Source organism: Saccopteryx bilineata, chromosome 3 (assembly GCF_036850765.1).
Source record: "Saccopteryx bilineata isolate mSacBil1 chromosome 3, mSacBil1_pri_phased_curated, whole genome shotgun sequence".
Classification (NCBI taxonomy): domain Eukaryota; kingdom Metazoa; phylum Chordata; class Mammalia; order Chiroptera; family Emballonuridae; genus Saccopteryx; species Saccopteryx bilineata.
Genome location: NC_089492.1, coordinates 247,911,838 through 248,488,553, shown reverse-complemented (window position 1 = coordinate 248,488,553; position 576,716 = coordinate 247,911,838). Strand labels below are relative to the sequence as shown.

At 45.7% G+C, this 576,716-nt stretch overlaps 5 protein-coding genes, 1 long non-coding RNA gene, 1 other non-coding gene and 2 pseudogenes across 18 annotated transcripts; 5 read left to right on the top strand and 4 right to left on the bottom strand.

Annotated features, from left to right (window-relative positions):
* Positions 1-847: 847 nt before the first annotated feature.
* Positions 848-18,633, top strand: LOC136329055 (uncharacterized). The gene is made up of 2 exons (XR_010730144.1): positions 848-905; positions 17,710-18,633. It is a non-coding gene; the product is annotated as an uncharacterized lncRNA (long non-coding RNA).
* A 44,565-nt stretch (positions 18,634-63,198) lies between these two features.
* LOC136329054 (solute carrier family 25 member 3 pseudogene) lies at positions 63,199-64,203 on the bottom strand (annotated as a pseudogene).
* Positions 64,204-80,028: 15,825 nt separating this feature from the next.
* On the top strand, positions 80,029-87,379 carry DMRTB1 (DMRT like family B with proline rich C-terminal 1). The gene is made up of 4 exons (XM_066265007.1): positions 80,029-80,536; positions 82,332-82,528; positions 85,646-85,847; positions 87,315-87,379. The coding sequence occupies exons 1-4, from the start codon at positions 80,029-80,031 to the stop codon at positions 87,377-87,379; spliced, it is 972 nt and encodes a 323-aa protein (XP_066121104.1).
* Positions 87,380-135,262: 47,883 nt separating this feature from the next.
* Positions 135,263-401,202, bottom strand: GLIS1 (GLIS family zinc finger 1). Of its 8 annotated transcripts, none has more exons than XM_066264998.1 (12): positions 401,067-401,202; positions 399,771-400,071; positions 247,983-248,160; positions 241,173-242,052; positions 159,249-159,410; positions 153,230-153,340; positions 148,987-149,119; positions 147,454-147,534; positions 143,699-143,852; positions 138,654-138,832; positions 137,876-138,043; positions 135,263-135,721 (listed from the first exon to the last, which is right to left on the bottom strand). In XM_066264998.1, exons 2-12 carry the CDS (start codon positions 400,027-400,029, stop codon positions 135,543-135,545), a joined length of 2,484 nt encoding a protein of 827 aa, XP_066121095.1. In that variant the 5' UTR covers positions 400,030-400,071; positions 401,067-401,202; the 3' UTR covers positions 135,263-135,542. The 8 variants fall into 8 exon arrangements, with proteins under 8 accessions (XP_066121095.1, XP_066121098.1, XP_066121097.1 ...); XM_066265001.1 differs by having other exon boundaries at positions 135,263-135,700; XM_066265000.1 differs by having other exon boundaries at positions 153,242-153,340.
* Positions 221,822-221,897, top strand: TRNAS-AGA (transfer RNA serine (anticodon AGA)). The gene has a single exon. It is a non-coding gene; the product is annotated as a tRNA-Ser (tRNA).
* Positions 401,203-426,803: 25,601 nt separating the features above from the next.
* Positions 426,804-491,227, bottom strand: NDC1 (NDC1 transmembrane nucleoporin). Its single transcript, XM_066269144.1, has 18 exons — positions 490,903-491,227; positions 488,131-488,251; positions 482,516-482,617; positions 480,510-480,684; positions 477,014-477,152; positions 469,316-469,424; positions 467,613-467,664; positions 465,275-465,410; positions 463,846-463,938; positions 457,365-457,446; positions 455,026-455,184; positions 451,374-451,619; positions 451,169-451,278; positions 448,498-448,548; positions 445,774-445,837; positions 444,524-444,624; positions 432,608-432,768; positions 426,804-429,303 (listed from the first exon to the last, which is right to left on the bottom strand). Exons 1-18 carry the CDS (start codon positions 490,957-490,959, stop codon positions 429,240-429,242), a joined length of 2,022 nt encoding a protein of 673 aa, XP_066125241.1. The 5' UTR covers positions 490,960-491,227; the 3' UTR covers positions 426,804-429,239.
* Positions 491,228-492,245: 1,018 nt separating this feature from the next.
* On the top strand, positions 492,246-492,689 carry LOC136329051 (large ribosomal subunit protein uL15-like; annotated as a pseudogene).
* Positions 492,690-506,082: 13,393 nt separating this feature from the next.
* YIPF1 (Yip1 domain family member 1) lies at positions 506,083-546,895 on the bottom strand. Of its 5 annotated transcripts, none has more exons than XM_066269140.1 (10): positions 546,773-546,895; positions 545,975-546,054; positions 539,441-539,598; positions 533,520-533,600; positions 533,183-533,270; positions 527,007-527,123; positions 520,483-520,649; positions 519,752-519,934; positions 511,240-511,337; positions 506,083-506,603 (listed from the first exon to the last, which is right to left on the bottom strand). In XM_066269140.1, exons 2-9 carry the CDS (start codon positions 546,003-546,005, stop codon positions 511,248-511,250), a joined length of 915 nt encoding a protein of 304 aa, XP_066125237.1. In that variant the 5' UTR covers positions 546,006-546,054; positions 546,773-546,895; the 3' UTR covers positions 506,083-506,603; positions 511,240-511,247. The 5 variants fall into 5 exon arrangements, with proteins under 5 accessions (XP_066125237.1, XP_066125236.1, XP_066125239.1 ...); XM_066269139.1 differs by having other exon boundaries at positions 506,083-506,585; XM_066269142.1 differs by lacking the exon at positions 546,773-546,895 and adding an exon at positions 546,569-546,754 and having other exon boundaries at positions 506,083-506,585.
* Positions 546,896-553,262: 6,367 nt separating this feature from the next.
* Positions 553,263-570,547, top strand: DIO1 (iodothyronine deiodinase 1). Its single transcript, XM_066269137.1, has 4 exons — positions 553,263-553,635; positions 562,107-562,250; positions 566,430-566,629; positions 569,476-570,547. Exons 1-4 carry the CDS (start codon positions 553,314-553,316, stop codon positions 569,542-569,544), a joined length of 735 nt encoding a protein of 244 aa, XP_066125234.1. The 5' UTR covers positions 553,263-553,313; the 3' UTR covers positions 569,545-570,547.
* Positions 570,548-576,716: the final 6,169 nt, after the last annotated feature.

Here is a 576,716-nt window from a genome sequence, read left to right as displayed (position 1 = left end):
GCCCAACAGCTTTACCTCCTGAGAGCCTGTGTCTTTCCCCAACCCCCAACCCCCCCCCCCAGGCATGTTACCTTTACCCTTCTTTCTCCCAAGCTCCAGGGGCCCCTTCTTTTGCCTCTGTAACTTGTTTCATGAGCCCATTTCTTCTACCTCTATGACTTTTAAAATAAATTTTCCCTTATAGTTTGAGTCTTGACTGGAATTCTTTCCTAGCCAGAATTTAAGTATACCAAGGTCGCTGAACCCAGGGTCAGTCTAACCCCGCCGTCTAACACCTGGTGCCATTTTCAGTCTTGCCGCTGCCAGCAAATCAATTTGGGGAGAATGGACATCTGAATGTTATCAAGTCTTCCAATTTGTGGTACATCTCTTCATTTGCTCAGTTCTTCTTTAATTTTTCTTAGTCGTATATTACAGCTTTTAGACAGAGGTTTACAGATTTTATGAGACACGTTTCTAGTATTAGATATTGTCTGATGACAATGTCAGTGATATTTTTAAATTTTCACTTGCCAATTTTTTTGCTAGTATAGTATAAATGTTCCTTATATCCTGCAACCTTGCTAAATTTACTTATTAGTTCCAATAATTCTTTTTGGATTCCAAAGGGTTTCCTAAGTAAACGCTGTATCATCTGAGCCTCAGTTTCTCATCTGCCTAATGGGCATAATATCAATTAGCCGTTTTAGATTGACTGCCTGAAGAGAGTTGTACTTCTTACATTACGCTCCTTGTACTTGAGCTAGTTCTTAATCAGCAAGGATTTGGGCTCAGAGCCCAGAGTCAGCAGCTGCTCTCTGTGAAATCCCCTTATCACTTTAATCTTCCTTAGTCCTCACCTTTTTCCCAGAAAGGCAGGAGCAATCTCACCTGATGGCCCGGCCTTGGGTCCTGAGAGAGACTGGGTGAGTCTGGAAGGAGATGCTGTATCTGGGAGAGCCCTTGACCCACTTACCACCTAGAAAGGCAGGGAGGCTGGGACCGAAAGGATGATAGGGTGGGGGGATGTCACCGGGTGAAGAGGAGTGAGAGCACTGAGCAGCACTGAGCCAGGTGTGGGGGCAGGGCTGGCTGGCTTCCAGAGCCTATGAGTCTGTGCCCTCACACAGGGCCCCTGCGGTAAGGGGGGTTAGTGCTCTGCAGTCAACATCTTGAAATTCTTAATAATATTTCAATGGGGAAAAGGGAGTACATTTTCATTTTGCACTGGGTTCTGCCAATTATGTACCAATCTTATATGGGGTGGGCATAAGACTGTCACCACAGGAGCTGTAAAAATGACAGAGGGCAGGACTGGTGTTGGTCAAATAAGTTTGTAAGTATGATATATATGTTTGCTTGCTTATAGTTTGCATTGTGTGTGGGGGACAAGCTGTAAGCAGGCAGGGTCGGTTATACCCTAAGGCTTAGTTTTAAGACTAAGCCTTTCCCATCCTAAGTGACTTTGTATCAGAGACTTCCTTGTTTATATATTGGATTAAAGGTTTTGATTTCTACACTATAAAATGAGACAGACCAGGAGCTTGCTCTCTCTTGGTTCCTGAGATTAGCATTAGAGGAGAAAGCAGAGAAAGGAGAGCAGAGAAAGGCCACGTGGAGGAGGCCAGGAGACGCAGCCAAGATGGCAGAGTGCTGAAGGAGAAGCCAGTTTGTGCAGAGAGAAGGAGATGGGGAACAGAGGTGAATAAGACTGGTGAGGTAGAAACTTTGATTCTAGGAAACTCAGGTAAGTCAGTGGCTTTGGGAGCCCTGAATGGAAGGGAAGTGTTTTCCCACTGTGTGTATTTCTTGCCTGCCGGGTGCAAGCTAGGATTAAAGGTAATGAATGGCCCACCAGTTCTTGGCTCCGTTGTTTCATTACCGTCTGTCCGAATCAAATGCGAACCTGCATGGGCCAGGTGGCTGTGATGGTGGTCGCGGCTACTGGCTTTACAACTGGAGTCATGAGTTATCCCTGCCACTGCCTGACCCTGGACAAGTCCCTTTCCCCCTCTGAGTCTCAGTTTCCCATATGAACAGCAAGGAGGGCAATTAGATGTGAGATGTAAATGATTTAGAATTGGGGGGCAAGACTAGGAGAGTTCAGGGCAGAGGACTTTTCTTGCCCACTTCCCATGCCCACTCCACCTTCCCACCCCTGAGCCCTCCCCGGGACTAATCTGATTAATCCTGTGGAATGTGCTGACTTATCCGAGTTTCCTAGAATCGGTGTCAAACAGGTCCTGGTTCTCCCTGCAAACACTCTGCTTGCATGGTTCAGGGGTCATCATTCCTCTGAGGACTTGGTTGGCATCCTGGAGGGACTCCAGTCCCCTACAGGCTGTGGGACAGTGCACCCTCCACACCTGATCTCTCCACAGAAAGCCAATCTCTTTATTTTTTTAATTTTTATTTTATTTTACTTTTTTAGATTTTATTTATTCATTTTTATTAGAGAGAGGGGGGGAGAGAGAGAGAGAATGGGGAGGAGCAGGAAGCATCAACTCCCATATGTGCCTTGACCAGGCAAGCCCAGGGTTTTGAACCGGCGACCTCAGCATTTCAGGTTGACGCTTTATCCACTGAGCCACCACAGGTCAGGCCACCAATTTCTCTTTAAAGATCTCCCCCTATTGGGGAATAATGGGGCAGATCAAGACTGCCAGAGGCTGCCTTCATAGAGCCTGGTCCAACCACAGAATCCATGAGTCACACAACAGAGACAGTGGTGACCCTGAAAAACTGGGGGAGTCGCAGTACTCCTGGTCTAACAGAGCTTCAGCCATACCTGGAGCCTACAAAAGCCCATCTAAGTTACCCTGCAGTGAGTCAAACTGTCCGGACCTTTACATCCTAGCCACGGTCAGTCACCAGTTTGCCCTTCTGTGAAATGGGGGAAATGATAGCTCCCACCTCCTAGGTTAGAAGGGTTAAATGAAAAGCCCTGGGCTCACAGCTGCCATCTACGATGACCCCAGGAGGCAGTTCTTCCTTGGGGGAAGCCAAGGCTCAGAGAGAGCAAGCAACTTGGGAAGTTGCTTCCCAGCAAGTAAGGACAGAACCAGGACTCAAACCAGATGTGCCTGATGCCAGAGTCTAAGCCCAAGATAACTGGCCCAGCTGAACTCCGGGGCCCAATGGGTGCTGTTCTCCTTACCCTACTCTGCCCCTCTCACCTCTCTGGCCTGTCCCTGTTCATCTCCTTCCCAGCCATTCCCCATTGGCCTTCCCCTGCTCCAAACCTCAGACAGGCTCTCCACATCCTGTGGGACCGCCAGCGGGCTGCCTCGCTCCCCTTCCCTCCCGAGTCTCAGGGCCTCCCAGGGCACCTCCCTGACTTACTCTGCCTCCATGACTCTGCCCCTATTGTTTCCATGCCTAGAGTGCTCACCCCTCATCTTGCCTTTTGAACTGATGCACACCAGCCCAGATGTCCTAATCAGACACTTTCTTCTCCTTCAATTGGCATTCCCCCCCCCCCCCCCATCTCTGTCTCCTAAAGGAATCAGTTTATATCTCCATCTCAGCTGCCTTGGATCTGGCATGAATTTGTTTTCCCCAATTGACTAAAACTTCCAGGAGGGCAGAGGACCACTTCAAGTTAGCTTTGACACAGCCAGCTGTGTGACATGGGGCTAGCCACTTCCTCTTTTCTGAACCTCAGTTCACTTATCTATAAAATGGAGCTAATGACCCCAGCATGTTGCCAGGCACAAAACAGGTGTTCAGTAAAAATGCTGACTCTGAGCCTTCAGCCTGTATGCAACTTGTATCACTTACACGGCTTAGCCCAAAGCTTACAAACTCTCCATGCTCAGCTGTCCTCTTTGTTTTCAACTGTACATTTTCTTTTCACACTTGCTAGCCCTCAGTTTTTGTTCTGTCAAATTGACTGTCATAACACATGCACACAGCAGGTTGTTGTGAAGACAAAATGAAGCAGTGCTTTCGGGGGCCTGGCCCAGTGCAGGTTTTGTGGGAGTGCTGCTTCTTTCTTTTCACCCTTCCCACCAGGAGACACCTGGACCTCCCACGTGGCATCAGCCAGACAGCATCCCTCCAAGGGCATCAGCTGCTCTTAACCCAGGAGGGCTGTAGCAGGAGGCAGGAGGCAGGAGGCAGTCCCAACCACAGCAAAGGCAGCTCTCTGTGCCTGAACTGCGGATGGAGGCAGGGCAGCTGCTGCCTGCTGACACTCTGTCCTCATCCCCCACCCCCTTCCAGACTTCCTCTCCTCCTCCCCCTCCTCCTCCTCCTCCTCCTCCTCCTGCCTCCTCCTCTTCCTCCTCCTCCCATAGCCCCAACCACAGCTCCTGCAACTTGAGACCTCAGGCTCAGCTCCTTCAGGTTCACTTTGAGGAGGCAGAGCTCATCACCAGACTCTGGGGCCTTGGCAAGTCCTTGCAGTGCCTGGGCCTTGGGGGTTAGCCAGGGCCAACTTTGACAACCTAAGAACTTGGAAAGCAAAATTTCCCCACCTCCCATCACACACAGTTGTGAAGATTACGAACGGCTGACTCTGAAGCCAACCTTAGCCAACATTAGCCACAACTGGCTGAGTCTTTGGGCCAGTTATTTAACCCTCTGTGACTCTGTCCTCATCTCTAAAGTGAGATAATAGTACCTACCTCACGGGGTTGCTTTGTGGACTAAATGGAGATACATGTATGGGTTTAGGGCAGCAGGGCCCCAGCGAGCACTCAGTAAAAATGAGCTGTTGCTATTTTATCCCTGTCCTGTGAGTGGTCAGGACAGGGACTATGATTCCCACTGATAGTAGCTGAGGCCCAGGAAGGGGACACGACTTCCTAAGACCACAAAGCATCACAAACCGCGTGGGACCTCACTCTTGGCCTCACTTCCTAGACCAGCCCATCAACCGCCACAGCAGCTCTACCTCACAGTCCTCTGGGACTCCCGAGAAACTCCTATTTGCTGAGTGCTGGAGGGAGTCACACCAGCACAAGACCGGATGGGTCTCCGGCCACAGGAGGGAGAATGTAAGGAGAGAGTACTTTACATGAAAGTTACAGATGAGATGATGGAGGCTCACGGAGGTCAGAATGCTGGCCCAAGCTTACACAGCTGGCACGTGGCAGCCAGGTCTCAACCCACTTCACTTGAGTCCTCTGGCCCAAAACAGATACTTTTCAAGGATACCCTGATTAGAGCTCACCAACTAGGCATCCACTGTCTCCAAGACTTAGAAAGAAACCCGACTTTAAAAAAACCCAAGGATAGGCTCAGGCGCTCATTCCCCAGCCAAGAATCTCCCTCCTCCCTCCGTTACTTCTGCCCAGGGCTACAAGGCCCAGCCCTGCCCCTTGCACCCGCCTAAGTGCAGAGGAAGAATAAAGTCTTGGCAGCCCCTAAAGAGTGTTGCTGCTACTGATGATGACACAGGGCAGGAATACCATTTGAGATAACGGTTTTATGTTTTTCTCCTGATGTTTCTCCAGTTCTTCCCTCTTTCAAGTAAGGGCTCTATTTTCCTGGCTCAGAAGAGGTTTGTGGTAGGGCCTAAAGCATAAGTTGCTTGCTAAACACTTCCCTTCCAGGGGTAGATTTCAAGAGCTTATTACATTTGTGAGGAGGTCCTCTGGGGAAAGCTTGGGGAGAGGGTACCCTCTGAGGGAAGCTCGGGGAGAAGGATAAGACAGCAGCCCTGCGTGGGTGGGGGGTACATGCGCCCTGAAATAACAGGAACTCAGGCAGAAAAGGCACGTGGTTCCAGCCCCTCCAGAGACTGGAGGACCCACATGGCCCTGCCAGCACCAGGAGCTAGGGACAGTAGGACTGGGCAGTGACTGGTGTGGACCAATCTGTGCCTTAGGCTGCCCCACGATGCCCTTCTCATCATCATGAGGTGATTAAGTTGATTCCTAGAAAAAAGCTGGAAGGTAATACACACCTGCACTTGCTTTGTTTACCTCACCTCCCACACTCGGTGACTTGGAGGGGCTGTGCTGTTATCCTTGCGGAGAGAGCAAGTCACCTGCCTGAAGGCCTTTGCCCAGTCATGTGGAAGGACTGCTGGCATTTCACAGAAACACTTGTGTCCCGATCTGCCCCTCGTTTGGATGTGTTTTCTTCAGGCAACAATCCCATCCCTGCAGGAAGTCTTCCACTCTCCAGGCTCCCCCTCCCACCAGGCACCTCCTCCACCTTATCTCCACAGGGCTCCCCTATCTCACTGGTGCCTGCGCTCCACTCCACGTGGCTCCCCACCCCAGTTCCTCAGGAGCCAGCCATGCTGAGAGACCAGCCTGGATCAGGAACCCTTTCCCCGGGTGTGTGTGGGGTGCTTCTGGGTTGGGGCTCCCTCTGGTCCTCTCAGCGTGACCCACCGTTTCCCTGTCCCATGGTTTGCCTGCTGTTCTCTGAGCCCAGGAGTGAGACAGATCCCCCGCTGTGCCCCGCACCACCCGGCTGGGCCAGTCCTCACCAGGAGCAATGCCTGGTGTAATTAACAACTAACAGGCTAATGCAGGGCCGAGCCACCACCTGCACAAAATGGAGAAATGGTGGCAACCCGCAGGGCGGGGGTTGAGCCTCCCCTCCAGCCCCCCTCGCTTATCAGCCTGCAGTTTCATCTCCGCCTCGCGGAAAGTCGCTTAAATAATTTACTCCGACATTATCACAGACCCACTCCTGGCGCGGCGGGAAGCGCGAGAGTGAAGGAAGCCGAGGCCGGAATGACAAGCGGGGCAGGCGGGCTCCTCTGACTGTGAACCCTGCACCTGTGTACTTGGCCACAGAGGGGGTCGGGGTGGGGGACAGAATGCCAGGGAGGGGGGAAAGGGGCCTCCAATCCCAGGGCCTGTCAATCTCTTCCAAGGCTCACCAGCAAAATAAGCAAAGTCACACCTCTCCTATTCCTATCACAAGATAAAGAGAACCCCCAAGTTCCCAAGGCACGGCGAGTGGGTCCTGGCACCTGCAGAGTCCTTCTCTCCCCTTCCACCAGTCTCTGCTGGCTAGGCAATCTCAGCTGTACCCCAAACCCGCTCAGAGGGGCACAGAGACCCTGCTGGCCTGTCTTCCTCCTTTCTTCTTCCCTTTAGCCATGCCAGACATGAGTGTGCATGCTCTGGGAGCAGTGACCGAGAGTGACCGAGACTAGGCCCTGTTCTCACCGGGCTTTGCAAATCGAAGTCAACAACAGACAAGGAAATGACTAAGCAAGATAATTTATTGAGTTACTAAAGCAGGATGTTGGGGTAGAGTTATTCAGGTAGGGAGGCCACCTCAGCTACCAGGTAAGCCAGGAAGGGGAGGCTGAGCTGAGGCTGAAAGATGATGAGAAGATGTAGGGAAGGGAGTTTTAGACAAAGGGAACAGCAGATGCTAACGGAGAAACAGACCTCAGGATCAACTATTTGCCTTGGGCTTCCTGTGTCACCATCCTCATCCCTCCAGTCACCCCACGACTCATTGCTGTTCTCCTTCCAGGCCCTATAGCTGAGGCTGGACAAGAAGCAGGTGTTGGAGACCTGGGGCTTGAGCCAGGGAAAGAGGAGCCTGGATAGACCAATGCAGAGTGCCAGGAAAAGTCTGGGCCAGGGCCACAGCATCCATTTCCAGTTCTAGATCTGAAATGAATGATTGAGGTCTGTGGTTAGCTTCCTGATTCCTTACTTGAGTTTCTGGGCCTCTGTTTCCTCATCTGTAAAATGGGAATAATGATCATACCTCCCATAGAGAATTGAGATAATAAAAAGTAATAACACATTAATAGCATTTATTTGTTATTATGATAGCTAATCTCTTTAAAACACTACATATGTGCTAGGCACTGTTCTAAATGCAATCAAAATAATTATTGCAAAGTGCATAGATTGGAGCCTAGTACTCAGCAGGTGCTTAATAAGTGGTAGGCAAATGCACTGAATGAACATTCCCAGTTTTCAAGGACAATTCCTCCCATCACAGATGAATATGCACAGGGGGCCTCCTGTGTGCCAGGAATTGGGCCACGTGTATTAAATCGTGCCTTTCCTTCCCCGTCAGGTGGTGGGATACTATTGTAGGCCATCAGAGGTAGGATATAAACAGTGGATGCTGAGGCTGCTGTAATACGTGTTATTATTGTTTTAACCCATCTTCCCACAGTTATTTGCTCTACACAGACAACTGACCATATTATGTGATGGGCTTCACACCACTTTGGGGACTGCAGAAGGGGAGGAGATCTCATATGCTTTGCATATGGCTCACTGACAGCCTGGCACACCCTTTGATCAAATATTTAGGGCCTCAGGTGTCCTGTCTACAATATTAATGTGGTGGGCCAAAGGCCTTGGTTGTAGCCATGCTGCGGGCTGGGGCTTCAATAATGAACGAGGCCTCACCTGGAGGAATGTGAGCTGCTCTGGCCCATGAATAGGACACAGACACCACAGAAAAACATCTGAGATGAGCCCCTCACACGTAAACTCACACACTCGGAGCCATTCCGTTGCAGATGTCAGCACAGCATTTGGTAACAGTCATCTAGAGACTTTTTTAAAGCTTGTACAACTTTACCCCTGGGTTTTCCTTGAAGTCTAGATGAAGGGAATAATAAAAAAGTGGGAAAAACTTTATGTTTAAGAATATTTATTATTTATAATAAAAAATTAGAAATATTCAAAAATTCAAACAATAGGGATTAGTTAGGGAAGTAATAGTATAACCTCTGGGCAGAATATTCACTCTGTAGCCATTAAAAATTATGTTTACAGGCCCTGGCCAGTTGCTCAGTCAGTTAGAGAATCATCTATAAATACCAAGGTTGCGGGCTCAATCCCTGGTCAGGCCACCGATGGGAAGCAGACAATGAATGCACAACTAAGTGGAATAAGTGAATGCTTCCCCACCTCCCTCTCCCTTCTTCTGTCTCTTTAACATCAGGCAAAAAAAATATTATGTTTTACAAATAGTTTTAATGACTTGGAGACATGATCGTGATATGATTAAATGAAAGGACAGGATAAAAAAATGCTATAACCAGTTAACACAATTATTAAGATGACTATTTAAATTGGGCAGATTTCTTTATCCCTCTGGGCCTGTTTCTCATGAAAAACAGGTACAATCTCTATCACATGGCCTATTGTGCAAAAGAATAAGATGATATTTGGAAATGGCCTATGTCCAACAATTCATGGTTCTTGCTATAAACATTTTAACAAAAGGGATTAGAAGACACTATCCCAAAACTTTAATGATGAGCTGTGCTTAAGTGGTAAAACCATGAGCAATTTAAATTTTCATTTTTTCTTTTCTGTTATCCATCTTTTTTTTATAACACAGTAGATTACTTATACAGTGAGAACATTTCTAATGACTTTTATTTTGCTCATTCAAAAAATATTTGTTGAGTGCCTACAATGTACCAAGCACTGTTCTAGGCTCTGAGATATATAGATGAATAAGACAGACAAAAATTTCTGCCTCCATCTTGCCTAAGCCAGGGGACAATGAACAACAGACACAGTAAATAAGGAATTATGTAACTGCAAGAAGGTACGAAGGGCAGTTGAGGAAGTGAAGGAGAGTGTGTCTGCTTCCTTGAGGGAGGCAGGTTGCAGGACTGAAGAAGGTGGTGGGGGTTCCAGGTAGAGGGAACAGCCAGAGCAAAGGCCCTGAGGTGGTAATGTGCCTGGAGGGCACCAGAAACAGACAGGAGGCCAGTGAGGTGAGAACCAAGCAAGTGGTGGAAACAGGGAAAGGATGAGACCTGGTTAGGCAGAGCCTGAGGGCCACAGTACAGACTTCAGTGAGCTGGGAGCCATGCAGGGTTTGGAGCCCAAGGCAGCTGTAATGTGACCTGGATTTGATCAAGCTCATTCTCAACACTGAACTGAGAAGAAACTGCAGGGGACATGAACAGAAGCAAGGAGACCAATGGACAACCCCTGTGAGTACCCAGGCCTGGGGAAGCTCAGGCCAGGGTGGGAGTGTGGAGGACACTGGCACCTGAAAGAGGAGCCCACAGATCTGACAGACTGACTGTGGGTGTGAGAGACAGACTCCCAGAGTGATCCCAAGGCTTCTGGCCTGGGCAACTGGCAGGAAAAGCTGTCCTTGCAGATGGATTAGGAGATGAGGATGGAAAGCAATCATTTAAAAATAAACCAGCACAGCCCAGAGGGGTGTCCTGTGTGCCCACAGGAGGTGGAGCCTGGCAAGGCCTCCTGCGCACCCACGGGGCAGCCCGAGCTGCGGTCTGCAAGCCCATACGCCGGACAGAGCAGGTGCCCCAGTGCCTGAGGAGGTGGTGGCAGCAAGGGGCCAGCAGAAAGACCATACCTCGGGAATAGAGAGGCCACACATACTGGCCAAGAGTAGATAAAAGCCAGCCTAGGAGTGCAGCTATATTTACAATGGCATTAGGGCCCAGCAGAGGCAACCACAAATTCTGTATTGCCTGTAGCTCCAAGAAGGTTGCTAAGGGCCAGTCAAAAGCAGTGACCCCCACTGGTCTGCGCCAGGTTCTGGCCAGGGAGGTCCAGGGCTGTTACATCCAGTGGCAAGATATGGAGAGCATCAGCTCAAGACCTAACAACCCTAGTTAGAGTGGTATCTTAAGGAAAGACTCCTCACACCTGACCCAGCTAAGGCATAGAAAACTCTGACACAAATAGAAAAAAGAGCAGTAGCAGCAGACAAGTAGCCCACAGAGGATTACAAACAGCAGCAGAGGCCAACCCAAGAAGATCTAGAAACAACACAACTGAAAGCTGGAGGCAGACAGCACTAAACCTATACTCAGCTAGCTACACACACAGCACATCCAAAGGAGTAGTCTATACAGAGACAAAATGGGAAGACAGAAAAATGCAATTCAAATGAATCAACAAGAGAAATCCCCATAAAAAGAACTGAATGAGATGGAAATAACCAAGATACTGAATGCAGAGTTTAGAATAATGATTATTAGGATGCTCAAGGGTTTTAGAGCAATAATAAATGGACATAATGAGCACCTAAACAAAGAGATAGCAAGCATCAAAAAAAGACATTGAAATCATAAAAAAGAATCAGACAGAAATGACAAACACAATATCAGAAATGAAGACTACACTAGAAGGAATTAAAATCAGGCTGGATAAAGCAGAGGATCAAATTAACTATTTAGAGGACAAGATAAGTGAAAGCACGGAAGCAGAACAGCAAAAAGAAAAGAGGATCAAAAAGTCTGAGAAAACTCTAAGAGATCTCTGTGACAACATGAAGAGAAACAACATTCACATAATAGGAGTTCCTGAAGGAGAAGAGAAAGAACAAGGGATAGAGAACCTGATTGAAGAAATCAAAGCTGAAAACTTCCCTAAATTGATGAAGGAAAAAGTCACACAAGTTCAAGAAGCACAGAGAGTTCCATAAAAGAGAAACCCAAAGAGACCTACACCAAGACACATCATAATTAAAATAGCAAAGCTAAGAGATAAAGAAAGAATACTAAAAGCTGCAAGAGAAAAGCAATCATTCACTTACAAAGGAGCCCCAATAAAGATGACATCTGCCTTTTCAACAGAAACACTTGAGGCCAGAAGGGAATGGCAAGAAATATTCAAAGTAATGCAGAACAAGAACCTACAACCAAGACTACTTTATCCAGCAAGGCTATCATTTAAATTGAAGGAGAAATAAAAAGCTTCCCAGACCAAAAACAAAACTAAACTAAACTAAAAAACTCAAGAAATTCATTATAACCAAACCAATGCTGCAAGAAATGTTAAGGGGCTTGTCGTAAACAGAACAAAGGGGGGAAAATCTAGTTAAAGAGGAATATAGATTTAAAGAATAAAATGGCAATAAACAACTACATATCAATAATAACCTTAAATGTAAATGGATTAAATGCTCCAATCAAAAGACATAGGGTAGCTGTGTGGGTAAGAAAATAGAACCCGTACATATGCTGTCTACAAGAGACCCACCTCAAAACAAAAGATACACATAGACTGAAAGTAAAGGGATGGAAAAAAAATATTTTATGCAAATGGAAATGAAAAAAAGCTAAGGTAGCAATATTTATATTTGACAAAATAGACTTTAAAACAAAGGCTATAGTAAGGGATAAAGAAGGTAACTACATAATGATAAAGGGAGCAATCCAACAGGAAGATATAACTATTATAAATATCTACGTGCCTAATATAGGAGCACTAAATATATAAAACAGATTTTGATGGACATAAAGAGCGAGATCAACAGCAATACTATAATAGTAGGGAATTTCAATACCCCACTAACATCAATGTATAGTTCCTCAAGAAAGAAAATTAACAAAGAAACAACAGCCTTAAAGGACACACTAGATCCACTGGATTTAATAGATATCTTCAGAACCTTTCACCCTAAAGCAGCAGAATATATATTCTTTTCCATGATACATTCTCTAGGATAGACCACATGTTAGGACACAAAATGAGTCTCAGTAAATTTAAGAAGATTGAAATCATATCAAGCATCTTCTCTGATCACAAGGGCATGAAACTAAAAATCAACTACAATAGAAAAACTGAAAAACATTCAAACACTTGGAAACTAAATAGCATGTTATTAAATAACAAATGAGTTAACAATGAGATCAGAAAGAAATAAAAAATTTCCTTAAAACAAATTAAAATGAACACACAACAACTCAAAATTTATGGGACGCAGCAAAAGCAGTCCTGAGAGAGAAGTTCATAGCATTACATGTATACCTTAAGAAGCAAGAAAAAGCTCAAATAAACAACTTAACCCTGCATCTAAAAGAACTAGAAAAAGAACAGCAAGTAAAGCCCAGAGGAAGTAGAAGGAAGGAAATAATAAAGATCAAAGTGAAAATAAATGACATAGAGGCTAAAAAAATATATAGAAGATCAATGAAACCAAGAGCTGGTTTTTTGAAAAAGTAAACAAGATTGATGAACCTTTAACCAGATTCACCAAGAAAAAAAGAGAGAGGACTCAAATAAATAGAATTAAAAATGAGAGTGGAGCCCTGGCCGGTTGGCTCAGCGGTAGAGCGTCGGCCTAGCATGCGGAGGACCCGGGTTCGATTCCCGGCCAGGGCACATAGGAGAAGCGCCCATTTGCTTCTCCACCCCTCCGCCATGCCTTCCTCTCTGTCTCTCTCTTCCCCTCCCGCAGCCAAGGCTCCATTGGAGCAAAGATGGCCCGGGCGCTGGGGATGGTTCTGTGGCCTCTGCCCCAGGCGCTAGAGTGGCTCTGGTCGCAACATGGCGACACCCAGGAGGGTCGCAACATGGCGACGCCCAGGATGGGCAGAGCATCGCCCCCTGGTGGGCAGAGCGTCGCCCCCTGGTGGGCGTGCTGGGTGGATCCTGGTCGGGCGCATGCGGGAGTCTGTCTGACTGTCTCTCCCTGTTTCCAGCTTCAGAAAAATGCAAAAAAAAAAAAAATAATAATAAAATAAAATTAAATTAAATTAAAATGAGAGTGGAGAAGTAACAACTGACACAACAGAAATATAAAGGATTGTAAGAAAATACTATGAAGAACTGTGTGCCAAACAATTATACAACCTAGATGAAATGGACAAATTCCTTGAAACATATAATCTTTCAAAAATCAATCTGGAAGAATCAGAAAACCTAAACAGACCAATTACAACAAATGAGATTGAAACAGTTATCAAAAAACTCCCAACAAACAAAAGCCTTGGTCCAGATAGCTTTACAGGCGAATTCTACCAAATATTCAAAGAAGAACTAACTCCTATCCTTCTCAAGCTATTTCAAAAAATTCAAGAGGAGGGAAGACTTCCAAGCTCCTTTTATGAGGCAAGCATAATCCTCATTCCAAAACCAAGCAAAGACACTACAAAGAAATAAAACTACAGGCCAATATCCCTGATGAATTTAGATGCTAAAATTCTCAACAAAATATTAGCAAAACAAATCCAGCAATACATGATAAAAATTATACATTACGATCAAGTGAGATTTATTCTGGGGAGGTAAGGCTGGTACAATATTCGCAAATCAATCAATGTGATTCATTATATAAACAAAAGGAAGGAGAAAAATCACATGATTATATAAATAGATACAGAAAAAGCATTTGATAAAATCCAGCACCCATTTATGATCAAAACTCTCAGCAAAGTGGGGATACAGGGAACATACCTCAACATAATAAAAGTCATCTGTAACAAACCCACAGCCAACATCATACTCAATGGGCAAAAATTAAAAGCAATCCCCTTAAGATCAGGAACAAGGCAGGGGTGCCCCCTTTCACCACTCTTATTTAACATAGTCCTGGAAGTCCTAGCCACAGCATATCAGACAAGAAGAAGAAATAAAAGGCATCCAAATTGGAAAAGAAGAAGTAAAACTATCATTATTTGCTGATGATATGATACTGTACATAAAAAACCCTAAAGTCACAGTAAAAAAAACTACTGGACCTGATAAATAAATTCAGCAAGATGGCAGGATATAAAATTAATATTTAGAAATCAGAGGCATTTTTATACACCAACCATGAACTGTCTGAAAGAGAAATTAAGAAAACAACCCCTTTCATTATTGAAACAAATAAATAAATAAATAAAGCACCTAGGAGTAAATTTAACCAAGGAGGTTAAAGACTTATACTTGGAAAATTATAAAACATTGATAAAAGAAATCAAGGAAGGTACAAACAAGTGGAAGCATATATCGTGTTCATGAATAAGAATAAACATCATTAAAATGTCTATTTACCCAAAGCAATTTATAAATTCAATGCAATTCCTATTAAAATACCAATGACATACTTCAAAGATATAGAACAAATATTCCAAAAATTCATATGGAACCAAAAAAGAACATGAATAGCCTTAGCAATCTTGAAAAAGAAAAATAAAGTGGGTGGTATCACACTTCCTGATATCAAGTTATACTACAAGGCCATTGTACTCAAAATAGCTTGGTACTGGCATAAGAACAGGCATATAGATCAATGGAACAGAACAGAGAACCCAGAAAGAAACCCACACCTTTATGGACAATTGATATTTGACAAAGGAGGTAAGAGCATACAATGGAGTAAAGAAAGTCTCTTTAACAAATAGTATTGGGAAAATTGGACAGCAGCCTGCAAAAAAATGAAACTAAACCAACTTACACCATTCACAAAAATAAACTAAAAATGGATAAAGGATTTAAATGTAAGTCGTGAAACCATAATCATCCAACATCTCTTGCAGCAATATCTTTGCTGATTTATCTCCATGGGCAAGTGAAATAAAGGACAGGATGAACAAATGGGAATATATCCAACTAAAAGGCTTTTGCACAGATAAAGACAATATGAATAAAATAAAAAGACAAACCACACAATGGGAGAACATATTTGACAATACGTCTGATAAGGGGTTAATAACCAAAATTTATAAAGAACTTGTAAACCTCAACACCAGGAATACAAACAATCCAATCAAAAAATGGGCAAAAGAAATGAATAGACACTTCTCCAAAAAGGACATACAGATGGCCAATAGGCAAATGAAAAAATACTCAACATCACTAATCATTAGAGAAATGCAAATTAAAACCACAATGAGATACTACCTCACATCAGTCAGAATGGCGCTCATCAACAAAACAACACATAATAAGTGCTGGTGAGGATGTGGAGAAAAGGGAACCCTCCTGCACTGCTGGTGGGAATGCAGACTGGTGCAGCCACTGTGGAAAACAGTATGGAGATTCCTCGGAAAATTATAAATGGAACTGCCTTTTGACCCAGCCATTCCACTCTTAGGAATATATCCTAAGAATACCAAATCACTGACTCAAAAGAAGAAATGCACCCCCATGTTTATTGCAGCATTGTTTACAATAGCCAAGATCTGGAAACAGCCCAAGTGTCCATCAGTGGACGAGTGGATTAAAAAGCTGTGGTGCATATACACAATAGAATACTATGTGGCTGTGAAAAAGAAGGAAATCTTACCTTTTGCGACAACATGGATAGTCCTGGAAACTATTATGCTAAGTGAAATAAGCCAGGTAGGAAAAGAAAAATATCATATGACCTCACTCATTTGAGGAATCTAATGAACAATGTGAGCTGAGGAACGGAACAGAGGCAGAGGCAGGATCAAAGGGACCAGAGGGAAAGTGAACAGAAGGAAAGGGGAGGAGAGGATGGGATCGTAGAAGGGAAAGAGATTGGTGAAATTATATATACATAACACAGTGTTATAGAGAGCAGAAAAGCAAATCCTGGAGGGAAGGGGGGAGGGCGTTAGGGGGAGGGGGACAAGGGAGATGTGGAGAGGAACACGGGGGTGGGGGGATGTATTCAGTGGGACACTTGAATCTATAGAAACATAATAAATTAAAATCAATGAAAAATATAAAATAAAATAAATAAACCAGCACAGAGGGAGGAGATTTGGTGTGCAAGGCTCCCTGGGCTGAAAGGAGCCAGGGAGGAGTGGCCATACCCTGGGTGTGGTGGGTCTGGGGGAGCCCCAGGGCCGGGTGACTAGTGAAGGAGGCTGAGCCTGTGATGAGGAGAAGCCGCTGGCGGCCGGGTAGAAACAGTTCGGGGCTGGGCCACTTTAGGACTCCCTGGAGACCCCTTCCCCCATGGGCTTCCTCTATTCCAGCAGGAGAAATGCTGGGACTATTCTAGAAGCCTGGAGCCTCTCTAATACAACTTCCACCCCAGCAGGACTTCCCACTAGAGCTTTCCTGCCAGAAGGTCCCTTGGTCCCTCAGCCTATGCCCTCACACCTCTGGGAACACGGGCAGGAGGCGAGGAGGAAGTCAACTTCCTCCACTGTTCTTCTCGTCCTTACCCCCACTCCTCTCCAGGGGTCCACCCAGCTTCCTGGAGACTGTGCCCAGGCAAAGGCCTCTCTTGCTGTGCCTTCGCCTGGAGGCCCAGGAGCCTGGAGTGGAGAGGCCTGGGAGGACACTGAGCTGGGGGGGGGGGGTAACGCCTAACTCAGTCTTCTGCTATTAACTTGTGCCTTCACCTGCACCTTCCAAATTCCATCCCTTCACCGTCCACCATCCTTCCATCTTACTCACCTGTCTGTCTATCCTCATAGTCAAAACCCATCTAATTATCTTCTGTTCTCCCATATACCCTCCCCTGCCTCAGACAGAGCAGATCTAAATACTTGGCCTGGCCCTCTGCTAGCCTTGTGCGTGCCTGAGACACACTCCCTGCCCTCTCTGCCCCTCAATTTCCCCCTGTAAAATGGGGCATTGATACGTATCTACCTAGCAGTGGTTGTTGGGAACATCGCATAACACCTTGCGGAACACCCACCACACATCTGGGAACAGCCAGCACTTGAGGGTGACATTTCCCTTTCCTTTTGTTTTCAGGGTGACATTTCCCTTCCCTTTTTCCATCCTCTCTAGAGTAGAAGATACTTTTATGGCATCCAGACCCTTGTCCTGGCCCCTCCCACCCATCGCCACCCGCCCACACACAGACCATGTGTCAGGTGGCCAGCAAGGAGTAGAGGAGAGTGCTCCCGAATATTCCATTCTGGGAAGGGACAGAAGGAACAGAAGAGGAGCAATATAGCCTTAGGATAAAGGAACTCAATTCTCTCTCATGGTGAAATTTTAGGCAGCAGTTCATAGGTGAGGGGAGAATATTTGCTGAGTCATATTCCTGGCAAAGAAAAGTACTTTGTCAATTGTAGAATGCAGTACAAATGCAAGAATTGTTATGATTCTAATGACTTCTGTTTGCTTGATTCTCAAAATGATACAGGGAAGTGGAAGTGGCCATTGCGCTCATTTTAAAACGGAGGAAGCCAAAGCTTGGAACTGGCAGTGGGCAGCCAGCCCTGACCCCTTCAGAGCACCTCACCCACCTCCACATGTGTCTCTGCCCCCAGTGGAGCGCCACAGACTGATGCTCTTGTCCCGGCCATGAGAGAGCAGCCCTCTGCTTCTGCGGACTCTCCATGCCAGGCGGTCCCAGTCCTGCCTGTGCAGAATGAAGATTGTACCTTACAAATGTCACTTGTCATGAGGCAGTGGTTCCCCTTGGACTGCCTCCTGCCTGACTTTATAAAAAGCAATTTATGATGTGTCAGGTAATGGCAGGAGCTACGAGGAAGGCCCACCCTGCACCGCCTTGGGCATCTGGCTGAGATGGTAGGCTGCCAAGCAGGGGGACTAGGAACTTTTGATTAAAGCTGGGAAGGAACAGTGCCCGTGGGCCAGCTGAGCAGAGAACCAGAGATCTTGAACAACGCTGCAGACTTCAAAAGGGCCTACCCAGTGGTGGGATTCAGCCAGTTGGCACCGGTTTGGCAGAACTGATACTTAATTTTTTGTTGAGTTCAGTGAACCAGTTGTTAAAATGGCACTTGTAATCAGGGTTCTTTCCAAGGTGGGTGCCTGGGCAGCTGTCCAATGTGGAAATCACGAATTTACTTTTTTTAACATTCATCTCCACAACAGCGTATTCTAAGTGCCCGTAGTCATGTTCATTCTGTCCATAGTGAAAAATACTGCAAGTGAGGACTCCAATCAAGAAGCAATATGGAAATATCTTAACAGTTCTATTGTTTTTTGTCAGGTATCATTTAATATTTTTTCATTAATATTTAAAAAATCTTTCTTATAATCTAGTTTTGGTACCTCTTTTATTGTTCTTATGTAAGTATTAAATGCATGAAATAATAAACTACCTTTTGTATATCATTTTTTTATACTTAAAATGGTCATTAGGGCAGAGAACTGGTTGTTAAATTATTTGAATCCCACAACTGAGCCCACCCCAGTCACACCTGCCAGCAGGGCATCCACCCCGAGATGCCTCCAGTCTAACTGCTGAGCCAATCGCAGGGCTAGCAGCACCTCCCAGAGCCATCTCTGCCCTCCACGGAGCCCCCAGCTCCGGGGGTGGGTGGACAGACCTCACTGTAGTGGTCTACATGCTAAGGATTTTGGACTTAATGAGGCAGAGGGTGAGGGTGGCGGTGGCGGAATCTATGTAGTCTTTCTGAACATCTGGATAGCTTTGAGAAGAGTTCAGGGAAATTCTTTTAGAATAATAGATGAATGACAGGTTACTAAGGGAAGCAGAAAATGTCACCTTTGAGATTGATATCAGAGTGGCCAATGTGGGCCTTCTCAAATCCCCGCTCTGATGTTCTCCGTGCCAGAAATAGAACCTTTTCAGACATCCATCCTCCATCCATCCATACATACATACATACATCCGTCCATTCTTACATACAGAGTCATCCTATGTCCCGCTGGATGCTCTGTGAAGCTGGCCTGAAGAGCATCTCAGACAGGGCCCAAGGGGCAGGCCCATTGTTGTGTGTCTGGACAATAACCATGATAAAAATGGTGATGCTTACAACATTAACTGGGTGCCATGAACTGTGTTAAGGGTCAGACACATATTCCCAGCAGGAACTCCCCAGAACAATCCCATGAAAGTAGATCTCATTAGCTCATTTGCAAATGAGAGCACTGAGGCTGAAAGAGATTAATTGCCTCATCCTAAGTCCTATTATTTATAAATGTTATGGTTAGGACTTGATTCCAAGTCCATGTGACCCCAAAGCCTATGCTCCCAAATCATTCTAAAGCCTGTCATGTGTGTGTGTGTGGGGTGGGCTTTGGAAAGAAGGGACACAGTATGGCCATGGTGTGTGCTTGGTGTGTGACTTATGGATCACATGTCAAGTGCCCCTCTGCCGACTCATTCTCTTGTTTAGTCCCCACACCAGGGCCACAAAGTGGGTGGCCAGGGCTCCTGGTGTGTATGGGAGCTCCCACGGGGAACAAGCCAAGTCTTTAGAAGGACTCTTGGCCATATTGTAGCATGAAGTAGTTCTTCAAGTGGCCAGATTTAGTGTCTCCAGGTTGGAGAGAGGCAACCACAGCACATTAAAAATGACAGTGAAGAGTGTAAATTATCAGGCACGGCTGCTTAGGTTTATGCACTTTGCCCATAATTCTTGCTCTGTTCTGGTATGATCAGAAATGAATAACGTCCAAGCTTGCCCATTACCATGTGGGGGCCTGGCGTCTTCCTGCTTACTTATCCTTCCTAATCCACTCGACAATTTACAGGCCCTCCAAAAAGCCACCCTGCCACTTCACCTCCTAGAGTTTTTCAGCTGAGGATCATTTCTCCCCCCTGACTGCCACGGGGCAGAGAACGGAGAAAGCCGAGAGTTCAGCTCCAGCCGAGCAGGGAGGCCAGTTGGAGCAGCCCCCATTAGATTCTGACACAACCCCTCTGTGGTCAGTTCCCTCCGTGACTCAGAAGAGCAAGGAGTCAGGAGGACAACTTGTCAAATGAGCTTCAGTGCCCCTGAGCCTGTGTCTCCATTCCCCCGTTAGGGATTGGACTTCATAACACACGTGCCAACTCCAGGTGCCTGGCGTGGCTGCCTGGAGTGGCGAGTGGGCACGGACTCAAAGGGTCCTGGGTTCATGGGGCAAGATGTCCGTTTGCTCAGTGGAGTCCGACATGGTTACGGGCTAGGAGGAGCGACGCTACTCATGCCATGTATCTATCATCCCCAGTAGGCGCCTCTAAGGGCCTTCCAGAGCCGGCACCAGGGCCTCTGTTGTGCTTCATCTAACGGAGGTGGTCCTATTTCTCTATCTGTAAACCTGAGGGTTAGACCATCAACATCAAAGTTTTCCTCTGCTCCTGCGCCATGTTGTACATGCCAGTGTTAGCTGACATAGGCCACATGTTAGACTAGGAGTCCTTTGAGGGCTGGCATGGGATTTATTTCTGGGTTCTTGGCATCTAGCACAGAGCTTGGTACAGAGTGGGCACCAGTGAATATTTGGTAAATGAAGAGATAGATGAGTGAATATATGGGAAAATGAATGAATGAATTTCAACCTCATAGGGTGTTAATGAAGATGAACTCCATGTTGTTAAGGGTCATGGGAATGGGGAAGGGAAAAGAAATATGAGAGATAAGATGTCCAGAGTGTTCAGAGGGTGAACAGGAGGAACAAGGACACGAGGCCCGAATGTGGAGGGAGTGTGTGTGTGGGCCGGTGCCCTGTCTGGGAGATAAGCTGGCCCGGACTCCATTAGAGGGCCAGCTAGGGGGCAGGGGCTGCCTGCATCACAGGGCGCTGGGACAGGACACAGGCACTGGTGATTGAGTTTTGTTTAGGTTTGGTTTAGCAAAGTATGATTGCTCTTGTTGCTTTCTCTGATGATCTACATGATAGGTTCTCCTGGTAAAACATTTATGCAGAACAGTAAGTACACAGAAAACACAAAATAATCACTCAAATCTCATCGTCATGAGGTAGCCACTGGTAAGATTTAAGTGACATTTTAGCAGACATCTCTTTATGCACCAAAATACATACTCATATGCATATATATTAAGTATGAATACAAAGCTGCATGCATACACTACTCTGCATGTTGTGCTGTATGTAACCTAATTGTGTCATTCAACAGCATGTTAAAGTGTACTCATTTGTGTCATTATTTTAAAGGTGAAGAAATTTCAGCTCAGAGATGTGAGGCCATTTTGCCCACATACCCATCTTCTGGGTCCTTTCTCCCTCTCTCTCTCCCTCCCTTCTTCCCTCCCTCCCTCCCTCCCTCCCTTCCTTCCTCCCTTCCTTCCTTCTATCCTTCCTTTCTTCCTTCCCCCTTTCTTTTCTTCTTAAGAATGGATTCCTGAAAGCATAGAAACAAAGTATGAGAGTTTTGCCACAGAGAATGTAAATGGATGCTCTTCAAGTGCTATATTTGACTCCATACCCAACAAGCAGTCTGAAAGGAATCTGCCTCTTTTCTCTACTCTGCAGAGCCCAAAGCCTTAACTGAAAGTGCAGCAGTGCATCCCCATGACTTGGGAGCTGGCAGATGTGATGCAAGCAGGGGCTTGAATGTGCTCTGTAGTGGGGCTTACATGCCCCTGCCACTGATAGGAAAAGAGCACGTCCGGCTGGCCTGCTGTCCCAGGGGGAGGAAGAGGCATATGGAGCACAGCCACTCTAGCCAGCCTACAAACCGTGAATGAGAAATACATGCTTATTGTTTTGCTCCACTGAGATTTTGAGGTTGCTTGTTCTATAGTAACAGTTGACCAGGACACCACAATACACTGCTGAGTTACTCAAACTCTCTAAGTCTCAGTTCCTTCATCTGAAAAACAGGGTGAGTAATGAGCTACCTAATCAGGCAGTTGCATTAGTCCAATGAGCTCCTGCCTGCACAGTTAGTAGTGAGTGCACAATTAACACCAGCCATTACTAATGCTTGGCGTTAGAGTGATGTATTTCAATTCACATAACTCACTCAGGGGCATGTAATCAACTTAGTGCGTCACCACTGGCATTTTCTTCTGATAAAATCGAATTTTCTATCACAATATTTTGCAATTTGAAAGGGTAAGTATTGTTTTGTGGGACTGTTGTTTCAGAGTGTGTGTATAAAACAAATTTCTTTCTGTGGTCATGGTCAGAAAGACTCCATCTGAGCATGGTCAGGCTGTTTCCTTCCCCGGTAGCTGGCTCTTGGTGATGAGGCAGCAGTAGGGAGGGGGAAGTGAGGGCCCTGTGGCATTCTGCATGCCTCCCCCAGGCTGGCCTTCTTGTCACTGAGCAGCAAGGCAGAGGAAGCACTGGACGTGGACAGAAGAGAGCGAGGGGCTGCCCCAGGCTGGCCTCTCACCCTTCTTTTCTTCAACAGCTTGAGGGGGTTTCCCGGGCAGGTTAACCGGGACACACCTCCTCCAGGTTCCCAAGCTGCTCTCATGCCTCCCGCAGCACTCAGGTCAAGTCCCAAAGGGCAGTATTTGAGCCAGACTTGGGCACAGAGCCTGGCTCTACTCATTGCTAACAGAGGAAACTTGGTTCATTCTCCCCTTGATAAAACGAGACCACGTTGTTCTTACCCCAGAAGGGAGTGAGGAGATTGAATGAAACAGTATTACTATCTTCATTTTTCAACAAGTATTTATTGAGCTTCTTCCAAGTGGTGGTGGTGAGGTCACCTCTGTCACACAGTAAGCACTTAAAAAGTGGCAGCCATCATTATCATCATAATTATTGTGCTGCTTCTAGCACTTTTCTAATTTTCACTTCATTCATTTACTTGCTTATTCAACAAACATTTATTGAGTGTAGAGTGCTGAGAACATAACAATGACCCAGGTATGGCCCCTGCCTCTATCCAAAAGTAGATTCTTTGTTGGTTGACCTACATCATAATGAGGGGTTACGAGCTCAGAGTTTGGAACCTGACAACATGAGTCCGAATCCCAACTCCTTTACTTAGCAGCTGTATAAACTTGGCCAAGTTACTTAGCCAGTTGTGCCTCTTCCATAAAATGGGGCCATTAGCAACAGGTTGTTGAATGGATTCAGTTTAAGTATTCACATGCGCCAAGCACTGAGAATGCTTCTGACCCACAGGAAGCACATAGCAAAGTCTTTGGGTTGTGGCCAAGATTCTCCAAGTTCAAATGTAAAATCTGGAAGGACCCCAGGAGACTGCTCTAGCCCAGGTTGGCAACATGCTTCATCTCCAGTGCCAGTTGCCTAAAGAGCTATGTTGAGAAGGATTTTGAGACCAAACCTGGGCTCAGCATATAAAGCTTCAAGTAAGTAATTAGAGATGTTGGAATCGGCAAGGGAGAAGCGGGGGTGGGGGTGGGGTGGGGGGGCGGGGGGGCACACAAGTTTCCCATACTTGCTATCCTTGATCCAGCCTGACTTCTGATTTTACAGAGAGGAAAGTTACATAACCCAGGTCCAAGCTGGTATTTGGGCCACGACTTTTGACTCAGTCCAGAGCTCCTGCTGACTGTCCTTCTGTCCTGGGGGAAGGGGACCAGAAAAGTATGATGGCCTTTTCCAGGGTGCCATTGCAGCATCTCCCCTCCACACCCACTCTGTTGGGGTTCAGTAGCTTGCGCCAAGCTTAATTGAGCTTGAGAATATTTGAGGTGAAATGAAGGCCTGTGGAGAGCATTCGCTTAAACGGCACTTTCTGTGATGATAGATGTGCTTGTTTGGGTTTGAATGGGACCAAATCAGCAGATACAGAGTTGTACATTTCAGTATTGCACTAGAAACTGAAGGGGTGGAGAATTTGCCTCTTTTTCCCTTGAAAAAAGCATAATTTTTTATATTGCAATTAAACAGTCCTTTGGGCTGATTTTGCTTCTCTGTTGCTGACAGTGAAAAATGCCAAACAAAGATAGCAGCCCTGCTCTCCTTGAGATGTGACTCCAGGGATGGGGAGGCAGCTACCACTGGCTCTCAGAAAAGTGGGGTGAGGGATGCTGATATCGTCCTGGGAAAACATGACTTCTGGCCTGTATAAAAATGGCCCCTGGGCATCTGGAGGGCCCCAGCTATCCTCATGAAGGACCACAGCCCATGTCTTGAGTTACTCATTCTACCTTGGAACCTAAAGCCAAACCTATTTGCGAAGGATTCCAAAGTCTGTTTATCTAGATTCCTGTTTGGGGGTCTAAGATTTTGAGGGGTATAGATGGCAGACAGCCCTCTTTAGTAGTTATATCAGTCCTGTACGGGCCATTAACATTGAGGTTTAGTCAGCATCTAAATCCCCTTCACATGTGGGGGTGTAATGCTGGAGGTCCAGACCGAGAAAATGGATCTGGTGTTGTTGCAAAATCCCAAAGAAACCACAAGGACCTCCAGATGGAGTGGACATAGCCTTTATTACTTACACACAGGGACAGCACCAATGGTGACCAGTCAGTGAAAGTTCCACACCCCACTGAGGGGGGGTCACAGTTTAAATAGCTAAGCCCTGGGCAGTTACTCAACTGAAACTCTTTGTCTATATGCAAGCAAGCAGGTGAGCAGGGGGCAAGGGGAAGGGTCTGCACCATTCTGTGTTATTCCTCCTTGATACATATCTGGTGACTCAAGCCCATTGTTCTTAGTAAAACCTTCAGTTCCATCCTCTATCTCATGCCTCGTGGTCAGGATTCATGTCCATGGAGCCAGGCAGCTGGGGAAAGGCAGTGTCTAGCATCAACTGTACCAGGGAAATCTCAAGATAATCGAGGTGCAGGACCATGCTTCCCACTTTGGAAATTAAGGTGGAACAGATGGTCTTCTCTCACTGAGGGCTCAGACATGCGTTTAGCTCAGAACTATGCTAAGATCTTGGATCCTGAAGGAGGAACACAAGGCAAAAAGGACAACCAGAGATGGAAGCACCATGGTGGTTAAGAACAAGCCAGCCACATGGAATTCTGGGTCTTCCATCAACTGGCTGTTAGTCTTGGGCAACTTGCTTCACCTTTCTGTGCTTCAGTTTACTCATCTGTAGAATGAGTTAGAACACGGAAAGCATTTGGCATGTGCCCGAACCTGGGGGGAGGCTCAGTGAAGTTTAGCTGTTGCTGTTATTTCTGATGGTGGCGACTCCGAGTCCTGTTGGTACGGTAGGTCCTCTGTGGGACCCCTGATAGGGGTGCAGGGACACCAGGTGGCATGGTTGTGGTTGGGTCCTCAGTGGCGTGGCCACCATAGGCTCAAATCAATATCCTTTCAACAAGCCCTTTTCTGCTCAAGTTGCTTAAGTCCATTTTTGTTGTTTTTAACCGAGGACCCTGATGGGTACATGCCATAATTAATCCGCAGAATGGTTTTTAGAGGGAGCTTTCATAATCAATTTGTGTGATCAGGGCTGCCTTGGATTAAGAGTGTAATATCCGTTATCTGTCTGATCCTCCACTCGCCCCCTGGGAGAAACAGAGCGCCTTCTGTTTTGCAATCGCTCAATAAGTATTTATAGATTCACAAATGAGATAAGGGACAAGAAGGCTCTTGATGAAGAATTTCACCATCGGTGGGTCATATTTCAGCATGGTATGACAGGATCCTTAGCAGACCTCACTTCAGATCCTGTTTCCTTCACTTTCTTTAGACAAATCACCCCTCCCCCTCAGACTTGGTTTCCTCCTCAGTGAAGTTGAAATAATAATACCCAGAGAATTCCAAAAGAGAATACTGGAACACACCAACTGGGAGTGCTGGTAGGCAGGACAATTATGGACTTCACGGAAGAATTTTCAGAGCCTGGGTCAGAAGAAGGGTGCTGGGGCCTGAGGACAGGGTACAAGCCTGGGGGCAGGAGAGACCTGCGCTGGGCAGGAGCTTACTGTGCTCCTTCCAGGAGGGGAGCACGGCTGTGGCGTGACCCTTCACATTAAGTGTGTTCGGGCCACTCTGTGACCAGTGCCCAGGGTTGCGGCTTTCTTTGGGGCTCAGAGCTTCTCAGACTGTCCCACCCACCCACGCTCCCCAGTGCTTCTTGAGGAGGAAGGGTGGATGGGAATTGGGAAGAGGGGGCTTCTATTAGCTAAACAAATCATTGTAGTTAAATGTGTTTGGAGTTAGAGTGTCCAGGTTAGAATCCCAGTAACACCACCAACTCACTGTGTGACCTTGAGCAAGTTAATTCACCTCTCTGAGCTGTAGCTTCCCAATCTGTTTCTCACAGGGATTTCGTGAGGGCTAAGCACTTAGGGTCTTAAAAAATAGTAGTGATCAGTATTAGGTTGTTGCTGAGTTTATCTTGTCAACCCCCTTTAACATGCTCTGTTTACCTCCTACCAGGTCTCTGCCAGCACTAGAGAAAAGGCAGCTTGGTCAGAGCGGCTAACAACAGATATTGGCCTGCTCTGGGGTCCCTGGAGAGGACTTCCTAGGGTTTACTGGTATCTGGAACAAACCACAGACTTGGTCTGTTGCCTGAGAGGGTACCTGGTGCATAGACAGTGAGGGCTGCTCAAGTAGGAGTTATAGCAATACTTATTAGTTTGGGCACATGGCTTCATTCAGAAAGTGGATGAGTTTAATTACAGAAAAAATTATGAATAATGTGATCTTCTCATTCCTGTAACTATGACTTCCAGACACCTGCTTCATTCAGGAAAAAAATAGGTTTGAAATGAAAAACGCTTCTTCTGCAGTCCTTAATCACAATCTCATTGAAGTCTGTGGCACAAAATGTCTTCCTCTGAGGAAGTGCATTGGGGTGACGGGCAAAGACTGAGGAGGGAATGCAGAGCTCCTGACGTGGGGATGGTCGCACGCGCGTTTACTTGGCTGGGATGGCGGTTGTCCAGACGGAAGGGCACAGTCAATACCCCTCACTGGATATTTTGAATCCCTTACAATGACATCTGTGGAAATTTACAGTCCCATGAAAACATATGTTAAAATGTTGAGTGAGAAAAACAGATGATCCCGGCTCTCTAAAAACTGACTAAATTCTCACATAAAAAGTGGAACTTCACTTCCATCCAAGATGGCGTGGCAGGGACCAGATTGCCCTCCCACCTGAAACAACTAAAACAGTAGACAAAATATACAAAACAATGAATGTCAGACATTGAACAACAGGCAGCACGGAACAGTGACCTCTGAGAGAGGAGACACCCTGAGTGTGGGGCAGCTGTGTTAGGCTTGCTCGCGGGGTTACCAGCTGCAAGCACTTTGCTTGATTAGTGTGTGAGCACGCAGCAGAGGCATGTGTGTATAGCCTATATAAAGCTATGGGTGCTTGTGCTCGAGAGAGATGAGAGATTGGGGATTGTGGATGGCGAGTTGCCTGCCCGCCACTGTGAGGGGCCATTTTGCTATTCGTTTGCCTGAGAGGCGATTTCCCCTGCCCGTGTGCTCATCTGCCATTGTGAGACTTTATTAAACGGAACGGCCCAGTGCTTTCCGGCTCTGCAGTTTTTCTACTGTCTGCCTGAATCCAATGTGAACCTGCCTGGCCTCGGCCACCTGCATTACACTGAAGAAGGAGCTTTTCATTGAATGCCTCAGTCTCCTGCCTGGAGAGAGTTTCCAGTGCTGTGCCGGGAGGAGTCCCAGGTAGAGTCTGTGCCTGATTGAAGCAGACAGAGTGAAGGTCCACAGAGCAAAGACAACTAGAGTTTGCAGACAAAGTACCAGAGAAGAGGGAGCTTCCCAAAGGGAAAGCTCTGGAGATCTGCCTCCCTCGTGCCTCAGCTGAAAACTGATCAGGCCACGTGGTGAGGAGACTACTCGAGGCTGGGAAAAGCCACCCCCAAGGAGCAGGGGACTCAATGTCCAGAGCTCACACAAGGTAGGAAATCACTTGTGTTCCCCACCAGGTATAGATGTAAAATTCTTAAAATTTTCCCAAATGAAATTCAACAATATAGAAAAAGGATAACACGTCAATCACAACTAAGTAGAACTTATCTTAGGAATGTAAGGTTATTTTAATATTCAAAATCCAAACAATGTAATCCACTCTATTAACAGACTAAAAAAATAACATGATCATCTTAATAAGAGAAAAAAGTTTTGACAAAATGTAGTCTCCATTCATGATAAAAATTGCTCTCAGCAAACTAAGGATAGATGGGTATTTCCTCAGCCTGCTAAAAGGTATCTACAAGAAAACCTTTAGCTACCATATACTTAATAGTAAAAGACTAAATGCTTTAAAGGGAAGTAAAATGCCTTCTAAGATCAAGCCCAAGGTAAAGATGTCTTCTCTATTGAACATATGCTGGAGACTCTAGCCAGTGCAAGAAAACAAAATAAAATGCTTACAGATTGGAAAGAAAAAAACTTCTTTATTCACAGATGACAGGATAATTAATATATAAAATCTTACACTTCCTACAAAAAAGCTACTAGAAATAAGGGAGTTTAGCAAGGTTTCGGGATACAAGGTCAATATACAAGAATCATACTTCTATAAACTATAAACAGTTGGACAGTGACATTTAAAACAATATCATATACCACAGCATCAAAAATATGAAATACTTGGAGCATAAACTTGTCAAAAGAAATAGAGACCTAAATAAAAGGAGAAATAGATCATGTTCATGGATCATAAGACTATATCATTATAATGTCAATTCTACCCAAACTGATTTACAGGCTCAATGTAATCCCAATCAAAACATCAAAACTAGCAGGCTTTTTTTTTTTTTTTTTTTTTTTTGGCAAGTATGTGGAAATTGACAAGCTGAGTCCAAAGTTTGTATGTAAATGCAAAGGATTTGGAGTAGCCAAAACAAATTTGAAAGAGAGCAAACAGAATGTACACTACCTGGTTTCAAGACACATTATAAAGCTACAGTAATCAAGACAGCATGGTGTTGGTATAAAAATTGACAAATCAATGAAATAGAATAAAGAGTACAAAAAAAAGACCCATACATATTATATATGGGCAATTGATTTTCAACAGAGGTAAAAGGATGCTCTTTTCCACAAATGGCGCTAGAACAATTATATGACCAAAATGACACACACACACAAATAAACCGTGGTTAATACTTCATACTCTATAAAAAAATTAACCTAAAAACGATAATAGATATAAATATGAGTTAAAACTATAAAACTAGAAGAAAACACGGAAGGAAAATCTTTATGACATTGGGTTTTACAAAGATTTCTTAAATATAACACAAGAACTACATGTTACAAAATTAAAAAATCAATACATTGGACTTCATCAAAATGATAAAAGCTTGCTCTTCAAAAGAATATGTTAAGAAAATGAAAAAGCAAACCAGATCCTGGGAGAAAATACTTGCAAACATATATCCAACATGACGATCAACGCACAACTTTGTGAATACACTAAAAGTCACTGAATTATACATTTTAAATGGGCGAACTTTATAGTATGTGAATTATATCTCAATAAAGCTGTAAACAAAAACAACATATTCAACAAAGGGCTTGTACCTAGAATACATGAAGAACTCTTGCAACTTAAGGTGGAAAAAAACCCTCAATTTTAAAAATTGAGCAAAAGATTTGAATAGACACTTCATCCAAGAAGACATACGAAGGGCAAATGAGTATATGCGTAGATGATTAAGATCATCAGTCATTAGGGACGTGCAAATTAAAACCACAAGGAGATACCACACCGCCAGGATGGCCCCATTGAGTTTTGTTATGTCAGCTCCCCGGCAGTGCAGTCAGTTTGGCTCACCAGCTCCTGGCTGTTTGAAGAAGTCTGTCTGCCCCTCTTCTCCATCTATGGCTTCCATCCTGGCACCCCAGATACCTGCCTGCTATTTACAGCAGTTCACTTAACTTGTTTAGGCAGCGTCTGGGGCCCAGGCAGAGATGGGAAAGGAGATGAAATAATAAAGGTGACATTGGTGAATGACAGCAGCAGGCCCTGACGTCCAGGGAGTCCAGGCAGCAGTGTGGGAGTCAGGGCGAGGCTGATTCCCACCTCCCGCCTGCAGAGTCATCAGGGCAGTTTGGGGGCCAGAAGAGGAGGAAGAGTAAATAGTGAGCATGAACCAGCCAGATTCAAGGGCCTGAAGTCAGATAGGTACTGAAGAAGATTGAAGTGGGCAGATCTGAGAACTTAGCAGGCAGCATCAAAGGGACTGGGTGAAAAACTGAGTGTGGTCAGGGCAGAGAGAGGGGTGAGGATGAATCAGGGGCCAGGGTCATGCTGTTCTCCAAGATAGAGTACGAGGAGAAACAGGTACACAGAAATACACTGCAAATATGTGGTTCAGGTACCTGTGGGCATTTGGGCATTTGTCCGGTGGGCTGCTGGCTGTGTGGATTGGAGCAGGCACTGCAATGGTCAGCAGAGGGGAGCCTCTGGAAGGCTTGAGAATGGAGCCATTACCCGGGAGACTGGGGCAGGGGTGGGGGCACAGAGGAGCTAGGCCAGGCACTGAGGGGCACCTGTGTTAAGGAAGGACCAAACTCTTGGAAAAGATAATGAAAGCAAGTGGCCTGTTTCCCATCCAGCTCCTTCCTGGCTGTGACTTGAAACAGCATAAGGGAGAGAGGGGAGTGGGGGAGGACTCTGGCCCCATGGTTGGAGGGAACAGTCTCTCTCAGAGGTGTCAGACTAAAGTGCCCACCCCAAGGAACAAGACAACCTGGTGTCCTAATGTCCCAATCTTATTTTTTTGGTAAGAAGTTGGACCAAATTTATATCTGTAGCCACTAGCCCTGCTGCTTTTTCCTTTTTCATCCACTCACCCATCCAGCAAATAGGAGCTCCTGTCACATGCCAGGCGTAGGCTGGTGCCAAGGGAATGACTCAGACACAGTTCCTGCCCTTAGATAGGCTGGGGCAGCCAGGTCAGTGTGGATACTGGCAATGACTCTGGCGGGGCTCTCTGGAGTCGTCACCTCCAAGCTCTATTCTTCCTTTTCCAAACCCACTTCCTTCCTTAATGTAGGTGCCCCTGGGCACCTGGCCCTGGCTCCTCTCTCCTCCTCTCCCCCCTGGAGAGGAATTCTCCAGAGCTTGCTGGCCTTAGACTCACAAAGCCAGCAGCTCGCCAGACAAGAGCCTGGGTGCCCACAGGTAGCCAAACCACATATTTGCAACGTGGAAGCTGGTGGTGGTGGCATGTACCTTTTTTTCTCATACTCTCTGCCTTAGTAAATAGCATGACCCTGCCCCTTGGCTCATCCTCACTCCTCTTTCCACCTCTCAACAAATCTAATCACTCAAGGAGTCCCATTGATGATGCCTGATAAGTTGTTTTTGAATCTGTCAACTTCTCTTTCTCCCTAGTACCTGTTCAGGTTCAGGCTGTCATATCTGACTGGTTCCCTCTAACTCCCCAACTATTTTTCTTTGGCCCTAATCTTCCCTAATAAGCAGCAGACATGAGATTTTTTTTTGTTGCAATAGACATAAACCTAACTCAAATGGCTTAAGCAAAAAAAATTGAATTTATTGGCTCACATAACTAAAATGTTTGGAAGTGGCTTCGGGAATAGTTACATCCAGGAGACCAAACAATGTCAATAGGACCTGGTCTCTCTGCTTTGTTTTATTCCCCCTCAATCACTGTAACTTGGATTGGCTTCACTTTTCTCATTTCAAGACCAGCAGAAAGAAGTTTCATTCGTCCCTGTAGATCTAACAGAGTCCTAGAGCTGACTCTGACTTTCAGTGACTGTGACTAGGTTGCATGCCTATCCCTAAACTAGTCACGGGGGCACAGGTGTGTGCAGTGTTCTAACTGGGCATAGCTGAGGTTGGTCATGGGGGTCAGCACCATGTAAACCACATGGACTGCAGGTAGGGTAAAGAAGGTTCTGCCAAGAAAAGCAACATCTCTGTCAAGGTGGGTGGGATGGACATCCAACAGGCGTCAGGAGAAACCATCGACCCTGCCTTAGACAAGAAAGCATTAGCAGAGGACAGGAAGCTGTAAAAAGGTTTCCAGAGCAAAGCAGTATTACTGATAGTCATTTACACAACGCATTTTCTATTTCTGCCCAACTATCATGCCACACAATCTCCATCACATGTGTCTTTAAGTAAGTGTGGGATTAGCTTTGTTGTACATAGTATTTAACTACAGTGCTGAACTCTGCTCATATGATGCTTATCTGCACAGTCCTGAGCAAGACTGCTTTTACCCTAAAATAACTAGAGAAGACCTCCTTCCAGGCCCTGCAGTTCCCTCTGCCACCCCAGGGCAGTTTTGGAACTATCATGGGTGTAGGGTCCCAAGATACTGACATCCGTCCCTGATAGGCAGATCCCCTGAGAGGGAGGAAACAGCTGAGTAGGCTCCAAGAAATGGTTATGCTAATAGGTCCCCCTGGGAACCTCATTCTATCAGCATTCCCCCAGCCCTCTCCCTAAGGTGATCTGTTCCCCTTGATAAATGGGACTGACATTATTTTGGAAAAAGCTGCTGATGGAGGCTTTCCAAGGACCTCTTGCTCCAAAGGGCTAGTCTGGTCAAAGGTATCCGGTGCAGAAGGCCTAAACATGATTTACTGAAGACATTTGACCATTTGGGCTTTGGGAAGAAGAGGATAAGCAAAGACACTGATTGAGACAATATGAAGGACACAGTTCCTGGGTGATCCCTGCGGTAGAACCCAAGAAGTCACCGGTCCTGCGCCGCCCCCTGCTGGCCATAGGCTAAACGGCGTCCTGCCAAGCTCCGGTCTCTGCTGTGTGGACAAAAGCTTAGAGGGTGGATGCAGAAGTGCTCTGCTCTGTAGGCCTGGGGCCTTCCGGGCCTGCCAGGCAGTCCTCCTGGGCATGCGCAGGCGGCACCCCCACAGGAGTCAGCACCAAGCTACTGAACACGGAAGTGTGTGAATGACAGTTTTCCTCTGCCTCTTTAGCAGCCTTGGCCTACCACAAAATGACTGGGACTCTGGGCAGATCTCTCCATTATCTGCCCAGCGGCAAGACTTGCCAACTTCACAGGGTTCAAACACTTGCCAACTTCACAGGGTTGTTTGAGGGAGGTCATCGTAATTGTAATTGTTCACGAAGTGCTTCTGTGTTTGTTCCTTGAGGTGGTACGCACACAAGTGTCCTGTTAGGACTGTGCAAGTCTTAGATGCGTTGGCTGTGGCTCATGTAAATCCTCTGCCACGGGGATTTTTCTAGAATGAAAAGTTGATAATGTCGCTTGCCAAGGGCCTCACTCAGAAAAGTCCAGAGTCCAATTGGTTCCCAGCCCTTCAAGGCCCAAGAGGGCCCAGACCCTTGCCTTGTATGTCATTCTCCAGTAAGAACCCCACCCCACCCCTGCTCACCTCTCTCCCTAACTGCCAAACTGCCTCCTGCTGGCCCTCGTTTGTGTCCTTACCCTGTCCCAGATAGTCCAAATGTCACCTCTGTCAGGAAGACTCTCCGACTCCCATCAGAGTCAGCCCCTCCTCAGGGTTCCACTGTCAGTGAATTCCCTCTGTCTCACCTGTCATAATTGTCTGCAGGTGACTCTGCCACCCCCACCAGCATGCGAGTCCCTCCAGGAAAGGGCCCTGTCCCAGCACCTGCATGTGGTGGGGGTCAGGAGTGGAGGAAGCAGACAATCCTTGGGAAGCCAGCCAGGACAGTGTCTGCCAGAAGCCTGCTGGGCGGAGGCCGAGACCCGCCATCCACCTCATTTGTAGGAGCTGTGCTCGGAGGAGCCCCGCATGCTGGCGTTGCCTCTGGGTTCATTCATACATAAGTTTGAGTGCCAGCGGACGTGGGGCCTGGCCAGGCTTCCCACAGGGCTGCCCGACCCCAGAAAGACACTGGGACCCTTCTCATATGACCATGAAGGCAGAGACTGAGATCCAGCAAGAGCTAGTGGCTGCTACCCTCCCTCCCTCCCTTCCTTCCTTCCTTCCTTCCTTCCTTCCTTCCTTCTTCCTTCTTTCCTTCCTTCAGTGTTCTTCAACTGGCTATATGGAAGTACAATTCATATACAACAAAATTTATCTATTTAACACAGTTTGAGTGGTTTTGACAAAGTGTAATCACCACCACACAAAACATAGAGCATTTCCATCATCCCCAGGAGTTCCCGGAGGACCCTTTACAGTTGACACTCACCCCAGCCCCAGCCCTGGCCACACTGCTCCCTCTAATTCTGTCACTATAGTTTCCAGAATATCATAGAAATGGAATCATGCAGTATGTATCCTTCTGAGATTGGCTTCTCTCACTTAGTAGATTGTTTCTGAGGTTCCCTGATTCTGCTACACGCATCGCTAGTTCACTCCTTTTTATTGCTGAGTAGTATTCCGTAGTGAGGATGTACCATAGCTAGTTTAATCTGCTCCCCAGGTGAGGGCCCACCCCTGCTTCCATTAGAGAAAGAAATCAGAGATCCTAGAGAACTGTGTGAATAATGTGGTTCTGAGAGAGAAGGGATGGAAGGGCCCTTTCCAGAGGGGACAGTCAGGCAGGCCCGTCTGAAAGGCTCTGGATCACTATCTCCATTCCCAGTGGGGCTGTGGAAATTACTTCTTTCTGGCTGCATTCCCAGATCTGGTCAAGAGCCTTTCCCAATCCAAGTCTTCTGAGCAGCACATTTGTTTCATTTTCTCTGTGTGGGTGTTCTTTTTTATCAATGGGCAGGTATTAAAGGTTATTTGAAAGCCATATCCACTCTCCTGGATCATGCCTGCCTCTCCTGAGCCAGGCAGAGAAAGCAGAGCATCACACGCACATGAGGACCCCTGCTTGCCGAATGGGAGGGTCCTGCCAGGGTGTCTCTCCCCAGCAGGACAGCTGTGGGGCAGAAGCCTTCCCCCACAGTCACGGCGCCTGGTCCCGTGGGAGTCAGTCCATGCGGGTGAGAAACAGGAACAGGATCAGAGACATGGGGAGACATGGAGGTCTGCCTCTAGCTCTGGCCAGCTGCATCCTCAACAAGAGTCTTCATCACCTCGGAGCCTCAGTTCTGGGGCCTCAGTAAGAGGGGACTGTGACAGTTCTTAGTTGTGGGCAAAACTAGCACAAGGAAGACCTGAGTTCAAGTGCCAGCTTACACTCGCTGAGGGAAACTGGCCAAGTCGGTTTGCTCCTCTTGACTCAGTTTTTTCATCTGTAAAGTGTGAGGTCACTTAGATGTTCTGTGAGCAGAAAAACTGGGGAATCACCCCATGTCCCCTGTTTGGTCTGGGAGTCATGGGCCCAGCTCCTTACTTCTTTTTCCTGAACATCATTAAAATGTGCATCTCACACACACACTGGTTGAGTGTTCCCAGGTCTGTATCCTTCTAGAGATTAGGGAGCCAATATCTTTAAAATCAAAATTTTAGATTAATGATCCATTAACAACAATACATCCCTAGTGATTCTTCCTGCCAGCATCTCAACTCTCCCCCCATCCCCAACCTTGTGTGTATGGCTTGGAGCAAGCTGCTTAACCCTCAATGCCTCAGTTTTCTCATCTGTAAAATAGGGATTATATTGTAACTCTCATAAATAGTACTAGCGCTCATAGGGCTGGTGTGAGGATTAAACACAATATACATGAAGGATGGAAAGCATTTCAAACATCACCCAGCAAGAGGTAAGGACTCAGTGGAGGCTTGCTGCTGTGATGATGATGGTGGTGTGATGGGTTCGTCCTTCAGCAACCTGACCAGATCCAAGACGGGGCCTACACCTGGGCTACCAAGAGAGTCTGGAGGGCTCACCACCAGCCATTGTGCAACTATACCTACACCTGTTGGAACCCCACCCTCCACCCCCCGGCAGCCTCTGAAAGCACCCTCTCACACCACATCACCAGTCCCTGCCTCCACTGGGAATGGCAGGTGCCAATTATGATATCAGGCCCTCCAAAATCGAGAGGACTTGAGTATGTATCTAAAAGTTAAAAATCAATGTCATGCTCTCTTTTTATTCTACTGTGTGTTCCTCCCTGCTTTCAAAATGTATATTCAAAATGCTTTTCAAACAGTTAAAATCTGCTTGTGAGAAAAGGCCTCCCTGGCCCCTGGGAGATCCCAAAGCAATTTCTGGGAAGGGGGCAAGGGTGGATCTTACTAGACTCACGAATAAGAAACCCTGAAAAGTCAGTGTGCTGAGCACAGAGGCGGGCTAGTCCCTGCACTCCTCAGAGGCCTCGCTTTTTCCTGCACACAAGACTTGAGAATGACACACCTGTAGGAACCATGTCTTTCCTCTCAGCATCCGGCTGCTCAATAATACCTGGCCCACAGCCGGTTCTTGGCAAAGGTGTGAGGAATAATCCTTTTCTCGTTGTTAGCATCTGTGGAGACTCTACTTTGCTCTGAACACCTCACACTTATCATCTCCGACCCTCACAAGAGCAGTTGTGGTTGTTACTACTATCCTTATTCCATAGTTATTATCCTCGTTTTTGCAGAAAACAGGCTCAAGCCCAAACACAGATCACCCAGTTGCAACCGCTGGCGGAGACAGAGTGAGAATCCAGAATTTTGGATGCCAGAATTCAATGTCATTGAATAAATCTGTGTAGGAATGAACGATGGAGCTGTCACTGTATCTCCCCATCTGCCACGTGCCTTTCCATTTTATGTCTTGACCCCTTGTACCAAGTCTTGTACACTCGACTGTATTAATAGACTTCTTAAATGTGGAATCTTCTGTGATCTTTTTTTGTGTGTACTTTGATGTTTGGCATATGCATACCCTCTGTGAAACCATCCCCACCATCAAGAGAGAACGTATCTATCATCCCAGAAGTTTCCTTCTGCTCCTTTGAAATCAATTCCTCCTGGCCCCTCCCCAGCACCCGTCTTCCAGGCAACCACCAGTCTGCTTTCTGTCACTATGGATTAGTTTGCACGTTCTAGAGTTTTATACGTATTTTTGTTTCATCTGGCTTCTTTCACTCAGAATACTGATTTTGAGATTTATCCATGATATGGTATGTATCAATGGTTCATTTCTTGGAATCTTCCTTGATGTCTGTGATAAGCCCTACTTGGTCATGGCCTATTAGTCTTTTAATATCCTGCTAGATTTGGTGAGCTAATTGATTACCTAGGACTTAAGCATCTGTATTTCTTAGTGAGAGCAATGAACCAAGATTTAGACCCAGAATAAACCAACCAGATCACAAGGAGCAACCTAGAAAAAAACCTGGTGGAGGCTTTAGTCACTGTCAATGAAAATTTAGAAAATGGTACACCTGCATGATCCTGTGGTCCCAGCTCAATCCACATGTGGCCAGTGGTCCCTCTATTAGCGAGGGACCAGCATTTGTCTCCTCCACTGAGCACGGAGTGAACTCAATCTGAGTTAACTAACCCACCAGCTTGGAGATTCCTTAGAAGGAGAAAACAGCCAGGCTTTTAAAAAAGCTTTATTAATTCCAGAGATAATTCAGAAGAGTAAAAAAAGCCAACTATTTATTATAAATTGCTTGAAAAAAGCAGACCCAATCTATGACGAGCTGGGAAAGAAGCCATTGTGTGGTCATGGAGCAAAGCAAAGACTCAGCATATTTCTAGTTCTTCCTGGTTGTCACATCTGAGAAAAAAAAATGGTTTCTTCTAAGGCAGATACCTAAGCAAGGAGGGGGAGTCAAAGGGCTGGGGTGAGGGGAGTGGGGAAGGAATGGAGCGAGAAGCAGAGCAGGGCAACAAAAACAAGAGAGGTCCAGGGAGATCGGGAAGAAAAAAAGAAAAAAGACAGAGGGAAAGAAAAGGGATGGGGAACAGAAAGATGTTAGTCATTTTTTAAAAAATTTATTTATTTATTCATTTTTTCTAGAGAGTTGAGGGAGAGACAGAGAGAGAGAAGGGGGGGGAGGAGCTGGAAGCATCAACTCCCATATGTGCCTTGACCAGGCAAGCCCAGGGTTTTGAACCGGCGACCTCAGCATTTCCAGGTCGATGCTTTATCCACTGCGCCACCACAGGCCAGGCGTTAGTCATTTTTTAAAAAGCATCGAACAGGCCCTGGCCAGGTGGTCCAGTGGATAAAGTGTTGACCCGGTATACTAGAGGTCATGGTATGACTCCCAGTCAGGGCACACCCCAGTTAGGGCACATGAAAAGCAATCAACTAAATGGAACAATGAAGCGAAACAAGGAGTTGATGCTTCTCTCTCTCTCTCTCTTTCTTACACACACACACACACACACACACACACACACACACTCTTCCCCTTACTTTCTCTTTCCCTTCTCTTGCTCTCTCAAATCAATGGGAAAAAAAATTTTTTTAAAGTATCAAAAATTTTTTAAAGTGTTAGCACCCTCTCTCAAGCTTTATGCAAAATAATACCTGAGCAGCTCTGAGGGCAGGAGGGCAGGGGAATAATGTTGTGGGTTGAATTGTGTCTTCCAAAAAGGTATGTCCAAGCCCCAAGTCCCAGTACCTGTGAATGTGACTTTATTTGGAAATAAGGTCTTTGCAGATGTAATCAAGTTGAGCAAGGTCGTATTGAATTAAGATAGGTCTTATAAGAAGAAGGAAGTTTACACACAGACACACACACAGAGGAGAACACCATGTGAAGATGGAGGCAGGGATTGGAATGATGTATCTACGAGCCAAGGAATGCCGAGGATTATCAGAAAACACCAGCAGCTGGGCGAGGCAAAGCAGGAACCTCCCCGAGAGACAGTATGGCCCGCCAACACCTTGGTTTTAGACTTCTAGCCTCCAAAACTGTGGACCGAGTCAGTTTTGGTTGTTTTAGGGTACCCAGTCTGTGGTCATTTGTTACAGCAGCCCTAGGAAACGAACACAGCCCTATCAAAACAGAGCATCAGCGGCCCCTGTTAGAGGCTGAATCGTGTCTCCTCCAAATCCACAGATTGAAGTCCTAACCCCAGGACCTCAGAATGACTGTATTTGGAGATAAAGCCTTTAAGGAGTGCTCCAATTTAAATGAAGTGATTAGGGTGAGCCCTAATCCACCTTACAAGGAAAGGATATTTGGACAGAGAGGATAGACCATGTGGAAACAGAAGGTGGCCATCTACAAGCCAAGGAGAGAGGCCTCAGAAGAAACCAAACTTGCTGACACCTTCATCTTGGACTTCTAGCCTCCAGAATTGTGAGAAAAAATTTTTTTGTTGTTTAAACTGCCCAGTCTGTGGTATCTTATTATGGCAGCCCTAGCAAATTAATACCACCCTGCCTCAACTCCAGCGTTTACCAGCCCACCTGGGTAGGACAGCTGAGCCTTGTCTGCTTCTTGGTGTGGGTCTGAATGGCTTCCATTAGCTCACCCCACTCAGGGCAGAGAGAGTCAGTGAGCAGTCTGTGGGCTCTGCCTGGCACCTGCCCAACCCTTTCAGGGGCACAGAGTCCTCATCTAGAGCCCAGGAAATCAGTCCAGGGGGCTGAACAGCCCTGCTTCCCCAGGGCACGCCTGCCAGGTCCCCTGCAGTGCCTCGGCCTGGGCCCTTCCCCCCATGACCTGGAGCTTCCCACCCATGGCTTTGTACAACCCTTGGCCACAAATGCGACGTGAAGGCTGCAGCTGGTGTGCCATGAAAGGCAGGGTCATGGTGGTGATACACTGGGGCCTCCACACCTGGGTGAAGGCTTCCATGTGTCAGTTCTGTCCCTGACCCTTCATTTTCTGCCAGGTCTGGGCAGCCGTCTGTCAGAACTGCCTGCTGTTGAGAGAAGCCATGTTCCTGAGGAAAACGTTGGAGCAGAAAGAGTCAGCCTCCTCACATCTTTGTTTTGAACAGATGAGGAAATTAAGGCCAGAGAAGGGAACGGACTTGCTGTAGGTCACACAGCTATTTGGAGTCTAATTGAATCCAGAACACCAGGCTGCAGAAGCCAGCCAAGCCCTCCACAGGCTTAAGTAAGTACGTTGCGAGTGCTCAGACAATCCAATTAGGTCTCTGTTTGTTTCTGCCTAACAGTCATATTAAGATTTGGGCTGGGCTGCAGAGTGTTATTTTTCTTTCCAATTTTAAAAGCACTTCAGCATCTTATTTATTACAGAAAAATCCAGTTCATGCCACTGTTAATAAAACTGTGATTTAACGAAGAGATTTTATTACAAACATAAATTTCAGTAATAACTGCTCAACCAGACACTTTGCAATTAAAAATAAAACTGCACAGTAAAAAGAAATTCAATTCACAATAAACAGAGTTGCTTCCTCTCTTGCCCTTCACCACCTGGGCTCCACAATATTGCTTCTCAATTTTAAACCGTTTGCCGGCATTAGGCTAAGTACTGTTCTGTTCTCCAAATAGTTGGAAATTTTCATATTTTTAGCTCAGGACTGATTCCCTAAGACACAATCACATGTCCTTTCCATTTATAACAACCAGTACTACCAAGAAAATAGAGAGACGGTGACACCAGACCTCACCAGCTAGTCAAAGGCAGTGCTCCTACTGCCTACATGGCCACTTGAATGTGTTTTTGCTTAATGTCATCCCAAATTCTGATCTCATCGCTGTCTAAGATGAAAGCTCAGGGTATGAGAACCCCATCGTATTAGTCCGCTCAGGCTGCCATAACAAAATACCATAGGCTCGGGGCCTTAAACAACAGACACGGCTTTGGAGGCTGGAGGCTGAGATCAGGCTGTCAGCATGGTCGTCACTGGCGAGGGCTCTCTCCCTGGCTTGCAGATGGCTGCCTTCTCACTGTGTCTGCACCACAGAGAGAGGGCAAGGAAGCTCTCTGGTCTCTTCTTACAAGGACACTAATCCCATCACGAGGACTCCACCCTCATGACTTCATACAAACCTAACTATCTCCCAAACGCCCCATTTCTAAATACCATGATGTGGAGGGCTAGGGCTTCAACATATGAATTTGGGAGGGGACACAATTCAGTTCGAACCAACCATCTACTGAAATGACAACTGGTTGTTGGCGCAGTGCTCATATTTGTGGGAATAGTTCTCCCACACAAAACGCTTTTTCCTTCAAGCTATTTCCCCTTGGGTATGCTGGTGAGGACACTTGAAAAAGAAAGAACTATGTTTGAATCCCATTAGTTAAAAGCAAACAGAAGACTTAATTGCCATTCACAGCTCTGGCACTGCTCTTTTTAGCTGCAGAGGCCTGAGCTACTCATAGTAGGAGACCCCAGTGATCTCTGATAACTTCCCCCAGTTATCGCCGTATTTATTCCTCCCTTCTCTAACCTTGCTGTAGTTTATGGGTGAAATAGCTCTTAAAGAAGTGAAGAATTAGGCAGATGCTTTTGATCATAAGTGCAGATAATATGTATCCCACAGACTTTCTTTTGTGGGTTTTTTCTATACATATTGACACAGCTAATCTTTGCTTCTGCAGCATGTACATAAATATTATCCAAGATGACTGGCATATGGTACTGTTATTTGTCTTTTAAGAAAACCTCCAACCGAATCCAATATTTTCCATGTGGCACCTGATACACTGTGGGCGTGGGATATTTATAGAACAGTAATAATGATATTTGAAAACACTGTAATGTCTAAAGGCTCTATTTCCCTGCACATTTCATCTAGAAGGCTGCATTTTTGCAGACATAAGCTTTTGCCAGCCATTCATTCACAGGGACTGCTGAAATGCTGAGCATTGTCAGGATTTACAAAATGGTCATTTTGGGCATTGTTGCCTCTAAACCCTTCAGAAGGAAAGTCACCTTCTCATGTGGGTGGAAATATCTGCAAGTAAGGACTTGCCGTGTGACTTGGGCCTTCCAATACTGGTCTTTTGCCCTTCAATAGAATTAAGTTTTGGATGTGTTTCCCTCAGAAACCTCAGCAGAGCCTCAGGATATATGTGATAGTTCATGAAATCATTGAATCAAAGACTTAGGATCAGATGACCTGTGAGCTGGGAGTGAACCTGTTACCATTGAAACCAAACCTTCCCCCATTAAACCAATGAAGATATTGGTTTGGTGACAGAGGCAGAACTGGGGTCCCTGTTTTTAAACCGGGGTGCATTTCAGTGCCCTTTTTGTTCCTGCAGCTGTTGTAATAGTGCACCTATCAAAGTCGGTCCTGTTCTGTTTAATACCTGTTTACTAAAAAGCCCACTGGAATAATACCTCCCACTTTCAAGTGTGCTATGGGCACACTCACCAAGTCCTTATTTGAACCACCTCATTTAATTTTTATCAGAACCGTATGAGGGAGGCATTATCACCTCCATTTCACAGGCAGGAAAACTAAGGCTCAGAGAGGTTAGTGTCTTGTTCAAAGTCCCAAAAGTAGTAAGTCACTGAGTCAGCCGAGACTGACCAACCCTGAGGCCCTGCTCCTGCCATCAGAGTTGAAGAGAAGTAGAGGATGTATTTGGGATAAGGTCCTTCCACACGAGCAGAAAATGTTATTCTTTTTGGCCAGCCCAGAGGCGTAGGCATTGGATAGTCACGTTCCAGCTTGAACTGCATCACAAGTTAGCTGCTGGCCACCCAGCATGTGCCCCTGTCTAGGAAGAACACTCCAGCCTTGTGGGAGACAATGAGTAAACAGCACCTTATAATAATAGCACCTTGTGATCTAGGCTGGACAGATCTTGGGCTGTAACCTTACCCCTAGAGTTAGCAGATGGCTCTAGGAGGTGGTGATGCAGAAGCTGGGTCTGGGAGGATAGCAAGGCGTCAGCCAGCTCAGGGGCAGCCTGGGAGGGGAGGTTGGCATGCTAGGCAGGAGAACTGCATAGAAATGGCCCCAGAAGTCAGAGGGGTGAGAGGGAGAACTAGAGAGGTTGGCAGAGACCAGATCACGGGGGGTCATGGATGTATTGCCAAAGTCAGAGGTAGAGTCCACCCATGAGGACAGGGGAGCCCTGAGGTTCACGAATGGGGAGGGATATCTGACTTAGACAGATAACCCACTCAGTGTAGGGGGAGGATGGGTGAGGGGGTCAGCCTGGGGGCTCACGGAGGCTGGTGTAGGGACCAGGACTAAAGGTGATTGTGTTCTGAACCAGAGTGACAGTGACCGTGGGAACCAAAAGAAGGTAGCCTGTCAAGACCTCTTCAGAAGACAGAACACACAGAGGTTGAAATTTGCCAGGGAAATCTAGAAGCAGGGGACTGGGGAGTGAGCAGGAGGTACATACAGAAGGGGAGTGTGGGGTTGAGCTGGAATTTGGGTAGAACAGGGGAATAAAAGTTCTGAACAGCCCAGCAGTGCTGAGAAGCCAGCAGTGCTCAACAGCCTGAGTAGGCATGGAGGAGGGGGGATCGCCGGGCAGACCTTGCCGGGTTTGCCAGGTGGGGGAGGGAAGTCAGGTGTGTGGATGGAGTCTGGGCCTGGCGAGGAGAGGAGGGAGGCTAGGATGAGCTCACGGGGTATAAACTTCCCAGTACCTGAGGAAAGCCAGAGACGACTCATGTCCTGTAAGTCTCCAGATAGTAACTGTGGGCTCCAGGGCAGCTCATGTTCTACCTTCTAGGGGGCTCGCCAGTCAACAGGGGCAAGATCCCAAAAACAGCTGCTCTAAGCACAGCGTTTGTTGCCCGCATTCCTTCCTTCACAAGGCTGGCAGTGTTGCTGAGGCAGCGGGAGCAGCACATCTGAACAGTGTTTCCCTGGGCAACACACTTCAGGACGTGCATGGCCAGGGCAGCGTGGAAAACAGGAGCGCTGAACCAGGAGTCCAGGGATATCGCACAGAGTCTGCCATGGCCCTTATTACCTCATCTAGGACCCAGGTGATTAGTATGGTCCCTGCTGGTTCTTTGAAGCCATTAATGCCAATTATGAAAGATACACACTCACAAAAAGAAGAGGGATTGTAAGATCGCAAGCTCTCTCACAGGGCAAGCTACATAAACCCACAAGGGAGTTCAGGCCCATGTTGCAGGGCCTGGCCGAGAGTTTCAAACTGCTGGAGAGCCCAGTGAAAGGAGAGGTTTCTGGGCACCCAGGAGTCAGGAAGGCCTCTCTCCCTGATGGCCATCTGTTTCTGATCTCAGTACAGTCTCTTAAACAACACACAGGTGGCCTTCTTAAAGACCTTGACGACACAGCCCAGTACATAGGACACCTAGAGTGCACCAGGTGCTGTGCTAGGTGCTGCCCACGAGCCCATCTGAGCCTCACAGCCACCTTGGGAGGTGAGTGGCATCATCTCCTTTTCCTATGAGGAAATCAAGGCTCAGAGAAATAGGGAACTTGCCTGGTGGCTGTGCTGAATCTGAACCCGCTGCTGTCTGACCCCAGATCTCTTTGTCCCACAGGGAGGCCCAGGGACCTCAGGAACTTTCATTAACCTGTCCAGGCAGATCACGGCCGCTGTTGTGCCACAGAGGCTCCAGTGGATGCACTGGATGTGGAACGCACCGGATGTGGAATGCACCCAATGGGCCAGCTAGCTACCCTCAGGGAACTGACCATGGGAGACACAGCCTTAGAGAAGTTTTAGGGAAACTGCTTTTATGAGGTTTAGACCCTTGGGAGAAGTGAATCCTCTAAACAACCAGCGTCAGGACCAGCCTCGCAGCTGCTGGCAGACTGCCGCCCTCTGCTGAAACCTGCCCCTGTAGTTGCCTCGTTGTGGCAGCATCTCAGACGTCTGTCCACATACACATCCGCCTGCTCACTCTGCTGCTGACAGGGGTGTGTGACAGATCCAAGCCAGAGGGAGTGGGAGCCCAGTGTGTCTGGGAAGAGAGGCAGAGTTTGGCTAGGGGGTTCCTCCTCTCCCCCCACAGAGCCTGGAGCGTTGGAGCACGCAGACTCCCATCTGCGCGGGCGTCACTCATTTCTAATGCAGCCTGGCAGGTAGTCTGGCTGAGGGGAAAGAGGATTAGGGTCTGGATGCGGTGTTGATTCATTTTTGTGGCAGGAGATTGATGAAATGTTTGAGGGTGACTGGATGCACTCCTGTTTGTCACCTTCAGGAAAGGATCAAGCTGGTGGAAACGAATTCCATCATTCCAATTTAGGAAAACGGGTTTTGAGGCCTTTCCCTTCCTTTTTGTATCACTTCTGGAGTCTTAAGTATGAAATTTTTATTCAAAACAAATTATTCCTGAAGTGTTGGCCTATTGTCATGTTAGAAACTTTACTCAGAGTTGAGTTTAAGGAGCTGGTCAGGTAACTTCTAACCACAATTTGGGACTGACAATAACATAGTGCATATAGCATAGTGCAATAACATAGTGCAAAACATATGCCAGTCACATAGTGTTTTGTTTTTAGGAGGACAGTTTTAATGTTCAGACTTTTTCTGACTCTCATGGTCACTACAATGACAGATAATTATTATGTCTTGTTGAGACATCACAGTGGGGTATGGGCTATGCAGAAGAAGACAGACACACACATTCCTGTCTGGTACCTCAGAATCTAAATAGTCATATTTGGATTTCAGTGGCGGTGTGGAACAGGAAGAGTGCTCTCATGCTGTGTGTGGGGGTAGGTAGGGGGGAGTTACTAAAATTACTTCTAAAGGAAAAAAGCCCTTCCCAACAGTGCAAATGGAGGTAATCAGTAATCTAAAAGGAGGCAAGAAATGGGGAAATAAATAAAGGGCTGAAAAATTAGGACATTCTAAGGCTGAAAATGGGACTTACTTTGTTAACATGCTCACAAAAAGAAAGTTAATTTTTCAAGAAGGGCTGTGTTTACCAGAATGTCAGGCTTCTGGTTCTCAGTCCTTGATGCAGCAAATATTGATCAGGTGCCATGTGCCAGATTCTAAGCATGCTTATTTATAAAAGTAATAGAAATTTCTTAATGTCAAATTCTATTGCTACCATGTTACTATCACTGATTGATAAGAAACATTTTAAATTCAATACATTAGATTTATAAAGGTTAATAGGTTTTTGTTTTTGTTTTTTTACTTAGTGATTCAGATCCTGGAACAGATTCTCATAAGGACAAATAGTTTTTAAAATATAGTGGAGGAATTTGTCATGTAGAGTCAATCTTGACATTTGGCATCATGGTGTGTTTCTGATTTGGACCACATACTCTTGTGAACCAGAGTTAATTAAGAGAGGGGCCCTGCACAGACAGATGAGGGTAGGAAGTCGGGGTAAGAGCCCGGATGGATGAGGTGGGCAAGGGAGGCAGGGGGCCTGGCAGCAAAACAAAACAGGACACACAGGAAGGAGAGGAGGTCAGAGGTGTGAACTGGGCTGAGAGCTCATAGGAGAGAGGCTCACCTAGGTGAGGTCTACATGTAGCTTCCAGTGCCTCTACAGACAATGTCTGGCCTCTGTCTAAACGCACCTGTGAAGCCTGACTCACAGTTCTGCAGCTCTTCAGCTGTGTGACCATGAACATGTTACTCAGTTTCTTGTGCCTCAGGTCTCATCTGTATAATGGAGCCCTTTCTCAGAGGCTTGTTGTAAGGACTCAATGAGTTCACCCATTTAAAGTGCGTGGCACGGTGCTAATACTGGCTATTATTATTCAGAGGGGTAAAGTAGGTATTTTTTTATTTTTGACCACCCAGCCTCCAAATCTCTTCCTCTTGTGTGGTTCCTGGTGGAAGGCAAGTCTTACCTTGCACAAAGGAAGGGGAGGGTGGGCCTGGGGGCAGCCAAATACATGCCCCCTCTGGGATTTTACTCCTGAAGGACAGAGACAAAGGGGCCAAGCCCTGCTTAGAGATGATTTACAGAGCTGGTGGCTGTGGGGAAGGGGTGGCTGGGCCAGTATAGTGAGGTAGCCAGATGGTTCCTGTGGAACCTGGCATAGCCTCAGTGCCTAACCTCCCTGCTCTTGCACTAAATTCCTTTTCTACTGAGTTAGCCAGAGGCCGTGCTGTGGTTTGCAACCAACAACTTGAAGAGAAGCCATGTTCAATGATGTTGTTGAACACCACTGCCCCCTAGAGACCAGGAGGAGAGGAGCACAGCCCTCTGGACCCCCCTCAGACTAGGGAGAAAAGACAGCCCTAAAATCCACCACAGAATCCATAAAGCCTCCCAGCAAGATCCCAGTGCAGAAATCCTGCATGGGGAGATCTTGGCAGACTGCCCAGAAGGCTAGAAGCAATGCGCCATGGCATGGAGGACAAGAATGGGAGAAACCACACACTATACCTCTGAACTTGGGAGATGGCAGGTGGCTGGCAGGCCAGGGGCTAGGGCAGATGAGCAAACATTTACCCAGGACCTACACCACAGTGTTTTGGTCTCTAATCCTCTATTATTAGTTTCTGTCACCTGCTCTCTTGCAGGGAAGGTGAGATTTTTCTGCAAGCGGGGCAAGGGTGTGTTTATCACCTTGTTGCAAATTACATGGTAAACAGGGATCCCCTTGGTTGAGGAAGTTACTGAGTCCCTTTGTTAGATTAATAAGATTACAACAATCTGGGCAGACTTTCAAGTGTTTATTTTGCAACCCTTACTTCAGAGGGTGGTGGTAACTGTACCAGGCCTGACTGGATTCCGGGTGTTTGGATAGAGTGCATTTCTTTTCCAAGTGACTATTTCTTCACATATGGAAAAAAAGTTGGTACCCTATAGCCCATATTGTGATCAATGGTTAATTTTTACTTTAATACCTACATGGTTGTTGGCCTTGTTCCACAGACCCTAAAGGACTTTGAAAGGGTCACCTTTACAGGGAAGCACTTCCTGCACCGGAGCTTTTTGGCAGACTGTCAGTTTGCAACCTCATGCATTTCAGTAAAATTTACTCAAACCAAAATTCTATAACATAAGCACTTGTTTCCTGTTGACTTTTTTATTTTTCAGAGGGGGAGGGGAAGAGAGGAAGATGGCACTTAGTTGTGGCACTTTTATTGTTCATTGATTGCTTCTCATATATGCCTTGATGGGGGGCTCCATCTGAGCTAGTGACCCATTGCTTGAGCCTGTGACTCACTGCCCAAGCCAGTGACCTTGGGCTCAAATCAGTGACCTTGGGCTTCAAGCCAGTAACCTTTGGGCTCAAGTCAGCAATTATGGGATCATGTCAATGATCCCACACTCAAGTTGGAGACCCTGCCCATGCTCAACTTGGTGGGCCTGCTCTCAAGCCAGCAACCTCGAGGTTTAAAACCTGAGACCTCAGTGTCCCAGGTCAATGCTCTATCCATTCTGCCACAACCAGTCAGGCCTGTTGCATTGACTTCTTTTATTACATTATGGATATTACATCTCCTTGGCAAAAACACACCACATCTACTCCTCAGTGCCACCAGGGAGGACTCAGGGGATATAAAGTGTAGCCGTGATGGTGGCTGGGGCAGCTCTCTTTGCTGCATTCTAGAACTTCCCATCATGATCTGCCCTCCAGACTCACTGTGCAGTGATGTGCCCCGAATGCTACAAGGATTTGGGGTGACTAAGAGATATCTAAAAACCTTCTTTTCCTTCAAGGAGCTTTCAGCCTCCCTTGCCCACAGAACACTCTGCACCTCCCAAGCACACAGGCACTGAGAACCTTCACCCCCAGGCCCAGGCTGCCTCTCCGACCTCTTGTCCTGCTGCAGTCTCCCAGGTCTGTCCATCCTCACCCCCACTATCCTTCCTTCTACCCATAGCCCCAGACACTTAGGTCCTTGTTCCAACACTACCATTCCCCCACTCCCTAAGCAGCCTCATGCCCCCTGGTCCAGGCTGACCTAGCTCCCTCAACCTGCCACCCGTGTCCCCACCTGATCACACCCTTCCAGACTCAAGCACAGGGCTGTTCTTCCTGGACTCATCCCTAAGCTCTTAGCCTTTCCTATTCCATAGCAGCCAACTTGGTCCCAGGATTCCCTACATGGTTTTGGACATGACTGCCTTCCAGTCTGAATATCCCATTGGCCTGTGTTCTTTGGAGGAATTTCAAACTCATCTTTATATCCTCCGTGCTGAAGTTAGGATGCACCAAATATTCGGAATTTAGTAAGTGTTAAATGAGTAAATAGATGAATGAATGACTATTACTAGAGATACAAATAATAATTAGCTTTATCTAAAGGGCTTTTCAATTGATTGGAATTATATACTCATAAGTTACATGATTTTCATGGCAAATTAGGTAGTTACCGTGCCTGAATTTCACAAAGAGATTAAGTTATAACTTAATAGTAGCTCCAAGGTCTAAGGACTGACTGTGTGCTAGGCACTTAATAAACCTGCTCTGTTAATCCCAGAACAACTGTGCAACATAGGCAGTCATCTTCTCCAGTTGGGGAAACTGAGTCTGGGAAGCTTATCTAAAGCCAGAGTCAGGATTAGAGCCCACATCTTGGCATCCCAAAACTTTTCTTTAGTCCCTGACACAATGTTGACAGACAGGAGGATAGAACCAGTTCCAGCCAGACAAGGATGCTCTAGCTAAAGCTTGGAGGACTAAAGTGAAGATTGGGGAGGGCTGGACAGTGGGACTGACATGGGCAAAGGACGGGAGGTGGAAGCAAGGACAGTGTGAGATGTGGACAGTGGAGCAGGAAATGATCAATGGCAGTGTCCAGCAGGGACTGAGTCACAGAGGCCTCAGATGTTCTGGGGTAAGGGGCTTGGGCTTCATTTCATCCACAGTGGTACTGATGCCAGCAGGGGATGAAGTCTGCAGGGGCCTTTAAAGTCTTATTCTATGTTAGTGGGAGAAGAGGCTGGAGGCAACAAAACCAGTCACAGGCTATGGCAATAATTTGAGAAACTGTAAGGTGACCTACTTTGGATAGTGAAATAGAAATAAAAAATACATGAGATGTTGAGAATATTTCCATACCTGTTCTCTTCTCTGTTCTTAGGCCAGAGAATTGTCTCCATAGAAAAACTTCCCCTCCTTCGCTGGTTCAGGCCTCTATGCCTCATTCCCTCTGCTTCAAAGGCCTCCCCACACCCCACATATCTGGAGAACACCCATGCATCCTTCAAAACCTTGCTCAGAAGTAACTCCCCCCAAAAGTCTTTCCTCACTACAAGCATGATGGAGTTAATGACCCCACCTTTGCACCACCTCTATACCCTGTCCATGTTTCTGTTTGGACCTCAGCGGCAGTGTAGTTTGTTTACACATTTGCCTCCCTGGTAGAGAGTGAAATCCTCAGTGATTGAGACCAGACTTTGTATTCTGGTGCCGAGGGCAATGCCTGACACATACTAAGCAGGATGTTGAATGAATGAATATATGAATGTGCAGATGATTGAAAATATTAGTCTCTCCCCTATTTTCTAGCTATTTGTGATGTCCAATAGAAGAAGTAAGCTATACTTATCATTCTCTCTCAGACCCCAAACAAGGAAAAATTGCTTGGGCCGGAGGGACAGAAAGGGGGGGGGAGGCAGAGCATGATGGGGCCATTGGCCTACAATTGCTGTTTTTTCCTGAGCATGATCAGGAAAAATGAAACACCTAGGGCTAGAATCCCCTGTTACAATTGACCTCAGGCAAAGTTTTTACTTCATCTCCTTCTATTAACTCACAAACAAGTCAATAGGAAAATACTTTGAAAATGGTAAGGAATACCATGAAATGGAGGTATTAATTCTTCCCCTATGGTAAAATGTGGTCTTGTGACTTAAGTGCTAGCTTCCCATGCTCACTCAAGGAAAAGGATGATTTTAATATCAAATGTATTCCTTTTACTCACAAAGACATACATTAATTAATGAGAAAGTGTTTTCAAAAATATAATCTTAAATCTGTTAATAAGCACAAATCTTCACCAAAAAGTCGGAAGTATATGGAGGCTAGTGGCCTCACTTTATACGGGAAGCCATCTGTGACTTTCAAGCAGGCATTTTTACTAACTGGAGGTGGCACATTGTTGTGAAATGCTAAATTAAATACCACTAAACATTATTGTGGCTTCAAGAAGTAGTTACAGGCTTCAATAAGCACACTTTTATCACAAGAACACACAATCTAAAGCCAAAATAGTTTAGTTTAATGTGCCAAAAATATGCTCACCCCATACATTGTTAGGAAAAGAAATCTAAAATTTGCTGCTAATTCATTTGATGGCAGCCAACATCTCCTATCTTCCTTGGCAAGAGGGCCATTTTTCTATGCTGTATTTTGCACACAGAAATCTGCATAGAGTGATTTGCATACCAAAAACACATTTGTAAAAGAAACTGTTTGCATAGAAGCCAGGGAGAGATGGGGTTGCCACTGTTGGTTTCTATACACACAACACCCCTAGGCTACTTGCTTTTCATTTCCTATGTGCTGCATTTCCCACAAAGGGTTACGTACTTTATGATTTGTTAAAAATTAAAGCAATATATCTTATATATATCCAAGAACAACCATAACAACAATATCAATACAGGCTAAATCTTTCCATGTTAACAGTCTTCAACGTTTTACTGTGGGACTGGCAATGTGATATATAATATATTGAGCTTCTATTTTATAGCATGTATTTTACATAAATTAGTGCTAGTTCTCACAGTCAGTCTTCAAGGTAGGCGCTGTGGTTCCTCACTTTACACATGAGGAAACTGAGGCTTGGGGAGGTAAGGTCACTTGCCAAAGTCATGGAGGCAGTGGAACCTGGACTGGAAGCTAGGTCTCATTGCTCAGCTCTTTCCTGCAACCTCCCCACCCCCGCACTGCCCCGCACTGCCTCTCATTTCCTCCCCCAGTTTTTCCAAACACCATTGTTTCATATCCAAGAGCCTTGTCTACCAGTCTGGGGGGTGGTGAGGAGTCATGCTGGGAGACTTGGAGTGTACCACTTGGTTTCCTGGCATTTTTTTCTGAACCAGAGCCTGGAAGCAGCCAGTCTCAAGCCTCAGTGAAGGTGCTCAATAAACTAGTTCAGTGACAGACATGGGGTGAATGGGCAATGGCCTGTGATTCAGAGGGTGTCAGGGGGGAGAGACGGATTGGTCGCTGCACAAAGAAGGTACATGGTAGCTGAGATGCAGTGGAACCCTTCCGCTCGGTGCCCATGTGCTATCACCAATTCAATGCCAGTTCAGCTGTATTCTTGGAAACACAGAATGGTTTTGTGTGTACTTAATTATAGTGTGACTTACAGAGAATTTAATAGCAGCAGATCAGATGCTTGATGCATTTCTTAAGAAAAAAAAAATTGGTAGTGGCTCTTTGGAATTGGTTCATCTGATGAATCCTGGATCGTTCCAGTATATAGCATTTGAAAGAAGTCAGCCGTTTCTAGAAAGTCAGTGGGGAGAAAAGTACGTGATGAAAAGACTGAGGATGACTGCAAAAAAGAATTAGAAACATTTGCTTTCTTTTAAGATGTTTCTTTGTGTTTTTTTTTTCTCACCTAGTTTCTCTTATTCAGGGCATAATAGCAAAGTATATATCTAATCATTGCTCATTATCCATGTATCACCATTGTCCAGAGAGTCCTGGCTTAGAGACTTTATTATGTTTTAGTCTCCATTAGAAAGCAGTTTTTCTGATACTTTTAGTAATAGATCCCTCTTGTTATGACCTACAGCAGCTCTGCCTCATAGCAAGTTCTAGGCTAATGCAAGTAATGTGATAGCAAACTGCTGTGGAGGCAAACAGATCTGGTTTAGATCCTGGTTTTGTCACTACAGTTTTACCTTAATCTCTCTGCCCCTCAGTTTCCTCATCTGTAAAATAAGAAAAATATAAGAGCAGACCCTGATTGCCTACCCACAAGTTATGTTCCTTTTCTTCCTTGCTAACAACAACAAATAATAATAATTCTGAGTTTGTTCAAGTCCAGATGTGCATATTCCCAGCAAATGCATTACATTGATCTAAATCCTCCATACCTATTGTCAGTGATTGATTATAGGATCTACAGGAAACTATGTGACCTAATTCTAGCCAATGAGGCAAAAAGGGAAATCCTCCAGAAAATATTTTCCTCTCTGATAAGACACATAAAGAGAAAGCCCATCTGCTTTTGCCCCAGTGGTGGGATTCAAATAATTTAACAACCAGTTCTCTGCTATAATGACCATTTTAAGTACAAAAAAAATGATATACCAAAAGGTAGTTTATTATTTCATGCATTTAATACTTAAATATGAATAATAAAAGAGGTACACAAAACTAGATTATGTTATAAGAAAGTTTTAAAATATTAATAAAAAAATTAAATAATACTTGACAAAAAACAACAAAACTGTTATTTAAGATATTTCCATATTGCTTCTTGATTGGCATCTTACTTGCAAGCTTTTTCACCTATGGAAGGAATGAACATTACTATGGGTGCTTAGAATACAGTGTTGTGCAGATGAACTTTAAAAAGAGCAAGGAATGTAAATTTATGGTTTTCACTTCGGGCGGCTGTCCAAGCGCCCACCTTAGAGAGAACTCTGATTACAAGTGCCATTTTAACAAACTGTTCGCTGAACTCAACAAAAAATTAAGTATTGGTTCTACTGAACCAGTGCGAACTGGCTTATTCCCATTACTGTCTTTCTCCTCATGCTCCCTGATTTGGACTCTGTTGTTGAGACATGATGTCTGGTGTTATGGCAGCCATCTCTTGAACTGAGAGAGTAATGAGAGGAATCATTACTGACACACTAAAGAGGTCAGAGTAGGACTGACAAAGCTTAGGTTCTTGGGGACAACACTGACCTATTAACAAACTTGGTCCACCAATCTCCAGATTTCTTGTTAACAATAAATGTCTTTATGGTTTAAACTGTTGTGTATTGGGTTTTGTGTTGTTTGCAACCAAAAAGCTCCTAACTTACACAAATACCAACCTCACAAGATGGTTGTAAATAAATGATGCATTGTATGTAAAATACTCAGCATAATACCTGACACAGTAAATGGTTGTTAGAAATATTAGTGACATTTATCAGACATTGGTAATGATTTAAAAGATCAAAAGTTTCAAAACATAACAGGTAAATAAGATGAATGGTACTGATTCACCATGACAAAAAAAAAGCTTTATATTCTTGGTAAGGATGGGGGAGACGCAAAAGTGTCAGTCAATGATTACAGCAACAACCCCTCATATCTGGAAGTAAGATGTAACTCCAGCCAGAACACAAACACTATTGGGAGATGAAAGGGCTGTGGTTCTTTGCCAGGTTTCCATCCACCCTCTTACAAATGGACAATCACCCTGTCAGCAGCTCCAATTCAGGTCTGAAGACTAACAATTATGTGTATGTGAATTACCAGCCTTGCAAAGGGCAGGGTTCTTTCAACCCACAGAATCTTTCTAGAATAGCAAATTTTACTAGTATTTTCTAAAAAGATGTTTTATTTCTTTATGGAAGGAAAGAGATACTGATATATATTTAAAATATACTAACTTAGGAATCTTATTTTTTTCTATATATAGCCTACCATTTTGGAGCACTGTGGTAAATTCACAGGACTACATATAGTTTACAGGTGAAATTACCCATTTTTAAAACAACCTACTACAATACAAAGTAGGAATACAGTAAGGTAACATGTGAAAGTACCTAGCATAATAGAGGTAATATCATACAGCAGATACTCAATAAGTAATCTTAAAACAAACCAGATTCTTTTCTTCACTTTATATTTTAGCAAAGATGCAAATGACAAGAATTCCAACTAATACTGAAGATTAAACCCGCACATACTCACATCCATATCCACTAGGGTCAGTATATAGCCATCCAAAAGCCCTACACCTTCTGTGGTTATGGTACTATACAACAAGCATTGATTTTTTGTAATTGATGGCCATGTGGCTTTGTAAATCCCTGAATCATTTATCCTATTCAGCATATTTTAAAGGACAAGTAATCAGACTGACAGACAAAAATTCATCAGGAATTGAAAACAAACAGGTATTTCTGGTTACCTTGCAGTTAAATAAAACCAATTCCTGAACATCTTGGTTAACTGAGAGTTTTCTTGTATGTTACACACACACCTGCTTTTCTCAACATCTGTTTTCCTTTCTTTACAATAAAGGGCAAAATTGTTGGTAGGTAAACTCACATTGTGAAGTGACTCTCCCAAATTTAGAGATCTCTCTATCTCTGAAGACTAAAATAACTTTCATTCCCTAGAGGCAATTTCCTGACTTTACAACCCAGTAGATTTTTTCTTAACTCATTTTTGTATGGAACATCACAGCCAGAAGTTGACTTTTTCAGCAGCAGTCTTTTTTTTCTTTTTTCTTTTGCAGCAGTATTAACTTGAACTGAATGAATTATAAAGCCTCGAGTGACCCTCTTTCTATTTACTATTTCTACTTCATTCATTACCACTCTCTGCAGCTAAATGGCTCCAGCCAAAGGGAACTTCTCTCAGTTCCATGAAACTACTATATTTGGCTTTCTCTTTCTTCAGGGCAGGTACACACACTGTGCCCACTGCTATGTGTATTCTCCAGGCCAGTCTAACTCCTGCTTATCCTCTAGGCCTCATCTCAAACATGACTTGGATATACAACCTTAACCTTTTGAGTAGTATAAATGTTTATGTATGTCCTTGTGCCTCCTGACCATCCAGAGTATGATCGATTTATTTTAAAAAATGTGTAAGGCAACATTAAAAAAAAGGCAAATGTATGTTCTTCTTGTTTACATAAGTTGGTTATCAAACAAACATGATTTTAAGTTAATAAAACTGTATCTGGAACTAATTTCATTTTTTGAAAAAAACCTCACTCCCAGGGGTCAGCGAGCATGAAAAACACTCACTACTCAAAGGGTTAAACACCCTGTACTTCTTTGCAGCACTTTGCATAACTGTAATTTATTTTTTCTACTAGTCTGTAAGCTCCACAAGGGCAGAGCCATGTACAGTTGACTTGAACAGCATAGGTTTGAACTGCGTGGGTCCACTCATACAGTTTTTTTTTCCAATAAATACTGTAAACGTGTTTTTTCTTCCTTCTTATTTTAATAACATTTTCTTCTCTCCAGCTTGTTATAAGAATACAGTATATGATACATATAACATACACAGTGTGTGTTCATCGACAGTTCATGTTATCAGTAAGACTTCCAGTCAACAGTAGGCTGTAAGTAGTTAAGTTTTGGAGGAGTTAAAAGTTATACGTGGATTTTTGACTGCACAGGGGATTGGCACACCTAATCCCCATGTTGTTCGAGGATCAACTGTATTTTGCTCGTCACAAAAATCTTTCTTCCTAGCACAATGCTTGGTACCTGGTAGGTGTTGATTTACAGTGTTATAGATGGGTATGGGCAGAATTACCAAATTGCCTGTAAAATTTTAAATACTCTTATCAGTGAGGTCTTAACCAAATATGGTACCCAAAGTGGACAGACACATACACACAAACCTTAGTTATAATTACATTATTAGTACCCTCCTTCCTCTACCACTCACCCATACAGTAGCATTCAGGAAAACAAGGCAGAGCCTTCTAAATTATATGGAAATTAGAGAGAAGGAGATATGACAACAAAGCAGAGTCTGAACGAAGGGACGTGGGCAGCCTTTAGAAAGTAGACAAAGCAAGGCAATGGATTTCCCCTTAGTGCCTCCAAAAAGAACAAAGCCCTGTGGACCCACTTTAGACTTCTGACCTCCAAAATTGTAAGATAATAAATATGGATTGTTTCAAGCCACTACATATGTAGTAATTTGTTACAGTGGCCATAAGGGACTAATATAGTTCCCAATACTTCCCATTCACCTCCTTCTTTTTTTCTTCTTAGCATTCATCACTAAGTTCCTGTAATTTTATGTATTTTTCTTTATTTTTGTCTCCCCCAATAGAATATAAACTCCACAGGACAGTAGTTGTTGTCTGTCTTGTTCACTGTTGTATCCTCTGTAGAACAGTGCTTGTCACGCATCAGAAATTCAATAAGCCTTTGTTGAATGAAAGGACACAGAAATGGAAATGAGGAAATCTTTGTTCTCCTGTTAAATACAGAAACTCTTGGTTGGCTAAGGTTTCTTGAAGGTCATTACCTCCAAAGGGCTACTCTGGGTATTAAAAGGTCTAGGGGAAGATACTAGGTATTGGAGGAAGACGAGTCTGATATTGCAGGGAACTTCCATTTGCTCCATCCTCCACCCTCCAACAGGGGTACATGACACAGTTCTGCACTCAAGGGGCAGACAATATAAAGTAGTGGTCCAAAGCCTAAGCTCCAGACTCAGACTTCCTAGGTCCCTATTCTAGCCCAGTTCTGTCCAATAGAATTATATTGCAAACCAGGTATGTAATTTTAAACTTTCTAGTTTAAAAAGTGTTGTTAAAATAAAATTCATAGCCTGACTGATGGTGGTACTGTAGAGAGAGCATCAACCTGGGATGCTGAGGTCCCAGGTTCAAAACCCCAAGGTCATCAGCTTGAGCATGGGATCGCTGACATGCTCACTGGCCTGAGTCTAGAGGTTGCTGCCTTGAAGCCCAAGGTCACTGGCTTGAGCCAGGGGTCACTGGCTTGGCTGGAGCTCCCCCCTTCCTTGGTCAAGGTAGTATGAAAAACAATCAATGAACAACTAAAGTGCCACAACTACGAGTTGATGCTTCTCATCTCTCTCCCTTCCTGTCTCTCTCTGTTTCTTGCCCCTCTCTCACAAAAAAATAAAATAAAATTCGTAGAGACAACATAGGCACTAAACTTATGAACCCTGGTCTTAGAGCGATCTTTGTGAAACTGGCCCCAAAGGCAAGGAAAGTAAAACAAAATAAATGAATGGTACTACATCAAACTAAAAAGCTTCTGCACAGGCCTGACCAGGCGGTGGCGCAGTGGGTAGAGTGTTGGACTGGTATGCGGAGGACCCAGGTTCGAGACCCCGAGGTCGCCAGCTTGAGCACAGGCTCATCTGGTTTGAGCAAAGCTCACCAGCTTGGACCTAAGGTCGCTGGCTTGAGCAAGGGGTCACTCGCTCTGCTGTAGCTCGCCCCCCCCCCCCCCGTCAAGGCACATATGAGAAAGCAATCAATGAACAACTAAAGTGCCACAACAAAAAATGGATGGTTCTCATGTCTCTCCTTTCCTGTCTGTCTGTCCCTATCTGTCCCTCTCTCTGACTCTCACTCTCTCTGTAAAAAATAAATAAATAAATAAATAAATAAATAAATAAATAAATGGAAAGTAGATATGGATATTATGGGGTAAAAATAAGATTCTTTAAAAAGCTTCTGCACAGCAAAGGAAACCATTAACAAAATTAAAGGATAACCAACCAAACAGAAGAAGAAATCTGCAAATAATTCCTCTAATAAGTAACTGATATCCAAAATATATAAGAAACTCATACAACAACAACAAAACTAATTTGATTTAAAAATGGACAGAAGCCCTGAACACTTTTCCAAGATGTACATATATGCTCAACAGATATATGAAAAATGTTCAACATCACTAGCTATAAGGGAAATTCAAAATCTAAACCACAATTAGATATCACCACACACCCATTAAAATGGCTACTATCAATAAGACAAAAATAATAAGTGTTGGAGAAGATGTGGCGAAAAGGGAACCCTGTATATTCGTATACTGTTGGTGGGAATGTGAGTTGGTACAGCCACTATAGAAAACAGTATGGAGGTTCCTCAAAACATTAAGAACAGAACTATTGTGGCTCTAGCTGGCTGGCTCAGGAGTGGAGTGTCCGTCCTGCATGTGGATATTCCGGGTTCAATTCCTGGTCAGGGCACACAGGAGAAATGCCTATCTGCTTCTCCACCCCTCCCCCTCTTGCTTCTCTCTCTTTCTTCCCTTCCTATAGCCATGGCTCAGCTGGAGTTGGTTCCAGGCACTGAGGATGGCTCCATGGCCTTGCCTCAGGTGCTAAAATAGCTTGGTTGCCAAGCAACAAATGACCAACTCCAGATGGGCAAGCATCAGCCCCTAGGGGGCTTGCCAAGTGGATTTGGTCAGGGCACATGCAGGAGTCTGTCTCTCTGCCTCCCTGCTTCTCACTTAAGGGAAAAAAAAAAAAAGAACAGAGCTATCATATGACTCAGGAATCCCTCTTCTGAGTATCTACATGAGAAATTTGAAGGCACTTATTTGTAGACATAGGTACCGCTATGTTAATTGCATCATTACTCATGGTAGCCAAGACATGGAAACAATTCAAGTGTCCTTCAACAGATGACTGGAAAAAGAAGACATAGTAGATATATACAATGGAATAATAGTCATAAAAAGCTAAAATAAATATTGCCATTTGTGACACATGGATAGACATATCTATTTTTTTTAGATGAGAGGAGATAGTGAGGCACATTCCCGCATGTGCCCCAACCAGGATCCACCTGGTAACCCTGTCTAGGGTCAATGTTCGACTACCAAGCTATTTTTAGTGCCTGAGACTGTCATGCTCCAAAAGAGCTATCTTCTGCACCTGGAGCCATGCTCAAACCAATCAAGCCACTGGTTGTGGGAGGGGAAGGGGAGAGGAAGGGTTGTGGAAAGGGGGAGTAGCAGATAGTTGCTTCGCTTGTGTGCCTTGACCTGTAATCAAAACCAGGACATCCATATGCTAGGTGATGCTCTATCCACTAAACTACTGGCCAAGACCACATGGATAGATCTTGAGAGTACTATCCTATGTGAAATAAGTTTAGACAGAAGAAGATAAGAACCATATCATTTTACTTATATGTGGGATATAAAACAGAAAGCAAGAAATAAACAAAAAGCAAACTCATAGACACAGACAATAGAATGGTGGTTACCAGAGGGGAAAGGAGAGTGGGGGAAATAAATAATATTGAAATTTAAACTTCTGCCCTAGATGGATAGCTCAGTTGGTTGAAACATTGTCTCAAAAGCACAGAGGTAGCTGATTCAATCCTTGTCAGTGCACATACAGGAACAGGTAGGTCATGTTTCTGTCCTTCTCTCTCTCTCTCTAAAAGCCAATATAATAAACATTAAAAAAAATTTAACTTTCCTTCAAATAGTTCTTTGCTCATGATTTTAAAAAGTAATCAGTCTCTAAGACTATGTAAAACAAGCACACTATAATTGAATGGCTGCCTATTAAAATGTGATCATCTGACTTCTGCAAACCTTTGCCTTTGAAAGGTTAAAAAAAAATACTTTCTAAAGACATACTGGCACAGCAAGAAAATGCTCATTAATAGTAATACCTTGATTGTTTTCAATCTTTAGCAGTGTGGTACTAACATAAAATGTGGCCTTTGTTTTTCAAGATTTTACCTACTCTCTTTTCTCACTTCTCAAAGGACAGATCAGTGGATGAGATTATAATACCCTATTCATAAAATTAATTTCATATACTCAAAAAAGCTACTTTAATCATCACCTGGGGACTACAAACTAAGCCAGCTTTTTAGCTGTGGGAACTAAAGATTAGAAGAAAAAAACAGAAAATGTGATAGAATAAAGCCTCGTTAAAATAGCACCACATATTTAAAAAAATTAAAAAGCACTTTTCTTATGGTCATCTTTCAAGTTAGGATTGAAGCACTGACCACATGTGGAAAGTAATGTAAATATTAAATTAAATGCATTTAAGTATTTTTCAGTTTGTTTACTTTTAAGCAATTATGCCATAGGTTTTCACAATTAAGACACATAGTACAAACTTTCCATTAGTGAAAAGTTAGGAAAGTTTATAGTATATACAAATAGAAAAGTTTAAAAAATACTTTGGAGGTACTATAAAAAGCAATTTATGAAAAGGATAGTCATTGGTTTTGTCAAGAGGCTATGAAAAAACGTGAACTCTGATTCAGGCTGTATCACTTAGTTACATGACTTCTGAGCAAATTACCTAGCCTCTGAGTATATAAATGGACTACTGTAAGGATTGAGATTATGGGAAAATAAATATAAAATATCTAACAATACCAGATGTATACTATGGCTTTTCTAGTAGAGATGCAGGATTTCACAGAGTTATTATAAACAAGATAATACATTAAATAAAAATTTAAATTGTCCCAAAGGAATAATAAGAAAAAAATCCCTAATGATTCTGAGCTCACTTTTTTTTTACTTAACCCTTTGAGTAGTACGAACGTTCATGTATGCCCTCGTGCCTCTTGACCATCCAGAGTGCAATTGATTATTTTAAAAATGTGTAAGACAACATTAAGAAAAGGTAAATGCATGTTCTTTTTGTTTCCATAATTTGGTTATCAAACAAACATGATTTTAAGTTATAAAACTGGAACTGGAACTAATTTCATTTTTTGAAGAAAAAAAACAAAAACTCACTCCCAGGTGTCAGCAAGCATGAAAAAAGCTCACTATTCCTAGGGTTAAGTTACCTTTTATTCATTGTTAGCCTTCCTGGGCTCTATTATTCAGACAAACATGTGTAAGCTACCACCAACAAAAAATAGCGAATAGAAATCTGGAGACTAAAAATGAAAACTGCTGGCGCAAATTAAGTAAACCCGTTTTCTTGACCATGTCTATGACAGTCAGAATCATGGCAAACAGTTCTCTTTAGATTATATTTGTCTAAACATACACAGTATATTATAGAAATTATCTAGTATTGTAAACAGAACAATCATGAAACACCACAGACCAGATCTAGCGATCTCTTACTTTGAAACTCTATAGATTTTGCAGTAATTCCCTAAATTATATTACTGATAGAAGATTTACTTAATAAATTGTTGACAAAAGAAACTTCCCACAAACATTTTACAAAAACAACACTAGATAGAAATACATATTTGTTTTAAAGTCTTGCAAAAATTAACCTGCACAATTTAGCTCCTTGAAATGTTTATCATTCTTCTTCATTGAGAACTATTATTTGAACAAACCTGGACACCAACCACCTAAGGCAAACTAGAATGTCTTAATAATTGAAAATGATCCTTCCCCTGCATCCTCCCCAACAATAAAATAGAAGCACTAACTATAAATTTAGTTCCATCTCATTCACAAGTTCTGACATTTTTCCTCCAACCTCTTTATTATCCAATCAAGACAACTTAAACATACTCACTTAAATCTAGACACTTTTTAGCTTCTGTTGATCATTAAATAATTTATCACATAGTAAAAACACTAACATATTCTAATTTTGTAGTCTTTAACACAAATTAAGGCAGTCATGTAACATTTTGGTAGATTATATCAAACACAATGACATTTATTTCTTATTCACATTTTACAAACAACTCTAATTCACAGCATTTCACTAGTTTTATAATTTCCCCCGAGATGTGAAAGCTACAGAAAACAGAAAATGTGCTTTATAACTTCAAAGTTTTATGAACCTGAACCACTATACAGATCACTAAAATATCAACCAAATTACATGAATGCATTTGTTACATTAAGTGAGATTTTTTCCTTCCAAAGTCATCAAAACTATTCTTTAATAGTCAACAAAAATTGTTAGAATGTGTAGGATTTTGTGTGTGTTTTAATGTCAGGGTGGTATGATCATCTTTGGATATATAGCTGTTGAAAGCTGAGTTATACAGAAGAAATAATAGAGAACAGAGACTTTTCTTTACACATTTATTCTCAAAGCCTGCCCTTCATCTTATTTTGGTTTTCCACATTGATCCAATTGTAGCACTTCCTGGAGAGAGCTATGTCCTAACTAGCAACATCAGGAAGAGAATTGGACAAAGAAAATTAGAAAATGCTGATCCTCTCATGTCTTTTTGAAAACAGTAAATACATTCTAAGCATTTATGCACTATAAGTCACAATTTAACCTTTAATCATTTTTACCTGTAATGGACATGAACAGGAAATACTAAATGAATCCTTCTACTGTTCAATAGGAGCAAGACTTCTCTTGAGATGAATACCATGTAGCAGAATCTTACTTGGTTTCCTGTCTCATATAGTTGTGCTGACCTTAGAACCTCATTAGCAGGCTATTCAGTGGTGATGCCTAGATAATCTTCATTGAATGGTGAATCAAAGGAAATACAATCTAGAGACACAAAATTACCTCACATTAGTTGCTGTTAAGGCATTTTCCCCCTATAATTGTTGAAAAAAAACTGAGTTAAAGCAACCATGCCGACTCCCCAAAGATAATGGTTCAAACCCCCAAATCAAACTGTTACAATCCCCTTGGATTGCCAAAAAGGAATCAATCATTTAAAGAGAAGTCAACCTGCACATAAAATCACCTCTCAAAAAAACGTTAACATTTTACACACTAGTATTGTCTTAGTGTAATCCCCAACTGGATCGAAATGCGGGCCAGTGGTGGCTATGGCTACCGTACATGACACAGCCACCCCTACTTCTGCTTCGTGAGGGATTCCGGCGCTTGAGCGACCGGAGGGCGTGGCAACTTGAAATAGACCTTAACAGAATCATAGATGAACCACTGCAGCGCTGTCAGGGTGCCGATCATGATGATCCGGGCGAACAGGCCCTTCCACACGCCCCCAAACCCCAGTTTGCGGAGAACTCCAAAAGCCGTGCTCCCTTTCTCCTTGTTCAAAAGGGAAACTACGGAATCGGCCGGGTGGGACACGACGGCACAGAAGATGCCGGCAATGTAGCCGGCCACGAAGGTCACGGCGAGCTGCTCGGCTTTGGTGCACTGGCTCTGCGGCTTGGGCACGACGTACTTGTAGAGGGCTTCGACGGTGCGCTCAAAGCAGGTGAACTTCATCATGGTGTAGGGGACCTGCCTCATCCAGAGCGGCGCCACGCCCTTGTAGAAGGCCCGCAGGCCCTCCTCGCCGTACATCCTGGGGGCGGCGGCCCGCAGCGTGCTGGCGTAGCCCGGCTGCGTCTGCACGCGCACCTTCACCGCCTCCATGGGCGCCAGGGCCACGTCCGCGAAGAACTCGGCGCTGGCCGAGGCGGCCAGGTACAGGCTGGTTCTCCACTCGTAGGCCTTCTCCGGGCCCAGCAGCTCCGCGAAGCGGATCTTGAAGACTTCATAGAGGCCGAACTTGAAGAGGCCTTGCATGGAGTAGCCCAGGAAGGTCGGGGCCCAGCCTCGGGCCAGGCCACGCACCCCGTCGTCTCGCACCGTCACACCGAAGCCGCTCAGGATGCCCTTGTACTTGCCGGGGTCCACCTGCATGCGGCACTTGACCAGGTCCAGGGGCACGATGGCCGTGTGCGTCAGCCCACAGCTCACCATCCCGCCCAGGCCGCACAGCAGCAGGTACCTCACGGAGCCATATTCACAGCTTGGCTCCTCTGTGGCCGCCGCCGTCCACAGCCTGCCCGCGCGTCTGCCCGCGCTTCTTGCTGGCAGAGCCCGGTAACCACCAGCATCACACATGCTCACTCTCGATCTAGTCACACAAGCCCCTCAGCCAGGGGCTCCTTTCCTCCCACAGGGCCCACTAAACTGGTGGCCCACCAAACAGGTGTGCCCGCGTGGTGAGCGTCCTCCGCGAGCCCACAGAACCAACGGTCCGGGTGAGCTGCCTGCCGAGCCTGCGCCCACAGGGTTCCTGCCAACGCTCCAACCGCGCCTGCGCAGCTGCTGCTGGCTGGCGCGGCACGAGGTCTGCAGCGCACTCCGGAGAGTTTTAAGTAAGAGACTCGCCCTGCTTCTCTCCTCCAGGACCGTGTTCTGCTCCTCCCTCACACCGTCAGGCAAAGGGACTTCAAGTTAACAGTAAGAACCCCACCCTTAAGCCCTCCTCAGCCATTGGTCCTCTGTCCCTAGGTCTTGCCTTGGGCAGTGGCTTTCCATGGGCAACTGGCAGCTCTGCTACCTAGTCCTCTATGAAGATGCTGAAAAAATACATCAACAAGTACAAACATGAGTAAACACAGGAATAGGCGAGTAAATAGATGAGGAGGTCAGCAAGGGGGTGAAGAGTCGCCATGCACCCTTGCTTTCCTTAGAGGCCTTGCTGGAGTCCTCACCCAACTGTGCCCACTTAAAGTAATGGTCATCACCATGGCAACGAAGTATTCTAAGGAGGGAATGGGTAGAACTAAGAACCTGGCGTTGGAGGCCCAGTCTTGAGGCTTCCAACTTTACAGAATATTCTTATCTTGCAGGTGGGGATGACATTTCTCTCCCCGCAATGCTCATAGTCATTCCTATTTTCACTCTAAGAGTTGTAGTAAGGACTAAGGAAGCATCTAGTAAATTGAAGTGTGTGTGTGTGTGGGGGAGGCTGATTATCTTCATTTCATTAGGTATTTTTACATTGATTACTGAATCCCTGCCGTGTTTTTCGATATTATGAAAATAAGTCAGAAATTCATAGGGAACTTGCAGTCCTACTGGCTTGGCAAATGAGAACTGAGTTAATGTGTAAATCAGTAGCATATATCCGTTGTTTCACTCACTGTGTGCTGGTCCCAGGGTGGGAGGTAGAAATGAACTGGACATATTTCTACTTACTTCTAAACAAGGATATTTTAAAAATCAGTATTGTGTGATCGTTATTATAACAGGAGTTTGAATCAAGTTGTGGATAAACAATGAGGGGGCAACTTGTTCTGCCTGATGAGATTAAGAACACTTCTAGAGGAGATGACAAGAAAGCTAAGTCTTGAATGTTGTAGAAATCTGCCCTGTAGATAAGAATAGAAAGGTAATTTTAGATAAGGGTAACTATGAGTACATGACCTGCTGAGGAGAGGTGAGTAATTTGGCAAGGTAGAAACTAGCAAGGGTTGAACCTGGAAAACTAGAATTGGGTCAAATAAAGAAAACCCTTAATGCTTTGTTTAGGACTTTGATTTTTATCCTGTAGGGAGTCCAGTGTTTTTCAGAAGTGTGATCCATAGACAATCTACATCAGAATCATCTGTTGTGCTTTATTTAAAATCCCAGATTATATCCCAAGCCCTCTGAATGAGAATCTCTGAAGATAGGGGTATACAATTTTAATAAGCTCCCTTAAGTGCCTTCTTCATTAAACTTCACCAAAGTTGAAAACCACAGTATGTGGATGACAGGAGGTCAAAGATTTATTTTAAATTTCTCTGATCAAGAATTCAGTCCTTAAGGCAGACCTGCAGTAGTGCAGTGGATAAAGTACCAACATGGAATGCTGAAGACTCCGGTCAAAACCCTGGGCTTACCTGGTCAAGGCACATACAAAAAGCTACTACTAGTTGGTGTTTCCTGCTCCTCCCCCATCCCTTTCTCTCTAAAATCAATAAATAAAGTCTTTTTAAAAATCTCATAAGGTAAGACAATACTAAAAAAAGAAGAATTCAGTACTTAAATCCTGAACTTGGTATGTATACAACTCTGAAAATTTATCAAGCTGTGCACTTGTTAGTGCACATTATGTATGTTTTACCACAATTTTTTTTAAATGGCTGGTATAAAATTCCAACACAAACTAGGGATGATGGCCAGAGCAGAGATGGATACAAATTTCCTCAATCAACAAGTTTTATTGAACTCATGTCCTGATTATAGTCTTATATCAGTGTTAAATTAATTAAATGAGGAGGGCATTAGATTAAGGTGGTTCTGAAGCCTAAGTAGTCTACGTAAGGGAACCAAAACCTAAGCCTATAAACTCCTCAAGGTTAAGAAATTGAGAGGACAACCAAGACAACCAAACAAACAGCCAACGAGGCTTTCCCAAATAAGACAACCACTTAAGCTATAACCAATCAAATAATTTTCTTGCTTTCCTTAGGCATTTTCTCTATAAAAGTCTTTACCTGGCTCCTATCATTGGAGCGTTTCTATTTCCTGTTTGGCTCTGCCTGAGTGGAAGTGAGTTTTACTTAAATAAAGTCTTAAAATATTTAATATGCTTCACTTTATCTTAACACCAGGAAGTTCAGTATTAAAGAGAAGACATTCTCCATGAGTTATAAGGGAACAGTGAAGTGTTTAAATATTCCATGCTGACTAAATCAGAGTTTCCCAAAGTATGTTCCTGGGAATATTTTCCACTTGAAAAAGGTTGGTGGTCAAACATGTCTGAGGACCATTTCATTCTACAGCATACATTCTCAACTGAGGTGATTTCATTGCCACCAGGGTGAAAATTGGTCTTTAGGGGGCAAATAATCTTAGTACCCAACAAAGTCTTACTCCTTACTATTTAATTTGGGGTGAGAGGAGGGAAAGAGGGATAGAAAAGGATGATGAGAAAAGGCTCCTGGGAAGGGAGAGCCAATAATGAATGAAAGGCTGAGAAATGCTGCATTACAGCTTCCTCTTAGAGATTCAAGGGCACATGAACATATTGTATTAAAGAGAAAGTCTGTAATAAAGAACTTTAATTTTGTTAACTTATGTCTTCCTAATTTTACTAGATCTCAAACCCTCTTTTTTATATGATAACTTATTCACATTTTACAGAAATAGTCTTCCATGGAGCATATTTTGGGACCTGCTGGTCTCTATCAAAAATGGAGTTCAGAGGCCGTGGCAAGGCAGTTCATTAGAGCATCATTTCAACATGCCAAGGGTATGGGTTTGATCCTTGGTCAGAGCACATACAAGAATCAATCAATGAATGCATAAATAAGTGGAATAACAAATTGATGTTTCTTGCTTCCTCTCTCTCTCCAAAATCAATCAATAATTTTTTTAAAGGAGTTTAGAGAGGAGTAGAGGGCTAGAGTAATAATAGGAGCTACGATTTACTTAGATCTCTATTTCCTAAAGATACAACTTAGATGTTTTGTTAGCATGATCACTGGCTATTTTATCAAAAAGAGGTAAAGTCAATTTATCTCGTCTGTATGAAATACTTGTTCTGTGTCATTAAAATATTGCAAAATAAAACGTACAAGTTGAATAAAACTATCTAGGAATCTTCAGGACCAAAACTTCCTTGGACAATTCTTAGTTCGATGACTTTACTGCAACACAGACATAACATCTGTAAAAACTGAAAGTAGCCTGGAAAAATAACTTGCCATTACAGAGCATCTATTACGATGAAGCTTGTTTTTGGTACTTATGTAATACAGGGTAACATTTCTGTTTTGAAATCATTATTTCACTTTTGTTGTGTTCTCACTACTAACCTGAGTTGAAAAGAAGACCTTTTGATAGGGCTAGATGTAGACTTGTATGTTCTTTTACTGTATTTGTTATACTTAAAGAAAAGAGAGTTAAATGTATTCATTTGTTCTTTCAACAGATTTTTATCAAGTTCCTATTATGTGCCAGGCACATTGTGAATTAATACACCAAAGCAGAGCTAATTATAGCCCACATTGTCCCCAAACAGAATTTTCACAAACTCTATAACAGAATCATAAAGTGTTCAGATAAAACAACAGTAAATACTTCTTATCTATTCTTCGCCAGGTGATTTAAATATCTCTAATCCATACAACAACCACACAGATATTCTTCCTGTTTTATAGATGTGAAGTGGCAGACACTGTTGTTGTCTACCCAAAAGCCAATTTCCTATTCCTCTTTGCTAATAGAACCTCTGCTTGTCCAAGTATCTGGCAGATATTTTTAATCTCTATATCATATTTGCTTACTTCCTCTTCATCACATTTTAATTTGCATGTAGAGTGTTTGATTAATGGGCCATAAATACATAGGCCCATTAATGGTCCACTCCCATTACACAAATATATATATGCAAGATATCCTTATCCCTGTCCATGTCTTTGTATATGTCCATCCACTTTCCTCTGCTGGTTCAATTCGTCTTACAGAATTGGGCAATGTATGTCAGAAAACTTTATTAACCCACCTCTCTTGTGTTTTTCTGGTAATTATAGTATTTAAGTAGGGTACCAGACATTCATTTGTATTTCATTTAGACTGGTAAATTGCCATTTAAAAAATGGTATAGGAAATACTTCAGATATACCTACAAAAACATTGCTTACTTTCTTTATGTGTCATCTCATTGTTCAGTGTTCTGTCTAGTCTCAGTGAGTACTGGCCACCTCATCAGTGAGAATGAATTGAAGTAGTTACTTGAATTATTCTCTCAGCTTTAACATATAGAGTGAACTCAAGCAAATAACTTCATCTCCCATCATGAAACTGTATATCCATCATAAGAGTTTGGAGAATATAGTTTTTGGTATGTTATTTAAAAAAGCAAGTGAAGGACATTAAAAAATTTAAATATAAGTTCTCAGAAACTTAATGGGAAGGGGAACTCAATATTTATTAAGCAGCACTATGTGTCAGACATTATGATAGGGCAGAAGACACAGCATTGGGCAGAAATAAATTCTGAGTTTACCCTTTTTTCTAACTGTGTGATCTTAGACCAGTAGTTCTCAAACTTTTTGAAGTTGGGGCACATTTAAAATCCTACAAATAATTGTAACACACTACATACAAATTTCTGACAAATATGTTATAATAATTAAGTCAAATATTAAAGAAAAAATATAAAGTCCAAGCATACTTTTATCGTATTTAAACAAAATAAATATGACAAAATTAAATTTATTCTGACATTAAAAAACATTTTTATGTTACATTTTTTGAGTTATGCTATTTAGAATTCATAAAAAAGGTTAAAAAATAAAAAAAAACTACAAAAAAGTTATCTTTTTATATATAGATACATTCTTAGTAAGATTTAGTAAATTCAGCAGGTCCTGGCGCGAATGTGTTAAGTTTTTTCATTCTTGTGTTTATGAGAAACATAAGCCTGATGTGTCCTAGCGATTTCTTCAATGTTTGGGCATATATTTGAAAGGCAAACTCTTATTTCCTTGTCAATACATTGAACAATTCCTCTCTTTTTACTCTTAATTATGTTGAGGGTAGAAAATTCTAATTCACATAAATAGGATGTTGAAAATTGTAGTAAAATGTTCAAAGTTTTTTTTAGATATTGCCACATATTCTTCTTTTATTTAAATCCAAAAGGCTTCAAAAGACAATTCCTTATGTTTAGTCATCAATCCACGATCAGTGGATATAGCTGCCAGTTCTTCTTCTTCTGTTAATGTTAAACCACAATAGCTTGAAGCTTCCATGAATGGGTTTCTAATCCAATCGTATTGTTCAGTGTTAAGTGATGGAAAATGCTATAAATTAAATTCTGCCCGTGAGCCTTAAAGTCTTATTTTATTTACACTTAACTCTTGCTCACTTCCAGAATCGGATTCTTCAATATCACGCTTCTTTTTGAGAAATCTATCCATTTTATTTGGGTGTATTTATCTAAAAATAATATAATGATGTGTTAATAATAAATATAATAATGATGTGTTAACAAAAAGCAGTATTTCTGTAATAAAATGGTATAATAGAGTAACTATATTTTTTTTATATCTGGGCACATGCCGCAAACAGTGCAGCTAGTAATTCCAGGTCCCGAGTGGGAATGGTGAGGAATGAAGAAAATATGGGGTCAGGAGGGAGCACTCTGTAATTGCTGCTGGCAAGAACAAAGCACGCCCCAAAACCGCATCTTGCTTTATTTATAGGGCAAAGTGAGGCCATTAGCAAATCAGTGGTTTCTGATCATGTTTCCAAGGCAACCCAAGAATTTTACCAAGTGCAGAAAATCCCCACCATATATATCATCTTAACTTTACAACAAACAAAGGATAGAAGAAACTTTCCTCCAGTCTTTCTGGGGAACATGGGGAGTAGTGTAAACAATCCAGCACCACAGCTTAACAGCCTTTTGCAACCTAATCAGACAAGTGAGGTGGGGGGTTGGGCAGACTATCAGCTTACAGCCAATTCCCCACACCTCTGTCCCCTAAAAATCTAAATTCCAAAAACCCTGTTGGTTTTTCGGCCTCCAACAGGTACATATTTCTCTGGAATACCATAGGGCGCACCTGGAAATCCTCTAGGGCACACCGGTGTGCCCCGGCGCACACTTTGAGAACCACGGCCTTAGACAATTATTTAGCTCTTCCTGAGCTTAATTCATTTCATTTAAAAATCTGTAATTAGGATTAATTATAACCTTTTTTGAGATTTCATAAGAAGAGATAATATACACAAAATACCTAGCCTAGTGCCCCCTATACATAATGAACATTCTATGAATGTCAATTATGTTACTCACCCCCTCTTCTGGCACTCCTTAATCCTCACAGAACTCATGTTCCTGTGATGCCACAGTCTCCACTCTTGCCCCTCCACTGAGTTATTGATTTACACAGTGAACTAAATTCCTACTGACATTGATGATTTGGGACAGGATTTAAAGAAATCATAACTAGCAGATGTGTGAACAATGGTCTTTGACAATGACCCAGATGTGTTATGGCATAAAATAAGTAGGACGGAGATTGCTCACCTGTGGCACAGAAAGGAACAGAACAGTCAGCCAGATAACCCCCCCCTACACACACACACACACACAATAACCCTTCCAGCCTGATTCCTTATTCAATTAAATTCTAGCTAGGGTGATCAACTCAACCAGGTTTGTCCCGGACTCTCCCAGTTGTAGCACTGAAAAGTCCAGTGTCCCTGAACCCTCTCAACCCTAGGCAAATCAGAATGGTTGGTCAACATACTTTTAGGAGTCTGAACTGTGCCCACAGCTGCAGTCATTGCCAGTGTGCCACAGTATAAGAATCACTGGCTTTGGAGCTGGACATACCTGGGTCCAAATCCTGGATCATTCCACATTCTAGCCATCAACCTTGTACAGGTTATTTAACTTTGTTGAACCTCGGTTTCTTTATCTATAAACTTCATCCTAGTCTTTCCTGAATTTGTAATGGAATTCATATTATTATTAAATTAAATTATAGCACAGTGCTTGCAATGTTGTAGGCCCTCGATGAATGTTAGTTCTTTCTTCCTGACTTCCTTATACTTTTAAAAGAGTTTAATTATCCCCTGGGGTACCATGTCTCTGAAAATCCCTGAAATTTAAGGGAGGTCGCCATCAGGCAGCAGGGGGCACTGTTGCCACTATTCCTTTCTTTCTACTTGCCTCTCCATGCTCCCCTATCCTCAGACCAAAGCAATAAAGCTTAAGTAAACCAATGTTCAAAGATGGCTAAATTCTAAACCCACACTTGGTTTTTAACTTATCTAAATGTGTCCCACATGCCTGCAATAATGTTCAGGGTGTATCAGGACCATTTTGTACATATAATTTATAATCCTTCTCACTCCAGGAGGTTTATGATGTGCCAGGGGGTCAAATGTTTATTCTTAGAATTATTTAACCCCAATCAACTAATTATTCTGATGAACTGTGTACTTTTTTTTTTTTTTTTTTTTTTTTGCTTGACCAGATTGGAAACAATGACAGCCATTCAACTGGGATTTATTTGTAAAACTCTGACAAATTGGGAATTACGGAGTTCCTTAAACTGTCTCTTAAAATAAATATTCCTGATTTATCTGGCAAGTTAAGGGGGAAAAAGCAACAGTCTCCAAACTCATTAAACTAAGTAAGTCTAACCATGTTTAAAGAAAATGTTGTGGGAGATAATGATCCCTACATGCTTAGATAAAAACTATACATAAGAAATCTTCATGACTTTTTTGTTTGTTTATGGAATTATTTGTGCAAAGCAACATTAGTGTTCCTAATGGTAACTGTTTACCTGGGGTGGGATCTGGGGGAGAAGGGCATAACTCAAATAATTTTTTAATTAAATCTCCAGAGTTCTTAACAAAAATGTCCAAAGAACTACATTTATCAAGCAGCATGTAAATAATCCAGCCCATTCCCTCTGGTTGGGATTTTAGGATAATCTGATGGATTATGTATAACTTTAGTATATAATGACACCTTTTCTTTTAAGTTTATACAGCATTTTACTTGTAATTTATCTAATAATATAAGTATGAAAATATTCCTATAAAATAACATTAATGCATTTGAAGATGCAAAATGTAAACAAAGTTTTATTAGACTCTTCTAGCTACCATAATCTAGTAGTCAGATAAATATTTCCAATTTTAAAGCATGAGACAATGTTTTGAAATCAGAAAGCCCTAAATTGCAGAGTACATTCAAGTTTGTGAAGGTAATTTAAACAACATGAGGAAAGGACCTATGAACGTGGTATATTCCCTTTGGCAATGGTGTAACAGCTTGAATCTGAGCTGCATTGAAAGCTTGGTCTTTGGAAGTGAAAGAATGACTGAACAGACAGATCTCTAGTTCAGTGCTGTCCAGTAGAAATACAATGCAATATTTATATATTTATAAATAAATTTATATATGCAATATATATAATTTAAAATATTTTGGTAGCCACATTAAAAATAATGTTATTTAACTCAATATATCCAAAATATCATTACTTCAATATATAATCTGTATAAAATTATTGATGAAATATTTTACATTCCTTTTTTTCATACTATGTTTTTGAAATCTAGAATGTATTTTATACTTTCAGCATATCTTGACTTGAATTGGTCTCACTTCAAGTGGTCAATAGCCACATGGGGGTAATACCTACAGTATTGGACAGTTTGGATTTAATCTATGCTTGGAGAACGTGATGCTCTCCTGAAAGGTTGTATAGCTTAATCAAATCTTCTGGTTGTAGGTGTCCTTAGGTAAGTCAAAGATACTTCTTCGTTCTCTTCATTTCCTATTCACTTTCCCTTTGCTCTTCCTTGATACCATGTAATGCATGCTAACTATGTACCAGATGTACTGTGCTGGGAATTTTAAATGCATTATCTCATTAATCCTGCAAGAACCAGAGATCTTTATAGTTAAAGTAAATGAAGTAACTAAATGATAGCAATATAGTATAGTGGTTAAGAATACAAACTTAGAGGCTATTCATGCATGTTTCTGCCACTTCCTGTACACCTTGGGTAAGAAATTTCTTAACTTCTCTAAGCTTCAGTTTTATCACTTGTCAAATGGACACAATGAAAGTACCTCCCTTATAGATATTGTTCTGTTGTTTAAATGAGACCATGTCTGCAAAGTTGTAAGCATTCATGAAATATCAATATTAAATGGGATAAATGTGGGACACTGGAATTTGCAGTGCCTGTGCAAATATTTTTTACTACTGTTACTCCTACTGAGACCTAAAAAATTAAGTGATTCAGCCAAGATAACACAGCTAAAAAGTAGTCAGTCATCAGGGCCCTGGCTGGTTTGCTCACCAGTAGGCATCAGCCTGGTGTGTGAAAGTTCTTGGCTCGATTTCCAGTCAGGGCACACAGAAGTGACATCTGTTTCTCCACCCCTGTCCCTCCTTCCCCTCTCTCCTCCTCTCACAGCCATGGCTCGAATGGTTAGAACAAGTTGGCCCCGGGCACTGAGGATGGCTTCATGGCCTTGCCTCAGGTGCTAGAATAGCTTGGTTGCCGAACAATGGAGCAGTGGCCCCAGATAGACAGAGCATCACCCGGTTAGGGGGCTTGCTGGGTGGATCCTGGTTGGGTGCATGCAGGAGTCTGTCTCTCTGCCTCCCTGCCTCTCACTTGGAAAAAAAAAAAGTAGTGATCAGGTTCTCACCCAGTTTGCCTGTTTCTAGAGCAGTTTTTCCTGCCATCTGTGTATAGTTATAACATGGACTGAATTTTTACTGACTCTAACATAAGATGAAAAGGTCTCTTGAAAGATAAATTTACTTGCTATCCTCATGGAAGCAGAATTCAGGGAAAAATTCTGGGCTCTCTTGTTCTCTCTCTATTTTAATAAATAGGAATTTAGTGTTCCAAGAAACTAGACAAAGAGCATACATAGAAAAGGGAGATTAAATTTAATTTTCCTTGATCCTTTGTTCTTTTTGACTCTGATTTTTCTAGGAACAGTGCCCTGCAAATATTAGCATTAAATTTATGCATGTTGTGTTAAATCAAATTTGCATTTTAACAAAGGACACAGATATTAAAGCTACTATTCCCTTTTAATAATGTATTTATAGGGACATATGTCTCATATCTTTTAAGATAAAAAAATCCTTGATTATTTCCAGAAACTTGATAGTACTATCAAAAATACATGTATTCTAATATACATGTATATGCATATACACACACACACATATAGTGAAAGTTTCTCTGTGTGTAAAAATATTTTTTTCATCCAATTAGCAAGTAAAAACAAAACAAATGTCAGTGCAATTGGGTCTAACTTAGTTAACAGTGCCACTTTTGAGCATGCCCTCTGCCATGATACTGTTCTTTTTATCTGCTCCACAGAATTGTCCCAGTTTTTATATATATTGTATAACCTCTTCATCTGCTTTCTGTTTGATAGCATCTCATTCTTCTTTTCTCTCACCTCTTTGTCTTCCATCACTGCTGCTTTGTGCCTAGCTTCTTTATGAGTCTAGACTGGCCTGACCAGGCAGTGGCACAGTGGAAAACCCCAAGGTTGCCGGCTTGAGTGTGGCTCATCCAGTTTGTGTGAGGCTCATCCAGCTTGAGTGAAGGGTTGCTAGCTTGACCATGGGATCATAGACATGACCCCATGGTTGCTGGCTTGAAGCCCAAGGTGGGTGGCTTGAGCCCAAGATTGCTGGCTTGAGCAAGAGGTCACTCGATCTGCTGTAGCCCCCTAGTCAAAGCACATATGAGAAAACAATCAATGAACAACTAAGGTGCTGCAACGAAGAATTGATACTTCTCATCTCTCTCCTTTCCTGTCTGTCTGTCCCTATTTGTCCCTCTCTTTGTCTCTGTGACACATACACACACACACACATACACACACACACGAGTCTAGACTGACAGCTGTCAGAAGAGAGGAGGGAGGGGGGACTGGATGAAAGAAGGTGAAGGGATTAACCAAAAAACATATATCCATAACACATAGACACAGACAACAGTGTGGTAACAACCAAAGGGAAAGGGGGCGGGGGCTAGGTAGAGGTGGGCAAAGGAGGGTAAACTGGGGACAAAAAGAGACTTTGCTTGGGGTGATGGGCACATGACACAGTGAGCAGATGATGTTTTATTGAGTTGTATAGTTGAAACCTGTATTGTTTTGCAAACCAATGTCACCCAATAAAGTCAATATGAAAACAGAAAATTCCTAGGAGATTCATATGAATCAGTCAGCAGGGCTCCTGAGTTAGGAGGAACAACCCTGCCTAGCATTGTATTAGTTCAGGGTCATGACTAGACTTAAATGTGTGCCCCACCTGGACCACTCACTCCAAAGAAAACCCCACTCAACTCCATTTTAATCTTGCAATACCTATGCAAGTCCTAGTTACTTATTGTTCCACTTTCTGAAAGAAAAAACAAGGGCAGGGACTAGACATCTGAATATGTGGATTCTAGTTTGGCCTGGCTCTCGTCATGTCATTTTCTCTCCTTAGTCTTAGCTAGCAAGTCCTATAATTAACCCCAAGGATTCCCTCCAAGACCTTGCTACTGCTTAACCTCTACCTTTCATCTCTCTCCAGTCTCCTGACTTCACTGTTATAGCTACGCTGTAGGCCTTCAAGTATGCTGTTCCCTCTGTTGGGAACATACTTTTCCTCCTTCTGAATCTGGCTGATTCCTGTTCATCCTTTAGACCTCAGCTTAGAAATCAGCCCTTCAAAGAAGTCCTCTTTGAACCCTTTGAGCCAGGTTAGGACCCTCATATGGGCTCCCACTGTATCCTGCCCTACCCCTCTACCTCTGCTGTTCCCCTTTTCCTTTGGAGTTTTTCACTGTATGGTTTCCCAGCTAGAATTATGCCTAAAGGTAAGGATCCTGTCTTTATTTATTTGTGTCCCTTATGTTTAGCATATAGTTGCTACTTAACAAACATTGGAGGGAAATAACTGAGAAGGGCATCCCAGGAAGTTTCCCCAGGCTGCCACCACCTTCATCCCCTTTTGCCCCGACCATAATGGGGGGTGTAATAAAACAAACATTATCCCCCAAGTTTTCTTGAGGAGAGCACTGTTTGTTTAAAAGAAAGTTGAGTTAGCAGGTATATAGTGAAAAACATGGACTTTGAGGATAGATTTCCTGGTTTTGAATCATGGCTCTGCCACTTAGCTGTAAAACTTCAAGCAAGTTACTTAACTTCTCTAGGCCTCAGTTTCTTCATGTATAAAATGAGAGTAAAAATAATAGTACCTACCATAGAAGGTTGTTCTGAGGACTTAAGAATTACTGGCACATATACAAACAGTGCAAGTTATTGCTATTACTATTGTTAAGCCATTAGGGATAGGGGGTAAATTCAAGGAAACAAAGTTGATTCCCAAATTCTGCTTGTCAGGACAGTGGTCCTATTCAGTCTGGGCTTTCTGTTTTGTATAATGTTTGGGGAAAGCTGCTGAAGCCAAGTTGATTTACTGTACCAGTTGTAACTTGACACTGGCAGGGAAGGTAAGATTCATTTATATATTCAACAAATATTTACTAAATGTCGATTTACTACTAGACATAAAGAAGAATAAGATAATCACAGCTGTTGCAGAGCTCTCAAAAATCTAGAAAAGAGAAGCTAAAGAGGCTGAGTATAGGAGAAAGGGAGAAGAGGAAGGACAGACCAGTTTTTCTCCAGTGGGCGTGGCACAGCAGAAGACGATCTTTGAGAGAACAAAAATGGTAAGGCAGGATTTTAAAGCAACTGTTATAGGATGTGTCATGTGAATCCTCCCCTCCACCACCTATGAAATATTCAGTAAAGTTTTCATTGCTCTCTTGAAAAAGCCTGAAGAAGTGGAAGATAGCAGATATCTGGGTTATAGCTGCTGGAAGATGCTATCAGCCAAAAAGGCCTTCCTTACTCTTGTATGTTACCAGTAAGGAAACATTACAGTGCATGCAATATTTAATGATTATAAGTGATAACCCACGCATTGCATAATACAGGAATCTTTAAAATGAATATGAATTAAACAGTACCAATAGCAACCATATTAATCAAAGAGAAGAAGCACTATTTGAGGAAGGAAACTTGGGACTTGGAGAGAAAAGGGGGCCATTACTGAAGCTGGGAGTCAGGTATGACCACAAAACAGGCTCTTTATGGTTAGTCAAACTGCTGATTCCTCAGCAAGTATAACTTATTTTATAAACCACTGCTTATGATGATGTAAACTTTCTTAAACCAGTTTCCTAAGGTTGAGGTGTGGGGAAGGAAGAGGAATGTTGCGTACTTATTGCTCCCATTCTTTTTTTGACTTCCAGTTTTTCACTTTTATGTCATTACCATCTGTTACCATCTTTTTAAGAAACAATTTAAAGAAATGTATATATGAAAAAAGCAGCAACCTAAGAAGTAATCAGTCCTCAAACTAAATAAAACAAAACTATCAATTTGCCTGAATTTCCAAGAGTGAAATAAATAAAGCTCTGTTGGAATTTACCTACACAAATTGGGACTTTGGTGAGGAAGAGAAATAAACTAGTTTTTTTTCTCTTAGATTTATTTACTGTATAAACCCTGTCTACTGATTAAAAAGATATATGGTTGTTTATTAGTATACTAAAAACACTATGCAAATTCACATCACCTTGGGTATATTTTGCCCCTAAACCTGTGAAGTAAATATGAAATCATTTTGTAGGTAACAAGACTAAAATATGTTAATTCAAATAGTTGGCTTTGAACAGGATTTTCCTTTAAGCCATTAATTGGAAAATGAAGACAGCTTGGGTGGTCAAGCATGAAATGTAAATGAGTTGGTTTTATTTTTTTAGGTATTATCATTTGATGTCACTGACATTAAAATTTTTAATTTGTTAACGTAGAAAATGACCTTACAATTTGCAGTACATGAAACAAAGAAGTTCATGCCCCAAATTTATTGACAGTAGTACTGAAACTATGAATTTTAAGTAGTATTTCAAAAGGCTCAGTGAAAAAATTAGCTATTTTGAATTGGGTGGAGTCAGAGAAGAGTTTGCCTGTTCTTTGGTCTATAGGACTGTGTTTTTTAAATAAAAAATTAAGATAAAGAATGTTAGACAAAGCAGAGATAAACCTAGGTCTCTTTGAATGGATGTAATATTACCAGTGAAATCCTGAAAGGCCAAATAAATACAGAAGGATATATTTTTGCTTTCTTAATAAGATAGGAATGTATTTCTTTAAAGCAAAAGAAAAGGCTTTACAAACCTCTTATCAGCTTTCTAGTACCTAACCGGCCTCAGAATGGCAAATATTTCCTATTCTCAGGCAGCTGGTGAGAAATGCATAGTGCAGCTGCAACCACAGGCACAGGAAAATCAAGGTGGACACCAGGCCTTGGCCTCCTACCATTCTGCTACCGGAGGTTCAGAGAAAGGTCATTTTAAAGTGCACGTTTTAGTTAGGTGTTAAACAACCATAACTACCTCCTTAAATTTGATTGATTTTATGATTATAACCTTTCACCTTAGGTGTGAGTGGCTCCCCTTTTTTTTCTTTTTTGGGACCTTAAAAAAAACACCAAACCTCAGGGTGTCACAATTTTTTATCAAACAAAGAAATGAAGTAATTTAGTAGCCTTGGGCGTCCCAAGATTTGGGTTGCTTTACGGAAATAACTAAATTAATGGCAAAGTTAAGCAATGATTCAAACTCATGCTAAAATAGCCTGTCTATTCTACTTTAAAGCATTTCTAAGTATGCTTTACTTTGAAAAGCGTCAACAAACAGCAAAATGCCATCTTCTAGAAATGAATTCCTATATGCACACAACCCTTAAAATGGGAATTACCATCATGACACACCCCTAAGCAACTATCACAATGTATTGAGCTCTTGAGAATATTCTGGAAGTATCATTGTGAATGGCTGCTTCTCTGTAGGGGAGAGAAATGAAATTTAGCAGAAGCAGCAGCATTTAGAAGGAGAAATGTGTTTTGCATCTTAGAATGCTTTTCTACTGGAGTGGGTTTACTGAGAGCTATGTACCTCTGTAGCTTTCGATCTCGGACTGGACCGTTGAATATCACTCCACCCTTAAGTGTCAAAACACCTTGTCTCTGAGGTAACAATAGTAGAATATTTGGAAAATTAAAGGCTTAAAACTTCAGATAACCCAGATGATATACATGCAATAATATTCCATGTACAATTTATTCAACCCAACCCTTTGTATCTAATTAATCAAGGTACAGAAACTCCAAATTTTGCAGCCCCAAAAGTTGGGAAAATGTAAGGGTCTTGCAGCAGTTTCTGGAATGTACTGAGAACAACTTGGTTACAAGTGTATCAACGTCCCCAGCAGCAGGGACTTCTGGGGCGCTGCTCTTCCCCGCTTCATTTGCTCCTCAGCTTCCAGAGGTGGCGGATGTTATAGAGGCAGCTCCTGCCAAGCTGGCCAAGATGCAGCGCACCCCCAAGTGCTCCCGGTGCCGGAACCATGGCTTCCTGGTGGCAGTCAAGGGCCATGCGGGCAATTGTCGCTGGAAGCAGTGCACTTGCGAGAAGTGCTGCCTCATCACCGAACGCCAGAAGATCATGGCCGCGCAGAAGATGCTCAGAAAGCAGGCCGCTGAAGAGGACAAGGAGTTGGCCTCCCGGTCTGCGACTGCCGGCCCGGCCTCCAGTCTCCGCCCGCTACCTCCGCTCTCCGCTCCGGGGGCCGAGGAGCCGGGCCCTCAGGGCCCCGCAGCCGCCTACAGACCGCCCAGCGGCCCAGGCCCCAGCCCGAGCGCCTTCCAGCCAGTTCCGGCCGGCCGCGGCCACATGGGCGCAAGCGAGCGCGCCGCCGTGGCCAGGCCCGGCTTTGTGGGCCCCCAGCTCGGGGCGGAGGCCGCGGGCAGGGGAGGTCCCGGCCTCCTGGGGGTGCGCAGACCGCTGCTGCCCCTGGCCACCCCACCGTTCTCCTTCGGTAAGATTCCCAGGCCCCACGCGGCCGTGCCCGACATCGGGCCCTTTCAGGGCGCAGCCTCCTCGTACCCCATTCTGGCCTCCCCAGAGGGGACTTAGCGGTGGGGGAGGTGGGGAAATGCTTTCTGAGGTAAACTTGCTTTGAGAAACCTTTCTCTGAATACGGATTTTGGTTGAGTGTCTTTTTGCAACACGGTAAAAAGAGAAAGTGAGTGGTGCTGGTGGCTTTTAATACTTAGCAATAATGCTTGACCTGCCATCTTGCAAGAAAAAATGGCCCCCTGGCTCCCCCGTGGCTCATCGAAGACATAAGATGGCGGCGTTTGCTCGGAGCTTAAGTATTGCCCGAGCACCATGTGTGGAAAGGTGGCCAAAGGATGAGTTTACTAAGGAAAGTCCCGAGACTGGCCAGTTTTTGTGTTGTGGGGAAGAGGGAGAGAGAAACATTCATGCATTCACCCCTCAACTCGCGCATGCTGGGGATTGAACCCACAACCCTGGCGTACCCGGAGGACGCTCCAACCAGCCAAGCTACTGGGCCGGTGCTGGTATTTCATTGTACTCCTCTTCTACCAGAGAGAAGGGAGGGAGGGAGGGGGAGAGAGAGAGAGAGGGAGAGAGAAGGAGGGAGAAAGAGAGAGAGAAGGGGGAGGAGCAGGAAGCATCAGCTCCCATATTATCCTTGGCCAAGCAAGCCTGGGGTTTGGAGCGGTGACCTCAGCATTCCAGGTCGATGCTCTGTCCACTGCGCCGCCACAGGGATGAAAGAGGAAGGCCGCCTGACATGTGTTGGCGCAGTGGACAGAGCATCGACCTGGAGCGCTGGGGTTGCCGCTTCGGATCCCTGGGTTTGCCCCGTCAAGGCACGTCTGAGAAGCAACTACTGTACTATAAGTTGATGCTTCCCGCTCCCCCACCTCTCTCTCTCTCTCTCTCTCTCTCTCTCTCTCTCTCTCTCTCTCCTCTCTCTTCTCTCTTCTCTCTCTCTCTCCTCTCTCTCCTATCTAAAATCAATAAATAAAATCTAAAAGAAAAAATGGCCCCTGTCCGCCTATCCGGGCTCTTCCTCACGGAGACCTTGGCACTACTGCGCCTGCGCGCTTCTTCCCGCCCTTTTCTTGGGCAGGAGGCACCGCCCCCCAGAGCTCCTCTATGAATGGGCCAGTGCAGTGATGACGACGCCTGTGCTCTCTGCCGCCCTTCCACAGGCTGGAGGCTTTTCTCAGAGAATCTCCCTTGGACTGGGGCTTGCTCCAGTCGGCCTGTGCACCCTTTCCTGCTCTTTTCTTGGGCGGGAGGCTCCCCCTGCAGGACTTACCTGTGTATGGGCTTTCTCAACTCTGGGCCTGCGCACCCTCCTCTCCCTTTCTGCTTCCCGGAGGCCTGCCGCTCATCCGTGCCTTGGCCCAGAGGGCCAGCGCACCCAATTTCGTACCCTTTCCCGCCTCTTTCTGGGCGTGGGTGGGAATGAGAAAGCCTTCCAAGTCGAGGAACCATCTGCACAGGCTTTGGGGTGGATGAGAAAGAAGAAACCGTTAGGTTGTTATAGCATTGGAAGAGGCTGGAGTGGGGGAAGAATCAGCCCGCATGGGGCTTCATGGCTGTGCGGAGGACTTTTTCTAAGTACAGTGGGACGTAGTTGAAAGGTTTAAAAAAGCACGGAGGGTCAAAAGCATAATGGATGTAGGAATTCTTTGTAAATGGATCTGAGTGTTTACCACTCTTGACAGAAATGTGGTGCTCTTTTTCCTAGCATTTTATGTTTCTAATACTTCCCTCATTGCTTGCCTTTTTAGGGGTGGCTCTGAGCATTAATTCGGATTCTGCGGCGGGGCCTGAGTACCTGGGGAGAGAGCCGCCCAAGCTGTACCCCAGCATGCACGCCTACCGCCCATTCCCACTAGGCTACCAGGATGCACCCCCAGGTCTGAGGATCCCCCTGCAGCAGGGCTTCCGGCATGTGCCCTGCCGCAGCTACCAAGGAAGAATCCCGGTGAGTCTTGTCCTGCCTCCTTCCCAGGTCTCCCCTGTCCCAGATGCTCTTGCTGCTCTTCCGGAAGCTCAATCCCAGGAAGACAGTTGGTGTGCCTACCCTGTGCCAGCCCCTTGCCTTTGTACAGTGCGGGCCTCTGGGAGTGCACGTGTTGATAAGTCCGGTAAGTCTAATCATGTGTAGACAGGACAACCTGGACCGCGGTGTGTGCTTTTCAGAGCTGTCGGCTAAAAGTCTGTGGAAGCCCAGGCGAGAAGGAATACCGACCCATCGTTTACAAGCCTGGGAACGCAGACTAAGTGACCACCAGCTTGCGCTCACGGAATGCTGGTGCTAGCTCTTCATTTTGCTGGGTGCCAGAAAGGAAATACCTTTCCTGGAGCCATCCAGTGTAGGGCAGAGCCAGGAGCAGATGTGGGTCCCCTACCCAAGGGCATGGCCCACTTGACACTGCAGAGGGCTTTCAGGAGGGTATGGCATTTAGCTCAGTCATGAAAAATATGGAAACCTTCCCCCAAACACCTGTCACCTTTAGGACAATTGTGTTGAAAGGAGGAATGAAATTTAATACTTTTATGGGATCAGCAGTCACTTATTAACTGGTGTGCTCTGTAAGCCTGCAGTTTTGAATACTGAATGTGTAAGTCAGGGCACCTGTTGTATGAGAAACAAGTATGGGTGACCAGGTTTTTGACTTTGGTGACCAGCTCCTTCCAGACCAGGACAGTGTAAAGCCCTCGACCTTTTGGCAACACCTAAGGGCCACAGGACTGCAGGATAGTGAAAGGCCTGCATGACCAGTCCTGACTTTGGGCCCATAAAGCTGGACCTGTGGGGGAAGTTGGCTCAAATGTAGCTCAAGTTCATGGAAATCTGACCACCGTTACCTTGACCCCCTCCCTCAAAGCTAAAAGCCTAACCCTGGGTGTTAACAGAAATGTTTTCCTTAGTGGAGGGTGGAGAAGAGGGAGGAGAGAACAGGCTTCTTTGGTTTAATGTGGAAAGCGATAAAGAAGAAAGATGAAAGCTTGGTATTTACGTAATGAGGGTCATTAGCTGCAGAGTGTGGAGCCAGTACACTGGTGGTCTAGCTCTGTCCGGGCAGGTCAGGGACAGGATGCTGGAGCCCCAGTCCTGCCTTCAGCCTCAGCAGCATCTCCTCTATTTTAGCTATTGTATACTTTTTATTTATAAGTCATTTTCCACTGATGCAAGTGGGAAAAGTCTGAAAACTACTAGTCTTGATCATTTCTAGGGTGCCTACTGACCCTTATTTGCGCCTTCAAGTTACATGTTGTTATTCCATTGTAGAGTAGAAGAAGACTCGGAAAAGTTAAATATTTGTCTAGGGTTACAGAACTGGTGAGTGAGGGACTGGGAGCCAAATTACACAGCAGGTCAGCGACAGAAACAGGACGTACATCTGGGTTGCCCTGACTGGAGTCCAGGTGCTTTCTGCTACCCTAAGCCTTTCTCTCAGACAGAAGTAGAGTAAATAAGACTCACTACTGCCCTGCCCTGCCTGAAATCTGTGGGTGCTGGCCATCCCCTTGCAGCTCAGGGACAGCATGATGTCTCTATTTTTCACACAAAGAGAGGGGTCCTGGCCAAGTGGAGCTCGCACCCACCGTCTGCTCACACAGAAGCCTGGAGCCTGGCATCCAGAGCAGGGCTCTGATTGACAGGCCTGCCAGACGGTCATTGTTAAGAGTGTGATTTTATTTGGTTTATCTGGGCCTGAGCTGCCTCTACAGGTCCCAGGCAGGAGCTGTGATCCAGGGAGAAACTTGGCCAAGTGACTGGAATTAAAGCTCTAATAATCCCCCCTACACCCACTTCAGGTCTGGATAGAGGATCTAGCATTTATTTGTAAAGCTGTTTCAAACCCAAGAGCTTATGAATTGCTTTCATCCTTGTCCTGCTCCTTCTGCCCAAGCTCTAAGATACACCCCAGAGACGTCTTCTGCCTTGTAGTCCTGTCTCTGTCCCACCTGCTGCTTCTTTCCTTCCTGTTCTCTTCCCAAAAAAGACCTCAGGCCTAGAGTTGGACAGACCTGGGGTCAGTGGTGGGATTCAACTAATTTAACAACCAGTTCTCTGCCCTAATGACCATTTTAAGTATAAAAAAACCGATACACTGTAAGGTAGTTTATTATTTCATGCATTTAATACTTAGATAAGAACAATAAAAGAGGTACACAAAACTACATTATGTTACAAGAAAGTTTTAAAATATTAATGAAAACTATTAATTAATACCTGACCAAAAAAAACAATAAAACCATTATTTAAGATATTTCCATATTGCTTCTTGATTGGTGTCACTTGCAATTTTTTTCACCTGTGGATGGAATGAACATGACTATGAGTGTTTAGAATATACAGTTGCGCAGATGAACGTTAAAAAAGTAAATTTGTGATTTCTACACTGGGCAGCTGCTCAGGAGCCCACCTTGGAGAGAACCCTGATTACAAGTGCCATGTTAACAACTGGTTTACCAACTCAATGGTGTAAGGCACTTTCCTGAGGTCACCTAGCTTCCCTGACGCAGTGACAGCTGCACTACAGCCAGGACTTCTCCTATCCTGTTAGAATAGGGCCCCTGAAGTCCCCCCCTCACTCTTGAGTCTAAGCCATTATATGCCCCAGAAAATGGGACCACAAATAGCTGGGAATGCATTGGGACCCTTGCCCAGCGCAAAGCAGTAGGGTCAGACAGACCTGGGATCCGGTTCTGTGTCAGCCACTCACCAGCTCTTTGGCCCTAGCCTGTAGCTTCATTCCACTGCCTTGTTTTTCATCATTACAATGATGATGGTAAGAGAACTGCCCTCCTTGGGTCATAGGATGAAATGAGGTAGTGGACCTAAGCATAGACAGAACAGCCCAGGCAGTGTGACTCTGTGGCTGTTCCCCAGGTTTATCTGAGCTGTTCCTTGCCTTCAATCATTTGGTGGGTGTTTTCTGAACACTCCATTTCAAGTGCCTTGTGTTAGGGCCACACAGGTGAACCTAGCCCGTGGGGAGCCCCCACTGAGGAGAATGGGAAATGTTTGACCAGCCCATTGGACTAACCCTCTCTCTTGTCTGGCTTCTCTGCTGGGTTTGCCATGCAGGTGTCGGAGCCAATGGGAACCTTCCAGCCAAACTATCCCCCTCTGCCACCACCACTGCTGCCTCCGCCGCTGCCGCCGCAGCCCCACTATATCCCACCAGGCTTCTTCTCTGCGGTCCGCTTCCTGCCGCCACCACCACCACCACCACCACCAGCATCTTTCTCAGTGCCCATCCCGTCTGATACGGACCAACAGGCCCCTAGTAAGTGAGCACCAGTCTTCCAATTTAGAGGGGAGCCGGAAGCCTTTTTGGAGGAAAGGGGGCTAATCTGAAGTAGATGTGGAAAGAAGGGAAATTGAGAACAGAACTACAGTGTCACAATGTGCTGGGCCTGGAATCACCTTTTTCCTTACAACCCTCCCCTAAATTCCATACACAGGCACCAAGGGAGGTAGCCCCTTTCTCAGGTAAGGAAACCAATAGAACCCAAGGGGTTCTTGTAGATGTAAATAAAAATTCTCTGGCTGCAGTGCCCTGTCTGTAAACGGCTCTATCAGTGCTCATGGGCTATGACATGGAGGAAGGAGTGTTTGTGGTATGCACAGAACAGAGGTGTCATGCCTCCCTAGCTGGGAAACAGCAAATGCTGAACTTAGAGCGGCAGCAGGTTCTGGTTTGGGTCTGGTAAGGATGATTCCTTTCCTTGGTCCACTCTGGAGACAGAACCTGACCAGGAGCTAGAGACTCTCGACCCTTCGCAGCTCTGTCACTGGTGCACTGGATGATCTTGGTCAGTCACACGTCTTTCTCTAGGCCTTAGTCTTCTCATCTGTAAAATGGACCCCTTCACAGGATTACTGTGAAGGTCAACTAAAATTTTGGATGTGAAAATCCTTTGGATTTTCTTTTGGGCCCTTAGCATAATGAATTTCACCATTTCTGGGTTGAGGCACTTTTACGTTCAGTGATTTTTTTTTTCCTTTCAATCCTCCCGAGGTTCCTTAGGAAAAGAAGTGATTTGGAAATGGTTGGCAAACTCAGCAAGGTCTTTAAAATGACAGTCAGAAAAAGCTCATGAGCTAGATTAGTATGGTAATATCATTCTTTATTTTGTTGAAGAGGAAACTGAGTCCTTTTGCACACCTGCCAAGTGTAAGATGCCTATATCTGTAAGCTAGAGAGATGGTCAGATGGTCTAATGTGTCTTGAAGCATGCTGGCCCTGGTGCTGGACAGCCTGGACATAAATCCTAGCTCCAGTACTTAACCGCTGTGTGACCTTGGGCAAGGTAACTCTTTCTTTGGTGACTCAGTTTCAGTATCTGTAAAAGTGGACTACTAATGATCCCTACCTCATGGGGTTATTCTGAGGATTAAACAGAACCTGAAATGGTGAAGACATTAATGAAAGTCCTCAGTGTTTCACCTGATCCCCATGCTGACCTGATGTTGCAAGGTAGGTGTCACCTCGTTTGACAAAAGGAGGAGCTGTGCTTCAGATTCAGGGTAGTTTGTTGCATGAAACCGAGCCTCTGACAAGCAGAACCAGAGTTTGAACTTGAGCCTGTATCATGTGAGGACTAGAATTCTAGTCTCCCGACACCTAACAATTGAAAGACAAATTCTCCTTAGGGCCAGGGAGTGATGAGAATGCCCTGTAGGAAGTTTACACTTGAAAAAGAGGTAATTTTTCCTATTTCTAAATCCAGTCCCTCTTTGTTCTTTGCAGATGACCAGGATGGGGAGATGCCGTCTGAGCCCAGCCAGCCATCATCTCAGGAGCAGTCTAACTAGGCCCAGGCCCTCGGGCCAGCAAAATGGGGTTCTGGGAGTGTGGCAGCAATGATCTTGTCTGTGTTCAGTGTGTGGGGAGGGAGGATAGTAATAGCCATAAGATAGTTAACTCCCATTTAAGATAGTAGGAAGTAGGGGTAGTTTCTGAGTTTCTCTCGGCCCTGAGAGGTGGGCTTGAACAGGATAATGGAGGATGAGGTTACCAGGGAAGGGCCAGGGCTCTGAGGAGTGGGGCTGGTGGAAACTCACGTTTAGAAATGAATTTAACCATCTTTGGGTTGTGCTACCCGTTATGCGACTGCCCTCAGAGGCATGCTTTGATTCCCTTACCCCGCTCCAGGACAGGAGGCACCATGTATTTCTGCTTTCTGCCTCTGCCTGGTCCCCTGTTTGGGGCAGCACGAACGTGAAGCTTCCAGCACATCCACGTGGCTAGTGCGAGCAGCCACAGCCAGGGCACTGACAGCAGCTTCTGAGTGTCCTCCTTGGCTGCCCTGTCTCCCATGAATTACCTGGCCACTCACTGCCCCTTGCCCTTCTCTGAGAGGCTTTACTAAAAAGTGTCCTGACCACTGGGGCTGCATTACCTCCCCTCCTTAAAGTTTAAGCCATTTATAAGTATCATTTCTTGTTTTTAAAAAATCTATTAATATTTTATTATTTTGTGTTTTTATAGTGATTGCCAACTTAAAAAAGTAGGCTATTTGTAAGCACTGGTGCAATTCTCAGAGAATAGAATGGGGCTTCCAAAGTACCTCTAATGTCAGCAATTTCTTCTCTGGGGTCAGTTGATTGTTGAAATAAAATGAGTAATGGAAATCCTTGTGGAAGATTTATTATCTCTCTCTCTCTCTCTCTCTCTGTATCTATTTTTAGAGAGAGAGAAACATCCATTTGTTGTTTTGCTTATTTATGCATTCATTGGTTGATTCTTGTATGTGCCTTGACTGGAGATCAAACCCACAACGTTGGCATATTGGGACGACACTAACCAACTGAGCTACTGGGCACTCGCTTTAAATCCTTGGGGGAGGCAGTGTTGGGTCGAGGAGTTGGCCTATGTGACCTGTCAGCCTGCTCCTACTATGTGCTTGCTTAGGCAAGTCCTTCCTTGCTCCCTCTCCCCTTCTCTTTACTTCAGTAACCAAGTGAGAGACTTAGGCCAGACTTAACTTCAATTATTATTATTATTATTAAGAAATGGAGACCTCTTAAGGAAATTTGATGCAGACATACAAAATGTAACGATGTCTTTTTGTTTCCCTTCCCCTGCTCTTTTCATGGTCTCTGCAGAGAGACATGGTTTTAAAACTTGGTCCCATTCTGCTGTTTTAGGATCTTGGGGTTCTTTGGTTTCATTTGTTCCTTCATTTAAAAATCATCCTACATCTCTACTAGATTCAGAGCCTGGCAATCACCAGCTCTGCCCATGAACGTAGACTCTAATAGAAACAGATACTGCCCAATGGCATTGGGACTGGGACAGAGAGAGGAAGAGGGGCTGTGGGATGCTTAGAGAAAGCCTAGAGAAGTGGCCTCTACCACCTCTTCAAGGGTAAGAATGAGTTAGGTGAAGACAGGCACTCCCAGTAGGAAGCAGAAAGGGTAGGGGCCTGGAGTGAAGGACTCCAGGGTAAGGAGCAGCATCCTGTTCTCTGTCCAGGGAAAGACTCATCCAGAAAAACAGGCTGACTTGCTTCCTGTCTTGCCTGTAGTCAGGAGTACCCAAGTATCCTCCTAGGGCAGTGTAATGCCAATGGCCCAGTGGCCGAGGCCAGGCAGGTCTACAATGGATTCGGGCAGACAGTAAAGAAACTAGAGTCTGAAAGTGTTGGGCCATTCCATTTAATAGTCACACAAAGGCAGATGAGCACACAGGTGAGGGGAAACTGCTTCTCAGGCAAAGAAACAGCAAGAATAGCCCCTCACAGCGGCAGGCAGGCAATTCACCATCTGCAATCCCCCCTGACCACAAGCACCCATAGCCTTACATAGGCCATGCACACGTGGTGCTGCCACATGCTCACATACCAATCAGGCAAAGTGCTTGCAGCCAGCAAACTAGCGAGCAAGACTAACACAGCTCCCACAGACAGGTAGTAGGAGGATCATTGAGAAGTAAAACTCTTCTCTTTAGTGTGGTAACTGGGGGTCCAGGGTCTGGGTTTTCCCTGATAAAAGGCATTGGGACAGGCACAGTCGGAATTTTTCAGTTACTGCATTACAAAGTGGTTACGGCAGGGCAAAACCAGGCATTGGCTTTAGTCTGGACCTGATGCAATGATTCTGCACTAGCCCGGCTTAGAGGCTGAAGCTTTCAGCCACCCCAGTGGTGGTCCTGCTCACAATGATACAGATACCCTGGGAAGGTAGGAGAAGACCTGGTTTCTGGTTCCACTCAGCCTCACGCATCCTGCCCTCACTGGACCTGAATGTGGCTAGGTGGGACCAATCAGCTCCTACTTTTTTATTTTTAATCACACTGTTTTATCTTACACTCCCATGTTTTGAGAGACTTTTTTTTAAAAACCAAGCTGGATTAATCAATAAAACTGTTTTTCCATTTCTAGTCAAGGCACACAGAAAGGGACGATAGTCTGTGACCATTCCAGAGCGATGCAAGGGAGCAGATGTTTAGTTAGCCTATGAGGTTTGGGAGAGTGTAATGCTGGTGGCCTCAGCCAGGCAGGTCCACCTTGGATTTGAGCAGATGGTAGAAAAACTGCAGAGCCAGAAAGCGCTGGGCCATTTCGTTTAATAAAGTCTCACAATGACAGACAAGCACACAGGAAGGGGAAACCACCTCTCAGGCAAACAGCAAAATTGCCCCACAGTGGCAGGAAGGCGACTCGCACATCCGCAATCCCCTATCTCTCTCCAGTGCAAGCACCCACAGCCTTATGTAGGCTATGCACACGTGCTCACGCACTAATCAAGCAAAGTGCTTGCAGCTGGTACACCAGCGAGCAAGCCTAACAGCTGCCCCACAGATGGACAGTTCTGGCCTGGTGGGAAGAGTAGCGTCCTTTTGCCCTATTGTAGGGGTTCATGTCCACAGGATTCCAGGAAGGGGAAGACTTTAGTTTTCTTTTTCTTTCTTTCTTTTTTTTTTTTGTATTTTTCTGAAGCTGGAAACGGGGAGAGACAGTCAGACAGACTCCCGCATGCGCCCGACCGGGGTCCACCCAGCACACCCACCAGGGGGCGATGCTCTGCCCCTCCGGGGCGTCGCTCTGCCGCAACCAGAGCCACTCTAGCGCCTGGGACAGAGGCCAAGGAGCCATCCCCAGCACCCGGGCCATCTTTGCTCCAATGGAGCCTTGGCTGCGGGAGGGGAAGAGAGAGACAGAGAGGAAGGGGGGGGGGGTAGAGAAGCAAATGGGCGCTTCTCCTATGAGTCCTGGCCGGGAATCGAACCCTGCATGCCAGGCCAATGCTCTACCGCTGAGCCAACCGGCCAGGGCCTAGTTTTCTAATAACCCTGTGATCTGATAAATCTCCAGAGACTGGTCCGCATCTTTCCTGGGGCCTTGAAGGTGAAGGTGTGAAAAGACCAACTGGGGCAGGGTGCAAGGCTGCCTGCCATCCTTACCCCTGGGGAGGAGCCCAAGTTCTCTCCTTTCCTGTGGACTTGAACTATGGTTACTTACCCTGGTGGGCTTAGTGGACCCCAGCTCCCTATATAGCCTTTTCAATCAATCCAACCCATGTTCTTGAATGCCCTACTCTTCCAGGCTGATCTCCAGTGGCAGAATGCACATTGAAATAACAGATTTGCTCATGTTACTTCCCTGCTGACATGCCTTTCATGGCTCCCTACTGCCCTGAGAATCAAGATCAACACCTTCAATTCAACCTGACCGCCCACCTTTCCAGCTCCTCTCCCTCACTGGCTGGCCCAGCTCGGTCCTGCACAGATGGGGTCAGCCAGGTTCAGGCGCGGAAGTCTGGGCAGCAACGAGGCCACTGACCAGGGCTGCACTGCTCATTTCAAATGGCCAAAGGTTGGCCGTTAGCCAGGAGGGTGTTCTGGAAGGCCCAGGCCAGCATTCCCTGATGCCAGTGCACTTGTGGTGCCACCAGGAGAAGGCTAGCTGGGCGAATAGCAGCTGCGGGGGCGGCCCACCGAGGTGAGACCACCGCAGGGGCGGGGCCTTTTGTCTAGCAACCAGCATCCATGGAGAAGCTGGAGAAGCTGGAGAAGCTGGAGAAGTGCTCAAAGCCGGTCTGGAGAAATAGGTTTCTGCAGTGCTGATCTTGAAGCGACCCCCGGAGACCTGTGATCTTCCTGGGCAATCAATATGATGAGCCTGTAGGCTGGACTATGTAATCACCAACCTGTCAGCAATCGTCTTTGCGCTGCCCTGCCTGCGAATAGATCCTTCCTTTCTTTGTCTTCAGACTTCTCCTCCACCCAACCCCCATGTTCTATGACATATTTCCCGCTTTCTCTCCTTTTAGCACTTTTGCACATGCTGAGTGTGTTGCCTGGATTCCTTCTACCTTCACCCACTCATCTCCTACTAGTCCTTTCAGACTTAGTCCAGGTGCCCCCTCCTCCAGGCCCCCTACCTGGATTAGGAGGCTCCATGGACGCTGCCCAGGCCTTTTGCTGCCCTGTCACACTGATCCCACTGAGTAGATGTGCCTCCTACAAGTCTGTGGGCTTTCTGGAGGCAGTGACAAAGTCTCATTTTTCTCTGTGTTCCCAGCTCCCATTTGTGGAGTTCAGTGTTGGTTAGGCTAGTAGTTACTGAGTGCCTGTTGCATAATAAATGGCTGAATTTCTGGGCCATCTTGTGGAGTTTTGGGTGGGGGGTTGACTTGCCCTGCCTCTGACCACTCACGGCAGCATCCTTTGCCTTACATTTGTGCTCTGTCTGCTGGGACCCCACACAGAGTCAGCTTTCACCAAAACTATGCTGGGTGCCAACCACTGCACCCGTTCTCCATTTAATCCTCCCAGCCACCCAGGGAAGGCATGCTTTGTCATCTCTATTTTATGAATGAAAGTGACATAGAGAAAGGGATAGTGATTTGCCCAAAGTTGCACAGCTTATAAGTGGCCACAGGCATGCAGAGGGCAACATACATCCCTGGGTGCCAGTTCTAGAGTTTTAAACAGCCATTTGCTCTGACTTTCCATCTTGAGATGTTTTGAGCATGCGCCACATGAATGCAGATTCTAGGACAGCACAGGGAGAGCAGCCTAAGGACATTTGCCTCCTGAAACTACTGCCTGCTCCACTGATCACAGCACACAAAGCCTCCTGAGAGAATGCTAAAGTAGGCACCATGGTGACCAGTGAGGGAAGGGCCCGCAGGATCTCCTAGTGCCTGAGCTCCCACCATGGCACGGGCTCACCACAAGCCCCATTGCGCTAGCTGGAACTGATGGAGTGCTTGCGGCCAGAGCGGAGCAAGTAGGTGTGTCTTCTAAGGCTGCACCTCTAGGTGTTGGTCCCCCAAACCCTACTGAGAGAAGCCCCCCAACTGTGATGCCCCCAGTTTTTCTGGAGAGTGGGGTGGGGGTGCTCTCACCCTGTTGGAAACAAAACATACCTGCTGGGCCTAGGGGAAGGGACAAGTTTCTCTCTCTGCAGCCCTGAGGATTCTAAAAGCCCCTTCCACTTATGGACACTGTGGTCTTTGCGGGCCTAGGTCTAGGCCTCTCTTACTGGGGAGCTGCTCAGAACCCAGGAAAGAGCCATGGTCTCTTCTCCTGGACCCTGTTCTTCATCCTGGACTCTTCCTAGCTTTGTGCTCTTGGGCACATCACATAACCTCTCTGAGCTTCTCTTTGCCCCAAGTACTATTGGTTCATGGACATGCTGAGGATGCAAAGATTTCTTGTGTGAAATACCACCTCTGATGCCACCTCTCAGTGCACAGAAATGTGATACCTCTATTGTCATCTTCCATGTCAGGAGGCTAAGGGCTACAGCTGTGGTTCCTTACTTTCTGGTGCTTCTCACATGTCAGGCACTATGCTGAGCACTTTCCACAAATTCTGTGAATGCTCATATAATGACCTGTCCAGATGACACCATAAAACTCCCATTCTACAGATGGCAAAACTGAGGTATGCAGAGGTTAGGTTCTTGCACTTGGTACACACTCTGTAAGTGGAAGAGCTGGAATTAAATCCAAGTTCTACCTGAATCCAGAGCTAAGTTTCTAACCACATTGTGCTCTCCTGCTTCTCAGGGAGGGGGCATTGTGCTCTCCTGCTTCTCAGGGAGGGGGCATTGTGGTCCTCCAGAACTTGCTGCCACGGTAGTCCACCCAGCCCAGCTGGGTTTCAAGGCATGTAGACAGGTCAAATATAACAAACTACCTCATGTCTTACAAAAGGAATAAAATCATTTTTTTTTAAATTTTTTTATTTATTCATTTTGAGAATAGAGAGAGAAAGAGAGAGAGAGAGAGAGAGAGAGAGAGAAAGGGGGGAGGAGCAGGAAGCTTCAACTCCCATATGTGCCTTAGACCAGGCAAGTGCAGGGTATTGAACTGGCGTTCGATGCTTTATCCACTGCGCCACCACAGGTCAGGCAGGAATAAAATCATTTTAAAAATATTTCTAAACCCTTTAATTTTGTTTTGAAAATGAACAAAGCACGAAGTCATTTTTTTTTAAAAAGTGAGTATTATAATAGTATATTAAAGTTTAAATCTAAACCCTCTCACAAAGTAGGTGGGAAATTTATCAATAATAATGCTTTTAATTCAAATGTAACCTAGGAGACAATTTTGATTTTTACTGAGCTAATTTCTTTTTAGGCTCATTTATTCCTCTCTCTTCAGACCTTTTATTTTTTTGTTTAAAAACAATTAATTGTAAATATAAGTAATATATGGACATGGTAAAAAATTTAAAAGGGGTACCCCTCTGTTACCCATTCTTGTTTTGCTCTGTTAGGGACTGAATATAAACAGGGTATTTTTATAATTTGGATATCTTGGGGACAGAGGTGCTGGACCTAACCCCCCACCTCATCTGCCTAGTTAACAAAGAGCCATACCTGATTCTCGCTTGTCCCACCCATGTTCTCCGAAAGAGGCTGGAAGCTAGTTTCTTATTGGTGTAAAGTTAGATCTGAATGGTATGCTGGGGGTTGTCTTTGAGTTGCCTTGGAAACAATTGAATTGCTAATGGACCACTTTTTTTCCATGAATAAAGATGGATGCGCTTCTGGGAGCCACCATGGCATCAGCTTAGGAACCGTAGAGACTGTTCACTGTGCCATCCTCCTGAACCCATCTGTATGTATATATCTTTAAGTCTCTGTCTATCATTTATTCAATTCCATACCTTTTCCCGTTCGAGACCCCGGAATAGATTTGTCATGGTTAGACCGCGACAAATGGCACCCATACGTGTGGCTATCAAAAAAAGGAAAGAGGAGATATAATGAAACCCCCCGAAAGTGTGCGCATGAAGTAAGTATAAAACTTTTAGAGAGTGAAGCTTTTAAGTAGAGTTAGGGGGAGAGTATAATAATAAAGTAATTTGGGAATAAATAACCATGACACAAATAGGTTCAAAAGTGAGGGACCTTTTTCTTTTTGTACAAATGTTTTTATTTGAGAATAAGTTATTTAATCAAAATGAGGTAAAAACAGAGGAATGTAAATATAAGAAAAACTTGGAGTCTGGGAATAACTTGGGAGATGAAAATATCGCGACTATGGCCATTTTAAACTTTGCGCCTCCGCAGCCCTCTGCTCCCAAGGTCTTTGTCTCAGACCCTTGGAGATCCCCACTCCAACAAGCTTTGAATCAAGCTTGAAATGCAGGGGGAAAAAATAAAGCAATTCAACAATATTAGGCAAAGTCCTAATGAGTAATATCAAGAATTTGTTTCATGACTGATTCCAAAAGTTGAAAAAATAATGATAATAAAAGTTTATATCAGAGAAGATGACGTCAGAGTAATGGCGGGGTAGGAAGCGATACCGATAAATCTCCCCCAAAACTCAACAAGATCTTCAACCAGAAACAGAAAAACCTATACTTGGAGCTTCCAGATGCTTCACAATACACCCAAAGGTATGATTGAGTGAAAAATTGGCTAAATATATAACCAAACCCCGAAGGAAATAGGGAGTAAGAAATGCTCCGCCTTCCTCACTAACCTAAACAGGGCGGCTTTCTCTGGTAACTGTGAATATAGAAACTGAGGCGGGCAAAGGGGGTGAATAGATCCAGGCCGCCGCGGCACAAACGGCCGAACCAGGCTGTGGCACACAGATCCAAGCCGAGGAAAATCTGATCCTGTGGCAACCCGGGCAATACAAGCTAACACTCGCGCCAAACCCAAACAAAGAAAGACAAGCGGAGCGGCCATTTTACCCGGTCTCCTGGTCGGTGCGCAGTTAGTGGGCGAGAATTTCTTCCTAGGCCCCGAGAGTGAGTGCCCGTGTTGCCCCACGGAGAGGCAGGGTCAGAGGCCTTTCTGTGGGCCGAGGACAGAGTATCTGGGCAGTCCCAGCGCCCTGGGAAAGCCACGCACGGGAGGGAGTGAGAACTAATTCCAACGGTGGAGATTTTCCGTGCTGGTGAGGGTTTCACTCAGAGGGAACCGCGGCCGGCCTCATATCCTGGTTTGCGCGCGCAGATAAGGAGTGAGTGATTCCTCCGAGTGCCTCGGCAGTGCGCGCCCGTGTTATCGCAGAGAGGGGCAGAGTCAGGGGCCTTTGTGTGGGCCAAAGCAGAATCTCGAGCCGCCCCAGCGCCTTGCAAAAGCCGCGCACGGGGACGGAGCGAGACTCAATTCCAACGCTGCAACTTTTCCCTGCGGTTGGGGGTTTCACTCAGAGCGTGAGACTGCTGGCTGGATATCCTGGTCGCAGACAGTGAGTGAGAGTTTCCTCCAAGCGCCCCCCAGAAGTGGGCGCCCTCTTGTGTTACCGGACAGAGTGGCAGAGCCAGTGGTCTTTGAGTGGGCGGAAAGCCCGCCTGATTATGCTAGCAGCTCTGACTGACTGAGCCTTACCCAGAGCCCTGTGCTGAGTGGAAATAGAGTGGGGAGTTGCCAGCTCTTTGAGCCTTTTACTATCCAGGCAGAGGCAGCAGCAACCCCATAGCTGGATTATCAGGCTACTAATTGAGGAAGGAAAGACTAGGAGAAAGGCTCCAGGAACACGAACTCTCTCACTGTCGGAGCCTATAAATGATAATGAGCCTAGACTGCCAACGAGACTAAAGCACAATACATGACATTGCCATAGAGACTTATCAAATACAAACCTCTACCTGAGCGTGCCAAAGGGGCAGAACCCGGGGTACAGAGTCACCGACCAGGAAGAGGGAGAGAAAAGAAAAAGCAAGAAGATAACCTCTCAAAATCAAGAATAATCTGCAGACTTTATAACCTATCACATTTTATTATATTTGTTCGTTTGTTTCTCTTATCTTCATTCTTGATACTTTTTTTTCCTCCTCCAATTTGGCCGATTAACTCTCTGCCGGTCTTACTCTCTCCTCTCCTTGAACTACACTACCCATAAGTGTTACATCTCCCATTATCTTTTCTCTTCTCTTCCTTTCTCTCTATGAGGGTTGCACTCCAAAACCCTTAACTCTCTCTCTCTCTCCTTTCTTTTTTCTTCTTTTAGTGGTTCCCTCTTTTTTTTCTCTCTCTTTCTTTTCTCCCTCTATATTAGTTTCTTCCTTTCTCCTTTACATCTCCTCTCATTCAAACCTCAATAACAAACAAATTATCTTATCTGGGACTCAAACCTATGTTTGTGGCATTTTGGGGGGTTTTTACTTCACCTTTTTAACTCACTAGCAGTGCTCCCATCCCTGGCTCTCCATATTATCTAGTTCTTGTTCCACTAAATACAATAGTAAGTTTTTAATTTGTCCCCCCATTTTTCCGTTTTCCTCTTATTCCTCTCATCATAACTCTTAGACAACCAACACCTAAAAGCAAATCATTTTATTCTTGACCCAAATTTTTTCCTTATTTGCTTTTTGTGGGTCCATACGCTCTTTTTTTTTTCTTTTTTCTTTTTTTTTTTTTCCTTTTTTTTTTTTTTTTTCCTTTTTTCTTTTTTTCTTTTTTGCCCCTTTATTACTTTTCCCCAATTCAGGCCCTCCATCACAGGCATTGTTTGTTATAACTCACAGTCCACCACAAGATTTTCTCAAGAAAGAGGGGAGAGGAGAGGAGAGGAAAAAAGGAGGGGGGGAATAATTTCCTTTTTTAAAAAATTTTTATTTTATTTTATTTTTCTTTATTTCATTATTAACTTTTTTTTAAAAAAAAACAACTCTTCGATTTTTTTTTTTAACTTTTTATTCTTTATTAATTCTCATTAATACTATCAACAAAACCACCCTCAGATGCCATTAAGGAAGAGAAAATCGAATATCATGGATACAAAAGAAAGAGAGGTAACACAGCTAGATGAGGAAAAATCTATGGAGAAAAAATTTAATATATTGGAAACCTTGGAGCTAAATGACAGAGAATTCAAGATAGAAATACTAAAAATCCTCCGAGATATACAAGAAAACACAGAAAGGCAATATAGGGAGCTCAGAAAACAACTCAATGAACACAAAGAATATATGTCCAAGGAAATTGAAACTATAAAAACAAATCAAACAGAGATGAAAAACTCAATTCACGAGCTGAAAAACGAAGTAACAAGCTTAGCTAATAGAACAGGTCAGATAGAAGAGAGGATTAGTGAAATAGAAGACAAGCAACTTGAGGCACAACAGAGAGAAGAAGAAAGAGACTCAAAAATTAAAAAAAATGAGATAGCCCTACAAGAATTATCTGACTCCATCAAAAAGAATAACATAAGAATAATAGGTATATCAGAGGGAGAAGAGAGAGAAAATGGAATGGAGAACATACTCAAACAAATAATAGATGAGAACTTCCCAAGCCTGTGGAAAGAACTAAAGCCTCAAGTTCAAGAAGCAAACAGAACTCCAAGTTTTCTTAACCCCAACAAACCTACTCCAAGGCATATCATAATGAAATTGACACAAACCAACAGCAAAGAAAAAATTCTCCAGGCAGCCAGGGAAAAGAAGAATACAACATATAAAGGAAGGCCCATTAGATTATCATCAGATTTCTCAGCAGAAACTCTACAAGCTAAAAGAGAGTGGACCCCAATATTTAAAGTCCTGAAAGAGAGGAACTTTCAGCCACGAATACTATACCCATCAAAGCTATCCTTCAAATACGAAGGAGAAATAAAAACATTCACAGATACAGAAAAGATGAGGGAATTTATCATCAGAAAACCCCCACTCCAGGAATTACTAAAGGGGGTTCTCCAATCAGATACAAAGAACAAAAAAAAAAACAGAGCCACAAGTAAAAGCTCCAAGAAGAACACAATAAAACCAAATTTAAACTGTGACAACAACAAAAAGAAAGAGGGGGAGAAGATGGAGATTAACAGTAGCAAAGGACGATGGAGTGCAAAAGTACTCACAAAATAGTTTGCTACAATGAACAGGGTAGGGACCCTTTTCATTACTCAAAGGTAACCACCATTGAAAAAACCACCACAGAAGCACATGAGATAAAAAAGATAGCAACAGAGGAAAGATGTATGGAATACAACCAAATAAAAACAAAAGATAGAAAAATGAAAGAGAAGGATCAAACAAGACACAAAACTAACAGAAAGCAAGATATAAAATGGCAATAGGGAACTCACAAGTATCAATAATTACACTAAATGTAAACGGATTAAAGTCACCAATAAAAAGGCACAGAGTAGCAGAATGGATTAAAAAAGAAAATCCAACTGTATGCTGCCTACAGGAAACTCATCTAAGTAACAAGGATAAAAACAAATTCAAAGTGAAAGGCTGGAAAACAATACTCCAAGCAAATAACATCCAAAAAAAAAGCAGGTGTAGCAATACTCATATCAGATAATGCTGAATACAAGACAGGAAAAGTACTCAGAGACAAAAATGGCCATTTCATAATGGCTAAGGGGACACTGAATCAAGAAGACATAACAATTCTTAATATATATGCACCAAACCAAGGAGCACCAAAATATATAAGACAGCTACTTATTGATCTTTAAACAAAAACTGACAAAAATACAATCATACTTGGAGATGATGACCGCTGACGGCTCTAGATCGGTCATCCAAACAGAGAATCAACAAAGACATAGTGGCCTTAAACAAAACACTAGAGCACCTGGATATGATAGACATCTACAGGACATTTCATCCCAAAGTGACTGAGTATACATTTTTCTCCAGTGTACATGGATCATTCTCAAGAATTGACCATATGTTGGGCCACAAAAACAACATCAGCAAATTCAGAAAAATTGAAGTTGTATCAAGCATATTTTCTGATCATAAAGCCTTGAAACTAGAATTCAACTGCAAAAAAGAGGAAAAATCCCACAAAAATGTGGAAACTAAACAACATACTTTTAAAAAATGAATGGGTCAAAGAAGAAATAAGTGCAGAGATCAAAAGATATATACAGACTAATGAAAATGACAATACGACATATCAGAATCTATGGGATGCAGCAAAAGCAGTGATAAGAGGGAAGTTCATATCACTTCAGGCATATATGAACAAACAAGAGAGAGCCCAAGTGAACCACTTAACTTCCCACCTTAAGGAACTAGAAAAAGAAGAACAAAGACAACCCAAAACCAGCCGAAGAAAGGAAATAATAAAAATCAGAGCAGAAATAAATGAATTAGAGAACAGAAAAACTATAGAAAAAATTAATAGAACAAGGAGCTGGTTCTTTGAAAAGATCAACAAAATTGACAAACCCTTGGCAAGACTTACCAAGGAAAAAAGAGAAAGAACTCATATAAACAAAATCCAAAATGAAAGAGGAGAAATCACCACGGACACTGTAGATATACAAAGAATTATTGTAGAATACTATGAAAAAGTTTATGCCACTAAATTCAACAACCTAGAAGAAATGGATAAATTCCTAGAAAAATACAACCTTCCTAGACTGAGTCAAGAAGAAGCAGAAAGCCTAAACAGACCTATCAGTAGAGAAGAAATAGAAAAAACCATTAAAAACCTCCCCAAAAATAAAAGTCCAGGCCCTGACGGCTATACCAGCGAATTTTATCAAACATTCAAAGAAGACTTGGTTCCTATTCTACTCAAAGTCTTCCAAAAAATTGAAGAAGAAGCAATACTTCCAAACACATTTTATGAGGCCAACATAACCCTCATCCCAAAACCAGGCAAGGATGGCACAAAAAAAGAAAACTACAGACCAATATCTCTAATGAATACAGATGCTAAAATACTAAACAAAATACTAGCAAATCGAATACAACAACATATTAAAAAAATAATACATCATGATCAAGTGGGATTCATCCCAGAATCTCAAGGATGGTTCAACATACGTAAAACGGTTAATGTAATACACCATATCAACAAAACAAAGAACAAAAACCACATGATCTTATCAATAGACGCAGAAAAGGCTTTCGATAAAATACAACACAATTTTATGTTTAAGACTCTCAACAAAATAGGTATAGAAGGAAAATATCTCAACATGATAAAGGCCATATATGATAAACCATCAGCTAACATCATATTAAATGGCACTAAACTGAAGGCTTTCCCCCTTAAATCAGGAACAAGACAGGGTTGTCCACTGTCTCCACTCTTATTTAATGTGGTACTAGAGGTTCTAGCCAGAGCAATCAGACAAGACAAAGAAATAAAAGGCATCCATATCGGAAAAGAAGAAGTAAAGGTATCACTTTTTGCAGATGATATGATCCTATACATCGAAAACCCCAAAGAATCCACAAAAAGACTACTAGAAACAATAAGCCAATACAGTAAGGTCTCAGGATACAAAATTAACATACAGAAGTCAATAGCCTTTCTATATGCCAACAATGAAACAACTGAGAAGGAACTCAAAAGAATAATCCCCTTCACGATTGCAACAAAAAAAATAAAATACTTAGGAATAAACATAACAAAGAATGTAAAGGACTTATATAATGAAAACTATAAACCATTGTTAAGGGAAATTGAAAAAGATATAATGAGATGGAAGAATATACCTTGTTCTTGGCTAGGAAGAATAAATATAATCAAGATGGCTATATTACCCAAAGCAATATACAAATTCAATGCAATTCCCATCAAACTTCCAATGACGTTTTTTAAAGAAATAGAGCAAAAAATCATCAGATTTATATGGAACTATAAAAAACCCCGAATAGCCAAAGCAATCCTAAAGAAAAAGAATGAAGCTGGGGGCACTACAATACCTGACTTCAAACTCTATTGTAGGGCCACGACAATCAAAACAGCATGGTATTGGCAGAAAAATAGACACTCAGACCAATGGAACAGAATAGAAAGTCCAGAAATAAAACCACATATATATAGTCAAATAATTTTTGATAAAGGGGCCAACAACACACAATGGAGAAAAGAAAGCCTCTTCAATAAATGGTGCTGGGAAAACTGGAAAGCCACATGCAAAAGAATGAAACTGGACTACAGTCTCTCTCCCTGTACAAAAATTAACTCAAAATGGATCAAAGATCTAAACATAAGACCTGAAACAATTAAGTACATAGAAGAAGACATAGGTACTCAACTCATGGACCTGGGTTTTAAAGAGCATTTTATGAATTTGACTCCAATGGCAAGAGAAGTGAAGGCAAAAATTAATGAATGGGACTACATCAGACTAAGAAGTTTTTGCTCAGCAAGAGAAACTGATAACAAAATAAACAGCCAACTAAATGGGAAATGATATTTTCAAACAACAGCTCAGATAAAGGCCTAATATCCAAAATATACAAAGAACTCATAAAACTCAACAACAAACAAACAAACAATCCAATAAAAAAATGGGAAGAGGATATGAATAGACACTTCTCCCAGGAAGAAATACAAATGGCCAACAGATATATGAAAAGATGCTCATCTTCTTTAGCTATTAGAGAAATGCAAATCAAAACGGCAATGAGATACCACCTCACACCTGTTCGATTAGCTGTTATTAGCAAGTCAGGTAATAGCAAATGTTGGAGAGGCTGTGGAGAAAAAGGAACCCTCATACACTGTTGGTGGGAATGTAAAGTAGTACAACCATTATGGAAGAAAGTATGGTGGTTCCTCAAAAAACTGAAAATAGAACTACCTTATGACCCAGCAATCCCTCTACTGGGTATATACCCCAAAACTCAGAAACATTGATACGTAAAGACACATGCAGCCCCATGTTTATTGCAGCATTGTTCACAGTGGCCAAGACATGGAAACAACCAAAAAGCCCATCAATAGATGACTGGATAAAGAAGATGTGGCACATATACACTATGGAATACTACTCAGCCATAAGAAATGATGACATCGGAACATTTACAGCAAAATGGTGGGATCTTGATAACATGATACGAAGCGAAATAAGTAAATCAGAAAAAAACAGGAACTGTATAATTCCATACGTAGGTGGGACATAATACTGAAACTAAGAGACATTGACAAGAGTGTGGTGGTTACGGGGGGGAGGGGGGAATGGGAGAGGGATAGGGGGTGGGGAGGGGCACAAAGAAAACAAGATAGAAGGTGACAGAGGACAATCTGACTTTGGGTGGTGGGTATGCAACATAATTGAACGACAAGATAACCTGGACTTGTTATCTTTGAATATATGTATCCTGATTTATTGATGTCACCCCATTAAAAAAATAAAATTATAAAAAAAAAAAAAGTTTATATCAGAATATGCACAGATGTTAGGACTTCATACATACAAGGTCTTGCTTTGGCCACAGGCATTAAGGCAAGAATTCCAGAATATTTTAATAAAAGGCAAAACAAATGAAAAAAAGGAAAGTCAGGGAAATAAGCCAATGGATTTTGTTTCCAATGTGGGGATTTGGGGAATTTTGCTAAAAACTGCCTTGCTCCCCTTGAACATCATCCTTGGCCTCTTTTTCAGGCCTGGATGGCTCCTAAAAATCCAGACCTTTGCCCACACTATAAAAAAGGGAAACACTGGGCAAACGAGTGTAAGTCTAAATAGAATGCCGAGGGGCAAAGAATTCAGAGAAGCCACAGAGGCTACTGCCACCAGCGCAGGCTGGTCATGGTCCTCTCTCGGAGGCGCAAGCCGCGTGGTCGGCATGTGGAGCAGGTCCCGGCGCAGGGCCTATTGACGACTCCCCGCCACAATGGGCAAGGCGGGCCCTGAGCGGCAACATGGCTCTGCCCGGGCGGCCCAGCCCCAGGAGGGGAGCGGGAAGCCTTCCCTGCCTTTTGGTGGGGGTTGAAATGGAGGAATTTAGGCTGCCAGACGCAGCAACTATTAGAATTTAAAAATATTTAGAAGACTCAAATGCTTTTTAAAGTTGTATTATTATCTGATTTTCTTTAATAAATAAAAAGACTTAAGAGTTTGGGGAAATTATAGCTTTTTCCCATTATTCTCTAACTTTCTCTAAAACTTTCATTTTATTTCTTTCATGTTCTATGCCTGGAATGAGGGTGAAGGGAACACCTGTTTGAATATGGCTAAACAGAAATCTCATACAGCCATTCTCAAAATTTTTCAAGAAAAGTTCTGTTTGGTATTTATCCTTATTACGTTCCTATTAAAATAGCCCTATGTACGGTCAAGCAAGTCACATTCTAATCTCTAAAATCCCAGGTTTCACTCTTGATTTGTGTAATTATATGTAGTCTTTGTTTAATATTGTCTAAATCTGTCTATTTTTAAGGCCTGAATTAAGTTCTTGCATGCAAAAATTAGAAATGCTGGCTCTAATATTGAAAAAATAAAATAATATCATCCCTACAAATTTTTATTTTAATTAAAATAAGTAAAGCATGCTTATTTAAATTTAAATCAAATTGAATGTAAATCCTAAAAACTTGCTAATTTGGCCAAACTGCTCCAAGCTGCAAGCTGCAAAACTTGAAGCAGCATAAGTTTGCATAATAAAAGTATAAAAATTTTTTTACTATAAGAAAATCAAGCCCTGGCCGGTTGGCTCAGTGGTAGAGCGTCGGCCTGGCGTGCAGAAGTCCTGGGTTCGATTCCCGGCCAGGGCACACAGGAGAAGCGCCCATCTGCTTCTCCACCCCTCCCCCTCTCCTTCCTCTCTGTCTCTCTCTTCCTCTCCCGCAGCCAAGGCTCCATTGGAGCAAAGATGGCCCGGGCACTGGGGATGGCTCCTTGGCCTCTGCCCCAGGCGCTGGAGTGGCTCTGGTCGCAACAGAGCGACACCCCGGAGGGGCAGAGCATTGCCCCCTGGTGGGCAGAGCATCGCCCCCTGGTGGGCGTGCCAGGTGGATCTCGGTCGGGCGCATGCGGGAGTCTGTCTGACTGTCTCTCCCCATTTCCAGCTTCAGAAAAATACAAAAAAAAAAAAGAAAGAAAATCACACTAAAATTTTCCAACTTTAAGGTACTCTTTAAATTGCCTATTAATTAGTGGAATAAAAATGTTTTAATAAATATAAAAATATTACTTAAAAATACATTTACTATATTTTATTAAAATTAATGTAAGAACAACAAATACTTTTTACAATCTTTAAAATCAAAATATTATAAAATATACTCAACAAATACTTAAAAATCAATTATAAATAATATAAAAAAGGGGGGAGTCATATCCTGGAACTCCTGCAAATCTACTTTATCATGCTTTTTACTTTAAAAAATTTCTTTTGCATGCTGATGTACAGGGTTATTCAGCAGCGGAGAGACTCTGGAATCCTACAAGAGATGCCAAATCTCTTTCTCCTGCAAACTTCTACCCTCTTTTATTTGATCCAGCTAATAACACTGTTTTGTCTTTTTCCAAATAGTTCCAGATATACAGAAAAAGTTTATATAGGTGGATGAGGACCCTCAAACCTCTCAGCGAGATCTTCTAAGCATGGCTTTTAAAGTCTATAATGACCAAGAGGAACAGAAAAGGCAGACAGAGCCCAAAAATGATCAGGCAAAATACCAGCTCTTGGCATACACCCTTAAAGGCTCCAACACCCCAAAGGGGCCTCATAGGACTCCATCAGGGCCCTGCTTCAAGAGTGGAAAGGAAGGTCATTGAGCTAAAGCCTGCCAGGCTTCTTGGCCCCCACCAGGGCCATACTGTTTCTGTGGGTAAAGAGACACTAGAAGGTAAGCTGCCCCCTTGCTCCTCTAAGGGAGGGTTCAGTCTCTTCCAGCCCTGCTCCAGCCACCTATGACCTAACCTTGCCCAGCCTGCTGGACTTACCACTGAAGGCTAAAGGTGCCCAGGCCCATTGGCCCCATCTTACAACACTGTGGACAAGCCTAGGGTATTTCTTCCAAGTAGCAGGTAAACCGATCTCATTTCTTATGGACACGAGAGCCACTTACTATGTCTTGCCTGAATATTCAGGTTTTTCATTCATCCTCTGAAGATCTCTGTTGTGGGTGTTGATAGTCTTATTTTCTGCTGCTTTGTTTAATATATAGTATTTCCTTTATTCCTCCTACCTTAATGCCCCATGCCTATTTTAGGCTGGGACCTGCTCCTAATTTAGATGAATTTACCTCTGCCACCCAGCATAGTGTATCCCAAGGTTCTCTTCACCACACCACGGCTGCAGAGCTCCAGGGAAAGGCACCCTGGGTTCATCTCTCCAGTTTAAAGAAAACGGAAGCTCTGTCTCCATACGTGCTGCAAATGGCTTCTCCAGTCTTCTTCTCTAAATCATTGCCAGCTAGAAGCAGTGGTCATTGGGACTTGGATTCTAGCTGCAAAGTGTGGGAAGGTGGCCACAACTCCAGTGTCTTGTGGACTTTTCCTGAATGTGTGTGACCCCTGCTCCTTGGGACAGTTCTAAGATTGGAATGGGGTTGGGTTACATTTACAAATAATATGAAGCAGTGATGGTGTTAACATGGACTTGATAAAATTACATTAACATGTTAAGGACATTTAAGGCTATAAGAATGTTATTTTAAATTCTGTTGTATTAGTTAAGACTTTGCTTGATAATTTAATAGGCTTTAATAATTTCATTGTATTAAAACACCTTAATATCTGTTAGCATTGGTTATTTTAATTTTGTTGTTTATTTTATATTTTTCCAGTCTGCCTCCAAATTGGAACATAGGAATTCAAATAAGTATGAATCACAGAACATGAATTGAAGGTTTCTTTGTTTGTTTGTTTGTTTGTTTTACAGGGACAGAGAGAGGGATAGATAGAAACAGACAGACAGGAACGGAGAGAGATGAGAAGCATCAATCATCAGTTTTTCGTTGCGACACCTTAGTTGTTCATTGATTGCTTTCTCATATGTGCCTTGGCCGCAGGCTTTCAGTAGACCGAGTAACCCCTTGCTCGAGTCAGCGACCTTGGGTCCAAGCTGGTGAGCTTTTTTGCTCAAGCCAGATGAGCCCGCACTCAAGCTGGCGACCTCGGGGTCTCCAACTTGGGTCCTCAGCATTCCAGTCTGACGCTCTATCTACTACACCACCACCTGGTCAGGCTGGATTGAAGTTTTAAAAAAATACAAAAGGGGGATTGGTTGGAGACTGAAATATAAACAGGGTATTTTTACAATCTGGATATCTTGAGGACAGAGGTGCTGGGCCTAACCCTCCACTTTACCTGCCTAGTTAACAAAAAGCTATACCTGATTCTCGCTTGTCCCACTGTGTTCTCTGAAAGAGGCTGGAAGCTAGTTTCTTATTGGTGTAAAGTTAGATCTGAATGGTATGCTGGGGGTTGTCTTTGAGTTGTCTTGGAAACAACTGAATTGCTAATGGACCATGGTTTTTCTCTGAATAAAGATGGATGCACTTTTGGGAGCAGCCATGTTACGGCTGAGGAACAGTAGAGACTGTTCGCCGTGTCATCCTCCTGAACCCATCTGTATGTATATATCTTTAAGTCTCTGTCTATAATTTATTCAATTCTATACCTTTTCCCGTTCAAGACTCCGGAATAGACTTGTCCTGGCTGGACCGCGATACTCTCCCTGGAGATGTCCCCCTTTTTGTGTCTCCTTCCAGAGATGATTTATACAAGTTTAAACTGACTTTTTTTTTTTTAGTTCGTGTGTGGGGAGGGGAAGAGAGATAAGCAGCATTATCTCATAGTTGTGGCACTTTAGTTGTTTATTAATTGCTTCTCATATGCACCTTGACTGGGAGGCTCTAGGCTAGCCAGTGATCCCACCCCCACCCCCCAGCTCAGACCAGAGACCTCGGGCTCAGGCCAGCGACCTTGGGATCATGTTGATGATCCCGTGCTCAAGCTGGTGACCTCGGAGTTCAAACTTGGGACCTCAGCATCCCAGGTTGCCACTCCATCCACTGTGCCACCACCAGTCAGGTGCAAGTTTAACTTGTTTAACTCAGCTTTAATTTTGAGATAATTATAGATTCACATGTGATTGTAAGACACAATACAGAGAAACCTTTACTCAGTTTCTCCTAACAGTAACATGTGCAAAACTACAGTGCAGTATCACAACCAAAATATTGGCATTAATATAGTCCATCCAATTTAATCAGATTCCATTTTATATTTGAGTCAATTTTTGTGTAAGACCTGAAGTTTAGGTTAAGGTTTGTTTGTTTGTTTGTTTGTTTGTTTGTTTTGTCTCTGGGTAACCTGTTGCCACAGCACCTATGTTGAAAGGCTATTCTCTCTCTATTGAATTGTTTTTGCACCTTTGTCAAAAATCAATCGAGCCTGTTTGTGTGGGTCTGTTTTTGAGTTTTTTAATGTTTCAGTGATCTGTTTTAAAACAACAACACAAATGGTAACATATGATCCAAACTGTTCTGCACATTTCTCTTTTCATTAACACCAGATCAGGGTTTCTAAGCCTTTTTTGTGCCATGAACCCCTTCGTCAATCTGGGAAAGCCTTTGACCTTGTCTCAGAGCAGTGCTTTAAATGGATAAACTAAAACACATAAGGTTACAGAGGAAACTAATTACATTGAATATATTTGTCAAAATAGAGTGCTACACTTGCGGGTTAGTAATACACACACTTCTTTACGAACACACTAAGTAACAAGATCTGGTGGTGGGTATAATCACTATTAATATTTCAAAGTGGTGATCTCATTGATACTTTGAGATACCTGCAACTACTGTAAAATGATATAAGAAAATCTGTGATTTCTGTCAGTGACCAAGTCACTGCCAGAGCTGCTGGGGTTTGTGACCGACATTCATAACTGAAGGAAACACTGAATTATAGTTAGAGGTTAGTGGAAATCAAGGTGTAATCTTTTTCCCCAGCCAAGTTCATGAGCCCTTCATTCTTTTCAGGACCCCAGTTATAAACTTCTGCATGAGAACTTAGAGATCCTTGTGTCTTCCTTATCCTTGTTGAGTGCTGTCTAGTATTTCATGGAACAGATACACCTTTATTTATTTAACCAGTGCCCCATTATGAGACACTGAGGTAGTTTCCAATTTTTTGCTACTATTGCCAATTGAATTTTTAAAAAGATTTCTCCTGCTCAGATTTTCTTCTCAAGCAGGGCCACCAATCTGGCCCCTCTGCTTTTGGAGACATCCTTGGGTGGCGACACATACACAGTTCATCTGCAGAGGACATCTGTGCAGCAGGGGGGCTGTCCACCCTCCACACCATGACATCCTCTGCCCCTGCCCCCAAGCCCAGGCTGGGGATTCTGTGCCAGCTCTGGTGAGCAAGCGGTAGCGGGAGGGGGAGGGTTCCCCAAGCTGTGCAGCATCCTGTGAGCAGATGTATAGCTTCTCTGTGCCTTTGTGCTACACTTTATTAACAGCAGATTGCAAGATGCTAACATTCTATCATGTCAGCTCTTGCATTTGAGCTAGCACAGGCATTGGCCTGTCAGTAATTAGCTGCTGGGTGGTGTCTTTTCTTCATCTTTTTTTTTTCTTTTCTTTTTTTAATTGGAATCAGAACGTCTCTTTTCTTTCTTCCTTTCTTTCTTCTTGGTAGTAGATGCAGTCCATGGAACACTCTGTGCGGACTTGGCTGCTTTTCCACATTCAAGGGCAATTTAGCTTCCAGCTATAATCCAGTTACCCAGCAAACGTGGTCGCCTCCCAACATTGTCAGCCATTTGCTAGAGCAGTTGTTCCCCCCAGAACTCTCCACTTGGGAAAGCAAGAGATAATAACACCTCTTTCTGAAATGTGTGAAACATACCTGGTTTTAAAACCCTGGCTGTTTCAATTGTCGGTCTTTAATTCAGTCAGTGTTTTTTAACATCTGGCTGGGGTTTTTTTTCTCCCCAATTTGGAGTGACTTTTTTTTTACTACCACAGTGTATCAACACCAGTCGTAGTGACATCAGCCACGATCTTCAACATCAACTGCGGCTCATGTTCTGTCCACAGAGTCAATGAGCGTTTATTGGGCATCTGAAATGGACCAGGCCGTGTGCCGGGTGGGCCTAGGACGAGGTGGGTATTTCCCTCCCACAGTCAGGCCTGGGTGTCCTAGTGCCCGCATCCGAGCGCCTCTCCCACATCAAACCCTCTCTGCTCCCCACTGCTCTAGGACAGTCCCAGTTTCCCAGGCTGGCCTTTCACAACCCACAGTCCAGCTGACGGGCTTGTAATCTACGCCTCTTTGTCTCTATTGCACTAGAATTTTCCCCACATGCCTCCAGGCCCTGTGCATGCAGTGTTCTCTGCCCCACACCGCCTCATCAGCACCTCCACGGTGCCTGCTCTGAGCCTCCCCATGATGTCCAGCCTCGCTCTTCTTTGATGCCAGGTGTGCCCCACAATTATCCCTCCAACTTACTTACTTGCCTTTTTTGTGGGTTCATTGCAAATAAGGATGACATCTGAAGTCACCAGATATGAACTCATGGCCAAATCCAGTGATCAGTCCTCTGTCCTCTGCTTGCTTGGTCTCCTACTATGTTTTTTTTTTGTCTTGCTTGTTTGTTTTTAAGTCAGAGGAAGGGAGATAGAGAGAATCCTGCCTGTGCCCTGACCGGGATCTCCCTGGCAACCCTGTCTGAGGCCGATGCTCGAATCAACTGAGCTATCCTCAGCACGTGAGGCCGACACACAAACAAATCGAGCCACTGGCTGTGGGAGGGGAAGAGGGAGAGAAGGGGGAGGGGAAGGGAAAGAGAAAGGGGAGGGGGAGGGGAAGAGAAGCAGAAGGCGGCTTCTCATGTGTGCCTTGACTGGGGATCAAAGCCGGGATTTCCATATGCCAGGCTGATGCTCTATCCACTGAGCAAACCAGCCAGGGCTCCTCGTATGTTTTATACACATTTCTCTAGACTTCTGGATGCCCCACTGTTCTGATTCTTGCCTCACAGCTTTCTCCTTCCATTGCTGCTCTACCCCCTTCTCTGCCTGCCTGCTGGGCATCAGTGCTCCCTTTCTTCTTGCCAGTGCTCTTTCTCTGCAGTCTCTCATCTAGGTTCATGTCCTGATGCTTCATCTAGCATGCAGGAAGGGCATGCCTGGGCTCCGGGCTTCCCTCAGACTCAGCAGCCACTCTAACTGCATATCTAAATGATGTACCGGCCAAGAGACTGTTGGCAGGAAACAGAAGCCAACTTGGAAGATTCAAGAGATTTTGATGAGAGGTCTTTTCTTAGAGATGTGCGCAGTGTTAAGGAACCAAGAGATAACGAGGCCTTCAGAGACTAGCGACACGGGAGCTATTATGATCCCAGGGCTGAAGGGACAGCAGGAAAATGGGGTTCCTGGAGCCCAAGGTGAGCTGGGGTCTGTGGGGAAGGTCAGCCACACAGGAGTTGTGGTCATGGAGGGATATCACTGCAGCCAAAAATGAACAGCTCAGGAGCATGGAGGACAATGAGTAGAAACAGCCCTACCTTGCTCTCCTGCCCTCTGATCTCCTGCTAGTGCTTTCCTTTGGCCAAACCCAACAGGAAGCTGGAGGGCAAAGGAGCCTGGGTAATGCGATTCACAGCACTCTGGCTGGGCCCCTTGGGCACAGAACGGGCAGAGAATAGGTTGGGAAGGGCAATCTAAGAGTCACTGTCACAGTCCATTCCTGTCCCACTCCACATCCTTGCTGTTGTCTCAGAGCAAGAAACTCTCATCTCCAAAACGGGGGAAAGGACATAGCCCATCAGCACTGTGTTGTCATGGAGTGATGTCAGTTCAGTCCCGCTCCCACCTGGACCCTCAGCCAGAACATTAGTTGGATGGCAGGAGAAAGGGAAGAAATTAATCGGTCAACATAGGATATAGATAGTGGCTATAGTCGTGTCTGTGGCTGACTGAGAGGCAGAGGTCAGTAATCATGACTTCTTTTTTTCTGTGTTCCCCTCACACTCTGTGAGCACCTCGGCTGGTGGGACTTCTGTCCCTGGCAGAGTGATCCAACTGTTCATCTCAGGCGCCTGAGTCCTTGGTGGCCTTCTTTATTGCTTGCTGCATTTCCCACTGTCATTAGAGGACACTGAAGCATCTGCCCCTGGCCTTCCTGGGCGGCCCCCGGTTCCTGACTGAGCTCCCTTCCCCCTGTGGTGCAGCAAGACCACCTTCCCAGGCCAGACGGCGGCTTTGGCTATCAGTGCCATAGCGCGAGGAGCTCAAAGTGGCTGAGAAGAAGCACCAGCTTCTAATCCAGTGGAACCATGGCTGCATTTCCTGGTGAAAACCCTTGAGATATAGCTCCTTCATGGCTTCTGTTGTAATCTGGACTCCTCAAAAGCAGACCCCAAGGTGAGGTTTTGTGAAGGAAGTGCTGTCTGGGGAAACATCCAGAGAGCACTTCCTTCTATGGCAGAAGGGAATAGCAGGGGGAGAGAAGCCAGGCGCACTCCTGGGTTTGCCATCTGCAGCCAGCTCCCAGCCTGAGTCTGACCCCGCAGGGGGCTCTGAGTGTATGACATGTACTGAGGTCATCTGGGCTCGAGGCAAAAGACCTGGGCTTCTGCACTCCTTCCCCTCAGTCACTGGCTCGGGGCTGCCCCAGGCACGATGTAAATGCCCAGGCACCGCCTGCTGTCCAAGTCTACGGGCCAGGCTTGGGGAACCCAGGGGATGGTCTGGGAAAGACCCTCAGATGCGCCTGCTGGAAGCAGGAACACATTGAACCCAGGAGAGACCCAAACATGGTGGGAAAGGAAACAGAGGGAATCTGGGCAGAGCTCCGGCATGATCTGTTAATGTTGCAGAAATGGGAAGCAAAAATTCCGTACGTGCATAAGAGGGAGTGGGCTGGGGTGATGGCTGCACAGCTCTGTGAACTAAGACCGTTGACTCACACATGTGAAGGACATGGATTGTATGTCGTGTGACTTACATCTCAATAAAACTTCTATCTAAAATAAAAAGTGAGTGGGGGCACTCTTGGTAACTAGTTAAGGCATATATCCCACCCTACCTTACAGTGTACCATTTCCCGGCTGGTGTAACAGAATCCTCAGCAGGTCGGTCCACCGTCCCCCCAGGCTAGCTGCTAGATGCAAGCTCACTGCCATACTTTTCTCCCTATTAACTGCATTCCTGGGTTGGAGGCACTATAAGGAGGCGTGCCATGGTGACAGATAAAGCATTCTGTATGGCCGCAGATGGAGGTACTGACAGAGCATCCAGCAGAGACAGCAAATCTATACCAGATTCCATGCGGCTGAATTCATACACCCTTCATGATGGAAGACATCCAGTGTAACCAACTTGCCATCGCTGTGGTTTCGTGGGGAGTGGTGCCATTCGGGTGCCGTTGGCAGCACTGGCTCATGTCATTGGCGCTTTGGGCACTCAACAGCAGCAGTAACCAAATCAGTTTTGTAAAGGGAAATTCACACTGCTGAGCCTATGAAAAGTTTCTACTCCTGCTGTTACAGACTGAATGGTCATGCCCTCCACCCCTCAGTTCATATGTTGAAGTCCTAACCCCTAGTGTGGCTGTATTTGGAGATGCGGCCTCTAAGGAAGTAACTAAGATTTTAAATGAAGTCATAATAGTGGGGCCCTGATCCAATAGGATTAATGTCTTTATAAGAAGAGACACCCGAGCCTGACCTGGGGTGACTCAGTGGATAAAGAGTGGAGCTGGAATGCTGAGGTCGCCAGTTCAAAACCCTGGGCTTGCCTGGTCAAGGCACATACGGGAGTTGATGCTTCCTGCTCCTCCCCCCTTCTCTTTCTCTCTCTCTCTCCCCTCTCTAAAATGAATAAATAAAATCTTAAAAAATACAAAAAAAATAAAAAAAGAAAGAAAGAAAGAGAAGACACTCGAGACCTTCCTGTCTCTCTCTCTCCAGGCATACTAAGAAGAGGTCACCTACAAGCCAAGAGAAGTGGCCTCAGAACAAAACCTACCTTGCTGGCCCCTTGATCGTGGACTTCCCACCTGACAGAGCTGTGAGAAATAAGTTTCTGTTGTTGGACCCACCCAGTCTGTGGTATTCTGTTACGGCAGCCTGAGCAGACTGACACACCTGCTGTCAGTCGCTTTTTAAATGAGCCATTGAGCAGGGATAGGATTAGCTGGGGGAAGAGATGAGTTAATGTTCACAGGATGGGCCATCTTGCGCTCCTAGTTACTGAGAGCCTCTCATGTGCACTTATGGCAGGTGAAGATCTTCCCACAAGGCCTGTTTGGAGGGGTCCAGCTGCATACCTACCTCCTTGTCACCAGTTTTCCAATCTCATTCTTTCTAAGTCCCTGAGCACCCAGCTAACCCATAAACGCCTGCCCACAAATCAGTGTAAATCCACATCTCAGGCTGTTTCTCCTTCCACTGACATGGGCAGTCAGGTCCCAGTGGAAGTTCTGCCCCGGGAGAACTTCCGCCGTTCAGGGCAGCCCGAATGGGCTGGAGTGCAGCCTCCATCCACGTCTGGTTAGTGCTGGCCTACTGTGTACACCCATTTGTAAACCAAGATCCTAGTGGTTTCTCTTTTGCTAACTGGTCAAAGGGAATTCCCCCAAAAGAGATGGCAAAGAGCCAGCAGCAGGCTCCGTGGGCGTCTAAGCCAAGTGTTCGTGTGATTTAAATGTACTTCTGGACCTGCGCCAGCCCGGTTTTGTGTGTGCATTTGCTTTGAATGCGAGAGTGCTGCTGCTCACACCCAGCTTCATGATTTGGAAAAGCGGATAAATCCAGCATGCTCACTTTTTGTGACTGCATTACAAATGACGACAAATGTAGTGACTTGAACAGCACCCATTTATTATCTCAGTTTCTGCCTGGCTGGGTTTTCTGCTTGGGGTCTCACCAGGCTGACATCAGGGGTCAGCCAGGGCTGCAGAGTCACCCAAGGCTTGGGGTTCTCCTTCAAGCTCATTCAAGTTGTTGGCAGAATTTGGTTCTGTGCAGGTATAGGGCTAAGGTCCCCGTGTTCTTGCAGACTGTCGCTTTCTTGCCAACTGTGGGATCATTCTCAGCTTCCAGAGGCCACTCTCTCGTCCTAACTACGCGGACCTCTCACTACACAGCAGCTCACTTCTTCAGAGCCAGCAGGAGACTCTGTCTCGTCTGCTACGATAGGTCTTATACACCATAATCACAGGAGCGACTACCCCGCAAATTTAGACTCAAAAAGAGAGGGTTGGTCCCAGCAGGAAACAGTGTGCTCAAGTTAAGACAATTTAAGGGGACTAATAAAAGGATTTGGCAGGGGCAGGAAATCACAAGAGAGATTACAGTACCTTGAGAGCCCCATTAGAATTCCTAAAGGTGACTGAAGGGGTGAGGGGACAGAGAAACTAGTGAGACCTGGGAGGAGAGAGTCATGCAGAGAAGTCTGTGAGAGCCATGACACCCCCCAGCACACCCAGGGGGAGGGAGCAGGAGGATCAGTGGCCTCCTCCCCCCCCACTCCACTCTCCTGCTGGGGCTTCTGGGTGCTGATCCCAGCCAGAAGTTACGGTTCACCTGGTCGGCCACCTGGGGCGCAGAGCATGGCAGGAGGCAGGAGGGGGCAGGGGAGGGCAGACAGCAGGAGGACATTGGTCAGCAGCTCAGGTCACATGGCCCTTCAGTGTCCTGTGGTCATGGGGTCCAATCTCTCCCAGAGCCAGTTGCCAGCCTGAGCAGAAGAGCCGCCAGTGGGGATGCGCATCCTGGACCCCGAACCTCAGCAGTCTGCACTGTTCTCCGTGGGCCCGCCAGGTAGCCCGCGCCCACCCCATCTGCCCCAGTCGCTTGAGCTGCATTGGCTCAGCTGGGTCATCATGCCCATGCGGCAGGGCAGCTTGTACCATAGTCTGGACTAAATGCACAGCCTTATCTTACTTTACACCAATCCTAAACTGGCAGGCTCACCAGTTCCCAGGAAATGGGTCCGAGCTGCACCCCCATTGGTGACGTATGCGGCCTCCAAAATTCAAACAAGCCCTTCAGCACCGTGCCTCTCATTTAGTAGTAGTTTATGCAAGGCGTAGCCAGCGTCTTCCACTTCAGAGGAGCTATTTCACGTTCTATCTCCCCCTGCCCTCTGATCTCAGAGAGTGAAGGCACCCCGGAGGTAGGGTCTGTAGGGGTCGGCCCCTCCAACACGGAGCAGATGGAGAGGGATCTGTGAGTGTGAGAGGCCAAGGGAGAGTCACCAGCCCCACTTCTCCAACCCGACACAGCGGAACAGAACTCTCGGCGTCTCAGCCACCGCTGCGCCCTGAACTCCCACATCGCCTCCTGCCTGGTGGATGGCCCAGGTCTAACTGCACACCTTACCTCCTCTCTCCTCCCGACCCTCACTGCATCCTCCATAAACAGCTAGGATGAGCCTTACAAAATAGGAATCAAACCAGGTTACTCCCCCCGGCTCCTGGAGTAACCTGGTTTGATTCCAACAGGACTGCCTGATGTCACACAGCCAGGCCATGCTGTTTCCCTTGAAGGGTGCGGGCATGCAGAGCTCAGTGGGCCTTCTCTGTCCCCACTTTATACCTGGGTGGGTCCTAATGCTCTTCTAGTCAAACCTCAACCCCTCGGCCGGGTCTCTGAGGTTCTGGATGAAGTGGCGGCCACCTTAGCTGGCACAGGAGACAAATTCATCTTTGGTCTAGGCAAAGCCCACTTTCATTTGCCTGCTTGTTTGTTTATAATAATATGATAAGCACCCACGAATCTATCACTCCAAAAGGCCAGGCCCGAACAGTTTCTTACATCCAGCCAGCTGGTCTCCATTCTCCTCTCACCTCCACCCACGGCAATTGGCATCCTGAATCCTGGTGCCTCCTTCACTCGCTTTCTTTTATCTATTCCATTGCATCCACGTGTGTTCCTTTTCTTTTTAAATTTATTGATTTTAGAAGAGAGGAAGAGAGAGAGAAACATCGATTTGTTGTTTGTACTCATTTATGCATTCATTGGTTGATTCTTGTATGTGCCTGGACTGGGGATTGAACTTGCAATCTTGGCATATCGGGTGATACTCTAAGCCACTGAGCTACCCATCCAGAACTCCATATGTGTTTCTAAAAAAAAAATTTTAAGTTATTTCACACTGTGATCTTTGGGCTAACTTTTTGCACTGAATTTCATTTGCTTGCCTATGTTGTGGGCTGCTGTAACCATTTGTTTTACCTGTCACGTGATAGTCCTAAGTGGTTTCCCAGATCTCTCGCACTCTCCCTCTTGCTGGCACTCAATGTGCAGGTTTGGCTGCGGGGAGCAGTGTGCTGTGGACATCACTCCCCAGTTCCCTGTTGGTCTACCTTCTGCCACTCTTTCTGTCACTCACCACATGCCAGCCATGCTTGCATCTTTGTGCACACTCTGTACTCATCCCTGTCCCAGGGCCTTTGCACCTGCTGTTGCCTCTTCCAGGAGTGCTTTTACTGGTCTGGCTCTTCTTCATTATTCTGGTTTTGGTCCAATGTCATTTTTTAGATGCCTACCCTGGCACACCTGAGTCTATAGTCCTCGCCTTCCAGGAACTGTCCCCATGAACCCAAAGTCTTCCCGGGGGGCTCAGGGAGGGGCTCCAGTGGATGGGGCTGGGGAACTGGGACACAGGGGTGGGTGGGAGATGAGCTGGAGAGGCAGTTTGAGAGCAGATGGAAGAAGGCTTTGAATGCCATGCCAGTAGGGCTGTGCACAACCCCGTCCTTCAAAGCGCATTAGAATCAGTGCTCCCCAAAGAGGCCTAGTGCAGCCTGGTTGTTCTCCAGGTCTCTGAGGAAGGCAGCTGCTACCGTATATGCTAGAATATAAGGCAGGTGGGTTTCCCCCAAAATTTGCCTCAGAAAATAGCTTTGCTTCATTTTGAGTCTTTGCATAGTTTTACGTTTTATGGAGCACTTGTTCAGTTACTTTATTTTGAAAAACAAACTTCTGGTTGGGGAATGCATGCCTGTGTGATTGGTGAAAAAGAGTCAGCATCCCGAGGGGTGTGACCTGACAATCGTGAGTGCTGCCTGATGTCACACAGCAGGCCATGCTGTTTCCTTGGAAGGGTGCAGGCGTGCAGAGCTCAGTGGGCCCATCCCCATTGTTCTTCAGAAGGGGAAACTGAGCCCTGGGCGGTAAGTGACTTCCTGACGTGCAGAGCCAGCCTAGAATGCAGAGTCCCTGCTTCTGGAATTTTGGATTTTTTCAAGACAGTGTGAATGGAGAACAACATGCCAGGCACAAGAGACACAAAATCTTTCTGCTTTCTTGCCTTTGAAGGCAGGGATGATGTTATGAGAGAAGCAGCAGCTTTGGAACCAGGAGACCTGAGTTCTAATTCTGAGCTTCCCTGCTAATCAGCTATATGACCCTAAGCAAGTCCCCTCCCCTCTCTGAGCTTCAGCTTCCTCCTCCGCTGAGTGGATGTGATAGTAGTGCCCTGTCCTAGGAATTTGTGGCTCCATATTCTGCACAGCGGGAACGGGTCATTCCCTGGAGTGTGGAAGCCATGGTGCGAGAGGGGTGCTGCGGTTGGGGGTGGGGATGGGAGCTGTGGCCTCTCTCCAGTGGTCCAGCAGCAGTGGGTGTGAGCCCGCGCCAGGGAGCCTGCAGTGCTCAGAGGAGCAGGGCTGGGTAGTCGGGCCGGTTGCCTAACGCTCTCACCATGGGATCACATGCCCCTACAGGCCTTGAATGTCATATAAAACCCACAATTTGTTTAAAAGAATAAACAGCATAAAAGGGGATATGAAGCCTTCATCCAGGGCTGGGGGGTAGGGGCGGGCAGGAAGCTGTGAGAGGCTGGTTTCCATATAAACCAGATTCTTTTTTTTGTACTTTTCTGAAGCTGGAAACGGGGAGGCAGTCAGACAGACTCCTGCATGCGCCCGACCGGGATCCACCCGCCAATGCCCACCAGGGGGTGATGCTCTGCCCATCTGGGGCGTCGCTCTGCCGCAATCAGAGCCATTCTAGCACCTGAGGCAGAGGCCACAGAGCCATCCTCAGCGCCCGGGCCATCTTTGCTCCAGTGGAGCCTTGGTTGTGGGAGGGGAAGAGAAAGACAGAGAGGAAGGAGAGGGGGAGGGGTGGAAAAGCAGATAGGCGCTTCTCCTGTGTGCCCTGGCCGAGAATCAAACCCGGGACTCCTGCACGCCAGGCCGACGCTCTACCACTGAGCCAACCGACCAGGGCCATATATAAACCAGATTTGAAGGTGTCAGTTCCCAGCTCTGGTGAGCCCTGCCCGTTACAGACTGTGCGCTTGGCTCTGACCTTGGATGAAGGACGTAGGGTCTCACTTTCTCCATCTGGGAAACAGGGATGACAACAGCATTATTCTACACAATATAGGAGTAATACATGGAAAGTGTTAGAACACTATCCAGAAGGATGAGCTGCTATTCTTATAGGGCATTGTCACAAATGCATTTCATGAAACCCAGGGGGATCAGCACTGTGACAGAGGAAGTCTAGGACCTGGGGGACCTGGGGAAGCTTCTGGCCAGACTGAAGAGGCAAAAGTTTCCTGGAGAAGGGGACACCAGCTTTCCAGGTATAAAGTGGGGACAGGTTACACAGGACATGCAAGGGGCATGCAGGGCTCTGTCCCCTTCCTTCAGCAGGGCTGCCTCCTGTAGCCTCTCAGGACCCGGCATCTTCCTACCAGCCATTCAGACACAGCAGACTGCCCAAGTGCTGGTGAGGAAAAGCTGAAAGAATGGCCACTAGGGGGTGCCAGGACCCAAGCGAACCAGATACTCTGAGTAGTGCCAAAGGGGCTATTAGCTGCAATGAGAATTTGAAAGTTTGTCCTGAGGAGGCTTATCTGTCTTTGAGAGGAGGCAGAAGGCCTCGCTCAATCCCCAGTTCTGCCAGAGACTTTGGGTAAATCTCTTCTCATGCTTTTTGGGCCTGTTTCCCATTGGTCACTGGTAGTAACACTTCTTCACTTGGGTGGGTGTGGGAAGTAGAGAGAGGTAGACCTCCAAGAAGAGGACCCAGTGGTGCCCATGTCTTCCTACCCCCACCCTGCCGGGATGGGGTGCTTGCCCCGTCCACCCACTGCCTGCGGAGCTGCCATTAGTGCCCTTGGCCATGAGGTTGCTTCCCTGTTCTTCAGGGCTGTGAAGTTTGCTGAGAATGTTTCCACACTGACACCCCCTCAGAGAAGTCAGGGCAGCCCTGACTTCTGGTATGGAAACTGAGGCACAGGGAACTGACTGCTTTGAAGGCCACCGGCCTGAACACGCCCACAATGGGGAAGGTTTAACTCTGGGCCTCAGGGCCAGGGCCTTGGGCTCTGTTTCTTCCTTATTTTGTGTTCCTCAGGGAAGCAGAAACCCCTGGGACCATGGTTAGGGGTTATGAATATACTCCTTAGTCCTGCAGAATGCTGCCAGGCTGGAGGAAAGGCGCTGAGTCCAGACAAAGCCCTGGAGCATGGGCTACAAAGCTTAGCGGACCTTGGGGGTCGGGGTGGGGGGGTAGAATCTGTATTTGTTCCAGTTCCTCAAGTGGCTCTGAGCCAGGGCCCACAGGCAATCCTATGAGAAAGTACTCTGTAGGCCGTGGTGGCCTGTCCAGGGGCACCAGGCTGGACGAGCCTAGCATTAGCCGAATCCACTCCAGGTGAGGGCCTCTGCAACCACACCTGGTCCAGCCCGAGAGACTCAGCCTAGAGGGTGAGATGCCCACAGACACAGGCGATGCAGGGTGCTGTAACCAGTTTCGTGACCTGGGAAGCTGAAGGAAGAGTGCTTCACACAGAGGGAACAGCATGGACAAAGGCCTGGAAACAAGAGACATACTGAAAAAAATGGGTCCGATGGGAGAGGAGGGTGTGATGGGAGGGGGGCCAGGGCTCTGAAAGGGAGGGGCTGGGGGTTCACGAAGGCCCTTGAACTTTAAACTGAGGTGGTGGAGCTTGGACGTCTTAATTGCCGTTTTACGTGGGGCTCCCTTGCTGAGTAACTGCATGAGTCCTCCCCTGGCTCTGACACCCCCAAACATTACACCTTAGTACAGAGTTGCCCCCCTGGCATGAGGTTGGGAGGAGGTCGGGGAAGTGGGGTGGGTGGGAGCTAAGGCTGCTGAAGTAGGCGGTGGGGAGGGTGGGAAGGGATGAGGGAGGGGTGGGCGGGGGGCAGCTGATTTGTTTTAGAACAGGAGGCTCTGGGCTGCTCTCTAAACTGTAGCATCAAAGGCTGCTTGGGAACGTGTACAGAATAAGGTGGAATATTATGGAAATTGTCTCTTCCTCTTTGTGGCCTGGGAGTTCACGGTCATTGAGAAGAATTTCCCCTGGTCCCATATTTCTCCCTCTTTGAAAGTAAAGCTTTAGGATCAAATAAAAACAAATTATGGTCATACGTTTCTTCTGAACTCAAGTGGCTTCACCAGCCATGACATAAACGGACTGAACTTTTTTCAGACTGTTCTTCCAGCAGCGGTGGAGGGTGAAACAGGCTCACTTTTGAGATTCAATGTGGTAAGATTCCAGTTTCCACCTTTCCTGTGGAGTCGCTTGTAGTCACTGGCACCTGAGAACCACTTGGCCGTGGGGGACCCAGCTCTCGTCCTAACTTGGCCACGCTAGGGTCTCGGGCAAGCTCCTTAGACGTATAGAGAGCATCAGTGTCTTCCTTCACCTACCAAGAGGAACAAATCACATCTACTGCTCCTTCATTTTATTTTTCTCAGAAATACGAACACATTGTTTTTAAAAAGTCAGTTAGTATAGTATGGGGCTGAGATCCAAGATGAACAGTCCCCAAATTATCCCAGTCTCAGGCAACCCCAACCCCGGTTGCATGTTCCAGAGGCAGCGACATCCAACCCCTGGAGCCGTTTCTTCTGTGTTCACTTTCAGGCTTCAATACAGAGTGTTAACTGGTACTCCTCCATCCTCACTCTGGGATGGTTTCTACTGGCTTCCTGGGGAGGGCAGAGGTGAGCAGACTTTCTCCTCATGCCCCACCACTTCCCAGTAGTTACAGTGCATAACTTTTCATTAAGTAGATATTCTGAATTTATGTTATCATGACTGTGTAAATATTTAGTAATCAAGTACTATATTCTGATTAGTTTCTTTTTCTCATATGTTTTACCATTTGCTGGAATTAATAATTGCCTTGTTTCTCCTTTTGTCTCATTTTCTGTTCCTACTGCCAAGCTTTCCCAAACCCTTTCTGATAGACACGCCCACCACCTCTCTGTGCCTCCATGTCCTTGTCCACACCGCCAAGGGCATCCGGGTCCTGGCGCAGCCTCTGCTCCCTCCAGCCCTGCGCACAGCTGTGCACTGGCCTCTCCTCGGCCTCCGCTGCACGGGAACCCTCGCTGGCGAGCTCTGACGTCTTCCCCATTCCTGCTTCAATCCCTCAGTGTGGCAGAGCTTCCAGTGACTTTTTGAGAAATAGTGCACAGAAAGTGCTTTTTTCCTGTAGTTGTGGTGTATCTGAAAATCTTTATTCTACACTCACCCTTGATTAATAGTTTAGCTGGTTAAAATAGCATAGAATTCCAGGTTGAAAACTGTTTTCATTCAGAAATTTTAAGACTTTTGTTGTACAGTTGTCTATTTTCCTGTGTTGTTCTGGGAAATTCAGTGACATGTTGATCCATATCTTTGTATGGGGATCTTTCTGTTTCTTTTTCTCCTCCTCTTCCTCCTTCTCTTTCTGGCCCCCTCCTTTACCCCTGGTCTGCTGGTATTTTCAGACGACATGCCTTGGGGAGGGTCTTTCGTTCATTCATCATACTGGGCACTCACTTTCAAACTGGGCGCTCATAGCCTTCTGTTCTAAATTTTTTTTTTTAGAAAATTAAATTTAACAGGGTGATTAACTTCCTTCATTTACTGTTTCTTGAACTTTTATCTGTCAGGTGTATTGATTCCCTGGATTGATGATCCTCAGTCCTTATTTATTTTGTCCCTGTTCTCTACTTCTGTATCTTCTCGCCTACTCTCAGAGATTTCCTTGATGTTACCACTGACACTTTCTGTCACAGGCGTTAGATATGTTGCTGGTGGTTGGCTTCAGTTTTACTCAGCTGCCTGCATTCTCTTTCCTCCACATTTTTTCCGTTTTTTCCTGGTGATCCTTGCAGGCACTGAAAACCCACGGGAAGCTGTGTACCTGATTGGGGGTGGGGGGCTGGCTGACTATGGTAAGCCAGCTTTCTGGGGGAGGCTCCAATCGTTCATTTCCAGAGGCCCGCTCCAGAGACTCTCCATCCTCCCAGCCGCTCAGGGTTTCTGGTTCAGAATCCCCTCTGACTCTGTCTCTGGAGAACGCACCACCATCTCCCCGAGTCTTCTGGAAGTGGGAAGGGAGTGGTCGGGGAGGACTAATTGCAGGACACCTATCAGCTCCCACGCTGACTTCCCCTCAGCCCCCTTGTAATGCCAGGTGGTAAGGCCACACAGGTTCACAGTGGATTCAGGAAGACCGCAGAAGAACCATGGAGCCCGTTTACTGGATTCTCACAACTGCGGATGAGCGAACAGACGGGGAAAACTGCTTCTCACAGCAGCAGGTGAGCAAACAGGAAACCCGCCGGGTGGTTTCAGCCCACTTCAGGTGGTGGGCCAGTGATCAGGCTGCTCCTTGGGGTGGCGGGCCAGCGACCTGCCCGGAAGGGAAGGTACCAGTAGCCTTATATAGGCTATACGCACACAGGGCTTTGTGAAAGTGTTCACGCACTAATCATGAAAAGTGCTTGCAGCTAGAAAACAAGCGAGCAAACCTAATCGCAGCTGTTTTCCCTACACCCCTTCTTTTTAATGTTCTGAGTCTTGAGCACATGGAGCCCCCACTCACATCTGGCAGTGCGCCCTCCACAAACATTGGGCTGCATCCGCCTGCTAGTTCAGCCCCATCTTCCATTGGCTCCTTTCCTGTTCCCGTGATCATTGTTAGTTCTGCACTGTCACCTTAATGAAGTTTTAGGAGGAGATGAGATCAATGCTTATGTCCAGTCTCTCTCTACCATTTCAGTTAGGCTTTGCTTGTGTCAGGCAATCTGGGAAAGCCAAAGAAACATCATTCTCATTATAATAGCTAATATTTATCCAGGGCTTGCTCCATTCCAAGAGCCCTGTTAAGCATGCTACAATTTATTATTCTTATGGGATTCTTACTGCCACCCTATGAGGGCAGATACAGATGTGGAAATGGGCTCAGATCTGTGGTGACTTGCCCAAGGTCACGCAGCAGGACTGTAATGCTGGTGGTTGAGGCCAGGCAGGTTCCCATTGAATTGGGGCGGACGGTAGAGGAACTGCAGAGCTGGAAAGCATCCGGCCATACCCGTTCATTGGAGGCTCTCAAAGACAGGTGAGCGAATAAACAAAAGGAAAAGAGCTGCTGTGGGGCAGCTGTGTTAGGCTTGCTCGCGAGTATACCAGCTGCAAGCACTTTGCTTGATTAGTGCGTGAGCACGTGGCAGAGGCACGTGTGCCTAGCCTATATAATAAGGCTATGGGTGCTTCCCCTGGGCGGTGATTCTCCCAGATCTCTCTCCCATCACCGTGAGGTGTGGTGTTCCTTGCTCCCTTGCTCTTACTGTGAATAGCAGATTTTCCTTTATTAGGTCTTTCCCTTTTGTTGTTTATTCACTCACTTGTCTTTGCGAGCCTCCAACAAATGGTTATGGCCTCTTTCGGGCGCCGCAGTTTCCAACATGAACCTGCCTGGCCTCACCACCGGTGTTACAGCTGCTAAACAGAGGAAGATCTGCTATTCGGAGTAAAGGCAAGGGAGCAGGGAAAACCGCAGGCACCTCACGGTGGCGGGAGAGCGATCTGGGAGAATCGCAGCCCAGGGCAAGCACCCGCAGCCTTACACAGACCGCACACACGTGGTGCTGCCACGCACCCACGCACCAGTCAGGCAAAGTGCTTGCAGCTGGTAAACCCGTGAGCAAGCCCAACACTGCGGTTTTCCCCACAAGGGCCACCCAAATTCCTCGGCCAGAGTCAGAGCCCTGGATGGTCCTGGCCCACCGACCTCTTCAGCCTCTCTCCCTCCCCTCCATGCTGCATGGACTTAAACTGTCACAGGGCTCTGTTCACCCCGAGCTCTCTCTCCCTCCCCCCACACCTTTGCATAGGCTGTCCCCCTGGAGAAGAAGCAAAAGATGTTGTAAGAACAAAGTTTCTCCAGGATCCCGGTGCAGCAGTGGAAGCCTCAGCTCACTTTCCATAAGTCCTTGTCTGCGAGAACACCTTTCCATGGTGTTTCTTTGTGGTTCCATTAATTAATTTGTATAAAGGGTTTGCTTCAGCCTGTGCCTGAGATGTATCTTTCCTGGCCATATCTTTCACTTTTAGAATAATTAGTGCCTAACCTGTTAGTTTCTTGTCTTTGAGGTCAGAAAGCTGACCAAGCAAGGGGCAGCATACATACCACTGAGAAACACAGAGCCCTTTTTGAAAAACAACAGATTAGTCATTGGTGCTACAGCCAAGACAGCCAGTTCATTACACTGCATGGATTCTGTCATCATAAGAACAAATTCAGCAACAGACTCTATTATTTTAAGGTAATGATGTTATTGAGATGTAATTTACATATCATGCTATTCACTCATTTCAAGTGTTCAATTTGGTGGCTTCTAGCATGTTCAAGAAACCCCACACCCATTACAGTTACCCCCCATTCCTCTCAAGCTCCCATTTTTGGACAAACACTAATCTATTTTCTGTCTCGATAGACCTGCCTATTCCAGACATTTCATATAAAGGGAATCATAGAGTATGGGGTCTTTTGTGACTGGCTTTTTTCACTTAGCATACATGATGTTTTCAAGGTTTGCCCACGTTGTGGCAATATTGATATTTCTTATTGCTAAGATCTCATTTTATAGATAGACCACATTTTGTTTATCTATTCATCAGTTGATGAACTTTTGAGTGTTTACTCTGGCTATTATGAGTAACACTGCTCTGAAAATTCATGTGTAAGATTTTGTGTAGACATATTTTATTTTTCAATAGAGAGAGAGATTGAGAGAGAGAGAAGGTGAGAAGCACCAATTCGTAGTTGCTTTCACTTTAGTTGGACGCTGATTGCTTCTCATATGTGCCATGACTGGAGTGAGCCAGTGTCCCCTTGCTCAGGCCAGTGACCTTGGGCTTTTCATGCCAGCAGCCTTTGGGCTCAAGCTGGTGAGCTTTGGGATTATGTGGACAATTTCCCTACTCGAGCCAGTGACTCTTTGCATTGCAGGTTGATGCTTTATCCACTTCGCCACCACAGGTCAGGCAGTGTGTGGACACACTTTGATTTCTCTTGGGTTTTTATTCTGCCTAAGAGTAGAATAGCTGGATTATAGGTAACTTCATGTTTAACTTCTTAAGGAGCTGCCACACTGTTATCCATAGCAGCTGCTCAGTTACATCCCAGCAACGGTGTCTGAAAGTTCTGATTTCTCCAGCTTCTGCTCACACTTGTTACTGTCTGATTGTAGAATGATAGTCATCCTAGTCAGTGTGAACTAGTACCTGACTGTGGTTTTGATTTGCAGTTTCCTGCAAACCTTTGGCCATTTGTACATCTTCTTTGGAGCAATATTGATACAGATCTTCTGTCGATTTTTTAATTGGGTTATTTGTCATTTTATTATTGAGTTGTAAAAAATTTTATATCTAAATACAAGGTCCTTATCAGATATATGATTTGCAAATATTTTCTCCCATTCTGTAGATTGTCTTTTCACTTTCTTGACGGTGTCTTTTAAAGCAGTGGTCCCCAACCCCCGGGCTGTGGACCGGTACCAGTCCATGGGCCATTTGGTCGGCAGAGAAAGAATAAATAACTTACATTATTTCCGTTTTATTTATATTTAAGTCTGAATGATGTTTTATTTTTAAAAAATGACCAGATTCCCTCTGTTACATCCGTCTAAGACTCACTGTTGACGCTTGTCTCGGTCGGTCACGTGATACATTTATCTGTCCCACCCTAAAGGTCGGTCCATGAAAATATTTTCTGACATTAAACCAGTCCGTGGCCCAAAAAAGGTTGGGGACCACTGCTTTAAAGCACAAAAATTTTTAATTTTAGTGGAATTGAATTTATCTTGCTGTTGTTGCTTGTATTTTTAGTGTCATATTTAAGAAAATATCACCTAATCCAAGGACATGATAATTTTTCTCATGTATTTTTTTTCTCAGAGTTTTATAGTTTTAACTCTCCCATTTGTCTCTCATTTATTTTAACTTAATTTTGGTATATGATGTGAGATAAGAGGCTCAGCTTCCTTCTTTTGCATGTGGTTCCAGTTGTCCCAGCACCATTTGTTAAAAAGCCATTATTTCCCCATTTAACTGTCTTGGCATCATTGTTGAAAATTAATTGACCATAAACGTGAAAGTCTATATATGAACTCACAGTTCTGTTCCATTAGGTCAGTTCCACCCTGTTTCACTTACTATAGCTCTGTAGTAAATTTTGAAATCAGGAAGTATGAGTACTCCAACTTTATTCTTCTTTTTTGAGTGTTTTGACTATTCAGGGTTCCTGGACTTGAGTGTTATGATCAGGTTGTTAATTTTTGCAAAGAACCCAAGTGGGATTCTAATAGGGATTGTGTTGAATATGTAGATCAACTTTAGTATTGCTATCTTAACACTATCAAGTCTTCTGATCAATGAACGTGGACGTCTTTCCATTTAATTAGGTCTTCTTTCATTGTTTTTCTCCAGTGTTTTGTCTTTTTCAGAGTATAAGTTTGGTACTTTTGTCAAATTTGTTACTAAGTATTTTATTCTCTTTAATGCTATTATAAATGAATTTTTTTCTTAATTTCTTTTATGGATTGTTTATAGCAAATGCATAAAAATTCAATTAATTTTTGCATATTGATTCTATATCCTGCAACCTTGCTGTATTAATTTATTGGCTCTAGTAGTTTTATTGTGGCTTTAAGATTTCTTTATATAAGATTATGTCATCTGCAAATAGAAATAGTTTTCTTTTCCAAAAAGAATGACTTTTATTTAATTTCTTTGCCTTCATATCTTTTGAGAGACACAAGCTTCCTCCTGAACCTTAGTTTCTCCAATCAGTAAAAATAGAGTGGTATGTGCCTGTCACATTCCCTGCCTGTCTGGGGCATGAAACCACTAGTAGAGTGGAGAGGTCTGCACACCACGCAGCACCTTGCTTGAGAAGGTGTAAACGCTGGTGGTGGATGGAGGCCAGGCAGGTTGTTGGGCAAACAAGAGTGTTACAAGTGTGTTAGGCTCGCTCGCCTTGTACTTTGCTTGATTGGTGCATGAGCATGGGGCAGCTCCATGTGTGAATAGTCTATGGGAGGCTGCAGGTGCAGCCTCAGGGCGGCAGATTATAAATTGCAGATTCCCTGATCCATTGGGAGGGGCGATTGTTTGCCAGAGAAGCCCACCCCCACCTGTTTACTCAGCCTGGAGAGAGGAAGGTGGTTTGCCTTGCCTGCTAGCTCGCTACCCTTGGGAGACTCTAATAAACTAAATGGCCCACCATCCTCCTGCTCCACAGTTTCTTTACTGTCTGCCCAAATCCAGTGTGAACCTGCCTGGCCACAGCCACTAGCTTTACACAGATTCACACTGACTTCAGGCAGACAGCAGAGGAACTGTGGAGCCAGAAAGTGTTGGGCCATTACCCGTTTGTTGGAGGCTCACAGAGACGGGTGAGCAAATAAACAAAGGAAAACAGCTTTTCGCAGTGGAGGGCAAGGGATCAGGAACACCGCCTCTCACCGTGGTGTGGCAGCTGAGGGAATCGGGAACTGCATCTCGTGGTAGCAGGAGAGCGAGCTGGGAGAATCGCCCCGAGGGAAAGCGCCCATAGCTTTTCATAGAGACACACATGGGCCCAATGGTGGGATTCAGCCGGTTTGCACTGGTTTGCAGTGGTTCCGCAGAACCGATACCTAATTTTTTGTTGAGTTCGGCAAACCGGTTGTTAAAATGGCACTTGTAATCAGGGTTCTCTCTAAGGTGGGCCCCTGAGCAGCCACCCAATGTGGAAATCACAAATTTATTATACATTTCTTCTGCACAACAGAATATTAACATTCATCTGCACAACAGTGTATTTTAAGCTCCCATAGTAATGTTCATTCTGTCCATAGGTGAAAAAAATTTGACGGAACTGTTTGTAATATTTATTTACTCATTTCATAAAAATCATTATACCTTTGATGAAATACCTACCGCATTTTATTACAATAATTCCCACGCATTTGTTACTTCAGTCAACAAACGTATAATGTAAAGAGAAAAAGTGCCAAACAGCCAGGTGGTGACAAGCTGTTATTTGTTTCAGCTTTGTGTGACACCCAAAATTCCCCTGAGATATTATGAGTATTATTTAATATTTTTTCTCTAATATTTTAAAATTCTTTCTTATAACAATCTAGTTTTGTGTACCTCTTTTATTGTTCTTATTTAAGTATTGAATAATGAAATAAACTAAACTACCTTTCGGTATATCTTTTTTTATATACTTAAATCGATCATTACAGCAGAGAACCAATTGTTAAATTATTTCAATCCCACCATTGCATGTGGCTTTCTGCCACATGCTCACGCACTAATCATGCAAAGTGCTTGCAGCCAGGAAACCAGCGAGCAAGCCTAACACAGCTATTTTTCCCACAGAGGGACTGACTGTGTCCAGGCCCCAGGTATCCTGTGCCCCTGGCGGTCTGCCCCTCTCAGGACTTAGTGACTTCACCTGGGGGCTACCTTCCATTTTCCCCCTTTACTTTTTAGCAGGAGACCCCATCCCCCTTAAGTTGCTCAAGACCTGGTGGCAGAGGCCTGTTGACGGGGAGGAAACCTCAGGTGAGATTAAATGCCAAACTTCTGGTGAAAATACCAGCTCTCCTGGGCACAGCCTTACCTGTCTGCAAAGTAGATCTGCTCCACTAGAGTGTCTGACTCCCCAGAGCCAGGAGGGTTGGTGTATGCTTCCCATTCTGCAGGTGAAGAAACTGAGCCCCGAGCGTGAAACACTTTTACGCAAGTCAATGGTAGAGGCAGGTTGTAAACTAGAGTTGACCCCGAATCCTGGGATCTCATCTCAACTTATCCTGTGCCCCTTACTTTAGGAGTTTGGCTCAGAGGTTGGCCAAGGGTGAGGGCTTTGCGATCAGGAGGGCATAAGTCCAAAACCAGGCTCAGCCCTGTGTGATCCTGGGCAATTCACCTCACCTCTCTGGCTGTCAGTTTTCTCATCTGTAAAATGGGGGCTGATAATAGGACCTCCCCTGCAGGGCTGGGTAAAGATTAAACAAGTTACACATGCCTGGCCCACGGTAAGCAGTAGCCATCGATGTGACCTCTGGGCCAGTATCTCCAGGTGTCCCCGGGCACCGGAGCCTCTTGAGGCTCCTGGAGGTCCGCCTGCCCTCAGAGAGATGTATTCTTTTGCTCAGAGATGGGGTCTGCGTGTGAACATGTGGAAACTCTCAGATAATTATGATGTGCAGTCAATAGGAAGGACTGTGTAGCAAGCTGCTCATGCAGATGGGTAAACTGAGTCTTTGGGAGGCAAAGTAACCCCTGCGTGCTCTGGGTTCCTGTTCCTGCTCCTCTAAGACTCTGCTGCCGCTGGGTGGCTCATCCCGGAGGGCACTCCCAGGTGAGCAGTGGCCGCGCTGTGCTGTCTAGGGCACAAACTCGCCTTCTCTCTGGGACTGAGGGACCACCACCCTCCCAGCTCTGCCTCAGGGAGGGCCAGTCTGACCTTGGAGACTCAGTTTCCCCATCCGTGGAGTGAGAGCGTTGATGAGATGCTGCCCCATGGGTGGCCTGGCTGCCTCCACGTCTGCAGGGGCCGACAGAAGCTCATGTGCTCCAGCCTTTGGCCCTGGATCCACATGGCTCTGCCCCTGCGGCCCCAGGCCGGATTTAGTTTCCTGATACACAGGCTCCTTGGGGGAATGTGAGGCCATGGACAGCAGAGAACCCATCTGGCCGCCCCCTTCCTGCTGTCCTGGGCTGCCTGGGGGTGAGGTCTGCCAGCCCGGAGCCTCTGAGAAAATATTTAGGCAGTAACTCAAGCCTCAGCCACTTGCTTTCCCTGTAAATATGCAATTCCTCACCTGGACACGCTGTGCCCTATGTCCTGCCCCAGGAATGGTTCTGGGGTGCTGGCCCACGCTGCCCGTGTGGGTGGGTGTGAGACACCCGCTGATGCCGCAGAGTCCCCGTGGGGCCTGAGAGGCCTTTACGGGCCGTGCAGTCCAGCCCTGACCCAATGACAGGACTGCTTCCCAGCCTCCTGCCCACGCTTGCTGCACACCCTTAGGGAAGGGGAGCTCGCTTCGTTCCAAAGTAGTCCGTTCTGCTTTAGAAGACTCTGCCTTTTAGAAATATGAGATTTAGTCCCAGCCTGCCTTGGAGGGGGGCTGGGGAGGGGGTTCCCAGCACAGTCAGCTCCCTCTCGGCAGGGTTCCCTGCAGAGCTTTGGGGTTTGGGTCAAGGCGCTCCAAGTTGCTGGTGCCCCTAGCACACGTCCAGCACCTGCAGCCACCCTCAGCAGGCCTCTCCCTGTCCTGCTTGGTCTGCACTCATTCTTAGTTGTCACTGGGCAAACCAACCAATACAAAGAAGCATTTATTAAACCCAATTGTGTGCCAGGCCCTGTGCTGGGCACTGGGGACATGGGGCCACCAACAGGATCCCTGCTGTGACAAGGCAGTCACAGAAAAGGTGAACGTGAGCCCCAGAATTGCTGAGCAGAGCCTTCTGTACCATCCAGGCTGCCAGGCCAGCAAGGAAGTCCCAGCCTGGCCACACTGGGACCGTGTCAGTTCTTTTCTGGAAGATTTTAAACACCCAAAGTACAGAGACTAGTATAACAAGCCCCAGAGCCCTGGCCAGGTAGTTCAGCTGGTTAGAGCGTCGTCCCAATATGTCAAGGTTGTGGGTTTGATCCCTGGTCAGGGCACATAGAATCAACCAATGAGTGCATAAGTAAGTGAAACAAGTCAATATTTCTCTCTCCCTTCCTCCCTCTCTCTAAAAATCAATCAATAAATAACACTCTAAAAGAAAAAACAAAAACAAAAAAACCTGAAACAAACGAAAAGCGAATAAACCCGAGACTAGTATAATAGATGCACCCTCCGATGTCAGCATTTTCAACTCGAGGGGAAGCCTGTTTCCACCACCTCCGAGTGAAGGTGAGGCCTGGCTGGCGGTTCCACTTCTTCGCTCTGCCCCAGAAATTGCCCACTGAACGCTCATCCAATACCAGGCCTCACACTCCCTGGCCCTGCAGGGCCTTGGGCAGCCCCACTCTCCTGCACAGAGAACAAATCTCCTTGGTGGCAAAGCCCAGTCCAGGGCTGCCTGGAGGTCTGTTTCTCCGCTGGCCTTTTGATGGCCCTTCTGCAGGGTCACATTGCAGCACTGGGCCCCTGGGGAGACATCGAAGAGCTTTGGCTCTGCACCGCAGGGCTGGCAGGGTTGGCAGTCTCTTCCCGGTTCACATTCCACTTGCATTTCTCCCCAGAGACACGATCGCTTAGAACCTATAAATCCCTGGCAGGGTTGATGGCCTAAGCGAGTATATAAATCGAGACTTGTAAAAGCATAACAATTCCCCCTGGACAGGGAAGGAGAGGGGCGTGCGCCAGAACTCCTAGCACCAGTCTTGCCCGGGTAATGCCGATCAGCAGGGGCAGTGGCAGGCCCTGGTGCCCCAGGCTGTCCTGGAATTCCAGCTCCACCCTGACTCTCTTGGTTTCAGGCAAGTCACCTCTCTGCGCCTTAGTTCTTTCCTCTGTGAAATGGGATGATCATACTGTAACAATGTCACAGACATCTGCAGGAGTAGTAAGCATGGGATGCAGTTCTTCCAGTGGACTGACAGGATGGACAGGTGGCTGGGGACCAGGAGGCCGAGATTCTCCTCTGCTGGTCACTGACCTGCTCTGTCACTGGGGGCCTGCCTCCTCTGGAACATGAGGGGGTTGGACCGAGTGACCAGCTCACAAATATTTGTTGTGGCCCTGCTGTGCGTGAGGTTCTCTAGGACTCCTAACTTTGGCTAACTCTAAGGAGCTCTCCAGGTGAACCCCCCCACCCACCCCCAGCCATCTCTGTGTGAGTATATAGTCACACTTCCCGCCAGTTAGGAGCAGTAATCATCATGCCCCCTGGGATGGCATGGGTCCTGCTGCAGTGTCCCTGGCAACAGCCAGAGCTCAGGAGGGGCTGCAGTGTTTTCTAAATAATAGTCGAAGAGAGCCCTAGCTGGGAAGGGAGGGTAGCTCGTCTCTCATCGGCCCCTACTCCATGGGCCCTGCCACTGATGAGCTCACCTTAGCCTCGGAGGGAGCCCGGGTGGGCATCAGCACATCAGGGCAGGAGGGTCCAGAGTATGCCTAGAGGAGGAGCAGAGGCTCAGAGGAGACCCCAGCAGGGCAGGGGGCACAATCACATTTACAGCTCAGAGTCACAATGAAAACCACAGCTTATTGAGCCCAACGGTGTGTTGGGCTCCAGGCTAGGCGCCTGCCTTCATCTCCAACTCACTTGTCTGTCTTTTCTCTCTTTGTTTCTCTTTGCCTTTGTCTCCTTTCCTTCCTTTCTCTGTCTCTCTGAAATTAAATGGGATCCAAGTGCCGGCTCCCTGTGTGTTCTGCTCATGGCTCAGCCCTTTCCATTATTAATAGAAATGTGTACTCATTGTACAGCTTAATTCTGCTTATCTGGAGTGGATTAAGTGCTTACAATGACATGCAGTATTGATTCCTGAGCACCCCTGTTAAAGGAATTTTGTGACTACCTAATTAGTTCCATAAAACCAGTGGGGGATGGGAGGAGGGGGCACAGGAGCCTGGGTGGGAGTCAGGAGCCTTGGGTCTTCATGCCAGACACTGATGTTCTGAGTGACACTGGGTTATTCCTGCCCCCAGGGGCTTGCTCGGGCCCTGCTCCAGGAGGCTGGGGCTAGGAGAGGAGGCAGGAGCCAGGTCACCCCGAGTCTTCAAGGGCTAGGCAGTGCAGTGGGTGAGAGCATGTGTCCTGGAGCTGCAGGCCAGGGTTTGAATCCCAGCTCTACTACCTACTTGTCGGCTGTGCCTTAACTTCACCTTCCCTCAGTCTATGCATCTGTAAAATGGGGTGTCAGGCTCCAGCAGGAAAGACGGCCCTCTGACTGGGGCTGCTGAAGAGGGTGAAATGAAGTGACTACCCACAATGATGTGAACAGTGTGTCAGGCACAGGAGGGACAGTGCGGTGCCCTGATGCCCCTAAGAGTCACTGTGCAAAGAAGGCCACTTGACCTTCAGCGGAGGACACAGCCCACTGGGGGAACCATCAGCCTCCCCTCCATCCCATGCCCAGCTCCTCATCGGCTATACCCAGCCAGGAGCCAGAGGGAAGGGAGCCCGGTACAGTCCCTACAGGTCGGCCCTGGACAGAGAGACACATGCGCCGGGGGGTGACCAGGAGTGGGGAGCTGAGGCACACGAGCACACGCAGGGCTGGTGGAGCTGCCCTCACGTGGTTAGGTACAGACCAGGCACGAATCACTCGGCTCTGTCCCCACGGGTGGGGGGGGGGGGGCTTTCTGAACCTCAGGTCCCTCTCTGTAAATAAGGTGTTGACTAGACCTTCCCATCTCACTGTGTCTACCTAACCCAGCCATGCGCTACAAAGAGGGGATAAAAAGGCCTTCCACAGGGCTGGCAGGAGCATGGGGGAGGGCCTGGCACAGAGCTCAGGACGTGTGACCTCCATTGCTTTGTTTCACTTCAGCAGATAGAAGGCAGGAATTTTCCTTGAGGAATTGTTTTATAAACCAGGTACCTGCAGGGTGACACGGTGAGGTGCACACTGTCCAGGGTACCTGCACTGGCCCGGCTGATGGGCCTGTTCCCGGTGCTCAGCGATGAGGCGGGAGACGGGCAGGGGGCCAGCAGCCCCGTGGAAGCCTCGGCACCCTCTGAACTGGCCTCCACTCCCTCTGTCCCTGGCCACTCGGGGTAGGGAGGTCTCTGTGTGCAAAGGATGCTGTCTGTGCCCTGGCCTGCCCACAGGTCCCTGCCTCTGCCCCTCACCTTCCGGAGGCTTCTGGGCTGTGTTCCTGAAAGGACTCCCCCCCCCCCCATGGCCTGCCTGGCTCACCCAAAGCCATGCCAGGGCTGGTGCACTGTTCTCCACCCACTGAGAAGTCAGTGCAGGTGGCACAGGTCTGGGTCAGATGGATCTGGGCTCAAACTTCAGTCCCAGCCTTGGCCCTCTTGCCTGCCAGTGGGGATAGACCCGCCTCTCGCTGAGGTGCTGAGCCGAGCCTCGGTGTCTGTGAGGCTCACATGCAGCATGTTGGTGGGGCCCCGGGACTCGGCACCCACCCCCCGGGGAACGCAGGGCCCTAGCTGGTCTCCACGTGGCCCGCGCCCCACACACGCTCCACTACCGTCCTCCAACGGTCTCCTTGTCTCAGCCTCTCGCCCGAGCCACTAAAGCACAACCAGGCCCCCAAGTCTCATTTCCAGTTTTTAATGTTTTTCTTGTAAAACCAAAAATATAAAACTGGCAGGGGAATGGAAAACAAGTTCTGTACACTTTATATACACGAGGTCTGTGATTTTAAAACCATTGGGAGAGAATTAAGGAAGACACAGTCGAGGGAAGGTCACAAGTCACGGATCCTGATGGGCCCCTCTGAGCGCCCCGCTGGGACTGCTCCCGGCCTACCCGGCTCCTAAGCGCCTGGAGAGCTTTGATCTGACCGCTCGGGCTGGGTACACTGAGGGTGGGAACACAGTGGGTGGGCAAGGTAGCATCTGTGGTGGAGGGTGGACAGGTGTGGGCAGGCCTTCCTTCAGGTGTCCGTGTAGATGGAGGGGATGTGACTCAGGCAGTGGTCAAAGGCCCCGTTGGGGAAGAAGCTGCAGTCCTCGGGGCCACTGGACACGACGTCTTCAGATGGCTGTGGTGGCAGCACCGTGGGGCACGGGGCCTCGGCCAGAGCCTCGTAGCCTGTGGGGCACAGGGTCTGGGCTGGAGAATTCGCGGGTTATGCTTGTCATCTTTTCCCAGCTCCCAGACCCCACTCTCCAGCCTGTGGTTCCTCATCACAGTGTCCCCTCAGCAGGGACTGCTCTGAGCCCACTGCCCTTCTGGGTGGGGACAGGGCGGGAGGGGCCTGGGGGGAGGGACCCTAGGCCTTGCATTCCCTGGGCAGCTGGGAATACAGGCAGGCTGGCTTGCAGGGCCCATCAGCCAGAGCTGGGCTGTGGGCAGAACGGACGGGAAGGGGGTGTGGGGGTGGTTGATCACAGCTCTTGGCTGCAGGGGCTGGTCCCCTCCTGGCAGAAGGACCCCAGCCCACCCCAACATTTCAGGTTTCTCCACCTCACCAGAGACAAAGAAGGGAGCAGCACTCGCTGGGCACTTACTAAGGGTGGTGAACCCTTATCTCACTTAAGCTTCACAGCCATCCAGGGTGATGGGACTCACTGTCCCCCTGTGGAGCTGAAGGTGGCTCAGAGAGGGCAGCCCACTGATGCAGGCTCGGGTCCCTCTGGAGGGACCTGGAGGGCCATCTTACCTAGTCCCTGCCCTCAGGACTCTGGGCCTGGGCTACTGTCAGGAACTTCTGTAGCTTGACAGGTGGACCCCAGTCTTCCTATCTGTGCAGTGGGTTCAGGCTGAGCTATTCCCGAGGCCCTGTGGCCCCATCTTGTTCAGTCCTGTATGTCTATTCTCTGCTTGGCAGAGGAGATGTGGGCAGCTGGACAGGTCTGGAATGGGTGCTGGATGCGGGGCTGCCACCCAGACAGCAGGGGACAGGGGAGGCCAAAAGAACCCCCTATCTTGGTGTGAGATGCCCTCGGCACGGAAGCAGCCTTTTGACCCCTCAGAGCTACTTATTTCAGGCCTTTCTGCAAAACCAAGAAATCCCACCTTGGGGCTGGGGTGAGATGGGTCAGTGAGAGACAAGAGTGCTGGGGACAGTGGCCAGTGTCATACCCTAATCCATGTGTGTGTAAACATGGAACACACCCACCCTGAGACTGGTACACATCTGCCTTTGGCACACGTACATGATGTGTCTACCCACAGACATACTTGCACCACACTTGAAACAGTCTGCACACGAATGGGGCCACAGGCTGAGGACACAGGCGTGTGCACACAGATGGGGCATGAACATCAGCACAGCACGTGTGAGCTCACGTGTGCAGACATGAGCACACGTGCCCTGTAAACCCCTTACACACTCACGGGCTCACATTGCCGTGAATCTACCCCTGCTGGCCCCACAGGCACCTGCACACAGCTGTGCTCCCCGGACGAGTGCAGAGAGAAGACATGCACAGACACGGGAGCACGTGTGTGGACAGGAAACACGGACCCACAGCTTTGTATGTGCTCGTCTGACCTCAGTGCTCGGCCCTCTGTCTCTCTGCCCCCACCCCCAGCTGTCTGGGGCCCCATCCTGCCCAGGCCTGGTAGCTTCCAGCTGGCCCTGGGCTGCGGGGCTGACCAGAGCTGAGGCTTAGCTTGGAGAACTCAGGGGGGGTCGGCCCTACCCATCTGTGCCCCTCTGACCAGAACTGGGCCTGCTGGTCTGAGCTTGACTCTACCCTGGGCTTTGCACAGCCCTCCCCCTCACTGGGCTGCTCCACGCCAGCCAAGCACGTTACCCAGGGAGGCCCAGGGCTCTGGGGGACACACAGATGCAGCACCAGCAGCAGCATGACCTCCAGGCTCAGTCCCTTCCTAGCAATGTGGCCCCTTTGGGCCTCAGTTTCCCCATCTGTTAAGCAGAGATCAGTACTTGTCTCATTCCCTGCTGGATCCCCAGGGCCTACAACTGTGCCTGCACACAGCAGCAGTACAGTAAATATTCAAAAGAATCATCAACCAGACTGAGCTCTAATCTGATTTTCTCTGTGTCTGCAGAAACCTGCGAGAGGCCAGACACACGTGAGGCTGGGGAGGAAGGCTGACTCTGGGGTCAGGCAGCATGCAAACCCCCTGCTGTGGGGTCCTGGGACCTCTCTGAGCCTTTAATCTCCCCTCTGTAAGGTGGGGACAACTGCCCCATGGGGCTGTCCTGAGGCTGCGGGACAATGGGCATACAGCACTTCGCACAGGGTTGAGCCTTGGTGGGTGCTCAGGAAAGGGAGGCACGCAGGGAGGGCTTACCTGTGGCAGGTAAAGGTGCGCTGAGGCTGTGGTAGCCGTTGGGCCGCAGGGGGTTGAAACCGTGGGCCTCCCCAGCCAGTCCGTCCCCATTGGCTGCCGGCTCGGCCATCCGGTAGCAGTCGCTATAGGGGAAGCAACTCTGGATGGAGTGGAAGCTGCCCTGGTACCCTGCAGAGGGAGGCAGCCGGGGCTGTATTAGCAAACAGCATCTCAGGGAAGGGAGGGGCTGTCTCCGCTGCTGCGGGTAGCCCCGCCCCCACACTGTCCTGCCCAGGCATGGTGGGTGTGACTGAGAGAAGGGAGCCCCACGCTGGGAAAGGTGGCAGGGGTCCCGAGTGCCTCTCCCAGCTCCGCCCTGCAGCAGAGGGAATGGGTGAGCCGGCCTCCTGTGGCTGCCCCTGACTTGGGTCACTTGTGGCTAATGAGAGTGCTCTGCAAGGAGGGACAACTGGCCCTCCAGCCTCTTCCCCTCTGAAATAACCAATTCCTCACTGCTCCTCACAGCAGCAGGCTGTTCCCTGCCACTGCCAACACTGTTCCTTCCACTGAAAGAGCGAGCCCTTCCATGCCTTACTGATGGAACAAACTTTTTTTCACACTTCAGAATGAATTTTTTCCAGGAAGTGCCCTTGACTAGGCTTGTGGGGTCACCTGACTCCAGCTCCTCCCGGTGTGGCCCTCAGCACCTGCTGTCATTCTGCTGCCCACCTGCCTTCCCCAGGTCGCTGTCCCATTCCTGGTGGGCACCCTAGCAGGAGTTGGTATGTCCAGAGCTTACCTTGCGGGCTGGGAAGAGGTGGGTGTGGAGGGCTCTGGAAGGGTGGGTAGGGGGGCTTGCTGGGGAGGGTGGGAAAGGGCTGCCCCCCTGGAGAATGGCTCTGGGAGGATGGTGGCAGTGGCGGTGGCCCAAGCCCCTTGAGTGGGCTGACCATGGGCGAGAGGAGGCCGGGTCCCAACCTGGAGAGAAGAGAGAGAGCTGTGAGCAGGACGGGCTCTGGGGGACGTGGGGGACGTGGGGGACATGGGGGACAGAGGCATGGCTACCGCTGCTTGCTTCTCTCCAGCAACGGTGAGCTCACTAGATGACCTGCTCTAACTTGCAACAGTGCAATTAGAAAAGGAAGATTTTATTTCTGATCATGTTCAAACTGTAATTAAAGTTTTAAAATCTTATAAACATTTGAGCCCAAAGGAATCAGTAAAGTAAAACTTCTATCTGGTATTCAGGACGGATAACAAAGTACACTGGTGATAAGCACAACCTCTGGAGAAGACAGAGCTGTGTTTAAAGCCCCATTTGCTCTCACTGGGCACGTGATTTTGGGCAAGATGCTAAATGTCTCTGGGCCTTGGTTTCCTCGCGGGGTTGCTGTGTTCCTACCTGACACACTGTAACTCACTGCCCGGAGCTAATACCCGCCAGCCCTGCTGGGTCCCACCCGGACAGCACGACGCACAGGCAGCCTGGGCAGTTTCTGGGCAGAACAGCCCCTGGCACAGTCCCCAGCCCCCGAGGCTCCGCCTACCCCTGTGAGAGATGTCCTCACGTCCTCACAGAGAGTTTGCCTAAGTTGTCCAGCCACACAGCACTGACCTACAGAGTCATGGTGAGGGTAAAGCAAAATAAAGCAAGGTAGACAGAGCACCAGTACGAGGTCAGTGCTTTCTCAGCCACTCTGTGAATCATCATCATCATTAGGATGAAGGGAAGGAAACTAGCAGGTGCACTTTTAGTGACCCCTGTCTCCGTCCCTGGCCATCTCTCCTCCATCTGGATGCACCTGTGACGGGACAGTCATCACCTCCTCCGTACAGAGCCAGCGGGGATGCGAGCCTGTCTCTGGACGCTCGTGGCCTGGAACAGGACTGCAGCGCTGAGCTCTGCGGCACCCCGCACCCGGCTGAGCCCAGGCAGGCCGTCTCACTGGACTGCACATCCCTGCACACCTGGGTTCCTTCCTCACGTCGCCTTCCTAAGGGGTGGCGGCCTGTTCACAGGAGCCAAAATGACCCTGGGCTCAGCTGCACTGGGGGCTTTTGGGACCAGGCCAGGGCTCCCAGCCTAGAAAGCCTGGGTGCACTGCAGAAAGCGGGAGAGAATGGGAACTCGGTCTCCACTGCCTCGTTTGCATGTGTGGGTTTGTTGGACCATCACATTAGAATACACTGAAAATTCAGTGTCACAGCTCCGGGCGACCTCTGTAGGCTAGGCATGTAGCCCTGGCCCACATTCCAACATATGAAGTGTTAACAGGACAGACCACTGCCTCTCTGAGGAAGCAGGACTCTCTAGAAATGGGGGAAGGGGATTGCGGGAGAGGCCGGTGGGCTGTAGCTCTGCCCGGTCCCTGTCTGTTCCCTCCAACCTGGGCATCCCACGGTCACTTACCCTCCTGTGCTGTCACCATTCGTATGTCGGGCCCCCCACCACTGAGACTGCTCTGAGGGCAGCAGAAGGGGCCTCCACACCACCTCCTGGGTCCCTGGCCCAGCATCTAACACCCTGTAGGTACACTTCAGCCCCTCGGTTAATGAACTGGACCCTCATCCAGGCTCCTTGAATGAATTATCGATACTGTTGTATCAGTATCTTTAGGCCTGCCGCACAGGGCCGTCCGGTGGGCCAGGGTCTTCTACCAGCTCTATAAAATGGAGCACCGTGCACAAGCTGGGTGCCCTCCTAACCAGTTCTTCCGGCTGAGGCTGGGCTGGGCGTGGCCAGGAGGGTGGAGCCCCCTCGGGCCTGCTGGGTGGTGCCCGTCCTTACGCCCACCCAGCCTGGCACCCACACTCCAGCTCTTCCCTGACTTCCTGCTGGCCCACTCCTGCGGGAAGGCCAGCTCTCGCTCCTCTCAGGCACGCGGGGCTCAGCCCTGGGCCTGGCACTCTGCAAACAGCTGATGAATACTAACAAACGTGTTTCTGAATGGCTCGGCCACAGACCCAGAGATTAACGGCACTGTAGAATTAAGGAGAACCAGATCTGAAGGGGGAAAACATGCATTTCCAAAGTTTGTTTTTCCTGTCTCAAACCTGCCATAAATTCACATTTGCCACCTTCACAGCCAGTGAAATTAAACAAAACACGGCTCTCTCCTCGGCAGACTTGGAGGCTGAGGGTATGCTGCTCCTTTCAAAGGAAAAAAGATCACCTGGGGCTCCTCTTCTGAGTCATGCAAATGACTCCTAAATCAAATATTTTTGCTCCAATTGGAACCTATAAAAATTAATATAAAACCTCACTGGCCTGGCAGACTTAGGGCTTCATACCTTGTACGGGGCCAGGGTAAAATACCACCCTATTCGGCATCTTCTCTGAGCCAGAATAAATAAATTTGGTCATGAAGTCAGGCCCTCTTAGCATATTTTTGAGTGAATCAGATAATTCTGTCAAGTTATTTAAACGTCCCAGCAAACCACCGGGGAGTGGCGAGTGGCCTTCCCTGTTGAATTTGGCAGGGAGGGGAGGCTGAAGGCCTTTCCCCCTCTCAAGGGCTGGAAAAAGAAACCCATTCAAGCTTCAAGCAGGGCCTGGGCCTGGTGTCAGGCGTGAGGGCCCCTCTCTCCTGCAGCCCGGAGGAGCCCGGGCGCCTGGTGGCTGGGATGACTCGAGCCCCAGCTCCCGCAGGCACGGGTGGGCGGCCAGCCGGGGGTCCGTCTCGGTCTTGTCATCACTCTGCCTCTCGTTGCAGGAATTCTTGACGGGCACTTTGCAGGCCGCAGGCAGGTGATGAATGAGGCAGAGCAGAGTACACAGCCCGAGTGGGGAAAGGCCTCTGTGCTTTATTTTTCTTTGGCTGGAGAAGTTTTGGGCTGGCTGGTGGCTGAGCAGGTGGCCTGAGCCAGTGGGTGGGGGCTGGTGTCCATGGAAGCTGCACCAGGTGACATACAGCATCAGGCTTGTGCAGGAGTCTCACGACCTTCCTCCAGGAGGGCACTTGAATGTGCGCTTTAGAGAGGACCTCCGCTTCCGGCAGGGCTTGGTTTTCTGGCTCTCTGCACCTCGTCCGCTGCCCCTCCGTGGCTCTCCATGCCCTCACCGCCACAGTCTGGCCCTGTTCCATGAACAGCACTTCTGCCCACCCAGGGCTCCCCCAGTGGGCCCTCCTCTCTGCACCGGCCAGAGTTTCCCTAAATACTTCTCCTTCTATGTCACTGATGCCTTCTGGGGGTTCTCCCCGCCCCCCAGCAGCCCTGGCTCAGCCTGCCGTCCTGGCCACTTCGGCTTGTGCTGTAGCCATTGCGTTCTCATCCCCAAACCTGCACATTCCTGCTCAGAACCCTTCGGAGAGTCCCGTCTCAGGCCTCATGATCTGGCCCCTGTGACCTCTCTCCTGAGCTTGTTGCCCACACAAAGGGTTCCGGTTTCCCAGAACAGCCCAGCTCTCACCCTGCCTGCCCTCATTCTTGCTGTCTTCTTCCCAACCTCTCCCAACTCCTCCTTACCCTCGGAGGCCCCGCTTAGCAGCACCTGCAAGAAGCCTTCCCTGCCACCCTCCCCACCGCACTGGTTTCTCCTCTGGGCTCCCCCAGTTGACTCTGCTTCCTCTGCTCAGAGCACATGTCTGTGGAGGCAACCCCAGCAGGTCTGTCCCTCTCCCCTCCTCACAGGGAGCTTCCCCAGGGCTGAGGTCATCCGTGGCAGGGCCTGCCTACACCGGAGCTGAATTAAAGGGTGAGTAGCGAAAGGAGCAGAGGGAGGAGCCGTGGACAGCAGATTCAGAGGTAAGGCCAGGCTGGCCCCAGGCACGGGCCGGCAGGGAGGGCAGGCCCGAGGCTGCTGCCTGGAGCAGAAGGGCGGGGGAGGAGGACAGCTCCGCAGCCAGGCCTTGGGGGACGGATCTGATCAAGCACTGCTGGCGATAAGCAAGAGAGGCAGGGAGGGCAGGAGGCGGGGCAGGGAAAACGGATTCCCGCAGCATCTGAGGCCAGCAATTAGCACTTTCACTGTTTCCAGCCAATTAAGTGGCCACAATGGGAACCACACTGAATGCAGGAAGGGGCCCCCTGCACTGGTCCCGCGGTAAGGGCTCCTGGACAGCCCGGATAGGCGGCAGTGTGTCACAGAAGTCGTGGTCAGAGGGGTTGAGGCCCAGGTAGGCATTTCTGGAGTGGGCAGCGGAGAGTCTGCTCACCAAATGCACAGCAGGAGCCAAAGAGAAGCCAGAGGGAGGCTCCCAAGGAGGCCTGAGAGTGGCAGCCCAGACGGGGGTGGGGGAGGACACAGCACTCCCGGGCCACCCTGCAGGAGAGGGGAGGGCTCAGGGTGAGGCACCAAGAAGTCCGGGTGCCAATGCCATCTTCCTCGTAGAGTTACGGTGAGGCACCAGTGAAATCATGCATAGGAAGAGTTAGGTACGGACGCAGTACATAGTTACCGTATTTCCCCATGCACAAGACACATCATTTTCGAAAAATTTGGGGTCTAAAAACTGGGTGGGTTTTATACGGTGGTTGTGGCATTTCAAATGCCATAGATGGAACCGAGGATGAGACAATATATGAGGACAGTGATTCATCATCAGACACAGATGAGGACAAGCTAACAGATGGGAATTTTGACAGTGATGAGGAGTTGTATAAAATTTATGATAAATAAAACTTCATTTCAATAACTTTATGTAATACTTTTTTTTTTTCAAATTTCGGGTCCCAAAATTAAGGTGTGTCTTATACATGGGGAAATATGGTAAGTGCTGCCTAAACATTGGCTATTTTCATGATCAGTAACAAACATTTAGTGTGAGGGATGCCTGCCCTCACCTGCCTCCCATGCAGGTGCCCACTTGCTTCCTTGGAGGAGGGCTGGCTGGCCATACATACCCATCCCTGGTGCTCTCAGCTGCAGGCAGAGGGGACAGATGGTGGGAACTGGTGGTGGCATCCAGTGGGTGGTGCCTGGAAGGGACATCGTGCGTGGGAGGCAGAATGCCTGATGCGAGCCCATTATGGGGGGTGATGGAGCCAGGATACACACCTGCAGGGAAGCAAGCAAATATTGCTGGGCTTCAGCCACTCCCCAGAGATGGCAGCGGACGACCCAGAAGCTGTGTGCCTGCTTATGGAGAGAGTAAGACAAGAAGAGGAACCAGCAAGTTCGTGTTTCTCGAAGGCTGGGGGCGCAGACAATGAGAGCAGTGGTTGTACTCTGCTTTGTTCATGCCTTGGCTGAAGGGCTGTGTGCAGAGCTGAGGCCGACCCTGACAGCCGAGTTCTGACAAGGGGCTGTCGGAAGCAGGGCGCGGGCAGGCCGTGTGTGTGTGTGTGTGTGTGTGTGTGTGTGTGTGTTCTTCATTGTGACAGGGGAACTGTACGATAGCCCCAGAGCAGAAAGGGGTCCTGGAGTGGCGAGAAGCAGACTCTAGTTCAGGGCTTGGCTGCACCTTCTAACAGGCCGAGCTGCTAGCGGGTAATGGACAGCCTTTGGCAAAAATGAACGGCCCATCCTCCTGGAGATGTGTTAGCAGAACCTGGATGTCCACCATAAGGCATTCCAAAGAGAGGAGGACTCAGCCAGCTGGACAGCAGGCCGGCCCAGGAGACCTCTGCGAAAGCATGCCACAGATGGCCGTAAGGCTGTACACTGCACAAGCATCCTGACTGAGGGAGGAGCTGGCCATGCTCCAGTCTCGATGATTCTACATCTCTAGATCAGTGGTCCCCAACCTTTTTTGGGCCACAGACCGGTTTAATGTCAGAAAATATTTTCACAGACCAGCCTTTAGGGTGGGACAGATAAATGTATCACGTGACAGAGACAAGCGTCAAGAGTGAGTCTTAGACGGATGTAACAGAGGGAATCTGGTCATTTTTAAAAAATAAAACATTGTAATTAATAACAGTCACTGCTAATTAAGAATATACTATGGCCTGACCAGGCATTGGTGCAGTGGTTAGAGCGTTAGCCTGGAATGCAAAGGACCCAGGTTTGAAATCTCGAGGACCCAGGTTTGACATCTTGAGGCCACCGGTTTGAGCACGGGCTCACCAGCTTGAATGCCGGGTTGCTGGCTTGAGCATGGAATCATAGACATGACCCCATGGTTGCTGGCTTGAGCAAGGGGTCACTGGCTCAGCTGTAGCCCCCTCCCCCACATCAAGGCACATATGAGAAAGCAATCAATGAACAACTAAGGTGCTGCAACAAAGAATTGATGCTTCTCATCTCCCTTCCTGTCTTCTTATCACTCTTTGTCTTTCTCTCTCACTAAAATAAATAAATAAAAAGCATACTATGTGTAAGCTATTTTTTCACACTAGTTTAACCATCTCAACAACCATCAATAGGGGAGATCCCATTTTAAGATGAAGAAACTAAGCTTTAAGAACTGCAATGAGCCTGACCTGCGGTGGCACAGTGGGTAAAGCGTCGACCTGGAATGCTGAAGTCGCAGGTTCGAAACCCTAGGCTTACCTAGTCAAGGCACATATGGGAGTTGATGCTTCCTGCTCCTTCCCCCCTTTCTCTCTGTCTCCTCGCTCTAAAATGAATAAATAAAAAATCTAAAAAACCCATACAAAACTTCTTTTTAAAAAAGAACTGCAATGATTTGTTCAAAGTTACAGGGTGAGCAGTTAATCAGTTCTCCCAATACCAAAGGAAAGTCTATTTAGAGCTAGGTCCAGCAAATGGCCTGGGGCTCCAGATCAGCTTATGGCCCGGATGCTGGTCAGAAGCCCCTGGTTCAGGTTTCACTGTGGGCTGGCTGTGTGACCCTAGAGCTCTGAGTGGGTTCCTGAGGGGCCCCTGCCTCTTGGCCCCAGTCCTCACCCCTGCCTGAGCAACCTCCGCTCCCCCCGCAGCGCTGCCCGTCCCTCCATTCACGGCCTCCCTGGGCCACACATCCTTGCCCAGCTCGGTCAGGAAGGCCCTAGGGAGGATTTCTGTGGATGGGGCTGGCTCGCTCTGCTCACTACTCCTGCTAGTACTGCCTCACCTGCCATCTTGAACCAATTTGGAGGCCTGACAGCTCGAACAGCCTACAATCCTGATAAATCCTGCTGCCTCTCCCTCACCAATGCTGACCTCATGCCTCTCGCGTCCTCGCTGCCCTGGGCCTGCTAAGGGCGGCCCGCCGAGCAGCTGCAGAGGGTTTTCTACGCAGACAGCAGGCCCTTTCTGACGAGAGACAAACTCACGGGAGCTTTCTATAGTCACACAACGAAAATTCAAAGTCACCCTCACCAGCTCCTCCCTTGCCCTCACTCCTCTGTTCGGGACTCTTCTATCCTAACATTGCTTGAATCCATTCCCTGCTTTCCCCAGCCTCTGTCCTGCCCTGGTCCAGGTCCCCACCTGTCCTGCTCCCTGAGGACAAAAACATGGTGGGCTTCTAAGTGTGTAAATGAGGCGTGTTGAACATGTGAACCTACAGTGGATGGAAATGAGGGAATCACCACATCATGAGGGGCGGCAAAAGTGGGGACGCCATGGGGCCTGCCCGTCCTCTCCCCAAAACGCACCACTTCAGGCTGTAAATCAGCATCATCAATCATCAGCCGTGAGCGCTTAACCTCTGGCCCCAACATCTGTTCCCAACTGCGCCTCAGGCATGTGTCGGGCGGTCCGTGGTAGAATCTGGCGGCCGAAGCGTCAGGGATGCAGGACTCCTGGGTTTGTCTGGCCAGTCCTTCCCTCCCTGCTGTGTGACAAGCTGCTTGAGGTCAGGGACAAGCGTGGGGCTTGGCACACACTAGGTGCTCAGTTTGGCAAGGGGTAGCCGTAGCAGCAGGGAGGCGGCAGGCTGTTTGGTTAAGGGCACAGCCTGCAAGCAGACGGCCTGGGTTCAGACCTGGCCTCTGCCATCTACTGGCTGTGGATTCTCAGCAGAAAGTGCTTTGACCTCTCAAGAATTCAGCTGCTTCGCCCTGGCCGTTGGCTCAGTGGTAGAGCATCGGCCTGGCGTGCAGAAGTCCCGGGTTCGATTCCCGGCCAGGGTACACAGGAGAAGCGCCCATCTGCTTCTCCCCCCCTCCCCCCCTCCTTCCTCTCTGTCTCTCTCTTCCCCTCCCGCAGCCGAGGCTCCATTGGAGCAAAGATGGCCTGGGCGCTGGGGATGGCTCCTCGGCCTCTGCCCCAGGCGCTAGAGTGGCTCTGGTCGCAGCAGAGCGACGCCCCGGAGGGGCAGAGCATCACCCCCTGGTGGGCAGAGCATCGCCCCCTGGTGGGCGTGCCGGGTGGATCCCAGTCGGGCGCATGCGGGAGTCTGTCTGTCTCTCCCCGTTTCCAGCTTCAGAAAAATACAAAAAAAAAAAAAAAGAATTCAGCTGCCTCAACTGGAAAGGAAAATGCATACTAGCATGTGCTGTCTGAGGACTGTTAGTTAATACATGCATGTGTATGTGGTATGGAGAACTGCTCCTGCACATACTCAATAAATGTTGACTGTGGCATTACTATGAGGTGGGTAAGTAAATACTCTTCTTATTCACCACGAGCCACAACAACAATAATAAATATCATTCTCACTGGGTTTATATAAGTGATCACTTCCAAAATCACATTTGTCATCACAGCAGATCTGGGGTTGGGGGAGGGGAGGCTAAAGCTCAAGGCGGAGAAGACACCGCCCACTCACTGTGAGAGCAGGGCAGGGCAGACATGCTCTTTCTGTGGTGCTGCCTCAGGGGCTGTGTTTGCCATCTGCAGCATGGGCTCACTGGGGAATGAATGAGATGATGTTTATAAAGTGATCAACCTAAACAAGTGCTCAAAAGATGGTTATTGCTGGCCCTGGCCCCTCGCCCGGAGACAAGCCCTGGGCTGGTAGCTGCGAGGAGAAGCATCCGACCTGGATCTGCTGAGGACTTAATGATCTCGGGTCCATCCTTTCCCTCCCAGGCCTAAGTCCCCCCAGAGTGAAAACCATGGGGCTGCAGGGCCTCTGTCCCAGGGCAGCTATTGCTCGTCAGCCACGGCCCTCTTTCCTGCGGAGCCTCGGAATCCTTCTCAATACAGAGCTCCACCTGGTCACTACCAGCTGTAAGGAGCTGGCACTTGAGATAGAAACCTTCATCCCTGGGCTGGGTCACCCCTGTGGTCCCTCTCGCCCTGCTATTTTAGCAACTCTGAGCCGGTGAGAAGCAGCCCGCGGCCGGAGGGAGAGGGTGTGGATCCATCCTCCTGAGGTGTCCTTGCCTGGCCCCTGGGCCTGTCAGTGCACACACCCCTGCGGAGGGCGGCCCAGAAAAGGGTAAACACCTTCTCTTCCCAAGGCTGTTTTGGTAAGTACTTTGACAGTTTTAAATCTGTTGCTACTTCAATGCTAAAAGGAAACAATAAAAAATTGGAAAATAAAAAATGTTTAAAATGGTTGGAGTAATTCAAGCAATCCCAGAGGGTAGGAAGAACTTTCTGCTCTGATACTGTGGTTTCTTGGGGGGAGGGGAGGGGAGAGCACAACTTGGTCCACTGGAATCCACCGGCCCCAAGGCCCCAGTCTGGGCTGGATTCCCAAGCCAAGCAGCCAGGAACTCCTTTTGGGGCCTGAGACCTGCCCATGGCTCGTGGCTGTGGGGAGGGACTACAGGCTGCCTTGGCTGGACCAGAGGCTGAGTGGCTGGCTGGATGGGCCATTCGGGACTCATGGGCTGGGGGGGACATCTCTGGGCCACAGAGCTTTAGCAATGAGCAGGAAGTGGTTCTGGCCAAGTTGCCCACCCTCTCAGAGCCTTGTTTTTCTCCTCTGAGGTAAGGAATCATGATGGGGAGTACACAGGGCTTCAAGTCGAGGCCCAGGCCTGAACCCCACAGCAGGTCCTAGCGGGAGTGAAGGCACTGCCTTAGTGAAGAAGGGGGAGAGGAGGCTGGCGAGATGTGTGCCGTGGCTCTGGGACAAAAGGGAACACAGGGTGTTCAGGGAACTGCATCCAATGTGCCAAGGGTGGGCCAGGAGGCCGCCAGGAGAGCCCAGGCCCCGTGAAGCCTCGAAGGCCAGGCTGAGAGGGGCCTTGGCTTCATTCCCTGGGCAGCGGGGAGCCATAGATGAGTGAAGGAGGGTGCCCCTCAACAAATCATGTCTCTCGAGCCCCTGGGGGCCCACAGAGCAGCCCCGTGTTCCTGCAGGGCTGGTGGCAGCGGAAGGGCCCTCCAGGCTGTGTGCCACACATACCTGGGAGCAGTTCCTGGCCCAAGGCTCGGCCACCCTTCCCGTCGCTGGCAGCCAGCTGTGTGGACGCATGGAGCTGCTGCAGGGCCAGACACTCGGTCAGGACGTCGGCCTCAGTATCGGGGCCCGCGTGCAGCTGGGGAGCAAGCACAGGGAGAGAGGGGGTTAGCACGAGACCGCCTGCCCTCCAGCAACCCTCGCTTCAGGGGACAGGGCAGGAAGGAGCGTGGCCCCAGGGCAAGACCCTTCACCTCATTGTGCCTCAGTTTCCTCATTTGTAAAATGGAGCTAATTGTGTACCTTGTGGAGTTTGTGTTAGTTCAGGTGTGAGAAGCAGATGCTAAGACGAGACTGAACATGCAAGGACTGTAACGGGGAATGCTTATGCGAGAGAGCCGGGCAGGCTGGAAGAGCCCTCAGACCACGCTACAAGTCTAACCCCAAGGGAAGGAGGGAGGGAAAGGACGTTGGTGGGGGTCCTCAGGGAGCCAAAGTCTTCTAGAAGTCAGGGGGTCCCATGTCTCCCTCTGCATCCCTGCAGAGCCTGCCACACTCAGTCACCAGCTCGAGCAGCCCGCAGGAGCCAGGGCCTCAGCACAGCATTAAGATGGGTGTCACGGTGCAGCAGCCGGGGCCTCCCACAGGCAGCTGGAGGTCTGAGAGGCATGTTCTTGTGGCTGCCACAGCGGTAAGTGGATACAGCGGGAGTAAAATACAGTAGGTACAGAGTCTTTCCCTCCTTCCTCTGCTCACTGTCCCACCATCTTCCTTTCCTGGCATAGGTGCAGCAGAAATAGTCCAGGGCAAAGGGCAGAAGACCTGGGTTCAAATGCCACTCCATCTCCTCTTACCCCTGTGTGACACTGGACAAATAACCTCTCTGCACCTCCCCTTCCCTGCCCGTAGCAACAGTAATCCCTTCACCTCGGCTGCTGTGAGAAGGAACTAATAATGGTGGGTGCGAACATGCTTGCTGAACGTGCTGTCCATGACATTGGGCATGTTAGGGCAATATACGGGTGGGCCTGAGGTCCTTGGCTAAGAGCAAGGCTGGGCTGGAAAACTCTGTCCAACAATCCTCGGCTGTCGCTTAAAGACAGACTAAAGGCCCTGGCCGGTTGGCTCAGTGGTAGAGTGTCGGCCTGGTGTGCAAAAGTCCCAGGTTCGATTCTCGGCCAGGGCACACAAGAGAAGCGCCCATCTGCTTCTCCATCCCTTCCCCTCTCCTTCCTCTCTGTCTCTCTCTTCCCCTCCCGCAGCTGAGGCTCCACTGGAGCAAAGTTGGCCCTGGGCACTGGGGATGGCTCCTTGGCCTCTGCCTCAGGCGCTAGAGTGGCTCTGGTCGCAACAGAGCGACGTCCCGGATGGGCAGAGCATTGCCCCCTGGTGGGCGTGCTGGGTGGATCCCGGTTGGGCGCATGCGGGAGTCTGTCTGACTGTCTCTCCCCGTTTCCAGCTTCAGAAAAATACAAAAAAAAAAAAAAAAGATGGACTAGAGACTGGCACCTCAGAATGTCTTCACCTCTCCTGATGGGGCCAGGAGGGACTGAATGGGACCCTAGGGACCTTGGGTGATGAGGGCGCATGCATGCACCTGGATGGGAAAGGCCCTCTCTCCCAGGGAAATCCCAAAGCCTGACTACTAGAGCCCTGAAGATTGACTTGTCCAAATCATCCTTTTTCCTGAGACAAAATTGGCCCAAAGAAATCAAGAGCCTTGTCTCATGTCACATAGCAGCTGGGAGTCAGTCCCAAGGGTTTTCCACCCTCTCAGGCCAGAGTTGCCAGCACTCAGGTTGGGGAAGTCAAGCCCAGCCTCCCAATGGGCTCTCGACTCCCTGACCCAGCAGCTGTTTTCCATGTAAATTAAGTTTCTGGCAAAAGAGGGCCAAGGCATGCCTTGCAGACCACAATGTCGATCGGATTAGGAGCAGCAGGAGAGGAGAATTAAGGAAGAAAAGCATTTCTAATTCTCTCTGAAACGCAGCAGGGCTGCCAAGGAGCTGTCATAATACAAGGGTCGCTTTACCCAGAAAGATACATCATCCCCGATGGCTCTTAATGGATGCTTATTGTTGGGAAGTTTGCAGATCTGCGGCTCCAGGTCCCTGGGGCTCAGTGTGAGCCAAGCATGGGGCCTGGGAAAACCAGGGCAGGATTCTGATCCTTGGGCACCAGTCCGCCAGGGACAGAAGCATCCCTGGCATGGAGCCTGAGCTGTTCCCTGCCCCCGCTCAGGCCCCGCAACCTGAGGGCGGTGAGTGGTGGAGGGAGCTCAGGCCCTGAGGACAGCTGGGTATGGGGTGGGGCCCTGGTTCTGTCACTCCTGTGCTGCACAATGCTGGGCAGATTTGAGAACTCTCCCAGCCTCAGTTTCTCCATCTCGAAAATGGGAAAAAAGAGTGCCCACTTCCTGGGGTTATAGTGAGGACTAAATAAGACAGTCTGCGAAGCAGCGGCACAGGGCTGAGTTCAAGGCTCGCCCCCCCCCCCCCCCCCCCGCCCCGGGATGTGGTGTTTTTACCAGCGAGCTCACGGTCCCTGCTTTGACCACATCCCTGCTCTGCTCCACTGCTTCCAGTGGCCCCTGCTGCCTCCAAGCAGGATAAGGACTAAAGTCTTGAGCCTGGCTGTCTCCCCACCATTGTCCTTCCCATCGAAGCCTGCTCGCTCCAGCACCCAATCTCTGCATACCCCCTTTCCATGAAGACTAAAGTGGTTTGTTTTCTCCAGCCTCTAGGCCTTTCTCTGATTTATTCACGTATCCACAGTTCTTAGAATAGTGATTGCAAGACGGGAGCTACTCCATAAATCTTGCTGAGCAAATAAATGGGCTCTCCCCTCTCTGTCCTCCTCTGTCATGCCGCTGTCCCTGGATTGGGCCCTGGTGTTTTTCTTCACCCCCACGCCCTCCCTGGCACTCAAGTATGCCTACTTCCATGACCCATGGTCCCCTGAAGATATGGGTTAAACCTAGCCAGTTGCAGTCTCATCCTTCCCACTGTACTGGGTCCCTTAGCAGCTCACACACTCCCTGTCCCAAACAGAACCTGCTGCTTTCTCTCACAAACCTGTTTCCTAGATTGTCTATCCTAGTGAGGAGGACCACCATCTATCCTGCCCCTCAAAGTCTGACCTAGGTGCTCCTGTGCCACTCCCCAGCCAGTCCAGCTACCACCAAGCCCAATCTGTCACCCTCCCCTCCCACTCTGACCCAGGTCAGCCCCCACCTTCTCTCCTGCTCTCCAGCAGTGGCCTCCCTGCCTCAAGACGTCCCTCCAACTACTCCCATCCCATTCTCCAGGAAGCCCCCAGAGCCATCTGTCAAGGTGACATATCGCCTCTCTGCTTCAGACACCTCAATGACGCCCACGGTCCTCAGGACAGCCCAAACTCGACAGGGCTCGGGCCTCGCATGCCCACCTGCCCACCCTGCCTCTCCTCCTTGCCTTGGTATTTCAAGTCTCAGTCACTCTCCGGGGCACACCCTTCTGTCTTCACTTGCCCGAGGCCTCGTCAAGGCTTAATAACAAAATGCACCACCTTCTATTTTGAGCTTTTACTTTGCACTAATTGCTGTTCTAAACCCTTAACATATATTTATTCATTTAATCCTCATGACAACCCTTTAAAACAAGTCCTTGACTGCCCCCTGGACAGATGAGAAACATGAAAAATGAAGGCACTAAGAAATATGCCCAAGGCCACAGGGTAGGGGTGGCGAGCCCAGCAGGCTGGCCCTAGAGTGCACACCACAGCGCCCTGCTGCTCCTGGTGTCACTTCTTCCACGACCCTCCTGTTCCCACCCTGATGGGCTAAGGTCCCCCTTCTCTGAGCCCCTGACCAGTCTCTGCACACTTCCATTGCAGTCTTTATTATTTTATACTGAATTTGCTCTTTTTCTCTGTCTCACCCTCTAGGTCCCTACTGAAAGCAGGGATCATGGTTTCCTGTTTTTGCATCTTTGAGCCCTACACAGTGCCTGATGTCAAACGTTCAATAAGTGAGCTGCAGTGAGTGGGCAGATGGATGAGAAAGAGTTGGATGGTCTGGCTGGCTGGCTGAGGGTGAGGAAGTACACTCAGGGGATGGGTGGGAGGCAGATGGTGAATGATAGCACCCTCAGTGTGTGGAAGAGTGAATGCACACAAGGAGTGTGGGCACCTGGCTTGATGTTGGGCATAGGGCTGGGTAGCTGGGGGGGGGGTATCTGCAAAGGTGAGCCTGGAACAGAGGCTGTCTTACCTTCTTACGCACCTGCTGCTCTTTAGCCGAATGGGCCTTCACGTGCTTGCGGAGGGAGCTGGGGTCCGTGTAGCGTTTGGAGCAGCCAGGGATCTGACAGGCATATGGCTTCTGTAATATCAGAGGGGCAGCGGTGTGGTGAATGACAGGCCACCTGTCAGGCCCAAGACCCCACTGTGTGACCTGCGGTGGGGAGAATGACTGGGCAAGGGGCAGGCTACGGGCTCACGCCCTGTCCCTCCCTTCATGCCCATGGCCAGGAGTCTGACTGACCAGTCCTGCCCACAGGTGTGGGGACGGTGCCTGGCCTGGCAGCAAAGGAGGGGGCTTGTATCTATTCACCCTCATGCTTGGATCTTAAGTAAGCTGCCTCTCCTGAGCCTCACTTTTCTCCTCTGCAGAATGGTGCCCACCGAGGATTCTCCCAGCTCTGACACTGGCTCTGAGAAAGTATATACCCTTTGTAACCCAGAGCTACAGAGAATCAGCAAATGGACAAGGAGAGAAGTGAGGTGGCTGCCTTGTTGGGGAGGGGGGAGAAGGAGGGATAAGGAGGGAGAAGAAGAGGGAAGGAGAGGAGAACAGTGAGGGACAGCATGGGGCAAGGGGTGCATGAACATGGAGTCAGGCTGGACTATGGCAGGAGCCCTGGCTAGGAACAGTTGACCACATCTAGCAGTGACGCCAGAGTCCCCAGAATGCTCTCTGGTCCTTGCCTCAACAGTCATGGGAGGCCAGAAGGGAACAGGGTCTTAGACACAGACCTGGGGAAGCTGGGCAGATGCCCTTGCCCTTGGGCGCCCCACTGTTCTTCTAGAACAAATCCATGCCCCCTGCCTCCCTTGGTTCCTACCTGGGCCCCACCCTGCTCTCTGCGCCTCCAACCTCCCCTCGCTCACAGCCAGAGGGCCTTTCTCAAGAGCTGGCCACGCTCTTCTAAACCCTCCATCACTCTCTGGTGCCTTTGGATATAGCTCATCTCTGGCCAACAAAGGCTCTTTGTGACGTGGGCCCTGTGGAGTCTCCACCCCTCCTGCCACGCCTCCAGCTCATGCCACCTCCTGTCCACGCCCTTCTCGGGTCTTCCTCCCGCCCCCACCTCAGAGCGTCCCATGGGCAGCACTGTCCACCGTGCTTCTGGCCTTCTCTAGTGTCCTTCTCTACCAGGTGGTGACTTCCTCAGGGGAGGGTTTTTGGCTCCGCTCAGGTCCCAGGGGTGGACCCAGGGTGGGGGCTCCGTGGCTGTACGTGGATTCTGAGCTCTCTCCTAGGGGCTTCCACAACCCCCTGGTTGGGGACTCCAGCTGCTACTGGGGCTTGAAATCTCGAAGGCGTACCTTTTTGAACACATCTAGCGATTCCTCTTTCTCAGGGCCCTCTGGCCTCCAGTGACTGCAGGGATCAGGAGAATGTTTGGAGGAGGTGGCACCTCTCGGACTGAGTACCAGGGATTGCTGCGTCCCTGTCAGACACGCCCAAGTGGAACTGCCCCCCGAACCACAAGGTAACTCTGCCCTCTGGGCCGAGGTGAGTTGGTTGACCTCAGACTCAGGGACAGGACGTCGTGGTGGGAGGGAAGCAGAAAGAGACAAGCATACCTTGGTGCTGCCACGGAGAGTTGCCATGTTAAAGAAACGGAGGAGAGCAAAAGGAGAGAGAGCAGTGAGAGGCTCGCCTTGCTGAAAGGAAGGTATGGGGTAGAGGGCAGACAGTCTCCTCACACCTGCCCCCGCCCACCACACAGAGATACGGACAAACATGCACATGCAGACACATACACACTGGGCCTCTCTCCCACAGGCTTGACTGCACCCCAACATGTATGCTGTTACACACACACACACACACACACACACAGGTCCCTCTCATGGGCCTCACCCCCATCTCTCTGGCTTGGCCTGGCCCAGGCCCTGGGCCCAGTCCCTTGGGGACACTGATACAAATCCACACGCTTTTGTCAAAAAGCAAACAAACAGAGCTCCGTGTGTGAAGGCACACTTGCCTGGAAAGAGGGCACAAGGCCCATCTCGGTGTTTGTTTTTCCAGGGCCTGATGTGTGTAGAACATTCCTCCAGCCCAGCTCCCCCACGAGCCCTCAGGAAACCCTGTGGGTGTCCCAGCAGCAGCCAAGTCCCAGGGCTGGAGTCACTGCATAGGCTCCCGAGCCTTGTTGCTAGCACGGGCTCTCACGGCCGTGCTGTGAGGACGGCCCCCCAGCTGATGAGGCCCTGCGGGTCTGTGCTCCTGCACCGGGCACCCTCCACGCGGGCCCCGCGGGTCTGTGCTCCTGCACCGGGCACCCTCCACGCGGGCCCTGCACACCGGCACCCTCCACGCGGGCCCTGCGGGTCTGTGCTCCTGCACCGGGCACCCTCCACGCGGGCCCCGCGGGTCTGTGCTCCTGCACCGGGCACCCTCCACGCGGGCCCCGCGGGTCTGTGCTCCTGCACCGGGCACCCTCCACGCGGGCCCTGCACACCGGCACCCTCCACGCGGGCCCTGCGCTGAGTGCCGCCTGCCTGGTCGTTCGGTCTCTCCCTCCCTGGGAGAAGCACCTTCACTTTGCTGATGAGGAACTCGAGGTGGATGCTTTGCCCAAGATTTCAAAGTGAGAGTGCCCGTGACAGTCTGCTAGGGTGCGTCCTCTCGAGTCTGCAGTCCTGAATGGTCTGGCGGAGCGGGCAAAGGGGAGATTATCACCCCAAAGTTGCCGATAAACTGAGGCCGAGCAGGACAGTGGCTTATTTAGGGATTGCTGCGTCCCTGTCAGACACGCCCAAGTGGAACTGCCCCCCGAAACCACAAGGTAACTCTGCCCTCTGGGCCGAGGTGAGTTGCTTGACCGAGGGAGTCTGTGCAGTCAAGACTGGAACCCTACACTGGTGCCTGGGACGTGGCTGGGTTTGGTCAGCATTCTCTCAGTGAGTCGCAGGACGGGAGAGGAGGGACTCCTATGTGCAGTGTAGACCAGGGGTCTCAAACTCAACTCAGCATGTGGGCTGCAGAGCAAGATCACAGCCTTCCGCGGGCCGCACTAGGTCTACAAAAGGCAACTGTTACGCAACACTTTTTTCACTGCAGTTGAAAAAAAAAAAATCAGTACAACAAGCACAATCGTACATGCAGTTTACTCAGTGTCACAAAACGACCAGAAACTGTAGTTCGCATCACAACTGCTGTTAATTAAGCTAATATCTAGCTAGGATGCTAGAGAAATGAAAAATACAAGTAGGCCCCTAGGCTTACTTAATTTTATCCAAAATATTTTGAACTTCGTGGATTAGTCTGCGGGCCGCACAAAATTGTTCGGCGGGCCGCGAGTTTGAGACCCCTGGTGTAGACCGTGCGCAGGCCTATTCATCCGTCATTGCAGTTGTAGGTGTTTGAGGAGACGGAGGCCCAGAGAGGCTAAGGACATTCCTTGGACCTCTAGGACCAGGTGGAGGGCCAGGGTAAGGACCCAGGCTGGTCCTCTCCAGTCTGTTCACCACTTTCCTGCCCATGGAGAGAACCCCATGTTCTCTGGTACCAGAGGGAAGCTGGGGACATGACTGGGTGTTCTCTGGAAAACAAGACCCCGACTACACGGGGCTAACCCTCTGGGCCTCTGACCTGGGGTGTGGGAAAGCCACGCAGCCACCCGGAGTTGCCTGCGACATTCACGTGGGGATGAACACAGGAGGGGGCTCGGCTCCGCGCTCCACTTCCCGAGCTGCCCCAGGACCTCTGGGGCAGTGAAGGCCTGAGATAGCCCTGCAGGCTCATTCCGGCCCTGGCCTGACCTAGCCCCAGAGCTCTGTTCACACACTAAGTGGGGGCCAGAGGCCTGTTGCTTTGGGGCCAGGTCCAGGAAATGCAGTACAGGGGGAGGGAGGAAAGGGAGTAAGTCAGGGTGGGTGACCCTGAGAGGCCTGACGGGACACTGCCCAGGCCTGGGGGGAGGCGTGCAGAGAGGCCTGGCGCTGCTGGTACTGCTTGCAGCCTCTGGGAGACATAACCGAGGTGTTGGGGCACAAACGGTGCCTCTTGGAGCCTAAGCTGGGCCCCAGGGCAAACACTAGCTCTATGAGAAGGTGGTGGAGGCGGGGACCTGTTAGCACACCTTACTTCACGTCCCCCCAACACAGCCCGTGTCGGTGAGCCCCGAGAGGGCAGAGGTGGTGGCAGGGGTCAGGTCCAGGTTGGGGACAGGGCTCTTTTTTCTTGCCCTCATCCTCTCTGCTCAGCTCCACCCTTCCAGGCTGGCTGACTCACCTGCTTTCCTAACAAGAGCAGTGGACTTGGAGTAAGACAGACCTGGGTTTGCATCCCAGCTCTGCCACTTACCAGCTGGGTGACAGTCAATGACTTCATCTCTCTGAGTCTCAGTTTCTTTACAAAATGTGGGTGATGGCCCTTACTTCATGGGTTGTCACCAGGATTAAACTGGGGAATGGGTTGTGTGATATGGGGGTTTGGCAGGCTGTGTAGAGTATTTTGCCCAGGGCCTCACCTGGACCCAAATAAGACTTCCCTGTTATTTTCTGACATCCCCCATCTTTTTTGGGGTCTTGATATTCCCAACTATAAAAAAAAATAGGCAGAAAGCCCCAGCTCTGCCTTCGTTTCATGGCCTGCCGCTAACCCTGCAGGGCCAGTTGCCTTTTGGGTCCTCTGTTTCATCATCTGTGTATCTGTGCACTGGACAGGCTGAGCTGGACAGCCACTCAGGTGTCCCAGCCCCCACCTGCAGAGTTCTCCAAATATCTGCATGAAGAGCAGAGCCACAGGCAGCTTAGGGGCCCAGACGTGGACTCTGGCTGCAGACCCGTCTCTGCTGCATGTGGGGCTGGTGTCCTCCGGGCCATGAGCACCCCCTCTCATGGGCCCTGTAAGACGGGTGTGGGGTCCACCTCTGAGTCAGCTCTGCCACTCTCCAGCTGAGCAGGCACTGAAACTCCCAGAGTTCTGTTTCCTTCATCTGTCAAATGGGTGAGTGACCCCCTGCCTGGCAGAGTGAGTGTGAGATTGTGAAAGACCATAGAACAGGGGTCGGGAACCTTTTTGGCTGAGAGAGCCATGAACGCCACATATTTTAAAATGTAATTCTGTGAGAGCCATACAATGATCCGTGTATGTTACGCATTAATCCAATAAAAATTTGGTGTTGTCCTGGAGGACAGCTGTGATTGGCTCCAGCCACCTGCAACCATGAACATGAGCGGTAGGAAATGAATGGATTGTAATACATGAGAATGTTTTATATTTTTAACGTTATTATTATTTTTATTAAAGATTTGTCTGCGAGCCAGATGCAGCCATCAAAAGAGCCACATCTGGCTCGTGAGCCATAGGTTTCCGACCCCATCCATAGGAAGTGCTCTGTTAACCGTTGATGTCTGTACGTACAGAGAAAATGCTTGGACCAACCCTGTGAAAAGCTGCAGGTTATCTCACTGTCTGGCACAAACAAGGCAAAGGAGATGACATACAGGCACCTGGGGCCAGGTTGCTATTCCAGGGGTCCTCAGTCTTAGGCCCTGCTCACCTCAACACCTCACCCACTGGGCTCAAGGAGCCTCTGGCCAGTTTTTAATGATGGGGTGGGGTGGAAAGAGCAGGGAGGGCTTGTTTTGGGATGGCTGAGAACTCAGGCCTGGGGAGAGGATGTAGGACAGTGAGCCCATCCTCTCCACGGGGAGGCGCAAGGATGCTGGTGCCCAACAGCACCATGGGCTAAAGCAGTGGTTCTCAATGGGGGGGGGGGTTACTATCTCCTCCCCAGGACATCTGGCAATGTCGGGAGAAATTTTAGGTTGTCACCTAAATGGGAGATGGGAAATCACTAGCTAGTGGATAGAGGCCAGGAATCCACTAAACATCCTCTAATGACAGGGCTTCCCCCCCCCCCAACAATGTCAGTAGGGCTCCAGGATGAAGGCAGGGTTTCTGCACGGACCCCACCTCCCACCCTTCATCAGACAAGTGGAGGGGTGTGCATGTCCTGCCCCTTCCCCTCGGCCTCCACCCGTGGGCCTACCGTGTCGAGGTGGGTGCGCTGGTGCTTGGCGCGGTCGCTGGAGTTGCTGAAGGCCTTCTGACAGCCCGGGTGCTGGCACAGGTACGGCTTCTCGCCCGTGTGGCTCCGCAGGTGGATCTTGAGGTTCTCCAGCCGTGAGAAGGCCTTGCTGCAGCCTTCAAACTGCAGGAGAGGCTGGTGAGGGGCGCTCTGCAGCCCCTGGAGGGCCCACTGACCAGCCCAGACATGGCCTCCAGCATCCTTGGCCCTCCTCAACCCCCATACACCCCATCCTGCCCGAGGTCTCCAGGCACCCCGGTTAGATTTCCATGAAGTTCTCAGGACCCAGACTCTATCTGAGAAGCCCTGGTAGGTCCAGAAAAAAATGCATCCTTGGCTTAGACATGGCCACTAGGGCTGGAGAAGACAGTGGTCTTGCTGTCTGCAGATCTGGAAGGATCCCCTCCCCAGTGGCATCTAGATACAATGGCTGCTCTGACAGCAGACCCACCTGAGATGAATGGATGCCAGGGACACCTTGTAGTGCAGAGAGCCCTGGATTTGATAGCCTTTGACCTCCCTGTGCCTTATTTCCTTGCCTACAAACTTGAGACTGTGTGGCCACCACTCAGGGCTGATACGAGGGCCCCAAGGGGTAGGGCACCGATGTGAAAGGGCTCTGCCATCTTGGGCGCAGCATCAATGCTGACTGCTGACAGAACAATGACCACATTTGTAAAGTCAGTGGCTCTGATTAATTATTTGGCTGTTTAGGCACCTAAATGCCCACCATGTACCAGGCCCATGCCGGGCAGTGGACATAGAGTGGTACACATAAACACATGATGCCTCTGGTCAGAGATGGGGGTGGGGGTGGGATGGATGGAGAGCAACAAATACAGTGCCCTCCTGTGGCCCCAGGCTGCCCTGATCCCTGCAGCCAGCCTCTGCCCACCTCCAACCTCTTTCAAACCTTCCTTCCCTACGCTCCACACTGCCACCCAGAGGAAGTCTCTGATGTAGAAACTCACATCTACTGCCCTCTGCTTAAAGCCCTTTGCTCCTGGCATTCAAACACCCCACCCCTCACCTTCCTGCCCCTCCTGACTCCCACCCCATACTCTGGAAACAACAGGAGTCCACCAGGCAATTTCAAGCCTTTGTTCATGCAAGTCAGTCAACAAGGAATGTCCTCTCTCTCTTGTAACAATCCATCTAATCCCCATTCAGCCTTCAGAGTCCAGCTCGAATGCTGCCTGGCGAAGGCAGCCAACTGGTCCTCTGGTGTGACTGGCTGCTCCTTCCTGCTCTTCCTCACTGTCTGGCCTGTGTTCCCATGGCGCATGCCGGGGCTGAGGGGAGACCAACACTGAACCATAACTGCTCTGTCCACTCAGACCTGGTGCTGTGCGCTTAGCTGCAGAACAACCTATGAAGTGTGTGGCCTCAGTGTCCCCACCTCAGAGATGGATGCTCCCTGTGGTGATCATGGGGCTATTACAAGGCAAAGACAGGACACAGGCCGCATCTGATGCCAAAGCCCAGATGGCAGGTAGGCAGGGGGAGGTGACCCTTAAGGATAAGACCAGAGGAGGCCAGGTCCTTCTCTGCAGCTATCAGTTTCATCTCCCAGGCCAGAGTTGAACTGCCAATCAGACCAGGACCCACGTGTCCCCACACTTCTAGCGCTCCCACGAAAGCTCTTCCCCACCCCTTTCTCTGGGCTTATCTGCAGCAGGAAGAAGGAGCGACAGCTCCCGCCTGCGTCCACACTTGGAAGATGTGACTTCCCTCTGTTCTGAGCTGGGCACTGGGTTCCTTTTTGCCCTCACCTCCCTACTTTAAAGGCACCTTATCTATTAGGGGACTGTGGGCATTCAGATCTAGCCATCCACCTAGCTTAATTCCTCAGCTCTGAGAGGTCAGTGACCCCCTCCAGGGCAGTACATGTGGGGGTGGGGGTGGGCTCTAGTGGGTGAGGAGCCGACAGGAAGCTCAGAGGCCAGAGAGTAGGGGCTCAAATGGCAGGCTCAAGAGTCTGGACTTCACCCTGGAGAAAGGGGGCCAATAGAAAGGCCTTAAGAAGGAAGGGTACAGGGTGCACTTGAGGAAGACGCCTTCCCCCTCAACACGCACTTTGGCTGTTAGCAGCCGGTAGGGCTGGGAGAGGTGGCCGCAGGACTGCTGAGGAGAAGACAGACGTAGCAGCATAGATGAGGGTCACAGAAGCTGGCCCCAAGGCAGAGGTGGTGGAATAGGGTGGAAGCCAGGCCAGAAGTGCCCAGCCAGACGTGAGGACAGGACCCACAGACAACAACCAGTCTGGGAGGGCTCCCTTCACACCTTGCCCTTGAAGGCTGGGCCACAAGTGCAAGTCGTGCTGTCTGGCCTGCTCCAAGGCAAGTGCCCAGAGTTGGATTTTAGAGGCTGTCCCGCTTCCTACTTCCAGATGTGCCTTTTCCATGCATCCAAACCAGTAGGAAATCCTTTGGGGGGAGTACACAGGCCACAAGCTGCTCCCCTTACTCTCCTGCCATAGCCATGTGCTAAGTTCACCCCAAAGTGAGGTGGAAGAGCCTCGGCAGGTGAGCAGGCTGCCTCTTGGCACCCCGCTGGGCCCTTTGTTTCTCTCTGGTTCCAGCGGGGAGGGCGGACATCTGAAGCTGAAGGGCAGTTAAATCCTCACATGCTGGGTGACTTTCTGATTTGGGGAGAGTCTCAGAATCTAAAGATCAGTATATGATCTCCTGCTCACAAAGGTCTAGAAGCCTGTCTGGCCAACCCTCTCAGCACTGTTGCTCCCAGACCCCAAGGCTGTGGGCCCTTTCTGGGATACCTTCCCTTCCAACTCCATGATCATTTAACTCATTTTCAAAAGTCCTGGATCTGTAGCTGGGTGTTCACAGTCTTCCATCTCTCTCATCTGCATACTGCCCCGCGTCAAACTGTAGCCTCAGGGGCTCATCGCCTAAGCCTGTTCTGAACGTTGGTGCCCCCAGGCCTTCGCTGGAGCTGACCCCTCAGCCTGGACCACCTTCCTTCCTTCCTTCATTTAGCAGACACCTACTGACCGTGCTCAAGCCCTCCCCAACCTCCCTGGCCCTCCTTGTCGCACTGAGTGTGTGGGTTAGGTTTCCACTGCACACGCACTGTGGTTTTCTCTCCAGCCTCCAGGCTGACAGTTCCTTGAGGGCAGAGCTGGCATCTCATTCAGAGGGCAAAGGGCGGGTTAGCAGTGTGATCCAATGGGGGTAAGAACAGCGGTGCCGGGACCTGGGGGTGCATGTACCCTTGTGAGCAAACTTTCTCCAGTGTTCTTCAAGGTACCCCACACTGCATGGGCCCTGTGCCATGCCACGCTCAGTCTTGTCCTGGCCCCTGAAACTTCCCGGAGCTGAGTTGCAGGCTGGGGTACAAGAAGCAGGTTGTCCTGATTTGGGGGGCTGTCTCTTTAGGTAGATCAAGGGGTAGCAGCAGGTGCAGAAGGGGTGCTGCCCATCAGGACTGGTCTGGGATAAGGATGCTGCAGGGACGTCTGGCAGAGCAATGCCCCCGTCAGGGCCAACATCACAGTCATGACAGGGGCTTTGAGGGTGTGTGGGCTCTGCTTGCAGCTACCTGCCAGGGTCCCTCCAGCCCTCCCCATTCAATAACCGCACAGATGGGCTAACAAGCAGAGATGAGGACAGAAACTCATGGGTACAACATCTGAGTGTGCACACTCTGCTAGGCCTGATGCTGTCACTAGTGTGATCTCTATCCTCTCCACGGCCTATGTGGCAAATATTCCTCCTCCACTGTCAGGAGCTGAGGCTGGGGGCGGGGGGAGTGACCAGCTCAGCAGTTACAGGCACAGACTCTGGTGTGGGGTGACCCAGGCTTGTGTCCTGGCTGCTCCACTTATGAAAGGATCTGAAGCAAGTTCCTTAAACTCTTTGAGGCTTGGTTTCCTCATCTGTAAAACTGGGTGAGACAGAGGCTGTGAGAATTGAATGAAATGATGCACAGTACGTGCTTATCCTGACACCAGTTTCTGCCCAGTATCACCATTGAAACCATCATTTAAGTAAGGTCCAGAGCCAGTAGTAGTGGAGTAGCCTTCTGCCTCGGTGGCAGCTCCCAGGCCTGCTGTTCCTCTGCAGAGTTGAAGGGGGCATGCCCCACTGGGCATGACGAGCTCCCGTGTGCCCCCTGTACTGCTTCCACCTCTTACTCCTTAACTCCTCGCCTCATCCCCCAGTTAGCCCTGGCCTGTCCAAGCCCCATCCCTGAGGAGCAGGCTTTCAGAGTCTGTTTCTAAACTGTACGTCTAACCAGGTCAGCCCGCTCAGGACCCTCCTGGGCTCACTGTGCCTCCTGCCACACGGGTACAGCATCTGTGTGAGTGCAGCCTGATAGGCCTGACGCTGTCACTCCTGTCAGCCCCCTAGCCCAGCGTTCAAGGCCCTCCATGGTCTCAGTGTGTCAGAGCCGTGGTGAAGGGTCTGAACTTGGAAAGCAGACAGCCCTGCAACGTTGGCGGGTCAGGGCCCGCTCTCCGTGCCTCGGCCTCCTCTGTAAAGTGAAGACAATGGTGACCACTCACAGAGTGCTGTGAGGAACACGGTACGAATTGCATGGCACAGGAAGCCCCCCGATGTCATCACTATTACTGCCGTGGGGGCTGTTCCTGTCTTGCCCTCAGAGAGGACACCAGTGTGGGTCCGGTTTCACCAACCCCAGAGTTCAAGAACAGGGGCCGTGGCAGATGCGTGTGCCACTGATTGGTCTAGCCCTAATGCCCCTGCCATGTCAAGCCCATGGGGCACCCTCTGGGTGCCAGGAGCAGCCTCCAAGGGGAGTAAGGCAGCCTTTAGGGTGAGAATGGTTTGAAGGGGCCCTGTGCATCAGCTGTATGGGAGAGGGGCCCACCACTGTTGTGTTATGGGGGTACAGATGCTGCCAGAATAGAAATGTGGGTCTTGTTGGAGCAGGAATGGAGCCCCTCAGGCAAGGCCACTGTGGCTGAAGGGTATAATGATGCTTCCATGGGGTCTTCGCCCCAGGGGCCAGAGCCTTCCCGACATTCTTCTCCCATTCCCCAGTCTCCTGAGGTTCCGGGGCAAATGTTGCTCTGGACAGGCCGTTTCCTCCTTGCTGTCAGTGTCAAGGCGTACAACCGTGCGGAGCAGACCTCCTGGGATGCCACCACCCAATGCAAGGGTTGGGTACCGGGACATGGGGGCAGGGAGGGGAAACTATTCCACTGCACCAGAGGGCACAGAGCCTGGGCTAGGCCACAGTCAGAACTGCCATCTCTTTTTTATATTTTATTTTTAGAGACAGGGGAAGGGAAAGAAAGAAACATCAGTTTGTTGTTCCTCTTGTTTATACATTCACTGACTGATTCCTGTATGTACCCTGACCAGGGATCAACCCCACAACCTTGGCATACCAGACGATGCTCTTAACTAACTGGGCTTCATGGGCCAGGGTCCAGAACTGCCGTCTTTTCTAGAAAGAAGTGACCCTTGACCCTTCAACACATGGCAGCAATGCTGGACAAGCCCACGGCTCTGGAAGTCACTGGCCCCTCCCATCCATCCCAACCTCGTCACATACCCTCATCACTGATCATGCACCCTCTATCCTTGACCCTCCCGCGTCTTTAATTCACTCATTCAGCCTCTTGTCCTTTAGCCCACTGATTCATATCCTCTTCCCTCACTCAGCTTCCCCTGTGTGTGCTTGGCAGCATGCTGGGGCTGAGACTATAGGGCAACAAAGACCACAAAACAAGAGAGAACGCACTAAGTCCTACGAAGGGGCCGATCGCAGGGCTGCCGGCTGGGGAAGGCAGGGGCTTGCTAAAACCTTTTGGGAGGAGCTAGGCTTCGATGCCTAGGCAGGGCTTAGAGAAAGGGCAGAGGACACGGGGACAAGGAGGGTGGTGCATGCTGGGGACAGCTAAGGACCTGCTGAGCCAGAATGCAGGGCATCAGGGAAAGGGGAGATGGAAGTAGAAATGGGAGTTTTGGGGCCTCCCTCCATTTGAACCCATAGGTGGGGATTCCAGACGATTCCACAGAAACCACCCTGTGCAATCACTGCTGTGGCCCAGCAAGCAGGGCAACCTGAGACTTTTCACTTGGGGGACTCCAGTGCTGGGGTCCCCAGCCCCTGACCTGACCTTCCACTGGAGCCTCTTCATCTCACCAGCCACCTCTTAAACATCTTTCAGGTCTGCCCTCTTCTCTTCTCCTACTCCCGCAGCACTGCCCACCCAGGCGACTACACCAGCCGCTGCCTTGTCCCTCCCTTCCCAACTCCTTCCACATGGGACCCAGTATCCAGACCAAAGGCTGTAACCTACGGCTCAGTCCAAGTCCCTCTCTGGCTGGTGTGACCTGGCCCCTGAGGATGTCTTGGTAGTGCCTGGGCCCTCTGACTCCTATGCTACTGTGTTTCAGCATCAGAGAGGTCTGGATACAAATCCAGCTTCCATACTTCCCTACTGGATGACCACGGACAAGTTCATCTCATTGTCAGAGCCAGGATTCCTTATCTGTAACACCTGGGCACAGGTGTGGGGGGTGCTCTCTGTGAACCACAGGGTACATGAAGCATCCTGTGGCCCAGGCCCCTAATGCCATCTGTGTCCATCCAGAGAATTACCTTGGCACCTCTTATTCTGGGTGAATTTGAAATGCACTGGCTCTAATAACCAAACACTCAACAGACTTAGATGACCAGAGCCAAGGCTCACATGCCATGGGTGACAGAGAAGCTGGCTACTGTGGGCAGCAGGTACACAGGGGAAAAGAAACAGAAGGAACATCTAACAGTTAAGAACAAAATGTAATTATGAGTGTCGGGTTTTATTTACCTTAAAATGCAAAAACATAAAAATATTTCCTAAGATGAAACTGGGGTGAATTCCCAGTGATGTAAATGACTGGGTGACACCCTCTCAACACCTATCAGGGGCCAGAAGGCTGTGCGTGCTGCATTTAATCCTGTCCACATGTCCTGCTGGGGAGGCTCTTTCCCGGCCACATTCTGCAAGTGAGGAAACTGAGGCTCAGAAAGGTGACATCACAGGCTCCAGGTCTCACAGCCAGTAAACGGCAGAGCTGGGGATCTGATATCACGTCTGACTGATGTGCAAGGCTGTCTATGTGTGTCCCTCACTATTGTGGCCACTGCCTTAGGGACACCTACATAAAGCATAAAAAACAGGGCTGGTACTCAGGAGCTATCACTGATTTCTAACGGGGCCTACGTCCTGGGTTCCCTTCCCAGGCCAAGGGAGGAGCCAATGCCAGGAAAGGGGGACACCCTCCTTCTGCCTGGCGCCTCCAAGAGAGGCGATGCCACCACCCTGAAAGGAAACTCAGGCAGCACAGTGGAGAAGAAAGAGCCCTGCTCGTGCACAGAATGCAGAGGCTTGCAAGACCCGCTCCCCACATGTGGGGCGTATTACCAGAGAAGATTAAAATAACGGGGGAAAATACCCCTGGAACCGTGAAGCCCCAGACCATCTGGAGTTTTATAGTAACAGGCAGGAGAAAATCAGAACCTAATTGAAAAAGTCCACTGCAATCCATTAATGCTGCGTGCAGCTCACAGAACCAAGGGCAGGAGATGAAAGAGGGGAACCAGCCCAGAGCTCAGAGCCGGGGACTGGCACTCTCTCCCCTCCAGGCCAAGCCTGAGGAGGGACACTTCAAGCTCTGCCTGGGGGGAGGGGAGGGCACTGGGTCAGACATCAGAATCTGCAGGGATGGGCTCACCGCCTCAGCAAGCTGCCCACTCTGAGCCCGTTCCCTCGTGGGTAGAAGAGCTAAGGGAAGCCCAGCATGGTGCCAGCTGGTGCTGGGCATGACCGCACCCTGCCTCTGGGCCCTGTTTCACACGTGCGGTGCGGAACCCCGTGCTGCGAGCTGAAGGTCCTATGGTCATGTTGCGGTTTGTGCTGGGGCTCCACCAACAGCTACAAACTCAGGCAAGGCACCGCCCACCTGTGTCCTCATTTTTCTTCTCTCTATAATGGGGCCCCCACAGACGGCTGTTAGAAGTAAATAAAAGGACATGCCTAGTGTAGGAACGGCACACAGTGGGTGCCTAATGAATGTCAAGGTTTCTCCCTGTGGCTGATAGGGCCCGAAGAGTAAGGGGGCCCCGGGTTCTCAGGCTCTGGCTAAGGACCTGGACACAAAGGGTATGGAGGGAATTTGGGGGAGCAGGGAACAGGCAGGGGCAAGGGAGGAAATGCCTCCAGTTTTGGCATTTACCAGTGACTCGCTTCTAAACAAACACATTTCTGGTTTAAGGGTAAAATATATTGGGTTACAACAGTCTGGCAGGCCATTCGGGGATCGGCTTCTCATTTTTGTACAAACTTTTAACTTTGCAGCAACGATTTGGATGGGAGAACTGCGTGATGCCTTCTCCAAGATGTCAAGTAATTCGATGTTTGGCCAGCTCGAGAGGCCACGAGCTGGGAGCTGAGGTCCATTCCTCACCCCACACCCTGGGAGGGGGACTCTGGCCCTGAGGTTACTGCCCAGTGGGCCCCCATGGGCTTTCCAGGGGGTCTCCTCAGAGCCTTGTGTTTCACTAGTCCTTGGAGGGAGGGAGGGGTACCCACGACTGGGCCAAACTCTCCCTAAACACAATCTCAGTCCCATTAGGCCAGCACACCCACCCCCTAGTTACGGAGGCAGAAGCTGAGGCCCATGGAGTTCCAGTGTGAGAGCCCCAGAGCTCACAAGGGATGGAACCAGGGTGTGCCTCCAGCGCCCAGCTCTGTGCCCTGGGCCATACTAGTATCCTCAGCAGCCATGCCCAAGGGGTGCTGTGAGATCCAAGGGCAGGGTGGGGAGCTCTCTGCACCTGCTCAACTCTCTGGGCCTTCGCACCATCTACAGAAGCTGGAGCCCAAGAGGTGGGTGGGGCACAAAGGAGGCAAAGGGAGAACGGGGCCAGAGCCTGGGCACAGACACGCTTCCCTCCCAGGGCTGGTCAGGTTGTGCCCGCCCTGGGAGGAGGTTTTTAAGACTGGTGGGGTCAGGCTGCAGGCCTCTTGTCCCTTCCTAACCAGGATTACACTGAAGGATCTTGTCTGGTCCCTTCTCTAGCAGAAAGTCCTAGCTAGGCAAGAAGTGGGTTCTTGTTCCTGGCCAGCAAGAGCCAAGAGGGCTAGGCCACCCTTCCAGGGGTGTGCAGAACCCCCCAAAGTAAGAGGTGCAAGCAGGGGGCTGAATCTACTCACCAAGTGGACAGGAGGAATTTGGGGGGAACTGCCAGGGCTGAGCAGTGGCTAGACATTGTTTGAGACGCGGAGAGAACTCAGCTAGCAGCCAGGGCCCAGAGGAAAGTAGACATGTGCAGAGTGGCTGCGCAGAATGGCTGATACACATACACATCGAGCCACCAGCCACAGGCCCAGAAACGGAGACACACACATACTCTGACACCTCTCCTTCCAGCCAAGCCAGACATCAGGGACATAATCCCAGAACACCAACACAATACTGATTCCCACACATATGACTCATGTCACAGAGACACACAGATCAGCACACACATGCTCAAGTATATACCCAAGGACACTCAAGCCCCAGGCCTCAGCATAGGCACAAACATACAAACTCCCCAGACCCCAGACACACTGACACTGCCTGAGCCCAGCACAAGACAGCACATGCCAGAGACTGGTCAGAGCCTCGGCACATGACAGCCGCATGGTGGTGTGGGTGTGCACGGGGAGAAGACACTCACCCAGAGACAACATCCAGAAAAGGCTCCCAAGAGATCAGTGGATAAAGTCATGTCCTCACACCAACATCTCGACACCCAATACAGCCAGGTCTGCAGGTGGTCATGGCCCCACACCCCTCCCACAGCCTCAGGCAGCCCTAGGCGGTGATGATGAGGCTGTAGGTGGGAGGGCGGGCCCACTGTAACTCCTGACTTTCCAGAACTGGCTTGGCTTTAGGGAGGGCACGTGGCCTTAGAGAACACCAAGAGAGGGGACAGCAGGTCACCCTTTGACCCCGCCGACCTCTGGACTAATGCCCACTCCCTTTCCCCATGCTCCTGCCAAAGGCCACACCTTTCCACTTCCAGGCCTTTGTCCAGCCTGTGTCCTCTGTTTACAGAGCCCTTTATTCACCTGTCCAGTCCTCCCTTTCCTTCTCGGCTTGACTCAAACCTTAACACCCCTCCACCGCCACTTTCCCACACCAGGCCTTCTGATTCTGCCTGAACCCAACCCTGGTGCTGAGGCCAGACTGCCCATCTCTCACTGCAGACCTAGCCCACGCCCTGGCACCGGACCCTGCCTCCAGGAGCCCACCCCCAGGAGGAAAGGTAGGCACAGACAGGACAGCCGCACGGCTGCCACTCCACCTCCACAGCCAGCTGAGAAGAGCCACCTGCTCTAATCTGCTGAGGAGATACTTCCCTAGATGGAGCCACGTCTGACCGTGAGAGAGGAGGGTGAGCACTGTTTCAGGAGGAGGAGGCAGAGAGAGAGGGACCGGGAGGAACAAAAGGGTCCTCTTCAGCCTCCAACCTCAACCCTCCCCCAAGTGAGACTCCACCCTCACAGCCAGCCAGCGCTCAGGCCCAACTCCGCCTCTTCCTGGCCCCTCTGAACACCGTGTTTTCACCGCAAAACGGGGTGTTGCGCCTGGCCTCAGACGCCTGTTATGGACATCAGGGTGTGGCCTCGGTCCCAGGCACGGCAGAGTTAGTCCTCTTTTCAGCTCTTCTCCAGAATTCCAAAAAGGAAAGCAGGGGATAGGTCCAGGGTGTGACGAACATTGGAGCTGAAGGCCTGCCTCCAGCCCTGGCTCTGTCACAAGTTGTTCTGTGACCTTACACCCGTCGCCTGCCTTCCTTGGGCCTGATTTCCCCAGGGTCGCCTGCCCACAATGGGCGGGGCAGTGGGGTGACTGTGTACCAGGGTTGAACAGGGTTGCATCAGTGCCCAGCCTAGTTCTGGGCCACCAGAGGAGGAGAGAGAGCCAAGCCATTCCAACCATCACCTGAAGGAAAACCTCACATCGGATCTCTGGGAATCATTACAAGAGTGTAACATGTAAAGTTCCCGTCTGAGGTCATGAATGGATGGGAGCAAACTGCTCAGGTGCACCTGGGGCTCCAATTCCACCAGGATATCCCTGGGGGCTCTAGGCCCCCACCTGGTAAGGGGGTAGTGCTCAGAACCAGGTCTACGAGGGGCAGAGGCAGGGCTGGGCCCGACCACCGGTGTGGGCAGCAGGGAACTGTGGAGGTCATGGTGGGGGCGGGAGGGAGTCACAGAGGCCTGTGCTCAGCGCCAGAGGGCACGCTATGTAGGGAGGAAGTGAGCAACCCATTCCCAGGTGCTCAGGTGAAGAGCTGGGTGACTACATGTTCATCAGAGCACCTTGGAGGGTGCAAGATGGTTCCTAGGTTACCTTTAGGGGTATCCAACGGGTCCAAATCTGGTCGGACCTACCACTAGGGGACAGACCGACCTGCTTCAGCACCGTTACCATTCTCCCACCCACCACAGGTCGACTGAGGGACTCCAAGGGGGGCTGGCACTGGGCCAGTGCTGGATTCAGGGCAGATGCTTAGTAACGGTGAATGGCAGGAAAGGCAACAGCCCAGCTTTTACACTCAACCAGTGAAGGAAGGTCAAATGCAACCAGGAACCAATTACACAAACAGAAAAAAACAAATGAAATGCAACCCAGAGAGAGGATGCGAAGCTGGGAAGAGATAGAGGCAATCCTTTCCAGTAGCAAGTGCCTCGGTCTGCAGAGCACCCCCTCTCCCCTGGTCCCACCAGCACCACGCAACCCCAAGAGAGGCAGCAGCCGCAGAGGCTCACTCTGGGGTTCTCAGCAGCTAGTACCTGTGGCCAGTGCCTCTGCCCCAACCACCCCACTGCAGAAATGACATCCAGTTACAAGTGGGCAACCGGCTGGCTCAGCCATGGAGGAGGCCCCTGGGCCAGCAAAGTCCCTTACCCTGCTGGGCCTCAGTTCTCATCTGTTGAATGGGTATGTAAGGAATAGCACTGTGTCTCTACCCAAGTGCCTCAAGGAAGAGATTACTTAGCAGAAAGCAGAACAGGCAGGAGGGAGTTCCTGGCTTTGGGGTTTTAAAATCCCAGGCCTCAGGGCCAAATGGAAAGAACTCTGGAGACACAAATGAGTCATGCAGCTAATATTTCAAACAATTTTTCTGCCATAAACCCATCTGAGAGTGCCCAACTCTGGGCCTGGCACGGTCGACGAACGAAAGAACCGAGCAACAAACAAACGAGTCTTAAGGGAAGCGTGGGCAGGGCGGGGGTTGGGGGCCTCAAATTAGTGGAGGCCAGGAGAGGCCTTGCGGGGGAAGGGCAAAGCTTCCTGGGCTCCTGCCCCTGGAACTATGCTCCAGTTGGGACGGGGACACCGAGGAGAAGGAAGACACATGTAGATGACGGCGGTCTCTAAAAGTGGGGAGGCTCTGAGCTCTGAGGCTGCCAGCACCCCCAGCTAGCTTGTGGGACTCGAAGCGGGGCTTTCCCAGGCAGAGCCCAGGCCCACTGCATGCAGGGCTCCGCGTGTCTCAGGAGGCCCCGTGGGCAGCACAACGGGAGAGAGTTCTTCTGGCCCCGAGGCAGCCTCCCGTCCAGATGGACAGGAGACAGGTAACCTCTGGGGACCCCTCGATTGAGTATAAGCCCCCACTCCCAGAGCTTAGATGTAACTTACAGGAAGGATGGACAGTGGTCTGTGACCTGCTGGTCTGTGCCTGTAATTTGTTATCCAGCATTTGGGTGCTCAGAATAGGAAGGGGGTCAAGGAAAACGTTCAAGTTACATTTTATGTCTCTCTTACTTGAGTTTATGGACGTCAGGTTCAGACCTGACATAAATAAATAGAGACCACTGTCTGTCCCTCTCACAGGGACATGGAAAAGGGAGGAAAAGTACAACTGAGAGGCACCTCTGGGTCAGCCTATGTAGCACCGTCTGGGCACTGCCCTGCCGACCCCCCGGTCACCCTGGATGGAAGGTGCACATCACCCTCTTTCCTAGAGGAAACAGAGGCCCCCACGGAGCCTGGGCCTGGGGTACCCAAGGAGCAAGGGCAGCATCTGGACTGAACCCAGGGCTGTCTGACACCAAAGCCCTTTCCCCTGTTCTCCATCACATTCAACAAAAAGCAGAGTGGTCTACAGATTTAGGAAACATTAGGCCACGGAAAGAAATGACTAGAAACAAAGAACTAAATGTTTCACATCACCAGAAAATAACAATACTAGTGATAACAACCATTACATCATTTTTCAGATTCCCTGAGTGTATATTTCCCTTAAGACCTAAATTCTCCAACTGTCCAGCTCAACACAGGTTAGAAAACTCTGAAAGGGACTGGGGGAGGTGTCCCAGCCCTCACCTGTGCCTGTGATGCCCCAGGGTCTGAACGGGAAGCTGTGCCCCCTGCTGAGACAAGCAGGCCCTCCGACCCCCATGGGAGCCTTCTGTCCCTTGGGTAAGGGGGAAATACCATGTGGTCCCCACACAAGAGAAAAATCATGTAAACTGAAAAAAAAAAGAAAAGAATTATAACTAGATGATTAATCAGGAACGGTTTCTTAAGGAAGTACTGCAAGGTACTTCTCTGAGAACCAGGAAGGTGGCAGGAGGGCATGAGGGAGCAGGCCCTGCCCAGATGCCTGGCCCGGCCACACTGCACTGCTGACTCAGGGGACACCTGGAACCCATTAGCGTACGTCAGGAGTAATGTAAAATTAAAACATTTAGCTTTGGCTTTTAAAATTGAGGACAAAAAGAGAAGGATGCCATTGTGCTGAGCCACTCAGCTATGACTTGGGCACCGATAATTTACAGAAAATAAATTTTCTGCTTTGCATTTGGGCCCAGCCAGGGCCCTTGGTTGCCAGCGGAGGCTGAGGACCGAGAATGAGCCCAGAGCTTCATCCTGGGGGAAGCAAGATGGGAGCCTGAGTGGGGCTGGGGGCCCAGGGCCCTGGTGAGGCCTTCCGACTCCTCACTGCCCATGGCAGTGCCAGTTATATGCCCATCCTGCCCCTCTCCTCACTAGCCTCCCTGTTTCCAACCTGGCCATTGTGCCCAAATCATCGACCCTGCAGCTAGAGAGATTACTACACTGCAAACCTATCCTGTCACTACTCAAAACGCATCCAGGGCTCCCGATTTCCCTCAGGATACAACCCAAGGTCCCCATGCTGGTGTCTCTAGTCTCCCATCATCTGACTCCGTAGGCCTCCCAGCTGTGGCTGGCTCCCCACGCTCCTTTTTCCTCTCTAGGCTCCAGTTGCACTGACTACTTGGGCTCTCAGAACTTCCTGTATTCTTTGTGCTTTCGCACATGTTGTTCCCTCAGCCTGGAACTCCCTCAGGCATCAGCACAAGTCCTCTGCAGAGGCTCTGGGCTTTGGGGCAGGTCCTTAGCCAGACTTCTCTCTGAGCCTATTCTGGCTTTGGGGTAAAAGCAGGGTGGTGGAGCCAGGGTGCGTGGGAAACCCAAGACTACACAACGTCAGGACTGGCTGGCGCTCGGAGGCCTTCTTGTTACAGGTGGAGACACTGAGGCAGCCTAGAGAGGGCAGGGCTGATTCAGGTGTCTCCCGTTCCCCCAATTTTGGTTCCCTTCTGCCAGCAGGCTCTTCCTGCTCACGTGTGCTCATTCTGGCATACGGAGTGCTGCAGAGTCACCCAGGTCTGAGTTCAAATCCCAGCTCCCTCCAACTCTGCGACTGGCAGAAACCACCAAAGCTTTCTGGGAGTCACCTCTTCACTGGCCTTACAGGGATGGTAAGGAAAGCAGTGTCGGCCCCTACCAGGGCTGTGGAGGGTCAGCATCAGGCACCCACAGCCCCCTTTGCAGAGAGACAAACAGGGCCAAGGCTACAGAGGAGAGGGAATCAGTGAATCACTGGCAGGACAGACAGAGGCTCCTGGTTCTGGGAGGGCAGTCTGGGCAGTTCACAAAGCCCGACTCTTCCAGGGGCACAGGAGAGCAGACTGCGTTCAGCCAGCCATTCACTAGCCAGTCATCCATTTCTCCACTCACTCGTTCACCCAGCTAAGTGCACACTGCTGGATGTCCAAAATGTACTGTTATTGAAAAAAGCAAATTACCCAACAGTAAATATATTATGATTCCATTCTAGTAAAAAGTATAATTATCATATACACAGAGAAAAGTCTGGGGGAAATTCTCTAAAATGTTTACCAGTGATCATTTCTGAGTGGTGTAGTTCAGGGTAACTTTTCCTTTCTCCTCATACTGTGCTCACTACTTTCCACTTCTTGAAACATTATATGTATTGCTTTATATTTTTTACTACTCGGTTTTGTTGAAGTTTTAAAAAAAAAGTCACAGAGGGCAGTATAATACTTCATAGACAGATCCAGGCTGCAGAACTAGATTTCCTCCTCAGTTCTGCACTTGACTTTGGGTGAGCTGTACTGCATACAGGACCAAGGGACACTCCTATCCTCCACGTAGAGCCAGAGAGATCTCAGGTCTGGATCGACGTGACATGAGCAAAGGACTTCCCTCCTGTTCTGTGTGACATGAGCAAAGGACTTCCCTCCTGTTCTATGTGACATGAGCAAAGGACTTCCCTCCTGTTCTATGTGACATGAGCAAAGGACTTCCCTCCTGTTCTATGTGACATGAGCAAAGGACTTCCCTCCTGTTCTATGTGACATGAGCAAAGGACTTCCCTCCTGTTCTATGTGACATGAGCAAAGGACTTCCCTCCTGTTCTGTGTGACATGAGCAAAGGACTTCCCTCCTGTTCTGTGTGACATGAGCAAAGGACTTCCCTCCTGTTCTGTGTGACATGAGCAAAGGACTTCCCTCCTGTTCTATGTGACATGAGCAAAGGACTTCCCTCCTGTTCTATGTGACATGAGCAAAGGACTTCCCTCCTGTTCTATGTGACATGAGCAAAGGACTTCCCTCCTGTTCTATGTGACATGAGCAAAGGACTTCCCTCCTGTTCTATGTGACATGAGCAAAGGACTTCCCTCCTGTTCTATGTGACATGAGCAAAGGACTTCCCTCCTGTTCTATGTGACATGAGCAAAGGACTTCCCTCTGAACTCAGCTTTTACATAAATCTATGGGGACAATATGATGACCTCCAGAGTGGATCTGAAGATCAAAAGAGACATGGATGGTGACCAACTTTCAAAATGTCTGGGGATGAAGCCCATGACGGTGGCAGCTGTGTAGCTGCATCAGAGAAGCCGAGGCCCACCCTACTGGATGCTCTGAGGGACACAGATGACTCCTCACAGGGTAATATCACTGAAGTGTTCCACACGTGGTGACCAGTGATGACTGAGGAGTCTCAGAAGACAGAATGGCTGGTTTAATTAAATGGTGGTGACGGATGGGCTCACTTCTAGGGCAGAGGACACACAGGCAAGTCTGAGCCACAAGCCTGGACAGGGGAGGGCGAGGCTGCATCTTACTCCCCAGCAGCAGCCACAAGCACAGTGCACCAGGAAGGGGCGACTGCTCCTTCAGCACCCATCTCAAGTTCAAGTCCCAGCTCTGCTGCTTACTGGCTGTGTCCTTAGGTATGTTACTTAGCCTCTCTGGCCCAGCATTATCTTCTGGGAAACAGAGTTAATGCTCCTTCCTTGTAGGTCTATTTAAGGGCCAAATGAGATAAGAAATGGCAGGGCCTACCGTCTCTGGGGTTTGAACAGAGTGATGTGCGTCACACGCCATGCAGCCTACACCATTGTGCCTCTGCTCTCATCGCTTTCTACCTAAAGTACCCTTCTCCTGTCACTTCACCTGGAAGAATCCTGCTCTCTATCCAAACTTTAGCTCATATGCCACCTCTTCCAGGAAGCCTTCCTTAATTTTCCTACTGTCCTTCCCTCATCACAGTCTCTAGGACTTGGGATTCTAAGTGTTGGCATCTGTGTCTTTCTCTCCCACTAGCTAGGGGTGTGAGTCAGGCGGGATGCTGCTGGTCCCACCAACTGCTCTCTCCAGGACCCACCAATGGACTGGAGGCACAGTAGGGGCTCAGGGCACATTGGCTGATAAGAACAATCTGCTCAGCCAGGGTTAGCCACCCTTGTCCCACCCCACTTTGGGTAGAGGGGACAAATTTTTTTGTCCCCTCTTTATTTCAAATCACAGAAGGTCTGAATCAGAAGGGGTGTTTGAAGAAGCCTGCCCACTTTACAGATGGGGAGACTGGGGCTGGGGAAGAAGAAGAGACTGGATCAAGGCTGCCCATTAAGTCAGTGGTGACACCAAGACAGGGGGCCAGGTCTCCAGACCCCTCCACCCCTCAGAGCTTCCTGACCTGCGGCAGGAACCTGGGGTTCACAGCCCTCCTCACATCCAGAGAAAGGGCAGCAGGGCCACTTCCTCCTGCATCCTCATACAAGTAGCTCTCTACTTGTGAGTCCTGAGCTTTTTGACTTTTCACTGCCTGTTACTGCCTTCAATGAATGGAAGGTATTACTTATCTCTGTGAGGTCTTATTTCTCAGGCCTTGACCCAGGCAAAATCCCCCCTAATCCGCCTAGTCTCCCAGAACTTCACCAATAGCCACAGCTCTCTGGTGGGCCGTGCAGGCCCACTAAAGCCTGGAAGCGTCAGGCCTTGCTTCCAAACATACTTGCTAACTGCCTGCACCACCATGGGTTTTCATCATCTCTGGAATGACTGTATGTTCTGGAACACAAACTTGGTGCACTGGGCTCAGACCAGTTTGACAAATGCTATTTCCCTGCCTCTCCCTTTGTGCCAAGCCAAACCTGGGCTGCCAGGGATTGCCAGAGAGGATGACAGTAATTTTTCATTAGAAACATGCTTCATAAAGTCCATTTCTATTTCGCTCAAGGAGCCAGAAGCAGCCCTACAGGGTCCAACCTGAGGATCTCTTTGTGGGGATGGCATAGGACCGACTTGTGTTTTCTTATAAATTTATGCTTATTGTATTTTTCATGTTTTCAGCAAAAAAGCATATAAAACTTCTGCAAATATATATTTTTTTAACTCAAGAACAGAATTTTCCTGCTTTTCTGACTCCTCCCTACTGGCCTGTCTCTCTCTCTTTGCTTCTTTGCACAGGGGCAGTTTCAGCAGCATGTGGACTGACTCTCTCCCTTCCAGCTGCCAGGCTCTAACTGAACCCTGGGCCTGTGTACTTTCCCTTCTCGATAACTCCGCATTTTAAAGACAGCTCTTGCTCAAGGCCACCCCTAGAGTCCCGACTTACTGGGACCTGAATGCAAGCCTGTCTGATTCCAATGTTATTTCCTCCTCCCCACTATACCTCTTTAGGCCTCAGTTTCTCCATCTATAAAATAAAAGGGAGAGGACTGGACTGAAGATGATCCCACAGGTTCCTTCTGGCTCTAGCATGGCACACCTAGCGTGACTGGCTTCTTTCCCTTCGTATAATGATTTCAAGGTTAATCCATATTGTAGTATGTATCTGTACTTCATTCTTTTTTTATGGCTGAGTAATATTCCATTCTATGGATATGCCACATTTTACTGATCCATTCATCAGTCAGTGGGCATTTAGTTTGTATTCACTTTATGTCTATTATGAATAATGCTGCAGTAAATATTTATGTACCAGATTTGTGTGTAGACATGTTTTCATTTGTTTTGGGTATACACCGAGGAGCAGAATTGTTAGATCATGTGACAACTCTATATTTAATTGTTTTCAGGAATGCCAGACTATTTTCCAAAGCAGCTGTACCGTTTGACAGGCCTATCATCAGTGTATGAGGGTTCCAATTTCTCCGTGTCCTTGCCAATACTTATTACCTATCTTTTTTATTATAGCTATCCTAGCAGGCATGAAATAGTATCTCATTATGGTTCTGATTTGCATTTCCCTGATAGCTAATGATGTTGAATAACATCTTTTCATGTGCTTTTGGTCAGGTTTTTGCATTAGAGAAATGTCTATATGAGTCCTTTGCCGTTTTAAAAATTGGGTTCTCTTTTATTATTAAAATGTAAGAGTTTTTAACTATTCTGGGTACAAATACCTTATCAGATATGTGATTACAAAAGTCAAGTCATTTTTGAACTAAAAATAACAACAACTAACATTTATTGAGTGCTTACTATATGCTGGGTCCTGTTTCAGGTGCTTTACATGTGATAAATGTTTTAATCCGCACAACAACTCTACAAGGTAGATATTCTTGCTGTTATTGTTTTTATCATCCCCGTATTACAGATAACTAAACAGAGTCACAGAGCAGTACCCTTCCAGGAAAGGCCAAATGGAAGCTCTGGGGCATTAAGGGACTGTCATGGTGCCTCCTGAGGTTGATTTGGGGCAAAGGAGCAAGAGGCCCCTCCAAGGGGACCCTACAGGTGCCAGGGCCACCAGGTTAAACCCATCTCATGAGATTTTTCTGTCTCATTTGCCAACCTTGGGTGATCTAGCTTTGATTTATTCTAGAAGAATTCAGTTCCCAATATCCATACATGCTCAAATTGGGTGAAAGGGCATTTTCTCCCAGGTGATTCCAGACTCTGGCTCAGGAATCGACCCGCCGCAAATCACAGACAATGATGTTTTTAGCCGCCAGCGCCAGGGGGAGCCTAGCCTGTTAACACATTAGCAAGCAAGCATCCTTGGCCATTCTGCAGTCAGCCTGGGTCAGAAGGAGGCAGGAGGTAGGTAGGAGGCAGTGCGGGGGAACATCAGGCCCAGAGTGGAGCAAGTCCTGCCCCCAGGGTTTGGAGGGTGAGATGTGACTGCACGTACAGCAAACATGGGCTCACACAGCCAAGTTCCAATCATCCTTTGACATCTCAGTTCTGGGTGACCACCCAGACTGGAGATCAGAGAAGCTTTATGCAAGAAGATGGTTAATGAAATATTTTTGTTATAAACTAGGAATAGTGGGAGTTCAAGAACAACCTACATATCCAACAGTGCAAGCAGAGAGAAGTACATTGTACCCCAATCTGCATGATGGACTATAACACTGCTATGAAAAATGACAGTTACGATGTTCCATGGAATCCCAGTAAATTTCTTAGACATAACGCTAAATCAATAATCTCTACAATCCCACTGGGAACCCGAAGCACAGAGAGGTGAATACCTCACCTGAGATGAGGGCTAGGCCAGGATTCGATCCTTTTCACCCTAAAATCCTGGCAGTGAATTTGAAGTCACCCGTTGCTGAGCACTTACTATGTGCCAGACATTGTTCACAGCACTATGTCACATAGGGCAGGAACCGGCCCAAAGAAAACTTTCCTCCCTGGTGGTTTAAAGTCATCTGCTCTCTCTTTGGTTTTGCAAAATTTCTAGCATATGTCCCATTTATAAAAAGAAATTCAAAACACGCCCCAGTTGGGGTGACAGTGAAGCCTGGAGACAGAAGGCAGCACTTTGGGAACTACGAGGGTCCTCCTACCCTCAGCACCCCATGCACGGGATGGAGGTCTCTCTCAGACATGAGAGACATCAAAGTTGAAGAGGAGTCCCTTCACTGAGGCCCAAGCATCAGGCTGCTTCTTCCCTCTGGTCCCATGTTCTCATCTGTCAAATGGGGTAACAATCCCAGCCCTGTGACCCCCCTAAGTGCTGGGAGAATGCCAGGTCAAACAATCACTCTTACTGCAAGCAACTCAGAGCCTGGGGGACCAAGTGAAGCCTCCCCCAGGGGCCGCCTCGCTCAGGGCCCCTCTGAGTCCCTCACAGAGCCCCGCTAGCGATGCCGCCCTTCATCAGGCCTCTTCCATGGGTGAGCCGGCACTCTGGCCTGTTCCAGCTCTTCCTCCCTCAGCCCACAGAATCAAGTCCTGCACCTTGGCCTGACATTCAGTTCCCATGCCATGGCCCAAGCCCCACTTCCTTCTGATCTCCCTCACCCTGCTCCCCACTCTGTCACTGCTGTCCCCGGATGTGCGGGAAGGCCGCCTGCCTCCTGTTCCCTCTGCCTGGAATGTCCTTTGACACCAGTGCTCTCTTCACCTCTCCAGGCCCTGCTTACTCTCATTCCATCCCAGGAATACGCACAGGTAGCTGCTTGACTTGAGAAGGGAGTGGGGGCTATAGGCTCCTGGGTTCAAATCATTGCCTGGACCGGGCTCAGGCTCTTCCCCCAGCCAATGTGAGCTCTACTCTTTCACCCCTACACCCAACACACACATGCACATCCGACGTCTCACCCCACGCCTAAACACACACACACACACACACACACACACACACACACACACACACCCAATGCCAACACACCTTCCCATACCCAATACACATGTACATACAGGACAGATTCTACAAAACACTCCTCCAAAACATGCATGCCTTGACTGCACACGCACACCCAACATACACACACAACCAACACCCCATGCAACACCATAGACCCAACACACACCCAAACCCCTAAGCACACTCTAAAACTACCCTCCCCTCATATAGGCATATACCATGTGTCCCCCAAACTCAAATTCCAGCATATACACACAACATGTTCACTCAACCAACCACACACACAGATGCGTATCTATTGGAGAAGCGTGTCTGAGAGTGTGTTATGGGAGTAGACGTGTGTAGGGGTGTTCACTAGGTGTTAAATGAGTGTCTGGGTGTGATACATGGGGTATCTGGGTATGCTTTGTGTATTGACATATACAGGGGCTCATGGGGTGTGTGATGGGTATATGTCTATCTCCATTATAGACTCCCCAACCATATCTGCAATAAATATGTACCAACTGCAAAAACTTCCCCATCTCACACCAAACTCCATACACACCTCAATCACAATCCCAAACATGTACTCTGCAACTGCACACATTCCAATCACACTGCAAACAACTCCCAGACACACCCTAACAGAGCTAATTATACACACACACACACACACACACACACACCTATTCTCTCCTAATTCCCCCAATGACTATACACCCAGATATAGTCAGGCACACACATACACATTTCACAGAGCCGCTGCCCATGCACAAAGATGAAACCCCCATAAACACTCCTCTGTCAGCTCCCCAGGCCTCAACACACATCCTAACCTTAAAATGTATGTGCATTGGCATGGGAGTGGGACCAGGCGGGTCCCCGTGATCCCACACACAGCCCCGTGTATGGGCTGGCTCTGCACAAGGGGATCCAGGTGGCAGGCGGACAGGTAGCCCCACCAGGCCTTCCTCCTCAGGTCCCTGGCCACACTCATGCCTCCTCCAGGGGTTTATTCTTCCCTTGTTCATTGGTGATTAAAATACTTTCAAGCCAACCACAGAGATTGTTGTCTTTCTTCCTTTCTCTCTTTAATTTTATAAAAACCAAAAGATGTGTTTGGGGACCCTCTGACTTTCCTCCAGGGTAATTTACATGACCACAACCAGTTCTTGGAGAAGAAAAGCAAACATTCCCATAGCTTAATAGGAGCATTCCCCCTCCCCCCATCCATCCTCTCAGACCCTCTGCTCATTCCAGGCCGTTTCGCAGGCCTCTGCTCACCCCGCCCGAAGGCTGAGGGGCCAGAGGAGGATCTGGCCGGACTATGGCCGCGGCCTCATGTCAGACTATTTCTAGGAGAGTTTTCTGATTTATATTTTTTATCATAAACCCTGGAGAAGGCAGTTGGCCAGGCAGAGACAAACTACCACAGCGACAGAAAAGGAGATTCCCATTTAATCAGCCATTTTAAACATTTAACAATCTTGGGGCTTACAGACTAGTGTCCACCAAGACAGGAATCTACTCCACAGCCCCCTGCCAGGGCACACTGGTCTTGGCTTTCACACCTGCTGAGATGGTGCCGCCATCTCAGCTCTGCCTACCCATCTACCACCTCTCCACTCAGCTGTCACCTATCCACCCACACACTCACCCATCCGTCATCCATCCAGTGCGAAGTACCTGTAAGATCCTGGCGACACCATGGTGAATAGGACACATATGGTCTCTGCCCTTGTGCAACTCATACGCTGGGATGACACAGGTACCAACCAATAAATACAATTAATGTCTGACCGTGTGAGTGCTATGGGAAAAAGCATTGGCCTTGTGATGTGACAGGGTACCTACCGGTGGGGAAGGGGTGGCCAAGGAAAACTCTCTTAGAAAGTGGCATGTGAGCTGAGATCTCAAAGATGACAACTTCCTTAGGACAGATGAAGAAACTGAGGCACAAGGAGGTGGAACAATCATCTGGGTGAGTAGGACTTGAACCTAAATCCTGTATTTGGATTGTCCAGAGGATCCCACCAACCCCGCCACAGCCCTGTGGGGTAACACTAGATAAATGAGGTAGTGGCAGGCAATAAGGGCCAGGCTATTTACATAGCTTGTAAAAGTAGAAAACCAAAGCTCAGAGAGGCATAGTGATCCTGCCCAGGTCACACAGCAAATTTGAGAAGGAACCAGGACTTGATTCAAGCCTGACAGCATAGGATTAATTAGCAGTTTATTAGTTCAGGAAAGTTTCCTCTTCTGATGCTGATTTGCACTCAGGTTTGTGCCTGCTGGTGACAAGAACACTGGGCAAGAGGTATGGGTGTGGGTGAGGATGCGTCACATCAGGGAAACAGCGACACTGGCCCCACCAACCCTGACCTACCATAAGGCCCCAGGGGATCATCCCTGAAAAGCTGGGGATACTTTTCCGAGAGCCACTGCCTCAGGGGGCTCAGGAATAGTCCCCACCCTGACAACGCTGCTGATCCCTCTGAAGTCACTATGGGAGGACAAGACACTGCCATCCTCACAGCCTCCATCAGGGCCTATGAGGCTTGAAGGAGACATTCTCGGGGGTGGAGAATGGAAAAGAAGTCAGGGGACCTGGGGACTTGGGGACCTGAGAGGGACTGGGAACTCCCAGACCCCCGCAGGGCTGGCATGTTCCAGAAAGCTCCACAGGGACTTTTAGATCCAAACACTGACTGCCCCTCCTCCCCTGGCCAAGATTAGGCCACTCCCTCCCCTACAAAGCAGTGTGTTGTGATAGCACAGTCTCCTGGGCCACTCCGATTCTGTAAATCCTCTACCTCAGACCTTGGTTGTGGCTCTGAAGGCTGCTGAGAGGCAGGGCACTGCCACCCTGACCGCAGCACAGAGCAGGGACAAACAGGACCAGAAGAAGCTGTGCAGGTGTATTGTGCATGCAAGTATGTTGTGGGCGTGTGTGCATGTGGCCTGTGGGACTGTGGCTATGTGTGGGCTTCAGGAGACACCTGAGAAATAAAAGCCCTCAACCTGCTGGGCTGCTCATACTCAACTCTGGAACCAGGCCCACGGGAAAGCAGCACTCAGGCAAAATGCAGAGAATTTACTTCCATGCCGGGGAGGAGAGCATGAAGCTGCCGATGGTGCTCACACACTGCCCACAACCAGCGTGGCTCTGAGACAGCCGCCTGGAGTCTGGTGTGGTGTGTGCACGGCACAGGCCAGCACCATAGCCCTGCTCACCTCCCCAATCCCTAGGCAGTCCTGCGGCCAGGCCTGGGGCTGGAAACAAGTGACCCGTTCAGCCACACTCGTGCTTTACTTGCTGAATACCCTGGACCCTCTGTATATTCTGCCAAGTCCCCAGAACAGCCCCAGTGGCAGGCCTTCTCATCAGGACCCCCACTTCACAGATGAAAATACTGATGCTCACAGCACTGTTTAACTGCATGTCACTCAGACACCCTCAAAGAGTAGTAGTAGCAACTGAGATTTGACTCAAGCAACCTGACTTGAGACAGACTTGGAAGGTCAGGTCATCATTGGCACATGATGACCAACTAGATGTAAGAAAGCAAGGAAGTATCCTCAAAGCCTCTTGGGAGTCAGTCTACAGGAAGGAGGTGGGGCGGCAGCCAAGACCCAGATGCGGAGCAACCGCACCCCGTGGCTGAGGCCGCTGGGGAAGGACAGCCCTCTGACCCCTTCAGGTGTGCCTTGAAACAGACACAGAGTAGATCACGTGGGTATGGGGCACCATTAAGCAGCTATCGTGAAATATCTCATCACTCCAATTCTATTTCTTAATATCTCTCCCCTAATTCACTTCCTCTGAAGTCAGACAGACTCTGTCCACAGAGCCAGCAGGCCAGGGATGGAGAATGTTTTTTTAACTGAAATGTGTAGATTGGATTTTTTAAAAATTTCTTTCTTAAAAAAAATTATTTATTTACTCTAGCAGTGGTCGGCAAAGTCATTAGTCAACAGGTACATTCCTTATCAAGGTAGCGCCCACATGTGGTATTTCGTGGAAGAGCCACACTCAAGGGGCCAAAGAGACGCATGTGGCTCATGAGCCGCAGTTTGCCAACCAGGGGACTAGGTAAATATGTACGTTTTTTGTTAATGAAGCACATTATAGTACCTAAATGGTTTTTTTATCAAGTTCTTTCCAGTCTCTTGCAAAATTTCTGGTTTCTAAAGAATCCCTTATCTGTTCCATATGCCACTCTGAAGTCTTTGTTAACAGAAGAAAACACATAAATAATCTTCCCTTTTGCATGAGCTTATGGTTTACTCTGGTTACTGCCAATCAAACATCCTTAGTAGAGCCCCAAATCAAAGCAGGATGGAGCCAAAAATGAAATGGGGACTGGGGATCTGGATGATGGGGGATGGGGCTGGTGGGGGTTTGCAGTGCTAGGCCCTGCATGGGCACCGCTTGTTGGGCTAGAAGGCACACTCCCAAATATTCATAATGTGTAAACAATGGGATGGGAGTCTGTGTTCAGAAAGTGCAGCAGCACATGGAGGGGCGGTGAGCCAGAGGGACGCACTCAAAGGGCCCAATGTAGGGAGGACAGTTTAATGACCCCTGGAAGGTCATGCTGAATGCATTCCCTGGGATTGAACCCCTGTCTGTCATTTACTACCAGTGATCTTTTTAAAAAAGCCACTGATGATAGCACCTCTTTGTAGAACTCTGAAAGATGTCCTGATTCCTCTGTGTGCAATCTAGGTTTGGTGTGGCCCAGTCTCCACAGGCCTGTCTCATCTCCGACACGCTGCTCTCCACCCCAGGACATCTGTTCTAGCCCAGCAAACTACTACTAATCTCCAGAACATGACACCCATTCCCTCACACTGTCTCCACCTCTCTCCCTAGCACATTCCCACCCTTTGGGCCAACCCACATGTCTACTTCCCTTGCTTTAGTGTTTCGCTTCCCCACCAGATGTGAGACAAGGTCAGGAAATGTCCCATTCATGTCTTGGTGTCCAGCACCAGCCCAGAGCCTGGCCCCAAAGAGCTCTCGGTAAAGGCTAAGTGAGTGAGCAAATGAATGGCCACCGACCTTCCCCTTGGGTGAACCATTTAGTTACCATGGTCCATTCAGGACCCTGTATGTGCAGGAGGACATCCTTAATGTGTATTTCTTCACTCTTCTGTCCTGGGCCATGAATCCCCTCACAGCACCCAGCCTGCTTACTGCCCCCCCCCACCCCCTAGTGACAGTCCCCAACTAGATTTTTGTTCCTTTCAGAAACTCCAACATACAAGCCATTACTGAGCACTAGTATGTGCCAGGACCTGTGATGGTTATTTATAGCCATTACCTAGTTTGATTCCCACAAACCATTGTTTACCGCTCTTCCACCACACGTTCTGCCACACTAGTCAAGTTATAGATGAAGAAATTTAGGCTCAGAGAGGCTAAACCATTTGCCCAAGGTCACTCAGCAAGTAGTAGAGAGCCAGGATTGAAACCAGGTCTCTTGAGGATTGGATAAAGAAGGTGTGGTACATATATACAATGGAATACTACTCAGCCGTAAGAAACGATGACATTGCCATTTACGACAACACAGATGGACCTTGAGAACATTATACTGAGTGAAATAAGTAAATCAGAAAAGCTAAGAACTGTATGATTTCACACGTAGGCGGGATATAAAACTGAGACTCATGGACATAGATAAAAAGTTAAGTGGTTATCTGGAGAAGGGGTGGGGGTGCAGTAAAGAAAGACAAATATACAGTGATGGAAAATGATTTGACTTTGGGTGATGGGCACACAATGCAATTAACAGTTCAAATGCTATAGAGATGTTCACCTGAAACCTATGTACTCTTACTGATCAATGTCACCCCATTATATTTAATTTCAAAATTAAAACACACACACACAACACAAAGAAACCAGGTCTCCCTTTTCAATAATTTCCCAGGGTCACTTTAAGAAAGAGTTGGGCCGCGGGGTCTCCAGGCCTTGCAGGTAAGCTGAGCATCAGAGCAGTTAAGAATATACTGCATTTATAAATGGTGAGCGACTTTACAAGCCTCCAGCTATAATTTCATCATAGCCCAGGCCCTGGAAAGTCTGTATAATCCTGGAAGGCGCTGCATTTCAGCTAAAAGACGGCTGTGAACACTAATTGGATCCTCAGCCTACACTGTAAATCAGACCAAAGTGTGGGCACCTAAAATGCAGTCTTTTTTCAAACAGGCACAGTATGTCTTTACATTACTGTTGGCCAACCAGCGCCTTAAATAGTTTCTGTGTGACTGAGTTCATAAATCTGCCCTCGCTCCATGGTTGGCAAATGCTGCCAGAGAGGAGACCATGGTCCCAAGGTAAACAGTTGGCTGGCAGCTACCTCCTAGCCAGCCAAGAACTAGAGCAATGGGCCTGAGGTGGGGGCCCAGCCTGCCCTGGGGAAGCCTAAGAACATGCTGGGCTTAATAGAGGCTGAAGGGAGCTGGTGGACCCAACAGTCCATGGAGTTGTCACCCTAAGGTGCAGAGCCAAAGGAGCTCAGGCCTGTGAGAGCCAGAGAGTTCTGGTGGGGTGGAACATGCTGGCAAGAAGAGCAAGTCCAGAGGGCAGCCAGGGAAACTGGAAGGAACTCACCCTCACCATGAACCTACTCGTAGCATGCAAATCTCTCCACACTCCTGGGAGGCTGGCTTCACTCTCCGCATTTTAGAGATAGGAAGACTGAGGCTTGCAGAGGTTATGCCATTTGTCCACAGAACCAGCAAGTAAAGAAGCCACAGCCTGATTCCAGGGCTGCCTAGTTCCAAAGGCCTTTTCCATGTCACACATAAAGAGAGGATGGGTTATAGAGATTGTATTTGCCAAACCAAAAACCTGTCTACCAGGAATGACAAGTACAAGTGTGGTTAGGAGAGCAACATGACAGAGCGTGTGAATGTGGAATGATGTCAGAATACAACACTGGGGGAAGGAGTGAGCTTCCCAGACAAACAAGCAGAAGCTTTTGAAGATGCTGGTGGTGGGGTTCCGGCATGACGGGGTATAGAAGATCCACTCTTTAGTCCTGTAGCTATCACTTGCTGAACGTCTGTGGTGTGCTCGGCCCTTACCAGGTGAAGAAGAGACAAGTGCCTGCCTTCAAGAAGCTAAGTGGTGAACAGAAAACAGGCACACAAAGATGAGACACAGGAGGAACCTGGGGACATCAGCGAAACATAACCTAACAGGCAGACGACTGGGGTGACTCATGTATAGAAGCACACTCCTGCACTCACAGCTTACTCCTCTGCTCTTAAGAGATGACCCGACTGAGATTGCTATAGCCAGCACCCTAGACCATGAGCTGAGCTGGCTCAAGATCACACCCAACAAGAACCTATTAGAAGGCCTTGGTCGGTTGGCTCAGTGGATAGAGCATCAGCCTGGCGTATGGATGCCTGGGTTTGATTCCTGGTCAGGGAACACAAGAGAAGCGACCATCTGCTTCTCCATCCCTCCCTCTCTCCCTTCTCTCTCTATCTTCCCCTCTTGCAGCCATGGCTCGATTGGTCTGAGTGTATAATCCCCGGGCACTAAGGATTGCACTATGGAGCCTCCACCTCAGGTACTAAGAATAGCTCGGTTGAGAGCATGGCCCCAGATGGGCAGAGCATCAGCCCCAGATGGGAGTTGCCAGGTGGATCCCAGTAGTGGTGCATCTGGGAGTCTATCTCCACTCTTCTCACTTGGAACAGAAGGAAAAAAATAAAAAAGAACCTATCAGAGCCACGACCCTACCCTTTCTCCTGAGTCTCGGCCCAACACTCCGAGTACCACACTGCCTCTCAACCAATGGGCAGGCTCCCTACTCCACTCCCTTAGACCCTGATATACCCACAAGTATTCTCATTTCCACCTCCTCCAAAAATGACATAGCAATAATGATTGTAACAACCGTGATGCAGAAGAATCTTTACCACTCAAAACCTCAATTTCCTCGTTTGTAAAATGGAGGTTGCCCTGGCCAGATAGCTCAGTTGTTTAGAGCTCAGTTGGTCCCAAAGTGCAGAGGCTGGCAATCTGATCCCCGGTCAGGGCACATACAGGAACAGATCAATGTTCCTGTCTCTATCTCCCCCTCTCTCCCTTCTTCTCTCTAAAATCAATAAAAACACATTAAAAAGTTTAAAAAAAATGGAGGTGATGACAGAACTAGATCTGGTAGAGGATTAAATGATATATCGCATATAAAGCACTCAGCACCATAAAATATCAACAACATATGGCAATTATTCTTAAAATAACACTTTTATGAAGCTTTGCTGTATGTAATTTCCTAGGATTCTTATGACAACTTGTGGGGTAGTTGTTATTACTGTTTTTATTATTGGTGACCATTTTACAGATGGGAAATGAAGGCTTTGTTTCTGGGCCCTTCTGCTCCAAAATTACGAGATTTGCATAAAACATAGTTTTGTTGAGTTGCTTATATCTAAAAGATAAGGGAAATCTGAGGCTAGGGAGGAAGCCATGAGCTAAAACTAGACTGGTAAGGAGGTGGAGGGGCTGCCCTGAAATAGGTGTTGATATCCGGGCTGCAGCAAGGTGTGGGGGGCTGGAGCTTGGGGACCTGCTCTGGGTTTGGGGTGAGCTGGTTCTGAGTGTGCCCTGGCTCCTGGCAAAAGCCAATGCTGCTCCTTTAGAGAGGAAAGCATATTCAACTCAGGCCTCCCGCAGACCCAGAGACAAAGCCCAAACACATCACCTCACACTTGAAATTATCCAGCAAACAAAGAGACAAGCAGAAGCTGAAGAAACAACCAATCACAAAATTAGAAGATGGCCTCCCTTCAAAGAATTCAAATTTTAAAAACTATCAGACTTAGAATGCAAACTAATATGGGCAAAATGTTTAAAGAAATAAAGGATAGAATCACAAAATATGAACAAGTAAAAAGAGACAACCAGTGAAATTTAAAAAGAATCCAACAGTATTTTTAAAAATTAAAAATATAGTTCTTGAAATAAATGTTAAAAAAACAAAATGAGTAAAACAGCAGATCAGACACAATTGGACTGGAAGAGCTAAAAAAAAAAAAATGCACCAATTTAGATGAAAGAAACAAGCAGCTAGAAAACAAGAGATATGGAGGCCAGAATAAGAAGGCATGCTATACCTTTAATCAAAGCCTGAAAAGCAACAAAGCAAGAGTGGAAAAGAAGCAATATTTGAAGAAATAATGGCTGAGAATTTTCCAGAGCTGCAAGGGGGAAGAAAAGAATAAAAAAGAAATCCACACTTACTCACAGAACAGTGAAAATTCAGAACACCAAAGCAGATCATAAAAAAAGAGAGGGAACACGCATAACCCATAAAGGAATGATAATGGTATCAATAGGCTTCTCTACAATAAATAGAAGCCAGAGGCAACAAAATAATATTTGCGAAGTGCTAAAAGATAGAAACTGTCAACCTAAAGCTAGGTATTATAAAAACTATCTTTCGCCTGACCAGGCGGTGGCGCAGTGGATAGAGCGTCGGACTGGGATGCGGAAGTACCCAGGTTCGAGACTCCGAGGTCCCGCGCGGGCTCATCTGGCTTGAGCAAAGAGCTTGCCAGCTTGGACCCAAGGTCGCTGGCTCCAGCAAGGGGTTACTCGGTCTGCTGAAGGCCCACGGTCAAGGCACATGTGAGAAAGCAATCAATGAACAACTAAGAAGTTGCAACGCACAACGAGAAACTGATGATTGATGCTTCTCATCTCTCTCTGTTCCTGTCTGTCTGTCCCTGTCTATCTCTGCCTCTGTAAAAAAAAAAAAAAAAAAAACTATCTTTCAAAATAAGGGTGAAAGAGAAGATATTTTCAGATATGAAAATAGAGAGACTCAAGAAACTTTTAAAGGATGAACTTCAGGAAGAAGAAAAATTATCGCAGAAGGAAGGTATAAAATGTGCAAGAACTAATCATGGGTAAGTATATTTGTAAATATGTAAAAATGTAGGAAGAGCTAAACAATGTCTTATAAAATAATATAGCTCTTTAATTTGTGGTTGAAATAAGGACAGACTAGAATACTGCACAACAGAGGGTATAAGTTTGGGTGGAGGAATTAGTGTTCTAAGGTTCTTGTATTTCTGGGGAAGGGGTTAAGGTATTAACTTTAGGCTATTTTAGGTTAATAATGCATGATAAAATGAAATAAAGGTACTTTCCTGGTGGGGGATATTGATAATGGGGCAGGCTATGTGTGGGGGAAGACAGTATATCTAAACCTTCCTCTCAATTATGCTTGAATTGAGAAAGGGCTCTAAAACATTAAAATCTTTCTTAAAAAAAAAGACAAAAATTCACAAATATCACTGAAAGAAAAGAATTAGAGTACATAACTTCTACAGCGGGGGGGGAGTAATAAGGAGGGGAATAAACTTTCCCTTAATTAATCATAAGAGCATAATAAAATAAAATAAAGAACAATACTAAGCCAAAATAAACAAACAAAAAGGAAGCATAGAAAAAGAAAAAGTAAAAAGCACTGTGTAAGCTACCAGAAACACATCCAAACATACTCTAATTACAATAATTGAAAATGGACTAAACTCTAATTAGAAGAAAGCTCATCAGAATGAACTACCAAACCAAAACAAATCATAGCTCCCATAATTTGCTAGTTATAAAAACGCATCTATAGTGTAAGGACATGAAAATGTTGAAAGTTAAAGAATAGAATAAGATATGCCATGCAAATGCTATCTCAAACAAAGAGGAAATAACCATACTAATATTACATAAAGTAGAATTTAAACAAAAAATGATTAGGGATAGTTATCTAATGATAAAAGTTTAAACTTCTAGGAACTTAATTACGTTGCAAATATACTATAGATGGAAATGCAAAGCCATCTTTGTGAGAGATTTCAACATTGGCCTCTCAATTATTAATAGGTCAATGAAAAAATTAGTAAAGCTACAGAAGTTTTCAATAATACAAGACTTTTGATCTATTGAACAAAAATATAGTGTACACAGTCTTTTCAAGCACATATGGAACATTTACAAAAAACTGTTTTATACAGTCTTAATGACTGATATTATATAAATAAATGTTCTCCAACTACAGTGAAATTAAATTAAAAGTTAATAACAAAAAGGGAAAAATATTTCCCTATGTTTGTAAATTAGACTCACAGGGTCAATTAAAGCATCATAATAGATATTTAAAATACTTAAAACTGAACAATAATGTCAACACTACATATAAAAATTTGGAGATGCAGTAAAAGTAACATTAAAGAAATTTCTTTTTGCCAATGATTATACTAGAAAAACAGAAAATCTAAAACTTAATGTGCTAGGCCACCCATTTCAGAAATTAGAAAAGAGACAGAAAAAATAAAGTAAAAGAAAAAAATAAAAGAAAGAGAATAATAAATACAAAGCAGAAATTAATGCAGTATAAAACAAAGATACAATAGAGACACACAACAAAGCCTGGAATTAGTTCTTGGAAAGACTAATAGAGACAAACCTCCTGGTGAAATGAATTTTTAAAAAACAGAGAGAAGGCACAAAAAATGTAATATTAGGAATAAAAAGGAATAAGGATCCAACACTAATGAAAAAAAATACCATGACTGATTTTATGTCAATAAATTTGAAAAAATAAGACATACAAAATGGACAAATTTCTAGGGGAAGGGAACTGACTTCAGAAGAAATAGAATACCTTAATAATTCCATGTCAATTAAGGTAATTGGAGCAGTACTTTAAATTTTTTTTTCACAAAGATAACATTAGACTGACAAATTAATAGGCAAATTTTACCAAATATTTAAAGAATATATCACATAACACTTCCTAATATATATGCACCAAACCAGGGAGCACTAAAATATATAACATTTACTAACTGATCTAAAAACAGAAGCAGACAAAAACACAGTCATACTTGAAGATTTCAACACACCACTGACAGCTTTACATTGATTTTTACAGAAAATCAATAAAAAAATATCAGCCTTAAAAGACACACTGGACCTGGCCAGTTGGCTCAGTGGTAGAACATCGGCCTGGCATATGGAAGTCCTGAGTTCAATTCCCATCCAGGGCACACAGGAGAAGCGTCCATTTGCTTCCCCACCCCTCCCCCTCCCTTTTCTCTCTATTTCTCTCGTCCCCTCCTGCAGCCAAGGCTCCATTGGAGCAAAGTTGGCCCAGGCACTGAGGATGGTCCTATGGCCTCCACCTCAGGCACTAGAATGTCTCCAGTTGCAACAAAGCAATGCCCTAGATGGGCAGAGCATTACCCCTTAGTGGGCTTGACAGGTGGATCCCAGTCGGGTGCATGAAGGAGTCTGTCTCTCTGCCTCCCAATTTCTCACTTCAGAAAAATAAAAAAGACACACCGGACAAAATGGACAAAACAGATATTTATAGGACGTTTCATCCCAAAATGTCAGATTATACATTCTTCTCAAGTATGCATAAAACATTCTCAAGGATAGACCATATGTTGGGCCACAAAACATCAACAAATTCAGAAAGATTAAAATTATACCAAGCATATTTTCTGACTTTGAAATTAGAACGCAACTGTAAAAAGGAAAAAACCCACAAAAATGGGGAAATTAAACAACATACTTCTAAAAAATGACTGGGTCAAAGAAAAAATAAAAGCAGATATCAGAAGAGATATATAGACAAATGAAAATGATAACACAACATATCAAAATTTCTTGGATGCAACAAAAGCAGTAATAAAAGGAATGTTCATAATATTACAGGCTTATATCAAGAAACAAGAGAGATCAGAGGTAAACAACCTAACATCACAAATTAAGGAACTAGAAAAATAAGAACAAAGGCAAACCAAAGTCAGCAGAAGAAAGGAAATAGTAAAAATTAGAGCAGAACTAAATGAAATAGAGAATAAAAATACTATAGAGAAAATTAATACAACAAAGAGCTGGTTCTTTGAAAAGATCAATAAAATTGACAAACCACTGGCTCAACTTGCTAAAGAAAAAAGAGGAAGGATTCATATAAACAAAATCCAAAATGAAAGAGGAGAAATTACCATAGACATCATAGATATACAAAGAATGAATCATAGTAGATTATAAAAGATTATATGCTACCAATCCAACAGGAAATGGATAAATTCCTAGAACTATACAATCCTCCTAGACTGAATCACAAAGAAATAGAAAACCTAAATAGACCTATAATAAGCAGGGAAGAAACAGAAACAATTATCAAAAAACCTCTCAAAAAAACAAAAGTCCAGAACCAGATGGCTACACTAGCAAATTTTCCAAACATTAAAAGGAGATTTGGTACCTATCCTTCTCAAAGTCTTCAAAAAAATATAAGAAGCAATACTCCCCAACACATTTCATGAGGCCAACATAACCCTCCTACCAAAACCTGGCAAGGACAACACAAAAAAAGAAAACTACAGGCCAATATCTCTAATGAATACAGATGCAAAAATTCTAAACAAAATACTAGAAAATCGAATGCAACAACACAATAAAAAAATAATACATCATGATCAAGTGGGATTCATTCCAGGAGCACAAGGATGGTTCAACATACAGAAATCCATCAATGTAATACACCAAATCAACAAAGCAAAGAACAAAAACCATGTGATCCTATCAATAAATGCAGGAAAGGCATTCAGTAAGATACAACATCCGTTTATGTTTAATACACTCAATAAAATCAGAATAGAAGGAAAGTGCCTCAACATAATAAAGGCTATATATGACAAAACATCAGCTAATATCATACTAAATGGTGAAAAATGAGGGCTTTTCCTCTAAAATCAGGAACAAGACAATGCTGCCCACTCTTTCCACTTTTAATCAACACAGTTCTAGAAATTTTAGCCAGAGCGATCAGGCAAGAGAAAGAAATAAAAGGCATCTATATCAGGAAAGAAGAAGTAAAGCTATCACTTTTTTGCAGATGACATGATCCTGTATATAGAAAACCCCAAAGATTCTACCAAAACACTATTACAAACAATAAACCAATACAGTAAAGTATCAGAATACAAAATCAATATACGAAAGCCCACTGCTTTCCTATACACCAACAATAAAACACCACACTCTGGTCATTTTGGTTTATCACCCCCTCTGCCCCTCTATCTCACTGCTCCTCCCAGCAGGAGACCCAGCCACTCCGACTTTCCCTCTCTGCACCCTCAGACAAAATCCAGAGAGCCGGAGCTTTCCTCCTCCCCATAGTCCAGCAGAGAAAAAATACTCTAGTCACTTCAGGTTTTTCTCCTCTCCTATCTAAAACCCACCATGAATGCATTTTATTATGTGCTCCCCTTTTCACCCCATCTCACCTTCAGCCCATTCAATGTGTGGATCTTTCAAGCATGCCTGTGAGCCCAGATGGGTTTCTTTGTTGCATTATAGTTGTTCAATTTGTTAAAATTTTAAGGGGAGAGATGATGAGTATCTTTCATGCTGCCATCACTTTGACATCATTGTATTAATTTTTTCTATAGTTTAGTTCTCAACTTCATTTACTTCTGCTCTAATTTTTACTATTTTCTTTCTTCTGCTGACTTTGAGTTGCCTTTGTTCTTTTCCTAGTTCCATAAATTGTGATATTAGGTTGTTAATATCCAAAACATACAAAAGACCCCACAAAGCTCAGCAACAAACAAGCAAAAAATCCAATTAAAAAGTGGGGAGTGGACCTGAATAGATGCTTCTCCCAAGAGGACATACAAATGGCCAACAGATATATGAAAAGATGCTCATCTTCACTAGCTATTTGAGAAATGCAAATCAAAACTCCAATGAGATATCACTCACACCTGTTAGATTGAATATTATCAACAAGACAGGTAATAAGTGTTAGAGAAGCTGTGGAGAAAAAGGGGCCCTCATTCACTGCTGATGGGAATGCAAATTAGTATAACCATTATGGAAGAAAGTATGGTGGTTCCTTAAAAATTAAGAATGGAATTACCATATGACCTAGCAATCCCTCTACTAAGTATCTACCCCTAAAACTCGAAAACATTGGTATGTAAAGACACATGCACCCCCGTGTTCAGTGCAGCATTATTCACAGTGGCAAAGCCATGTAAATAACCGAAGTGTTCTTTGACAGGGGATTGGATAAAGAAGATGTGGTACATATATACAATGGAATACTACTCAGCCATAAGAAATGATGACATAGTGCCACTTACGACCACATGGAAGAACCTTGAGAACATTATACTGAATGAAATAAATAAATCAGAAAAAGCTAAGAACTGTATGATTTCACACATAGGTGGGATATAAAACTGAGACTCGAGAGAAGAGTAGCCATTAGGAAGACAAGGTGGCGCTGGAGTAGGCGGACATACGAACATCTACCTCCCAGAACCAAAGTGGATTACAAACTAATTTTAAGAACTATCATCTGGAAAAACCAACTTTGGACTAAACTAAGAGGACTCTTCAACCAAGGAACACTGAAGAAGCCACACCGAGACTGGTAGGAAAAGCGGAAATGTGGAGAGGGCTGCCCAGCTCCCCAGAGCAAACAGCAGCCGGGAGAGACTCATGTGGTGGGAAGTGAGTTTAGCAGAGAAGGGAGGGTCCTGAGTCCCAGGAACAAAGCCCCAGCCTGCAGCCCCAGAGGCCAGAAGAGGCATAAGGACAGTATTTAGCTGGAAACAAGTTAGGATACTGTATGTGAGAAAGAGTCTGATTTCTCAGACCCAGGATTCTTCTTAAAGGGTCCACGCAGAACACCTCTCTCACAACCACTTACCTGGGCTCCAGGGAACAGGGAGAGAGGAGAATACCAGAGCAGCAGGAAGAGAGTGTAATCTAGGAGGCACAGGGAAAAACACTTTGGGAGATAGCCACCCTAACCCCTGGGATGAATCACTCCCCAAATCTGAAGTGAATATTTCCCCCGGAAACAGCAATACCAGCAAAGGGAAGCAGGAGAGCAGCCAAGCAAGCGCCCCCCGTGGCACTCAAATCAGAGTTGCTTAGAAGGAGGGAGCTTTCGGGTCTACAGTAGTGAGTGTTAGTGTCTGAGCTGCAGTACCCGCACCCACATGTCTGAGGGCTCGCCAGAGGGCCGGCGGCAGCGGGAGATGGAAGTGTGGTTCTGTTGGCAGGGGCGGAAGCCGGCTGGTCACCACTGGGCTCAGGTGTGAGCTCAGTCTTGCCCAGATGGGGAGGAAGGGGCGGCAAAAGCAGTCAAGCCCAGCTGCCGGCAGCCTGTAATCCAGCCCGCGGGAGAAGGGCGGGAACCCCAGAAAGGGTGGAGACCAGCCCCTGAGCAAGAGCGCAGGAGCACAGCCTTGCCCTGCTCGTGGAACCAAGGCTTGTGGCCTGACTTGGGAGCCGGCTCCTCCCACAAGGGTGGAGCCAAAAGCCCAGAACAATCGGAGTTCTGCTACTGAGCTGAGCATGGGCATGCAGTCCTGCCGGCCAGTAGAGCCAAGGCTAGCAGCCATTCCACGAGCAGGCTCCTCCTGCAAGGGCGGGGTGAAAGCCCAGAAACAGGCAGAGACCCGCAGCTGAGCAAAGGTGCTTGCCAGTGCCCTCAGGACCGATCATAATGTCATCCACGGGGGCGGGGCAAAGGCCAAGGCCACCAAGGCTTGTGCATCTGAGCACATGATCACAGCCACTCCAGTGAAGAGAAAATGCGGAGGCAAAGAAATGCAACACAAGTGAACCAAGAGAAATCCCCAGAAAAGGACCTAAATGAATAAGATATAACCAAATTACCAGATGCAGAGTTTAAAATAACGATTGTTAGGATGCTCAAAGATATTAGAACAATAGATGGTCATTATGAAAACCTAAATAAAGAGATAGCAAATATAAAAATGGACATTGAAATAATAAAAAAGAATCAGTCAGAAATGACAAATACAATATCTGAAATAAAGAACACAATGGAAGGAATTAAAAGCAGGATGGATGAAGCAGAGAATAGAATCAGTGAGTTAGAGGACACGGTAAATAAAGGCATGGAAGCAGAGCAGAAAAAAGAAAAGAGACTCAAAAAGTCTGAGGAAACTCTAAGAGAGCTCTGTGACAACATGAAGAGAAATAACATCCGCATCATAGGGGTTCCTGAAGAAGAAGAGAAAGAACAAGGGATAGAGACTTTGTTCAAACATATCATAGCTGAAAACTTCCCTCAATTAAGGCAGGAAAACATCTCACATGTTCAGGAAGCACAGAGAACTCCATTAAGGAGAAACCCAAAGAAATCAACACCAAGACACATCATAATTAAAATACCAAAGCTAAGTGATAAAGAGAAAATATTAAAACCTGCTAGAGAAAAAAAGACTATCACCTACAAAGGAGCCCCCATAAGGATGACTTCTGATTTCTCAACAGAAACACTTGAGGCCAGAAAGGAATGGCAAGAAATATTCAAAGTAATGCAGAACAAGGGCCTAAAACCAAGACTACTTTATCCAGCAAGGCTATCATTTAAAATTGAAGGAGAAATAAAAAGCTTTACAGACAAAAAAAAAAAAACTCAAGGAATTCACTGCAACCAAACCAAGGCTGCAAGAAATGCTAAGGGACCTGTTGTAAACAGATCACAGGAGAAAAAGAATATAGCAAAAGAGGAATACAGTTTTAAAGAATAAAATGGCAATAAACAATTACATATCAATAATAACCTTAAATGATTAAATGATCCGATCAAAAGACATAGGGTAGCTGCATGGATAAGAAAACAGGACCCATACATATGCTGTCTACAAGAGACACACATTAAATCAAAAGATGCACACAGACTGAAGATAAAAGGATGGAAAAAAATATTTCATGCAAATGGAAATGAAAAAAAAGCTGGGGTAGCAATACTTATATCAGACAAAATGGACTTTAAAACAAAGACCATAGTTAGAGATGAAGAAGGTCACTACATAATAATAAAGGGAGCAATCCAAAAGGAAGATATAACCGTTATAAATATCTACACACCTAATATAGGAGCACCTAAATATATAAAGCAGACTTTGATGGACTTAAAGGGCGAGATCAACAGCAATACTATAATAGTAGGGGATTTCAATACCCCATTAACATCATTAGATAGATCCTCAAGATAGAAAATTAACAAAGAAACAGCAGACTTAAAGGACATATTAGATCAACTTGATTTAATAGATATCTTCAGAACCTTTCACCCTAAAACAGCAGAATATACATTCTTTTCAAGTGCTCAGAGTAAATTCTCTAGAATAGAACACATGTTAGGGCACAAAAGCGGTCTCAACAAATTTAAGAAGATTGAAATCATATCGAGCACTTTCTCCAATCACAATGGCAGTAAACTAGAAATCAACCACAACAGAAAAACTGAAAAACATTCAAACACTTGGAAACTAAATAGCATGTTATTAAATAATGAATGGGTTAACAATGAGATCAAAGAAGAAATTAAAAAATTCCTAGAAACAAATGATAATGAGCATACATCAACTCAAAATTTATGGGACACAGCAAAAGCAGTCCTGAGAAGGAAGTTTATAGCATTACAGGCATACCTCAAGAAGCTAGAAAAAGCTCAAATAAACAACTTGACCCTACATCTAAAAGAACTAGAAAAAGAACAGCAAGTAAAGCCCGAGCTAGTAGAAGGAAGGAAATAATAAAGATCAGAGCAGAAATAAATGACATAGAGGCTAAAGAAACAATACAGAGGATCAATGAAACCAGAAGCTGGTTCTTTGAAAAGGTAAACAAGATCGATGAACCTTTAACCAGACTCACCAAGAAAAAAAGAGAGAGGACTCAAATAAATAAAATTAGAAACGAGTGAGGAGAAATAACAACTGACACAACAGAAATACAAAATATTGTAAGAAAATACTATGAAGAACTGTACGCCAAAAAACTAGACAACCTAGATGAAATGGACAAATTCCTTGAAACATATAATCTCCCAAAAATCAATCTGGAAGAATCAGAAAACCTAAACAGACCAATTACAACAAAGGAGATTGAAACAGCTATCAAAAAACTTCCAAAAAAGAAAAGTCCTGGGCCTGATGGCTTCACAAGTGAATTCTACCAAATATTCAAAGAAGAACTAACTCCTATCCTTCTCAAGCAATTTCAAAAAATTCAAGAGGAAGGAAGACTTCCAAACTCCATTTATGAGGCGAGCATAATTCTGATTCCAAAACCAGGCAAAGACAACACAAAAAAAGAAAATTATAGGCCAATATCCCTGACGAATTTAGATGCAAAAATCCTCAACAAAATATTAGCAAACAGGATCCAGCAATATATGAAAAAAATCATACACCATGATCAAGTGGGATTTATTCTTGGGAGGCAAGGCTGGTACAATATTCGCAAATCAATCAATGTGATTCATCACATAAACAAAAGGAAGGAGAAAAACCACATGATAATTTTAATAGATGCAGAAAAATCATTTGATAAAATCCAGCACCCACTTATGATCAAAACTCTCAGCAAAGTGGGAATACAGGGAACATACCTCAACATGATAAAGGCCATCTATGACAAACCCACAGCCAATATCATACTCAATGGGCAAAAATTAAAAGCAATCCCCTTAAGATCAGGAACAAAGCAGGGGTGCCCCCCTTTCACCACTCTTATTCAACATAGTTCTGGAAGTCCTAGCCACAGCAATCAGACAAGAAAAAGAAATAAAAGGCATCCAAATTGGAAAAGAAGTAAAACTATCGTTATTTGCAGATGATACGATATTGTATATAGAAAATCCTAAAGTCTCAGTCAAAAAACTACTACATCTGATAAATGAATTCGGCAAGGTGACAGGATATAAAATCAATACTCAGAAATGAGAGGCATTTTTATACACTAACAATGAACTGTCAGAAAGAGAAATCAAGGAATCAATCCCCTTTACCATTGCAACCAAAAAAATAAAGTACCTAGGAATAAATTTAACCAGGGAGATTAAAGACTTGTACTCGGAAAATTATAAAACATTGATAAAAGAAATCAGGGAAGATACAAACAAGTGGAGGCATACACCGTGCTCATGGTTAGGAAGAATAAACATCATTAAAATGTCTATATTATCCAAAGCAATTTATAAATTCAATGCAATACTGATTAAAATACCAATGACTTACTTCAAATATATAGATCACATATTCCAAAAATTTATATGGAACCAAAGAGAACACGAATAGCCTCAGCAATCTTGAAAAGGAAGAATAAAGCAGGAGGTATCACACTTCTGGATATCATTATATTATAAGGCCATTGTACTCAAAACAGCATGGTACTGGCATAAGAACAGGCATATAGATCAATGGAACAGAACTGAGAACCCAGAAATAAACCCACACTTTTATCAACAACTGATATTTGACAAAGGAGATAAGAGCATACATTGGAGTAAAGACAGCCTCTTCAATAAATGGTGTTGGGAAAATTGGACAGCTACCTGCAAAAAAATGAAACTAGACCACCAACTTACACCATTCACAAAAATAAACTCAAAATGGATAAAAGACTTAAATGTAAGCCGTGAAACCATAAGCATCTTAGAAGAAAATATAGGCAGTAAGCTCTCTGACATCTCTCGCAGCAATATATTTGCTGATTTGTCTCCACAGGCAAGTGAAATAAAAGACAGGATAAACAAATGGGACTTTATCAAACTAAAAAGCTTCTGCACAGCTAAAGACAATAAGAACAGAATAAAAAGACAAACTACACAATGGGAGAATATATTTGACAATGCATCTGATAAGGGGTTAATAACCAAAATTTATAAAGAAGATGATGTCAGAGTAATGGCGGGGTAGGAAGTGACACCGATAAATCTCCCCCAAAACTCAACAAGATCTTCAACCAGAAACAGAAAAACCTATACTTGGAGCCTCCAGATGCTTCGCAATACACCCGAAGGTATGGTCGAGTGAAAAATTGGCTAAATATATAACCAAACCCCGAAGGAAAAAGGGAGTAAGAAATGTTCCGCCTTCCTCACTAACCTAAACAGGGCGGCTTTCTCTGGTAACTGTGAATATAGAAACTGAGGCGGGCAAAGGGGGTGAATAGATCCAGGCCGTGGCACAAACAGCCGAACCAGGCTGTGGCACGGAGATCCAAGCCGAGGAAAAACTGATCCTGTGGCAACCCGGGCAATACAAGCTAACACTCGCGCCAAACCCAAAGAAAGAAAGACAAGCGGGGCAGCCATTTTACCCGATCTCCTGGTCGGCGCACGCACAGTTAGTGGGCGAGAGATTTCTTCCTAAGCCCCGGGAGTGGGTGCCCGTGTTACCCCACAGAGAAGCAGAGTCAGAGGCCTTTCTGTGGACCGAAAGTAGAATCTCTGGGCAGCCCCAGCGCCCTGGGAAAGCCGTGCATGGGAGGGAGCGAGAACTAATTCCAACGGTGGAAATTTTCCGTGCTGGTGGGGGTTGCACTCAGAGGGAAACGCAGCCGGCCTCATATCCTGGTCTGCGCGCGCAGATAGTGAGCAAGAGATTCCTCCGAGTGCCTCGGCAGTGCGTGCCCATGTTATCGCACAGAGGGGCAGAGTCAGGGGCCTTTGTATGGGCCAAAGCAGAATCTCGGGCCACCCCAGCGCCTTGCAAAAGCCGCACACGGGGACGGAGCGAGAGCCAATTCCAACGCTGCAACTTTTCCATGCAGTTGGGGGTTTCACTCAGAACGTGAGACTGCTGGCTGGATATCCTGGTCTGCGCGCGCAGATAGTGAGCGAGAGTTTCCTCCAAGCGCCCCGGAAGTGGGCGCCCGCCTGTGTTACCGGACAGAGTGGCAGAGCCAGAGGTCTTTGAGTGGGCGGAAAGCCCGCCTGATTATGCTAGCAGCTCTGACTGACTGAGCCTTACCCAGAGCCCTGTGCTGAGTGGAAATAGAGTGGGGAGTTGCCAGCTCTTTGAGCCTCTTACTATCCAGGCAGAGGCAGCAGCAACCCCATAGCTGGATTATCAGGCTACTAATTGAGGAAGGAAAGACTAGGAGAAAGGCTCCAGGAACACGAACTCTCTCACTGTCGGAGCCTATAAATGCTAATAAGCCTCGACTGCCAACGAGACTAAAGCACAATACATGACATTGCCATAGAGACTTATCAACTGCAAACCTCTACCTGAGCGTGCCAAAGGGGCAGAACCTGGGGTACAGAGTCACCGACCAGGAAGAGGGAGAGAAAAGAAAACGTAAGAAGATAACCTCTCAAAATCAAGAATAATTTGCAGACTTTATAACCTAGCCCATTTTATTATATTTGTTCGTTTGTTTCTCTTATCTTCATTCTTGATATTTTTTTTCCTCCTCCAATTTGGCTGATTAACTCTCTGCTGGTCTTACTCTCTCCTCTCCTTGAACTACACTACCCATAAGTGTTACACCTCCCATTATCTTTTCTCTCCTCTTCCTTTCTCTCTATGAGGGTTGCACTCCAAAACCCTTAACTCTCTCTCTCTCTTTCTCTCTCTCCTCTTTTTTCTTTTTTCTTCTTTTAGTGGTTCCCTCTTTTTTTCTCTCTCTCTTTCTTTTCTCCCTCTATATTAGTTTCTTCCTCTCTCCTTTACATCTCCTCTCATTCAAACCTCAATAACAAACAAATTATCTTATCTGGGACTCAAACTTATGTTTGTGGCATTTTGGGGGGTTTTTACTTCACCTTTTTAACTCACTAGCAGTGCTCCCATCCTTGGCTCTCCATTTTATCTAGTTCTTGTTCCACTAAATATAATAGTAATTTTTTAATTTGTCCCCCCATTTTTCTGTTTTCCTCTTATTCCTCTCATCATAACTCTTAGACAACCAACACCTAAAAGCAAATCATTTTATTCTTGACCCAAATTTTTTCCTAATTTGCTTTTTGTGGGACCATACCACCTTCTTTTTTCTTTTCTTTTTTTTGCCTCTTTATTACTTTTCCCCAATTCAGGCTCTCCATTACAGGCATTGTTTGTTATAATTCACAGTTCACCACAAGATTTTCTCAAGAAAGAGGGGAGAGGAGAGGAGAGGAAAAAAGGAGGAGGGGAATAATTTCTATTTTAAAAAATTTTTATTTTATTTTATTTTTCTTTATTTCATTATTAATTTTTTTTAAAAAAAACAACTCTTTTCGATTTTTAATTTTTTTAACTTTTTATTCTTTATTAAATCTCATTAATACTATGAACAAAACCACCCTCAGATGCCATTAAGGAAGAGAAAATCGAATATCATGGATACAAAAGAAAGAGAGGTAACACAGCTAGATGAGGAAAAATCTAAGGAGAAAAAATTTAATATATTGGAAACCTTGGAGCTAAATGACAGAGAATTCAAGATAGAAATCCTAAAAATCCTCCGAGATATACAAGAAAACACAGAAAGGCAATTTAGGGAGCTCAGAAAACAACTCAATGAACACAAAGAATATATGTCCAAGGAAATTGAAACTATAAAAACAAATCAAACAGAGATGAAAAACTCAATTCATGAGCTAAAAAACGAAGTAAAAAGCTTAGCTAATAGAACACGTCAGATAGAAGAGAGGACTAGTGAAATAGAAGACAAGCAACTTGAGGCACAACAGAGAGAAGAAGAAAGACACTCAAAAATTTAAAAAAATGAGATAGCCCTACAAGAATTATCTGACTCCATCAAAAAGAACAACATAAGAATAATAGGTATATCAGAGGGAGAAGAGAGAGAAAATGGAATGGAGAACATACTCAAACAAATAATAGATGAGAACTTCCCAAGCCTGTGGAAAGAACTAAAGCCTCAAGTTCAAGAAGCAAACAGAACTCCAAGTTTTCTTAACCCCAACAAACCTACTCCAAGGCATATCATAATGAAATTGACACAAACCAACAGCAAAGAAAAAATTCTCAAGGCAGCCAGGGAAAAGAAGAATACAACATATAAAGGAAGGCCCATTAGATTATCATCAGATTTCTCAGCAGAAACTCTACAAGCTAGAAGAGAGTGGACCCCAATATTTAAAGTCCTGAAAGAGAGGAACTTTCAGCCACAAATACTATACCCATCAAAGCTATCCTTCAAATATGAAGGAGAAATAAAAACATTCACAGATACAGAAAAGATGAGGGAACTTATCATCAGAAAACCCTCACTCCAGGAATTACTAAAGGGGGTTCTCCAATCAGATACAAAGAACAAAAAAAAAAAAAACAGAGCCACAAGTAAAAGCTCCAAGAAGAACACAATAAAACCAAATTTAAACTGTGACAACAACAAAAAGAAAGAGGGGGAGAAGATGGAGATTAACAGTAGCAAAGGACGATGGAGTGCAAAAGTACTCACAAAATAGTTTGCTACAATGAACAGGGTAGGGACCCTTTTCATTATTCAAAGGTAACCACCATTGAAAAAACCACCACAGAAGCACATGAGATAAAAGAGATAGCAACAGAGGAAAGATGTATGGAATACAACCAAATAAAAACAAAAGATAAAAAAACGAAAGAGAAGGATCAAACAAGACACAAAACTAACAGAAAGCAAGATATAAAATGGCAATAGGGAACTCACAAGTGTCAATAATTACACTAAATGTAAACGGATTAAACTCACCAATAAAAAGGCACAGAGTAGCAGAATGGATTAAAAAAGAAAATCCAACTGTATGCTGCCTACAGGAAACTCATCTAAGTAACAAGGATAAAAACAAATTCAAAGTGAAAGGCTGGAAAACAATACTCCAAGCAAATAACATCCAAAAAAAAGCAGGTGTAGCAATACTCATATCGGATAATGCTGAATACAAGACAGGAAAAGTACTCAGAGACAAAAATGGCCATTTCATAATGACTAAGGGGACACTGAATCAAGAAGACATAACAATTCTTAATATATATGCACCAAACCAAGGAGCACCAAAATATATAAGACAGCTACTTATTGATCTTAAAACAAAAACTGACAAAAATACAATCATACTTGGAGACCTCAATACACCGCTGACGGCTCTAGATCGGTCATCCAAACAGAGAATCAACAAAGACATAGTGGCCTTAAACAAAACACTAGAGCACCTGGATATGATAGACATCTACAGGACATTTCATCCCAGAGTGACTGAGTATACATTTTTCTCCAGTGTACATGGATCATTCTCAAGAATTGACCATATGTTGGGCCACAAAAAACAACATCAGCAAATTCAGAAAAATTGAAGTTGTACCAAGCATATTTTCTGATCATAAAGCCTTGAAACTAGAATTCAACTGCAAAAAAGAGGAAAAAAATCCCACAAAAATGTGGAAACTAAACAACATACTTTTAAAAAATGAATGGGTCAAAGAAGAAATAAGTGCAGAGATCAAAAGATATATACAGACCAATGAAAATGACAATACGACATATCAGAATCTATGGGATGCAGCAAAAGCAGTGATAAGAGGGAAGTTCATATCACTTCAGGCATATATGAACAAACAAGAGAGAGCCCAAGTGAACCACTTAACTTCCCACCTTAAGGAACTAGAAAAAGAAGAACAAAGAAAACCCAAAACCAGCTGAAAAAAGGAGATAATAAAAATCAGAGCAGAAATAAATGAAATAGAGAACAGAAAAACTATAGAAAAAATTAATAGAACAAGGTTCTTTGAAAAGATCAACAAAATTGACAAACCCTTGGCAAGACTTACCAAGGAAAAAAGAGAAAGAACTCATATAAACAAAATCCAAAATGAAAGAGGAGAAATCACCACGGACACCATAGATATACAAAGAATTACTGTAGAATACTATGAAAAACTTTATGCCACTAAATTCAACAACCTAGAAGAAATGGATAAATTCCTAGAACAATACAACCTTATTAGACTGAGTTAAGAAGAAGCAGAAAGCCTAAACAGACCTATTAATAGAGAAGAAATAGAAAAAACCATTAAAAACCTCCCCAAAAATAAAAGTCCAGGCCCTGATGGCTATACCAGCAAATTTTATCAAACATTCAAAGAAGACTTAGTTCCTATTCTACTCAAAGTCTTCCAAAAAATTGAAGAAGAAGCAATACTTCCAAACACATTTTATGAGGTCAACATAACCCTCATACCAAAACCAGGCAAGGATGGCACAAAAAAAGAAAACTACAGACCAATATCTCTAATGAACACAGATGCTAAAATACTAAACAAAATACTAGCAAATCGAATGCAACAACATATTAAAAAAATAATACATCATGATCAAGTGGGATTCATCCCAGAATCTCAAGGATGGTTCAACATATGTAAAACGGTTAACATAATACACCATATCAACAAAACAAAGAACAAAAACCACATGATCTTATCAATAGACGCAGAAAAGGCTTTTGATAAAATTCAACACAATTTTATGTTTAAGACTCTCAACAAAATAGGTATAGAAGGAAAATATCTCAACATGATAAAGGCCATATATGATAAACCATCAGCTAACATCATATTAAATGGCACTAAACTGAAGGCTTTCCCCCTTAAATCAGGAACAAGACAGGGTTGTCCACTCTCTCCACTCTTATTTAATGTGGTACTAGAGGTTCTCGCCACAGCAATCAGACAAGACAAAGAAATAAAAGGCATCCATATCGGAAAAGAAGAAGTAAAGGTATCACTTTTTGCAGATGATATGATCCCATACATCGAAAACCCCAAAGAATCCACAAAAAGACTACTAGAAACAATAAGCCAATACAGTAAGGTCGCAGGATACAAAATTAACATACAACAATGAAACAATTGAGAACAAACTCAAAAGAATAATCCCCTTCACGATTGCAACAAAAAAAATAAAATACTTAGGAATAAACATAACAAAGAATGTAAAGGACTTATATAATGAAAACTATAAACCATTGTTAAGGGAAATCGAAAAAGATATAATGAGATGGAAGAATATACCTTGTTCTTGGCTAGGAAGAATAAATATAATCAAGATGGCTATATTACCCAAAGCAATATACAAATTTAATGCAATTCCCATCAAACTTCCAATGACATTTTTTAAAGAAATAGAGCAAAAAATCATCAGATTTATATGGAACTATAAAAAACCCCGAATAGCCAAAGCAATCCTAAAGAAAAAGAATGAAGCTGGGGGCATTACAATACCTGACTTCAAACTCTATTATAGGGCCACGACAATCAAAACAGCATGGTATTGGCAGAAAAATAGACACTCAGACCAATGGAACAGAATAGAAAGTCCAGAAATAAAACCACATATATATAGTCAAATAATTTTTGATAAAGGGGCCAACAACACACAATGGAGAAAAGAAAGCCTCTTCAATAAATGGTGCTGGGAAAACTGGAAAGCCACATGCAAAAGAATGAAACTGGACTACAGTCTCTCCCCCTGTACAAAAGTTAACTCAAAATGGATCAAAGATCTAAACATAAGACCTGAAACAATAAAGTACATAGAAGAAGACATAGGTACTCAACTCATGGACCTGGGTTTTAAAGAGCATTTTATGAATTTGACTCCACAGGCAAGAGAAGTGAAGGCAAAAATTAATGAATGGGACTACATCAGACTAAGAAGTTTTTGCTCAGCAAGAGAAACTGATAACAAAATAAACAGAAAGCCAACTAAATGGGAAATGATATTTTCAAACAACAGCTCAGATAAGGGCCTAATATCCAAAATATACAAAGAACTCATAAAACTCAACAACAAACAAACAAACTATCCAATAAAAAAATGGGAAGAGGATATGAACAGACAATTCTCCCAGGAAGAAATACAAATGGCCAACAGATATATGAAAAGATGCTCATCTTCTTTAGCTATTAGAGAAATGCAAATCAAAACTGCAATGAGATACCACCTCACACCTGTTAGATTAGCTATTATTAGCAAGACAGGTAATAGCAAATGTTGGAGAGGCTGTGGAGAAAAAGGAACCCTCATACACTGTTGGTGGGAATGTAAAGTAGTACAACCATTATGGAAGAAAGTATGGTGGTTCCTCAAAAAACTGAAAATAGAACTACCTTATGACCCAGCAATCCCTCTACTGGGTATATACCCCAAAAACTCAGAAACATTGATACATAAAGACACATGCAGCCCCATGTTTATTGCAGCATTGTTCACAGTGGCCAGGACATGGAAACAACCAAAAAGCCCGTCAATAGATGACTGGATAAAGAAGATGTGGCAATATACACTACGGAATACTACTCAGCCATAAGAAATGATGACATCGGAACATTTACAGCAAAATGGTGGGATCTTGATAACATGATACGAAGCGAAATAAGTAAATCAGAAAAAACCAGGAACTGCATTATTCCATACGTAGGTGGGACATAAAAGTGAAACTAAGAGACATTGATAAGAGTGTGGTGGTTACGGGGGGAAGGGGGGAATGGGAGAGGGAAAGGGGGAGGGGGAGGGGCACAAAGAAAACAAGATAGAAGGTGACAGAGGACAAGCTGACTTTGGGTGGTGGGTATGCAACATAATTGAACGACAAGATAACCTGGACTTGTTATCTTTGAATATATGTATCCTGATTTATTGATGTCACCCCATTAAAAAAAATAAAATTATTAAAAAAAAAAATTTATAAAGAACTTGTAGGCCCTGGCCGGTTGGCTCAGCGGTAGAGAGTCGGCCTGGCGGGCGTGAGGGGGACCCGGGTTCGATTCCCGGCCAGGGCACATAGGAGAAGCGCCCATTTGCTTCTCCACCACCACCCCCTCCTTCCTCTCTGTCTCTCTCTTCCCCTCCCGCAGCCAGGGCTCCATTGGAGCGAAGATGGCCCGGGCGCTGGGGATGGCTCCTTGGCCTCTGCCCCAGGCGCTAGAGTGGCTCTGGTTGCAGCAGGGTGACGCCCCGGAGGGGCAGAGCATCGCCCCCTGGTGGGCAGAGCATCACCCCTGGTGGGCGTGCCAGGTGGATCCCGGTTGGGCGCATGCGGGAGTCTGTCTGACTGTCTCTCCCCGTTTCCAGCTTCAGAAAAATAAATAAATAAATAAAGAACTTGTAAAACTTAAACCATGAAGACAAACAATCCAATCCAAAAATGGGCAAAAGAAATGAATAGACACTTCTCCAAAGAGGACACACAGATGGCCAATAGGCATATGAAGAAATGCTCAACATCACTAATGATTAGAGAAATGCAAATTAAAACTACAATGAGATATCACCTCACACCAGCCAGAATGGTGCTCATCAACAAAACAACACAGAATAAGTGCTGGCGAGGATGTGGAGAAAAGGGAACCCTCCTGCACTGCTGGTGGGAATGCAGACTGGGGCAGCCACTGTGGAAAACAGTATGGAGATTCCTCAGGAAATTAAAAATCAAACTGCCTTTTGACTCAGCTATCCCACTGTTAGGAATATACCCCAAGGACACCATAGCACTGTTTGAAAAGAAGAAATGCACCCCCATGTTTATGGCAGCATTGTTTACAATAGCAAAGATCTGGAAATAGCCCAAGTGTCCATCAGAGTACGAGTGGATTAAAAAGCTTTGGTATATATATACAATGGAATACTACTCAGCCATAAGAAATGATGACATCGTATCTTTACAACATGGATGGGCCTTGATAACATTATACTGAGCGAAATAAGTAAATCAGAAAGAACTAAGAACTATATGATTCCATACATAGGTAGGACATAAAAATGAGACTCAGAGACATGGACAACAGTGTTGGGGTTACAGGGTGGGGGGGAGGAGAGGGAGGGGGTTAGGGGAGGGGAGGGGCACAAAGAAAACCAGTTAGAAGGTGACAGAAGACAATTTTATCAATGTCACCCCATCAAAATTAATCAAAAAAAAAAAAAAAAGAATGTGTCTCACGGCTAATTCAGACAGTTAGAAGAATAGTATGAGGATGCTAATTCTGCTTCTCAGGCCACATCCTGCAAAAGGGGCCCCAAGCAAATTGGTGATTTGGCTCCTCTGATTTTGCCAATTAGATTAAAAAAAAAAAAAATAGGTCAGGAACGCCCTGAAATGGAACTATCAATACATGAGCACAAATTTAAAGGACTTTTAGATAATGGAGCTGATGAATCTGTTATTGCTAAGCTACATTGGCCTCCTTCCTGGCCCACTCATGCAGCAGCCACAGAATTACAAGGTATAGGGCAGAGTAAATCCCCTCAACAAAGTTCTAGTTTTCTACATTGGGAAGATTAGAAGGTCATTCTGAATTTTTTAAGCCTTATGTGCTCCCTGGATGGCCAATTAATTTGTGAGGTAGAGATGTTTTGAAAAATATGGGAGTGTTGCTTGTCAGTCTTAATGGTTTAGTCAGTACTCAGATGCTTCATCGGGGATTTTTGCCCACCAAGGGTCTAGGGAAAGAACAGCGAGGAATTCTCACCCCCATAGAAGTGGCACCCAATACCAGAAGGTGTGGATTAGGATATCAAAATTTAGCATAGGGGCCTTGGTAGCTCCTGCTACCTCAATAATGCATTGTGCAGACCCAATTACTTGGAAATCAGATAATCCTGTATGAGTAGACCAATGGCCCCTTTCTCAGGAGAAACTTAGGGCAGCTGCTCAATTGGTACAAGAGCAGCTACAGCTTGGGCACATTGAACCATCTAATAGCCCATGGAATACACTTCCATATTTTGATCTTGTTGCCTCCTGGATTATTAAAGGGCATAGGTGACCCTTATAGCTTATAGGTTTTGAGCCTCAAAATTATTGTTGTTCCTTTTTTCAAAGGATCAACAACAATGGCTCTGGGTAACTTCCACTAAATGGCAAATCGCTCTTGCAAATCAATGGACAACTTTATACTGAAACTGTCAATTTAAAATCAGCTCAAAGTCTAGAATTATATGCCATTATCATGGCTTTTCAGCATTTGCCATATTCCCCCTTTAATCTATATACAGACAGCAAATATTTACTTATGGTGTTTCCACTATAAAGACTGCTGTCTTAGGGACAAATGCTGATGAACTATTTCAGCACTTCCTCCTTCTTCAAAGACTTGTATGTCAACATGGAGCTCCATGTTTCATAGGACATACTCGAGCTCACTCCATGCTCCCTGGAGCTTTAGCACAAGGGAATCCCCCTCCCCCTTTTTTTTTCTTTTTTCTTTTTTTTTTTTTTTTGTATTTTTCTGAAGTTGGAAATGGGGAGGCAGTCAGACAGACTCCTGCATACGCCCAACCGGGATCCACCCGGCACGCCTACCAGAGGGGAATGCTCTGCCCATCTGAGGTGTTGCTCTGTTGCAACCAGAGCCATTCTAGCACCTGAGGCAGAGGCCACGGGGCCATCCTTAGCGCCTGGGGTGGGTTTGCTCAGGTGGAGCCTTGGCTGCAGGAGGGGAAAAGAAAGACAAAGAGGAAGGAGAGGGGGAGGAGGTGGAGAGGCAGATGGGTGCTTTCTCTGTGTGCTCTGTCTGGGAATTGAACCCGGGAATCCTGCACACCAGGCCGATGCTCTACCACTGAGCCAACTGGCCAGGGCCTAGGAATGCCCTTGTTGATCAAGCTACCCAAAAGAAAATTATTTGGAGCAACCATGACAGATTGAGCAATTCAGTCTCATACTATTCATCACCAGAATGCTGCAGCCCTGTGTAAACAGTTTCAACTTTCTTGGGAAGCAGCATGGCAGATTGGGAAATCCTGTCCAAGGGGTCCTATACTACAATCTGCCTCTTCATTTGGAGTTAACCCTCAAGGACCCCTACCAGGATAACTTTGGCAAATGGATGTTACTCATATACCTTCATTTGGCAAACAGTCCTATGTCCACGTTACAGTGAATACATATTCTGGATCTATAGTAACCTCTGTCAGAACAGGAGAGGCTGCTAAGCATGTTATAGCTCATTGTCTGTATGCATTGTTCTATTATTGGATTTCCTAAACTGGTTAAACTGACAATGCTCCTGCATATGGAGCAAAAGCATTTACTGTATTTTGTCATTCTTACAATCTTTAAAGTTAAGGTATGATTAAAGTATACCCAGCAAATATTTTAAAGTCAATTTAAAAAAATTTAAAAGGGGCTAGTCATATCCTGGAACTCCTATGGGTCTACCATATCATGCTTTTTACTTAAAAAAATTTTTAATTTCTTTTGAATGCTGATGAACAGGAGACGCCAAATCTTTTTCGCCTGCAAACTACTACCTTCTTTATTTGATCCAGCTAATAACACTGCTTTGTCTTTTTCCAAATAGCTCCAGATATATGGAAAAGATTTATATAGGCAGATGGGGATCCTCAAACCCCTCAGTGAGATCTTCTGAGCATGGCTTTTAAGATACCTAGAGGCAGAAAAAGCCCAATAGAGATCAGGGGAACTACCAGCTTTTAGGATACGCCCTTAAAGGCTCCAACACTCCAAAGGGGTCTCATAGGATGCCATCTGGGTCCTGCTTCAATAGTGGAAAGGAAGGTCATTGAGCTAAAGCCTTCTAGACTTATATGCCTCTGCTGTGATGAAACAGGGACACTGGAAGGTAGGCTTCCCCCTTGCTCCTCTAAGGGAGGGTTCAGTCTCTTCCAGCCCTGCTCCAGCCACCTATGACCCAACTTTGCCCAGAAAGCTGGGGTTTGCCACTGAAGGCTGAAGGTGCCCAGGCCATCAGCCCATCTACGACACTGTGGACAAGCCTAGGGTATTTCTTCCAAGAAGCAGGTAAACTGATCTCATTTGCACAAGGGCCACTTAACTATGTCTTGCCTGAATAGTCAGGTTTTTTATTCTTCCCTCGAAGATCTCTGTTGTGGGTGTTGATAGTCCTATTTTCTGCTGCTTTGTTTAATATATAGTGTTTCCTTTATTCCTCCTACCTCAATGCCCCACTCATATTTCAGGCTGGGACCTACTCCTAATTTAGAGCTCCCTTTCCCCCTTTTGCCAACTTCTATTATGAATCTACCTTTCCCACCCAGCTTAGTGTATCCCAAGGTTCTCTTTACCAAGCCACAGTCACAGAGCTCCAGGGAAAAGCAACCTGGTCTCATCTCTCCAGGCAGAGGAGAACAGAAGCTCCATTTCCACACATGCTGCAGATGGCTTTTCCAGTCTGCCTGAATCATTACCAGCTAGAAGCAGCGGTCATTGAGACTTGGACGTGAGCTGCAAAGTATAGAATTGTGACAATTCCAGTGCCATACGGACTTTTTCTGGATGTGGACTTTTCCTGGACTCCTGCTCCTTGTGACAGCTCCTAACAGACTGAACTGGGGTTGGGTTGCATTTTTCAGAGATTTGGCATGGTGTTGGGGCCAACTTGGACTTGGTGAACATGTTAAGGACACTACTCTTTTATGGATTCTTGCTGTATTGGCCAAGAGTTTGCTTAAAGGCTTTAATCACTGTAAAAAAAAATAGAAGACTGGATAAAGAAGATGTGGCACATATACACCAAGGTATACTATTCAGCCATAAGAAATGATGACATCGGATCACTTACAACAAAATGGTGGGATCTTGATAACATTATACGGAGTGAAATAAGTAAATCAGAATAAAACAAGAACTGCAGGATTCCATACATTGGTGGGACATAAAAACGAGACTAAGAGACATGGACAAGAGTGTGGTGGTTATGGGGGGTGGGGGGAGGGAAGGAGGGAGAGGGGGAGGGGGAGGAAAAGGGGTACAAAGAAAACTAGATAGAAGGTGATGGAGGACAATCTCTCTTTGGGTGATGGGTATGCAACAGAATTGAATGACAAGATAACCTGGACATGTTTTCTTTGAATATATGTACCCTGATTTATTGATGTCACCCCATTAAAATTAATAAAAATTTATTTTAAAAAAACTGAGACTCATGCACACAGATAAAAGTGAAATGGTGCCTGACCTGTGGTAGCGCAGTGGATAAAGCATCGACCTGGAAATGCTGAGGTCGCTGGTTCGAAACCCTGGGCTTGCCTGGTCAAGGCACATATGGGAGTTGATGCTTCTAGCTCCTCCCCCCTGTCTCTGTCTCTCTCTGTCTCTCTCTGTCCCTCTCTGTCTCCTCTCTAAAATGAATAAATAAAATAATATAAAAAAAAAATTTAAATAAATAAATAAATAAAATATTTTTTAAAAAAAAGTGAAATGGTTACCAGGGGGAGGGGGATGTCAGGGAGGAGGACATGAGGGAGCTGTGTGGGGAAGGTGTAAAGGGACAAATATAAGGTGATGAAAAATGATTTAACTTTGGGTGATAGGTATACAACATAATCAATAGTTCAAATGCTATAGAAACATTTAGCTGAAACCTATGTACTCTTATTGAGCAATGTCACCCTGTTAAATTTAATTTTCTAAATTAAAAAAAGGAGCATGTCATTTCAATGTTATACAAACTCTTCAACAAATAGAAAATATAGAAATACTCCCCAGCTCAATCTATGAGGCCAATATAACCCTGATACCAAAAATCAAATGAGCAAAGTATGTTAAAGGAGACCTATAGGCAAATGTCACTCATGAATAAAAATGTAAAAATTCTGAATTTAGTGAAATAAACCAAATTGGGTAGATGCTAAGAATGTAAGAATAATTAACAATGGAAAAATCTACAAGTTTATCTCACCATATTTACAAATTGAAGTAGTTAAAAATGTATATGATAACCTCAATAGATTCAGAAAGACTATATGATAAAATTCAATGCTCATATAGTCTAAAATTCTTAGCAAATTAGTCATAAAAAGTGATTCCTTGAGAAAACAGTAATTTCCCCTTTCATTACTCCTTTTCAATATAGAACTGGTACTAGCTAATGCAGTAAGACAAGAAAAGGAAATAAAAGGAATACAGATTAAAAAATAAGAAATAGCCCTTGCTGGTGGTGCAGTGGACAGAGCAATGTTTCAAGAGTGCTGAGGTTGTCAGCTCAATTCCAAGGTCGCCAGTTTGAGCACTGGTCAGGGCTCAACCTCATGATTACAGGCTCAATCCCAAGGATGCTGGCTTGACCCCCAAGGTCACTGGTTCAAGCCCCAGTCAGAGCATATATGAGAGGCATTCAATAGCACAACTAAGTGAAACAATGAGTTGATGTCTCTCTCTCTCTCTCTTTCTCTCTCTCTAAAAAAAAAAAAAAAGAAAGAAAATTATCTTTTTTTTTCCCCATGGGTGATCTAACTGTCTATGTAGAAAATCTAAAAGAACTTAACAAAAATTACTGGGACTAATAAGGAATTATTGCAAGGTTGCAGGATACAAGGTTAATATACAAATGTCAATTACTTTCCTATATGCCAGCAATTAAAAAATGGAATTGAAAATAAAAACACCATACCATTTACATTACCACTCCCCCAAAATGAAATACTTAGGTATAACTCTAACAAAATATGCACAAGATGTACATAAGGAAAACTACAAAATTGTGATGAAAGGAATCAGAAAAGAACTAAATAAATAGAGAGATATTCTATGTTTATGGATAGGAAGACTTAATATTGCCAAGAAGCCAGTTCTTCTCAACTTAATCTATACATTCAACACAACACCAATCCAAATGCCAGGAAGCTATTTTGTGGATGTTGATAAACTGACTTGAAAGTTAATATGGAAAGGCAAAATACCTAGAATCACCAACACAACATTGAAGCAAAAGAACAAAGTTGAAGGACTGATACCACCCAACTTCAAGACTTATGATAGAGTAATCAGATCAGTGTGGTATGGTATTGGCAAAACAATAGACAAATAGATCAATGGAACAGAATAAATAGAGAGCCCAGAAATAGACCCCTATAAATATAACCAATGGCAAGAAGAGTCTTTCTAAAAAATGGTACTAGAACAACTGGACATCCACATGCAAAAAAAAAAAAAAATCTAGTACAGATTATACCCTTCACAAAAATTAACTCAAATGGATCATAAACCTAAATATAAAATGCAAAACTACAGAACTCCTAGACTATAACAAAGGAGAAAATTTTGGTTAACTGGAGTTTGGCCATGATTTTTGTAGATACAACACCAAAAGCATGATCCATGAAAGAAATAATTGATAAACTGGACTTAAAATAAAAAAATTCTACTCTGAAAAACATACTGTCAAGATAATGAGAAGACAAGCCACATACTGGGAGAAAATATTTGCAAAAGACACATCTGATAAAGGACTGTAACCTCAGATATACAAAGAGCTCTTAAAACTCAACAATAAGAAAAATGAACAAACTGATTTAAAAATTGGCTAAATATCTGAACAGACACTTCACCAGATGGCAATGTAGAGATGTTCCATATCATGTCATTATGAAATTGCAAATTAAAACAAGATACCACTACATATCTATTAAAATTGATAAAATCCAAAACACTGACACTACCAAACCTGGAAAGGAAGTGGAGCAACAGAAACTTTCATTTATTGCTGATGGCAATGCAAAATGGGACAATCACTATAAAAAATAGTTTGATAAGTTTCTTACAAAACTAGATATCCTCTTACCATTAGATTCAGAAATTGTGTTCCTTGGTACTTACCCAAGTGAGTTGAAAACTTATATCCACACAAAACCTGCACATGGATGTTTGTACAAACTTTATTCATAATTGCCCAAACTTGAAAGCAACCAAGATGTCCTTTAGTAGATAACGGATAAATAAAATTTACCTTGGCATAGCCAGACAATGAAATATTATTTAGTTTTAAAAAGAAATGAACTATCAAACCATGAAAAGAGATGGAGAAACTCTAAATGCATTCGCTAAGTGAAAGAAGCCAATATGTAAAGGCTACATATTCTACGGTTCCAACTGTATGACATTCTGGAAAAGGAAAAACTATAAAGATCAGTGATTGTTGTGGGGAGGGAAGATGAATAAGTAGAGCACAGGGGATTTTTAGGCAGTGAAACTATTCTGTATGGTACTATAATGGTAGATACATGTCATTACACATTTGTTAAATTCATAGATGTACAACACTAAGAGTAAACCCTAATGTAAACTATTGACTTTTAGTGAAATGATGTGTCAATGTAGGTTCACTGATTGTAACAAATGTACCACTTTAGGCCAGGATGTTGAGAGTGGGAGGCTATGTGTTTGGGAGCAAAGAATATATGGGAACTGTCTGTACTTTCCACTCAATTTTTCTGAGAACTTAAAATAGCTTTAAAAATAAAATCTGTTTTTGTAAAAAAGGAATACCTTTCAACTGATAGATGGTATCTACAGAGATTCTAGAGGAAGTATAAATATTATATTTAATGGTAAATTGTTAAAGCATTTAAAATCAGTAGCAAGCCAATGATGTCTACTATCACTGTTTCTTTTCAAAGAGATAAAAGAAAAAGTATAAGAATTGTAAAGAAAGAAATAAAATAATCATTATTCACATACATGAGAGTCTGTACAGAAATCTCAAAAGAGTCTACATAAAAAATAATAGAAAAAAAATAATAGAAATAATAGGAGAATTTGTCAAGATGACTGGGTATAAGATAAATGTACAAAAAGCAATTGTGTTTCTATTCACCAGGAACAAAAAAGTAATTTAAAAAGAGATATGCTTTACATTAGCAACAGAACAAAAAAAAATCTATGAATAAATATTTAAAAGAAATGTATGTAATATATGTATGAAGAAATATGAAATCTGGCAGAAAATCACTAACAAAGACCATGTGTATAGACAGGAAGAATTAATATAAAGAGGCCCATTTTCCCTAACTGATCCATAGAGTAAAAAATTCTGATCAAAATCTTAAGTGCTTTTTATAAAAAATTTAAAGTTGACTCTAAGATATATATGGCGAAATAAAGTCCCAAGAAGAGCTAAGAACACCTAAGAATGACTGGAGTGGGCCTGTCCTGTGGTGGCTCAGTGGGTAAAGTGTTGGCCTGGAATGCTGAGGTCGCCAGTTCAAAATCTGGGCTTGCCTGGTCAAGGCACATATGGGAGTTGATGCTTCCTGCTCCTCCCCTCTTCTCTCTCTTTCTCTCTCTATCTCTCTCTGTCTCCTCACTAAAATGAATAAAAATTTTTAAAAAATTTAAGAAAAATAAAGACTGGAGTGGAAGCAGGGGGATAATCTTTCCTATTCAATATTAACAAAAACTTCTCTAAAAACTATGTTAATTAAGATAGTGTGATACTGATACAGAAACAGGAAAACTAATGAAACAGAGCACCTATAAACAGACTCATAGATCTATAAAAAGTGATATATGACAAGGTAGCATTGTAGATCACTGGAGAAAGAATGGGCAATAAGATGAATAGTTATTTGGATGGGAAAAAATTAAAATGGGTCCCTACCTCACACTATACACTCTAACTGCAATGGATTAAACTTGAAATGTGAGTAAAACTTAAAAAGCCTTAAAATAATCTCTCTCATTCTGATACAAGAGGATTTATTTGTGATATCAAATTAGAGAAGGATTTCTTATAACAGATATGAAAGATATAAACAAATAGAGAAAAGAATGATCAATTCCACATGAAAATTAAGACCTTCTAGATGTGGAGTAAAGGGAACCTTCATGCACTGTTGGTGGGAGTGCAGATTGGTGCAGTCATTATGGAAACAATATGGAATTTCCTCAAAAAATTAAAAATGGAACTGCCTTTTGACCCAGCAATTCTACTTCTGGGAATATATCTGAAGAAACCAAAAACACTAGTTCAAAAGAATAGAAGCACCCCTATGTTCACTGCAGTGTTATTTACAATAGCAAGATATGGAAGCCACCTAAGTGTTCATCAATAGATGAGTAGATAAAAAAACCAAAAAGCTGTGGTACATTTACAATGGCATATAACCTGGCCATAAAAAGAATGAAATGTTGCCACTTATGACAGCATGGATGGACCTAGAGGGTATTATGGTAGGTGAAATAAGTCAGTCATAGAAAGACAGGTACAATATGATTTCACTTATATATGTAATCTAAAGAACAAAATAAATGAACAACAATAAAAATAACTGAAACAGACTCAGATACAGAGAACAGAGTGATAATGAGGGGAGGAAGGCTGGGGGACTGGGTGAAATAGATGAAAGAATTAAGAAGTACAAATTAGCAGTTACAGAATAATCATGGGGATGTAAAGTACAGCATAGGGAATATAGTCAATGAGATTGTAATAACTATGTGTTGTACCATGTGGTTACTGGAAATATCAGGGGAATTCTTAGTAAAGGATATGATTATGTCTAAGCACTATGCTGTACACCTGAAGCTAATACAAAATAATATTAATTATAAAATAAAAATTAAGAGCTTCTAGTCTGGAAAAGCACCATAAAGAGGAAAATATAAATCAGAAACTGGCAGTAAATATAAAGAATCCCTGTAAGTCAACAAGAAAAAGACAAACAATCAAAAGAAAAATATGCAAAGGACATTAAAGGCATTTCACAGAAGAGGAAACAGGAATAGCCTACATTCTGAAAAGGTGCTCAATCTCCTTAGTAATCAGATGAATGAATATTAAGATCAAGAGAGACAATTTCACACCCACCAGACTGACAAAGTTAAGTAACATTTTTGAGGATATGGAACGACAGAACTTCTATATACTGTGGATAGGGGTGTAAATTGGTATAGCCACTTTTGAAAAAAAAAAACAACAACTGGCACTATCCTACATTCTCTGAGCCAGCAATGCCATTTCTAGTCACACATTCTAGTGAAACTCTTCCCCTCGGCCAAAAAGACACATGAAGAATTTTTACAGCAGCATGGTGAACTAGCAGAAAACTCAACCCAAATGGCCATCAACAAGAGAACGATAAAAGTTTAGAGTATTCTCACAATGTAATATTATAAATGAATAAATTAATAGCCACACACAATAATATGGGTAAAACCTTAAAAACATAACATTAAGTGAAAAAAATTACGAAGACCATATATAGTAAGATACTATTTTTGTAAAGTATTAAACCAAGCAAAACCAAACAATACATTGCTTATGGATATATGTGTGTGATGACATCATATTAAGAAAAGTAGAGAATGCTAAACAGAAAATGAGCAGTGGTGCTCTGGCAGGATAGCTCAGTTGGTTAGAGCATCATCCCCACATACGAAGGTTGCAGGTTCAATCCCTGGTCAGGGCACACACAAGAATTAACTAATGGTGACATGAATGGGTGGAACAACAAATTGATGTTTCTCTCTGTGTGTTTCTGTCTCTCTCCTTCCCTCTCTCTCTAAAAACCAATTAAAAAAATTTTTTTAAAGAAAAGGAAAGTAAAAATAAGCAGTTGTTCCATAAATTCATGGATGTTTATTTTGCTACCCTTCATTACTTACACATATTTGCATTTATTCTTTGAATGTATCAACTAGGATATAATTTTTTTTAAATGTAAACATAAGTTAGGGCTCTGGGACTAAACAGTGCTGGTTCAAATCCTGGTAGCTCTACATCCTAGCATGTGACCTTGGCAAGTATCTTCCCTTTCCTAAATTTCCATTTTTTTGTCTATTAAATGGTGACACCTCCCTCCTGGGGTATTGGGAGCCAATCCTAATTTAGCAGTGTCTGGCATGTATTAAGCACGAAGTAAATGTTTGCTATTTTCATTATTACTATTAATAAACATAGTGGCAGGGCAGGCACCCAGGCCACCCCCACCTCTTGATCCAGTGCTCCTATACAGCCCTTTCTACCTGATGCCCCCAGGTGGGCTGAAGTGGGGTGACTCTTTTCCAGCCTTGTCAGAGGAGCAACTGCATGAGCAGTACCACGGTCAACAACCCCCATGTACCTAGGAGATGTTTACATTCCTGGCAGATTAAAGTACTCAGAGGGCACTGCAGTGGCCTCCGGACCTTGGTGATTAATAACCTGGCCTCGTGCTAAGAGCTCTCACTGGATGGCTGGCAGGGAACAAGCCAGATGGCACAGGCACCTCTTGGATGCACACGAGCTCTGGGGACAGAAATGAGTGTCTTCCAGGTCCTGTCCGGCACCATGGCCTGGAGCTGGGGCAAGGGAGGGGGGCCAGCAGTTCAAGTCCTCCTGACTCAGGGATGGGTTTCCCTTCTAGCCTTGCCTCTGCGTGCTTTAGGGCTCCCAGGCAAGCGGTTTCAAACTCTCGTTTTTAAAACAGTACCTGGCTCAAGTGTGCCAGAGAGCCTACTACAATATGAGCTCCATCATTTTAGCTATTATTACTCCCATGGGGACCCAGTCTCAGGGGTTATCATCATTAGTTTATGGGTCCTGGAACTCAATCCGAATTATGTCTGTGTCTGAGAGTCCAGCGCAAGGCCTGATACAAAATAAGAAGTTTCAGGGAATGTTTGGTGAATAAATTGCCAAGTGACAGGCCAGCCTCTGTTCCCACACTTTGGGATGAGAACCTCACCCCTTGCCTTCACCGGGGAGGGAAGGTCTTGCCTGTTAGAAAGTCATTCCTGGCCCTGGCCGGTTGGCTCAGCGGTAGAGCGTCGGCCTAGAGTGCGGAGGACCCGGGTTCGATTCCCGGCCAGGGCACACAGGAGAAGCGCCCATTTGCTTCTCCACCCCTCCACCACGCCTTCCTCTCTGTCTCTCTCTTCCCCTCCCGCAGCCAAAGCTCCATTGGAGCAAAGATGGCCTGGGCGCTGGGGATGGCTCTGTGGCCTCTGCCTCAGGCGCTAGAGTGGCTCTGGTCGCAACATGGCGACGCCCAGGATGGGCAGAGCATCGCCCCTGGTGGGCGTGCCGGGTGGATCCCGGTCGGGCACATGCGGGAGTCTGTCTGACTGTCTCTCCCTGTTTCCAGCTTCAGAAAAATGCAAAAAAAAAAGAAAGTCATTCCTGGTGCTGAGCTGAATCTGCTTCCTGACAGCTTCCTCTCTCTGAGTTTTGAAAAAGGAGGAAGGAAAGTGGGGAGAAGCACCCAACCCTCATTTGTACCCACACTCCAGGGCCCAAATCCAGCCTTCCATTCTCAGTGGTGCTTCCCTGGCCCCCCTGGGTCCCCTGACTGGGAGGAACGACAGCTTCCTCAGGCACGTGCTATATGGGCACACAGATATGAAGACACATGGTTCACAGTCACAAACCAACACACAGCAACACACATGACACCTTGGCACCTGGAGACACATTCAACCACACAAAAGTGCCTACACATACTAACATAAGACATACACATATGCACACATTTGCGTGCGTGTACACCCCCACTACACACACACACACACACACACACCATAGCATATATAGTCAGACACATGGTGATAAGCACCCATAGGCAGGCAAACACAAACACAGGCTTTCAGAGGTATATGGGGACTCCAGCAGCCAGGGAGCCAGGCTCAGAGCTTCTTAGGGGAGGAGGGCTCTGTGCTTTCCTAGAAATAGACTTTACTTACCCTGAACACACCCATGGGGGCAGTTCAGGCTACTACTGGAGATCACAGGTCTCCCCTTAGTTGCTCAAAAAGCCTGACATCTGAAGTACTTTTTTAGAAATAAAATAAACAGACATTCGAGGTATAATCTCTGCTCCATCCATGCCACAAATTATCACACAGATTGTAACACCATGACAATTAGAGCAGCAATTGTTGCAGTCCAGTTTGCTTCTGAAAGAGACCTCGCTACCCCCTACATCACCCTGTAGCCTGCTCCAAGTACTCCAGACAGCAGGATGCTGTGATTTGGGACAGGCCTCAACTGGACCATCTGCACTTCTGAACTCTACATCTGTGGGTCTGGTTCTGAGTTCCAGAGTTCCACCAAAGTCACTCTCTAAGAGGCCCTGGTCAAGCACAGCTCTGAGCCTCAGTTTCCCCAGATGTCACTGGACCTTTGGTCAGCTTCCCCTGCAGCCTCCCCACCCAGCCTGCCTTTTCCCCAGGTCCCATTCACCTCTGTCCCTAGCACTTCACACATCGCTGGGCATATTCCAAGGACTCAATAAAGAACTGTTGAAAGAATGGATGAACCCACTCCCCACCTTGGAGGACACCTGTGGTAGACCCTCCCTTCCAGCCTCCCCTGGGGGACCACCTGTACACAAGTTCTCCTCTCAGTGTCTGCTTCTGAGATACCCACCTAAACACCATTCACACATGAGGAAACAAGGATCAGAAAGGTCAAGTCACTTCCCAAATATCACACAGCACAGCCTGCCCTTGGGGGTTAGTTCTGGGGAGAAAGCTTTCCCATTCCTCATCTGGGGATGCCGGTGAGGTCCTGATGTCCTCTGGTTCCTAATGCGGGTAAAGGAATAAGCCCTACACTGCCCTTATGTCCAAGCCCATTCATGGTTCCGGCTGAACCATTAACGAGGGGCCCTGTGATCCTCACCTAACCATGGGGTCTAGATGTTAAGAGGAGGGGGGGCTGAGTTCAGCCAGAGTTTGACCACAGGTCTGCTGGAGGGGAGACACCCACCTTGCCCAAAGCTTGGGCCCCCTACCCTCTCAACAAACAGTACAATCAATCCAGGGGCAGAGTGGGCAGCCCCATCTGGACCTGACATCTTTTCAGGGGCCCTCACTAGACACCCTGGCCCAGCACAAAGGATTCTTGGGCCAAGTTGGAAAACGGTATGCAAGCACAGTGCTCTCCAGCAACCTATATAAATCTTGAGAAAAGAGGTTATTAAACCCTGGGAAACTGCAACCAAAGACACTAACTATGTTCTTGGAAAAGCCTCTAGAATCATTCAAGTCATTACCTGTTAGTTAACAAGAGAAGGACAGAGATTTTAAGTAATCCTCTGGCATAAGTGTGTGCATGTTGGCCCTCATGAGGCCTTAGATACACACACATCTATGTTCACGTACACTCACGCCTCTCCTGCTTCGGCCCAACCTCGGGTCTCACAGCCCCGCAGACAAAACCTGCGCTCCTCTGTGTGACACGTAAAGCTCTGTTATCAGTGCTGCTCGCCTTTACATCCCTTGTTGTCTCAAGCCGCTCAGCTCTCACCTCCAGGCCTTTTCTCATGCTGTTCCCTCTCCTTGGGATACCTTTCCCATCCTTTTGCTCCCAGATAGCTCTTACCTAGCTGCCCTCCAGACACCGCCCTACCCTGGATTAAGTCCTTTCCTCTGGGTCCCATTTATATTTCTTCAGAGGATTCATCACAGGGTTTTTTAACTTGGGTCCTTGAATCTATCCCCACTTGAGACCATGAGCATCTCCAGGGCAGGACTCCTTGCTGTGCCGCCAACACTCAGTACCAGGTAGGCTCAGACCAGGTCCGTCGCGGTGAATGAACACATACAGACAGCTGCACACACACAGAAGCTGTTCTTAGCTGGCCCTTGTGCCAGCCTAGGGCACTGAGGATGCTGTAGTACCCGCTGCACAAGAGGACTTCATCAGGGCCAAGTCTGCCAGCCTGTTACCTCTTCTTGGAGACAAGGGCAGGTGTAGCCAGTAGGACAGGGGTCCCAAACTTTTTACACAAGGGGCCAGTTCACTGTCCCTCAGACTATTGGAGGGCCGGACTATAAAAAACACTATGAACAAATCCATATGCACACTGCACATATCTTATTTTAAAGTAAAAAAACAAAACGGGAACAAATACAATATTTAAAATAAAGAACAAGTAAATTTAAATCAACAAACTGACCAGTATTTCAATGGGAACTACGGGCCTGCTTTTGGCTAATGAGATGGTCAATGTGCTCCTCTCACTGACCACCAATGAAAGAGGTGCCCCTTCCGGAAGTGCGGTGGGGGCCGGATAAATGGCCTCAGGGGGCCGCATGTGGCCCGCGGGCCATAGTTTGGGGACCCCTGATGTAGGAGATGGATGTGAGCACAAGAGGGTCCAAAAGTGAACAACCCAGACTACCCTTACTATGTGACCCAGTGGGTCCACTCGGAAAGGACAACCAAAATCATCACTCCACACTGCCCTCACCACATTTGTTAGAAATGTACTCTCTTCCAGATTTCAGGTTCAGGGCTTTGTGTTTGCTCAGTGAATTTTTTGATGTTGGCTTTGTTATCCATTTTACGAATGAGGAGATCGAAGCTCAGAGAAGTGCTGGGATTCCAAACCCTGGCCTCCCACCACTTCAGGATACTCTCAAAAGGATTTCACACCCAGACAAAACTGGCCCTAACGCACAAGCTGTCTGGCCTGCTGCCTTTCCCAGACAGTAAGAATTCCGCAAGTCAAAGAGTTGCCTTCTTTGCCTTGGCTTCTAGGAAGCTCCAGGAAAATGTAGGGTTTAATTACAATAACTAGATGAGCTTAGGTTTTGTCCTGTATTTATGTCCTTTAATGTATGTCAGTTTAACTATATATAGGTCTTTAATTGCAAATATTTATAAGTTCTTAATAGAAGACAAGAACTCAATGATAAGGGATAAAACAGACTAGAACAGAAGGGAACAGGCTCGACTATCACAGGGATTTTCTGGTGTTTCCTCCACCTATCCCTCCTCACAGGATGAAACTGAAGCCCAGAAGGGGGAAGGGGTGGGGCAACAAACGGATTGTCCCTCAAGCACTCGCAGCCTCCGCAGACCTCGCCGGCATCCCCTGGGCATTGCAAGCAGAGTGCCTACAGTTCACAATATAGCTGACCCTTGAACTACATGGATGTAAACTGCAAGGGTCAGTTGAAAACTTCTGCCTAGCAGGGGTCTCAAACTCGCGGCCGTGCGGCCGCCCACCAATTTTGTGCAGCCCGCAGACTAATCAAACTTCGTGGATTAATCTGCGGGCCAGTCTGCGGGCCGCACAAAATTGGTGGGCAGGCCGCAAGTTTGAGACCCCTGCTAAGGGGACCTAAGCAGTTCAAACCCATGCTGTCCAAACTGACCTGTGAAAATGTTTTAATTTAAATTGAAAGGAAAAAAATAACTTTTAATTAAAAAAAAAATGTTTTTACACCAATGCCATCACAAAACGCAATTTTTAATATTCTTACGAAGGAAGGGGCCAAAGCCAAAAGGGCTAGGGTTGTGAATGTCATGACGAGTCCCTGCTCGCGTTCCCCATCTCACCAATGAGTCCTGGAAGCCCCTACTTCCCCACCTGCCAGCTCCCTGGGGGCCCAAGCCTCCTCTCCGCCTTCCTCTCTGCCAGGTTCCAAAGGGAGCATTTTCACGAACATTCTAGAGGGACGTGGGCCTTGCCAGGTGAATCTAATTTATACCTTGCAGTAACCACCTCAGACAGCTCTTGAAAGGCTGAAACCCCCGCCCGGCTGTGGGAGGGGATCCCCTGGCTGATTTCGCCAACCAGTTGTCAAGACAAATGTTCCTGGGTTCACAATGTGGAGATAATTAGAGAGCTGGCGCATTGAAGGCACGAGCCGAGAACTTCCTGACAGAGGTGCTGACTGTGGGCGGCAGACCCCCGTTCCTCACTCCTGAGGACCACACCTCATCTTCCCCAGCCCTGAGCTGGGCTCACTGTGGGGCAGAGGGGTAGCTGAGCTGGCCTGAGAAACACCAGCACACTTGGGGACAAGTGGCAACGGAAATCAGAGGAGAGGTGTGGCAGGGGAATGGCCAGCCCTGGACATTACTGCTGACCCTGCGGGACCCCGGGCACCACTGCTGACCTTGTGTGTGACCTTCAGCCCTGCCTCTCCAGGCCCCAGTGTCCTCACTGGGAAGATGGGGCAATGGTCCCAAAGACATGAGGTTGTGAAGATGATATGGGGTGAAGGGCAGTAAACAACTCCAGGCAGATAAGGCAGGATTATCATTCCCACTGAGCAGATACAGAAACTGAGAGCAGAACAAGGAAATAGCTTGCCCAGCCACAGTACTAGTGAACAAGGGATCAGGCCAGGCCTTGGACACAGACCTGGATACAGGAGCCCAGAGGGCAGGGTCCAGGTGTTTCTGAGGACTGGTTCCAGGTCCAGGTCTTCCTGAGGACTGGTTCCACCTCAGGCTCACTTGGACGCAAGTCCTGCCCCAGCTCTTTCCAGCTATGGGACCTCCCCACACTCTGTCTTCTGCTCAGTGTACGAAGTCACAAGCCACAGAGACCCTCCATCCTGGCCTGGCTCCCTCCCCCTTTCTCTGGAGCTGCAGGAAGCTGTCCCTAAACCTCTGCCTACTCCAACCTGTGAGGTCAAATATCTTCCTGCAGAAGCAAGGGAAGTGAGCACGAGGACACCTGGGGATCACGGTGCACAGTCTTGATTCAGCAACACCCACCTGGGTCAGGTTCAGTAGAAGGATGGGCTCCTGAGGAGCTCAGATTATATGTGATTGCTTCTGAGGAGTCGCAGCAACTAATTAAGGTGCCTTGTCAGGGGTATGCTGGGGTGAGCTCAATGAAAACAGAATATTCAATGCATGCTCGATTACAGAAACTCACACTGACATAGGCTATCCTGGAGCAGGAGAAGGCCAGGGTTTTGAATCCCAGCACTTAACTTCTCTGAGCCTCAGCTTCCTCATCCATCAAATGGAAGAGTAATGCCAACATCAAAAAACTCACTGAAAACACGAACCAAAGAGAGCACATTCCTTAACCACTGCCACTGTCTTTCCTTCCCCACACTTTAAAGTAGGTGGTTGGGGGTAGTTAATCATTCCCCCTGTTGCATTCTTGGCTGTAATAGTCATTTTATCATCAATTAATGCAAAATTGTACTCTTGCTCTATCTTTGGGCCATGATCATAAAACAGAGTCTGTGGAGACAGAATTAATAATAAACAGCTACAGGGACAGCAGCTAATTACTGAGCATCTATGTGGAGGACTTGACTGTAAATTTCTTTCTAAGCCCCAGAAGTAGTGTGGGAACCTGGATGAGAATGCCTCCTTTCTGGGCCTCAGTCTCCAAATTCATGAATGGATTGAGCCAGATGGTTTCTAAGTTCTTGTCTGGGTCTGAGGTTCCATGAGCTAGTGGCCTTTCCTTTACCTTGATACTGCAGATGAAGGAGGAAGGGGATTGGGGAAAAGGATGGGGTAGGAGGAGTGAACTCACAAGTGCTGAGGACCTACTGTGCGCCAGGTGCCGTGCCGGGCTCTCTGGGCATATGACCCCTCTGGCCTAACCCAGAAATGCCTCTTGGATGGCAACCTATGCAATCCTCACCACAGCCCTGTGAGTTTGTTGCAAAAACCTTCATTTTATAGGACAAGACTCCTAATACAGCCTGGGCCCTTCCCAGCATACTCCATCACTCCTGCCCAACTGGGCCAGACTTTCCCCTTTTTCATTCAATAATTTAGCAAACAGTTGTTGATCATATTACATCCAGACACTGAAGACACAGCAGGGAACAAAACCTAAAAAGATTTAGACTTCACAGAGCTTATATTTGAGCGGAGGAGACAGATCACAGACAAACACATGTCAGGTAGCATGAGGGGCAGAAAGTGGCTGAAGGTGCTATTTTAGAGAGGTGGTCAGGAAAGGCCTCCGGGAGAAGGTGACAGGAACTTCTACGAAAACCTCTATGGACCTGAGTGAATGGAGGTGGGGCTGGGGCAATAGCATTTCAAGCAGAGAGGATGGCCATGCAAAGAGCCTGAGGTGGAAACAAACAATATTTTGAGGAACAGCTGGATCCATTAAGGCTGGAGCAAAAGAGGAGAGAATGGAAGGAACTGAGGTCACAGAGCTCAGCATGGGTCCCACACCTGCCCCTTCCTAACTCCATTTCCTTCCTCTTCCTTGGGCCGTGCTGAGAATGCAGAAACATAACCATGGACATCTGAATGTCTGAGTCTAAAGGATCTTGGGCATCCTGGAGTCCAAGCCTTCCATTTTGTAGAAGAGAAAACTGAGGACCCAAAGGGGTTTGATGACTTTCCTAGAACCACAAGGCAGTTCGAGTATAGAGTTTGGAGGGAACCAAGCTCTGAACCCCTGGCCCATGCCCTCTGTCAAGACTGAATGAGTCAGGCTCATGAAACCTCTGGGCTTTGAACTACTCAAAGTCCTCATCACATACCTGAAGAAACAGAGGCCCCAAGTTTAGGCGGCTCTGGGTGCAGGAAGACAGTAAGGGGCTAGGGTGGGCAGGGGAAATGAAGATTTGGTTTGGTGCATGCCTGTGTGGGCCTTTGCCCAGCAAACCACCACCATGCTTTTCTCATGCATGTAAGGAGGTCTGATGTCTGAGACCCACCACTGGTTAAAGTCTCCCAGGAATCTGCAGGACAGTGTCTCATGAAGCAGATCCTGCTGGGAGGGAAGCTGATTTGACACCTGTGGACTGCACAAGCCACCAGCTATCTCCTGTCATGTGACCTCTGGCAGGTCATCTCTCCACCCCAGGCCTTGGGTCCCCATCTGTCAAAGGGTCCTGCAAAGTTTGGGAGCAGCATCAAATGAGAATCCCTGGAAGGTTCTTACCCAGTCCAAACCCAGCACCAGCCAGTACTCTTCAGAATTTGGGAGGCAGTGATGGTACAGACGGAGGCAACACATGCAAGCCCTCAACACGGGGCCTAGCACACAGTCGGTACTTGACAAATAGCTACTTTAGTAGCTGCCAGTGACAGAGGCACTGGGCTGGGAGGCAAGGGACTGAGCTCAGTGCTTTAGATCACTTTTCTGTGATCGTCCACAAACCAAATCCTCTCTATGGGCCTCAGTTTCCATGTCACCAAAAAGAAAAAGTGCAAATAAGGCATTGGTTGATAGTCCATGAGCCACCTCCTCCTGTCCTGGATAGCTGGTGAAAGGGACAGGAGCTGGCAGCCGGGGCGGGAGGGGGGGGGGATATTGAGGAAGTATCTGAGACACAGCAAACTGCTTTGTCTCCCTGGGGCCAAACTCTCTCGACTTCCAATTGTCATGTCTGTTGGCAAATAAACCTGGTCAGAAATGACCCCATAGGCCAAACTGATTCCCAAAACTTGGAGTTCAGCGGATTCTGGGAAGCACAGACTTGTGGTTAAATGGGAGTGCAGAAGGCAACTTTGGGAAGTGGGGTGATCACAGAGTAGGGAGTCAGGGACATGAAGTGGAGAGAGTCCCAGATGTGACAGCTGGACAGGTAGCTCCCACTCTGTGGATTTCAGTGACCCCACTGTAAAACAGGGATTCTGCCACTGTCCTATGCATTACTGGAGAACAGGAACTACCCAGCAAACCTCTGCATCCTGGGGCCCTGCCCAGGGCCCGGCTACACCTGGGAAGGTGCTAACGTTACTCTCAGCTCAAAAACCTAGGCATGTTGGCTCTGATAAAACAAAAAAAGGCTGGTGGATGGTTTGTCACACTCACTGGTGCTTGCCTTGCTCCATGTGCAGCAGAGAACTCCCAGTCTTACCCCCCCTCCCCGAAATGCACAGTCCTCCAGAAACCTCCAGTCCCATGGTCCCATCTGCAAGAAAAGCACAGCCTAGCACCACCGTGCCATCTGCCTTTTGAGGCTTATGCCCCCAAGACACAGACTTATCAAGGGAGGCCGGGTAGTATGTGGAGGGAGAAGAAGCAGACTGAGCTTCTTCAGGCGGCCACCTCCCAGCCTTCTGGAAATTGCCACTTGCTAGGTCACGGAGCCCCAGTGATGGTCTCTCATTTTATCATTAGCCACGCCAGAGGAATGCATGGTGAGGAGGCAGTGCTGCACGAGTCAGTGCGTAATCACTTACAGACTGCGCTGGCCCCAGTCCTGGCAGCAGAGGAAGATTTATTGTGGGGATGGATGGAAAACAAAGAACAGTTGTGCAAACTTTACGGAGCTACATTATGGGAAATGCCTTTCCTGTTTCCCACTGGTGAATGTGCTGGATGCTGTTTCCAAAGGGGATTGGGCTCTGATACCCAAATGGGTGCAGACACTGGGCCACGCCACGGCTTGTGGTGTCCACACCACCTGCCCCATGGTGTCCAGCCCTGGCTAATAGCCAAGCCCTGCTGTCTGGGGGCCCCACCAACCTGGGCTGCTCTGGTGAACCTGGGGAAGAAGGTTCCTTCCTGGGCCTCCGTGTCCTCATCTGCCTACTGTCATTCCCCCTCCGATGAATCGCCATGTGACCAAGGTTCTAAATGTGAATGCTGACTGTGTCAATTTCCTATCCAGAACCCTTCCACCCCTCTCTCCACTGCTCTCAGGGCAGAGTCTAAGCTCCTCATTCGAGACTTCGAGGCCCTTTAAGTTCCAATTCCAACTGCCACTTCTGTTCCCAGCTCCCATGCATGAAATGCACTTCAAGCACAAGAGGACAACGATGCTCCCCACCATGGGTCAAGACTGTCACATTTCAAAAATTTTACATACGCTGCTCCCTTTCCTTGAAATGCCTTTCCCTGAGGTCTATACTTAAAAGCTCTTCCCCTCCCCTCAGAGCCCAGCTCTGATGCTGTCCTGAGGAAAGGCTGTGGCGTTGGACTAATCCCCTCGCCACCAGGTCCTTACTCATCTGATGCTGCCCCCACCCCCTGCTTCTGGCGTGGACCGGGCACACTGTGTGTCAATAAAGCTGTGTTGAAAGGCTGGTGGGAGGGAGGGGGAGCCAATACAGATGAACCCAAGGCTGTGTACCGGATGAGGAGGGACACGGGTTCTGGGTCTTACAGTGTCTGAGTGTCCCAGGCCATAGGGGTTGTTTGACATACCACCCACTTAACAGATGAGGACAGGACACTGAGGTCTGTCACTGCAGCAGTCCAAGTGAGAGACACATAAAGTCTGCTCAGCTAACCCATCTGCCATCAGTGGAGACAGAGCCTATTAGTTCTCAAGCATGAAGTTTACCATTTCCAGGATGTCCCTCTTAGAAAACACAGTCTGGATGCTTTCTTAGAGTCACTATTGATTTTATCTGACTTTCTCATTCCAGTAAGAGAATCATTTCAGTTCCATTACATTTAATTCAAAAGCTTTCCCCCTTTTATTATTTTAAATTCAATTCAGAGGATTGTATGTTTTTATCCTTAATTTTTTTCATATTCCATAAAGCAGTGTTCACAAAACTTGGCCAGTGTTTCTTAAGTGTGGTGCTCCCAGGAATTCTCATCTCTGCGAGAGCTTGGGTTTGATGACTCAAAAAACAACGAGAAAAAAAAAAAAAAAACCCAACAAGGACTCCTGTTTTCCAGCACCAAGTATTTGCCAGGCATGAGGTAAGTACTCCATATACATGATCTCATTTCATTCTCACAACATTTCCCCCTTTACACAGACAGGACACTGAGGCTCAGAGAGGCCTTGTGACTTATTTAGATCTCACAGCTGGGTAAGGAGTAGAATGGGGATTTGAAACCGAGCAGCTGCACTATGTACTTGGCTACTGGTCCACCCTGGCTCAAAGTTTAAACAAGATGGGGAAGGAGGAGTCAGGCAGGGATGGAGATGAAGTTTGAGTGGGGATCGGGAAGTGAATGGGAATAGGGTGGGGAGGGGAAGGGGGCAGGAAAGTGGGTAGGAGTGGGCTATGGGGCAGGGAAGAAGGACAGGGCAGGAGAGCTGCAGGCAGAGCCTGAAGGCCAGAAACTGCATCTGCGGGAGCCTGTGGCTAACAAGTTACAGGCCTGATGGGAAACCCATCTGGGAGGAACACTCCTGTGAGGGTGACCGTGTTCTCTGAGGCAAGAGCACTGGGCTGGGAGTTGGTAACTATCTTGATCCCCTCTGTGGAGCATTCTGCAGGTTGCACAGCATGGCCCCTCCACCCTTCACAGAGACTCTTCTGGGAAGCAGCACAAACCCCATTTTATAGATGCATACACTGAGACTCAGGACGGGAGTGACTTGTTCAAGACTGTATAGCTAGTGAACAGCAGAGCTGGGACCAGTCTCCAATTCCACCTGTCTCCAGTTCCTCTGCCTTTCTCCAGACAGGTCATTTCCCTCTGCGTACTCAGCTTCCCCCTCCAGACACTGACAAGAGGGGGCCCTCAGGGCTCAGACCTGAGGGTAAGGCTGGAGCTGCAGAAAGCCCAAGTGTGATTTTTGAAAACTAGGGGCTAGAGGAAGGCATCCCAATGTAAGACAAGATCTGTGGACAGTGGTGGGATTCAAATAATTTAACAACTGGTTCTCTGCCCTAATGACCGTTTTAAGTATAAAAAAACGGTATACTGGCCTGACCTGTGGTGGCGCAGTGGATAAAGCGTCGACCTGGAATGCTGAGGTCGCTGGTTCGAAACCCTGGGCTTGCCTGGTCAAGGCACATATGGGAGTTGATGCTTCCTGCTCCTCCCCCTCTTCTCTCTCTATCTCTCCCTCCTCTCTCTCCCTCTCTCTCTCCTCTCTAAAAATGAATAAAAAAAACAAACAAAAAAAAAACAAAAAAAAAAAACGGTATACTGAAAGATAGTTTATTATTTCATGCATTTAATACTTAAATAAGAATAAAAGAGATACACAAACTAGATTATGTTATAGAGTTTTAAAATATTAATGAAAAAATATTAATACCTGACCAAAAAAAACAATAAAACTGTTATTTAAGAGATTTACATATTGCTTCTTGACTGGCATTCTTACTTGCAATTTTTTTCGCCTATGGATGGAATGAACATTACTACAGGCACTTAGAATATGCAGGTTGCACAGCATGGCCCCACCACCCTTTGTTTGTTGTGCAGACAAACGTTAAAAAAGTGTAAGGAATGTAAATTTGTGATTTCCACATGGGGTGGGTGCCCAGGTGCCCACCTTAGAGAGAAACCTGATTACAAGTGCCATTTTAACAACCAGTTCGCCAAACTCAACAAAAAATTAGGTATCGGTTCTGCTGAACCAGTGCAAACAGCTGAATCCCACCACTGTCTGTGGAGCTGGAACCTTGGCTTCAAGAAATGAAAAGGCATTCACATTTGTTGGGCCCCCACGGAACTCAGCATGCTAAGCACTATCCCATTTCACAGCTCAGGAAACTGAGGCTCAGAACAGCCAGGGTTACATAGTCTGTCACACACCTGGGACTTACAACAGTTTTTTTCTGCTCCTTTGGGGACACTGGTGACTGCAATGCCACTATTCATTTTAGACTCTCCCTATTCTCCTCTCCTAATGCAAACTGCTCGGAACAGCCAGCTCCATCCACTGTGCACTTAATGTGCCAGGCACTGTGTAAAGCACCTCGTGTATAGCATCTGATGAAAGCCTGGCCACAGCTCCGTTCTATCCACTTTTCAGGTAAGAAGACAGAAGCTTGCGGATGTCAAGTTCCTTGCCATCGTTCATGGACACACAACTGGGTTGTGAAGGATGGTTAGAAATTTCCTGTGCTGGGAAAGGCATTCTAGACAGAAGGACCAGCAAAAAGTCAAGGCCCAGAGGAGCGAAAGAAGGTGGAATGTGCAAAGACTCTCTAGGAACCTGGGAGGAGAGGCAGCCTCTGGCAGGGAGAAATAAAGCAGGCATTCCAGGGCTACTACTAGCTCGCTGGGTGACACAGGGCCACTGATACCGCCTCTCTGGGCTTCAGCTTGCCTGTCTAATGAGTAGACATAAGAAGTGGCGTGATCCCAGGAGGAACTCCAGAGAAGTTAACAAGGCACATCTGGATGCCAATTTGAAGACTGGCTTTGCCCAGAATGGGTTTTCTAACCAAACCCTTCCTCCCTGGAATGAGGTGAGGCTCAGACTCCCATTTTCAAAGTGGTGGACTTGACAGACACCCTGAATGGTTGGACCAGCTGGTCTCTCTAGGCCCATTTATAACAGGATTCTCTAGGGGTTTTAAACTACTAGATGTTCCTTTTGCAGTTTTTTAATCTCTTCAGAAACCTCAGCCTCCACAAAAAAGCTTGTTTTCAGATTACCTATTTTTTTTAAAGGTGTCTTACTCCTCATCCCATGACTGCTCTCTCCTCCAAGACAGAACAAAAGACCCGTCCTGTCAAGCAAAGAAGGGGACCTGCAATAGGCCATCAAAGTGAGGGTGGTACTGGCTTGGGAAAACCAGTTAAATGCAAAATGTCTGTCAGTTTCCCTGCTCCAGCAGGACTCCCTGAAGCCAGACTGGCTTTGATTCCCTTCTGTGACCCCCAACTCCCTCAGCACCCAGGCTTTTGTTTCTCAGGAAGAGTGGGGGCTGTGGCAAAACAACAAGAGGAAGTCAGGAGCCCCAGGGCCTGGCACACAGATGTGTCACAGGGTGATGACTTGTTGCATGAGTTTCAGAGCTGGATATTCTCTCAGGCTGTGTAAGCAGATTGGTGACTGGGAGGTGGCTTGGGGTCCTGGCAGGCGCACAGTCTCTGAAGTCAGGCTGAGAGGGTTCAAATCCGACCCATGATATACTTGGTGCCTGAACCTGAACCTGCAATGGACATCCTTTTCCACATCTGTAAAATGGGGGTAATAATTCCAGTCTCCAGGGATGTGCTGAGAGCCGAGATCATATATTGGGGAAGCCCTATATAAATTGAAAAACACCCAATGAGTGTTTCAATAATGTTCCCGTCCCCCTTGACCGACTTGGATGAGATTATGCAGCCAGGCCTCAAATCCTCAGCTCCTGGCTCTCCTCCCTCCCTCCATCATCCAGCAATAATATCACAAGATGCAAGGGCAGCGTCCTTCCCACAGTGCCAGAAGGCTCGCATCACATCATCCTGTCTCTGGACTCCCAGCACAGGCCCCGCACAAAGGGCAGCCTGCCCCTCGGGTAAGCAAGCGTTCCTGGAGGATTCTTCCCTCATTTCTAGGTCACTTTCCCACAGTCTAACCTTCCCCAACTGTTGGTTACCAGTTGCTTCAGGAAACTCCCTGCCCACGGTAGCCCATTTGATGTGTGCTCCTCGGTCCTTCACCACCCCTCAGGGACTGTCTTCCCCAGTCGACATGCCTGCTCAGATATTTCTAGCTCCCAAATAATTCCCAGGATTGAGCCTGAAATGTTGAGGTGAGCCAGGGATGGCTGCTGGCCTACAAACATGCCCAACCCACAGGGCTGGTCTCAGGCCACAAGGGGCAGGGGAGGAACAGATGCCCAGGGACTCACCTGCTCTGATGTAAAAAGCACAGAAGACTCTACTCTTCGGAAAGAAGAGCCTGGGAAAAGGCGGGTAGGTGGAAGGCAGCACGGCCTGTAGCACAGTCCAGGCAGCTAAGCCAGGGAATACAAATAGGCCATTCTTCTCTGAGTGTCAGTTTAACTCATGGCTGGGCATAGCATGTCTCAGAATATATTAGTTCTCTCCTCTCACAGGACTTCCCATGAGATACGACCCCAGACTGCCAGTCAAGCCTCTCTCTGACTCTCAGCTCACAGCCTGGCTGGGCAGATATGATCAGTTTCTATCCTCTGCCAGGTGACAGACTGTGTGACCTTGAGAAATGATTTAGCCTCTCTGGGCCTCAAAGTTTTGACCTATTTTGTTCTGAAGATGGAATGGTGAATAGCCAACACTGAACCAGAATACTGTATAAGAATCTCTGAATCTCAATAAACAGCAATTCCCTCTACCTCCTCTGCCCTCTCCTAGCACCCAGGGTATTTTTTCTCAGGGTAGTAGGGGGTTGAGGCAAAGAAATAAAAGGAACAGAAGTTCCAGGATGGTGGTGGTGGGGGGGGGGTGTTTGGCCTGGGTTGGCCCTCTGGGAGATGAGCAAGACACTTCCAGGTCCAGACAGGTGTTCCAAGAGTCTATCTGGTTAAGGTCAATTAGTAATGCTCAGCATTTGGTGGGATGCATTTCCCTGGCCCCATGTCCAATGGCACCTGAGAGAGTGCCAAATAACAAAGAGGGATGAGGACCAGTGACCAGTGGGCTGCAGTTGCCAAAGGAACTGGGGCATGCATGATGGAAGTCTCGCCTGGAGGCTCCAGCTGTGCATCGGGACGAGAAGGGCACAGACCAGAGCCGCCTCCCTGCATCTCTGCCTCAGCACCCCTTCTGCTCCAGTCACCCTGCACAGACGCTCTGGCGCAGAGCACACGCTCTGCAGCACTGGCAGACACCAGACAAGGCCAGCGGCACATGTGACAGTCCTGCCCACCTCACCGACAGCAGAGGCTGCTGGAATTAGCTGACCTCAAGTCCAGGCTCCACCACTGACAGCCTATTGAGCCTCGGTTTCCCCTTTTGTAAAAGAGCTATAAGTGATCCTGTCCAAACTCCTAAGGCTGCTATACGAATCTCCTGAGATGATCAGTGTGAAAGAGCGTGATGCGGGAAGGACAGAATTAACTGAGCACATCCCTAGGTCATCTCTTTCAATCCTAATAATAATCCTGAAAGGCAGGTGCTAGCATTGCCCCATTTTATTCGCAAGTGTGCTTCAGTTCAGAAAGGCCACATCACCTGCCTGAGGTCGTATAGCTGGTAAGTGGCAGGGACATGCAGAGACCTAGGTCTCAGAACTCAACACCTGCGCTTTTCACCCGTCTCCACACAGTTTCCCCACTGTGCTCACAGCTTTGGTAAAAGCTCCTCACAAAAGTCAGGGGCTGTTGTCATCATTTCTTATAAAATTCAAGGCTATGAGAGGTTTTCCTTTTCACTCTGCCTCTCTCTGTCTTGATGTGGAGAAAAGCAAACTACATCGCCCGCTAATTTCTGCAGCCTCAGACAATCAGAATTCCAACCGTCTGGGAGAGCCAACCTACGAAAGCAAGAAATTAATCTTTTCAAAGTTAATGTCTTCGAGGCGTCGCGGCAGTATTTGGGTTGGACGTAACCTTGCTATCGTAACACAGATGAAACCCCAAATTTAATAAGGCTAAGACAACTCGGACAACGAAAGAAACATAACAGGATATTGCAAAGAGATTAGAGGGCTTCCTCTGGATGGCGTGGACACGCCGGGGAGAGGGCAGGGTGCGGGATGGATGGTGTGGTCGACTCTGGGGGCCAGCGAGGTTGGGCCCGGTCCCAGGCCTGGCGTGAGGACCAAGAGGCCTGGGCAGAGGGGAGCTGGGCTCCTCCAGACACCTCGAGGCCCGCGTGGTGTGGGAGCAGAGCCTTCACACTTAGGCTAAATGTAAACCAGCTGCAAGGACGGGAGTGTTACAGTTGGATGGGGTGGGGAAGGCTTACCTCATGAAAGAACTGTGGAAATGGCTGCTGGAAAGATAATAAAAGGATTAACTGCTATTTTAGTGGGCCATTTACTCTTCAATCAAAGTGTCTCATCTATTTCCTGTTCTCCAGAAGTCCGGGTCCAAAATTCCTTTGTCTATTACAGCACATGGTAGCACAGGCCTGTCATGAGAAATTAATAATTTTACAGGGAAGAGTGATTTTATTTATCTGGGTGTGGGCTGGAGACCGCCCCTTCCCAGGGGTTGCCTACTGCGCCAGCATCTCAGGAAGGGGGAGCACTCCCACAGCGGGCAGGGAGGAGCTCAGAGGAGACCTCTGCTACCATCTCCAGATGGTGGGACCCAGCAGGGCTGGCCCTTTGACCCTGGAGAACAATCAAGTGAGCAGGAGAAAAATTTACATAAGAGCATCACTGTTTAGAAAGATGTGGGTTCAAATTCAGCTTTAATGCTTACTAGCTGTAGAAACTTGGGCAGGTTGTATATTTTTATTGTTGTTACTATTATTATTATCATGATTAATTATTATAGTTGTTGTTCATCTCTAGCTGTGTGACCTGGGACAAATCATGCAATTTCTCTGAGCCTCAGTTTCTTCATCTGTAAAATGGGGGTTCTGATAGTACTACCCCATAGGATAGTTGTGAGGATCATACAGAGTTATCGAATAGAACAGCCGTTGCATGCGGTCAGCACTCAGCAGCTGTTTGCTGGTACTACCCCATAATCCCAAGCCCCCAACGAGTCAAGATGAGTGTTCTTATAGTAGCAAGTGGAAAGCAAGCTGGACCGCATTAAACCTTTGCTTCCTTACCTGTAAAAACTGTTAATTTTACAGGATTCTTGTGAAGAGTAAATGGGTCAGTGTAGACAGAGATTTAACATCACCTCCTCCTTGAAGCCCTCTGAGCTTCCCCTCCTTAAGCCTATGCAAACTCCATCCCAGAACCTGTCACTGATCTGCACACACATCTCCCACCCACCGCTGATGGTGAGTGCCCCCAGGGCATGGACCCCGGCAGGTTTGGGTCTAGGTCCCAGAGTCAGGCATAAGCCAGATGTAAGCCAGTGTGTTCTGTGGAGTCCACTGAATCAATCAGACATGATCCTGGCAGGCTGGCCCAGGAGAAAGAACTCTAGAGAGAGATCCTGAGACTACACCGGGTAATCTGGGTTTCACCAACCTACTTGCTGGTCCTCTGTTTACTAAACTGGAAAATGGGTAGTGAAAGCCTCAATCATCTCCAAGGGCCCTAACATGCCATACAGATATTCCTGGATGCTGCGATTCCACGCCAGAGGCCCTAGGGGAAGAAGGCCACTGACCACACCACGCCAGGGCCCCACAGACACCAGTGGGCTCACCCACAGGAAAGATGACGTGAAGAACTGTAGCTCAGCAGCTGTCTCAGAGAGAAACAGGGCCCTCTGTCTTCTACCAGCCCTGGTCTGTGATGATCATTGGTCCTCCCCTTCCAAGCGGGGACATGCCTTTCAGCAAGCCATGTGTCACGACAACCCAAGCAAACTGGGGCATCCCCAGAGAGTGCCTGGCACCAGCTCTCTCTCCAGCATCCTCTTGGGCCAAAGGCATGTGATAAACTCAAATGCTCAGCTTGCTCACTCCAGCCTCTCCCCACAATACCAGCATGCCAACCACAGGTTGTTCACTACCCCCCACTTGTCTATAAAGCGAACTCCTCATTGAAGCTGAATAGGCTAGGCCAGTGGATGCCCAACTCACAGCAACACAGCAGATGGGGGCCAAAGGGCGACTAGCTGGTCCCAGCAGGATGGAGTTTATACTGCCACTTGCCAATGCTTCCTGCCTCCTCCCTGGTTCCTACAAATGCTGCCCTGAGCTTTGAGCAGGGACAGCTGTGGCCTCTTTCTGTCACACCCCCTCTCAGACTGAGCACTCCATGAGGCAGGGCGCAGGGACGATGACAGCACCCAAGTGTGGAGAAACTCAGCCTTGGCTAGGACACCAGCCTGCAGGCCAGACACACTGCTTCCTTCCTTTGCCTCAGCAATGCCTCAATGGGCAGGCACTGGTGCTCCAGCAGCCCTTCCATTCCAGGCTGGCGCCTCTCCTGGCGGGCTGGCTGGGCCTCGGTGGCAGGCACAGCCGTTCAGCTGAGGCCTTGGTGGTACGCACAGCCTACATTCCTCTGATACGGACTCCCACCACAGTGAGAGCAGACACCGAAATGACCAGTCAGAATGGCCAGTGGCCCAGGTTCCTACAGTGTGTGTGTGTGTGTGTGTGTGTGTGTACCACAACCAGAACACTGCAGGTACTATCCAGGGCCTTATCTGTTGACCCTTGGCCATACCCCAAAGCCTGCTCCAGGGACCCACAGCTCTCAAGCAGAATGGCTGTGAGACCCAGTTCTTCCAACAAGAAGCCAGCCAAGCCCGTGGGCTTCTACAGGAGGCCTAGAAAGCCTCCCTAAGAAAGATGCCGGGTGGAGACCCAGCAGAACAGATTGTTCCCCACAAGTCATGTGGCCAATAGCAAGTGAGATACTAAGCATGCACATGTAAGAAGGAAGGCTGGCTGAACATGCTGTGACCTAGGAGTATGTCTGTCACCCTAACCATGTGTGCAACACCAGCCCATGTAGTAAGTATAGTTTGGGGTGGGGATGGGCCACACAGCGAGTACAAGAGGTCCTCTGCCAAGGCTCTCAGTGAAGGGTCACTGACCATCTTGACCAGTGGCCACATTGATAGCATTGTTCCTTCCCTCCTTAACCATAGGGGATCTTAGCCAGCCCCCAGATAAGGAGGTCCAGGTCTGCCTCTCTGGCAGAGAGGTGGGTGCTGCTCTGCCAGGACCAGCTTGGACGTGGCCTGGTGGCTGTGGGAACTCACCATGCACTTGTTGGGCTTCTCGCCTGAGTGCACCCTCATGTGGATGAGCAGCTTGTAGCGGGCGTTGAAGGGCTTGTAGCGGCGCACACAGCCTGCCCAGAAACAGGTGAAGTCCTCGCCCTTGCGCTGGTCAATGTGGCTCTTCTCAATGTGCCGTACCAGCTCCTCCTGCTGCTCATAGGCTGCACAGCAGTCCACCCAACGGCAGGCCTGCCGCCCAGCCCCCCTCGCTGCCAGGCCCAGCCCCAGGCCTCCAAGGCCAGGGCCTGATGGCAACTGAGGCAAAGGATAGGGGGGCGGCAGGCCAGGCTGGTGAGGCCCAAAGAGCTCTGAAAACTCGTCCGCAGGTTCCTGCTTCAAGAAGCCCGCCTTCCGGCAGGATTCAAGTTGCAAACTGCCCTCATGAATCTCAGTGGTTGCAGGGCCGGACTGGGCCCGCTTGGGGGGGCCCCCCAAGTCTCCTGGTAGAGGGGGGCTCCGGAGTCCATTTACGCAAGTAACCAGAGCAGTCTGGGAGGAGCGAATGATGGAGGTGATGTCGGAGGAGCCACAGGGTGAGGAGGAGGCTGAGGAGGTTGGGGGCAGGCCCAGGAGGCAACAGCGTTTCAGGCCACCCTCGGGGAGGTGGGCCTCAGGTGGGGGGCCCAGGCCGGAGCTGGGTTCGCTGCCTAGAAGGTAGCAGGAAGGTGCAGGGTTGGCAAGGCCTCGGCCTGGGAGGTCCAGGTCTGTGTGCAGGCCGGTGGCTGATGGGGTCCGGCAGTGGGCAGACAGGGGTGCCCGAGCTTCCATCATCGCCCGGTAGACAGGCAGGGACTCCTGCTTGATGTGCTGTGCGGCTGGGAGGCTGCCATTCATATACGCGGCCTGGGGCCTGGGTGACCTGGAAGACAGTGGCCAGAGAGGCCATGAGAGGGCGGGCACTCCGCAGTGGAGAGGCCCAGGCAGGCAATGGCAAGGAACAGGAACCCAAGGGCCGAAGCCCAGAGCTGGAGAGGGAGGGTGCAGGATAGAAGGGGGTGGTAGAGGGAGAGAGGAGGGAGGGGAAGGGAGCAGGGCAGAGTTTGGCTGTCTGGTCAGCAAGGAAGAGTGTGGAGAAACTCGGGGAGTGAGAGGAACAGGAGCAAGGCTGGGGAGAGGTTCGAAGTCGAAACAGCATGCCAGAAAAGGCGCCATTTCATCTTTTCTTTTTTTGTATTTTTCCGAAGCTGGAAACGGGGAGAGACAGTCAGACAGACTCCTGCATGCGCCCGACGGGGATCCACCCGGCATGCCCACCAGGGGGCGATGCTCTGCTGCGACCAGAGCCACTCTAGCGCCTGGGGCAGAGGCCAAGGAGCCATCCCCAGCGCCCGGGCCATCTTTGCTCCAATGGAGCCTCGCTGTGGGAGGGGAAGAGAGAGACAGAGAGGAAGGAGAGGGGGAGGGGTGGAGAAGCAGATGGGCGCTTCTCCTGTGTGCCCTGGCTGGGAATCAAACCCGGGACCCCTTGCACACCAGGCCGACGCTCTACCACTGAGCCAACCGGCCAGGGCGCCATTTCATCTTTTACCGGGCCCAGCCCACCCTCCAGCCTTGCATGCCGTCCGTCCTGCCTCTGACCTTCTAGTGAGTTCTGCAAGGAGAAGACCAAGGCTGATATTTTGAGGGCCCAGTTTGTTTTAAATTCTGCTGACGTGTCCCTCAAATCTTTATTAATTTTTGTAATCTTGCATAATTTCTAAAAATGTTAGTTGGATGACGTTTTGCCCAAGCAATCTGTCTTCACACTGTGAATATCAGTGGCTGAGGTTTCTGAAACACGGTTCCGGTAAAGGTGCATCCAGGAATAACTGAGGAAAAGCTCACTGGGTGGCGATGTCCTAGAATTTCAAGCCCAGACACTATGACCACATGAAACGAGATCTGGGGAGAAGCTGTGGCCAGGCTGGCCAGGCGGGGCAGCACGTGGGAGGCAGAGGACCTGGGTTCAAGGCCAGCCTCAGTCATTTCCTGCTGTGCACACCTGAGCAAGGTGCTCTGGGCCTCTCTCCTCACCCCAACATCAGGACGGTCTACTCCTGGGGGTGAGGATGGTGTGGTGGGCAGGGCTGGGGCTGGCTGAGGTGGTGTCTTCATCACACATAAAGTACAAGCATTTCTAGAGAGGGCATCTCCCAAATTTGGTTAAGTAAGTGCAGGTGGGGACACCAGGGCCTGGTTACCAGATGACTCTGAGAAGGAGACAGGCCAACAAGCTGACACTGGGCCTCAGGTCAGAGAAGCCCCCACTGGCTGGCTGGGCAGAACAGAAAACCTGTTTATGTGCCTAAACTCTGACTAGGACACCCCGCATATCCTCAGACCTTGCCCTGTCTGAGCCGCAGTTACCTGGCCTATGGAATAAGGACCAAGCCACTCAGAGAGGCTGCCAGGATCAAGTGAGAGGACAAATACCAGGACAGCCATCTGGAAAGAGGATGGCAGAGCGAACAGTGCCACCATGACTGCAACCGTCCCTGAGCTCTCTGCAGCCAGGCCTGTGGGGCTGGGGGCTCACCGCTTGCCTATTTCCAGTGGCATTTCCTGCAGCTCTAGCCCGTTCCTCTCGGGCTCTGCAGCTGTGGCACCCCCAGCTCCAGTCACAGGTGGGGAGGTGAGAGGAAGGCACAGAGGACAAGGAAAGTCAGGGCCCAGAGCCCTTAGAGAGCAGTGTCCCCACCCCCATCACCACATGGCTGGGAAAGGAGCTGAGAGGGCACAGGCCTCGCCCACAGTCGTGAGCAGCAAGCCAGTGACGGGGCTGGGGCCAGAACCCGGGCTCCCTTCTCCTGTCTGTGTGCCTTTCTCCTCTGTAGAACTGACCTGAAGCACTCCCTGGGTAAGGGCTTGGGGGAGGGACTCTTCTGCTTATTTCTCAGCTACACTTGAACAATTCTCTGGCTAGTTCACCAGGGACCTCTCTTCCCACCCAGGAATTCTGCTGCCCAGAACATGGGCAGTGGAATCAGAAAGAGCTTGGATTCCGGGCAGACAGCAAACACAGAACCCCCTCTCCAGGACTGGCGATGCTGGGCCCACCATCACCGGCAGAAAGCTCTGAGTCGCTTCAAGAGCTGATACCCAAGTTGTGACTGTGGAGCTTAAAAAAATAAAAGTACAGCTGTTCCTTGCATGGTTGTAATCCTGGGCCTGGCAGCGGTGGGTACAGGCAGGGAAGGGCAACCAGGCAAGTCCCTATTTCAAGCAATCCTTGTAAAAACAGTGTCAGGTTAAAGCAACCCTTACCAGAAGAAGAGAATAGCTGTAGCTTTCTGTGACTGAGGCACCCAAATAATTAAATAATCAACAGCAAAACCTCTAATGACATCAGGTGGGGAGTGGGCGACTTGGGTCCTGGCATCCCATAGCTTCAAATGCCAGCTGAGGCAGCCCCGCTTGCCCTCGCTGTCCGTGAGATCAGTGAGACCAGGCAGCAGTTTGGACTCTGCTCTGCCAGGCAACTCCCATCACACTTGTAGAAACTGTGAGTTGAGTCCTCAGACAGAGCAAACAACTGCGGAGCAGCTCCACGTGCCAGGTGCTTCCCTGACGGCCGTCTCAGTGTGATCCGAACGCTGCAGAATGATGCGTGGTATCTGCTGAATGCATGACCGAATTCTTCAAGGGAGAGACCACCATCTGTTTCACACTGAGAAAAACTGAAGCAACCTGCCTAAGCTGTCAGAGGCAGCCAGTGACAGAGCAGGAATTTGAACCAGGATCTGTTTAAATAAGAGGCTGGGATTTTCCCACAACACTTTATTACCCAAGGCCTCCACTTCCTCATCTGTAAAATGATCTAGTTTAAGAACCATTATATTTCCCAGCAGCCTCAATGCTTTGAGTCTCAAGGACTCAAATGTGCCTGTCAATCATCCTAGACCCTGGAAGGGAGTTGCCAAAATTGGGAAAAATCGATGTTACCCCAGCAGAGACACAAAGGAAGAAGAGGGTGATGTCGGACCTCATGGGGTCCACACAACCAATGGTTCAAGGACTGCAGCCGGGGCTGAGGGTCAGCAGGCTCACTCCACAGGCTTTTCACACTGTGCTGAGTAAGGCTGGGGATTCGAGACAGTCTGAAGCCCTGGCAGGTCCCTGCCCTTGAGAATCTCCCCTTCCGATGGGGAAACTGAGGACCAGCTCCCTGAGGGAAAGGTTAAACTCGCCAGGGCTGGGTAGAGTTGTGACAAACAGAAGAGTGCACAGGGGCTCTGGAGGTCAAGATGTGAAAAATATGAAACTATGCGGCACATTCAAGAGCAGAAAGCTGGTGTTGGGCAGGCAGGGGCCCGGGTATGGGCACCTCCGGCCCCACTGGGAGCCTGCACACTCTGTGACTCCACCCTCCTACACACTCTGTGACTCCACCCTCCTCTTACAGGTCAGGAAGCGAGGCATGGAGAGGGTCAGCATCTCACACGAGGTCATCCAGAGAGCCTGTGACAGAGCCACAGGCTCTGAGCCACAATTAACAATACATTCTGCTGACTGTGATGGTAGTGGGCAGTTGTTTTAAGCATAAACAAAATCAGGATATTGCTAAAGTTCTTCACCACTTGCTGGGTGACCTCTGGTTATTTCTGTAGCCCCCCCCCCGGCCTCAGTTTCCCCACCCTATGGCAGGGTGGGTTGGCTGAGTCAGCACATGTGAAGTGCTTGGCCCAGGGTGTGGTGAAGAGTTAGCATGCCAGGATTGTCACTTATGAGCAGTAGGACCTGGGTCTCCTGGGACTGTGCAGATGACACAAGAGAAGAGGCACAGGCAGCAGTCACTCAGAAGGGGGGAGCTATCTTATTAGTATCAGAAAGCTGGGCTGGATCAAGGAGGCGGCTGATGCGGCTACCGCAGGAATCCAGGCAGTGGATCAAGGTACCAGAGGTCAGGAGAAGAGGGGCCCCGAGCACAAGGCCAGCCAGTGGGAGGGAGGAGTGACAGGATCTGCCCCGTGTGGGACAGGGGCTGGGCTCTCTTTTTCTTTAGGAAAATGAGGGGGTCTGAAAGTGCCAGGGCGAAGTCAACCACTTCAGTGTACAGGTGGTAGTTCAGGTGGCAGCAACTTAAGACTGATGCTGGTTTAGGATTCGGAGGACAGATTCTCCTGTACCCCAAATTGTCAAAATGGCATTCAAAATGACAAATGATAGACTTCTGAGTGTCTCTATTAAAAAAAAACCCAAACAAACAAACAAAAAAACACCTCCTTAGTTTTCCCTAGGTTAGCATAGTTTCCACCCTGAGACAGAATTTCCCGGAGGAGTTGGATACTGCTGGGGAACCTCGGTGGACTATCAAGCGGATACATGCACTTGACTGTTGCCAAGCAATGCACAGCTTGAAATCTAAAGGGTGTTTGGTGCTGTTATGTACTGAATTGATGTCTCCCTAAAATTCACTTATTAAAGTCTCAATGTGACTGCATTTAGAAACAGAGGCTTTAGGGAGGTGATTAAGGTTAAATGAGGTCATAGGGTGGAGCCCTATTTTCCTTTTCTTTTTTTTTAATTTAAAATTTTTATTTTTAATTTATTGTGTTGACATGGTTTCAAGTGTCCCACTCAATATAACATCCTCTCCACACCGCATCGTGCCGGGTGGGGCCCTATTTTTGAAAGGACTGGTGTTCTTATAAGAGGAAGAGACACCAAGGGTGTGTGCAGAGAAAAAAGACCATGTGAGGACACAGTGAGAAGGTGGCCGTCTGCAAGCAAGAGATGCCTCAGGAGAAACCAAACCAGCTGACATCTTGATTGTGGACTTCCAGCCCAGAGATGTGTGAGAAAATAAATGTCTGTTGTTTATGCCACCCAATCTGTGGTGTTTTGTCATGGCAGCCGAGCAGCCTAATACACTTCTGTAACTTAGAAGTCTCATTGAGATCAAGGAAGTCCATAAGAAATCTAAATTCTAAGTAAATAAATAAAAAGGTTTCACAGGAGGAAAAAGCGTTTAGTAATCTCTCCCACTGTGAGTGCCCACTGGAAAGTAAGCTCCATTGGGGAGAGCTCTGCTTCCCTTGCCAGGGCACCCCAGCACCCCACAGTGCCTGCCTCACAGTAGGCACTTGGTAAATGGCTGGTGAAGGTGTGAGCAGGCAACTGGACCAGTTTTTAGACTCTCTGATCTGTGAACAGGCCCCAAGTCAGCAGTCCCAAGCAGTGGCGTGAGGGCCCTTGGGCCCAAGGGGGCGGGTATAGAGGCTTGTCTATGGTTGACCTCTGTCTGTCATCAAACCAGAGGGCACAGAGGGATGTGTGGGACCCCAGGAGAAGCTGCCGGAGACAGATTTCAGCCCAACATTCAATCTAACAGAATGTTCTGCAGAGGTGGACATCACTGGAAATGTGTGAGCATGGAATAATGATGAGTACTTGGCAGGTTCTGTGGAGTGATGGCTTCCTGGGGCAGCAGATGGCCCCAGGTGGAGGAACTCCTCTCTACGTAGTCCAGGGTTTGACAGTGTAAACCCTGAACTGAGTTTTCCTTCCCCAACTCATTCCAAATCTTTCTCTTCTAAAATGACTGATCCTCTGTGAAAAGGCACCTTAACTGCTATAATGGGAAAACACACTTCAATAAAACCATCTATCTTTGTCTTTCCTGAGGCCCTATAATGCAGGAGGTGTGAGGCCTAGACCAGGTAGTCATCCTTGTGCTACTGGGCTCTGGCTGGTCCCTGGCAATCCCGTGCCTCAGTTTCCCTGGGTATCCCACAAGCCAGGGAAATTAGATGAGGTCTGGAGTCCGGAGTGTCCACAGAGGATAGCTGTCTGTAGGGATGGAGCACATACCTGCTGGGGTGGGGGAAATGGAGCAACCTCTCACAGGCTGGGGGGTGGCCCCGGGGTGGGGGGGTTCCCGCCGGAAGAAACAGGCCCTGGCGGCAGGTGGGGCCAAGGCCCTCAGCAAGGTCCAGGTCCAGCAGGCTCTTCTCCGAGCCTGGGGTGCAATGGCCATAGCTCCCGTTCACTAGGCAGAGAAAGACAGGAAGAGGAGACAAAGTAAGTAGGGACAGCCTGCAGGGGGGTGCAGGGAGAGGGCAGTCGTTGGGTGCAGCATGGAACAGAGCAGTTTTGAGCCAACACTAATCAAATCCAAGGCACAGCAATACCTCGTTTAATTCCCATAGTCACCGGAAGGATTAATAATAGTACCAGACACAATGCTAGGTGCAGGAAGCACTTGGGAACTAGACAGACAAGCTCCTGTCTCTGGGAAGCTCAGACTCTATGATCCTCACCAGAGGTGGATTTAACGGCAGGTGCACCAGGCGTGCACCCTGGGCCCCACAAAACCCCAACTTTACACTTTTTTCTAATGACATCAAGTTTGGTTTCATATCTGCAATTTTAACATTAATAGTACATAATATTTTTTATTTATTAAAAAATATGGTTAATATGTATTTTTATTTCCCTGTCTCTCTCTCTTTTTTAAAGGGCCCAATATTTTCCTCTACACCTGGGGCCTCAACTGACCTTAGTCCACCTCTGATCCTCACATTGATCACCTGATGCTCATTTGACAAGGTGCATGGCCATGTGCTGGAGCTGGTGGTCTAGAACTTGGCTGCCCAGCTGGCTGACATTGTATGTCAAGGAGCAGGTGCTTACTAAATAACACCTGTTCTTGCCTGACCTGTGGTGGTGCAGTGGATAAAGCGTCGACCTGGAAATGCTGAGGTTGCCGGTTTGAAACCCTGGGCTTGCCTGGTCAAGGCACATATGGGAGTTGATGCTTCCAGCTCCTCCCCCCTTCTCTCTCTCTGTCTCTCCTCTCTGTCTCTCCCTCTCCTCTCTAAAATGAATAATAAAAATAAATAAATAACACCTGTTCTTGTAATCACCAGAGCTCAATCTATATTGTTTGCCAAATTGCACCATACCATAGAAATACAGTATACAGTTATTCACACCTCTGTAGCCTCCCTGGTTCTTTGACAGCCTAACTACCTGCCTGACCCAACTACTGGGTTTCTATGAGGACTGACTGAGGCGGCAGATGTGAAAACCCTTGAAAAACCATGTAACATATAACAGAAATGTTAGGCATGGTTGTTAAGTTATTTCCACTCCCCAGGCCTCAGTTTTCTCATCTATAGTGTGAAAAGAGTTCATCTGAAGAATCTACTTCTTACTTAGGCTTTCCGCCCTGTCACCCAGCCAGGTTATGCTAAGGAGGAAAGGACCTATATGGGCCTCGGGCCCTGTGGACCTCGGCGTGAGCCCCTAATGCCCCTACCAAACCTGTGACTTGGACAAATCACTCCCTGAGGCCGACCCTAACCAAGGCTGAACCTCAGCCCCCAGTGTAAGGTAGACAACCATGCCAGTTCGCCAGAGATGATGCGAGGTTTCGAACACTGAGGTGCAGAGCGCCTGGCACAGCACTGGCACCTAGTAGACGAGCCAGAAGTAGCAAGTGTTCTTATTGTCAAGTAACAATTTGAAAATCATAAAGTACCCTAGATAGGTAATAAAACATTATTAACAGGCCCAAGTATTGTCCAGGTACTGTCAATATGGAGCAAGATACACCACTGGATAAGAGCTGGCACCAGAACACCCCCAATGAAAGGACAAGAACAACAGATGCCTCTGCTGAGCTGTGTGTGCAGGCCCTGGGTGTGGTCTACTGTCTCAGTGGAGCCTCCCCATTGGCCTCTGAAAGAGGTATGGGTATTATTATTCCCATTGTACAGAAGAGAAAGCAGAGGTTTGGGGAAGTTAAATTATTTGCCCAAGATCACACAGCTCCTCAGAGTCTGGGTTGGATCTCTGGCTCAGGTTTGCCAGACCCAGACCCTACATCGTAATCACTATGTAATAAAAAGTGACCTCTTAGCCAAAAATCCATCCCCACCCTAATTGCAGCCCACCTCCAAGGCCAGACACTCTGAGCTAATTTGCCATGGGCTCTGGACAGGCACCAGGCATTCACCTGCTGAGCACTTTGTAGTTTGCAGATGAGATTGCAACGCTCCCAAGGTTCCAGGGCAGGTAAGGGGCTTGGACAAGATTCTGGGTCCCCAGGCACAGGCCAGCCTGATCGAGAGGGCTCAAATGAACATCTTGCTCAGAGGCTGCCCTCTGTGTCACCTTCCCAGGCAGAGCGTAGGCCCATGTCCTGCTGTGAGGAACATTCGCTCCCGCTGGCTTTGGCTGCCGCTCGGCCAGCCCGTCACAAGCTTATTTTTTAATAACTTGGTTGTTTTTTAATTAAAAGGAAATCCCTGGTAACAAATGTGAATGGCCTGAGCTAATGAGAGCAGGCTGCCGCTTGTTTAACTCCGTCTCTGCTTGGCGGTCCTTGCCTTTTCTAAATCGTTTCTGCATGCAATTTTATTGTCCCATTGAGGCAAGCCATGGGATTGGGCCTCAGGAAACTGTGGATGATTTTATGACCATTAATAGCGTTTGGAGCAGAGAGAGCTTAATCATCACATAGGGCTGTTCAACCACAGTCTTTCTCCCAGAGTCTTTGGGTTTGGGAGACAGTTCTGAGCTTCCTTCACCCACCAGGCCCTTTGGGGACCTCTGAGTCCCCAACTTACCCCTCCTTCACTCAGGAGGATGTGTGGAACGACGGATGGTGGGCCCCACAAAGGGTGCTGGGGAGCCCTGCATTTCTCAGGCCCTATTCATCCAGCACTTCCTAGGCACCAGGCACATTTAGTACCTTTAAGTGTCCATCCCTGTGAGGTGGGCTCATGACAGCCAATTTCCAAATGAAAAAAGCTGAGGTTTAGAGAGATTAGGGTCCTTCGACTGGCCCCAGGGGTCTGGGTTTCACCTGTGGCTCCACCCAGATCACTCAGACTTCAAAGCCCAAGTTCAGTCCTGCCGCTTTTAGGCAACTGATAGACAACTGGGAGCTCCTGAATAAGCAGCCTCACCTGTGACTCCAATGAGTCACAGTTGGGGGACCTTTGGGAAAGTCAAACTCAACCATTATAATGACGCCTAACTCTGCCAGGTGGTAGGACCACTCCATCTGCAGACAACCACACAAAGGCTCAAGGAAGTTGAATGGTTTATCCAAAGTCACACTGGCCACCAGGGACTGAGTTGAGATGTGGAGAGAGACAGTCATCACTCGATAAACAGCTGAGGCCTGTTGGCTTCTTCTCTGCTGGATATGTTAAGAAGGTTTCCTATGATAAATAAGCAAGCCGGCTCTGGGAAGGAGGAAGGAAGGAGCTCTTTGGGTCACAGTTTGGCACTGCTTGGGGCCTCAAGTCCATTCAAACATTGTCGTATGTAACCCTCACAGGCTCTGGATGAAAGTGCAGCCCTCCCCACCTTGCAGAGGGAATGTAAGCAACAAAGCTGGCAATTAGCATGCCAACTGCTGATACAGCCAGGGCCCGAACCCAGGTATCCCACAGCCTGTGCCAGACCCTACCCTGGGCCACCAGCTTTCTCAAAGGCTGAAAATTAAACCAGAGACTATAATGTTTCCCAGAGATGCTGCCACCACTGGAAAGACAGGGGTACTGTCACTGCTGCCTACCCCAGCCCAAGTCAGCCAGACCCCCACTGCTCGTCAGCCTGTTGGCATCTTGCCTATCTGTCCCCAAGTGTATCAGAGGACCCACACCTGCTCACTCTCCTTCTCCAGGGAACAAGGAGGGAGTCTTTTTCAAGGGAGATAGGGGAATGAGGGAATATCAGCCCCACATCCCTGAGGTAGGCTGGGGGTACCCTGGGAAGGGGCTGTACTCTGTACCACATCTCCCTCTGCCTCAGGGTACCAGATGCTGGGCTTGGCTTTCTCCATCTAAATGAAGCTTTTTTTGGAAGATTGGAGGGTGAGGAGTCCTGCATTCATTTTTTAAAATTTTTTATTGATTGATTGATTTTAGAGAAAGAAGACAGGAGAGAGAGACAGAGACAGAGACAGACAGACAGAAACATCAATCTGTTCCTGTGTGTGCCCTGACCAGGGATCAAACCGGCAGCCTCTGTGCATCAGGATGACGCTCTAACCAACCAAGTTATCCAGCCAGGGTCGTCCAGCGTTCATTTTTACAAGTTGGTGAGAAAATATAGAAAGTCAGGGCTGGGACTGACTGACCATCTATTTCATTATTGACGAGGAAACTGCAGCTCAGAGAGGGAAAGGAGTTCTTCTTGGTCACACAGCAAATCTATAACAGAGCCTGGACTGGCACCTCTGGGGCTAGGTCAGAGTTTGGTCTGGTTTCTTCTTCAAGACTCAGTTTTCTTAGCTGTAAAATGGTGCTAACAACTATTTCACAAGGTTCTGGTGACAATTAAGTGAGATTATAAACTCAATTCATTTGGCATGATGCCTGGTTCACAGTAAGCACTAGAAAAGCAACGGTGATTAAAATGATAATCACCTCTTCTATTTATCCTTGAGCTTGGGATGGGGCCAGGAGGCAGGGCCCTGTGTGAGAAGCATTCTATCCCCAGAAAGGTCAGGTCTGGATGACACTGAGGTCAGACTCAAAAGGATAAGACCCCAGGGCTCAGGGGTCACCAAATGAAGGACCAGGCAGCCTGAATGAGGTCACAGCCACAAATCTGAAGCAAATGTCTCCAGTTACATACCACAGAGCTTTGCAAATTACCGTAATGACTTGGCTATAAAGCAGTACCACATATAAGGTGACTCCCCACAGGAATTTTAATGTACGCCAAAACCTGCCAAGTTTGCAGGAGAGGGACAATGATGCATTCAGCATCTCAGGCCCAGATGCCGCCTCCTTGCAGTCCCAGCAGCAGCCAGAGGCTGGATCCAGGACAGCCTTACATGACTGTTTCTCGTTCATGGACAAGCAGAGCAGACTTTTAGTGCTCGCCAGGCACCAAACTGGTGACAGAGTACCGTACTTTACAGTCTGCACAACATTCTGCAGCCATCACCACTAAGCTTCACTACAACCTTCAGGAGTAGGACTGGGCAGGCTTGAGGCAGGGAGGGCTAACAATTTGCCCAAACTCACTCAGCAAATGTAGGCTTCACCCTTACACTGCATTTCCTGACTGAGGCCATCTTGTCAGCAAACTTTTTCTGTAAAGGGCAAGACAGCATATATTTTAGGCTTTGCAGGCCATATAGTCTACTATCAATGTAGACCATAAACAAAAAGTCATAGACAATATGTAAACAAATGAATGGAGCAGTGTTCCAATAAAACTTTATTTAGAAAAGCAACTCACTGGTTCTTGGACTGTAATTTGCCAACCCCTGAGTTAGTGTAGCAGTTAGAGATAGGGCATCTCTGTAAAATGGGGAGAATTTTATAGGGTAGAGTTGATGGTGTGAAAACAACTGTCAAACACTGAATACAGGGCTGGCCCCTGATGAGTATTAAATAAATGGAGGTGCCTGAACCTGTCTCCAGAGCCTCCACAGCCTCCTCATACTCCCATGATGCTTTGCTGCTATGATGTACACATACTCACCCATCCAGTCAGGGTAGCCCGACACCTTCCAAACCCTCTGAGCCCTCAGAGCTCAACAGAAGTGCATCTCGTTCTGCAATGTTCCCTGTTCTCTCCGGCCCTCCCTGGGCTCCTCCACCTCGGCTCACAGCAGTCTGTGTGAATGGCTGCCACTTAAGGGGCACCTTCTTTCTGTACACCCAGCAAATGCCAAATACGCTACACAATTGATCTCTAAATCTCCACATCACCACAAAAGATTACAACACTCTGTACGAGCACGTGGATGCTTTTAAATGCAATTAAATCCCTGCTTTCCCCACAAGTCTGTGAAGTCAGTCCTTCAGGACAGGGTTTTGGGCCCCCAGAGCTGCTGAATATCTGAGCAATCAGAGACATGATTTTGTCCATTTTACATACAGAAAACAGGGGCCCAGATGGGGAAGATATTTGTCCTTGTTGCATAGCGAGTAGATTCTCTAGATACCTAGGCCCTACTGGGGATACTCCCCTCATTCCTAGCATACAGTTAGACCCACCGGAGGTGCTTGAAAACATTGGGAAGTTGGGTGGCTGAAAGGACTGTCCACTTCCATATTTGCTACTTAGGAAAACAAACCAAGCTTTTGTCACACACACACAGCTAGGTTGAGCCCTGGTTCCACCGTGAACTTTCTAGCTGTTTGACCCTAAATGAGGGTCACTCCTTTGAGTCTTAGTTTTTTCATCTGTAAAATGGGACTAAGAAACCCAGTTCCAGCAGTAGCTGGGAGAATTAAATGAGATAATATATGCAGAGGTGCGGTGCCTGGCAGAGTCAGCACTTTAGCAAAGGTCCCTTGTTTTACTTTCTTGACAGGCAGGGGAGACAGGGCTGTGGACTCCCTGGGGTGACCTGTGTCTCCAGTAGAGACCTGCTTTCCCAGGCAGTGAGCATCAGCAGCCACGAAGGGCAGCCTCAGGCTAACAGGGTCTTGAATCTAAGCCTGGGCTCTGCAGGCTCGCCAGTGCAGAGTAGGGCCTCAGTCCTCTCTGAACCTCGTCAGCTTTCCCCACTAAGCAGTGGGAGTGCCAGGCAGGGCAGGAGGGCACCAGAGATCCCAGAGAGCAGGAGACACAGGCTCCACTTCTCGGGCCCAGGGAGGGTGAGGGCTCTCTAAGGATACACAGCAGAGGCTGAGTCCACATTGCATCCATGGCCCTTCTGCCTCACCGGGCTGCCTCGTCATCCCCTCTCTCCCCTCCCCACCAAACCCAATGGCCTTGTGACCACAGCCATGGGCAGTGGGCTAGCTGAGGCCTGCTCACTCAGCCTGGAGCTACCCTGAGGCAGATCACGGTCACTGCGGGGGCGGGGTAGCGGTAAGCTTAGCAGGGCCTCCAGAGCTACAGAGCCTGATGCTCAAGGCCTCATGCCAGGTTTATGGCCACCTGTCCTCTCTTATCCCAGATCACAAAACTCCATAAATTCTCCTTTAAAGCTAAACTAGATTTACAGGGACTCAGGCCAGTAAAACCTGAGCAGTTTCACCTCAGGACGTCTCCGCAGAGAAACCAGGGCGAGTCCTCTGCTCTGTCTCAGTCTCAGGCTGGGAGGGAGCAGCCCAGGGCTGCTTTCACCTGTAGGCGCAGACATCTATGTATATGAACATATATATTGGTCGAGTTCTTCTCGGACTCTCGGACTGCTACCCGATTAGCACATATTTGTTGGATGAAAAAATTAGAAAATATACCTAGACAACTATTAGAACATAAATGTCACCTATAAGGCCAATAACCAGAGAGAACCATAGCAGACATAATGACACATAAATCTCTGTGGTATTTCCATATGTATCTATATTTTTGACAAAAAAAAAATCAGGAAAATATACTTACTTTCTTATACTCTTTATTTTTTTAAATAATGTATCATGAATACCAAAGTTCACAAAATGCCCATTATGTGCCAGGCCCGGTATTAGGCTCTTTCCATGCCAGTATTGCTAACATCATTTTTCAGAGGAAAAGTGACTTGTCCAAAGTCATGCAGCTGGTAAATGGTGCAAGCCCAGCTCTCTTGGACTGAGAGGGCAGTGCTGACCCAGATGTTCCACATCATTATGAGATTCAGAGTCGATGCAGCTGATTACTTTCCTAGTGTACTGGTCTGCTTGGGCTGCCATTACAAAACACCACAGACTAGGTGGCTTAAACAACACATTTATTTTCTCCCCTTTCTGGAGACTAAGTACTGCTGAGAGCTCTCTCCCATTCTCACTCTGTCCCTCACATGGCCCTTTCTCGTGCATGCAAGCAGAGAACGAGAGCGAGAGTGAAATGTGCTCTGTGTCTCTTTGTGTAAGGACACTAATCCTAGTGGAGGATCAGGACTCAACCCTTAACCTCATATAACCTTAATTGTTTCCTCAGAGGTTCCCTCTCCAAATAAAGTCACACTGGAGGTTAGGGCTTCAACATATGAATTTGTTAGTGGGGGTCACAGGGGAAGGGATACAAACTACAAACATCCAGTTCATAACACCTGGTATTCATTCCCTCCTTTTCCCCCACAACAGGACCCCATATGTCCATATCTATCTACAGGGCTTAAGAAAGAAAGACAGTATTAGATAGCAGATAAGAGTAAAGATTCTGGGGTCTGACCAGCTACATTTGAATTCTGGTTTTGCCATTTACTAGCTGTGAATTTGTCTAAGTCACGTGACTAGTCTCTCTGTGCCACGGTTTATTCAAATGGGTTCATGTACCATATGTAAAGTGCCTAGTATAGTACATCTGGTACACAGTAAGCACTATGTAAGTATTGACTCTCAGGGTTGCTCTTATTAATCCCACTCCAGGTGGGCTTCAGAAGCCATAATTGATCAGCACAATCTCCTCTCTGCAGCCGTAGTGCCACAGTGATGAGCTCCAAGACAGGCACACAACACAAGTTAGTTCAATGAGGCGGAGGCCTGGAACTTCTGTGTGATGACTGGAGTAAGGGCAGCCAGCCTTTCCTCCTCTTTATGTGAATGAGGAAGTATGTGGCCCTGGCAGCTAGTAGAAGTCACCTTGTCATCTCAAGGGAAGTCGGTTAGAGGACAATGTCCATAAACCAAAGCATCTCAACCAGAGTAGCAGAGAAACTAAGTCACAGCACTGGATGCACCAAGAACCACTTGTGTGAGCAGTAAAATTCCTATAGTGTATTAAGCTTGACTCATGTATTTCCTGCCACTTACAACCAAAAGCATCCTTATTACTACAATATTCTTCTATACAACAATTTCTATACATCCTGACAATATTTGTTTTTAATTTTGAGTATTTAACTTAGTCCATTTATACCATTAACCTTTAATTTAACTAACTTATATTGGGGTTGAAATCTACAACTTTAATATCTTCTTTTTATTTGTCCTACCTATTTTATATGCTTTTTCTCTCCTTTTTTGCTTTCTTTTAGATTAATCAAGTACTTTTTATTATTCTATTTTCTCCATTAGCTTGCTAAATATACATTTTTATTAGTAGTTATAGCAATTATAGCATCTGTCCTTGACTTATCACAGTTTAATATAAAATAGTACACTTACTACTTCCTGAAAAGTACAAAAACTTCAGGACTCTTTAATTCTATTCCCCCCTCTCTCTCTTTCTTTCTCTTTCTCTGGATTATTATTGTTATAAATTTTAATTCTACATATATTTCCTAAACCTCACCACATATTATCAATGTTTTGTATAACCAATATTTGTTTAAATATTTTCCCTTCCTTCTGCTTCTATTTAGAGTCATTTTCCTTCTGAATGAAGACATTTTTAAAACTGTGAGTCTACTGGTAAGGAATTCTCTCAACTTTTGTTTGACACTTTTACTCTTTCACCTTTATTTCTGAAGGCTATTTCCCTGGGTATAGAATTCTAGGTTGGCAGTTATCTTCTTTCAGTGTATTACAGATTTCTTCTACTGTCTTCTGGGTTTCATCATTTTTATTGGAGAGTTATCTGCAAGTCTTCTGAGAACATTGTATCACTACATTTATTCCTGATGATTTCTAAGATTTTCTCTTTGTGTTTAGTTTGTAGTCGATTGACTATGACTATATGCCTAGGTGAGATTTTCTTTGTATTTATTCTGCTTGAGATTCATAGCTCTTCTTCAATAAAAGTCTGGTGTCTTCTATCAGTCTGGGGAAATCACTGGTCATTATCATTTCAGACATTACTACTGAATGTCCCATTATCTTTTCTGTGTCTTTCTTGGGCAATAATATATGTTAGACCTTTTTTTTATGTCCTATATATCTCTTATGCTTTTTTCTGAATTTTCCATCCTTTTCTCACTTTTATGCTTCAGTCTAGACATTGTTTACTAACCTATTTTCCTATTCATTAATCTTTTCTTTGGTGAGCAATTAAGAGGAAGGGTACCCAGGGGTCACCAATGCCCTCAAGGAGACAGGCACATTCACATGAAATAAGGGGAATGACAGGAGGGATGCTCTGTCCAGTTTGTCTCAGGACCCAGGGCTTCCTCTCCTCAGAGTGGGTTTGAGGGAGCTTCTGCCCTTTCCCCCCTTCTACTGCAGTCCTGCAGCCTCTGGGGCCTCTTCCACTTCCCAGGTCCTTCCCTAGGAAGGCTGCACCCACACCAGGTGAAATGACTACTGGTGTGCCTCCAGTGGGGACAGAGATTCCAGGTTGAACCAGGAGGGAACACACAAGCAGGAGACCAAGAGCTGGCAGAAGGAAGCACTGTGCATATTAACTGATTTAAGTATCTCCCAGGGGTGTGGGAGGAGTGGCTTAGTAAAGAAACTCCAATAGCCCTTAAAATTCTCAGATTCTAGGTTTCATCATACTAACCATCAGGATTCCAAAACTTTAGATTAGAAATTTTCATGCATCTGGTATTCTAAAATTCCCATTAATTCTCTTATTCTGAGACGATGCAATTTTATAAAGCTAAGCATTTACACTACTATGGTTCTAAGATTCTCTGATGTAATAGATCAGATATAAGGAGATTCTCTGATTCTGAGGTTGCAAAACCCCAGACCTCTCTGATTGGAAGCCCGTCACTTCCTAGAGTACCCTGAGCCCCAGAGGAACCCCTGTCTGGCCCAGATCATCAGGGAGCAATAGTGATGGTCACCAAAAACACTGTTTTTGTCCAAATTCAAAACAGCCAGGAGAGGAATGGGATGACAAGAAGTCCAGAGGAAATGGCTGTTGAAATCTGTAAAACTTCTCAAAGACAAACATTTCCATCTGTGTTTTTTTAGTAAATACAGAACCATAAATGTTTATGTCAGGCATATATTTATTATTTCATGTTTGGCCTTTTTTTGAACATCCTCCACTTAAATCAAGTCAATTAGTTAACTCCTATTCATGCCCATGTTGCCCAACCCCCACCCCTAACTGCTAAAAAATACATAAAGTAAGAAAGAAGACATAAGGACAAGGGGGGAAACTCACACAGCTCCAGGCAGCTGGGCAGGGGGAGGGGCATGAGATGTCAGCACCCTAAAATCCCCTCCCTTCATCTCAGGTCTCTCTGGGAAGGATCAGTTGTTCTGAGAAAATACTGCCATTCTTTGTAAAGATGCCTTGACCTCCAGGAAAGAGAACCATCAGAAATACAATGCAGAGCAGGCAGCAGGAACACTTCCTTGTCCCTCGGAGAGGCTTGGAGTTTCTAGATGCTGTGGAAAAGACTATTTGTTCCACAATATGCCCAGAAAGTCTAGCAAAGCCTACTGGGAAGTCATAGAGGATGCTTTAGCTTTTGAGAAACGGCTTTTCCCCCAACCTCAGCTCTGAAAACACTCAGTTCTCAGGGCCCCTCGCCCAGGAAGCCCTCCCTGACCAGTCCTATCCCACAGAGGATTTTGTTCTCTTCTACCCTTCCTGAGGAGCTGTAGCCAGTGCTCTAGTCTGCAACCTCATCTACCCGGGCACAAGAGGCATCATGGCATCAGGGATTCTCCAGGATGGAGGTTCTCTCTCAGGGGACAAACTGAAAAACCATGGGGGGGGTGGATTCTGGTGATCACAATGAGCAGGAGCCACTCACTTAGTAGAGAGAAGCCAGAGATGGACAACTCATGGCCAAGGGTGGGTCAGCCCTACACTAACTTTTGAGTATCTTGCCAGATATTCAAAATAACTGTAAACAGCAACCCGGGCATCTAAGCCCAAACACAGCTCCATTTTACACATAAGCACAAAGTACTTTTTTCATGGTTTAAAATATACTGAATTTTCCAGGAATGGAACTTCCATGTAAATTGAGGAGAGACTGTACTATGTTTTGTTTGGAACTTAAACAGGAGGTGTTCATCATCTCAGAAAATCACGTCACCCTCAGTCGCTCTACTTGTGACGTCTGTGTGTCTGTAGCTGTCAGGGTCAGGGATGCTGCACGCAGGGTGCAAGCAGCTGACAACCTCACCCGTCTTCTGGCACAGTCACGCCTGAGCACTTATATGGGGAAATACACATTACTTTTGAGTTATTTCCCTTGCAGTCCTTTTTTATAATGCAATGAAAACATAAAGAATTTTTAAGAATTTTGGTGCAGGCGGGTTATATTATCTATGAGTTTTATTTTAGGAGGGCAAATGAGGCCCTGTTAGAAAGAGGAAGCACTCTGAGAACCACTGGCCGAGGCCAATTTCTCATTTTTTCAGATGGGGAAAGCAAGGTGTCCTCCAAAGTCACAGCATGGGGATGTATGGGAGAGTCAGGATTAGGCCAACTGTGCCTGACTCGGCAGCGTTGAGACACTCCAAGGGCAGGCCTGTGTCTTTTTATTTTTTTTTATTTTTTTTTCAATTTTTAAAACTTTTAAAGTGCCAGTTGGCATTCATGTGTACAGCACAGTGACCTAACTTACGAAGTGATTTCCCCTCTAAGTCCAGTGCCCATGTTTTGGTATCTTTGAATCCCAGAGTCTGTTTCTGGATTCAGCGACACAATGAGAGCCCCGAGCCAAGAAGGACCATGAGAAGGCAGGCTCATGCTGGTCAGGGGGGTGAATCAGCAGCCCAGCCCTGTGCTGGGGCCCCAGGCAGGGGTGTGCTGGCTGACTCTGGAATGCCCTGGAAGGGCAGCCCCTGAGGGTGTCTGGGGCAGGTGCCGTCTTCCGGCACTGGCTGAGCAGCAGAGGCTGAGGGCTGAGACCCTGACATGGAACTCACCTCCCCACTTCCTTCCTCCCCACCCTGACCATTCTCCTCCTGCCATGCTCCCTGGGTCAGCTCCTTCTCCTTGCCCTCAGTCCATTTTCCCCCCGGACCAGCTCTCAGTCCATCCTCCTCCCCATCCTCACCATCAGTTCAAACCAACAAACCCGAACAATAGTTTCCTCTCCTCTCTGTACACGACCATCCATTCCACCACAGCCAAGTGATCTTTACAAAGCTCAAAAATCTCACCCATCTGCCCTTGCTCCTAACCCACCATGGCTCCTGCTTCCCATGAGATAACCTCTGAATCCTATGCCAGGCAAACAAGACCCTGTGTAAGCCCTCTGTCCAGCCCCTCTCCTGCTGGTTTCCAACACTCCCCACCCTGTGACTATGTTCAACTGCTCATAGCTCTTCAGACCTGCCCTGTTCTCCCCCCCCCCCCCCCCGCCGTGCCCTTGCCCTTGCTGTCCCCACCCCAGCAAGCCCTGGCTACTTCCTTTGTGCTGCCCTAGACTGTGTGTGTCCCCCACCAGAGGTCCACTTGCACTGTGTAGCACGGCTCATGTGAAGTGCAACAAATGCCAGTGTGAAGGGCAAATGTAGAAAAGAATAATACATCAGGTGAGAGTTGAGCAAGGCCTTGAGTGACACTTGACCCTCTGCTGCCAGAAAAGACAGACCTAGAAAGACAAGAGAGACAGAAGCTTTTTCTCTAGGACGCACTCCCTGGAGAGATGGGGGATGGGAATGTAACGAACATTTCCACAAACCCGTCTGAGGGAACATGAAGCAGGACCTAGCAGTGTTTTCATTCTAAACAGGAGCAGGCCTCTGGGAGGCGAGGAGACTACAGACTTGGCCTGGCCCAGCCTGGGCTCCGCTCTGGGCTGCACCGGCCCAAGCAGGACCACACTGCCCTGACTTCTGAGGCTGCGAGGGAGGGTTTCTAGGCAAATACACCTGACGGGGCGCCCCATTCAGGGACACTCACGGCTGCTGAACAGTAGAGAAGAAAGCCTTGCCACAGGTCATATTTTGCCTCCATGGGGAAGGAGTCTGGTTCTTACCAAAATAAATGAATCAATATTCATGTGTTTTGGTCCCATAGCCCCCACGCTCAGTCCCAAGCCCCTTTCTCACACTTCAGTGCATGAGTGCTAGGAAAGGCCCCCTGGGTGGGCAAGCAGAGCCGAGTGTTCTAGGCTTCCCTGAAAATTCACAGCATGTCTTGGACAGCCCCCAGCCCTTGGGACTCAGTTTCCTTTGCTGTAAAACAAAGGAAGTGGACTGGAGGTGTGACTAAATGTGTGTGTTCTCTTTTAGCCCCAGAAAGCCACCATGAATCCTCTGTCAAAAGGCCTTATGATCCAGAGGAGGGGCTGGTGTTGGACAGGAAGGAGACCTCTCACCCTCCCCAGGCTCCAATATTTAGGACTCCTTACTACCTAACAGGCCTGCTACATCCCACAGGAACCCAGAGTTTTCTCTGGAATAACCAACGACAGACCTACCCACCACTCGCCTCCCCCTCCCACCAGGCTCCTACTGTGTGCCTGGGACATAGCAATGAGCCAGGCACTGGTGCTACTCTCCTAGTCTGGTGAGTGACACAGACTCTACAACAGATAAGAATGCCAGGATCAATCAGTGCTAGGACTGAAATTCCCCCTACCCCCAAGGGCAAAGGAGCCTACCTCCCTTCACTTATCCTTCCTCCAGTTCAGTCACTGCCTCCATGAAGCCTTCGCTGATCCTGCCACCCTCTCCCCACATAGCTGGCCACTTCTATGCATGCTGGAATGCCTCCCCTACAGTCCTTACCATGTGATTTAAGTGTTGTGTCTGTACCTCAGAGGGCAGAGCACTGTGCTATTTGTTTCCTCTAAGCCTTTCAACAATCTTGCTAGATAGTCAAGTAGTGCATTTTACAGATGAGAAAACTGAGGCCCAAGAAGGTGAAATGACTTCTCCTGTGTAACATGCATTGAAAGAAGCAGACCTGGCATTCAATCCAAGGGCCGGTCATTCCAAACCACAGTCCTTGGCTGGGGTTCCTGTGATCATCCCATGCCTCACCCACAGAGCTGCCCAAAGGCCCAGGTTCCTAGGAGAAAGGAGAAAAACACACTTCCTGAGGATCATCCCTCAGGCCTTCTATTACAAGATGTCAGGGCTGAAATGGCCCTGAAAGATAATCTAATCTCAGCCTCCTATGTCGCAGAAAAAGGAGACTGAGAACCACAGGGAGCAAAAGGCTTGTCTAAGGTCACAGAGCCAGTAGCCAAGTCAGGACCAGATCCAGGTGTCTGGATCCCCGTCGGGTATTCCCCATTGGATATTCAGCCCACAGCACCTCACTGATGCCTCTTAAAGCAGTCAGAGAGAATAACACTCTCCTCAGCATTCTAGGAGAGATGGGACACTTCTAGGGACAACTTAGTTTATGATGGTTTCTCAAAGGTTCTCTCATCAGTTCTACAAGGTAGAGGTCATCGTAAACCCTGCTAGAGAGGTGAGGAAACTGAGTCTGGGAGGTGATGGGGCCATGCCAGGATTCAAGCCACGTCTAGGGTAAAACCCGGGCTCTTCCCAGAATGGGCTGCCCACCTTCACAACACTTCACACGTACATAGATGATCTAACTCATCAGTCCTCACCACCGCCTGCGGACAGCACTGGCCTGTGCTTATGATGCCAACTCAGAGCCCAGCATCTTTTCCTCAGACCAACCCTGACGTCACAATGTACTACCTTAATGGATGCCTCTGGTTAGAGACTAGGGTACCTAGAAAATGGGCCAGAGGGCCGCCTGGGCCCAGGGCGTGATTTCCCCGAAGTCTGCCTGCGTACTTCTCGCTCTCCTCACTGCCAGGATTTGCCTGGTGAGCTGTGGCCGCTCCCTGCCAAGCACGGGGACCCTGTCAGCAGGCTGGCCATGAATGAGCGCAGTGTTTGGGGCCAGTCAACAAGATGGATGTTGTTTCGTTTCGGCTCCATGCACCGTAAACATTCTGTGGCAGACGCAGCTCCAGGTGGCTCGCTGGCTCGCGCTCGGCAGCTGGGCTGGCCTGCAAAGGCCCATTAACAGGGACATAAACATGGAGAGCGGGGGGATGGAAGGCAAAGAGGCCACTGGGGTCTGTCCCATTTTGGAGACAAGAACACAAAGGAAGAAATCCAGGAGCCAGGCTGGAGGCAGAGGCAGCTGAGCAGGGAGGAATGAGGCCCCAACTGGTTCTAGTCCTAGCTCTTAGCAGATCCCACGTGACCTTTGACAAATCTCACGTCTAGCCCAGGCCTCAGTGTCCTCATCTGGAGAAACAAGAAGGGACTCGACTGTCAAGCTGCCACAAGTGAGCTGAGGGCACCAGCAGCTGACTGAGTATAAGGACTACAACTGATCTGTTCAGGCCCAGTGGTTAATAACATGGAATTTAGAGACAGACACCTACCTGGTCTAGGACTGAATTTTGCCATTTACCTTCTGGTGTGCTCCTGGCCAGGTAACATAACCTCTCTGAGCCTCCCTTACCTTATCTGTAAAATGGAGACTGACCATGTTTATTGCACGGGATTACTGTGAGGGTCAAATGAGATAATGCCCCTAGGTGCTACACTCAGGGTCCAGCACACAGTCAATAAAAGTCACTTTTATTCTGTTAGTGTTTATATACCCCAAATCTCACATGGCCTCTTCCAGAGGGGCGGGCTCTCAGGATGAGGTGGGTGACTAGGCCTGGGCAATGGCCAGGTCTTCTGGGATTCTCCCTTCCTGGTCTAAGATGATCTCTGAGTCCCAGACCAATAGCTCAGCCTGCCAGGCGCCCATGTGTGCCTCAGCCTGGCCCCAGACATCAAGCCCCAGGCCCATGTGGGAGGCAGTCCAACTTGACAAACATCAAGTCTCCAAGAGCCAGTTGGCTAAAAATCAATGTGTCAAATGACCAATTCATCAAAAGCCAATTAGCCACAGATTACCTCGCCAAATGGCTACATTCCCAAATTAGCCAAACAGTTACCCAAAACTTGTTTATTTGAACCATTTATAAAGATGACAACAATTTGTGTTGCAGGAGATGGTTCTAGTTTTAGTGAATTTGGGAAAAGGGTCTCTGCAAATGTAATGAAGTTAAGGATCTTGAGATGAGGAGATCTTCCTGGATTATCCTGATGGGCCCTAAAGACAATGAGAAGTGTCCTTATGAGAGATGCGCAGAGAGGAGGAGACGACATGACCACAGAGGCAGAGACTAGAGCAATGCGGCCACATGTCACAGAATGCCAACAACCACCAGAAGCTAGAAGAGGCAAAGAATGGATTCTTCCCTTGGGCTTCCAAGGCCAGCCCCTTGATGCCACATTTCTAGAACTGGGAGAGAATAAAGTATGTTGTTCTTAAGCCACCAAGTTTGTGGCCATTTGTTACAGTAGCCTCAGGAAACTGGTATACATTTTTAAATGATAATTTTATGCCATTTTCTGTTTTGCCAACTCTTAACTTTTTTAAAGGATTCCTTTGCTAATTTCTCAAGAAACTTAACAACTTTAGTTTATTTCTAGCAATTAACATACAACTGTGATATGGCTGTTTATGTTGCTTATGGTTTACAACCAACTTTTTTAAATTCTTTCTTAGCAAGTTCATATTTATGGTTAAATTATCATCAAACTTGATCAAATTATATTAGTTGCAGGGATACAACATAGCAATTACGCATTTATATACCTTGCAATGGGATCACCATGGTAAGTCTAGCACCCATCTGTCTCCAACCAAAGTTATTAAAATATTATTGCCTGTATTCCTTGTGCTGTACATTAGATCCCCGTGACTTTTTTATTTTATGACTGGATGTTTGTACTTTTTTGGTAAAAATTAATAAACTGCAGCAATATATAAAAAGAATAATTTGTCATGACCAAATGAGGTTTATCCTCAGAATACAAAGTTCTAGATCTGTCAATATAATTCACTATACCAAAAGAATAAATAAGAGCCATATGATCAGCTCAACAGACACTAAAAAAAAAAAGCAATACTTATTCATGATAAAAATTCTCCACATACTAGAAATAAAAAGAAATTTTCTCAGTATAATCAAGCACATCATTGATAAGCTAAAGTGAATATCATGCTTAAAGGTAAAAAACTGAATGCTTACCCCTAAGACTGGGAAAAAAGTAAGGATGTCCATACGTACCACTCTATTCAGTGTTCTATTAGAGGTCCTAGCTAATGTACTTAGGCAAAGAAAGAAAAAGTCAGGAAAATAGAAAAAAGAGAAGTATAACTCTTTATTCTGAGATAACATCATTGTTTACATAGAAAGTCCTAAGAAATTTCCAAAAACAAAAACATGAATATAACAAATTAACTTACCAATGTGGCAAAATATAAAGTTAACATAAAAATCGACTGTAATTCTATATTCTAGAGAAAACAGAAAATGGAATTCAAAGAGCAATACCACATACAATAACACCAAAAAACATAAAATGCTTAGGAACAAAGTTAACAAAAGTTGTGAAAGACCTTTACAAAGAAAACTACTAAGCCTGACCAGGCGGTGGCACAATGGATAGGGCATCGAACTGGGATGCAGAGGACCCAGGTTCGAGACCCCGAGGTCACCAGTTTGAGCATGGGCTCATCTGGTTTGAGCAGAAGCTCATCAGCTTGAACCCAATGTCGCTGGCTCAAGCAAGGGGTTACTTGGTCTGCTGAAGGCCCGTGGTCAAGGCACACATGAGAAAGCAATCAATGAACAACTAAGGTGTTGCAGCGCACAACGAAAAACTAATGATTGATGCTTCTCATCTCTCCGTTCCTGTCTGTCTGTCCCTGTCTATCCCTCTCTCTCTGACTCTCTCTCTGTCTCTGTAAAAAAAAAAAAAAAAAAAAAAAACTACTAAACACTGCTGGAAGAAAGTCAAGAAGACCTAAGTGAATGGGGAGAGATGCTACATTCAGGAATGGAAGATTCAACATTAAGATGTCAATTTTATCCAAACTGATCTCTAAATATAATGCCATCCCCACCAATGTTCCAGCAGGCTTTTTGGTAAAACTTGACAGATTGACTCTAAAAATATATATGAAAACATTAAGGACTTAGAATAACAAAAACAATATTGAAAATGAAGAACAAAGTTGGAGAATCATACTATCTGATTTCAAAACTTTCTATACCTACAGTAATTAAGACAGTGTACTGTTCGCATAAGAACAGACATATAGATCAATGGAACAAATGCAAAGTCTACAAATAAACCCACACTGATATGGTCAATTCATATTTCACAAAGGCGCCAAGAAAACCAATGAGGGAAAGAAGTCTTTTCAACAAATGTTGCTAGAACACTAGATAACTGTATGGAAAAGATGGACCTTGATTCTTGTCTTACACAATACACAAAAATTATTTCGCAAACCATCATCAACCTACACTTAAAAAAACTAAAACCATAAAACTTCTAGAAGAGAGCACGCCTTGGGACAAGCAATGGTTGCTAAGATAGAACACAAAAAGCAGCAAATATGAAAGAAAAAGTTGTTAAATTGGACTGATTCAAAATTTAAAATCTTTGTTCTCTGAAAAACACCATTTAGAAAATGAAAAGGCATGACAGAGAATGGGAGGAAATATTCCTCATACATATATCTAACAAGACTTGTATCCAAAATATCTAAAGAACTCTTACAAATTCAGTAATAAAAAGATAAACCACCCAAATGAATAATGGGCAAAAGACTTGAAGAGATATTTCTCAAAAGAAGACATGCACACACCATTATACCCATGAGAAAATGCAAAGATGCTCTACATCTTTAGTCATCAGGAAAATTAAAATAAAACCAGGGGACAACAACACTGGCTTTTGAAATATGGGTAACTGAACACCCACTGAAGGGCTGGTGATTGCTGCGGTCATGGAGCGCTGTCTTCCTGCTGGCCTGTCCTCAAGAGAAAATAAAGTAAAGGCCTGCTTCTGGCAGCTCTGGGTCTCAATGACACACCTGGCTCCATGAGACCTCCTTTTACTGCTTCTGAGCAGAAAGAAGTCAGAAAAAAACTCCTTAGCAGAGAGGACTCATGAGCTAAATCCTGAAAGATTATTTAACAAGAAGACAGGCAAGAAGAACATCAAAAGTGCAATGACCAACATCCAGCCAGATACATGCAATGGCAGGAGGTATGTGGGAGCTTTATTTCAGTCCTGGGGCCAGGAAGCCCAGGAAGGAATATAGGCAGGACCTACGGTAGGTGAGGCCTGCTGGGTCACATCAAGAACCCTGGACTCTACCCTCTATCACGATGGAGTCATAGATTCTATTACTCAGCCCAAGTCTAGACCAAACCCCAATATGAAAACCATATTCATTCATTCATTCATTCTTCATTTATTCAAGTATTCATCCAACATTTACTGCACACCTGTTGTAGACATTGTTGTCTCCTCAGCCTGAGAGAGCATCCCTTATTTCCATCCTGGGGCTTTCTCTGGAACATATGGCCACCATAAAGTGAGCTCTTTTATGTGCCAGGAGCTGGGCCTGATGCTACATAAGCAAAATCTTACTTAATCTTCATGTTTTCACCATCTTATAAATGAAGAAAGGAGAGGCTCAAAGAAGAAGCTGACTCAAACTTAGGCCTTCCAACTTCTCATTCAGATCTACCCATCAATCTATGCAGAAACAGTGCCCAAGTGCAGGCTGCGGGCCAGGCCATGTGACAAGCACAGGGGCACAGGTGGGGGACATAGGCGGTCACAATGCTGCCCTTGAAAGCTCACACCTGCCAGCCTTGGACTGTCTCCTCCATCAGAAGTGGAGTCACTTTCCTTCATAGTGGTCCAGGCAGGCCCCCAATGGATGCTCTGTCCCTTTGCCTCCTGGTAGAACCACCAGGCTCAAAGTGAGGCTGCTCTGGGGAATGGCAAAGCGGACAGGCCACTGAGCCAAGATCCAGCCCTCCACTCCAAGCCTACACCTCTCTTTGGAATAACCAGACCCTGACCAAAAATTAAAGTTCCCATGATTGCAGTTAGTGGGGTCAATTTTAGGGGTTAAGTCAAATAAAGAGCAGACACAACCCCCTAGGGAAGACATAACTCTCTGGGAGACAGCCTCCCCATACCCCTCTCTGGAGGTCCTGACAAGTCTATCCTTGATAGCCTGGCAGCCACAGGCTCTGCACATGCCACCTCACCCTCAGGGACCCCTATCTCTGCACAAAACACTCATCAGTGGCTCCCATTCCCCAGGCCCGATGGCCCCCATCTACATCCAGGGGATCTTTGAGCTGGCTGAGCTGAGTTCTCTACCTCCTTATCAGGCACTCATTGCTCTGCCTCTACTATACCCACTATTATGGAATGAATGTTTGTGTCCCCCCAAAATTCATATGTTGAGACTTTACCCCCAATGTGATGGTATTAGGATTGAATGAGGTTGTGAGGGTGAAGCCTTCATAAAAAACTAATTAGTGCCCTTATAAAAGTACAAGAGCTTGCTTTTGCTTCTTCCTGTTCTCCCCAATGTAAGAACACAGTGAGAAGAAGCTGTCTACAAACCAGGAAGCAGGTGCTCACCAGGCCCTGAGTCTGCTGGTGCCTTGATTCACCTCCACAACAGGCCCCTAACAGAGACTTCCGGTTTCTAGGACTGTGGAAATAAGTGCCTGTTGTATTTTTGTTATAGCAGCCTGAACAAACTAAGACCCCTGACTCATCCTCAAACACTCCTCAGGAGCTTTGCATCTTCTAGTCTCTGGCCTCTCTTTTCCTGGGTCTGCACAGAAACTGGTCACTATTCAAGTCTTTGTGCAAAAGCTACCTCATCTGGGAGGCCTTCCCTGACACTCTGGGAATCCCACTATCATGCCATGCCATCCTGTTGGACCATCTTCATAGGACTCATCATTATTTAAAAGCATCTTGTTTCTTTGTTCACATCTTTATTTTCTGCTCTCTGAGGGCATGGACTTGGTCTGTTTTGATCACCACCCAGATCCGAGAACACTGCCTGGCTCATAATAGAAATTCAACAAACATTTGTCCCATGCATGAATCCTCAAGACCACACTTAAATGAGACTTCCTTGGTGAGACCTTCCTGGACGCCTTGCTCGACTTCCTCAGAGGTGCAGACCCCACCATCCCCTCCCTTATCTCTCTCTCCTCCTGGTGCCTGAGGGCAGGGCCAGGGCTCATTCATCTCCACAACAGGCCCCTAACACAGAGACTGGCCTGCCACAGGGGCTGAATACATTTTCACTGAATAAATAAATGAATGCAATTCAGCTTCCCCACCTGCGTTAAATGTGGAAGGGCTTCGTAAAACTATACAATGCTATATACATACACATACACACAGAAACTCCAGGCCCTGACAGTCACAGGGCCTTACCACAAGTCTGCCAAACTGAATTCTGGGTAGTTTCTGCCTGTGCCCTGTCTCACAGGCACAGCCAAGTGAGTCCTGAGCCACTCATTCATTACCTGAGCAGCCCAGGAGGCAGAGGTTAAAAAAACCACAGAGTCGAGTGCCCCTCGGTCCTGCAAGGGGGAGGTGTGGAGAGCCGCCTGAACATGTGAGCAGCAGATGGTCAGCCCTGCGATCGGGAGGGTTCTGTTTCAGTGACAATTCATTTTCAGTAATTATCCCTCTCTCCTTTAAAGTCACCTAAGGCAGCTCTCGTGGGCACAGTGGATCTCTTCCCTGGGCGAACTTTCAAGTTATTTGCACTTTTGGAGATGCGTAGAATTAAAAGCAGATGTGCCAAATTGAGCCTCCCGCTTGCCGCTCCATCTCGGACTTTTTTCCCTGCCGGCCCACTGTAAATGTTTTTAAAATGGGACCCCGGTACTAGACATGTCAAACAGCTGAATTCAAGGTAGAGGAGGCTGCCAGCAAGGAAGACAGATGAAATTTAAAATCCCTCTTGACAGATTAACTAGAGACACTTTGAAGCCATAAATCATGCAGACAGTCTAGAAGAAGCTAATAATGGATTTCGGTTTTGTTCGTATTTATTATCTCAAAGAGATAGCAGAATGCAGGGCCACTGCGCCTGACTGGGAAACCCACTGGGGACATCACCCTACAGCTGATTATCAGCCAGAGAAGAGCTGGGACAGAACGTGAGGAGGGACATAAGAACTAGCACCAATTATGTCCTGCTGTGTGCCAGGTACTGAACTTGGCATAATTTGTTTTGTTTTGGCCACAATACCAACCATGTGAAGAAGATAATACTGTCCCACTTTAAGGATGAGGACTCTTAAGATGGTATAAGAACTCTTGTTCCATGCCATATAGTTCCCGGACTCTGAAGTTCTTCTCTCTCTACCCAAGAAATGTAGGAAAAGAGAAGGCCCAAACTGAGAGCACAGAGTACCTGGGAGAGACAGGCAGCGAGGTCATGAGCTCCTACACCCACCTGCGCACTTTCCCACCTCTGGTCCCTTAGTCTTGCTGTGCCCTCTACCTGGGGTGCCTTCAGAAAGGGGTGCCTTCAGTGGTCATTTCCTGAGTTCATGCTCATGCCAGAACCTGGCCTGGGACTCTGCCCTCAAGACATGCCCTCAATTACAGCATGTTTATGTTTGTCTCGTTTATCCCCAAATTTATTTGCCTCAAATAAATATGATTTTATGATGCCTATATCCTCCTATGGCCACACAGGAAATGCTCAATGCTGTCAACTGAATTCTCTGATGCCCCCAAACACCAGTATCACATCTACCAAGAGCAGGGGACTGACTCGGGGAGGAATCTAATATGTATTTACAGAGTACTGAACTGATTCACTCAACTCACAGTTTTTGAGTGCTCATTCTATACCAGCACCACAGATAGAACCATGAGCCAGACATAGTGCCCACACAGAGCTTATGCCCGAGTACCTGGCACTTTGTACAATACTAATTTAACCTTATCAACCCTAAGGGGAGGGATCATTATTGCCATCTACTAGACACGGAACCTAAGGCTCAGGAGGTGAAGCAACTAGACCATGATCAAGTGAGATGCCCCCCCGGGCCAGCCACTGCCACGCTGCTCCTCTGCCACAGGCCCTGCCTGCACCATCAAAGCCCTGCCCCACTCACCAACTCAGTAGGTCTAAGTGTATCTACTGTGTGCTGAGCATTAGGCGTCCAGTGGTACAAAATGCGGGATGGGGACAGGATGAATTTAATGACCAAAGGCTCAAATACAGGGACAGGAAATAATCCTGAAAGGCCAGAAGGGGCAACCATTAGGGAAGGCTCCCTAACCAGAGGAAAGAGTCCTGTTTGCAATTTTCAAAGATTCTTTGTCCACAGCAGTGGGCCCCAAACTCTCTGACACATCAGAATCACATGGGAACTTCTGAAAAATATATCTGGGCTCTGCCCTAGAAATATCAATCAGAATCTCAGGGGATACGGGCTGGGAAGCTGTACTTTTACGAATGTTCCAGAGTATCCTGCTGAGGCCTTCCTGGTGCCAGCCTGGTGCCAGCCCTGCTTATTATTTGACCACCACCAAACTTCAATAGAAAGTCTCACCTCTTCGGCCAGCAGTGGCATATTTATAGCCTGTCTCCAAACCACCACCTCTCTGGTCTGATCTGCCAGGGCCGCATGCACATATGCACGTGCGCGCACGCACACACACACACACACCACAATCAAATATTCCAGGCCTAACAGCTATTTACCATTGGCTCAATATGCCTGAATGTGCAGCCCCACCCTGACCCCATGTTTCATGATGTTCCCTCTCCTGAGATGCCTATCTATCAGCTTCAACCTGGTGAACTCATTCCTACTTATCCTTCAAGGCCCAGCTCAAATGTTTGCTGAAGCCCTCCCATAGCCCCAAGGAAAAAGCCCCCACTGAGCCCTGGCTGTCCCCATCATTGGCAGGTCGGTTCCTCAGGGCCTCTCTCCAGTCCCTCTAGCCTCCCTTCCTGGCCCAGCACCTGGCTCAGAATGGTACCCTAGAAACAAATGAGGCATGTGACAATCTTGGAGAATAGAACCTTGATCCAAAGATAAAGAAGGGCAGGGGAGGCCTCCCAGTGTGGGCCCAGACCAGTGTGGTTCCACTCTCCCAACCATGCTGTAGCCACACTGGTCTGGGCCCACACGGGAGCTTGCTCCTCCTGCTGGGCCTCCACACTAGCTGTCTCCGCTGCCTGATGTGCTTTGGCCGAGACAGTTCATCAGGATGGCTGCTCTGGTCATTCAGATCTCACTTCCTGTGAGAGGCCTCCCCTGACCTCCCCCTGATCCCCTCACTCACCATCCCCTCATCCGCTTCATTTTTCTTCTTAGCACCTACCATCACCTACACAGTAGCCTATTTGCTCACGATCTGTCTGCCCCAATTAAACACAGCTCCAGGAGAGCAGGGAGTCCCTGGACTCGATAAATAATTGCTGCATCAAACGGACTTGATCATTCTTGTGCACGCACGCGCGCGCACACACACACGTTAAGAAAGCCATCTTAGACCGTGCAATATGTGAGCCTTGGATTTTCCTTTCTGAGGTACATCCAGGGGTGGGGGGAAAAAGTAGGTTTATAGTTGTGAGTACACAAAACAGAGTTAAAGCTATTGCAGTAATCATAATCTGTATGTCTTTTTCCATATGAACTGTAAACCACTTTTCCCCACCCCTGTATATGGCTAACTATATGACTATACATGTTTATTTGTGGTGAATTTTAGAAAAAATAAAAACCTCAAAAAAAAATTTTAATCCCCTAATTTCCTCTCTCAGACTGCTTAGATTTTGATGTTTATTTTTTTCACTACACCTATGTGTGTGATTGTGCCTGTGATTTATATAATGTATACACACACATAGATATTTAGCATTTTACTACATATTGATATTTGTTTAGTGTTTATTACAGTCAATATATCATGAGCATTTTCACCCAAGAATTCTAAAAAAAAAAGGAAACAAAAACAAGAGCACCCTTTTGAACGGCTGCATAGTATTCTGTCACAAGATTGCAACATAATTTATTTAGCTATTCCCTGCTGTTAGACATTTAGATTGTTTCCCATTTTTTGCTATTATAAATAACACTGCAGTGAGCACCCCTGAACATAAATCACTGTCTGCATCTCTGACGTTTCCTCAGGATAACCTCCAAGAGGAGGAATTCCTGGGTCAAAGGGACTGACTATTTTCCAGGCTCGTGGAACACGTGGTCAGACTGCCCTCCAGAGAGACTGTCCCAATTTACACCCCCCGCCCCGTGACCGGTGAGTAGGCCAGCTCCACTGCACATTGCGGCAACAAGCCATAGGCTTGCCTTCCTCTTTGCAAATCTGTGTAATTGAAATGATACTTCATTTTTATTTGGATCTTATTACTAGTAGAGGCACCTGTTTGAAAATATTTTTGGCTATATGTATCTCTTCTTCTGTCAATTGCCTATTTCCTGTCCTTTCTCCATTTTTCTTATCATTTGGGTTTTTTTAAATATATTAAAGATACCAGTCTTTCTCTCTGTAGCACTTTTATGCTGGTTCATTGCCTTTTATTGATGTTTATAAATTTTTACATGTAAAAGTGTTCTAAAATTTCACATCATCGTATCTAAGTCTTTAGTTGAGATCACTTCCATGGGCTTTATGTAAAGCTACTCCCTTTCCAACCAGACATAAGATAAATATTTCCCTATAATATCTTCCAATTTCTTGTGTGGCTTCATTTTTCACTCTTAACTCCTTAATCCATCTGGAATGTATTTTGCAGGATAATGTAGGTGAGGATTTAACTTTATATTTTTTCCCCAATAGTTAACCAATTGTCCCCATCTGTGTTATTTTTTTTTTCAAGACCCTTATGGCAGGGTTTCTACCATCTCCCTTAGTAGTACCATAACGTAATAATAATCACAAGTATCATATGTATGTACTTATACTTTATAAAACATTATTCATTCATTCATCACATTTTTGTTGACTGCCTGCTATACACTAGGGACCATTCTAACTGCTAGGAATATAGCAGTGAATAAAACAGATAATAATCTCTGCTCTCATGGAGCACCCCCTCTACTGGGGGTTGTGAAATAAACAAAACAAATAAATTATACAGAATGTTAGTGACAAGGAAAAAATAAAACACAAAGCGGGATAGGAAGTATTTGTGGGAAGGAGTACTTCTGTGTAGAATGTTTTGGAAAAGCCTCACTGGGAAGCGTGACTTGGGTAAAGACCAGAAGCAGGTGAGACATTAAACCATGTGGATGTCTGGGCTTGGGGGTAGGAAATTCCAGCCGAAGGAAACAACCAGTTCCAAGGCCCTGAGGCAGCAGGAGAACTAACAGGCTCTAAGATCAGCAATGAGCCAGTGTGGATGGATGGAGTAAGGCTGAGGGCACAAAGGGGGTGTTGAGACCAGAATAAGGGAGAGGAGAGTGTGTATGTGTGTGTGCTTCACGCAGGGCCTCACAGGCCTTTGTACAGATCTTGCTTTACCTCCATATCTGGATGAGTTCTGGTGAGTTTTAAGCACGGAACACCATTATTTACGTTTTAACAGGGTTTGTCTGACCCCAGCACTACTGACATTTGGGAATGGATGACTCTGTTCTGGGTGCTGCCTTGTGTATTGTAGGATGTTGAGCAGTAGTAGCTCGTGTGTGCGCGTGCACACATACTCACAGAGTTGTAATAATTAAAAATGTCTCCAGACATTGCCAAATGTCCCCTGGAGGGGGTATAATGGCCACCAGTTAAGAAACACGGCTCTAGGCCCTGGCCGGTTGGCTCAGTGGTAGAGCATCGGCCTGGCGTGCAGAAGTCCCGGGTTTGATTCCCAGCCAGGGCACACAGGAGAAGCGCCCATCTGCTTCTTCACCCCTCCCCCTCTCCTTCCTCTCTGTCTCTCTCTTCCCCTCCCGCAGCCGAGACTCCATTGGAGCAAAGATGGCCCGGGCGCTGGGTGGCTCCTTGGCTTCTGCCCCAGGTGCTAGAGTGGCTCTGGTCGCGGCAGAGCAACGCCCCGGAGGGGCAGAGCATTGCCCCCTGGTGGGCAGAGCGTCGCCCCTGGTGGGTGTGCCAGGTGGATCCCGGTCAGGTGCATGCGGAAGTTTGTCTGACTGTCTCTCCTCGTTTCCAGCTTCAGAAAAATACAAAAAAAAAAATCTGTCAAGAAACATGGCTCTAGCTGGATCCCTCTGGCCACTGTGCTGATGGGAGCAAGGCAAAGACAGAGAAATTGGCCAAGGAGCTAGTGCAGTCAGTCAGTGAGAGAAGATGGTGGATTCTGCCAGGGTGGTGAGAAGTGGCTGGATTGTGGATATGCTGTGAGAGTGAAAGCATACTGGATTTATTGACAAATCAGCTTTAGGGAATGAGAGAAAGAGTCGAGGATGCCACCCTGGTTTTTATCCTGAGGATCTATTAGGATGGAGTTGCCATTTACTGAGATGGGGATCAGGAGCAAAGAACAAGGAGTTGGGGAGACTATCGGGAGCTCAGTTGAGGTCAGTCACCTATGTGTGAGATACTTTTTAGACGTGCAAATGGAGATGCTGAATAGCAACTGATTTTCAGGTCTGGAGTCTAGGGGCCAGATCAGGCCCAGAAACATAACTTTGGAGTGAAAGCAAACTGATGGGGTATTTGAAATGCAGTGATACAGGATGAGATCACCAAGGGAGGCATATAACAAAAAAGAAAGGCTCCAAAGACTCATCTGGGCACACCCATGTTCAGAAGTCAGGGAGCCTAAAAGGAAGGTCCAGAGGTACAGAAGGAAAACCAGGCATGGGAAGCATCCTGAAACTGAGAGAAGAAATTGTTGCAAGTAGAGCGATCAGCTGTGATACAGACTGCTGAGATGACAACTAAAATGAGGACTGAGGGTTATCTACCAGGCATGGCAACATGGAAGTCACTACAAACCTTGACAGGACTGTCTGGGGGTCAGGATGGAGCGAGGGCCTGACTGGAGTTCATTCACGTGGGGACAGGAGGAGAGAAAATGGAGACATTGAACGCACTGAACAATAGTAGCTCTTTTGTTTGCTGTAACAGGTCCTCAGACTCTTCCTGAGCTCTTCTGCCATCCTTTCAGCTCAGCTCACCTCTTACTGCTGTCCCTGCTGCAGCAGACATGGCAGGCAGTCTTCCCTGCATCAGGTAGGGGCAGCCTGACAGTGCTTCCTACAAAGCAAGCACATAGGCTACAACCCCACACACCCAACCCTAAGGTGGCTAGAGGTTAATGCTTCTGGAGCATTCCTGACCAGTGGGTATGATCACCCATAAATGACATTTCCCTATTCACAGTGCTCTGAGATGCATTTTAAAGGCTGGTTCCTCAGAAGGCATAGCAGTTCAATAATGCACTCTTGATGGGCTTTCCTCTAGCCCTATTTCATGCTCCTATCTCTCCCCATCCCTTCCCAAGGAAAATACCTGCACCAGACCATGAAAATCTCTGATTTCAGGGGATCTAGGATAAGACAGATGGCAAGGGGAGATATGAGGAGGTTGGAGGTGGAGATGGAGTCAAAACATGGTTTGGGTTTTGGTTCCAATTTATTTTAAAGACGTTAGGAATAATGGAAGGCTTGTATGCTGATGGGAATGCTCCAGGAGGAAGGCAAAATTGATGTGTGAGAGAGAGAGGGGAGATCACTGGAGCAGTGATGTCCCTGAGTAAGCAAAATAAGGGTTCACAGTCCTGTTTACAAAACCAACCCTGTGTTGGGCCACAAAAAAAGTCTCAATAAATTTCCAAGGATGGGAATGAACGGAACAGGTTCTTCAACAACAATGTAAAAGACTATTAGAAATCTTATGTGCTGGAAATTAAGAAACATGTCCCATAACCATAGGTCAAAAATATCATGGAATTTCGAAGATATTTTGTACTGATTAATAAGGAAAATTCTACATAGCAAAGCTTGTGAGATGCTGCTAAATAAGTACGTAAGAAAAATTTGGAGAAAAAGTGCCCAGATGTCAGAGTAATGGCAGTGTGAGAGGTACTCCAGATCTCTCCCCTTGAAATTTCAACAAATTGAACAACTATAACACAGTGAAGGAACCCCAGCTGGGCTTGCAGGTGTGCCTGAAAGATCCACACACTGAATGAACTAAAGGTGGGATGGGTTGAAAAGTGGAGCAGAAGATAAAATACATTCACAGAGGGCTTTGGAGAGGAGAGGAGACAAATCTAGAGTGACTGGCTTGTTTTTCTCTGCTGGACTATGGGGAGGAGGGAAGTTTGGGCTCTCTGGATTTTTCCTGAGAGGTATGAAGAAGGAAATTTAGAGTTAATGGGTCTCCTTCTGTAGGGAAGAGCAGTGAGATAGAGGAACAGATGGGGAGATAAACCAAAGCAGCCAGAGTACAGGGTCACAGCCAGTGTTTCCCCAGTCTTCTTGCAGCCCACACTCAGCAGTGATAGAGAAAACTAAAGTGCATCCCACCAGCCTCCCAGATCCCGCCTCCCTCATCTCACAGTATGGAGAGTGGCAGAGTTAGCTCTCCAGAGCCACTCACTCCCCTGAAGAACAGAGGTGCTTCACATCTGATCCCCAGGTCTGTTGATATGTGGGAAGGAGTGCCTGGAAACCTGAGATTGCCATTGCTAGACCCATAAAGTCAGAAAGCTGAAGCCGGAAAGCTGAACTGGAAAGTCCTCACAACATGCCTCACCCACCAATGTGACTGTGGCCCCACCTACATCTGTGTGACAGCAACATCTCAGCAGAGGACAGCCCAGGAATTTCACAGAGCTAAAAGTTGTAATACAGCAGCACCTACTGGAAGAAACCTCTCAAAACCAAAATTCATTTTCCCTTTTTTTCTTCTTATTCTTTTGATCCTTTCTTCTCTTTTGAATTTCATTTTATTTAATTTTTTATTTTTATTTCTTATTTTTAGGAGTGTTTTGTTTTTTGATCTTTTTATTTACTTTTGATCTTTTTTCCTGTGGTTTTTCTTCTTTGCTTGTCATAATTTTTTAATTTTTACCCTTTTCATTGTATTTTTAAATTTTTCAAGGATGGGAAACATTGGTTTTTTGTTAGGGTTCCTAACAATACCACTCTCAAATGCCATCAAGGAAGAAGAAGTCAAATACCATAGCAACCCAAGACAGAGACATAGTTCAAAAAGAAAATGAAAATGTCCAGAAAAAAAATCTCAATCACACGGAAACCTTGAAGTTAAATGATAGAGAATTCAAAACTGAAGTTCTGAAAATACTCAATGAGATGTGAGAAGACACCAATAGGCAACTTAATGCACTCAGAAAACAAATTACTGAACAAAACTAATACCTCACCAAGGAGATTAAAACTTTAAAAACCGAGATGTAGAACTCAATATGTGAACTGAAGGCTGAGGTAGTGTTTAGCTAATAGAACAAGTCATATAAAGGAAAGAATCAGTGACCCTGAAGACAGGAACTAGAGATGCTACAGAAAGAAAAAGAGAGAGACTCGTGGATTAAAAAACTAAGAAAGCTCTACAAGAATTGTCTGACTCCATCAGAAAGAGTAATATAAGAATAATGGGAATGGAGAGCCTATTCAAACAAATAATTGATGAGAATTTCCCAAACCTATGGAATTAGAGCCTTGAATCCAAGAAGCAAACAGAATGCCGAGTTATCACAAACCAAACAGACCTACTCTGAGGCTTTTTCAAAAGTCAATGACAAAGAAAGAGCTCACAAACAGCTAGGAAAAAAAAGAACATACATATAAAAGAAAGCCCATTAGGTTATCATCAGACTTCTCAGCAATGACTCTACAAACCAGAAGAGAGTGAACTCAAACATTCAAAGTACTGAAAGAGAGGAATTACCAGCCAAGAATACTATATCCATTAAAGTTATCCTTCAAATATGAAGGAGGAATAAAAACTTTTACAGACATATGGAAGCTGGGGTATTTATCACCAGAAAAAAAACCACTGCAAGAAATACTCAAGGTGGTTATTCGACCGACATAAAGAACAAAATAAATCAAAACTATAAGTAAAAGCTCCAATAAAAAGTCACAATAGGCCCTGGCCAGTTGGCTCAGTGGTAGAGCATTGGCCTGGCATGCAGGAGTTCCAGGTTCGATTCCCGGCCAGGGCACACAGGAGAAGCGCCCATCTGCTTCTCCACCCCTCCCCCTCTCCTTCCTCTCTGTCTCTCTCTTCCCCTCCCACAGCCAAGGTTCCATTGGAGCAAAGTTTGCTAAGGATGGCTCTGTGGCCTCTGCCTCAGGCACTAGAATGGCTCTGATTGTGGCAGAGCTATGCCCCAGAGGGGCAGAGCACCGCCCCCTGGTGGGCATGCCAGGTGGATCCCAGTCGGGCACATGTGGGAGTCTGTCTGACTGCCTCCCCATTTCCAACTTTGGAAAAATACAAAAAAAAAGTCACAATAAAAACAAGGATAATCTATAACAATGATAAGATAAAAGGAAAGAGGATAAAGATCTGCAGTAGCAAAGAAGGATAGAGTGCAGAAGCACTCATAAGACAAAGGACTCTAGTACATATGAACATTTTTCTCTTAATAACCTAATGGTAACACCCATGAAAAAGCTACTACTGAAACACACAGCTTTAAAAAAGAAGAAACAGGGAAAGAAGTATGGACTACCACCAAACAAAAACAACTGACAGAAACAAAAAAGGAAAGAACCAAACAAGACACAGAGCTACCAGGAAACAAAACATAAAGTGGCTATAGGAATCCTCAACTGTCAATAATTACTCTAAATGTAAATGGACTGAACTAACCAATAAAGAGGCAGAAAGTAGCAGATTGAATCAAAAAGCAAAATCCAACCATATGCTACCTTCAAAAGATACATCTAAGCTGCAAGGACAAAAGTAGACTCAAAGTGAAAGGTTAGAAAACAATTCTCCAAGCAAATAATATCCAAAGAAAAGCAGGTGTAGCCATACTCATATCTGACAATGCTGACTTCAAAACAACAAAGATAACCAAAGACAAAGATGGGCATTTCATAATAATAAAGGGGACATTGTATCAAAAAAAACACAACACTTATTATATATGCACCAAACCAGGGAGCACCAAAATATATAAGACATTTACTATTTGATCTAAAAGCAGAAGCAGACAAAAACACAATCATACTTGGAGATTTCAACACACCATGATAGAACATCCAAACAAAAACATCAATAAAGAAATAGCAGGACAATCTGACTTTGGGTGATGGGTATGCAACATAATTGAACTTTAAGATAACCTGGACATATTATCTTTGAATATATGTATCTTGATTTACTGATGTCACCCCATTAAAAATAAATACAATAAAAATAAAAAAATAAAAAAAAAATAGTGGCCTTAAATGACACACTGGACTAAATGGACATAATAGACATTTACAGGACATTTCATCCCAAAATATCAGATTACACATTCTTCTCCAGTGCACATGGAATATTCTCAAGGATAGACCATATATTGGGCCACAAAACTAACATCAACTAATTCAGGATGATTGAAATTATACCAAGCATATTTTCTAACCATAAGGTTTTGAAATTAGAATTCAATTGAAAAAAGGAAATAAAGAAACCCACAAAAACATGGAAATTAAACAACATTCTTCTATACAAGGGGTCAAAGAAGAAATAAAAGAGTAGATCAAAAAATATATACAGACAAATGAAAATGATAATATGACATATCAAAATTTCTGGGATGCAGAGAAAGCAGTAATAAGAGGGAAATTTATATCATTACAGGCTTATATCAAGAAACAAGAGAGATCCCAAGTAAACAATCTAATATTATACCTTAATAAACTAGAAAAAGAAGAAGGCAACTGAAGGTCAGAAGAAGGAATAGTAAAAATTAGAGAACTAAATGAAGTAGAGAACAAAATAACAATAAAAAAATATTTATACAACAAAGAGCTGGTTCTTTGAAAAGATCAATAAAATCAACCAGTGGTTGGATTCACTAAGGAAAAAAGAGGAAGGATTCATATAAACAAAATTCAAAATGAAAGAGGAGAAATTATCACAGACATCATAGATATACAAAGGATCATAGTAGAATATTATGAAAGGTAATATGCCACCAATTCAATAACCTAGAGGAAATGGATAAATTCCTAGAACTATACAATCTTCCTAGACTGAGTCATGAAGAAGTGGAAAACCTAAATAGACTTATAAACAGGAATGAAATAGAAACTATCAAAAGCCTCCCCAAAAACAAAATTCTAGGACCAGATGGCTACACTAGTGAATTCCACCAAACATTCAAAGAAGATTTGGTACCTATCCTTCTCAAAGTCTTCCAAAAAATATAAGAAGCAGCAATACTCCCCAACATATTTCATGGGGCCAGTCTAACCCTCATACCAAAACCTGGCAAGGACAACACAAAAAAACAACAACTACAGACCAATATCTCTAATGAATACAGGTGCAAAAATCCTAAACAAAATACTAAAAAAATCGAATGCAACAACACAATAAAAAAATAATAAATCATGATCAAGTGGGATTCATTCCAGGAGCACAAGGATGGTTCAACATACCATCGATGCAAAAAGTGATACCTTTACTTTTTTTCTGATATGGATGCCTTTTATTTCTCTTGCCTGATCACTCTGCCTACAACTTCCAGAATTGTTTTGAGTAAGAGTGGGCAGCCTTACTCAAATCGATAGAAATCCATCGATGTAATACACCAAATCAACAAAGCAAAGAACAAAACCTATGTGATCCTATCAATAGATGCAGGAAAGGCATTCAATAAGATACAACATCCCTTTATGTTTAAAACACTCAATAAAATTGGAACAGAAGGAAAGTACTTCAACATAATAAAGGCCATATATAACAAACCATCAGCTAATATCATACTAAATGATGAAAAAATGAGGGCTTTTCCTCAGGAACAAGACAAGGCTGCCCACTCTTACTCAAAACAATTCTGGAAGTTGTAGGCAGAGTGATCAGGCAAGAGAAATAAAAGGCATCCATATCAGAAAAAAAGTAAAGGTATCACTTTTTGCAGATGACATGATCCTGTATATAGAAAACCCCAAAAACTTCACCAAAAAAACTATTAGAAATAATAAACCAATACAGTAAAGTCTCAAATACAAAAGTCTATTGCTTTTCTATATGCCAGTGATGAAACACTGGAAAATAAATTCAAAAAACCAATTTCTTTTACAATTGCAAAAAAATAAAATAAAATACCTAGGGATAAATTTTACAAAGGATGTGAAGCACCTATATACTGAAAACTACAAAAAATTATTGAAAGAATGAAAAAGATACACTGAAATGGAAAAATATTCCATGTTCATGGATTGGATCAATCAACATCATTAAAATGGCCATATTGCCCAAAGCAATAAACCAATTTAATACAATCCCCATCAAAATTACAATGTCATTTTTTAAAGAAATAGAACAAAAAATTACCAGGGTTGTATGGAACCACAAGAAAACCTGAATAGCCAAAGCAATCTGGAGGAAAAAGAATAAAGCCAGAGGTATCACACTACCTGACTTCAAATTATACTACAGAGCCATGATCATCAAAACAGCCTTGTACTGGTAGAAAAAGAGACATACAGATCAACGGAACAGAATCAAGAGCCCAGAAATAAAACCACATATATATGGACAAATAATCTTCGACGAAAGAACCAAAAACACACAATGAAGAAAAGAAAATCCCTTCAATAAATGCTACTGGGGAAACTGGAAGGCCACATGCAAAAGAATGAAACTTGACTACAGTTTGTCCCCTAGCACAAAAATTAATTTAAAATGGGTCAAAGACCTAAATATAAGATATGAAACTATAAATTACATAGAAGAAAACAAGCTCATGGACCTTGGCTGTAGAGAACAATTTATGAATTTGACCTCAAAGGCAAGGGAAGTAAAAAGGCAAAAATAAATAAATGGGACTATTTCAAACTAAAAAGCTTCTACATAGCAAAAGAAACTGACAATAAAACAAATAGACAGCCAACTAAATGAGAGATGATATTTGCAAACAACAGCTCCGATAAGGGGTTAATATCCAAAATATATAAAGAACTCACAAAGCTCAGCAATAAACAAGCAAACAATCCAATTAAAAAATGGAGAGAGGATCTGAACAGACACTTCTCCCAAGAAGACATACAAATGACCAACTGATATATAAAAAGGCATTCATCTTCACTAGGTATTTGAGAAATGCAAATCAAAATTATAATGAGATACCACCTCATACCTGTTAGATTGGCTATTATCAGTAAGACAGGTAATAACAAGTGTTGGAGAGTCTGTGGAGAAAAAGGAGCCTTTATTCACTGTTGGTGGGAATAAAAATTAGTATAACCATTATTGAATAAAGTATGGTGGTTCCTCAAAAAATTAAGAATGGAATTACTGTATGATCCAGCAATCCTTCTACTGGGTGTCTACTCCCAAAACTCGAAAACATTGGTACGTAAAGACACATGCACCCCCATATTCATTGTAGCATTGTTCACAGTGACCAAGACATGGAAACAACCAAAATGTCCCTCGATAGAGGACTGGATAAAGAAGATGTGGTACATATATACAATGGAATACTACTCAGCCATAAGAAATGATGACATAATGACATTTACAACCACATGGATAAACCTTGAAAACATTATACTAAGTGAAATAAGTAAATCAGAAAAAGCTAAAAAGTATATGATTTCACACATAGGTGGGATATAAAACTCAGACTTATGGACATAGATAAAAAAAAAGTGGTTACCAGAGGGAAGGGGGTGTGGGGGAGAGGGACACAGGAGGTGGTGGGGAAGGGTGTAAAAAAGGACAAATATAAGGTGACGAAAAATGATTTGACTTTGGGTGATGGGTATACAACATAATCAATAGTTCAAATGCTATAGAAATGTTTAGCTGAAACCTATGTACTCTTATTAATCAATGTCACCCTGTTAAAGTTAATTTTTTAAATACAATTTTTTTTAAAAAAAAAGAAAAAAATTTGTGGTTTTTTAATGTCTTAAGTGACTTGGTTAGAAAAGAAATGCTCAGACTCAATGAGTTAAACATACATTTCAACACGTTAAGAAAAGAGCAAAATAAAGCAAAAAAAATTTTAAGATATAAACAAAAATCAAGTATGCACAATACAAAATATCAATAAATTAGTCTAAAACTGGTTTTTAAAAGATAAATAAGGTTGACAAACAATTGATAGATCACAAAGAATGGGGAGGAACAAAAACTAAAATCAGGAATAAAAACAAGCCAACACTTGATGCTACAGGCAATAAAAATATGTTTAGAGAATACTATGAATATCTTTATGCCAGTGAGTTTGAAATGTAGTCAAAATGAACAAATTCCTAGGAAAATACAATTTACCAAAACTGATTAAAGAAGAAACAGAAAACCAGGATAGTCCTATAAGCATTGAAGTAATTGAATAAATGGAAGTAATTGAATAAAATATCCCACAAAGAAAATTCCAGGCCCAGATGGCTTTTCCAGTGATTTCTACCCAAAATTGAAGGAAGAAATAAGTCTAATCTTATACTCACCCTTCCAGAGACTAGAAGAAGAGGGAATACTCCCCCAATTCATTGTATAGGGCTGATAAAACCCAATATTAAATGTATAAAAATACAGCATGAAAAAGAGAAATTACAAGTTAATTGCATTATGAACACAGGACAGATGCAAAAATTCTAAAAAAAATGTCTGAACAAATTTAATCCAGATGTAGGTAATGAGAAAAATACATCATGACCAGGTTGGATATTCCAAGGAATTCAAAGTTGGTTTAACATTAGAAAATTATTTAACATTATTCACCACATTAATAGATTTGAAGATAAAATAATATGAACATGTTTATAATTGCAGAGAAAACATTTGATATAATTCAACATCCATTCATGATTTTAAAAGAAAATTGTGAGCCAAACTGGAAAAGAAAGTAACTTCCTTAATGCTAAAAAGAGTGTCCACGAAATGTCAACAGTAAATGTCACAGTCAGTGGTAAAACATTGAATACTTTCTCTTTAATACTAGAAACAGGACAAGGATGCCTTCCAACCTTATCGTCAGCCTCCATCCACCACTCTTATTATAGTTACAGTCTTTGTAATAATATTGTATATTACATTCTGGAAGTCCAAGCCAGCATGGAAGGCAATATAAAGATGAAGGCTGTAGGAATAGAGCTGAAATCCACACCCAGGTTTCTCTGATTCTAGGCCACACAGAGTGTTCCCTCCTCTTATTCTAACTCAGGCTTAACCTGTCTTCAATCCTCCGCCTATTCCCTCACTCAGTCACTCAGCAAACGCTGGCTGGGCCTCCTGTGAACCTGACATTTTATATCTCATACTGCTCTGTGCCTGTGGTATGTTTCTGGCTTCCCTTCCTCATAGATTGCATTCTGGGAATAAGGACCACTCTGTTATTGTTCTTCAAGCTGCGCTGTCCTCAACCTCAACTACTTCAGTTCCTTGCAGCTCCACCTGAGCCACAGCCCCTCACACGCAGCAGGACCCAGTGAGTACCTGCTGACTGATGAGTGAGTTAATGGAGTGTGATGGTAGCAGCAGGATCCTGTCTCCCAGGCAAGGGCTTCCCACTTCACCACCATCTATCAGTTTCTTTGTTTCTTCTTTAAGAGACCATTCCTGCCACTCTGCACCAAGCAGCTCTGCACTGGCTCTATGCTGCAGGGTACTGGGGACACAAAGGGGCACACTGAGACCCTGTCCCCTGTTGGGCTGACAATGGCCAACCAGAGTATTGGGAGCAAGAAGGTGCCTAACCCAGCCTGTAAAGTGAGGAAAGGCTTCCTGGAGGAGGGGCTTCTAAACTGAGTTCTAGACAACAAGTGGTGTTAGTGTCTGAAAGAAGGCAGAGGTGGAAGGATGTTTGGGGCTGGGGAACTAAGGTAGGTCCTTCCAGGTAGAGCACTGTGAGAGTCAGCAGGGAACAATGAGACCAGAGAGGTGGCTCCCATAATGTGTGAAACTGTGGACCCTCTCTTCCCAGAAAAATGCATGAACACATACACTGCAGCCCACATTGGACCCCTCAGCTTTAAGAATCTAGACAGTGGCCCTGGCCGGTTGGCTCAGTGGTAGAGCATTGGCCTGGTGTGCAGGAGTCCCAGGTTCAATTCCCGGCCAGGGCACACAGGAGAAGCGCCCATCTGCTTCTCCACCCCTCCCCCTCTCCTTCCTCTCTGTCTCTCTCTTCCCCTCCTGCAGCCAAGGCTCCATTGGAGCAAAGTTGGCCCGGGTGCTGAGGATGGCTCCATGGCCTCTGCCTCAGGCGCTAGAATGGCTCTGGTTGCAACAGAGCAACACCCCAGATGGGCAGAGCATCACCCCCTAGTGGGCATGCCGAGTGGATCCCGGTCGGGCACATGCAGGAGTCTGTCTGACTGCCTCCCCATTTCCAACTTTAGAAAAATACAAAAGAAAAAAAAAAAGAATCTAGACAGTATCCTGAGAATGGCAAAATAAAATTGTTCCAGATTTAGGGACAAAAGGTACAACTGAAGTTCATCTGCTGTCTACTTTCACTTGATTATTTTTCACCAAATTCCAAAATAACCCCCCTAGGGCCCAGGCAGATCTCCCAGCTGGAAAATACACCTCATTCCACTGTGCAAGGGTTCCACAGGCTTTGGCTCGTAGCACTGTGCAGAACACTCCCAACAGAAGCCTTACAGTGACTCCATCACTAGGAGGGAAATGTCACCATTCTCCTAGTAAGTCCCACCATAATGACCAAAATAGATGAGCACTCACCATGTGTCAAACGATGATGGTCAGACATGTACCAAAGAGGCAGGAGAGAAGGATGATCCTGAAACAGGACACATGTGAGCAGAGGACATGGGTGTGAACCTGGTGGGGTTTCAAGGGGCCTAGTTGGAGGGCCCAATGCCAGGACACTGACTGGACATGCTTGGGAGAAGCTGGCCAGTCCTCAGAGCATGAATGCTCTCCTGAGGACAGGAGAGACCCAGGATCCAGCACGGGAGTAGAGATCACTCTGGTTGAGTGTGAAGATGGATCCATAACTCTGTTGTTGACTGCCATGCTGTTCAAGGGGAGCCCTACCCAAGAGGCAAGATATATGGGAGGGGGGCCAGGCAGGGCATCTCTGGGGAAAGGGGGTTTCCTTGTTTCTTTTCATTTTGAAAAATAATAACCACAGGCCTCCTTGGTCCTGGACATCAAAAATGTAAAAGCAAGGGTGCTGCCACTCGTTACCATCACAGCCACTGTAATGCATGCTGGCTGCAGAAGGAAAAACGGAATGAAATAGATACTGGCCCAAAGAAAGGGCTTCATCCAGCCCCAGAGCTTCAGGAGTCCAGGTCCTTCCCCAGCTGACAGATAAGGACTAGACCTGCACGGAGTTAGCCAGGGGCCACTGCAGTCATAGGAGTCTAGAAGTGGCCACAACTGAACCTGGTCTGTCCTCCCCTTTTCCCAGCCTGGCTGCCTCCCAACACCAGAAAGGCCACTGAGTCAGTGTGGAACAGTGGCAAGGACCCAGGGTTCCTGGTCCTTGTCCCAGCTGCACATCGCTGTGTACTCCTGGCCAGCTCACCTTACTGCCACTTCAGACCAGACAGCTGTCAATGAGCCCCTTTCTAACCCCAAAACTTCATGCACCAGAGGACAAAGGAGGGGGACAGAAGGAGCCAATAGACATAACACAGGGAGTGACCCTGGAAGGGAGAGGCCAGGGGGACCACTGGAAGAGGTGGGCCTGACAAGGGGGCTAGAAAACAGCAAGACCAGTGGGAAGGGGGCTGTTGGGACCCCAGGTTTACCTCAACCCAGGGAATACCTCAGGTAAGGCAGAGCCCCTCTCGGTACCTGGACTTCCTTATCCACAAATTGGGGGCAGGGAGTAGAGGGCAAGGGAGAAAGCTGGCCCAGATGCTCCCAAGGCCTTTCAGCTTTTCACTGATAGCACAAGCCTCAGCATGAAAGGATTAAACCAGAGCCTGCCACTGCGGATTGTGTGATTTTATGCAAAGCCTAATTCTCTTTGAGCCTGCTTCTTCATCTATAAAATGGGGACAACACCATCTCCTTAAGGTTGTTCTAGAGCAAGGGCCCCCAAACTGTGGCCAGTGTGCTGCATACAGCCCCCTGAGGCCATTTATCCAGCCCCCGCCGCACTTCCAGAAGGGGCACCTCTTTCATTGGTGATCAGTGAGAGGAGCATAGTTCCCATTGAAATACTGGTCAGTTTGTTGATTTACATTTACTTGTTCTTTATTTTAAATATTGTATTTGTTCCCGTTTTGTTTTTTTACTTTAAAATAAGATATGTGCAGTGTGCATAGGGATTAGTTCATAGTTTTTTTTTGTTGTTGTTGTTGTTTTTGTATTTTTCTTAAGCTTGAAATGGGGAGAGACAGTCAGACAGACTCCCGCATGCGCCCGACTGGGATCCACCCGGCACGCCCACCAGGGGCGATGCTCTGCCCACCAGGGGGCGATGCTCTGCCCCTCCAGGGCGTCGCTCTGCCTTGACCAGAGCCACTCTAGCGCCTGGGGCAGAGGCCAAGGAGCCATCCCCAGCGCCCGGGCCATCTTTGCTCCAATGGAGCCTTGGCTGCGGGAGGGGAAGAGAGAGACAGAGAGGAAGGAGGGGATGGGGGTGGAGAAGCAAATGGGCGCTTCTCCTATGTGCCCTGGCCGGGAATCGAACCCGGGTCCCCCGCACGCCAGGCCGACACTCTACCGCTGAGCCAACCGGCCAGGGCCCATAGTTTTTTTTATAGTCCGGCCCTCCAACGGTCTGAGGGACAGTGAACTGGCCCCCTGTGTAAAAAGTTTGGGGACCCCTGTTCTAGAGATTAAATTCACCCAGGTGACAGGGGTAGCCACACAATGATGACCTCATAGCACTCTCCAGCATTACGAGGAGGAAGTTGGGGAAGGCCCAGGGAGGGTGTGGCCAGCAGGCTCCCCCTGGCCTGGCTGCCTCTCCCAGCCGAACCAAGGCTGCTGCCATTGTGCCAGGCTGCTGAGGAAACCTCTCGGGAGGCAGCCAGCTTACCCCCTTCATTCAGAGGAGCTCTCCTCGGCCCCCGAGGGCTGCTCTCCTTCCCCTTCCCCCGTGGCCCTCAGGGTGACAGCTCTGAGAAGGCCTGTCCACCTTGGGGCTGGCAGGACTGCCCTATAAATCAATCAATAAATTCCAAGCAGACGCACAAGTTGTTTGGGTTGGAACCCTAATCCTTTTCTGCGGTTGCCGTGAAACCAGACTCTCTCAGGTGATTCACAGTTTGATGGGGCTGGGCCTGGATCCACCAGAGGGTGACGATAATATTTTCTTTCCTGTCTTACCTCGGAGACAGGGTGGGGTTTCTTTCCAGCCCTCTATCCCGGGCCAACAGCAAACCTAGGTTTACTCAGTGTATATTTATAGACCCCCGGGCTTGGGAAAGCCAGTCACAAAAACGGCCAGCAATGCTGTGGGCTTCCCAGCCTGCAAACGTCTTCTCCCACAGAACTCCATCTTCCTCACAGCTACCCTCAAAGCCCCACCTGAGGAAACCAGGAGAGTATGGATGTGGTTAAAAGCTGTAGCTTTGCTGCTCATGGTCCTGGGTTCGAATCCCAGGTCTGACACTTCACTGAGCCTCAGTTTATACTTTTGTTTTAGAAATAGAGATAATGTACTTAACAAAGCATAATGAAATGAGGTTTAAATTAAAATACACGATTAGCTAGCTTACAAAGGGCCAGCACATTTTAGATATTTGATAAATCGTCACCATTAGCATAAATAATATGAGTGCTCAGAAAAAGGGCACAGCTAGCCCTATGACAAAGCCATCGCACAGTCTGAGGAGTTCAGACATCTGGCTGTAGAGTCCATGCTCCTTCTCGGCTTTCTCCATAGTCTACTGGACAGACTACCCCGGGCCCCTGGCCCGTACAGGGGGCACCAGGGCAGCCAGTCAAAGAGAAGAAAAGGAAAGAAAATGTACCACAGTGGCAGGTACCTGCATGCTGGGCCTTGCTGCCCTCAGCCAGGTCTCAGGCAGTCAGCCTTCAGACAGCGCAAACACCTACTCACCTTTCTGAGGTCCCACTAACCCCTTTATGAATAATGCCCAGAAAGAAAAAGATCTGAGTCTGTATCCAGAACAAGTTAGCAATGTGGCTCCTTTTCATTATAACCAAATAGGAGGACTATAAAAAGAGCCATGAGTCTGGTATAAAAACAGGACAGTTACTCCACACACTTTTCGGCTAAAATCCTGACCTGCCCTTCCTTTGGTCTCAGTTTTTCATCTGGTGGCAGGATTTAGGAGGTCCCCAGTGCTCTGTCCTTCTCTGGGGCCTGAATCTAAACCTGCCTGTCAGGTGGGTGTGTGGACTCCAGCACCCACAGCGATTGCTGAGCACTGCCTACGTGCAGGCACCATGCTGAGCACTAACTTGAACTATCACTCCCTCCCCGCCTCAGCCCTGTGAAGCAGGCAGCACCATCACTGTGCCCAGTGCACAGAGGAGGAAAGTTATCGTGCAGAAAAGTTAAGTACCATGCCCAAAGTCATCAGAGAGGTAAACGCTGGATTTGAAACCCAGGCAGTGTGGCCCCTGAGCCACTCTGCGGCCCCTACCTCTACACACACACACACACACTCACTCACTCATGCCTATGCTGAGGCAGCACCCAGAGTCTGGCCTAGGGTTATTCTAGTGATTAAACTACACGAGCTGACACGGTTTCAGAGGTGAACCGGACACTGCCTCCCCAGCCTTAGGAGTTAGTGGGACAGCCAAGGATGGAGAATTATGATGAGATGCAGACAGCACAGGTCTCAGCCCTCTACAGCCTGACCTCTGCCCACTTCTCACCATGATCTGCTCTCAGGGTATAGGCACACCTAAACACCTATAGCAGCAGTCTGGCACTCTGCTGCCCCTGGGCTTCTGCTCTCTGAGGCCTCTCTGCCGGGAATGTCCTTTCTCGCCCCCTTCTACGGCAAACTCCTACTCTTCCTTCAGAACTCAGTTCAGGACCTATCTCCTCCAGGAAGCCTTTTCTGACTACAAGAGGTATGTCCGGGCCTCTGCTGGCTCTGGCCACTCTTGGCCTCTCTCCATTCCAGGTCTGTTCAGCCGGGGTTGACACAGGTGTTAACACTCTCCCCCACCACACTAGGCTCTTCCAGGACTGATGTTGGGTCTGTTCACCTGGGGTCCCCAGCATAGGGCCTGGCCCAGAGCAGGTGCTCAGTGGACCTTTAAGGCACAAATGAGTCAGTATCTCAACAGATGGATGAAGCAGGGGCGGGTGGTCAGGACATCTTCCTGAAGACCTAGCTCTGTGCCTCCCCCACTGTGAAGCCTTCTCCACTCCCTGACAGGATTTTACTCACCCACCACCCTCACACTTCTCCTTTAGGACACCTGTACTGACAGCTTCTCTGGGCTGGGCACAGGAAACATGAAAATGAATGAGAGGGGCTCAGAGGGACTGTAAATGCAGCTAATAGTGTTCCACTGGGTTCCCCCATCAATCACCAGTGCTGGAAGGGCAGGACCTGTGACTCTCGCTGGCCACCTGCTCGGCCACAATGGTGTGGCCAGGCCAGGCAGGCTTGACTGCCAGAGCTGACTTGGCAAAGAGATAAAAGCCCGGGAAACAAGAGTGCACAAGGGAGGGAAGAGAAAAGGGGAGAAGGAAAAAAAAATAATAAAAAAGGGTTCTTTTGGTATTTGTTTTCAAAGCCACTGACAAAAACCAGATTTGAAGTTTGGGGGAAAAAAGGGATTTAGGCCTTTCAAATTCTATTCCCCACTAATTGACTGCAGTTTCCTTTGAAAGAGTCCCCAGCTCTTCTGAACAATCAGCGGCCCAGCTGGAACTTGACAACCAGCGGCATCCAGGCATCCTGGCTCCAGAGGGTCGCCCTGGCTGTGTGAGTGCTGGACAGACAGACAAATGGTCACTGGGGCACTGGGCCCTCAAAATGAACACCTAGAGCCCTGGCCAGTTAGCTCATTTGGTTTAAGAGCATCATCCCGAAACACCAAGGTTGTGAGTTCTATCCCGTCAGGGCACATATGGGAAGCAATCAAAGAATTCACAACTAAATGGAACAACAAATAAATGCTCTCTCTCTCTCTCTCAAATCAATTAAAAAAAAAAAAAAAAAAAAAAAGATCACCTAGAGTCAGACCCTATGCAATGGTCTTTCCATGGAAAGAGGCCAGTCCAGGACTCAAACCCAGGTCTGACACCAGTGCTTATCATTGTGCCATTATGCTGCCTGCCTCTCAGGGCGCTGTGGCTTATCTGAGGCAGTAGGAAGCCCCAGCAGGTTCACGCACAAAACTCCTAGGGGGTATGTTTTCTGAGAGGAGCAGCAAACTGCCTGATTCAACAGCCTTGACACTCTGAGAATGAAAATCTTTACAGGGTTATTCCCTTCATATCACACACACACCCTCACACACATCCTCAGTGCTCTCCCCACTCAGCCAGTGAAACTGCTCCGTCCCCTGTTCTTCTTCTCCCAACAAAGTCAGGACTGCCTCTCAACTGAAGCCGGGCCTCCTCTTGCCCAGCCTTAGAGCATTTGGCCCATAGCTTCTCTTTGGGGAATGTCCCTACTCCCACTTTGCACTTGGAGAAACCTAAACCCAAAGGTTTGAGAATCCCAGAAACCTAGGCCTAGGAAAATCCAAGCACCTCACCCAATAGCAGTTCAGATCATGAACAACCCCCCTACCTCATGTCTCACACAGAGGTCCAGAGGGACAGAGGGACTTACCCAAAAACACACATCAGTCCTGGAGTTAGCGGGATCTCAACCCAGACCTGACTGTGAACCTTGTCCCCTTTTCCCTGGCCCAGCCCATCCATCTGGACACAGAGCCCCACTCGCCTTCCTGAGCCATTATCCAAAAGGGATCTAAGAGCAGCAAAACCAGAAGGTCCTGGAAATATCAGCTGTACTACCACAGATGAACAGGGCTGCCAGCCTTCAGCAGAGGCAGGCCTCCCAGCTTTTGCATATGCTGGTCCCTTTGCCTGGAAAGCCCTTCCCCTTGAAGAACTCATGTAAGGAGGTTTGCTCCAGTGCTCACCTCCTCCAGGATGTACTCCTGACCCCTCTCCTGTGCTCCTCTCTTGCATCCTGCGTGGCACAGTGTGGAACAATACTGCCGACCTGTTGACTCCCATGAACTAGCTCTGCTAGAGCAGGAACAGCTTTCCTATCGCCCTATCCTGGTGCCCGCAGTAGAAGCTGCGGCAGTGTCTGGTGAAAGAGGAGGTCGGGGAGGGCTATAGGAGCTAAGCACTCTGGGATGAGTCCTGAGTGCGAGTGCTGACTCCACTCATAATTTGGTGATTATGCGACCTCGGGGAACTCACTTCCCCTCTCGAAGACCTGGGCTCCTCGCCTGAGAAAAGATGGGTAACAAACTCTGCCCAGTGGGGTTGTCACACATACAAAATGAGATTGAGAGTATGGAGATACTTTGAAAAATGATGAAGCTTTAAATAAATAACGACAGTGAGGAGTAGTGATGATGATGATGGGCGACAGGCAACCCTGGTGGGACAGTGAGGGAGGTAATCCTAACCTGTCTTCCTGACACATGTCTACCTCTTCTCAAGCTTTTTGGAAGGAACAGCCTGTCTGCCCACCTGTGCTGGGCACTGCCACAGCCAGCACCTCACTTCACCCCGAGGGGTGGATGCCTAGTACTTCCCTTTCCTCCAGGAGCCACTGAAGCCAAGGAGTGAGGTGCTTGGCCCGATCTCACACTTAGGGCAGTCTCACCTCAGAGCCTGCACTTTTCCGTGCCTCCCACCCTAGACTGAGCCCAAAGCTGTTCAGTGTTGGGTCTCACTGGCTGCTCCTGGGGCCAGCTGGCCAGAGCCAGGACATCTCAGCAGCCCAACAGGTCCAGAGCCCCTTGGGCCAGGCCTTACCCATCCTAGTGAATCCCCAGGCAGCACTCTGCCTGCTTCTGTTCCCTATTATGAGCGAGGACCAGTACCCGTCAAATAAATCAGGCTTATGACGTCTGATGAACAAAGATTCCAATGATGAGATGCTGTAATTATAAACATCAGCCACTTGGCATTCTGGGATCAGTAGAGTATCTCGCTTTGATGGAGGCAAGCAGCAGAGCAGCTCCGTTTAGATTGTTCTGGAAAGCACAGGCAGAGGAGCCAGACTGCTCTGCACCAACTTCCTAGCACTCCACTATGGAGTTTCAGGTGGTTGCAATGGCAACCCCACTCTCTCCAGCCCCCACCTCTATTATACCCAACTAGAACTGCTCATTGCTACCCACATTCACCACACCATTTTACATTTCCAGGCTTTTGCAGAGGTTCTTCTATGGCTAATGAAGTCCTGTCCATCCTGTAACACCAGGTTCAAATGAGCAAATTTGAACATTTCCTCCAGGAAGCCTTTGAGCATCCCACATAGTAAAGCACTCCCTCTTCCTGGTTTCAGGCTGGTCCCTCAAGTTTCACAGGAGCTAAGTGCCATCTTTTCTTGTCTTTGCATATACATTCCTTCTGTTTTCCCTGCAGCTTTAACTCCAATTCACCTTTCTCATCTCAGATTAGATGTCATCTCTTCTGGGAAGCCCTCCCTGCCCCCCCCAACTCCCTGCACTTGTCCCCTGGACTCCAATCAGCAGTTTGCAATGTTTGTACCCCATCCTAACCTAGTGGCTCTCTGTCTCTGGTGCCCACAGTAAGTGCTCAGAGAATGTGTGCTGAAGAAATAGGCTCAATCGCTATCAAATAGCCAAGGGGCAGGACAATCCAAGGTCAACAGACTGTGGTCTGGGTCCTCAGTATTTTATCTTCTCAGACTGACAAGAAAACCTGGCCTCTAGTAACTAAATAAATGAGACGACCAAGAACTGCCAAGACCCAAACATAGAAGGCTTCATATGGAAGGAATCAAGAGAACTAAGGAATGAAGTATCAGTTGGAACAGACACTTTATTATCCAAGCTATAAACCTGATTTACACTCAGGTTCCTTCTTTCCAGAAGCTCTGTAAAGTTTTACCTTTGCCCCAGCAAGACCTTCAGAGCAACAGGAAATCGCTCATTTAACTGGGGGAGGAGAAGGGGACTCCCTAATGCTCCTGTCCTCTGGGTAACCCTGTAAGTCAAGTCACCTGAATAAGGTGCAGTGAATAGAGCCTGGAGACCTCAGTTCAAATTACCAACTCTGCTACACACATGGGGCTTTGAAAAGTCGTCCCCATCTGGGTCTCAGTCTCCCCATCCGTGCAATAACCACAGATAAGAAGGTGGTGAGGCCAGATCTAGCACTTATATTCAAGGAAGCAGCATAACGGCAGCTATGGATTTGAATCTTACTAGCTACATGACCTGGTTAAGTTAGTGAAGCGCTCTCTGCCTCACTTTTGCACATCCCTAATACGAGGAATGTGTCAGGATGGCATCTACCCCCGAGAGTTGCTATAAGCACTAAGGGGTTCATGTTGGAGAAGGGTGTAGACCGGTGTTTCCCAACTTGGGGCCCACGCCCCACAGGGTGGCAATTCGATAGTTAAGGGGGGCAATTTGAAAATGGACTTGACACGACTTTAACTCTTTCGCCCCAGGCCATTTAAATGCAATGCTAGATATCAGTGCCAAATTTAGCAAACAATGCAATTCTTAAATAATTGCGGTAAATAATTATTAAGTATAATTTCGTTTGATGAGACCAAAATATCAACTGGGTGAATGGCGTTGTCAAGTAAACTTCATCCTGGGTTCACCGCGGAGCGTGCCATCTGCCGCAGGGAACCCCGGACGTTTTAAAAACTCGCTAAACAACGCAGTTATTCTCACCTAATTGACCCATGGCAACTTCTGTAGTGTTTCACATCATTCAGTTGGTGTTAATTTGAAATAAGTGTCAGTCAAAACTGTTGTAAAAGCTCGTTGATTTAATAAATATACATGTATATATTGTATAGATATAATTGGTAAGTATTTGATTTTATTTTTATCAATATTAAACTCTTTATTAAGTACTTCTTGCATCGGGGCTAGAAAGCACTAATATTTTATAAATATTATTGGGGCTATAATAGTGCATGCACGACAATTTTAATTTTAGAAGCATAACTTTCCAGAAAATTTTGTCAAGTGGAAAAAATATAGATACCTTTTGATTTGCGGTGGTAGTGTAGTAAATGTGTTATATACATTTAAATAAATATGAATTTTTAGTATACATTTACTCTATGTCACATTGAATATATTTTAACACATATTTTAATATTAGTTTTTAATTGATCTTATTTTTATTTCTTATAGCCCATAGTAAAATGAGTGGTGCAAGCAAGAAAAAAACTCGTCAATATTCGGAGGAATATTTAAAATTTGGGTTCATACCCGCTGTTCACGATGAGCAGATTCCTTTTTGTCTTTTATGCCAGCAATGCTTGACCAACGAATCAATGAAATGAGGTCATCTTGAGGCGCATTTGAAGGCAAAACATAGTGCTCATATTAATTCAGATTTCAGTTACTTTAAAACTTTAAAGAAAAATTTTGAAAAAAGAACAACATTAAAGTCTCTATTTACTGCTCATACTTCAACTAATAATCGTGTTCTTGAGGCTAGTTATCAAATTTCTTTGTTCATCGCTAAAACTGGAGAAAATCACACTATAGGAGAGAATTTAATAAAACCGTCAATATCAACATTTCTTAAAACGGTTCTTGAAAAAGATGACAAAGATGTAAAAGCTATGCCACTCAGTGACAATCCTGTTAGCAGAAGAATAGACGAAATGAGTGAGGATATTGAAAAACAACTTATTAAAAAGCTGAAAATAAGAAAATTCTCCTTGCAAATGGATGAATCAACTTTGAGAGACAGTGAGGCAGTATTGATAACTTATGTAAGATATATTGATAAAGGACATTTTGCTGAAGAAATGTTGTTCTGTAAAAGATTAGAAAGCACCACTACCTCCAAAGATATATATAATAAGCTAAAAAACTACTTAGATGTCAATGATATACCAATGAAAAATGTAACGTCTTGTGCTGCAGATGGTGCTCCCAATATGATGGGCAAGAAAAATGGCTGCTTAAAATTGATGAAAGATGCGAATCCAGAAATGATTCTTGTGCATTGTGTTATTCATAGGGAAAACTTGGTAGCTAAAAACATCTCTCCTGTTCTGAATGAAGTATTACATACAGTAATAAAATGTGTTAATGCTATTAAAGCTAGTGCCAAATGTGAGCGTCTTTTCAAGCTATTTTGTGAAGAACAAAATGAAGACCATGTGAGACTTTTACTTCATACTGAAGTAAGATGGCTATCTAAAGGAAACTGTTTGAAAAGATTTATGGAACTGTTTGATACTCTTAGTGATTTTTTAAGCGACAAACCTGAAATGAAATATCTGTTAATAATAGATGGTAAAGCATTTGTGAGTTATTTAGCTGATATCTTTGAAAAACTAAATATATTCAATAAGCAACTTCAAGGAACAAATAAAACTCTTGTCGATGCAAAAGCAAAGATATTTGGTTTCATTACCAATATTGGGTTATGTCAGAAACATATTAACAACAAAAACTTTAAACAGTTTCATTGGCTCAAAAAATGTGAAGTAACTGATACTGCTTTACTTGTTATTGTCAATCATTTGAATATTCTATCGGCTGATTTAAAAGAAAGATTTTCTGATTTAAAACAAATTGATTTCCCAACATGGATGATGCAGCCAATGTTAGTGGATTTGTCTGATATATCAAATATGCAGTATCAAGAAGAACTCGCAGAATTGCAAAATGATGAGTCAGTTAAAGCTTTATTTAATATCAAAGGAGCGATGGCATGGCTTTGTGAGGAAACAGAAATCAAATACCCAAATTCAACCAAATGTGCAAGAAAACTATTGCTACCGTTTCCATCTTCATTTTTAGCTGAATGTGGGTTTAGTGCTGTAAATGATTTACTGGTAAAAAAAAGAAATCGGCTGGATATAACACAACGTGGAGACTTGAGACTAAAGCTAACCAAATTGGAACCTAATATAAAATCTCTGTGCAGCAAGCAGCAAGCGCAAGGATCACACTAAATTAAAATAATAAATTAATATAGAAAAATCTGTATTAAAATTATTTGGAATTTAAATTTCTGTTTTTCATTATATGTTTTGAAATTTTACTTACTGTGTTTTGTTAACAATTTCATAGTGATTTCTTCCTAGAACCTATCATTTATGTTTATTAAATGAACAAATCAATTTTTTAATGTTAAAAATTATGTATGTTACATAGGGGGGGACATAAAAATTTTAGAAAGGTTAAGGTGGGGCATGGCACAAAAAAGGTTGGGAAACACTGGTGTAGACTGTCACCTGGCACATGATGGCAAGCCCTCCCTTCCGCTCCTGTAGCTCTTCTCCCACCATCCTCAGTCATCGGGTGCTGACAACTGCAGACAAGGCCCTTCCAAATCCATTGTCTAAATGCATCCCTCAGACAAGCTAGAAGCTACATAATGTTACCTCTACATTAGAGATGAGGGGGATGAGGCTTAGAGAGGGGCCTTAACTTGCCTGTAATTCAGTGAGCTGGGAGCCTGGGCTCTGGACTCCCAATGCCAAGCCCAGTGTCCCTTCCCTGACAGATAATGTTCTCGACCAACTTATTTTAAAAAAGAAGGGGCAGCCTGACCAGGCGGTGGCGCAGTGGATAGAGCGTTGGACTAGGATGCGGAGGACCCAGGTTCGAAACCCCAAGGGTGCCAGCTTGAGTGCAGGCTCATCTGGTTTGAGCAAAGCTCACCAGCTTGGACCCAAGGTCACTGGCTCGAGCAAGGGGTTACTCGGTCTGCTGAAGGCCCATGGTCAAGGTACATATGAGAAAGCAATCAATGAACAACTAAGGTACCACAACAAAGAATTGATGCTTCTCATCTCTTTCCCTTCCTCTCTCTATCTCTCTCTCTATCTCTCTCTCTGTCACAAAAAAAAAAAAAGAAGAGGCAAAGTGGAGGAAGGGATGGGGATCTATCTTAGGGTCAACTCACATATATAGACAGTCCCTGGGTTATAACCGAGGTAGATTCTATAGGTTTAAAAATGTTTCAGTAATGATATGCATGGAAAGGTGAAAATAAATACTATGTAAAGATAAACACCTGTCTAAGTTGCATTCAATAGGTAAATGTACCTGTTCCAACGTACAAACAAGTTCAACTTAAGAACAAACCTACAGAATCTATCTTGTTCATAACCCAGGGAATGCCTATAAAAGACATTATTTAGGGTCAGCTGATTTGACCCTCTGTTTCTCTCTATCCACCCACCCCAATCAGTAGCTCCCCCTGCAGTCAGCTAGCCTGGACACCCTCCCTTACTCCACCTAGGCCTCTGCTGATGATACTACCCAGAAGCCCTCCCACTCAGTTAAAATAGTACACACACTCCTCAGCCTCAGGCCTCTTACCTTGCTTTTTAAAAAATCACCATATATTATACTACCAGATACAATATCAGATTTTTCCTTCACTAAATAAATATTTATTGAACACCTATTATGTACCAGAAGCTATTATAGTTGTTTGGGAAATGAGAGTGAACAACACAAACAAAAATCCCTGTCTTCCTGGAGCTTACATACCAGAAGGGGAGATAAATCAGAGATAATAATCATAATAAATATATAAAATATACAGCATAGGAGAATATGAAAATTGTTTGAAAAAGTTGAGCAGTGTTGGCTTGAGCATGGGATCAAAGACATGACCCCATGGTCACTGGCTTGAGCCCAAAGGTCGCTGGCTTGAGCAAAGGGTCACCCACTCTGCTGTAGCCTCCCAGTCAAGGCACATATGAGAAAGCAATCAATAAACAAGCAATCAACAAACAACTAAAGTGCCACAACGAAGAATTGATGCTTCTCATCTCTCTCCCTTCCTGTCTGTCTGTCCCTCTCTCTGACTCTCTCTGTCTCTGTCAAAAAAAAAAAAAAGAGAGAGAGGGAGAGTTGAGCAATGTAACAGGATTAGGCAGGCCAGGGTAGGGCAGGTACAGCCCTTTTAAATAGGGTATTTATGGGGGCCCCACAGAGAAGGGAAAGAGTTGGTGCAGCAGACATCTGGAGAAAGGGCATTCCAGGCAGAGGGAACAGACAGTGTGAGTGCCCTGAGAAGGGACTGTGCTTGGTGGAGTATTGGAATTAAGAAGGAGAGAGGTAAACGATGCTGTGGTCAGAGGAGTCCTGGGTCTGGGATCACAGTGTAGGCCACTATGAGGACTCAGACTCCTGCTCTGAATGAAGTAGGGAGTCAATTCACAATAGTAAGTACTAATGGCAGAGGAGTGACAGATATAATTCAGAAGAAAAGGATCATCCATACTGCAGTGTTGAAAACAGACTGTCTGGTTTACAGTTTATCTCCTCCACAAATATGAAGAAAGCATTTGATCTGAGTTGATCACTATTATCTCCTCAGAGCCTTGAATGAGGCTTGATACATAAAGCCGTTCAGAAAATGTATGTGAAATGACTGACTGACTAAATAAACATGCACTCAACCACACTGGCCTCTTGGCTATCCCTCATACATACTGAGTCCATTCTGGCCTCAGGGCCTTTGCACTTACTGTGCACTCTGCCCAGAATGCTCTTACTCCAGGTATCTCTATAGTTTATTCCCACTCTTTGGCTCTTTACTCAAGCAACATGTGGACATGTTATTTAAGAGGGGTATATCAAATGTCCGTCTCACACTTCCTATCTCTCTTCCCTGCTCAATTTTTCTCTGTTGCACTTATTACCAAATGGCAAATACTATATTTTCCTTTCCATTTGTTTCCATCCACTAGAAAATAGGCTACTAGGACAGTTGATGACACATAGCAGGAGCCCAGAAAATGCTTGCCGAGGGAGTGGTTCCTCCTGTCTGCTCTTTGGTCAAGCCTCAGTGAGCTGGGTACTAGGCCAGGGCAATGGGGGACAACCAAGGACTTCCTGCTCAACAGCAAGACCCTCTGTAAACCACAGCCCAAGAGGCAGAGGCCAGAGCAGAAGGAAGGTGTCAGACCACCTGTGGTAAGCTGTTTTACAGCAAGTTATATTGTGGTAGCCACACAAACTAAGTACTATCACCTCCACTTTACTCAAGAGGAAAGCCTGAAGCCCAGAGAAGCTAAGTAACTTTCCTAAGATCATGGAATTTTAGAGGAAGCAAATCTTGAATTTGAACTCGTCTACTTGATTCCTTCCAAGTCTTACTCAATCAAAGCTTTTTTGACATAGCTGACCCTGAGTTTGGTCCTGAGAAATTCAGCAGTGAACAAAGGAGCTAACGGCCAGAGTAGAGAGGAGTATTTTATAAGGGAACAAACAGCATGTGCAAAGGCCTGGAGGTGAGTGGTTTGGTCTGGACAGAGACCTATAAGAGGAGGCTGAAACAGGAGGTAGGAGTCAGACCATGTCAGGCTTTCCTCATAAGCTCCATTAGGAAGCTAGGACCACAGAAAAACGCAAGTCAAGGCTGACCAGTGATGGCACGGTGGATAGAGCATAAACACAGGATGCTGAGGTCCCAGGTTCAAAATCCCAAGGCCACCAGCTTGAGCACAGGCTCACCAGCTTGAGTGCAGGATTACAGCTTGAGTGTGGGATCATTAAAATGATTACATGGTTGCTGGCTTGAGCCAAAAGGTCACTGGCTTGAAGCCTAAGGATGCTGGTTTGAGCAAGGAGTCACTGGCTTGGCTTGAGCCCCCAGTCAAGGCACGTATGAGAAGCAATCAATGAACAACGTGATGCAAATACTAGTTGATGCTTCTCATCTCTCTCCCTTTCTGTTTGTCTCCTTCTCTTCCCCCCTAAAAAAAAAAGAAGAAGAAGAAATGCAAGTCAAGATTACTATGAGGTATCATTCTGTGCCCACTTGATAGGCAAAAACTAGTGATTTCTGACAGTATCAAGCCTAGGACAGGCTATGGGCAACAGATCTCTCATGCAGTGCTGTGGGTAGTATTATTGGTCCATCACTCTGGAAACCTACTGGGCAGTATCTTTAAAAAGAATTCATATGCCCTTCAGCCCACAAGTTCCACAGCTTGGTGACATTTAACAGCAAGGGTTATCAAAATGGAGTCTGCAAACCATACAAATCAGCAAACACTACAATCATGGCTTTTTTTTTCCTCTTAAAGAGCCAGCTATTGAATATTTTAGCACACTATTGGATATAACCTACATAAACACAAGGTCCATAAGAGTCCTTAATAATTTTTTAAGAGTATAAAGGGGTCCTCAGGTCAAAAAGTTTGAGAACTGCTGCCCTGGAGAAACTCTTGCATATGTGCACCAGGAAATGTGCACAAGAATCTGCACAGCAGTACCTCTGGTAATAGCAAAATGCAAAACAAAACTGGAACCAACCCAAACACCCACCAAACAGAGAAGTTAATCAATATGGGATAGTAAAATGAATCAATTAGAGGCACCTACAAAGACCAATAACATAATGCTAAATTTAAAAAGTGAGAATATAAAGTAAAAAAATCAACAATACTAAATAATATGTTGTTTAAGCACACAGTATGTATGTAATAAAAACTGTTTTGTTTTGTTTTTATTGGGTTTTTTTTTTTCTGAAGTGAGAACCTGGGAGGCAGAGGGACAGACTCCCGCATGTGCCTGACCAGGATCCACCCAGCAAGCCCACCAGGAGGCAATACTCAGCCCATCTGGGGCGTTAGATATTTAGTAGTGAAAGTTGCAACCAGAGCCATTCTAGTGCCTGAAGCAGAGGCCATGGAGCCATCCTCAGCACCTGGGCCAACTTTGCTCCAATGAAGCCTTGGCTGTGGGAGGGGAAGAGAGACAGAGAGGAAGGAGAGGGGGAGGGGTGGAGAAGCAGATGGGTACTTCTCCTGTGTGCCCTGGCCGGGAATCAAACCTGGAACATCCATACGCCACACGCCGGGCCGATGCTCTACCACTGAGCAAACCAGCCAGGACCTAAAAACTGTTTTTGATAAAAACTATTTTAAATAAATAGAATGAGCCCTGGCCGGTTGGCTCAGCGGTAGAGCGTCAGCCTAGCGTGCGGAGGACCCGGGTTCGATTCCCGGCCAGGGCACACAGGAGAAGCGCCCATTTGCTTCTCCACCCCTCCACCACGCTTTCCTCTCTGTCTCTCTCTTCCCCTCCCGCAGCCAAGGCTCCATTGGAGCAAAGATGGCCCGGGCGCTGGGGATGGCTCTGTGGCCTCTGCCTCAGGCGCTAGAGTGGCTCTGGTCGCAACATGGCAACGCCCAGGATGGGCAGAGCATCGCCCCCTGGTGGGCAGAGCGTCGCCCCTGGTGGGCGTGCCGGGTGGATCCCGGTCGGGCGCATGTGGGAGTCTGTCTGACTGTCTCTCCCTGTTTCCAGCTTCTAAAAACGAATAATAAAAAATAAATAAATAAATAAATAAATAAATAAATAGAATGACTAACATAAAATTACATCTATGAATAGGCAAGGATGAAAGAAATAAAATATATAAAAAATGAAATGACAGAAAAGTATTATTATTCACAAATGACAAGCCAATAAAAAATAATCTAGAAACACATTAACATTAATAAGCAGACTTGGTAAGGTCAGTGTACATAGGGCAAATACTCAAAAATCAATTGCATGTCTATCTACAATAAATAGAATTTTTTTAGATATTTATGATCATATAAAAAACATCAAATACCTAGGGATAAATCTAATATAAGATGTGCAAGACCTCTACCTACAAAATTACAAAACATATGAAGACCTAAATGCACTGAGGGATATACATATTCATGGGTCAAAAGATTCCAAATGTGAATTTAAAAATTCCAAATTTATCTTCTCAAATATATCTAGAGATTCAATGCAATCAAAATAAAATTCCCAGCAGGTTCTAAATTTATATTAAAATGCAAACAGCCATGGATAGCCAGGGTAACCCTGAGGGAGAGCAAAGTCAAAGAGCTTTCACTAAATATCAAGCCTTACTGTAAAACTGCCATAATTAAGACTATGAAGTTGGCACAAAGATAAACAAATAGACCAATAAACAGAAGAGAGAATTCAGAAATAGACCATCTCATTGAACTGATTTATGGCAATGGAGAGTGGAGAAAGGACAGTGTGTTCAATAAAAGCTGCTGGCTAAATCAGATTTCTAAATTTAAAAAAAAAAGATACTTAACCCCTACCACACACCATATACAAAAATCAAGTCCAGATGGATTACAGATCTAAATACAAAGTGTAAGACAAGCAAGCTTCAAGAGGAAAATACAGGCGACTATTTTCACAATTTGAGGCAGGCAAAGATTTCTTAAATAGGATACAAAGAACCCTAACCATAGAAATAAGGATTAAGTAAAACAGACTTTTAAAACTAGAAGTTTCTATTCATCATAATGCAGCATGAAGAGAAGAAAAGGACGAACCACAGAGTGGGAACAGATATTTGTAGCACTTCTGACTAACCGAGGGCTTAGATCTATAATAAAGATCTTCTATATGGTAAAGAGGCATTTCACAAAAGAGACTATTCAATGGTCAAAAAAACATATAGAATGGTGCTCCATATAATCAACCATCAGAAAAAATGCAAATCAAAACCACAGGAGCACTACCACACCCCCACCAGAACGGCTATAATCTAAAAGACAAGCAACATCAAGTGTGAGCAAGGATGACGAGCACACAAACGCTGATGCTCCGCTGGTGGGAGTGTTAAGACAATGTGGTCACTTTGGAAAACTGCACAGTATTTAACACACTAAAAATGAACAGACCCATACCGTATAGCTCAAGCTATTCCATTCTTACACAGACACCCAACAGAAGGGCAGGGACAGATGTATTCATAGGAATGTTAGTCATAATGGTCAAAAACTGGAAACAACTCAAATGTTTACCCAAGAAGGAAAGACCAATATACATCAATGAAAGTGAATAAGCCATAGCTATATAACACAAACAGATTTCAGAAACATGATGTTGGCTAAAACAAGCTAGACACAGATAGTATGTACAGTATGACACCTAGCTACATAAAGTTCAAAAACAAGCAAAACCACTCAGCAGTGCTAGAAGCCAGGCCTGAAGTTTCCTTGGGGAAGGAGGCAGGGAGCAGACATTGGGAGGAGATGTAAGTGGAGCTGTTTGAGGTGTCAAGCTATTTCTTTTTTTTTTCTTCTTTTTTTTCTGAAGCTGGAAACAGGGAGAGACAGTCAGACAGACTCCCACATGCGCCCGACCGGGATCCACCCGGCACGCCCACCATGGGGCGACGCTCTGCCCACCAGGGGGCGATGCTCTGCCCCTCCTGGGTGTCGCCATGTTGCGACCAGAGCCACTCTAGCGCCTGAGGCAGAGGCCACAGAGCCATCCCCAGCGCCCGGGCCATCTTTGCTCCAATGGAGCCTTGGCTGCGGGAGGGGAAGAGAGAGACAGAGAGGAAAGCGCAGTGGAGGAGTGGAGAAGCAAATGGGCGCTTCTCCTGTGTGCCCTGGCCGGGAATCGAACCCGGGTCCTCCGCACACTAGGCCGATGCTCTACCGCTGAGCCAACCGGCCAGGGCTCAAGCTATTTCTTGAACTAAGTTATGCTCACATCATTGTGTTCATCTAACTATATACTTATGATTTATGCACTTTCCATATACTTTTTGAATAAAAAGTATAATTAAAATAGAATAACAGGAACAAAAGTCGGTAAAGTGAGTACCTCGAGACTGGAAGCAGGAGACCAGGCAGGGGATAGCCCATAGGAAAATGTATCTTCTTGTTAGTATTCGAATGAGGGGGAGAGATGAGAGAGGTAGGCACATTATGAACCAAATAAGACAGTGACACTAACTAATAATTGTGCTATTCCAATCCCATGCACTTAAAATTAAAAACATAAATACATAAAAAGGACCATACTACAGGAAGAAATCATTGGAATCAGAGCACCACCACCCACTATGAGACAAGTAAATGGTGCAGTGCCCGTCAAAGCTAGAACAAAATAAATATTATTTTCTTGATTTTTATTAAGCATTAAAACAAGGCAGATCTCAAATAAATAATTATTGAATGAAAAAATGCCTGTTCCAGTTATAAGATGAATAAGTTCTGGGGACATAATGCTCTCATAGTGACTATAGTTAACGATGCCTTACTGTATATTTAAAAGCTGCTAAGAGAGTAGGTCTTAAAAGTTCTCATCACAAGAAAAAACCGCGTAACTATGTGAGGTGATGGCTGTTAACAAAAGTTGGTAATCATTTCATAATATATACTTATACCAAATCATTATGTTGTACAACTAAAACAAATACAATGTTATATGTCACTCATATAGCTCAATAAAACTGGGGGAAAACAGACGAATGGAGAAGAGAATAGATGAAACAGGACATGCTTGTCTCACCCCACCCATCACCAGCATCCTCTCCCCATGCTTACGTATCTTTCTGGCTGGCATTGGCCTAATTAGTGCAGCCCTTATTAAAATCCCTTCACCACCCTCTCTCCGGCATCACACACTTGCCCAGGGAGCCCTGGACGTTGGGCCAAATGAGTTAACAATTTCCTTTTAGCCCTATGGCGTTTCTCAAATGTGAGTCCACTTTTTCACAGCCTGAAAGAGCAGAGACTTTTTTAAACAGTCCAGTTCTGGGCTGGATCTGTCACCACGACAGTAAAAAATAAATTTTTTTTTAAGTTTAAGTGCATCGTGTGCTTATAATAAATAGTTTGCACAAAATTATTCATTCCACATATGGGCAGAGCGATGCCTTTAATGTGCACATTGTGGAGAGCCCGTAACCGAGGCTGTTACTGGGCAGAATGTGGAAGTTGTTTTCTACCATTAATAAAGCAAACAAGGTTCTCATTTTAAAATTAACTCAATGAAAACTATTAAGCAGTTGGCCGTGAATGCCTCAGTATTTTTTCCAAACTGATACTAATAAGGGCTCCCACTCCCAGTTCTGTCTAAACAAAAACACAAAATTAACTACATAATTTCCAAGAATGCTCCCTCAGTGTTGTTGTTCATAACCAGGAGGAGAATGCAGATCCCACCCAAACTGGGACCCCAGTCCCCGGGACACTGTCTCCAGGTGGGTTTCTCCAGGTAGGTTTGGGTGGGGTGGCTGCTTCTTGGTGCTTCTGGGCTGGTGAATAGAGTGCTGTTATTGACCCGTGGGATGTGCTAGGCCCTGGACTCCACCTGAGTGTTCAGGGTGGGAAGGACTCAGGGTGAATGAAACAAATCAGAGTCCCCAAGGCCTTCCAGAGAAACATGGTCAGCCAGTATGGACAGTGCCCCGTTGTGGGACAGCTAGTGAAAGAGAAAGGCTGCAGGGCTGGAAGTCCAGAAGGCATGAATTGAAATCTCAGATATGCCACTTCATAGCGTGATGTCCTCAGGGTCTTCATCTGTAAAATGGGTCTGCTCTGTAAATTTGTTATGTCCCTACTTGTAAAGAATCCAGCATATGTTTGGCATGCAGCAGGTGGTCCTCTGATGCTGGACCCCTTTGTCCCTTTCTGTGCCAGCTCTGCACTGAGGATGTAGAGACCAGAGTCAGCCACTGCTCCCAGTGGAAAACCAGCGCATCGGAGCAGAAGTCTAACATGCTGTGGGAGCTCGGGCCCAGACAAGGCTGGAGCTGAGGCTCGGGGGAGAGTTCCACAGGCGCCATCCCCGTACAAGGCTCCTTAGCGGCCGGACACTCAGAGCAGTGCTGACTAGGAAAGGGGGTGGCAGGAACAGCTGCGGAGGCCAGGCCAGGGCGGCATGGCCAAGGACTCTCTGGGATCTCAGACCAGACTGGGATGGATAGTTTTTGTGTCCATGTCCTTCAGCCCCCTGAGGGCAGAGATAGTGTCTGACTCACCTCTGAGTCTTGAGTGCCCAGCCAGTCTGGGAACAGACCAAAACTCAGTGAAGGTTATCAATAAACAAATAAGTCCTTGAAAATATCTCCCATATGGCCTGACTGGTGGTGGCACAGTGGATAGAATGTCAACCTGGGACACTGAGGTCCCTGGTTCAAAAACCTGAGGTTGCTGGCTTGAGCGGGGGCTCATCTGGCTTGAATACAGGCTCACCAACTAGAGCGTGGGGTCTTTGGCTTGAGCGTGGGATCATTGACATGATCCCATGGTCACTAGCTTGAGCCCAAAGGTCATTGGTTTGAAGCCCAAGATCACTGGCTTGAGCAAGGGGTCACTGTCTCGTCTGGAGTTCCCTGGTCAAGGCATGTATAAGAAACAATCAATGAACAACTGAAGTGATGCAACTATGAGTTGAGGCTTCTCATCTCCATCCCTTCCTCCATCCTCTTTCTTTATCTTAAAAAAAAAAAATCTCCTGTGTTTCTTGTGGTTCAGGAGGGAGGTCATTCTGGGTAGAAGCTTTAATTCCTGTGTAATACAGGCTTCCCACATCTCCCCTCTTAAAACTGAGATTCAGGGAGTTTGAGGAGGGATGGGGTAACCTCTGGGACCAGGATGACATGACAGGATACGGCCACCAAAAAGGAGGAGGAGCATCAATGAGCTTCCACTTCCTCATCTAAGTGGGGTGATGAAATAGCAATGCTGTCTCCCAAGGATGCTGGGAGGATCAAATGACAGAACAGAAGGGAATGACAAGTGCTGGGTACGCCTGAGGCTCACCATTTCCTCTCTGCCATCCCTGTCTCTCTCTCTCAGCAGATTTTGATTGTGCACCTACTGTGGATAAGGCCCTGGGGCCCACAAGGAAGAGCCCAGGCTAGAGGTCGGACTAGAGGTGAGTGCTGGAAAGAAAAGGGTACTCAGTGCCTGACATGAATGGGAACTTAGTAAATATTGGGTTGATAGACAAACAGAAGGGAACAAAAGAATGAAGGAATAAATTCAAACCTCCAGTTTCCGATTCCTCCTCCTCCCATGGGGAGGTGTGCTGTGCCCTGTCCCAGACCCACCCTCTTCCCATAGCACTACGCCCATCCCGCAAGGGCCTGTAAACCGCATTCACCGTGGCTGAAGGCCCCGCTCAAGTTTCTGTCCTCCCTGTCTCTATTTGTCTCTTCCCACAGGTCTCTTTCTGTCTCATTCTGCTTTTCTCTGTATGAAGGTATCTTCTCCTTCTCTCTTGCTGTCTCTGCCTCTCTTTTTGGCCTTTCTTCCCCTTTCTATTCCTCTCCTTCCCCACACTCATTCACCTGCCTGTCTTCCCAATTCCCCTGTGAAAGCCTTGCTTCCCACAGGCACAGGTGTGCCTGCAGATGTTTTATCCAGAGACACCCTGCTGTAAGCAGTGAGAGAAGATGGGGTGAGACAGACACCCCTGTTGAAAGGGGGTGTGGCTCAAAGCCCAGCTGTTAGCCAGGTCATAGTCAGGGGGAGACTGGTGCCCCTGCCATGCCCCCCCCAACAGTGCATCACACCTCTTCCCATCCCTTCGTCTCCCTTGGCCCAGCCCTCCTGGGTGCCAGCAGTGGGCAAAGAAGAAGAAGCACACCCAAGAGAGAGGTCTCCACCTGAACAGGTGACATGGGACCACTGAGCTTCATTTTTACTGAGGGGCTCCTAGCCAAAGTACTGCCACCCGGCCATGGGGCAGAAGCAGGGGGTTCTCTCTGTGAGGGGTAGCACCAAATTCCACTTGCCTTGGAATGGAGACCAAGACATGCAAGACACCCCAGCACAAGAACAATGCTGGTCACCTGCATGCGCGAGTCTGCCATGTCTCAATTTCCAAGGTCCTGACAGTCCAGCCATCCATTCAACAGACACTTACTGAATGCTTCTCTGTGCCAGGCACAGTTCTAGGTCCTGGGATAGAGCAGGAATAAGAGGGACAAAAGCTCCTGCCCAGGTGGAGCTGACATTCTAGTGGAGAAGTGGACAAAAAGCTACATACATAATCAGAATACACAGGACGGTAATAATGTAGCTGCCTTTACAGCGAGAGGAGAGAGTCTGGGGGCCAGAGTATCCCCAGCTCAGTTTTGGCCTCATTAAATCTGGGGTACTGCTTGGACATCCATGTGAGGATACAGAGAAATGAGCTAGAAGTATGATACAAGTCCTAGTTCTGGGGAAAGTCTGGGCTGAGCATACAAATTCGTGAGTCATCAACAAATGGATGTTCTTCAAAGCCACAGTCTGAATGAGATCACTGAGAGAGTCAGAAGGTCAGTGAGATGAGGTGGACCCAAAGAAGGGGGCGGGAGGAGCAGAGAGGTGGGGGGATGAAGAGAAGGGGGTGTCAGTGAGGATGGGAGTGAGCACCAGCAAACATTGCTGATGGGCAGAAACTGAGAGATGCCGGTGGCCAGGGTGACACAGAGGCCAGAGACCTTTGTAGGGGCAACGTCAGAGCAGTTGTGGACATGAAAGTGTAGCGTGGGCTCAGAAGAGAACAGAAGAAAACAGGACAAAAAGTACAGCCACTCTTTCAAGGAGCTTTGCTCTAAAGGAGAGGAAAGAAGGAGGCGGTATCTGAAGAGGGAAGTGGGTCGAGAGGTTTGTTTTGTTTTGTAATGTGGTGGAAATAACATCTTGCTTACATAGGGATGGGGGTGACTCAGCAGAAAGGAAGGGCTGACGCTGCAGGAGCAGGCACACTGCTGGGGTCATGCCCTTGGGCAGGTGAGAGGCATCTGGTGCACGGTCCCTTTGATGCCCAAACACCACAGAGGTTGGTGGGCTAGGGGACCTGTCCTCATTTTCCAGATGAGGAACTGAGGCTGAAAATGTTAACCTGCACCTCCAGAACAGTCACCCCAGAGTTCCCTTCCCCCACACGCCCCCTCCCCGCTTAAAAACCTGTCATACCCCCAAGGTGGAGCAGGAATCCGCATTTATCCTACTCCTTAGCCACTCCTTAAATCAGTGGTTTTCAACCACCAGTCCACAGACTGGTCCACCAGAAATTTTGTACCAGTCCACAAGAGTTAACCACCCTGATGTTGTACGAAGATTATAGAGTCTATCACGGACCGGCACAAAATTTCTGGCAGTTCGCAGCGGTCTGCAGACCAGAGGTTGAAAATCACTGCCTGAAATGCTTCTCATGCACGCTACTCTACACCAGTAGTCTCTGAACTTACCTGATCTTAGGAGAAAAAATATATATAGTATCATAAACACTCTACCACATGCTAGGTATATGGTTTTCAGCAAGTTGCCCAAATAATTGCTGTCTCAGTTTCCCCATTCACAAAATGGGAGATAATTAGAGCACCCAACTCACGGGGTTGTTGTGAAGACTACACATTACAAACACATGCAGTACTCAGAGCAATGCCTGACATATAAGATCATCATCATTACTATCACTTCAAAAATGAGATAGGCCATAAATATAATCCATGCTCTAATATTTCGCCCTACCCCATCCATGGTTTTGGTGCCTGGCTTAGCAAGCGCTGATCCACCCAGGGAAGTCCTCAAGGACAAAGACCACATATTTCTTATCCTTTATTTCTGATGCCTAGCAGAGGGTGTGGCACACAGCAGGTCAAAAAAACTGGTGCTGGAATAAAGAACTCCCATTTGTTGAGGCCCAACCATGAGCCACACATCACTCAATCCTTGCAACAACCACTGAGGTGGGGATTAATATTCCATTTTACCATAGGAGAGACTGAGGCTTGGAGGGATAATGTGATTTGTCTAAGGTCATTGAGCAAGTCACAGCAGAGCCAGGGCCCAACCCAGGGCTGCTTAGTGCCTAGTGCCAAGGCTAATGTCCTCTCCCCATCACCGGGGTGCAGCCAGGATATACTGCAGGGATCCAACTGCTTCAGGGGCAGGGATTGACTCAGCCTGACTGTGCTCCTGCCCCGAACAGAAGAGGAAGGAATGGCTGGGCAGATGCACACCTCAAAATTAGCAGAAGCACAGAGACAAACAGAGCCTGGGTATAGGCAGAAAAGACAGGAGGGTCAGAGAGCCTAACCTGGCAGACCCGGCCCACTCCACCCCACCCTCAGAGCTGAGCCCAGCCTGAGCCAGAGAAGCATCGCTGCCATTTGGGAATCTGCACCTTCCCTTCACCTCACACCTCCCTCCCAGCCAAGCTGCAGATCGGCCGGCATGGCTGCATTAATGGATTTCTGAAATGTCACCAAGAACAAAGCTCCCCTTTCTGCCAGCCCCTAGTATTTACAAGCAAGCACAAATCTGTGAGAAAATTCAATTGAACGCAGATGGCAGGAAATTCCTCTAAAATGACAGTGGCCAAATTCAAACCACAAGACATGAAAATAACCCAACATACTAGACATGAAGAACATATCTTATAGACTTCTCCTCGTGCGATTTGCAATCTGTGATTGATTACCAGGAAGACAGACTGCAGATTTATTGGACTTCTGTAGAACACGGATTCCATTTGCAACAATTAAACCTTCCGTGGTTGAGAAAGGGGTCGGAGGGGGCTAACGGGAGATGGTGAAGTTAAGGAATGTGGTGTGAGGCCGATAACGGCTGGTGTTAGCACCGTAGAGCTGGGCGTCTGCAGTTCAGGTACCAGCTGGCAGGGGAGGGTCTGGGTGTGCAGTGAATCAGAAACCCAGGCACATGCCATTGGGCTGAACATTCAGCTTGAGGCCATGGCCTGGGAGCAGAGGCATGCTGACAGGTTTCGGAAGGGATAAGTGTATGTAAATCTGCTGACCCCTGGATATGCACGAACAGACCAGAGCTGGGGGGGGGGATCATTGTAATGGCAGTGGTCCTGGAGGGGCTAAGGGGAAAATGGACAACAGAATCAGTGAGCTGAGGGACAGTGACAATGCCTCTCCCACTGCCTTGGACAAAACAGACATCGCTAATAAATCAAACCATCTCTTTCCTGCTAAGCTCAAAATCCTTCTCAATACAATTCTCCAGGCAGCCCTAGTAAGTGGCCAAAGCTGGTCTAAGAGCAGAAACTCTGCTTGTCAGTCCTGGGCTCATGCACTAGGGCGGGGGGGTGGGGGGCACATAGGGGGTGCTCATGATATCCAGCAGTGCACATTAAACTCCTGATAATCTCAATGTATGCTGTAGGCCTGGGGATGTGTAATGGGTCGGCAGCGGAGGTGAGTGCTAACAGTTCAGGGATTCCAATCTGCGCTACAGAGCTTAATTTCGTTAGCAAGTGGCTGGTACCCACCATCTGGAAGATTCCACCTCCCATTCCTCAGAGGGGGTCAGATCTCTCTGAGGCAGATGGGGCAGAGACTGCATGTGCATTAAAGATGGCCACAAATTCTCTGACAGTCCTCCCATTAAGAGATGGGTCTATGCCCTTCCCTGCATCTGTGCTGGCTTGTGACTGACTTGACAAACGGAGCATGGTGGAAGTGACGCTGTGCCTGAGTACAAGCCTGCCTTCCTAAGGACGAGCAGCTTCCCTCCTGGGTCTCCTGGAGCCCTGAGCCGCTGAATAAGAAGTCTGACTACCCTGCTGGAGACACCCCATGGGGACGACATGGAGAAGGAGGAGGGCCTGGCTGAGCCCGCCTTCCAGCCGCCCTCACCCATGTCCTAGTAGATGATCAATCTGCCCTGGACTCTCCTATCAGACCAGCTGCCAACGGAACACCACCAACGTGACCACAGTCAATGTCCCACGGAGCACAAGCAGAAGGATCACCCAGAAACGCCTTACCCCAAATTCCTGACCCATAAAATTTTGAGACATAGTGAAATTTTAGTGATTCGAACCATTAAATTTGGGGGGTAGTTATTACTTGGATCATCCACCCTTGCCCCTTCCTCCCCATCCTCTCAGCCTGGAGGACCACCCTGGCCTGATTTCCAACTTCCCATTTGGTCACCTATTAGTCACACTCTTCCTGGCCTCCAGTGACCTTGCTAAGCTGAGGCTTTGATCATATACCCAACCTCAAAACCCTGTGGTGTCTTGACCACCTCTTCAGCCACCTGACCCACCACTCCCCTCCCCACCCCTACGCTCACCATTCCCCAGATGGAGCACACATTTGAAAGGATCCTATGCTGTTCCCTCTGCTTAATGCCCTGCTGCCTATTATCTGCTTGGCAAACTCCTATTCAACCTTCAGTGCCCGGCTCAAATCCAGGACATTTGTTGGTGCCTTCCTGTGGGCTTTTTCAGCCTTCACCATTCTGTATTGCCATTCTGCACTACATGGGGAAGCAGCTTGAGGAGAGGAGAGGAGGGAAGCTCCTGGGTTTTTGTCTGCACAATGCTAACAAGAGACCTGGCATAGAATCTAATAAAAGTTTCACTGAATAAGCTAAGAAAATAACAAATGCATGATGTAGGAAGTTCAGTGCAGATTCTGGCATCAATCTATCTATAGGAAAGGAAAACATGAAAAGTTGAATTTCAACAAACAATTCCAACAAGCAGCACAGCAGTGATACGGAGCCAAGGCCAGGGAAGAGTGAAACCACTGGGTCATCAAGGAGGACTTCCCAGAGAAAGAGAACCATGCTGGTGTCCTAGTCTCCTCCTCGAACAATCCCCGAGAGTCCTCTGGACAGAGGCTGCCCCTTGCACTCCCACCAGCTGCGCTCATCTGACTGCGTCCCAGAGGCTATTCACGTTTCCCACCCATGGCTGCATTCAATGCCCAGCCAGAAGGCTGAGAGACAGGCTGCTCTCTCCCATGGCATCATAACTAGCTTCTGTCTCTCCTCCCTCTGAGAGACAGGGACCAGCAGAGGGCCACCCAGAGCAGGTACTAAGAGGCTGGTTGTTGAAATGAACAAAGGGGAGGTTAAGGAGGCATTATGAGAAGGAAAATGCGCAGAGGGGCTCTAAGGATAAACCTAGGAGCCGTGGGGCACCGATCACACCACGGTCCTGGCTGTGTGACCCCACAGCTTCCCAAGTGAACAAGGATCATGGCCGGGCCAGTGCAATAAGTGTGTGGCACATGGTGATGTGTACTGATGCCTGGTAAACACTAGTCTGGGCATCAGGGGCTCACTGAGGGATGATCCTTGGTGTTCCGACCCTGGAGAAGGCCTCCAGAAGGGCCCAGAAAAAGGAAGAAAATATTTCCACACCAGCAGCCAAAGGCCAGGCCTCAGCTTGGCTGCCACACTGAGGGAAGGAGCACTGGAGCAGGGGAACCAGGAAAACAGGCGACAGAAACTCTTGAGCACTCACTCAGGCTCCGTGTGGAGGAGAGCTGTCCAGCATGGGGAGGAGCTGACAAGACAGGTAGTAGTGATCTGTCATCACATGGTGTTCAGCAACTGGGTAACCTCTTAAATTGAGAATGTCAGGGCTGGAGGATCTTTCCATCTTCTTCGTGCACACGGGGAAACCGAGGCCCAGAGAAGCAAAAGGACCTGCTCAAGGTTACATGGTGAGCTGATGGCAGAGCAAGACTTGCACCCGGTTTCCCGACTCTCAGTTAAGACAGCACTCCACACAGGCTCTCCTCAGCTGGCCCGGGGCCAGGGGCAGTTAGTTACGCATGGGCCTTTAGGCAAACTGCCCCAGATCTCCCTGACCCCTTGCCACTGATGCTGAGTCCTAACCCCAAGGCTCTGCAGCACTGAGAAGGGGGTGCCACCCTGGGAAAGTTGTTCAGCTACTTCAACCCTCAGTTTGCTCATCTGTAAAATGGAAATAGCAGGTCCCATCTCAAAGTGTTGATGTGAGACTTAACAAGAAAAAAAAGGCACTCTGAATGGGCCCAGTATGTTTCAAGGGCTCAGTAAAGATCAGTTGTCAACATTTTTTTTTAACTGTTTGTGGCAATGAAACAGAAAGGCTGCAGCTCTGCGTCCTTCTGGCTCGGTGGCCTCGGGAAGGCCTCTTTCACTCTCAGTCCTTCAGCCTCATCTAAAGCGAACACTTAGGCTAAGTGACTGCTAAGGTCCTAGCCAGCTCAAAAGCTCCTCACATCTACTTTAGGTTTTCCCAGATAGTTTCTAACTTGGGGAGTCATCTCATTAGCATGCAAGAAGCCTCACCCCTTTCCAGACAACTCAACATCCTTAGGGGCCAGGGATCCACTGCCTCATTTCTGTCTTCCAGATGGAAGTTCTTTCTTGACTCGAGTCACCACAACTCCCAAGCCCAATGCCTCTCTCACCCCTCAGTCATCCTCCCTTCTCAGCAAGGAAGGGGCTGGTCTCTCATCAACAGAGTAAGAAAAGCTAACATATACTCAGCACCTACTATGTGCCAGGGAGGGCACCAGGCCCTTCACCTATGTAATTTCCCCTAATCATCACAGCAACTCAGGGATGGCGATGGCATAGGCCCACATGTGTCCAAGGAAGCCTGCTCAAAGAGATTTCACTGGCCCTGGTCACCCTGGCACGTGGCACAAAAGGGAGTGGAGCGCAAGCACACACCACCCTCAGGTGCCTTCCAGAAATGGAGGAAGGGTGGAGGAGGGAGAGAGCACAGAGCACAGTCTCCCTGAGCCAGACCCCTGGCCTGGGGCGGGCAAAGGGGGAGAAAGTAGGTGGTTCTGCAGGGGTGCAGGAAGGGGCTAAAGCACAGCCCCAGGAGCTGTGTGTAGAGGGGGGCCCCTGAGCCCAGCCTAAACATTCCTCCCTCTCATCTTCTCATCTGGCTGAACGGGGGAGGTGGGGCTCTCTGACATGCTCAGGTTTATAGGAATGTGTCCTCCAGGGCTCAGTGGGGAGGAGCAACTACAAAGAGAGCAGTGGGTCACTGCAAATCAAAGCACAGTCCATCAGTAAGCCCACTTCCCCAGCTGGGTAGAGTGGACCACAGTCAGCAGCCACAGCGAGATTCACTGGTGGGGAGGCGCGCTGGGAGGGGGGGTGGAATATGCATTGGCAGACTCACGTTTGAATGGTGGCTCTAGGGTCTATCCACTGAGTGGCCTTGGCACACGGTTATAAGATTAAGCAAGGAGATACATACATGTATATTTCAGCACCGCCTGGCTTCAGGACACAATCAGGAGAGGTACAAAGTGAAAAATGCTAACACTTCTTGGGGATTAGGGACAAGACTGGAGTCTGTACATGCTAGGAAGACAGGAATGCAAACGGCTGGTAACAGAGAGATGCCTGAGAACTGAAGGAGCCCAGAAAAGGCCCCTTGTCCAGTCATGAAGATCAGAGACGGCTTCCTGGAAGATGGGGTATTTGAGCTGGGCAGAGGCTGGGGTAGTGGGGAGACTGAGGGCCTCACATTCAAAGCAGAGGGCAAAGGCTGGGTTGAAGTGATAGGTCAGGCCCACCACGGAGGGCTTGTTTGCTCAGATATACATTTGACCTTCGTCCTGAAACAAAATTCCCCAAAAAAGCCTAATTTGCTTTCATCCAAAACAACCCCCTAACACTGAAAAAACCCCAAATGCATGGTCTATCTTCTATCTTCAAAGCTCCCCTAGAATACTCTACACAGGCCCACATAGTCAGACGGGCCTTAAAGGCAAGAAGCCAGGGAGGACACGATTGAGTTTCTAGGAGCCTGAGAGGACTACTGAGGGAGCTTACAGACCTGATTCAGGGAGGCCTAGGAAGTGCTGAGTTACCAGAGTCAAACAGCCCAGATGCCTAGATGTCCAGCCCAAGGCTACTTCCCACCATCGTTCCCCACATGGTCTCTGTTCTGCCCGCTCTGATATGTCGCAATGTGGGGCAAGAGAGCAGAGACAGTAGGACAGACACAATACAAAAATGAGAAATAAGGTAGGGAGGGGAAGCCTGGGCATGGCCTTGTCATTTGAAAGGCCATTCAGCACAGAGCTACACGCCAGAGGAGACAAACTTCCGGCCCTGATGTCTCAGCTAGGCCGTGCATCACCAGACCACATAGCTAGGACGGAGAGCCATGCATTAGGGGATGAACGTCTGCTCAACTCGGGTGGTGAGCTTCCCATCCCAGGTCGTATGTAATCAAGTGGCTGAGTTGCTGCTACAGAAGTGAGGGCTGCCCTGTATGGAAGACTCAACTAAAAATGAAGACACCACAAGCCCCCCATTCTACCATGTAAGTCCCAGCCTCACAAACTGGGACACCTCAAGCAAGTTACTAGAATTCTTGGGATCTCAGATTTTCTTGTCAAATGGGATGTTCATTCCTGGTTGATGAGGCGCCATAGTGAGGGCTGAAATGTAAGCACGGACACAAGGGCACTTTGCAAAGTACAAAGCACTATAAAAATGTGCAGCATTATTATCATTTGAAACAGACTTTCAGAGGAGTGGGCCCTGCAGGACCCCAGAGAAATGCATCTTTTGCCGTCTATTGGAACCATGTGTTCCCAATGAGGTAATGGATGAGAAAACACTTTGTAAAAAGTAAATCCCCACACAAATGGCAGTTGTTATCATTGCCATTATCATGATGATGATGGTGATGATGATCACTCTTCTCCCATCCCCTGCCTTTGGGGACCCCAAGGGACCAATAATAATCAACCCATAGATCCTGAAGGCAGACCTGTCACCTGTGGGGCGCCATCAGCTTCCTGGTCTGGAGGCAGCTGGGAGGTAGTTTCTGGTAGTCCCCAAAAGGGCCTCCTCGCCTGACCAGGCGGTGGCGCAGTAGATAGAGCATCGGACTGGGATGCGGAAGGACCCAGGTTCGAGACCCTGAGGTCGCCAGCTTGAGTGCGGGCTCATCTGGTTTGAGCAAAGCTCACCAGCTTGGACCCAAGGTCGCTGGCTCCAGCAAGGGGTTGCTCGGTCTGCTGAAGGCCCGCGGTCAAGGCACATGTGAGAAAGCAATCAATGAACAATTAAGGTGTTACAACGCGCGATGAAAAACTAATGATTGATGCTTCTCATCTCTCTCCGTTCCTGTCTGTCTGTCCCTGTCTATCCCTCTCTCTGACTCTCTCTCTCTGTCTCTGTAAAAAATAAATAAATAAAATTAATAAAAAAAATAATTTTAAAAAAAAAAGGGCCTCCTCATCTCCAGGGGATGCCCCACAGGCAGTCTGGATTGAGCCAAGCTCCCTCCCTTGCCACCTCTACACCTGCTTCTCTGTTCTCCTCTCTGGACATCCGAGGCATCATCTTAGATGCCTCCCTCTGCCCCAGTTCCCGACCTGGTCAGTCACTAATAGTAATAATATTTACTGAGCAACATGCACTGTTGAGACTATTCTAAGCCCTTTTCAGGCCATCTCCCCTGTCCCACCCAGAAAACACTGCTAATGCCCCCATTTTATAGATGAGGAAACTGAGGCACAGAAAGGTTAAGTAACCTGCCCAAGGTCACACAGCTGGCAAATACTGGAGCCAACAAATTGCCCTGTCCGTCTCCTAAATGTCTCTCACATCTCTCCATTCTGCTCCATGACCAATGCTACCATCCTAGCCCAGGCCACTAGCATCTCTTATTTCAGCCTGTGTCTGCCACACCCACAGTGAGTCAGACAAGTGCTTAGACATTTCTGACTCTCTTCAAGGCTTCTAAATTCTGGCATAGGGCTAGGCCCAAAAGCAGGCAGACATCAGTGAGAACTGAGTACACGGAACCAAACCAAACCAAACCCACTCAGGAGGCCAGGGTGCTGCTGAGACTGATGAGGGGATCACAAGCAGCAAACAGATAGCTCCTGGGTGTCAGGCAAAGGCTGAGCACTTCCCATGCACTATCGCATTTCACTCACACAAGGACCCCTCTGGGTACAACTGTGCCATGTGACAGATCAAGGCTCCTTCCACCCTACCAGCCGGAGATTTCTCCTGCAGACCACAGGGGTAAGCAATGGGCTTGCTTTAAGATGGAAGATGAGGCTGACCTCTGTGTCCTTCTCACTGTCCTTCACTGCTCTGTGTCTCAGTTTCCTCCTGTGTCCTGTGGGGTGAGCCATCCCTTCCTGGCAGGGCGGTCAGGGCAGCCTGAGGAACGAACATCAGTGAATTGCAGGCCAGCTTCCCTTCTCACTCACTTCAGTTTTGCCTCCTCCTGTCCTTGATTGGGAAGGGAGTAGGAAATACAGCTCAGAAAAAGAAGGGCAACCCGAACATTCTCTTTACCTTGTCAAGCCCCTGCCAGCCAGAGAGTCTGAAATAACCCTGACAAAGGTCTGCACAGTATCCATTCCAGGGGAGAGCCAAACCCCACCAAAGCCTCTGCTGTGCAGCCACTGCAGGGTTTGAGCAGAGCAATGACATCCCTGAGCTTAGGTAAGAACAGGACCCCAACTGCAGGGAGGTCAAGTGGAAGCAGGGAGCCAGATTGGAGGCCACTTCAATAAACCAAATGAGAATGAGGGAGGTTCAGACCAGGATGACAGCAGGGAAAGGGTGACCGGGGCCAGACTCTCCTCCATGGTAAAGAGAGAACCAACAAGATTTGGGGATGGACTCAATGTAGGGCTTGGGAGAGGGGAGAGAGAAGAGGGAAGGGGACTCCAAGGATTTGGGTGTGAACAACTCATAGAAAAATGGGAGAGCCTGAGGCTGTGGTTGTGGGGTGTCAGCAGGAGTTCAGCTCTGGATGTGCTAAGTTTGAGATAGCTATTGGACATCCAGTCGAAAAACAGGGCTCAGAGGCGAGGTCCCAGCTCGAAGTATAAATTTGACTTTACCAGATAATGGTCAAAACCATAGGCATGGAGGAGAGCACCAGGAGAGTGGATGCAAACAGAGACTAGAACCCTGGGGCGCACACACATCTAGCCGAGAGGGCAGCAGGGAGCGCAGGAACCAGGCCTGGTCAATGAGTAGCGACTGTCGGGGGAGGGAGAGAACCAGGAGGTGTCCTCAAAGCAAACGCAGAAAGTATTTCAAGGAGGAGGGAGTGAGCAACTGCATTGGACACTGCTGAGAGGTCACATACAATGAAGCCCAAGAGCCAACCCCTGGATCCAGCAACTCAGAGAGCAGTGATGACCCTGATGTGGGTGACCTCCATGGTGGGGAGGAGAGTCTGAGTGGAGTAGATTTAAGGGAGAACAGGAAGAGAGAACGTGGTTATTAACTCAATACAACAATCCTACGAGGTCAGTATGACTTTTCTCCTGGTTACTAATTAAAAACAACAAAACAAAAGAGACAGAGAGGGCTAACCAGAGGGTCCAAGGTCACCCAGCCATGGAGTGGTGAAGCCAGGCTGGCCCAAGGGCCTCTGGTCTCAACCACTCTGCTCTGCTGTCCCTTACTCTATGCGCATAGAGCCAACTGTCTACTGAGCCCCTGCTGTGTGCCAGGGCTAGCTCTTCACAAATAGCACCCGACAGCATTGCGCCTCCCCTCCACCAGCAGCAGATCACTTCCCACTTCCCCACCTTGAAGATGGGGGAACCTGGGCTCGGAGTTAGGAAGAGGTGAGACCAATGTTTGAACCCAGGTCAGAGTGACTCCAATGTCCATGCCCATAATTGACAGTTTCCAGGATGGCATGTTAGGTTCCACTGGATCGGACACTGCGCAGGCAAGGACTAGGCCAACTGCCCTGACTTGAGGTCCCCGGATCCTACTGGTTGACAAGGAGCCCAAGCACCATGAGGAGCTTTTGGGCCTCTTCAGGGTCTCACGTGCCTTTTCGGTCTCATCTTCTGCCCCACCTCCTACTGACTCCTGTCATTCCTGGGGATCCAAGCCCCCGCCTGGCAGACTTAAAGCCCAGCACAGAGAGGCATGAGCCCAGGCGCACCCCCGGGGGGTGGAATAATCACATACATCTCCCTGTCCTCTGCAGCACTTTATCAAAATCTTCCTCACTGCTGGTCTTGGGCCAGGCCAGGGAGCCTCAGAGCAGCAGTGGTGAAGTCCGACTTGGCCTTGCTCCAACACCTCCATCCTGCTGACCCTGCCTGTGTCTGCAGTCTCAGCCTGTCCTGGAGCTTGGGGCCAGCCTTGTCCCTAAGATGTGATTCAGTTTTGTCTTGGTCCTCGGAGCACATCACCTCCTTTCATGCACCTGGTGAACACTGACCATGCCGCTCACCCCTATACTGCTTCTTCCATTCACTCTCAGGAACCTCCTTCCCGGCTGTCTGGAGTCTGGGGCCCAGCTTCTCACTAGGAAAATGCAGATAATGATTAATGTATACTCATCGCACTATAGTGAGGATGAAAGAGATTAAAGGGCTAAAAGCACTTGAGGAACATAAAACACTCTGCACATATGTGTGCCACCCTGAGCCTACACATGAGCCAGTGGGACCTGCCCACCCACAGCGACATTCTGTCCACTCTGTATATGACATTTATCAACCCACAGCCCTCCCTAAACACAAGCTCCCTGATGGCCAGGATCCCATCCAAACCACCGCTGTTCCTCACTTTTGTGTGGCCACTACAGTTTACATACTGCTTCCACAACTCTCAAGGTAGGCCGCATTATTCCCATGCTGCCCCTGAAGAAACGGAGGCTCGGATCAAGGAGCTGCATCCAGTTGGCAGTGGAGCTCTACTGTGGGTTCGGGCCCTGACATCTCCGGCCTGGTCCCTGGTCCCGCCGTTCTGGGCCTATGTCCATTCCTAACCCTGATATCTGAGCAAAGCTTCAACACACCTTCTCGCCTATTTTGTACAATTGAACAAGTGATGCAGCCAAGGCTTGGGGTGAGGGTTGTTATGCTTGCTGTAGAGAGGACTCCCTGACCTGGGCAGCTTGCAGCCCAGCTTTGTTAGATCAGGAGCAGACACATGAAGTCACACAGCGTCCATGACAACACATGGAGATGACTGGTCTGGCTTTTTAATCTGCCTTTATCTAAGTGACCCAAAGCATAAAACAAAAGTGGCTCAGCAGACACAGACCAGGAAGGAATCCTATTTCTGGACTGGATCTCTCTCTGGCCAAGAAGGACTCAGCCAACAGAAATGAGTGCCCTCCCAGCCCGAGCCCACGACTCCAGTGCGAGGAGATGGCTTCCCAAGTCACACAGCACCTGGCCGGAGATGAACAGAATAACTCAGGCAACGTGAGGTTTTTCTTTTTTTTTTTTTTTTTTTTTTTTTTGTATTTTTCTGAAGCTGGAAACGGGGAGAGACAGTCAGACAGACTCCCGCATGCGCCTGACCGGGATCCACCCGGCATGCCCACCAGGGGCAACGCTCTGCCCACCAGGGGGCAATGTTCTGCCCCTCCGGGGCGTCGATCTGCCAAGACCAGAGCCACTCTAGCGCCTGGGGCAGAGGCCAAGGAGCCATTCCCAGCACCCGGGCCATCTTTGCTCCAATGGAGCCTTGGCTGCGGGAGGGGAAGAGAGAGACAGAGAGGAAGGGGTGGGGGTGGAGAAGCAAATGGGCGCTTCTCCTGTGTGCCCTGGCCGGGAATCGAACCCGGGTCCCCCGCACGCCAGGCCGACGCTCTACCGCTGAGCCAACCGGCCAGGGCCAACGTGAGGTTTTTCAAATGAGGCAACAACCCTTTAGACTGTAAATCCCCCAAAAGTGAGACTCCTCCTAATATCCAATCTGGTGTTTCCCTTTTCTAAGCCCTCTAACTTCTTAATAAGTCATCTCAGATAACTGCTTTATTTTACCAATAAGACTGTTACAAAGACAGGTGAGTTTCACTTATTTATTTTCTGCTCCAGATCCTAGTACAAAGAAGTGCTTAATAAAAATTTATGGTTTCTGGCCCTGGCCAGTTAGTTCAGTCAGTTAGAACATCATCCCAAAACACCAAAGTTGTGAGTTCAATCCCAAATCAGGGCACATATGAGAAGCAACCAATGAATGCACAACTAAATTGAACAACAAATAAATGTTTTTCTCTCTCTCCCCCTATCTGTCTCTCTAAAAAGCAATCAATAAAGAAAAGTGTCTATGGTTTCCACATATTAGTAATTCTCTAAAACAGCAGTTCTTAACCTGTGGGTCGCGACCCCGGCGGGGGTCGAACGACCAAAACACAGGGGTCGCCTAAAGCCATCGGAAAATACATATTTTATTTAAAAATGTATTGTATTATATATGTATTTTCCGATGGCTTTAGGCGACCCCTGTGTTTTGGTCGTTCGATCCCCCGATCCCCACCGGGGTCGCGACCGACAGGTTGAGAACCGCTGCTCTAAAATAAGACCTCCCATCCAACCCCTCAGGCCCCAGCCAGATGAAATCCCAAATGGATAACTGTCAAGAGGATTAAACTGCTACATGCTGAGCCTCCGAGGCCTTGAAGCAGAAATCCAGCCTCTGTGAAAACTCCGGAAGAGAACGAGCCAGACTTCAACCTGTTCACACGTCTCTCTTCCCTACCCTGCTCCTCCCAGGTGCCTTGTTAGTCTTTGCTCTGCAGCACTCAGCACATCACCTGGCTCACAGCAGGATTTTACTTGTCCTTTTAAAAATGACTATGTTGCCTGACCAGGTGGTGGCACAGTGGATAGAGCGTCGGACTGGGATGCAGAAGACTCAGGTTCGAGACCCCAAGGTTGCCAGCTTGAGAATTGGCTCATCTGGTTTGAGCAAGAGCCCACCAGCTTGAACCCAATGTCACTGGCTCCAGCAAGGGGTTGCTCGGTCTGCTGGAGGCCCACGGTCAAGGCACATATGAGAAAGCAATCAATGAACAGCTAAGGTGTTGCAACGCGCAATGAAAAACTAATGATTGATGCTTCTCGTCTCTCTCCGTTCCTGTCTGTCCCTGTCTATCCCTCTCTCTGACTCACTCTCTCTCTGTAAAAAATAAATAAATAAATTTTTAAATGACTATGTTCATCACATTATTATTTACAATAGTGAGTGAAAAGCAGGAAAAGACCTAAATATCCAGCAACCGAGAAAAAATACTATGTGTCAGAGAACGTCCAGGTAATGAAACACTATGTGGCCATTATTTTGAAAGGATGTAGCTCATGAAGAAAACATTTCAAGTAGAATACAGACATATCATTGATGCCATGATTCAAACTTTTTAAGCCATGCATTGTGGACAGAGGTCAGAAGGGATCAACAAGCAGGAGAAACTCGTATTTTTAGGTGGGGCTGACTTTGTGAAACAATGCATCTCATTTTGAATCAGTTATTACTAATCAGTGAAGAAGTGACTTAAAATGACTTACTGAAGAACAACAGGAAGGTGGAAACTTGTCTTAATTGCACAGGATGTTTGTAAAGGATAGAGAGGGGTTTTGGGGGGGGTTGCATTTTTCCGAAGCTGGAAACGGAGAGGCAGTCAGACAGACTCCCGCATGTGCCCGACCGGGATCCACCCGGCATGCCCACCAGGGGGCGATGCTCTGCCCCTCTAGGGCATCGCTCTGTTGCATCCAGAGCCACTCTAGCACCTGGGGCAGAGGCCACGGAGCCATCCACAGCGCCTGGGCCATCTTTGCTCCAATGGAGCCTCCGCTGCGGGAAGAGAAGAGAGAGACAGAGAGGAAGGAGAGGGGGAGGGGTGGAGAAGCAGATGGGCGCTTCTCCTGTGTGCCCTGGCCAGGAATCGAACCTGGGACTCCTGCACGCCAGGCCGACGCTCTACCACTGAACCAACCGGCCAGGGTTAAGAATCGAACCTGGGACTCCTGCACGCCAGGCCGACGCTCTACCACTGAACCAACCGGCCAGGGTTAAGGATAGAGAGTTTTGAAGGAGGGGGATGTTTGTACACACCAAGCCAACAAGCTGATGAGATCTGAAGCTGCATTGGCTGGAAAGGTTCAGGTGTAAAAATGCTCCTCCCAGCTGAAGCCAGCAGAGTCACCAGGGGCACTAGGCGCAGCTCCTGGCACCAAATTCTAAAAGAAACTTGGGTACCTACTTTCTGAGAAGAACCCAGGGCTGATTACTGGAGGATTTGAGAAGGTTCACTGGCCTCCAGTGACCGAGGCCTCACTGGGACCAACAGGAAAAGCTACAAGGGGTCAGATTTTACCCAGAATAAGAACCATCTTTTTTGTTTTTTTCAACTACAGTGGACATACAATATAATATTAGCTTCAGGTATACAACATAATGATTAGGGATTTATATAACATACAAAGTGATCCTCCCATAAGTCTAGTATCCACCCGACACCATACACAGTTACTACAGCAATATTCACTATATTTCCTATGCTGCGCTTTATTTACATCCTGTGACTTTTAACTGCCAATTTGTATTTCTTAATCCCTTCATCTTTTTCTCCCAGCCCCCAACCTCCCTCTCACCTGACTACTATCCATTTGTTCAGACTAATAACTGTATCAAAAGTAGAGAGCTCCCTAACACTAGGAGTATTCAAAGACAGGCTGAAGCCCTTCCATCAGGAATATTTTAGGGAGGAAGGCAGATGAATTTTATGTATGCTATGGATAATGAAATGCATTTATTGAGCATCTATATAAATTGGAATGTATTTCAAATACATGTTATTTCCTTGAACCTTCATCGATTTTCACAGATGAGAAACCTGAGGCTTAGGAAGGTGAAATAGTTTGCACAAGCTTTCAGAGCCAGCCAAGGCAAAGCAAGAGTTCAAACCCAGATCCACCCGACTCCAAAGCTTCTTCCCCTTACTTCCAACTTTTACTTTCTTAAATATTTCCCTTTATTAGCAAGAAGAGATTCTGGCCTGACCAGGTGGTGGCGCAGTGGATAGAGCATTGGACTGGGATGCAGAAGGCCCAGGTTCAAGACCCCGAGGTCGCCAGCTTGAATGCGGGCTCATCTGGCTTGAGCAAAGAGCTCACCAACTTGGACCCAAGGTCGCTGGCTCCAGCAGGGGGTTACTCGGTCTGCTGAAGGCCCACGGTCAAGGCACATGTGAGAAAGCAATCAATGAACAACTAAGAAGTCGCAACGCGCAACGAGAAACTGATAATTGATGCTTCTCATCTCTCTCCATTCCTGTCTGTCTGTCCCTGTCTATCTCTGCCTCTGTAAAAAAAAAAAATAAATAAATAAATGAAATTAAAAAAAAAAAGAAGAGATTCTGAATCCTCATTCAGACTTCCTCTTACTGTATAATGAGAACATCTTCAACCTCCCCTTTCGTCGCTGTGGCCTGGAGAAACAGTAGACCCTGTTCCAGCTGGCGGAGGCCTATCTGCAGAATAGAAGGGCCGAGGGCAGTGATGGGCAATCTTTTGAGCTTGGTGTGTCAAAATTCGCCAAAAAATCAAGCATAACTCAGGTGGTGTGTCACTTCGAGAAAAAAAACCATAATTTCGCGATATTTGTAGTTTAAATAACAAAAATGTATAATTGTAATATATAACTGTATTTAATAAACCAAAAACTAATTATTTAACTTACCTGCTTAGTGACTTCTTTGTTCATCTGTCAGTCGGTTTCTTTTGTTGGTCTTGATATTATTTAACTTGTGTGGGGTGCCGTGAACTAAGATAAGTGAGGGGGAGGGGGAATTCTTTAACTAACCTGCCTATTAGTGACTTTTTTGTTGCTGAATTTCATTGGCTAGATCTTCAATTGAAGGTTGGTATTTTGTACACTTCAAGCCCAAGCAAGCAATTCTAACTTCATCTGTCAATCTGTTTCTTTTGTTGGTTTTGATATTATTTAATGCTGAGAATAAGGTCTCACAAAAGTACATAGAGGGAAAAATTGTGAGTAAAGCCATTGCTATATTTTTCAGGGTGCTAAAAGTGTCTCGTAATAGGTTCCAGGCACTCCAAATTTCCTGTTCTTGATTCTCCAAGCAGCACCTTTCCAGATTCTCAAGCTTTGACCTCAAGTCAACAAACACCTGAGCCCAGATGCTGTCTTGAAATTCTGCAAGTTGCATCTTATGTAAATTAAGATGGCTGCCACTATTCTAATGGCGGGAAATGGCACCCATAGCACAGGCCCTCGCCTCTCTCAGCCTCCCCCTCACTTATCTCAGTAATGATGGTCAATTAGAAATCCATGACACCCCCAGAACAATAGATTGGATGATGGTTGCTGTGGTTATGTGGTTGCTGGTAATGGCGATCACAGGGCCCCCAGAGATGCGTCCCCCGAGGCATTCTACTGCTTCCTGTTCCGCTGGCCAGAAGTGAGGTCAAAGATCCCCTAACAGCCTGACCAGGTGGTGGCGCAGTGGATCAAGTGTTGGACTGGGATGCAGAAGGCCCAGGTTCGAGACCCCGAGGTCACCAGCTTGAATGCGGGCTCATCTGGTTTGAGCAAAAAAGCCCACCAGCTTGAACCCAAGGTCGCTGGCTCCAGCAAGGGGTTACTCAGTCTGCTGAAGGCCCGCGGTCAAGGCACATATGAGAAAGCAGTCAATGAACAACTAAGGTGTTGCAACGCGCAATGAAAAACTAATGATGGATGCTTCTCATCTCTCTCCATTCCTGTCTGTCTGTCCCTGTCTATCCCACTCTCTGACTCTCTCTCTGTCTCTGTAAAAAATAAATAAATTAAAAAAAAAAAAAAAGATCCCCTAACAGCCTAACCGGAAGTCCCAGAACTACACGCTCTGTGCCGGAGTTCTGTTGTTTTGGCCTACAGACCTCTGGCATAGAGTGTTTACATTACAGCAAATGTTTTATCCTCGGCTACTGCACCTGGCCGTGCAGGAGCCGAGGATGAAACGTCCTTCTCGGCATGCAGTCCCATACTTCTCTGGTATGTGGCTGCATGCAGCCGCGTGTCATCAAAAATGGCTATGCGTGTCAGTGCTGACATGCATGTCATAGGTTCGCCATCATGGGCCTAGGGCTTGGCCAATAGAGTCAAGCCCTACCTCCAAGAAGCTCTGACACCACCCTGCCCAGCCATTCCCACTAGTTCAGGTGCTAAAATGGAACAGAAACCCAGGACACATCCTAAGCCTTCTCAGGGCTACTGCAGGTGCTTGAGAGTAGACCTAGGAAACAGTGTGGGGCAGGGGACAGAGCACCAAATGAGGAATCAGGAGAAGGTCTGGACCCCATCACCTTGGGCAATCCACTCCATCTTCCCAAGGCCTGCAATATAGAATCATTCTACTCACCTGGCCCAACTCAGAGCTGCATGAGGTTCTGTCTGCAATGCCCTCTCACCATCCTGTCTATGCACATCCTTCAAGGCCCAGCCCCAATGTCACCTATTCTGTGAAGCCTTCCCTGATCACCTTCTATCCCAGGGCCCAGGGTGAGTTATCCTGTGCTTCTCTAGCATTCAGAACACTCCTACCCTGGGACTATTTATATGACTGGGCCTCAGAGCAGGTGCCATGTGCTACACAGTCTGGTAAGCTGGATTGACAAGGCCTCTCTGCCAATCCGAAATGAATGCAGTCTTCAAGGTTTTACATTTGCAGATCTCTGTGAAGTCTACTTGCAGCCTCTGAGAGCAGGTTTTCTACATGCTCCTCTCACCCCACCTCCCTGCTTCACCCCACCTTCCCCACACAAACCTCTGTTTTCTCTCTCCTTCTTTTGTCACACAGTACCGAGCTCAGGGCTAACCACCTAATAGGATCACGCCAGTGCCCCCTACTCTCCTCTGGGGCTGGCTGGCTGGCCTCCCCAACTCCTTACCCCACCCACCAGGTGGAGACAGTGTGGGCCTCCCCCCAGGCCCAGCCTAGCCAGACAGTCCCTAGGTCTCTGCCCAGCCAGGTCACTCCAGAGTCGGACGCGTTATTCCCTAAGCTGGCAAGCACGCCATGTTCCCCACAATCGTGTGCCTATAAAGGCCAGAGTGGCGCCAGTGGTCATGGAAGCCTCGTTCCAGTCTGGGTTCCCATGAGGCCCCGTCCATCTCCCCAAGCCCACATTCAATTTTCGACCATTAGTGTTATGTCTTTAACTTCCTGTCCACACTGTCCCCACAGAATTTTTTTATTAGTGGAACATTTAAATGGTTTAGAGAGATAGTGGTGATAAAAATGATTCTAAAAGGGCCTGAATTAACATTGGGGCCACTTGCCCAGGAAAAACCCAGCCCCAGATACAGAGAAAAAAAACAAAATAAACCCATGCCTCCAGTTAGACCATTTTCTCACATGGAGAGGCAGCACTATGCAAGAGAGACCTGGCTTCAAGCCCTGATTCTATTCTTATCAGCTGTGCGATCTTGGGCAAGTCACCTCGTCCAGGGAGCCTTCTCTGATCTCCACCACAGGCCCCTATATATGGGTACCCACTACTCCTGAGCTTCCCATGCATCTCTTACTCTACTGGTATTTCTTCCCAGTTGCGGACACCACCTCGGGGCTGGGCAAGAAACATCAGTGGGTATTTGTTGGATGAACAGATGGTTAGATGGATAGAAAAGCAAAAGAATAAAGTTTAACTCTCTGGGCCTATTCTTCATCTTTAGAACAATAATTAAGCCTGCATCCATTATCTCCCTAGTGCCAAGCACAATGCCTGGTGTGAGGTAGATGCTAGTGGCCAAATGAAGGCAAGAATAAACAGAAGCCTGTGTGGCAGGGCTCCTCAAGGTGGGGGTGAGGAGCGGATGAGACGGGGTGAAAACACTGCAGATACCCGCATGAGGGTGGTTTGGATCAGGGCTACCCAAGTGTGGGCCAGTCCAGCAGCCTCAGCATAACCTGGGCACTAGCCAGAAATGCAAATTCCCAGGTCCCACCCCAGTTCCACTGAAGCAGATTCTCTGCGCACGGGGTCCAGGAATCTGGGTTTTAACAAACATGTTGGATGGTTTGAGAAACACTGGTTTTAGCCAACACTTGTAAGGTCTAAGTTCCTTACGTTCTCTTTGCCTCTATTTCCATCTCTGCAAAATGATGACAAAACATGTGCTAAGGAGAGTCATGAACATGCTGTTGTCACGAGTGCCCACACCAGGAGACCAGCACCCGGGAGACACTGGGAGGGACAGGGACAGAGTAGACACAGCTCAGGCTCGGGATAAAGGCATGTTACACTGTGAGGAATATAATGACGCGCTCAACTGTGTGGCTAGGGTCACGCAAAGGAAACCTCATGGCTGACCTAGAAGAGGCCCTTGGAACTGAGATGAAGCTGTCCCCATAAGGGATACTTAGGAACCTACAGGAACCTGGAAGTTTCATCTTACAAAGAGGAATCTGAAGCCAGAGAAGGGGAAGCCTGGGCTAAGGCCACCTAGCCACTGTAGGTGAACCAAGCCTAGGACACAGGCTTCTAGGGAGATTCTGAGCAGATTTCAAGCAGGAGTGTCCACGGCAGAACCCCTTACTCACCTTAACCTAGGAGCAGTGGGGACAGGCTGCCTGCACACAGTAGGACAGGAGGGGACAACTCAGGACCCCCAGCTTCTGGGGCTGAGTGAAAGGTAAGGAACCAGCTACAGTGTCTCACCTGGCAATGGCTGGTTCCCTTGGGCCTCTGCTTTGCTAGACTGGGGTTAAGGGTAGGAGACCAGATACTCCAAACACCTGCAGTTCCTCAAAACATTGTCCTTCCCCAACCCTAACTCTTTTTTTTTTTTTTTTTTTTTTTATTTATTCATTTTAGAGAGGAGAGAGGGCGGAGAGAGAGAGAGAGAGAGAGAGAGAGAGAGAGAGAGAAGAGAGAGACAGGGGGGAGGAGCTGGAAGCATCAACTCCCATATGTGCCTTGACCAGGCAAGCCCAGGGTTTCGAACCGGCGACCTCAGCATTTCCAGGTCGACGCTTTATCCACTGCGCCACCACAGGTCAGGCCCCAACCCTAACTCTTAAACTCACGTTCACTCATTTACTCATTCAACAATTATTCTCTGAGCATCTCCTGTGTCAGGTTCCATGCAGATGGCCTTAATTCCAGCAAAGACAAGAAAATTGTTCATATGGGATTATTATTCTGCTCTTAGAGATGAGGCTCAGAGAGGTTACATGACTTGCCTGTGGTCACACAGCTCGAGAGAGACAGAATAGGGTGGGCTGACACAGAAGCTTGTTCTCTGACTGTGCTCTTCCTGCTTTCCTGAATTAGAAGGTTGGGTTTGTGCCTGGCTGAGCCCCAGATTAGGCAAATCACCCCAATCTGAATGAGCCCAGATTCCCCAAAGCCAGCAGGGAAAATATCATCAATCTCCTAGGCTTGTCTGAAGAAATCTAACAAGAAGATGGAAATAGAATTATGCGAACTGTGGGTGGGTGTCACTGGTTGCTCTCACCCACCCCTGGAACAGTGCTCCTCGCCACCCCACCCCACCTCCTCTCTCTACCTGGCCCAGAGAGTCCAGCCTGGAGCCAGCATCCACCAGGACCCTGGCCAAGAATCCCCAGGCAAAGGCAGAAGGGGAAAAAGAGGCACAGTTAATATTTCAAATTTCTTGAACAGACCTTCTTTTATTTTGAGGAAGAAACTGTCGACTTGGTTCACAGTTCAGAAAAAAAAAAATTCTTGGGTTCGGTTTGGGATTCAGCAAATTAACACCGTTTGCTTTGGTTTGGGGTTTGAGGTTTTGGTCAAGTCTGTGGGAAGTAACAATTGGGGAACCTCATTCCACAGACCCCAAAGGCATTGGTGTCAGCAGCTCCATTTGAGGGATAGGAAATAAGGGAAAGTGTTCAGGCGAGAGTCCTGGTTAGATCTCTGAGAGCAGGGGCCCAGACCTGGACCCCTCCTTGCCAGCTCCGTCTCCTCGTACAGCCTGGCCGTGCTGCACCCGCCGCCCAGCTGCTGGGGACAGTCCCGTGGCACCCCTTCCCCACACTCAGGCACCTCCGAGCCTGAGAGTTCCAACCACTTCTCTCTCAGTGCTCCCTGGTCTTCCCCAGTGACCCTCCCACTCCCCTCTGCCCTGGGGGCCTCTGCCAGGCACAGGTGTGTCCACAGTAGGTCCTCAGTCAGATATCACCTGTCCACTGGGCCTGTCACAGACACATTCCTTAAGGAAAATCAGTCAGAAATAAGCAAGGCACCCAGTCTTCTCTAACCCTCAGGCTCAGTCTTCCAGTGCTCAGTGTTTGTGTCCTGAGGACAGGAGCGCCATCCACCCAACCTCCCAGTACCCTATAGCACCTTCTAGAGCTGAGCCAAGCCTGTATCTCTCCTTAGCCTCATTTAGGAGCTGGGAGCTTTAACAGTCACTTAAAGTTATTAAAATTTCTCTCTCTCTCTCTCTCTCTCTCTCTCTCTCTCGCCTCATACGAGAAGGGGCACGGGCTCTGGACGAACATGCCTTTGAATCCCACTTAATGGTCATGCGACCTTGAGCAGGCCATCTGGCCTCTCTGAGCCTTGTCTGCAACACAGGAATAGCAATAATACCTATTTTTGCAAGGTCTTGGGGATTAAGTGATGTGACATCAATATCAAGGATTAAATCATGCACATTGCAGGTACCCAAGAAACCCAAGCTCCCCTTCCTACCCACCCTTCCCCCAGAGTGCAGTCCGTGTTTCTCCCTGTGAGGACAAGACACACCACTGTCCACAGCTCACAATTACAAAGGCACGTGAGGGGTATAAATGGGTTCACACTGGGGTTGATGGTGCTGTCAACAGGGATAAGTTTGTAGATTGATTAGTCATGATGGGAGGTCATGATTGCTGAAACTGCTTTCCACCAATGAACCAGATTGGTGGCACCAGAGAGACTCCGTCCCTGCAGGACACGTGGTCATCCTCATCTACCAGGTGAGTAAATGGAGACACAAAGGCACCAGACAACTCGCCAAAGTTGTGCAGCCAGTGATGACAGGGATGGGGCTGGGACCCGGGTCTGAGGCTCCAGGCCCATGGGGAGAAACACCCTGTAAATGACAGCCTTGCCTCACCAACACCTCAGCGAGTCCCCAACGTTCTGCTCCCGAGCCTGGCTGCTCAGCGCACAACGGCCAGCAAAGGAAAAACAGCTCCGTTTGGAAGGCAATAAAAATGTGTTTTTTTCTTGCTAAACAAATTAGTTTACATCTGGTGATGTACAAATAAATAGAGGGGCCTTGACCAGGCCCAGACCAGACGTCTCCCAGGGCCTGGGCCCCGTTCCGATTGGATCTGGCCTCAGGCACCGAAAGGAGCACCCTCTCTTCTCGCTTGCTCTCACGCCATCTCCGGGATCTGTGCGCCTCACCTCCTCTCCCCTTCTCTGTCATCAGCTCAAGAACTGCCCTTCTGTAGGGGTCCCTCCAGTCCTTAGAACTGCCCTTCTGTAGGGGTTCCTCCAGTCCCTAGAACTGCCCTTCTGTAGGGGTCCCTCCAGTCCTTATAACTGCCCTTCTGTAGGGGTCCCTCCAGTCCTTATAACTGCCCTTCTGTAGGGGTCCCTCCAGTCCTTATAACTGCCCTTCTGTAGGGGTCCCTCCAGTTCCTAGAACTGCCCTTCTGTAGGGGTTCCTCCAGTCCTTAAAACTGCCCTTCTGTCGGGGTTCCTCTAGTCCTTCTCTCCCCACACACACCCCCACACCCAGGAAGGAGCAAGGTCTCAGGGAAGTCCCTCCCTGCTGTGAGTCCTCAGGGCATTAACTTTCCCCTCTGAGCCAGTCTTCCTATGTATAAAATGGAGATAATGTTGTCTTCCTGCCAAAGCTGTTGTAAGAATAAAAACATCTGAAGTCGCCTGACCAAGCAGTGGCGCAGTGGATAAAGCATCAAACTGGGATGCGGAGGACCCAGGTTTGAGACCCCAAGGTCGCCAGCTTGAGCACGGGGCTCATGTGGTTTGAGCAAAGATCACCAGCTTGGACCCAAGGTCGCTGGCTCAAGCAAGGGGTTACTCGGTCTGCTGAAGGCTCACGGTCAAGGCACATATGAGAAAGCAATCAATGAACAACTAAGGTGTCGCAACAAACTCATCTCTTTCCATTCCTGTCTGTCCCTATCTATCCCTCTCTCTGACTCTCTCTGTCTCTGTAAAAAAACAAACACACAAAAAAAAAAACCCAATCTGAAGTCCCTATCCTAGTGCCTGCCACTTAGGAAACAATCCCAAATGTAGGATTTGTCCACTATTCCCTGGCACCATAGGCTCCTAGGGGAACGCACTCTGGACAGCCTGGCTCTGAGGCAGTGTGGGCCCCCACGTTTCAACTGTGCTCCCCGCCATTTCAGTCCCTGGAGATGCCCTGCCCCTCCTAGAGACACACACCATGCACCAGTACATCACACTCCTGAGGAAGCCTGCTGTCAAAAGCCTCACTACGGAGCTATCTCCAAAACACAAAGGTGAATGCGTGAATGATCAGTTCTCTGACAGTGGGGAGATACTGGCCTGAAATGGGCTGAGGCTGTTCAACCCGGCACAGCATGAAGAAACTAAAAACCAGCGAGATTAGATAACTTGCCTGGCATCACGTAAAAAGCCAGATTTCTGGATCTTCTCATCTAATTCACACCCACGAGACAGAACTAATACCTGCTACCTAAGCCATGAGGAGGAAGCCATCACGGGGATGCACCTATGGTACAAAAACAGCAGCCCACAGCCTGTCCAAATCCTCACATCCACTAGGAGTGCCCAGTTCCCCTGGGCCTTAAAGCAGGGGTCCCCAAACTTTTTACACAGGGGGCCAGTTCACTGTCCCTCAGGCCGTTGGAGGGCCGCCACATACAATGCTCCTCTCACTGACCACCAATGAAAGAGGTGCCCCTTCTGGAAGTGCGGCAGGGGGCTGGATAAATGGCCTCAGGGGGTCGCATGCAGCCCGCGGCCGTAGTTTGGGGATGCCTGCCTTAAAGGCTTCTGACTTCCAGAGCCATTAATTTAAATGCACATCACTGAGGGTGTGGGGGTTAGGGGGGGTACTATTAGCCAGGACACAACAGGATTAGCTGGGTGTACAGCAAGAATGAAGCCTCAGGGTCTGGGAGAAGTGAGGAGGGGCAGTGGCCCCCTCCCTCTCTGGCCCTGTCTCCTGAACTGTAAAAGGAATGAATGCATTGGACAAGATGACCCCCAGCATAATTTTCCTAGCCAGAAAATTGAATTTATACAGATCTAACTTTGAAGTCCATTTCAGCTGTAAAGTAGGATATGTATGCCTGTGGTCCTGATAACCAGTGTGACCCTAGAGCCAGGCCCCACTGCTCCTTTCCTACTGACCCCTCCTCAGCCTAAGAGGTGATGCCCCAACCTCCATGTCTCCCACTCATCAGGCCCACATCTGGAGCTGGCCTCTTGACCACTACAGCCCTCAGGTTCTTAGAAACAGTTGCTGGACATGGGAAGGAGTAGCTTTACACCTCACTCTATCTCCCTCAGGACCCTGGGCCACCCGGGCCTCTGGTGGGAGGGAACAGGGCCCACACCAGAGGAGGGAGGCAGCAGCCACAAATACCCCCAGCAGCAGTTGGATGACTGTGGGAGCTGGGCCTGCAATTAAAATAAACCCCCAAACAGCCTTAAAATAACTACAAGGCATTTCAAGAAGATTGTATTGTTGAATTTACTGTTTGTTTACTGAGACAATCCGAGTTGGGTTTCAGATGAAAGGAGGAGGGAGACCAGATGTGAAGCTGAACATCTGACCTGCAGCATCTGCTGCTCCTGCAGGAACCCTGGCATGCGTTAAGGGGAAGGGGCCGCACAGGAATGAAGACCCAGAGACCCAGACCCCTGCCCCAAATCACAAGGGATGTGCGCCCAGCTCTGAGTAACTGGACTGGGTGATGGGCACATGACACGCTCTTTACCAGCCTCTCCAGGTCAGGGCCCAGAAAGCCTGCATTCTACCTCCATCTGTCCACTTCCCCCATTGATGCATAAGGTCAGGACAGGGCTACTCAGAGGCAAGGTGTCCCAGAAAGAAGTCTGGGCTTCAGAATCAGAGTTGAAAGTTCAATGCCAGCCGTGCAACCGTGGACAAGTCACTGTGCTGCTCTGAGACTATTTCCTCATCTGTAAAAGCAGGACAGCACATGGCTGCCTACTATACTACTGTGATGAGAGAACAGGAGGCTTGGAAAGCCCCTGGCACCGTGCTGGCTGCAGTGGGGCTCCATGAGGGCAATGCCAGCCCCACTTCTCTGCTAGGTCTTATTTTATAAATAAATAAAAAAGTGACGCCCAGGCCCTGGCTGGTTGGCTCAGCAGTAGAGCATTGGCCCCGTGTGTGAAAGTCCCAGGCTTGACTCCCAGTCAGGGCACATAGGAGAGGTGACCATCTGCTTCTCCATCCCTCCCCCATCCCTTTCCCCTTCTCTCTCTCCCTCCTCCCCCCTCCCACAGCCATGCCTCAAATGATTCAAGCAGTTCGCCCCGAGCACTAAGGATGGTTCCATGGCCTCACCTCAGGCACTGAAATAGCTCAGCTGCCAAGCAATGGATCAGCAACCCCAGATGGGTAGAGTATCACCCCTAGTGGGTTTGCCAGGTGGATCCCAGTTGGGGCGCAGGCAGGAGTCTGTCTCTCTGCCTCTCTGCCTCTCACTTAATAAAAAGAGAGAGAGAGAGAGAATGATGCCCAAGTTGCCCACCTGAGGCAGCATGGCCTGGGGAGGGCCACCACCAATTCTGTGACTTCCTCAAGGCCAAGTACCAGGTTCAAGTCCCTGAGTACCCAGTGTCCAGCCCAGAGCTGGACACTGAGCAGTGGTTCCCAGACATCTGCTGAATGAAAGAGGGAGAGGACAGGGAGGGAGAGAGAGAAGAAGCCTCCACTGGATCCAGGAAGGATCTAATGGCACAGAGGGCTACTCCATGTTTCAGCTACTAATAGCATTAAAATTTTTTCATATCAAAATCAGCATTTGTCCTTAACGTCCTCATAAGGGAAGGCAAAGAGAGAGATTTCCACCACATCGATTTCATAGGTAGGAACACTATGAGACGCAAACAAATCAAGGAAATTTACCTCCATTTCTCAAATCCCTGTTCTTTAGCAGGAGGTGAAATCTATGCATGCTATGAGCATGGGGTCTGCCACCCAGGGCACCAATATCTAGCTGGGGCACTGCGGAAAGAGGAGACAGCCACAGACCTCTGCGACTGACAGAGCTGTGTCACCCTGGGCAAGATACTTAACCCCTCTCAGCCTTCATTTCCTTCTCTTACAAAACAAAGATAAAATTCTCTTACCTCATGAACATTAGATAAAATAATGGAAGAAAACATGTCTGTGAACTATAAGCAACATGGAAGTGTGAGGGCTTATCATCCTGTTATGATCAAAGGTTTTAAAACAGATCAACAGAAAACCGGATCAATCCTATTTGGGGAGGGGTTAGGTACAACAGGCAAGTGTGTGGGATGCTCCTGGTACATGCTGAACAAATGAACACAGGACATGCCAAAACCAAAGCTGACCAGGCCATGTGAATGTACGCTAATGTTAATTCACTCTAATAAGAAATAGGAATAAAACATCAGATCCAACACCACTGCTGTACATGAGCAAGGTGAGACACATCTGAAGACTTGAAATTGACCATGGGCGACAGCTTTACCCCTTATCATACCCAAGGAGAATGTCTCCAAAAGATGATGGCACACACATCTGCCACCATCTGCCACTTCCACTCTGCAGCAGACATTGATCAGATAATCTCAGCCCTGGACACAGCTGGGTAAATGTTCGCTGGCCTTGGGCCCGACTACACTGATCCCATCTGCTGGTGTCAGAGGGAGGCCCTTTCTTCCCAGGCAGAGCATCCATACAAGCCTCCAAGTCTCCAAAATTAAGTCAACAAGAATAACTAAAGCAGTCTTCTGGCTGCCCTGGGATTCACACTTGCACCAGGAGAGCTGGAGTCTATCCCGAGTTTGTGGCTGGCTGCATGAAGACGTGTGCCTAGCTCTGAGTAACTGGATTGGGGGATGGGCTCATAGCACACTCTTCACCTGAACCAGGAATGCAGCCCGCGGTGGGCAAAGACCACCAAGGCAGGGCTTCAGCGCCTTAGAGCCTCCTCTCTGGACTGTTGCCTCCCTGCTCTGGGGATGATGTCGGCTGGGCTGGAATACACTGGACCTGGTAGAAAGACTTAGTAAAATTCATGTAAAACGATGAGCAAAACGAGAGAAATGAATGCTGCTGGCCTGGGCATGTGTATCCAGTCAAAGGTGGCCCAGAAAGAGAACAATCACATTCTCTCTGTGCTGACAAAGTGACTTCCTGAAACCTCCACAGCTCCAGGATGGTGACAGCTGTTCAGGGACTACCAGGGAGGGGCCTGAGCCCACCAGTGACCACCCATCCACCTACACATATCGGTGACTGGGACACAGAGAGGACCCAGACGTGGCCCCTGCTCTCAGGGAGCTTACAGTGAACATCCACCTCCTCCCAAATGGCTCAGAGGCTAAATAACATGCTCTGGACCACACGGCTGGTAGGTGGTGCAGCTGGGACTCAAACCTGTTTCTGATCTCCCTTCATCTCCTCTGTAGAGCCAAAAGCACCCAGTCAGCCATTTGTTCCTTGTCTTGTGGACCTTCCTTAACCCTCCCTCACCCCACCCACATCCCCCCCCACACACACACACACACTCCAGTGCTGAGTTTATACTACACTAACTTAAACCACTTTGTCAGCTACTTTGCAAGTGTTCTTAATCTATCAACTAATTCATTGGTTTTTGGAGAATAAAGGAAACTTGAAATTGCTGTGCTGCATGCAATAAACTCTTGGCATCTGGCCGGCCAGGGCCGTTCCAGGCAGATTCAGCACCAGCCCTGCACAGATGCTTCCTGTGTAAAGGTGAGGCACTTCTCCCCCTCTCCGCAGTCCCTCCAACAGCACCGAGCCCAGGACCCACTCTGTAACCATTCATTCTCTCCTTCAGCTGTTCAGCAAATAGTCCCTGACAGAGCTGACACCTGGCGGCAGGCCCTGGGCTAGGCCGGAGGGTGAGAGGTCAACCAGGCACAGTCCCTGTGTCCTTGTGCAAGGCATTCACAGGCTGGTGGGACCAAGGGCTATTTACCTCTCACCCTGTCACCCTGTCGATGTGACTGAAATAAACTGTAATCAGAATAGGGCTTTCCTCTGTGTGTGACCTTTCAACATGAGTCCCCATAAAGAATGAGGGGACACAAGTAGATGCCAAGGAACCTGGCGGGGGCCCCAAGTACTGGTGCAAAAGGCTGGTAACTTTTCACAAGGGTGGACCTGGCATCACTCATTAGAATACATCCACGCTCCTTCTGAACCAATCCTTCAAGAGCAATGCTTTCAGAGCCTGAGAGGCAGTCAAGTAGGAAAGGAATTAGGAGAGGTCCTTTTACCAATCTATGAGGATCTATCTTTTACAAAAAAAAAAAAAAAGCCACAGTAACACATTAAATCCTTTGGCCACAGATTAGAAAGGGACCTCAAGATCTCCTCAGACAACCCTGCCATTTTACAGACAGGGAAACTAAGGCTCAGAAAAGAGAAGGGAGGCTCTAGGCTTCACAGAGAGGCAGGAACAGGACCTGGGCTGAAGCCAGGTGTGGTGTCCAGCAGGAAGGCTGACTTTATTAGCCCAGACTGCCCTTGCCTCCCATAGAGAGGTCCTGGATGCTAAAGGAGGATGTCAGCCAACCCAAAGAAATTCGTAACCGGTGAACTTCCCAACCAACTGTTACAATGAAGAGGAGTTGTTGGCCCTGGCCGGTTGGCTCAGCGGTAGAGCGTCGGCCTAGCGTGCGGAGGACCCGGGTTCGATTCCTGGCCAGGGCACACAGGAAAAGCGCCCATTTGCTTCTCCACCCCTCCGCCGCGCTTTCCTCTCTGTCTCTCTCTTCCCCTCCCGCAGCCAAGGCTCCATTGGAGCAAAGATGGCCCGGGCGCTGGGGATGGCTCTGTGGCCTCTGCCTCAGGCGCTAGAGTGGCTCTGGTCGCAACATGGCGACACCCAGGATGGGCAGAGCATCGCCCCCTGGTGGGCAGAGCGTTGCCCCTGGTGGGCGTGCCGGGTGGATCCCGGTCGGGCGCATGCGGGAGTCTGTCTGACTGTCTCTCCCTGTTTCCAGCTTCAGAAAAATGAAAAAAAAAAAAAAAAAGAGGAGTTGTTGCAAGGAGGGTCCCTGGAAATGTCAACCACCTTGTGACCCAGACCAGGTCTACTGGAGTTTCTTCCTCTCCTCCCAATGCCCCCAAGGACCTTGCCTTTCTTTCCTTTGAACTTCCATTCAACAAGGACTTGCTGTGGGACTACTATGTGCCAGACACTGTGAACATAATGATGAGCTAAACAGGTGTCCCTGCTTTGCGCTTAGCACCTAGTGAGGGTGCTAAATAAATGCATAATAAGCTCTGTTAGTGGCATGCGGGGTGTGCACAGGGAGCTATGAGAATATAGTAAAGAAGTCGGGGAAGGCTTCCCTACAGAAGTGGCACTTGAACTGAGACATGAATTCTGAGTAAATATTATATTAAGTGAGCAGAGGAAGGAAGAATATTCCAGTTCAAAGGAACAGCATGTGCAAAGGCCCAAAGGCAGAAGATAACTGCTTTGGAAGGGAAGGAAAGAAGACTAGTATGACTGAAGTACAGAGAATGAAGAAACAGCCATGGAAATATAAAGCCAAAGGGGTAGTCAGGGGCCAGATCACTCAGAGCCCTGTGGGCCAAGGTATAAAACATGAGTGCTATCCCGAAAACAACAAATCAGTGAAGTCCAAATCAGTGAAGTCCTAAGCAGGGTAAGGTTATGTGACAGGATCAGATTTGTGTTACAAAAAGGTCACTCTAACTACAGGGGGAAACAGCCTAGAGGGAAAACAGGGAGACCAGCAGGGAGGTCACTGCAGTTGGCCAGGCTTGAACTGGGGTGGTGGCAGTGATGACGGAAAGAAATGGACACACTCAAGTGCGATGCAGGAGGTCAAAATGACAGGACTTGCAGAGGGACTGGAAGTCGGGAGTCAAAGCTGCCATCAAGAATAATTCTGAGGTCATCCTTCACTGAGCCTGCGGCACAGTCTTCACACATGGAGTCTGGGGTCCACTTCCTCACTCCCCCATCTTCAGTGCTAGTACACTCCGCTAACAACCCTGAGCATTTATCAAAGGCTGGGCCCTCCTCTGAGCACTTATAGCCGTTAGCAACATTACAACAGTCCTCCCATCCCGTGCGTGTGGCTATAAACCCAGCCAGGGGATCTCCAGAGCCTGAGCGCCTCACAAAAGGCCTCCTCTCAGCAAGCTATGGAACACAGTGACCAAGAGCAGAGACCACGGGTAGGGGTCCTGGGTTCAAACCCCAACACTGCTTCTTGTTTCCTGAATGCCCCTGGGTGAGTTGCTCTTACTCTGTGGGCCCCTCTGTGAAGCATGAATGTGATGGTACCACCTACTGCGAAGAGTCCCTGTGTGAATCAAATGAGATCAAACTGTACAAACAAGTCGGCATCCTGCCCGGAGGGCAGTGAACACGAAGGATGGAAGCCAGCACTCGCCTTAGCAAACCCATGTTTCCAGCACTGCCGTGTTTCAAGGCCTGCATAAGGCAGGTACATGGAATAAAGGAACAACCCAGGTGCCCAGTAAACACATGGCAGATAATGAGTGTTACAGTCTGGAAGTGGATCCACGGGAGAGGTGGTGAGCACCTGTTCCAGAGATACTCAGGCACACACAGGGTGGTCCCTTGCTGGAGATGTGATACAGAAGGGACCTAAGCATTGGAAGGGCCAGGATTATAAGGGTGAGGGCTTCGCACAGTCCTTTCCAGGCCTGAGGTTAGGTGACTCTCCCAACCCACCAGCTTGCCAGAGCACAATTTTATGGAGCTCAGTTTCTTAATCAACCTTATTCTGCCGGGGCTTAGAGCCGAATCCTTTCCCCAAATTGTACATTTATGGGGCTGGAGGAGGGACAGAAGAGTAGGCTGGATGAACTGTCCACATTCCAGCTGGGAGGTTAAGGGCTTTTGTGTTCTTTCCTTCTAAACCCCAAATGTTCCCAGCCAGGCCTGGGAGCGTCCCTGTGTCCCTCAGTGGGCACCCTTCCCTCCCAGACCTCTGCAGTGCAGTTCCTCCTCCTGTCTCCAGGGAGAACCAGGCTGCCCGAGCCCCAGAGCACTGTGCCAGCACACAGTAGGTGTATGTTTGTGCAGTGTGTAAACCAAGTTCAGCCTGATCTCAGGCTAGCCCAACCCTGCTCCCTCTCACGTCTGGGCTGATGGGGCCTCTCCGTGGTCAGGACCAGCCTGGGGCTCCTGGGGTCAGGCATGGGGACCGATGCAGGTATGCCTCACATTGCACTGCAAGGTGAAGCAGCTAATCCAGGCCAGACCCATCAGGGCAGCTGGTTGTCCAGAGATCCCATTCTCACCGAAGAAACTGAGCTCCGTTTCTGTCAGTGCCCCAAATCGAAAGCCTTCCGCGGCTTGCCTGGCCTGTGGTGGCACAGTGCACAGAGCGTCAATCTGGAATGCTGAGGTCACTAGTTCGAAACCCTGGGCTTCCCCAATCAAGGCACATATAACAAGTAATCAATGAACAATTAAAGTGAAGCAACTATGAGTTGATAGTTCTCGTTCCTCCCCACCTCTCTCTCTCTCCTTTCTCTGTAAAAATCAATTTTAAAAATCTTTTTTTTTTTTTTTAAAGAAAAGAAGCTTCAGTGGCTCCCAGTGCCCAGAGAGTCAAGTCCACACTTGTCAGCCTGGTAGTGATTCCCACTTTCCCTTCCAACAAATCTCCTTTATGCTCTCCAGCCTGGTGGAGTTGACTGCCTCTCCTCAGCTGGGCAGCAGGTGAGTGAGACACCTTGGGACTGCTTACCCTGGCCAGCAGACTCTTGACCCCCCACCCCCATCCCCACACTCCTCTCAGGTGAAGTCCTGAGGCTGCTCCTGCACCCAGGACAGGCGAGCAGAGCCTGACCCTGCTCTGTTCTTCCCAGCTATATGGCTTCAGGGACTTGCTCTGCCCAGACCAGTGAACACAGCCTGACATCTGCTCTGTGCCTGGACCTGAACTGGACACATGACATGGAGAGGCACTGCCATGGAGGAACTCACAGTCGGCAGGGGGTTGAGCGACACCCATTGACGAAGACCATGACAACCCCCACTGACGGGGTCTGTGGGGGTTTAGAGGAGACACGTGACCCAGGATGCAGGTCAGGGAAGGCTTCCCAGAGGAGATGTGAGCAAGCAGAGTCCTGGAGGGAAACAGAGATAGAAGAGGGTGAGGAAGGCATTTAACAGCAGGAAGGGCATGAGCAAGCATGCAAAGGTGGAAAACAGTGCCCTCAGCCAACACCCAGCTCACAGGAGCAGTCCTGTCCACAGGGGCTGCAGAGGAGGAAACAGGCCACAAAGAGGGAACCAGACTTCTACAAACGTGCCCTGCCACCTTCATTCCCGCCGGAGCCCGCGGACATACCATTCCTTGTGGCCGCCCTGCCGCGGAGCACCGCGTCCCCAGAGCGCCGTAGTGTCTGCGCTGCCGGGTGCGATCTGTTATTATCCCCCGTCAGTGCTGCCGGCCTGTGTACATTCCTGGGTAATGAGTCTGACCCTCCTCGGCAATGTTTAATCAGAGCCTAATCGACCCTGGCTTTGATCTGCTTCATTTTCTGCAAAAACCCCAGTACCTGATTTTTACAATCTGATTAGCAAGGCTGGCTCTCCAAAGCCAAAATTACCCTGAGTTGCAGAGATCCCTGCTGAGTTCTTTGTGTTTTTCTCCTCTCTTCCAAACAAGTTATTTCCTGAGACAACTGTCACTTCCCCAGTTGTTCGTGACTGCTCACCCTCATCTTTCACATCCAGTCAGTCGCCAAGTCTCAGACAGCAGCCCCTGATCCACCCCTCCTCTCCCTGCTGCCACCAATGCAGCCAGATCTGGTCAGAGCCACCTCTGTCCCCAACCATCTGGCCACAGGAACTGCTCCTTTGCTGACCCCTCCAGCCTCACCTATGACCCCACCACCACCATGAACATGCTAACTCTCATCTACAAGTTCTGTCAGAAACGTGCCCATTCCTCTGCCTGAAGCCTCCATCTAGCTCACATCTCTCCATTGTCCATATGCCCACCTCAGACTCACCCCACGCTGCTGGGCTGGCTCTTCTCAGCTCTCGGGTCCCGGGCTTCCCTCCATCACCCCAGTCACCCAACCACTGCCACTGTTTCTTCCATCTCTCCCACAAGACTGTGAGTCCTTTCAGGCAAGTCTCTCTCTCATTCTCCACTATTTACTTGAGGACTAGAGCAATGCTTGGCATGAAGCTGGCTTTTCACTAAAGGATGGATGAATGGATGGGTAGATGGATAGAAGGATGAACAAACAAATGGAGATTCCCTTGCAGCCTGTTTTGGAAGCAGCACACTAGTGGGTCAGTCCTTCCCTGGCTCAGACCCATTCCGCTTTCCACCAGCTCTCAGCATGTTTAACAGAGGACGCTGCTTTGTTCTCATCCATAGTACTGTCTTTCCCCTCCAACATGGAAAAGAAAGGCAGGTAGGAAATGGAGCAAAACTAAGCACAGGAAAATGATTCTGGCTTGGTCTGTGCCAGCCCCTGAGCTGGTCGCTGAGGCACAGATGAAGCAGACTCATTCCCTCTCCTTGGGAAGCTCAGACAGGAAAGCAGATAAACTAGGGCATGTGGTAAGAAAGTTGGTACCTGGTCAGGTAATTGACTCTGCTGGAAAGAGATGGGAAGGATTCAGAGAGGGAACATCTGGACCCTGGCCAGCGGCTCAGTGGATAAGAGTGTCAGGCCGGCATATGGACATCTCAGATTCGATTCCTGGTCAGGGCACACAGGAAAAGTTACGATCAGCTTCTCCCTCCCTCCTTCTCCCACTTCTCTCCCTCTTCCCTTCCCATAACCAGCTTGATTGGTTCGAGTGTGGCCCCAGGAGCTGAGGATATAGCTCTATTGGAGAGCATTAGCCTCAGGCACTAAAAATAGCTTGGTGCTTGAGTATCAGCCCCAAATGCTGTTGCAAGGTGAATCTTGGTCGGGGCTCGTGGGAGTTTGCCTCACTATCTCCCCTCCTCTCACATAAAGAAAAATAAAGGGGGGTGCACTGGGCTTTGAGAGATAAACAGGAGTGTGCCAACCAAGAAAACAGCAACCATGCAAAGGCACAGAAGCATAAGAGCACATGATGCATTCAGAGAATGAACAAAGTTCAGTGTGGTCAAATGGAAACAGGAGAGAAATGGTAAAGTTCCTGAGGCCAGATCATAAAGGACCTTGTCCACCTGCTAAGGAGGTCAGATAGAATCAGTGTCTGTCACCTAAATGAACTTCCTGAGTATGCTGAATGCCTCTCTGGCTTTGATATACAAAAGAGTCCAGAACTGTGTGTAGGAGGCTCCAGAGAGCTATTCCAATACCAGAATTTTTCCTGTGAGAATACAGGCTCAGAGAGGCCAAGTGATTTGGCTAAGGTCACACAGCCTCTGAGAAGTAGAGCCTGGGCTGGAACACAGCATTTCTTGAGTTAAGATAAGATTTTCATAGGCTGGAGACAGATGAGCAAAGGGAGGTGAGAGCCAGGATCAGAGCCAGACAGGAATGCTAGACTTGGGAGAGAGCCTCTTGTCTCTTCTGCAGTCATGGGAGGGAAGTGGTCCCAGCTCACAATACTTTTTATGCCTTTCAAGCTGCCACCCACCTGTGGCTCTCAGACTCTCTCTTGGGTGGGGTGAGGGGGGTAATAGGCAGGAGCAAAGAGAGTTAAGGTCTTCTGAGGGCTCCCCATGGGGTTCTTTTACTACTTATTTATTCCCAGAAATTTCAAAACTTTGAGGCAACACTGACCACCTGGTCTAACCATCCAACCCTGCTTTTATCAATATTCAAAGCACTATGCTCCTGTGTCAGGCCTTATATAATTCAATCCTCACAATGATGCCTCTTGGGAAACACTCTTCTATCCCTATTACCCTTTCCTCCCTAGAGGTCACCCAGCTGGTGACTGTGTTTATTTTCTTCCTCAATTTGTAAGATTTGCTCAACAAATTGTGGGTCCACCAAGCTAAGAAGTGACAGCGCTGGACCAAAGTTTTATATCCTACCACCCACTCCAAGGGTCTGTCCTATACCATCTGGCCACCTCAAGTATGTAGGACCCCTGTCCTCCCTCATGCCGTCAGGACCACTGTTGAGACTAAGAGCCCAGAGGCTACCCCAACTGCAGGCCAGACAGGCCCCTCTGCCAGACAAGCAGTGTTTCCTGCACCGGGTGTGTGTGTGTTTCCTGCACTGGGTATGTGGGGCGGGGGGAGGGGGGGGAGGCAGGCGACACCTGCTCTGTCCCTGATTCATGGCAAACACCTCATCAGACTCTCATTAGGCTCTGTCTTCTCTGCAAACATCTCCACGGGCCACACCCCTCCTGTGCCCAGGAATGCGACCATGGGCTCACAGGGGATAAATCCATCTGAGTGGATATTTTGACTAGTCCCTATAACATGTGCTCTGAGCACTTAGCAAGGAAAAGGTGGGGAAGAGGGGAGAGGTGGGGAGGTGGGGGGCAGGACTGTTAGAGGGGGGAAGGATCTCTTTCAATTTTTTTTTTTTTTTTTGTATTTTTCTGAAGCTGGAAACGGGGAGAGACAGCCAGACAGACTCCCGCATGAGCCCGACTGGGATCCACCCGGCACGCCCACCAGGGGCGACACTCTGCCCACCAGGGGGCGATGCTCTGCCCCTCCGGGGCGCCGCTCTGCCGCAACCAGAGCCACTCTAGCGCCTGGGGCAGAGGCCAAGGAGCCATCCCCAGGGCCCAGGCCATCTTTGCTCCAATGGAGCCTCGGCTGCGGGAGGGGAAGAGAGAGACAGAGAGGAAGGAGGGGGTGGGGGTGGAGAAGCAAATGGGCACTTCTCCTATGTGCCCTGGCCGGGAATCGAACCCGGTTCCCCCGCACGCCAGGCCGACGCTCTACCGCTAAGCCAACCGGCCAGGGCCAGAAGGATCTCTTTCTTTCCTGAGGCAGATGTGCAAGCCTCTGCTGGAACAAGAGAGCAGGCACCATCTTCCTCCACACCTCCGTGCCTGCCTTTCCATCACCCTCCTGGCTCTCCCTCCTAGCACCGCCACGAAAACCCTTCCCATTCTTTAATGTCCAAGGCAAGTGCCTCCTCCTTCAGGACATCTTCCCTATTTTGCCTTCACTTTCTTCCCTGAACTCCCTCACTTGTGCTTCCTTCCTTGTCTGACACCTGCTTTACCCACTAAACCATAACTCCCCAAGGGCAGGCCCACAGCACCCGCAAAGTGCCATGTAGCACAGTAGGTGCTAAAGAAAAACCTGCTACATGAGTAAATCAATAAGTAAATGTTCTCACATTGACAACTTTTGAGCTTTACAGAATGGTGGAGAATTCAAGGGGTGAACACTTTAAGAACTCTAGAGGGGCACCTGCTGGCCAGCCTTCCAAGGCCCAGGAGTTGAGCGGATCTGGCACCAATCACATCGTCCCAGGTCAGAGGTCAACTCTATGCTAGGCATTGATTGTGGGGGAGGGGAGCAGAAAATACACAATCATGGTAATTTTAGAAATGGTAGCACTGCCTTTGCTTTTATTTTTTTTTTTTTTTTTAAAAATTTTATTTATTCATTTTAGAGAGAAGAGAGAGGAGAGAGAGAGAGAGGGGGGAGGAGCTGGAGGCATCAACTCCCCTATGTGCCTTGACCAGGCAAGCCCAGGGTTTCGAACCGGCGACCTCAGCATTTCCAGGTCGACGCTTTATCCACTGCGCCACCACAGGTCAGGCTGCCTTTGCTTTTAATAGCACTTTGTGGATAGGTCATTTGATTTTCTCCATAGACACCAACCACCCTTGTGATATGGGAGACGTTAACAGATCAGCTCAAAATTACAGTCCAGCCATTCATTTCATCATTCACTCAACAGAGTGAATTAGAGAGACAGACACAGAGAAAGAAGAGGGCCTGCTGGTAGCACAGAGGAGCCAAAGGCCTAGCTGGAAGGAAGGCGTTCCCAGGGAAGGCTTCACAGAGGTGACATCTGACCTAAATTTTGAAAAGCAGGTAAGAAATACTTAGGCACAAACATAAAGAAGGGCAGTCCAGGCAAAGGGAACAGCAGTGGCAAAAGCAGAGTGCAAAGGGAACAGTAGTGGCAAAGGCAAAGTGCTGAGAGCTCATGGCTCAGTGTGGCTGTAGTTAAAGCGGCAAGACAGACATGGCTGAGGGCAGTAGTGCCATGTGACAAGCCTGGTCCTTGCCCTGGGGCGATGAGGCAGAGGGAGCTCTCGTAGAGGCAGGCCAGGCCTGGAGGTATGGACAGGGCAGGAGAGGGAGGCAGAAGGAGGGCTCCTGGCTGTGCAGGCAGCTCACCTCTTTAGGACTGAAGCTCCCTCTGGGCTCCCCAACCCTGAGTTACTCTGTGTGGTCATTATCTCATACCCGGCTGCCTGACCCCTCAGCTGTGAGCTCCTTAGGACAGGCCTGGACCTGACTTATCGCTGTGTCCCAGCATCCAGCACTGGCCAAAAGGAGGAGAAAACAGGAATGAAAACAGTAGCTGGTCCAGCTGGAGCCGGAGCCATGGGCTGTAATGAAGGCATCAGGCAGGTGAGCCTCACCCCTCAGCACCCACTCAGTACCACAGCGAAACACCTTCGGGGCCGCGGGCAGAGGTGGGCTGTCACTTCGTACACACACACACACACACCCATCTCCAGTCCCACATCAGCAATGTAATGGGGAAGGGACTGATCACCAAGACCCTCTGAAGGTCTGATGCGAGACGCAGCTGGGACAGCTTGAGCCAACCTCATGTGGGACGAGGTAGAGTCTTCTCCCAGAACCAAACATCAGGCGGCCTCTGCCTGAACTGACTGGCTAGACCCTGAGCGGAGGAAGGACTCTTTAACACAGTAAGTACCTCTCAGCCTCAATGTATACATCGTAAAACGGACACAATAAAACACGTAAAAATTGCAGAGGAGCTTACAATGAAAGCTGCTTGCTGTTCAGGGTGCCAAGACTGTCTCTTTTTCCCTTTTTCACCCAGTGAGGCAGGCACGGCAGAAATGACTAACCCCTTTTAACGGCTAAGAAGATGAGAGTCAGAAGGCAGCACGCTTGAATTGGGCCTTAATAGGCAGAGATGGGAGGAAAGGGCATCCCAACCGAGAGAATGGCATTTGTAGGAACCAGCACTGGTCACAGTGAGTGGCATGAACTGTCCAAGGGTGTGGCTGGAGCAAGAATAATAAAAGCCTGGTGCCATTTTAACCACACTGCCTGTGTTTAGATGTTGAATTGTTATGACAACCCCTTGAGATGGGTAGAATTATTTCCCCCTTTTCACAGATGAAGCGTAAAGATTAAGTACCTTTCTCAGGGCTGTCCAGCAAGCAAGTAAAGAACCAGGGAGATGTGAGCCCAGGTTCCAGGGCCCCATTCTTTCTTAACCACCAGGCAACACTGCCTCTTAAAAAGGAAGGAAGCAAAAGCTGCCTATTCAGCGCCTGGCCCCTAATACATATTTGATGAGCAAACGGTGGGTGAATGAATGGAGAGTCTGGGCATCTCTCCCCATCTGTAATACTACCTCCCTGGTCTGTAGCCCTCACCAGAGCTGGGACCACTCACCCCTCACAGCAAGCACGCTCATCCCCAGCCAGGCTCCGGGGCCCCACCAGTCGCCAGCTGGAAGATCTGCAAGGGTTTCAAGGGGCCCAGAGTGAGGCACTCGGGAGGTCCTGCTCTGACCTCGGCCCTATCTCTCTCAGCCCCTCTGTGGAAAGAACCCACTGTACCCTCACTGTCCATACCATCAACAGCTTACTCTGGCCCTCCTTTGTCTCCCTAGCTGTGGACCCCTACTTCGGACCCCTCAGCCTGCTGACCGGGACTGACCAGGACGGACCTCCAGCCAGTCCCCACCCAGCTGGTGGATCTCCACATGCCCTCAATTTTCCCATCAATCATGGCCAGCTTCTAAACAGAGTTCTCCAAAAACTCACCCCCCCACCCAGGCCAGGGCCTCCCGCCTCTGCCCAGGCTAGGGCCCCCTCTCTCCCTCTCCCTCCACCCACCAGCCGCATCCCCATGGGAGCCCCTGACCACCTGCTGCCTGCTGCGCCATCCCTTCTACCCACCCTGGGGCTGGAGTGGACCTAAATTAGTGTCCGCAGAGCCTGTTCACTTGCCTTCTGCCCGTGCACTCATGTTTCTTTTTTTTTTTTTTTTTTTCATTTTTCTGAAGCTGGAAACAGGGAGAGACAGTCAGACAGATTCCCGCATGCGCCCGACCGGGATCCACCCGGCACGCCCACCAGGGGCAACGCTCTGCCCACCAGGGGGCGATGCTCTGCCCATCCTGGGCGTCGCCATGTTGCGACCAGAGCCACTCTAGCGCCTGGGGCAGAGGCCACAGAGCCATCCCCAGCGCCCGGGCCATCTTTGCTCCAATGGAGCCTTGGCTGCGGGAGGGGAAGAGAGAGACAGAGAGGAAGGCGCGGCGGAGGGGTGGAGAAGCAAATGGGCGCTTCTCCTGTGTGCCCTGGCCGGGAATCGAACCCGGGTCCTCCGCACTGCACTCATGTTTTAAACGCAGATTTGTGGCTCTACCCTGGACTCCTTGAGGCAGAATCTCTGACGGTGAATGTAACCTGAGGAGACCCCTGGGTCCAGGGTCCCAAATGAACACACATTCGGATGAGCTGAGGGCCCTACTCACCCACAGCCCCCATCTCCCTGAACCTTGCCGGCTTCCTTTGCCAGCTTCTCCTCCCTCCTCCTTTCCCCCCTCACCTCCCAGCCTCCCCTCTAGCTTTTCCACTGGCCACTCCCTGTAGCCACTCAGCCGGCATCAAATCATACACTGGCTGAGCTCCGGATTTGCTAGAAAGGGTCCTTCCTCTCTACACAGCTCCATCGTATCAAACTCCCAGTTTCTCTAAATGGCCTCTGTCCTCTCGTGGTCAATCCAAACCTCACTTCCCACCAACACACCCCAATCCAGAGCCACACCCACCAGCGTTACCAGGCTCCACATTCACACCAGCCCTGCCCTGGTGGCTGTCCTCTCTGATGTCACAGAGGTCATCTATATCACGATCATTCTCAAGTCCCACACGGAGGGAGGGACAGGATACAGGCATTTCCATACCCACAACCTGACCTGGGGAATCCTAGGTCTAGTCTGCAGCCCACTCTCCAGCTCTTCCTATCTCTGTTAAGTACCTTACCCCTCCAACTACCTCCTTTTTTTTTTTCTTTTTTTTTATTTAGTGAAAGGAGGTGAAGCAGAGACAGATTCCAGCATGTGCCCCAACCAGGATCCACCCAGCAAACCCACTACGGGGCGATACTCTGCGCATCTGGGGCCCTTGCTCTATTGCAACCAGAGCCATTCTAGCACCTGAGGCGGAGGCCATGGAACCATCCTCAGTGCCTGGGGTCAACTCGCTCTAATCGAGCCTTGGCTGCAAGAGGGAAGAAAGAAGGGGGAGAAAAGCAAGAGGGGGTGGGGTGGAGAAGCAGATGGACACTTCTCTTGTGTGCTCTGATGGGGAATCAAACCCGGGACTTTCACATGCCAGGCCAACGCTCTACCACTGAGACAACCGGCCAGGACCATCCTTTCTTCTTAACACAAGCTTTCTTTTCCTTCTCATTAAACATCTCTTCCCCCCCCCCCCAACTAAAGAGGAAAAGAATTGAAAAGTAATTTTTTTAAATCCTATAAAACAATAAATCCCTTTTTAAACTAACCATACCTCCTAATACCTGAAACCCATTGCCAGATTAATCTTCCCAGAGCCCAGCTCTATGCCATACCCTACTCAAAAGCCCTCTATGGCTCCCCGCTGCCTAAAGGATAAAAGTGTTCCACACAACCAAAGAACAGCAAGTGGTATCCAATGTACTCCAGAGGTGTGGGAAAAGAATATGGTAATAATGTGAAGAGTGTAACAATAACAATAAAAATATCTTCAAACAATTATTGAACACTTACTATGTACTTCACACATTTTAACACTTATATTTCTCACGTTACCTCAGAAAGTTATAGTAACTCTCATCACAACCTGCCCAGTGGGTATTATTATTGTCCCTGGGGTTGTGGTCCTGTACAGGGAGGGCTGAGAAGTTAGAGAACCCCAGGACCCCACCTTCAACCTTCTTTCTCCCTGATGGGCTGGAGCCACACAGTGGCCCGGGGCCCCCTGCAGGCCTCGTTTTCTATAGCAGTGCCACCACCCTCAGCACACCGTGCAGCTTTTCCTGGACCCCTCCAACGCTTTGCTGTGCTCTGGCTAGAGATGCTCAGTCTTCACTGGCCAGACTGGTCCACTTGCCAGCCTGGCCCTGGCTCAGCTTCTGGGGGCCTGTCCTCCCCAGGAAGCAGCTTGAGAGCTAAGCTCTTTCCTCTGCATCCACCCCCTTTCCTTCTCAGAGAAGACAGGTGGACAGCACTTTACAGTGTGCGGACTGCTGCATCTGGACCTTCCATCAACCCAAGGGAGATAAGCAGGGTAGGGTACAACTCCAAATCACAGAGATGGAAATAATTGTAGTATTCAGTTTGTTATAGGCACTGTTTAATAATGATATAGTCCTGAGCCCCTCAGAGACTATTATCATCCCCTTTTTTATAGATGAGAAAACTGAGGCACAGAAGGTGAGTGACTTGCATGGTCCCATATCAAGTAAGCGGCATTAGTGACCTGGCAGGATTTGAACCCAGGTCTCCCTGAGAACAGTCAGTCTCTGGAGCCACCACCATGGCCAACTTAACCTCAACGGGCCAGAGTAGTCAGATCCATCTTCCCTGCTGCTGTTGACCATTCAAAATCTTCCGAACAACCAAGACACATGAGGCAGGTGTTTGGCGAACCACTCAGGCTGGTTTTCGGTGGCCCCCAGGGCCAAAGCTCAAAACCACTAAGTCTGGTTCTAATATGTTTGCTCAACTACCACCATCCCATTTGGGACGCCCAGCATCCCCACCCAGAGATCCCCCAACCCAGTTTCTCACCCCTGCACACTGATCCAAATTTCCATTCTCTCAGCAGCAAGAGCTCAATGGGAGGAAGGCCATCTGATTGATTACAAGCAGTCATGGCCTCAGGGTCACCAAGGGTGCGGGAATCAGAAGCAGGCACCATCTGCAGCACTGTGCAGGCGGTGGGGGGAGACGGCATAGTCCACCGTGGACTTGAAGGCTGGGCTCTACCACCGACATGCTGGGCAGCTCCTGAGGATCCGTTTCCTCACCTTACCATTGCTACCTTACCTAACTCTCCAACTACTGTGTGGCTCAAAAGGCAGTGGATGTGAACATGCTTTAGAAAACAGACAATATAGTTCAAACATGAGGGAGCTCTGTTGTTAACACTCAAACTGTAAAAGCTCTCCCTGAGCATGCCAGGCCCGATGGGAGGCACTGGAGACACAGAGGAATAAAAACACAGTCCTGGCCCCCAAGATCTACTGCCTGGTGGGAGAGACGGACAGTGCACACACACTCAGCACACAGGTGGGCAGTCAGTGCTGTGCAGAAGCATGCTTGGGGGACCGTGGGGTCAGGGCAGGTCTTCTCGGGTTGTTCTTGAAAGATCAATCAGAGTTAGCCAAAAAAAAAAAAAAGAAGGGCATGAGGCACTCTAGGCAGAGAGAAGAATGTGGGGACAGGCATGGTACACAGACGGTTAAGTGCAGTTGAATGTTGAGGAAAGGCTGGCTCACTACCTCCCCTGGTCAATGCAAGAGACCAGAGGCAAATGGTTCCTAATAAGTCAGGGAAGGTGAGTCAATGAAAATCTGACGACCACAGTAGGTCCACATCTGTTTATAAAGCTCTCTTCAGCAGCAAGGTCTGCTGCTCTCTGCTGGACATTAGCCCAGATCCCCAGCTCTGTGACCTCTCACCTGTAAAAGGGGTAACAGCCTCCAATATCCTGGCAAAAGATGTGTGTAAACCACGAGCTGTGGGTGAAAAGGGAAGGAGTGGAGTGAGGGAGAACACGAAAGTCAAGAAGAGTCACTGCAGGACTGGTGAGCTGAGACCTTCCAGCCAGCAGAAAGTGGCCGACACTGCCTGACCAGGTGGTGGCGCAGTGGACAGTGTTGGCCTGTGACACTGAGAACCCAGATTCAATACCCCAAGGTTGCCAGCTTAAGCGTGGGTTCAGAGACATGACCCCACGGTCACTGGCTTGAGCTCAAACTCACTGGATTGAGCAGGGGGTCATTGGCTCAGCTAGAGCCCCCCAGTCAAGTCACATATGAGAAAGCAACCTATGAACAACTAAAGTGCCACAACTGTGAGCTGATGCTTCTCATCTCTCTCCCTTCCTGTCTGTCTCTCCCTTCCAGTCTGTCTCTCTCTCTCTCCCTCTCTCTCTCATTAAAAAAATAAAAATTAAGCCTGACCAGGTGGTGGCACAGTGGATAGAGCGTGGGACTGGGATGCGGAAGGACCCAGGTTCAAGACCCCGAGCTTGCCAGCTTGAGCGCCGGCTCATCTAATTTGAGCAAAAGCTTACCAGCTTGGACCCAAGGTCACTGGCTCGAGCAAGGGATTACTCGGTCTGCTGAAGGCCCGTGGTCAAGGCACATATGAGAAAGCAGCCAATGAACAACTAAGGTGTCACAATGCGCAACGAAAAACTGATGATTGATGCTTCTCATCTCTCTCCATTCCTGTCTGTCTGTCCCTGTCTATCCCTCTCTCTCTGGCTCTCTCTCTGTCTCTGAAAAAACAAAAACAAAAACAAAAACAAAAAAAAATAAAATAAATAAAAATTAAAAAGTAGCCAACAGGGTTCTGTGGCTTTAGAGAATAAAGGCAGTTTCCCTAGTGAGCTCATTCCTTCTAGTCCCTCAGAACTCCCCCCAGCCCCTACATAGCAAGCCTTCCTCAGTACCCCAGGCAGGTAAAGTGCCCACCTTGGCCACCCCATCATCACAGTTCACTCATTTGTCTTCCTCCACCCCTTCAGGAAATCCCTAAGGGTAGGGGTCTGTCTAAGGCACAGGCTGCTGGTGTCAACATATCAGACAAGGAGCCGACAACAAGGAGTGAAACTGCCCAGCACTGTGGAGGGGTCAGGCTGAACAGGGCCTCTCCCCTCGCCTGGCTGCACAGGGACTGGGGTGAGGCCGGCCCTTTGAGCAGGGTCCCAGTAGGCAAGAGTTTGAAGCCCGAAGCCAGAACAAAGGAGGGTACTGGGACCCATTAACGGGCATTTATCAGGCATCTACTCTACTGAACACCAGGGTATTCAGTTTGCATGCAGTGTCTCATTTAGCCCTAGCAATGACCCCAAGAAATGAAATCTCCCCAGCTGTTAAACAGATTAAGCAATACAACCAAGTTCAACCACCTCAAAAGAGACTCAGGCTTGACCCAGGTACCAGAGTCCTTTCCTCCTGGGGCAAGGGGGTAGAGGGGTGGAGGAACAGGATGAGAACTGAACCCACCATCAAGTACAAGGATTCCTGAAATACAAGTATCCCCAGGGCCACTCAGATCCCACCCTATAACCCTGCTTTATAAGGTGGGACAATGCTGAGGTTTTTCCTCCCCTCAGGGAGCTGGCAAGCTCCAAGTGGCTAATGCTGTGCTCGGCAAAGGGTTAAGTTTAATAAAACTAGAAGCAGCTAATGGCTAACAATAAAAAATAATATTTTTCCTTCTAGCAATTAAATTGTAATATAGAGCTCACTAATTCTTTCCTGTTCTTTCCCAAGGGATCTCAGATCAAGCACCAGGAGAAATAAATTATGTGTCGCTATTCCCCACTTGAAACCCAAGTTTTAAAGAATCTATCAGAGAAAAATTGCCTCCTTCATTAAGGCAGAAATCTCTGAGGATTTTCATAATGGCTTCATAATAAGTTACCTTTCTGCCAACACAGAATCCATGACCCACCCCGTCTTAGATAAATTCACTTTGTGCCGCTTCTCCAAAGAACCACAACGTGTAAAATCAAGGGTACCACAGCACAGGTCAAAGCTGACAAGGACACAAACAAAACTCCCCTGCTTCCTGCCCCTCCTGGCCTGGCCTGCAAGGCCCTCCAACCTTATTTCTCTCCATTCCCTCCACACACCCTTGGCTCCAACCAAGCAGAACTCACTGCTGCTTCTCCATGTGCCCGCTGCTTTCCCACCACTGGGCCTTTGTCCATGCTGCCTGGAATCCCCTCCCCACCTGTGCGCCAAGGCTCACCTCCTCCACTAGCCTGGCTGGGTTCCCAGTTGCAACAGGTCGTCCACCCAGAGAACTCTCTGTCTCATCAGTGACAGCCTTACCCTAGGAACAGCACCTTCGACGTGGTATTGCCACAGGACTCTTCCTCGTGCGCCCCTCTGCTATGCCTAGCATGGTGCCCAGGGTTTTGCAGGAGGGGGATCCACATTCATTAGTTAAACTAATAAATGCACTCAACAACTCCTGAGGCCTACTTCCCTCAAGACTGAGAAAGGGAGCTGGAGGAAGCAGGACACAAACCTTCTGGACACTAGCCAGGTAGTAGGGAAGAGGGTCACAGGTCATACGACCCGGTGCACGATAAAAATGACAGGCTCTGTGAGAAAACCAGAGGGAATGACAATACCTGAAACCTTTCCATTGCTCCCCCTGTCTGCTGGACAGAGTTCGGATTTTCTTAGCTTGGTATTCAAATTACTCCCCACCACTCTGCCTAAGGAACGTCTATTCATCCTTCAAAACAGTCCAGTGTTGCCTTTTTGATGCCTTCCTCCTCTGAGAGGCCGCTGTCTGTTCTGGAGAACTGCCTTGCCCGGGCTGCGAACATTCCTGGGATAGGCTCAGGACTGGACCCATTCCCAGCACAGAGCTCGGCCACACAGAGGACTCAGTGAGCATCGGGGGAGCTGAAGAAGAAACAGCTCTGCTGGAAGGACCTACCCATCCTCCATGCCTCTTGTACAGTCCAGCTAACATTTACTTAGCACTTACTCTATGCCAGACAGAGTTCTAATTGCTTTTCCATGTTATCGCCTCCCTTCATCCTAACAACAACCTATGAGGTAGGTGCTACTATTACTACTTCACAGATGAGGGAACAGAGGCACAGAGAGCTTAAGAAACTTGCTGAGGTCACAGAGCCCATCAGAGGTGGAACTGGGCTCAGACCCAGTGGTTATAACTGCAACAGCCAACGCACCTCTCTGAAATACACAGGCCATTGGGGTGGGGCCAGACCAGAGTTATTCTAGCAACCAACCCCCTTACTCTTGACATTTGAAAATCTCCCTGTCTCCATGTCCATTTTCTGACTTCTGCCCTCCTCTGCCCCAGACAGGCCTTCTGTGCTGCTCAGGCCAACATTCCAAGGACTCCCCACCCACCACCCAGACCAGACAGCAAACAAACAGGACGCGATTAAAGAACCAACCAGAAAATCCCATAAACTCTCCTGGAACACGCCCCTCCCTCCACTCCGGTACGGGATGTCTGAGCTGGGGGAGGACAACCTCAGCCCACAGCTCTGCAGACAACTGTAAGAGGCAGCAGCCCCTCGGGACACACAGCAGAGAGTGACACGGAGGAGCTCCAGACGGTGGTTTTCCATCGGAGACTTCCGAGTCCCTGATGTCACAGAGCAGGAATAGGAGCTGGCCGGGCTCACGCTTCTAGGTCCACTTCTCTCCCCAAGGGTGGCCACTGGCCAGAGCCAGGGAGGTTTCTGTTACCCACGGTTCTCCCTCACTTAGGGTCGGACATCGCCAAAAGGCAAGGTCAGGAGCTGTCTGCAGGTTGTCCTCCCCCCACCCCATGTCTGAGCACACGTGCTGCCTGGGGGCACTGACCCTGCTTCCTCTTCCTCTCCGCCTGGCTCTCCGTTCAGTGATGAGACACTTATGAGCCCAGAACACCAACCCGCGGGGTCAAAAACCCGGGGACCTCTCTGTTCAGCTGCTGCCACCTAGGTATAGGTAGACAGGTGCTGCTGTCAGTAACTTAAAAGGGCTACATGGAAGCTCCCCAGCCAGCAGTGCCCTCCGAACCTGCTGTCATCACCACAGTGCTGCTCGCACTTCATACAAATCTCTCTGCAGGGCTTTCCCATCACTTCCATTCTGCAAACACTCAGCCCCTGCACAGGCACACCACTTCCGTTTACAACCCCCTCGACCTAGATTATCTCATCTGACCCTGGTGCAGCCCTACATGGGCAGCTCTCTGACCTCATTCTTCAGAGGACAGCTCAGAGAATGAAGTGACTCGCCCAAGGTCCCACAACTACTAATGACCATCAGTCATAAAAGGAGCTACTTAATAGTAATAGCAGGTGTGCTCACCACATGCCAAGCACTGCACTCCAACCTTGACATCCATTACTGTTTTTAACACCTTGCCTGGGCGAGCACAGCAAATGCTGTAACTGAAGGGTTTAAACAACAGACATTGACTTCTCACAGTTCTGGAGGCTGGGAATCTGAGATCGGGTGACAGATCATCCATTTCTGGGGAGGGCTCTCTTCCTGGCTTGTAGATGAGAAAGGGAGCTCTCTAGTGTCTCTTCTTATAAGGGCACTATCCTTATCATGAGGGCCCCACACTCATGACCTCATCTAAACCTAATTGCATCCCAAAGGCCCCATCTCCAACCAAATATCGTCACAGTGAGGGTAGGGCTTCAACATATGAACAGGGGGGAAGGGACACAATCCAGTCCATAGCATGCCTACTACAACCTGTGTCTACTAATGACACTGAAGCACAGAGAGGTTGAGTGATCTGTAAAGGTCACTCAGCTAAGAGGAGGAGAGCTGGGGTCCAAACTCAGGCCTCCCTGACTCATAGCCAGGACTCTGAGCTGGGCTGCCTCTACACGGTAATGGCAGAGCCCAGCTACATGTTCAGCCAGCCCTGGCCCCCACAACCGCAAACATTCTGGAACACCTACGGTGTACACTCAACCTGGAGGAACGAATGTATAAGGAAGAACTCAGATGCTTCTGCTCAATACCCATCCCAGGCCCCTGCCTGCCCTCATTCTTCCTCACAACAGTCCTACACCACATTTTTAGGTAAGAAAACTGAAACCCAGAGGAAGGAACAGGACCGGAAGAATGCAAGGCTCAGTGCCTGCAAGCTTCAGGTTCCTTCCTGAACTATCATCTATGAAATACTGGTTCTTGGTCCCAGACAGCCTGCCTGAGAGAAACAGGAGAGAGAGGCACATGAGCAAAGGTTTGGCTGCCCCAGGTGTTACCACCTGAAGCACGGGGGGGGGGGAGTGTCCCCAGAAGAAGTGAAGGGGTCAGATCAGGCAGGGCTTCTGTTTTTCTCAATTTTTAAAATTAAGATACAACTCCTATACCATAAGACTCACCTTTTTAAAGTACTATTTGGTCCTGGCTGGTTGGCTCTGTGGTAGAGCATCGGCCGGCGTGTGGAAGTCCTGGGTTTGATTCCCAGTCAGAGCACACAGGAGAAGCGCCCATCTGCTTCTCTATCCTTCCCCCTCTGTCTTCTTTCTCTCTCTCCCCCCTCCTGCAGCCATGGCTCAACTGGTTCGAGCACATCGCCCCAACCATTGAGGATGGCTCCATGGAGCCTCCTCTTCAGTTGCTAAAAATAGCTCAGTTGCTAGCATCGCCCCAGATGTGCAGAGCATCAGCCCCACATGGGGGTCGCCAGGTGTATCCCGATCGGGATGCATTCAGGAGTCTGTCTCTATCTCCTTTCCTCTCACTTGGAAAAAAAGAAAGAAAAAAATTAAGTGTTCTATTTAGTGGTTTTTAGTACATTAACAGACCTCTACACCCATCACCACTAACTAATTACAGAACATTTTCGTCTACCCCAAAATAAACCCCATACCTATTAGCAGCCACTCTTTCTTCCCCACACCCTCAGCCCCTGGAAACCACTAACCTGCTTCCTGTCTCTATAGAGTTGCCTGTTCTGGGCATCTCTTATAAATGGGATCATATAATACGTGGCCTTCGTGTCGGGCTTCTTTCACTTAGCATAACATTTTTAAGGTTCATCCATGTTATAACATATATCAGTATTTCATCCCTTTCTCTGACTGAATACTATCCCATTGTGCAGATATACAACATTTTGTTTATCCATTTATCAACTGATGGACACTTTGGGTTGTTTCACTTTTTGGCTATGATGAATACTATTGCTACTAACATTTATGTACACATTTTATGTAGATGTATGTTTTCAGTGTTATCAACCTAGGAGTGGAATTGCTGGGTCACATGTTACTCTATGTTTAAGTGTTTAGGGAACTGTCAGACTTTCCCACAGCAGCTGACCCATGTTGCATTCCCACCAACGGTATCTGAGGATTCCGGCGTCTCCACATCCTCACCAACCTCCTCACCAACACTTGTTCTTATCTATCTTTTTCATTACAGCCATCCCAGTGGGTATACTGTGGCATCTCACTGTTGTTTCAGCAGGGATTTAAACTCCTGACTCAGGGTTAGTCCCATAAAGAAGAACTTTGGCATTCAGAGCCTATAGAGCCTACAGTCGGCTCCACCTCCTGTCCCTCCTGTCCCACACCCTCCACTCCTGTCAAAAGGAACACTTACTGAGAATACTTGTCAAGTACCAGGTACTCTGCTAAGCCCTATTATTATCCCCATTTTATGAGTGCAGAAAATGAGGCGCAGAAAGAAGTGACTGCCCCTGGTTGATAAGTGGTGGAATTGGCATGCAAACCAAGGAGTGTGATTCCAGGTCCTGGCTCTTAACCCCCAGAATCTTCTGCCTCCTGAGTCAAAAAGGGTAACACGGGAAACACACTTTGTTCGAAACCTATAGGACTGCACTACCATCAGCTATTAATGCTATCAGAAATCCCAGCTTCCTCCATGATCAGCCTATACAATGCTGAGCAAACAGCAAGCATTTAATAAATGTTTGTAGGAGGCAGGCAGGCAGGCTTCACCTATTTCTCCCTCCCTGCATTTGCTCACATAGGTAACTTCAACCTCAAATCCCTTTCTACCCCTCTGTCAAGGGCAGCTGGGCACTCAGGGTCCAGATGAGACTGGGGCTGGAACTCGAGTCCTAGCTCCGAAATCAGTGCTCCTCCCCCTCACTGGGCTGCCTCTCCCGCAGGATGCCAAGGCTCCCTCCTCACCTGTAAAATGGGATAGTAATGGTACCTACTTCAGAGGGTTAAGGTGAAGATTAAGACTAATAGAAAGAAAGAGCTTAAGAAAGTACCAGGTGCAGATAAGTGTTTAGGGAACTGCCAGTTCCCTAGACAGTAAACACTGGCACCCCTACGAAGGCCTTCCCCTTGCATCTGTCCGCATCTGTCCCCTAGCCAAAATGTGGGGAAGTACAGCTCTGCGGCATGGGGTCACAGGGCTTCCTGGCTAGGGTAGGAACAAGAAAGAGAGATGGCACCCTGGCCGGTTGGCTCAGTGGTAGAGTGTCGGCCCAGCCTGTGGAAGTCCCAGGTTCGATTCCTGGTAAGGGCACACAGGAGAAGCGCCCATCTCCTTCTCCATCCTTCACTCTCTCCTTTCTCTCTATCTCTCTTTCCGTCCCACAGCCAAGGCTCCATTGGAGCATAGTTGGCCCGGGCTGAGGGTGGCTCCGTGGCCTCCGCCTCAGGTACTAGAATGGCTCCGGTTGTAATGGAGCAATGACCCATATGGACAGAGCATTGCCCCCTGGTGGGCATGCCAGTGGATCCCGGTTGGGTGTCTCTCTGCCTCCCCACTTCTCATTTCAGAAAAATACAAAAAAAAGGGGGAGGGAGATGGCTAATCCTGAGCCACCTAGCTGTGGGCCAGAGCTTTCTTCCACCCTCCTGAGTCCCACTCACAGCTCAGGCACCCCTGCTGGCAACCCCAGGTAGCAGGGGTGTGAGGTTGGGGGCTGCTCTCCAGGGACAGGAGACTAGGCAGTCTGCCCCAAAACTCAACTCGGCTAAATTAAGGAGGAACAATTTTGCCAGCAAGGTACCATTTGCATTGGGACTCTAGCCACTGAAGATTCTGGCCATGTTTTCTGCATGGCTATAAAATCCCAAGCCAAGAACCACTCCTGGCCAGTCTGCTATACCCTCCCACAGGCCTCGGGATCCTGTCCTCAGAAGCCCGACCTGTCCACAGGGCTGGTGGGAGAAAGTAGCCTTGGAGACCACTACAGCTGGTACCCTGTAAGGGTGCTCCTACTGCCTGAAGAGTGGCATTAACAGAACTTCTCTGGCTTCAAAGTTGGTCAAACCCAGATACGAACCCCTGCTCTGCCATTCACAAATGCCAGCAAGTGACTTTAACTATAGGCCTCAGTCACTTTCAATGTAAAAATTAATTCCATCCCTTTGTGGAAGGGTCGTCATAGGAGCTGACACATACTGTGTGTTACCCTATGCCTGGCCCTGTTCTAGGCTCTTTCCATGTATTTGTTTCACTTTAATGTCACCACTGCCCTATGAAGCAGGCACTGTCATTACCCCCACGTTATAGAGGAGGGAAGAAAACAGAGAGGTGCATAGGACACACCTACACAGGTACCGGGCCCAGCCCCTGGCATCCGGAACTGCTGGAAACCATGAGTCCTCAATCCCCTGAGGTGATGGAAGCAGGGCTGAGGGTCTCTGAGAGTAACAGGTCAGCCTTTGTCCCAAACAGTCCGGGAGCAGAGCTCCACGCAGCCCTTAACACAAACCTCCCAACCCAAGGCTGCTGGAGCCGGGGGAGGTGCTCTGGACTCTGCCTGCCCGGGGCGGGAAGGCTTTCCAGCTCCACACTGGTAAAACGAGGGGCTGGAGGGCCCGAACACTGCCACAGACCCTCTGTGGCCTCACAGTTCTGTAACCGCGGCCTGGGAGATGCAGGGAAGGGCAAAGCACTCCAGATCCCTCCACAACCCAAACCGCACACATTTAAGCCTCTTAGATTTTCCGATTTTAATCAAGCCTAGCCCCAAGCAACATTCTTCAATAACGGGAGATTTGTTTAGCTTGTTCTAAGAATCACTGTTACCTACTAAAGAAATAAAACCCTCTCCCTCAATCCCACTTGTGCTTTTAAGACTATATATGGCCTTTAAAAATCCTCTCCCCGCTTGGAAGAAATGTTTGTTCACAGCTGAGGCTGTAGCACACAGGGCCTTCTCCCAGGACCACCACACTCATAACAGCATCTTGTCTGACCGCTTTAAACTGGGTCCCACCTGCTCACTGTCAGCACTACTTCTAATCCCTTGTAACTAATTTGTGGCAGGGATAAAGCAGGTATTATCAATCTTGTCTTATTGATGAAGAAATCAGGGCACATAGAGGGAAAGTAACTTACCCAAGGACACACAGAATTAGTGGCACAGTAATTAATTCACTTGTTCATGAAAAGAGCTTTTAATTCAGTGGACTCCCATCTTGCACCTCTCATTCACAGCACCCTAAACCCAAGTGAGCAGATAAACTGTAGGGGAAAGGGAGTGAGGGAGAGAAAAGGAAGGGAGAAGAGGGGAAGGGGAAGATGAGAATTCATTGAAGACAGAGCTAGAGAAGCCTCCTGTTTCCTGAGCCATTCTGACTCCAGGAGTCCAGGGTCTCCTGGAGTGGAACATCAAGGCAGGGACGGAGCAGGCTTGACCTGCAGTGGGACAGACTGCAGTTTCCATCCTGGCTCTGTGAGACCTAGTAGCCCCCAAAGCTTGAGCAAGTCACCTCCCCTCCCAGCACTGGCTCACAATGAGCAGGACAACAGCCCCCCAGAGGAGTGCTGTGAGGTTACAGAAGGGGATGCTCTCTGCAACCTTCCACGTGAAGCAGGATCAGTGTTGCACGGGCTGCAGTTTCCCAGGTGCTTTCTCGTTCACTACCTCATGGGAGGCAGAGAAGGGATTCTCTTCCCCAGTTTAGAGATAAGTAAAGGGAGCCCGGGGAGGAGAAATAAGCAGGGGTAGCTTAAACTCACATCCGCTCCCAACATGCACTTCACAGGACACCAGGACACGAATTAAGGTGGCCTTTTGGTTATTAGGGCCTTTCCTAAGCCCTGTGCTGCCTCCTGGGGAAATCTGGCAGATTCTAGCTCATGTGGGACTCAGTCCAGAACCTCCACATCTACTATAGCACCTGGCTCTCCCGGCAACACTTGACTATATGGGGAAACTGAAGCCCAGAGGGAGAGCGACCTGCCCAAGGTACCCAACTGGCAAGTAGCAGAGCGGGGGGGGGAGGGTGAGTCCAAACTGGTGACCCCGTAGAACACTGCCTTATACCCGCCACCTGATGAAGATCAGATGTCCCAATTGCAGGGAATAGCCAATGATGGTCAATAAAGGCTCTTACACACAGAAGAAGTCAATGTTTCCAAAAGCAAGCTTTTCCATTCAGGGAGGTGGAGGGCGCAGGCATCTTCCCTGCTCTTCTTTGTCAAGTTTCTGTTTCTACAATGCTGCTAAGCTCATTAGAGATCCTAAAGAGAAATTTTAAACATTTAAAAAATAAATCCTATTTGCTCTCATTTTGAACACCACCAAGTGTCCAAAAAAAAGATGGGTCTTCTATGCTCAGTCCCATGGGTCAATAGCATCTCCAGACCCTTTCTGAGACAACAGGGAGCAAAAGTAGAGAGGAAGAGGGAGGAAGAGGAAGAGAGAGAGGGAGAGAGGAGATGATAGGGGAAACCTTCCATCCCAAGCTGTTTCCACTTTTTATATTTACCCAAATCCTTTAATTGATCTCTATGGAAAGACTCCGATTAGGCTAATCCTGCCTACCAAGCTTTCCCATCAAGGCTCCCGGGAAGCCTGAGGAAGGCCCGGGGAATACCCCACGTCCTGGTGCAGGAGTCAGCAGGCCGCCTTCACTGCCCACCTGCTGCCCAGCACAGCCACACTGCAGCAGCTGGAGCAGCATCAGGACAGGCTTTAGAAGCTGAAGATCTGGGTTCTGTTTGTAACCCGCGGCAAGCAGTGACCTTGGCAAGTTACTCAGCTTCTCTGTGCCTCCATTACATCATGATAATATGTTGGCTGATGTACTATGGAGTACAGACTACAATAGATATTATGATTATCCCCATTTTACAGGTGAAGGTACCAAGACTTAGGTTAAGTAACTTGCCCAGATCACAGACCATAAATGGTAGAGCCAGCCAAGACCTGAACGTCTTCCTGCAGATAAAGTCAACGTTGCTAACCTCATATCTTTCTGACTCCCCTTCAAGAACCTCAGGCTGTTGCAAGATTCAGCTAGACTCTGTAGGAAAGCACTTAAGTGGCAGAGCCTAGCACACAGTAGGTGCTCTAAAAAGAAGAGGGAAGGGAATTCCTCTTCCCCAGGTGGTTGAGAGTAAGGGCTCTTCACATTCATTTTTTCAGACCTCAGTATAGCATAGGTCCAGGGACCAATGGGTCCCATCCAAGTAAAGCAATGGCCTGCCACCTTCTGCATTTCCTGCAGCCAGCTTGGGGCAACTCCACCATCGAGGCCCCACCAGGGACTGCCTCCTTCTCTCTGAACCTGGCCTTTCAAAGGGCCTTTCATTTATCGGGCTTTAATGTCTCACATGATTTAATCGGAAACACGTGCCTTGTAAATATCGTCTGTCATGTTCCATTAGGTTCACGGGGAAAAGTACAAGTCAATAAACAAAGGTTGTAGCATAAATCTACCTTGAACACATAATACCTCAAATAAGAAAATCAAAACATGTGTGACCTCTGACCTGGGGAGTTTCACAAGCGGGAACACTGGGTATAGTCGGGAACATTTCTAAATGTTCATAATTAATAGGGAGGCTGAAGCTGGTCCGTTTGCATAGTGAGAGCGCATACAGAGCCCTTCAACAAAAGAGGCCGTCTCTGCAGCACCTGTTAAATCACAAAGCGTGCCTAACTGGACCAGAAACGAGCTCGTTCCACAGCAAAAGAGACTTAGCGAGCCCAAGAAACTTATTTTTAAAAACTGAGGCATTTCCCTCCATTTTCCTCATGTAGAGGATGCAAGAGAGGAGGGTACGATAAAAGCCTTCCCCTTGCCTTAAGCCCCTTCTTCCCTGGCGCTCTCTCGGGCTGTTTGGGCAGCCCTGAAGCAGAGGCAGGGAAAGAGGATAAGGATGTTTGAGGAGTCAGACAGCCTTGGGTTTGTCTCAGCTCTGCTATTTAGGACTAAGCGGCTGCTGCCAGAGTCTTGTCCGACCCTCATTTAAAAGGAAAGTAGTTAATTACAATATGTTCTGTTCCAGTGTTCCTGCCAATAAAAACATCAAAACCATTTATTGAATTTTTCCTCAAAAATAAATTAAAATGAGCATCTGCCATCTTAGGTAGACAAAGATGGAGCTCATGTACCCCTTATATGTACCCTGCTCAGGGCTGGTGCTTTCAGACACCCCCCCCCCCGAAAAGCTTTCTCTGCAACTCTGAAAGGAAAGCAGAGGCTGAAGGCAGCTTGACAGACTGTAAAGACTCAGTTTTCTCATCTGCAAAATGGGAGTAGCGCCTCCTACCTCACAGGACTGTTACTAAAAATGGTATATTCAAGAATGCCACTATAAAACATAACTATGTCTCCCCTTGGCCCTGGCCAGTTGGCTCAGTGGTAGAGCGTTGGCCTGGTGTGTAGAAGTCCCAGGTTCGATTCCCAGTCAGGGCACACAGGGCACATGGGTGCTTCTCCACCCTTCCCCCTCTCCTTTCTCTCTATCTCTCTCTTCCCCTCCCGTAGCCAAGGCTCCACTGGAGCAAAGTTGGCCTGGAAGCTGAGGATGGCTCCATGGCCTCCACCTCAGGCACTAGAATGACTCCGGCCGCAACTGGAGCAATGCCCCAGATGGGCAGAGCATCGCCCCCTGGTGGGCATGCTGTGTGGATCCCGGTCGGGGCGCATGCGGGAGTCTGACTGCCTCCCAGCTTCTAGCTTCAGAAAAATACAAAAATAGAAGTCTCCCCTTTTAATTAAATTCATGGTTTAAAAAAATTTTTTTTAGATTTATTCTGAGAGGAGAGAGAGAGAGAGAGAAAGGGAGAAGGAGCAGGAAACATCAACTCCCAAGTCCAGGGTTTTGAACCAGGAACCTCAGCATTCCAGGTCGATGCTTTATCCACTGCACCACCACAGATCAGGCAAATTCATGGATCTTAGAGTCATGGTACGGGAGATTTTTACAGGTCATCTCATCCAACTCCTTCATGTTGAGGTTCTGGGACGGGCTTAGAGTGTGCGAGGGACGGGCTTCACCGCGCAAGTTGGGAGCAAGGCCAACATTGGATCCCAAGCATTGGGATGGCACTCAGGGTCAGAAGGCACCTTGCATGTTTCAGCCAGTCGCCAGGTACCGTGACCTCGTAGGCTGAATTCCAGCTTCCCTTCCCCAGGAAGTGGTCCTTGGCTGCCCCTCTGACTACCTGTTGTCCTTGCTGTGCAAGTGCACTCCAGTCTGGAACACAGCACACACACACACAGCCTGGGGCTGTTATCTGTCTCACCTCCGACTAGACTGGAAGCTCCCTAAGGGAGCCCACTCCACATATGCATACAGACACAGACAGTATAATTTCTACTTGTTTACTAGTTACTGTCTCCCTCACTAAAATGTGCAAGGGACGGGCTTCACCGAGCAAGTTGGTGAGGTCATGGGTTATCTGCCTTGTTCACTGCAGTATCCCAAGTGTCTAGAAAGTGTCAGGTACACTGTAGGCAGTCAGTAACCACTGGGTAAAGAATTTGTTTAAATGAGAGTACGGTCCCTGAGTTATGCTTCTGTGTATTACAGAATATCAAAGGTTTAAAATCAAGTCCCAGTAACTCAACAGCCCCAGATCATCTATCAGGCTAGTATCCTAGAATCTAATACATGCCTCATACATATTGTGATCTTAAAAACATACAGTAGTTTTTGATGGTGTGAAGGTGAATGAGCTGGTGAGTAGTTGGGTAGCCATATAGGCAGTAGGGTAACTGGGTGGTTCCTGACAGTTAGATGGCTTCATGGTTGGTTATATATAGATGGGTGGGTGGATAGGTGGGTGGGTATATAGACGGTTAGATGGATGGACACATGAATGAATAAGTGAGTGAGTGGGTAGATGCACAAGTAAATAGAAGGGAAAGGAAAGACTCATTCAGATTTACACTCTGATCTGATTCATCTTTAAAGGGAAGTGAGCATTTATGGCCCTCCTTGATGTCAAAGACAGAAATCCACACCCACCTCCGGTGAACCCTCATACACAGGCAGCCCTGACTCATCTCAGTGTCATCCAGTGCAGAGCAGGAGCAGGCGACATGACTGGGCCTGGTGAATGCTGGGTGTTGGATGATGGGTGATAAGTGGATGGATGAAAATAAGGATGGGTGTTCATTCAAACAGGCATGAAGATGAGTGTGGAGCTGGATGGGCTAAAGAATAGTGGACATCTGGATGGTTAGAAACCTTGTAGTCAGCAAGGGGGTAGGAGATGGTATGTGGCCAGATGCGGAGGCACACCAGAGTACTCCTAGAGACAGATGTAAACAGGAGATGAAATGGAAGAACAGGAAGGTTTGGCGGGGAAGCACAAGGCATAAGAGATCTTTATCTATGTCATAATTTTCCTAAGGATGGCACAGCCCTTCAGCCAAGCCTAAAGGAGTGCGGAGACACTGACAGTCCACGAGCTGCAAGTCCCCACTGGGTCTGCCCAGTCAGCTCAGCCGAGGGCTCCTTCTTCCTGAAGCTCCAGAGTCCTGGGCTCTGCCCCATGCCCAGCCAGGCCCCCCAAATGCCATCCTTCCACCTCCAGGGCCTGCGAGCCTCTCCCCTGCTGGGCTGCCCATGAGGTGAACGCCCACAGCCTCTCACACTCCACATGCAGCAGCGGCGCCCGGCTGCCGAGCCTGTGCGCTGACACCGCGCAAGGAGCTTTGCGACACAGCATCCCCGGTCACACGACCCTCAAGTCCACACTCACGATGCTGTATCTCATTTTACCTTCAGAAGCCTGAGAGGCAGGAGGGTTTAGACAGGCTCAAAGAGGTGAGGGCACTTGCCCAAGGTCACAGAGTGAGAGGAGCAGTCTGGCTAACTCCGAATTACAGCTTTGTTACTGGTCCCTTCCTTCGAGGCTCAGCATCATTTCTCATGGGGACCAGACCACCTACTTCACAGGGGGGTGAGAGACTCTAAGTGAGCTCTCCTCTACCAGCACAGGCCTGTATCCCGCCGTCTGCCTGGGAAGGGCTCCCTGAGCTCGTCCTGCCGGATCCCCCATCCTCGGGTGGCTCTGGAGCTCCAACACGGTGCTGGTCACGCTCGTGCAAACATGGTGCCTCCCCACAGACCCCCAGCACATGTGGGAAGCCAGTGCCAGGCACCCTCCTACGCATGTGAATGTTCCTAAACAGAGTAATTAGAGTGGTGTTTAGGTAACTTTGACACAGGCCCCCTAATCAGAATCACATGTGGGATGGAGTCAGCCATGGTGGCTGAACTGGAGGGGGCTGGTCAGTCTCCTCCCCTAACACAACTGCCACCCCTTCTGCCTTCTTTAAGCCACATGTCTCTGACTACACACCCCCTACCTCCCCGCTCAGGACTGAAACTACCCACACCCTATTACAGGCCCACAGGAGAACACTTGTGGGAACAAGGCCAAGCCACCCACCAGCAGCTCTGCCATCACAGCATGACAGACACAAAGCCAGACTCAGAAGGGACCAAGACCCTCTGCGAGAACTGCAGGTCTCCACTGGGGACTTGCTAGAACTGCCATGGAAACCCAGCAGGTGAGATAACTAAGAAGAAACATGCTCACCCAAGGCCACCCAAAGAGTTTAGAGACCACTGTACCAGGGTAATCTTCCAAACACCTGGGTGTCACCAGGTCCTTCCCATCACCTCTAGAATAAAGCTGGCATTTCTCTACCTGTCCTCCAGCTGTACAGAGCACAGTGGCCCTGGAGTCCACCAAACATAAGTTCTGAGCCCAGCTCTGTTCTTAAGTCACTTGTCCTTAAGTGACTTGACCCCTCAGCCTTCGCTTCCTGTCTGGTAAATGCACTCTCACTAGGGAAGTTACCTATTTCATTAGCCCAATGGGCAGTGCTTAGGTCCATGCATGGCCTTAATAAGTAGCAACCATTCTTATCATGAACAAACACATTTCCAAGATGGCACCAGCAGTGGAGGCAGAGAGCGCTGTTTTTTAGTCTTATCCCTCCTCTTATTTGCTGTGTGACCTTCACGCAGTGGCTCTGGTCTTCAGTTTCCCCATACAGCTCATGAGAAGACAAGACCTAATGATCCCAGATGGTCTCCGCTGACAAGGTGGCTCGTGGGTCTGTGGGCCCGGCAGGTACTGGGCAGTAGCAGGCAGGGCCCAGCTCCATTCCCATACTTAGCAGATCATTCAAGGTCCAGCACAGTTTGAGTTCAACCTTCCTTTCTGGCCTCATCCCAACCACTGTTAGCCACATCACTGCTCCTGGAACACAGATTCCTCCCCACAGCCCATGCAGTCTTTGCTTAGACCAGTGCTTCTCCAGTTTTGGGATGCACAAGAACCACCTGAGAATCTTGTTAGAAAACAGGTTCTGCCTGACTTGTGGTGGCACAGTGGATAGAGCATCAACCTGGGACACTGAGGTCCCAGGTCTAAGGTCCCGAGGTCACTGGCTTGAGAGTAGGCTCATCTGACTTGAGCATGGGGTCACCAGCTTGAGTGTGGGATCATGGACATGATCACAGTTGCTGGCTTGAGCCCAAAGATCTCTGGCTTGAGCCAAGGTTGCTGGCTTAAGCACAGGATGCTGGCTTAAGCCCAAGGTCACTGGCTTGAGCATTGGGTTGCTGGCTCAGCTGAAGCCCCCACCCCCAGTCAAGGCATGTATTAGAATCAAACAGTGAAAAACAAAAGTGCTGCAACTCTGAGTTGATACTTCTCATCTCTCTCCCTTCCTCCCTCCCTCCCTCTCTCTCTCTCTCTCTCTTTCTCTCCCTCTTTCTAAAAGAAGGAAAGAAAAAAAAAGCAGGTTCTGATACAGCAGGTCTGGGTGGGGCTGAGATTCTGTATGTCTAACAAGCCCTCAGGAGAAGTTCTTGCTGCTGGTCTGCAAACCCCACTTCCACACTTTGAATACCAAGGGCCTAGAGCACCTTCTGCCTGTTCATCTAGTAAAGGGCCTCCTCATCTATCAAAGCCTGGCTCAGACAAGCCCTCTGAGAGAAGCCAGCACCCACAGCAGGGTTCATAAAGCTCCTGCAGGTCTCCTGTGTGTGTAACTGATAATCACCTGCCTGAAGCTGCTCACAACAGCAGTTTCCCTGTCCCTGTCTCTACCAAGAACCCCTGAGAATGAGGCAATGTCCCAGTGCCCAGCACAGAACTTCCACAGAGGGAGGGTCAGTGAGCAGCTCCTGAGTAAGGTCACAGGCTCTGGGGTCATTCTCAGACCTGCTCCCAGGGGCCAGCAGCCAGAATGGCCCAGAGAAGCCAGCCTTCCTCCCCGCTCATCCCCAGGATTGGGCCACATGAGCATCATCTGTTGTACCAGGGCTCTGCTTCTAGGCAGTTCAAGTGCAGGAAAGAGCCACCAGGGCCATGGGTTACCACAGAGATTCTTCTTCAACACACCCACAAAAGTGGCACTTACCAGAAACAGCAGGTGGCAGGAGCCTAAATGTGAATATACACCCAGAAAGGCAGAAACAGAGAGAAGGCAGAAAAAAACAAAGAAAAAAGATGAGGCAGAGAGAAGCCTAGATAGAAAGTTCCAGAGGGAGGAAAAGAGAAAGCGAGAAGAGACAGTGTAGAGACAGACACCAAAAGGGGGGAAGAGACGGCAACAGAGAGAAGTGACCACATATAAAGAGAGAGAGAGAGAGAGAGAGCGAGCCCAGGAGAGAGGGTGAGGGAGAAGGAAAGACAAGACACAGGGAAGAGGGGAGGGGGGCCAGGATGAGCGGCTAACTCATCCTGAAAGGTGTCCATCCACAGGGTGGGAAACAGCCTCTCCACAAAATGTCACCTGGTCCCCCCGAGGGTCTCAGCTTTTCATGCCATGCCTGTCACCTCCACCCTGGGTTTTAGGGTATGTGGCTGGACAGGGCAAGTCCTAAGCCCTTTCCCCCATTTCTCTCTACCTTCCCCAACCTCCCCTTCCCCCATAAACTAACTAAATGAAGAAAGATAAGAAAGAAACTGGAAGGCCCTGGTCAGTTGGCTCAGTGGTAGAGCATCAGCCCAGTGTGTGGAAGTCCTGAGTTTGATTCCCGGCCAGGGAAAACAGGAAAGATGCCCATCTGTTTCTCCACCCTTCCCCCTCCCCTTTCTCTCTCTCTCTCTCACTCATTCCCTCCCACAGCCAAGGCTCCATTGGAGCGAAGTTGGCCCAGGCACTGAGGATAGCTCCATGGCCTCTGCCTCAGGCACTAGAATGGCTCCAGATGCAATAGAGCAACACCCCAGATGGACAGAGCATCACCCCCTAGTGGGCATGCCGGGTGGATCCCAGTCGGCACATAACGAGAGTCTGTCTCTCAGCCTCCCCACTTCTCACTTCAGAAAAATGCAAAAAAAAAATTGTGATGAGAAGAAAGAAACTGGAAACATCAATTTGGATTTAGGGGGTAGTATCGTCTAAAGACAAAGTCCAAAACTTGTAGGAGACTGAGCTGAACCTAAGAAAACGGGCATCATAAGCTCCACAGGTTACTAACAAATCATTCATCTCCTCCAAGTCTCAGGTCCTTCAGGTGCAAAACCACCAGGAGCCTCACAAGAGTGTTGAAAAGATTAAATGAGTTAGGTAAACATGAAAACAGAACCTTCTTCTAGCATACAGTAGGTGCTTCATAATAGTCACTGCATTTCAAGTGCAGGTTGGGTTACACAAACAGCTCTTATTAGTCTTTTTTTTTGTTAAGTCCTTTCCTACCCTGTATCTCCCCTAAGCCTCACATGAACCCAGGCATAGATTATCACCCCATTTCACAGAAAACAGAGATTTTAGGTGGCAGCCCAATGTTCAAGACAGTGTAGACCAGGGGTAGTCAACCTTTTTATACCTACCACCCACTTTTGTATCTCTGTTAGTAGTAAAATTTTCTAACCGCCCAACGGTTCCACAGTAATGGTGATTTATAAAGTAGGGAAGTAACTTTACTTTATAAAATTTATAAAGCAGAGTTACAGCAAGTTAAAGCATATAATAATAATTACTTACCAAGTACTTTATGTCAGATTTTCACTAAATTTGGCAGAATAAATCTTTATAAAACAACTTACTATATAGTTAAATCTATCTTTTTATTTATACTTTGGTTGCTCTGCTACCGCCCACCATGAAAGCTGGAACGCCCACTAGTGGGCAGTAGGGACCAGGTTAACTACCACTGGTGTAGATAATCAGGTGCACTATACTCACTTCCACTTTTTCTACTGTACCAGCGGCAGGCAGCACCAAAAGTAAGTCCCACACAAGATTAACAAGAAATGCACTTTGTTCCCACAAGAAATAACCAAGCCTCTACTGACACGGTGCCGGGCTCTGTGCAAAGATGGGCACATGATAGATGAAACTTCTCTGGGGAGATGGACAAGGTAGTGTGATCACTTCTGAGATGGCAGGAGCAGTGGGAGGGCACCCCACCTACCTGGGCCGGATTCAGGAGCCTACTTTTTACAAGCACTGTTCTAGGCCCTGGCGAGATCCCTGTTTCTCATGGAGTTTTCATTCTTAAAAGGAAAAGATGACTGTGAAAGAAATACTAAGTAATGACAAGTGCTCAGATGAAAATGCAGCAGAGTAAAATAACACAAATTGACTGGGTGGTCAGGGAATGCCTTGAGACATGACACTTAAGCAGCCACCTGGATCTGCCATGCAAAGATGAGCTGGAAAAGGCTACCAGGCTGTGCAAAGACCCTAACGATAGGAAAAGCTTAGCATGCTCATAGGCCAGTGTGGCGGAAGCACAGTAAGGGAGGCAGAGCGGGATGTAGAAGATGAGGACTGACATCATGTCAGCCTCAGGAGAGGGCAGGGGAACAGAGAAACAATGGATGGGCCCTGGCCAGTTGACTCAATGGACAGAATGCTGGCCTGGCATATGAATATCCTGGGTTCAATCCCCAGTCAAGGCACACATGAGAAGCTACCATCTGCTTCTCTCCCCCTCACTCTTCCCTTTCTCTCTCTTTCTTCCCCTCTTGCAGCCAGTGGTTCAACTGGTTTCAGCGTCAGCCTCACATGCTGAGGATAGCTCGGTTGGTCTGAGCACCTTAGCCTCAGGCACTGAGGTTAGCTCAGTTGATTCAAGCATCTGCCCCAGACAGGGGTTGCAGGGTGGATCCCAGTTGGGGTGCATGCAAGAATCTATCTCTCTCCTCTCACTTCAAAAGAAGAAAGAAAGGAAGGAAAGGAGGGAAGGAGAGAAAGGGAAAGAGAAAGAGAGAGAGAGAGAGCGAAAGAGAGAAAGAAGGAAAGGAGGGAGGGTGGGAGGGAAGGAGGGAAAGGGAAAGAGAAAGAGTGAAAAAGAAAAGGAAGGAAGGAAGGAAGGCAGGCAATGGAGGGCTCAAGCAGAGAAGTGTCATGGTATGGTTCACATTTTAAATCATACTTATACCAGCTGCTGGGTCCAGAATGGAGTACAGAGAGGCGAGGATGGCAGCAGGGAAACCAATGAGGTGACTTCAGTAGCTACCAGGAGATAGGTAGCCAGGGTGATACAGATATAGGTGCTGCTGGAGGTGTAGGAATGAGGCTAGTGACACTGGAACATGGGCACTGCAGGTGGAGAAGCCGGCCACAGCGGTGGCCAGGGACAGCCACTGCAGAGATGCAGCCAGGGAAACAGGAGCAGTCACTGCACCGAATGCTGCTGCAAGGACCCTGAAATGAAGGCGGACGTGATGGCTAGATCCAGCCACACAGAGGCCAAAGGGACCTTGACAAAAGCAGTCTATGGACAAGAGAGAACAGAGACTGAAAAGGGGCAAAGAAAGACTGCCAATCTAGGTAACTCCTTAAAGAAGTGTCACAGCAGACGCGGAGAAATGGAGCAGTACCAGTAGGGGGCGTGAGCTCAAGAAGAGATGCTGACTCACAGGTTCTGGAGCACATGTGGATGCTGATGGGAAGGTCCCTAGAGAGGGTAAGACTGATGCTGCAGGGGCACCACTGCAGAGGTAAAGTCTTTGAAAAAAAGGAAGGAGGACAGGATACTAAGGACAGTTTGGCCTTTGGGGAAAGCAGAGGTACTGTGAACACAGTGGGGGCGGGGGGCACAGGACTTCTGAGCTGACCAATGCAGACTGCCCGTTCAGCATAGCTTGTTTCCTCCAGCTCTGTCAACAGGCAGGCACGGGCACGTGGGTCGTAATTGGGGCTGGGGCCTGACGATGAGAAGAGCTGGCTGTTTGGAAAGAGGGATCATGATGATGGACTCTAAGCGGGGTAAGGACAGTGAGGACATGCGGGGTGATGGGCAGCAAAAGGCCAGAGGGTTTGTGGATGTGACAGTGACGCCTTTGTAAGATCAGTTCACTGTCACCAGCATGTGAGGAAAGCCCTCAGCCTGAAAGAATGAGATCAAACAAGCAGTAAATGGAAAACAGGGACACAGGAAACAGGACAAAAGAGGGTTTCAAATCCTAAAATCTCCTCAGAGAGGTATGACGAGGTTTTGCATCCATAAAGAGAAAGACTGCATGAAAAGGAGTCACTAAAGACAAAGAAGGTGCTTTTACAAACTGAAAATAACTAAAAAAATAAAAATAATAAAATGGAAGATAAAGTTGAGGAAATTCTCAAAAAACATCAAAAGACAAAGATGGTAAAAAAAATTAGAAGATTAATACAGAAAGCAAAACATGCAACTAGTGGGGTTTCCAGAAAAAGACAGTAGAGAAATGGTATGGGGAAAAATGCTTCCAAGAACTAATACACAAAGATGTCTAGACCTGAGGTGGTGGAGCTCCGGAAACAAAGGGGCCACCAAGCAGCCAGTCTAATTAACGGGGGAGGGGGGGGGTCACATTAAGGCCCATTCCTGGAATTTTCAGAACACCAGGGATGCAAAGAATATCCAGAAAGCTTCTAGAAAATAGAGGGAGGAAAGCCAAGAATTTATGCAATGTATCAGGAGTCAACACGGCGTTGAACTTCTCAACAGCAGTGAGGGAAGCTCACAGACAATGGGACACTACTCTCACAATTACTAACAAGATCAGCTCTAAAGCCAGACAGCCTGAGTTCAAATCCTGTCCTGCCAATTACTAGCTGTGTGACCATGGCCAAGTAACTTAGCCCCACTGGGCCTCAGTTTCCTCATCTGCAAAATGGACATAGTAATAGTTTCTACCACCTACTGGAGTGGATTGTTGTGAGGAAGAATGAATCTATGTAAAGCACTTAAAACTAGTAATAAACACTTAAAGATCAGTTCTTATTATTAAAATTCCCTAGCCAAACTATTAATCAGGAACTAGACACCTTAAAGACAAACAATATCCCTACTTAACTTTCTACAAAATCATTGGAGGATATACTCCAGCAAATTAGAGGGTTAAACCGCGAAAAAGGTAAATATAATACAATACAAAGGACATGTGGCTTTCTTTCTGAGCGCCCAACACCTGAGCACCTTTCTTCCACTAGGAAAATTTACTCACCTTATAAGGCAACTTCCCCACTCTACTGCCAACACACACACACACACACACACACACACACACTGAAAATACACACAGAAATGAAAAATGTCAGATCCCTCATTTTTTTGTCTTCACTCATTATCATGACCACATTGTAAAACAGCACTCCCCCAACCCTACATTTTCTCCAGAAGAGTGCCTAGCTCATAGCAGCTGCTCAATAAATGTTGAATAAATTTATATATATATACACACACGCGTGCGCGCACGCGCTTTCCAGCCTTCCCAGTAGCCAAGGCACAGGCACATGGACAGGCAGATGCCCATTAGAAGCAACCACCTCAGAGCATGACTCTAGGCTCAAATTCATCTGCACAGGTAATAACAGAGAAGCCACCTGAAATGGTGGCTCTGCTGCCGATGCCTGGCACCCACTCTCACTGTGTGCTTTCACTGCACAGCTCTGTGGCAGGATTTAAAGTAAGGGTTTATGCCAGTGATTCTCAAAGTGTGTGCCAGGGAGCACTGGTGTGCCCTAGAAGATTTCCAGGTGCGCCCTATGGTATTCCAGAGAAATATGTGCCTGTTGGGGACCAAAAATCAACAGGGTTTTAGAGTTTAGATATTTGGGGAAAGAGGTGTGGGGAATTGGCTGCCAGCTGACAGTCTGCCCAATCCCCCACCGCACTTGCCTGATTAGGTTGCAAAAGGCTGTTAAGCTGTGGTGCTGGATTGTTTACACTACCCCCCATGTTCCCTGGAAAGACTGGAGGCAAGTTTCTTCTATCCTCTGTTTGGTGTAAAGTTAAGATGATATATATGGTGGGGGGTGTCTGCACTTGGTAAAATTCTTGGGTTGCCTTGGAAACATGATCAAAGATCTCACTGATTTGCTAATGGCCCACTTTGCCCTATAAATAAAGCAAGATGCAGTTTTTGGGCATGCTTTGTTCTTGCAAGCAGCAAATACAGGGTCCTCCCTCCCTATCTCATATTTTCTTAATTCCGCACCATTCCCACTCGGGACCTGGAATTACTAGCTGCACTGGTTTGCAGCATGTGCCCAGATATAAAATAAATATAGTTACTCTATTACACCATTTCATTATGGAAATACTGCTCTTTTTATTAACAAATCATTATTATATTTATTTTTAACACATCATTATATTGTTTTTAGATAAATACACCCAAATAAAATGGATAGATTTCTTAAAAAGAAGCGTGATATTGAAGAATCCGATTCTGGAAGTGAGCAAGAGTTAAGTGCAAATAAATAGGACTTGAGGCTGACAGGCAGAATTTAGTTTATAGCATTTTCCATCACTTAACACTGAACAATATGACTGGATTAGAAACCCATTCACGGAAGCTTCAAGTGATTTTGGTTTAACATTAACAGAAGAACCGGCAGCTATATCCACTGATCGTGGATTGATGATTAAACATAAGGAATTGTCTCTTGAAGCCTTCTGGATTTCTATAAAAGAAGAATATGTGGCAATAAAAAAAGCTTTGAACATTTTACTACAATTTTCAACATCCTATTCATGTGAATTAGGATTTTCTACCCTTAACACAATTAAGAGTAAAAAGAGAGGAATTCTTCAATGTATTGATGAGGAAATGAGAGTTTGCCTTTCAAATATATGCCCAAACATTGAAGAAATTGCTAGGACACATCAGGCTCATGTTTCTCATAAAAACAAGAATGAAAAAATTTAACACATTTGCTCTGGGACCTGCCAAATTTACTAAATCTTACTAAGAATGTGTGTGTGTGTGTGTGTGTGTGTGTGTGTGTGTGTGTGTATAAAGATAACCTTTTTGTCATTTTTTTAAATTTTTTAACCCCTTTTTTACAAATTCTAAAAAGCATAACTCAAAAAATGTAACATAAACATGTTTTTTAATGTCAGAATAAATTTAATTTTGTCGTATTTATTTCATTTAATTACCATAAAAGCACACTTGGACTTTTTAATATTTGACTTAATTATTATAACATATTTCTCAGAAATTTGTATATAGTGTGCCTACAATTATTTGTAAGATTTTAAATGCGCCCCAACTTCAAAAAAGTTTGAGAACTACTGGTTTATGCTATGTAGTTTCTAAGCCTGGTTCTCTTCATAGAAAATATTTTACAAGTCATTCAGTATCCTTGCAAAAAATATCTCTTTTCCGCTTAAATCAGCCAGAGTATGTGATACGTGTGTAAGCCAGCACTAAAGAAATTAAGAATCCTACACAGGACAAGACCAAAGAAATGGGGACTCCTGCACAGGTTAGTGCCTAAGAGAAGTCTCCGGAGGTCTACTGTGCAGTAGAAATGTCTTCTCCTTGTTTGGGATGCAGGAGACACAGAACTAATATATAAACTGATACATTTGAGCATTTAGAACTATGAAGATAGGGATTTGACAAAACTGATGGAATATTAGGGGGAAATGGCAATAGAAATATAAATATAACATTATACAAATTTTAAAAGAGGTCATATTTAACCCCAGGAAAACAAAAGCTTAGTCCTCAAAGGCAAAGTTCCCGTAGTGCATGACTTGATTCAACATCCTGTTCCAAATGTAATCACCATGCTGAAAAAGTGGACTCCAGAGGGTGCTATAGAAACAATTTATCATTACCCCAGTCCCACCCCACCCCCTGTCCCTTTTAAAGCCCAAGCTGCAGACTTGCTCCCCTGTGAAGTCTATGGCAGTTCCTTTAACTCTTTGGCTCACTCTTCGATCATAAAACATCTCCCAGACAGTTTTAGTCTCGAGAACAGTCTCAGTTTAATAATTAAGATGTCCCATCCAGATGAATAATCTCAACTCCAAACGTCATTTACAGTCAAGTTGCTCCCTCCCCCTGCTCTCTCCTGCCTCAGGCTGGGGACCCCAGGAGGGTGGAAGGGCACTGTCTCCAGTCCCTTTCCTCTGCCTACTGGGGTGGCAGCAAGGAGCTCCCCTGCAGGTACAATGGGAGCTCTCTGGACTCAGATGTTCAGTGCCCACTCCTTAGGGTTCCCAGACAAGCTCCCTCAGCCCTGGCCGTTTGGCTCAGTGGTAGAGTGTTGGCCTGGCATGCAGAAGTCCCGGGTTCGGTTCCCGGCCAGGGCACACAGAAGAAGCACCCATCTGCTTCTCCACCCCTCCCCCTCTCCTTCCTCTCTGTCTCTCTCTTCCCCTCCCGCAGCTGAGGCTCCACTCGAGCAAAGATGGCCCGGGCGCTGGGGATGGCTCCTCAGCCTCTGCCCCAGGCGCTAGAGTGGCTCTGGTCGCAACAGACTGACACCCCGGAGGGGCAGTGCATCGCCCCCTGGTGGGCAGAGCGTAGCCCCTGGTGGGCGTGCCAGGTGGATCCCGGTTGGGCGCATGCGGGAGTCTGTCTGACTGTCTCTCCCTGTTTCCGGCTTCAGAAAAATACAGAAAAAAAAAAAAAAAAAAAAAGCTCCCTCAGTTGTCAGGTACCCCCATCACACTGCACCCCATGGGACACTTCCAGTCCCTCTCCCCTCTACCTGCCAGGAAGCCCTCTTGGGTAGGGTAGGTCACTCTGAAAACCACTGCCCCACCAACAGCATAGCTGCCCCCGGGGCAAGGGCTCCAGCCTCAGCTCTCCTCTCTGACTCCTTCAAACAGGAACCAACACAGCTGTTTCCCCGGCATCAGGGGCTGCGCCCAGCAGTCTGAGTAAGCCTCTTAGAGCCGCTCTCACTTGAACAAGAAAAAAGCAATCAGGGGTGGGGGGGACCTCCCAGCTTTCTCACAGCTCTCTCCAAGGAAGTCCTCTCTTCGGTCTCCTCTACCCAAACCCTTTTACACCCTCAAAGCAGAGGCCGGGTCTCAAAACCAGAGTTGAGTTTACGCACCTAAAGTCCCACTTTAGAAGGTAGCATCCAATGCCTATCATCAATACCTACTGTCTTGGGGCTCAGCCAGAACCCCCACAGTGAGAGCAACCCCACAGGGGCACCCGATCACACGCTCCAGCCTGTGGACTGGCCTCACCCAAGAGCTAGAGCTGTGCCGCTACCAGAGCGGGCGGGAGGGCAGGGTCATGCAAGTGGGATATGAACTGATCTGCAGGGCAGTTCAAGAAAACGTAATCTTCATCTACCCAAACAAGAAACCAGTAGACAGTGAGTACAACTGACCCAGAAACAGCAGCATAAGTCTTACTTGGAGGCCATATTGCCTAGTGGTCAAGGTTTTACCACTCACCAGCTCTGTAACCTTGGACAAGTCACTTTCCTCTGGGTCTGCTTCTTCCTCTGCAATCGGGAATAAGAGTAACTCCTTCACTGAGTTGTTGAGAAAGTTATATGAATTATGTTTTTACCATGTGCTTAGAGAATGACTGGACCATGGTAAGCACCACACTTAGCTATTATTGTTTTAATTTTTGTAACTGAAACAGACAGAAAAAAATACGTGAAAAAGACAACTAAATGACTTGAAGGCAGGGCCACCGTGTTGCACAGTCCAGCAGAGATGGGGAATACGCTGTGGCCCCTGGATGTGGGCTTCCCAGCAGTTCTGGTTGAAGGTAGCTGCCCCCCGGGGTGACAGCGAAGGAAAGGGGACTGATTCTCATTAAAGTCTTACAGTATTAGCTTATTTAAAAGCTATGTTTAGCATTTTTTGCTAAAAATAAAAATATATTTTTAGAATGTTAATAAAACAAGCTCCCCAAAATAGAAATAACAGCAAAAATCAGGACTTTGTGAATGACAAAAAGAAAAGCAATAAAGGAATGGCAAAGGAGAATCTTGAATATATGACTACATTAAAATTTTTTAGTTTTTGTTTTAAAATCATCATTAAAAAGAACTTGCTTAAACAGCATATTCATAAAAACGTTAGCAACAAATATATGATGAACAAAGCATTCATATTCTTTATTTAATTGAGCACATTATATAAATTTTTAATTTTATAAGTAAAATATTCAGACCACAACATAAATACCAACTTGCAAAAGAGGAGCTATGACCTGTGAATTAACACACAACATACATTTGACTACAATAACAATCAAATAAATGTAAAATGAAATGATAACCAGATATCATTTCCACCTTCGAATCAGGAAATTATTTTGGAAACACTGGTGAAGATGCAGGGAAGTGAATTCTCTAAGACTGCCTGCGGTTATGAAAATTTGTGCAGCCTTCTAAAGAGCTATTTGGTAACGTGTCAAATGTTACTACCCTTTAGCCCAGTAATTTTCATTTCTGGGAATCTATCCTAAGAAAATAATCAGAGATGCAAATAAATATTACTGCATCAAGATATTCACTGCAGCATTATGCATACGTGGGGAAAAGCTGAAAGATCCTCAGCATTATGCACATACAAGTACTACATGTACGTATCTATTTATGTGAGCGTAAACACACCGAGAGGCCAGACAAAAACACAAGCAGTATTAACTGCCTCCAGCAATGGGAACAAGGCACATGGGACAAAAGAGAAGAGGAAGGCTTTCTGGGTCTTCTCAATTTTGTACCATTGTAATGTATTGCCTATTCAAAATAATTTAGCAAATTTAATTAAGTGCAATATACTTTTGAATGGTTACAAAGAACTTTAATAACATGGAAAGGTTTATTATGTGAGAATGTTAAGTTTTAAAATAAGTACACAAGACTTTATATTGAGAATGATCTCAATGATATAAAAAAAATACTAATGTAGTACAGAAAAAAGACTGAAATAAAATATACCAAAATGTAAATGATGGTCAGTACTGCGGTGTAAAACTATGAGCAAATACTGTTTCCACCTTTATACGTTTCTATAGCTGCCAAATTTTCTTTGAAAATAAGGTGCCACTGATATAAGTGGGAAAAAGAAATTTTGCTAAATTATCTTTAAAGAATCAGCCACCTTGGGAAGAAGGATTAGGAGTGAGACCAAGGACTTTGCTGGGAGCAGCTGTGAAGGGCACTGTCAGAAGCACTAAGCGTGACGTCAAATGCAGAGATGAACTTGCATGAACCATCTGCCCTCCCAGGGCTGCTGTCCTGGGATCCAGCCGAACCCACACACCAGGGCTCAGCCACTCAAAGGTCAACTCTCAAGGATGCCTACTCTGATCTCTCTCATCAGTGCTGGATTGTGAGCTCTCTGAGAGAAAGACAGACCCTAGCACTCAAGTTGGCATCCCTGACAGGAGCCAGGCCTAATAACCAGCCTGCTGGCCCCCCCTCCAAGCCACTGTGTCCTGCCTGTCGCTAACCACTGGGTGCTCCCCAAGGCAGAGGCCAGACCTGAGTTACACATACTTCTCCAGGGACTAGCATTCATAGAGCACAGCATACGATAGGGCCCCAGGAAATGTTTACTGAACAAATGAATAAATTAAAGAACAATATTCTATACTAATGTTGTCCAACCGAACTTTCTGTAGTGAAGGAAAATATTCCATATTTGCTCTGTCCAATATGGTAGCCACTGGGCCATATGTGTTCACTGTGTACCTGAAATGTGACTAGGATGACAGAGGGACTGAATGTTTAATTAATTAACTAGCTAATTGCATTGTGAATTAATTAAATGTAATTAATTGAAATTTAAATAGCTATAAGTTCTTCCATAAGAACACTTACATCACAAGGTAATTATAGGGTTACACAAGATGATCAATTTAAAAAAAGAAATGATCCAATGTCTTGCAGTTCTCAACAGATGATCACTGCGGGATACTAAAAATGAGGAGGGGGAGAAGAAAATGAGGAGGACGACCCCCTAACAGCCCAGAGGCCCCACCACCACCCTCGGCCACTATCACACAGTGGAAATTTATTTGTCTCCTGAATCCCTAGCAAATAGCTCTGCAGTATTCTGGGTGCATAAGCAGCCAGAGCCATTGAAACAATGAAAGTCTAGGAAGAGAGGAAAAGAAGGAATGTGAAGCTGGGACAGGAGATACTCAGAAGATTTTGCAAAAGGCAAGTTCTTGGCCTATATTGCCAGAGACAAGGAAAGAGGGCCTCCCCTCCAAGGGGAAAGCAGCTTAAGCAAGCATGAGCTGGCAACAGGTGCAAGAAAAGGGCTGGCGAAACCATGCAGCTCCACCACCAGCGTCCTGCAGAGGGCTGCTCTACACACTGTCCCCAGAGGACCTTTCCTACCCGACCACACTGATTCTCTCACTAGCCTTGCAAGGGGAGCTAGCTAGTAAATATTTCCATTTTATAAGCCGGCAAAGCAAAGCTCAGTGAGATTGTCCAAGGTCACGAGACTTGGACAAACTGGAGCCTATAAATCCTCTTAGGACAGTGAGCCAGGTGAGAAGGTGGTAAAGCTGCACAGAGGACTGACGCCCCAGCCAGGCTGTGAGCACTCTCCCAAGTACTCACCTGCCGTCCAGACTGCAAGCTCCGTGCAGACAAGTGCTGTGTCTTTAGTCCATGACAATGTCCCAGGGCCCAACCCAATACCTGTGACACAGCAGCCATTCATGCATATTGATGAATGAACCCAGCAACAACCACACCCAGGTGCTGCCCTTCCCATTTTCAGGATGCTTTCACACACTTCATCCTGTATGATCCTGATAATTGGCTGAGCAGGGATCAATCTTTCCCAACACTTTACAAATGGGAAACTGAGGTTCAGAAGTACAAAGCCAATCTGGGTTGCTGTCCTGAAAATCAGCATGGAGAACTACCTGGAAGCACACTTTGGGGAGAGCCAGATTGATTGTGCTGGAGCCCTGCATTCATTCTGTTCTCTGGTCCACACTCCCTCGGCCAGTCAGAGATTCATTCATCACAGTCCCTGCTCCAAAGAGCCCACAGTCTCACCAGGGGGGAAAATATAAATCCAAGCATCTCTAATACCTGGCTGTTCAGTGAGAGAAAAGCAACAAAGAGCAGTCAGAAGATGAAGGAGGGAAATGGTCATTCTGTCCAGAGGAGGCAGTTTCTTGATGATGAAGAATAGGTAAGATTGGCCTGACCAGGCGGTGGCGCAGTGGATAGAGCATCGGACTGGGATGCCAGGACCCAGGTTTGAGACGCTGAGGTTGCCAGCTTGAGTGCGGGCTCATCTGGTTTGAGCAAAAGCTCACCAGTTTGGACTCAAGGTCACTGGCTCGAGCAAGGGGTTACTCGGTCTGCTGAAGGCCCCCTGGTCAAGGCACATATGAGAAAGCAATCAATGAACAACTATGGTGTTGCAATGAAAAACTAATGATTGATGCTTCTCATCTCTCTCCATTCCTGTCTGTCTGTCCCTGTCTGTCCCTCTCTCTGACTCTCTCTCTGTCTCTGTAAATAAACAAATAAATAAGTAGAAAAATATAAAAATAAAAAAAGAATGGGTAAGATTGGATCCAAAGCAGCAGGGGTTCAAGGGACCTGAGGGAAGGCCCGGAGAGGTGAGAGGGGCAGGGTCTTGGAGTCAGGCAGGCCTGCAGCTCCCACCTATCAACTCTAGAACATTGGGTGGGTTATTTAGCTTTTCTGGGGCTCAATTTTCCTCATCTGTAAAATGAGAGTGATAATACCCCCTCACACACACATACAGGGAGCAACTAATGGCCTGACAGGATATCTACGCACAGCAGGGTTCAACAGATGGAAGGGTGCCAGCATGGCGAAGTGGGAAGCAGAACTGTAATGGCATCATACATTTGGGAGGTACAGTGAAGGTAATTCGGCTGGACATTCGAGTCAGAAGTCAACTCTCCACTCAATAAACCATAGGTAAGAGCTGCACTACAAACAGCCCACTCTTGCTGGGTACCAGAGCCACCACAGGCTGACTGAATGCCTTGGACTGACCCCAGGGCCAGGACCTGTCAGAGCTGTGCTGAGGCAGCTCACATCCACCTCGGCAAGGGACAGAGCTCCCAACCTTCCCCTAGCCCTAAGCAAAACCAAGATGCCAACCAACCATATCTTCATCCTCCAGCACCAGGATTAGATCCTCAGTCTCTCTGACTCCAAAATCCTTATTCTTTTAATTATACCAAATAAAGAATAAATAAATAAATCAGAGTAAGAGAGTAGAATACTGCAGTATAGAGGAGAAATAGCATCAGATGAAATCAGGCCTAGAGATCTAGCCCCAGTTTTGCACTCAATAACTCAATAAGAACAATAACAATAGTTCAGCTTTTTTACACCTACTATGTGCTAGCCCTGAGCTAAGTGCTCTACAGACTTCTCATCTTGATCCCCACATCAACCCTATGAGATAGGAATTATCTCCATTTTATAACTTTCTTCCAATGAGAAAAATGGGGCTCAGAGTTCAATTAACTTGAAGTTAAGTCCAGCAACTGGTGTAGTTGGGATCTCAAAACAGTTCTGACTCCAAAAGCCATGTGGCCACCTTGTCACAAGTAACCTGGCCTCTCTGAACCTTAGTCTTCCCATCTGTTAAAAGTGAGATTTGAATGAGTAATAGAGTTTGGGTGGAACTCTATAGTTTACAAAGCTCAAACCACAACAGTGCCTGAAAAGGAGCCAGGAGGCCAGTACAATCCCCCTGGGGGCTCTGTCTACACCTGTCCTGCAGGGGGGATCCGGATTGTGTACCTCAAACTCCACCCCAGAAATACTGCCGAGAGCTGGCTCCCAGCTCTCAGTTCCAATTCTGGGTCCAAGGTTCCTCTTCATCTTAGAGAAATCTGGGTCTGATGTGTTGCAACGACCAATATCTGCTCTTTAAACCACAAGACAAGACACATTCTACAATGCCTGGGACTTTGCCTAGAAGGAAGGGCAGGTATACAGTAGAGAATACCTACCATCCTGGGCCCATCACACTGGGACAGCCATCAGGCTTCTAGCTTCTCCACTCAACCTGGCCTGGCAGCTCCGAAGGCTTGCAACCAAGAAGGGTGTATGATCGCTGAAGCTAACTCTTCCCAGAAGGGAAGGGAAAGGAAGGAAAGAGAAGGGAGGCCCAGATAGGTGAGAAGACTTGTCTAAGGTTGCCTCGCAAGCAAGAGCCCCAAGATTATACTAGAAAGAGGAGATGTGGCCCTGGCCAGTTGGCTCAGCGGTAGAGCGTCGGCCTAGCGTGCGGAGGACCCGGGTTCGATTCCCGGCCAGGGCACATAGGAGAAGCGCCCATTTGCTTCTCCACCCCTCCGCCGCGCTTTCCTCTCTGTCTCTCTCTTCCCCTCCCGCAGCCAAGGCTCCATTGGAGCAAAGATGGCCCGGGTGCTGGGGATGGCTCTGTGGCCTCTGCCTCAGGTGCTAGAGTGGCTCTGGTCGCAACATGGCGACGCCCAGGATGGGCAGAGCATCGCCCCCTGGTGGGCAGAGCGTCGCCCCCTGGTGGGCGTGCTGGGTGGATCCCGGTCGGGCGCATGCGGGAGTCTGTCTGACTGTCTCTCCCTGTTTCCAGCTTCAGAAAAATGAGAAAAAAATAATAAAAAAAAAAAAAAAAAAAAAGAAAGAGGAGATGACTGCATCTGCATGTGAGAATTCACGGTGCATTTATTGGAGTTTCGTATGTGCTGAGAGCTTGCCATGTGTTCAACCTATTAGAAAAAAGAATATAATACTCAATCCCTCCTTGACAAGCTATATGTTCCTAAAGAGCAGGAACTAGGTTCCCAACCTTCCTGGACACCCACTCTGAGCCAGGCCTTATACTGGGCACATGGAGTGTGGGACAATGAGACTCTGCCCTTGTCCCCAAGGACACATGAATATATAGAAAAACCACCACAGAGAAAACCACCAGTGCTACAGCAGAAAGAAGGATAAGTGTCAGAGGGTGCCAGAGCCCCAGCATAACCTGGCCTAGGGAAGGCTTCTGAAGGAGGCGGCACTTCAGCTGGGTCTTAAAGAATAAGCAGGTTGCCTGACCTGTGGTGGCGCAGTGGATGGAGCATCGACCTGGAAATGCTGAGGTCGCCGGTTCGAAACCCTGGGCTTGCCTGGTCAAGGCACATATGGGAGTTGATGCTTCCTGCTCCTCCCCCTTCTCTCTCTCTGTTTCTCTCTCTCCCTCTCTCTCCTCTCTAAAAATGAATAAATAAAATTAAAAAAAAAAAAGAATAAGCAGGAATCAGTCTGGTGGAAAGGAGGGAAAAAAAGACCCTACCAAGTGGGTCTTTTTTTTTTTTTTTAGATTTTATTTATTCATTTTTAGAGAGAGGGGGGAGAGAGAGAGAAAAAAGGTGGGAGGAGAGGAAGCATCAACTTCTACATGTGCCTTGACTGGGCAAGCCCAGGGCCTCAAATCAGTGACCTCAGTGTTCCCGGTCAATGCTTTATCCACTGCTCCACCACAGATCAGGCCCAAGCATTTTCTTTACCAAACATTAATATGGTAACAATAACAATAATAATAATAACCCCAACGTTAATTAAGCACTATATCATGTGCCAATCTCTTCATTTAAGTGCTTATATGTACATGTATTAACTCATTTCATCCTCATAACAGCCTTTTGAGATCGTTACTATTATTGCCTCCATTTTACAGATAGGGATATGGGGACTCAGAGAGCTCAGTAACTTGCTTAGTTCCCTGAGCCAGACAGAATTTGAACCTAGGGTCCTGATTCCATACCCACAGCCTCAATGAGCCCCCTATATTCTTCTCACATGTGTACTTTGTGCCAGACCTCATACTGGACATAAGGGTACAAAGATGAGTGTTTGAATATCCACTATTTATTTTCCAACTTGTTCTAAAAATGATTTAAGGAGGCATAAAGATGAATAAAAAGAAGCTCACAGAATAGAAGGACAGAAGGACAGGTAAAGAGAAAATTCCACATCTGGAGTTGCACAAGGAGAAGTCTGATGCTACTTGAGAACTAGCCAAGCAGGCATTAGCTGGACATGAGGAAAACCTTGTCTGCCAGATAAAAAGGCTAAGATTCTTCCCATTGGCCAACAGGCTGCCAATCTACAAGCCAAGCTGTAGTTCAGGGTAGAGTACTAAAGCATGCACAAAGACTGTAGAACCAATCGATGTCTCTACACTTGTGTGAGGAGGTAATAAAATACAAATCTATTTAAAAGAGCTCTTAAAACTGGTAACCTCATTAGATTTTTTTTTTTCCATCAACAGATACTAAAATCGTAACTGCTATCATGTGGACAAGGGAAATATTTTTGTCCTTACATTTAGAAAACCTGAATACCCTTGCTATCAAGGATGGGAATTAACAGAAGGATTTTATGCAAGGAGTTCCTAGGTTTCAAGGTCTGGAATATTTGCTCTCCACCCACCCTTATACTCTCACCTCTCCAAGCCCCTGGATATGCTGGAAATCAACCATTTGAAGGCCCAAAGATGAGCCTACCCCAGCAAGAAGCTCCAATGCAGATATTCTCACAAAGAGCGCTACGTAAGTACAAATGACTGTTTGATCAATCATTTGGCCTCAGCGTGGGATTTGCTTAGAATTAAAGCCATCTGGCTTGGGGGGGTTGAGGGTTGGTGGGGGTGATGGGGGAGGAGACAAGCAGGCGGAGGGGGGGAAATGACCCACTCCCTCCCTCAAAAAGCATTGTTAAAATATAACGGGGGGGGGGGGGGGAACAGTAAAGTCTCTGCTGTTATTTCAGCCTAAGCCACTTAATCCTTCAGCACATAAAGCAACTTATTTTATGACCTTTTCCCTTTAAAAAGTAAATCAGAAGACGCTGCCTTGAATTCAGATATCTCTGAAACACACTACTCATCCCTCCCAGAGAAATATCCTGTTTCATAAACCTTCTTCGCGATACTTGAAACTGCAGATCACTAAATGCCTAGCTTTAGGCATCTGACATTCCAGAGAATTAATATTTAAACTTATTATAGGAAAAAAAGAATTGAGTTTGGTTGAAGCATGAAATATTTAATAGTGTTCTCCAAATTAGAAACCCTATTTTGTTTCACACTGGAAATGCCAACGTTATTACCTGGGCTTTGCACTCAAATAATATAAAAGGCACAGCCAGTCTTGAGATTAAATACACAATTACAGCCGATTTCTCTAGAGAGTAGAGGAGTGAGACAGGTTTGGGGAGTGGAAGCGATCGAGTTTCATTTTTACGATATACTTAAAATTATATTATCATTTTCTGCCCGGAGGGTTGAACTTCAGAGCGCTGAAGCTACTTAACCACCAAAAATTGTGTCAAGATCGGTGAATCCAAGGAGGCCTGTTCACAGGCGCAGAAGCCGTCTACATCTTGGAATGGGCCCGCTGCTGGGCAGAACCCCGTAACATTCTCTACTCGCTAGGACAAAAGTATTAAGTGGTTTGGGATAAAAATTAAGCTGCATTTGACACAGTGGAACCTGGCAGCCTCTGCCGGCACGTGTAATTTATTTACAAGGTTGGAAAGTCGGCAAAATACATCATCAACTCTTACACAAACTTCTACTAGGTATTAAATACCCAAGCCTCAGAGAAGTAATTCATATAGTCCAGCAACGTTCCAAAATAAACCCAATCTCCAGCCCTCCAGAGAGCTTAAAACAGCAAATGGGATCTGTATTTTTTAAGTTGGGTTTATAATACTCCCTGGTTTCTTGCTAAAGCCTTATTTTCCATCAGACCTGTTATTTAAAAACAAAAGCAACAATATCTGAAAGAGTAATCTTGTTGCTAAAAGGCACAAATAGGAAAAGGCTGGGCCACATCACAACCAGGAGCATCTTGATACTTGTTCCTACTCTCCCCCTCCCAGACCCAGCCTCCCTGTCCAAAGGCAAAGAAGCTGTGGGCAATAAAGACTCCTGCAACTTTACCTTCAGAATATGTACGACTCCTTGAGAATGTCCACACATACCTTCTCACAACCGCACTTGCCCTTATGCAAGGCCACAAACACAAACCGGCAGGGGGACCTTTTCCTTCCAAAGGGGGTCATTCGGTTCATTCATCATTTGACACAAAAGACCCATTTCCCACAAATTCTGAAGTTCACTCTGATCTCTGGCCCATTCTCCCTCCCAAGCCCCTCTTCATCCCATCACGCATTTAATACGAAATTATTATTAATAGATCTCGAGCAACCATGCCCAGTGAGTGAAGCATGCGTTCGACACGCCAGGTGTGGAGGGGATCATGTGAGCTTCTCTTAAAACCGATGTCTCCAGAGCAGTAGAAGGGAGACTGCCATCAGGGCCCTGGGCCAGGAGCCTCTCCAAACTGCATGAAAGACTCAGAGACTAGAACCTGCCTTAACCGATGGGGTCTGTGTGTGCCACAGCTTCTGAGAGGGGGTGCTTCTAGGGGACGCCTCATAGCCTCAGAGAATACTTGCCTGAGAACCCCATGCCACAACTGGGAACCACTGTCCTCCGCACATGTCTGCAGTAGGGCAGTGAGGAGAGCGAAAACTGAGGTAGAACATCTCCCCGGTTAGCTGAGACTCAGGAAGTGCTACTCTGGGTCATGGCTGTCTGGGCCAGTCTGTAGCCTTCTGCCGCCTTTCCCCCAGCTTCAGCACACACTCTACACAACGGCGACTTCTTGCCACTTGCGAGCACTGTGCTGTAAGGGGGGAAATACCGGCTTTGCTGTCAGAGCTTTTGGTTCAAATCCCAGGCTCTACCTCTCACTGCTTGCACAGCAAATCGCTGTGAATTAAATAATAGCTCATTATTAGAACAAATCACTTAACGTTTCCAAGCCTCAGCTCCCACATTTGTAAAATTACAGTAAGGCCTTCTGTCTTCATAGTGTTATTATTATTAAATACAATCACAGCTATCAAGTATTGTCCCGGCACAGAGTAGGTACTCATTAAAGGTTGGTTGGCCTCCCTCTGCCTGTTTCTTCTGTGGTCAGCTTCAAGAGAGAAGGGTTCCAAGGAGAGGTCAAGTCTATAACATGACCTGAGACCAAGGTGGCCTCTGTCCATGCATGCCCTAGATCCTTACCAACCTTCCCAGACCAGTTCCTGTGGAATCCTGGAAGAGCAGAGCAGGCAAGGCCTCGGGATCATCCCATCGAACTGCTTCCCATTTTACAGATGTGCAAACCAAGGCTCAAAGCAAAGGGCATGGTCCACAAGCACTGAGGTTGTACAAAGGCACATGTGTTTGTTCCAGACAGGCCCAACCATAACCACCAAATAAATTCAGGCCATACAGGAAATGCATTATTCAGTTAGCAGGCTGAAGGTCTCCTCTCAGTGCATCTGACTCAAATGCTGAGTTTAAAAACACAGCTCGTAACGCTAACACAATCCACCACAACCAGCCAGAAACCTTCTGAAGGAATAACCCTTTAAGTGTAGAGGAAGACAGGGAAGGTTTGGAGGGGGGTGGGGGTACAGATGCTTTAAATGATTTTAAGCTCTGAGACTACTGGGTTAGGGTTGTTGTATTCTTTCCACCCCCATCCCATCCCAAGCCTCTGTTTTCTTTCAGTTTCCTATAAATAAAGCTTTGGGAGACCAAAGCAGCCACAAAACATCCCCCCTCTTTTTTTTTTCTTTTCTTTTCTTTTTTTTTTTTTTTCTTTTCTTCTTTTCTTACTCAGTAACTCAGCTATCAGTCCCGGACTTTGCTTCTAAAGCTGAAAGCACTTTTTTTCCCTCTCATTGTAAACTATTAATTTGGGCAGCGGCTGCTGATAAACAAGAAGTCCGTTTTTAAACTGCTAGAATCATTAGCACAGTGAAGGCGAGCAGCACAAATCTCTCTGAGTGCTCCTTTTACTGGCCCTGGCACTACAGCTGTGCTCTTTGCATAAGGCAGTCGAATTTTTCCAAACCCATTGCAGAGTTTGTTTCATTTCTTCTCCCCCTTGCACTAAGTGTCTTTGTTTCTTTAAACACAAAAATAAACTACCCCCTACCAAAAGAATCAACACAACTCTCTAGGTCCAAACTAATTGTAACTAAAATCTGTATTAGGAAAAATAATTAGTACACTACCTACTACTATAATTTAACTTTGACTATAATGATATATATAAGGTGAGGTGGTTGAAATACCACCATATGGGCTTCAATACAGGGAATTCCTTTCCAAGAAAATTGAGAGAAAGAAGGGAAATTACCCTCTCTACATAAAAACCACAGTTAGCGACAGTCACTGGTCAACTTACAAATAAAGTCGATATTGATTTACTTGGGGTTTTTTTCCCTAATCCTACCCCAAAATGGATATCAAACCGTATTCCAAACTTTAGTTTCTCCCCTTTTCTCAGATGCTAGCCAAACTCCACAAAATAAAACTGAAGAAAATAATGATAACTATGCAACATTCAGAACAACGAACATAAGAATATATTTTTTTAAATGATTCATTGTGCATTTATGCCTGTAATGAGATTTTAACGCACTGTAAAAATAAGTGTGCTGGCTCACTTAGCTTCTCACGCAAATGTAACACAGGGAGACGAGTAACTCAAAGATGGGGTGGGTTTTGGTTATTTTCAGGACAAGCCTGAGGGAAGACCACAAAATATAAAGAGACTTAACGTTTTTTAATCACAGACAGAGCAACACAGCCTATCAATACGATTCCACAGCTAAAAAGGTCCTGAGACCTCAGAAATAACTAAGCCTAAATTAAGTTATGATCTCCTATGATGGTCCCTTCCCATTTTGCATGCCAAATCTTAGATTCTAGAGAGCTGGGGAAACAAGAAGGGGAAAGAAAGTCTAGCCGAACAAGATTCTTAAGGAATCTTTGGGAATATTTCCACTATGTCTATAAAAGATTTGTCGGCTATGTAACTTTTATGACTGTAGACACAGCATGTTCCTATATCATCTGTGTACCCACACACATACATGTGCCTATCTCATCTGTGTACCCACACACATACATGTGCCTATCTCATCTGTGTTCCCACACACATACATGTGCTTATCTCACCTGTGTACCCACACACATACATGTGCCTATCTCACCTGTGCACCCACACACATACGTTTCTATCTCACCTGTGCACCCATACACATACATGTTTCTATCTCATCTGTGTACCCACACACATACATGTGCCTATCTCATCTGTGTACCCACACACATACATGTGCCTATCTCATCTGTGTACCCACACACATACATGTGCCTATCTCATCTGTGTACCCACACATACATGTGCCTATCTCATCTGTGTACCCACACACATACACGTGCCTATCTCATCTGTGTACCCACACACATACACGTGCCTATCTCATCTGTGTACCCACACACATACATGTTTCTATCTCATCTGTGTACCCACACACATACATGTTCCTATCTCATCTGTGCACCCACACACATACACGTGCCTATCTCATCTGTGTACCCACACACATACATGTGCCTATCTCATCTGTGTACCCACACACATACATGTGCCTATCTCATCTGTGTACCCACACACATACATGTGCCTATCTCATCTGTGTACCCACACACATACATGTGCCTATCTCATCTGTGTACCCACACACATACATGTTTCTCTTTGTCTCATTCAGTCTGACATTTGGCCAGCAGGTTTTTCTCCCCCTTATTTGAAATCTCAAGCACTGAAAAAATTTGGATCTGATTATTTCCGGATCACAGGACCAGCACTTTAAAATGGATGAAATGCAAGCAAATTGCCCACCAGAGCCGGAGGGGGTAAATGCTTTCAAAATAACTCATACCTTTCTGTTACAATGTGCTAGCCCCTTCAAAGCCTCCCCGGAACATCAGGGTGGCTTCTGATTCATATGAACAAACTCCACCAGGTAACACCCCAAAGCCATCATGTTTCTTCTCTACCACCAGCAGGCCCTGATGTCCAGGCACAACCTACAACTGCTGTCCTTTTTTGTTTTCCTTTAAAAATGTATGTGTGTATGCTCTAGCTTTTTTTTTTTTTTAAGTTATAAGGTTGACTCTTTTTTGGCATTTTACAGCCATGTTATGACGGCTGTTTACTAATGGCAGAGTCCATATTTGTCATGATCATCAGCCCCTTTTTATTGCTAGGATGTATCCCGTCTCGGTGCACAGTGAAAAGGGCCCAGTGAGTCTCTGTGAATTAAAAAATGTATTTATTATCTGGTCTGGTCTGGGAACAATAACTCTAGACAAATAGACTCATCTGGTAAACTAAGACTTTTTCTAATGATAGTATAAATACTAGTTACCAATTTCCAAAGACTCAAAACAAATATATATATATATATATTTTTTTTTTTTTTTTAATTCTCTGGGAATGACTGGGAGGCCATGATGAACACCAGCTCTTGGCCGACAGCACACACATGTAGAAGGTAATAGTTGTAGAACCAGAAATAAATATTTGCAACAGGAAACATTGAAAACTTACTGTCCGTAGCTCTGAGCACATCCTTGGACCTTAATGTCTTCATCTATAAAATGGGAGTCGCAGTAATAAGCGAGTAGCCACCCAGCACTCTGCAGCCTGCGTTGTGCTTTACATCTGCTCCCCCGCGACAGCCCACAAGGTAGGCAGAGCGCAGCTGGCGTGAGGGCAGATGAGAGAGTGTGTGGAAACACACGCAGAAAACTGTAAAGCTCCGTGCACAGAGAATGAGAGTCATCAGGCCATCGCCACAAAGCTGTCCGCCTCCATAAAGCCCAGATGTTTACCTTCTTTGCTTGTCAGGACTTCCAAAAGCAGAGTGTCGGGTGTTTAATAATAAAAAAGAAAAACGCAGCATCTGGTAATTTGGCCTTTCCAGCTGTTTGGAATCTGGATAAATGGGACTCTGCCATAAACAGATCATGATTCTTATTGTAAATGATGATAATGTTAGTCCATGACGTCGCACCATCCCCAGTGCCTCCTGACTCCAGATCTGGGAACACAGAGGACCCCAACATTTACAGATAAGCTGCCGGATTCAAGAGCTCGCTCCCTTCCTCGGCTTAGGGTCTGTCCAAGGCAGAAGGCAGATCATTTGAAACCTGATTCCAGACCAAGCAATACTGTCTTCTCTCAGGTCACTGGGCAGCAGTGGCCACAAAAGACGTGAAGCTTGGCTCCTCTCAGCTTCCCCTGGCTAGCACACCAGTTAGTGCTCTTCACAGTCAACATTTAAAAATCAAACCTCTGTCCCTCTTCATCTTATCTCCTTTATTTCAAGCATCACTGATTCTACCATGATGCCCTGAACGAATTAATAAAAGAAACTCCTACCTTTTTCATAAAGAATTCTCAAAACCATTGTTTCGTTTACCCTAAGAGGTAAGCAGTATTACCTCTCATGCAAATAAAAAACCAGAGTTTTGAGAACATTAAACACATTACAAGAGAAAACTCCCCAAATACTCAGGCACCGAGGCGGCCCTTTCACACTCTATCACTAGCTCTCCTCAGTCTTTTACAGTAAAGCTCCCAATAGATTTTTAAATGAGGAAACTAAGGCTCAGAGAATGAAATAACTTCCCCCGAGGTCCCACAGATCATCTGTAGCAGGGTCTTACAATTTTCAGCACAGTCAATAAATATTTTTCAATTGGTATTTCTATCTGTCTGTTTCCAATAAGCCTCAGACTTGGATCTAAATACCGAACATTCAAAGGGTTACGTGGTTGGGGGAATATTTGGGTGGGAATACGGGCAGTAACAAGGTGCCGTTTCCTTACGGCACTTTAAGAGAGGGCTGCCAGAGCTCGGAGTTTCTCTCAGGCCACTTGTGAGAAATAAGTTGCCTAGACAGACAGAGACCAGGTCAGAAACCTCTGGAAACCTCTTCAAGTCTAAGTCCACGGACAATGGGTTGGCTGGGAATCCCACTCAGACCTGCTGGGTAGCCTTTTACATGTGAAACACTTCCCCCATCCTCAAACCTCAGTTTCATCAACTTTCAAGTGGGTTTAATAAATCCTACCCTACCAGCCTGGCCGTAGACTGAAGAAAACAGTTCAGAAGCCTCTTTAAAAAAGCGTAACAAGACGATCATATTATGGCACAAAGAAAGAGGTTCTTCCTCCCATCCTTTTATCCTCTCCTGCCCTTTCCAAATACAATCCTAATTTTAAAATCTCATGTTTTAGACATTGGGGGGGGGGAGTACATGGATAAAAATAATTGAGGTTTGGAAAAGGGAAGAGGAAGATCGTATACAAAGCATCTAGATGAAAGATCTCTAACCATGGCTTAGAACAAAGGCTATGTTTGGTAGACATTCACTAAACCTGTGGATCCATTTTCAGATGACAACTACAATTTAAAAAAAAATTTTTTTTTCCATTGATTTTGAGACAGAGAGAGGAATGGGGAGAGAGAGAAGGGGGTTAAGGGACAGAGAGAGAGAGAGAAAAGCATCAACACACTCTACTTCGTTGTTCCATTTAGTAATACACTTACTGGTTTCTTCTCGTTTATGCCCTGACCAGGGATCCAACCCACAACCTCAGAGTGCCAGGACAACGCTCTATCCACTGACCCACCCAGCCAGGGCCCATTTTTTTTAAATTAAAAATGATAAGGAAGGATTGTTTATGGGGCAAGCCAGGTTGCTCAGGGCAGCAAACATTACTCACGTCCTGCTGCGTGGAACTCCTCTCTCTCTAGTATAAGAGCATCTCATATGTTCTATCAGCACTAATACTCTAAAGGTAGTTTTTCCATATCTTTCCTCTGAAATATGATTTCTGTCTCTTGGAAAAAAAGACTGACGTTTAAAATAAGAAATAGTGCTCTCCTACGATGTCAGGTGTTTTCATTAAAAAGAAAAAAAACTGTTTATGTTTATTTCATCTTGCCAGTCCCTGAATTAGGAAGTTGGGTATTTTTTACCCAGGCGATCTCATCTCTAAAAGTAAGCTGCCCTACCTTCCCTAAGCTGCTGGGGCTGATGATGCTAAAGGAGTGATAAAAGAAAACTGTTTTTGCCTTCCTTGAGAGTCATCTGAAAGTAGAACCAAGAGGCCCCAAATCCCAAAATAATGAAAGCTCAAAACCTTGGTTCTTTTCTCCTGGGGGTGGGGGGAAGAAATGGTGGGGGCAGGTGGCACAGAGCCTTAACAATTTCCCCAATTTCTGGTTAATTATCTGTCAGCCACGAAACTTATAAATAATGGCTCAATAATAATTAACCATGATGAGAACATGTTCATGAGAATTCTGGCATCATCACTAACTTTGAGCCCAGAAACTAGACTGGGGCCTGTACCTTAAACCTACTGGCCTCACTGGATAGAAGAAGAGTATTGCAAAGTAACCTTTTACCAAAGACTGTGCTTCTGAATCATCAAGTACAGAAAAGCAACTTTTTAAGTAAGAACTTGACTCAGGCTAAATCATAGACTCAAAAATTTTCCATCAGGAATCCAGAAATCATCTGGTATAATGAACGCCTTCCTTGACAGATAGGGAAACTGAGATCCTAAGAGGGAAGGGTCTTTCTGAAAGCCTCTGGTTTTTGTTTATTTAAGGAGACAGGAATACTTCAAAATATGCCTTCAGCCAGCTCCGAGAGAAAAGACACTCCAGTGGCTACTCACCCCAATTTATAATATGGTACAAGAAGATTTTGACAAGTTTCACACAAATTTTATCAGAAACATACAGAAGCAAAATTATGGAACCTGACCTTTCTAAACACACTTCCCCAAAATAGGCTTTTTGAGTTTAAATTAGATGCTTCCTAAACAGGCATCCCTTTAGAATGACAGGCTAGTTCCAAACAACTCGAGAGAAAATGATGACCTCCGGAGAAGTGCCACCAAGTTTTCCGGAGGATTCTTACAAAGGTGTGCGGTGGCGATGGCAGGCAGATCAAATCTCTCCACATTCGCGGCCCGTGGGCACGTTGGCAGGGCCAGACTTACCCTTCCCGATGGCCGCAGCCTTGGATGGACCATAGTCTCGGGGACTTCGGGGCCGGAGAAGGTCGTGAGCGCGAGGCGGTGGCGCAGACGGCCGGGACAGTAGGTCACGCGAGTCCCCATCCCCACAGCCGCCACCGCCCACGGTGACCCTGAAAGCCATGTGCGCGCCGAGGCCTGCGAGCCCACGGCCGGGACCTGGAGCGCCGGGGGCCTCCTTTGGCCTCTTGTCTGAGTGCGCCTCGGCCACCTCGCAGTGCATGGCGCCGGGGCGGGGCGCACAGATGAGGGTCGCGCCGGGCTCCTGGGGAGAGGAGAGAGCACAGAAGTGTTAGAATAAGGGGAGCGGCTCCCTTCACCTCCCCGGCCGAATGTTGGGCAGGTCACCACTCCTCGGTTTATTCCTTACTCTAAAATAGGCTAGCACCACCTCACTTACCCTAACCTAACTAACCCACCTGATCTTGGGTGAAAGCCCCTTCTGTGCGCAGGAGAGGCTTACGCTTTTCTTCCCTGGAGAGTAGAGGGCCCCAGCTGCTCGCCGTCAAAGCGCAGCCTCCGAAGTCCCGCCACCCTCCCACTCAAATCCTCCACTAACACCAGCCCTCCTTAGACGAATAGGGAAACTGAGGCCTGGAGAGGAAAGAGCGCCTGTGCTGCGTCACCCGGTAAGAAAGGGAGTGGGTGGCAACAAGGATTCCTGGGGCAGGGCTCTGGCCTCGGAGACTCTTTGGGACCAGGCTGCGCGCAGGAATCGCGAACTGCGCACCCACAAGTCCAGGAGCAGACCTCCAAGATTCACCCAGGACCACCTAAGCTGAGAAATTGGGAGTCCGAGGATGGGCGTTCACTCCCGCGAGGCGAACCCATCACAGGCACACCGAGGCTCACATACCCACAAGCAGCCAAGAAACTGTACCCTTCGCGCTCACAAATCCGCACAATTATTAACGCCCATGCACGCACACTCCCACGCACAACACACACACGCAAATGCACACTCGGGGACACAACGTACCAAACTACTCTCTCTTTCACCCTCTCAGACACTGAACAACACTAGCAACCGCACTGGCTCACACTTCACACACACGCGCGCTGCGTGCCAATCCACAGAGCCTCGGCCCTCTCATCATCCCTCCTGGAACGAGGGCCCGGGGACCCCAAACTCTCCTTTCCCCGTGGTGCTGCCCGCGCCATCCCAAAACTCTCCAGATTTGAGTCGCTAGGACAGCAGCCCCGGATCTCCGCCCCGAGCGCCTGCCCCCACCCCGCGCCACGGGCCGCGCCCCCTCTCACCTCTCCACTGCCTCAGCAGCTCGCGGGGCGCACGGCTCGCCGCGCCTCTACTGGCGCCGCAGCCCCCGCACCCGGCGCTGCGGCCGCGGCGTCCTGCGGGACGGCACCCCGGTGTGGGGGCGGGGCCAAGGTCTGCCCGACAGCCACTCCGACCACTGGCTCGCTGAGGCCGCCCTGCCGAGGCCAATCGTGGCGCGAGGGCGGGGACTCCTCGCCTGCGGGGGTCTGGGCGGGGCTCCGCGGAGGGTTTGACAGGCCGTAGCCACCAAAGCTCTGCGCTGTCCGCCGACCTCCCGCCGGAGAGTGGGCCAGGCCGGCGGGGTGGCGCCGCAGGGTGACAGAGGCTGGGTTCTGTCGTTGGGACTGGCCCGACCTGGGCGGCGGAGAGAATTGGACGTCAGGGAACCGGCTCTGTTTCCATCTCTCCTAATAGTTGGGGCAGGACCCTTCCCCTGTCCCTGTCAGTTTTCTTCTCAGATGCGAATGGTGAAACCTGCTAAGGGGGAGGCAATGGATGTGAAACTGCTTTAAAGTTTTTGTTGCAAAACCCAGCCCGCTCACTTGAGAGCTCGCATAGATTTCACAGCGAGTTAGAAGCAAAGTTGGGAACCGAAGTCTTCTTATGTTTCTGTTTTAGTGGTGTTTTGTTTGTTTGTTTGTTTGTTTGTTTTTACCAGGGGGGGGGGAAGCCCTGGCTAGAGGGTCTCAAACTCCAAGGATAAAAGGTAAATAAACAAAAACAGAATCCAGAAACTCAACTAGAAACTATTCCAGTTGAATCTGTGAATCTGCCTGGGGTGGGGCCCCAGATTCTAGATTTTTAGCGAGCTCCTAGGAGAGCCTTACAGCCCTGGGGGTTGAAACCCACTCGTCCAAGTTCCTCTGAAGCCTGGAATCCGGTTCCCCTGCATTCTGGGCTCCCCTCACAGGCAGCAGTGTCGCAGGAAGCCCTACCCAATGTGTAGAAAGAACACTGGACAAAGAACAAGACTTAGGGCGACTGGAAGCAGTGGCTCAGTTCCTTTCTCTCTGAGCCTCAGTTTCCTCCTGTGCAAAACAGAGTTGTTCACCCAGGCCCAAAATATCTGCCAAGGCTGCTGGAGGGCCCAGCAAGGCCCTGAGATGGTCCCTGTGTTTCTTCTCCGCCTGCCTCCTCTGCACTGTTTGCTGGTGACTTGGGGTTCTGTGTGGCTTCACACTCTGAAAGTAAGGGTCTGGTCTCTTTGGCCTTGGTCTCAAATTAAAAAATGTATGTTGACAGATTTCACAACACAGCATTCTGCACAGAATTATATACCTTAAGCAGCATCCCTAGAATCCTCAAAAACCAGGATTTTAGAATCACAGAATCCTAAAAATTGATTTTCTATAATTGATTAAATATAGCATATTACATTTAGAGAGGAAGAATGGTAGGAAGGACCTTGGAGATTGAGTTAGACCCACCCCACATGCAGAGAAGATGTGACTGGCCCAACAACAGCATGGTGAGTGTGGCAGAGCTGGCACTGGAATCCAAGTTCCCACCTCCCAGTTCAGTGCTTCTCCTCCTACACCAGCCACGCTGCCTCTAGTAGGTACAAGATATCAACCAACCCCGCACATTATACACAGGCTTGGGTCAAGGCCTGCATAGGGCATCTGAAAAATCTTGCCTCTGTTTGGAGATTTAGAGTTGGGGAATATTGCTACTTTTATGGCAGGAGCGGAAGAAGTAGAAAGGAATGAGAGTTGCTAACAACACCTCCAATATGCTACCAGGTGCTCCTTCTGAAGTTCCAGTCGTGGCTTAAATACTTCACAGCTTTGTATATGACATTTCCTATGCTAACATTTTCCCTTCTTGTCCATATTCATACTCCTTCCTATGAATTGTTCAAGTCCTTGTGGCTTTAGGCAAATCATAACCTCAACCTGGACCTCAGTTTTCCCCTCAAAAAGTGAGAAGGTGGAAGAATATCGCTGGCCTTTCCAGCTCTACCCTTCAGTGAGTCCAAGAGCTGGGTCCTTTGCCCTTCCTCTCTCACCACATGCACATGCACACAACACTGCACACTTAGCCAGGACTCTGAAACAATTGCTGAATAAGTCACTTAACCAACTGGAACTACAGGCAAAGGCCTCCAACTTTCCAAGCTGTGGCAACAGTTCATTCAGTTATTCTTTACTGAGCACCTACCCTGAGCCAGCCCCCACACCTGAGCTAGGGATATGGAGATCTTGTCTCTCCCCAGTGATTACAGACATGCTCCTCCAGGACACAGGAAGCCTGCAAAGCAACAAGAAAGTTAACCTGCTCAATAAAATGGACTTCTTAAACACTGTGTATCACAGGACCCCTTTGGGGATATACAGAATGCAGTGAATACATGCATTTTGTTTTCCTAGAAGGAAACACAAGAAAGTGTTAACAGTAGTTAAGGGAGTGGAGGACTGGGGGAGGCCTGTACTTTTTATTTTATACTTTTCTAAACTGTGGGTATTTTCTGACAATATGTCCTCTCTCCCTTTCAACAGGGGTTATTTAAGTAGCAGACTTATGGGCTGTGTTTTTCTTTATAGTTTTGATATTAAAATAAAACTCATTAATATTTTAATTGTCATGAACAAAACAAAGCAAACAAATAAAACCCACTTCTCCCTTTAGCCAACCAGACAATAATGTGTGCTTTTTTTGGACACCATTGTTCCAACTCTCTTTTGACCTCCAGTCCTACATACAGTCTGTCAACTGGATATCTCCATCTGGATCCATCTGCAAAAGCAAACATCATACTTTCTTCTCTGACTTTGCTCCTCATTCCAATGTCTGCACCTGAGTGATGGTCCATAGGCCAAGTCCCCCAAGTCAGAAATCCAAGGACCATTCAAGGCCCCTATTCTCCGACACTCCTGTATCTGATTTGCCATAAATCCACCTATTGATCTTCCTCCTCTTTATCCTCTCTACTACATTTCTCCCCATCTCCAGCCTCATCCTCTTCCCTATCACCTATTTTCCATACTGGTCTCCCTATTAACCTTTAAACTATAAATCTGACCATGTCACTGACCCCAATAGTCATCTAAATAAAGTCAAACCATTTTCTCATCCTACAACCTCACCCTAGCTTATGTTCCAAGCACCCTAAAATATTTCTCATCTCCTAGAACAGTGGTCAGCAAACTGCAGCTTGCGAGACACGTGCGGCTCTTTGGCCCCTTGAGTGTGGCTCTTCCACAAAATACCACATGCAGGTGCTACCTCAATAAGGAATGTACCTACCTATATAGTTTAAGTTTAAAATTTTTAGCTCTCAAAAGAAATTTTAGTCGTTGTACTGTTGATATTTGGCTCTGTTGACTAAAGAGTTTGCTGACCACTGTCCTAGAACCAAGAACATATATTCTACTCCATCATAGCTTTGTTCATGATGCTTCCTATACTAATACTTTTCCCTCTTGTCCATCTTCATACTTCTTACTATGAATCATTTAATACCTAGCTCAAGTGTCACTTTTTCCCAGAAGCCTTCCCTGAATTCTCTGATGGAACTGTTTTTTTCCTGCACACTCTCACAGCAATCTCTGCTTCATTCTATCTGAGAACTTATTACACTGTTTTGTAACTACCTCTTTAACAGTCTGTCTCACCCTCTAGACTAAAAGCTCTCTAAAAGTAGAAGCAGCCTTTTGCCTTTGTAACTCCAGAACCTAGAACAGATTCTGGCACAAAGTCAGCACTAGGTAAATGTTTATTGAATGCTGATTGAATTATTAAAGACTGGCCAGTACTTCATTTGTTTGCCTGAATATCTAGCTAAGCACTTTTTTACCCTATCACATTCTCCCTCCTCACCATTATCAAAATGTCAGAAATAGACATTTCTATGTATCTAGGGCCTTTTGTGACCTGGAGACATGAGGGAAGAGAAGAAGCAGAGATGATAGATGTCACACTGTTTACCCTGCCTCTATCTCTTGCAACAAGGAAAGAATTACCATTCATTGGGGAACCTACAATGTGCCCAATAGTATGGCTGACACTCTCCATATGTGGTCTCATTTTATCCTGACAACTTGAGAGAAAGAGGTTGTCTCCTCATCTTATAGGTGGGAAAATAAAAGTTTAAATTTAAGTAATTTGCTGAAATCTGAGTCAAGAGAGCCTGCCTCCCAAACATCTATAGACAACTGAATTTTAGTAAGCATGCCAAGACCACTCATTGAGGAAAGAATATTCTCTGCAAAGACAATTGGATATCCACAGTTAGATGAATTTGGACCCCTGCCTCATACCATATATAAAAAATAACTCAAGCCTGACTAGGCGGTGGCACAGTGGATAGAGTGTTGAACTGGGATGCGGAGGACCCAGGTTTGAGACCCCGAAATCGCCGGCTTGAGCACGGGCTCATCTGGTTTGAGCAAAGCTCACCAGCTTGGACCCAAGGTCACTGGCTTGAACAAGGGGTTACACAGTCTGCTATAGCCCCATGGTCAAGGCACATATGAAAAAGCAATCAATGAACAACTAAAGTGCCACAACAAAAACTGATGATTGATGCTTCTCATCTCTCTCCGTTCCTGTCTATCTGTCCCTATCTATCCCTCTCTCTGACTCTGAATCTGTAAAAAAAAAACAAAAAAAAAACACACACACACAAAAAAAAAACCCTAGAATGAGATATTACTTCCAACCCAGTGGGATGGCTGTAATTTAAAGAATAAAAATAAACTAGAAAACAACAAGTGTTGGCAAGAATGTGAATAAATTGGAACCCTCATACATTGTTGGTGGGAATGTAAAATGGTTCAGCCACTGTGGAAAATAGTTTGATGGCTCTACAGAAAGTTCAATCTTGAATTACCATATGGCCCAGCAATTCCTCTCCTAGGCATATACCAAAAGAACATTGCTGCAGAAACAATCCAAATGTTCACCAGTGGAAGAATGGATAAGCAGATTGTGGTATATGTATATATCTCCAATGGAAGATTTTCAGCCATAAAAAGAAATGAAGTACCACATAGACAAACCTCAAAAACATTATGCTAACTGAAAGAAGCTACAAAAGGTTTACATATTGTATGATTCCACTTACATGAAATATCCTTAATAGGTAAATCTACAGAGACAGAAAGCAGATTGGTGGTTACCAGGGGCTAGGACTGCAGGGGGAGGAACCACTGGGGAGTATCCATTTAATGGCTATAGGTTTCCTATAGGAATTGTAAAATTCCTGTAATGAAATTTTTAGGTAATTAGATAGAGATGGTGGTTGCAGAACATTTTGAATATACTAAATGCCACTGAACTGTCCACTTTTTTTTTCTAAAATATTTTTTTAAATGTTTCCTTTATTTATTTATTTATTTATTTATTTATTTATTTATTTACAGAGACAGAGAGAGGGATAGACAGGGACAGACAGGAACAAAGAGATGAGAAGCATCAATTATCAGTTTTTCGTTGTGACACCTTAGTTGTTCATCGATTGCTTTCTCATATGTGCCTTGACTGCAGGCCTTTAGCAGACTGAGTAACCCCTTGCTCGAGCCAGCGACCTTGGGTCCAAGCTGGTGAGCTGTTTGCTCAAACCAGGTGAGCCTGCGCTCAAGCTGGCGAGCTCGGGGTCTCGAATCTGGGTCCTTGGCATCCCAGTTCGACGCTCTATCCACTGTGCCAGTGCCTGGTCAGGCTGAACTGTCCACTTTTAAATAAGCTTTCAAATTATTTAAAATAATTTTATTATGTGAATTTCATAGCAATAATTTTTTTAATTTAATTGAAATTAAAGAGATTTCCTGAGTCTAAATCCTGTGTTTCCCTTACTGAACTTCAGGGCTTTAACTGAGGGAAATCCATAGAATGACTTTTATCATGATTATGACTGGTATTATCAAACTGAGGGATATGAACAAGTCACCATCCCTGGTTCCTGGTTCCTCAATATTTCACCTGTTAAATAAAGATGATATTACCTGACCCACCAGGACTTGTGGAGACTCAGTGAGAAGGTGGGAAAAGATAAAATCAATCAGAAAATGAGAGGCGATTATGATGATTAGTAAAATGTCCAACTCACTTCTCCAATCATTTCTAGAGTTTATCTTATAATTCAAAGATGCTCTTTTAAAAAAACAAAAACAAAAAGAACCCAAAGAATCCCAATATGGAACACAGGCACTAAAAGCCAATAAAGATGTTTGAGATAAATTTTCATACATGAGGCCTTGGCCAGTTGGCTCAGTGGTAGAGCGTCGGCCTGGCGTGCAGGAGTCCCGGGTTCAATTCCCTGCCAGGGCACACAGGAAAAGTGCCCATCTGCCTCTCCACCCCTCCCCCCCCTCTCCTTCCTCTCTGTCTCTCTCTTCACCTCCCGCAGCCAAGGCTCCATTGGAGCAAAGTTGGCCTGGGCGCTGAGGATGGCTCCATGGCTCAGGTGCTAGAATGGCTCTGGTTGCAACAGAGCAACACCCTAGATGGGCAGAGCATCGCCCCCTGGTGGGCATGCCAGGTGGATCCCGGTTGGGCGCATGCGGGAGTCTGTCTGCCTCCCCATTTCCAATTTCAGAAAAATACAAAAAAAAATTTTTTTCATACATGATTAGAGAATAAGAACCAACTTAAACTAGGAATAAAAAAGAACTCTCTTAACTAGATAAAGGGCACCTACAAAAACAAAAGCCAGCTAATGGCACATATTAATTCTATACTTAGTGGTTAAAATGCACACTTTTCCCCTAAGATTAAAAAAAAAAAAAAAAGTAAGGATCTATGCTTTTACATTCTTATTTAAGATTACACTGGAAGTCCTAAATAGTGCAGTAAGGCAAAAGAAAAAAAAAAAAGATGGGTTGGAAAGGAGGGCACAAAATTCTCTATGGGCAGGCAACATGATCATCTATGTAGAAAATTCCCTGGAATTTACCCACCTCCAATCTCCTAGAGCTAATCAATGAATTTATCAAGATTGCAGGATACAAAGTTAATGTTTTAAAATCTATTATATTTATATATACTAGCAATAAATCATTATAAATTTAAAATTTTTTAAGTACCATTTATAGGTTGTGGATGGTAGCTCAGTTAGTTACAGCACTATCCCAACACACCAAGGTTGCAGGTTCAATCCCCAGTCAGGGCACATACAAGAATCAACTAATGAATGCATAAATAAGTAGAACAAATCAATGTTTCTGTCTCTTTCCTTCTCATCCTCTCTCTCTTTAAAAATCAATAAATAAACTAGGAATAAAGTACCATCTATAATAATATTTTTAAATGATATAGATAGATTTAAACCTAACAAACATGTGCAGAATCTGTATGTCAAAAACAACAAGGCTCTAATGAAAGAAATCAAAGAAGAGCTAAATAAATGAAAGGCAGTATCATGTTTATGGTTTAACAGTGATTTTCAACCTTTGTTTCTCACGCACTCATAAACTAATTACTAAAGAAAAAGGGGCCCTGACCTCTTCTCCCTTAGTAACTAATTTATTTGTGCCATGAGATAAAAATGGTTGTATTTAGTCAGGGGCACTGACCTTAGTAATTAGTGTGTGTTTGTGCCATGGAAAAAAAGGTTGAAAATCACTGGTTTAGAAGACTGAATATTGTTAAAATGTCAATTCTTCCTAAATTAAACTAGCAATTCAACATAATTTCAATCACAGCCCAGCAAATTTTTCAGTAGAAACCAATAAGCTGATTCTAAGATTTATTTTAAAAGGCAAAGGAACTAGAATATGCAAAACAACTTGAAAAAGAGGACTCACTACCTGATTTTAAAACTCACTCTAAAGCTACAGTAATCAAGACAGTGTGATATTGGCAAAAGGACATACACATAAGATCAATGAACAGAATGTTCCATAACATATGGAAACCCACATATGTCCATTAGATTTTGCCAAAGTTACATCTTTCAACAAATAGTACTAAAACAGCTGCACATACATATGCAAAATAAAAAAAGAACTTTGACCTATACTTCACATGCTATATAAAATTTAACTCAAAATGGCTCAAAATGCAAAGCTACAACTTCTAGAAAAAAAGCCTAAAAGAAAATTTTTGTGACTTTGGGTTAAAGAGAAATTAGATATGATGCCAAAAGCACAGTCCACAAAAGAAAAAATTGTTGCCTGACCAGCGGTGGCGCAGGGAATAGAGCGTCAACCTGGGACACCAAGGTCCCAGGTTTGAAATTTCAAGGTTGCTGGCTTGAGTGCAGGCTCAATCGGCTTGAGCATGGAGTTGCTGGCTTGAGTGTGGAATCAGACATGACACCATGGTCGCTGGCTTGAAGCCCAAGGTGAATGGCTGAACAAGGGGTAGAAGCCTCCCCAGTCAAAACACATATGAGAAGCAGTCAATGAACAACTGAAGTGTCACAACTATGAGTTGATGCTTCTCATCTCTCTGCCTTCCTGCCTCTGTCTCTCTGTGTGTCTCTTTTTCTCACTAAAAAAAAAAAAAGAAAAGAAAAAACTGTTAAATTGGACTTCATTAAAAATTTAAAAGTTTTGCTCTGCAAAGACACTGTTAAGAGAATGAAAAAAAGCTGGGAAAATACTTGCAAATTATATATCCAACAAGTGACTTGTATTCAGAATATATAAAGAATTCTTACAACTTAATAAAAAGAAAACAATGAAAGTGTTAAATTGGGCAAAATATTTGGACAGATACTTTGCCAAAGAAAAAATGCAGATGAAAAATAAGTGCATGAGCCTGACCAGGTGGTGGCGCAGTGGATAGAGCGTCGGACTGGGATGCCAAGGACCCAGGTTCGAGACCCTGAGGTCACCAGCTTGAGCGCGGGCTCATCTGGTTTGAGCAAAAGCTCACCAGTTTGGACCCAAGGTCGCTGGCTCGAGCAAGGGGTTACTCGGTCTGCTGAAGGCTCACGGTCAAGGCACATATGAGAAAGCGATCAATGAACAACTAAGGTGTCACAATGCACAACGAAAAAGTAATGATTGATGCTTCTCATCTCTCCGTTCCTGTCTGTCCCTGTCTGTCCCTCTCTCTGACTCTCTCTCTGTCTCTGTAAAAATAAATAAATAAATAAATAAATAAATAAATAAATGGGAAAGAAGTGCATGAAAGGATGCTCAGCATCATTAGTCATTAGGGAATGCAAATTTCAAGCACTTTGAGACACCACTATACACCTTTTCAAATGGTTAAAATTTTAAAATAAAATAAAGAGCTATCAAACACTGGCAAAGATGAAGAGCAACTGTAACTCTCAAACATGGCTGATGTAAATGTAAAAAGGGTCAACCACTTTGGTAAACAGTTTGATATTTTCTCATAATACCATACAAGCCAGCAATCTTACTCCCAGTATTTGTTCAAATGAAATGAAAATCTATGCTTACACAAACACCTGTACATAAAGAACTTTATTTGTAGTCCTTAAAAATGGGAAACCAAATGTCCCTCAATTGCAGAATGGATAAACTGTGGTAAATCCACAGAATACAATACTATTCAGCAAGAATGTCGACTTAACTATTGATATACATAACAACATGGGTGAATCAAATGCATTATGTAAATAAAAGAAGTCAGACTTAAAAGACTACACACTGCATGATTCCATTGATGTAATATTTTGAAAAAGGCAAAATTATAGATTAATGGTTGCCAGAGGTAAGGATTGGCAAAGAATTGACTACAAAGGAAAGAGGGAATTAGGGGGAGGAAGGGGCCATGGTAGAAATATTCTGTATCTTGATTCTATGCATTTTTCAAAACTTGGAGATCTGTACACTTGGATTTTACAGTTTGTAAATTTAAAACAAACAAGAGTCAAACTGATTTTTTTTTCTGAAGTGAGAAGCAGTGAGGCAGAGAGATAGACTCCCATATGTGCCCTGACTGGGATCCAGCCAGCAAGCCTGCTAGGGGTGATGCTATGCCCTATCTGGGGCTGCTTTATTGCAACCAGAGTCATTCTAGCACCTGAGGCGGAGTCCATGGAGCCATCCTCAGCGCCCGGGCCAACTTTGCTTCAATGGAGCCTTGGCTTCAGGAGGGGAAGAGAAAGACAGATAGAGAGAGAGAAATGAGAGGGGGGAGGGTGGAGAAGCAAATGGGCGCGTCTCCTGTGTACCCTAGCTGGGAATCAAACCTGGGACTTCCACACGCCAGGCCAATGCTATACTATACCACTGAGCCAACCAGCCAGGGCTCAAACTGATTATTTTTAATATTAGTTTCTTCTGAATGAAGCTTCCGGTTAATCACTCTAGAAATAGAAACTATTGGCCCTGGCCAGTTGGCTCAGTGATAGAGCATCAACCTGGCATGTGGAAGTCCCAGGTTCACAGGAGACGTGACCATCTGCTTCTCCCCCCCCCCCCTTCTTCTCTCTCTCTCTCTCTCACTCTGTCTTCCCCAGCACAACTGGTACCAGGCTCTGGGTGCTGAGGATGCTCTGCCTCAGGCACTAAAAATAGCCTGGTTGCAAGCATGGCCCCAGATGGGTTGAGCATTGGCAACAGTGGTGGGGTAGATCCCAGTCAGGGCACATGCGTAAATCTGTCTCTTTATCTCCCCTACTCTCACTTAAAAAAAAAGAAAAGAAATAGAAACTGTTAAATGGCTTGGAAAACCAAGTTTTCCCAAACTCATCTCATCTACCTCTCCTTCCTTTCTCTGCTCCTCATCCTGTGTGTTTTCTTACATGAATGATGCATCACCAAGCTGAGATCCTAAGGGTTATCCTAGGTCCCTTTCTCTTCCTTCACCCACATTCAACTCCCAGGCCTGAGTTTCTTACCTGTGTATCCTTCTGCATGTACTCCTTCTCTCTACTCCAACAGCTGTGGCCCTCATCAGGCCTCATTTTTTTTTCCTTGAGAGAGAGAGACAGACAGAGAAAGAGAGACAGAAAAGACAAGAAGAGAGAGAGTTGAGAAGCATCAACTCATAGTTGTGTTATTTTAGTTGTTCATTGATTGCTTCTCATATGTGCCTTGACTGGGAGCTCAAGTCAAGCCAATGACCTCTTGCTCAAGTCAGTGACCTTTTGCTCAAGCCAGTGATGTTGAGCTCAAACCAGCAACCTTTGGGCTCAAGCCAGCGAGCTTGGGATCATGTTGGTGATCCCGCTCAAGCTGGCGAGCCTGAGCTTAAGCTGGATAAGACCACACTCAAGTGGCAACCTCAGGGTTTTGAACCTGGGTCATTAGTGTCCCAAGTCCATACTCTATCCACTGCACCACCACCAGTCAAGCCTCATCATTTCTTATCTGGATCACTGGGCCAGCTTCTCATCTGGGTCTCCCTGTCTCCAGTCTGGCCTCTCCAATCATGGACCCTCCTCTCTGTAGCTAGAGTGATCTTCCTAAATTAATGTTCTAACCATGTTGCTCTACTAGCTTAAAGCCTTGAGTGCCCCTGGCTCTCTGGGGACAGGTATTGTTTTATTTGCCACTATAGCCCTAGTACCAAGCAAAATACCTGATGTCTATGCATATTCAGTGAACAATGGTTGAATAAATGCATAAGATAATAAAGTGGATGAAGGAGTTGTTAAAGGGTGTGCAGGCCCTCCAGAAACTCAGACAGAGAGGTCAGAGGACAATGGCTAAGAGTGGCAGGAGGAAGCACCAAGGTCTATATCCCAGAGCAGCCTCTGTCCTGATTCAACAATGTCAATTAAACACCTACCATGTCCCAGGCACTGTCCTAGGTGCCAGAGATTCATGATTCTTCCAACTTGGGGTGGGCACTTATAGTCGACAAATGAATGCATACTTACAAACAAAGGAAAGACCCTGAAGGTGAAATGCTCCATGCTCTGAGAGGACGTGAAATGGAGAGGATGGTCCGAGGCCTGATGGAGAATGTGATGACTAAAATCTCAAAGATAAGAAGATACTGGTTGTAGAGTTGAGGAAGAGCATTCCAGCAGATGGAGGAATACATGTCAAAGTCCCCAAACCAGAGGAACTAAGTAAGATTCCTTCCAGGCAGCAAAAAAGGGCAAGGTGACAGGAGCCACAGAGCAAGGGGAGAGAAGGCATCAAATGAGACCAGGGAAGCTAAAGGGCTGGATCCAAAATCAGTGAATGGCCCTGGCCGGTTGGTTCAATTGTAGAGCATTGGCCCAGCGTGTGGATGGCTCTCAGGTTCAATTCCCAGTCAGGGCACACAGGAGAAGTGCCCTTCTGCTTCTCCACCTCTCCCCCTCTCTCTTTTATCTCTTCTCTCTCTCTCTCTCTCTCTTCCTCTCTCTCTCTCTCTCTCTCTCTCTCTCTCTCTCTTCTCCTTCCCTCCTGCAGCCATGGCTCAATTGGCCCCGGGCACTGAGGATGGCTCCATGGCCTCCACCTCAGGAGCTAAAAAATGGCTCCAGTTGCAAAGGAGCAAGGGCCCCAGATAAGCAGAGCATTGCCCCCTAGTGGGCTTGCCTGGTGGGTCCCAGTCGGGGCACATGCGGAGTCTGTCTTCCCTCCCCTCATTAAAAAATAAATTTTAAAAAATCAGTGAATGATTGTAGGTTGGGAACTGACATGATCAAATCAGTTCCAAAAATAAATACTCTTGCTGTTGTATGGGAAAATGGATTGAGAAAGAGGCAAGTATGGATGCTAGAAGAACAGTCAGGAGAAATCCCAAAGAGAGATGCTGAGGAGCCTGGACTCGGGCGCTGGGGGGTTGGTGGAGATGGAAAGACGTGGCTAGAATGCAGCTTTACTTAGGAGGTCAACTTAACAAGCTGGGTGATGGGAATGAAGGGGGGGGGGGAAAGAGGCTGGGTATCTGGAGGAATAGCAGTTTTCAAGGCATTCCTCATCCTTAGTGGTGGTTTCTGGGAGCAAAAATGCCACAATCGCCAGGCCACTAAGGTATGCCCCTTCCTCAATCCAATCTCATTATTATGCAACTTCTTTTCCATAAAAATGTTAGTTGGTTTTCAGCACATCACTGTCTTTGTTGGGAAACAGAATCAGATTTAATATAAAATGCTGCTGAGGACAATAAGATCTGACAAACGGAAAAATTATGAGGAACAATATCAGTTATCCATATAGGAGAAGGGGCCTGTTATTTATGGAAGCACAGAGAACCATGTCCTGTGGCAGTTTATTTTGTCTAAACTATTGCAGATGACACAACATATATACATTCAATACAGACAACAACCCCAAGAAGACGGTGGTTTTGTCTCCTATGAAGAGACAGATGAGGAAAATGAGACCCAAATCAGCTGAGTGACTTGCCTAAGGTCTCAGCTAGCAAGTAGCAGATTGAGGATGCAGTCCTAGGTCTACTAGACCCTAAATACTATAATCTGTCTGCTGTGTCACCAAACCTCATCTACCACTGGAACATTCTCTGTCACCTGACCTCTCTTTTTCTTTCATTCAGAATGCCTTTGTAGCTGACCACTCCCACCAGGACCCATCCAAGTCTCCAAGGCAGGGGTCCCCAAACTTTTTACACAGGGGGCCAGTTCACTGTCCCTCAGACCGTTGGAGGGCCAGACTATAAAAAAAAACTATGAACAAATCCCTATGCACACTGCACATATCTTATTTTAAAGTAAAAAAAAAAATGGGAATGAATACAATATTTAAAATAGAGAACAAGTAAATTTAAATCAACAAACTGACCAGTATTTCAATGGGAACTATGCTCCTCTCGCTGATCACCAATGAAAGAGGTGCCCCTTCCGGGTGTGCGGCGGGGGCCGGATAAATGGCCTCAGGGGGCCGCATGAGGCCCGCGGGCCGTAGTTTGGGGACCCTTGCTCCAAGGCTTACCTCAAATGGCCTCCTGAAAGCCTGCTTCTCCTCCCAACCAAACACCAAACACACAAAGCCCCTCTCAAAGCACTTATTTTCTGCCTTATTATATACCTATTTGTTTATTACTGTACTCCCAATAATAAACTGCAGGCTTCTTGAAGGCACAGACTTTAATGTATATGGGAGATAAGCAGTAGTAAATGAATTTGAACACATGGCCCTGGTTGGTTGGCTCAGCAGTAGAGTGTCTGCCCAGCATGTAGAACAGGGGCTGGGAACCTATGGCTCTCGAGCCAGATGTGGCTCTTTTGATGGCTGCATCTGGCTTGCAGACAAATCTTTAAGAAAAATAATAATAATGTTAAAAATATAAAACATTCTCATGTATTACAATCCACTCATTTCCTACCACTCATGTTCATGGTTGTGGGTGGCTGGAGCCAATCACAGCTGTCCTCTGGGACAACACCAAATTTTTATTGGATAATGCGTAATGTACGTGTGTCGTTATATGGCTCTCACAGAATTACATTTTAAAATATGTGGTGTTTGGCCTGGCCTGTGGTGGCGCAGTGGATAAAGCATCGACCTGGAAATGCTGAGGTCGCCGGTTCGAAACCCTGGGCTTGCCTGGTCAAGGCACATAAGGGAGTTGATGCTTCCAGCTCCTCCCCCCCCTCTGTCTCTCTCTCCTCTCTCTTTCTCTCTCTCTCTGTCTCTCTCCCTCCCCCCCTCTCTCTCCTCTCTAAAAATGAATAAATAAAATTTTAAAAAACAACAAAAAACATTTAAAATATGTGGCGCTCATGGCTCTTTCAGCCAAAAAGATTCCCGACCTTTAGAAGTTCCAGGTGTAGAAGTTCCAGGTTCAATTTCTAGTCAGGGCACACAGAAGCAACCATCTGCTTTTTCACTCCTCCCCTCCCACTTCTCTCTCTCTATCTTCCACTCCAACAGCCCTGGCTTGATTTGTTCAATCAAGTTGGCTCCCAGCTCTCAGGATGGCTCAGCAGCCCTTTCCTCAGGCTCCAAGAATACCTTGGTTGCTGAGCAACAGAGCAACACGATGGGCAGAGCATTGCCCTGTGGGGGCTTGCCAGGTGGATCCCGGTGGGGGTACATGTGGGAGTCTGTCTCTGCCTCCTCTCATTTAATAATTTTTTTTTTTTTTTTACAGAGAGAGAGAGAGAGTCAGAGAGAGGGATAGACAGGGACAGACAGACAGGAACGGAGAGATGAGAAGCATCAATCATTAGATTTTCGTTGCACATTGCGACACCTTAGTTGTTCATTGATTGCTTTCTCATATGTGCCTTGACCGTGGGCCTTCAGCAGACCGAGTAACCCCTTGCTGGAGCCAGCGACCTTGGGTCCAAGCTGGTGAGCTTTTTGCTCAAACCAGATGAGCCCGTGCTCAAGCTGGCGACCTCAGGATCTCGAACCTGTGTCCTCGGCATCCCAGTCTGATGCTCTATCCACTGCACCATCGCCTGGTCGGGCTAATAAATTTTTTTTAAAAAAAGAACACATATTAAATTTTTTAAACAGGTCAAAAGTTGAGAAATGAGGCCATAATAAATGTATATAAAAAGTGAGAAATGGGATAGTTGTTTATTCAAATGTTTATTAAAATTTTTGTTATAAAATAAATATCGTTTATCCAATATACATTAGTATTATTTAGAATTCATATTTTTTTCAAGCATATTTTAAAGTCATCTATATCTATATGTAGAAAGCATTCTGAAAAATATAATGAAACTGTATTTATGAATAAGCTTGTAATTAATCTTTCAATTACAAAAATCAATTTTAAGACATTTGACAGACACCTTGCATAAACTTTTCTTTAAGACCTTTTATCTTTTATGAAAACTATACTTACCTTATATGACCAATTTCAAAGACTTATGTAATGTTCGAATGCAACTTAAAAAATATTCAGTCCAGCTCTAGCTGGATAGAGCAGATGAGTAGAGCATCATCCCAGAGCACAGGGGTTCCCAGTTTGATTCCTGGTCAGCACACATGTAGGAACAGATGTAGTTTCTGTCTCTCTCTCTCTCTCTTTCCCTTCCTCTCTTGCTAAAAATCAATAAAGTTTGAAAAATCATTCAGTCTAGGCCCTGGCTGGTTAACTCAGTTGGTTAGAATATCAGCCTGAAACACAAGGTTGTGGATTTGAGCCTGGTCAGGGCACACACAGAAAGCAACAAATGAATGCATAACTAAGTGGGACAACAAATGAATGTTTCTCTCTCTCTCTCTCACTCCCGTTCTCTGTCTCTCTAAAATCAATAAATTAAAAAAAAATTAATCATTCAATCCATTTTTTTTTTAATTTTGCAATTGAAATATAGGCTTAGTGATGGAATCTTAGCTCAAAGTCACATGGCTGGACAGTGCCAGGGATAAGACTAGAACTCTTCCAAAAGCCAACTCCCAACTCGAGTACAAAGACTACACTGGCAGTCTATCTTAATATTGATTCAGAAGCCCAGTAACAGTACCCCAGTTTTATTTAGGGCTCACTCATAACCTCTAAAAAAGCATTTCCTAGACTCCCTTGCAGCCAGGTATAGCCATATAACTACACTTCAGCCAACGAAATACAAGGATAAGTGTGTAGATTTATAAGAAGTCGCCTAAAAAGGGGGAAGAGGGTATACCATTCTTCCTTCCCTTCTTCCTTCTTGCTGCCTGGAATGCAGATGTGATGGCTCTAGTTCTAGCAACCATGTGGGACCATGAGGATGAAGATCACACCTGTGGGTAGCTAAGTAGAGATAAGGTGACCAACTTTTTTTGTTTTTTTGTTTCAGTAAGAAGTACATAAAGCCATTTGTGCGCTTGGTATATCGCGCACTCTCTCAAGGTCTCCCGTGTGGAGCGCATGCGTCTCATAATCACGACTCACCGCACTGTACTGATCCTTGAGGAATCGTCATGTCGAATACAAATACATCACAACACATGCAATGGATCGACTGCATAGATCAAATATGGACACTTACAGATTAGTCTTCCAATATCAAAAAGGAGGATGTGTAGGAGGACACTTTTCGAGGGAGGGCAGAACTTACAAAAGGACTGTCCTCCCTAAAGGAGGACAATTGGTCACCTTAGTGGAGAGCTTCTATAGCAGTGGTTCTCAACCCAATGGCTTTAGGCGACCCCTGTGTTTTGGTCGTTCGACCCCCGCTGGGGTCGCGACCCACAAGTTGAGAACCGCTGTTCTATAGAATCACTGGTAGAATGGTCGTGGAATGTGACAGAAAACAAGTCATTAATATTGACTCCAAGGTTTTTAGCCTGAGAAATGGGTAGGATGAAATTGCCATTTATAAGATGAGAGAGGAATGGGTTTACAGGGGGGCAAGTAAGATGGGTTAGTTAAGTTTGGCTGCATGTAACTGATAAACTAATGGTGGCTTAAGTAATATTGATACTTATTTTTCACATAAAAGATCCAGAAATAGGCTGTCTCATCCACTCTTTCTTCATAACAGACCCAAACCTATTTCTCCTCGCTCTCATTCTCACTCCGGTCCCAACCCTGTGCTTTCTCACCAGGTTTATAGCAGTAGCCTGCTAACCAGCCCCCCAACTTTCATTCCTACTGGACACCCTCACTCCCTAGTCTATTTTCCACAGAATAGGCAGACTTAATTTTTTAAAACATAAGTGGGTCCATTTTACTGCTTTGCAATGGCTGCCTCTGACTCAGAGTAAGAGCAAAGTCCTCCTTATAGCCTGCCAGGCCTGACGTGATCTGGTTCCTTCCTGTGTCTCTGACCCCTTCTATCACTCTCCCCCTCATCCCCGGTGCCCAGCTGCCCTGTCCTCTTTGGTATCCCTTGAACTTGTCAGGCACACTGTGGTCTCGGGATCCTTCTGCGTTTGGGAACACTGCCCCTAGATATGTACTTGTACTCTCTCTTCTCTCACTAAGTCCTCTGGCCAAATATCACCTTATCAGGAAGGCCTTCTCCGACCACCATATCTAAAATAGAACCCCACCCTATTATATTATCTACTTGTTTGTCAGAGTACTCACTGGCACAAGGCATTGTTTATATTCATTGTATCTCTCCCCTCGCTGGTTTTGTTACTTGGAGCTACTTGCCGTCCCTGTGAAAGCTTGTTAAATATCTGCTGACACCAACAAAAAATGAGCCAACACCATTTTATTAGTTAACTAAGATCTAAAAGGGTAATATAGTTTTCTGTTCTAATAATAATTACAGTTAATAGCGACCACAAAACATTAAAAAATTAGAAATAAGAATAATAGACAACAGTACGCCAGGCCCATTTAGAAGACTGCCTTCAGAACCGAATGTCCTTTTATAGCAGCCCAAAAGATACAGAGCCTTTTCTTACTGTTCTCATATGACCTCTCCAGTGAGAACAGGGGGTCAAACTGACCACTCATTATCTGGTGATGAACACAGCTGTCCTCCCATAACTCACCAGCTTTATGGAAAATCCTGGTGATTTATTCATGTTTTAGTCCACTAAAATAGATTTATCTTTTCATTCACAAACAGTCACTTTCTTTAAAAGTTAGATTTTCTGTTAAACTTGTAAAAATAAAATAAAACGTTTTAGTAAACTTCACTCACTAAATAGGTCTTCAGCTTGAGACATATTTGGACACAATATATGACTAATATTTGTTTTCATGTTGAGAAGGGGTAGAGCCTGACAGAACATCACAGTTCCTATTTTCAAAAAAGACTAACAAGTAAAGTCTAGTTTCTTTGAGAAAATAACAGGCTAAAATTTATAAAAGAAAAACAGCAAGCTATTTCTAAGGTTTTGCTTCAAAAATACATATTCCTCTCATATATTCTTGGTGATTGTTGCTTCAAGTTGCTCACATATTCCTTCTTTGGGAAAATAGTACAGCTCCCAAGAAAATGAAGAGCCTTGCTTTGAAGAGAGATCTCCCTGCGTCTGAATCCCATCTCCACAAGCTGTGTGTCCTTGGGCAAATCATCTCACTCCTCCAGCCTCGGGCTCCTCTTCAGAAAACTGAGATAAACTTCACAACAACCTTGGAAGATAAATGTGTAGTAAAGATAATGTGTGTAAAGTGTGAAGCACAGGGTCCAGCACCTAGTAGGTGCTCAATAAATGGCAGCTGTTATTACTCCCCCAAGCAATGAGCTACAGAAGCTTAGTCAAGTCATCAGCACTTTCAAACGTAATATATAAAAACAATAGATTTTTTCAAAGAACATTTGAAAATACCAAAAGTACAAATAAAAAAAAATTCTCCTACCAGCACTATGAATAAAACCTCCCCCAAACAAAAGAGGAGTGGTGTGGCCTGGAGACAATTTTTCCTCTAACAACTTTGAAATAGTGACCTCTGCTGGCCTGTGGAAAACATGAGTTTTCCAACCAACGCTTTCATGATTGAGCAAGGGTTGAGTTGAGTCAGCCAGGCTTGGTCCCTGTCCCTGGAACAAAAACCAGGTGTTGCATTACAAGGGACAGAAATCGTCACAAGGGTTACCACGATGTAATTGGGATGTTAACAAAATTAAAGACTGGCCTTTCCATTTGCTCATCCGCCCAGAAGACTCTTTTTTTTTTTAAAACCCCACGGTCTCCTATTTTTAAAATGTCATAATTGCATGCAAATGTTACAGCCGAAAAACAACACAAGGGGCATTAAAAATCAGTCTTCCATGTAAGCCTCAGATTTTCCAGCATGAAGATCCAAAAGCAGAAGTGGTGACAAATGTGTAGAAAACAGAGTGAAAAAGTCAGAATGCATCATTAAGAATATTACAACAAAAGGAGGGGGAAAAAATCTTTGGGAACACATGTCTAATTCAGCTGGGGTAAACAGCCAACTACAAAGAAGGCTTTAAAAAACTCTGCAAACCTCTTACAGATATGACCCAGAAATCCAATTAGGAAGCAGTCACGACCCCTTTCTTCAGGCAGAAATGTGCTTCATGGAAGAGGCTGCTCAGGAGTCTGTTGGTTGGGATATTTAGACATGAAACAACACATTCCCACCTCTTAAAGGTGTGAAATAAAACAGAGGTTGCAAACTGGCAGCCACAGGACCATGTAGTTTGGTTTGGCACTCACTGTATTTTTTTAAAAATTAATTAGTTTCCAACACTTTAAAAATGGAGATTTCACATCAAATTCTGAATTTCTGCCTTCTTATAAACAAATGGGGAGATCTAGACATACCAGGCAAGCATTCTCCCATAGCAACAATCAACGAGGGCCACGCGGCAGCACAGCCGTCCCTTTAGAGGGCACGTGTTCTCCCCAGTTTGCCATGTTCCCCATGCACAGGCCTCACTCCTATCACCCGCCTGGCTTTTGTAAACACTTGAGTCTGAGACCCTGGGTTTCTAGCAACCCTAAGGCACTGAACTGAGTCAGTTCAAACAAGCATCAACCATGTGTAAGGTACTTTAACAGGCACTGGGGATATAAAGAATAAAACATGATCCCTGAACCCAAAGAACTCATAGATCACTGTTTCCAGTGAGAGCAAGTAAACGGGTAATTATAATACGTTAAGACATGTGCTTTGGAAAGGCATATAAGTAGTAAAGACTAAAGTGATTAAATGCACTTCCTTTTTGTGATGATACTCAACTCACTAATGTTCATCTTTTCTTCTTTCCCAGTATATGCATTCAAGGGTATAAATTTCCCTCTAAGCTTGGCATTAGCTATATCCCACAAGTTTCCACATGTATGTTTTTGCTATCACTCTTTTAAAAACATTTTTCTAATTCCCACCTGTGTGATTTTTTTTTATTTTTTTCATTGTGGTAACAACACTGGTTAATGTAATTATACAGGCCTCAGGTGCCCAATTCTACAACACATCTCTGTACACCGTATTGTGTGTTCACCTCCCCAAATCAAGTCTTCCTTCATCAGCATTTATCACCCCTAGGCTCTTCTCCACCTCCCCCCACCCCAGCTGTGATTCCTTCATTGACCTGTGGGCAATTTAAAACATATTTCTTCATTTCCAAACATATGGAATGTTTTAATTATCATTCTTAACTGATCTTTACCTTAATTGCCTTACATACTCTAAATAATTGGAATACTCTGAAATTTGTTGAGATTTGCTTTATGGACCAACATATGGCCAGATTTATAAATGTTCAGTGAGAGTCTGAAGAGAATGCATGTTCTTGAGTTGTTGGGGCAATGTCCACTTAGGTCAAGTTTGCTTATCATGTCATTCAAATGATCTACTCTACGTCCTTACTGACTTCTGAAATCTACTTGTTTTATCAGTTTACTGAGTGTAAAATATCTTGTTATAATTGTGGGTTTGTCTATTTCTCCTTGTAAGTGGTTCTGTCCATTTTTGCTGCATGGATTTTATTAAGGTATCCCATTCATAAAGTATATAAATCTTACATATACAGCTCAATGCATTTTATATGTATATGTCCACATAATCCAAATCAAGATACAGATCATTTCCAGCACCCCAGACTCCCTCATGTCCTCCTAAGTCAATATGCTGCCCCTCTCCCCATTACCACTATCCTGAGGGTGATAGCCTGTTCCTGAAATGCATGTAAATGTAATCCTACAATATATATTCCTTTGTGCCTGGTTTCTTTTGCTTAATATTGTGTCTATGAGCTTCATTCATGTTGTTACACATAGCAGTAGTTCATTCTTTTGTTTAAAATTGCATTGTACAAGTATAGTACAATTTATCCACTCTATTGATAGAAATTTGAATTATCTCCAATTTGGGAACTATTGTGAAAAATCTTGCTGTAAGCATCCTTGTAAAGATGACTTCTGGTGGGTGTAATCACTCATTTCTCTTGGGCATTCACCAGTTGGTGGAATCTGATAGATTCTAAGATAGGCATGTTCAGCTTTGGTAGATATTGATTGGTTCACTCCTTCCAGCAATTATGAGTTGTTTTTTTTGTTTTTTTTTTCATTCTAGAGAGGAGAGGGAGACAGAGAGAAGGGGAGGAGGAGCTGGAAGCATCATCTCCCATATGTGCCTTGACCAGGCAAGCCCAGGGCTTCGAACCAGCGACCTCAGCATTTCCAGGTCGATGCCCTATGCACTGCGCCACCACAGGTCAGGCCAATTATGAGTTTTAATTGCTCCACATTTTCATCAACACCTGTCAGTCTTTTTATTTTTGGCCCTTCTGATGGGCGTGTAGTGGTACTGCAGTATAAATTTATATTTCCTTAATAATTAATGATGCTGAATATCTACCTTCTAAGCCATCTGAAGATACTCCTTTTTGAAATGCCTGTTCATCTTTTGCCCATGTTGTTTTAATATTTAAAGGCTATGTTATTAGGTGCAGTCTTAAACTTTATTTAGAGCTTTTGTTGTTTCTATGCACGTTGTCTTGCCTCTTCCTGTGCCTGATTATTTTTAACTGTGTGCAAACATTGTATTTGAAAATTTGTTTGTAGAAATAATTAGGTGCAGGGTGTTGTTTTCTTCCCAGGGTCTAGAAACACTGGCAAACAGATTACCACAATTCAATTTAATGAGGATTCTAACTCAAGTACAATTCATGCAATCTACTTCTTCTTCACTCTTCCTTGTAGGCTGCAGACTTATGGCATTCCAACTCAAAGCAAGGGTATTTACCAGTCCCTCTTTTCAGTCTCAGAACCCCAAATTCTGTCCCCTACCTTGGGAGGCTCTAGGAACTGTTCCTACCCCCCACTTTCTCCTAAGAAACAAAGATAAGCTCTCAGAAGTCATGATGACACTGCATGACCTTGTTCCTGAAGCCTAGTTAGGCCCGTGGACACATGATCCATTTGGACTAATTTCTTTCAATCAAGAATTTGGCTGGCATTCAGAAACAGTTGGTCTCTATTATATATAAATTTAGGAGCTAGAAAGCAGGTGCAAAAAGTGGTAAAAAGCCAGCAAACGGGAGGACTACAGCATTGATGCACTAGGCAGCAGAGAAGAATCATTTAGACATCCCGAGAGCTTTTACATTCTTCATGGGGTCCAGAAGCAAATCTGTACTTGTGCTCACCATGACTTCCCTGTGCCCTTCCAGTTGACTTCTCTTTTTATGCTCAAGCTAAATTGAGGTTGGGATTGTGTCCTTGCAACTGAGTCATAACATAATTAGGGAGGAACTATTTATTTAAGCTGTAAAACACTGTTTTTAATAAGTTGAAAGATAAAAAGGATAGCCAATCAATAGTCAACACATCCTCAAAAGATTATCATCAAGCCTGACCGGGCGGTGGCACAGTGGATAGAGCATCAGACTGGGATGCCAAGGACACAGGTTCGAGACCCCGAGGTCGCCAGCTTGAGCGCGGGCTCATCTGGTTTGAGCAAAAGCTCACCAGCTTGGACCCAAAGTCTCTGGCTAGAGCAAGGGGTTACTTGGTCTGCTGAAGGCCCACGGTCAAGGCACATATGAGAAAGCAATCAATGAATAACTAAGGTGTCGCAATGAGCAACGAAAAACTAATGATTGATGCTTCTCATCTCTTCGTTCCTGTCTGTCTGTCTCTGTCTCTGTAAAAAAAAAAAAAAAAAAAAAAAAAAGATTATCATCAAAGTAAAGGTCTGTGATTTAGCGGTCACCTTCCAATAGCTCAGTGGCACAGGCATCCTGTAGGTCTTCCAGAACTACTTTACCACCAGGATCACTTGCAGGGCATCCTCAACAGTATCTGGTAAGATAATTATGTGCAAAAACAAGAACACATAGGGCAAGGTAAAGCCACACAGGTCCTGCAAAATAATGCAAGTGCAAAGCAGGCTAGCACCAGGACACTTAATAAGATGCATTTAATGCAGGCTAGGAATAGAACAGATGCTCTATCAACAATGAGACAGCAATAGCAAGAGCCTTCAATTTTGTAAATAAGTAGAAAAAAGGTCTGTGCAAGAGGGTTGCTTCCACTTACTTTACCCACAAAGTGGTGAACTCTTTGAGGGCAATGTCTTTATACCATCAGAGCCTATCAAAGGGCCTGGTACACAGCAGACAGTATAGCTGAATGACTAAATATAAGAATTAACAGCATTTTACATAAGCAAGTTTATAATTTCTCTTACACCCCAGAAGCCAGATGTTTCAGAATAAATAATTTTCAGATATTAGAACAATAATGATGATGTATATTACATACCATGCCTGAGGGACCTGGACAGCACCTCATAATCAAAATTACTAGAGAGAATATAAGCAGTCATACTACATAGAATAAATTAAATCTACAATCTCACATAAGGTCAGGTCAGGTTTAGCTGCCAAATAAATATTAACAATTTCCAATAAAAAAACCGTCTGGCCTGATCAGTGGTGGCATAGTTAATAAAGCATCGACCTGGTCGATACTACCAGGTTCAAAACCCCAAGGTCACCAACTTGAGAGCGGGCTCATCCAGCTTGAATGCAGGCTTGCCAGCTTGAGCACAGGATCATCAACATGATCCCAAGGTCGTGGCTTGAAGCCCAAGATAACTGGCTTAAGCAAGGGGTCACTGGCTCAGCCTGAGCACCCCGCTCAAGGTATGTATAAGAAGCAATCAATGAACAACTAAAGTGACACAACTACGAGTTGATGCTTCTCATCTCTCTCCCTTCCTGTCTCTCTCCGTCTCAAAAAAAGAAAAAAAAAATCTAGATTTCACAATTGTAAACATCTGCAAATTTTCACTTATTGGTTGGGAAATTATTGGAACTCATAGTCTATGTGGCATTCACTGATGGAAAGCCAAAAATATTAAAATAGAGAAAACAAGTTAAGACACAGATGATATGCTAAGAAAGGGTGACTGGAATTCTGGAAGGAGGGAGAGCTCATAGTCTACAAGGGGACTCGGATTTGTAATCAGTTAAACTACAATTCAGTGTGATAACTAAAAAAGAAAGAATGACAGAGCACTGGAAAAATGAAATCTCTGGGAGTATGTGGGACAGCTAAGCTCATTTAAGAATGAGAAATTTCCCAAGCCAGAAAATCAGGCAAACGGAACAATACGAGCACACAATAGTGTAAAAGAACAACTCCTATCACCCACTATAATTTCAAGCAGAAAAACACCAGAATACTTCTCAGCATTTCTGGCTTACCTACAGGATCCAACCATATTCCTCACGCTTTCCAATAAATGAATCAGATAGAAGAACTCTATCTTATAACAAATGATAGTTCACATGCTTCAGACACTCATCTGAGAAACACCACGTATTAAGAAATTAGAGCAGTGGTTCCCAAAGTGTGCTCTTCTGTCGAGCAGCAAGCATCACCTGAACACTTGTTAGAAATACAAGGTCTTGGGCCCAGCCCAGATATATACCATCAGAAACCCTGGAGGTGGTACCCCGTATTTTCTCAAGCTTTCCAAGTGATTCTGATGCATGCTAAATTTGGTAACTCCTGATCCATAATAAACTCTTCTCAAAGTGTGAGTCTGGTCAGCAGCTTGCTAAGAATAGCTGGACTGTTAACTGATAAAGCCATCTTTGTCATAAGCCATTTGGTTTTAAAGATACCTGGATTAGGGGAGCAAAAGAGGGACTTGGTGCCTTAGTATAGCACTTCAACTATTTGAGGTTAAGTTCAGACTAATTTAAGTGAAGTTGACAGACATAACTGTTAGCCCAGAGGAGTATGATCCCTTCAGAAACACTGTTCTGGCAAGAAAAGAAACCTCCACTAAAAGATGGCTTTCAGCACCTGCCTCCTTTGTTTAGTTCTAGAGGGAAGTCAAGACAATGAAAAAAGAGACCTGAAATTCAGGCTTAGAATTACCTTTTAAATACTGATCACCCACCAAATTAGTCTGGTTACGGGCAAAACCTGACTTCTCAAGAAGTTAAACCTTTTCACATTCTATACACAATGAGAGTGGATACAGAATTGAAATGGCTAAGGAAACATACACTAGAAAAAACTGACCTTGTATATATACATTTCAATTAATAGTCCCATTTTTTTAATATCAATTTATTTTTCTATCCAATTCAGTGTCAGTGATATACAAAAAGACATAAACAGATTACCATATTTACAGAAAGACATATATGACAATTGCCAAAGAACAAATCCAGCAAAGTAATAAACTGTGGCTTATCCATGTCCACTGGACTGTACGTTATCCTAGGATAGTTTCACAGTTCTCTGAGAAAGAAGTTACGTGGATTTATACCTTCCACAAGGGTCAGGCAAACATTACAAGAGTTGACAGAATCACGCTGTATATTGACAGTCAGAGAAAAGTTTCAAGAACACTCTAATTTTCAGGCCAATGTTAGAGCACCAGTGGGCTCATAGGCTAGATATGAATTCATCAAAGGAAATGCTTTTCTCCTCTTGGCCTTCCTAAGATCCTCCTTCTTGTACACAAGAGAAGGAACTCTCTTTAATAACAGGTGATTGGGCCACACCACACCCAACAGGTGGGGTGGAGATTATCAACACACAATGAGGAAAAGGAACTAACTCCCTTACCAACTAAATACAATTCAGATGTAGGGAGACGGTTTCCAAATCCCATACAGACTTTATGTGACTGTATTTTATACAAAGCACATTCTCTGGAGAGAAAACACAAATGAACACCTCAAAACTTTTCACATTGTGCATCAAACATACCTTTGCCCAAAGTATTTGGGAAATAGCTAAAACCTAAAGTTAGCCAGACATTTTATCTAAGAGTTTAAAGGAATCATGCCATCATCAGTCACAGGAATCAAATGGGTTCAATACAACAATTCTTTAATGAAAGCAGAAGGTTAATGGTCCTTTTCTCCCAAAGTGTCTCAGCCAGGGGAGCACAGAGAATGGAATACTAAAAGCTCAATGGCTTTAAAACATAAAACTCAACCGTTCTCAGTCAACCCAGCCACAATTTTCTGGCCAGCTGTAAGTAACTGCCACATTCAAAATTCAACTTTCACATTCAAAAGAGATCAACTCCGCTATGGGGGTGGGGGAGGGGGAGCAATGGCAATAGCCTAAATCCTCCAAACACTTGACAACTGGGGAACTGTCTCATAAAGAGACTTTAAAGGTCAGCAGGATTCATTTATAATTTGGCATGTGCTGGCTGAAGGGGCAACACACAGAGGGAGTAAAGATGTAATACCTCAAGTAATCAGACAAATACACCACATTAAAGATTCATATACTACACTGTGCTGACTAAAGAAAAAAATTGAGGGACACTAGAGGGACAAGACAATAAAAAAAAAAAATTACAAGGAAGCATTTCAGTCCAAAGCTAGTCCAGTGAATATCTACTAGTAGGATTTCCAATCTTTCATCTCCAAAGAAAGTTGAGCAAATAAATTATAAAATTACCTTGCTCATTTGGGGACATACAACATGCTCCCAAGTAATCCCTCTGACGTCTTGGTCTCACTTGCTAGTTGATGACTAAGTTGTTTCTGGCTGTAAAGATTTTCCTAATATATTTTAATTAGCCAGTTAACACAGTGAAGACTGCTCCTTCTGTGAGGCCAAAAAAGTCTCACAAAATAATTTCATCTAATGAAGACGAAGGGTGGAGGAAAAGGGAAAGTTTCCTGGTTTTTCTTACAAAACATTTTCTCTCACTTGAAAATAGTCTCTACAATCATTTAATGTTTTGTTCCAGAAAAAGAAAGTAAAACTAGTTGGGAAAAATAGGCATACACCCATTGTTTACTAGCACGATACAAAATAAATTCATAGATGTCAGTCAACTGTCTTTCAAAAACCAAATGTGAATGTTTAATCTTGTAACTTAAGAACTGAATTTTTCCACATTCCTTTATATAGAGTTAGCATCTGTAAATTGAGACTTTTTTTTGGACAATCATGCAAATTTAATTTGTCTCTGGAAACAAAAACACAACCTAACAGATTAACAAAATATGTCCCTTAGACAGTATTTTTTCTGCAAACTTTTCTCCAGTGTTACCATTTTTATCCTTTAGTAAACAGAAACAACTCTAAAAACATTTATGTATTTCAAGTTTACAGAGAGCTAAGCTCTCAGAACAATTAGGAGGGCTGGGTCAAGTCAACCTATTTTACCTTCTGAACTGGCTCTACTCCTGTCAAAGGTATATTCTAAAAATTTTCTAGTTATTATTATTAAGCTACATAAGCTAGAGACATTTCTATTGCCAGAGATGCATTTGTGAAACTGAATAAAGATTTTATTAAACCACACACACAAGCAACTGGTACAGAAGAAGCCGTTTTCAGTTATTCTGTTGAGAATTTCTTTCCATGATTTCTCCCATTAAAGTATAGTTTTCAAAGCAACCACCACGACAAAGGAAGCATCTAATTAGTCCATTTTCTTCTGATCCAAGAATGCTGAACATTTACTGTCCCATCTGTAGTTGTATCAGCAGTGTAATGAACACAGTTTATATTACTTAACTATTCTTTGAACTCCAAGAACTGTTGAAGTCTTTTCTGATGTTCTGCAGATGCTTGCACAGCACTAAATGAAACATAAATTCAAAGCATAAGCTTTATTTTACATTAAGCATATTAAGTGAACCACAGAGCACAGAGTCAATATTTTTCAAAACAATTAAAAATGAAGAGAAATCTTCACTTATTTAGTACTTCTGAAAAAGTTGGATGAAACTCCTTAATCTAATGAGGAGGAGGGCTTGATTCAGTAATGGCATGCTTCCACCTTCTGAAAGACCAAAGCAAATTAAGACTGACAAGTGAAGGCATCGATTTTAACCTGCTCTGCTGCGGAACCTGCTGTGCAGAGTTCCAGGCCTTACAGATTTTCTGGATTTTATTATTTTATTTAAACCAGATTCCAACATTATCTTTGAATTGTGGACTATTTGAATTGCCTTTAATATAAAATCCTTTAAACTAAAATGTTTGGTTAAAACATAATAGACTCCACTAATCGTTTTCAAAGGTAACAGCTTAGTGGTTTAGATTTACTCTTCCCTTTGAAAATAAATTTTGTCTTGCATGGGGAAATTGAGTTCTCTCTCAGCCCTTGGCCCCACAAAAATATATTACATTGACAAAACTAGAGCAAATATACACTAAAACTAGTATAAATCTTCCTTTTAAACTTCTAGGCAAAAAAGTGAATACAATGAAAGATTCTGGCTTTCTCCTTGTTGAATAGTAATATAGCATTATTGAATGATAAAATTCTAGTAAGTGAAGGTCACCACTTTTAAAAGTGCCAAAGAATCTTACTATAACAACTTTGCTACGAATCATTTTCAAAGCCCTACACATACCATCACTGTTTTCTTAAACCATGTAGCTGCCTCTAACTGAACCACTGCAAGTATTTGTGCAGATTCCCATCCAGGTGCTAATGACGCTGTCACCTCCAACTAAATGGCTTTGAATTCTCAAACACGGAATCTGCAGCTTTTTCCATGAATCTTCTCTCTGCGAGCAGGTGCTACATTATCTCTTACTGCTGTTAGTACTCCCCGACTCTGGTATCTGTCTCTTCCCCTCAAATTTTAATGTGTTACAGGCTAGAAAATCAGTAAATCAAATTTACTTAATTTAAACCTGGTTCTCAGAGGTAGAGCTTTGGATAATGAATAAATTAGGTATTACACAATAATAATAGTTATTTTCCAAACAACATATAATGTACAGTACAGGCTTTATATGTGTGTGATCCCATTTTATCTCTATGAACAACAAATGAAACAAAGTGAGATGAATAACGTACCCTTTGCATGGGAGGGTAAGCGGTAGCATAAAGGTTCAAAGGTTAGAGGAGACGACATAGCCTACTGCCTACTGGTTAACAGTCTGGACACTGTAAGACAGAACTCTCACGTCAGGAAGTTCTGAGTGTGGATTCTGCAATTTTACAACCTGCAAAATCTTGGGCAGATTACTTAACTCATTAGGTAACTTGCCCACAACCATAAATAGTCAATGAACCAGGTATAACTCAAAATGTTTTAACTCTAAATCTAACATTTTTTCCTCCATACCATTCTGTCCTGTATTTGTACAAAATAGTCTCTACTGACCTCATCATTTTAATGCACTTATAAAATTTAGCTCTCTCAGAGAAAAGAAGCTAAGGCAGAGTTTCATTCTCATAATTTGTTATCAGTCATCTATCTTCCTCCCTTTCTTTTCTAAGAAATCTCTCTTTTCCCCCTTTCTCCCTGTATTTGCATTATCATCAATATATATCATACCTAGTTCATTCTCTAAATTCAACAGGTGTTTTCTAAATGTTCTGCCCGGCAACTTATATCCCAGAGGCAGCCTAGTGGTGTGCAGGGAATGAAGGTATAATTTCAAAGCAAGAAAGACCTGATATTTCAGGTCGTGTTCTAACACTCACTGGACTATTAAACAAGTTCTTAATCTCTCTGAACCTCAGTTTCTAATTTCTAAACAACTATAACAACCTCTGCACCTCACAGGCTTTGAGAAGAGTAAATGAGAAAAAAAAAGCACATTAAGTGCCAAGTGTATTGTCTAGGACAGTGGTCGGCAAACCATGGCTTGTGAGCCACATGCGGCTCTTTGGCCCCTTGAGTGTGGCTCTTCCACAAAATACCACATGAGGGTGCTACCTCGATAAGGAATGCACTTACCTATATAGTTTAAGTTTAAAAAATTTGGCTCTCAAAAGAAATTTCAATCGTTGTACTGTTGATATTTGACTCTGTTGAGTAATGAGTTTGCCGACCGCTGGTCTAGGACAACACTGTCCAATAGAAGTTCCTGCAGTGATAACAATGTTTTGTATCCAAGCTGTCCAATACAGTAGCCACTGGCATATGTAGTTACTGAGAACTTAAAATGAGGCCAGTATGACTGAAAAACTGGATTTTACATTTTATTTCACCTTAAATAGCCACACATGGCTATCACAGTGGAGAGTGCAGATGTAAGGAGGCACTCAATAACAGTTTTGTTTCTTTTTAAACAAATGAATAAACCTCTTAAGGATGGAGGATTATGCACAGCTCTTTTGTAACCCCACACAGAACCAAAGAGTTCCATAAAACTTGCTACTGCTTCTGCCTCCTCTTATGGAAGTAAAAGAAAATATACACTGTTTCTAAAAGCAGGTGTATGAGAAATTCTGAACTATTAACTGATTGCTTACAGAGAAAGCAGAGTAATCTCTCCTGTCTTCTAAAGTTCATTTATAATTATGATAAAACACAGTTTAGTTAATAAACTAGTATCCCTTACCATCCTAGCTAGATTATTTTAGGGGAAGAAAGCAGTAAAACATCAATGGAACTAAATATAAACAGGTTTGGCATTTGTGGTTTTCTTTCTGGCTCCGTGTCTGAAGGTGTTGTGATCGGTCACTGTTTTTCCAGCATGATTCACACAGCACGAAGGACTCATTTATGGAATACTCTGCTCACCCCAACTCTTAGTTTGCTGACCAAAATGCAGTAACAGAGTTTTGGGGGTTTTTGCCTTTATTTCTCCCTGAAGGATGGTCTGGTAATTAAAAAAAAAAAAGAAATATATATGTATATGTATATATATATATATATATATATATATATTTAATTTGCTACTTTTATAACTTTCTATCCCCTTGTTTTATCTATTTCAAAGAAGGCCCCAAAGCTCATGATAGGCCAAATTTTAAAATATTGTATAAAGTCTAAATGCAAGCTATTAATTCCCAGTAGGAATCATGAAGGTCCCAAAAAAACACCTTCAACATGTGAGCCTTTATAATTTTCATACCTATTTCTCAAGAGAACTGAAAATGAATTATCATCAGGAATCAAAACAGGTACACTTACTTCAGATGTTCACCAAATGTAGTAGTTATTCGATAGATGGCGTTTTTTAGTGAGGCTCTAAATGCAAATCTTAACGTTTTATAGGAAGTGTCCACAAGGGTTCCTGAAATCCGAGGTGGTTTACTGGAAGCATGAGGAAGCTTGAAGTACTTGTCGACTGCCTAGATCAAAGAAAGAAAACACATTACGGCAGACTATCAAGAAGGCCAACTTGGTCCAAACAATTAAGGACATTTTATTTCAGATATCGAGATGGACAGACACATACGCACTACAAAATATTTTGGATCATAAACCATTTGAAAAACAATGCAGTAGAGGTCCAGCCACTTCAGCATTCACCTGGGTCAGTCCTTTCCTCAAAGAAATACAAAGCTGGGAAGTGAAACACAGATTGCATACTCTGATTATGCAGGATGTTGAATCCTTTATGAAAAAGCTCAGCCAAAAAAAAGGCCCAATTTTTACACAATACATAAATAAAAGTTATTTGCTACACTGTCTTCTCTTCCTTTTCAATTTTAAAATGATCAAGTACCTATGAGCAAAAATAGGTGGGGAGAATTCAAAAGTGAAAATGATTTTGTTTAAGGGTGACAGAATAAGAAATAGAGATTTAAGTATCTTTAAAGACCAAAGATAAATAATATCATTTTAAAATCATATAACTACATTAAGAGATGACAGAAGTGAAAATAGAAAAGTATAAGTATATTAATCTGTTTACAACAAGATAATGTCTATCCCTGGCGGGTTGGCTCAGCAGTAGAGTATCCGCCCAGTGTGTGGAAGTCTCAGGCTCAATTCTCAGTCAGGACACACAGGAGAAGTGACCATCTACTTCTCCACCCCTCCTCTTCCTCACTCCCCCCCCCCTCTCTCTTCCCCTTCCACAGCTATGGCTCAATGGTTCGAGCAAAGATGGCCCCGAGAGCTAAGGATGGCTCCATAGCCTTGCCTCAGGCACTAAAATATCTCGGTTGCCAAGCAACGGAGCAGCAGCCCAGATGGGCGGAGCATCAACCGGTAGGGGGCTTGACAGGATCCTAGTTGGGGCGCAGAAGGGAGTCTGTGTCTGCCTCCCCATCTCTCAATGAATAAAAAAATAATAATAAAGATGTCTAAAGTGACAAGAAATAATAGAATAAGCATATTATTTATAATAATATAACCACCAAAAGAAATGAAAACAAACTATAATGATTTCTGCCTTTATTTTTCTTTAGTGACAGACAGGATGGGAGATGACAAGCATCAACTCGTAGTTGCAGCACTTTAGTTGTTCTTTTATTGCTTCTCATATGTGCTTTGATCAGGGGGCTCCAGCCAAGCCGGTGACCCCTTGCTCAAGCCAGCAACCTTGGGCTCAAGCTAGTGACCTTTGAGCTCCTGCCAGTGACCATGGGGTCATGTCAATGATCTCATGCTCAAGTCAGCGACCCTGAGCCTGCACTCAAGCCACATGAGCCCATGCTCAAGCCAGCAACCTTAAGGTTTCGAACCTGGGTCCTCAGCATCCCAGATGGACGCTCTATCCATTGAGCTACCAACTGGTCAGGCTCTGCTATTACCTTTTTAATTTCAAGAACTCTTTTACGTCTGACATCTAGGTGATCTTTTTTATTTTTGCATCCTATCTTTGTTTCAAGGATGTAATAACCTCTCTTATTTCTGAGGATTTTGATGATTTTTGGTTTTGCTTGTTATATAGTTTCTTCCACACTTTTCTCCCCTTGTGTATTTTGGTCTTTATCTTCTGCATTAGAGACCTTCATCAGAAATCTAGTGAACCTGGCCTGACCAGGTGGTGGCGCAGTGGATAGAGCATCGGACTGGGATGCGGAGGACCCAGGTTCAAGACCCCGAGGTCGCCAGCTTGAGTGCAGGCTCATCTGGTTTGAGCAAAGCTCACCAGCTTGGACCAAAGGTTGCTGGCTCAAGCAAGGGGTTACTCGGTCTGCTATAGCCCCATGTTCAAGGCACATATGAGAAAGCAATCAATGAACAATTAACGTGTCCAACGAAAAAACAAATGATTGATGCTTCTCATCTCTCTCCGTTCCTATCTATCTGTCCCTATTTATCCCTCTCTCTGACTGTGTCTTTAAAAAAAAAAAAATCGAGTGAACCTGGCTCACGACTGAGAGTGGGACTTCCTAAAGACCTGACCAACAGCTGAGTACATGGTTGAGATTATTGACAACAGCCTTCATAACAGGTGATCTGTGTGGACTTTTGCAGAGTGAACACCCAACTTAGTAACTTTAGATCTTTTTCCTTGGATTACTCAGAGTTCCCAAAGAGGAATTTTCCAGTACCTAGTCCCCAGGGCAACACAGATCTACTGTGCTTTTAGTATAGTACCCACAACCATGTCTGGACTTCTAGTCCAGAGACCCGGTGTTCTACCCTCTCTAGAGGATAAACTTTGACTACCACTGGAGGGAGGGGGAGCACCAGCAGCAGAGAATCTAGGGATCTACCTATTTTTCAAACAGCTCTCACTTAAACCTCTTTATTTTGGTGCCTGTATCTTCATCCTTGATCCCAGAGGTACTTGGTGCTTGCTCTATTTCAGATTTGCCTCTGGGATCTGCTAAGTTATTTATCTCAACCATCTGCTTTCCAGCTTTGAAAATTTTGTTGTTGTTGTCTCTTCTCCTGTTTATGGATTTATGTTTCTTTCAAAGTCCTTTTGCTACAGTTTAGCAGTTTGGGAGAAGGAACAAGATTTGATACATGTGTTCACTCTGCCATGACAACTTCAAGTCCAATCATTTACTCTTTCAACAATAACTTATGAGTATTTCCCAAGACTGAAACACACTTGAATAATTTTAGGCAGTATGGGAGGGGGTGTTCAGTGACGTATTTAAGCAACATTAATAGCACTGAATCACAATGGAAAGGTTATTTCACTTTCAATTTTCTTGTAAACCTTCTGATTAACTCTCAGTATACCAGGAAAAATAGCTCTCATTATTTTACCACCTTGTCCAATGGACTTTTTTTTATAGTTTAAAGTCATTTTCAAATAATTTACAAAAGAATGACAGGATAATGTAAAATAACTTCATAGAAATTTAAATAAGAATATAAACATTTTCCAGGTTCTGAAGGTATTTATATCTAAAATGAGTAATGTCTTTTGAATTCAACACATCATAAATAAACCTGGGATATATCCATCATGTAATACTGATTTCAAATTGAAAATATATCTCCAATACGTTCTAGCTTATCATAGCTTCTGGTTGTTTTTCTTGCAATTGTAACATCAAAATGCAATATTTTCAAAAAGTTTTGACAGCTTATGATTTTATTGAAGAGAGTTTAACCATTTTCTTTTCACTATAATTGCAAACATTTTCATTCTCAGGTTTATAAAGACAAATTCAAAAAATTAACCCAGCAACTTTTTTCATTTTGTCATCTATGCCGTCCAATCACCTTTGTATATTTTCAGCATTTATCCACTGATGAACTGTATAATGTCAACTTTTGTGCATATATATCACAGAATATGGAGGAATATTGTCACATCTACTTTTAGCAAAATGGAATGATTCAGGTTCTTATTTATATTGTGGGATAAAGTACTTCCTGTTGATTGACTTACTAGATGAGAATATCACATATATTTCCGTTTTCTCCTTAAAAAAAAAATCCATCACCAATTCTTGAGTTTTGGAAAATGTATCTAGAATATTATCATTTGAAGATTTAATCTGAAATTCCTCTTGTATGATCAATTGCACCATTATCATTATATTCTATAGCTGTTCTGTCCAATATGGTGACCATTAAGACACATGTAACTCTTAAGCACTTGAAATGTGGCTTGTCTGAATTCAGATATGCTCTAAGTAAAAAATACACACCAGATTTTGAACACTTACTATAAAAAAAGAAATTTTTCATTAAGAATTTTATATTGATTACATAAAGTATTTTAGATATAATGAGTTAAATAAAATACATCAAGGCCCTGACCAGTTGGCTCAGTGGTAGAGCATCAGCCCGGCATGTGGATGTTCTGGGTTTGATTCCAAGTCAGGGCACACAGGAGAAGAGACCATCTGCTTCTCTACTCCTCTGCCCTCCCCATCTCTCTCTCTCTCTCTACCCCTCCCACAGCCATTGTTCAAGCACATCAGGCACTGAGGATGGCTCTGTGGAGCATCTGCCTCAGGCACTAAAAACAGCTCAGTTACAAACATGGCCCCAGATGAGCAAACCATTGGACCTAGATGGGTGTTTCCAGGTGGATCCAGGTTGGGCCGCATGTTGGAGGTCTATCTCTCCTCCTCTAACCGGCTCACTTAAAAAAAAAAAAATTAAAATAAACGTCACCTATATTTTATAAATGTAACTACTAATAAATGTAAAGTTACATATGTGTATTGCATTATATTTCCATTGAAGAGAGGTGATCTAGGTGCTGTTATCTGTCTCTTTGCCTTCATCTTCTGATTTATTGAAATGACTAAAATTATAAAAATAGTTATGTTCTAATAAATAGTTATGATTAAAAACTAGACAAGCAGTATATCAATAACTTAAACCCAGGAAATACTGGCTTATAATATTTAATGATGTGCTCCATAGTTAGAAGAACTAAAGTACTCAATCAGCTGTGAAATTAAACAAGTATCTTCTGAGCCTCATTTTATGCACTATACATGGTTCCTGGCCTAAGAACTCAGAACACAACTGGGATCTCAAATATCTAGTTAAGAATTACCCTAAATAATGAAAAGAGTAAGCAGGGAGTATAATACACCACTGAATATACTTTCAAGAAAAAAAAAATTCCACAAAGGCATTACTTTGGTCCTAAGAGAAGTCTAAAAAAACAGAAGTCTAAAAGTATCTGAAAACAGACACCTTTTTTGCCCATTTATATTTACATGCAGTAGTATATGCACAAAAGCCAAATAAAAGTCTAGTTGCTCTCCCCTGAATATTTATCACCAATGTCATTAATAAATGTCCACTGTACAAAGCCTTGAAAGTTCCTGGTCTCAAGGAGCCTACTTATAGTTAAAAGTTTACTAAAGTCAGAATCCCAAACAAATGCTACGGATAAGAGCAGACTTTAGGCCCTGGCCGGTTGGCTCAGTGGTAGAGCGTCGGCCTGGTGTGCAGGAGTCCCGGGTTCAATTCCCTGCCGGGGCACACAGGAGAAGCACCCATCTGCTTCTCCACCCCACCCCCTCTCCTTCCTCTCTGACTCTCTCTTCCCCTCCTGCAGCCAAGGCTCCATTGGAGCAAAGTTGGCCCGGGTGCTGAGGATGGCTCTGTGGCCTCTGCCTCAGGCGCTAGAATAGCTCTGGTTACAACAGAGCGACGTCCCAGACGCGCAGAGCATTGCCCCCTGGTGGGCGTGCCGGGTGGATCCCAGTCGGGCGCATGCTGGAGTCTGTCTGACTGCCTCCCCGTTTCCAACTTCAGAAAAATACAAAAAAAAGAGCAGATTTTACTAGAAATCATGACTATACAGCAGTTTCTCAATATTTTGGACTGGATATCTCTTTATTATGAGGACTATTCCTGTACAATATAGGCTGTTTATTAGCATCCCTGGCCACTACACAATGGCTGACAATAGCACTTCCCTTGTTGTGACAATCAAAATGTCTCTAGAGATTGACTAATGTCTCTGGGGAATATAATTGCTGCTGGTTGAGAACCGCTGCTACACAATAATATTAATATTGGATGATGATTATAGGCAAGTACCAGACACATTCTACTGAGACAAGGTCCCTGGCTCTCCTCCTATAAAGACAATAAAAATAAATGGACAATTAATATGCAGTGCAATAAAGTGTTGAGATGGGAATTACAAGGCAGAGTGAGACAAAAGGAGAAAAATGTGTTCTAGGCAAAGAAGGAAAGAAAAGGCATCATATGTATAGTGTTAGAGTTAGGTTAAGAAATATATTTGGGAGGAAAAACTAAATACTCCATGGTGGTTACTAGAGCAGAGGACTCATGGAAAAACAGGAGAGTGGCCGAGTCAGAATGAAGAATCTCTATTAAAAGTTAGTAGGGGGCAAGAGGCCACATTAATAATTCAGGTCAGGAATGCCACAGGCCTACAGTAAGGCCAATGCAGGAGGTACGGGCAGAAGAGAATGAACAGGCGGTGAATATAGTACTGACCCCTTAGGGTTTTGCCACATGGGTACAACTGAAGAACATGGGGACAAGGAGTTGAAAGAATTAGTAATAAAATGATGTGACACATATATGGTCTAAGCTGGATAGGGAAAGACAAGATGTGGCCAGGAGGGAGCTGAAAGACAAAGAAAGTAAAAACACTGGTACAAACAAGTATGCAGAAGCAGCAAGGCATGATGGAGCAAAGGCTCTTACAGGGGCCAATATATCTATGGGTAAAATTCAGGGGCATAAACTTTAGGATAAAAATTGCATATTTATCTTCACTAAGTTCTATTTAAATTTAGCATTTCTTTCTATTATGAATGTAAGCAACAAATCACAACAGCATTAGCAATTCCTGTGATTTTTGACACCAATAGAAATCACCAATATCTTACTGCATTACTATTTGAGTTATCTTGAAACAACTTTCATCTTATCATTATTTCAAAATGATAAGTTATCAGACTCACTGATAGCTTGTTATTTAATGCATTGATTAAAAGTCACACATTACTGGCCCTGGCTGGTTGGCTCAGTGGATAGAGCATCAGCCTGGAGTATTAATGTCCCAGGTTCAATTCCCAGTCAGGGAATATATGAGAAGCAACCATCTGCTTCTCTTACCCTCCCTCTCCTCCTTCTCTCTCTTTCCCTCTCATAGCCAGTGGCTTATCTGCTTCGAGCATCACCCCTAGACACTGAGGATAGCTCAGCTGATTTAAGCGTCAGCCTCAGACCAATGTTGCCGGGTGGATCCCGGTCAGGATGCATGCAGGAGTCTGTCTATCTCCCCTCTTCTCTCACTTAAAAAAGAAAAGAAAAAAGTCACATATTACTAAATTACAAATTTAATACTTTCATAATTATATTCCAAATATAATTGATTTCAGTCGTCCCTTGCCATACTGCGGTTCACTTTTCGCGATCTCATTGTATGCTCACAGATTTTGAATTGTATATATCTAATTTTGTATCGTGGATTTTTTGCTATATCACGGAATTTTGTGGTATATAGGTATTTTTATATATTTATTATTTTAATAATTTTTGCAGCAAAATGAGTGTGAGAAAGGTTAAAGTGTAAGAAAGGTTAATAACAGCATGGGAAAAGTTTATGAGTGTGGGGAAGGTTTATAAAGCCTTAAAAATATATATAAATAATAAAATAAATATAAGGTCGCTACTTCGCAGATTTTCACCTATTGCAGGGGGTCTGGAACCTAACCCCCACAATAGATGAGGAACTACTGTACTTTATTTTAAACACTATTCCGAGAAAAAGTCCAGAAGCTTCATCACAGACTCTCAAAGGGGTCTTCAACACAAAAGCATTTAAGGATTCTGTGAGGAGAGAATCTTGAAGTTTTAAGCTCTGAAGGAGGAGAACTCAGGGGATAATGAGGCCCAGGTGATAGCCATAGAATGAAACTGAAGGATATATAAAAGTAGCAAAGAGGAGGAAGTCAAAGAACTACAGCTATAAGGTGTGGGACAAACAGCCATCCATGTGGACACTAACTTACTCATAATAATCAATCTCGGGATATGGGGTGGAAAGGAAAGACTAGGCAGTTTGCAAAATCTGATGACTGCCAAGTATGATCAAAAGGCTGACTGTGAAATGGACTAGGGGAGAAGAGATGCCACCAGCTTCACACAAGAAAGGGTTTTTATACTCAGAAGCTAAGTACTAAATCACTGGACCAGCTTGTTCCTTTACCTCTTCAAATGATCAAAAATATACATCTGGCCTGACTAGGCGGTGGCACAGTGGATAGAGCGTCAGACTGGGATGCGGAAGACCCAGGTTCGAGACCCTGAGGTCGCCAGCTTGAGCGTGGGCTCATCTGATTTGAGCAAAGCTCATCAGCTTGGACCCAAGGTCGCTGGCTCAAGCAAGGGGTTACTTGGTCTGCTGAAGGCCCACAGTCAAGGCACATATGAGAAAGCAATCAATGAACTAAGGTGTTGCAATGCGCAACGAAAAACTAATGATTGATGCTTCTCATCTCCCCTTCCTGTCTGTCTATCCCTCTCTCTGACTCTGTCTCTGTAAAAAAAAAAAAAAAATACACACACACACATCTGCCTCTTTCTACTCTGACCCTCAAAAGTACTCTCCTTTCCAACTGCTGTTTCAAAGTAAATAGGACCTGACCTTTTGACAAATCTGTCATTCCTACCTTCCTAACCAAAGGTATGAATAAATATAATCAAACAGATTGCTTTCCTTGTCATACCTACCCATTAACCAACTACAAAGAATTAGGAATACTTTTGGTGGGGAGGTGAGAAGAAAGTAATTTGGGTACAGAATATCTCTAGGGCAGTAATATCCTTATAAAATGAATGTTTTTTTGTTTGTTTTTTAAGCAAGAGAGACAGAGACAGAGTGACAGACAAGAAGGGCAACGAGAAGCATCAATTCTTCGTTGTAGCACCTTAGGTATTCATTGATTGCTTTCTCATATGTGCCTTGACCAGGGGGCTCCAGCTGAGCCAGTGACCTTTTGCTCAAGCCAGGGCTTCAAGCCAGCGACCCCACACTCAAGCTGGTGAGCCCATGCTCAAGCAGGGTTTCGAACCTGGGTCCTCTGGACCCCAGGCCAATGCTCTATCCACTGTGCTACTGCCTGGTCAGGCATCAATTTGGTTTTAAACAGCATTTTAAAAAATGAAATAAAATGAAAAACATTAGAATGCAATGCACATAATACAAGGTTACATACTGCTCTGAAAATCTTTTTGCCTGACCAGGCAGTGGCATAGTGGACAGCGTCAGCCTGGAATGCTGAGAACCCAGGTTCAAAACCCCGAAGTCACCAACAAGCATGGGCTCATCTGGGTTGAGCATGGGCTCACCAGCTTGATCACAGGGTTGCTTGTTGCATAGACATGACCCCATGGTCACTGGCTTGAACAAGGGGTCACTGGCTCAGCTGGAGCCCCCCAGTCAAGGCACATATGAGAAAGCAATCAATGAACAATTAACGTGCTGATGTTTCTCATCTCTCATCTCTCTTCCTGTCTGTTCTGAGCACTAAAAAAAAGTATCTTTTGTTCTTGATTTGGGGTGGTGAACATACAATATACAAATGATGTATTATAGAATTGTATAATTAAAACCTATATAATTTTATTAACCAACGTTACCCCAATAAATTCATTTTTTTGTGTGTGACAGAGACAGAGAGAGGGACAGATAGGGACAGACAGGAAGGGAGAGAGATGAGAAGCATCAATTCTTTGTTGTGGCACCTTAATTGTTCATTGATTGCTTTCTCATATGTGCCTTGACGGGGGAGGGGGCGGGACGGGGGCTATAGCAGACTGAGTGACCCGTTGCTCAAGCCAGTGACCTTGGGTTCAAGCTGGTGAGCTGTGTTTAAACGAGATGAGCCGCGCTCAACCTGGCGACCTCGGGATTTCGAACCTGGGTTTTCCGCGTCCCAGTCCGACCCTCTCTCCTCTGCACCACTGCCTGGTCAAGCAATAAATTCAATTTTTTTTTCTTTCTTTTTTTTTTTTTTATTTATTCATTTTAGAGAGGAAAAAGAGAGAGAGAGAGAGGAGAGAGAGACAGGGGGGAGGAACTGTAAGCATCAACTCCCATATGTGCCTGAAGAAGCAAGCCCAGGGTTTTGAACCGGCGACCTCAGCATTTCCAGGTCGACGCTTTATCCACTGCGCCACCACAGGTCAGGCCAAATTCAATTTTTAAAATAAGGAATCTTTTGTTTCTCTCTCTCTTTTAGTCTAATGTAAACATCCTTGAGGTCATGGTTAAAAAGTTGAAAGCCATTGTTCCAGAAATAAAACTACTGTCTGCAGAGAACCTCACATGAAAATAAGCCTATAACGAGGAATAGGGAACATGGATCTGCAGTGTTCCCTGAGGTCTATTACATTGCTAATGCTCTGCAGTCAACTTTGAGTTCAAGTCCCAGCTCTGCCACCTACCAGACGTATGTGAGAAAGTCAATGCAGCCTGACCAGGCAGTGGCACAGTGGATAGAGCATCAGACTGGGATGTGAAGGACCCAGGTTCGAAACCCCGAGGTCTCCAGCTTGAGTGCAGGCTCATCAGCTTGAGCACGAGGTCGATGGTTTGAGTGTGGGATCATAGACATGACCCATGGTCACTGGCTTGTGTCCAAGGTCTCTGGCTTGAGCAAGGGGTCAGTCTGCTGCAGCCCCCCGGTCAAGGCACATATGAGAAAACAATCAATGAACAACTAAGGTGTTGCAATGAAGAATTGATGCTGCTCATCTCTCTCCCTTCCTGCCTGTCTGTCCTCTCTGACTCTCTCGCTAAAAAAAAAGAAAGAAATTCAATGCACTGCCAAGCCTCCCTCATTTGTAAAGTAGAGCTAAAATACTTCCATCTTCATTACTTCACAAGGTAGTTATCAGGATCAAAAATAATGAAATCACTGTTGACTATAAAGAATTGCACTGTTATTGTTATTTTAAACTGTACAACTAGAGTGATGAAAAACTATGCTATGAATACCAAAAATATGCCCAAATCACTGTTACCCAATTGTGTGGTTAGCCAAGCCAAATATTAGAAGTTGTGGGGAAATACGACAAAATCATTTCTTTAGAAAAAGGTAACTAGGGCCTGACCTGTGGTGGTGCAGTGGATAAAGCGTCGACCTGGAAATGCTGAGGTCGCCAGTTCAAAACCTGGGCTTGCCTGGTCAAGGCACATATGGGAGTTAATGCTTCCAGCTCCTCCCCCCTTCTCTCTCTCTGTCTCTCTCTCCTCTCTCTCCCTCTCTGTCTCTCTCCCTCTCTCTCTCCTCTCTAAAAATGAATAAATAAATAAAATATATTTAAACATTAAAAAAAAATAAAAAGGTAAGTAGGAAAAGAAGACAAATAATAAAAGTATGCATGTATACAAACATGTCACAAGTAACATACACGAGAAAGTAGGTACAAAGAGGTTTTGATGGGTAAGACTTTCTTAGCGGTAAAATAAATTGAGATGAAGAAAGAAACGTGTTTCTCTTCATATCTTGAACTGCTTCCCAAGACCAAAAGATGCACCAGTTGTTATCCTTCAAGCCTAGCTCAATATCACCTCCTCCAAGAGCCTACCGCACACACCACCCCTACCTACTCTCTGTCACTCAGTGTTTGTAGCTCTCACCTGCTATACAAATAATATTACCAGGTGGTATAAAACATATCCAACATGAATTTAGGAAAGGCAGCCATTGGAAAGCAAGAAGTATACATTTTATTTTTCTGCTTTTAAGTTTAAGACTAAAAAAGCAAATTAGTTTAAAACCAGGTAACCATCATGATGGCAGGGGAATCCACTGGCCTCAGCTCTATCTTTTCAACCTCTGGCCAGTAGGTAACTTATTACCTTCATGGGTAATTTAACTACACGTTGCTTTCAATAGCTACAAATTGTGCAAGGCTCTAAACTTGTATCACTGAACAGAACTGCAATATCCTATATACTCTGATTAATACCAGAGGTATAGCCTACAGGTTGAATATACTTTCTTTTTCTGTTACTATAAAATTATTTTATACAAGTGAATTTAAATTATCTCTTCCTATACTCTCCTAGATTGTAATTTCCTAAGTGTGAGAACAGTACCATTATTTTAACTTCCAACATGTTTTGTTACGCAATAAATATGTCACAAAAAATAAAAACCGGGGGCATCATGGGGACAAGGAAAAGGACATTCACCTCCACCCAATCCACATATTGCCTCCTACCTCTTGGAGAGTCAACAAAGTGTTCAGAATTGCTGGTAGTGTAGTCTGGACAACTCCAAATCTATCTTCTGTAAAAGATGCTGCTACTAAGTGAGACAGACCTCAAGGGGAAAAGAAAAAAGTTAAAAGTGAATTATTATAGGACAAATCTATTTGCAATATATCTATTTAATAAAGGATTCATATTATGAATATATTAAGAACTTCTAAATAAAAGAGAAGAAGTAATACAATAGAAAATGGGTACAAGATCAGAACGGGCGGGAAAGGTGCTCAGCAGCAGTAGTCATGAAGAAGATGACAGTCCACTTTATGTTCTAGTAGGAACAAGTTCTTTTAAATAATGTTGTATTTGGTAGTGATAACCGCTAGGAAGAAAAACAGCATGGTAAGGGAACAGAGTAAAGGTTGTGAGGACATTTTTCATTAGGTGTCAGGAAAGACCTCTCTGAAGAATTATTTAAGCTTTGAGAAGGCAGTATCGACAATATAAATATATAAATTTTTTAACAACTAACTTTTCATATTTAACCTAAGTTAAATATATTAAAATATATGAAACAGGTTAAATAACTTATGGCAACATGAGTAAACAGTTAAAAACAATCTATTAATTGCAGTATTTCTGAAGAAATTTATATAAGAAATTTATATAATTTCTGAAGAAGTATTTATACAAGAATCCCAGGCTTGGCCCTGGCCAGTTGGCTCAGTAGTAGAGCGTCAGCCTGGCGTGCAGGAGTCCCGGGTTCGATTCCTGGCCAGGGCACCCATCTGCTTCTCCACCCCTTCCCCTCTCCTTCCTCTCTGTCTCTCTCTTCCCCTCCCGCAGCCAAGGCTCCATTGGAGCAAAGTTTGCCCGGGCGCTGGGGATGGCTCTGTGGCCTCTGCCTCAGGCACTAGAATGGCTATAGCGATGCACCAAAATGGGCAGAGCATCGCCCCCTGGTGGGCATGCCGGATGGATTCCGGGTCAGGCGCATGCGGGAGTCTGTCTGACTACCTTCCCGTTTCCAACTTCGGAAAAATACAAAAAAAAAAAAAAGAATCCCAGGCTCAGTTTCTCTGCCTATATACAAGGAAAACTTCTGCCCAGATTTAAGTACACATAAATATTTAAGAAAAATTATCTATATAAAACAAAGATATAAAATTATATCTGAAATCAAAGTCCAGAACTCACCTTCTATGGACTATACTTACATATTTAACTGATAATTAAAATCACTAAGTTCACTAAAATTGCTTACCTTCCAAAGCCCAAATATGCATTTGGGCATCTGAAAAAACAGCCTGAATGGAAGCCTCTGGGTGCTACAAACACAACAAAAACATTTACGTAAGCTCTGCTGGGCAAAAACTCTTTATTATTTCATCTAATCAACTATGTAGCCTGTAACAACAGAAAACTCACAGCTGCCTCTCAAGAATTAAAATCTGAAATTCTTATACAATATGATCTAACAGAAATACAGCATTCTGCCACCAACTTACTATGTGACCCTTGAAAAGTCTCTAAAATCTCTATGTACATACCTGTTTCTCATTTAAGTTATACACACTCAACCCACTTTAGAAGATTAGTATAGAGATCACTTAAAGAAAATAAAATACTTTTTTTAAAACAAATAAAAAACCTGAATACATACTACCTCTCTTGAATTGTCTACCCTCAACCCCATTCCAAAGAAAAACCAACCAACCTTCTTTAATATAACAAGGACAAATAATATGGAGCAACAATTGGCCCACTGAAACAAAAGCTGGCTTTGATAATATACCCAATGAAGACTATTCAAGTACAACAGCATGTTACCTTTCTCAACATTAAAAAGCAATGTCTATAACTCCTGGTCATACAACAGATCCACTTATAATATCAGATTCAAAAATAGCCATTCATGCCTGACCAGGCGGTGGCACAGTGGATCGAGAGTGTACCTGGGACACTGAGGATCCAGGTTCAAAACCCCAAGGTCGCTGGCTTGATAGGCTTATCTGGCTTAAGCACAGGCTCACCAGCTTGAGCATGGGATCACAGACATGATCCTAAAGTTGCTGGCTTGACAAGGGGTCACTGGCTCAGCTGGAGCCCCACCTCCAGGCCCATCAAGGCACATAGGAGAAGAAATCAATGCACAACTATGAGTTGATGTTTCTCATCTCTCTCCCTTCCTGTCTCTCTCAATCTCTCTCCCTTAAAAAAAAACAAAAACCCGTTCACTTCCAAGGAAAAAAGAGATCAAGTTCTGCTCTGCCCTTTACTGGCTATGGGGGCTAGCTATTTGACCCCTGAGCCTCAGGTTTCCTTATCTGTAAAATCAAGACAAAAAGACAACTCACAAAAATGCTGTTAGAATTATGTAAATGAGGGAAGTTACGTGAAAAGAGCACAGGGCACATCACATGACACAGAAGTGTGCTCTCTCTACCCTTCTGAAACAAAGCACTAAAGTAAAACTTCAGACAACCCCTCTTCTTCTTCGTAGAAAATACCTTCCTCAGGGGTCAGTTTTCCCAAAACGCTAATGAACAGCCTAAGGTAGATTTTTTTTTTTTTTTTACAGGGACAGAGAGAGAGTCAGAGAAAGGGATAGATGGGGACAGGCAGACAGGAACAGAGAGAGATGAGAAGCATCAATCATCAGTTTTTCGTTGCAACACCTTAGTTGTTCATTGATTGCTTTCTCATATGTGCCTTGACTGTGGGACTACAGCAGACCGAGTAACCCCTTGCTCAAGCCAGCGACCTTGGGTCCAAGCTGGTGAGCTTTTCTTTTTTTTTTTTTTTGCTCAAGCCAGATGAGCCCGCGCTCAAGCTGTCGACCTCGGGGTCTCAAACCTGAGTCCTCCGCATCCCAGTCCGACGCTATATCCACTGCGCAACCGCCTGGTCAGGCTAGGTAGATTATTTTTGACAGAACTGCTAGGGATCTTCTCTGCCACCATAGTGAAAAAAGTTTCAAGAACCTGAAGTGATTCTTTATGTGTATCTATATTCTATCAGAGTTACTCACATCTCTCTTCCCACCAGGGTATGACTCCCAAAGAATAAAAACAATGTATGTCTATGCAAACGTTCACTTGAAGGCGTAACTGAGTGCAGTATTAGCTAATACAGCAATATCTTCAGAAAGAGAAAAGCTATATTAAAAAAAAAAACTAAGCCTGACCAGGCGGTGGCTTGAGCAAGGGGTTACTCAGTCTGCTATAGCCCCACGGTCAAGGCACATATGAGAAAGCAATCAATGAACAACTAAGGTGGCACAACAAAAAACTAATGATTGATGCTTCTCATCTCTCTCTATTCCTGTCTGTCTGTCCCTATTCCTATCTATCTCTCTCTCTGACTCTCTGCCTCTGTAAAATAAATAAATAAATAAATAACAAAAATTCTTTTCCCTGCATATGAACAAAGATTTTGCTCATCAAAGGATTAGTTAACACACAACAGCTGTAGCCAGTGAAAACAGGAATGAATTTTTAGCTCCTGCAATTGAGATTTACTCTCCTATGGCAGCTGTAGCAAGCAGCTGAGAGACAAGTTGGAAAGTCATTTAGTTTGTGGCCTGAATTATAATTTTTTTTCCAATACAAGTTTAACATCTGCGATATAACCCAGTCATCTCTCTTTCTAAAGAGCAAGTTGGCCACAACAATGTTAGCAGGACAATGAGCCATAAAGGATGGCCATGAATTTACTCCTTTTGTAGGATGGGGTTGCATATCTGCAAAAAGCTGCGTGCAGTGGGAGGCCTACTATAGTAAAGCCCCAAGAAGCCACTGAGGTGAGAGGAGAGATGAGGATGGGCAGCTATTGATAAAATAGAAGTTTAGTGAAGCACTAATGCAAAGCTGCTTGGCTTACTAGGCTCAAGCTAAATATTTAGAGACCAAATCCTATCTGCTACTTCATTTCTTATTTCATTTCCTCTCTCCAAGTCCCAATGCTCTAACTACATACATTTTCTTACCTTACTGAAAAAATACATTATCAGCACCCGTTTTGACAAGAAATTCTTAATCTGAGTTGGGAGAAAAAAAAGAATTAATACATTTACAGTTTTCAATTCTATTAAAATATAGTATCTCACATTTCCAGGTTAACACCTCCCATCTTACAGAAAAAACAACAGTATTTACAATAAACTACACAAGGAAATAAATGTTTGTATTATAAATTGGATAACCAAGATGGGCCATCTAACCTAAACTGCATTCCATGTACACGTCTAACTCCAAAATTAGAGACCTGTCATAATAAAAAGAATTCTAAGTGCTTCTGGTAATATTTTCTAAGACCATCTTCTTTCTCACTGCTCCACAGCTGTCTTGCCCTTCAACCTCTTAATACCAAAATAGAGCAGGTTTCCCCACCCTTCATCTTCACATCTCAAGGTCTGAAGTGGTTTTCTACTAGTTGACATTTACAGAGAAAACAATTTCTTAGTATTATAAGCTAAAAGCTATATACCTTAACTAACTTGAAAGTAAATTTATGATATGACAGTACTTAAAGCATACAGAGCCATATGGGATACTGAAGTCCATAAAATACCTTCAGTTCTTCCCTCTATTAACTGACCCTTCCACAGCAAGCATTATTAGTCCACCCACCTTAGCAGGAAAACCCTTCCTTGTCCCAACTCCCCCTTCCCAGCATTTACCCTATTTTCCTGCTCCTCTTATAGCAAAACTCCTGGAAAGATTCGGCTTTTCTTGTGGTCTCCAGTTGTTCTCCCAAGCTCCCCGACACCACGCCAATCAGGCATTCAGCCCCACTACTCCCTACTATGGCTCCTGACAAGCACTCAATCACCTCCACATTTCTACAGCAATAATTCATTATCAGTATGAACCTCATGCTACTTATGAGCAGTATCTGACACTTCTCCTTGAAATACTTTTTCTTGGTTCCCTTCTTACCTCAATGGCCACTTGGTCTCCTTTGCCATCCCTCATCTCCCAGAGATTCAGTCATTAGAGGGTCCCAGTTCTTGCATCTCTTTTCTTCTGTATCTACACTCCCCAAGAGTTTTCACAGAGCCTCGTAGTTTTAAATACTGCCTATACTGATGACTTCCAAATTTACATTTCTAGTCCAAAACTTTCCCCTGCGTCCAGACATATGTCTAATTTCTTACTCGATATTTCCATTTGACTATGAGCCAAGATTATTTAACATGTTTAAATCAAACTCCAGATTTCCCCACTTCACTCCATTAAATCCCTTCTTCCAGAATCACTAGCAAATTATACTCAATAAATTCTAACTCTATTGTATCAGATCTTTCACAGCACAACCAACTCATGAGCAAATCCTATTACATCTACCTTCAAAACATATGGAAACCTGACTGACCAGGCGGTGGCGCAGTGGATAGAGTGTCAGACTGGGATGTGGAGGACCCAGGTTCAAGACCCTGAGGTCGCTAGCTTGAGTGCGGGCTCATCTGGTTTGAGCAAAAGCTCGCCCTGGCCGGTTGGCTCAGCGGTAGAGCGTCGGCCTAGCGTGCGGAGGACTGGGGTTCGATTCCCGGCCAGGGCACACAGGAGAAGCACTCATTTGCTTCTCCACCCCTCCGCCGCGCTTTCCTCTCTGTCTCTCTCTTCCCCTCCCGCAGCCAAGGCTCCATTGGAGCAAAGATGGCCCGGGTGCTGGGGATGGCTCTGTGGCCTCTGCCTCAGGCGCTAGAGTGGCTCTGGTCGCAACATGGCGACGCCCAGGATGGGCAGATTATCACCTCCTGGTGGGCAGAGCGTCGCCCCATGGAGGGCGTGCCGGATGGATCCCAGTAGGGAGCATGCGGGAGTCTGTCTGACTGTCTCTCCCTGTTTCCAGCTTCAGAAAAATGAAAATAAATAAATAAATAAATAAATAAATAAAAAGCTCACCAGCTTGGACCCAGGGTCACAGGCTCGAGCAAGGGGTTACTCGGACTGCTGAAGGCCCATGGTCAGGGCACATATGGGAGGGCAATCGATGAGCAACTAAGGTGTCCAAACGAAATACTAATGATTGGTGCTTCTCATCTCTCTCTGTTCTTGTCTGTCTGTCCCTATCTATCCCTCTCTCTGACTCTGTCTCTGAAAAACAACAACAACAACATATGAAAACCTTGATCACATCTTACAGTATCCATAGCAACAACTCTGGTCACAGATACCACCATCCTGCACTGCATTACTTCACCAGCTTTACTACTGGCTCTCTGCTTCTGCACCTGCCATCTGAGAACGTAGTCTCAGCACAGCAGATAGAGCAGCACTTTCAAAATATAAAGTTACATCATGTCATTCTACTGGGAAAACCATACAGTGGCTTTCCATCTCACTCAGAGAAAATGTCAGTCCTATACACATCACTAATGGGCCCAATGAGCTCCGGGTGCCTGCTACCCCTCTGACCTCACCTACCTGCCACCTTCCCCTCAATCACTCTGCTCCAGCTGCAATAGTGTCCATGTTCCTCACACAAATCAAGCAGGGCTCACAACCAGTTAACAACTGGTGATTTCATATAGGACAACTTAATTATATGAAGCATCAAAAAGTCCTATTTATTCCTAATGGCTGACTCATGTGAGAACCTTGATGTGCTCAATGTTATATGCAAATATAAACCCTATAATCATATCATCATACCTGTTCATGTTTATTCTGAATCCATGAATAAATCACACTGGGCTGTCTCACAGTTTTACCCTCAGCACTAATAGTAGATGGCAGATTAGAAAATTCATTCATTTGCTGATCTATTAAAAAAAATAAAAAAACCAAGAAGGTGAAAACTTAGGCTGATTCTCTGCAACTATGACATTTCAAATTTTAGAAAATGAACAGTCCTCACCAGAAGCAGAAGTCCATAATCTTGGCACTCTTCTTATCAGCTGAGAACTTTGAGGTGACCCATAGCAGGTGTTTACATCAAAAATTCCAGCCATCCGATTCATTACACTAGAGCCAGACGGGGATCCAACAGGACTTGCAACATCAGGTGTAGATAATTTTGAGGAAAACAGTGATGTCTTCACTAATGGTGGCACTGAAGGCCGAGGCATCTGGCTAGATTTGGGGGTCAGAAAAGTAGTTTCTTCTGCAAAAGAACAGATCCAGTGCTGAAGGGGCAACCTGATCCAAACAGGCTAGCATGATGGTTCTCAAATTTTATAAATCTCCATTTTTCGTTTAACGCATTACCCAAGGCTCAGTGGGTTGTCCACATCTAGGTTTACATTCTCAAGCTTCCGTTTTTCCCTACTGCAGCGGTTCCCAACCTGAGGGTCGCGACCCTGGCAGGGGTCGAACGACCAAAACACAGGGAAATTTCCAATGGCTTTAGGCGACCCCTGTGTTTTGGTCGTTCGACCCCCCGCCGGGGTCGCAACCCACAGGTTGAGAACAGCTGCCCTACTACATCTCAATAACCACTCAAAGAGCTTTAAACATCTGTCAGATTGGTTTAGCCTCTCTTGTTTATTCTCCTCCATGAATATCTTCATCTTCAAGGTTAGTTTCTCTAAGCTGTTTTTAATAAACCTCTCAATTTGTATTTTATTTTTATAGGGCAACAACTTTAATTATTGCATTAGAATCTTTCCAGTTTTACTGCACATTCCTACTATAACTATTACTTGGCTAAACATGACTAAATTTATATTATGAAAATGTACAGATAAGAATGCTGACATTATTTCATTTTCCCCAGAGTTCTTTCAAATTAACAGAAGTCACACCAAAGATCAATCTGCCCAGGATATGTACACATCTGACCTGACCCGAAACACCTGATCTGTAAACAGCTTCTTCACAAATTATAATTTTATCAATTTAGTTATAGAGTCTGATGTATATAAACAAACATTTTCCCAACCACTCCACTACAAGGCACAAAGACAATAAATTCTAGTATTCTATCTTCTTACTAAAACCACAAAAAGACATTAAACATTTCAAGCACTAAATTTTGCTGACCCGTGGTGGTGCAATGAATAAAGCATTGACCTAGAATGCTGAGGTTGCCAGTTCAAAACCCCAGCTTTGCCGGGTCAAGGCATATACAAGAAGCAACTACTATCAGTTGATGCTTCCTGCTCCTCCTCCCCACCCTTTCTCTCTCTCCTCTTTCTAAAGTCAATAAATAAAATCTTTTAAGTAAATAAAGTACTAAATTTTCATTACATGACTATTCAAGAGTTGGTGGCAATTAGAAATCTTTAAATAATTTAAAAATTAAAACTGAGGTTTTTAAGTTTTGCAATAATCCCTCAAAATTAGAAGCAAATTTTGTCTGCATGATGGGATACAACAATTTAAAATAAAATAAAAAAAACATACAGACCCATGAACCCTTCAATCCAAGGTTTACAACAATCCTTTAAAGATGCTTATTTGGCCCTGGCCAGTTGGCTCAGCGGTAGAGCGTCGGCCTAGCGTGCGGAGGACCCGGGTTCGATTCCTGGCCAGGGCACACAGGAGAAGCGCCCATTTGCTTCTCCACCCCTCCGCCGCGCTTTCCTCTCTGTCTCTCTCTTCCCCTCCCGCAGCCAAGGCTCCATTGGAGCAAAGATGGCCCGGGCGCTGGGGATGGCTCTGTGGCCTCTGCCTCAGGCGCTAGAGTGGCTCTGGTCACAACATGGTGACGCCCAGGATGGGCAGAGCATCGCCCCCTGGTGGGCAGAGCGTCGCCCCTGGTGGGCGTGCCGGGTGGATCCCGGTCAGGCGCATGCGGGAGTCTGTCTGACTGTCTCTCCCTGTTTCCAGCTTCAGAAAAATGAAAAAAAAAAAAAAAAAGATGCTTATTTGATGTAACTAGCCTATTCAAAATCCTGTACTGGTTCCATATCCCAATGGGATAAAATCTAAACTCTTTTTTATCACATACAAGACCTCCTTTTATTATCAAAACAGCATCTTCCTTATGCAGGCTCCTTTCTGACCAATTTCTTTTTTAGCAATTACATTGTCTTAGCATTATTTGTGTGCCTCCCACTAAAAGGTCAATTCTAAGAGTATTTTATCATCTTTGATTCTCTGGCTTCTAGAACATTGCTTGGTATGTAGTAGACATTCAATAAATCAATACATAAGACCCTGGCCAGTGGCTCAGTAGATAGAGCATCAGCCCAGTGTATAAATGCTCCAGGTTCGATTCCTGGTCAGGGCACACAGGAGAAGCAACCACCTGTTTTTCCCCTTCTCCTTCTCCCTCTTCCCCTTCTCTCCCTCTTCTCCTCCCACAGCCAGTGGCTTGATTGGTTTGAGTGTGGCCCCAGGCACTGGGGATAGCTCCAATGGAATGCAGCAGCCTCAGGCACTAAAAATAGCTCAGAACTTGAGCATCGGCCCTAGACGGGTTTGCCAGGTGGATCCTAGTCAGGGCACATGTGGGAGCCTGCCTCACTGTCTCCCCTCCTCTCACTTAAAAAAAAAAAGAAAAAGAAAAATATCAATACATAAATGCTAATCTAAAAGTTAATAACATCTGAAACACTCTAGAATCTTTAAAAATCTGACATTCATGAATTCATTTCAATCATTTTTCAACTATAATCCATTTATTTTTTGTATATGGTCTCTCCAAAGTAACGAAGTCAACTACACAGGTGTGCCTGTGCTTTGGTCCATACAGAAATTTTTTTAAATATCAAGATTAGTTGTCAACATTTAAAAAGTGAAAAGTTTCACATAATTTTGGGGGGATTTTAGGCTTCTCTTAAAAATAAATAAATAAAAAGACCACAGGTTCAGATACTGGGTCCGAATTCCCACAGGGAAAATAAACTAAAGCTAAGCGAAGCTTCCCCTTCAGCAGCCTGTGTTGTCAAGTTCACCGCCGTCCTCTCCTGGCCAGTTTCATCCATTTTTACTGAATGCCTAGTTTCAAAAGCAACTGCACATTAAGTGCTTTATCATTTATCAGTCTTATATTCCTAGGCATTTTCTATTTAAGGGACTTGGTGAAGCAGCATTAAGTTCCTCCACCTGTACTTCTTCTTGTCAGCTTTCATCTTGCAAACTGGAGGAGCACTGACATTACATTAGGCTACCTTATAATAATGAATGTATTTAAAACATTAAGATTTATTCTTATGTATAAGAATGTATCTTAATGAATGCCCTCAGTGCCAAATCACTCAATCATTTTCAGCTACTCTTTGGACATCACCCAACAACTTTTTGTCTCTGGGATACTGCAATCAAAACTGCAATATTATTTGTAAAGATTTACCTGGCTTTGTATTAGGGAAAGCTGAAATCTTCTACTTGATGACTAATATTCTTTTAGCCATTTTAACACCACCACTACACTGGACTTAATTTTTTCAATCTACAATGATACTGAGTTCTTTTTCTTGGTTTAGGACAATATCCCATAGACTGGATCAAATTTCCCTAAAAATATCTATCTCACACTCATCTATATGTCTTTAGATTAACTACTATCATCTTTCCTAGAAAAAAAAGCAATGCTTTCCACTCTCAGAAGTACAAGGAGTTACCTGGGGAATTCAATTTCTTAGGTTCCACTGGGTATGATGAAGACATGACTCTTCCATTAGTAGCAGCAGCTTCTTGGTAGAGAACCAGTTTCTGAGTCATATCATTTAAAAGATTCAAACACTCCCTTGAAATAGCTGTCCAATTGTGGGGATGTCCACCTAGGAGGTCCAAACACCAACTTTTAAAATGTAGATAATCGTAGTCTCCAGATGAGGAGAAAAGTCAATTAGAAATGCTACATTACACTTTGCCTCGGGGCCCATTTTTCTCAGTTAAGCTATTTACATTCATGCAGCAATTCAATAAATATTTGGATGAAATCATTTTCCCAAAAGTCTACAAGCAGAATCTTGCTATTTTACCATAAAAAAAAAAACTCTCAAACTGATCACTAAAGTAAAGCCAAACACTAGAGTATGGTTTGAATGCAAATGCTCAGGACACTTTACGAGCAGTACTGATCAGACTGAAGATTAAGACAACAAACACCAGCATGTCTAATGAGAGGCACACCATGGTCCCTGGAGAGGTCTAAATTATTGTGTCTGACCCACAGAGCTTCCTTATATTTTCATTTGTAAAATAGTCCCTATTTGCTATTATAATCATAGGACTTTCACGTTATTTGGTAATAATCATACTTTATACTGGAAGAGTATACATAGCTGCTGGCAATTTAACTTAAAACCACTATGATCCTTCTTACTCTTATTCCCTTACTTCTCATTATCATTTGATTTTCTAAGACTTTTATTTCCTAGGGCTGTCATGTAAAAATCAACTGTTTCATTGCATTAAATATAATAGCAAGAGTCCACTGAAAATTGGTTTCCCCATCCTGGGTGCCAAATAATCCCTCTCTACTTAGGTCCTTTCTTAACCATTTCCTCTTTACAACTCAAGAGGAACACCACTTCACCTGCAAACAAACAAAATACTTCATCAGTAGGCCCCAGAATGTTTTGTACTGCTGTAACTCAGAACCACTAGGGAACTATGTTAGGGTTCAGTTACATTTTAATAATATGCCCTAGAATGCAAGTTCTCTGGCAGAGAGCATGCCAGCCTGTTACAGTTTACTTGAATATCTGGTGAAATTATTTAATGTACAGAGAATTTGTAAGTGAACCTAAATCTGATAGAAAAGTACTGCTAGTTCTGGATTTTTCATGTTACTGAAAGAATGGCTTCAATCATTTATATTTTTATACAACTGGATTTTATTCCCATGTAACACTTAACTATACAGGTTTATTTTACAATCTGGGAATTGGCACATTTGTCAAATAATAAAAAACTAGTTAGAAAAACAAAATGAAAACCTATCCAGCTCTCTGTCCCCCAATTGTGGTTGGGGTTGGAATGGGTTTTATTCCCTACGAACAGGGCAGAGAGCACTGGCACAATTACAGTTTGAAGAGGCTGGCAAGTGAGAGTCACCAAGAGCATCTCAGGGTCACCATAAAATCTAGCTCCTTTCTGGGGGTTTTTTTTTTTTCTGAAGTGAGAAGCGAGGAGACAGAGAGACAGACTCCCCCATACACCAGACTGGGATTCACCCGGCATGCCCACTAGGGGGCTATGCTCTGCCCATCTGAGGCTTTGCTCTGTTGCAACCGGAACCATTCTAGCACCTGAGGCGGAGGCCATGGAGCCATCCTCAGTGCCCAGGCCAACTTTGCTCCAATGGAGCCTTGGCTGCGGGAGGGGAAGAGAGAGATAGAGGGGAAGGAGAGGGGGAAGGGTGGAGAAGCAGATGGGCGCTTCTCCTGTGTGCCCTGACCAGGAATTGAACCTGGGACATCTACACACCAGGTCAATGCTCTACCACTGCGCCAACCTGCCAGGGCCCCTTTCTGCTTGTTTCTGAGGGAGGAAGAGTTGCATGGCAGGAAGAGAGAGAGCTCTGCACTTAGGAGTTAAATGACAGAACTTTTTATTCCAACTCTGATACTAACTTTATTTAAGCTACTTAATCTCTCCAAGAGTTAGGTCCCCACCTTGAGATTAGACCACCTGATATTTAAGACCCCTTGTAGCATTAAAACTTTGGACATTTAAACGGTTTCCTGCTCTAAAACTGTCGACCTACTCCATGCTTTCTTCAAGTTAAGGGAATGAGGGGACTGAAGGAAATAATATAAAAGCTTAAAAATCTCTTTCCTGATGATACAATGTCTAACTACAACAACAGAACACTTTTGTTTCATAAGATTTAAATCTTAAATTCATTTAATGGGCTCACTTGTGTGTGACATTTTATTAAATATACCTGTTTCACCAAAAACTTTAAGTGGAACACTTTTTACACACACAGGTTTATTACTTTTAGCATTACCTGGCTGGCTAAGACTAAAAACTTCTTGTCTTCGTGAAGGAGAATACTGAGAAAGCAACATCAGGTCCTGTAAGGCCAAATACTAAAAGGGAAAAAATATATAAATATTCTTTAATTTTTTAATCTTTATATAAAATCTTATTTATTAATTGGGCTGAGCATGATATATCTAAATAGAAACTAGCTGAAATTTTTCATAAAGAAAATATTTATCCCTCCTTTTTAAACTTCTAGAACTTCCTGCCTCCATCTTCTATAAGCTAGCCCACCTACTACAGTATGTTCCAGCTACAAGGAACTACAGAGCCTGTGTTCTTTCCCACCGTTATACTGGGAAACTTAAACCTCCCTTCCTCTTGGAACTTTCCCTGGCCTCTCCCACACTACCATACACTAACACAGTTCTCACATGTGGCACTGAATATAATTTATTGTAATTGCCTATTTACTTGTCTCCTCTAGTTCCACCCACCAAACTGTGAGGCCGGAACAAAGCCTTTATGCTACTACATTCAAAGGTAGTGCCTAACACACAGAAGACATGTAATGTCTATTGTACTTTACTGAAAATCTTCCTTTTGTTCATTAGCAAACCTCTTCACTCATCAATCAAGAGGCCATCCTTCTGTGAAGCTTTCTTTTTTTTTTTTTTTTTTTTTTTTTTTTTTTTTTATTCATTTTAGAGAGGAGAGGGAGAGACAGAGAGAGAGAAGGGAGGGAGGAGCTGGAAGCATCAACTCCCATATGTGCCTTGACCAGGCAAGCTCAGGGTTTTGAACCGGCGACCTCAGCACTTCCAGGTCAATGCTTTATCCCACTGCGCCACCACAGGTCAGGCGCTTTCTTTTTTTTTTTTTTATTTTTTTTTATTTGACAGAGACAGAGAGAGACTCAGAAAGAGGGGTAGATAGGGACAGACAGACAAGAACGGAGAGAGATGAGAAGCATCAGTTCTTCATTGTGGCACTTTAGTCATTCAATAATTGCTTTCTCATATGTTCCCTGACCCAGAGGCTACAGCAGATCAAGCAACCCCTTGCTCAAGCCAGCAACCTTGGGCTCAAGCTGGCGCGCTTTGCTCAAACCAGATGAGCCCGCACTTCAGCTGGCGAACGTGGGGTACTCCGCCTACCAGTCCAACGCTCTATCCACTGCACCAACGCCTGGTCAGGCTGTGAAGCTTTCTTACATTGGTCCCAAGCAGAATAAAAGGTTCCCACTATACTCACCACAGTAAATTTTCATTAAATTATGCATCTGCCTTTCCTAGTAGGCTGTGCTACATCTTATTCATCATTATACCCTAGTAAATAGAAGTGACTGACACCTGACCAGTAAACAAAGACCTGACAAATATCACTGGGGAACAATTATTTTTTTTCATTTTCTGTTGCATGAGGTTTTAGAACTATTTCTATATATTTCTGCATTGCTGATTCCAAATCTGAAATCCGTTTTTTGGTGCATGCTCTAGTTTTTATGCAATTTTAATTTCTTTTTGTTACACTTAATGGCATGCATTGGTTTTTAAATTGGAGTTAAAGGGCAACAACTCTTGGATTGAACTAACCACAAGGCAATTAATGTTTTACAAACATCACTTTTACATAATTGTAGTTGTTTTTAAATGTAAAAATTTATTATCTGATAAAAACACTCTTATTTTGTTTTAAGATTGAATCATGGCTTCTTTGAGTAGGCGTAAATGTAAGAATAGTCCTGACACCTTCTGTTATATATGTGGCTGTTACACACTTCAAAGTCAAAGGTGCAATATTTCATCATTTGTGACACGTAGGTATATTGCGTATTTTCAAGTTCCCCTTGGCGATCAAGACAAGAATTGGGCTCCTCATATTGTGTGTCATAATTGTGAGTAAATGCTTCGTGACTGGACAAAAGGAAAACACAAAGGAATGCCTTTTGGTATTCCCATGGTTTGGCATGAACCTAAGGCCCACAGCAGTGACTCTTATTTCTGTTTGATCCATACAAAGGGCATCGGCAAGGAAAAACGGCATATGATCGCATATCCTTATATTCCTTCAGCAATATGACCTATCCCACACTCTGAGACACTCCTGGTTCCAGTTTTCAATGATTTTATTTCTTCTAAGGATGAAGAAAATGAACATGGTGATTAAGTGCATTTTGATAAGATGCATGAGGAAATGGTTGTAGAATCTGAAGGGTCTTCTGATGCCAAGCAAAAAGTCATTAACTCTCAGCAGTTTAGCCAACCTGAATTGAATGACTTAGTAAGAATGACATAAAAATTGTCCTCAACTTTCCGAAGTATGAGGAGCATAACTGGATCATTTGTGTGGATCTTAAAATGGTAAATTTCCTGCTAGGACAACAAAGTGGTTTCACAAAGTATCCTTGCTTTCTGTGTTTGTGGGACAGCTGAGCTCGGGAGAAACACTGGACACAGAAGGAGTGGCCGAAACATGAAGCTTGGGAAGTAGGGATGCAAAATATTGTGAATGAACCTGTAGTTAATCGAGACAGGATCATTTTTCCCCCACTTCACATCAAACTTGGCTTAATGAAGCAGTTTGTTCAGGCTCTGAACAGAGAAAGTGAATGCTTTCAACATATTATTTTTGCTTTTCCTGCCTTTTCTTTTGAGAAGATGAAAGCAGGTGTATTCGATGGACCCTCATATGTGACAAAGAATTTGCCAGGAAGATGAATAAGGAGGAGAAAGCAGCATGGCAGTCTTTTGTGGCAGTTACAAAGAACTTCCATGGCAACAAAAAAGCAGAAAACTATGAACCTCTGGTTCAAAGGATGCTGTTGGCTTTCCGTGACATTGGATGTAACATGAGCATTAAGATTCACTTCCTGGGCCCTGGCCGGTTGGCTCAGTGGTAGAGCATCGGCCTGGCATGCAGGAGTCCCGAGTTCGATTCCCGGCCAGGGCAAACAGGAGAAGTGCCCATCTGCTTCTCCACCCCTCCCCCTCTCCTTCCTCTCTGTCTCTCTCTTCCCCTCCCACAGCCAAGGCTCCACTGGAGCAAAGTTGGCCCGGGCGCTGAGGATGGCTCTGTGGCCTCTGCCTCAGGCACTAGAATGGCTCTGGATGCAACAGAGCGACGCCCCAGAGGGGCAGAGCATCGCCCCCTGGTGGGCATGCCGGGTGGATCCCGGCTGGGCGCATGCAGGAGTCTGTCTGACTGCCTCCCCGTTTCAAGCTTCAGAAAAATACAAAAAAAAAAAAAAAAAAAGATTCAAAGATTCACTTCCTGAACAGTCACCTTGATAAGTTTCCCAAAAATCTTGGAGCTGTTAAGTGATGAGCAGACTACTGCTGGAGCATCAAACGAGATTGTCCTCAACAAGTACACAAACGCAAGAGCTACAAACACCAATTTTTGCCTGAATAGAATTTAAATGTTTTGCGCAAATTTTATGATTAAAATAAGTGTTTTAATATGTTCTATTTTGAAATTGTAGACATATTCTGATGCAATCATATCTTTTAGTGTATTAGTGTATTTACTGCATTATATAAATTATTATATTTTCACAAGAATGATGCCCAAGAAGACATTCTACTTCATTATGTTAAACTAAATGTTGAAAATTTTACAATAAGATGAAAACCTAAAATCTTGAATTGCAAAAGAACTGTAGCTTACAGAGAAAAAACTAATGTCAGATTTGAGATCAGCATACTCAAATTAGGTAAGAACAAGTGTTTTTGTGGATGCAACAAAAATTTTGTTCCCCCGTATAATCAAATGAATAACAGGGATTTTTGTTACCTATTAAAGTACATAGTTGTTACTGATATTTAAAGGGAATCAAAGCCTCAGTGATTCTTCTTCTTATTGGTTTATAACATTTCCACACTGTAATCAAAAGTATGGATTCTGGCCCTGGCTGGTGGCACAATGGACAGACTGTCATCCCAGAGCACTGAGATTGCTAACTCAATCCCAGGGTTACCAGCTCAACTCCAAGGTGACCAGTTTGAGCCCCAGTCAGAGCATGTATGAGAAGCAATCAATAGGGGCACAACTAGGTAAAAACAACAAGTTGATGCTTCACTCTCTCAAAAAAAAAAAAAAAAAAGCCTGACCAGGCGGTGGCACAGTGGATAGGGCATTGGACTGGGATGTGGAGGACCCAGGATTGAGACCCCGAGGTCGCCCCCTTGAGCGCAGGCTCATCTGGTTTGAGCAAGGATCACCAGCTTAAGCACAAGGTCGCTGGCTCGAGCAAGGGGTCACTCGGTCTGCTGTAGCTCCCCCTCACCCCCTGTCAAGGCACATATGAGAAATCAATCAATGAACAACTAAGGAGCCGCAACAAAGAATTGATGTTTCTCATCTTTCTCCCTTCCTGTCTGTCCCCATCTGCCCCTCTCTCTGACTCTCTGTCTCTGTCACACACAAAAAAAACAAACAAAAAAACCAACCAACTATGGATTCTAACTATTTCAATTCATTTTTAATTACTATGACTTATCAGGATCACATACATTATAAACCTACTTCAAAATTTAAAAATGAAATTTTTTAAATCAAAACAATTTATTTTCAATTAGTTTGATTTGTAAATTTATTGTAACTTAACATCTTTCAATTAATACTTTTTTAGGATCATTATCATTATTCCTATCTTTATAGAGTTCACTGAATATCTACACACTATCAAGCACTACCTTTTCCTGTGTATGTGACAGAGACAGAGAGAGGGACAGATAAGAACAGACAGACAGGAAGGAAGAGAGATGAGAAGCATCAATTCATGACACTCCTTGGTCTCATTAGTTGTTCATTGATTGTTTTCTCATATGTACCTTGATCGGGAGCTACAGCAGAGCAAGTAACCCCTTGCTCAAGCCAGCGACCTTAGGCTTAACCCTGCGACCTTAGGCTTCATGCCAGTGACCTCTAGGCTCAAGCCAGAGACCATAGGGTCATATCTATAACCCCACGCTCAAGCCAGTAACCCCACCCTCAAGCTGGTAAGCCCGTGCTCAAGCCAGATGAGTCCACGCTCAAGCCGGTGACCTCGGGGTTTCGAACCTGGATCCTATGCATCCCAGTCCGACACACCATCCACTGTGCCACCACGTGGTCAGGCTAAGCACTACCTTTAATTATAATGGCCAACAACTACATGACCAAAAATACTTGCTGATCCAGTGATTAAAAAAAAAAAAAAAATCAGCCCTGGCCGGTTGGCTCAGTGGTAGAGTGTCAGCCTGGTGTGCAGGAATCCCAGGTTCGATTCCCGGCCAGGGCACACAGGAGAAGTGCCCATCTGCTTCTCCACCCTTCCCCTTCTCCTTCCTCTCTGTCTCTCTCTTCCCCTCCCACAGCCAAGGCTCCACTGGAGCAAAGTTGGCCCGGGCGCTGAAGATGGCTCCATGACCTCTGCCTCAGGCACTAGAATGGCTCTGGTTGCGACAGAGCAATGCCCCAGATGGGCAGAGCATCGCCCCCTAGTGGGCATGCCGGGTGGATCCCGGTTGGGCACATGCGGGAGTCTGTCTGACTGCCTCCCCGTTCCAACTTCAGAAAAATACAAAAAAAAAAATCCACAGTACTTTGTTTTACTTCCATGAAGAGTTTGTGAAAAGCTAATACAGACCCTGGATGGTAGCTCAGTGGATAGAGCATCAGCTCGGTGAATGGACATGCCAGGTAAAATTCCTGTCAGGGCACACATCAGAAGCAACCATCTGCTTCTCCTCCCCCTTTTCTCCCTCTTCCCTCCTGCAGCCAGTGGCTTGGTTAGTCTGAGCATGTCAGCCTCAGGCACTAAAAATAACTCAGTACTCGAGCATCGGCCCAATGTAGGGTTTCTGGGTGGATCCCAGTCGGGGCACATGCAAGAGCCTCCCTCCCTATCTCCCGTCCTCTCACCTAAAAAAAGAAAAAGAAAAAGGAGAAAAGCTACTACATATGCTTGGATATCATCACATTTCATGCTTAGAAGTATTTTTATATCTATTCTGAATACAGAACTAGCTTACCTTATACACATACATTGCAATCTATACTTTCATTTTAGTTATTTACAAAGAAAACTAAAAAGGTAAAACAGCATTTAACCCTTTGAGTAGTATGAATGTTCATGTATGTCCTTGTACCTCCTGACCATCCAGAGTACGACTGTACAAAAATTAATTTTTATTTTAAAAATGTGTAAGGCAACATTAAAAACAAGGCAAATGTATGTTCTTCTTGTTTCCATAAATCAGTTATCAAAAAAACATGATTTTAAGTTAATAAAACTGGAACTGGAACTAATTTCATTTAAAAAACTTACTTCCAGGGGTGAGTATGAAAAAAAACTACTCAAAGGGTGAATACAGCATGTAAGTGATTTTTACAATACCAGTACTAGAATATTCTAGGCCCTCAAAAATACATCAGATTACCTAAATATACTAAATATTAAGTCCTCCATAAAATAAGTTAGAGATGACTGTGTAAAGATACAAAATGCATAGTTCTGGTACCTTTATGATGAGGGGCGGATTGCTGTTTAAAACTTTTGGAAGGCATTCATCTGACTCTTCTGCAAATGGTGGTTGAACAGGGAACAGATGAGCCTATCAAATATAATCAAAAGGACTGAAAATGAGTCTTTTCATGACTTTATTACATTCAGTAGTACTAATTGAAAGTAATTATAAAAGGAGACAATACAACCAAATTAACAACTTCAGTGTTCATTGCAAAAATAAGTTGAATTAGCCTGACCTATAGTGGCACAGCAAATAAAGCTTCAACCTGGAATGCTGAGGTTGATGGTTCGAAACCTTGGGCTTGCTTGGTCAAGGCACATATGAGAAGCAATTACTATGAGTTGATGCTTACCACTACCCCCCTCCCCAAATCAATAAACAAAATCTTTAAAAAAAATTAGTAAGTTGAATTAAAAATACCCAAACATACTACTTTCTAAAATGTTACTCTCCTAATTTTATTTGATCTCTGGCTACCAATAATGGAAATTTTAGAAACAAAAATTCTTGGAAGCTACTAAAGGATATAAACCTATAGAGATGGTAAAATAAAACTAATTTTCTAAGACAAACACCTGGAGGATAAAGACAATGTAAATCCCATTCATTTAAAAACACTTCTTTACTATAAATTTTAAAGTTTAATTCGAAGAACAAATGTTTTATTGCCTTACATTTAAATACTTTCGTAACACCCATACAAATAGTATATAAATATATTTTTAAATTCAGGCCCGGCAAGTATGTACTCAACAGAGAAATGAAAACCTTCAGAAGATAATTAGATTGTAGATAAAACACAGTAAATATGTAGATACCACTAGCAGTCTATTCAGTTTAGTGTCTAACAATTAAGTATACCAACATGTTCCTCATAAAAAAAAGTAAATGAGCCCTGGCCGGTTGGCTCAGTGGTAGAGCGTCGGCCTGGCGTGCGGAAGTCCCGGGTTCGATTCCCGGCCAGGGCACACAGGAGAAGCGCCCATCTGCTTCTCCACCCCTCCCCCTCTCCTTCCTCTCTGTCTCTCTCTTCCCCTCCCGCAGCCGAGGCTCCATTGGAGCAAAGATGGCCCGGGCGCTGGGGATGGCTCCTTGGCCTCTGCCCCAGGCGCTGGAGTGGCTCTGGTCGCAACAGAGTGACGCCCCGGAGGGGCAGAGCGTCGCCCCTGGTGGGCATGCCGGGTGGATCCCGGTCGGGCGCATGCGGGAGTCTGTCTATCTCTCCCCGTTTCTAGCTTAAAAAAAAAAAAAAAAGTAAATGATGGTTATAAATGATACATCTCTAATGAAGTCTCAGAAGAGACCAAAACCTAATTCACCAAAATGGCTTTGGACATAATAGCATACTAATCAGTGCTCTATTCAAAATAAATGTGTACTCCAAAATTCAAATGTAGTAACAAAAAAACTCAGTACTAACCTCTGTGGCATAGATTTTGAAGAGTATCCATGAGTTGTACCAACTTGTCAGGAGAAACACGCCACATAACCAGACATGGTAGAGTAATGAGAGATTCAAGAGGCCACTCACAGTATCAAGAGACTTATGAAATTGCCTATGAAAGCAGAAATTACTATTTAATCCTATGGGAAAAATAAAATCTAAGCATTTAACAGATCTGGGGCTCAACATTGAGAAACAAATAAATCCCATTTGTAAAAATAATAGTAATAGACTCCTATCATTTTGTACCCTATGAAGTTCTTGCCCTAATACCTGTAACGGGAACATAAAGGGAGCCTAGAGGGAAGAGCAGACCTAAACTAGCCCTCAGTTTCTTGTGTCCGAAACCTTTACGGCTACTTACTATGCCTGAAAAATAAGCCAACCCCTAGATGTTGGGTAAAATTTTGATAGTTGCTTTGTAGTTGATACTTAAAAATCATTCAATAGCCTAGCCTGTGGTGGCTCAGTAGATGAAGTACCAACCCGGAATGCTGAGGTCGCTGGTTGGAAACCCTGGACTTGTCCAGTCAAGGCACATACGAGAAGCACCTATGAGTTGATGTTTCCTGCTCCTCCCCCTGCCTTTCTCTCTTTCTCCTCTCTCTAAAATCAATCAATAAAATTTTTTTTTAATCATTCAACATAACTTGTACCTCTCCTGGACCACATTTCAGCTCTACCTCTATACCTCATTGACAGTTTTATAGTAGCTAAAAAGGACATAGTACTAACTAAATATAACAATCTTTACTTTTAAAGTAATTTAAGAAACTCCATTAGAATGTTAAACAAAATGAATACTATCTCACCAAAACCTTGAATAGATCAATCAGCAAAGTCATCACAACCCTATAATCACACCAGTAAAAATAGGATTGGAACCTTTAACTGTTTATGTGTTGAGATTACATAAATCTCTAGACTCAAGACACTCTCAGTCTCTTCATCCATATAATGGAGGCATAATCTTTTTATATTACCTCTTAGGGCTATGATGAGATTTAAAACACCTTATAGTAGGAGAGCCCAGCATAGTACTTGACATTTACTTGAGTCATTTTCAGCTTCTAAGTAAACATTTACTGAGACCTGGCATACATTAAGGACAGACTACCACACACATACAAACAAAATATTTTTTAAGTGAAAGGAGAAAAACGTATTATGTTAAATTTCTATTAAATATCATTATTTTTTTCTCTTTCCATCTGACCAGTTTTAAAATATGGACTAACATAATAAATGACCCATGCATTTGGTTTCATAGCTAGCAATGAAGCAGAAGACAAAACTAAATTTTACCTACAAACTTTTCAAAGTTAGGAATTGAAATCTACACGGTAGAAACAATAATAGCTCATAAACACCCATTTATGCCAATATTCTCACTCCCCAAAACTGATACTAGTGATATCCATTCATGATATCTTACAGTAAAATAATTAACAATTAAAAGAAAACATTAATACAGAAATTTACATTTATCTGAGAAAGAAAGATTATCTATGTGTAAAATGCATGGGAAATAACTAGAACAATATACCTGATTGCCACTTATGACCGTCAACTGGCTACGTGACCCTCCGCAATTTTGGTTTCCTCACAGGCAAAATTGAATACTGACACAGTATTGAAGAGCATTGCGGTTGTCTAGTACAACATACCATAGAATGATTATTAAGGAGAAAAACAAGGACACGCATACCACACAACTCGAAGTCTATCTACTCTTATATAATATAAAAGCTTTATCCAACAAGAAATGAATTATTGCTTACTTCTCGGGACAGTAACTAGGTGACTGGAGATGAGGGCAAGGAATCTTTTTTTTTTTTAACAGAGACAGACAGAAACGGAGAGATGAGAAGCATCAATTATTAGTTTTTCATTGCGCATTGTGACACCTTAGTTGTTCATTGATTGCTTTCTCATATGTGCCTTGACCACGGGCCTTCAGCAGACTGAGTAACCTCTTGCTCGAGCCAGCGACCTTGGGTCCAAGCTGGTAAGCTTTTGCTCAAACCGGATGAGCCCGCACTCAAGCTGGTGACCCAGGGTCTCAGACCTGGGTCCTTGGCATCCCAGTCCGACACTCTATCCACTGCACCACCACCCGGTCAGGCATGGGAATCTTCTTCACGCATACCTTCTTATACATCATTGGAATTTTAAATGATGTGTATTCAAAAATGAACATAATTCTTAAAAATCTTAAAGACTGAACCAAACAAAACATCTGGAAAGAAACAAACATCTAAAAGGATGAAAACATCTAAAAGAGTTAAAATTAAACTTTTCATAGAGCACTTACTCATCTATGTGAAGGTCCATAGCAGTGCTAATCCAAGCTTTGGGAATATGACCTGAGGGGAAAATAATAGAAAGCTATGAACAAGAAGTTATAAAAGCAAACCTTAATCATGCTTTCAAATATGAGGTTGATGAAACATCCAAATAGATACCAAGACTTCTGTCTAAATGCTAGATTGTTTGATTAGGAATGGGCAAGAAAAAAAGAGTAAATTTCTAAATACAGTACAAACAATCCTTGCTTTGCAGTTCCTACATGTACATATTTCGCTTACCATGGTTTAGTTACTAAAACCAGTCCCCAACAACACTATTCAAAGTTCAGTTGCCATAGCATACTAACTGTGAGCAACTCATTATAGCTCTTCTAGCTTTTCAGTACACAAATCAGCATGTAGATAATGAATGCACACCATGACCTATGACCAATCACATCTCTTCTTTCAAAGTCTGTTGGTGACTGGTCACTCACATCAGTTCTTCAGTTCAGGCACAGACAACAAAGCATGTAGTGTGTTGTCTCCTTGTCTCCCATGGTAAACCCACATAACATTTACAAAAAAGAATAAGTGAAAGAGGAAACTGGCCAAAAAAGACCAAAGCACAACAAAAAAATGAAAAGTGGTAACACTGGAAATTAAATTTGAAAGAAATGAAAGAAATAGCTGAGCATGGAAATGCTGACATGGTTCCTATGTCAGCCCAAAGTACAACTACAGGCATACCTCACGGATATTGTGGTATTCCAGAATACTGCAATAAAGCAAGTTGTAATCATTTTGCTGAAGGATCTTGCCTTTAATTTGTAAAAAATGTAACATCTGTGAAGTGTAATAAAGTGAAGCACAGTAAAACGAGGTAAGCCCGTATGAAAGAACAACCAGGCTGATTGTGGTAGGGTAATACAATGAAGTATTAACATTAGAATGACAGTTTTGAAAACTATGTAGAAAAATGGATTATAAAAACTACAACTGCAAAAAGCAGACAACAGCCCGACTGGTGGTGGCACAGTAAATAGAGTATTAACCTGAGACCCTGAGGTCCCAGGTTCCAAACCCCAAAATCACCGGCTTAAGTGTGGAGTTACTGGCTCAGCCTGAGCCCTGGAGTCAAGGCACTTAAGAGAAGCAATCAGTGAACAACTCAAGTGATGCAACTATAGTATATTTTCCCTTAATTACTCTTTGACAATCTAACCAATGAAATCAGTTGGGCTAATCACACAGATACAAATATAGTAAACATAAAAAAACAATCAAGAATAACTCTGTGCCCTGGCCAGCTAGCTCAGCAGTAGAGCGTCAGCCCAGTGTGTGAAAGTCCCAGGTTCGATTCCCAACCGGGACACACAGGAGAAGCACCCATCTGCTTCTACACTCTTCCCCCTCTCCTTTCTCTTTGTCTCTCTCTTTCCCTCCCATAGCCAAGAATCCATCGGAGCTAAGTTGGCCTGGGCGCTGAGGATGGCTCCGGTTGCAACGGAGCAAGCCCCAGATGGGCAGAGCATCATCCCCTAGTAGAAATGCCGGGTAGATCCCGGTCAGATACATGGGGGAGTCTGTCTCTCTGCCTCCCCACTTCTCACTTCAGAAAAAATACAAAAAACAAAAACAAAAACAAAAACAAAAAGAATGACTGTAACTGACATTTTTTCTCAGCTATGAACTAACACATACACTATCAAAAAGCATAAATTCTTACCAAGAAAATAATACACAATGCAGAAATTTCTAATCAGGAACAGTGATTCCATACAACTGTGTTTAACTAGTAGGAGAAAAGATCTCCTAAAGCGCAAGAACTTGTATTGCTGTGGGGAAAAAAAAAACAGAATCAAACAGCACACCCAAACAGAGGTTCTAGTTTATTCTAAAGCAAGCATACAACTCTAATAGTCCACACATAAAACTATAATCATTGCATAAAAGACAAAATCATTCTAGAAGCAAAATAACAACTATATTGGATGTTAACATATTTAATGTTCATATAAGGTCTACCAGAAAGTTCTGTCCGTTTCTATCACAAATTTCGACACGTAAGCACATATTTGGCACATGTGTGCCTCTCTATTTTTATCACTTAATGTATACATATTGACGTATCAAATTAACTAAAACAAAGTTGATTCACATTAGTCTTATGTGTGAAGCGATAGTGTACCCATGGCTACTGATACAGTTCATTTACGCCACTGTAATTTTTACGAATTTCAACAAGAAAGAAATGCCACAGAAGCATGTCTGTCGCATCCACCATATTCCCCGAACTTAGCACCCTCTGGCTATCACTTGCTTTTGTCCTTACAAAATTTTTAGAAGGGCAAAAAATTCAAAAATGAAGAAGATATCAAACAAGCACTGGTTCAATTTTTCGCATCAAAAGATAAAACATTTTTCAAAAATGGAATATACAAATTGCCCTCACGCTGGCAAGAAATCATTAATAATAATGGCAATTATATTATTTAATAAAGTTTTTTAACGGTAAGAAAAATTTGTATTTTGTTTTATTCCAAAAACAGACAGAACTTTCCGGTAGACCTTATATTATATAACATCTCACTCATATAAAATCAGAAATGAGAAAATTAGTATCAACCTGTACTTATACTAAGGACTGTGGAGATTTTTTAAAAAGTACAGGCCCTGGCTGGTTGGCTTAGTAGTAGAGCATCAGCGCAGTGTATGGAAGTCCCGGATTCAATTCCCAGCCATGGCACACAGAAGTGCCCATCTGCTTCTCCAACCTTCTCCTTCTCCTTTCTCTCTATCTCTCTCTTCCCCTCTTGCAGCCAAGGCTCCACTGGAGCAAAGTTGGCCCGGGCTCTGAGGATGGCTCCATGGCATCTGCCTCAGGTGCTAGAACGGCTCCAGCTGCAATGAAGCAACGCCCCAGATGTGCAGAGCATTGCTCCCTGGTGGGCATGCCAGGTGGATTCCAGTCAGGCACAGGCAGGAGTCTGTCTCTCTGCCTCCTTGATTCTCACTTCAGAAAAACACATACACAAAAACGTACAAAAAGCAAAATAATAATAATAGCTGCTAACATTCTTTGGGCACTTACCACATATCAGGTATTATTCTAAGCACTTCACTTACATTAATCCATTTAAACTTCAAAGTACCTTATGAAGGAGGTTCTATTATACTCAATTTACAGAAGAGAAAACCAAGGAGGCACAGAGAGGTTACACAACTTAACCACTATTACCAACTAGCAAAATGAAAACCTGAGATTTTTAATTCCAGGTAGGCTAGCTTCAGAGCCATCAATCTTAAAAATGTATGCTGCCTGACTGGGCGGTGGCGCAGGGGATAGAGCATCAGACTGGGATGTGGAAAACCCAGGTTCGAGACCCTGAGGTCGCCAGCTTGAGTGCGGGCTCATCTGGTTTGAGCAAAAAGCTCACCAACTTGAGCCCAAGGTCACTGGCTCAAGCAAGGGGTTTCTCAAGTCTTTTGAAGGCCTGCGGTCAAGGCACGTATGAGAAAGCAATCAATGAACAACTAAGGTGTCACAACGAAAAACTAATGATTGATGCTTCTCATCTCTCTCCGTTCCTGTCTGTCTGTCCCTATCTATCCCTCTCTCTGACTCTTTCTCTGTAAAAATAAAAAATAAAAAATAAAAATAATGTATACTGCCTCTACACTATATTTTTATTTTATTTATTTATTTATATTTTTTGTACTTTTCTGAAGCCGGAAACGGGGAGGCAGTCAGACAGACTCCCGCATGCACCCGACCGGGATCCACCCAGCATGCCCACCAGGGGGCGATGCTCTGCCCCTCTGGGGCGTCGCTCTGCCACAATCAGAGCCATTCTAGCACCTGAGGCAGAGGCCACAGAACCATCCTCAGCACCTGGGCAAACTTTGCTCCAATGGAGCCTCGGCTGTGGGAGGGGAAGAGAGAGACAGAGAGGAAGGAGAGGGGGAGGGGTGGAGAAGCAGATGGGCGCTTCTCCTGTGTGCCCTGGCAGGGAATCGAACCCAGGACTCCTGCACGCCAGGCCGACGCTCTACCACTGAACCAACCAGCCAGGACCTACACTACATTTTTTAAAATGTTATTATCTTAATAAAAGCAAGCAGTGATAACACTAGCCTAGGAATCAGGAGACCTGAGTTCTAGTGCTCTCCTCTTTCTGTACAACACTGAGCAAGTCCTCTCTATCTGTAAGATAAGTAGGCTGCCCCAGCTAAGGAGGTTAAGAATCAAGAAAAAATATGAAACTTTTCCTGAAGACAGTTTTTTTTTTTTCTTTTTTTCTTTTTCTGAAGTGGGAAACAGGGAGGCAGTCAGACAGACTTCCACATGCGCCCAACCAGGATCCACCCGGCGCGCCCACCAGGGAGTGATGCTCTGCCCCTCTGGGGCGTCGCTCTGCCGCAACCAGAGCCATTCTAGCACCTGAGGCAGAGGCCACAGAGTCATCCTCAGCGCCCGGGCCATCTTTTGCTCCAATGGAGCCTCGGCTGCAGGAGGGGAAGAGAGAGATAGAGAGGAAGGAGAGGGGGAGGGGTGGAGAAGCAGATGGGCACTTCTCCTGTGTGCCCTGGCCGGGAATCGAACCCAGGACTCCCACACGCCAGGCCGATGCTCTACCACTGAGCCAACCGGCCAGGGCCGACACTGTACTTTTATGAAACAAGAAGTTGTTTGCTCCTCTCCCATTCCTGGGCCTAAAATGCCAATGAAAAAAAATTTTTAATTATTGAAAAGAATCTAAGGAAACCTAATGAATAAAAGATGATCTTTCCAAATTCTGGCCTTTTTTTGTGCTTATTTTCTTATCAATATAAAAGAATACATATATTTTGTGCTTATTATAATATTCAGGCCAATCCTTCTTTAAGGAACTTCAGAAACTATGGTACTTAGGTGGAAGTTACACCTTCATACCATGTCTGCAGAGTCCTACAGCATCTTACAAAAAGCAGCTCCAGCCCTGGCCGGTTGGCTCAGTGGCAGAGTGTAGGTCTGGCGTGCAGGAGACCCGAGTTCAATTCCCGGCCAGGGCACACAGGAGAAGCGCCCATCTGCTTCTCCACCCTTCCCCCTCTCCGTCCTTTCTGTCTTTCTTCCCCTCCTGCAGCAGAGGCTCCATTGGAGTAAAGTTGGTCTGGGCGCTGAGGATGGCTCTGTGGCCTCTGCCTCAGGCACCAGGATGGCTCTGGATGCAACAGAGCGACGCCCCAGGTGGGCAAAGCATTGCCCCCTGGTGGGCATGCCGGGTGGATCCCAGTCGGGTGCATGCAGGAGTCTGTCTGACTGCCTCCCCGTTTCCAGCTTCAGAAAAATGCAAAAAAAAAAAAAAAAAAACCCAAAAAAACCCCAAAAAGCAGCCCCTATGAATATTTGGTCACTAAACAGCTCTAAATACACTAGCTTATTCAAATTCTTTCCAACTGTAAGATGTGGAATTGCATTATTCTGTGCAGCCCAGGTTGTTACACCTTCTCCCCTTGACCCCACCAAAAAAACCCTGCATAGTTTCTGTACTATTCCTATTGCAGCTCTTGCTTTAACCATTACTTACAGGGTACAGAGAGGCTAGGGAAGAAAATAGAAATTTCAGCAGATATGCAGAGAATAACTATACTCTTGTTCCCAAATTAGTGTTTTTCAATTTCCTGTTGAGTTTTGTCTGTGGTCTGGCTATGAGCTACTCTTTACTGAATATCTGCTATGTGCTAGACTCTATCAACCTTATCTTATTCAATACTTTCGGTCTCGTTGGCCTACAGCAGGGGTTGGGAACCTTTTTGGCTAAGAGAGCCATGAACGCCACATATTTTAAAATGTAATTCCATGAGAGCCATACAACAACCTGTGTACATTAAGCATTATCCAATAAAAATTTGGTGTTGTCCCGGAAGACAGCTGTGATTGGCTCCAGCCACCCACAACCATGAACATGAGCAGTAGGAAATGAATGAATTATAATACATGAGAATGTTTTATATTTTTAACATTATTTCTTTTATTAAAGATTTGTCTGAGCCCTGGCCGGTTGGCTCAATCAATGGTAGAGCGTTGGCCTGGTGTGCGGAAGTCCCAGGTTCGATTCCCGGCCAGGGCACACAGGAGAAACGCCATCTGCTTCTCCACCCCTCCCTCTCTCCTTCCTCTCTCTCTCTCTTCCCCTCCCGCAGCCGAGGCTCCACTGGAGCAAAAGATGGTCCAGGCACTGGGGATGGCTCGTTGGCCTCTGCCCCAGGCACTAGAGTGGCTCTGGTAGCGACAGAGCGACGCCCCAGATGGGCAGAGCATCGCCCCCTGGTGGGCATGCCGGGCGGACCCCAGTCGGGCGCATGCTGGAGTCTGACTGCCTCCCCGTTTCCAGCTTCAGAAAAACACACACACCAAAAAAAAAAAGATTTGTCTGTGAGCCAGATGCAGCCATCAAGAGCCACATCTGGCTCGTGAGCTATAGGTTCCCAACCCCTGGCCTAGAGCTTGCCAAGCCCATCTTGGTATATGCATCCACTCCTTTGTCCTCTATTCCATGCTAATGCTGAAAAAAAATCTAATGGGGTAATGCAAATTGGTTAAAATTAAGTTTTTTAAAAAGATCTAATTTTTCATATTTTTACATGAAAAACAAAGTTACTGAATAATATATACAATATAGAACTATGAAAACTCCACCTTACAAAATAAATAATGTTATAGATACATATATGTATAAATGTACAGTATGGACTCTGGAAGAATATATACTAAACCAGTCACTATCTCTGAGGCAAGGACAGAGACTGGTCACTGAGTAGCAAAGAAAAGGGAACTTGCACTTTACTGTACTTGAATAGTTTATAATAAAAATACCACTATACTCTTGGGAAGGTGGCTGAAAGGCAATACCAAAAATAAGTATAATAATAATAATTATTACTAAAATGCTTGTTATTGCTTATAAAAAAATTTTTTTAAGTTCTAACATTCTCTGGTCAACTTAGCTATTAAAAAAAAAGAAAAGTGGCCCTGGCCGGTTGGCTCAGCAGTAGAGTGTTGGCCTGGCGTGCAGGAGTCTTGGGTTCGATTTCCGGCCAGGGCACACACAGGAGAAGCGCCCATCTGCTTCTCCACCCCTCCCCCTCTCCTTCCTCTCTGTCTCTCTCTTCCCCTCCCACAGCCGAGGCTCCATCAGAGCAAAGTTGGCCCAGATGCTGAGGATGGCTCCTTGGCCTCTGCCTCAGGCGCTAGAGTGGCTCTGGTTGCAAGAGAGCGATGCCCCAGATGGGCAGAGCATCGCCCCCTGGTGGGCATGCCAGGTGGATCCCAGTCGGGCGCATGCGGAAGTCTGTCTGCCTCCCCATTTCCAGCTTCAGAAAAATACAAAAAAAAAAAAAAAAGAAAAGAAAAGTAAGGAACAGGCCTGATTTCTCACATCAAGTTCGCAATTTCCTAGCAATCAATTCTGCTTGCTTCAGCAACTAAAAATGCATAAGGAAAGGTCATAAACTGTGTGCCATGCTCTTAGGACTAGTGAAAGAAAGTAGGCTATGGTGCCCCCTTTCCCCTTAGTCTTCTCGGTAGGCCAAACTACCCAGCTAGGCAAACAAAGACAGTTACAAACTTGAGGGGTGAAAAACTATGTACCCATGCACAAAAATCCGTATTTCAACTACTCTTCCCAAAATCCTACCTTACTGCATTGTACCCACCCAATAAAACCACTGCACCCACCACCCACCTTCTGGAGAACAGCACTCAGCTGGGCAGACCCAATACTATTGTATATTCCCAGTTATAAGATACCCTCATATTTTGGCCAAATCCTGATTGACCAAATGTTAAAAATCAACATTCTGCCAAAGCTGAATCTGACACCAAAGCTAACTAAATATTACCATCAGAGAATAAAATTCTGGATATAAGAATAAGTTTAAAATTTTATCATAAAGGGGAGGGGCACAAAGAAAACTAGATAGAAGGTGACAGAGGACAATCTGACTTTGGGTGATGGGTATGCAACATAACTGAATGACAAGATAACCTGGACATGTTTTCTTTGAATATATGTACCCTGATTTATTGATGTCACCCCATTAAGAGTAATAAAAAATTTATAAAAAAAAATTTTATCATAAGAAATTATAAAAATGTTAATAGTCAAACTTAACAAATATGACATTACATAGTAAAAATAATTTATTAGCAGTGTCAATTATTAGACTGCTCCTATGTTCATACTATTGTATGTGATATTAAATAAATGATCACTTTCAAATGAGGCCCACAGAGAAGCAATGGATTTTGGGGTGTCTCATTTGTCTCTTATCACTTTTATTTTTCATTCTCTATCTTCTTAATTAAGTTTGGATCGAAGATAATTTACCATGAATTTTTCTGTACAAAATTTTGGAGTTCTCCTTGTGAAACTAAGGTGGCAAAGCTGATATTCTATTTTTAATTCATCGTCAAGAGATGTAAAGAATTTCTAAACAGGATCTTATCTTCATATACTCACAGACTACAGGGAAGTAAGGGCCAGATCCTTTTCTGTGAGATATGTCTCCTTGATGGATGTGTACTTTCATCAGATTGTTCTCATGGACACAATGGGCATGTGAAAAGTTTACTTAAACCAAGAGTACCTTAATCCACCACACTCACATACTTCGTACTCTGACACATCCCTCCTTTCTCAACACAGAGATTCTAGGGGGAAGAGGCTGGGTCTGTATTTGTGCTCCAAAGCCCAGTCCTCAGCCTGCCAGAGTGGGAATGAAGTGAGTAACAGCACAGTCAGAAAGTCATGGGAACAGGCTGGGACAGCCATGATGCCAGAGGGAGAAATCCCAAGCAATCACTCTCCTGCCACAGGAGGTGGTTCTGAGTTCCAGAGACAGCTCCTACCCAATCAGGAGACTTTAAAAACCTAACTGAAAGACAGTTAAAACTATCCCAATCAAACCAATAGAAATTGTTTTATTTATACACAGCATGCCTTGTTCTGAAAAAGACTGGAGACAGTAACTGACATATTCTATACTTACTTGCACATCCTCACGCTCATGAAGTTCTTAGGTTCAAAAAGAAGCTGGCAGTTGCACAGAGGTACTTTGCATGAATGTCATCCTCATCCTCCCCCAGCCCTGCTAGGTCACAGCAACTGCCACTACCTAGCAGGGAGGGAAAGAGTGGAGCAAAGTGGTATTCTGAGAGTGGCTGCAGGAAAGGTGGCTACAGCTCTCAAACATATGCTAAAGTCTCATGAAAACAAACTTCTCCTCTCCAAACGGCATTTTGAGGATCTAAGGTTTCAGTCCTAAGTTTTACTGATCATACCTTGAATTAATCAGATGAGGCTAGTTATATACACATACACCAAGACAATTTTAACTCTGCCAAATTCTGACATAAGGTAATGTTCAAATGATAGCTTACCTGTATAATGGGAAATGGAAGATAGTTCATGTTGTTAATAAAATACAGGAGGCTATAGCTATAACCCATAAATGCTCCAGCCAGTAGGAAAAAAAGGTGATACTCATTTAAGCAGGTTTGTGCAGCAGGGCCATCTAAGCTAAAGGAAAAATATTAGGTTATTAATTCAACAAGCCAGGACACATATCACTGTTTTAGGCTTAATATCTATTAAAGGCAAAACTTTAACTTAATTGCTTAAGAAATGCCCTAAATTCTAACAAAAAGGTTGGTTTTAGGTGAGTGTAGGCAAAAGATTAACAAAACCATTTTCCCTGATACATGAGAATTTGACCATTAGCTATCTCTCTAGCTCTGCACTCTGGAAATCTGAAAAGAGTAAGAGTATGTCTCATAATGGTAAGCAATGTCACTTACAAACTGGTCAACTGCACTTGGACAAAGAGGAACTAGAAACAACTATATACACCTAATAGAGATGTCACAATTCTTGGCTTTTCTGTGTAAACTCATAACAGGGCAGTCCCCCATAGGGACCCTTTTCACTAAAGAATGTATAGCCATTAGAAAAAGAACACTGCTTTATATGATAGTAACTGGGGCACAAAAGGAAATCAAATACTCAGTAGTACTCAGGATCATTTTAAATCAGTGGAGAATAGGGAAATGAAGATTACTTCAGCATCGATCTGAATGCTGAGGTTGCCTGTTCAAAACCCTAGGCTTGCCTGGTCAAGGCAGAAACAGGAAGCAACTACTGTTAGTTGATGCTTCCTGCTTCTCCCTCCTCTTTCTCTTTCTCTCTCCCCTCTCTCCTCTCTAAAAATTAATAAAATTTAAAAAATATTAAAAGAAAATGATTGCCTGACCAGGTCGTGGTGCAGTGGATAAAGCATCGGCATGGGACACAAACGATCCAGGTTCAAAACCCCAAGGTCGCTGGCTTGAGCACAGGGCCTCGTGCTGTGCTGGCTTGAAGCCCAAGGTTACTGGCTTGAGCAAGGGGTCACTGGCTTGGCTGCAGCCCCCAGTCAAGGCACATATGAGAAAGCAATCAATGAACAACTGCAATGAAGGTGCTGCAATGAAGAACTGATGCTTCTCATCTCTCTCCCTTCCTGCTTGTCTGTCCCTATCTGTACCCTCTCTCTGTCCCTCTAACTAAAAAAAAAATTCTTTTAGTTATCTTTTCTGATTTTTAAAGTCACAATATCAACAGCAATTTTTATCAATGCCATGTGTTCAAGAACTGTATAAATTTCAATGAAAGCATTTTACTGGAGGGGTAGTTATAAGCATTAAAATTTTTTTTTGCCTGACCAGGCGGTGGCGCAGTGGATAGAGCCTCGGACTAGGATGTGGAAGACCCAGGTTCGAGACCCCGAGGTCGCCAGCTTGAGCGCAGGCTCATCTGGTTTGAGCAAAAGCTCACCAGTTTGAACCCAAGGTCGCTGGCTCGAGCAAGGGGTTACTTGGTCTGCTGAAGGCCCACAGTCAAGGCACGTATGAGAAGGCAATCAGGCCCTGGCCGGTTGGCTCAGCGGTAAAGCATCGGCCTGGCGTGCGGGGGACCCGGGTTCGATTCCCGGCCAGGGCACACAGGAGAAGCGCCCATTTGCTTCTCCACCCCCCACCCCCTCCTTCCTCTCTGTCTCTCTCTTCCCCTCCCGCAGCCAAGGCTCCACTGGAGCAAAGATGGCCCGGGCGCTGGGGATGGCTCCTTGGCCTCTAACCCAGGCGCTAGAGTGGCTCTGGTCGCGGCAGAGCGACGCCCCGGGGGGGCAGAGCATCGCCCCCTGGTGGGCGTGCCGGGTGGATACTGGTCGGGCGCATGCGGGAGTCTGTCTGACTGTCTCTCCCCGTTTCTAGCTTCAGAAAAATACAAAAAAAAAAAAAAAAAAAAAAAAGAAGGCAATCAATGAACAATTAAGGTGTTGCAATGCGCAATGAAAAACTAATGATTGATGCTTCTCATCTCTCTGTTCCTGTCTGTCTGTCCCTGTCTATCCCTCTCTCTGACTCTCTCTCTGTCTCTGTAAAAAAATAAATAAAATAAAATTTTTTTTCTTGCCCTGGCCGGGTAGCTCAGTTGATTAGAGCACCATCCTAATGTGCCAAGGTTGTGAATTTAATCCCTGGTCAGGGCACACACAAGAAACAATCAGCACATGGATGGGTGGAACAACAAATCAATGTTTCTATCTCCCTTCTTCTCTCTCTCTAAAATCAATGAAGATTTAAGAATAAATAATTTTTTTCTCCATTCTTCCCATAATACCCTTCCTTCAAACTCCAATGTAAACACCACCTCCTTGACTCCTCAGGAGAATGAAACAGAAGACCCATCTGTCTCTGCTTTCTCCAAACCCAAGAAAAACCTTTTTCCAAGGAGAAGCTGGCTAGTCGTGATCCTGAAGAAATAGCTGGCTGTGGAAATCTTCCCAAAAGAAATCTTTCCCCAGAGATGTACCAGTTAGTGGTCCTGAAAAGGCAGTAACAGAAGTGTATCCAAAAAAAAGGGACTTACTCTTCAAGGGACGAGCCAGTCAGCAACGGAGCTAAAGAAGCTGCTGGCAACAAGAGCAGCAGCTCCAAGAAAAAATTCTAGAAACTATTCCAGGAAGGTCAGAATGCACATTTCCCTAGTGGGGTATTTCCCATCCCAACCCATCCCCTACACCTCACTGAAAACACATTCATAAGAAAAAAAATGCTACCTCATCTATGAGTTATGCCACCTCCCTGCTTTCTGAACTCCGCACATCTCACTTTCTTTTTAGTACAACCAATTTCTCACACATTCCTATTTCTCTATTACATCCATTTGTGTCCATGTCTTTTTTTTTTTTTTTTTTTTTTTTTTTTTTACAGAGACAGAGAGAGAGTCAGAGAGAGGGATAGATAGGGACAGACAGACAGGAAGAGAGAGATGAGAAGCATTAATCATCAGTTTTTTGTTTTGACACCTTAGTTGTTCATTGACTGCTTTCTCATATATGCCTTGACCGTGGGGCTACAGCAGACCAAGTAACCCCTTGCTCGAGCCAGCGACCTTGGGTCCAAGCTGGTGAGCTTTTTTTTTTTTTTTGCTCGAACTAGATGAGCCTGCACTCAAGCTGGTGACCTCAGGGTCTCGAACCTGGGTCCTCCACATCCCAGTCCGACACTCTATCCACTGCGCAACCGCCTGGTCAGGCTGTGTCCATGTCTTAATTGCCCTATTGTTCTCAACTCTCAAGGAGTTTAGAGTCTATGTGTGAATCATTCTTATAAATCCAACAGCATTTAGTATAACACTGTGCATAGAATAAATGGGTCTAAAAATTGTTGAAGTGAAAACATAAAACATCAAGAACATTTGATGTATGTAACAAAGCACCTCCTATAGAAGTCTAGAAAGCTAAAAATGTCCAAAAACTATTAAACTCTACAAGCCATTTTTGGCTTAGTAACTAAACAAGATTCCTCAGGAAAAAAAGCAAACATTTACTATTACCTCTCAGTGCCTGTGCAGGGAACCACAAGAAAACTGTACCGGCCCTTGGCCATCACCGCAGCACACCACGCCACCATCATCCCCATTGCGGCATGAACAAACGAGTGCATGAGCTGCTGAGGATGAATGATCTTCCCTATTAGCGCCAGTCTGGAGCAGGGGATGGAAGGCACAACTGAAAAGAGAACAAAACCATTACGGTGGCTTTACAATCTGCAGCCTATGACGTCAGAGAACTGAAACAATTCCCTCTCATCCTTGTACAAATACTCCAAAGGGAAGGAAGAAACCCAGAGCCAACGTAAAATACAGCACAGAAAAGTTTCTAGTCAAAAACTCTAAGTTAAAATAAAACTCTAAGTTAAAATAGTTTGAGAGAAGATTAAATACAAAGGGATACACATACACACAAAATCAAAGAATCTGGAGATGAAATCTAAAGACAGTATGGTAATATTTTTCATTTCTTTTTAAATTTCCTGATAGTTCAAATAGTGCCTACCCTGGCACTCTCCTAAATGCCACAAAAAAACTAAATAACTTTTAAAAACAGTGCTTGCCCCCAGCAAGTTACCTTTACTTCAGCATTTGAAATTAGCAATATACAGTCCACGTGTGAAAAATAAACCACAAACTAGGTAAGTATCGACAATACTGAATACAAAAGTTTGTACGGGATATCTAATACCTTTATGATAATGCAAAAATGTTTTCTAGAAGTGAGCTGGGGGAGGTGAGAATGGGTCTGAGGTGAAGATGTTGACCACCGAAAGTTATTCCAGGGTTCCCCGATCTACCTATGTAGGCGTACTGCTTTAATACACTCCAAGTGAAGAAGACGTGGGAGGTGGGCAATTAGGTGTGCCGGGAACTCAGCGGCCTCACGCTCTGGGGAAGAGGGTGCTGTCACCTTTCCCTCCCCACCAGAGAAGCCCACAAAGGACAGTGTGAAAGAACGCGTGCTGCAAGTCAAGGGGTCCTGTATACGGTCAGGACAGAAAAAACACCCGTCAACAAGTAGTGAGATTCGGGAAGCAAAGAAAAAGGGTGTGTACTGTAACCTCCAAAGTAGGATTTGAAATTTTATACCATATCTAACAAGAAACTGTGGATGAGCTAAAAAGAATAATGATGCTGCAGTCAAAACCAGAAGCCTCAGAAAAATCTTCTTATTGTACTTTAAGAAGAAACTCAAGGAATCTGAAAGATACAGAAGAGTGAGATGAGGAACTAAGAAAAGATAATGCTCTGGAATTTAGCTGGTGATTCTCCCAAGGCAAAACATAGTATTTTTTAATTTTGGGGAAAATCTTAGGATTATACTTTTATATTTGAGAAAGATCCAAGAAATCCCCTACCCTATAAAAGCATTATTTTATAATACATCTAATGAATCACAACTTGAACATCAGCTGTGAACCATTAAGAGATCTGAATTTTTTATGATGGTAAAATATACTTAGAGTTTATTGCTTTAACAATTTTTAAGTGTATGTACAGTTCTGTGGCATAAGTACATTCACACCGTTGTGCAAACATCACCATCATCCATCATCCATCTTCCCACTTTCCCATTTTCCCCAACTGAAACTCCGTCCCCATTAAACAATTTCTAAAACCCTCCTCCCCAAAACCCCTGGCAACCATCTCTCTACTTTCCGTCTTTATGAATTTGACTAGTCTAGTGATCTCTTAAGTCGAATCATTGATATTTTTCCTAAAAGGTCTAAATATTTTTTAAAAACCATCACCCAAATTTTAAGATACAACGATCAAAGCATATGATTGCATAACATTTATAAAACTTTGACATAAAATACAGCCTGTTATACACATTCATATACAAAACACATTGAGTTTGTCCTTAATAAAATAAATTCTTAAGATTATTTTACCTGAAACTGATGTACTCTTATTGATCAATGTCACCCTGTCAAAGTTAATTTTCTAAATAAAATTTAAAAATTAAAAGATTATTTTAAGATAATTAACCTTTGAAAACTCACCTGCATAGAACTCCACATTGAAAATACTTATTATTATTATTACCACTGACAGCAGCAGAAGGTAAAAGATTATACAGGAACTACATAGATCACTGAGAGAATCTAAAACACAAGAGAGAGGAATGAGTAAAGATCATTCAGTCAGGCAGTCATACTCAGTATACTGCAGCAGAAAAGGGGTTTGAATCACCACTTTAATTTTAAAAGTTATCTTTTCTTTAAGAATGTCCTCATACACTGTAGACAGGTTCTATAAGACATCCATTCAAGAATTATAATGTGAGTTATTTGGACCAAGCTCTGGGTTCTTTAAAATTGTACTAGAATTTCTTTCAGAGAACCCAAAAGTTAACATGAGACAAAATACTACAATATGCAAACATATTTCATCATGTGAAACAGAAATACCACATCTACTAATATACCAACAAAGTTGCTTTTTAAAATGTAAATATTTTTCAGATTTCTTCTTAAAAAATAAAATTGTCCCCACAAATCATCTGTTAGTTGAATTAAAAACCAAAAGTCAGGATATCCCTGTGAAATACTAATACATTCACATTTTATAGTAGTTCAACAATCAATAATCCACTTCAAAAATATGGCAAACTTTAAAATACGGTATGTATGTATTGGCCCAGGCCGGCTTGCTCAGTGGTAGAGCGTCAGTCGAGCGTGTGGAAGTCCCAGGTTTGATTCTCAGTCAGGGCACACAGTAGAAGTGCCCATCTGCTTCTCCACCTTTCCCCCTCTCGCTTTTCTCGCTTCTCTCTCTCTCTCTCTCTCTCTTTTTCTCCCCTCCTCCCCTCCTGCAACCATGGCTCAATTACAGCAAGATGGCCCCAGACGCTGAGGATGGCTCCATGGCCTCTGCCTCAGGCACTTAAAAAAAATGGCTCCAGTTGCAACAGAGCATCACCCGCTAGTGGGCTAGGAGATCCCAGTCAGGGCGCATGTGGGAGTCTGTCTCTGTCTCCCCTCCTCTCACAAAAAAAATAAAAAATAAATAAAATATGTATTATCCCTAAAAACATAAACAAAAGAAATTTAAAAAGCAGCCTGACCAGACAGTGACACAGTGGATAGAACGTCGGACTGGGATGCAGAGGACCCAGATTCGAGATCCCGAGGTCGTCAGCTTGAGCGCGGGCTCATCTGGTTTGAGCAAAAGCTCACCAACTTGGACCCAAGGTCGCTGGCTCGAGCAAGGGGTTACTAGGTCTGCTGAAGGCCCGCAGTCAAGGCACATATGAGAAAGCAATCAATGAACAATTAAGGTGTCACAATGCGCAACGAAAAACTGATAATTGATGCTTCTCATCTCTCTCCATTCCTGTCTGTCTGTCCCTATCTATCCCTCTCTCTGACTCAATCTCTCTGTCTCTGTAAAAAAATAAATAAATAAATAAATAAATTTAAAAAGCAAAGACATATATTTGCTGAATAGACTAACAGTAATAAAACCAACTATTTTTAAAAAGTATAATTCAAGCCCTGGCCAGTTGGCTCAGTGGTAGAGCATCGGCCTGGCGTGCAGGAGTCCTGGGTTTGATTCCCAGCCAGGACACACAGGAGAAGTGCCCATCTGCTTCTCCACCCCTCCCCCTCTCCTTCCTCTCCGTCTCTCTCTTTCCCTCCCACAGCCAAGGCTCTATTGGAGCAAAATTGGCCCAGACGCTGAGGATGGTTATGTGGCCTCTGCCTCAGGTGCTAGAATTGCTCTGGTTGCAACAGAGCAATGCCCCAGATGGGCAGAGCATCGCCCCCTGGTGGGCATGCCAGGTGGATCCCAGTCGGGCGCATGCGGGAGTCTGTCTGACTGCCTCCCCGTTTCCAACTTCAGAAAAATACAAAAAAAAAAGTATAATTCACTGACTAAAACTAATAAAAAAGTTATTAAGTATCCACAATTAAACCCAAGCACTGAACTGAGCTAAAAGAAAGAACCAATTCATGTGACTGAAAATAAGTAAGGAAAGAATACAACTTCTCGCCTGACCAGGCGGTGGCGCAGGGGATAGAGCATCGGACTGGGATGTGGAGGGCCCAGGTTCGAGACCCCAAGGTCGCTAGTTTGAGCGCAGGCTTGTCTGGTTTGAGCAAGGCTCATCAGCTTGGGCCCAAGGTCACTGGCTTGAGCAAGGGGTCACTTGGTCTGCTATAGCCCCTAGTCAAGGCACATATGAGAAAGCAATCAATGAACAACTAAGGAGCCGCAACGAAAACCTAATGATTGACGCTTCTCATCTCTCTCCGTTCCTGTCTGTCTGTCCCTATCTATCCCTCTCTCTGTCTGTCTCTGTAAAAAAAAAAAAAAAAAATACAACTTCTCTAGAAAGACTTTGTGAAGCAAAAGTTGAAGAGGACAAGTAACATTTGAGGGGCAAAATGGCATAAATCAATTCTATGAAACTGGAGAAAGTGTTACTAGGATTAAAGAAGTGGCAAAATGTTTTTATCTTAAGTGCCATTTCTAAACAGTTGGTAATAGCTCTAGATTACAATACTGAATATCCTGAGATTGTGACTAGACAGCCAAGATCAAAGGATCAATGAGAGATGCACTTCTCTCTCTCTCTCTCTACCCTTTAAAATGAATAAATAAATTTAAAAAATATAAATGTCTTTAAGAGATGCAGATTCTTGCAAAGTACCATATTTCCCCATGTATTAGACGCACCCTTTTTTGAAAAATTTGGAGTCTAAAAACTGGGTGTGTCTTATACAGTGGTTGTGGCATTTCAAACACCATAGATGGAATTGAGGACGAGACAATATATGAGGACAGTGATTCATCATCAGACACAGATGAGGACAAGCTCATGGATGGGAGTTTTGACAGTGATGAGTTGTTGTACGAATTTTATGATAAATAAAACCTGAGTTCAACAGCTTTATACGTAATACATTTTTTTTTTCAATTTTTGGGCCCCAAAACTAAGGTGCATCTTATACATGGGGAAATGCGGTAGTTACAGAAATGCCTGCCATCCCTGCACTGGTTTATGGCTTCATTTCATCTAAGAAGTGATTGATATGTCTCAACAGAAACTTAACATGACTTTAATTCGCTAGCAATAATATCTCCAAAGGCCACAAAGTAAAGCTTTGAACTTCTTAAAAATTGGCATTTTCTTCTGAAAAATTAAATTAACAACACATTTCCCTGTTTCCAAAGCATAAGAAATTTATTGTTATTCTTGTTGAGAAGATATAAAAAGTATTTCAAGAGTATTTTTGCTTCTGGCTGACTAGGGTGTCACAGTGGATACAGCATCAACTGAGAATGCTGAGATCCACAGCTCGAAACCCCAAGGTCACCAGCTTTTTTTTTTTTTTTTTTTTGATGACAGAGACAGAGAGACAGAGAGAGGACAGAAAGGGACAGACAGGAAGAGAAAGAGATGAGAAATATCAATTCTACATTGACACACCTTAGTTGTTTGATTGCTTTCTCATATGTGCCTTGACTGGGGGTGGGGCTACAGCAGAGTAAGTGACCCCTTGTTCTCAAGCCAGCAACCTTGGGCTCAAGCCAGCAACCTTTGGGCTCAAGCCAGCGACCACGGGATCGTGTCTATGATCCCACGCTCAAGCCAGAGACTTTGTGGTTTCAAACCTGGGTTCTCTGAGTCCCAGTCTGATGCTCCATCCACTGCACCACCGCCTGGTCAGGCCCAAGATCACCAACTTGAACACGAGCTCATCAACTTGAGTATGAGGTCGCCGGCTTGGGCAATGGATCAGTGATGTGATCCCAAGATTGCTGGCTTGAGCCCAAAGTTCACTGGCTTTAGCCCAAAGGGCACTGGCTTGAAGCCCGAGGTCACTAGCTCAGCCTGAGCCTCCTAGTCAAGGCACATACAAGAAACAATCAATGAACTAAAATGAAGCAACGATGAGTTGATGCTTCTTATCTTTGTCCTTCCTCTCTCTCTCCAACCTCTTCCAGTCTCTCTAAAATAAAAATTTGAATTTAAAAAAAGAGTATTTGTGTTTCTCGGCCTTTGGCAAGACTTTAGATTTCAAAACCTAGTCTGGCAACATCTCTCTGTTTTAATTTTTTTTAATTCTAGTGTGGCATTGTGAAAAATATGGGCTTTGAAATCAGAGAACAATGTTCAAATCCTGGTTCAGTTATTCACGAGCTATATGTCTCCAAATATTTGAACCTGAGTCTCAGTTTCCTCACTTATAGAGTTAACACCTCTTTATTATACAGGGTTGTAGAAAGACTAAGAGGTAATATACTTAATGTGCTTAGCATTGTGCCTGGCACACGGTTTATAGCAATAATTGGTAGCTCCTCATCAATCCTTGAATTCCACTCTATGTTCCTCAGTCTTTAACTCTTTCCTCCTTTTCTCTCTTCTCATCTTTCTTATTAGTCATAATATAAATTATTCTTAATTTTAGACAGGTTTTCAAAAGAGATATCTCACATTTTCCATCTACAAGTCTTAAACAGATAAACAGTTTTCCAAAAAGACAATCTCAATAAAGCAGTCAAAATAAAAGGAGGCCCTGGCCGGCCCTGGCCGGTTGGCTCAGCGGTAGAGCGTCGGCCTAGTGTGCGGAGGACCCGGGTTCGATTCCTGGCCAGGGCACACAGGAGAAGCGCCCATTTGCTTCTCCACCCCTCCGCCGCACCTTCCTCTCTGTCTCTCTCTTCCCCTCCTGCAGCCAAGGCTCCATTGGAGCAAAGATGGCCCGGGCGCTGGGGATGGCTCTGTGGCCTCTGCCTCAGGCGCTAGAGTGGCTCTGGTTGCAACATGGCGACCCCCAGGATGGGCAGAGCATCGCCCCTGGTGGGCGTGCCGGGTGGATCCCGGTCGGGCGCATGCGGGAGTCTGTCTGACTGTCTCTCCCTGTTTCCAGCTTCAGAAAAATGCAAAAAAAAAAAAAAAAAAAAAAAAAAAAAAAAAAAGGAGGCCCTAGCCAATTGGCTCAGTGGTAGAGTGTCCGCCCAGCCTATGGAAGTCCTGGGTTCGATTCCCAGTCAGGGCACACAGGAGAAGACCCATCTGCTTCTCCACCCTTCCCCCTCTCCTTTCTCTCTATCATTGGAGCAAAGTTGGCCCAGGAGCTGAGGATGGCTCCATGGTCTCTGTCTCAGGTGCTAGAATGGCTCCAGCTTCAACGGAGCAATGCCCCACATGGGCAGAGCATCGCCCCTTAGTGGGCATGCTAGGTGGATCCTGGTCAGGTGCATGCAGGAGTCTGTCTCTCTATCTCCCTGCTTCTCACTTCAGAAAAATTAAAAAATTTAAAAAAGAGAGACAATCTATATATTCTCATTGATCAATGTCACCCTGTTAAATTTAATTTTCTAAATAAATTTAAAAATTTTTTAAAGAGACAAAAATTAAGTTTTCATGTTTGTGGTCTTCTAATAATTTTTTGTTCATGTGATAATGAAGTCTTTGACAGGTTTACTAATCTTTTTATTATATAATGAAAAGGCAGTTTAAGTTAACGCCCTAAGATTACCTCAAAGTGAATGTTTTGACATGTCAATATAAGCAGTAGTTAAAAATAAATTTGAAACATAATGCAACTTTTATGTTGAGAAATAGGTCCTTTAAATTTGTTTCCCCATACTGAGTATCACTTACCAGACAGCCATTGTACAGGATGAAATATATCAATGCTGCTGAAGATTATAAATACTGTGGTACAGACGGGTAGAAACAGCACTGACCAGACAATACTTGCAACTATCCTCCAGCCCAAAACCTGTAACAAACAAAATTAACAAAATCACTCAATCATGAAGTCAGTTAAACTATTTCAGTTATGCAAATCTTACCTTTTCATATAGGATGTTAACCACTAATATTTACACCCAGATTACAGTCCATGAAAGTATATATATATAAACCTCAATGGTTATTACTATTAGCAACTTTAATTTATATACTACAGAATCTTGCAATATCAGTGAACTGAAGGTTGTATTAGTTGAGAGTCAGATGCCAAAGTAAATACGGGGGTGGAGAGGCTGTCTTCTAAGATTTTATTTTTTTGTATTTTTCCGAAGTTACAAGTGTGGGGGGGTAGGCAGACAGACAGACTCCAGCATGCACTGGACCGAGATCCACCCGGCAGGGATCCACCCGGCATGCCCACCAGGGGGCGATGCTCAGCCCCTCTGGGGTGTTGCTCCACTGCAACCAGAGCCATTCTAGTGCCTGAGGTAGAGGCCATGGAGCCATCCTCAGCGCTGGGGTAACTTTGCTCCAAAGTTACCCATGGAGCCTTGCCTGTGGGAAGGGAAGAGAAAGACAGAGAGAAAGGAGAGGAGGAAGGGCGGAGAAGCATATGGTTGCTTCTCCTGTGTGCCCTGACCAGAAATCAAATCCAGGACCCCCACACACGGGCCGATGCTCTACCGCTGAGCCAACCAGCCAGGGCCTGTCTTCTAAGTTTTACAACTGTATTTTACAGCAACTTATACTTATCTCTCTAGGTTAATTGATAGATATATCAATATCAAAAAGGTGTATACATTTTATAGAAACTGTTAGATCGCCAAAGGAGGGATGCACTAGGCCTAATGAGTTTTACAAGAAATTTATTTATACATCTGTGAACAGATGGGCTAAGACTCTAGTAGCATCAGCCCCGAGTGACTGGGGATTCAAACCTTTATAGGATTAGTGAGCAAGACTAGCCAGGGCCCTGGCCGGTTGGCTCAGCGGTAGAGCGTCGGCCTAGCGTGCGGAGGACCCGGGTTCGATTCCCGGCCAGGGCACACAGGAGAAGTGCCCATTTGCTTCTCCACCCCTCCACCGCGCTTTCCTCTCTGTCTCTCTCTTCCCCTCCCGCAGCCAAGGCTCCATTGGAGCAAAGATGGCCCGGGCGCTGGGGATGGCTCTGTGGCCTCTGCCTCAGGCGCTAGAGTGGCTCTGGTCGCAACATGGTGACGCCCAGGATGGGCAGAGCATCGTCCCCTGGTGGGCAGAGCATCGCCCCATGGTGGGCATGCCGGGTGGATCCCGGTCGGGCGCATGCGGGAGTCTGTCTGACTGTCTCTCCCTGTTTCCAGCTTCAGAAAAATGCAAAAAAAAAAAAAAAAAAAAGACTAGCCAGGAGGTTAGCCTTGAAGGGGAACCCCAGGACGGGGTGATGGTTGATCACTAAGCAGCAGAATGTTTGGATAAGTGATGGGAGGAGAGCTACGGGAACTGCCCTAGAGCCAAATCACTTAAGTTTTTCCTGAGTAATTGAGGTTTTGATAAGGGGTCCTGGACTGGAACCTGACAGGACCAGTATACTATAACTGTGTTCACAATTATTAGATATTCTTGTATTGGGCAATTGACACATGGTATTCATGTCTGAATCACCAGAGCCTACTATATATATCAATATAAAGCATAAAATCTACTGTTGAATAGGTGAATGCAAAAACAAACTAAATACTGTGGGGTTTTAAGCATGAAAGTGACAACTGGATTTATATTTTGGAAAGTAAAACACCCTTGTGTTTGTAACATGGCTACAATGAAGAAGGATCAGAGGGGACAAGACCGGGACAGTAGGCAGTCCAATCGCCCAAGCTAAGATTACGGTGTCTAAAAGAAGGCAGTGTCAATGGGAAAAAGGAAAATGGAAAACAGGGAAAAACTGCAGCCACATTGTGAAACACAATCTACAAAACATCAGTGATTGAAAACATGGTTGATAAAAAATATGTAAGACTTAAAGAGTCAAAAGTATTTAGCTGGGGATACACGGTAGATGGTTTTATCGGTGAAGTAGCCTAAAAGGGGTATTACGCCTATCTCTCTTTGCCCTGCACAGAATGGACGCAGAACTGTTGACTCAACTTCCACAGGAAGTATCTTCTCATCTCAGGCCCACAGAGCACACATTCCACTTAACAAAGAGTATCTTTCCTGCTTACACAGTCCCCAAACCCAGTCTCTGCTAACGCTATGCAGTCACATTCTTTCTAATTCTTCGCACTTCTAATCCAAAGTGACCCACAAGTTATTTTTTCACTAGGTACAGCACCCTGCACACCTTCTTCCCCAATTCCCTGCCCAAATTCCCAGGTAGGTCAGCCCTCCCACTCTGACCAGCTTCCAGTCTTGACGCCTCTTATTCCGTAACAAGTTTGCACTCAGGCTGTCCCGCAAGCACACACCCCGTACCCAGCTTTCCCTGGCACAATGCTCCCGCCCGGTAATCAATTTCCACCCCGGACAGCCCTCACAACCCTGTAATAAGCGCCCCCTAAGAGGGTCCCTTCCCCGCGCGGTCCCCACGCTCCATGCCAGTCGGCCCCTCCCCCGCCCAGCGCGCACGCGCGGTCAGCGCCCGTCCGCCCTACCGGACCCCAGTAGCCGCCAAGCGCACACAGCAGCGAGCGCACCACTCACGCGCCACAAGATGTTCCGCGAGCCCCCGGCGCAATGCCGACCTACAACCGTGGCCATGGTGAGTACGGCCCCTACTTGGAGGGGTGCGGGAGACAGAGAGCCCGCCCGCCACTGCTGTTCAAAGGGAGGAAGGCCCCAGGAGGACCCCGTTGGGGCTGCCTGAAACCCCGCCTGAGCGAAGCCAGGCCTTGGTCCCAACCCATTCCTTCGAGATTTCGTCTGGACAGTGCCAACGGGCAAGAATTGCCTCACAGACACGTGACCCAAAGTAGCCCGTGACTCCAGAACTCTCCCTGTAGAATCGAAAATGTCTTTCCGAAGCAGGGTCCGGCGAGGCGCCAAAAATTGGGGACTACGCTGCTGCATGCTGGGAACTGTAGGCTCGACGGCCCTCTAGAAGCAAGGGCGAGAGTTGCATTCTGGGACTGAGAGTTCCAAAATACAGCATGCTGGGAGGCGTAGTCTTCCTGACGGTACCTCGTGGCATACTGGGAATCGTAGTCTTTTTTAAGGCCTAGGAATTCTACAGTTTAAAAAGTCAGTCAAGCCTGACCAGGTGGTGGCGCAGTGGATACAGCGTCGGACTGGGATGCGGAAGATCCAAGTTCGAGACCCCGAGGTTGCCAGCTTAAGCGCGGGCTCATCTGGTTTGAGCAAAAGCTCACCGGCTTGAGCCCAAGGCTGCTGGCTCGAGCAAGGGGTTACTCAGTCTGCTGAAGGCCCGCAGTCAAGGCACATATGAGAAAGCAATCAATGAACAACTAAGGTGTTGCAACGCGCAACGAAAAACTAATGATTGATGCTTCTCATCTCTCTGATCCTGTCTGTCTGTCCCTGTCTATCCCTCTCTCTGACTCTCTGTCTCTGTCTCTAAAAAAAAAAAAAAAAAGTCAGTCAAAATGATTTACCCTTGTTTCTCCAGATTTTACTTTATTGACCTCCTGAAAGAGAAATCAAAGAATATTGTGGCCCTCTTCACAAAGGTAGTCACTAATTTTACCGAAATGGAAAAACTCTCTTTTCCTAGAGATGCATTTGGTTTTGTAAAATCTGGTTTCCAGTTCATCCAGCTTGGCCACTTGCTATGTGGAATATCTTGACCCTCCGTGAGCTTCCATTTCATCTATTAAATAAAGACAGAAATAAAGATGTCATCAGGTGATGTTGTGAAGATGTAATAAAATGCTATATAAATATTACGTTAATTTCCTGCCAGGAAAAAAAAAAAGGCTTTTTTTTTTTCATCAACTCAAGCCCCACTTAATGAAATCTCTGATTGCATTAGGCCTCAATGAGATACCTGGAGGCATACCACTGACACACAAGATATGAAAGAACAGGCATCTCAGCCATGGAAATGCCATCCAGACTGAGGAAGACCCAGAAACTTCAGGGCCGCATGAGCCACGATCTGGGGAGCATCAGCAAGCACGGGAAGCACCCAGAAGGCCAAGGTAATGCTAGTGTCTTGCAACATCACACTTCCACAAATATCACCCAGGTTACTTTGGTAAAATTAGGATGAGCCGTTATCACTTAAGGAGGAACCAGAGCTTCTGCCCAACTGTCAACCTTGATAAACTGTGGACCTTGGTCAGTGAGTAGACACAGATAAATGTGTCAGAAACAAGACTGGAGCTGTTCATATCACTGATGTGGTGCAATCGGGCTACTACAAAGTTTTGGGGAAAGGAAAGCTCCCAAAGCAGCCTGTCATTGTGAAGCCCAAATTCTTTAGCAGAAGAGCTGAGAAGATTAAGGGTATTGGTGGGGCCTGTATCCTGTAGCTTGAAGCCACATGGAGAAAAGGCCATTAAATGTTCACAAGTGCAAAAAATAAAAAGAACAGTATGAATTAGTATTAGAAAAAGAGAAATTATGAGCCCTGCCTGGATAGCTCTGTTGGTTAGAGCGTCATCCTAAAGCACAGAGGTTGCTAGTTTGATTCCTGGTCAGGGCACATACAGGAACAGCTCAATGTGCTTGTCTCTCTCTCTCTCTTTCCCTTCTTCTCTCTAAAATTTCATTTAAAAAACAAACAAACACACAAGAGTTGGCTGAACCTGGCTTGCTGTAGTGCAGTGGGTAAAGTAGTGACCTGGAATGCTGAGGTCACTGGTTTGAAACCCTGGGTTTGCCCAGTCAAAGCATAGACAACAATCAATCATTGAACAACTAAAGTGAAGCAACTATGAGTTGATACTTTTTACTCCCCCGCCACTTCTCCCTCTGTAAAATTAATAAAAATAAAATCTTAGAAAAGAAAGAGCCCTGGCCGGTTGGCTCAGTGGTAGAGCGTCGGCCTGGCGTGCAGAAGTCCCGGGTTCGATTCCCGGCCAAGGCACACAGGAGAGGCGCCCATCTGCTTCTCCACCCCCCCCTCCTTCCTCTCTGTCTCTCTCTTCCCCTCCCACAGCAGAGGCTCCATTGGAGCAAAAGATGGCCCGGGCACTGGGGATGGCTCCATGGCCTCTGCCCCAGGCGCTAGAGTGGCTCTGGTTGCAACAGAGCGACACCCCAAGATGGGCAGAGCATCGCCCCCTGGTGGGCATGCCAGGTGGATCCCCGTCGGGTGCATGCGGGAGTCTGTCTGACTGCCTCCCCGTTTCCAGCTTCAGAAAAATACAAAAAAAAAAAAAGAAAAGAAAAGAAAGAAAAATAGAACCAGGAATTATGAGATATAACTTAGGGAATATATATAAAGGAAAAGTCATTCTAGAAGGTGGAACAATAAGGAACTTAAGAGCAAAGAAACACAACAGTAATGCCATAAGGAAGGAAGGGCAGTTCTTAATCATAAAGGAATAAAGCAAGGAACAAAAAGGATTTTTTAAAGCAATAAACAGAGAAGATAGGCAAAGAAGATCTAACATATAAATAATGGGAGTCCCTGAAGAATCTAGACTCTCATATTAAACCATCACTCTCCCAACAAGGTACAGGGATGTGGGAATTACTTTTTGTTCTCAAATTGTTCTAATATTGTTAATGAGTCATCATTTTCCTAAAGTTTTCATTTCAAAACCTTTACTTATTGTATAGTCCTGGGAATTTTATAGCCTGAAAAATATGAGGGGATGGGGGGGTGGCAAATAACCCTTTCTTTATCCCTATGTGTAACCTGTTTAGTGTCAAATTCATTCCCTCTAAGAGAAGGCTGCTAACTCTTGATAAAATGTGATTAGCCATTTCCAAAGGCAAAATAAGAATTTATTTTGGAAGACAAATCCTTGGACGGATCCAGAGTCTCTTGTGCAACAGAATTTTGATGAGTTAAGCAAAAAATAATAAAAAATTCAAAACACAGGGATGCTGTTTCTGGGGGGGGGGGGGGGGACATGGAGAACACATACTCCCTGGGATAAACCTAAGCCATCATCATTATTTGTATTTATGTATTTTTACCAAACTGCAAGCCTTGGAAGAATCTGAAACATTCAGCAAGGCTCAGGCGTCTCCACCTTCCTTTGAGACCGGGCTGTACCTCTTGTTGGCTGTTGGGTGGGGCTGCCCTCTGCTGCTGGTTTCTTGGAGGTCGGATTTCAAAGGACAGAGAGAGGGAGATCCTTAAGGGAAAATCCATGTAGTGAAAGCAAAGTATTTAATCCAGACTTCAGAAATGGTGTTTTCTCCCTTTTAAACTGGCCTAGGTAGTTTATAAAGTTGAAGTGTAGAAAAGAAAGGCTCTTGCCCTGGCCGGTTGGCTCAGCGGTAGAGCATCGGCCTAGCGTGCGGAGGACCCAGGTTCGATTCCCAGCCAGGGCACATAGGGGAAGCGCCCATTTGCTTCTCCACCCCCACCCCCTCCTTCCTCTCTGTCTCTCTCTTCCCCTCCCACAGCCAAGGCTCCATTGGAGCAAGGATGGCCTGAGCGCTGGGGATGGCTCCTTGGCCTCTGCCCCAGGCGCTAGAGTGGCTCTGTTCACGGCAGAGCGACGCCCCGGAGGGGCAGAGCGCCGCCCCCTGGTGGGCATGCCGGGTGGATCCCGGTCCGGCACATGCGGGAGTCTGTCTGATTGTCTCTCCCCATTTCCAGCTTCAGAAAAATACAGCCCTGGCCGGTTGGCTCAGCAGTAGAGCGTCGGCCTAGCATGCGGAGGACCCGGGTTCGATTCCCGGCCAGGGCACATAGGAGAAGCGCCCATTTGCTTCTCCACCCCTCCGCCGCGCCTTCCTCTCTGTCTCTCTCTTCCCCTCCCGCAGCCAAGGCTCCATTGGAGCAAAGATGGCCCGGGCGCTGGGGATGGCTCTGTGGCCTCTGCCCCAGGCGCTAGAGTGGCTCTGGTCGCAACATGGCGACGCCCAGGATGGGCAGAGCATCGCCCCCTGGTGGGCAGAGCGTCGCCCCCTGGTGCCGGGTGGATCCCGGTCGGGCGCATGCGGGAGTCTGTCTGACTGTCTCTCCCTGTTTCCAGCTTCAGAAAAAAAAAAAAAAAAAAAAAAAAAAAAAAACCTTCAAAATTCATCTGGACTTGGTGTCTCTACGTAAACCCGCGGAAGTGAGGTACGGACAGTACTTGAAAACAGCATCTGGGGTACAGTACTTTACAACATTTGGGGGCTTGTCCACGATCCAGTGTTCCATGTCACCAGGTAGACACACCCCAAATAGCTGGTCCCTCTGGGGGGCTGCCTGACCCCACTGGAATCTCGAGGAGAGGTGCCACTTGAGACGTTTTCAGGGCTCCCTGTTTTCCTGTGGGTTTGGACAGTTCTTCGGCAGACGCCCCCCAGTTCCCAAATTCGACGATTTGGACAATTTGGCAGAGAAATCAAGGAAGTAGGTAAAACAACTCTTTTGCTTTACTGAATTCCGTTTGGGACTAGTACTGGTCAATCTGTTTGGGACTCGGATGTAGGTAAGGTATATTTGCGGTTTTGCTGAGTTGTGACTCCGGAGATATGTAGGTGAGGCAAAATCTTTTGTTTTGCTGATTTGTGACTCTGGAGATATGTAAGTAAAACAAATCTTTTGCTTTACTGATTTGGGACTCCAGAGGTGTGTAAATAGGACAAATCGTCTACTTTGCTGAGTTGGGACTCCAGAGGTGTGTAGGTAGGACCAATCTTCTGCTTTGCTGAGTTGGGACTAGTCTGTCTAGATCTACTGCATAGAGGACTGGACGTGGTCACACTCTTGCAGTGGGCTCTCCAAGACCAAGACGTCGGTAGAGAGTTTTGGGTCCTGCCTTAGGCTGATCTGGGATGCATCTGGTTGTACTCTGGAAAGCGGGCTCCCAGAAATGTCCATTTGTGTTTGCACATTTAGTCATGCTCTAGGACAGGGGTCTCAAACTCAACTCAGCATGTGGGCCGCAGAGCAAGATCACAGCTGTTCGGCGGGCCACACTAGGTCTACAAAAGGCAACTGTTATGCAACACTTTTCTCACTGCAGTTGAAAACAAAAAAAAAATCAGTACAACAAGCACAATTGTACATGCAGTTTACTCAGTGTCACAAAACAACCAGAAACTGTAGTTCGCATCACAACTGTTGTTAACTAAGCTAATATCTAGCTAGGATGCTAGAGAAATGAAAAATACAAGTAGGCCCCTAGGCTTACTTAATTTTATCCAAAATATTTTGAACTTCGTGGATTAGTCTGCGGGCCGCACAAAATTGTTTGCATGCGGCCCGCGGGCCGCGAGTTTGAGACCCCTGCTCTAGGAAGACAATTAGTGGGAACTGAGTCAACCAGGTTGATCAGTTCTGCCTCGGGCTTCTGGAGGCGTCTATTTGTGTTTGCACATTTGTTCATGCTCTAGGAAGACAATTAGTGGGGACTGAGTTACCCCTAAACTTCTGGAAACATCTAGTTGTGCTCTCAGAGAAAGACCTGAGTGGGGACATTTGGTGGTACCACATTGGGGGTGCTCTCAGGAAGAGACCTGAGTAGGGACTGAGTTAATATTGAGCTGATCAGTCTCATCTCAGGACTTCCAGGGACACCTTTGTGTTTGTCGAGATCTCAGTCTTTGCTTTTAATGTTTCTGTCTAAAACCCCTGAGTGATTGGTGTGTTAATGGGAATCTCTGATGCCTGAGCCTAAGCCCTCCCCTGGGATGTGGCTGAGCAGGCACCTGAAAGGCCCCCTAATGGGGGAACCCCTTCCTTTGTCTATTGAGCTGGCTGCTTAAATAGTAAGGATCTGTTTTGTCTCTGTCAAAGAAAACCTCTAGTATAATTTTAATTAGAATAAATAAAGCACGCTCAGTTAAATTTCTTAACTTGTAATCTGTGTATGTGAAATCTTTGTTTACTGTTTAAACATGTCTGTTTTTAAGGCCTGAAATAAGTTTTTGCATACACCTCTGGCTTCAGGACACTCTGACTTCTCCCCTGAAGAAATTATTCTTTTCTGTTGGCTCATTCCTCTTCTCTTGTGTAATGATTAGCACCTCTATAGTCAAACATCCTTTATTCTGAGTGCTAGTTATTGTCTGTCTTATTTGTTTGCTTTTATTGGTGTGCTAATTCCTGCATTCTCCCAGTTTCAATTTTGTAAATCAACGCCCCAAACATTAAATATAGGAAGAGAAGGCTGAGGAATATGCTCTGGGAAGTGTTTCTCCAGCCTCTGGGGGTGATGGGCTGGCAAGCAAGTGGTTTGGGTGAGAGAAGAGCGAAAGGTAAGGCCAGGACGTGCTGTGTGCAGAACAGCAGGGGAAGGGCACTAGAGTAAGGTGGCAGAGACAACTAAGGGAAAAGCGACTGGAGGAAATATAGAATAGAAACTAACTTCAAATATTCAGATAGCCACCTACTGACCAAAAGAAGTTTTACCCATTTGAAAAATACAGAGTAAGAATAGTATTAAAAATTATAACTTTCCTTTAAAGAATCTTAAAAAAAGAAAAGGAAACAGGCCAGATAAAAAGGTTTAGAAATTAACAAACCACAGGTGTGGACCTTGCTGGTTATCAGTTCCTTGAAATAAATCACAGCTCCAAAATAAGTGATGAAATCATAAGTAATAGAATTATCAGTTCCTTGAAATAAATTGCAGCTCCAAAATGAGTTAAGAGATCATGAATAATAGAATTATAGGGAAGGGATTATCAGGGACAGGCCCTCCAACTGCCACTCCCCTTCCCCTCCCTAGGACATGGGGGTCACGTGGGCCCTCCATGGGTTGGGATAGTGACTTGCCACCCTCCACTGATGTGTAGGAAGTTGTGCTTTAGCCAAAATTGTACTAATAAGAAGGCATATAGAATTGTATAATCTGCCAAATCCAAAGACTTCCTTTTTGTATCAAGGATCCCTTGTTGTGTAAAAAGTATTTTCCATGTTATAAATGTATATGTTATTTCAAGAGCCTTTTGTTAGTTCTCCTTTTTATTTGCTGTTTCATAGCCCTGTTAATGTTGACATCTTGGTTTAAATATTTAAAAATATGTAATGACTATTAATGAATGTCTAATTCTGGTGGTGGGAGGCGTTTGAGTTTGGGGCCCGGATTGAAGGGGCTCAAGAGTGTGGGCAAAAATCTGTTTCTCTTGAGCTTTTTTTAGACATTATCTGTCAGGGTGCATAAAGTTACAGGATAAATAAGGTATGTTTTCTTGGAATGTAAAAGAAATTTGTGATTAAATAGAATATAAAATTTATTTTATAAAATATTGGTCATTTCGGTTGGTGCTTGTAACTAAATCTTTATAATTTGAGACATAAATGTAGTAAGAAATAGTTTAAATCCTTTTTTTTCCCAAGTGACCTCTAGAATTAGAAAACTCAGAATTCCCTTTATAAAGGAAGCCTCAAGTCCTAGCAGGACTGTTAGAATCTGTAAGACAATCCAGACCACCTCAAGAAAGTGTTCCTAATTGCCTAGCTTAAGTAAGATCCTAGCTCCCAAGCAAGTGAGGAAGGTTTAAACTCTTTCCATCAGTTTCTGTTAGCCAGGATCAGAAAAGATACTGAAGCAGTCAACTTAGCCTTTACATAGCAATCAGCTCTAGAAATGAAAAAAATATAAGTTTTAAAAGGGTAGCATCATCAGCTGCTAAAAATAAATAAATTTTAAAAACTAAGCATTTCAGAAGGGACATTACTCCTCCCTCAACCACATAGCTCTGCCTGGCCCCCAAAGATGGCTGGTTAGTCAATGACAGGTAAGATCCCTGAAAGAAAGGGACAACCTAAGACAGGCACAGTGGAGGGGGGGGCATAAAGAGAAGGCTTAAGAACTATCAAAGGTGAGGCTCAGAGCTTCACCCCAACAATACAGGTCATCCACTGACCAGGACACCAAAGGAAGGGAAGCTCCCTAAAAACTAAAAAAACCCAGGCAGCTAAAGATGCAGTGGGGTATTTAGGACCCTTATTGCCAAAGGTTTATTCAAAACCAATTAGAAAAAGATTTTTCCAACAGGAAAGGAATAATTTAAAAAGCCAGACTTAGAATCTATTACAGAAGGCATAATATCTAAGTGTTTAGTTTATGTCCAAGTGAATACTAAGCAAAGTAAGGAAATTATAAAAAGAAACAGGGAAAGAGGAACTTTCCCAGGTAAACATTTAGAAACAGACCTCAATGAAATAATTAACAAATAAATAAAAGCTTTTCCTACTGGGAGTGGGGCCACAATGACAGTTGTTAGGAAGTTGCTGTGTGGAATTCTTTCCAAATTTAGCTTGCCCATTCTAATGTTAGGCCTGCATTTGTGTCCAAAGTCTCACAGCTAGTAGAAAGGGAACACAATATTAATTAGAAACTAATTTGAAGTTACATTGTGCCCACAGGCACCAAAAGTTCAAGGCAAATAGAACGCATAAATCAAATCATAAAGGATACGTAACCACTCCTTCCTTAAGTACTTGCAGGGTTTGCAAGTTACTCAGCAGGCTGTTCAAAAGACTGTCCGAGAGGCACTTCCAGCACTGCCAGGAGATCTGGTACATACTTTTCAGCTTGGGGACTCAGTCCAAGTTAAGAAGTACATCACCAAAGGACTCCCACATAGACGGGACCACACACTGTAATCCTGACCACTCCCACTGTTGCCAAGGTAGAAGGCATGCCCACCTGAGACCACCATAGCCAGTTGAAGCCTGCAGTTCCAACAGAGGCACCCTCATGGACAATGGAGACTGACCCCACTAACCCTTGTAAGTTAACCCTGAGAAGGATGGCATGCCCTACTCCAACCACAAACCAGAAGCTGATTGGTTTATGTATGGCTAATGCATGAGGAAACTTGCTAAGGACTCCCTTTTTTTTTTTTTTTTTTTCATTTTTCTGAAGCTGGAAACGGGAGGCAGTCAGACAGACTCCCACATGCGCCCGACTGGGATCCACCGGGCATGCCCACCAGGGGGCGATTCTCTGCCCCTCTGGGGCATCGCTCTGTTGCATCCAGAGCCATTCTAGCGCCTGAGGCAGAGGCCACAGAGCCATCCTCAGCGCCCGGGCCATCTTTGCTCCAATGGAGCCTCGGCTGCGGGAGGGGAAGAGAGAAACAGAGAGGAAGGAGAGGGGGAGGGGTGGAGAAGCAGATGGGCGCTTCTCCTATGTGCCCTGGCCGGGAATCGAACCCGGGACTCCTACACACCAGGCCGACACTCTACCGCTGAGCCAACCGGCCAGGGCCGAGGACTCCCTTTTTTTAATCAGACTTTGGGGAACAGGGAGACTCCGGTAAAATGAAAGCCAGTTAATTTTATGTAAATTGCAAAAGGTTTGTGCAGTTTATAGGAAATTAATCAGTAACAGTTGTTTCTTTAATGAACTGTTTTGCTATTAAGGCTGTCTGTTAAATATCTGTTACATGTTATAAGTTAATATTCTTACACAACAGCCTCATGCTCTTCAGTAAATTAAGTCAAGGATTTGACTTAGGATATAAAACCAGTGGGGATTGTAGTAAGGTACCAAAAAGTTGCAAAATTAATATTGCTATTCTAGGAGGGAAGGTCAGGCTTTCCTCTCCCGTCCTTCCTTTGGGGAGGGGAGGGAAAATGTAGAAGTTTCTGGCTTGCAAGGACAATGGGTCATTTAGTTTTAAAACTAAAATAAAAGTTAATTGAGAAACTTCTCTTTCAATGGGAGACAGAATTTACATACCACCCTGCATTGATTATAGTTCCTCCCCCCCCCCTTCCTGAAATCCTGAGAGTAACATACCTCTAGGCAAAGGAGGAAAGATAAACCCTGAAAGGTTGTAAATATCGTTAATTATGTTACCTTGAAAGTCTTAATGTTCTTGTGTATCCTCTAAACCAGTGGTTGGCAAACTCGTTAGTCAACAGAGCCAAATATCAACAGTACAACGATTGAAATTTCTTTTGAGAGCCAATTTTTTTTAAACTTAAACTATATAGGTAGGTACATTCCCTATTGAGGTAGCGCCCACACGTGGTATTTTGTGGAAGAGCCATACTCAAGGGACCAAAGAGCCACATGTGGCTCGTGAGCCGCGGTTTGCCAACCAGGGCCCTAAACAAATGTAAGCTTGTGCCATGATGTCATGCTCTCCTCAGCCTGTGTGTGATCAGGGGTATAACCAGCCCCTGAGATGTATTTGAGGCACATGATTTGGGTCTGCAAATGGTCTGTGTTAGCCATATGCAGCTGGCATATTTAATAAATCTCCTTTAATAAAACCTTTCAAAATTCATCTAGACTTGGTGTCTCTACGTAAATTTGCAGAAGTGAGGTATGGTACTTTACAGCATCTGGAGGATGGTACTTTACAACGCTATAATTCGTATAATTCTACCACTCAGCGGATATGTCCTGCCTTGAGTACCACAGTAGTGAAAGAGCAAACTTTGGAACCAATGTGTTCAAGCCCTACCTTTGCCCCTTCCTCCCTGACTGAGAAGGCTAGAGATGTTGCTTTATTGAACAATTATATAGTATCTTCTTTTTAACTTATTATATCTTGGACATTGTAAATCATATCATATAAGTTTATTTCTCACACTTGCAGAAAGAGGTAAAGTGAAGCAGGAATCCATACCCACATCGATTTGAACGTTTTTTTGTTTGTTTGTTTTTTAAAGGTTCGGGGACTGGGAGAGAGAAACATCAACTCATTTTCCCACTTAATTGTGCACTGACTGATTGCCTCTCATAAGTGTCCTGACTGGGGCTTGAAGCATTGATCTCAGGGTGGAGCTGGTACCCTTGAGATTGAGCCAGCAACCCTAGGATTGAACAGGAGACCTCAGTGCTCCGGAACAATGCTCTATCCACTGTGCCAATGGTTAGGGCCAACTCTTTAATATTAATAGTTTTTCAATGTGTGACCTATTTTCTTGCTTGCTCTCTCCTTTTGAAATATTTAAAAAGGTTTACATTTTGAGTATTTTCTTTATAGATATCTTTAATACCCTGGATTGTTTCTTTTTTCTCCCCATTGATTTGAGAGGAGAGAGCGGAAGGGGGAGAAAGAGAAGCATCAACTCATCGTCCTACTTAGTTGTACATTTATTGATTGCTTCTCCTGTGTGCCCTGACAAAGGATCACACCCTTAACCGTGGTGTACAGGACACTCAGTCCACTGAGCAACCCAGCCAGGGCCAATTGTTTCTTTCTTATGAACAATTCTGGCCTTACCTAATAAATTCTTCCTTTCCTTCTTCTCTAACATCTGATCTGAAGCAATATTTTTTTTTTAACAGAGACACAGAGAGAGTCAGAGAGAGGGACAGACAGGGACAGACAGACAGAAACGGAGAGATAAGAAGCATCAATCATTAGTTTTTCATTGCACATTGCGACCCCTTAGTTGTTCATTGATTGCTTTCTCATATGTGCCTTGACTGCGGGCCTTCAGCAGACCGAGTAACCCCCAGCTCGGGCCCCAAGCTGGTGAGCTTTTGCTCAAACCAGATGAGCCCACGCTCAAGCTGACAACCTCAGGGTCTCGAACCTGGGTCCTCGACATTCCAGTCCGACGCTCTATCCACTGCGCCACCACCTGGTCAGGCTGAAGCAATATTCTTTTACTCTTAATTATTAACTATGTCAATCAGCAAGCTTATTCTGCCTTATAAACATTCCCCCCTTCTTCTTCCATTTTTGTTATACTGGATCTTTTTCTTTTTTTTTTTTTTTTTTTACAGAGACAGAGAGAGTCAGAGAGAGGGATAGACAGGGATAGACAGACAGAAACGGAGAGATGAGAAGCATCAATCATTAGTTTTTCGTTTTTGACACCTTAGTTGTTTATTGATTGCTTTCTCATATGTGCCTTGACCACGGGCCTGCAGCAGATCGAGTAACCCCTTGCTCGAGCCAGCGACCTTGGGTCCAAGCTGGTGAGCTTTTGTTCAAACCAGATGAGCCCACGCTCAAGCTGGCGACCTCAAGGTCTTGACCCTGGATCCTCAGCATCCCAGTCCGACGCTCTATCCACTGCGCCACCGCCTGGTCAGGCTATACTGGATCTTATGTTAAGCATACAAAACCATTATAAACTATGTTCTCCCCTTAAAATCATCATTTATTTTTAGTTCTGAAAGTAAATATATACTTACTGCTCACCACCAGTTATGTCAATGTCTCACCTTCCATGTTGGGTTGTCTGAAGTGTGTTCCCTGGCAGATGTCTCAGAAAGGTCTCATGAGAATATTCCTGGGGTTCTTCCATGTTGACAAGATTTTGTCTGTGCCCTTTACACCTGGAAGTCAGTTTGGCTAATGTAAAATCCTTAGCTCACATTTCCTTTCCTTGGGCATCTTAGATGTGTTGTTACTCTACATTCTTCTGAAATAAAGTGCTGTTGTCCAAAGTCCGGCAATCTGACTTTCTTTCCCTTGTAAGTGAATTTGTCTTTTAACCTGGATGCCCTCATATATGTTCTTTAAAAACCACTACTTTTACTAGAATACATCAGTGTTGATTTTCTGGGTTGAGTTCCCTAAGTATGATATATGCTCTTTCTACCTAAAGTCACAAATTTTTAAAAATTTTTTTTAGTAAAGTTCTTTTTAATTATTATTATAGGGGTTTTTTTTGGTATGTATTCTCATTTTTTTTTTTTCTTCAAGGACAAGTATAATACACCTTTAGAACTTTTTGGCTTATCTCATACATTTGTCATTTTCTGATTGATTTCTCTTCATTCATTTGGGAATTAAAATTTTTTCCCATCTTTTCATTTTTTTAATTCCCTTAAGGTATTACCTATTGTGCAAAAATTATGTTATTCTGATATTCCTTCTACTTCAGTATTCATTTGTGAAACAAGTTTTCCCTTTTCTTTCCAATTAAGTTTTATTATCTAATTTCTGCTTTCTAATTCTGAGTTATGCTTTTCTTTCATGTGCTATTTCCTTAATTTACTTTAACTCATTTTGAAATATTGTTAACTAGTTGTGATCTGGTTTTATGGACATGTCTTTCTAGAATGCTTTCATTCATTAGTGATGTTATTCTGCTCCTTGTTCTTTATTTAAAATAACTTCATTATATTTGGTTGCAATCCTTAGTTGCTCATTTTTACATGAAATTAGTTTTCCTGCATTTAGGAGGTAGGGATGAGTCAGGATAGCTTTGCTAAATTCAAGGCTCTACAGCTTCCTTTTCTATGTTTTCATGAAGTGTTTGAAATACGGCTTCCGGTGTTCTGAGATCTCCTGGCTCTGTTCCCCATCCTCACTCTCACCTGGAATTCCCTGCCCTTTGCCCCAGATATCCCTAGCCTACCCCATTTGTATTCTATTCCCTGCATTCTTTACTCTGGTGTCCTAAAAGACCTTTGTCTGGCTTTGAGAGGCACAGGACCTGCTCCACCTTCTTCAGACCTTACCTCAGACCCCTTGCACTCATCAGTTGCAAATTGGGTTGTACAAAACTCCCCCCCAACCCCAGCTTCTGTTCTCCTGTTGGTCCTTTGTACTTTCCAGGGAGTACCTGCCTTCTACTTTGAGGTTCTCTTATTTTTATTTTTTATTTATTTTTTTTACAGAGACAGAGAGAGTCAGAGAGGGACAGAAAGCTACTGAAAGACAGGAACAGAGAGAGATGAGAAGCATCAATCATCAGTTTTTTGTTGCGACACCTTAGTTCATTGATTGCTTTCTCATATGTGCCTTGACCGCGGGCCTTCAGCAGACCAAGTAACCCCTTGCTTGAGCCAGCGACCTTGGGTCCAAGCTGGTGAGCTTTGCTCAGACCAGATGAGCCCACACTCAAGCTGACGACCTTGGGGTCTCGAACCTGGGTCCTCCACATCCCAGTCCGATGCTCTATCCACTGCGCCACTACCTGGTCAGGCGAGGTTCTCTTGTTTTTAGATTTCTCAAACACCCTGTTGCTTTTCTCTGCCTCTTTCCACAAAAATGCTGGCACCATATTAAGTCTTCAAACTGACAATGGTTCCTACCTACTTGAATTCTGGTGTTTAGGGTGATATCTTGCCACCCAGTTCTGTTACAGATGTTGTCCATAGGTTTGCCAAGGTGATCTTAAGCTCACCGTTGCCTGAATTTGTGTGCATCTTCCTTTATCTGTCTGGTCAGTCTTTTAGTCCAAATATGTCTTTGTAGCCTACTCAGAAATACATAGGGAACTCCTATCCTGAGAGGACAGTGAAAACAGTAGGGAATTGGCAATCCTGACCTGGCAGCTCAGCCTCCCGGACGGTGTGCGTTTTGAATGTAAAGTATTAAAAATATCTTCGAGTTGTCGTTCCCCCTTGAACGCACTCTAGCCAGGAAGTTATGTGACCTTCAAGAAGGACTCAAAGTGAAATAAATTTCTAAAATCATTTGTCAAGCCTGACCTGTGGTGGCGCAGTGGGATAAAGTGTCGACCTGGAACACTGAGGTCGCCGGTTCGAAACCTTGGGCTTGCCTGGTCAAGGCACATATGGGAGTTGATGCTTCTTGCTCCTCCCCCCTTCTCTCTCTCTCTGTCTCTCTCTCTCACTCCTCTCTCTCTAAAAAAATCAATAAATAAAATATTTACAAAATTAAAATAAAATAAATAAATAAATAAATAAATAAAATCATTTGTCAAAATAAGTTTAAGTAAGCATGTTCTTTAAACCCACTGTTCCATACTTCCAGAAGTTATGTTCCATAGGAGGAAAAATCAGACATTCAATTTGACCCCCATACTACAGCAGCTAGCACATTAAATTAAATTCTCAGCAGCCTCCAGCATGCTAAAGACAAAACATCAAGGAAGAACTTGAGGTCAAAGTCATGAAATGTAGACACAGATATTATGTGAGGTATTTATTTTGTAACAATTAGGTTTAGTTCTCCAGTATCAGGTCACCAAAGACAAATTTTCAGGTATCCAAAGAATCCCAACCAAAGTTCACACTGTTTGGCAACTTTAGGATGGCAAGCATTTGGAGAGGAGAGACTCACCCAGGAAATTTGTACACAATTCAGAGAAAAGACATCAGAAGTTAGGGTGGATCCATTTCAGGAATTAAGGGCGTACCTAACGTGAAGCGCATCACATGACCGTGAAACGTAAATGGGAGGGCACTTGAGCACGCCTAACGCATTCCCTTGTATTTCATTCCAAACCAGTACATAGTCACAATGATCATGGGCAGGTGAGGAAGAGGAGCTGAAAGACACATGTTCTGAACAACATTAATTTTTATTTGTTGAATAGGTAATTAGGCTTCAGTATGGCACCATCCAGATGTCAGGGTTGGTGACTTTTCATCAGTTTTCCTGTTGGCTTTGGTGTCCAAAAGAACCACACTCTATAAAACAAAAGAGGTCTGAAAAACAAGAGTAACTTTCAAGATAAAGACTCCTTCATACAGAAAGGAGCTAAGTTGTAGAAAAGCACATTATTTATGTTTAAAGATATAACTTCAATACCAAAGCAGTCTGCCACCACCAGGCAGCTTTTCTTATATAACTATATCACTGGATAACCAAATGATAGATGAAGGAAGTTTTATAAATGAAGTATTCCAGTTAATAAACAAAGAAGGAAATACAGAATTGAAATATCACCAATTTGAAGTCCCTAATGAACTAATAAACTAATGGATGTAGGCATTGCTTATTAATGGCCACTAATATCAAAAAAGCGAAAGAGAGCCTGTCCTGTGGTGGCGCAGGGATAGAGCAACAACTTGGAGCGTGCAGGGTGCCAGTTTGAAATGCTGGGCTTGCCAGCCAAGGCACAGATGACAAGCAGTCAAGGAACAACAACAGTGAAGTGACTATGAGTTGAAACTTCTCGTACCTGCCCCCACTCTTTAAAATCAATAAATAACATCTTTAAAAAAGAGAGAGAGGCCCTGGCCGGTTGGCTCAGCGGTAGAGTGTCGGCCGGCGTGTGGGAAGTCCCAGATTCGATTCCTAGCCAGGACACACAAGAGAGGCGCCCATCTGCTTCTCCACCCTTCCTCCTCTCTATCTCTCTCTTCCCCTCCCACATCCAAGGCTCCATTGGAACAAAGTTGGCCTGAGTACTGAGGCCAGCTCCATGGCCTCCGCTTCAGGCACTAGAATGGCTCCTGGGGAAACAGAGCAACAGTACGGATGGGCAGAGCATCGCCCCCTGGTGGGCATGCCAGGTGGATCCCTGTCGGGTGCATGTGGGAGTCTGTCTGACTGCCTCCCCACTTCTAACTTTGGAAAAATACAAAAAAAAGGGGGGGGGCTAATTAAGCATTATGAATTTATGGATGGAAGAATTTAACAGCACTTATCCAGTAGTCTTATCTACCCCATGCCACCCAAAAGAAACCTGAATCTGATAAAATCTTTAGATACAACCACCAATTTACAAATACAGACAATAGAGCAACATGTTAAATCAGTGGTCCCCAACCCCCGGGCTGCGGACCAGTACCGGTCCGTGGGCCATTTGGTACCGGTCCACAGAGAAAGAATAAATAACTTACATTATTTCCATTTTATTTATATTTAAGTCTGAACGATGTTTTATTTTTAAAAAATGACCAGATTCCCTCTGTTACATCCGTCTGAGACTCACTCTTTTTTTTTTTTTTTTTTTTTTTTTTTTGTATTTTTCTGAAGCTAGAAACGGGGAGAGACAGCCAGACAGACTCCCGCATGCGCCCGACCAGGATCCACCTGGCACGCCCACCAGGGGCGAAGCTCTGCCCCTCTGGGGCGTCGCTCTGCCGCGACCAGAGCCACTCTAGCGCCTGGGGCAGAGGCCAAGGAGCCATCCCCAGCGCCCGGGCCATCTTTGCTCCTATGGAGCCTTGGCTGCGGGAGGGGAAGAGAGAGACAGAGAGGAAGGAGGGGGGGTGGAGAAGCAAATGGGCGCCTCTCCTATGTGCCCTGGCCGGGAATCGAACCCGGGTCCCCCGCACGCCAGGCCGACGCTCTACCGCTGAGCCAACCGGCCAGGGCCTGAGACTCACTCTTGACACTTGTCTAGATCACATGATACATTCATCCATCCCACCCTAAAGGCTGGTCCGTGAAAATATCTTCTGACATTAAACCGGTCTGTGGCCCAAAAAAGGTTGGGGACCACTGTGTTAGATGATACCATGGAGATGTAATCAGTAAAGTCCAGACAGTGAGAAACAATTCTTCAACAAACAAATGGCAAAGGGAGAGAGGGAGATGGAGTAGGATTCTATAATTTAAAAGATAGTTAAGAGGAACATCAACCAACTACATGAAATTGGGTTTGAATTGGTATGAAATTCAAATACAATATATTTGATATTAAGGAGTTATAATTTTTTTTTTAGATGTGACTATAGTATCATGGTAATGTTTTAAAGAGTGTCTTTTATGGATACAAAATTTCAGTATTATGGATTAAATAATCAGATGTCTTACATTTGCTTCAAAATAGTATGGGAAAGAGGTGGGTGAACGGATGAAATGAGACTGGCCATTGAAAGTGGGTGATGAGTACCTGGGGATTCACATACTATTCCCTCTGCTTTTGTCTGTTTAAAATTTTCCACTAAATAAGTTTTCAAAAATGAATAAAAAGTTATTATGTCAACCTACCTGCCGCCCCAGGTTCTCTCAATTTACCTCAAAGAAAGGAAACAAACAAGAACAACTGACAAAGAAAGAGCCCAGGAGCTGAAGACGGTTCTCCCGACAGGGACATTTCAGAGCCGGTGTGGAAAAGAGGGGCTGTGAAGCCACGCAGTCTGGAGGCTGTGTTAAAGGGGATTATAGCACTGAGTTAAAACTGATTTCAGAATAAAAGAATTGATATGTATAAGCCTAGTAAAAAGGCTTATAAAATGAACACTCTTGACATGAGTGAGTGAAAGGATAATTGCATATAAACCCTGCGTAGAAATCAGGAGGGTTTTAATTATAAAGGAGTCTCCTGAAGCCCTTTGCTCATCTCTTATTAAAGCCCTTCTCACACTGCAGTGTAATTATCTGCTGGCTGCAGCCCTCTGGACAGACACACTTGTCACCGCCCCTGGGAAGGCAGCCCCATCCCTCGAGACAAAGTAAGACTTCCTACTATAGTTCCCAGAACTTACAAGGGTTTTGGCTCAAAGAAGAAATGGCACTGGTCCTCAGGTGGTAAATTAATTTTTTAAAAGGAAGAAGGAAGTCCGATATTCTTAATAACATCAATGATTTATGCTTCTCTAATTACAAGTAATTGGAGGCTCCCCTATAAACCTGAGTTTCAGAGAGAAAAGGGCTTAATTCTTTCCCAGTCATCCATTCCAGGCTAAGCCCTCCAATGCACAGATTTACATGAGGAAGGTTATCTGTGAGATTGGAAGCCATACTTTTTCAATGAAAGCTGGGAGTCCAGAGATTACAGCAAAAGGCACAGCCAGCTCACAAATCCGCAGTGCCTGGAGCTTAGACAGCCCCTCTCATTGGCAAAGGATTGATGCTTCTGCCAGGAGGGCTCCAGAGAAACTGTTCATCACTACCTCATTTGGAGACTTGACACCCAAATGGAGGCATTGACACCCAAGTTTATAGGTGTGAGCAAAGCCCAGAAGTTTCAAATCTGTGTAAATCAGGATGAGAGCCCTACAAGGGCCTGAGGGCTAGTCTCTTCTCAGATGCCAGCTTCCGACTCTTAAAGTTTACAGCACCTGGGACACCTGGTCTAAATACTAAGAACGAACTGACGTCTCATTCAGGAGCAGGCTGAGAAAGCCCCCCACCAGGCCTCACCAGGATGACGTCAGGTATTCTGGGCCAAGGCAGAGACCCAGCACCTATCACCATTGGGTTCTCTACCTCTGTTCCTCTGCAGCTGGGCTCACATTTTCTTTTTTTTTTTCTTGCTTTTCTTTTTTTTTTTTTTAATTTTTCCATTGATAGAGAGAGAGAAAGAAAGAAAGAGAGAAAGGGGGAGATAGGGAGAGAGAGAAAGAAAAGGAAAGGGAGAGAGAAGAATCAACTTGTTTCACTTAGTTGTTCCATTTACTAGTGCACTCATTGGTTGCTTCTCATATGTGCCCTGATCAGGGATCGAATCTGTGACCTCCACATGCCAGAACAACGCTCTGCCCACTAAGCAACCCAGCCAGGGCCTGAGCTAACATTTTCTGATTCTCAGTGATATGGCATCATTGTGCCCCAATGAACAGCCTATGTCTTCACCTTCCCACAAGCCGCAGGAAGCTGACTATTCTTTTCAGAACAATGAGTAACTGATTGCTTCTTCTCAATCTTCAGGACCCAGTTCAAACAAGTCCCCCTCTGTGATGTACAACACAAAATATAATGAGATAACAAGGTAAATAGTGACCACTGAAAATGAAGGAACATTTCAGACATCTAGAACAGCAAGTGCAAAGGCATGCTGTGTCTGGCAATGGCAAGAAGTTCAGCATGGCTGCAGCCTTGGAATACTGAGGAGGCAGAACAGGAAGGCAAGGAACAGGCCATGGGGAAATTGATATTTTTTCCTCTACTCTGAACCACTAAGCTAACCACTGACAACGGAATCATCAGAGGTCCAAAGAACATACCAGGCATAAGAATCTGAAGGCTTTGGTGAACCCATGATTTAATTTAAGAGAGGACACACTTAGAGTCTGAGGCCAGGTTGAGAAGTCACAGGGAAACTAGAAAGAAACCACCAGGACTGTAACCAAACAGAACAAACCTATTTTGTGCTGCTGGAAAGGGGATAGGGAATAGAGGAGAAAGGATACAGGGACCAAAAGACAGGAGCTCCTCTTCTAGAAGAATCTAAGAACTTGTGTTTCCCAAATTTATAAAGCCAAGTCGTATAGATTTCACAACTGAAGACTTCAGCAAGAGGGACATTCATGTATACACACAAAACACTACATTGTGCAGAAATATTAAAGGGTCCGGCCCTCTCTGTTCTATGCGGACTGTAACAGAACTGATGCACCTGCCCATTTTCTACTGTACCACAGCAAGAAGATAAACATATAACCTTACTTTCCGCTTTAGCTGGAATGAGCTGCTACAACTGTTTGGTTTGGAACAACTGTAGTTGTTGGGAGATGGTCCATCTCTGGTGCATCAAAAAAGTATGCCTGCAGAAAAAGAAGACCCATTAGGGGAGTTACAAACCAGAGTGCTCTCGACTTCCTGCTAATAGTATTGGGTTCTCAAGGTCCCCATGTTTCCCTGTAACACATCGGTCATCACACTGAACTACAACCATCTCTGCTTGTCTCACTAATTCGGCTGTGAGTGCCTTTTAGAATATCACTACCATTTATTGAGCATTTACTACATATAACTTAATTTTCACAACAACCCCATGAGACTGTTATTATCCTCATTTGACATACTATAAAGAAACTGAGGTTGTCACTCAGTCAGGTACATGTGGCTAAAGGTGTGAAGCCAGGTCTCAAGCTGGGCCTTTCTAACTCCAAAGCGCAAGGCTTTCCTCCAGAGACTGTATCATTCTTGTCTCTTGTCACCAGGCCCTCACATAAGGCCAGGCACGCCATGTAAACAATCAATACTTAATGAACTGAATTAGTATAAATTGCTGCTAAACCAGGTGGCTCGCTGTAAAGACCTTTAAAAGAAAAGTGGTAGGCAGACTGTACCTCATAATTCTTCAGCTTGGAAATGAAAGGTTTGGTAAGTGCTTCAACTCAGCATCTACAATTTAACTGTCAAAAGTCGTAAGGAGGTGGAAGAAAATATTAAGGAGGATCTTCCTACCTGTGTCAAGGTCTAAGAATCCTAACTTTAGCCCAGGAAAATACCAATCTCACTAGCCTTGAACATTGGAAAGGTGAATCGCTAAATTAGGGACCACAGCATGCTCATGATACCCCCTTGGAGTCAGAGTGTTAGGAAGGTAAGATAAAAAGCCACCAAGTCAAGAACCATTTCACCTGTTCTGCTTTCTATTGGCCAGAAGAGGGCACCAACACAACACACTGAAGGCTTTCCCAAACATCCAGTTAATTCTACAATAGTCTATTTCAAAAAGTTTCTAGCTGCAGACTGACTCCCTCTAGTTTATTACATTCCCAGAATAATTCTATTAGTTTTAAAAGTCTCCCTCCTCAGGACCCCTTCCAGCAACTGTCTTCTGAGGCAGGGAAAGAACAGTCCCTAACTTAATGAGGGGGTAGGGGCCATACTGCTACTGTTGGGCCCCTTCAGGTAACTGGCAGGCGCACTGAGCCATGAAGCCCCCATAATGCAGGAACAGCGCTTTTATTCCAGACTACTGGAGGAAACCCTCTTTAGAGGGAATGAGACAAGAGGCCCAGGTTCTCAACCAGGCTCCGCTAGTAACTGGCACTGTGACTTGGACAAGTCACTCCACCCCTGTGGGCCTCAGTTTCATTTTAAGAGATGGAGATACTTATTTTGGGAACTATTTGATTTAATCATTAACCTTTGCAGATTAAGCTGTGACATTTTCTTTTATTTTTTTAATTGATTTTTAGAGAAACAGAAAGAGGAAGAGAGAAAGGAGAAGCATTCATTTGTTTTTCTACTTAGTTTTGCTGTCACTGATTGCTTCCTGTACATGTTCTAACATGGGATCAAACCTGTGACCCTGGTGTCCCTGGGGGCAGGACGACACTCCAGCTGAGCTAACCAGCCAGGGCCAGGAATTCTCTCTTAAAAGAAAAAAGGAGGGGACTAAACTAAGAGGACTCTTTTTTTTTTGTATTTTTCTGAAGCTAGAAACGGGGAGAGACAGACAGATTCCCGAATGTGCCAGACTGGGATCCACCCGGCACGCCCACCAGGGGCAATGCTCTGCCCACCAAGGGGCGAAGCTCTGCCCCTCCCGGGCATCGCTCTGCCGCGACCAGAGCCACTCTAGCGCCTGGGGCACAGGCCAAGGAGCCATCCCCAGCGCCTGGGCCATCTTTGCTCCAATGGAGCCTTGGCTGCGGGAGGGGAAGAGAGAGACAGAGAGAAAGGAGAGGCGGAGGGGTGGAGAAGCAGATGGGCGCTTCTCCTGTGTGCCCTGGCCGGGAATCGAACCCGGGACTTCTGCACGCCAGGCCGATGCTCTACCACTGAGCCAACCGGCCAGGGCCACTAAGAGGACTCCTCAACCAAGGAACACTGAAGAAGCCACACCAAGACTGGACATACTCAAGCTCACTTCATGCTCCCTGGAGCTTTAGCACAAGGGAATGCCCTTTTTTTTTTCTTTTCTTTATTTTTTTTATTGTTGTATTTTTTCTTTTATTTATTTATTTTTTGTATTTTTCTGAAGATGGAAATGGGGAGGCAGTCAGACAGACTCCCGCATGTGCCTGACTGGGATCCACCTGGCATGCCTACCAGGGGGAAATGCTCTGCCCATCTGGGGTGTTGCTCTGTTGCAACCAGAGCCATTCTAGTGACTGAGGCAGAGGCCGTGGGGCCATCCTTAGTGCCCGGAGTGGCTTTGCTCCGGTGGAGCCTTGGCTGCGGGAGGGGAAGAGAGAGACAGACAGGAAGGAGAGGGGGAGGGGTGGAGAAATAGATGGGCGCTTCTTCTGTGTGCTCGAACTGGGAATCGAACCTGGGAATCTGGCACACCAGGCCAAGGCTCTACCACTGAGCCAACCGGCCAGGGCCTAGGAATGCCCTGGTTGATCAAGCTACCTAAAAGAAAATTATATGGAGCAACCATGACAGACCGAGCAAGTCAGTCTCATGCTATTCATCACTAGAACGCTGCAGCCCGGTGTAAACAGTTTCAACTTTCTCGGGAAGCAGCACGGCAGATTGGGAAATCCTGTCCAAGGGGTCCTATACTGCCCCTTCATTTGGAGTTAACCCTCAAGGACCCCTACCAGGACAACTTTGGCAGATGGATGTTACTCATATACCTTCATTTGGCAAACAGTCGTATGTCCACATTACAGTGGATACATATTCCAGATCTATAGTAACCTCTGTCAGAACAGGAGAGGCTGCTAAGCATGTTATAGCTCCTTGTCTGTATGCATTGTTCTATTATTGGATTTCCTAATCTGGCTAAACTGACAATGCTCCTGCATATGGAGCAAAAGCATTCACTGTATTTTGTCATGCTTACAATCTTTAAAGTTAAGGTATTATTAAAGTGTACTCAGCAAACATTTTAAGGTCAATTTAAAAAAAAATTTTTTTTTAAAGGGGGTAGTCATATCCTGGAACTCCTACGGGTCTACCATATCATACTTTTTACTTAAAAAAAAATTTACATCTCTTTGGAATGCTGATGAACAGGAGACACCAAATCTTTTTCGCCTGCAAACTACTACCTTCTTTATTAGATCCAGCTAATAACACTGTTTTGTCTTTTTCCAAATAGCTCCAGATATATGGAAAAGATTTATATAGGCGGATGGGGATCCTCAAACCCCTCAGCGAGATCTTCTGAGCATGGCTTTTAAGATACCTAGAGGCAGAAAAAGCCCGATAGAGATCAGGGGAACTACCAGCTTTTAGGATACACCCTTAAAGGCTCCAATGCCCCAAAGGGGTCTCATAGGATGCCATCTGGGTCCTGCTTCAATAGTGGAAAGGAAGGTCATTGAGCTAAAGCCTGCCAGGCTTACATGCCTCTGCTGTGAGGAAACAGGGACACTGAAGGTAGGCTTCCCCCTCGCTCCTCTAAGGGAGGGTTCAGTCTCTTCCAGCCCTGCTCCAGCCACCTATGACCTAACCTTGCCCAGAAAGCTGGGGTTTGCCACTGAAGGCTGAAGGTGCCCAGGGCCACCGGCCCCATCTACAACACTGTGGACGAGCCTAGGGTATTTCTTCCAAGAAGCAGGTAAACTGATCTCATTTGCACAAGGGCCACTTAACTATGTTTTGCCTGAATAGTCAGGTTTTTTATTCTTCCCTCAAAGATCTCTGTTGTGGGTGTTGATAGTCCTATTTTCTGCTGCTTTGCTTAATATAGTGTTTCCTTTATCCCTCTTAGCTCAATGCCCCACTCATATTTCAGGCTGGGACCTACTCCTAATTTAGAGCTCTCTTTCCCCCTTTTGCCAACTTCTATTATGAATCTACCTTTGCCACCCAGCTTAGTGTATCCCAAGGTTCTCTTGACCATGCCACAGTCGCAGAGCTCCAGGGAAAAGCAACCTGGTCTCAACTCTCCAGGCAGAGGAGAACTGAAGCTCCATATCCACGCATGCTGCAAATGGCTTTTCCAGTCTACCTGAATCATTACCAGCGAGAAGCAGTGGTCATTGGGACTTGGACATGAGCTGCAAAGTATAGAATGGTGACAACTCCAGTGCCATGCGGACTTTTCCTGGATGTGGACTTTTCCTGGACTCCTGCTCCCTGTGACAGCTCCTAACAGACTGAACTGTGGTTGGGTTGCATTTTTCAGGGATTTGGCATGGTGATGGGGCCAACTTGGACTTGGTGAACATGTTAAGGACACTACTCTTTTATGGATTCTTGCTGTATTGGCCAAGAGTTTGCTTAAAGGCTTTTAATCACTGTAAAAAAAATAGAAGACTGGATAAAGAAGATGGGGCACATATACACCATGGTATACTATTCAGCTAGAAGAAATGATGACATCGGATCACTTACAGCAGAATGGTGGAATCTTGATAACATTATGCGGAGGGAAATAAGTGAATCAGAAAAAAACAAGAACTGCAGGATTCCATACATTGGTGAGACATAAAAACGAGACTAAGAGACATGGACAGGAGTGTGGTGGTTACGGGGGGTGGGGGAAGGAAATGAGGGCGAGGGGGAGGGGGAGAGGTACAAAGAAAACTGGATAGAGGGTGACAGAGGACGATCTCTCTTTGGGTGATGGGTATGGAACAGAACTAAATGACAAGATAACCTGGAAATGTTTTCTTTGAATATATGTACCCTGATTTATTGATGTCACCCCATTAAAATAAAAATTTATTTATAATAAAAAAAGAAAAAAGGAGTATCTTAATTTTTTCCCCATGGATTTTAAAAGTAATATATATTTTAACAAAATCAAATAATACAAATATGTGAAAGTACCATTACAAAAAACCACCTTTTTAGCCCTTTTAGTCTTTTATTTCTAAAAATATACGTGGCATATAGGCCTCAGTTTTCTTATCTCTAAAACAAAGGGATTGAAAACAATCTCTAAGGCCAAGTTATAATTCTATTAGTTCCACAAATGCAAGGGCACAGGACCCCCTGCTATCAGCAGTAACCACCTGAAACACAGACCCGTACATCTCCGATCACACCAGCCAAGGACTCGCCCTCTGCTGCTTCCTCAGTCGTCCCGCCAGGCATGTGCTGGTACCCGCTTAGAGGTCATGCCCAGGTGCAGCATTGAGGAGACCTTGAAAGGTTCAGGGCTGTCGGATGCTTCACTGCACTAAGGCAAAAACACCAACCCGTGCTCCTCAGGGGAGAGTGAGAAGGCCAAGCTGTCTGGTTCAGACAGTGCCCCTTGGCTCAACTAACTCCCCTGCCAATTCCTCTCCCGGCCTTTCCAATGTCTTTGTCTGTTTAGCTTGTCCAGTTTTACATGCTGCACATACCATTCAAGCCTTACACCAGTAAAGATATTACAGCTCCTTTTTCTAAGTGAGGAGGCAGGGGTCCAACAATGGGAGTGATGGAGCTGGGGCTAGAACCGTCTCCTAACTTCTGCTTCAGCCCTCCTGCCCTGCACATCTCCTCCAGAACAGAAAGAAGGAGGCAATCTCCAGTGTGGACAACAAAGCCCTAGACACTGTGGGGCCTGGCTACACACCTGATCACAAGATAGCTCCATCCCTGAGGAGAAGAAAACTGTGCCCCTCTCCAGGGAAAGATCCTACATGCACTATTACCGCCCTATTCCACCATTCAGCCTGCCCTGCTCTGCCAAGTCCCTTAGAACTCAACAGAGGAATGCCTGCCTCCTTCTTTCCTCCAACTTCTCAGCCAGGTATACAATGTCAGAAGTTCAGGAGAAAGATGGAAAGATGCCAGTGAGAGGCACTGATGAAAGAGGCACAGTCTTTAGACCGTGTGACCTTGAATGGCTCTTACTGGGGCACTCGGGAGGAATAGCAGAATGGCCCTGATGGGTTTTGATGGCACAGGACTCTTTTAATAACTTCTTTTCTTTACTGCTGGGGAAACTGTCAGTATATAAAGACATTTCATTGAGTCTCACAAAAGCCTACAAAAATATGAATCTCCCTGACAGATAAGGAAACCAAGGTTCTAAGAGTTAAGTCACTTGCGGGGGCTCACAGTGGTAACTAAGCAGCTCTTATCCAGTGCTCTAATTCATTATAGTGCTCTCTTTTACAAAGTTCCTGAGTAGTGAGGTGGGCAGGTAAATCTTAACTTCAGTGTCCTTTACTCCAAAAGGGAAATAACAGGCATAGGAGGTAAAAGATCCTGACCACAGGTACCAGATGAAATGGGTCAACAATAATAGTAATAACAACAGCCACACCACACGCCTGCTGCATTATCCAATCTGCCTTAATGCTCTCTGTTCTTTACAGACCCACACAAGGCAATGCTTTTTCTCCTCACAGACTTCTCAATCAGATATATAATGGGGAAAAGTTCAGAAGAGAAATGGGAAGTGAGAGAGCTAGTTCCAATGAAAAGGGCATTCTTCTTCAACAAACAGAAGGGTCACAGCAGCATTCCAAGGAATCAGCCAGAGATTCCAAGTGCAAGAAATGAACAGTGTTGCTCTGCCATGAGTCAAACCCACAGTCTTCTGTCTCAAGGGTTTAAGGCGTAGGCACATGTCGAGTACATTTAAATCAGGTCTGTGTTTCAGAACTTAATGCTTTTTATGAGACTTGTTCAATGATAAAGCATTGAGATCTTATTAATGCACTTAATGAGACCATGGCCATCCACACAAAAATATTAAAGATCAAATGGTGCCAAAGAAATTTTTTCTCCCACAACTGCAAAACCTGACCAAGGGTCTGGATGTATGTGACATGGATGCCTTCCCGCGGCATGTCCTTCCCCTTCATCGGTGACCTCATTAACATTCTTGGACTCGAAGTTTTCTCAAAATCTGCGCCAGGCCTTGTTAAGGCCACACACAGCAATTTTTGTGTACCATGTGTACAAAAAGGTATACAACAATATCTCCTTAGGCTCAAAGAAAAGGGATCTAATTTATGGGCACTTACGGGATAAATTCTATAGTTCTGTGCTCGATATGTATTGTTTTATCCTCAGAACATCCCTGAGGCAGGATCTAGTATACCCATTTTACAGGCTCAGACAAGTTAACACAGCCAGTGAGTGACAGCTGGTCTTCAATCTGGGCCTGTCTGACTCAAAAGCATATGTTTTCACTAAAAGATACCTACACACATAAACTCAAAAACTGTTTTAAATGTTGTTCATCTTAAAAATAACTCTCTCTTTCCCTGTATTTGACTTCATTCTCAAGCTTTCACTTCTGAAACTTTAAATTTCAAAACTCTTTCTAGTTATGTGCAGAAAACTAGCAAAGGCATTCAAAAGCAGAACTCTCAATCCTATTTATAGACACTCATCCACACCTGTGTCCTCTGGCCAGACACTGAATCTTAATCAAATCTTAGAAAGTTGGTAAAGCTGGAAATTACAATGAAATCCTCATGACTTTACCACTTCTCATCCAGGAGAGTCTATCTAAAACAGTATTTATTTCATGGAGCCAGTTTTTTTTCTTCTTCTTTTCCAAGTGAGAGTAGGGGAGATAGAGAGACAGACTCCAGCATGCGCCCAAAACCGGAACCCACTCGGCAACCCCCATCTGGGACCGATGCTCTGCCCATCTGGGACCATGCTCACAACGAAGCTATTTTCAGGGCCTACGCAGAGGCTCTATGGAGACATCTTCAGCGCCAGAGGCCAATGTGCTCAAATCAATCAAGCCATGGCTGTGAGGGGAAAAGAGAGAAAGAAAAGAGAGAGAGAGAGAAAGAGAAAGAAAGAGAAGAGGGAGAGGGGTGGAAAGCAGATGGTCACCTCTCCTGTGTGCCCTGACTGGGAATCAAACCTGGGGCATACACATGCTGGGCTGATGCTCTACCACTGAGCCAACCAGTCAGGGCCTCATGGAATCAGTTTTTCAAGAACCATCATATCTAACAGTTTGAGGCCTTTAAGTATTTGCATTTAAAGTGCACTATAAGAGCCTGACCAGGTGGTGGCACAGTGGATAGAGCGCTGAACTAGGACATGGAGGACCCAAGTTCGAGACCCCACAGTCGTCGGCTTGAACGCTGGCTCATCTGGTTTGAGCAAGGCTCACCAGCTTGAGCCCAAGGTTGCTGGCTCGAGCAAGGGGTCACTCAGTCTGCTGCAGCCCCCCGGTCAAGGCACATATGAGAAAGCAATCAATGAACTAAGGTGCCACAACAAAGAATTGATGTTTCTCATCTCTCTCCCTTCCTGTATGTCTGTCCCTCTCTCTGACTCTGTCTCTGTCATACACAAAAAAATAAAAAAAATAAAAAATAAAGTGCACTATAAGAACACAGGAATGAGACCATACCAAACATCCCACAGAAAGCAGCACATGAAGCAACACAATTGTCACAATTGTGGCCAAGGCAACGCGCCGGTTATCCTCACGAACAGCTGGCCAAAATGTCATTGCCAAGACAGAGCCTGAGATGCCCAGGGCCACCATGACTAGAATCCAACGAACGGCTTTCTGGGGGATAATCCACAGTATCTGAAAGAAGAGAGGGAGGGGAGGGGTTTTTGGAGGCAGTTCAGAGAGACATTTGTTCATTCCAGGCACATATGTTTATAAAGGCCCATGAGCCAAGCAGCACTGGGCCCCCACTGACTCTGGTTTCTTAGCACAGCCTGAATAACCACCACCGGCATGCAGACTGAGGGGAAAGCTTTCTTTCCTTCTTTTTGTTTATTTATTTATTTATTTATTTTTATTTACTGATTTTAGAGAGCAAGGAACAGAGAGACAGACAGAAACATCAGTGTGTTCCTGTATGTACCCTGACTGGGGTTGAATCCGCAAACTTTGCTTACCAGGACAATGCTCTAACCAGCCAAGCTATCTGGTCAGGGCTGGGAGAAAGCTTTCATAGCGAAGGACTTTAGTGAAGGCTCTTGGCTCTTCAGTCCCCATTCAAGATGAACTTCTAAATTCACAGGGGAATTTTTTCAGGCACACATTAATGTTAGGCTACAAATAATGATGCTGGTTGAATTTTCAACCAAGAACAGGACATCAATTGGAGTAATTGTGGTACTTACCGCTGTGGGGATATAAACGAAGAGTGAATATCCATAGACACACACAATCTCCAAAAATGAATAGGAAACGATGTTCATAACTTTGCTGTTTCTCCACAGGAGGAAACCCCAGAGTGCAAGAGGAACCAGCCACGCATAGGCATAGATGACTGTGGCTGCTATGGACACTGAGGATGACAGGACACAGTTTTAATCCCCATCATGCCTTCAGCATTATCAAAGCACTTCCAATACCTTACTATACCTGTTTCCTAACATGTCCATCCACTTCACTGGACCATGGGATCGCATCTTAATGATTTTCACAGACCCTGAGACTGAAACAGCTCCTGGCACATAGTAGGTGCTCTATAAATGCAATGAACTGATGAATCTTTAGTATCTGTCTTCGTGCTGATGACCAGTAGTCTCTCATGTGGTTTTTTTTTTTTTTTTTTAAATATGAGTTTTTTGCACAAGTGCTTCTTAAAGCAATTCTTTTTTTTTTTAATTTTATTTATTCATTTTTTAGAGATGAGAGAGAGAGACAGAGAGAGAGAGAGAGAGAGAGAGAGAGAGAAGGGGGGAGGAGCTGGAAGCATCAACTCCCATATGTGCCTTGACCAAGCAAGCCCAGGGTTTCGAACCGGCGACCTCAGCATTTCCAGGTCGACGCTTTATCCACTGCGCCACCACAGGTCAGGCCTCTCATGTGGTTTTTAAAATTTGTTTAATAACTAAGACTAATATTTTTAGTTATTAAAAACTGAATTATACAATTAAATACTCCAGAAGGCCATGCACCAAGTGTTTAAATATACTGAGCATTTTGGCCCTGGCCGGTTGGCTCAGCAGTAGAGCATCGGCCCAGCGCGTGGAAGTCCCAGGTTTGATTCCCAGCCAGGGCACACAGGAGAAGCGCCCATCTGCTTCTCCACCTTATCCCCTCACCTTTCTCTCTATCTCTCTCTTCCCCTCGCACAGCCAAGGCTCCATTGGAGCAAAGTTGGCCCAGGAGCCGAGGATGGCTCCATGGTCTCCGCCTCAGGCACTAGAATGGCTACGGTTGCAGTGGAGCAAAGCCCTAGATAGGCCAAACATCGCCCCTGAGTGGATTCCGGTAGGGCTCATGTGGGAGTCTGTCTGTCTGCCTCCCCCATTCGTACCCCACCCCCCCTTCTCACTTAGAAAAAATACAAAAAAATTAAAATATATATATATATATATAGTGAGTATTTCAATAAAATAAAAGCCAACTATCCCCTTGGAAAAACATATCCTCTTTCCTAGTATAACATGAACTGACAGTGATTTCTTTAGCAAATTTATTAAAATGCCCTGGGTACAGATTAACTTGCTCTGCATGCTATTTAGGATTCCTTCTGTCTCTAAAATAAGGAGTTCCAGCTTATTGATGAACTGCTTGAAATATTCTCCAGTTTCACTTCCTTCTTAAAATAATTCTGTCTCTGTGGTAGAAAAGCTATTTAGCAGTTCCTCAGAACAGCAATGTTCAGTATATTACTGTACCTCCCTCCTCCTCTGGCAGCAGCACACCCTAGAGGATTCATTCTCCCGCTTCTGGAGTGGAGGGTCATAAAGCGTGGCTAAGCCGGTGGCACCAGCTCTTCCTACATGAAAATCAGCAGGTAATTCACTTAACGCTCTTGGCAAGAACAAAGGCATCCCTAGTAATACAGTCAGACTCTGGTTAAGACACGTGATTGTTCAAAACATTGTTAATTCCCAGAGCAGCTTTTTCACATTGGAAACTCCCTGATTAAAGCCAAATGTAATTTTGCTGACATATTGCTTTTTTCTTGGATAACTAAAAGGGAAAAGAATTACTACTATGGCTACAGCTAGCCACTCAGTGTCAGGCATTACACTGAGTGCTTACCAAGAGACAACACTTTGTAAAACTCAGGAACACAGACTCTGAATGCAGACTCCATGGGTTCTAATCCTAGCTATGCCACTTATGGCTAAGTAACCATCCTGCCTCCGTCTCCTCATCTGTAAAATGGGGAAAATAATAGTATACTACCCTATAAGATTAGAATTAAATGAGTAGAAACAGGTATACCTGGAACACTGACTGATAAATAATAAATAACCAATACTTAGATTTTTATATTGTTAACAGACATGTAAACACATTATTTCATATATTCTATAGCTTTATTTTGCAGGCAAGAAAACAGGAACAGATAAGCTAAGTGATCAAGGTTAAATAATTAAGTGGTAGAAGCAGGATCTGACCTTGGTTGCGTGACTTAATACTTTTTACATAAAATGAAAAACTGTTAAATAAATAAAAATTTAAAAATATTTTTTAAAAGCCTGACCTGTGGTGACACAGTGGATAAAGCATCAACCTGGAATGTGAGGTCGCCATTTTGAAACTCTGGGCTTGCCTGGTCAAGGCACATATGGGAGTTGATGTTTTCTGCTCCTCCCCCCTTCTTTCTCGCTCTCTCTCTTCTCTAAAATGAATGAATGAATGAATGAATGAATAAATAAATAAATAAATTTGAGAAAAACTGTTTGATAGAGACAATGACTGTCTTACTGGTACAAAAATCCCGTAACTCCCTGATACTAGGGTACCCAGCCAAAGAGAAAAAGATTAGTTAAAGACCCTTCTGAGCTTCCAATGCCTCAGGCAGAATGATTCAGTCCTTTTCTGTCAATATACCTATACATATCTCAGATATAGAATTTAACACATACTATTTATAGCATATGCATTTACCTGTCTTTCTTTGCTTAAGCACTGAAGCTACTTGAAGGTAGGGTTCATATCTCAGGGATAACATTTATTGAATTTAACTCTAATCGAGGTCTTTCTTTTTTTTTTGAGGAAGAGAGAGTGAAAAAGAGACAAGAAGGAAGAGAGAGGGTGAGAAGCATCAGCTCGTAGTTGCTTTCACTTTAGTTGTGCATTGATTGCTTTTTGTACATGTTTTGACCACGGCCAAGCCAATATCCCCTTGTTCAAGCCAGAGACTCTGGGCTTTTCGTGCCAGCAGCCTTTGGTCTCAAGCTGGTGAGCTTTGGGATCGTGTGGATGATCCCCCTGCTCAAGTCAATGACCCTGCGCTGACGAGCCCACGCTCAGAGCCAGTGACCTCAGCGTTTGGAACCAGCGACCCCAGTATTCCAGGTCAACGCTTTATCTACTGTGCCACCACCGGTAAGGCATCTAACCAAGGTTATTTGACAAATGAGTTGGGACTGAATCCAGGTTTGATTTTATAATGAAGAAGGAAAGAGAAAAAAGGAAAATAGGCATATAAAGGGTAGAAGGGAAGAAAGAAGGAAGGATAGATATACAGAGACACAAATATATACACACACATATATAAATAAATACATATCTCTATATACACACGTGTATGTAATATTGCTTTATATATACCAACTCTTTATTCATACAATAGCCCTATAACATAGGTATTATTATTTCCATTTCACTGATGAGGAATCTGAGGCCAAGAGAGATGAAATAAGTTGCCCAACAAGGTAGAAGTTAATGAGTGATGGGACTAGAACTTGAAGCCAGTGACCTGGTTCCAGAGACCATGCTTGTATACAGTCTATGTATATACATACAGCCTCTCAGCAGGAAAGCAGGCAGGCAAGGAGGGAAGGAGAAAATTTAAAACATGGCGCCTCGCCTGACCTGTGGTGGCGCAGTGGATAAAGTGTCAGTCTGGAATGCTGAAGTCGCAGGTCAAAATCCTGGGCTTGCCCGGTCAAGACACATACAGGAAGCAACTATTATGAATTGATGCTGCCTGTTTCTCCCTCTTCTTTCTCTCTCACTCTCTCTCCTCTAAGAATCAATGCATTTAAAAAAAAAACTTTAAAAAAATAAAAAGTGGCGCCTGACTGGTGCATTGACCTGAGATGCTGAGGTCCCAGGTTTGAAACACTGAGGTCACTGGCTTGAGCACGGGCTCACTGGCTTGAGTGTGGGATCATCAACATGATCCCATGGTCACTGGCTTGAACCCAAAGGTCACTGGCTTGAGCAAGGGGTCACTGGCTCAGCTGGAGCCTCCCAGTCAAGTCACATATGAGAAGCAATCAGTGAACAACTAAAAGTGATGCAACTACAAGTTGATGATTCTCATCACTCTCTTACCCTGTCTGTCTCTTGCTAAAAAAAAATAAAGGAAAGAAAAAAGTGGCACAGGTCGATCTCCTACGAAGCCAAACTTTTTCATTTTGGAGTGGCCCTCATCTGCAAGTCCCTAAAAGCTATTTGTGTTTTTAAATACCCAGCACCACCACCATAAGAAGGGAAGTTTTAAAACAGGAAGTGTCATCCACAAGCCCATCATAGGACACAGTCACTTCTGCATTTTCCCTTATAGGCCCTGAACATTTGACAACTTCTCTTTAACAAAGTGGCTAACAGCACAGGCATAAGTTTAGATAATCAGTCTTCCACCTTACGCTAGAGCCTCATAATTAGTGGCTCCAGACCTAGCTAGCTGAGTCATCATGACTTAAATTAAAATGTCCCTACTGTTTCCAACACCTGGATAATACAAATAATGCTACAATGGAAACACTGCTTTTTGTTTATTTTGTACATTTTTCTTTGAATAAATTCTAATTGCTATTGGGTATTCCTCTACAGTTTTCCAGAAGATTATGGGGATTCACAATATATTTTTTAAATGTTTATTTTATTGATTTTAGAGAAAGAGGTAGAGAGAGAGAGAGAGACAGGAACATCGATCTGTTCCTGTATGTGCCCTGACCAGGGATCCAACCCATAACCTCTGCGCTTCAGGACAATGTTCTAACCAAACGAGCTATCCAGCCAGGGTGGGATTCACAATATTTTGACAGACTTTAATGCCACTGAACTGTACACTTAAAAATGGTTAACATGGGTCCTGGCCAGTTGGCTCAGTGGTAGAGCATCACCCCGGTGTATGGAAGTCCCAGGTTCGATTCCCAGCCAGGGCACACAGGAGAAGCACCCATCTGCTTCTCCACCCTCCCCCTCTCCCTTCTTACTCTAGCTCTCTCTTCCCCTGCTGCAGCCAAAGCTCCATTGGAGCAAAGTTGGCTTGGGCGCTGAGGATGGTTCCATGACCTCGACCTCAGGTGCTAGATTGGCTCTGGTTGCAATGGAGCAATGCCCCAGATGGGCAGAGCATTGCCCCCTGGTGGACATGCTAGGTGGATCCCGGTCAGGAACATGCAGGAGTCTGTCTCTCTGCCTCCCTGCTTCTCACTTCAGAAACACACACACACACACACACACACAAACGGTTAATATGGTTAAATTTTTTTTTTTTTTTTAGCGAGCAAGAGAGACAGACAAACAGGGAGAGAGATGACAAGTATCAATTCAAGAGTTGCAGCACCTTAGGCCCTGGCCGGTTGGCTCAGCGGTAGAGCGTCGGCCTAGCGTGCGGAGGACCCGGGTTCGATTCCCGGCCAGGGCACACAGGAGAAGCGCCCATTTGCTTCTCCACCCCTCCGCCACGCTTTCCTCTCTGTCTCTCTCTTCCCCTCCCGCAGCCAAGGCTCCATTGGAGCAGAGATGGCCCGGGCGCTGGGGATGGCTCTGTGGCCTCTGCCTCAGGCGCTAGAGTGGCTCTGGTCGCAACATGGCGACGCCCAGGATGGGCAGAGCATCGCCCCCTGGTGGGCAGAGCGTCGCCCCTGGTGGGCGTGCCGGGTGGATCCCGGTCGGGCGCATGCGGGAGTCTGTCTGACTGTCTCTCCCTGTTTCCAGCTTCAGAAAAATGAAAAAAAAAAAAAAGAGTTGCAGCACCTTAGTTGTTCACTGACTGCTTTCTCATATGTGCCTTGACCAGGGGTGAGGAGTAGGGGGGTAGCTATACCCAAGCTAATGACCTGCTGCTCAACCTTGGGCTTCAAGCTAGTGAGTGACCTCTGGGCTCAAGCCAGTGACCATGGGGTCATGCCTATGATCCCACACTCAAGCCAGTGACCCCTCGCTCAAGGTAGCGAGTCTTCGCTCAAACTGGATGAGCCTGTACTCAAGCCAACAACCTCGGGGTTTCAAACCTGGGTCCTCAGTGTCCCAAGCTGACACTCCATCTGTTGCGCCACCCCCTGGTCAAGTTAATATGGTTAATTTGATGTTATGTATATTTTACCATAATTTTTATAAGGTTGTTGCTTTTGTTGTTGTTTTTTTAGAGAGAGGAAAGGAGAGAAAGAAAGAAGGAAACAACAATTTGCTGTTTCACCCACTTATACATTCATTGGTTGATTTTTGTATGTGCCCTGACCAGGGAGCAAATCCACAATCTTGGCATGTCAGGACGATGCTATAACCAAATGAACCACCAGACCAGGGCAGTTTTACCACAATTTTTTAAAAATTATGTGAATTATGGTAAATTCTGAGACACTAGGTATGTCTGAACCCTAAATACAGAAAGCAGGGAATGCAGCACCTAGAGACAGGGGCCCAAGAGCTCAGTGGTTAAAAGGAACTCAGGATTATAAACTGACAGCATTCCAAGTAAGTCAATCTATTCACCAACCTTTTCGGAATTCAGGTACATAATGGTGTGTCTTCTCTCCCAGATGGATTAAGAAGTTGGAAAGATTTCCACTAATTGCTATGGCAAAGACCAATGTGGCGCAAATCCAAAAAGGGCCTGCCAAGGAAACCAGAAAATTCAGAGACAAGAAAATGAAGCACCAGAATTTAGACTCTTAGGAGTATTTTCTTTATCGCCCTTGCCCTATTCATGCAAGCAAGGGAAAATTATTTTTACATGCATTCAATACTCATTTAGTCAGAATTTTCTTTCTTAAAAGGTCAAACACAGATCTCCATAATTAGCTGCCATAAAGACAGTGGAAGATCAGAATGCAAAAGCCAAAACACCTCCCATAATTGGGTGAGTAAAGACACTGATTTGTTTATAGTGTCTTTCATTAGAAGATCACCGCCTGGTCAGGCGGTGGTGCAGTGGATAGAGTGTCGGACTGGGATGCAGAGGACCCAGGTTCGAGACCCTGAGGTCGCCAGCTTGAGTGCGGGCTCATCTGGTTTGAGCAAAGCTCACCAGCTTGAACCCAAGGTCACTGGCTCCAGCAAGGGGTTGCTCGGTCTGCTGGAGGCCCACAGTCAAGGCAAATATGAGAAAGCAATCAATGAACAACTAAGGTGTTGCAACACGCAATGAAAAACTAATGATTGATGCTTCTCATCTCTCTCCATTCCTGTCTGTCTGTTCTTGTCTATCCCTCTCTCTGACTCACTCTCTGTCTCTGTAAAAAAAAATAAATAAAATTTAAAAACTTATATAAAAAAAAAAGAAGATCACCAAAAAGAAAAATTCATGAACATTTTGTTAAACCTTTACCACCAGGATACAGGAAGCAAGTTACTTCCCTTATCTGAGTAACAAATGTTAGTGCCAGGAGTAAATAAACAACCCTTAAATCAGACCGGTCCTTCTGCAAAGAGTAGGCCAAGCAGAATGCTTTAAGGAATAATTCATATAATCTACCAGTTTATTATGGGTGTCTGTGTGTGTTTAATTTTCTCCTTTCTTTTATTTTTTTCTTTCAGGGACAGAGAGAGAGTCAGAGAGAGGGATAGATAGGGACAGACAGGAATCGAGAGAGATGAGAAGCATCAATCACCAGTTTTTTGTTGCAACACCTTAGTTGTTCATTGATTGCTTTCTCATATGTGCCTTGACTGTGGGCCTTCAGCGGATTGAGTAACCCCTTGCTCAAGCCAGCGACCTTGGGTCTAAGCTGGTGAGCTTTTTGCTTAAGCCAGATGAGCCCGTGCTCAAGCTGGCGACCTTGGGGTCTCGAACCTGGGTCCTCCACATCCCAGATCGATGCTCTATCCGCTGCGCCACCACCTGGTCAGGCTTCTCCTTTCTTTTTAATAAAAAAAATAATACACACACATAATTCAAAAGGTACAAAAGGGACTATGGAGAAAAGTAAACTTTCTTCCCTCTCTGTTCTCTAGCTATGCATTTTCCTCCCTAGATCTTACTAATGCAACCAGTTTCTGGTAAATCCTGCCAGAGATTTCTATATGCATACAAACAAATGCATGTTTGTGTGTGTGCATGTTTTATACAAATGATAGCATACATATATTTTTTCACCTCAATATATCCTGGAAATTCTACCATTTAACTAGTCATAAAAATCAGCTTTATTCTTTTTTAGTGATTATAAAACATGCCACTGAATGAGGAGTATACCATGCTCTTTGCACATCCCTTTCATCATTTTGCTTGATTTCATGAACACTAACCTTGTTTCTTCCCATCTAGAAAAAGTATTATTAGAACAAATATAATTTTAAATCTAGAAATTTTAATAAATTTTATAAATTTCACTTTCAATTTCACTAATATTTTGCAGCATCTTTTAGAATAATTGCAAGTACCTTGAGCTATAATAAAATTAAGAAAATTATCCAAGCCAGGTAGCTCAGCTGGTTAGACCGTTGTCCCAATATACCAAGTTTGCAGGTTCAATTTCTGGTCAGAGCACATTCAAGAATTAACCAATGAATGCATAAATAAGTGGAAGAACAAATCGATATTTCTCTCCCTTCCTCTCTCTAGAATCAAATTTTTAAAAAATGTTTTTAGTTGAGAATTATTGTGTTTGGAGAGATCACTACCAGAAATGAATTAGCACTCTTCAAAGCCACACTGAATCTTGAAGGTGGGAAAAGAGCACAAACACTCGACTGGGTGCTCCAAAGAGTTACCATCAGCTTTTTACACATTGCTGTTACTCACTAGTCTACAAGCTCTCTGCTCTGGCCAAGGACTAAATCTTGTTCTCTCTCTCTCTCTCTCTATATATATATAATATATATAACATATATATTATATATGTTATATATAACATATATATTATATATGTTATATATAACATATATAATATATAATATGTATATAATATATAACATATATTATATATAACATATATATTTTTTATATATATATATTTTAAAATATATATAAAAATATATATTATATATATTTTTTTTTCTATTTTTCTTAAGTTAGAAGTGGGGAGACAGTCAGACTCCCGCATGCGCCTGACCAGGATCCACTCGGCATGCCCACCAGGGGGCGATGCTCTGCACATCTGGGGCATCACTCCATTGTGGCCAGAGCCATTTTAGCACCTGAGGCGGAGGCCATGGAGCTGTCCTCAGCACCAGGGTCAACTTTGCTCCAATGGAGCCTTGGCTACGGGAGGGGAAGAGAGAGATAGAGAGGAAGAAGAGGGGGAAGGGTGGAGAAGAAGATGGGCACTTCTCCTGTGTGACCTGATGGGAATCGAACCCGGGATTTCCACACCCAGGCTGACGTTCTACCACTGAGCCAACCAACCAGGTCCCACTATATTATTGTGAGAGCCTAGCACCTGAAAGACACAGCAAACAAGACTTTAAAAACCCCCTACAATCAACAACAATAAAAGATTACCAAAAGATTTGTAGAGCAAATGAACAAAACTGACCACGTGTTGTGGATAGCCAGAGACCATTCAAGCATTTGAGCACAAGTGGCCACAATATTATAGTAACCATTAACTAGAAAGCATAGAACATCATATTCTGTCAGCCATTATTTACTAAGTAGCCACTACACTCTAGACCCCCGGCTCACAATACACAACAGTTTATGCAAATTAATGTTTTGCACACTAGGCACACACTCAGGCACAAGGAAGCTTGGCCTCCAAAGACACACAACCACCTGTTCATCCCAGGCCTGTACCTTGCTTCATGCTGCCAGTCTCTTCCTCCTTCCTGCCATATTCCTACTCTTATGGGATGAGGGTGGGAGCCTTAATTTAGTTTGTAGTATGCATTTTTATATTATAAAAATATTTCTAAGCCCTGGCTGGATGGCTCAGTGGTAGAGCGTCAGCCTGGCGTTCAGGAGTCCCGGGTTCAATTCCCGGCCAGGGCACACAGGAGAAGCGTCCATCTGCTTCTCCACTCCTCCCCCTCTCCTTCCTCTCTGTCTCTCTCTTCCCCTCCCGCAGCCAAGGCTCCATTGGAGCAAAGTTGGCCCGGGCGCTGAGGATGGCTCCATGGCCTCTGCCTCAGGCGCTAGAATGGCTCTGCGGCAGAGCGACGCCCCAGATGGGCAGAGCATCGCGCCCTGGTGGGCATGCCGGGTGGATCCCAGTCAGGCGCATGCGGGAGTCTGTCTGCCTCTCCGTTTCCAACTTCAGAAAAATACAAAAAAAAAAAAATTTCTAACATCCAGAAAAGCACAAAAACTGATAAAACAAACTTCAATTTTTCTCTTTTGATTACGCTACCTTAGCACGTGGAAATAAAACAGTATAAAATAGCATTAAGCTCCACATGCTTGGTACTTGTAGGGTTTAATACACTAGTTCTCTTCTTCTTCCCCCTTGGGGGAGGAGACTATGACTTTATCTCTGAGTCCTCAGTCTCTAGCTCAAAACAAGGTGCTCACAAATTGTTTGGGCACTTCTTCTGTGCCAAGCCCTCTGCCAGGCATTGATGAAATGGATTACTCAGACATATAGCCAGCCTCTCAAGAAGTTCTCAGGCTAGAAGAATGAATGAGAGAGCTAAAAAGAAAGCACTTGGCAACCCTTGGATGAGAGACACGGGCCAAAGCAATAGTTTTCAGTCCATGCGTGGCTGGAACTCCAGGAATCCCATGGATCTCTGGATGAAACGTCTGGTTCTGTTGCAGAGAGCGGGAGCTGAATGGAGGCGGCACTCTCCTCAACCTCCAGAGCAGTTATTGGCTTTATTTTTAAATTGATTTGGGGGGAGGAAAGAAACATCAATTTGCATTCATTGATTGATTCCTGTATGTGCCCTGACTAGGGCTCAAACTCACTTCCTTGACATATGGGGACAAAGCTCTAACCTGAACAATGAGCTATCTGGCCAAGGCACACGTTTAAAGGTCTTAAATATTGGACATCTGTGTCATTAGATGAAAAGTTTCTATAACTTAAAACCTCCAGTCTAACAGAATAAATCTGAGCTTTACCTATTACTGAATTAGATTCTAGTTCTACTCTTTTAGTTTGACAACTCTCAGTCTTAGTTTCCTCACACAGAAAACAGAGATACTAGTACTTACTATATAGTCTTGTTGTAAGGATTAAATAGTATATGTAATAATTGGCACCAAGAAATTTCTCATGAGTTCCTTTTCCTCTTATAATCAACATATATAATCACTCCCAAACTTACTGTTTACAATTAAGTATATATTACCAAGCCTCACTGAGCAACAGAAACTTTTGGTCCTGGCCAGTTGGATCAGTGGACAGAGCGTCGGCCCAGCGTGTGGATGTCCTGGGTTCAATTTCCAGTCAGAGCACACAAGAGAAGTGGACATCTGCTTTTCTCCCCCTGCCTCTCCCTTTTATCACCCTCTTTCCCTCCTGCAGCATTGGCTCAACTGGCTCAAGCATCAGACACAGGCACTGAGAATAGCTTGGTAGGTCCAAGCGTCAACCTCAGACATTAAAGCATTCTGGATTCAAGATAGGAGTTGCCAGATAGATCCTGGTCAGGGTGCATGGGGGAGTCTGTCTGTCTCCTTCTCTCACTTAAAAAAAAAAAAAAAGAAACCTCTTTTGAAAAATGGGGACAGGCCCTGGCCGGTTGGCTCAGCGGTAGAGTGTCGGCCTGGCATGCGGGGGACCCGGGTTCGATTCCCGGCCAGGGCACATAGGAGAAGCACCCATTTGCTTCTCCCCCCCCCCTCCTTCCTCTCTGTCTCTCTCTTCCCCTCCCACAGCCAAGCTCCATTGGAGCAAAGATGGCCCGGGCGCTGGGGATGGCTCCTTGGCCTCTGCCCCAGGCGCTAGAGTGGCTCTGGTCACCGCAGAGCGACGCTCCGGAGGGGCAGAGCATCACCCCCTGGTGGGCAGAGCATCGCCCCTGGTGGGCGTGCCGGGTGGATCCCGGTCGGGCGCATGCGGGAGTCTGTCTGACTGTCTCTCCCCGTTTCCAGCTTCAGAAAAATACAAAAAAGAAAAAGAAAAAAAAAGAAAAATGGGGACAACAACAACTACCCTGAAGGTTGTTGCAAGAATTAAATGTGACCATATACACAGTCTTTAATGGAGCACCTGCACACAAAAGCACTCAGAGCCATTGGCTCTCTTCTCTCCTCAAACACAGAAGCCTGCTGATGTCAGAACCTTTTCCTGTAGAGCACTGGGTAGACCTCTGACCTTTCTCAGATGGCAGGGACACCAAAGATGACAATCATCTCCTGGCCCATCCCTCTTACAGACTTCCAGTGCTGTGTCTGAGTCCCAAAGAGAGACAGTCTGTCTGAAGACAGAGCAGGGACTCAATAAAAAAAAATGTAAGACTACTTTTCCCCACTCTCCCCCCCAAAACCAATTCCTCTAAAATTAAAATCAACAATCTCCTCTTATACAAAGTAACTTAATTTGTCTCAAGTTTGTAATGTCATTTGACTTTCAAAGGACATACTATTATTTATAATCATGGCATTAATGTAACATATAACTGCATTTTCTCCAAAATTCTTTGCAAGGGTTGCCTCTGCAGCTCAGAAAAGTCAAATAAAATGCCACGTGCCTTGCCAACAGTGTACTTCTCCAACTTTCCAGAGAACCCGCGCTCACCTGAGTTCAGTGTGCACATGGTAAAGAATCAAAATGACAACACACATACCATAGAGATCTGGATTGCTGCGGATATATAACCTCACAAAGTTTTTTCCTGGTATTGGCAAAAGAGACCCTTTTATTCTGTCAAAGACCTGCAAAACAACATAGCATTAAGTCTAATGAAGATTTTTTTAAGATTAATAAAATCAACTACTGCAAAACTGAAACTGTTATGAGAGCCTTTATGATGGTAGTATTTTCAAGCACTAGGAACCATTTTATCAATACTTTTGTAAGACCCTATCCAGCATACAAACGCTTTCACATTATTTCACTGCTTAACCGTCTAATGAGCCTCCATTACATGTAAAAGGAAAGGTGAATGAAACTGCTTTACACACCTGGTAAGTGTCTACATCAAAAAATGTTTGATAGTATTCAAATGTCCAGAAAGGAGAGCTTTTCTTCTGTCCAGCAAGTAACTGTCAAAAGGCAAAATAAAACAATGAACACAAGTTCTTATTCTAGATACACAGAACTGATCTAATATAAAACCAAACTGTATGAAAGATCAAGCTGTTCTGCATCCATCAATCAACTTTATAATAGCCATGCCTGACTCTCAGCCTGATATAAACAAGTGTGAGTTTTAAAGTCACATCAAATTTCAAATCCTGGTCCCTCCACGAGCAGCAGCTTTGTCAAATCACTAGACTCCTCTCAGTCTTACTTCTCTTATGTACAAAGTAGAGCTAAGAAGATCTACCTCATAGGTAGATTATATCTATAGATAGATAGATAGATAGATAGATAGATAGATAGATAGATAGATAGATATAGGTCATATAGATTACATTAATCCTCATAGGATTATAGGGCGGATTAATTATACATGTGTATTATGTACAGTAACATATATATGCATATATATATATACACACACACACAAACATACATACAGAAGGCAGTGTAAGTATCTTTCTTCCCTTACCCCTTCAAGATCCTTACTACTGTGACCACCAGAATTTCCAAAAATCCAATACACTGATTCACTTTCTAAAATATTAGAAACTTAAAATATACTCCTCTGACAAAAGAAACAAAATTCCAATTTAGAAGTGGTACCCATGGAAGGCCATACCTGCCCCAACAACACAACTATTTGAAAGCAGAGTGCAGGCTACATGCCAGGAACCTGACTGCCATCTTCAGTTACTTGAAGAGGACTCATACAGCTAAAGGAAAAGATAGACTCTGAGGAACTTTGAAGGATAAGGGAAAGTACTCTCAAAAAATATTTTGTTCATTATAAAAGAAAAAGCTTTTACAATTCAAGTTGTCCGACAGTGGCAGTGGCTGCTTTATGTGGTAATGAACAGCCTGTTTCTGGAAGTATTCACGTGTTGTCTTTCTGACATACCATGAACACACCTTGGAAAGGAAACTGAAATAGAGGCAATGGAAGGTTCCTTCCAACCCTAATACAGTGTGTCCGTAAAGTCATGGTGCACTTTTGACCAGTCACAGGAAAGCAACAAAAGATGATAGAAATGTGAAATCTGCACCAAATAAAAGGAAAACTCTCCCAGTTTCATACCTATTCAGTGCAGTTCGATGTGGGCTCACGCACAGATTTTTTAAGGCTCCTTAGGTAGCTATCCCGTATAGCCTCTACAGACTCGTCACTGACTTATGGCCTACCAGAACGGATTTCTCCACCAAACTGCCAGTTTCCTTCAACTGCTTATCCCACCAAGTAATGTTATTCCTATGTGGTGATGCTTTGTTATAAACACGCTACTATTCACATTGCACTTTGGTCACGGATTCGAATCTAGTGAGCCACAGAACACACTGAACTTTCTTCTGTACCGTCCACATCTCGACTGGCATGGCCGTGGGATGCTCTGCTGTATACACGGTGTTACGTCATCATCTGCGCGTGCGCACATGCTGCCACATCATCCTACAGAAACTGGGAGGGTTTTCCTTTTATTTGGTGCAGATTTCACTTTTTTTTTTTCCTTTTTGTATTTTTCTGAAACTGGAAACTGGGAGGCAGTCAGACAGACTCCTGCGTGCACCTGACCGGGATCCACCTGGCATGCCCACCAGGGGGCAAAGCTCCGCCCATCCGGGGCATCGCTCTGCCGCAACCAGAGCCATTCTAGCGCCTGAGGCAGAGGCCATGGAGCCATCCTCAGCGCCTGGGCCAACCTTGCTCCAATGGAGCCTTGGCTGCGGGAGGGGAAGAAAGAGACAGGGAGGAAGGAGAGGGGGAGGGGTGGAGAAGCAGATGGGCGCTTCTCCTGTGTGCCCTGGCCGGGAATCGAACTCGGGACTCCTGCATGCCAGGCCGACGCTTTACCACTGAGCCAACTGGCCAGGGCCAGATTTCACATTTCTATTTCTTTTGTTGCTTTCCTGTGACCGGTCAAAAGTGCACCATGACTTTACGGACACACTGTATTACAAGATATGGACACCACTGACCCATGTTCCATAAGGTAGGTCAAGGGATCATTAGAATAGTGACAACCTCTTCCCAACACACAGACAACATTAAAATAGTAAAAACAATATTTTCAATTTTAATATTTTTCCCCCTATACTTTTCTTAAACTTTTGAAGCCTGCTTGCCAGGAGGTGAAGGGGGGGAGGGAAGTGGAGGAGAGTATAGAGGGGATAAATGGTGACAGAGGGAGACTTGACTTAGGGTGGTGAACACACAATACGGTGTGCAGATGATGTGTTGTGGAATTGTGTACCTGAAACCTGTATAATTTTGTTAACCAGTGTCACCCCAATAGATTCAATAAAAAAGAAGATAAAAAAAACTTTTGAAGCCTGCTATTGCTCAATGTGATGATTAATTATATGTATCTATTTTTCTAGGCCAGTGGTAGTCAACCTGGTCCCTACCACCCACTAGTGGGCGTTCCAGCTTCCATGGTGGGCAGTAGCAGAGCAACCAAAGTATAAATAAAAAGATAGATTTAAGTATAGTAAGTTGTTTTATAAAAATTTATTCTGCCAAACTTAGCAAAAATCCAAAATAAAGTACTTGGTAAGTAATTATTATTATATGCTTTAACTTGCTGTAACTCTGCTTTATAAATTTTATAAAGTTACTTCCCTACTTTATAAATCACCATTACTGTGGAACCAGTGGGCGGTTAGAAAATTTTACTACTAACAGAGATACAAAAGTGGGCGGTAGGTATAAAAAGGTTGACTACCCCTGGTATAGGCCATGGTTGTCCAGATATTTGGCCAGACATTATTCTGTATGTTTCTATGAGGGTTTTTTGGGATGAGATTTACATTTAAATCAGTGGACTTTTTAAGTAAAGCAGACTGCCCTCCAAAATGTAGGCTGGCCTCAGCCAATCATGTGAAGGCTTGAATAGAACTGCCTTTGTGAGCAAGAGGGAATTCTCCAGTAGACTGCCTTCAGACTTCATCTGCACATCAGCTCTTCCTGATTCTACAGCAGAATGCCTTTGGACTCAAACTCCAACTTTTTCCTGAGTCTCCAGCCTACCAGCCTCCTCCATCAGATTTTGGGCTTGCCAAGCATCCACAACCATGTGAACCAATTCTTTAAAATATATTTCATTCTCTTTATAAACATCCTGTTGGTTCTACTTCTCTGGAGAACTCTGATTGATACATTTAACTATAGTAATAACCACTCCTGTCTCTTGCAGTGCCAAGCACCTTAATAAGCACTTAACATACACTAACTCTAGTACAGAGTGGAGGGGCACAGGCTCTGAACTCAAGACTGCCTTGGTTTAAAGTTCCATCTGCTACCTGCCAGTTGTGTGTACTGGGGCAAGTTACTTAAACTCTGGGTCTCAGGTTTCTCTGTGTAAAATGAGTATAAGAACAGGTCCTGGCATTCGGGGTTGTTTTGAGGATTAGACAAGATGATCCAAGTTAAGAACTTTAAATGGTATCTGGTAGCTATTACATACTGAATAAATATTAACTATTATGATGATAATGATGACAATAGTCAACATACTGTCTTCTTACATTTTAGATAAGGAAACCTAAGCTTAAGGAAGTTAAAGTACCTTACCCATGACCACACAGCTATTACTATAGACCTGGACCAGGATTCAAAGTTAGGTTCCTAGGTCTGAGCTCTTAGCATAAACTTTGGTACTTATTTTGATGTTACATGGAGTTCCACAAAGAGCACCTGGCACCCAAGAGCTCCACTATTTTAATAAGCCTGGATGGAAAACACTGCTACAAACCAGATGCTCCTCTACTGCACTACAATCATGATTCCATTTACAAACTATTACTAGAAATATGATTTTTCTGGAACACAACACTGCACATGGAAATAAATCTTTGGGGGTTTTTTTGTTTGTTTTCTTCTTTTTCAAGTGAAAGGAGGGAAATAGACAAGACTTCCGCATGTGCCCAGACTGGGATCCACCCAGCAACCTCCGTCTGGGGCTGATGCTCTGCCCATCTGGGGCCATGGTCGCAACCAAGCTATTTTTAGTGCCTGAGGCAGAGGCTCCATGGAGCCATCCTCAACACCCAGAGCCAATGTGTTCAAACCAATTGAGCCATGGCTGCAGGAGAGGAAGAGAGAAGAGAGAGTAAGAAAAGGGGAGGGGGAGAGGAGAAACAGTTGGTCACTTCTCCTGTGTGTCCTGACCAAGGATCAAACCTGGGACATCCACAGCCAAACTTACACTCTACCACTGAGCCAATCAGCAAGGGAGAAATAAGTCTTTGTGATAAAAAAAGTAATAATAATAACCCTGACCTCCTACCAGGTGCAGAAACCTAGAAGTCTCCCTAGAATCCTCTTGCCCCACCCGCTTTGCTACCAAGTCCTACTGAGCCCATCCCCTAAACGTGTGTGTCAACTCCAGTTCAGGCTTCACCACTGTTAGCCTGGATCACTTCAACAGTCCCCACCTGGTCTTTTGGCCTCCAGTCCGTCTCCCTCCAATTTCACACAGCTGCCGTATCTTTAATATCTTTAAACATATCTGCCTATATTGTTTAAAATCTTTTTTTTTTTTTAATACAGGGACAGAGATAGAGTCAGAGAGAGGGATAGATAGGGACATACAGACAAGAACGGAGAGATGAGAAGCATCAATCATTAGTTTTTCGGGGTTTTTTTGTTTTGTTTTTTTAAGTTTATTCATTTTAGAGAGGAGAGAGACAGAGACAGAGAGAGAGAGGAGAGACAGAAAGAGAGAAGGGGGAGAGGAGCTGGAAGCATCAACTCCCATATGTGCCTTGACCAGGCAAGCCCAGGGTTTCGAACTGGCGACCTCAGCATTTCCAGGTCGATGCTTTACCCACTGCACCACCACAGGTCAGGCAGTTTTTTGTTTTTGACACCTTAGTTGTTCACTGATTGCTTTCTCATATGTACCTTGACTGTGGGCCTTCAGCAGACCGAGTAACCCCTTGCTCGAGCCAGCGACCTTGGGTCCAAGCTGTTGAGCTTTTGCTCAAGCCAGATGAGCCCGCACTCAAACTGGCAACCTCGGGGTCTCGAACCTGGGTCTTTTGCATTCCAGTCCAATGCTCTATCTACTGCGCCACCACCTGGTCAGGCTGTTTAAAATCTTTTAATAGCTCCCGATAGTTTTCAGAATATTCATATTCATTGGATTGAGTTCTTGCCCATCTGTGAAGCCTCATCTCCTGTCTTCACCTATATTTTGTTCCTAATGTATATGAAGATAGGAGATGTGCTGTCTGTATCATGTTCTTTCATGCCTGTGACTTCACTGAAACTATTGCCTAGATCACCTTCCCTGCCGTCACTTGGCTACCACCCACTCTTTCATCAAGACTCAGTTTAAGTGTCACCATCTCCAGGAAGCCCTCTGTAACTTTCTCTCGGCTCCCACAACCCCAGTGCTCCCCCAGCCAGTGTGCTTCCCATCAACGACAATCATCTGTTTGCCTGTTTATCCCCCCAAGGCAGAGACCACGTCTGATGCCACTTTGTGTTGCCACTGCTCTCTACCTGGCACATAGGAGACAGTGAATAAATGCATGAACAGCCTGGCCTGTGGAGGCACAGTGGACAGAGCATTGACCTGGAACACTGAGGTCACTGGTTCAAAACCCTTGAATTGCTCGGTCAAGGCCCATACAACAAGCAACTCAGTGAACAGCTAGAGTGAAGCAATTACTTCTCATCCACACAACCCCTCTGTAAAATCAATAAATAAAATCTTTAAAAACTAAAAAAATATATTTTAAAAAAATGCATGAACAAATTCTTTCAAAATTTAAAAAAAAATTTTCAAAGACAAATGCAAACCTCAGTTTTATCAGAGTCATCATTCCCCAGTAACTCGTCGTCCTCTTCTCTCCCTCGTGCGGGTCCCGGTTGATGTCTGGGAGTTTCACCAGGCCCCTCGATGCATATCGTGGTGGCATCTGGGTTTGCTCCTAGAGAAGTGGCTATATCACCAAATTCTGAAATCAGTTAGAACATGAGAATGTCAAAAACCTTACTCACACTGGAAATGTTATACTTTTAATTTAAAGACAAGCTGTTATAATCTCAACTTTGCTATAGACCCTTTCTGATACAGATGGCAAAAGGCTCTGAAAAAGCAATCTCACCTAGAAATCAAGCTGACATAGAAAAATTATTATGAAGAGAAGTTGGAGTCAGTCCTAGATTTTAGTCCTGGCTCAGCTATTTACTAATTACATGAACTTGTGTAAGTTACAATCTCTATAAGACTCAGAGTTCCATCTATACAATGGGGAGAATAATGTTTACACTAAAGAATTTTGGAAAAGTTAGGAATATTACCTAAGTAAAGTCCTTAGCGGGAAGACAAGATGGCGATGGAGTAGGCGGACGTACCAACCTCCACCTCCCAGAACCAAAGTGGATTACAAACTAATTTTAAGAACTATCATCTGGAAAAACCAAATTTGGACTAAACTAAGAGGACTCTTCAACCAAGGAACACTAAAGAAGCCACACTGAGACTAGCAGAGGAGAACAAAAGCTCCATCTCCACACATGCTGCAGATGGCTTTTCCAGTCTACCTGAATCATTACCAGCTAGAAGCAGCAGTCATTGGGACTTGGACGTGAGCTACAAAGTATAGAATTGTGACAATTCCAGTGCCATGTGGACTTTTCCTGGATGTGGACTTTTCTTGGACTCTGCTCCTTGTGACAGCTCCTAACAGACTGAACTGGAGTTGGGTTGCATTTGCAGGGATCTGGAATGGTGTTGGACCAACTTGGACTTGGTGAACATGTTAAGGACACTACTCTTTTATGGATTGTTGTTGTATTGGCCAAGAGTTTGCTTAAAGGCTTTAATCACTGTAAAAAAAAATAGAAGACTGGATAAAGAAGATGTGGCACGTATACACTAGGCCCGCAGGGGTCATCAAACTTTTTATAAAAACCGCCCACTTTTGCAGTGCTGGTAGACCTGGTCCCTACCGCCCACTAGTGGGCGTTCCAGCTTTCATGATGGGCCAATCACGGCGCTGTTTGGTTGCACGGTAGGGACCAGGTTGACCAGCACTGCAAAAGTGGGCGGTTTTTATAAAAAGTTTGACGACCCCTGCTAGGGTATGCTACTCAGCCATAAGAAATGATGACATCAGATCATTTACAACAAAATGGTGGGATCTTGATAACATTATACGGAGTGAACTAAGTAAATCAGAAAAAAACAAGAACTGCATGATTCTATACATTGGTGGGACATAAAAATGAGACTAAGAGACATGGACAAGAGTGTGGTGGTTGGGGGGGAGGAGGAGGGAGACGGGAAAAGGGAGGGGGAGGAGGAGGGGCACAAAGAAAACTAGATAGAAGGTGAAGAAGGACAATCTGACTTTGGGTGATGGGTATGCAACATAATTGAATGACAAGATAACCTGGACATGTTTTCTTTGAATATATGTACCCTGATTTATTGATGTCACCCCATTAAATATTTATTTATAAATATAAATAAATAAATAAATAAATAAAACAGGGGGGGAGTCCTTAGTAGAATGCCTGGCCCACAGCAATTACCCAATCTAAACCTTTTTTCTTTGATTCTAGTACAAAAAAATTTAATGAAATTATTTTTTTCCAATAAGGCCTATGTAATCACTATAGAAAATAAAGGGACGCTTGACCTGTGGTGGTGCAGTGACTAAAGCATTGGCCTGGAATGTTGAGATTGCTGGTTCAAAACCCTGGGCTTGCCTGGTCAAGGCACATATGGGAGTTGATGCTTCCTGCTCCTCCCCCCCCTTATCTCTCTCTCTCTCTTCTTTCTCTAAAAATGAATAAACAAAAATCTAAAAAAAAGAAAGAAAGAAAATAAAGGGACAAAAGCAAAAGTAGGAATCTCAGAATAAAAAATCACTCTTAGTCCCACCGAATCAAGGAAACCACTATTAACTTCTGATATATTTCTTTTTCCTCTATAGCAAGATTCATGCCCATGAAGATCATTCATTCAACAAATATTTACTGCAAGCCTACAATGTGCTAAGTACTAATTCAGGATGTGATAATACTATGTAAACAATCCTGTATCCTATTCTGTCTACTGGGGATTATATTAAAAAATGATTTTTTTTGTTTTATATCATTTTTTACAATACTCACGAGGATATATAATATTTTATCAGCTGGGGACAGGGAGAACAGGAGAGAGACACCTTATGTTAACACAGTTATTCCACTGTTATTGGATGTTTGGGGTGTTTTCAATTGTTCATTAGTACAAATAACACTGTAAAGAGTACCGGTGTAGAGAAAGCTTTTTGGGTTATTGCCTTAGGATGAATACTTGTCAGTGTGATCACTAGGTCAAAAGGTGCAAATCACTTCTAAGGCTCTTGTGTCTTATTGTTAAACTGCTCTCCAAAAGAACTTCACCTATTCATGTCCAAAAGCAATGAGTGAGATTTCCTCTCTCTGGGTATCCTAGCGAACTTTACTTAGCTGCTCTTGAATACAATTCAGGGCATCTCTAGAACTTGGCAGGACTAAGACAGGGTAACAGCAGGGGACCATTATAACACTCCAAGCACGGCATGAATCTGACTGACAGTAGGATAGGGCTCTTGGATAGCTGAGCCCACTCTTATTGCCTTCCAGCTATGCAAATAGTTTTATGTAGAGAACTAAAGTGACTGAAATTAATTAGGTAGCTGATATGTTACAATTACTTAAGCTTCAGTCTCCAATGTTTTGGCTTTTGAAGCAGCATGAGGCGCTGGAGCATGAGGTCCTTTGTTTAAGATTAAGACTCTTACACTCCATGACCCTGGGCAAATTATTTCATATCGCTTGAGTCTCTGCTCCTTCCACTATAAAATGCAGATAATGCCTGTTATACAGAGAGATTTGGAGGATAATATGTGATAAGTATTGCTATAGCTATCATTTTATTTTTTAATTTATTTTTTACAGAGACAGAGAGTGAGTCAGAGAGAGGGATAGACAGGGACAGACAGACGGGAATGCAGAGAGATGAGAAGCATCAATCATTAGTTTTTCATTGCGCGTTGCAACACCTTAGTTGTTCATTGATTGCTTTCTCATATGTGCCTTGACCGCAGGCCTTCAGCAGACCGAGTAACCCCTTGCTTGAGCCAGCGATCTTGGGTCCAAGCTGGTGAGCTTTGCTCAAACCAGATGAGTCTGCACTCAAGCTGGTGACCTCGGGGTCTCGAACCTGGGTCCTTCCGTATCCCAGTCCAACGCTCTATCCACTGCGCCACCTCCTGGTCAGGCTATAGCTATCATTTTTTACTGCACCCGACACTGACATTTAAAAAGATAATCACACCCTGGCCAGGTGACTCAGTGAATAGAGCATCGTCCTGGCACACCCAGGTAATGGGTTTGATCCCCAGTCAGGGCACATACGAAAAGCAACCAATGAGTGCACAACTAAATGAAACAACTAAGTGGAAAAATGAGTTGATGCTTCTCTCTCCCCCCACACCTCCCTCTCTCTCACAAATCAATGGAAAAATTAGAAGAAGAAAAAAAAAGTCACAACTTTGTGTGAGGGAATCAGACCAAGGAAGATATACTTAAGTCTTATATTTAAATGCAATAGTTTGCCTGACCAGGCGGTGGTGCAGTGGACAGAGCATTGGCCTGAGATGCGGAGGACCCAGGTTCGAGACCCTGAGGTCACCAGCTTGAGCGTGAGTTCATCTGGTTTGAGCAAGGCTCACCAGCTTGGACCCAAGGTCGCTGGCTTGAGCAAGGGGTTACTCGATCTGCCAGAGGAAAGGGGCTGCCAGAAGAAGAACAGTGTCAGGTTAGAGGTACAAAGGCCAAAGAAGCTCAAAGGAGGATGATAACTCATCTACTTGATGGGATTTGGAAATGTTTATTGGAGAAGTTGCCATATGAGAAAGATGATCAGAGTGGTGGGGATGGCATCTCATGCAAAGTAAATGAGATGAACAAGACCTGGAAGACGGAAAATGTACCCCAAGTTTGAACAACAGTAGATGGCAGCCTGACCAGGTGGCGGTGCAGTGGATAGAGTCAGACTGGGACACAGAGGACCCAGGTTCAAGCCCTGAAGTCACTGGCTTTAGCACAGGCTTATCTGGCTTGAGCACAGGCTCACCAGCTTGAATGCAGGCTTGCTGGCTTGAGCATGGGATCATAGACAAGACCCCATGGTCAGTGGCTTGAGCCGAAGGTCACTGGCTTGAGCAAGGGGTCACTTGTTCTGCTGGAGCCCCCCTGCGCCTCCCCCATCAAGGCACATGAGAAAGCAATCAATGAACAACTAAGGTGCAGCAACAAAGAACTGATACTTCTCATCTCTCTCCCTTCCTGCCTGTCTGCCGCTATCTCTGTCTCTGCCTCTATCTCTGGCTAAAAAAAAAAAAAAGAAACAGTAGATGGCATAGTTTGATTGAAATGCAGAACGTGTGTACCTCTCACATGATAACTATTCACACGTTCTGCTCTCTATTACTTATTCTTGCCCATTTCTGCTCCTTGAGGGTATGTTTTTTATTTCTGCCACCAACATTTTCTTCTTCTACATCCTGGCATAGCCCTTGCTATGTTTGCCTTTCCTGACAGTGTCTTCTAATCTGAAGGGTTCTGAACTCCACTTGCTCTCTAGGACTACCACTGTTCCATGGGGAAGCCTTCCAAGACCCCCTGGGGCATCCTGTGTTCTTTTCTAAACAGCCAAGTCCTTAACATAGTTTATAAAGTCCTATGAGATTTGGCTCCTCTTCCCTCTCAAACCTCAACTTGTGACAGCCTTTCCCACCTTCTGTGCTCTGGTATCTTGGCCTTCTTTAAATTACTTGGAAAAAAATAAAGCAAGTTTCCATCCTCTGAAGGTAGTTTGTACGTGCTATTCTTTGTGCTTGAATGTTCATATACTGAATTGAGACAGGATGGGCAAGGAAGGTTTTAAAGGGGTGACACACCCTAACTTAGTTTTAAAGGACTCTGACTGTAAAATACCTACTGTAATGGAACAAGGGAGGAAGCAGGAAGATCAGAAAAAAAGGCAAGGGTTATAATCCAGATAAAAGGTGATAGTGACCTTGAGCATGGTGGAAGAGTAGCAGAGGTGGTGAGAAATGGTCAGATGCTGGATGAATTTTGAAGACAGAGCTGACTGTCTTTGCTGATGAAATGGATTTTTCATCATATCTCTTCCACAGATAGTAGTGAGATAGCACAGGTTGTGAAGGTAGGTTTCTTGGGTTCAAACCTGGCTTTAGCTTATTAACTTACTTTACTTATTAACTATATGATCTTAAGACAAAATACTTAATTTTCCTGTGCCTCAATTTCCTCATTAGTAAATAGGGAGAATAAAATAACTACTTGATAGCCTGACCTGTGGTGGCACAGTGGATAAAGCATCGACCTGGAATGCTGAGGTCGCTGGTTCAAAACCCTGGACTTGCCTGGTCAAGGCACATACGGGAGTTGATGCTTCCTGCTCTTCCCCCTTCTCTCTCTCTCTCTCTCTCTCTCTCTCTTTCTCTCTACTCTCTTTCTCTAAAAATGAATAAATAAAAATCTAAAAAAAATTGCTAAAAAAAACTACTTGATAAAATTGACATAGGGATTAAATGAGTTAATATTAGTAAAGCACTTAGAACAGTGCCCACCATATAGTAAGAACGACACAAGTATTTACAAGAACAATAAGCATTCGTCAATCCCAGCCTAGATCAGGCTCTGGGTTATGAGCTATAAACTTTTCCTCCAGCACTTTCATAGTTTGTAGGCTACTTAATACTGAAATATTTAAATGACCATTTAATAAATAAATGTCTCCCTCACTGGACTGAGAGCCTCATAAAGGCAAGAAACTAGCTGTTTGTTCACTCTTCTATCCCTGAGATCCCTGAGAACTAGATTGCCTGGTTCACAGTCACACTCATGATACTCACTGATTCAGTGAAGAAATGGCCTGATCATATGTCATCATGATTATCTTTTTACACTTTTATCTACTCCAGCAGTATAAAAGATTTCTCCTTTATTTTTTTAATCTCCTGTATCTAGCATAGTTTTAAGCACAAAGTAGGTGCTCGATAAATGTTTGCTGAACTAAAGCAGGTACTCTGTACACATTTTCTGTAATCACTGTACTAAATTTATGATGCTACCATCTGAAGGGCTATTTGGCAAAAAGTAACAGCTGATGTGGACAAACAGAAAAACCTGGGTGGAAAGAACATTCTTTTATCAAGATGTTTGAAATGATCTTTAACGTCTATGCCAGCATTGCAATGAAAACCTGTTGCTGTGACTGCAGAAATACTGATCATAAAGACAAAGGTGGGCACACAACTGATGTACCTTCAAACTGTAAGTCATCCACAGCCGCCATTCAGCCAGTGGGTCTTCTTCCAATTGTTAGGAAGCAAATTTGCAGAGGTCTAAAATGGAAAAAGGAATCAAATAGGATACAAAAATAAAATACCTGCAAACAAATCTTATTTCAGCATTCGAAATGGTATTTGCCTTTCTTTTTAGTGGGTTTGATAGGTTTCAATGAAGATAACCATTTAGCATGAGATATCATTAAAACTATTATAAAGAAACTAAGGGGATGGGGGTCCAACGGGGTTCCATCCAACTTCATTCACTGTGTGTTTAGAGACTAGGTGCAGCCTGGAGATGGAAGGATGAGGAAGCGGAGTCTGGGGGTTGAGCAAGGTGGCTATGAGGGTAGTGAAGAGCAAAGGCCGTTCAGCCTAGCCAGTGATTAAGATCATAGGCTCTGGGGTCAGACAGACCTGAATTTCATTCCAGATTCTGCTGCTTCTCGCTGTGTGACTGTAGGCTCCTCGGGGCCTCAGTTTCCTCATCTGTAAAATGGGTTCATAATGGTACCTACTCATACCGTGTTTGGAAGGAGGGCGGACATTATAAATAAAGACAGGCGCTTACGCTGAGCCAAGCAACTAGCAGGTGTTGGAATGATGGCGACCCTGCAGCCTGGGATGCCCCGAGCTGAGGCAGGTCTGGGAAAGAGCCGCCCAAGAAGCAGAAGCAGTGTTTTAAGTGAAGGAGCCGGACCGCAGCGGCCTGGGCAGGCAGGGGATCCCAGGCCACCTTTCTCCTGGGCGGGCCCCGCACACCTGGCAGCCTCACCTTAGGGCCCTCGGCGTCGAGCCCTCTAGGAAGGCTGGGACTTCAGATGCTCCACGCAGGTTCCGGCCGCTCCAACTTGCCGGAAGTGGGAGATCCGGAAGGCGGAACTTCTCTGCCTTCTCCCGGTAAAGCCCAGGTTCCTTAAAGACACAGCAGCACTCGAATACGATGCTACGGAGATTTCAGTCTGCAGGGGCACCCACAACCTGCTCCCTGCGCCGCCTCTTCTGAGTGCGAGGCTGCAGTTTTTAAAGAGACAGGCGGAATGGAGGGTGCGCTAAGAATGTCCCCCTCTTCTCGCCTCTCTCCGGCGGGGCGCAGAAAGTTCTCCAGAATGTGGGGTTTACTTTCTTTCTCTCTCTTTATTACTTGGTAGCGTAACGAAGGACGGTTGTGGAAATAAAATAAGTCACCAAGCCTTTCCCTCCAGTTCTTTTTGGCCATAAAGATTTAAACAGGGAGTGAATGAATCCATTACTCTGAGTTTGTGAATGAGTGATCCAAACTGTGAATGAGTGAAGGGCACCCCAGTAAGTGTGGTCATTTGTTCCTTCATTCCCATCCTGCTTGTGCCCAGGGTTGGGGTGGGGACTGGTTGGTCAGGCGTGGCGGGAAGGATTGACTCACTCACCCCAATATCCCCTTATGGTGTCTGACCACCAAATGAAATACTGCAGGGTCCCAGTAAACGACGATGGCAGTGGATTTGCACTGAGTGGACCTGGTGAGAGACGTTTTGCCCAGCCTCCTACCTTTGCCTGGTTAATGTCTACATAGCCCTCCAGATTTTGGTACTGTAGGGGAAGCTTGCCTTCATCTCCCAAGACTTCTTTTGACTTCTTTCTTTCTTTTTTTTTTTTTTTTTTTTTTTACAGGGACAGAGAGAGTCAGAGAGAGGGATAGATAGGGACAGACAGACAGGAACGGAGAGAGATGAGAAGCATCAATCATCAGTTTTTCATTGCGACACCTTAGTTGTTCATTGATTGCTTTCTCATATGTGCCTTGACTATGGGCCTTCAGCAGACCGAGTAACCCCTTGCTCGAACCAGCAACCTTGGGTCCAAGCTTGTGAGCTTTTGCTCAAACCAGATGAGCCCGCGCTCAAGCTGGCGACCTCGGGGTCTCGAACTTGGGTCCTGTGCATCCCAGTCCGCCGCTCTATCTACTGCGCCACCGCCTGGTCAAGGCTCCCAAAACTTCTTTGCTTCCTTAGCCTCCTGGGCTTACCTCTACCACCACAATTGTTATTGTTTGCTTATCTTTGCCAAACTCTGAGTGCTTTGAGGGCAAGGATCAGGAGTGATTCTGGTCTTTGGGTCTCCAGTGCCCAGTCTAGGGTGGGGCATACAATAGTTGCTCACTGAAAGCTAAGTCAAGTGAGCAAGTTCTGGTTGTCTGGGCAGCATAAGCCAAATTCACAGATCACACAAGGTGGATAGTGTAACTTTGGCCTCACCGCAATGGGCCCTTGTGGTCAGCTAGAAAGACTTTATATCTGACTACAACGACGGTGACGACTACTGTGTGTGTGTGCACATATATACATTTATTTATTGAACTGACATCATGATTAGGCTCTACACATACAAGATCTCTAATTCTCAGAACAATCCTGTAAGCTTGAAGTGATGATCTACAGTTTATAAAAAGAAAGATGAGGCTTAGAGTAAGTAGGTCCAGGGCACTTTAGTTGAATATGTACCAGGAATGAATCTCAGTGCACAAATTCATTTGTGCAGGTGTATTAAACACCTCTTATGCCCCATTGCTGATGCTCTCGGCCTCACCTGTTGCTTATTTCACCCCACTGATCTTATTCTGGCTTCAGCAGGTATAAATAACCTAAGTGAACTTCACCTCTAGCCCATATCTCAGGCTTCTCACCTTCTGCATCAAGGCTTGTGTCATGCATGATATTATAAGGTCATGAGACTGCTGAAACCACGCAGCATCCAGACAGTTACAACCTTAAGGTGCAGGTATGGGGGGTGGTTAATGCCTCAAGGGGCAAACTTTGACCAATGGTATCAACACCTGATAAGTATATGCTTGTCCTTTCCCCCTCAGATAGATGCCCCTCAGATAGCTCATATAGCTTTCAAACTTGCAGGATCAAGCAACCAACTGTCTTTGGAAGTGGCCAATTTGATAAAAGGTTCTTACAAAAGCTCTCCTTCCTTCCTTCTTTTTATTTTTTTAAATTATTTTTATTTATTTATTTATTCATTCATTTTATTTTATTTTTTTACAGAGACAGAGGGAGAGTCAGAGACAGGGATAGATAGGGACAGACAGACAGGAACAGAGAGAGATGAGAAGCATCAATCATCAGTTTTTCGTTGCAACACCTTAGTTGTTCATTGATTGCTTTCTCATATGTGCCTTGACTGTGGGCCTTCAGCAGACCGAGTAACCCCTTGTTCGAGCCAGCGACCTTGGGTCCAAGCTGGTGAGCTTTTGCTCAAACCAGATGAGCCCGTGCTCAAGCTGGTGACCTCGGGGTCTCAAATCTGGTTCCTCCGCATCCCAGTCCGATGCTCTATCCACTATGCCACTACCTGGTCAGGCTATTTATTCGTTTTAGAGAAGAGAAAGAGAGAGAGAGAGAAGGGGGGAGGAGCAGAAAGCGTCAACTCCCATATATGCCTTGACCAGGCAAGCCCAGGGTTTTGAACCTGGAACCTCAGTGTTCCAGGTTGATGCTTGATCCACTGCGCCACCACAGGTCAGACTTCTTCCTTCCTTCTTTACAATGCCATCCTTCACTCCTGGTCCTCGGATTCACACTTGCCAATACAGTATGAGGAACCAAGGCATGTTGGTAACAAGAGTGGCCCCAGAAAGTAGCCCTCAGGTGGGAATTTTGGAACTGGACTACTCCCTAGTCAGATGGCAACAACAACCTCATTGCTGGTGATGTGTGTGTGTGTGTGTGTGTGTGTGTGTGTGTGTGTGTGATGGGAGGAGATGATAACACCTAAGCTATATATTTCTTCTCTTGGAAATGGAAGTAAAAGTTACATTGAGCCCTGGCCGGTTGGCTCAGTGGTAGAGCATCAGCCTGGCGTGCGGAAGTCCTGGGTTCGATTTCTGGCCAGGGCACACAGGAGAAGTACCCATCTGCTTCTCCACTCCTCTCCCTCTCCTTCCTCTCTGTCTCTCTCTTCTCCTCCTGCAGCCGAGGCTCCATTGGAGCAAAGTTGGCCCAGGCGCTGAGGATGGCTCCATGGCCTCTGCCTCAGGCGCTAGAATGGCTCTGGTCACAACAGAGCGACGCCCCAGATGGGCAGAGCATCGCCCCCTGGTGGGCATGCCGGATGGATCCCAGTCGGGTACTTGCGGGAGTCTGTCTGACTGCCTCCCTGTTTCCAGCTTCAGAAAAATACAAAAAAAAAAATAATGTTACATTGATATATTAGTTAAAATGACATGTAAGATTTGACTCAAAATGAGACAAGAATCAAAGATAACTACTGGTTTAACTAAAACAGAGATTCTCAACTGGAGACTATTTTGTTTCCTGGAGGTATTTATTTGGTAATGTCTGAAGACATTTTTGGTTGTCCTAACTTGTGAGGTACTAGGGCCAGGGTGCTTTTAAACATTCTATAATGCATAGGATAGCCCTTCATAATGAAGTATCTAGTTCAAAACATTAATAATGGTGTCAAGGTTGAGTTCAAATATACAGATTTCCTAAACTCATCTGCCCAGTATGGTAAAGTAGGTGAGCCCAGCTGATGGTACTAGACAGATCTCTACTTCTCTGAAGGAGGAATGAACCACTGAGAGATAGAACCCACCCATGGTCACTGAGATAGAATGGGGGAAAGTGGAAGGGGGAAGGGAAGCTGATGAATTTGCTGATAGACAAGGATGGGGTTGGAGGGGACACTCTGAAAAGTATGAGAAACATACTACTTGGTTAGATGCTACATGTAATCCTGCCTGATTCCTCTGGATTTCTGTGAGGAGGAAAGCTAGAGATCACACAGCTGAGCCACGCTCCAGACAGTGTCTTCAACATCCCATGAATGATAACCATCCAAAAAAGAAGGTTCCTGGCACTGTGGGAGCGTCTCATCCTGGTTTCAGGATTTGCAAATAAGGGATGGACAGTTGGTACCACTTTAATCTTTTTTCTTTTGGAGTCTCAACAAATAGGCCTCTTTTCCTTTTTTAATGTCCCTGATGTTAAGAGCTAAGATTGAAGCCATCTGTGGACCAGGGAGAACTGAAATAGGCTGCGCTTTACAACCCCATGACTATTTTGTAACTGCCAATTTGCACTTTTACCTTCTTATTCTCCTTACCTTTTTTACCCAACCCCCCAACTTGCCTCCCATCTGGCAACCATCAGTTTGTTCTCTGTATCTATGAATCAAATTACATACATCTTCAAAGACTTTGAAAACTGAATGGTAATTTTCTGTTTGTTTCTCCCCCACTCTAGATTATCATACTAAGATCAGAGAGTGGTGTGTTTATACTCTGCCCCCAGTGATAAGGGAAGTTGAAGACCCAGTTTTCCTTGGGGATGCTCCCAGCTCTGCCACTGCCTGGGGAGCTTCCAGACCCAAATCCTCCCGGGAGGGCTATGCCTTAGAAACACTCAACCACCAGCTAGAAGCTGTGAGTGACAAAAACATCTTTCATTAGAGTAAAATAATTAACATTAGAACTTACTCAAGCCTGACTATGCAGTGGCGCAGTGGATAGAGCGTCGGACTGGGATGCAGAGGACCCAGGTTCAAGACCCCGAGGTCGCCAGCTTGAGTGTGGGTTCATCTGGTTTGAGCAAAGCTCACCAGCTTGAGCCCAAGGCCCCTGGCTTAAGCAAGGGGTTACTCGGTCTGCTGTAGCCCCACGATCAAGGCACATATGAGAAAGCAATCAATGAACTAAAGTGGCACAATGAAAAATTGATGCTTCTCATCTCTCTCCATTCCTGCTGTCTGTCTATCCCTCTAGACAGCTGTCCCTATCTATCCCTCTCTCTCTCTCTCTCTCTCTCTCTCTTTCTCTGTAAAAACAAAACAAAACAAAACAAAACAAAAAAACTTACTCAGAGAGAGAGAGAGAGAGAGAGAGAGAGAGCTTACAAGCAACAGAGCCTTTCTAAAGGATCACAGAGTTCCTTTAAGTGTGATCTTCTAAAGTGTTGGTTCTTAAAAATTTATCAGAGGGGGTGCCTGACCAGGTAGTGGTGCAGCGGATAGAGCATTGTACTGGGATGCGGAAGACCCAGGTTTGAGACTCTGAGGTTGCCAGCTTGAGCGCGGGCTCATCTGGCTTGAGCAAAAAAAAAAGCTCACCAGCTTGGACCCAGGGTCGCTGGCTCCAGCAAGGGGTTGCTCAGTCTGCTGAAGGCCCGTGGTCAAGGCACGTATGAGAAAGCAATCAATGAACAATTAAGGTGTTGCAATGCGCAACGAAAAACTAATGATTGATGCTTCTCATCTCTCCTTTCCTGTCTGTCTGTCCCTGTCTATCCCTCTCTCTGACTCTCTGTGAAAAAAAAAAAAAAATTATCAGAGGGAAACTTAAGTTCTGAAGTCTTCCAGTCCAAGAATTTCTCAAAGGTTAAGGTGAAGACAAAGAAATGATAATAATTTTTTAATTTATTTTTTTATTTTTAGGTGAGAGGAGGGGAGATAGTGAGGCAAATTTCTACATGTGGCCTGACCAGGTGGTGGCGCAGTGGATAGAGCGTCGGACTGGGATGCGGAAGGACCCAGGTTCGAGACCCCGAGGTCGCCAGCTTGAGCGCGGGCTCACCTGGCTCCAGCAGGGGCTTGCTCGGTCTGCTGAAGGCCCGCGGTCAAGGCACATGTGAGGAAGCAATCAATGAACAACTAAGAAGTCCCAACGCGCAACGAGAAACTGATGATTGATGCTTCTCATCTCTCTCTGTTCCTGTCTGTCCCTGTCTATCTCTGTCTCTGTAAAAAAAATAAAATAATTAAATAATTAAATTAACATAAAACAGATTAACAGGATAGAATGCTAAATTTATAAAAAAAAAAAAAAATTCTACATGTGCCCTGAATGGATTCCACCTGGGGCAACCCCATCTTAGGCCAATGCTTGACTACTGAGCTATTTTTAGCACCCGAAGCTGATGCACTTGGACCAACCAAGCTATGCTCAGCACCCAGGGCCATTCTGGAACCAATTGAGCAGCTGCAGAAGAGAAAGAGGGAAAGAAGGGAGAGAGGGATGGGGAGAAGCTGATGGTCACTTCTACTGTGTGCCCTGACCAGGAAGCAAATCCAAGATGTCCAAATGCGAGGCCAACACTCTATCCACTCAGCCACCAGCCAGGGCCAGAAGTGATAATAATTAAAACAGATTTTCGAGCACCTGGTTTGGAATGTTCCATTCCACTGACAGGAAGGCAAACACCTTCTGTCCTGGTACCTTCCTCCTGCCCAGGGTTGGCTACTCCTACCCTGCACCTTTGTTCAGCTCCGCCCAGAGTGGCCCAGCTGCGGCTTCTCTGTCCATCAGCCTCAGAGCCAGCTCTGGCTGTGCCAAGATGGGGCTGCCCCAGCCAGGGCTGTGGCTGAAGAAGCTCTGGGTACTCTTGCAGGTGGCCCTGCATGTAACCTTGGGCAAAATACAACTGAAACTGTTTCCTAGGAGAGTCAAGCAGCATATCGTGGCCATGAACCGGAAAAACCCACACTTTTCCTTTGACAACTGGCTCCCAACCCTCTTCAGCATCCAGTATTTCTGGTTCGTCCTGAAAGTCCGTTGGCAGCGGTTGGAGGACAAGACTGAGGAAGGGGGTCTAGCCCCAAACTGCCCTGTGGTCCGCCTCTCAGGACAGAGGTGTAACATTTGGGACTTCATGCAAGGTCAGGAGGTTGATAATAGCTTGAGAAATGCTTGGAATGGGGATGCTTGAGGGGGCTGGGAGGTGTGTTGGAAAGTCCTGACTTATTCTTCTAGTCCAGTTGCTCCTTTTTGTCTTCTTGGCTTCTTCTTACTTTCTGAAACCAGTTTTCCTAGATTCTGTTCTGAGTGATATCAGCACCTTTGCAGGCACTCAAACCACAAACCAGCCATACTGGCCTTCAGCTCCTCCAGCACCACTCTTATCACACAGTCACTCTGCCCAAGATGCACTTCACCCCCTCTCTGCCTGGTCAGCTCCTGTTTACCCTTCAGACACCTGCTCAGTAGCATTTCCTGCGACAAGCTAACTTCAACACCCCTGTACTAGGTTACCCTCTTGTACATTTAACATCCTAAACTTTTCTTTATTATTACACCTGTTCTGATTGATAATTACATGTGGGTATTTGATTACTATCTGTCTGCCCTCACTAGCCTCCAAGCTCTGTGCAGGTGGAGACCATGGCCTTGATCCACTATTGTGCCCCCTTGGCTGCTGCTGACTCATGGTAATTGCTCAGCAAATATTTGTTAAAGATCTCTCATGTGTGCTGGCTCTTCCAGGCAAACCAGCTCTATCTATTTGGGTTCCGAAAGACCTCTCCAATCAGTTTTTTCCTTTTGTCCTCACAGCTGCTCTTCCTGCCAGGACTTCCTCCTCCCTCTTGTGCCCTTTCTTCCCACCCAATTTGTGAATGCCTGCCAGATTACCCTTCCTCAAGCACGTCCCTGACCCATCGACACCCCAGCTCACCAGACTTCAGCAGCCCCCCCTATGCATTCAGGGTGATGCTCAAGGTCCTCCCCGGATTGTGATTTGTGCTCAAGGTTCTTCCTGGACTAACTCCAGCTTTTCTTCTCAACTTTACCTACAAGCTCCCCCTCACACTCACTACCTTCAAACAACCGCTGAGCCTTGTACATCCCTCGTGCTTTTCCTTCTCTGTCTCTGCTGAAGTTGTTGGTTCTTCATTGCCAATAGTTCAAATCCTCCTCATCATCATGGTTCTCCCCATCTGTGAAGCTGACTCAGATGTTTACAGCTGGGCACACATTCTCTCTCTTCTGGATTCATGGCTCTCCTCTGCACCTCTCCTCGAACCCTGCTGGTTTCTACCCAGCCTCAGGCTGCCTAAACACAAGTGCCTTCTTCTTGCCCAATGGGAAGCCTTGCAACAGGGCTGCATGTGATTCATCTCTGAAGTCTCAGGGCCTACACACAGCAGAGAGAGTAGAGAAGGTCTCCGAGGCAGTTGGCTAATCTAGCACTTTCCTAAGTGTTCTTTTAACCTGAATCCCACAGATAGGCTTTATTACAAGGGTCCCCAAATTTTTTACACAGGGGGCCAGTTCACTGTCCCTCAGACCATTGGAGGGCCAGACTATAAAAAAAAACTATGAACAAATCCCTATGCACACTGCACATATCCTATTTTAAAGTAAAAAAACAAAATGGGAACAAATACAATATTTAAAATAAAGAACAAGTAAATTTAAATCAACAAACTGACCAGTATTTCAGTGGGAACTATGGGCCTGCTTTTGGCTAATGGGATGGTCAATGTGCTCCTCTCACTGACCACCAATAAAAGAGGTGCCCCTTCCGGAAGTGCAGTGGGGGCCGGATAAATGGCCTCAGGGGGCCGCATGCAGCCCGCGGGCTGTAGTTTAGGGACCCCTGCTTTATTACATAGAGGCCCAGGTCAAAGTATGTAGTTTGGGAAACCTTGCACATTGTACCTCTTGGAAATTCATAGCGCACATGAACATATAAGAGGCTATAAGAAGACCTGGAGCTTAAAAACAAACAAAACTTGAAAAAACTTTAAAACAACATTGATGAATTTTACACACACACACTCCTCCCCACTTTCCACCACAAGAAGTGCCTATCATCATAGCAGTTCCAAAGAGCATCCTTTGGGAAATGTTGACCTAAATCTAGTCCTCTCATTTTAGAAAGGAAATTAAGAACACTGAGAAGCAAAGGTAACAGCCAGTGACTGACTGAGTCAGACCCAGAATCAGGGCTATTTCTTCCTGGGTTTTTTTTTTTCCACTGCACCTCAACAAACATTCATGAGCACCTCCTATGTGCCAGGCCTCCTATGTGCCAGGCCTTCAGCTAGATGCCAGAGACATGGAGTTAGGTAAGAGCTTGTTCTTTCGCTCATGGAGTTCATGATTCTACAGAACAGGGGAATGTAATTAACAAATTCTTACAGTTCTGTGCAATGGGGGGAGGCTATAGAGATATGAACTTTGCCTGCAGGACTTGAAAGGTTTCCAGGAAGAGGTGGCTTTGGAACTAGGCCTTGTAGAATAAGATTTTGTACCTAGGAACGGAAAAGGAGAAAGTGTTTCAAGCAAAAGGAAAGCCAAGTTTTTTTTGCTGATGACTAAACCAGGATGCACAAATGACCTCTATTTATTCAACAAACATGCCCTGGCTGATTGGCTCAGCGGTAGAGCGTCGGCCTAGCGTGAGGAGGACCCAGGTTCGATTCCCGGCCAGGGCACATAGGAGAAGCGCCCATTTGCTTCTCCACCCCTCCGCCACGCTTTCCTCTCTGTCTCTCTCGTCCCCTCCCGCAGCCAAGGCTCCATTGGAGCAAAGATGGCCCGGGCGCTGGGGATGGCTCTGTGGCCTCTGCCTCAGGCGCTAGAGTGGCTCTGGTCGCAACATGGCGACGCCCAGGATGGGCAGAGCATCGCCCCCTGGTGGGCAGAGCGTCGCCCCTGGTGGGCGTGCCGGGTGGATCCCGGTGGGGCGCATGCGGGAGTCTGTCTGTCTCTCCCTGTTTCCAGCTTCAGAAAAATGAAAAACAAACAAACAAACAAACAAAAAAACATTACCAAGTGACCATTCATAATAAGAGCAATGAGAATAGCAACTAATTTTATTGTGCATGTTCTATGTGCCAAGCACTGTGGTAGAACCAGGCCAATGTGCTGAATATCAATCATCTAAAGATCAATTCCATGAAAGCCAACTCACCTCTTGGTCAATTCACAGAATTTACTTGCTTATTTTAATTGTTCACTTTCAGTGGGCCTGTTCACTTTTTTTTTTTTTTTTTTTTTTTTTTTTACAGAGACAGAGAGAGAGTCAGAGAGAGGGACAGACAGAGAGGAATGGCAAGAAATGAGAAACATCAATCATCAGTTTCTCATTGTGGCACTTTAGTTGTTCATTGATTGCTTTCTCGTATGTGGCTTGACCGTGGGGCTACAGCAGACCAAGTAACCCCTTGCTCAAGCCAGCGACCTTGGGTCCAAGCTGGTGAGTTTTGCTCAAACCAGATAAGCCCACACTCAAGCTGGCGACCTCGGGGTCTCGAACCTGGGTCCTCTGCACCCCAGTCCGATGCTCTATCCACTGTGCCACCGCCTGGTCAGGCCTATTCACATTTTAAAGACTGTTCCACGTATCCCTGTTTTCTGCTGTTGTACCTGAGACTGAAGAAAAGAGAGAAGGACACTGAAAGACAAAAGAAAAGTCTATTTATGAAATAAGGTTGGCTTTCGTGAAATAACAGGTGCTGATAGTACAGAAATCAACACAACTGGTCTCTGTCCTGGTAGATCTCATAACACAGAGAGGGAGATGGTATAGTGAGAGAGGGAGGCAGAGGATCCTGGAAGAAGTGGAGTGGGGTAGGGAGATAGTCAGAGGAAGGCTTTCTGGAAAAGAGGATGGTGAGATGATTGTCTAGGGACAGTGAAGCCTTGGGGTGGGTGAGAAAGGGGCAGTGGGAGCAGAACAGAACAGCAGGGAGGATCAGCAGAGGTCTGAGGCGGGGAGAAGCACTAGTCAGTTTGGCAGAAGTGGAGTGTAGTAGGCATGAAGGGGTGAAGAATGAGGCTTGAGACACCATCCAGGAGTAGAGCTTGGGGGGGGGGCTTATATGTCTTACCAAAGAGTAGACTTTATTCTGAGGGTACTGGTGAGTTCTAGAAAGATTTTCAAGCAAGGAGTTAACACAATCAAGTCTGCTTATTAAAAGGACATCCTGTAACTGCTTTGGAAACCTATAAGCCACTAATAAGCTCTGTTACATGCTTTGGGTATAAATCTGAACTCATTTTAGAGCCACAGACTGGAAGATCTAGAAGAGTCTTTATGGATAACCTAAAGCAATTCATTTTTTAGCTACAAAGGCCCAGAGAGGTAAATTACTTGCTCAGAGTCACAAAGCCACATATAGACGTTTGCCTTCTGACTCCCAGACAGTGTACTTTCTCTTATTGAGTAAGACAACAAGAGGCTCAGAGAAATTCTCAGCCACCCCCTAGCCTCTGCACATACATGCACACATACACACAACACACACATGCCTTAGGACATACAGACAGCAAAACATTGATAACTGGTGTATTCTGGTAGAAGGCAAGTCTGATTATTTATTTTCGAGGTACTTAGGAGTTGGTTAATTTACTGGTCTGGGGGTCAGGATGGTAGGTTTGAGTCTAGCACTACTACAGAGCTATTTTCCCATTTATACAGATGAGTCAGATTTGACAGCCCTTGCCCAATATTCCTGAAACGGTATTCTCTGCACCACAACCTGTGGTGCACCCCCCACCCTGTACCCATCCTTCCTCTCTCTGCTACCAGGAAAGCAGGGAACTGAGTTTAAACTTTGCCCTCAATACTGGTCACTGCACCCAACTACATTATAAATAAACAAATGGATATGTCTCTTCTAAGGTCCTAATCAATAGGTGTTGAATCTTTTTTTTCCCAATAAAAACAAATTCTAGACAGCTAATATTTAACTCTGGTTCTGACCTTAAGTGTTATGTATTCTTATCTGAAGGGTAACCCTCTAAGGTCATTGGAGGGCAATGTCCGGCCATGTGGCTATGATTGGCCTCTGAGTTCTGCTGAGGCCTGGAAGACCATGTTACATGGGTGAGGACTTATTGCGCAATGAACCAACAGCGACTGAGGCCCACTCAACACCCTCTAAGCCTTGCCATGAGAAAAATCTGTGAGCCAAGGACAAGGAGCCCTGTGTATCTCCAGAGAAACTGGCCTGCTTTCTCCTCAGGGACTGAAAAATGAGGAATATATAACCAATTGTTTCCCCTTTTACTTGGCCACCAGGAAACTCAGAGTCAAATATTAGCCTAGTTACAGTGAATGCAGGCACCTTCTGGCTTATCTGTGTTCCACATTTTCCTCCTCTTCTATGCCTCTCAGAGAGGCGTGCATTTTTTCTATTTAATATATATCATCATATACCTAAGCTGCTTCAAATCCTGTGCAGAAATAGATGAGGGAATAACTTACCAACTAAACCACAAGCAAGTTCAGATACCCTCTACTCCCCGTCTATCAGCAAGTCCTTGTCAGTTCTAGCTTTCCCTTTTCTACTGCCTACACACTAGCCCATGCTTCCACTATCTCTCATGTGGACTTCTCCCAGGCCCTCTAACTTCTCTCCAATTTTCCATTCTCACTTCAGTCCTTTTACCATAGAGCAGCCAGCATGATCTTCTGTGTAAATCTGCTCATTTTTTCGTAGTACAGTCTTATTGTATTAGCAGTCAGAGGACTGCTTGCAAGCAACAGAAACTCACTCTGGTTTCCTTAGTCACACACACACACACACACACACACACACACACACACACACACAAAGGAATGTATTAGAAAAGTGTTATAGGATCCCCAGAATCAACCAGAGCTGGAGCACTGGGCCTGGACTATCTTTTAGCATCCGTGGTCAGGCCTGGATGCTGCCATCACTGTGGTTGTCATGGGGAGCCATCAATACTGTAGGACTCCACCATCCACGATGGGCACTGCAACTGGAGTATGGATAAATTCTACCATCTGAAGGACTCCAGAATCGAAGATCTATGTGGGAGGGCAATGTCCAATCAGCCCTACCTGAGTCACTGACTGTGCCCTGGCTACCGGGGCAGCAAACAGACCTGGGTCCTCTGTCTTCCACAGAGCAAGGCTGGGCACACTCTCCTATCAATAACTAGTTCACAAAATAGGGAATTCCAAGGAGGAAGAGGAGTTACGAGCTGGGCAGCCAAAATTGTAACAAATATCCACCCTCCTTGCTTTATATCCCCATGACGTCCCATTACACCTAAAATAAAATTCAGATTCTTTACAGTGTTAGAGAGACTGCCTCTTCAGCCACGACTCTCATTGCACCCCCGGCCTGGCTCCAGTCACATTGGCCTTGCAGGTCCTTGAACACACCGAGCTCTGTCCGTCCCTCCTCAAGGCCTCTATACGTGGAGTCCCTCTGTCTGGAATGCCCTTCTCCTCCCTTTGTCCTCTCTGGCTCGTCCTAGTCTCCATTTCTCCAGTTAAATGGTATCTCACAAGAGGCCTTCCTTGACCCACTGTCTAAAGTAGGTCACTCCTTTATAGTCTCTTTTGTAACTTATCACAACTTGAAATTACTTTATTTATGCCTTTTCTTATTTTTTGTCTGTCCCCCATTAAACAGACATAAATCTCATGCAGGCAGAGACCTGCTGGTCTTGTTCCCTGCTGAATCCCCAGTGTGCCACAGACAGCCTTGCACATTGTAAGTGCTGAATAGATGCCTGTAGATGACGTGAGAGTGTGCTCAGTGGGGGTGTGTGAGGGGGAGCACGGAACAGGGCCTGCCCTCTAGGGACAATGAGTAGCTGAAGGATACACACCGGCCAGGTCGAGTGCAGGCTAGTGTGCCCTGGTGGATGTATGGTAAGCGTCAGCAATGTCGGCTCTGGCAGTAAGTAATCACAGAGTACCAACAGCTCCCTAGAGTCTCCCCCAGTCTAGGCTGGAAGAGTTACAGAAGGCTCCCACTCAGGGTGTGCTTTGTGGGACCAGTGAATCCCACAGGGTCCCTCATTCAGAAGGGTCCCATGCTCTGCCATAACTGTCTTGAAATTCTTAATAGTTTTATCTTTAAATTTGCATTTTGTGACCTGATTTAACAATAGAATCTTCCCTGAGTACTTGGAGCCTTGGCTCCTGCAGGATCCCCCCCCCCCCCCACGGCCTCCCTATTCCCCCTGAGACAAGTTCTCCAAGGCCCCATCCCATGTAGCCTCCTTCCTGTTTCCACCCAGTGACTGCTGCCACTTTCTGACCCCAGGTATGGCCTGGACATGAGCGTGGGAAAGGTCAGGGTCAGGGTCGGATGTGGGTGTCCCACAGTGTCTCACGGCAGGGCATGGAGGCAGTCATACCCATTTGGGGCTGACAGTGTCATGGTGCAATTTGTCAAGTGACTGGGGGTGACTTGACAGAAGGAATACCTTGCCCACCTCCCTCCCCCATCAAGGTACTTAGCATGTCCCTGCACAGTGTTTGTCATCTCCTGTGGGTTGGGGTAGTAAGCAGGTGGAAGGAGAAATACCTGGCTCAATGTCTGTGCTCCTGGCTAGGGCATGGTGCATTGGTCTGGTGGCTGGAGGGAGAGCAGACCCGGTAGCCAGTGGCTACAGACACACTGCACACTGAATCTGGGAGATCCAGGGTGAATGGGAGGGTCTGCATTTCACCCTGTAATTATCCCTGTGCCCAGGGGAGTGCAATATTAAATACCAACCAAAAAGTACCATGCCAGGGCAAGAAAGAGACCACAGAGTATAAGAAAAATCTTTACATTTTAAAATACTAAATGGCACTTTCCCCCACTTTTTGAACAAGGGGCCCTGCATTTTCACTGTGCACTGGACCCAGCAAATTATGTAACTGGCCTGCTCCCATGCTTCACTCCCCTTTGTGAAGTCCCTATCACTCCCTCCCCCGCATCACAGCTCAGGGAGTAGATAATAGCTAATAACAACAGCTTACATTTATTGAGCACCTACTATGGGCCAGGCACCAATTTAAACCCTTCTCTGTATTAACTCCTTTAATTCTCATAACGATCCTATAAAGTAAGTATCATTACTATGTTCATTTGTGGAGGGGGAAACTGAGGTGCTTTGAATAGAAAGAGCATTGAATTGAGAGTCTAGGAGCTAGACTGTTAATTTTAGCTCCACTACTGACCTGTTGTGTGACATAAAACAAGCCTATTAGCCTCAGTGTGTCTATAAAATGGGGGAGGAGAGAATTATCTACCTTGTAGAATACTAATCACATCACATGACAGAATGGATATGTGATTGCCCTATAAACTACATGAAAAGGAATCTTATCATTCTTTTCATCCCCACCCAACAACTGCAGGTGGTCTACTAAGACTGCCTGATAAAACCTCTCATTTTACAGAGGAGTATACTGGCTCCAGCTGCTGCTAGATTATGCTCTCTAAGCTTCAGGTCCTCACTGTGCCTCTGATCCATCTTAGAGGGGAAAATAAAGATAATGGAATTGAATGCAGAAGCAAAGATGGTGCTTGCTAAATAAATGCTGTGTGTAGGTTACTGGTTGATGATGGTTCCATTTCTGTTACAGGCAACAGGCCACTGGTGCTGAATTTTGGAAGTTGTACCTGACCTTCATTTCTTTTCAAATTTGACCAATTCAAGAGACTTATTGAAAACTTTAGTTCCATGGCAGACTTTCTCATCATTTATATTGAAGAAGCACATGCATCAGGTACACAGAGGTTCCCTGCCTCTACCTCCTCCTGCCCTCTCTTTTCTTTTCTTTTTTAATGCTTTTTTAGTGTTTATTTTATTGATTTTAGAGAGAAAGTAAGGGAGAGCGAAAGAGACAGGAACATCAATCTATTCCTGTATGTGCCCTGACCGGGGATTGAACAGGCAACTTCTGCACTTTGGGACAACGCTCTAACCAACCGAGCTATCCGGCCAGGGCTGTCCTCTCTTTTTTTACTCCCTTCCCCCAAGGTTGGAAGTGGGAGAAGTATAGGAAAAGCGAGAGAGAGTTGCTGTTCACCCACTGTCTCCCAGTCCCTGCTCGGTTTACCCACCACTTGCTAACTTCAGTCCGTGCTTTCAACTAGGCACACCGAGCACGAAACCTGTAGTGACAGGGTCTGGCTTGGGGAGCAGCTAACATTCTGAATGGATAAATAGGGAAATCAAGGGAGAGGAGCTATCTGAGCATAACCATAAGAAAGTTAGACCTGAAATGTCACAAGTGAAATGACTGCTGTTTAGCTACTTGTGGCATCCATCCAAAGACCCTCTGAGTTCAAAGGGACATCATGGTTTATCTCCGTCAGTGGTTCCCAAGCTTTGGTGACCATCAGGTGCACCTGGGAGGCTTGTTAAAACAGACTGCTGGAGCCCTGGCCGGTTGGCTCAGTGGTAGTGCGTCAGCCTGGTGTGCTGGAGTCCTGGGTTTGATTCCCGGCCAGGGCACACAGGAGAGGCACCCACCTGCTTCTCTACCCCTCCTCCTCTCCTTCCTCTCTGTCTCTCTCTTCCCCTCCCGCAGCCGAGGCTCCATTGGAGCAAAGATGGCCCGGGCGCTGGGGATGGCTCCTTGGCCTCTGCCCCGGGGCGCTAGAGTGGCTCTGGTCGCGGCAGGGTGACGCCCAGGAGGGACAGAGCATCGCCCCCTGGTGGACAGAGCGTCACCCCTTGGTGGGCGTCCCGGGTGGATCCCCGTCGGGCGCATGCGGGAGTCTGTCTGACTGTCTCTCCCTGTTTCTAGCTTCAGAAAAATACAAAAAATAAAAATAAAAAATAACAATAAAAAAAAAAACAGACTGCTGGACCCCACCCCAGAGTTTGAGTCAGATCTAAGGTGGGGCCTGAGAATTTGCATTTCTAGCAAGTTCCAAGTGATGCTGAAGCTATTGGTCTGGGGACCGCACTTTGAAAATCACTTCCCCAGACCAGTTCTTACCTGGGGCAGGAATCCTTTCTTCAGCTCCTACTAGGTGTTCACCCATCTATTACTTCATGGGAAATCTTGTTTCTTTGCTGGACAGCTCCATCTGTGGGAAGCCCATCCTTGCAATGGGCAGACATATCCCTCCCTGAAACTTCTACAGCTTGACCTAAGCCCCACCAACTTTACAAAATGGTCAGATACACTTGCATCTTCCTGGTTTTAATGGGATCAAACCCATGAATTTGGCCCAACTCTCAAACCCAAAGACTGAAGAAGGCAAAAAAGGTTTGGGTGGAATGAGGGTCATTTTCTTACCCATCTCCCCACAAGATTCGTCTTTTGTCAGCCGGCACCAGGCAGAGTCCATGCCACAGGTTTAGAGCTCAGTAAAAGTTGGGGGAATGAGTGTTCTAGGCCAGGATAGGCCTTGCTGGCTTATCCACATGTTGTAATTGTAGAGGTTGCTATTAATTAATTATCAGCAAAGTTGGTCCACCAGCCCTTTCTCCAGGGTGGTCCCAGGATAGCTGGTGTCAGTGACACCTGGGTTGCTTTTTGAAAATGTAAATTCCAGGGCCCTACCCCAGGTCCCTCACATCTTGATTTATATGCACCCAAAGGTTTGAGAACTGCTTTCAACTTAATACCGTGTTCATTTGACTGGCAGCTCCTGTCCTCATTAAGACTTTGGGGCAACTTAAAATATTAGTATAGAGGAAGGGGGACGTAGAGGTTTTACTGTACTGTTCTCTCAGCTTTTATGTATATTTAAAACTTTCCATAATAAAATTTGAACAGTGTAGGTAACAGAAGAGCAAATGCAAGCACAATGTATAAATATCTCACTGTCAAATACCCCTTCGGGAGAGCAGCAGCCATCAGTTAAAGAAAGAGAACGGGGGCACCTACAGGTGTCTGTGGTCTCCGTGGCTGGGAGGAGATGGCTTTGATGTCATCACAGCTGACAGCCAAAGCTCAACCAAGCTGACTTAACTGTCTCGGGCCAGCACTTCTCAAACCTTAATGTTTGCACTTAAATCGCCTGGGGATCTTCCTAAGATGCAGGTTCTGGCTCAGTAGGGCGTCGAAGAGATCTGATATTTGGCATGTGTCACCAGCTCCCCACGTGATCTTGAGATGGCTGGTTCAGGGACCACACTTGGAGCAAAGAGGACCCAGCTTTAATCTCTAAGAAATAAGCTGCAAACTGCGACAAGAGTGGTCAAATCGTCACCAACGTTGTTTCTGGTCCTGATACCAGTCTCCTCACCCAGATCTTCTGGTGTCAGCTGCTGTGAAGCTCCACTGAGCTAACAGTGGGCAGGACTGACAGCCTGAATGTGACACAAAGATAAGCTGGTGTCATTGTCATCTACAGAGTGCTGGTGTCTCGGGGCAGGTAATAAATACTTTATATACTGGTTTTTCTTGGGAGAAGGGCATGCAGTACAAGCAATAGAGGACTTTGAAGCATTGAGAAGGTAAAGCAAATACTGCTGATGGGCTTAAATTATAGTTCCCTGAGAGGCAACTGTCACTGTAAACGCAGGCTGTGAGGCTTCCAAAGGAACCTATGACTACATTGTCTGGGTTCCAGGCTCCCCAGAAATGGGGCAAGTAGAGGGGATTTAGCAATTTCTAGTTATTTTTTCAACCTATGGACCCATTAGTTAATGAGTGTCAGTAAGTAGGCAGAAGGCACCTTGGCAAAGGAGGCCATTGAAAATCCCCTTCCACTTAAAGTTAAGCAGCTTTAGCCTGGTCAGATGATCATGCAGTGGATAGAGCATCGAACTGGGATGCGGAAGACCCAGGTTCAAGACCCCGAGGTCACCAGCTTGAGCGCAGGCTCATCTGGTTTGAGCAAGTCTCACCAGCTTGGACCCAAGGTCACTGGCTCAAGTAAGGAGTCATTCGGTCTGCTGTAGCCCCCAGTCAAGGCATATATGAGAAATCAATGAATGAAAAACTAACCCCTGACCAGGCAGTGGCGCAGTGGATAGAACGTTGGACTGGGGTGCAGAGGACCCAGGTTCAAGACCCCGAGGTCGCCAGCTTGAGTCTGGGCTCATCTGGTTTGAGCAAAGCTCATCAGCTTGGACCCAAGGTCACTGGCTCAAGCAAGGGGTTACTCGGTTTGCTGAAGGCTCACGATCAAGGCACATATGAGAAAGCAATCAATGAACAACTAAGGTGTCGCAACACGCAATGAAAAACTAATGATTGATGCTTTTCATCTCTCACCATTCCTGTCTGTCTGTCCCTATCTATCCTTCTCTCTGACTCTCTCTCTGTCTCGAAGAAAAAGAAAAAAACAAAAAACAAAACTAAGGAGCTGCAATGAAGAACTGATGTTTCTCATCTCTCTCCCTTCCTGTCTGTCTGTCCCTATCTGTCCCTCTCTCTGACTCTCTCTGTCTCTGCCACAAAAACAAAACAAAACAAAACAAAAAAGATTGTTTGGCCCCAATCTTGGTCAGTCTGGGGTGGGGCCTGAGAATTTGCAATTCTAACAAACACCCAGGCGATGCTGATGCTGCTGGTCTGGGCAGCTTTTACTTAGAGAAATACTGTTCTAGAACCTTGCCTCTCGAAGGGTGGCCCAGTCACCCGCAGCCTGGGCAGCCTAGAAGCTAGCTAGACTCAGTGCCACCCTTGACAGACTGAACCAGAATTTTCCTTTAACCAGGTCCCTGAGTGATTCACTCACACATCAAAGTTTGAGAAGCATTTGTCTGTTGGAGTGTCTCACAGTGAACAGTCAAGGTCTGTACATCAGGAGCTTGGGCTTCAGTTCTGGGTCAACCACTAACTCCCTATGAGACCTTACACATTTACCCTTCACAGGAAACTGGGCCAAATCATGACCAAGGGCTCCTCTCTCTGAGACCCCCAGTTAAAGATGAGGGGTAGTCTGCAGGAAGTGTGTGCCATGCCTGTGGGGTTCACTGCTTGACCTTTCTCTTGTAGATGGCTGGGCTTTTAAGAACAACGTGATCATCCGGAATCACCGGAACCTCCAGGACCGCCTCCAGGCAGCTCGCCTGCTGCTGGACAGGAGCCCCCAGTGCCCGGTGGTGGTGGACACAATGAAGAACCAGAGCAGCCAGCTCTATGCAGCACTGCCCGAGAAGCTTTACGTGCTCCAGGAGGGCAGGATCCTCTACAAGGTGGTAACCATCCCCAGCCCCAACCCCACCCCTACCCCAGGGGCAAGGCCTAGGAAAGGCGAAGGGCAAAGTGAGGGCTTTGTATCAGGCAGACCTGAATTCAAATTGTTGCCCAGCCATTTACCAGCCATGTGACCATGGGCAAGTCCTTTCTTTTCCTAGAGCTTCAGTTTCTCCTTCTGCAAAATGGAGACGGGATGAAATAAGGCTCAGGTGGCCCTGGCTGGTGGCTCAATGAATAGAGTGTTGACCTGGCATATGGACATCCCAGATTCGATTTCTGGTCAGGGCATAGAGGAGAAGCACCCATCTGCTTCTCTCCCACCCTGTTCCCCTTCTTTCCCTTTTCCCCTCCCACAGCCAGTGGCTTAACTGAGTCAAGCATGGTTCTAAGTGCCAAGGATGGCTCAATTGGTCCAAGCATATCAGCCTCGGGCACTAAAAATAGCTTAGTACTCAAGCATTGTCCCTAGATGGGGTACCAGGTGGACTCTGGTAGTTTCCCCTTATCTCAAAATTAAAAAAGAAAGAAAGAATGCATAGGAAAGTACCTAGACTGGAGCTGGAGCTTCCTGGCAGCCTTCTGAACCCAGAAGACTGGCCCATCCTTGGTTTAGTATGAAGCTGAGAGATAGAGAATATTGTTTTCATTTTATAAACAATGCTCAGAGAGGGGAGTTGATGACTTGCCCAAGGTCAAAATGCACAAGATTGATTTTTTAAAAAATATATTTTATTTATTTCAGAGACAGAGTGAGAGTCAGAGAGAGGGATAGATAGGGACAGACAGGAACAGAAAGAGATGAGAAGCATCAATCATCAGTTTTTCGTTGCAACACCTTAGTTGTTCATGGATTGTTTTCTCATATGTGCCTTGACTGTGGGCCTTCAGCTGACCGAGTAACCCCTTGCTTGAGTCAGCGACCTTGGGTCCAAGCTAGTGAGTTTTTTGCTCACACCAGATGAGCCCACGCTCAAGCTGGCGACCTCGGGGTCTCGAACCTGGGTCCTTCCGCATCCCAGTCCAACGCTCTATCCACTGCACCACCGCCTGGTCAGGCAGATTGATTTTTTTTTTTTAAGAGAAACAGACCGATAAGACAGGGAGGGAAAGAGATAGTTGCAGTACCTTAGTTGTTCATTGACTACTTTCTCATATGTACCTTGACCAGGGGGCTCCAGCTGAGCCAGTGTCCTCTTGCTCAAGCTAGCAACCTTGGGCTTCAAGCCAGTGACCTCAGGGTTTTGAACCTGGGTCCTTAGCATCCCAGGCCGATGCTCTACTCACCGCACCAATACCTGCTCAGGTTGCACAAGGCTAGTTTTAATTCTGAGTCCTCTGGATGGGATAAATCAAGAGTGGGAGGGTCTGAAGCAGCTAATCTCTAAGGTAGGCCTGAACCTGGAGGGGCTGACGGAGGCCAGACGAAAACAAACCCTGAAGTTCAGAGCTGGAAATGCTAGAGCATGAATCCAGGTCAGGAATTAAGTCTAGGCTTCATTTCTAGAAGGACTGTGTTCCTCTCAATGCTGCCAGCCTGCCCAGGGTGAGGGACGTACACACAGCCTCTGACCCCCTGAGCACTGTTGGCCTCCTCTGAGAGGCAGAAACTAAGTGTGATAGCTGCTGAAGGGAGAGCACATGAAGCCCAACCATGGGGACACTCCTCTGCCTATGGGGCAAGCTAGCCCTATGTAAGCAAATGAAACAAGAAACAACTTGTAGGCGAATCCCCAGGGTGCCAAGTGTCACAGAACGAGGACTCAGGTCCTTTTCCCTTTCCCTTCCCCTGAGACATGATACTAAGGGCATAATTGAGAAAGTTGGGCACTGTGTCCCTGCCATGGGTAGGCCCTGTGCAAACACTGGAAACACAAAAATAAATTCAAAATGGTCCACAGCTTACTTGAAGGTGCTCCCAGTCTGGGGAATAAGGAAGACCCCAGTAGAGTGTTATGGTATCCCAAGTGCTATGAAACTCCAGAGCTGGGGTCAGCAGCAAACCTGTTCTATAAGGCCAGATAATAAATATTTCCAACTTTGTTGGCCAAACAATCCCTGTCATGACGCTTCAGTTCCACTGCTATTAACAGAAAAATGACATAGATGAAATATAAATAAAAGGGTGTGGAGGCATCAGAACAGATTTAGCTATCAGAATTTAGTTTTCTAATTCCTGTGGAAGGGTAGGTTCTTCAAAGGAGGTGACAATTGCTTGGCTAAGGGTTAAGGAGCCAGTCATATAAGCATGGTGAGTGAAAATCATTGCAAATATTGGGAAGAGGGTAGACAAAGGCGGAGGCATGTTAGGGGAGGATGTGAATGGAGAACTGAGAGCATTTGGATTACAGAAGTCTCATTCTGAACCAAGGAGTTTGGCCTTCATTTTAGAGCAAAGGAGAGCCATTGAGGAGTTTTGAGCAGGGGAGAGGCATGAGCAGATCTTTACTTTAGAAAGATCACTGGCTATTGGGTGAAGAATGGACTGGAGAGAGCAGGGCACAGTCAGGAGGTGAAACAGCTGCCCAAGTAGGAGAGGCATGGGGCTGAACTAGGCAATGAGATTAGAGAGGCAGAGGTGGTTCTGGTATGGAATAAATAGAACTTGATGTGAAGGATGAAAAAGTAAGGCCAGTCTGGAAGGAAAGTTTACCTCCCTGTGGTTTTTCTCCTACTTCTGTCCTGTCTTCCTGTTAACTCTTGGTGCCATTCCACACTGTCCCTGAGTAATCTCGCACACCTCGTGGTTGCATCTACACCATTTTGATAACTCCCACATGGATATCCCTACTCCACATCTCCTGCAAGTCAGAAATCTGGGAACGCTGATTTATTTCTCTTGCAGGGTAAATCAGGCCCTTGGAACTATCATCCAGAGGAAGTTCGTGCTGTTCTGGAAAAGCTCCACCGTTAATCTGAACAGATCCCCCAGTTCCAAGTGACCAAGAGGAGGGCTGCTCACGGCTTGGCCCTCCAGCTTTTACCTCTGGACCGGCGTCCTCAGTGGAATTACTAGTTCAGATTTTTCTGATTTAAGCAAACAATTATTACAATCAGAAAATGAAGTAGCCAGTGAGCTGAGTGTTAAAGAATGTATAAACTCACATTGCCTCCACTGTGTAGACCACTTTCTCTGCGTGAGTGTGACAGCAGTCACGCTCCGTGGGTGGACTTCTGAAATGTGGTCTCTCTCTCCAGTCACTCTCAGACCAAGTGGTTATCTATGACACACCTTACATTAGGTAAATGCATATTACCAAATTTATCATTTATGGAATTGATAGTAAGGACACTAACCTGGTTTTTAGAACCAAGCATGGGAGAACTCCAGGTGTTTAGAGAGATGAGGAATTGGAAAAGGAGGAGTTGACATGAGACAGGAAAGATGGTAATCGTTTCGCTGCCAAAAGACTGAAACCATTCAACGGTGGTGGTGCTGCAGGGTGAGTTTCCATGGTGATGAATCTCCAATTCTACCACAGAAGAGGAGGGTATTCACTTTGCAATCTTGGAATACAGTTCATAAAAATTTGGCTCTCTGTACTCTGGAATATTCCACTATCGTACCAACAGAGTCATTTGTGGGAGAAGGGGAGGACCTGGAATCCCAAAAACATTATAACCTTGACCAAACTAGACAACAGGAATCAGCAAAGCTGTCATTCAGTTATGCAGAAGCTCATATTTGAAATTATATTTCTCAGATTTTTTTTGCAAGTCTCCTAATGGTCATTGCGTTAAGCTACATCAGACGAATGGATAACCATTGATGTTCATCTGTTTTAGCTCTGCTTCTTTTCATATTTGCTTATGATGGTCACAGTCTAAAGTACACACAGCTGTGACTTGATTTGAAAACAAAATATGTTAAGATGCAGCTACTACAGAATGATTAAAATATATCAGCCCATATGGAATGGCTTCAGAGTGATCTTTGCATTTTCTTTTCCAATTTGTGTTGGCCTGTTCTATCTTTTATTATACCCCAATGTACAGTAATCTGATCAGCAAAAATACCATATGCTGGAAGGGCCTCATTTGATGGGAAGAACACTCAGTCTCTGTGTGTTACCTGTCAAATGTGGTTCTGTCTTGTGAACTCCCACTGGAGCATTTTTCCACATTGGAATCAAACCACCCTCATAACATGACATAAAAGAATGAACTTGGGAGACATTTCTCTAACATGAAAGAAAACACATTCTACTTGGCTCTGCCTTAGTTGCTACAATGTTAATATTATTAATGAGCTATTTTACTCTTTTTAATACAGCTCTCTTTAGTCATCTACCAGACATAGGCGTTTTCAGATGTTATCTCATTAATCTCTATATATCACAGAGTGGAGATTATTATCTCTATTTTATAAATGAGGAAATCAAGGCTCAGCATTAAGTAACTTGTGGAGGGTCTCAGAATTAGTAAGCAACAAGCCAAGATTCAAACCCCATCTCCAACTTCAAGGCCAGATTTTGGGCTATACTCCAAGCTAGCTGTGTCTTTGGCTAAACTGTCTTGGTATCTTGACCAATAATGGGCTATCAATATAGTGTCTACCCAGAGAGAGTTAATGAGCAAAGCACTCAGAACTGTGCCTGACTTGAAGAAAATGCCATGGAAGTGTTGGCTATTATTATTATAGTCATTGCTGTTCCACAATTGCCTCATTGGACTCACTTTTTTTTATCTTTTTAAAAAATTTATCCTTTTGGGGGTTTCTTTTTTTTTGTTTGTTTGTTTTTGTTATGCTTTGTTTTATTTTGGACTCCTCTTTATTTTTTAAATAATAATAATTATTTTTAAATTTTTATTTATTGATTTTAGAGAGAGGAGAGAGAGAGAGAGAAAAAAAGCAGGGAAGAGGAGCAGAACATCAATGCATAGTTGCTTCTTGTATGCACCTTGACCATGCAAGCCTAGAGTTTTGAACTGGTGACCTCAGCATTCCAGGTTGACACTTTATCCATTCTGCCATCACAGGTCAGGCTAAAGAATTTTTAAATTTTATTTACTGATTTTAGAGAGAGAGGAAGTGAGAGAGAAAGAGAGACACTGATCTGTTCCTGCATGTGCCCTGACTGGGAATCAAACCCACAACCTTTGTGTATCAGAAGGATGCTCTATCCAACCGAGTTATTCAGCCAGGGATGGGCTCCCTTTTAAAGAGGTGAAGAATGGAAAAAAGACAGGACAGTAGGATACAATAAAAATTCTTCATCCTGCTTGACCAGGTGGTGGCGCAGTGGATAGAGTGTCGGACTGAGATGTGGAGGACCCAGGTTCAAGACCCCGAAGTCGCCAGCTTGAGCGCAGGCTCATCTGGTTTGAACAAAAGCTCACCAGTTTGGACCCAGGGTCACTGGCTTGAGCAAGGGGTTACTTGGTCTGCTGAGGGCCCACAGTCAAGGCACATATGAGAGAGCAATCAATGAACAACTAAGGTGTCGCAACAAAAAACTGATGATTGATGCTTCTCATCTCTCTTCGTTTCTGTCTGTTTGTCCCTATCTATCTCTCTCTCTGACTCTCTCTGTGTCTCAGTAAAAAAAAAAACAAAAAAACTTCATCCTGCCAAAGCAACCTTTCATTTCTGGCATGCGTTTGGGAAGGCACAGTGAGAGCTGAAGAGCTGGGGAAATGGTGGAAACGAAGTACATCTGAGCACTGTCCTTCCTAAGTCCTCTTTTTCAAAAAAAATTTTTTTATTTGGGGGTGGTGAACACACAATACAATATACAAATGATGTTTTATAGAACTGTGTACCTGAAACCTATATAATTTTATTAAACAGTGTCACTCCAATAAAAAAATTAAATCAGAAAAAGATTACACTCTTCTGAATCACTTTTCAGGTGGTTCTCCAATTCATGTCTACAAATGCACAGAAACCTCCCAGTTTTCAACAAATAATAATAATAGCTGGGACTGAGAAGTTTTCAGAATATAATAGACCCCAAGTATTCCAATTCAATTCTCTTCAATGTAATGCATTAGACATTAATGGAGCACTGAATCTTTTCTGGGTGCTGAGTGATGTAATGATGGACTAGGTCTAGCTATAGTCCTCCAGAAGCTAAACCTCGTGGGAGACCAGATGTACACTGTGATGACCGTAACTCAAGGTAGAATATGTTGGGTTAGAGCTGAGGTGAAGACTAAATGCTCAGGGAGCACAGAGCAATTTCTCTGAATCAGGTGGATCTGGGAAAGCTTTATGGAAGTGGTGGCCTTTGGGATGCCCAGTACTTCCACAACTTGGTATGAGAACCTGGAGAACATGGGAAGGGGAGGAGCATTTAAATAGAGAAAACTACATGGCCAAAGTGGAAAAAAGAACATGTATAGAAGACTGCAAGAGTTTTGAGCTTAACTCTAATTCATAATGGAGAAGGGCTTTTCTCTTTGAAGGTGACCTCTCTGGGTCTGGTTAGCAAGAACGAACTTGTTCTGCTTGGCTAACTCTGTAAAGTACTGGTTAGTGAATAAAGCTTGTTAATAAATCCTGTCCAGATCTGAGTACAATTTGCAGTCAGAACATCAACTGATTTGAAGGATATATATACTTCATCATGACATGCCTGTCTGCTTTCAACAGGTTTACCCCAGGTGACTTATTCTCTGAGGGTGATGCCCTTTGAAGTACCTGGCTTTTTGTGGGGTAATGAGCTCATACCCCATTCTGGAAGACAAAAGATATTGCCTCATGTGCCTAGCAGGAGGCTTAGGAAACCAAAGTTTCAACAATCAGGAATTAGCATATGCCCCCTGAACTGCCTACCCACTTTAACACTTGTTCAACTCCCAAGAGTTGGGCTCTCACTTCATTCCTGGCCACAGACTATGAGTTTCATTTCTGGTAAAGTTGGCATTAATTTAAGAAGGTATAGTAAAGTATTTTAAGCCGTACTGTTAGGTGTTTGATTGAGGAAAAATTCTAGAACACCTAAAAAGTTTCAAAAAGTTTTTTCAAGAAGGGTACATAAATTCTGTATTCCCTGAAGTCTTACATGCTTGCAAATATCCATCTATAGTCTTTAAGCCTGAAGGATACCTGGCTGGGTATCAGATTCTTGTTTCAATCTCTTGACCTTGGAGATTTGTGGACACTGTTCCACTGTTGTCTATCAGTAATGAGAGAAGAATTCTGAGACCAGCCTAATTTATTTCTCCTGGCACTTGAATTGCTTTTATTCTGCCTGGAAACCCATCAAAGTCTTTCTTTATATTTGAAGTTCACAAACTTTACCAAGACATATTCCAGCGTTGATTATTCTATGTCAACATTTCCTAGACTATTACTATGGTCTGAATGCTTGTGTTCCCAACCCTCCACCCCCAAATTCATACACTAAAACCTAAAACTCAATGTGATAGCATCAGGAAGTGGGGCCTTTGGGAGGTGATTCGGTCGTGAGGGCAGAGTCCTCATCAGTAGGATTAGTGCTCTTATAAAAGTGGCTCTAGAGATCTCACTAGCCTGCTCCTTTCAGCCATGTGAGGATACCGTAGTCTGCAGCCCAAAGAGGGCCCTCCCCCATACTTGGTGACTTAGACTTCCAGCTTCCAGAAGGATAATAAATAATTTTCTGTTGTCTATAAGTCACCCAGTCTATGTTTTGTTGTTGTTGTAACAGTAGCCCAAACAATTAAGGCAATACTAGTATCTTCTTTCCTTTCTAAGATTTAGGTTATTTTTTTTTATTTCAGGGACATTTTCTCTGTTGCCATGAATATTTTTTCTGTTGCATTTTTGTCACATTTTCTTACAGAGAAACATAATTATGGATATGTTATATCCCTTTTCTCCTTCCACAACTATTCTCTATAACTATTTTTTAATTCTTTTAAAATTTTTCAAAAAAATTATTTTGTGATTTTTCTCAAGCTTTCTCCTCTGAACCTGACTCTCCTTCAATTGGGTTTATTATTGTGCTAGACGTAGTCTGTTAGTTCTCTCCCATTTCCAGCTTCCATACTCTCCCCTGGATTCGAGGCAGCCAGAAGCCTGAATCTGCATTTCCTGGACTCCCTTGTCAGCTGCTCTCTGGTGAGGTTCCACCAGTGTGAAGCACTGGGGGGAAATTAGAAGGTGGGTGGAAGAGAGAAGCCATTTTTTTCCATTTCTGACCGTAGCGATTTACAGGTGACTGCACACTGTAGCAGCTTTGCTGCCACTGGCCATGGCGATGAAATTGCTTCTGTTCAGAGGCAGCAGTGAGTCCACAGTGAGTGTGGTCCATGGAGTCCAGCTCTGCATTACCTCCCTACCTCCTGTTTGTTTTCCCAGCCTCTTCAATACTTCATAATAAATTCCTTGCATTATTTCTTTATTTTATTTTTTTAAAGATTTTATTTATTCATTTTAGAGAGAGGAGACAGAGACAGACAGACAGACAGACAGAGAAGGGAGGGAGGAGCAGAAGCATCAACTCCCAAATGTGCTTTGACCAGGGAAGCCCAGGGTTTTGAACCAGCGACCTCAGTGTTCCAGGTCGACGCTTTTATCCACTGCACCACCGCAGGTCAGGCACATTATTTCTTTAAAATTAAAAGAAATGTCCTTGCATTATTTCCCTTTCTGCTTTAACTTTTTATCTAGATCAATTTCAGTTTTCCTAACTGAACAGACTGCTACGAGAACCACCATCTTCCCTTTGCTTCCTATGTGCTTTCACCTCTGCAATAGTTCTTTTTTTCTTCCATTTCTTTTCTTAGCTCACTTTTCATTCCTCCGTGTCAATTTTTCTTAAAATTCTTGTATCTCTCCTTTGAGGTTTTTTTTTTTGGTCTTTTTGAGAGATAACTATGACCCTCAATTCTTGCTTTTTGGTGTAATTTCTCTTGCAATAAATGTTCTGTATCTGCCTAATTTTTTTCTCCCCCCCTCCTTTTGTTTTAGTTTTCTGTCATAGTTCCCTATAGTATAGTGGATCTGAAACTTTGGCTTGTATAAAAAAAAAATCACATGGAGGGCTTGTTAAAACACACTCATGGGTCCCACTCTCAGATTTTCTGATTCAGTAGATCTGGGCTTGGGCTAGGGAGTTTACTTTGTTTTTATATTCATTTTAGAGAGGCGGGGGAGAGACAGAGAGAGAGAGAGGAGAGACAGAGAGAGAGAAGTGGGGGAGGAGCTAGAAGCATCAACTCCCATATGTGCCTTGACCAGGCAAGCCCAGGGTTTCGAACCGGCGACCTCAGCATTTCCAGGTCGACGCTTTATCCACTGTGCCACCACAGATCAGGCAGAATTTACATTTTTAACAGTAAATTGGATGTGTCTGATGCTGCTATTCCAAGGAACACACTTTAAGAACCACTGCCAGCCTGACCTGTGGTGGTGCAGTGGATAAAGCGTCAACCTGGAAACACTGAGGTTGCCGGTTCAAAACCCTGGGCTTGCTTGGTCAAGGCACATATGGGAGTTGATGCTTCCTGCTCCTCCCCCTTCTCTCTCTCTCTCTCTCTCTCTCTCTCTCTCTCTCCTCTATAATGAATAAATAAAATCTTAAAAATAAAAAAAAATAAAAAAAAAAGAACCACTGCCATAATGGATGCTATTGGTGCTCTGCCCAGATCCCTTTACCACATCAATGTACCCACCTGCCATGAGTGTCGGATCCTAATGGTTCACAGATGCCCCTCTCCTGAGTATTGCCATAAATGATGGAAGGTACATTATCCAGAAATGCCTGAAAGGTTATGTTCCACTGAGGGTGACCCATGGCCAATGATTGACGGATTGGGGTAGTACAAAGGCTTGGTACCTGGTCTCAAGGTGAGGGAGTATATCTCTCTGGTGCCACTCATGCTCCAGAACTTCCAAGGGGGTCAAGCCGAGACTAGACTCCAAGCTGAAGCTGTATCTCTAACCTTCTACCTTGCCCTATCCAGCTTTCTGAAAGCACTCCCTCAATGAAATCACTCTTACAAGAATCCCTGTGTCAGGCTCTGTTTCTAGAGAACCTGACCTATGACCTGCAGAGTCCCCTTTTTGGTTTTTTCTGATTACTCTTCTTTACTGAAGCTTTTTATTTGCTGAAACATAGTGTAGAAGGGTAAGGAAGCTGAGGCAATCTGTAACTT

Excerpts from the sequence above, each read along its gene's own strand:
- GLIS1 (XM_066264998.1), bottom strand. The coding sequence starts at position 400,029 with ATGCACTGCGAGGTGGCCGAGGCGCACTCAGACAAGAGGCCAAAGGAG. Across the intron at positions 242,053-247,982 it reads CATTTCCCCCACCCCAGCAG|GTCACCCAGGCCCCAGGCCG; the intron begins GTATGTGCTCCA and ends ACTGTCTTCCAG. Across the intron at positions 135,722-137,875 it reads CGCACCTTTACCTGCCACAG|CCCAGACCCTGTGCCCCACA; the intron begins GTAAGCCCTCCC and ends CGAATTCTCCAG.
- YIPF1 (XM_066269140.1), bottom strand. The coding sequence starts at position 546,005 with ATGGCGGCTGTGGATGACTTACAGTTTGAAG. Across the intron at positions 533,601-539,440 it reads ATGACTCTGATAAAACTGAG|TTACTTGCTGGACAGAAGAA; the intron begins GTTTGCATTTGT and ends GCCTTTTGACAG. Across the intron at positions 519,935-520,482 it reads TCGTTTATATCCCCACAGCG|ATACTGTGGATTATCCCCCA; the intron begins GTAAGTACCACA and ends CTCTTCTTTCAG.
- DMRTB1 (XM_066265007.1), top strand. The coding sequence starts at position 80,029 with ATGCAGCGCACCCCCAAGTGCTCCCGGTGCCGGAACCATGGCTTCCTG. Across the intron at positions 80,537-82,331 it reads CACCCCACCGTTCTCCTTCG|GGGTGGCTCTGAGCATTAAT; the intron begins GTAAGATTCCCA and ends TTGCCTTTTTAG. Across the intron at positions 82,529-85,645 it reads GCTACCAAGGAAGAATCCCG|GTGTCGGAGCCAATGGGAAC; the intron begins GTGAGTCTTGTC and ends TTTGCCATGCAG.
- NDC1 (XM_066269144.1), bottom strand. The coding sequence starts at position 490,959 with ATGGCCACGGTTGTAGGTCGGCATTGCGCCGGGGGCTCGCGGAACATC. Across the intron at positions 467,665-469,315 it reads CATTGTGTATTATTTTCTTG|GTCATATTCCCAAAGCTTGG; the intron begins GTAAGAATTTAT and ends TTTTCCCCTCAG. Across the intron at positions 445,838-448,497 it reads TAATGTATTTTTTCAGTAAG|CACCCAGAGGCTTCCATTCA; the intron begins GTAAGAAAATGT and ends TTGTGTTTGTAG.